At 40.3% G+C, this 576716-nt stretch overlaps 4 protein-coding genes and 1 long non-coding RNA gene across 14 annotated transcripts; 3 read left to right on the forward strand and 2 right to left on the reverse strand.

Moving 5' to 3' along the window:
• The first annotated feature begins 648 nt into the window (after positions 1–648).
• PCDH19 (protocadherin 19) lies at positions 649–58335 on the forward strand. 2 transcript variants are annotated; one of them, XM_083797794.1, is made up of 5 exons: positions 649–3095; positions 6129–6456; positions 26620–26678; positions 29913–30085; positions 53507–58335. In XM_083797794.1, exons 1-5 carry the CDS (start codon positions 955–957, stop codon positions 54076–54078), a joined length of 3273 nt encoding a protein of 1090 aa, XP_083653920.1. In that variant the 5' UTR covers positions 649–954; the 3' UTR covers positions 54079–58335. The 2 variants fall into 2 exon arrangements, with proteins under 2 accessions (XP_083653920.1, XP_083653921.1); XM_083797795.1 differs by having other exon boundaries at positions 29916–30085.
• Positions 30099–49869, forward strand: LOC310881069 (uncharacterized protein). Its single transcript, XM_083797802.1, has 3 exons — positions 30099–43155; positions 43934–48441; positions 49119–49869. Exons 1-2 carry the CDS (start codon positions 42665–42667, stop codon positions 44064–44066), a joined length of 624 nt encoding a protein of 207 aa, XP_083653928.1. The 5' UTR covers positions 30099–42664; the 3' UTR covers positions 44067–48441; positions 49119–49869.
• A 38114-nt stretch (positions 58336–96449) lies between the features above and the next one.
• On the forward strand, positions 96450–160271 carry LOC310881068 (uncharacterized protein). 8 transcript variants are annotated; one of them, XM_083797799.1, is made up of 5 exons: positions 96456–96541; positions 99919–100043; positions 145875–146122; positions 146224–146419; positions 148370–151982. In XM_083797799.1, the coding sequence occupies exons 1-4, from the start codon at positions 96505–96507 to the stop codon at positions 146399–146401; spliced, it is 588 nt and encodes a 195-aa protein (XP_083653925.1). In that variant the 5' UTR covers positions 96456–96504; the 3' UTR covers positions 146402–146419; positions 148370–151982. The 8 variants fall into 8 exon arrangements, 4 of the variants coding, with proteins under 4 accessions (XP_083653925.1, XP_083653926.1, XP_083653924.1 ...); XR_014572106.1 differs by having other exon boundaries at positions 96450–96541; positions 145937–146419; XR_014572107.1 differs by lacking the exons at positions 145875–146122; positions 146224–146419; positions 148370–151982 and adding exons at positions 104609–104828; positions 106322–107648 and having other exon boundaries at positions 96450–96541.
• Positions 160272–169617: 9346 nt separating this feature from the next.
• Positions 169618–435736, reverse strand: LOC310881067 (uncharacterized protein). 2 transcript variants are annotated; one of them, XM_083797797.1, is made up of 7 exons: positions 435642–435736; positions 376327–376375; positions 270383–270447; positions 220678–220878; positions 220253–220376; positions 178166–178292; positions 169618–171294 (listed from the first exon to the last, which is right to left on the reverse strand). In XM_083797797.1, the coding sequence occupies exons 1-7, from the start codon at positions 435715–435717 to the stop codon at positions 171235–171237; spliced, it is 702 nt and encodes a 233-aa protein (XP_083653923.1). In that variant the 5' UTR covers positions 435718–435736; the 3' UTR covers positions 169618–171234. The 2 variants fall into 2 exon arrangements, with proteins under 2 accessions (XP_083653923.1, XP_083653922.1); XM_083797796.1 differs by lacking the exon at positions 169618–171294 and adding an exon at positions 171347–173713.
• A 65129-nt stretch (positions 435737–500865) lies between these two features.
• Positions 500866–527536, reverse strand: LOC310881073. Its single transcript, XR_014572111.1, has 6 exons — positions 525716–527536; positions 506643–506796; positions 505785–505899; positions 503347–503510; positions 503009–503142; positions 500866–502202 (listed from the first exon to the last, which is right to left on the reverse strand). It is a non-coding gene; the product is annotated as an uncharacterized lncRNA (long non-coding RNA).
• Between the last annotated feature and the right edge of the window lie 49180 nt (positions 527537–576716).

Here is a 576716-nt window from a genome sequence, read left to right on the forward strand (position 1 = left end):
CCCGGGAAGCAGCAGCAGCACAGGGCGGCCGCGTTGCCTCGGCCGTGCCGATGAGGCGGCACCGCGCAGCGGGACTCCGCGAGCCCCGCTGAATTGAAAACCGCTTCGCGGGGAGCTGGGAGCGCTGCCCGTGCCAGAGCCGCCGGGTCCCCCCGCACCGCTCCGGGCGCCGTGCCGGCGGGACGGGGCGGCGCTGCCCCGCTCCCCGAAGGGGCTGCCCCGGCCTCGGCGGTGCGCAGCCGGCGGCGGGGCCGCGGGGTCCCCCCTGCCCAGCCCGGTGCCCGCGGGAACCCGCCGAGCGCCCCTGCGGCGGTGGGGGAGGCACCGCCGGTGGCCGCGGCCCCGCAGCCGGCGGGCGCGGAGCAGCGGGAACCCGGCCCCGGCCCCGGGCCCCGCTCCGCTCCCGGCCGCGCCGCTCCGCGCGCCCCGCCTTGGCCCCGCCCCTCCGGCCCGGCAGCTCCGCTCGGCGCGTCCCCATTGGTGGCGGCGCGCCGCGCACGCCCCGCCCCCTCGCGCTCATTGGCCCCGGCGCGCCGCCGCCCGCCCCCGCGCCGCCCGCCCCCGCGCCGCCCGCCGGCGCTCCGGACTGCGGGCAGTGGCGTGCGGCCGCCGCAGCGAGCGCCGGCGGGAGAGGGCTCGGCGCGGCGCGGCGCGGCTCGGCTCGGAACGGCTCGGAACGGCTCGGAACGGCACGGCTCGGCACGGCTCGGCACGGCTCCCGCTCCCTCCCCGGCTCCCGCTCGCCATGCCCGGTCCATCCCCGGCGCCGCCGGCTCGGAGGCTCTAAGCGGGCGGCGTTGGCGTGGGCGCGGGGGTACCGCCGCCTCCGGTGGCCGCCCCGCTCCGCTCCGCTCCGGCCCGGCCCGGCGGGCGCTGCCCGCATGAGGGCGGTGGGCCCCTGAAGCCAGCGGCCGTCGGGGCGCGGCGCGGCGGCCGTCGGGGGCGGGCGCGGCGATGGGGGTTCTCCCGGCGCTGCTGGGGGCCGCCTTGCTGTGGGCCGGCGCCGGGGCCCTCGTCAACCTCAAGTACTCGGTGGAGGAGGAGCAGCGGGCCGGCACCGTGATCGCCAACGTCGCCAAGGACGCCCGGGACGCCGGCTTCGTGATAGACCCCCGGCAGCCCACCGCCTTCCGGGTGGTCTCCAACTCGGCCCCCCACCTGGTGGACATCAGCCCCGGGTCCGGGCTGCTGGTGACCAAGCAGAAGATCGACCGGGACCTGCTGTGCCGGCAGAGCCCCAAGTGCGTCATCTCGCTGGAGGTGATGTCCAGCTCCATGGAGATCTGCGTGATCAAGCTGGAGATCAAGGACCTCAACGACAACGCGCCCAGCTTCCCCACCGACCAGATCGAGCTGGAAATCTCAGAGACTGCCAGCCCCGGCACCCGGGTGCCGTTGGAGAGCGCCTACGACCCGGACTCAGGCAGCTTTGGTGTGCAGAGCTACGAGATCACCCCCAATGACCTCTTTGGGCTGGAGACCAAGACGCGGGGAGATGGGTCCCGCTTTGCCGAGCTGGTGGTGGAGAAGAGCCTGGACCGCGAGACCCAGTCCCACTACAGCTACGTGATCACGGCGCTGGATGGTGGTGACCCGCCCAACTTCGGCACAGTGGAGCTCAGCATCCGCGTCATCGACTCCAATGACAACAACCCGCTTTTTGAGGAGCCGGCCTACACTGTCAGTGTGCCCGAAAACGCCCCGCTGGGTACGCCGGTCATCCGCCTCAATGCCTCTGACCCGGATGAGGGCACCAACGGCCAGGTGCTCTACTCTTTCCACAGCTATGTCTCTGAGCGAGCCCGGGAGCTCTTCCAGATCGACCCCCAGAGCGGCCTCATCACGGTCAGCGGCGCCATAGACTACGAGGAGGGTCATGTCTACGAGCTGGATGTGCAGGCCAAGGACTTGGGGCCTAACTCCATCCCTGCCCATTGCAAAGTGACCATCAGCGTGCAGGATGCCAATGACAACCCGCCCCTCATCAACCTGCTCTCTGTCAACAGCGAGCTGGTGGAGGTGAGCGAGAACGCCCCGCCGGGGTACGTCATCGCCCTGGTGCGGGTCTCGGACCGCGACTCTGGGGCCAACGGGCGGGTGCAGTGCAAGCTCCTGGGCAACGTGCCTTTCCGGCTCCAGGAGTACGAGAGCTTCTCCACCATCCTGGTGGATGGGCGGCTGGACCGGGAGCAGAGGGACCAGTACAACCTCACCATCCAGGCCAAGGACAATGGCGTACCCTCCCTACAGGCCACCAAGTCCTTCACCGTCAAGATCACCGATGAGAACGACAACCATCCCCACTTCTCCAAGCCCTATTACCAGGTCATCGTGCAGGAGAACAACACCCCAGGGGCCTACCTCCTCTCAGTGTCTGCGAGGGACCCTGACCTGGGCCTCAACGGCAGCGTCTCCTATCAGATTGTGCCCTCCCAAGTCAGGGACATGCCTGTCTTCACCTATGTCTCCATCAACCCCAACTCTGGAGACATCTATGCTTTGAGGTCCTTCAATCACGAACAGACGAAGGCCTTTGAGTTCAAGGTCTTGGCAAAGGACGGAGGTAATCCCTCTCTGCAGAGCAATGCCACCGTCAGGGTGATTGTCCTGGATGTCAATGACAACACGCCCGTGATCACGGCCCCACCGCTGGTCAACGGGACTGCGGAGGTGTACATCCCCAGGAACGCGGGGGTCGGCTACTTGGTGACAGTGGTCAAGGCAGATGACTATGACGAGGGTGAAAATGGCAGACTTTCCTACGAAATGGTGGAAGGAGACAGAGGATTTTTTGAGATAGACCAGGTCAATGGAGAGATAAGGACCACCAGAGCCTTTGGGGAGAATGCAAAGACAGCCTACGAGCTGATTGTGGTGGCTCATGACCATGGAAAAACATCTCTGTCGGCTTCAGCCTTGATTTTGATATACCTGTCTCCGGCCCTCGATGCCCAGGAGTCCATAGGATCTGTTAACCTCTCCCTCATTTTCATTATTGCCCTGGGGTCTATTGCGGCCATTCTTTTTGTCACCATGATCTTCGTGGCAGTAAAGTGCAAAAGGGATAACAAGGAAATCAGGACCTATAACTGCAGGTAAAGAACATCTTTATTTCTCTGTGCCGGCCAGTGTCTGCTTTGATTTTTGTGAGCACAGTTGCTTTTCCATTTGCTGTTGTATACTGGGGGGGCTTAAATTTGCTTTAGCAACAGAAGTGAGGCACTTGTCCCTCTGGGGAAATCTCCTGAGAGGCTTTAAAACGTTCTTCTCCGGGAGACGGACGGAGACCCACCCGAGGTGCAGACGGCTGCGATCTCGCTCCGCGACAATCTGTTGCAGCAGGCGTTAGCTTCTGCACGCTGGGGCTGGAGAGGCGAGCGCGGGGCCGGCTCCCCCTGCTCCGTGCAGGAGGACCAGGGGCACCCGTTCCCTGGGTGGCTGTGGGACCCGCGTCCCGGTGGCCCCGCTGGGAGCACGGCCGTCGCGGGGCGAGCGGCGTGGCCGAGTGCAGCGGGGCCCTTCGGCCCTTCCTCTCCCCTCAAAAGAGCCATTGTGCGCCCGTGGCGCGGATGCGGCTCTCGGCCACAGCTGACAGCGGGGGCCGAGGGAATAAACGCTCCCCGAAATCTGCCATCTCCCTCGGACGCGACACTGGTGGAAACGGCACGGCCGGTTTGGCTGCGAGCGGTGGCTTTAGCGATTATTTTTACGGCGCTGTGTTCTTTTGCCCTGGCCGACTGCGGGCTCCCGGTCCGAAACGGAGGAGGGCAGGTCATCCCTGCGCCCGGAGCCGGGCGGCGATGAAAGGCGAAGATGTGAAATGGAGCCCCTGAATATGTAACAGCCCCGCGATTATTGTCTCTCTTTTACTATTCTCTGTGTTACACAAGTTAGTAGACAAATGCTAACCACACATGAATATCAATCAGATGCCATAAAAGAGCAGCTGCAATGCCTCATAAATGGTTTAATCCTGTTACTAGTGAAATAGCCATGACTTCTCCATTCCTTCAGCACTGAGTCATTTCAGATGGGAGGGATGGAAATTAATTTTGCTCTACCTTTGAAACGTATCATCGCCCCTGGCAATTTCGTAGTGCAGGGGGATGCGCAGTCTTTAAAGTTTTATTTACACAGAAATAATGCCGAAGAGTTCCACATTTTCACAACATAAAGTGTGTTTATAAGCCTTGTTGCATGATGAGGGAAAAACCATCTGCAAATAAAGCTTGCTCTGTGCTGTATTATGGGATGCCTAGCTTTAGACGAAAGATAATATACCAGATTTTTTGCCAGCTCGGCCCATTAAACAAGAATAGAAGCTGAACGTATAAAAATCAAGTTGTGGCGGTGCCCCTCACAGCTTCACGCATATGTATAAGCAGTAGGTTTACTGTGACGGTTTAGGGATTAATGAAGTGCAGTTTAATTAAATAATTGGTCAATAGAGAAAGGACAGCAAAATGAATGCCTGCAGGAAATAATTGGGATCTCACATTGCCAAACTTAAACATTTAGGTAAACAAAACAATTAAAGCTTCATCAAGCATTGTTAGACGACTCAGCAGCATATAGATTGTTGGCACAACAGAAATCCCTGTCTTCCTCTGATTTATTTACGCACTCGGGGGAATGCACGGGCTGTTATCAGTGTGATTCTGATCAGGAGAAGTCAGCTGCAGAGGTAAAGAAGTAATAGGCAGCAGTCCTTGTGGCCGTCAGGCACCCTCTCCCCATGTTCTGTGTGTGCATTTAGACTTACCATTTCCTTATTTTAAAGGTTCTTCGCAACATCTGCTGGAGAGTCTCCATAAAATGTGTTAATTTATGAGGCACATAAGATTATACGAGAGAGCTGTTCGACTTGGTGGCATTTTCATGCTCAGACAATTAGCTTTGTGGAACAAGAATATTTGTCCAATATTTGCCTTTCTAGATAAACTGTATTATTTATTCATCCTATTATTTCTGTTGCAGCTATTGGATTTCTTTTTCTTTCTCTCTCTCTTTTTTTTTTTTTTAATGCTGTTATCGTAATAAGAAGAGGGGCAAACTCCCAGCTTTCAATTGTGTGTTTCTGACTGTGGGTACAGTCCGATATGTTTCCCTGGGAAATACTGAGCTGCCTAGCGCTGCGCGTGCACAAATGCATCTGTGGGGCATTCGCTGGGTTGCGTTGGCCCCTATGGAAAGAGCAGCACAGTCGCTTTGAGCTGAGCATGCAGAGTTAACGCAAGGTGCGGTCATATTTTTTCATTATGTTCTCAGTGGTGTTTTATGGTAACTTTTTTTCCTCCGGTGTTTTGTAGAAGGCAAACAAGGCACTTCATCGGTTGATTCTTTTGGCAGGTGGAAAGCAAAGAGGGGAAGAAAGGCAGAGAAAAACAAGCTTGCAGTAAAAAAAAACAAAACAGGTCAAATAGGATCATTTCTCTTTGCAAAACACAGTTGCTGTTCTCCGATTTCTAGAAGACGAAAGCCTTTCCCAGCAGCAGGGTGTGTGTATGTCAGGGGGTGAATGAGGAATAGGTTACAGTTGGAAAAAAGATTTCAAGTTATCAGGTATTATCAAGAGATAGTCAAAATACGAGCACTTTGGATAAAACATTAATAAACAAACAGCCTTTGGAGTGTGAGAAAATAGAGCTTGCCAGCTAGGGCTGCTCTAGGTTTGGTTTATTTACTGCTATGGAAAATGAACTGGGAAAAAATCCGCTATTCATTTTGAATTTTCATTACGGGGACCAAATTAAATCACTTTTAAAATCCTTATTACGCATGGAAATGAATGCAGGTACCCTTTTCAGTTCATGGATTTTAACATCTCCATTTTTCTCTTCTGCAGGCTGGACTTTACTCCCAGTAACTAAATATCAGCAATTATAAACACTAGAGAAAGGCAGAGGCATTTTGCCTTCCCTTCATTTTTCACGTTTGACCTAAAAACATTATACGTATGAAAATAAGCTAAAGACCATTCCGTGCCCCAAGATCCCAAACGTGACGTAATGTGCATGACTAAGAAACCTACACGGAGATGGGGCCAAGCCCTCTGGGTTTCTGAGTGTTTTTTTTCAGGGGCTGAGTTTGGGATGCTCTCAGCTGTTCCTTTTGCTTCTGTCCCTTAGAATCGCAGAGTACTCCTACGGGCATCAGAAGAAATCTAGCAAGAAGAAGAAAATCAGCAAGAACGATATCCGCCTGGTACCGCGGGATGTGGAGGAGACGGATAAAATGAACGTTGTGAGCTGCTCCTCTCTCACCTCATCCCTCAACTACTTCGACTACCACCAGCAGACCCTGCCGCTGGGCTGCCGCCGCTCCGAGAGCACCTTCCTCAACGTGGAGAGCCAGAACAACAGGAACGCCGGCTCCAACCACGTCTACCATCACACCTTCGCGGGGCAGAGCCCCCAGCAGCCCGACCTCATCATCAACGGGATGCCGCTGCCTGAGGTGAGGGCCCGCCTGGCCTCGCGTGCGCCGGCGCCGCCGTCCCGGCCGGGCTGCGCGTGCCGCGGGAGCGACGGGGTGCTGAGCGGGGGGGCTCAGCTGGGAGAGATGGGCGAGCGGGTGACCACTTCTTGCGAGTTTGCCCGGCCCTGACAGGCGGTCACGGGCGGGTGTTTCAGCCCCGGGACACTGCAGAAGTCAGCAGTGGCACCTGGGGTGGTTGATGCTGGCACGGCCCTCTGCGGGCTCGAGCAGGCCGGGTTTGGTTGCTTTGTAAGTGGGTTCTGAGTGTGTTGACTCTCGAGGGAAGAGGTGCCTGTTACGTGGTCAGGAGTTTTTTAAGAGGTCCTTAGATGTCTCTTTGGTGGCCGTCACTCATCCCGGCAGCACGTCACGCTGGGGAGGCAGGCGCGTGCCCAGCTGTGTGTCCTCACCATGCATGGGTTGGCGTGCTAGGGCTGTGTGGTACCTGATGAGGGCAGGTACAGGTGCTGCTATGATCCACGCTGTCCTCACCAGGTTCTTCTAATTCATCGGCTTTCCTGTACATCACAGGCATCATTTAATGTTGCTTGTTTGTCTCTCTTTGAATTATTGTTTGGTATTAAGCAAAACAATCAAAGGTTTGTCATGTTTCCCGCTTTGAATGGAATAACAAAGCTGAAGAAGCAGCTAAAATATTTATGGCTTGCACTGTTTCGCGTTCGCTGTACTGGTGTAAATGCAAAATGATGCTCCTGAAGACAGTGGAGCTGCTTCAGATTTATACTTGCGCTAAAGAGAGCAGAGCCTGGCCCGCTGCGAGAGTCTGCAGGGCTGCTGGAAGCAGTTGGTGCCGGCAGGCCTGATCTTGCAGCATGCGTACTGCCGAAACGCTCCCCAAACCCTGGTATTTTAGGCTCCACTAAGGCTGCAGAAGCAGTTCCTGAGCAGTCACACAGCGGTGTCGGCATCGGCAGTTCAAGGCAGAGGCACAGCTTTTAATTCCCCGGCGGCGGGGAGGCGGCTGGCTGGCTCCTGGTGGCAGCTGGTGGGCTTCAGCCCGCTCCCGCACCCTGAACCTCTCCTGTCCTGGCATTTCGGGCTCCTCGCTGTGTTGCAAGGTTGCAGCTCAGGGCTGGCTGAGCCTGCACCTGTACCAGTGTCTGAGCATGGAGCCAGCGCCCGCGGGTGAGCGCCCGTGTGCCTTCGGGGGCAGTGGCGGCGACAGGGTGCTGGTGCGGGGGGCTCGAGACTGGTTTGACTCCTGGTCTCGGCACAGAAGTGGTGTTGGGGTTTCCTAGCAATAACTGGATGGAAACGGCCTGGATGTAAGAGCTCGCATATTCTGCTTGAGAGTACCCAGCCGTAGACCTGAGCAGGCTCTGGTGGGGAGAGGCAGGGACTCGACCCACACAAATCGGAGCGGTTTGGGTTAGGCCTGTCTCCGGCCGAACGCAGCAGAAGAGCTGCTGCCGGAGCCGCCTGCTCCCTGGGAACCATCGTCCCCGCGTTTGGGGATTCCCACCGATGCTCACATGCGTTCCTTGCTGAGCGATGCCTTGGGTTTGGGATGTGCGGCCACTGGGATGACGAGCCAGGGCGATGCGGTGCTCCAGAGCCCCCGCCCCATGCACTCCCCGACTGCGGGGCCAGGGCACCTGTAGAGGGGAATGCTTCCCTTTCCCTCTGCCTCCAGCTCGCCCCTTCCCTCTCCCAGCCCATTTGAGGCAGGATGTGAAGTGCTGGTATCTGGCCCGGAGAAATGAATTTGTCTCTCCTAACGAGTGCCTCGCTGTGCTGCCCTGGAGTGTCAGCCAAAAATGCGCCCTCCGGCAGCCCCACCAGCACGCAGGAGGGCAGCTGAAGGCCTCCCAGCTCGGCCCAAAGACCGGCTCCCTCCACACTGGGTGCTCTTGCAGAGCCCTGTCCCAGCCCCGGCGGATAACGGAGAGGGGTTCCCATGGCTCTGACGGTGTGGAGCTGATCTGGGCTGATCCTCCTGCAGGATGATGTGGCAGGGCCATGGGCTCGCTCCCTGGGGTTGTTGTACAGAAGGGCAGGGTTGGGGCGAGGGGAGGAGAAATCCCAGCTGGAAGCTGCTGGGATGTTTGTTTCAGGGAAGGATTTTTTCATTTTTTGATTGAAAATCCCCTGTGGTACGTTTGCAGCTGTTGCAAGGGCAGTTATCCCGTTGGTATTGAGGATGCAACTGGCTCCTAAAAACCCGAGTGCCCCCTGAGGGTGAGGCTGCCTGGTGCCTAGCGCAGCATCTGGAGGCTCAGCGGTGACCACAGAGACCACCCTGTCCCACCACGCAGGGTGACACAAACACTGCCAAAGAGAGCCCCGAAGGCAGACGGGGGCTGTTGTGCACCGCCACCATCTCAGGTGCGGCCTGCAGAGGCTCCTCCAGGCTTGCTGCACCTGCTCAGGTGTGCCCAAAGCACGCGTCCTCCTCCTGCCCCCCTCCTCTGCAGGAGCTGGCCTGGGTCCTCTGGCGCCTTCCCGCAATCCCACCGCCCAAATCCTCCTGCTTCTGCCGTCGGAGCATTGCTGCCATGCGCCCACACCGCTCTGTCGTTTCGGTAGCGGTTGCTACTCACTGTAATTATATCCTGGGGAAGGATGCTAGCGGTGCACACCTCCAGGTGCAGCTGGTTTAGTAAATACAAAGCCGGCCCGAGTGTGGAGTTCCCAGAGCCTCCAGGAAGGCAGCGAGCGATTAGCTTTCCCCGTCAGAGCCAAGTTGTTCCCTGCAGCGCCTTCGGTAGGACTTTGTCGGGGCTGGTTGGAAGTGCCTCCGGTGACGAGGCGGCCGCCGCATCCCCCGGGAGCCTTTAATAGGTGTCAGTGTCAGGGAGATAGCGCTAACGCTCCACCTAGGAGTGACTTCTCCTCCCGCGCTGATGGGAAGGCAAAGCATCGCTTGATAAAAGATAAAATACAGAGGTAAACATGTAGCTGGCGGTGTCAGTTAGCATATGATGCTCGTGTCTGCGAGTAAGTGATTGCCTCTGAAACCGAGCACCGTCCTCGCGGAGGCTGGCTTTGCGTTGGCTTGATGTGTAGCTGGTCTTTAATGTGAGGCTCATTTACTTTAACAGTCAGGAACCTTGAAATAAAAGTCCCCGAGGACGGGCTGTTTGCAGAGCGAGCTGCTCTTCGGGAGACGTCTCCTGCACCGTGGCAGCGGGACGCGCGGTGGCGGGGCCGTGGCCACACCGTGCCGGTGATAATTGGAGTCGTCCCTGCTCCCGTGTTCCTCCGCTGATCCAGAAAAGGATTAAAGAGCCGCAAATTTCAACCCGGCTCCGAGGACGCAAAAAAGCACGGGATAACCCTCGAAAAGCGTTTCCCCTTTTGGGCTGCGCGGTGCCAGGGCTGCCAGGAGGACGTGGGGAGCTGGCGTGGGACATCCCAGTGCCAGCGGCCCCGCGTGGGCTTGGCTGGGGCCGGGCACGGTGCTCAAGCATCTCCTCAGCCGCAGGCCGTGGTGGAGGCACCGAGTGCCCCCCGGAGCACGGCCGGCAGTGCGGGCCTTGGCCCCGGCTCGTGTTTTGGCTTGTGCTGCAGCAGGGAGAGCAGCAGGCGTGGAGCTGAGAGGGCACTGCCGGGCAGGGCTTCTGCTGCTGCCGAGTGCTTTTCTCTTCCTGCTGAGCCCGAGGAGAAGTCGGCTTTGAAACCGAAAGGGCTTGTTGTCGGGTTTTGCATGTATATTGCTGGGAGTTGTACCAGGAGATTAAAAATCAAAATTAATGGGAGCCATTAGGCAGCTTCCTCGATAAAAATGCACTTTGCATTGGGGTGGTGTGGAAGGCGGTCTGAATGCAGAGCGCCTTAGGATCCCCGGGACACAATTTGCATGCAGAACGGCCACCCTTGGGTAACACTCGCATGCCCAGATTTTGACTTTCAAAGCAAGCGGTGTGTGCGCAACAGCTGCACCCGTGCTGCCGCGGCCGGTCTGACACCCCGCTTTTCTCTCGGAGGGCACCACTTTGGGAAACACCACCCTAGTGTCATGGGCTGCCCTGCGGCGGGGAGCGTCCCGCGGGCACAGGGAGCATCCCACAGGCGTGGAGAACATCCCACGGGCATGGGGAGCATCCCACGGGCATGGGGAGCATCCCACAGGCATGGGGAGCATCCCACGGGCACGGCGTGATCCCCCCTGCTCCACGTGGTCCCCTGGGGGGACGCAAATACCCTGTGGTGTGTGGGTGCCGCCAGGTCGCGGCCACTGCCTCCTGTGCTGGCAGCCACCGGCAGTAAGTTGGGGAATTACTGGTTTTAGTGGTAATCCTGGCCTAATCCCCCAACCTCGATACACTCCTGCATAATCCTCACTCACACTGATTTCGCCAGGGCTTCCTGTAGCAGTAGGGATTATTTGAGTGAGCAACAGTTGCAGGATAAGGCCCCGGTGGTTTCAGATATGCTTTTTACTACCTGGAAAGCGTTCTCCTCACTGTAGGAAATGGTTTTCGAAGCACAATAGAGCAATTTTCGTTTCAGGCAGCACAGGCAGTTTTTGCTCTGGCTATCTCGCAGTGTTAACTAAAGCACATTTCGACGACATACAAAGATTTTTGTTTTGTAAGAAATGAAATCAGCGTGGCTGTTCCTCTTTCTCTGTCATTTCTCTACTTGTCAATTCTTTCTTCCCCTCCAGCTTATCCTCCTCTTCTCTGCTAGCCTTAAAAAGCCCCAAAAGTGTCTGTTATAATCACATTTTGTGTGTTACAACCAGAATGAATGTACTCACTTTAATATGCTCGGTTTGAGGAAATCAGTTTCTGTCTGGTATAACAGACAATTTGTTATAAACCATGCCATTTATAAGTGAAGGGCCTTGCTTTAGTGTAACACTAGGGAAACGTCATGATACATAATTGGAAGGGATTTGGCTTGCTTCTCAGTAATACTGCGTGTAGAACGAAAGAAAAAAAAGAGATAATTTCCGACCCGGAGAAAGTTTGCAGCGTTGAGACATGCCAGACTGTTGAAATAAGGCTTATTTTAAGTAGAGATAATAATTAAAGCATTATCAGCAATGATGTTCAACTAGTCGGAAGACTGCCTTCGCAGCAAACGTTGCCAGTCTTGTTTTCTCCTTGGGAGGTCACTGTAACTCAGCACTTTTTTGGTCTCTGATTTGCACCGAGATGTGCAAGCACGGGTCACGTCTCTAATTAGCGTGTCTGCCTTGTCGCGCGTGAGCATCTCTGTCTGGTAGCTAATGGCAGCCTTTCTTCTCCGGGAGCCCGGCGGAGACCAGGGATGCTTTCAGCTTGAGACTGCCACTCTTTTTCCCCTCTCCGGCTCTGGGGATAGCCAAGAGCTGCCCGGGTTTCACCAAGAAACTGCAGGACAGCTCTGCCGACCCTTGCAGGTGGTGGCGGGGCAGGCGTTGGGTAGCCGGTGGCACCCGCGGCTGTCCCCAGCGGGTCTCCGCAGTGCCGTGATGCGGGGGCACCCGGTGCCGCCACCCCCATGGCACCCTCGGATGGGCACCCGGAGCCTCACGAGAGCTCGCGGCGGTCACCAGGGAGGCGTCGGGGTGTGGTGGACACCGGGTGTCATCGGCGCTCCCTGACCTCTCCCAGCATGGGGGCGATGCAGTGGAAACGAGCGGAGTCCTATTCCGCTCTGAGGTCAACCGGTCCGAATTATGCATCTTCTGTAATCACCTCCAGCTCTCCGTGTTGAAAAATTCGTCTGAATACCTTGCAACGGAGATAAATACTCCAGCTCCCGTTCATGTTGAGCAAGGGCTTGCACTGGCTGCATGCTTCCCGCACCGGGTCTCCGGCAAGCATTGGCTTCAGCACGGCTCGGCTCCTGCACCGGGGGCACCACGTGGGGCTGGGGGCATTTGCCGTGGGGTCCGTGGGGAAACGGGGTCAGGGCATGGTGTGGTGCCAGCAGCTGCGCGTGAAGGCAGAGCTCCTCCTCTGATGCCAGGACCCGGAGTGCTCAGAATGGAAGTGCTTTTGTTGTTGTATTTCCATACTAGAGATTGTTGGTTATATCTTATGTGCTATACGCTATGTATCCGTGTAAGTATGTGAAGTGTACAGATTTAAATATTGTACATAATTATGTAAATAACTATATATTTTGTCATATAGCTATATATATATATCATTTTCTTCTGTGCTGTTTGTTTGGGTGTTATGATTCACTTTTACCAAAAGTATAGCAGCTCATCTTGTTTGGCTGCTAGTAATTTTGAATTGGATGCATATTTCTGATGCGTAACTTTTACTTGTTGAGTCTGTAAAAAAAGGTCCTGTGAGTATACTTACATGGTAGATAAGACTTTTCCCTTAAATTAGGAAAGACCTACAGTAAGTAATTATGTCAAAAGGGTGGTCTTGCGCGCTATTTATAGCCTTATGTATAGTAGCTTCCAAATTAGCTCTTGTTGTATTGAGCGGCATGAACTCTGTGGTTTCTTTCTGTAATTTATTTTGCATAAAGCACATGCATGCAAAGGAATATTTGAGGCCAAGCGCACGTCTCCTTTGGGTAACCTCACGCACATCTGCTCGGCTCCGTGAAGAGCTGTATTTGTCGGCTGCCACCTCCTGAAGCCCCTCCGGAGGGGTTGGAGTTGCAGAAAGCCCTCAGCCAGGTGCCCTTCCAGCCTCCTCTCTCCTGCCTTCAGCCAGATGTACCCTGGATGTACGGAGATGGGCTTGTCCCCGGAGGGCTCCCTTCTCCTGCCCCGATGCCGCAGGGCCGTGCCTCCTGCCTCCCCCGGGAGCTGCCCAGGCTTGGCCCAGACACAGCCCTGAGCCCCTCCAGGGACGAGGCTTCTCCTCTGGGAAGTTGTTCCGTGGTTGCACGGGGACGGTCAGTAGTGGCTTCTGCCCTTCCGATTTGTCCTGACAGTCAGCCAATGTGTTTGTGTTTGGGAATTCACCCCGGTGCTGCCCGCTTTGCCCTTCCAGACCCAAAGGGCAAAATGTTGCTGAAGCCCCCCCTGCTTCGCTGCAGGGCCGGTGATGCTGCTCGGTGGTGGCGTAGGTCTTGCGATTCCCTTTGCCCCTTACTGCGACACAAAAACTTGCAGCACAATGCATCCCGGGCCCCAGAGCACCGCACCGTCAGTCTCATGTCGGGATGGAGCTGCTTTCAATACAACGGAGCATCCCAGTGGCAAAAGTGCTTTTCCACCTTCCAACCCTCCCCTTCTCCCTTCCTGCCTTTTCCTGGAGGCATTGGCGCTGCCCTTGAAGGTTCATATGTATATTTATATATAAAATACAGGGTCTCAGCAGCCATGCCAGCTACTGCTGCCCGGCCAGGTTGCATATGGGGCTGTGCACAGCCTCGCTTAAATAAATGATTAGATATTGTTCCCAGCAGAGGCTATAGTTGAGTTCCAATCATTTTCTGTTAATTAAAATACAGGATGGTCTTATTTGTAGCATAAATAGTTGTAATCTGTGTGCTTATAAGTGTAATTATAATTCAAATTAGAGCGTGCTCGGCATTCGCAGTGAGCGGGATGCTCTCCACGAAGCGCTGCCCTCACCGACCGAGCGCGGGGCCGCTGGGCACAGACCCTGTCCCGGGTCCCTTCTGGCGCCAGCTCCCAGCCAGCCTCCGGCTTTCCCCAGGAGCATCTCCAGGCCTCAGCAAGGAGACACTGAGGCCGTTGACGTCCCCAGCCACACTTTGGGCCCAATTTTGCCGTTCCTGTTTGGGCAACGCTTGCATGTGGCACTGGTTGGGAGATTAGCTGGAGAGGAGGCTGCGGTGTCATCACTTCAGTGTCTCAGTCTGGCTTCCAGTCTAAATTTGGAGTGAAGTAATGGCTTGTGTCAGCTGGACGAGCGATTATTACCTAGCCTGGAAGTGAGTCCCTGTTTAACCCAGCATTACGGCTGGTTCCCGTCCCCTCCACTGGCTGGCAAAGGCTCTGAAGCAGCAGTGGAGCAGCGCGCATCCCGCGCCGTGCTCCCTGTGCTCGACGGGATGGAAGCGCTCAGCACGGCGAGGTGATCCCCAGCAAGGCTCCCTCCTTAAGCGCCGTAAATACCGCCTGGCATCGATAGCAGGCTGTGCCTGCCGGAGCTACGCAGACCAGGTCTTTGTCTCCACGTCCCGTTGGCCACAGGAGATCTGGACGTGAATCCTTCGTCGTTCTCACGGGGATGTGGAGCTTGTTCGGATTACACCATCTTTTGTAAAGGCAGGTGTATGCCACAGGGCAGGTTTTAAAATTCCTGTGTTGGTGGATTGCATTAACCCATACTAAGTCAGGTATGTAAAATTCCATTAAGCAAAAACCCTCTGGCATTTTCTCACCAGTGCTAGAGATCTGCGGGCTATGCTAATGCAGTGCGTTTGCTCATCTATTAGTAGGATGATGGTTTTAAAATAATAACATTTATCTTTGGCAGCGGACCTACAATAGTGCATGCAGAGTACAATTTCGTGAAAGGCTCTGCAGATGTTGCCTCATTCAATCTGGGTCAAAAGGAGTGCTTAGAATCATAAAGGTTAGAAAGAGATCAAATAATTCTGCGTTTTTATTGCTGAATAATGTACTTGGAAAATATCATTCACCATTATTAGGCTAAGTGAGTACAGAAAACACAGGACTCAATAGTCATTTCTCACTATTGGCTGATTTTACTGTTTTTATAATGTAGCTAAATTCCCTGCTATTGATTCCAGCATTGATTATCGATCTGGAAATCTAAATGGATGCGGTGGTGTGAGCATAGAGGAGTTTAACAATTGCAGAATTAGGTTTTTGCCTCTTCATGCAGCGTTTGGTGCGGGCAGCGCACCGGCAGAGCAGATTAATGGCACTTTTTGGGAGCTGTCTGTGTTTTGCGGTGATGTATAAGGCCCAGTGGCCTGCATGCTTGGATGATATAGGTGGTGTGTGTATGTTGGGCAGCGCTGGACAGTCTCGTGGAAAATAACCAGGCTGGTGTCGCAGCGCTCGGATGTTGCTCTTCTGAACGGGGATGAAACGCTAATGAAGGAGAAAAGCCAGAGAAGCGCCCGTTTTATGTGTGCTCTTTTCGTGCATCAGAGCTCATGCAAACTCTGTCTGGCAAACCCGGCACCCCGGTGGGTGGGAGGCTCGCAGCCTCCCGGGTTCGGGACTCACCTGCCTCCACTCACCTGCTCCCTCCCCAGCTCGTTGTCGTCGGATTCGCATCTGGATGCTCTCCGTGGACCCAGCTTCGGTGACATTTACTGGTCAAAGTCACGTGGCTGTTGGCTCAAAACCAACATCCAGACCTGCCCGCCCAGCAAAAGGCTTTTCCAAGACTTTGCGGACAGTTCCTCTCCGGTCCTGCTTCCCTCTTGCCCCGCACTGGTGGTGTCCCAGCTTTGGGGGGAAATAGGGCATTTTGGCTGAGGCGCGCCCCTGGGCTGCGGCCCACTTAGCCCGCGATGAAGTCCTGTGTTTGAAATGAGTTTTGGAGTATGTTCCTCTCTTGTTCTCCACAGTTAGATGTTGTCAGTATTAATATGCCATTAACACATGCTCGTTAGGAGGAGAATGATTATACCCTGCAGAATATGGGGGAAACCTTCATTAGGCACTAACATATTGAACCAAGCTGCAAACTTCACATGGGAAAACTCGGGGAAGGTTCTGCTCGGCATCAGGTTTCTGCAATTTCTCCTCGTCACTCTGACAAAAGCCCCTCGTTTTCTAGCACGTGCTTTTTGGCTGCGAGTGGTGAGCGCGGCGGGCCTGGCCGCAGCCTGTAGCACCGAGATCCTTCTGGGGACCTGACATCTGTCCTCCCCCAAAAGGAAGATGCGCTAACCAGGCTTCGGTTTGGCAGGTGGGGACTCGGCCCCTCTCCCCTGGGCTGTGCTGGCTCCTGGGGTTATCACGACGGAAACCCATGCGGCGCTTGGAGGTGCTCGGGGAACGGATTTGTTGAGAGCCGAGGTGTCATTTCTGCATCCGTGCTTTTCACACCGTAACGACGTTTTAAGCGCTCGCCTGGCCTTGCTGCCTGCAGTCTGGAGTCATAACCTGCCGCGTGTGACAGGGCGATCGCTCGCCCCGCTGGTGACGGCAGCGAGCGCGGCGGCGGCCTGGGGTGTGTGCGCGGTGCTCTCCTCCGGCGACCACGAGTTCAGGCGGGAGGACGGTGCTGCAGCGGGCGAACGCTTGAAGATGAAGACCCTCTCTGCATCCACGTGCCCCCTGTGGTAGGTAACAAGGGACGGTCGGTAAAGCCCGTACGTGGCGTTTAATCGGAATTTATCCCGAACGGGGTGATTTCACAGATTTCCGCGGAGCTGACAGCTGTCCTGCGTTACCCGTGAGCTCGCTGCCTCCATCCCTGCCCCAGCCGTTTCGGAAACTTGTGCCATTTTGGCGGCAGGGCCCTGCGATTGCCTCCAACCCCGTGGCTTTACCCCGCTCCCCTCTGCCTGCTGCGCGTGCTGCAGGCTGGGGAGCCGGGGCCGGCTCCCGCCCCGTCACGTCTCGCCACGTAGGAAGCGCGCCTGTGTACGTTCGCCGGGCGCCGGTGACTCATGTAATCACCATGCGAAACGCATCATTCATAAACTGTTTAGCGCGACCTTTTGTACAGTAGCACTAATTATTATTATCACAGAAGCCCAGTAAACTAGACTAGCAATTATCAGGGATTTATTTGAATGGACAGCTAAGCTATTCTTGGCAAGTTAGTCAAAGCAGTTGTCATGACAGCTACACAAATGTGTCTTATGAATTGGGTTAATTAGGGTAATTAATAACTGTTGTTTTGCCCTTTTTAACAAGGTATTGCCTAGACAGTATCAAAAAATAGCAATTGTACCTAGCAGATCTATTCTTCTTCTAGCAGCAACCTTCAAATCGCAAAACCAAAGCAGTAAATATCTTGGGCTGTCATTTTGGAAGGAAAAGCGTGCAAAACCGGAGAGCGAAAGGGTGCATTGTAATCCTTCGGCTGAGCTTCCAGGGCTGCGCGGTGCTACGTGCAGGTTGGTCAGCATCAGTATCGACATTACCATTATTATTGATTTCAGTTCCGTGCAGACAAATGCTTTCGTGGACGGAGAGGGCAGCACCGAGGTGCTCTGACCCGGCGGCCACCAGAGCGGGCTCTAAGTGGCAGAACTTACAGCCAGTTTTAAAGCCACTTTAAATGACCGTGAATTATTGTCGTTTTGCTCGTGTGTCGCTTGTGCCTCATCAGGATGGCTGTCTCGTGCCAAATCTCCAAGCCCTCGCTCAGGCACAGCATCTGTTTCTTTCAAAACAAGTGTTTTGCTGAATAAATGATTTTGGTTTTGTCATTGCTGTTGCTGATACCCAGTGATGGCAGTAACCGATGCTGCTGATAACGAAGTGGCACCAAACAGCCTGAAAAGGACAAAAAAAAAGAAAAAAAGAAAAAAAAAAAAGGAAAAGAAAAAAAAAAGGAGCACCCAGTGAATAAATCGTACCCTGGACACCACCGGCTGCCCCGTGTGGCTTTTGTCAGCGTTAGTGCCAGGCCTCGGGGTGTTTGGGAAGGGGCCTGTGGCATCCGCCTGCTGCTGCTGGCTGGGGTGGTGGGAGGGAGCTGGCAGGCAGGTAGGCGGCGTTCGGCGCGTGCTGGTGTTTCGCAGGCTTGTGCTGCCGTGGTTATAATTAGCAGTGCCACAGCTTGTGCAGCTGCAGATACAGCTGCTGGGAAGCGTCAGGCGCAGGTAGCTGAGTGGCACCGGCCACCCTCTGTCTGGGCTCCCTGTCCTCGCGCGCTTCCTTCATGCTGACCCCGTGCCAGCGGGCCCTGTCCCACCCTGGTGGCGGTCCCCAGCCCGTGCTCTCTGCTTGCCTGGAGGATTTGGTGCTGGTTGTTAAAAACGACCCAAGACGACAGACGTGGTTCAGGAATATTATGTAAACTTTGCAGGAAAATGACCTGAATCCATGACTGAAGGCTCTGACCGGTTCTCCAGCTGCAAGGAGTCTTCTCTATTTTTATCACCTCGGGGTTTTCAAAGCCCTCTTTTAACTAAAGCTTCTTTGCTAATATGCGTCGTATAAAAAGAAAAGAATTTTTTAAAAAAATGAAGAAAGAAAGGGAGAAAAATCCCAAAGAAAAACACCTCTATATAGAAGGTAGGGTTTTAATGAAGAAATATTTTACACCGTTCTCCTACAACCTTAGGGCTAATAGCCTGGAACTGGTACTTTGGCTCCTTAAAAAGCCCAACAAGACAAGCCAATTACGGCCTCTGAAACATTTTTATTTTTAGTTCCTTGTAATAGCAATTCATCCTCGGCTATGGTACATTAACTGGAAGGAACAAGAAGTAGTAAGGTTTTGGCATCTTTGTAATAACTAACGGGCTGTGTTTACTGGCGTGTTCGTAGCGCCGGGTGTATTTCCCCCGCCGTGGGGACGGAGCGGGATGGGGAAGGCGACGTGGGGCGTGCCGGGGACTCGTCTCCCTGCAGAGCCAGCGGGATCCTGCCGAGCTCCCCCGGCCGGGGTGGGCATTGCAGATCCCTTCCCATCGGGTACCGCAAAGAGAGGATGCGAGCACCCGCTGGCGCGGAGCAGCACGGTTCGGCTCAGGTTTATCATCCTCTGTTGTCGGGGGAATTTCAGCTGAAGCTGGGCTGCCACGGCAATCGCGCTCCCAAAACGGAGCTGGCGGCTGCGGCTGACGCCCTCAGTATTTTTAACTCGTCTGCAACGATTTTTTGGTTTTTCTTTTGCAGTGACATATCTCTGATTTCTCCTGTTCCCTACGAAAGGTACTGTTCTGGCCTGCCACTCCAGAAGGTGACTGACAGGGAGTTTTATTTAGCTCCAGCAATGGGAACGTTTGAAAAAAGGGTCCCTCTGTTATATTTGTTTTCATTCCTAATGGAAGGAGGCAGGCAAAGGACAGTTCTGAAAGGTTTTTTAACAAATCTGTAAGTCATGCCCCATTACCCTAGGGCTGCTGATTAGATCCAGATTGTTTCTTGCACTGCTTAGAGAGGGGTGCAGTCCACGGTGGAAACGGCGTCCATATATCCATTACGCAGCTGCGAGCGGCAGGCCCAGGTGGTGGGAAGAGCCTGCCGTTAGGTTTAGCGGCTGTTATATCCCCGCAGGGGTATCGGCTTGCGGCGGGCTGTGCCCCACGGGGCCGTTGGGAGGGCGCGCGCAGCCTGTCTGGGGGGGAGCGTCGCCCCTTGCCCCTTGCTTTTGGGGGTCCCCCTGCCCCGAAAGCCACTCGGGGTCTTCTGGTGGCTGACAGGGCATCGCCAGCCTGCTGGCCAGTCTCGTCCCACCTGAGGCATTTGTTTGCTCTCGCCTAGAAAATATACCCCCCGTTTGGGTCAATATTTTGCTTTTCCTTTGGTTTTGCGGTGCCGGTGCCAGGCGGCTGGCCCCCGGCGCGGCGGTGGCTGCTGGAGGGCCGCCTGTGTGCGCCGGCCTCTGAAGAGCTTTGGGATTGTAGGTGCCATATGAATAGAAGGAGTTTTATTATTGCATTTTTGCTCTCCATAACGATACTGTAGATTTCTGATATGTTGACAAATTCAAACGGGTGATATTATTTGCGGCTTTCAGGAGTGTAATTATGGCTTCATTGTGTGTCGTCGCTCTCAGGATTCAATCTGGGTTTCTAATCCCGTACCCTTTTTAAAATCACATCACAGCAGCTCCTTTACTCTTGCCTCCGATCCATTTTCAGACAAAAATGAGAAAGCCTGTGTATATTTGGGGAGGGGACGGGAGTTCAGAGCGGATTAGTGGGTACGGCAGCGCCGTAATGCAATCTGTTTTGATACTTTTGCTCATTTCTGATGAGCAGGGTGATGCTAAACGCTGAACTCTCCCAGTGATTTTTCTGAAATGCTTTTTATTTTATCAGGAGAAAATGGAGGCTGGACTCAGTTCCTTCAGTGTTTAATAATGTCCATCAGAACCAAACGCCCTTTATTTAAGCTGCGGTAATAATTAGAGGGTTGGTGGTGTTAAGCAGCCATGGAGTCTGGCTCTGAGGAATGTTCATTGTGCCTCATTAAATTTGGAATTAGTACTTAAAAGGTCAGGAATAAATATTCTGTTTATATTTCAGGGATAGTAAATCTAGATGGTTGCTGTGTGTGCACATCCTCGTCTCTGCTTGTTCCTGCTGAACTGAGCGAGGCACTGCTCCATTTGGTTTAGGCAGCAATCAGAGTGTCTGCAAAAAAGCCCAACCCAAAAACCAACCATGGTTTCATTGATCAGGGGCAGGAAAATGATCTGCTGTATTATATCTAATTATAAAACATCGATATCGGACGCTAAATGCACTTACTTTTTCAGAGACACTATACTGCTAGTTTACAGTTTGCAATCTCATGTATTACGGGCTTTAGCAGTAAGCCAGGCTGTAGGAAAATGGCTTCAAAGGGAGATGCCAGAGGTCAGATCCTTTTAACCTTTACCAGGCTTCCCCAGGTGACTGGCTCTTACATACTCCTTAATAATAACCAAATGGCTTCACATTTCTCCCGGGTCTTGTTTGGGGCTGTTGCTTTGTCCTGTCACCGCTGCTCCTGGCCTCTGACCGATGCTCGGAGGCAGTGCTGTCCTCTCCAGCAGCCGGCACCGTGCCGGGGGAGATCTTTGGGATTTGCCCGGCACACGGGAGCTGTCCCGGTCTGTAGAGAAACCAGGTGAGAAACCATCCTTGGCCGTGCTGGGTGCCCCTCCTGTGTGTGCCGGGGTTCCCCAGCTCATGGTCATGGGTGTCACAAGGCATGTCGCTCCGTCACCAGCACCCAGACGGACGGGTGGCATTTTTAAAGGCCTCTTTTCCTTCCTCTGCCTCCTTCCTGCCTGTCTTCGGAGGCCAGCACAGAGCAGCTGAAGAGGTAAAGCAACCTCTGGGTAAGAGGCAGCGTGGATGATGCTGTCCCTGCTCCCTGGGACGGCCTTGGGCGAGCAGCTGGGGGCTGCAGGGCTGGTTTTGTTTGGGGCTGGTTGTTTGGGGCTGGTTGTTTGGGGCCGGTTGTTTGGGGCTGGTTGTTTGGGGCTGGTTGTTCGGGGCCGGTTGTTCGGGGCTGGTTGTTTGGGGCCGGTTGTTCGGGGCCGGTTGTTTGGGGCCGGTTGTTCGGGGCTGGTTGTTCGGGGCCGGTTGTTCGGGGCCGGTTGTTTGGGGCCGGTTGTTCGGGGCTGGTTGTTCGGGGCTGGTTGTTCGGGGCCGGTTGTTTGGGCGCTTTGAGTGACAGCGGCTTTGAGGTTGCGTTTTGTGCTGCGACTGTTCTTGGTGGGAAGGAGTCTCAGACCACTTATTTATTTCCCATGGTGTAATAAGCAGCTTGCTCACTGATAATGACTTCCAGCCATCACTGATCAAGGCTTCGTCTGACCCTACTTTGAAATTATCCATGTTTCACAAGTGCAGCTCCAGAGTTTTTATTTAATTTACATGTATCCCGTATTACTCACAATATAGCTCAGACCGTAAGAAGTCAGTGTTGGTGCGATTTCCTATCAGGGAGCAACAGTTTTATTACAGATGCTGGAGTCTGTGGTTGATCGGCCTGTGGAGAGCAGGACCGAGGCGCAAAGGAGACGGGAGAACCAGCATCACCCGCCCTGCCTTCCCCATCGTGGGGGCCACGCGTGGTTTTGCGACGTGGCTGTGGTCCCCGAATCCTCCTGCAGTACCGGCAGGCGGCCAGGGGAGCCGGGCTCCCCGTGCAGATCTGGGGGCTGGCGCAGAGGAGCCGCTGCCTATTTTGGGAGGATTTTCTGAAACCCCCAACAAGAGATGCACGTTGCAGCCTGGGAGGAAGGTCCACGTTGTTTTCTAGTAATAAAGTGTGACATGCAAGCTTTATTAACAAGGCATGTAGGAAAAAAAAAAGGCTCAAGGGGCAACTCTGAAAAAGTGGCGCTAAATGTGTCATTTTTATGAAGCTGATTTCGTGAAGGGTTCCTACACGCTTTGGCAGGAGGTTGCAGCAGGTTTACAATAATTTGTAGGAAGATGGAAATGTTTTCACCCCGAAGTGAGAAGAAGAGCCAGCGGCCCGTGTGGAGACGCTGTAGATTTGTACTGCGGGTCAGGAGCACAGGGGGACGGGTGCCCCCGCCTCGGGTCAGGAGGAACTTCGGGTGTCTGTGCATCCCTGCTGCCTGCGGACCGATGTGACAACCCCGAGCCACCAGCACCGAGGCCCCTCGGTGCCTTTAGAGATGCTCATTTGTATGTTTTCTGCGTCACGGCTGAAACCCAGGAATAACAGGCCCTGAATGATTGAGGTGAGGAGGTATAGCGGCTTAACACGTTCCTGGAGAACCGGGTTGTAAGCTTCCCCCCGCAGCCTCTTTGAGGTGGTGGCTCCCCGCCGGGTCCCTGGCCCCGCTGGCCTTCCCGTCAGCACCGCCTCTCCCCTCCTAGCTCCCTTCCTAGCTGCCTCGGGACGCCCTGGCTTTCACTTCTGGTTTTTCAGGCAGAGGAGGAGCAGAGATGAGGTCAGCTCCCTGTTGCTGACGGGCAAGTCACTGTCACCCCCCAACGTCCGGGTCCAGAAGGGACCTGAATCCGTTCTGTGATTCGAAGAGTTGAACCGGCGCTTGTGCATCTTCTTGAAACGTAATGGGAATGGCAGTCCTCAACAGCAGCTGGGGAAGAAAAAAAGTTTAAAATTTCCCTGCTGATTGCTTGATTCCGAGTAGGTCTGTTGCTGCATTTCTGTTTGTGTTGCTAAGGCAGCAGTTAAGGGCATTTTTTGAATTGGACCCAGGTAAGCAGCGCCGTGCCCCCATGGCACTGCCTCGAGCACGCCTGCCTGGGGAGGGCAAGCTAGAAATGCGGTCCGACGCCGCAGACTCCATGCTAGATGCTGTTCAGCGCTTCCTCATGCCTTGAATATATGGTTTATTCCTAGCACGCTGGCTTGGGGTTGGATCCTGACAAGCGCTGAGCATCCTTCGTTCACACTGAGACGAGCAGGAGATGAGAATTGGCAGCATCGGGAGGGAGGCCCTTGACACAGGCTGGGCTCTCTCCCTCTCCCCTTTGATTTTTACAGGAGCAGGTCTGATCATTAAGAAAGTAACGGTTTGTTTGCTTTTGCCAAAATAATGAAGAAAAAGGGGGCTGGACTCTCGATGATGCATGTTATGAAGAGCACAGTGTTTCATCGGCAAAAATGAGCCTTACCTTGGCCCTCTTTTTTGTGCTTTGACTTTGTTCTTGGCGCCTCATTAAGAGAGGGAGCGTGTTCTTTTCCAATTAAAATGTTGACATGTTGGAGACGTTCTTCCCAGTCGTTTTGCCTCTGTTTGTAAGTGATTGCACTTTGCAGGATGAACTAGATTTAAATCAAGTGAACTTCAATTGAATAATGCAAACTATAAAACAGCCCTCCTCCATGAAAAATCTCATTCCTTTTTTATTCTCCTGTTTTGATCGCGTAGCCTGCATGGAGATAACCTTGACAGATAATCCCACAGCTGAGGAGAGCCCTCATAAACTGCTGGGCTGCCTCGTAAAGCACCTGGAGCGTACCCGGCTCCTGTCCCTGTTGCCACATTGCTCCGTGCCCTGCCTGGTATCTGGAAGGGATTTGCATTGGTAGTGCTTCTTGTAGTGACGTGCTGGGTTTGAAGTCTGGGGACAGACCCTGGGCATGATTAAAGCCCCCCAGGAGCCGCTCCATTACGTCTTTGGTGTTGCATCCTCCGGAGCAAGGTGGTGCAGAGCATCCTGAGCAGCAGGTGAGGCGTGGAGCAGGGGGTCCCCATGGGGGGGGCGTTATTGCAGGCAACCAAACTGCAGCCTGGGGGACTGCTCGTTCGCCAATGATTTTGCTCGGTCCAGGGTTTTGTCTTTTTTATTTTTTTACTTTATCAGAAATCGGTAACAAAGCTCCCAGGGTTGTTGGCCAGATCTAGCGCGAGGTCTGGATCTGGGCCGGAGCAGAAGCTGGGATGGATGGCAGCATGCGCAGCGTTTCCTCCGGCCTGTTAGGACCGAGAGCGGGGGCGTTTTGGTGGGGTGTTAGTGATGTTTCGGTGGGGTTTTGGTGAAACCAGCTTGAGCTTCCTGGCAGGTGGCCCTGGGTGCTCTTGGGTGCTGAAGGTTGGCCTGTGTGGAGCTGAGCGCGGTGTGTGAGCTGAGCGCATTAAAAGCTCTGTGATGTGTGGGCACGCGCTGACGTTTGCTCTCTGCTTACCCAAAGCTGCCTCCGATCCCTCCTGCCCTCCGTCGCTCAGGGCTGCCGGACCCCCTTGCAGAGCCCTGGTCTCTGGGAATCACCTCGTCTCTCCGGGGAGTGCCACGGTGAGATCCCGGGGTATGGTGGCATCTCCCCCCGGGCTGGCAGCGGCAGGACTGGCGAGCAAACACGGGATCAGAAATGTTCTGCAGCGTTTAAATCTCCGGCGTTGTGTGTTTTAAAAATACATGTGTGTGTTTCCTACGGAGACGCAGAGCGCTTTAACAATCAAAGTCGTGCTGCAGGAACAAGGATGCAAGAACTGCAGGGACCAGTAGTTTGTGCAGTAAATCTCCTGCGTGACTCTACAGCAGTAATTACTATGTGAAAGTAATAACTGAGCTGTGCTGAGTGCTAGGCCAACTCCCCCGGCTCGCAGATCCTTGCATGTTTCTCTCTGGGAGGCTCCTGTTTGGTAAATTAGATATTGTGCTGTATTTCAGAAAAGGTCACACTTAACCAACGCTGCCTTTGCTTTATTATCTCGGTACAGCAGTATAACCTCAGCCAGGGTACGATTGGATTTCCCGTTCGGCTCTGCTGCAGCGGCCCCGCTCCCTCCATCCTGCCGTTGTGATTACGTTAGCAGCAGACTCTGCTTTCCTTTATTTATTGAGACATTAAAGATGCATGCATTTATTTTTACCATGTTCATAATTGCCGTAAAAACAGGCCATAGTATCCCCGAGCGGCTCTCTGGGAGCGGGGGCGGCCGTGGGGCGGGGGCGAGCAGGAGCTGAAGGCAGCGCGGGAGGGCAGGATGGGGCCGCTGGGGCGCGCGGCCCTTCCCCGCTCCTGGCCTCGGAGGACGCCGCTTCCGACCCGCCACATCCCACCTCACGGCTCCTGCCATGGTCCGGCCATGGAATCGATCCCACCGTGTCCCAGCTCATGCCTCCCGCTCCATCCCAACACGTGGCTCCCAGGACACTGCTCCCGTCGTGTCCCACCACACAACACCTGCCGCGTCCCACCACACAGCCCCCACCGTGTCCTACCACGCAGCTCCTGCCACATCCCCGCCAAGAGGATCCCACCACGTCCCAGCTCACGGCTCCCGCTGCATCCCAACGCGTGGCTCTCAGGGGCAGTAGCACCCTGCTCTCTTCCCCTGTATTCTGGCTGCTCTTTCTCAGCCAGTTCTCTTTGTTCCATCCCGGCTATGAAAACCAGAAAGCCCAGGCTGTGTAATCTCAGGTTCAAAGACGGTGTTTCCGCGACGGAGTTTGTCAGTGAGTTTTGCCTACAATGACAAATCCATTGACTTCTCTCCCCCTCTTCTGCTCCCCTCCAACTTTTAACCATGTCACCCATTGTCTTTTTTTTTTTTTTTAAATTAATAACAGAGCCCATTGTCTCTGCAAATGAAATGATTTAAAACAAAGAAAAGTGCCCACATTAAATTCTCCGGCAGGGGATTACCTTGCTGGCATTTACATATCTATGCAATAAATATTTTAACATGTTAATTATACACTAATAAGAAAAATACCTTTTGAACTTTCAGTCAAATTGACACACACAGAACCGAGTCCGTCAGGGAATTAAAAGCAATTAGTTTTGTAACGGAGCGCAGTCACATTGTTCCTTCTCCGCAAATTGTTCTGTGGTCACCAGCCAGCCTGGTTTTCGGTGCGCGGCCGTGTGAAGGCTGGCGGGGGCCGGAGTTGTGCCGGGGTGGTGCTGGCTCTGCTGGGACGAGGCGAGGTGCCGGGACGAGGCGAGGTGCTGGTCTCACCGAGGTGCTGGGACAAGGCGAGGTGCCGGGACGAGACGAGGTGCTGGGACGAGGCGAGGTGCCGGGACGAGGTGCCGGGACGAGGCGAGGTGCCGGTCTCACCGAGGTGCCGGGCGATGCCCCGTGGGCGGCTGCTGCTTTGTACAGGACGCAGAGGGCCCTGTGCGCCCGCCTGCCCCCGACCCCACAGCAAGCAGCCGGTAACCTCTCCCTTTTCTTTTCCTCCTTCCAGACTGAGAACTACTCCTTTGACTCCAACTACGTGAACAGCAGAGCTCATTTAATAAAGAGGTATGTAGGCTGGCTTGAAAGCCCTTTGGTTTGCCCAGCCAAATCCAGATTATTTAATGTTCTTTCTCACTGTGCTATATGCTACTTGCTTTTTTTTATATGCAAAATGTTTCAAGAGTTTTCATTTGGTTTTAAAAACGGTATTTACTGCCTATTAAGTCCCATTGCTCTTGGTTTGCAATAAAGGGAAGTCTTTTTTCTTCTGTTTGGCTCCTTCACACTGGGAACTTACAGCGAGTTAGGTAGAGCGCTGTTACCCTGACAACTTTAAAATTCATAGATTTTATTCTATTTGAATGCACAAGAATAAAATGATAGATTTGGATGGTGAGATCTCCCTGCCATGTGAGGCGGGGAAAAAAAAAATCTCATTTGGGGGCAGGCAATTGGGTTTGATGCATGCTCACTGTTTTAGTTTGAATACCGAGGCAAAACAGCATTTTGCTAAGATTTCCCTTCCAGGGGTAAAAAAGCAAATCATCAGTTCAGTTGCAACCTAGCAATTACCCATGGGTAAATTTAACTCTTTGGATAAAATCCTGCCTTTGCTGGTGTCCTCCCAGTGGCGAAGACGTCCCCAGTGGGTTCATGCCTGCGCTGACCCAGTTTAAGCCCACTCATTTCCCCCGGGTCATGTCAAACCAACGAGTGGCCAGCGTCACCCTGCGGGAAGCTCTCCCGCCTGCCCTCTCCCTCACTGCCTCTTCTGGAGCCTGCGAAGGGCCCAGCACCCCAGGCCAGGTACCGCCGTGGGCAGCTCACCCCAGCCGCAGGATGCTGCTTAGATGCAGCGAGGAGAAGGAGCGAGCCCTGGCTTGTTCAGGTGTGCTCTGAGCAGTAAAAAAAAATCCAATTATCTTCCTGGCTGCGATCCCATTTGTTTACATCTTAAAAATATAAGGACTATGGGAGCTGCAAGCGCGTTGTTTAAGCAACTTGGGTTCAGCTAGCGAGGGGCAGGTATATTTGCCTGCATTGCGTGTGATGTTTAACGATGCTAATGTGATTGCGAGAGATGGCTTGCCTGCGCCACATCGCTCCTCATAAGGCAGTCTGCAGGCACCCTGGAAAAAACCAAATCTATTAATCTTTCCTTGTTCACACCTAACATAAAGGCAAGCAGCGCTCCCACCTGCCACAGCGGGGTTTACTCCGGCACGGCATTGTTTGGGAAATGCTGCTGCCGCTGATTCCCTGAGACCTGCCCATCCTTTAGAGAAGTGTCAGCCGCGGAAACGTGTTGTGTGGCTGCTGCATTACGGTCTGGTTCACTGCGGGAAAGATAAATGCATTGTAACACAGATTGCCTGCACATTAGGAACAGCAACACCGTGTAGGACAGCGTTTCCCCTCGCTTTCTACCTTTGTCTTGTATCTTAAGTACAACGGATGCCAGGAATGCTGTGCAGACATCTAAGAACAAAAATATTTTCTGTAGCATACTGTGGCATCATTTTCATCCTTTGCCTTTATGAAGATGTTGTAGCTCTTCTATCTCTGGTGAGTGAATCTTCTCAAATCCAGCACTTTAATTAATCCATTTGTACTTTTGCTGTGTTGTCTGCCTGCCTCTCTCACTCACATACACACACACAAATGAATTGTAGATTTGTAGTGCTTTTAAACTTAAAATTCTTTGATGTTTCCTGGAATCAAAGTCAGTGGCTTCAACAGGGACATCTTTATTTAAAAGGTGATGTTTGAAGGTTTACCAATTTATATGTATTTCAGAGCCCCCCCCTCGCGTGCTTTGCAAAGCTTCGGTTGGTAGGTGGTCTGCTTGGTTTCCGTGGAGACGCAAAAGGGCTTCACAAAGTAATGAAAATCTGCAGCTCCTCGGCGCTTTGAAGCACAGGCCGCTCCTTGCGCTGACATTTCGGCCCGGATCAGCCAGCGAGGAAGTTCGGTGCCGTTGGTGCAAGCAGAGCCCCCGACGGGTGCGGGCTGCCCGGGCGTGGAGGAGCGAAGGAGCCAGCAGGGCCGTGCCAGCACGGCGCTGGGCCAAAGGCAGGGCATGGGGCAGGTGTCACAACTCCCTCCCCGCCCTTCTCGGGTGCTTTCTCTGGCAGCCCTCCTTTCCCAAACGCTTTCCTTTCCCCCTGGCATCTGCCTCTGCTTTCCCGTTTGCTCCGGCCCGTGTGCGTGCCCCCGGGGAAGGCACGCTTTGTGCACCTCGAGATGTTCCTGTCTTGCAGCAGCTGGGTGTCGCGGGGCTTGGCGGGCAGCAGGAGGCTCATCCATGCAGCTGTCTGTGGGCCCAAACTGGCAGCCTCTTGGCCCCTGAGGTTCCAGGAGGAGAGCTGGTCCTGGGCTGGTGCCAGTAGCCGGGTGACTTGGTGCACATCCTCCGTGCCCCGTCCCCATGTCCATGCTGGGCAGCGCAGCGAGGCGCTCTGTTTGTTGGGGCCGTCGTGCCGCTGTTCCCCAAGCCAGTGCCTCTGCACCCAGCTTCCCGCACCCTCAAGGACACCCGCTGTGCAGAGAGATGCTCTTCGCTGGCTCCTTGGGAGCAGGTGTGGTGGGAAGGGGACATCCCACATCACAGTCCCTCCATCCTGCTCGCAGAAGGGCTATAAAATCCCTCCCGTGACGTGCTGAGGACAGCGGGCGCCCCGGACCCACCGCTACTCTCCTGTTTGTGGGGATGTGCCGGTCGCTCCATGTGCTTACATCGCTTTTGACCCAGGATGCAGATCTTTCCTGCCCCTCCAGGCTGGCCGCCAGGACAGGGACATGAGGAATTTGCGACCAGCTCAGCCCTCGTATCCCCCCAGTCTGGCCTTGGCAGCTGCAGCTGCAGGGGATGTCAGGGAGCTGGACTGCTGCCAGCTCCCCCAAAGTCCCTGCGAACTTGGACCCAGAATCATGGGGTTGTTTTTAAAAATAGGAATGATATCGTCATCATGAGGAGAAATTCCTGTTTCCCGGAAGGTTTTTATTTTAAAACTTGAAGCTATTAGGATTTGGCCTATAACCTAAAATGCTAAAGTTGAGATCCTTTTTAACTTTAATATTAGGTAATGCAACATGAGGAAGCCTAGTTGTAGAAACAGCTCATTGGATGTGTATGTATTTTCCATTTTCTTAAGCCCTGTTTCACTCACAGCTTCCTCGATACCCGCGTGTCCTGACCCGTGGGCTGGCACCATACGCGCGAGCAGCCCACAGCTGGGTGCTGCGTTTTGGGTGCGGGCGCTTGGTGGCACAGCCAGCTCACTGCCCTGTCTCCCCCAGCAGCTCCACGTTCAAGGACTTGGAGGGGAACAGCCTGAAGGACAGCGGCCACGAGGAGAGTGACCAGACCGACAGCGAGCACGACGTGCAGCGCGGCCTCTACTGCGACACGGCCGTCAACGACGTGCTCAACACCAGCGTCCCCTCCATGGGGTCCCAGGGCCCCGAGCCAGGTGAGCCCCGGCCCCGGGCGCGCGGGGAGAAGCTTAGCGCGGGCTGGGGATAAGGCTGCGCATCTTCAGAGCGCTGCGTAGATAGAAATTAATCTTCGCGCCACGCCTGTCAGGTAGGTAAGCGTTTAGGATTATCCCGTATTTCACAGATGAAAAACCCCGAGCACCCGTGTGACAGCGCGTGAGCGGCGGAGCTGGGATTAGAGCAGGAATTACCAGCTTCAAGTGTGGGGCTCGTGCCTCCGGATGGAGAGCACCCCCTTCCCGCTCCCTGCTGCGCAGGCGATGCCCAAATGGCTTCCCCAAAAGGCTGGCGGAGCGCGCGGACCACTAGTGAGAGGTCCTGCAGAAATTGGCCCAGGCTGGTGGGCGAGGGGCTTGCGTCCCTTCCCCGTTCGACGTGCTGTCAGCTGTTACACATCCCCACGTGCGCGGCTGGAAGTTGAAGCCCCGATCTCAACGCAGCCTAGTGTCAGCTAGAGGAGAGGAGTCAGAGGAGTTCAGCTGAGCCCAAGACGTCATTTGTACTTGGGCATGAATGTCGCTTTTAATGTCTTACTGATGCAAACATCCTATGCAAACATCCTGTCTTTTTCAATTAAGAAGTATGAATGCGGTTTGGTGCTCCAGCACAGGGAAGCCTCAGGGCGCTTGGCTATATCTTGAGATAAGCTGTAGCTGAGGCTCAAATGGAAGCCCCACTGCTAAAAGACTTAAGGATATGAAAACAAAATGCTGTGATTATGAACTGGTCTTCAGCTGTTTAATTCAATTCATGGTAAACATCATTAAAAGCCTTTGTTTTGCTGTCATAAAAGAGTCAAATGGGGGAGAAAGAGTTCTTGCCATCTGCGCTGCTGAATGTTTTTTTTTTTTTTTTCTGGAGAGAAGCTGATCGCTGTATTAATTCTCGATAGAGTCTGTTAAATGGCCGTAGTTAACCCTGTAAGACTCCGCGAGCACAGGAATGCAGAGGTCACCTACCCATTCCACACTGCCAGCCACGCTAATTGGAGAGGGATGGCATCTGCAGTGATAATGTATTTCCAGACAACCCTACTGTGGCCAAAGATGAAAAAAATTAAACATTTATATAACTGTACGGTGGCAGTTTAATTCTCTGAGGACTAGCGCTGTGTCAGAGAATGCAGGCTGATAGCTATCATTTATTATTCTTCTATTACAAAGAAATGCTTTTTCATTTTGATCAGGAGAGGGTTTCCTAAGTTGCGTTTGCAGTAAGGGACAACTGTAGGTGCAAAAATGTTCATAATTGATTCCCGTCCTGCTGAATGGTCTGAGCAACATCTGTTAATTTTTTGTCACATTTCTTCAGCAAAAAAAAACCAATCTCAATGGACTGCAGATAGGGTTTTACAGAGATTAAATTTCTGATAAGTCTGCCGGCTGTCTCTGTTGCTCAGCAGATAACAATGCAAATAAGTTAAGGAGAAGGAGTCAGAGGCAGAGGTTGTTGGATGAGTTACACAAGAAATAAGTTTAGTCCAGTCCATTGCCACAAGAGCTCCTTGTTGCCTGTAAAACACCCCCAAAAAATGAAGATCATTTCCAGGAGGAAGCTTCCAAAGGCAAACTGTGCATCCCCAGTTCCATGCGGGGCTGTGGGGAACCTGCTGCGAGGGCACGGAGGTGTTGGTGGAGTATCGGCAGGAGCAGCGCAGGCAGAGAGGTGGGCAGTCGCCGGCACAGAAGCTGAAGAAAAGGTTAAAGAGAGCATTTTCTCAGCTGATTTGTCGAGCAGGGGCCGTATGAAATAATCAGGAAAATTGAGACACTCAGACAACGGCAATAACAGGAGTTCTCACGCGATGGCTCTGGCTTTGTGATTTTTACCCAGTTTCAGGTCAGAGACACGGGGGCGGGAAGGAAACAACCCGCTACCCAAGGCGGGGTCGCCCAGCACGTGCAGCCCCAGTGGGAGCATGCTGCGTGGCGCTGGTCCGTGGCTGATGGGGAGCCTGGGTGGATTGCTCTGCCACGGAGCTTGGACCTCTGCTCGGGGCAGTGGTTCATCGGGGAGAACTTTGAGGCTTCGTCCATTAGTTCAGGAGTCTTTTTACGTGCTTGATGGGTAGTCCTGGGCTTGCCGAGGCAAGGCGCTGGTTGGCACAAATCCTTGCAGCTCGGTGACATCTTGATTTAAAGAACGTTAATCACGAGGGGATGCAGGACAGTCCCTCAATGCAGGCGCGGGGGGGTTAGCGTGGACCCATCTGGACAGCCATCATGTACTGAGGTGCTGGGTTTCCTGCAGAAAGTGTTAGGCAGGGATGTGTCCAAATTCCTGTAGGGCTTTTAAAATCAATCTCGAGGCCTGTGGGTTTGGAGCCTGGTCTTTCAAGACAACATCAAACTCTTGTGGACTTGAGGGGGGAAAAAAATCGAAGCTAGTTTAATAAATTATTTTCTTGTGAAACTGTCTTATTCAGGCACAACTGGTCTCCAGACCAAAAGATGCCTCAATATCCTTTCACGGGGCAGGAGCTGCTTCCCCTGGGTGGCCTCAGTGCCCATCAGCACCCCCTGGTTGGAGGTGGCTTCACTGCCTTGGTGCCACTCCCTCTGGCAGGAGCCCTTTCTCTTCCTTTGGAAATGACCTAGATTTCCAGAAAAATGGCAAACTGTTGTGTGAAGGGTGTCGAGCTTAAGTGGGCAGCAGCAGGTCATCAGAAATACTGCCTGGAGCTCAGCCATGCCGCTTGTTTTGGAAGTAGGACTTCTGCCCAGTCGCTTTTTACCTCAGGATCTTAATTATTGATTATAAATTCATCAGTTGAAAAGATTGCTTTAATTGCTCTGATATGTACCCAATTTGGAGTTCATTATCGCGCAGGATTGTTTTCCTTCCCCTGCTAATTGATACCAAATGGGACATTCAGGAATGCGGGCATCGGGCGCTGCTCCACTTCTCACAATTGCCTTGCTGCTGCTTAATTGTTTGTTTATTTGCAGAGGTGTTAAGCACTGCTAGGAATTTTTATGCACTTTTTTCCTAACGTTGCTCTCAGCTGAACTTTCGAATGGATTTGTCTGAGGACGAGAGATTTGGAAGTGTCTGTTGGATGTCGGCGAGGTTTCAGGTTGGCTGGAGAAGGCTGCCAGAGAATGGGGGTAAATTCTGGGCTCCCCACGTGTATCTTGGCCGATTTCTCTGCAGTTCGTAGCGGATTTCCTCCAGGGCCCGGTGTCATCCTGAATCAGAGGACTGGAGGATGCTGCGAGTCACTGCCTGGGGTGATGTGCCCCGTGGTATCGGCAGTGCCTCCCTGGGGCAGCACTGGGGGACGCGGCACCGTGGGAGCTTTGCTGTCGGGTTTGGAGCTCCTGACGTTCATTCCTCCCAGCAGCGCGGGGAAATCTCAGCGTGAAGGATTTTCTAGCACTGCAAAGTGTGGTGGTGCTTTTCTCCGTAAGTGGCAGCATGGACCAGATGTTTCGCAGGGTAATTGAAAATTCCATTTTATCAGAAAGCATTTGCTGTCAAAAAGTTTTATCTTTACTTCAACAAAGAGGTTGATTAGATCCCTCAGGACCTGAATTAGCATCTTTGAGGCTAGATACTCTGTTTTGTGATTCAGGTAGTTATTCCTCCCTTGGTTTTGCTCATACTGGGACTTTTTTTTAATGCCTTTGCCCTCTTCCCAACATATCATTTATGCAGGTTTGGCTTGTTTTCTTTTTGTGGACATATAGAAGTACACAGATCTGCTTAAATATTTTCTATTACCTTTTTCACCTTGCCTTGAGCCAGAACCATTCTTGTACTCTGTAAGTCACAGGAGCTCTTGTCAGTGTAGAAATCAGAAAGGAACTATTTCAAATATGTGTTTATAATGTTACAAGCAACAGATTTCCAGCGTACCTTAATTCCCAGCACTGGACAGTATTTTTATTAACAATGGTGGAAGGAAAACTATTGACCCAATGAAGTGGTGATTCACTGCTTAAGACAAAAATAGAATCCAAAGGAAAAGACAGAAATAATAAACACGCACTAATCATAAAAGCCAGTGTTAGAAATAGTCACCTCAGACATAAAATAGTGAAAAGCTTTAAAATCAAAGTCTCGGGGGTTTTAAGCAATGTTTTATGTCAGTAATGTGTCTCCTCAAAGAATTGCTTCTAGAGGCATCGTTTTCATTTTCCTGGTGCCAGATCAGCAGTAAAGGTTGGCATGAAATGTCTTGGGTAAAGACCTGATCCTGCATACATTAACATGTTTGATTAACTTTGCTCACGAAGGTAGTCTAGTTGTGTCTGACTCTCATAAACTCCAGCAAGATGAAGGGTTCTTTGAGTAGAAATGGGTTATATTTAAATGCTTGTGTTAAGTCTTCTTTATACTATTGCATAGTATAGAAATAGACTTGAATGTAAAGGAGAGCCAGGCACGTGATATTCAGTGAAACTTTTCTTGCTGGTTGCCTTCCTAATTATTCAGATACATCATCATTTAGTGGATCAGATTTTATCTAGAATATTCCAATTGGTTCTTAAGCTCATCTCCATAATATCTGGGTGCATTACAGTCGTGAATTGAGAACATGACTAATGGTATTAACTGGAGGCAAACACAGTTATTAGAAACTGTTGATTTTGAAGCTAATTTCCAGCAGTCATTCCACCTCCAACTCCCTTTTATTCTGCAGAAAGGCTATAGAGCTATATGAATGTGAAGACCCAAGTGACATATTTTAGAGCTTTAGAAGTTGGAAATAGAGCTGCATTTCTCTGGAAGTTTATAAAAATGAATAAAATACCTACTTTCTTATTTTTGTATATGCAGCACAAGACATAAAGTATAACATTCGTATGTGAGTGACAGCACATCCCTTAAGATGGATAAATGTTGTAAGCTTTCTTTACAGGGCAATGTCAGTTATTGTAGCTCTTCTGATTTCTGTATTGTTGCATAGATCTTTCAGTAAAACAGCCTAAGTGAGCTTGGTGGTGCTCCTACAATGGCCAGCGCAGAGGGAGCAGTCAGCTTTTCAAAATAATTTGAAGCCCCAGAGGAGGATTTTTATGGGAAGTGGTAATCTGGGCTTTGGGATAAGAAGAGGAGTTGATTGTCTTATGAGTCCTGCACTTTTAAGCGATCACCTACCGAGCATCCAAGCCTGCTTTGGCCAAAGCCTTGCAGAAGCAGAGGGGCTGGGGCAGCTCGGGGCTGGCTGGCGTGGTGCTTACAGATCCTTCAGAGCTGGGCACTGGACCAGGCTGGCCCATCGAGGGGCCCAGCTGCCCTTATCGCCACGCTGTGCAGGGCAGCGGTCACTCAGAGAGGTTTAATCTGAGCACTGGTGCTGTGGCAGGCAACAACAGGTCCCTTGCGTTACTTCTGCTCTAGGTTCGTAGCTCTGCATTTTGCCTGAGTAGAGCTTAGAAGAGCCCTCTCTGGAAATTGGTGGTGGGGCAGGGGTGACACTGAAGTCATATCCTTAGAAATAAATGAAAGCCAATCCCTTTTGTACAGCAACAGAGCTAAATAACAAACAGATGTGCAACCTCCTTTGTTTGCATAAGAAGCGTTATCATATATCCCACATTCCTGGCACTCTTTCTTCAGTTTCCACGTTCGTTCCATTAAAAATGATTCTTGCAGTGTCTCCATCACTGCAGATACTCAGCCAGGGTCACAGAAGTTAGAACCTTTAGATCCCTGAGTCCTTTCTGTGTAAGCACAGAAAATACTCACCAGATGTGAACATTTTGGCAACTTAGAGAGGAAAATTAAAACTTGGATCCATGCCCTGTTGTGTAGGTTTGCAATGGATGAATGATCAATCTGGAAAGTTGGTGGGTTTCTAGAGTTTTATTGTATTCTTTAATGAGATTTTGTCCAATTTAGTTATTGCTTATCCATATTTTTGCCGGGTGACTGGAGAACAATTTGTAGGAGATGCAGAGAGTGATATTTCTGACCAGATAGTTTCAACTTCTGTGTGTGCTTGGTTTTGTTAATCACTCCAAAACTCTAGTCCCAAGCAAAAGGCTCGAAGGGCAGATCTGTGTTAGGGTTCAGCTGCAGGACGAGGCGGTGCTAACCTGCTTCCCTGGCTCTCCCAGCTCATCCTTTTCCAAAAACATCACACTATACTTAGATTTTCAAATATTTCTAAGATAAATAAACAATTCAGTGAAGCTTGCAGCTTCCTTTTCCCTTATAAACAGGCCAAAAAAGCTCATGTAGGCTTTTTTCCCTTTGACGGTAACCTCTAAGGAAACCATTAACTCTTTCTGTCTCACAGCAGTTAAGATTAGTAACGGTCAAGGTAATGGCCATCATATTTAGCAGTGGGAAAGGTATATGAATAAAAACTAACCTTCTGCTAACGCAGCAAGTGAGCACTTCCCGATCTCCTCCCGTAATCAATCTACATCGTTAATGACTCTGAAAACAGACTGAACTGCTGGGGCTGGCACCAGGAAACTTGCATTACAAACTAACCGTCTCTTATTAACCTTTTGGTGTTTCCTTCACAACACTAATTACAGCCAAATAGAACTACTGTTTGTGGAACTCTTAAGTTAAAATACAATTTTCAGAGGAAATATGGTAAAATCCAAAGCTCCTGTTTGCTTGGCCTTTCTTTTTAATTATGATGGAGGATGGCTGTTACTTGTTTAACGGAGGCTTACATGATTAATGCTGTAATGTTACTGTAATTAAAACACCGAAAAAGATGTGATTGGAGCCTGTATAATTTACAGACATCTCCACATTCTGGTGGCAGAGCAGCTCTAAGTGTTGCAAAGTGGAATCATAAAAATTTATTCTAATTAAAATTGCCAGATTGACTAAACAACAGGTGACTTATGTAACTCGAGCGACTTGCTCTTTGGGTGAGAAATCATCTGAAATCAGTGAATTATACAAAGCTGTCTATTATTCTAGTAAATGGGAAAGTGTGTGCTTACCATGGCAACCTGCATCAATTTTGCTGCCGCTGGAATATACAGGGCCCTTTATTAAAGGAATAATCACTGCAAACAGTGCACTGACCCTCGGCCTCCGCAGGCTTTTGGTACACGGCATCACGTTAGCATGGAGCGTTACAGAGCGGTGGTCTGGTCACAAGCAATTGCTGTCAAATTAAATAACTCCCGGTGCATCGCAACACGCACCCAGTCATGAAGGGGTGATGAGGAGGAAGCGCTGGCCTTTGCCTCCATCGCCCTTTTGGGCTCAAAGGGTGGTGAGCACATCCCCACTCCTTCCTCTGGGTCAGCCAGCAAAGGCTGTTGGCTTTTCCAGCAGCTCCTTGAAGCTGTCCCCGACGCCTCGGCCAGGCGACAAGGGCTGAGGAGCAAGTTAGGGGGGCTGTCACACTGCCTGCCTCCTTTTGGTACAAGTTGGGCAGGTATTTTTTTTCCCTGCTAGTGATAAAATTGCTGCGAATATCTTTATATGTGCCATAAAGCAAAATCGTAGTCCCCTCTTCGTTTGAACCTCTCTTGATTACAACTGCGTCACGTACAAAGTGTCGTAGGGATGGTGCAGGGGAAGGAGCCCACCATTTTCTGAAAGGAGGTGCATATGGGTGAGTGTCTAAAATGCTCTAGCTCCAACAGATCACGACTGAAGGGAGACGTAGCACAGGGTTTGTACGGAGGTTGTTTTACTAAATGATCTATGTAATAATGTATAAGTCAAAACTCTGTAATAATTGGCACCAAACAGCAAAGAGAACTTGCGGCTTTTATCTGTCTTAAGGGAAGTGCTGCCACTCAAAGCTCTTGAGTGCTATATTTTATTTCTTATACAGCATATATGAATGTAAGAGAGTAGATATTTTTAAATAGGTCACAGAATTATTAAAAAGTTTTGCAGCTTTTCTTCACTGCAGACGTGCAGGTGTGCAGCTGAGTGTCTTGGGCCGGGAAGCAGAGCCTGGCCAGACCCAGGCTGGTGCTTGTGTTGCCTTTGTTCGTCTGTATCTGTGCATTAAACCTCTGTGTCTATTTAGAAGTTATTCATAGCAAGGATATTATAGATATATGCTAGCCACAATGTGTATAATCACAGTAAGCATTACGTGGCCCCATTTTTGCTGAGTATCTGTAGTAGCAATGATAAACCTCCCCATTCTCAGCATTAGTTCTGTTAGCATTTCTATTTTTCAGCAGAAATATATTTTTTTCCCGTTTTCCTTGTTTTCACCCCCTTTCAAGTGTGGAGAATGGCTGGCTTTGTAACCAACTTCATTAGCTACTCGTGTGTTGTGTTTCATTACTGCTACCCGCAGACGGCTCTGAGTGACAGCACGGAGCAGCAGGTGACCGACTGCCACCACTGTGTCGCTTCATGTTCGGGCAGAGATGGTCACGCTCGGGGCGTGGAAGTGAGGTCAGGTCAGGAAGGGTTGTGCCCTAGGTCCGGGATCGTCAACAGGAGAAAATCTGAGTATGGGGCAAGACTAGCTTTTGTGAAGACAGAGCTTTATCCTGAAGAAATCCTGGGTTAAAGTGGGTCCCTGCAGGAAAAGGAGAAAATTGAACCAAAAAAATAAAAAAAAAAAAGATGAAAAAATCCCTGTCTGAATTGAAGCGATAGGAAATGAAAATTGCTGAGATATACTGTCATGTGGGTAGTGGTGCTACCAACCTTGTGCTGCAGTAATTACCTCTATGCATGCAATTTGTGCTCGGCTACGAATGATTTCCCACATCATCCGGTGCCCAGGCTATATTCAATCAGTCCCAGCTGGAGAAAACTATCTCGGATCATTTTGTGAGATTTCACCACAGATGCTACCTTGCATCTTACGGAAGCACTTGAGAACCATAAGCCACAAAGCGTCCCTGGCACCGGCGCGGAGGCGTGGGGACGGTCACAGGAGGTTTCCTGCGGCAAAGGGAGGGCTGGGCAGGGAGGGGGGGACAGCTCCTTCTGCAGGGTGCTGAGCACCGCAGCTGCAGGTGGTGGGGAGCTAAAGCAAGTAGCTCCTGGCCCTTCCTGGGGAGAGGGCTTTGCTCTGCTGGCTGCGTGGTGGGGAGAGTGGATGCTGCGGTGGTTCTCGCACCATTTGAGCGGTAAACAAAGGAGGGTGAGGGGCGTTGGTTGGAGTTTTTGTGCGAAGCCGAAGGAAGCAGGTGTCCACACCACTCGCAAACCAAAATAGGTCTGGCATTTGATTCCTCTGGCTGCTTTGGAAACGTCAGCTTCGTTAAAGACGCCCAGACTTCTGTAAAGATTCAGGAGTCCTACTGCAAATCGCACTTGTCGACTGCAGCATGTAAAAGGACTGTACTTTGTGTATTAAGGTGTCAACTGGTGCCTTAAAAATCCGTCCTTTTCCTCTGGTTTTGGTGGTCCGAAGGGACAGGAGGAGGGGGGTGGTGTGAGTGCAGCAGAAGGTGCTGCCTTGTCTGCTGGGCCGTGCTCTCCAGCTAGCTGGCTCTGTGTGCAGACCGCTTCTGACCCAGGTGAGGGTCAGAACCCCGCCGGGTTTGCACTGGAAGAGGAACGGCTCTCCCCGGTTAAGTCATCTTGATTCTGGATTAGGTACAGCTCAGCGAGAAGCTACAAAGGAGCATCTACCCTTTGGGAGTTCGGCTAGAAATCTGAAGCCAAAACCATACGTAGGAGTAAATAAGGAAAGGTCAGCGAGCCAGAAGTGTTATTGGAAGCGGTAGGTACATTAGTGGAATGTATAAATAGCTTTGGGGAGTGTCTGGCACACCCAGGTGGGTCTGTCGATGGGCCACTATATATATACTGCACTTCCATTTGTTTCCTGTTTTTCATTCTCTGAGTTTACCAGCTATTTGTGCTGCCGACGTTGCTTTTCACCAGCGTGTTTCAACTGAAGCTGTGTCTTCTTGATGCTCCAATCTTCCTGTCCTTGCTGTTCCTCTGAGTCCGTCCCTGGGAGCGCAGGGCTGCAGTCTGCCCTGTGACACTCGCCGCTTGATTTTCATGTTCTGCATCTGTTTTGACATGCAGTGCTTTTGCAGCCACTCTCTGATGAGTTTTGGTCCCTTAGATGCATTGATTTACAGACCTTTCCTCTGCAGTACAGCTTCTCTTGATGACAGTCCATGAAGCACATGATAACTCAGCAGCCTAAATTATTCAAGGAGATTGAATGCGTTTGGCTTGTTCGAAACTTTTGTTTCCTTTCAGGGCTGTCAGTAGAACAGGTAACCGTGATGCTTGTATCAAACTCATTCAAGTGCCAGGGAGACACAAACAGCTCAGGTACAACCCATGTTTTACTTCATTCGCCACTTACATCCGCCTTGAGCTGTTCTTTTTCTGGTCACAAATGTGCCTCATAACAATGTTTATCTTACATTTACAGTGTTTCTCCTCTCTGAAATAATTTTGTGGCAGAAACGCCCTTGTAAAATTCAAAGAAAACTCTGTCTCTGTTCCACCCTTCAGCCACGTGTCCTTTTGTGGAAGTGTATTCACTCATGCAAATACCACTCATGCAAATATTTAGATGAAGTAGTCATCGCTGTAGGATCCAGGAACCTCACGTTAATGAAGACATGTAATTAAAATGAGCAATTCCACCTGCAATTCTCTAATCACCTGACCTCTGCTTCATCAGCCTTCCTCCTTTGTTATTTGGTAGAAATGCCCAATTAATTCACTATAAATTCCTCTGCCAATTCACTATACGTCCCTCACTGGGCAGATGTGCCTTGCGGAGACCACCAAACCCTGGCAGCCAGGGGGAGAGGAGATGCTTCGTCTGTGAGGGCCCTCATGCAGAAATCTCCCCTTGCTTTCTGGGGGCTGTTCTGCATCAGGGGCGGTCACAGAAACTTCTGGGAATTGTTGAAGGCATTGACTTTCACTTTCCAAACACGTGTATTTGGTTCCTATTTTGTCTGGAGATTTAGGAGCTGACTCAATGCCTGCTGAATCCAGTGGGACTGTTTAAGCAGATACCGTTGGGCTTGAACCTAAGAGAGATGGCAGCCCCCAGGGAGATGCTCTGGGCTTCCCAGTGGTCATCTCAGCCCCCATCCAAAGGGTGCTCAGGGAGGAGGTGTTTGCTGCTCTCTAATTCAGCAAATAAGGCATGCCTGCTGCTGGAGGGTGGAGCGTGTCTCGCAAAATTCTAGCTGCAAATGGGACGTATGATTTTAGGAATTAGAATAATTACCCCCTGGAACAGGCTCCCAAGGGACGTGATATATTCTGTATCACTTAGAGTCTGTAAATCACATTTGCATGTTTTTCCTAAAAGCATGCCTAGTCACTCAAAGTGAAGGGCTGTGCTGGAGCAAGGCAGCGTGACAGAGCTGCGCGTCCCGCGCTGCACGAGGGAGCGGAGCACGCAGCCACCGTGGCCCATGCAGATTAAGCTGTACAGGACCGGGGAGGAGTGGGAGGAGCGGGTTTTGGCACGTCCTCAAGGAACACAACTGTCCCCTTGGCCACACAGCAGTGTGCAGAGCTGAGCAAGTAACCGCAGTGGGATGATTCAGGAGCGAGCTCCCCCAGCCAAAATCCGCCTTCCCTTTTCCGGACACACAGTCCTTTCTTGCTGATGGCTGAGCAATCCTGGTTCCATCAGTGTTTCCAGGACCTTCCCTCCCACCACTCCCTAAATGATGAGAGTGATTTCAAAGACCTTATTTCCCGGACTTTCCCTTTTATCTCTCCAGCCAGCAGCCCTTTAGTTTTCAGTTACTGCTTCTGCATTTGGTGAGCTATCAGAAGCTGTTGACAATGACTTTTCTGTTTTCCATGCTCCTGCCTGCAGGATTTGGGGAGATAATTCATTTGGACCTAGTGCTTTGTCAACTTTCAGCGGTTTTAATTGCCTAATGATCAGTGCTGATGCTGTTGTTAAGCCTGTTAAAACTTTGTCCTGCTGAACAACCAGACTGCGTCTGTCTCATCCCGTTGTGCCTGCTGCGTCGGCTGGGGCTGGCTTTGATGCTTCCCCCCCCCCGTCCCCAGCTTTGATTGCTCCTTCCCACCCCACCTCGGGAGGGGATGCAGCCACGTGCTAAGCCACGCTGGGGAGCCAGGCCTGAAAGTAGGAATAATTGAAGAAAAAGCCCACAGAGAGCCAGGTGCTCTCCCGGGAGGATCTGCCTCCCGCCTGCCCGTGCCCGTGCTGGCCCCGAGGTGCCTGGTGGTGGCGGAGCTGGGATGGGGTCGGCCACCCTGAGCCCCCGCACGGAGGAGCTCGCAGGAGGAGGCGGGGTGGTGTGTCGCTTCTCGGGGACCTCAGCGACATTTCTGCTTTGCCTGCTCTTGGGTGCCTTTTCTGCCTTCGTTATCGTCTTTAGAGCTGTAATTGGCTGCTGCCACCTTCTTTGCTATGCACCTGAGGTGCCCAACTGGCTGGTGCCGTCTCTCGAAGCCCCCATTGCTCATCCTCGCCTCTTCCAAGACTGTTCTTACTTAATGGCACACACTGAACGCTAGTGCATTACCATCCCTTTTCCAAGAACAGTCTCCATCCACTCTTCTCTCGTCCCCCAGTGCCTCATCCAATTTAATTAATTATACTTAGTATATTACGCATCCTGTCAAAGTTTTTCCTTTCCGAGGTTTAATGGTTTTTTAATTCTAATGCATGCTGCATGTGTAAGTGTTTTAGAAATGAGCAGAGTATGCAGCAGCAGCGAGGCACCATTACAGCTGCGTGCCGCAGACAGCGAGGAAACATGAGGGTGGATCCCTGTAGAGAGGCTCCAGCAGAATTACCGCAGGACCGCATCGGCCTGCCTGGAAGCCGCGCTGCTGTCGTGCTCAGAGGGGAGATCAGCTCTGATCCCGCTGCTGAGGGACACGCAGGGACCGAAAGCGCCGGCTCGTGGGGCGCCCTGCGCTGCGGCCGCAGTGCTGCTGCCTCTCCCGCGGAAGCGGGCGCCCGGCCGGCGGCTCTGCACCGGCCCCCGGCACGTCTGGGCGGCCGCCGCAGCCCTGCGGTGGGCTGGGATGTAGCGAACTCGACTCTTCTCCTTTTGCTAGCTCTGTCTGAAAGCACCGAATTACATCAGTCATTTCGGCGTTGTTTCATTCCTTTGAAGAAACGCCGCATTAAGGATGTGGTGGGGACTAGACTAATCAGGTAACGACGGTTAGGGCTTGTACCTATCGCTCTTTATTTTCCAGTGACAGTTAAAAGGTTTGGTCAGCAAAGTGGCTCAGTAGGAGTGACTTTGTGGGGCCTTACACTTACTGGCTTTTGCTATTTCCAGATAAAACCTGCTCAGACTGAGGGTTGTGGGTTTTGGTGTTGTTTTTTTTTTCTTTTTTTTTTTCGCCTGTCAGTGTTGCGAACTGCTTAGGTTTTGAAAATCCAGCTGGGCTCTGTCCGTCTGTCACGCCATCACCAGGGGTAACGATGCCGCGGCGCGATGTAGCTGACAGTCCTGTGAACCGGGGCCAGGAGCGGACACGATCCAGCCTGACCTCGTGGCAGCACCGCAGACGCGCCGAGGAGGGGAGGGACGTTGCGAAATCAGAGCTCGCTTGAGGCTGCGCGGGCAGCAAGCGAGCCAGGAGCCCACCCTGCCCGAGCAGCAGCCTCCTGCCCCGGCTGGAGACCTCAGGACTGCACAGCCCCAGCCAGAGCTGGGCACCAGCTGGGCTGGGAGGGCTGAGGGTTTGCCCGTGTGTGGGTGTGAGGAGATGGGGGTGCAGGTGGAGGGAGGGGAAAAGCATCAGGAGAGCAAAGAGCGGAGCCAGCTCAGCCCCCGTGCTGCCACATCACCTTTAGTTGTCCCAGCTCCAACATGGCCCAGCTGTCAGTGGTGGAGGAGAAACTCAAGAGGGAGGATGTTTATCCTCCTAAGTTTAAATAAGGACAGAAAGGAGGAAACATTAAAATATGTGTGCATTCCCAGCATCAGAGCGCTGTTGGCATGTGCGTGCAAAATGGCAGAACCCTTGCAGGAGCCCGTCACCACCTGCCTGGCCGGCTGCGACAAACCCACCGCAGAGCCACCTGCATCCTTGGAGTACTTACACAAGTTATGAAAATACCATTATTTTCCGTTCCTGCTGTTCAGCCGTCTCCCCTCGGCTCTTAGCTTACAGCACAAGGCAGACTAGAAGGCTCGTTTTCAGTGTCACCCATGCAGATGGGGGCCGATGGGGCAGGAGCCCCACCTGCGTTGGTGGAAGCTGATCTTGGTCCATGACTTGCAGGTAATGTAATTTCCCTCGACATATTATAAGCCTACGAGGTTCTGGATTTGGCTGTTGACCTTATAGTAATTTTATATGTTTATTTATACACTATGATGATAGCTCTCTTAATTAATGAGGGTGAATTTAATTGCCAGAACTAAGTTTCTGCTGAATTAGATGGGCCAGACTGCCAGGCTTTGCCAATGCTGCGATCAGTTCTGGAGGCACGCGGTGGCCGTCGGGCCGGCTTCACCACCGGCTTGTGTCCCCCTGGCACCGCAGTCATCCTTCGGGGGCGTGGAGCTGCAGCGCTCCCCTGAGCCCTGCGAGGAGGTCAAGGCAAAGAGGAACAGGAGCGTCCTTGCGTCGTGGTGAGTCACGGTGCTGGATCAGCCCTTGGGCGCTGCTGGATGCCGGACAATTGAGAGCAGCTTTTGCAGAACCACCCCCGTGGTTGTCCCAGTTCCCTTCGGTCATCTTTGGGATTTTCTCGTGCACCCGCAAGCCTCGGCCAGCATCTCGTCGTGGGCTGTCCCTGTGCTTCAGACAAAGGACTCCAGCAGCATGGAAAAGCTTCTTGCTGGTCGGAAAAAAATCAAAGAGTTAAGCACCAGGGAGGGAATAATGTTGAGCTCCAGTGTGGAGGAGCGAGAGGTCAAAGTCATGATGAGAAATGGCCAGGAACCAACGCTTTTGGTTTAAAAAAAAAAAAATTCCCTTACTTGCTCAACAGTGGGGAACGCCCCATCGTGCTGGGAAGCCTTCCAGCTCGCTCCACTCCTCAGAGCTGCGTACTTTTACAAAGTACAAAGAGCTTCTCATAATGTTTTGCCTTGTGGGTACATATATGATTAATTCCGTGTAAGCATTACTGGTGCAATAACAATACTGGAGGTCCTAAAACTGAGAAAGGAAACACATTTGGCTCATACTTCATACACAATCACTTACACTTAAGCTATTGATAGTTGATTGGGATCTGTAGACTGCTGGGCTGGTGCCACTGGGTTTCTGAGCGCATTCAATGGCTGGAACAGACAGCAAGGCTGTAGGTTTTGGCAAGCTGTAGGTCTCATTAGTCAGGCTGACTGTATCTGACACGAGAGATTCCCATCCACCAAGATGAAGCTCACTTCCCTAGGCTTTGGCTGACGTCCCAACAATATTTACATGAAGGACAACAGAGGATCAGTGCTAGATTAAGGCTGTGAGTTTCCAGTAGGCAGACAGTTAAATATTCTATTGAAATCCTCTTTTGATTATTTAGATAATAATGAAGTTTATGCATGTCCTTGAGAAATCTGGGGAAAGGCAGTTGTTTTATGCTAAGCATGCAGAGATGTGTTTAATCTTGATAATAGGAGTAAATTATGTATCAGCGTTTATAACCTCAGCTCCTTCATTTCTCACTCGTTCCGCAGAAGTACCAGAAGCCTCCGAAGGCAGCGAGATCCGCGTGGGGCCGGCTGTGCGGGAGGAGGGGGCAGGCACGGTCCTTGCCCTGCATCCCACCTCGCAGGGCAAGCGGGACGGGACACGGGGTGTCCCAGCTCCTGGGTCCCCCCGCAGCTCCTTGGTCCCGCTGCCGAGTTCAGCCCTCCCCTCCCCGAGCCCCAGCTGAGCCCATCGGCGGGTGGCCAGCAGTGTGGGGTTGGAGGGGGTCCCCGGGGCGAGCTGCTGTGACACCGGCCACGGGTGCCTGCTGCCGAGCGGGGAGGGAATTTGAACCCCCCGGCTTTAGGGCCGCGGTTCTGACCACACACCCAGCGCATCCCTGTGTTAACAGCAGGTGCCTTGTCCTGGCTGCGGGCGTGCAGGGGGGAGGATGAGGATGAGGACGCAGGTGAGGATGCGGATGAGGATGAGGATGCAGATGGCTTGTTTGGCTCCCTGCTGGCTAGGAGAGGTGCTGGAGGAGGCTACGATAGCCATTGCCCAGGAGCCTCTCAGCTGGCGCGAAGTGGCACAGCTGCACTGAAGCTGCTTGGGTTTGTGCTGGCCCCGCTCTGCGACAGGTACAAGCAGCTGGGGATTGCTTCTTATCATCCGCAGCTGTAATTTCTGTTTTGCTGGATTTTTATCAGAATCGTCAAGTAGCTATTTTCTGAACGACACCTAATTTTGAATGGGATGCGGTAATAATTTGATTCATTGTTGCCATTGGAATTTGGATGCGTGGCTGGTATTGCATTACCCCGAGACAGACTATTTGAATTTGTCTGCTTCAGATTTGACAATAGCAGAGAAAAGTAACCTTTGGATTAATTTGCTTTAGCAACTAAAGTCCCATTAAATGGAAGGCAGCTGGTGTCAAAGGCATAAATGGAGACAAAGTTTTGCTCCCAATTGTGGGAAATGTGTTTAAACAGACTAGAAATGTTTCCATCTCTGCAGGGTATAATATACTCAAATGGTTACATTAACATGAAAAAAATATAAGAAAGAGTGTATTTAGGACAATCCCTCTGTATCCAGTGTTAATGAAATTGAATTCCAGTAATGAAGTCAAAGGGTTGTATTCTTCACTCGGTGCACACAGTACAGTAACTTCCATTAGCATTAATGGGAGCTGTGCATATGAATTACGGAGCCATAATGGTTAGAGATGGAAAAGGTCTATCGGATCCTGGAGTGCTTTCCTCTCTGAGGACCGGATCCTGCTCGCTCTGTTCTCGTATGCAGCCTGATGGCTCAGCTAGGATGTTAATGAGCCCTGTATTGAATACCCCAGCTGATGCGTAAATAGCGGAGTTTCAGAGGTAAAATCCCTGCCACTCAGGGGCCAGCACAAGCTCTGTGGACCACTTAAGTCCCCAGAAAAGGATTAATTGGAGTTTAAATGGTGTGTTCTGCCGGCCCTCTGAACGGGAATTAATTTTACCGTGTGAATGAGGTGGGGATTGGCCCACAGTCCTGGGTAAAGGGGGGCAGCCAGCATTAAATTATATCCTAGCCCATACCTTAAGGGTCTGGCTCTGCTGTACCGTGTAGCACGGCCAAAAAATAGCTCCTCTTGCTTTGGGTGAGCGCCCTCCTTCCCATAGCACTGTACGCATCCAAAAGGCTTCAGTGAGCCTGGGAGGTGGTTTTCTGGAGAAAATCTTTTGCATCGAATCTATTAGCCATGCAGCATGTAGTTAGAGAGGCACCGCAGGTGCACCAGCGTGCCAGTCTTCATTCATTGCACAGGCACCGTGCTGCAGAAGTCAGGGCGTTACTGATGGTGGCACAGAGCAGGGGACGGAGTTGGATGGGCCAACCCCCACTGGTGTAAATCAGGGGGGCCCCTCGGCGCTTCCTGGGGCTGTATCCACCTGCAGCAGGTGGGAGGGAGCCCCGTTATGTCTCTGTGGGCCACTACAGAGATGCTGCCCAGGAGCCCCGTTCAGATGTGGGTCCTTATCAGCAGTTGCATAATGAATTAATCTATTTCGTATCCCTTGTTTCATTAAAATAATTCCTCACGGCATTATCTTTGTCCAAGCACCATTGACCTCCAGTGCTGGGACAGACAATCCAGGATTAAAAATACAACATTTTTTTAGCTCAAGTAAATCCCAGGTAATGGTGAAAGAAAGGCTCCTCGTTGCAGTAAAGAGCATTTGTCACTGTCCCTAGTTATTAGTATCCTCTGAGCACTGTACAAGGGAAGCCACGACAGGATTACATTTCTGCATAGACTGGAGGTTTCTTATTAGGAAAGGCGAAGAAAGCCCTGTAAAAGCCCACAGGTCAAAAATACAATACACTATTCCCCACCTCTTGTTTCTTGATATTATGCTATTACGGGAGATAAGGGAGAGGTGCCGAGTCTTAATTTACAAGCAAATGATGAACCCTGGCTGGGGACTGTGTGCATATTGCTCGAGCTTATCAGCGGTGGGGCTGGGGCACGGCGCTTGCACCGTGCTGCGGGCAGCGCCTGGGCTCGTGCCCCGCGTCCTCTGCATGGGAGAGGAGCGCGGGCTGCAGCCCTGCACGCCAGCCGCCCCTCGCCCAGCCGCGCAGGGCAGGGCGGCTGCAAAAAGCGGGCTTGCCTGCGGCACGCAGCTTCCCGAGAGAGGCGGCGAGCTGCAGCACAGCGCCGTGGGGCAGGGCTCGCGCTTCGCGGCGCGCCGCTCGGAGAAAATGAAGGTGCTGGAGTTGAAAAGAAACCCCAAAGTAAATGGGAGATGGGTGTTAAATAATGCAGTTGCGCATTGTCCATGAAAGATGGCTAACCGTGAGTAAACATCAACAGCAATGTTTGATCCCTTCATGTTTACTATTTATTCATATTTATTATTCATAAATTCCGTCACAAATGTTACGCCTGCACCCCAGTGAGACATTTGCATTTTATTTTGTGTTTTTTTTTCCCTAGTTTTGTGAACTGAGATTTAATGATTTGCTTTTCCACATAGTTCCCATGCTTGCTCTCTCTGGCTCTTCCCTTCTTGTTTCAGGAAGAGATTTCTAACATGGAAAAGTGATATTTGAATAGATTCCCCTAAGGCAATCAATTTACTTTTAATTTGTCTGGAACTAAGCTTTTCTTTGTTGCAATGAGAAAGGATTGAAACTGCTGTAAAATTTATTAGCTTCCAGGAAGATTTTGAAATGAATTTTTTAATGATCGTGCTGTTTGCTGTACCCAGCAGCAGTGTCATCGTGATTACAGTATAATCGTACGGTTGCCGAAGACGCACCGAAATGCGGAGATAAAGCCGCGTGTCCGTGGCAGGGTCCTGCTGGTCGTGGCCGGGGCAGCCCAAGGACCCTGCTCCCATCTCCTCACACCCGGGTTGTGGTTTGGGGCCGCTCGGCCCAGGCTGGGCTCCCCCTCTGCCTCCCCTCCTCGCACAGCACAAGCAGGTCCCGCTCTTCAGCCACCCGGTCTTTCTTATTTTTCATTTTCAGGCAACTCCTCCGCTGCTTTTCCTTGCTCCCCATGTAATAGCACAAATGAGCTCCGCTTACTCACCTCTGCAAACCTGCTCTGACATGGATTGGATTGAACCGAGCGTCTGTTTGAAAATGGAAACTCCAGGGACTATTGTCATCGCCCAAATTGCACCTTAGATTGTATAACAGCACATGTCATCTGGCCATTTATCAGGAATATTACATTCCCAGGCACTTGCACCTCAGTACGATTTAACTTTGTCTCTTTGGCCAGCGCTGAGATTCCTCTGCAGATAATTCAATTGCTCTGAGAGCTGAATGGGCTCCTTTCAAACCGGTTTCGTGTTGCAGGCCGCGGAGCGAGTTCAGGTACAGAGGCTTTGAATAGGAGACGGAAAGCATTTGTAGATGCAGGATGTTCGTTAACCCTTCCTTTGAACTGCGGAAGGCCCTGCACCCCGGGGGAACTGGAAGCTGTGCTGCTCCGTGCGTGCCACGTCCTCTGTCCCTCGGGCGCTGCTGGAGTCCTCCGGCCCTGGGTCCCCTGGGGTACCCGTGGGCGAGCCGCGGGTGGCAGCTGTCCCACCGGGTCCTTCTGCAGCTGCTGCCCAGCTCTGGCCCGCCGGCAGCACCGGGTTGGCGGCGGCACACCGCTCCTTGCCTTTGTGCAGGTCCCCCGAGGCGCGGGCAGGGATGGTTTGAAATCTGGAGCTCAACACGGGTTTTGCTGTACTCGTTGAGGAGCGTATTAATTCCAGAGGTGGCAGTTGGTTTTATTTCATATTTGCTGTGTGAGAGCTTGTGTTTAGCAACGATACATCTTCTCTGCCAAGCCTGGCTTCGAGATAACTGCTCACCTTACGGCAAGGCTTCTGGCAGGATGTTTTGCACCTGGGGAATCATTTTAAAAGCAGCCCTGCCCCAAGGTGATGTGACTTGAGTTTGTGGATTTGCTCTGGGTGAAAGCAAGAGTTGCTGAGAAAGGGACACTGTCCTGCCTTGCTGCTGCAGGACCTGCTGACACAAACCAGACACAGCCGCCGCCCATGAGATGGCACTTGCCCATGGAGCTGTGCCTGGTCGACCTGTTCAGCCTGCACACAACAAAGCATCCACGCAGCCTGATTTAGAGTCGGACTCCCCTCCCAGCATGCACATCTCGTACTCAGCTCCTTAGCAAGTCCAGCCCTGACTTCAAGCAACCAGTGCTCAAGCCCTGAGTGCACCCATTGTTTCCTCCTGCCGGGCCCCAGGGGCAATATTCACGCCAGCTTGCTAAGCCCTCTGCCATCCTGCGTCCGGCACGGATGTGGGAAGCTGCCAGTTCTGGCTGCCTGCCATTTGTCATGTAGCGCGTGATGCGGTGGTTATTACCTGGGCTTTGCTCCTTGCATTAGGAACATTTTTTAGTGCAGACAATAACAGTCGTATTGACTAGGGCAGGTCTAGAGCTGTAGAAGAATTTCCTGTCGTCCTGTTTCCGATTGTTAAAGAAGGAAAAGAAAGACAGAATAGAGCAATAAAGAGCCCGTGAATGTGTACGGGTGTCCTGGGTGCCGTTATGGCCGGGTGAGTCAGACCTGGCTGCGAAGGGCAGCGTGAGGAGCCCTGCCCAGCAGCTTTGTGCCTGCCCGTGCCTGGGGCAGCAGCTGCTCATGCTCTCCAGTGCGTGTCCTGCGGCTGCTCGAGACAGATGCCAGAGGAGTCCAAACCCCTCCAAGCTGCCTTCTTCGGAGCCGTGATAGCAGAAGAGTGGTGCAGTGGTTAAATGTATCGACAGAGCATGCTTATGGCATACAAATAGTATTTTATAATGAACTACAGGGTTAACAAGGAAATAGGGGGGTAGGTGAAGGTCCTCTTTCAGCTAGGGAAAGAGGACCTGGTCTGGGGAGCCCAAACATACGTTGTCCCTGGGAGCAGGGAGGTTTCTGGCTCTGGGATGGGGTCTCTGCAGAATGAAGCTGAGGCGTATGATGGGGACAGATGCAGGGAGGCAAAACGTGCTGTGGAGCTACTTGTCTTCGTGTCTTTGAGTGGGTGGTGACCTGTGCTCCTCTGCCTGCCAGCCCGGCGTGCACCAACTGCCGCTGGTGCAGCTAGCAGACAAGCTTCTTGGTGTCCAGAGCGATTCGTCTCCCAGGCATGTAGTCACTGCACCAACAGTCTTTAGTAAAACCACTCTTAAAGCTCAGGTCACTTTGTTGGATTTGAGGAATATCTACTTGAACTGAAGCAATCGGTGAAGCTCTTGATTTGTTTTTAACTGTAAAATGTGTCAGCTTTGAATAAATGGCTCAAGGCAAAACAAACCCACTTGTACTCTGCCCAGGGTGAGGTTTGCCTTCATCGTGGTGGCCACGTGTACGTGTGGAGCTGAGCTGTGATGCTGGGCCAGGGAGGTGAGAAACATTGGCTCGCCCCATGCATTCCCGTGCTGGACCAGGCAGCCCAGCGTGTGCCCCAATCCAGCATTTTATAGTAGCAGAGAAACTGAAGTGATGTGTGCTCCAGCACCGCGCCCAAGGTCACACAGCACAATAAATCAGTGTCTCATCTGGGATGAGAACCCAAGATATTTCTGTACCCCCTCCAGCCATTACCAAGTCCTCTGCTATCACAGCCAGACTACACAACTTTGTATGCCTGTAGCACCCTTTTGAAGTTAAGCTGTGGATAAATAGGCAGACAGCAACACTTTCTGGGCAATTTTCTTTTTTTTTATTTTGCTCAAGTACTTGAAAGTAACAGAATCAAAGTATAAGAGCATTGGCTTTCAGATCTTGGTGCAGGTTGTTCTGCATGTAAGGCTCAGAGCACCTTTCTCTAAAGCTGCTGTAAAGGAGACTACCGAAACCCAGACCTCCTGCACAGCCACCCGGCACTGCGCTTCGCACCACCGGGTAGCTGCTCTGATGTAGAGAAAGAGCTAATGTTTTGCCCATAGATTTCCAATTAATTGGCTTCTTCTCCTTTAAAAAAAAATCCCTTTTTTTGAGGTCTGCCTTTTACTCGTTTATTCTCTGTAAGTGTTAAGCTGCTCATATTTTGGTGCATTGTGTTATGTGCTGAGAATTTTTATCAGCCGCCCTAGTGCTAGAATGTGGTGGAAATACCAATGTGTCTGAGGAGCTGAGGTTATACACACAGATGTACAAAGCATCAAAATGAACTGTTTTCAGACGGACGGGAAGCAGAGCAAGGCTGAGTCCGCACCTTCCCAGGGCTCAATCTATCAAACCGACACCAACTGGGTGCGTTCTTGTGTTGTTAATAGCATTAATTCTTCAACACTGCTTTGCTGCTTTACGCGTATATAGATTACGACAGGAAGGAGCTGCATCTTTGCCTGTGAGAAGCTTGTGCTTTATGAGGGCTATCTGCAATTACAAGTTCTTATCGAGTGAAGGGAAAGCCGAAGTCGTAAGCTGAGATTGAAAAGGAGCCAGCAGTGCGCGATGTTCGGTGGCAGCCACGGTCTAGTGCTCAGCAAAGGCTTGGGAAGTTGAAACTCCTGGATTTGATTTTCAGCGTTGCACTTGGTCGAGCCCCTCTGTTTCTCTGGGTCTGCCTGTCCACCCATGGTGGGGCACAGCACCTCCCAGGCCGGCAGGGGATGGGGCAGTACTTTGGGGACAGCTGGCCACGTGGGGCATGAGGCTTTGCATCTCCTGCTGCCGAGAGCCATGCTTGGCTGCTCTCAGACCAGGGCAGGAGAGGTCCTTGGAAAGAGAGAAATACTATTCCATATTTCAGCCCTATAAAGTGGTGCTGGGACAGCCCTAAGTCGAGAGAAGGGATCTTTATTACTCTCATATGAATAAAGACCCAGCGCTGGAATGACACATTTAATCTTCAGCGGAGTGGGCAGTCTTGTAGATTTATAAAGGCTCTGTTGTGTGGGAGGCCAGCGGGGATTAAGCAAAAAGTTAAAACACACAAACACACACAAGAAAGCAAGCACCCCCTTCCCTCCGCTCGCTTCCCCCTCTCCAACAAGCCAAGCTTAAATGTCATGTCAAACTGCACTTAAAGCACAGTGGGTTTTAGCGTCGGTTACTAAAACCAGAAACTGCTGACAGCGCGCAGCCCGACATGTGGCACAAACCCGTTTTAATTTATCTGCCGCCGTAACTCGCTTCCCCCAGGTTTCAGGTCTGGCAGCGGCAGCAGATGACACACAACCTGTTGGAAATTGAACTCCAGTCTTCAGAGCAGCAAAGAAATGGCAGTAAAAATCCCTCTTCCCAGCACCGCTTTAAACATGATGGCTATTTGCTGTAAAATGGCGAATGTTTAGGCAGGAGCCGTGGGCAATGCCGGGAGCGGTGGCGGCACCGGGACACGTGGGGCTGGGGGCCGCGCTCGCCCGCTTCATACAGCCTTGTGTTTTCTCCACGCAGATCAGAGCGAAGGATTTCATTGCAGGGAAGAGTGCCGCATCCTGGGCCACTCGGACCGGTGCTGGATGCCCCGCAGCGCCGTCCCCAGCCGCGCCAAGTCCCCCGAGCACGGCAGGAACGTCATCGCCCTCTCCATAGAGGCGACGGCGGTGGACGCGGAGCCTTACGCAGACTGTAGCGCCAAAAGGACCTTCGCCACCTTCGGCAAGGAGGGCGGCGAGCCGCCGGCCGAGGAGCGGGCCGGCAACCCCAAAGGCAAAAGAACGGTGGAGCCGGCCGCCGGCAGCCCCAAGGTGAGCGGCGCCGTCCGCGAGGCGGGCAACGGCTGTGAGGCCGCCAGCCCCGTCACCTCGCCCCTGCACCTGAAGAGCCCCGCGGCCTACGGCAGCCTGCCCTGCCCCGCCGGCCGCGGGCCACAGCCCCCGGCGAACACTGGCCCTGCCCGGCCCGCGGAGGCAGAGCCCAGGGGGGCGGACAGCGAGGGCGGCCTGCAGGAGGGCAACCCGCTGCTGCAGGACCGCAGGGAGAAGGACTCGCCGGCGGCCAGGAGACTGAGGGACATCGTCCTCTGAGCAGCGCCCGGCTGCCGGAGGGGCCAGGCAGCATGCCCGGCGTGGGTTGTTTTTATCGCTTACCAATGGTTCACAGATCGCTGTATTTAAAAGCTTTCCCTAAATGTATTGTTTATAAATGAAGCTGTTGTTAATGTGACAATCCCACTTGTTTCAACAGGCGGCAGGGGTGTTCAGCAGGGCGAAGTAGCGCGTTTTCCTTTCGCCGGGAGGTGGCAGAGGGCAGGGGCAGAGGTGAGGCCCAGCCCGCCAGCGGCAATGCTAGGTGCCGCGTCTCTTGGATTTATATATTTTTGTACCTCAGAACTAACACAAATCTCCATTCTGCTTAAGAACCGAATTCCAAATTCTTTATTCGGTCACCTTTTTGCAGTCTAGGCAAAGCAATGGCCATTTCTCGCATACAACTTGAAAATTACAGGTCAGTGAGTTTTAATATTCACCCCACACAAGGCTGCTTCTATCTGAAGATGTTGCTATTTTGCTATGGACACCCCTGCATTTATGAATCCTTTTGCTGTCACATGCTTATCTGTACTATTATCGTATTTGATATTGCAAATTACTGTATGTCTAGTGATGGCAAAAGGCTTTCAAGTTTTTAAAAAACAAGCAAACAATCACAATCATCATACTGAAACCTTGGGGAACCTGCAGTTTCCAGACCCAGTGGAGCAAGTGCTTTTTCCAGTCCCCACCATCCATCCCCTGCAGCCTCCACCTGCTCTCTCAGGGCAGGGTGTTACAGGAAGGCATTCAGGGGAAAATTCTGCCTGAATTGCAACCGTCAGATGCACTGTGCTGAACTTTTTCCCTTATCCGTTTCTTTTGCATAACTTCCAGGCAATGCATGGAAAGTTTTTTTTCCAGAAGTTTCTTTATTTTAGTTCCCAGATTTAGACATGCCCTGTCTCTAGTCATTTCAAAGTCAAAGCGATGGAATTATTTAAGAGATCTAAATTACCTTCTCAATTAGACACACACTTCCAAGTCAGCATTTCCCAGTTGTGATTATGCTAAGTGTGTGTGTGTATGTATGTCATCATGGCATGGATTTTAGACTGTTCTGATTTCTTTTTATCCCTGCGTCATGAATAAGTATGGAGTGAGCAATAGCAATGTTAATTTAGGGGCAGACAGGTGATATGTAACAACGCTACTAATTCAATTAATGTGCCTTCTTAATGGAGAAAAAATTAAAGCAATTCATTATTTTTTCTCATAATTAAGGACTTTTTTTGTGTGGGTACAAATTTACTCATATAAAATTGATTTAAAAATTGAGCTACTTTAATAGCCATTTTGTAGAAGGGAGAGAGAGGAAGGGTTTCACAGCTCTCTGCTCTCTTGCAGTGATAATTCCTCAGTGAGGTATGAGTAAGGTAGGAGGATTTCAGTTAGTGTATTATAGTTATTAACCCTTCACTTGACAGATTTTCCTACCCTAAATAATGTTTCATAGAATTTAAAATTGATTATGGGAGGGAAAATATATAGCTCTTGCCAATGTTTGCTGTACCAGCAAGTTGAAATTAGTGGTTTCTAGAGAAATAGTCTTTCTAGGTCTACATATCATGATAAAATATTTGTTACGTTGATTTATTTAAATTAAAAACGTCAACAAGAAAACAAGCTCCAGTCATTATTGTCCTCAAAATAAAATAAGCTCAAGTAATTTGTTTCTTCAGGGTGAATTGATACTGCCTGAAGTTTTAGCAATCCTGAGATAGGTCCGCAGTCAGTGTATTCCCCATGCCACTCGATAGGGCCAGGAATTTGGAAGGAACCAACAAAAAAAGGTCATCTAATGAAATTTGTGATGCTTCCCTCTCGTGTTATTACTACCTCATTCAGATCAAATCCTGTGCATTAATGTGATGTCATGTATCCCTCCTAAAAGTGAACCAGGGATTTTCCTCTCTGTTCTGGAGTTTGAGCCCATTTTTAAGGGATATGTTATTTTGCTGTTTCCTGCCTGCGTACTGTACTGCTGTCTTTTTTTTTTAATTATTATTATTATTTTTTACAAATGTGTGTATTATTGTAACACAAGCGGCAGAAGAAATGGGCTAGCTTGGGGCTGTTAAAGGAACTGGATTTTCTGTAACTGTTAGGCTGGGTTTATTCTGATATTACCTGTTTTTGTCAGCTCTGCTGGACTTTCTTTGGGGAAAATCCATGTATGGTTTTGCTGAGCAAAAGCACCTACTCGATCCCCATCTGTCCCTTCTGTAGAAACCGTCCCCCACCTTCAGTCACTGTCCCCCCAGTCACCCTACGGGGCCACGGAGAGACCCCACACCTCCATCTGGGAGCAGGACGGGACCGGTGCCCCCAGCTAGCCCCAGCCCCCATCACAGGCACAGGGACAGGGAGCGCGGTCCCCTCCGCCCCATTTGCCCCATCACTCTCACCACCTGCCTCCAGCTCCTGAAAAGCGCTGGCCGTTAATTTGTGCTGAGCCTTGCCCTCTGCCTGCGGAGCTGCCACCACCAGCCCAGCGATTTTGGATGAAAAATAGATGCTAACTGAAAAGGAAGAAAGAAAGAAAAAAAAAACCCAGAAACATTTCTCTAATTTACCCAGAGGAAACGTTCCTTGCCACTCTGAATAAAAGCACAGCCGAGAAGGGATGCGAAATAATTCTGTATTAAAAGGGGGCATTAAAGAGGTCAGTAAGCCCTTATGCCTCCAAGAAAATCGTTTAAACAACAGTTTTGCCTGGGCTGACCCATGCCGCAGCTGGGGACACCAAGCGAGGGGCCCTTCCCTGACACGTCCTTGCTGCGCAGGACGAGGCACCTCCGCTCCACCTCCCCTTCCCTCTGCTGAATATTTTGCTATTTCTGTCACTGTCCCTCTGTGTCACTTGAGATGAGCTCAGGGCTGCTGGGCAAATCACAGCCTATCTTGTTTTTTTAATAGTTGCATCAAAACTGGCCATACAAAAAACATAAAGGCTGCAGGGTGGGCGATTTTTTGGGGGAGGTTCCAGACCTAATTAGCGCTTCTTTAATAACTTCAACCCGTCCTCAGATTTGGTTTAGGAAAATGCGCTTGGATCTGTTGGTTTCCTTCAGGCGAACTTGCTCTGCTCCCCTGTTTCTTCAGGGGAGCAGCACCCGTTTATGATTCTCCGCCGAGCATGACGAGGACCCGGTCTGGAGCAGCCCATGCGATGTCCCCATGGCCCCTCACGTCACCCCCTGATGGCCTGAGCGTCCCTTCCCTGCAAGGGCACCCAGCTTCCCTGCATGGAGGAGCAGCAGGGGGCTGGGGGGGGGGGTTATGGCTGAAAAAACAATCCCTGAGTGCCTGGCACGTTGTCCCGACGAGGCTGTTGCCGTTCCCTGTTTGTCGTGAAGCTGGAGGTGGCCCGTGGATCACATGTCGTGCAGAAGTGAATTTTTTTTTTTTCCTTTTTTTCAAATAGGAAACAAGTTGCTTTTGTAAAGAACACGATGTCTGATTAATATGTTGAAATTATTCTTGGGGAAAAAAGAAAATCTAATTATGAATGGAAACACATTTGTCTGTCATTGGGGAGAATTGATGATCTTGTTGCTACTGCTGCTTCCGCAGCTATAGGTAATCCTTTACCCAACCTAGGAGCTGCGCTTACCTTGGGAGAGAAGCCCGGCCGACTCCACTGCAAGCACTGCTGAGATGGATCCTCTGTCAGCGTCGGCTGACGTTCAGCTGATCTAAGCTGGGATATAATCTTTAAACGCAAAGAGCTGACCTAACGCAAACTGCTTTTCAGCAACCAGTACCTCCTTGCACTATTCCAACGTGAGGGAAACGAGTTGCAGGCGTTGCGCCTGAGCAGGAGGAGCAGCCGGCGGCACCGTCGCTGCGCGCCTGCCCGCAGACGGCAGGGCTGCAGTGGGACTTGGTGCGGTACGTCTCGTCATGGTGTCTCCGTTGCTGATTATATGAAGAATAAATTGTTGTATATGCTGATACGTATGTTATGTACATTTTTCACAGTGATTGACTCATTGTAAACAGCAAAATGGAAAAAAAAAAAAAGAATCACCATTCCGTCTATTTTATGAAGATGATAAAGCAGCTTTATTAAATTATTACGATTCTGTTTCAAAATGGTGTACCTGCCACATTGTTTTTTTTTTTTTAATCTGATGAGAACTTTGTTTTCCACCTAAATGTGACTTTCTTTTCTCTGCTTTGAGCATCTAATGCATTTTAGTATTAAAGCAATTATTGAATAAAACGGAAAGTAAGTGTTTGGTTAAATACGCCTAAGTGGGTTTGCTTTGATGGGCCGAAGGTGCTGGTCTTGCAGAAGTCAGAGCAAGCCCAGATCGCTGCGTGGTCTGAGGGTGCTACCACAGCCCCTTCCCCGTGTGCTCCTCTCAGGGCTGTCTGGTGTTCGCATCCGAGAGGGTGCAAACCGCGGGCGGAGCTTTCCTGACCCCTAGGAGGGGTTGTCCCCGCTGTCCCCAGGGGTGCACGGGGTGGGCAGGCCCTGAGCTCCATGCAGCTCCTGCCGTGGCAGAGCCTCTGCTCTCCCCTGGCCGCTTTCCATGGAGCCAGGCAGAGGGGCAGGCACGGGTAGGAAACGCCGCCAACACGCGCTTTTTTTTTTTTCCACTGAGGCACAGTAGAGAGGAAAAAGAGTTATTTTCCCTGGATTTCAGGAGGGCACTTTGGAGCCTCTGGGGAGACGGTGAGGAGCATCCACTTGCTCTGAATTAATGGCCTATTAATAGACCGCTCTTCCACGAGTGTCTGAGTGCTTTGCGGATAGCAGGGGTGAGTGCCCTCCCCTAAGGGCCTCTGCTCGGTGCCTCGGCCAAGGAGACGTGAAGGTGGCACTGGGACGGAAGCAGAGGGCTGGGAGGGAGCCCCTGCAGGGCGTGGGGCTGCTCCGCGCACAGGTGGGAAGCCGGAGCACATTCAAGTGACAATAAAAGTAAAGGGTTAAAAATCGATGTATCCGGACAGCTTTACCTTGGAAGGCACAGCAGAGGCAACAGGGTGTAACGACAGCAGCCACCTGGGGCTGGTTGCGCCCTTGTCAGTGAGTCGTTGGGCAGGTGGGTGAGCGGAGGCACTGAGGAGATAAAGGCAGGCTCTGCAGGCACGGCTGTTCCTGGCTTGTGGTCTCTGGGCTGTTGTAGGAGGCGGAGAAAGGCTCCTGTGATGGGAAGACCCAGCACTGGTGCTGTGCCGGCACTGTGGGCTCATCTTGCAGGTAGGAGCCAAGGCCTCTGGGGGAACAGCCCTCGGGAGCTGCCTTTGAGCAGCACTGGGAGGCTGGGGACGTTCCCCTCGAAGCATCCCGGACCAGCCCTTGCCCAACTCCCTGGCACAAGCTGCTGGGCCCCCGTGGGTGCTGGATTTGGCTGTGATTTTAATCAACCTCCTCTAAGGGCACTCAGCTCTCTGCACAGGGCTCCTGCTGGCAGCGAGCTGGGGGCTCCGAGATGTCAGGTCGGTGACACGTCCCCGCTGTGCTCCCCGGCCAGCTGTCGCCGTCCTCTGTCCCCGCTGGCGTACCTCAAAGAGCGGCAGCGCCTCATCTGCTGAGACAGCAGCCAGTAACGGCTGCGCCCGAGTCTGCATAAATAACAGTGCCAGGAAAGGGCCGAGGTGGACAGTGGGAAGCAGGGTGATTTAGAGTCCTCTGCAGAGGGAAGGAAAAAAAAGGATTCTTCTTTTGAGTGTGCCTGTCTGGAAACGCTGCCCGCGTGCAAGGGTGTGCTCAGTTTTATGGCTCGGGTGGCTTCCTTGCACAGAAGGAGAGTGGGGCAGATCCTGAGCCCCTGGGGCTGTGCTGGCTTTCGGCAGGCGGGTCTCTGCCTGGTGCTGCTGGGCTGGCAGCTTTGGGCTGTGCCACGCACAGCTGGGACCTGCCAGCGCTCGGTACCGGGAGCTTGCTGCATTCCTCTCCTCGCAGCCCAGCTATGCGGGAACTTCGGGCTGGGGCTGCTGGCTCCCAGCTCCCCAGGGAGCTGCCACCCTCCTGGGGGTCGGGGGACCCCCCTGTGGTCCCCTGGGCTCCCCAGCATCCCTGGGAAAAGCTCCCTGGGGCACTGGCGATGCCATCAGCAGCTGAGTTTGCCCCTGCCCCCTGTGGGACAGAGCTCCTACAGGTGCTGTGCTGCACCCACGATGGGAGCCCCACGCTGCTGTGCGCCCCGGGATGGGGGAGCTGAGCTGTGAGGGGCTCGGCCACAGGGACCGGCTCAGTGAAGCTGGGGAGAGAATAAATTAGCACGCAAAGCAGGCAGCCCTCAACGGCCAAGGTTCAGAGCTGGTTCATAGACACAGATCTCATTTCTGTTTCTTCTGGACATTATTTTATATTATATTTGATGTTAAACTGGAATATCTAAATAGAGCCAAATTGGATTAACAAGCAATGAATTATCATACACTCCGACTACTAAGCCCACAAAGACAAGAACAAATAAATTGGAAGGATCAAAGCTCTGAAAGCATAGAGCATCTATGTACATTGCTGCTTGAAGCACGGCTCCACGAAGGCAGAGTGCTGTGGGAAGGGGAGAGCAAAGGCCCCATCCCGTTTTTCTGTTGCTCCCCGAACGCAGTTGCCCCTCACATGGGGCGTGGGTGCCTCTGCCTTGCTCCCTGGGTGCGAGGGGGTGACAACGCACCCAGCGGGTGTCCAGCTGCACCCAGTGCGGCAGGATGGGGACAGGGAATCGGGTGTCGCTCCCACGGTCGCCCTCGGCTCCTGCAGTTCTGCGGGCTGGACCCTGGCTATGCCCTGGCAGGGAAATGCTTGGGGCTGACTGCTGACCGTTGCTTGCCCTGGGCTGAAACTGGAGTAAAACTTTACCAGCAGCCCCAGCGGGCCTTCCACTTGTTTAACTTGCATCTGGTTTTGTTTTGTTTTGTTGTCCTTTTCTTTCTGAAAATGATGCAACCCGGAATCCCCAAAGAGCCACAGGAGAACAAACACAAGCAGGTGTACAATTACGGAGCTCACCTCTGCGGTGCTACTGCTCCCTCCTTGCTTCCCTGCCTGCTTGTGGCTGGGGGGGACAGGCTGGAGGAGGAAGGGTGGCTCTTTGGGGACAAGCTCTGGGTGTCAGGGCGCGTGTCACGCTGCTGGCGGGGGTGAGGGCAGCATCCCTGGGAACCAGTGTGGCAGCAGCTGTGCTGCAGTGTGAGCAGTCATTGCAACCCGTCGTTTGAAAACACAAAACAAAACTCTAGCGCTGTTGTGGAAAATCCTGCTGTGGCACTTCCCATTAACACGGATAAAAAATGGAGAAATGTGGCAAACGGTATTAACCCCATCACTGATCAAGCTTAAACTTTTCCCAAGAAAAATGGCCTGCAGGTCACTGTTGAATGTGAGTGGGGCTCTGCCTGAGCAGGGTTGGCTCCGTGGGGCCAGCAAAGTGGCTGGGGGCAGCAGGGACGAACACAAGGACGAACCCCTGGTGAAGCTCTGGGAGTCAGCAGAGGGAATTCAGGCTTCCCTTGGAAGCGGGGAGAGGCAGTGTGGGAGCAGAGCAGCAGCCTTGGTGGAGCTGCTCTGTGTTGCCTGGGGGTGATGGATTGTCTTTCAAGGCCAAAATAAAAAAATTATGATAATGAAACCTCTGGGAGAGAAGGATGGTGCAAGGCTTTCCCTTTTCCAGCCCCAAATCTCTGCTTCCCCCCCCACCCGAGGCAGCTCTCTGGCTGTGCTGGCTGCGGCTGCAGTGCCAGGGCGTTTCTCCATCTTCCACCTCCCGTGCTGGGCCGTGCACACGCTGCCCCAGCGCACTGGCCCCGTGACTGCAGTGCTGAAGGCAGCCTGTCTGGTGATGGGCTGTGTGTGTGGGGGGGAAAGGTGTGTGTGTACGTGGGGGGTGTCCCTGGCCCCACTCTGAGCAGTGCAGAGAAGTCCTCTTGCTGCTCTGCTCCCTCAGTACCCATGCAGAGAGCAGACAGAGGCGGGGTTGTTTTGACTGGAAAAAGGAAAAAATGAGCAAACAACATTCTCCAGGTTCTTTTCTATCTTTTTTTTTTTTTAACTTTCCAGATAAGGAAAACCTTTCTTTTCTCTTTTCTTTTTCTTTTTTTTTTCTAAACTCCTCTCTCTGCTTCTTCTGCACACAGGCTCAAAGGCTGTTCTTTATCTATTTGATTCTCTGTAAAATTGATCTTATTCTCTTTGGAGGAGTTAGGTTTAAATCACAGGATGAAATCCCGGCCCCAGTGAATCAATATCAAATCTCCTATCAACATCAGCCTGGGGTGGAGTTTTTGGCTGTGGAGCTTTGGCTTCCCAGCTCCCAGTGGGAAATGTCATCTGTTGATGGAGGACATTTTCAGCCTTAGCGAGGAAGCCGTTCCCAAGGTCTCTGTTACAGCATGTCACATCTGCTGTCCTCCTGCCTCCGCCCCAGCTGGGTGCGTTGGCAATCGAGGCAAGGGCTGAAGTCTCCTGCTCTAAACTTCAGCTGAAAGCCTCCAACGCACCTGTGAATTACCTCCCCAAGCCTCATCCCACCTGGGAGCCATCTCTCCTGTGAAGGTGCTCAGGGAGCGAACGTGCAGTGTGCTGCTGGCCAGGGAGGAGCTGGGCTCCGGGAGCTCTGGCCGTTTCTCCTGCCTCTCTGCACCTTCCTTCTTCCATCTACCGGGTCCCCTGAGGTAGACGGTGCAGCAAAGCTGCGTCTTTATCAGAAGATACCGGTAGCGTTCAGCTGCTTTTGAAGTCTCCAAAGAGAGCTGAGATATTTCTTGATCTGCTCTTAAATAAGTCATCGCGACTGCTGTTAACTCGCATTAAGCAGCAGAAGGCATCTCGGCGCGCGGGGCGAGGCGCGCGCATCTCGGGCTGGGAGCGCGGCTGCGCGGGGCGGCGGGGAGCCCTGCTGCGGGGCGCAGCCTCGGGGAGAGGCTTTGGGGCTTTAAATATTTGATGTGCAAAGTTTATTTTAGTCTGAGCCAGGCCGGAATTGCTGTTCCTCCAGAATGTAATTGGTTGGAGGCTGTTTTTTGCGAGGCAAAGGCATCGCTGTGCTGCCCAAGCCGCACGCTAGCAATACATCAGCATGGCGGGGTGTTTTGCTGGAGAGGGAAGTGGTGCCTGGTGGCCGGGAGGTATTCTGTGTTAACAGAAATGTTGACAGGTCAGCCTGTGTTTTTTAAATGCTACTTTTTTGCTTTTGCCTGTTCCCCTTGGACTCTTCCCACCAGCAGCACCTTTAGCATTTATCTCATTCAAGTCCTCTAAGCAAATCTTATCTCTACATTTATTGCATCTTTGGGAATAGTAATTTTCAAGTCAGCTTTCACATTACTCCGTATTTGTTACTACTCCTCTGTCAAGGGAAAACCTGGCTCGTTATTAGTTCTCTGCCTGATACAAAACATTTAATTTGAGCAGAAACCACCAAGAGAGAGATACATATTGCTTTTCATAACCAAAGTGTCAACATCTTGACCAGGCTGTAGCTGAAGTAATCTTTACCATATGGTGGATTTTTATACTTTAACGTCACATCTGCATTCCCGCTGCCTCTCCTTTCATGCTGGAGATGCCGTGCTGGTGATAAAAGGCGTTGTCTGCATGTCCTTCCTCAACACAATCACAAAAGGACCCCTCAGCAGATAAGGAACTAAACCTGAGATACAATAGCTGTGGCTTCCCACTGGCTTTCTGCTCAATAGCTTTCTGCTATGCAGTTAAAAAAAAAAAAGGGGGGGTGGGGGGGGGGAGAAAAAAGCAAAAGAAAAAGAATGGCGATGACAGAGCATGTGTTGCAAAAATAAGCCCCTGTAAATCCCAGGGAGGGAACGGCTGCAGAACATGCTGGGAATGGTGACGAGAAAAAGGGCAGAAACAAGATGAAACTGTTTTTTTCTGGATTCCTGGTAAACGTGGTGCTACAGCTTCAGTGAAGCTCAGGGACCTTCAAAGAATCCAGACTTTTTTTTTTTTTTAGGAAAGAAAAAGGGCGCTGTGTTAGTGCTGGGTTTTATTAGGATGTAATGTGAAAAATGCATCAAACTCAGATGAATTCTGGTCAGGCAGGGCTGTGCGGAATTTCTTGTTTAAATGCTTGCTGGAAGCCGCAGCGCAATCGGCAGGGACCTGTAGCTGCCACCAAGCAGCAGACGAATGCTCGGCACAAACTGCCGAGGAGCCGGGGTCAGGGCCATGCCGACGGCAGTGCAGGCAGTGCAGAATACGGCCTCTGCTCTCCGGGGCCCTGCCCGGGCACTGCTCTGCTGCTGACGCCGGTCCCTTCCACCGCTTGTCCACGTTCCCAGCTGGCCCCCAAGCGATGTCAGGAGCTTCATGCCCCGAGGTGTGCTTTGAGCATCAGCCCTCCTCCTGGCAGCTGGATCTCTTGGGGTGCCCTCCGTGGTGGCGATGGCTGAGCACGTCCATTGCACCGGGGTCACCCAGTCCCAGCTCTCTCCAGGTCCCTGACCTGTCCTCACCTGGCAGGTGAAGGGCACAGACGGGGCTCCTCTTCCCCATCCTGCCTCCGCGCCTCAGTTCCACAAAGGGCATTAAGTCTTCTGTTCTCTTAGATTTGTCTGTCCTGTTTTCTACCCCCGGGGTCCCTAGTTGTGTGGCTGCCTTCCCGGCCACCCAGTTACCCGAGGCAAGGAGGCGCGGGTGACAGCGGAGGGAGGAATGCTGCGACAGACCCTGCACAAAGGGCGAGATGAAAGGCACGGCTTGGGCTGCGTGGCTTCTGTTGGGGCCCTGATGTCAGGAAGGCTTTTGTGCATAGGTGCTGCGAAGAGCATCTGCACTGAAGTTGGGGCTTTGACAGGCAGGAGGGACACACCCTGTGACACACAAAGGACGATTATCCCCTTTTCTGATGGAAAACGGGAGGGATAAAGTGGAGAAGTAGCCTGGCCGAGACTGCTAAAACTTCTGGCAGATGGGAAACCTCCTCATCCGATGATTTAACCGCCAAGCTGTGCCCAGCCTCAGCCACGCGTCACCCAGGGGTCCAGAGCACCCAAATACCTTCAGCCCCGTGCATCCCGGCGAGAGGGTCCCCGGCAGCCTCGGGGAGCGTGTTGTGTTCACTCCGGTGCAAGGCACAAAGGGGTCAGGCTCCATGCTTGGCACATGCCCTAAACTCCTGCCTCAGCGTTTTGCATGCTGCATAGAATTTTATTGTATCGCTTTAATGGGAAGCCGTGCAGCTCTGAACCCCAAATACACAGCTTTGTAGAAGTAGTGGCTGGAAGAATCCGCAGATAATTCAGTCCTGCCTCTCTTAAGTGAAATAGGATGTTAATACAATACAGTGGAGAATCGCTAATACAATCCTATTTTTATACTAGCACTTTCATGTCATATTAGAAGAAGATTCGACTTTTAGATCTTTTTTAGCAATTTAGCACAGTAAGGATTTCATTATACTGACAGAACTATTGACAAAAAGAAACACATTAGAATTGGAAGGATAATGGTCCTTGGTAAGAGGAAATTTTGCAAGGCTTTTCATTTAAAACTGGACTGGACAAAGTAACAGGCAGTGTGCTGTTGGGAATAATCCTGCATTAGCAAAGGGGTGGACTAGATGACCTTTTAAGTCTAGTCACGGACTAATAGAAGTTGAAGATGAAGGAGACTTTTAGGTCACATCAAATGCTTCTTCCAGCCCAGTGCAAGATTATTTCCTGAGACATTTGATGGTGTTTTTTTCCATTTCTAAAAGTTCCAAGTCATGAAGCTCTCTCCAAAGGAGTCTCTCTTCTTCACGCTATTTCACCCAGTGAGAGTGCGCTTAACTTTGCGCGCTATCATTAATTCCCCTGAATTTAAGCCTCTGCGGGATTTAACAACTTTAATTGGATTACTCAGTCTGCAGAGTTAAGCACCTGCATAAGGCTTTGCAAGAGGGAGGTTTAACAGATCTTAGCATTAAGTTCTTCTCACTTTTCCACCTTAATTTTTATTTTGCTTCACAGTGCTCTCACCTTTCCCTTGCCTGGTTCCGCTCACCCGGCCGCCTCTCCTGCTTCCTTCCCCTGACTTGCAGGCAGTTATCGCCTTCGCTGCTGCCTGACGTTTGTGACTCAGACCACGCAAACCTCTTCGCAGCAGACGAACTGCGATTCCTAGCGATGGAAGCCTGCGTCACCACCACCAGCAGCACGTCTTCTGGCACCGGAGCTAAATTGGGTTTGCTCTTGCTGCACAAAACAATTAAAGTGCGTTTTCCTCCCTGCTTGCTTCGCAATAAGAGGATAAGAGAGCACAGAGATCCAGGCCGGGACGCCTGCACCACCCAGCAAGCAATCTGGTAAGGTGGTGAACCTCTCTCTCCGCGGCTTTGCAGCAAGAGCAGGAGAAACTTTCCCGTTCCATCTGCTACCAGCCTTCACGACTAGGTACCCGGTTTCCACGCCGAGAGCAGATGTTCCTGCTGGAAATAGGCTTCCCTTCTGAAGTTGGAGCCATCACTTTGCATTAGAGCCTGCAAGCATGCTTTCTGCCTTACAGTGCTTTCCCTACTGACAGGGTGTGAGGCACAAAACATTTTAAATGAAGATCTTTACAATTGTGAACATGCTGCAATAAATATTAATGATCACTTGTTAAATGGAGAAGCAGCAATTTATATAATGGCTGGGGATGCCTCTCCTTAAGTGACACACGGTTGCTGCATGCTGCCCCACGTTTCCGTAGCTCACCACTGTTTTCTGAGGTGGATGCTGCCAGCGTCCCCCATCCTGGGGCAGGCACTGATGCTCTGAGAGGAGCCATGCCAAGCTCATCACGCTGCCAACTGCAGTGCAAGGGGCTCGCAGCAGGGAGCTTGGAGCCCCAGCTGCTTTGGCCTGTTGGTGTTCATGTGTGTGTCTGTGGGAACCGGAGGAAGGCTTTCCGAGGGGTGAGCACCTTGTGGGGCTTGTGTCGGGCACACGACGCCTGTCCTGGCTCCGCAGGTTCCCCATCATCTCTGAGATGGTTTGCAGCTCACGTCTTCTCATCCTCTGCTTAATCCCCTGGAAGGGAGCAGTGAGCCCCCTGCTCAGTGCGCTGCCCAAGGTTGTGAGCGAGCACCAGTAGAGCTGTCCTGAGATGGTTAAATAATGGGCATCCCAGAAATGCAAGCTATTACTATTAATTAGCATATTACATCACTGTGATGGAGGTCTGAATGGGCTGATCAAAGCAAATGCTCTATTTGCATTGTTTCCCTGGCAATTGGGCGGTTGTCAATAGAGCTTGACCACGCTGAAGCCCAGCTCCCTGGCTGCCTCTTGCCTCCTGAACAGTGGTGTATTGTCCAGGCATGAGGTGGATTTTCAGTGGAGACAAAAGCAAGACAAGTTCCTTTTTTTAGATTTTAAGCTTGAGTTCATCCAGAGGAGACAATTTACTTCTCTCTGTTGTTTCCAGCATCATTCATCCCTTCTATTTGTGCCCTGTAGAGGCTGAGCCTGGGATATCATCTGAAAGAAGTTTCTCTTTCAGGATCTTTGTTAGGTTTGTTATATGTATATTTGAAAAGTACTTCTGTGATGACAAAGCTCAGTACTACTCCTGCTGGGTTGATGTGTGTGTGAACCACGCCAGTGACTGGCAGTGATTAATCCAACTGCACCATGTGCTTTTTCTGCTGAACAACTCCGTGTGGACAAAGCAGCAGTGCGTTGGGCTTATGTTGGTGGTGAAGGGAATTCAATAGTTTTCCTAGCCCTTAGGCGTGGAGGAGCATAGTCCTGCCTGTACTGCCGCTTTCCCTGCTGTGGTGCAAGAGGAGGTGCCCACCCGGGCTGTTGGCGATGGGCCCCAGGAGGGGCTTCCAGTTTGAACCCTCGATGCCCAGCAGTGCCAGCCTGGCCATGTGCCCACGAGCTGGGAAATTCATCCCAAGGTTCTGCTGCAGTGCCCGAGATGAGCACGGGCTCTTCCCAGCTGTAAGGATGGGCTGAGTTGGTGCACGTTTCACTGATTTCAGAAAAAAGCCCCGCACCCTGTGAAGGTCATTACCCCAGCTAGGAGGGCTCGGCTGATGGCTGGATCTAAACCCTTGCTTACTCAAAGGCCCGCCTCGCAGCACGCAGCTGGCTCACTTGCAGCCTCCTGCCAGGGCACTGTTGACTCTCAGCTTCCTCTTTGGCACCTTCCCACCTGTGAGGAGGGCGTGAGTGTGGCTGTGCCGGGTCAGCGTGGCTCAGGGCTCAGCTCTCTGCTCTGCTTCCAACTCCAGCCGGCAGCAGACGCCGAGGAAAAAAGCCTCAGAAACAAGGGATGTGCCTGCGAGCTCTCTTGTGGCAGAGCTTCCCTGCGTCCGGCGGAGAACAGCTCCCACACTCATACTCCTGGTCTCTTTTGAAGCGGCTTTGTGCTCTTGGCTACCACATCAGGTGGTAATAAGCTGTACCACGTAATTGCATTCGGTGTGGAAAAGAGAGTTTCCTCTTCTTCAGCTTCAATTTACTAGCAAATAACTTCACATGCCCAAGAGCGGGCTGGGAATGTGTTCGTGGCACTGGTGGTAACTGACAGGGTTTTCTTCGCCCCTTTTGGCCGCCATCTGCACCCCCATGGGAATGCGCCGTGAGCATGGAGCAGGCTGGGAGGACCCTGCTAGCCTTTGTGTCCCTCTTGGACCACAGCTGAAATCTGGTTTGTTGGCTAAGTGCTAAGTAAATAAAATCCAGATCTGTCACGTTTGTTGCTAATTGGCTTGCAAAGGCTGCTTGTTTGAGTTGTGGAGCTCTCACAGAAACAGGTGACCTCTGACAGTGCTAATGTTTCCTGTGAAATCCCCAAAGTCCACGCGTCCTAAACCTCGTGAGAGCAGTTACTGGCCTAGTCCCTGTGCCATGCCACTCACAGCTCCTCTTCCGTGACGTGTGACAGGAAAGCTGCTTTGGCAGAAGGGGTTAATTAATGAGCAGCAAAGCCCAGAGCCCAGAAACGGAGCGGTTAAGGAAGGTCAAGCAAAGGAAAGCACCGGTCCCTTGGGTGGCTTCTGGGCTGGTGGCTGGGATCTGCTCTGTCACTTGTCAGCCCGGCGGCCAGGCCTGTCCCCAGGCAGCGCGCCCCCGCCAGCGGCAGGCTCTCCTCGCGTGCTGGCACCGGCGTGGTGCCCGACTGGTTTGTGGGGGGGACTTTGCTGGACCAGCCGCTTGGCCCAGCCCAGCACCCCACAGGCAGGCTGGGGACGGGGACGGGCTGGGCAATGCGGGGGGACGGAACGGCTCCTCCTGCTCCCCCCAACCCTGCAGGGCCCTGCCTGGAGCTCAGCAGGACCCGCGCTGTTTTCCTAGTAGGATGCTTAGCTATTTCTTTCCCATCCGTCTTCGTATCATCTCTTCTTATTATTCCTTTATTTGTATTGATTTTAGTTCACTGGAACCTGAAGCATTCAGTGTGTAAATTGCTGGAGTCCGTCTCTCCCTTCTGCCTTGCCTGTCTGAGTCGGGGTGAAACCCCCAAAACAAGCGGCTGTGGGGCCCGGGGGGGCTGCTCCCCTCCAGCCCTGCTCATCCTCACGAAACACCTCCCGGCTCTGCGGTGGCAGGGTTTTGGGTGACGCATGCTCAGCCCGTGCTATTTTGTGTGCTCTCACTTACCCAGTTAACCATGGTGATTTACATGGCAACCCGATGAGGCCTGGCATTTCAGTGCCTTTATGCATTAAGCAGCATCAGCTCCCATGTAATTTAATTGTCTGTGTTTTAAACATAAATCAGCAAACTGCAGGCTGCAGCAGAGCGAGCTCTCGACGGGCACGGCTGGCTGCTCCTGCTGGTAGCCCCTCCAGCGGGATACGTCCCATCCTGCTGGCACCAGGGGGACACTGAGGCACGGGGTGTTTGACCAGGGTGATCTGGGGGTTCACAGTTTAGGTCACTTCAGTGGGTGATGGCTAGCTCCCACACCCTCAAATAGGTGCCACGGGGACACTGGCCACAGAATTGCCTAGGAACCCGACGCCTCAAGGGCTCTCCTTTTGTCGAGTTTTGTCTGAAATTGGCCAAAGGGCTCAGCATTTATTAGGCACTGTGACTAATAGTTGTGACTCAACCAGCCTCATTTCCTGAGGAAACTGGGCTAAACCCATGCATGTTGGTGGTTGCATCAGGCCTTCCCAGAGAAGCTGTCTGCGCTGTTCTCACTTACGAGCAGCTCCCGCTCCTTGGAAGTGCTTTGATCAAGCAGAGCCAAGTGTCTGGGCGGACGCTGAAAGAGGGTTTGGATTTTGCTCCCATTTCTTTGTGCAGCAGCTCGCTGGTTTGAATAGGGTTAGCGGGCTCGCAAATGCCGGCGGCTTAACGAGGAGGCGCTGGGATGCGGTGCAGAGGACGACACAGAGCACACAGTGTGGGAACGGGAAAAAACTGGTACGTGCTCGTCGGAGGGACTTGGCTGGGGGAGAGGCCCCATGCCTTGCTCCCCTTCCCTGCTCTGTGCACAGCCTTGCTGACACAGGGGAATTTCCGCAGACAAATTCCCACCACCACAGCTGTGTCACGGCTAGCCGTGGCGGGAAGCGCCTGCCAAAATCCCGGAGGAGACTTGGCCTCGCTGTCCTCCCCACCCCAGCAGGCAGCCTCTGCTGGGCCCAAGACCACCAGCTCCTGCTGTGGCCACAGACAGGGACGAGCCGCAGCTCCCCGGGCTCCAACTAGCCGCCGCTGCCCGGCCAAGGCAGAAAAGCCACGTGTCTCCCTGAGCTCCGGCTCCCAGCCAGCAGCCTCCCAGCACTGCAGCTTGGAGCTGCTTGTGGGACCACCCTGTGCAGCCCTGCACCTCTCTCCTGCTACCCACAGCCCTGCACCAGCTGCCTGCAGCCCTCGGAGCAGCACGAGTTGGTGCAGCGTGTTTGGGTGGGTGTTCATCTCTGCTGAACGTTTTGCCCTTTTCTTGCACTCTCCTGCAAAGCATTTTGCAGGCTCCAAGGCTCTTCAGAGTGTACAAATCTTCCCATGCAGCGTAAAGTGAGGACCAGAGGGAGGTGAAAAAAATAACTTAGGTAAAAAATAACCTTACACTGGCAGGTCTTACCAGATCTGTGCTGTGGAACTGGTACGTGTTATACTCGGTTGGAGCTACAGCAATAAGTAGCTTCCTTATACCAGCTTTCTGTAAGCCTTTTTATATGCAAGTGCTCCTTGTAGTGCAAAGCAGCTTCCCAGCAGCAGTTATCTCCTATGGCAATACTACATCTACACAGGCTTTCTGGGGTGGGAAGGGGACGCGTTGCGATGGCAGCCGCAGCCTGGGCAGGAGCGGCAGCGGCAAGTGCAGCCTCGGTGAGGAGCCTGGCTCTGCGGGCTGCAGGAGCCCTGCGCCTGGGCTTGGTGGGAGAACTGTGTGGAGCTGATTAACATAGTTAATTTGGCTCTGTGATTTTAGCCCGCGGGGGGTTGGTATTTCTGGATGCATCAGGTGAGGCGCAGTGAATGAGCCTGTGACCTGCAGGCATTCACATAAACAAGTTAGTGGGCTGGGGCCAGGAGGGCTGAAGGTAGCTGGGAGCAATTTATTCCCTTAGCATTCATAGTCTGCAGACTTGAATGGATAGTTATTTATTTTAGTGTGCTGTTTTTATGCCCACGGAGAGACTGTCTTCTGTCCTGAGCATAGATCAGTGCGGGAGCACGTGGCTTGTGCCGGGCAGAGCGAGCTGAGCCCGCGGTGGGGGGGTTGGAGATGTGGGTGTGCCACCCACCGCCACTTCCCGAGTGACTTCTCCACTCGCGGGGAGGGGGGAGCAGGAGGGTGCTGCCTGTGCTTTGCACAGGACTCTGTGGACATCAGGACCTGTGCAGATGTGAGAACCCCCAGCTAGGAACACCTCGCTGCAGGCAGGAGGGGATGCTTTTTGCGGGGGCATGGCAGGCTGCAGAGCTGTGCAGGGAGCGCAGGGGCTCCACAGCCAGGGAAATGCCCAGGCCTGGGGCTGTGGCAAAACCTGAGCGCCTGCAGCCCAGCTCCCCTTGGCTGGAGGGGGCTCTGGGGCACAGAGCCATCACCACAGCAGGAAGAAGCAGCACCGGGTTTGGTACAGCCACTAATGGCTCTGAATGATGCCCAAGCAATATTGAATCCACGTCCCCTGTTCATGGCAGGATGGAGGCAGAGAAGGAGGTGGGCACGGATGCTGGTGGAGAAGGTGCATTCACCAGCCTCCCTGCCTGGCTCTTCAGCAAACTCCAGTATAATTTACGAGGAGTCTCAGGTACATGGCCATTCCCCATGGTGAGTGGCAGGCTCGCTTTCACGCTTTCCCTCTGCTACTTTTATTTTGTTTGGTTTTATCAGGGTGCCTGCCAGCTAGTTTTGCAACAGCACAGGCTGTGGGAGCCCCCGACCCACGCTACTTTGCTCCTCCGGCCATGTGGCTGCCTTCCTGCCTCTTTGTCGGCTGATTTCAGAGGTCTGAGCCCGCCTCGCCTCTGCGTGGGCAGCTTGGGACAGGGAGAACAACAAAGGGAGCGGAGAATCCCTCTTCAAAAGGCTGTGAGGGAGGCAGGTGGCCAGGGAGCATCGGGCAGGAACACAAAGAACCAGAGAACAATGGGAGCTCTTTGGAGCACAAACGCTTGCCCCTCTCATTATCCACCCATAGCCCAGATGAATCATACTGAGGGACTGAGCTGGGGATCTCCAGAGTCAAAACAGAGTCTTAATTAGTGGGGCTAAAGAACGAGGTCTGCCTGGCCCTCAGGACACGAAACCTGGGGGTGATCACCAGCCCGTACGTCCCGAGGGACAAGGTCCTCCTGGGCAGGCTGCAGGAGCACGGCTGCGGTGGGGACATCTCCGGCAGCAGACCAAGAGAGCTGCAGGCTGCAAGGATGGGGATAAAACCCATGTTCAGAAGCTCCGCAGCAAAGGCAAGAGCTAAGGCAGGGGTTCCTCAGGGACACCCCGTGGTCACTGAAGGGAGTTTTTGTCTTGTGATGGGTTTGGGTGGTGTTGGTGGACATGTGCAGGTCCCCAGCCAGAGCAGTCAAGGTGCACTGCAGGCGTTATACTTAGCAGTCCTTCCAAGCTTCTCTCATCCTCAGAGGAACCATGCTAAAATCCTTTTAGGACTGAGAAATGTGTGCCTTTTGAAAGATGACACTGTCAGAAATAAAGTAGTGGAAAAGAAACCCTTAGCCAGATGAATTCAGCAGGTCAGGCATTGGCTGCCAGCAAATACAGAGCTAATGACTTAATTCTTGTCATGTACGAGGCATAACTATTCTGGGGACCTGCTGGTAAGTGGATGGAGGGCAGGGGTAAGTTTTATCTTAGCGCACTCGTATTCAAAGGTGCTACTCTGTGATTATGTCGTTTTTCCCAGCTTTTTCCGTTCAATTGTCTCTCTGTGATGAGCATCTGCTTGTGTCAGAACAAGGGGTTGTTGACTGCACTTGAGCTGAGCTGCTTTGACCTGCACTTCACAATGTGCAAAGGCTTCTCACTACGATGATTAGCTCTGAGGTGTAACATTAAGGCCCCTTCTTCCTCCTCGGGTGTCTTTTACAGAATCTGTGAGGTGGTGAGCGGCAAAGGGCCTTCTGGAGGGTCCTGACACCGTCTGACAGAGGTCTGCGGCTGCCCTTGTTCCTTCTGGAGCAGGAAGCCACCCAATAAGTTACGACTTGATCAGAAATGTGCAGAAGGAGAAGAGGTGCAGGGAAGGATTGTCATACGAAACTAGTTTGCAAACAACATATGGAGCTGTTTGTGGTGAGACTAGATGTTTATATGGGCGGTGGCAATGCCCTGAGTTGGAGGAGTGTGTAAGCAAGAGTTCAGGAGGAGCTGTGGAGGTGCCTGTTGGAGGCAGACGTTCACCAGGACTCTCCTCGCTGCCTGTTCTGCTGCCTGCTGCTCTCCTCCAGCCTGCAAAACAGCAGCTGTTGGCCCTCCCCAGAGCTACGTGCGGAGTTAGCAGGACTCAATTAACTGGGGACGAAACCCAGAAGCTTCCAACTTTGAGGGTAAACTGTTCTATGGTTGAAGGTCTTTCAGAGCTATTTCATGGACTCTCCCGTAGATGGAGATAATATTTGTCCTACATGCAAAAATGTTGGTTTCACGTTATTTGGATCTCCAGGTTTCTTGAAATCTTTGTGAAATGTCTTGTATGATCCCAAACATCTTTGGGCTTTCCCTCTGGCACCTTAGCTCCTGATGCCACAAGGAACAGTGCGCAGGGGTGACTGTGTGCTGAGGTACCACTGGGCAAAAGCTCTTACTGAAGCTAGACTTGAGCTGCAGCACAGCTTTTGGACCTGCACAGCACATGGAGCATGTGTGTAGGCACAGGGACCTCTCACGGACTACTCTTCCCTCACTTATGCATGACCAGAGAATTAAACTCCCTTCTTCCCAATTCCTTTTGGTAGGATCTGAAATAGAGGACCTTCCCCCTCCTTTTCTTCAATAATTAAATAAATAAATAGAACCCTTCAGTAAATGAAATGTCATTTCTCATTCAGGCAAATACATTTGGGTTAGAAATCTAGGTCAGAATGTAAATTATCTTGCTGCCTTCTTGAAGGTGAAGTCCCTGAAATGCTCTCAATTTAACTGAAATTGGGGATTTCCCAGTTTTTGCAAGCACTTTATTTTCCTTCTAATGAATACAAGGGAAAAACTTCCTTGAAACTGCCAGGGGATACAATCTATCTCGAATGGCTGTAATATCGTATAATAAAGTAAACCTTAACAATAAATGTCTTACGCTCTTAGAGCCTGTATTTCCAGCATGACATGAAGGGTGTTAAATTTGGTGGAAAATCTGACCAGAAGTGTGTACCAGGTGAACATTCCTTCTGAATATCCATTGCAATTTTTTTTTCAAGATTCCTGCTTGATGAGGAGGCTTTTATTTTGGTGCCATGGAGACCAAGGGCCCAAGGATGCTCCTGGCACGGGTGAGGGATGTGGCAGGGCGCAGTGCATCATCTCCTAGCACTGGTAGCTCCTCCCTCTGCCAAGGTGTTGAGGGTGCAAGGACCCAGGGCCAAATGCGTGGAAGGTGGAGGGAGAGAGATCTTATTCAGTGCCCACTCCAGGGCACTGCTTTGCCCTTGCCCTGCTGCAGAGCTCCCAGCCTGCCTGGTGTGAGCCACCAGTGGAAACAGCACACGGCAGCAATGCCCAGCATGGGAGGACAGACACATATTTTTTCTTGCATTTGATAGGAAAAGAAAAACTTCCAGTATTACACTGGGGCTACGACCATTTGTAAAGCAAAAACTACATTAGCACTGTAAATCAGTTGCAGGAAACTACAGCCAGAAACACTAGCTGCAGACAGTTCTGAGGAATGCAATGGCAGGAGCTCCTGGCTTGCACTGCCCCCACCCTTCTTTTATTCAGGGAATTAAATCCTTGAGTGTTTCTATTTACCACACAGCTAGTGTTTGTTTGTCTCAGTGTTAACATTTCTTTTCTTTTTTGCTTTTAATCAGCTGCAATTATTCAGTTATATTCATGGGTAGCACTAAAATAAAAATAGGTGCATTATGAATATTAAATTCCTGCAAACAAAGCCCTGAATTAGATGATTTGTGCGCTCCGTGTGTACAGAGCTTTTTCTGCTTGGAGAATACAGTGAGCAATATATTTTTCCCCTTCCCTTCTCCTTCATTCTGTATATGCCCAGGGTAAGAGGAGAAGCAGCGTGAGCCCTGCAGGGAGAGGCCAGGGGAAGGGAGATGGGAAATCCAGACCCTTTGGTGCTGTCGCCTGGGAGGAACTTGTATCGTTCGTTGTTTTGGGCAGCTATGGATGGAGTATGGGGTTGCACAGCATGGATTTTTTTTTCTCTAGATCACTAGAAAAAAAAAAAAAACATGCTACCTGAGTCTGGTCTTTTAGAGGCTTGGAATCTGTCTCTGCTCCTATGATGCTTGAAATGTCAGCAGTATCTTACCCTGTCCCACACTGCTGACTGGACCGCTCTTGCCACCTCCTGCCAGGGCTGCTGCCTTTCTCCTATGCAAAACTGGCAGATAATGCCAAGATTAGACAGCTTTTTTTTTTTTCTTTTTTTCTTCTTCTGCCTCAAATTCCGTAGGGTTTTTTGAAGGGAAGCTGGGAACGGATGCCACAGCCTGACGAGCCTGCCATTGCTCATATCCTGCCTCCTGTCTGGATGGCTGGTTCTTTACATTTTTAATGGTATTTTGTATTGCTTTTCTTGTACTGCTCCTGGATATTTTGCAACATGCATCTTTGTGGATGGATGCAATGAATCAATAGCGAATAATAATCTAAGTCTAGAGGGAACAGAGTTTGCAAAGCGGCACACCATTCACACTTGCTGGAAGTGCAATGAGAAATCACCAGGGTAAGGCCAAGTACAGAGAAAATGACCTGGGAGAAGGACAGGCAGGAAATCCAATCTTTGAAAGTGAAAATAGATTTTTTTTTAAGTGCTGTGTAAAATTATACATTTAATTCTTTTTTCTTTTAGCACAAAATCTTACCATAGATCGTGCTACTGCAGGTCCCTTGCTGCTCCTGCTGGCTGGCTCTCAGGAGCTGGGGTGCCTTACCTACTTCTTTTTCCTGGTGCTGCTACAGCTTTACATCCTGTTCCTGCAAGGACTGGATTTGGGAGGCTGGACTCTGCTTTTGAATCGTGCCGGCAGCTGGGGGACCAGCGGCTTCGCTGTGCAAGGCCTGCAGGCTGCCCGGAGGGGAAGGCTGCCGGCCCCAGCCGGTGTGCAGCACACGCTTGTTCCCAGAGCTGTGCCCCCCTCTGCCACCCCCAGCTCAGGACCGACGGTGCTGCCTTGCCCTGACGAATGTACCAGGTGCAACTAACATCCATTACGGGGTCTTGAGCCAACACCCATGTTTGTCCCTGCTTTCTCCTGCTGCCCGCTCTACAGCTGGTACGAATTGACTCAATCCATCACAATTACGAAGACACTTGAACTAAATAACTTCGTAAAGATCCGCAGGGAAAACTCATTGGTTGGAGACCTTAGAAATGGATTTTACTTATGCTGGCCAGAGAATCGCAGAAGAGGTGAGCAGGGCCGTGCCCAGCCCTGCAGTGTGCGCCGCCAGCTCCCTGCCTGCCGCAGAGCAGCCACCCACCAGCACTGCTAAAACCTGCAGGTGCTTGCATCGGGTCATTAAATAGCACGGGGATGGGCATATAGGAGCGTAGATGGGCATATAGGAACATAGAGGGGTGGCCGACCCCTCCGTTGCTGACAACAGACGGCCAGGAGGGAGTTGATGTTTTAAGGGAGGTTGGTGGTGGTGTCTCTCTCCTGGCTGTGAGCAAGTTTTCTAAAAGCCTCACGTGTCTGAACTGCCCGTGCCCCATTTCTGGGACTCATGCTAGCATCGGAGGGCTTGGCGGAGATAGGATCAAGTTACAGCAGCATAACAAATTACCTCCTGTCAGCTGAACCATGATAGCCGAGTATGTATGTGCTCTTACTCTGTGATCTTTCACTGACATTTAAACTAAGCTGTTTTAAGGATTTAAGAGCAGTCATAACAGGTCATAGCAAAGGTCCGTCCAGCCTGATCTGCTGTCCCAGGGAGGGGCCTTTGGCCCAAACCTTGGGAAGAGCGTAGGAAGAGGCAAAGCCACCCCGGGACTTCCCAAGCGCTCTCCCACCCCCGGACACCGCGGTGGGGCTGGGAGCTGCTGGAGCTGGGCGGGATGGGATGGTCCCAGCCCACGCGGGAATTGTCTTCTGCTCATTTCCTTTCTGGTCTTGAGTTCAAGGAAATTTTTATCATCTGCAGAATCCCGTGGCAAGATATCCCAAAGCTTAACCCCGTGTTGGGCTTAGTGAAGTTTCCTGGTTCAGATTTTGTTGTTTCATGGGCAATTTCTACAAGTACCACCTGGTTTGGGATGCACGCAGGTGACAGCTGCTCTGCTCCCAGGACCCAGCCTGCATCGGCGGGTTAAAACTCCGAAATTCCACGCATTTTGGTGCCTAAAACCTCTGGGTCTCAGGGCGTTATACCCCGGGCTATGAACAGCAAGCACCCAGCGGATGGGCGAGGTGCCCACCGGGTGCGTTTGGCTGTAGTGCTGCTCTGCTGCGGGCGTGCAGGGCAGAAGGCAGCATCCTCTGCCCAGCGCCTCTGCTGCAAAGTGTGGCACATATAGGGAATAATGAGTTGTAAAAAATATCTGAGCGGTAGTAGATGAATAAATCATGCTTATTTAGTACTGGCTTAGGGAATGTCCCCGGGATGCCTGTGACTCTCCGTTCTCTGGAAGGCGCTCATGTACGCTCTGTCGGGGATAGCGCTAGTTCCAAGTACTAAATGCCAATTTGGCTCCCTTTGTTCGTTCCAGTTTCTCTGCAATTAACTGCCTCTCTGCCGGGCTGTGGGTGTCGGGCAGGGGATCCAGCACAGGCTGGGTGTTGGTGCTGGGGTAAAGAGGCTGCTCGTGACTGGGAGCACGGCAGAGAGCGCAGCTCCATCACTGCTAGCGCTTGTGCGGACGGGGCTGGTGCTCTGGCCCTGCCGGGAAGCCCCCCCCCCCCCCCCTTCCCCATCTAATTTAAATACCATAATCTTTGTTTAGCTACTGCATGCAAATCCGTAAATATCGCAATTTCGATTGCCTCTCCGGCTGTTTAAAGGATTATATCTGGGTTATTTTTAGCCCAGATCATTTCCTCGATCTGATTTCCAGGCCGTGCCCACGGAGAGCCACAGGCAGGTGCGTTGCAGGGGCAGCGGCAGGGTGGGCACGGGCACAGCAGTCCCAGCTCACGCAGGGCGAGGAGCTGCACCACCGCGGCGTGGCTGGGCCTGCGGAGGTGGACTTGGTGCTGCAAAGCGATCTGTCGACACGTGGTGGGGTTGGGAAAAAGCTGCGATTCTCTACGATTTTCTTTGTTTCCTTCCTGGAGCAGGTTTAGGACAGGCAGGAGGTGCAGGGGCCATTTCGCAGCTCTGTGTGCGTGTTTAGCACCTGTCCATGCTCCTTCACCTCCAGCCGGCAGGCATAAGGTTCCCAGCCCGAGGAGAAGCATTATCTCCCATGCTTCAAAGGCAGAATAAGAGGCAGAGAAAGCCCCCTTGCTCCTTTCACCGTGGGATTTAGCTAATGCTCTCTCCAATCCATTTTGCTTCCCTGAAGCTTAGCGTGGATTTTCATCCCCATCTTGTCAGCCCACTTAGGGGGTGCAGCCCTCTGCCAGCCTGGAGGCATTTCAGCCAAGCACGCTGCCTGGTGGTGTTGGGTTGCAGAGCACTTTGCAATGCCAGGGAGGAATTGCACCCAGCAGCAGCTGGCCTGGGGGCTTTTGCACCCGAAGTGGAGCTGAAAGCATCGGGAGCTCTGCGCTCCTCTGTGCACCCACTCCTTGCACGGCTCTGTGACTCCAGGGCCAGCTCGGGAAGCCCGCAGTCCAGCCGCAGGGTGCAGGTCCCAGCTGGGAGGCACCCCACGCCAAATTCACCCACGGGTGCACAGGCACCGCACAGGCACTGCATTCAGAGCCGGGGAAGTGAGCTTAAAAAAACAACAACCGCGGAACAGCCTGCTGCGGCACGTTTAGGCTCCAGTGACCCTGCTGGTCCCTCCCTCGTGCCTGTGCATCCTGGAGGGCCCTGGACGGCAAGCCCAGGGAGAAGCAGCAGCGCGGCAGCACCAGCTGCGCCAGCGGTCCGAGCGATGGCTCTCAGGCTGGTGAGGCTTCCCCGGTGGTGAGGCGGGAGGTCTGGATTCATCAGTCATGTCACATTACATTATGTGATGCAACGCAACATGGCAAGACTGATGCAACCCAACGTTAAATGTCATAGAGCAATGGATCAGCTCAAGGCTACGGTAATTTTATGTGCCCATTTAATCTGGTATTTAAAAACAAACACTCATAGCAATCTGCATCACACGCTACATTTTGCAAAATTGAGCAGCAAATCTGTACCAAGCAAATTATATAATTCTGTCATCTCCCAGCCTTATGTATGTTTGCGTAAATACCATAGGTTTAAAACTGGTGCTCCCGCTTTCCTCTCGCACCAGCCAAAGGCGGCGTGGTCCTCGTGGGGCTGCTGCAGGCTGCCAGGTGACGGGGTCCCAGCCCCTCAGCACGTCCCACCTCAGCACTTGCCGTCTGCAGACGGAGCACTCCCTGTCACAGTTCCCTTCAGGTAAAGCAGCAGGGCTGGCCAAGACCGGCAATTTAAGCTCTTTGGCCGAAGACGAGGGATTTTGCCTGAAGCCTGTTTTGGGCACGCTTGCCTGAACTGCTCTGCCAGCAGGACGGGGATGGCGATGAGGAATGAGGGGGGGCTCTGTCCCCTGCCCAGCAGCACCCACGGCTGCCCACAGCCCTCAGCGCCGTGGTGCTCCCCTCTACCCCGCGGCTTCTGAGTGCATCCACTGCCTCCCATCCCCTCCTGCAGATGCAGCCCTGCCGTGGTTTTCAGAGCAGCACGGTGGTTTGAAAGGGAAAAGCCTCTTTTGTTGTTCTTCCTCTGAGCCTTAGCCTGGCTCTGCTTGGAGGAAAAAAATCACTTAAGCACTTGCTTACTCTGGCCCAAATTAGGGTAGTGCTTCAACATGAGATGAATTTTAAGCAGTAATGTAAGGGCTGTCCTGGGATGCTTTCCCAAATCAGACCAGCGCAGACCTCTCCAGAGCAGGGACCATTTCTCCTTTTAATGGCTGAAACAACAATAACGGTAATTAATGCTTCCCCAGCCTGTCATAACACCGTCAAGTTTTATGACTGAAAGAAGTGCTTCAGCCCCATGGCCTCCTCAGTCTCCTCTCCCTGCACTCGGGCGGGATGGCAGTGCTCTGCTGCACGGTGCCTGGCTGGCTGGCAGGGAACGCCACTCTTCCTTGCAGAATAAAACAAACAACCGAGCCAAAGGAGCAGAGCCTGCACGGCACCTCAGGGAGATTTCCCCGCACATGGGCATTTTCCAGCGGTGGGTGCAGAGGAGCGGCTGTCAGCATCTGTGCGCGCGGGGCTCCTGCTGGAGCACTGGGGGGGGCCTGGCACGTGGAGAGGCTGCAGAATGGGTGATGCCCTGCAAACACTCTTGCCTTTTTGCAAAAATCCTGTGCAGAGCCGGTGAGCAGGGCAGGGACTGGCTGCAGCCTTCAGCACACCCCTCCTTCACCTTCCCAGCACTGTCACTCCCAGCAGCCGGTGTTGCAAAAAAGAGCAGGATCAGGCCCCAGGCGGGAGCTCCGTTAGAGCCTCCCAGGGTCAGACCCCGCTCCCACGGTTCTCACGGCTTTGGTGTGTGTTTGCTGTGCTTTGCAGGGCTCACGTGGCTGCATTTGCAAAACGCAGTCGTGTCAGAACATCCCCCTTTCTGACCAAAAAGGCCCTGTTGAGGTCTGAGCGGGGAGGAGACAGAGCAGAGCATGAAATTTTCCCATCAAAATATCTCCTCTCATCAGCCAGGTCTCCACAAAGTGCTGTGGGTTGGTGAGAGGAGCTCCTCGGAGCACAGAAAAGAGTAATCAGCAGGAAGCTGCAGGCAGGCCTGTTGCGTACAGATGCTGCTCTACACACCGGCTGCTGAGCTGGGATGATACATTTGTGCATGCCGTTGTTGCGAGCAAACCTTTCAAAGTGGGTCTGTGTTTTGCAGCATTTACTAATATTGTTGTATTTAGTCAGGATTCTTTCCTTTAATTCTGGAGCTCCCTGGTAGCGTGCAGCCAGGTACAGAACTGGAGCAGGACTGGAGCGAGCCATTTTGGAGAGGTTTTGCAGCAGCCGGTAGCACAGCCAGCCGATACGGCTGTCTGCAGGGTGTGTGCTCAGCAAACCTATCTCCAGGGCTCTGGAGGTGGGCGAGAGCAGGTAGATGCTTGCAGCCTCGGAAGTCTGTTTTTACATCTTGGATCAGAAACATGCAATGAAAAATTCATATTTCAGTTCAGATCTTATTTTTGGCTCAAGATCAGAAAAAAAAATGTTAAGTGGGGAATCTAATGTGCATTTATATCTGCGTAACTCGCTAGCAGTGGAACTGCTTTGTGTCTTATGCAGCTCATGCCAAAGTGAAGGATTTGCTCTTTCATTTTCAGCCTGGGGTGAAATTTTACAGTTGAGATTATAGGATCCTGAAAATAATTGTTGCCCCAACCTTAACTCTTACATTATAAATGAGGATGCATCATACTCAGCATGACTGGGAATTACAGAAATTAAGGATGAAAAAGACCTCATCTTCCAGCCAGTGTAGGATTATTTTGTACAGTGCGGTTGGTTTTTTAAAGTATTCTCTCTCTCGTAGGTGATGGCCATTTTCGTTACAGAGCAGTGCCGCTAATGAATGGCTCCCTTTCAAGCGAGATGAAGTGGCAGAGTCTTCATGCTGTTGTCTCCAAAAGGGAAAGAATCTGTTTCTTCACCCCACCCTGATACTCTTTCAGCCTAGGGAGCTCAAAGACATTTAGGGCTGAGGAACCAGGCAGGGATGGGGACGCTGGTTTGTCTTTCAAGGGGTGTTTTCATGGGCTGTCAGCAAGCGGCTCCCTATGTCCTAAGGAACTCCTCCCCAGGGCTGTAGCATGGGGTGCCTCCACCAGGGTCCTGTCCCCGCTGGGGTCCCAGGCATCCTGCTAGGACTGCATGGAGGAAGAGGAAAAATGCAGAGTCACACGTCTAATGACATTGTTTTTTCCCTTAAACCCATCAAGACAGGTTTCTGTAGTGGAACGAATAATTGAAAGTCATAGATAGGAAGTTTTCTTTCCTGCTTTCCTTTTCTGCCTCTCTGCCCGTCCAGGCTGGCTCCTTTCCACCCTCCTTCCACTTTTCTTTGTTGCCGCTAAAAAGATTAAACTTGTTTGACCAGGTTCTGAGTCAGCACAGTTGCAAGGGGAAGATGAATGAGGCTCTTTAACCCTGCTTATCCCTCCAAATGCCCTCCTCATGGAAAGAAACGCACACACGTATGCTCCTGGAAACATTGGTTTTAATGTTCCTTTTATTTTTAAGTCATTCTTTCCCCCAGTCTTGTTTCAACTTCTGTCAGATAATGGTGCTGCTCTCGCTCCTGCTGCTCTCTGTGCTGAACCTTTCTGCGCCTTTCCCTGCTGAAAGGGCTCTCCCTTTCTTCTGGATCTTCTGCAGTAAGCCAGAACAGGATGTGTGATCCGGAAAGTGCAAAGAAGCTCTGTTCTCTTTTGTCCCCAAAACCTTTCCCCTCGCAGCCTGACTCTCATATCTTGATCCTTTTTTCCTCAGTCCTAGGAGGAGGCTGCGTACAAGCTCCTTTTATCCTGGTAGTAAAAATCAGAAGCATGAAGAGAAATCTGAGAGATGATGCAGAGAGACGGGGATGAGAACTGGGGGAGAGCTGGGTCATGCCCGGGCGGGATGCTGCCAAGCGGCGAGAGGGACCCACACACCGATGCACTGGGGAGCTCGTGACCCTTTGTGCTCGTGTTTTGATCACTCTTGGCGTGTTTCCTGGGTCTGTTCCTCACGCGTGGCTTGAGGCACAGCACCGAGCCCCACCGTCATGGTGAGCACCTGGCCGGGCGTGCTGGTGTCCCGCTGCCTGCAGCACTTGGCTGTGGGCGACAGCTCACGTTGCCAGCACCAAAGAGCATCCTCACTCCCTCTAGGATGAATCCCAACCTAACCAAAGGGCAACAAAGCTCCAGGAAATTTCTTAAGCTGAAGGCTTGGGAAAGGCAAACATTTTCCAGTTTTCTGTTCGGGAGATGAACAGAAGTAAATGATGCATCTGTAATCCTGGATTCTGCTTTACAAATGCCTTTTGGTGGTACTGTGTGTCATTCATGTAGGTGACTTTTACAATGAAAAATCCCATTTAAGCCTGACCTTTCACGTTCTGGAACATAATAGACTGTGCAACCAAATCGCATCCTCCTAGCAGGGACACCAGTGAACTGGAATATTAGTTTTGCAAGGGGAAATTTGAATTCTGCAAATTCATTTGTCAGAAGTTGTGTTTGTGACTATCAGTCCATTAAGGGCAGTGGGCAGGTACAGGGAGGGCAGGGACAACGCTCCCCCTGCCTGTCTGCACTGCAGCCAGGTACAGGTGAACATCTTCCTGGGGGAACAGTGACTTGAATTTGGGAACGGGTCTCCCGAGAGCCTGTTCTGCAGGGGATGTCTGCTTATCTGCCAGGGAGAAGCGGGGAAGAAAATGCAAAAACGGCAAATGAGGTGGAAACAAGTTCCCCTCTTCTGCATAGCAAGCACCGGGCGGTGATGGAGTGTTTTGCCTGGAACAGGTGGGATGGGGCGGGTGGGATGAGATGGGGGGGGGTGTGTGTGAAAATGTTTTGCTCCCCAGCGCCCGCTTACTGCCCTGTCCCTGCCAGGGGCCGTGGGGCGGGAGAGGCAGCGCACGCAGGTGGGCCAGTTTCCAGCCCAACAATTAATTATCGCGGCTGCTTCCCTCGCGGGGCTCTTTGTGCAGCAGCTCCCCATGCCGGCTGACGAGGCTGCTAACTCCCCCCGTTCCTCCTGACTCGTGAGGCCGCTGCAGCTGCTACTTGAAGCATTTATGTTAATACACTATCAGGCAGCCACATCCCATGGCTTATCATTTTCATCAAGTCTTGGTTTTATGGTTGAAAGGAATTACTTTCAAAAGACCATTACCACCTCCCTGTTTCTCATGGCCTTATGCCTACCTGCTGTTAAGCTTTTATAAAGGCATAATTTTTTTTTGTGTAAAGCTCATAAAAGCTGCTACTCAAGTCCCATGCTCAAGTCCACTTCCTTCACTCGCTGCCTTGGACTCTGAGTCAGGCGTGAATAATCCTGGCTGGAAGTTGGGCAGTGGAGGGCGGAACAACAACCGCTTTTTCCCTGCCAAACCTGCTGTTCCGAGGGCTGTGTGATGGTGGGCTCAGCACCAGCACAGAATTAGGCCAAGGTGTCCGATGAGGATGCCCCAGAAACTTCTCAGGGAGGACGAGGGGACTTGCACACGCTTGGCCTTCCCCAGATACAGCTTCAGGCAGGGAGGTGGAGGATGCTAGTGGCTCTGAGCCCCCGTGACCCCCTTCACCCCAAACACAAATTTCAGCACCTCCTTTATCTGGGGTCCTGTCTCCCCTTTGCAACCAAAGTCCTGGCCACTGCAGCCGCCCCTGAGGATGCTCGCTGTCACAGAGCCTGCCATCAGGGCAGCTTCCTCCTTTAGCATTCCTGCTGTATTCACCACTGCCTTTTATTTTTTTATTTTTTTTTTTCTGCTGGCAAGTTGTGAAGCGGTGTTCAGCCAGTCATACCTCCCGATAGTCACTTGCCAGTAACACAAAACCCTTATGCGCCAATATATCAATCAGTGTTATGTGTCAGCCTTGACTGCTGCACTCAGAGCCCATCACCCGAACAAAATCACGCTGCGGCAGCCGAGGAGTAGGCCGGCACCAGTGGCAGGAGGCGCAGCTGGGTGTGCAGGGCATGGCTGGGGGGCTGGCGGCCGCGCCGGAGCCAGGGCTGGGAAGCAGAGCCGGGTGCTGGCGCCGGGGGACACGTGGGGTGCAAGCAGCGATGCCTTTGCCCAGCACCCCTGTGCCGCGATGCTGGCTGCTGCTCGGGTTGTGATGGCACAGGGTGTGCTGGACGCGGCCGTGGGCATGGGGCCGGTGCCGTCCCCGCGGTTCTTTGCCTGGTGGGAACAGTGCCGGTGCTGGCACTGCCCGGTGTGGCCATGCCGGGGGTGGAGAGGCTGTGGTGTGGGCGCTTCCGCAGCAGCAGAAAGCTCTAGGCTTTGCATCTCCTTGTATTAAATATGCGAGTGGCCAATGTATCTCCTGATTATTTAATTTGACTTGGAGTAAGAGGTATTTGTATTCATTTCCAGAGATGATGTACAGGCCTGATCTTAAACTGATTTAGACAGCATTGTACATCAAGAAAAATGAGAACGGGAGAATCTAATGTATGATGTTTTTTTAAAACAGGGCACTTCACCAACCTGCACGGAATTACAAGCGATAGGCAAATTCTGTCACAAAAGTCTCTCTCAAACGACAAAGAGACATGAAGAATAGCGCTGCTCAGCAGCACAATACAAGCTCCAATAATACCATCACATGCTTCCTCTCGAGTAGTTTGTAGTAGGAGGGCTTTGACAGATGTCCCCTGTCAAACCTTCCCACGGCAGCTGGCGACGTTACTGGTGTCCCCGTGCCTTCTGCCAGCAGCCCCCATCCTCACGGCCGAGGCTTGGGGGCTCCTGGCTCCCCCAGTGCCCCACTCTTCCCCCCCCATGTCCCAGCTTCTCCGGGGGCTGGCTTCGTGTTTACAAAACAAACCGCGTTTGGGCTGGGGCAGGTAAAACCCCAAATCCCCGAGGCCGGAGCACGAGCCTGCGGGTTTGTGCAGCCTGCGGCGTCGCTGCGCTAGAAATAGCCCAGGCTTAGGCAGGTGGGTGGGAGCAGCAAGCAGCCGGCAGCCGGGGCCGGGTGAGAAATGCTGTTTTGCACATGGGCAGGCAGCATGTTCTCTCTTTACACGTACAGACAGACGGAGATAGAGGTGCTGCTCCGTCGCGCCTGGCTGTTGGAGCAGAACGCGCCTGGTGCTTGGGTGGACCGCAAAGCACCCACCGCGAGGAGTGACTTTGGCGGCTTAATAACACCGCCCTGAACCCAAATTAAAGCGCTGGCCACGGCTGCGCAAGGGCCAGATTTTCAAGTCACCAATGCCGACACGACAAAGGGGGAGAGGCCCAAGCCGGTGCCCTGGTTGTGTCAGAGGACTTCTGCACAACTCGCAGTTTGGGCGTGGTGGCATTCACCCTCTTGTTCTGTCCGAAATTCTTGCCTGGCAAAGCTGCAAATTGTTAGGAAGCAGCTGTATTACCAGAGGTGGCTGCGTGCCTGCGGGAGGGAGAGCGAAGTGGTCTTTTGGGGGAATCTCTCAGGATCGATGCAAACCTTTCCATGGAAGTAAATACACATTGAAAGAGAACTATATTTTGACCTCAGCTGGATGTGAGGTTTTAATTATCAGAGCTGGCTAAATAACACAAAGCGTTTTGCCATAAGCATTGCATTTTTCTAGGAATTTATTTCATCAGTGCTCACTCCTTTTGTGCTTCATGTTTATGAATGTACAAATAAACCCACTCCAAAGCAGGTATTTTCACCTAAACAGCGTGCTGAAGGGGCTGTGATTTTATTTGCATGTTCTTTATGCTGCCTCTTTACTGTTGGTATATAAATAAAACTTACGCGTTACAAAATCCTTTTTCTCTGAAAAAAAAAAAAAAAAAAGTGTGAGATCCCAGCACCAAGGCAACGTGAGCCCTCGGTAAGTACCGCAGGGTGCTTTGGGGTCAGCTCTGAATTCACAGCTCCTTGGCAGCACGGGGCCAGCAGAGGTTCCCGACCTCCTCTGTGAAGCATCTCAAGGCACAGATCGAGCCGTGGGCTGGGTGTTTTGCTAGGCTGCCCCCTCAAAAAACCAGGGGAACTTTGGCAGGTATGTAACTTTGAGCCTCGAGAGGTGTTTGTTGCTGTTTAAATATGTAATAATCAAACGAAAATGGTCCTTCGCCTACTCATGGGAGTCTTCTGTCTTCGGCGTGGCATGAAGTGATTTAGCCATTAAGGTTAATGCTCGTCTTCCTGCTGTCTGTTGAAACTCTGGGCTAGGCAATGCAAATAGCTTAGCCAGTACTTTTAAAGGTCATTGTGCATGAAAAAAATAAAGATCATACACCGCTCATGGAAATGTCCTTAGTAATCACTGCCTGCTTGGGGGAGGAGGGGAAGAGGAACTTCTGGAACATTTATCTCATCCCACTGATAGTTTGGTGACAGGCCCTGGATTTGTGGCAGCTCTAGCTGTGAGTCGGCAGCTTCTTTGCTATCTCTTGCTGTGCAATTTATTTGCCGGGCGGTGGTGGTGCTGCCTGGCCTCGGAGCTGCAGCTAGTGGCACACCCGCCCTGGGCCGAGGTGTTCTCCACCCCGCGGTGTGCCAGGGGGCTGCTCCTGGCCGTTATCACACACTGGGGAGGTCTTCTCCAGGCCAGCTCCCCAGCATGAAAGCTCACGGTCCGTTGATGGCCAACACAGGGTGGGCTTCATCTCCAGTCTTTTCTTGGGGTTTCCTGTGGGACTCCTTCAAGTTCCGATCTTCCCTTCTTCCCCCCAGGCCATCCTGTTCCTAATTTATCTAGGAGGTAATTTAATCCTTCTCTCCTCAGACAACCGACTACCCTGGTGCATAATTAATTTATTAACACACTAACCTACTTTAAGGCGATAATCACTTTAGGGTCACAGCAGGCTTGGGGCACCTGATCTCAGCCTCGCCTCACGACAAGCATTTCCTGAGCCCGAGCTGCTGCGGGTCGGGAGGCATCCTGCCAGCTGCCAACATCTGCCAGAGAAAGCTTGGCCCTTGGCCCTGCTCCCCACAGCTGCCCCTTTCCATCAGCTGTGCCTCTGCGCCCACCCAACGCCCATCCTCTGGTGGCACCCCGCACCTGGCGGAGGAGCTGGGAGGCGGCTGGCGTGCTCCTGGAGAGCTCCTGCTTGCCTGGGGGCCCCTCTGCCCGCAGAGAGGTGTGGGCTTCCCACGTGAAGTGGCTCTGCTCGCGCTGGGGAACGGGAGTTAATCCTTTCCGCAGTGTCCTCCACTAGTGCCTGCCTCCTTGTCCTTCCTGAGTGGAGCTGCGACTTCCCGGAGGAGGAGAGGACGGAGCCGCTGCTTTGCTGCCTCTCTGATGTAGGTGTTTAGCACCAGCTCTAATAGCCTCCTCTCAGAGAAGTGAACTACATCCTCAGCTCATTATTGCAGCCCTTAAGAGGAAGAGGAGTGAAGAAGAAAAGATCCTATTCAGTCTCACTGTTTCCAAACAATACAAAGAGGAAGAGGACTCCTGTGTTTGTAGTGAGTTTATATAAGAAATAAGCAATAAATGAGGAAATCCTAGTGACCTGCAGTGTGCCCCGGGCCCTAACGTTTCTGGTGCTTGACTATCCGTGTACAGAGCTGTGGAGTGAAATGAAAGCAGCTTTTAAAGTCTCTATTCTTCTCTTTTTCTGTGAAATTCCTGCCTCTTTTTGTCAAGTGTGATCTTTGTTGGTGTTTTCTTTATGCCTGGAGTAATTTCTGTGCTGAAAGTCTGCTGTGCCGCTTCCCAGTGCCGCCGTGCTGGCGTTGTTCATCTCGACACCAGCCCTGCTCGGGAGGCACGTGTTGCCCCACTGCCACGCAGGCTTCAGGGCTGTGCTGCAGAGGCTGTGCCACGGGGGTTGCACCACAGAGGCTGCAGCCTTGGGTGCTCACGCAGCTGGAGGTCAAAAAGGCTCCGAACTGCCGCTGCAGCAAGAGCCGAAAGCCACCAAGGCTCATCAGAGGCTCTTCGTGTAGCCAAGTGGAGTCATCAATCTCACTGAGGCAGCCTCTGCCCTGGGAGATTTGGAGGTCAAGGTGGAGGGGCGAGAGGACGGCGCGGCACGTGGTGCTGCCAGAGCCTGGGCTGCAGGGAAGCAGTCCTTCACCGCGCACGGCAGAAAGCAATCCTGCCTTGCGAGGCAGAGCCGAGAGAGCCTCCTCGAGTTTCTGCAATTTCATTCTACGGCTACAGAGTGGATATTATTGGACTTTATTAGCTATTGATATTAATTACCTCAACCTGCTTGAAGCTCCTGGAGGTACATGTTTGGGGCTTGGCAAGGTGTGAGCTGACCTTAATTATGCTTGCGCTCTGAAGGCGGCTGAGCAATGCGTGCAGAAAGCCTGGCATGTGTGCCGGTGTCTCTGCGTCATTGGTTGTCCACGGGGACATCTGAGATTACACTCTGTGTGAGAAGTTAAGCATGCCTCATATGTCTGCACAAGATCAGGGCTTGCACATTGCATTTTATAACTTTTCCTGCTTCTCATCTGTAAACTTCACAGTCAGGGTAACAGATGGGGACAGCTTGGATGTTGCAGATATAGATTTGATGTATGTGGGCTTGAGCCAATATCCTATTGAAGCTAAAGGGATGTCTTCCAGTCGTTGGATCACGGTAAATGAATTAATGCGGGCTCTGGGGTCATCATAAATACTCACCCCATCCAACAAATGACGGTGTCTGGTGTGTGGCTGGAATACAACACCTTGCGAAAGCAGGCTCTAGTCCAAAGTTGCACTGTGCTGTTTCATTCCTGATGCAATGCTTGCTTTTGCCGGAAGTTTTCCAGGCCTGGCTCAGGGCAGCAGGGAAGCACCCCCAGGAGGACAAGGAAGTGACGGAGCTGGGAAGGAATATTCCTGGTGGCTGCTGCACCATTGGAGTCAAGGACTGGGCTGCAGCACTTTGCTGAACCACCCCCTTGCCAGAACACAGCAGCAGGTCCGTCGCCACCAGTGCACGCTGAGGGCTGCACGTACCTGCCCAGGGCTGGCCAGATCCTGCCCCTCAGCTAGCGGCACAGGGAGGTGAGGAGGCCCTGAGCTCCTGCTGTGATCCAGCCTCCAGATGGGTCCCTGGGGATGTGGTGCAGATCCTCCTGCCGGCTTAGCCCAGCTGGGTGATGAGTTCTCTCTTCCGGACATCCTGAAGCTGCTCTGCGCCATCAAAGACACGGGACATTTTCTTCCTTCTGCCACTTGCATGTGTGTCTTAGTGCCTTGGCTTAACTCCAAGGTATTACAGTCTGGGTAGGCCACATGATCTATTCTTTTTGTCCCTCTGTTAAAGGATGTCTCCTGGGTGTTTTGAGAGGCAAAACTGAGCTTGCACACAGCTCAGTGGTGTGGCTGCAAGCTGGGCAGTCATGCAGAGAGACACGTCACCCCAGCTTGGGACACTGGGGTCACCACAGCTGGCCGAGGGTGCCCTTGCCACCCCTGTTCGCTCTTAGTGGTGTCGGCACCTCAGTGGTGCCATGCCCTCAGTGGCACCGGGCTGTGACATCGGGGTCTCTGCTTCCAGAAGCAGAAAGGTGGAATTTGGCACTCCCTTCCCTCTCCATCACGTTTCCTTGGAAAAAGCTGCTTTAAACTTCTTCCCTGGCTTGTCCTGCCAAGGCAGAGCTCAGCGAGTTGCATCTGCCTGTCATGTCACGTTAGTGTTTGCTGTGAGCCACGCCATGACATCCCAAGCAGACTGGCGTACCATGGAAATAACGTTGCTCTATGTGAAAATGGAAAAGTTGTCGCTTTCCAGAAAACAGCCTGGAGAACATCAGCTGCAAATGGGAATGAAAAAAAAAATGCTTGTCTGAGTGGATGAAGGGATAGCTTTTAAAAGGCAGACCCAGCTTCCACCGATGTCAATGGAAAGCCTTACACAAACGTTAATGGCTATGGAGTCATGCCCTAAAGCATTATATTTTTTGGGATGATGTCAAATCGTAGTATCTCAAACGACGCTTTTGTGTTACTATAATAAGGTCTTTTTTGATTCAACTACTTAGGTTAGCTCTTTAGTGAAGTCACTTCACCTCTCTCTGCCCCTGAAAAATAGCTCTCATGAAACCTGTGCAACTTTATCAAGTGCTTTGAGATCTACCGGTGGTGTTAGACTATCAGGGGTGTATTGTTATCACTCTCACCAGAGAATGATTTGAAGGAGGAAAAATGTTTGTGATTCTTTGGGCAGATCTGTAGAGGGCAGAAAAAAAAAAAGAGTAATTTGTCCCCTATTAAAACACTGTAAAATACTCTGACTCTGGAAGAATTTCCCCTGTGCTTTTAGAAACCCCCTGAGTTCAAAGCATCCACCCCCTGATGTTCCAGCCTAAGCTGTATCTTGTAATCTCCTCTGTACCCGTTGGGAAATTTCCCCATGGCTTTGTGTACACAAGAGAGACTCTTCTAAGGAAATTTTATTAAAAAAGACATTTTTTTTTAAAGTGGGATTTAAATAGTAAGCTACATTCTCCCTGTCAGCAGTTCTCTCCCTTTGTGCGCAGTGCATCCTATTCTTGAGCAGATATCTCTCACGCGTGCATCTGTGATAATAAGGGCAAGTATCTGGCTAAAGCAATTGAAGATGATACTGGGCCTGTTGCTTCCCAGCTGTTTGATGTGTCTGGAGTCATGGTTTGGTGCAGTCACCTTTGCTCATGCCATCCCCACTGGCCCTGGGAGCCGTGACGGATGACTTGGTGCTGAAGCAGGATAGCCCCTGGGGCAGGCTGCCTCCAGCCAGCCGTGGGGACAGCTGCTCACAACGCCAGGGCGTGCCCAGAAATTACGGCTCCAATCAAGGAGGCATTCTGAAGCAGGCTGATGGCTATTTTTTACTGTCTGTGGTGGTCGTTACATGCAATCCTTATGCAGAGTACACTGAAACTTTTTCAGCTGTCTTCCTGAACTGCCATCATAATTTTACCATGGAGGTGGCAATAGCCAGATGAATATTATGGATTCTTCTTGTGTTGCTCTGACAAATACTGTCTACAGGGTACATTGCAACAAATGATGCAAGTCCCAAACAAGGCACTTTCAGAGGCAGTACACAATCTGATAATCTCATCATTTGCTACTCCTACGCAATATAAGAGCAACATCAGATCAGCCTTAGGTGTTGCTGCAATAGAAATAATTAATAAAAATCAATCTGCCACCTATAATGTCTTTAAAAAGCAATAGAGAACATGCACAAGCTACTCTGAACAACTGTGCCTCCCAGGACTGGAGCTGGGGGTAATGTCTTCTGCAACTTATCACCTGAAAAAAGAAAGAATTGTTTTGCATCTAGATCCATTTTGAATGTTGTGAATATTTTATAGTACTTTGCTGGCAGAAAACGGTGAATTTTTAAGGGCTTATTTGTAAAACATGAGTTTTGAGCTTTTAGGAAGAACCGTTTAGAGCAGGTGCTCATTCTAAGGGTTACGGGTAGCTGAGCAAGGCACAGCGCTGGTGCTGGGCAAGCTCACCCCCTGTTGCAAAGCCATGATATCAGATGTCCGCAACCATCTTCCTGCAGCTGTCTCCAAAACATGAATTTTAATTCCAGTTAACATTCTGCCTAGCAAATCCCGCTGACCACACATTGGTCCTGAATTGTTGACTTGTTTTTAGCAAGTATGGAGGAATCTACTCAGTTGAGCACATACGATGGATGGGGAAGAATTTTTCAGAAAATGCTGTGTGGGAAGCATTTCTCAAGGTGCCCTCACTTGGGCTACAACTCTACCAGGGATGAGCAAACATGGGACAATGCTGTGGGATGCAACACTGCATGGTGTTTGCCCTGTAGTGTAAATAGCAGTAGTACTGGAGACCATCACCTGCAGGTTTGGACGGCAGTTTTGGGCTAGTGTAACTCCAGTAGGAGTGTTTCCGTCACTGCTTTCCCCTTGCAACACCTGCACCAGCTATGGGATTATTTCCCAGCCAGGCCAAGGCAGGGCCGTGCTTTGACCTCCCTCCTGCTGCAGCCACCGCACCAGGGCTGGAAGTGCCCCAGCAGCGTGCTGGAGGCCCTGGCTGGAAGTGCGCCGTACCCCCGGGGTCTGGCATTGCTAAGCACCATTTAAAAGCAGTAGCAGCAGCAGGAGCTCTGTATTCATAATGAAAAATTCTTCAGCAAGCAAAGCAGTGTAAGGAGATACAAGGGAGCCTGCCCAGTTGGGAGTCATTTGCAGATGGTTCTGGTTCATTTGTTGGCTGCTTTTTCTCTGTCTTCATCAACCACCACTTTCCTTGGCTTAGCAGCACACTCTGAGCACATTCTTAGCTTTAAGCACCTGAGAAGTCCCATTGACTTCAATGGGGCGACTAATGTGCTTGATTAAAGGTAAGTACCTGCTTCAGTGCTCTGCTAAATCTGAGGTCTGGGAATAGAAATAAATGGAAGGATCTTGCCTGTGAAGGGGGGAACTTCTGGGGAAATATTTACTCCAGAGGTAGAAGAAGCAGTCTGAGGGAAATTTCCTCTCTACATCCTGGTGTGTGCAGCAATCTTTCTTTGGGAAGTTATCCACACTGAACACGTGGCTCCAAATTGAGCTTGGACCGTTTACTCTGGTGGCTGCAGGAAGAGAAAATTTATTTCACTGCTGTGGCCTGGTATGTAAATGTAAGAAAACTACAAAAGTGAGTAACTGCCCTCTTGGGGGAAGGTGAAGAAGGCACTCTCCACTCTTTTAATCTTATATTAGGATTAATTTAAAGCTGGGAAATAGGAGTGCTGCAGAAAAGCTGAGTTATGCTCCCGGCTTGCTGACTGACCTTGGTCCAGTACCTTTGCTTGACTCCCTGCATGTCCTTCACGCCCCAGTTTCCCCATCTCTAAGGTGGGGATGGTGGGGATGGTCTCACTAGCAGTGCCCCACACAATCTGTTGACAGCAAATCCCTGTTTATAGTGGTAAGTGTGGTTACACAGGCTGCTGTTTCACGTTGGGAAGTAGTAGAAAGAGGCTTGAGTCTCGTAACTTGGGTCTCAGCTGCTCTGCCTGGGAGCCTGACCCTCGGCTTTGTGCGGCAAATGTTCGGGCATCTCCAGGGTGCTTTGCAGGGGAGAGAAACAGGGTTTGCTGCTGGGAAAGCTGAAATCCCGGCCAGGCCGAGGGGAACCTCGCCAGCAAAACTTCTCACTGGTGCAAAGTGCCACAGGCGCAGAGCCCTGAGCTGCCACAGCTGCCACTCGGTCAGCTGGAGCCACGGCTCGAGGTCCCTCGCTGGGCCACTGCAGTGTGTGCAACAGATGCTGTGCTCAACGGACTAGCAGTCTGCTGTGCTTTGGTAATCTTTTGTCTCTAATAGTGACGCCCGATAATTATTAGTATTAATTATGTATGGAGTGGTGTTTTATAGGCAAACAGAAGACAAGTTTCCTCTCCCATAGGACTCATAACAGAAAGTCAATGAGGAGAGAATCAGAGCAGGCCCAAAATGTTCTGGAGGATGAAGAAGCTGAGGAGAGCACAGGGAAGCGGAGGGAGGAAGAGGAAGGGCAGGAGGCCCATCTCGCCTTCCCGAGCCCAAAGAACCTGGTGGGATGCCCCCACTCCCCACCAGAGCGGGGTGGCAGAGGTGAAGGCTGCTCTCCCTTAGCTCCCTGCTGCAGGCCAGCTTCCTAACGCCCGGCACCACCTCAGGAAGCCCGGCTGATCCCAGCACAGACCGCGCGGGATGCCAGGTGGGAACCTGGACGGTTGTATCGCTCTGCCCCGCGGCGGGAGCGAGGCTCTTTGAAAGCACTAAGTGCTGGCAAGGGCCAGGACAGGACTAATGGGCTACTAGCCTCAGGGGACTAATGGGATGGCTAATAAGGACATGGATTTTGACATCGCAGAGCAAATAAGAATTGGCAGGCATTAACCTCAGACATGTCTGCTACCTAGACAAATCCAAGCCCCTCTGTCTTCATTCTGTTTAGCATATTAATGTTTAATTCCATTAGCATCAGCAGCCGTGGCCGCCGTTCAGCCCAGGAGCTGCTTGGATGAGCCTCGGGAGGTGCCATTTTTGGAAGGGGACCTCGCAGCTGGCCGGGGGCCAGAGAGCCCTGCCCAGCTCCTCAGCCAGCAGCAGTCCCTACACCGTGGCTGCAGCTCGCAGCGTCTGCCTCTTGCTCACAGTCCCATGCTAATTCAGCATGAACCGCTGCTGCCCGCTCCATGGGCTGCCTCCTTCCCAAAGCACTGCATCTGCGCTTCGTGGCTGTTCGTGGGGGGTGATTTTCCCTCTCTCCTCTGCTTTCACCCCTTTCTTTTTCACTTTTAAGATGCAAATCCTTACTGCCCTACTACACGCCTTCCAGGAGAAACAAGGTGGCAGGGGCTGATTCCAGGCTGGAAACCGGATGGGGAAAGAGCTCCTCACAAAGAAATGAACCATGTTGATTCATCTTCTCCAGCCTCCCTGCTCTCCACTCCTTGCTAAGTGGTAGTGGCAGCAGCAGCATGGTGTGCAGTGGTGCATTTCCCTGCATTCAACCCAGCAGCCCTGCACACCTCTGGAGAGAGGACTGATCTCAGGAGGACAGGAAAGAAGCAGCCCCGATGTCTGGTGCAATTCCTTACAGAGCTTAGAAATCTAATCAGTGAGGTGGCATTCTATTTTTCTCTCCTTTCTCCCTTTAATGCTTCCCTTTAAACGAGGTATTAAAAATAGGAAATATTAATTTGGCAGATGGTGCAATTGGGCTTTTGGCAGGAGACTGTACACTGTGCTGCGGAGTTGCAGACCTCTGTCTCCACTCTGGAGCACTGAGCGATGCTCTGGCTCCTCTCCAGGCAGTGCCTTCCTCCAGCTCTGGGTGCCGGGAGAGCTGTCTGGGGCACAGGGAGCTCCTGCGGCTCCTTCCTCCAGCTGCAGCCAAGGAGCTTTGATTTCTGTCAGTTCTAAGCTATCACCAAAGGGTGGAGAGCTCCTTTTTGCTTTAATTGTAGCCAGGTTTGATTGCAGTGGGAGCTGCACATGTGTAAGCACAGCACTATTTCTGCAGGGAGGTGGCTGAGACTTGGTTTGGAGTTTTAAGGGAAGAGAAGGGAATGGAGCAGAGCTCAGCTCAGCTCAGCTCAGTTCATGGGTGTCTTGGGCTTTCTGCAGGATGGGATGCACCCCTCTTTCAGAGGGGTCTGCAGGAGGTGAGTGTGACAGAGCTTGTTCCTGATGTGTTAGGTGATGCATTTCTAACAGCACTGGTTTTACAGACTTTGCTGGACACTCTATCTGTTCTTCTTTATCTACCTTTTTTTTGGTTGGTGTTATTGTTAGCCTCAGCTCCCATCCAAGATGCTTTTCTTTGCCTGAATTTTCAGAAACGCTACAGAGTCAAATTTCCCCTAAATTTTCTCTGCTGGAGCTTTGGGCCAGTCCTGCAATTTCACCAAGGGCAAAATAAGCCCTAATTAATCCCTGCATCTACGTTGCATCCCTTTTGCCTATCTGTAGCCTCCTGTTATTTAGCACATCTCTCCCCCCCCACTGCATTCCTCTAGCCCGCGCTGTCTGAGTCTCCTCTGACCAACCTCATTTCTCAGGGCTGCAACTCCTCCGGCCTCGGCAGACCCCTGGGAATGAGACCGAACAAAAGCAGCGTCAGGTCTCACGCTTGCGGTTCATTTTTCACACGTACACAAAGATTTTGTTTTTCAAGTCTTCTGGCATTTTTGTTGTTCTTTGAACTCCTTCCAACTTGTCTGTCTTTGTTACGACGTGATGTCCAGATCTGGGCATGCTGCTCCAAACAGCAGCCTGACGAGTGCTGTGAAGAGTGGAATAATTACCTTGCTGGGCTGCAGCAGCCTGATGTTATTGACTTCTGTTCAATCGATCATCCCCCCAGACCACTCTCTGTTGTATAGCTGTTTGGCCAGATATCTCCATACAGCCTGTGTCCTTTTGTTTATTCCTTCCTATGTGTTAATCTTCTGCATTTGTCCTGCTGAATCTCTTTGTATTGATTGCAGGCCACTTCTTTAATTTATCAAGCTCGTATTGTATTTTATTTCTGTCCTGCGCATTATTTGCCACCCTCCCACCTTGGTGAAATGCTCAGATTTGATTAGCATACTCCTGGTCCAGTCTCCAAGTTGTTAATAAAACTATTGAATTGTATTGACCTTGCAGGGCACTCTGTAGGACCCCACTTAACATTTCTATCCACCGGGCTCTGAACTGTTGAGGTATGCATGCATCTATTTTTAATCAGCTGCACATCTTTGTTCTTGTATTTCATCTTATTTATGCTATGTAAAGAGCCGCGTGATGTTTTGATTAATAAAAACGATGATCTGTGTAGCTCCAGCCATCTGCCTGAGGATCTGCCCAGTGATAGATATGGTATCTGACACGATGGTCTCTGAGCCCTTGTCTGTAGACGAGCTGCCGATACCAGCGGGTAGGATTTGTGTGAAGACCGAAGTTAAAATAACATATCAGTCAAAAAACCCCTCCAAGGCCTGGAGCCTGTAACAAGACTCCCCCTTCCCCAGAGTTTTCCCACCCCCTGCCCTGGGCAGGCTGGGGGCTTTGATGAGTGAAATTGTGGCTGTGTTCAGCAGCCCCCGGGGAGGTGTATCGGCACGCGACTTACTCGCAGTCCTGACTTGGATCAAATGTGAGCGCAAAGCTGGGAAGGCACTGAAGGGCAGTTTCTTGGAGAGGGGGGGGAGAAAAAATAAAATCCAGGTATTCCTCGGGCTCTGCCTGGCCCTCCCCATGGCATCCGAGGCTGGCTGTGTGTGCAAGTGGGCAGCTTGTTGAGGTTGTGACAAGGCTGGTTCATAGAGCCAGGGAATAACCTGATGGGTGAGGTCCCCACCCTGGGTGGGTGGCACATCTCACCCTTCCTCTGGCTGTTCCAGCGCCTCTGTAGTCTCGCTTTGCATCCAGACACTCTGCCCCTCAAAAAAAAGCTTATATTTAGCAGCTTTTCCTCACCCTGTCAGTGATAGAAGTTGCTTTTAAGAAAAAGGAGAGGTGATGGAGGAAAAAAAAAAATCTCACTAATTCATTTGCATGCTTCTGATGGCCAGATCCAGCCTGTATGTTTCACACTACTGCTTTAGGTGATTGCTGCTTGCCAGCTCTGCGTGCTGCTAAATTTTCCATGCTGAGAGAGGTCCCTAAGGCTGATGCTTGCTGGGGGGGAGGGGGGACCCCTCAGTTTTGGTTCTGACTGACATCGCAGGTTCCTGGCTGGAAAACATCAGCCAGTCCCTTGACCACTGACGGGTAAATGTTTGTAACACAGGAGAAAAGCTCTAATAAAAAGGAACCCCACTGATCTGAGGGCATTTTAGAAAAGATGGGGCTGAATTTCAATGGCAAGCTTTGTCCTGGGCGGGGTTTGGCTAACATTCAATGCCATCTTATGTTTTTTTGGTGGATACCTCCCCTGTGTGCTGCATTAAATGCCCTCTAATTTCATCAGGTGTTGAAAATAAATGGCAGCTGATATGTGATTACCCTGATTTCCCTGTGTCCTTCCTAATCCCCCCTCTGAGGTCCTGAGGGCTGCCGTGTGGGTCTCTTGCACCATAATGTTCTCCCTGTCCCCGCCAGTGAGCGTGGCTGCGCTGGGTATCTGCTTATCTGTGGGTTCTCTGCGCACTGGTGTGCTTTCCTATGGCTATGACAGCTCCTTTTCCTGTTAACTGTTATTGAATTACACAAGCCTCTTAATTGTCTCCTTTTCCTGAAAGACTAAATCAAAGCAACTCTTTAGTTTATTAGTCTCTTCGCTGTCTGTCAGAACTGACTTTTTGTGACTGAGCCTCTGTCAGGTGATGCTCCTCCTCCACTCTCTGTCAGTGACTCTGGAGGAATTCACCCTTCTGCGATGCTTTTGTGCCTCAAAATTGCTTTTGGCGGGACTGCGTGGTCCACAGTGAGACTTGCTTCTGTTTGCATGAGGAGCTGGCAGGGACCAGCCCAGAGGAGGGGAACGGGAGGCCTGTGCTGTCCTATCCTCTCCTGTCCTGCATTGCTGGTAGACAACAGAGTTTCCAAAAGTGCTTGGACAAAGTCTGGTCCCCTGGACAGACGTACCTCTCCCCATGACCTCCAGGCAGACCTCCTCCTGGCTTGTGCTGTCACTGGCATCTTCTGCACGTCCCTCACCCCTGTGCTCATCTGAACGGCTCAGCATCACTCTGGATGGGGCACATTGCCTTCTGTCCTCCTCTCTGCGCCCCTCGGGTTGATGGCTGTGTTTTTTGGCGAAGAGCTTGGGGCTGGGTTCAGCTTTCCCCACAGACAAGTGGTCCGTGGGCCCAGGAACACAGGCTGGTGGAGATGACCAAGGGCCCGAACAAGTTGGCTGCGCCAGCCCACCTCCTCTGGGGCTGTCATACTTCAGGGAACCAACAGCTCCTACCGGCAAAGCAATGAAGGAACTAAAAGCCAGAGAGATTCATTAAGGGCTAAATGCTATTAATCAGCCAAATGCTGTTATTCTTTACATCATGTAAGAGCAGTCTCTTCATACCCTGATTTTCTTCTCTGGGACTCCCTACAGAATACAGCAGTGATCCCAGTGCTTTCGAATTGAGGCTGCTGGATGCTCTAGATCTGCTTACATCAGACCCCATCTGCCAGGACCACACGCTGGTCCTGACCAACAGTGAGAGCAGAGGCACGAAGGTAAGAAACACAGCTCCCACCTAACGCTCTGCCTTGCTGTTCAAGTAGTAGCTCTGGCACTTATGATGATTGATCTCTGGAGGCGTACATCCCTGGAAGAGGGTCCCCTGCCTATCTAGCCATCAGCATCAGGCCCTGCCACTTTCTTTCTCCCCAGCTCAGGCAGTTTGAACCACCTGTGCCCTTGTCAGTTCTGGAGCTGCGGGGCTCCCCACGCAAAATTCGCTCTATGGCATAACTCTCCATGCTGTAGCGGAAGCCTAGCCGTGGTGACAGCTGCACAGGTGTGAACTTACTCCTCTCTCCCATGACAATAGACCATCCGTCTGCATTGCAGAACCTAAATTTGTAGGCTTCCCCTTTGCCTACCCAATTTGGCCAGCCGTGTATGCAATGAGTCACTGCTACTTGGGTGTTCCCATGGAAAGCCGTGGGATCAGGCTTGTGCGGGAGTACAGCTGCAACTGAGGAAGAGTGGCAGAATCTGGCCCACAGAAGCTGCCATATGGTAAGGCAATATATGTTTCCTAGCATGCGGATCCAAAAATTATTCCTACAAGGTGCAGAGTTACATTGATTGTATTACTGGATTATCAAATGATTAAAGCCATTAACAATCCACTCTTGAGCAATCAACGTAACAATGTTTAGTTGCCTTGCAGTAACAATTAAAAGATGAAGCAATTTGCAATAATTAGGTAGTATCTGGAAAAAGTAGTCCTCATTAAGAGAAGTTAAAAGGACTTTTTTATATGGTTGAGATGAACCTAGCAGGCCAATTCCCCCTTCGTCACCCTCTCTTCTTTCCCCCTGCGTTTAAGGAAAACAATCTGTTCTTGTTTAGCCTTTCGTTTTGGAAAAGATCAAAGGGGATCTGATGTCTGGATGGCTCTCTTCATGGGCAGGGGGTGTCTCAGGACCACAGTGCCAGTGCTGGGAGCTGGCTTTCACAGGGAAGCTGTCCTGAGTCATAGGGCCGTTTTGCTGCCTGGTGGGATTTCGGACAATGGCACTGAAGTCTCAGCAGTTTCCCCAACAGGGGAGATTCTTGGCAGCGAGCCCTTGCTCAGGCACGCTTGCACTACCGATGGCTAAAGGCACTGGCCCAGCTCCGTGTCCTAGGGAAGGCAGCAGTGCACCCTGCTGTGGTACCTGAATTTGCACTTGCAGTCATCCTTCCCTAGGCTATTTAGCCCTGGGCCATTCCTCACCTGAGGTGGTTTACAGGCTGCTGTTTTTGTTGGCTCACAAGACCTCTCCTGAAAGTGAGACAAAAAACGTAGACGTGCCCCTGTCCTGAGCCCAGTCTCCAACCAACGTACAAGGTCGATATTCCTCTGTGTTTAGTGTCATCAGCTGCAGGAAAGCAGAGAAAAAGGATGCGGGATGTGCTTTTTAGCACAAGGTCTGTAAGAAACCCAGGCACACAAGTCTTGGTCTCTGTGTAGGAAAGTCAAAAACTAATCTGGTTTCTGTCTGTGGAAGTGAGTAACCATTGAGGAAGCGTACCGAGCATCTTCCAGTAAAAGGCATGAAATCCATAGCTCGTGGGGATGGGTATGTTACTTCACTGAAAAATAACCTCCTTGGTGACAGTCCCATAACTCTGGACGATTCTGCTCTAGAATGCTGACAGATTTTCCACCTAAGGTGGAAAGGTATGCATGGAGACACTTAAGTCAATAACTAATTACAGAAATTGGGAACTTGCTAATACTTTGCGATTCCCTCTTCTGCACTCACAGAATGTGCAGGGCTGGGATCTCTTCTGGCTTGCAGCAGGCAGGGCTTTGGTTTTCTGCACCATCCAAATGGCAGCCAGTCTGTGGCCTCCAAGCCATACAGGGACACGTGTGTCCCTGGAGAAATGCCATCCATCTCCGCATGGAGTTTACAACTATACTGATGGTACTCAGGAGATTACAGATGAAGCGGAAATGGCACAAGTTCAGAAAACCAGCTTGGGAAAGAGTGCACACAAATATAGTTGCCCCATTCTCCCGCAAGGTCTCGAAACAGAAAAATGCCACATGAAGCGGCCTCTACCACATTTGGAGTCTATGTTGCATTCAGAATGAACAGAGAACTTGACTGTACGATTCCCAACACCATGTACAGGCTCTAGAGAGAATATGGTGAGGGGGAAGGGCCTGGATTGCCACTGGTGATGCAGCACCAGTATGTCCTCCTCGGCTGTGTCCATATGGAGTACCATCTGGTGGCAGGATGCAGGCTGTGCCTTCGCGCTTCCCTGGAACACGCAGCTGCTGGGACGTGCGTTGCCATTCGAGGCACAAAAATTAGAAATTATATCAGATACTGTAAAGTTGTCATGAACGATATGAACTGATAGAAGCCGATGTTCTTTAGCAAACTACTGCTGTCATGAATAGAAAATGAGAATGGATTGAGCTACATTAGTACTGTGAGAGTAAATCATCTGCAGTTTCTGGAATATTTAGAAATACGAGGATACCCTGAAGGTATCCTCTGCTGATGGGGAGACTGGAGTGAAAAATGCATTTAGTAGTGGGTAGACAGAACAGACATGGTTGCTGTGATTATTTATGTAGTCTTCAAAACCAGAACTGCATTTGAAATAAATGATTGCAAGTACCTCAGACAAGAGGACTTAGGTTCTTTAAACCCAGGTGGCACTCCTGTACATATTGCCTGTAGCCTTTTTGACCTTCAGTGTCTGGCTGTAACAGGGCTGACACCAAACTGAAATCATTCCACATTCACCTTTGGTGTGATACGTGTGGGTCAGGCAGGTTTGTTCTCATGTGCAATGAAACATGACCGTGGATTACAATGCAGGTGTAACAGCGAGGATGTGACTCCATACATCATTGCCATTAATCGATGTTGGGCACTGCCTGGATACATCATCCATTTTGTGCCTGACACCCATGCAAGCCAGATGCTCTCAACAAGGATCAAAGCTGGGGGGTCCCTGGTACTCCTGGGGCTGGAAGGAGCCGTTGGGTCAGGCTCAGTCCATGCACTGACACCAAGTCTCAGGGAAGAGATGGAGGCAGGCCTGGCCAAAGATGCTGTCCTGTGGTCTGAGCACAGCTGCTGCGTGGTCTGTGCTGCTCTGGAGCTGGCCGGGAGCTCTCACATCTGGGTGGCACACGTGGTGACTTCTGCTGTGGGCTTGCTCGGTGGGAGCCCTGGCTTGAGTAAGATGGGATGGGAAGAAAAAGCAATGAATGTTGTTTTGGTGCTTCTCTTGATAGTTGGATTTTTTTAAAGAATACTTCCAGTTGCATCTCGTGATGAAAAATGTCTTTTCCAAACTCAGTGGGATCCCAGCTCTCCCTGGTGCCACCTGTTGAGGTGTCTGAGGGATTCTGTGTGCCCAGGAATGTGGACAGAGTGCTGGCACTGCAGTCTGTTGGGTGTTGGCCAACTCTGCATGCAGCTGCATTGCCTTGTGGCAATGGTTGGCGGGCTGAGACCTGGCTGCGAGGCTGTTGCTCAGCATGTGGCAGCAGCAGGAGCCCCTGAGTGTTGGACCCAGGGCCTGTGGTCCACCGGGTGCTGGGAGGATTGCACTGATGCTGCTTCGACTTGGGCTCAGCAGGGGTAACTTAGGAACCTGAATGTTGCAAATGCCTGTGATGGAATAGTGTTTGTCTCAGTCTGTATTTATGTCACAGGCTTGATATTCAGGCTGCTTTCCAGAGTAATGGACTCTGCCGAAATAATTTATTCCTGATGCATGCACTGTCCATGCATCTTTCTGCCTTTTATTCACAAATAAAAGTTATGTGGAATGTTGTCTTGCAAGAACAGAAATATATTTAGTGATTCAGGTAGTGTTATAAAGCGTGAAAATGAAGCTCATGTTGTCAGTCAGGGCTATGCTGAGATGTATTTATATCTTAGGTCATAACTTCCTTGCTTTAAAATACCTGGTTCTAGGTTTGAATTTGCACAGGAAAGCAATTGCACTTAAAAAAGAAATGTGAGAGAGATGCTTTAAAGAAAAACTGTGTGTATATGCATGTATGTATATATAATGTATATTTTATAATATCTATTTATCTATCTATAATAGATTTAAACCAAATATGCTGTCAGTGCAAGACAGAGCCTCATACGTTGCTGAATTTGTTAGGAATTTTCAAAGTCTGAGTCTGTCATACAAGTCCCACACTGAAAATGCTTATTAGTGCTGAGGTTTTTATTATAATAACATCTAGACATCCTGTTGTACTGGACGGTGCACAGCACCTTCAAGCAGCTGCAAATTAATATAAAAAAGTTATTCTTATTTTGGAGACAGGCAAATGATATATTTGGTACCATCCAGGCAATTTGAAGTAGCATAAAAAATTGGACCTCTGTCACTGAGTCCCCTTCCAACACAGTAGATACAAGCCTATCCCACCTCTTGTCTGTCTCAAAGGTTTCCAAATGTTTTTATGTCCTGAGCTCAGTTTGGCACAGTTTTATGGTACTTTTATGCCAATCTTGAAAGCAGTAATTATATCATTTCTTGCAAAATCACCCATAGGGAAAGATTATACAGTTCCTCACTCTGATTGCTATTGCAGTTAGATCTCCTGGAACGCCTTTCAGAAAGCTGCACAAGCCCCTGACTGCAGCCAGGTTGATGTAATGTGCTTCGCACAGGTCGTCACCTACTGTCATTAAGACCACCAGAATTCCGGCTCCACCCCTGTGTGGGTTTCCCCTGCAGAAGCCGAATGCATGCCTGTTCTCTCAGCCAAGGAAAAGCCCAGGTCATGGTATGTGGTGTGTTGTCCAGACCAGGTGAGGTTCCCTGGCCGGTGGCTTGTCATAAATTCTCATTAGGGCTTGTGATGGTGGGTAGTTGGGGGTCAGAAAAAGAAGGGTGTGCTCCTGACCGCTTGATCACATTTACTCTTGAACAAATTTCTGGTTGCAATGGCGGCTCCTCAGCAGTGCAGTATGCGGGGAATTAATTAGCTGTGTACTTTTCTGAGGGAGTTACTCTGCTGACGCCCTGGGCACTGCAGTGATAGCACGCCTTCTCGAAGCATCGGGGTCAGCCCTGCCTTTCTGCTGCTATAGCAGCTCCAGTGCTGCCGGGGCAGAGTTTTGCCTCCATTTCTGCATTTTCCTCTGCTAAGGAGGCATGAGCACCTCCTGGGCTGTCTCTCCAGAGACAGGGCAGGCAGGGATAGAGCTGCCCCAGCTCCTGTGAGTGTGCTGCCCACCCCACCATGCCAGCAAGGGGTTTGATGTGCCTGGAGACAGCTCTCTGCACCTGCAGTGGCAGCTACCCCCCCCTCCAATCTCATATCTTTCACCGTAGGCTACCACGCAAATAAGCTGGGACATGGGCTGCGTGGTGGGGTTGGACCAGAACCTGGCCAGAGGCCCTTTGCATATGCAGTTGTTTGATGTCTGCTCTGCCATCCCGACCTGTATATGGCTGAGAACTTTCTGCAAATTTGAGATTTGTTCTCTGAAAACTTGCAAAAACTTTCTTTGAATGCTTCCTTGTCCCTGCAGTTCTTGTGGAAAGGTCAAGTTGTTCTCATCGATGTATTGATTATACATTTCTCCTTCTATTGATCCTGTTTAAAGACTTCCATGATAGGTGCCCTGGATACTAATCCCTAAATGCACATTACAAGGCTGCAGGAAAAGAAGAAGAATCTCCTAAAATGGGTTTGAGGTTTGCTGGCTTTCTATGCTTCAGCCAGCAATTTACCCCTGTAGAACAGCCCTGAGAGCTTTGGGAAATGATAATGCTTCTGATTTCAAAATTTTTGATGTTAGGTATTTAAAGGAACAACAAAGCTTTAGTGACTGTGTGCAACTTGAAAGGAGGAAGCGTTTCTTCCTATTCTGGCTTTGTAAGAGTCTCTCTTTTGTACAGAGTATAGAAGGAAAGATATAATCCCGGTTGAGACCTGTCCATGTGTAATTTAACAGAAGCCTTTATGGTTCAGCCTCAACAGCCCCTCACAGCCAGGAGGAGCTGTATTTTTTGCTACCAGTGTAAGGATACAGCTTACCACTAAATCTTAATTTCCTTTACTGTGGGGCAAAGAACCCAGTGTGGCAGGTGCATTTGGCTAAATTATGTCCTATAGCGTCTTCACAGCCCTGCTGACAGTCAAATTTCACTTTCTTACGCAGCGTTCAGTCCAATTCTGTCAGCCTCATTGTGAATTCCTTTCAAGCTGCAGGATGTAACATAGTAATTAGCATCATTCCCCGCATAAGCGTTGGAAAAGAGGCACCAGGGGATTGAGCTAATATCCCTTCTGTAGGGGCTTCCTGCAAAGCAGTGGACAGGAGCAGAGGAGAAGGAGTGAGCCTCAACAGAAATCTGCAGCCAAGCGTGCCCCGAAGGCTTGGCGTGGGGTGGAAGAAGGAAGCCCCCAGGCTGGGAGGCCAGGCCAAGCAGGGTGATCCGTCAAGGGGCTGACCGAGAACTTCACCGTAACTGCAAGAAATGGATAATTTAGCAAGAGCCTGGGGCTGACTACATTTGAGCACAAGAGGACAGTTCCCAGCAGCATACCTGGCAGCTTTCTGCTGTGCGCTCTAAAGCTGGGCTGGCCTCGTGCAGAGATCCTGGGATGAGGAGGAGCAGAGCAGTCAAGGCCAGGCTGATCCTGCAACATGCAGTGGTTCAGGTGATGTGGAGAGCAACCATGGTGTGGGGTCTGCTCCTGGTGCACCGAGCTGAATGGGGGCATGGATGCAAACCACCCACAGACCCACCCAAGGAACCCTAAGACTGTTTGACCCTACTTAATAAATTGCCCAGAAGACGATGACTGAAACCGTCTCCAGTAGAAAAAAATGAATGTACAGAGGCCTTGTGCCATCCAGGACATCTGAGACCTTGAGGACTGCAAGCAGAACGAACACAACAAGCCCTGAGAGGAAGCAGTCGATAACTGCTGGAGTCGGAGAAGTGCCAGCTCCAGCGTGGGTCTGGCACGGCCCCTTGCTGCCGCTGCGTGGGGTGTGCTCCGCTGTGTTTCAAGACAGAGCAGTTCTGCAAAGACAACATTGATCTGAAATTTAAATCCGATGTAGTAACTTAAGCATTTCAAAATGCCTCTGAATCAATGAAAATGATTGAAGGCAAAATCCAGATGGCCACATAGCTGTATCATATAATACCGGCCAAAGGTTGTCTTTTTCTGGGCAAGAGTATCTTCTAACAGGGACTTAGTCTTCAAAGAGTTTTAAATGCTGCAAATTACTCATCCTAGGAAAAGTCTTTAACACAAACCCTTTTTCCTCCCCCCCTTAGTAATCACCAGTGCTGTCACTGGGATTGTGATCTAATCCTTTATGGATGTTTTTCTGCTTCATGCTTCCTAACGCTCTGGGAATGAGTCATGTGCACTGGTGAGCTGAGCCCCCGTGAGCAGATCTGTCTGAGAACTGCACGGAGATTGTCTGAGAATACTATCAGGGTCTCCCAGCATCTTCTTAATGGAAGGCCATCATAGCAGCTCTGGCTGGATCAGACGGAAGATACTAGATGTGCTGGGTATTTAGGATTTGTTCTCAGGGCATAATCATACTTAGCTCTTCACTTGCAGACCTCCCGGTCAGTGCAGACATTACTGCGGCAGGCTGACCGAGGTCTGCCGGGTAATTAGGTGAAAGTCGTTGCCTCCAGTAGCAAGCAGGCCAAAATAATGCATGAATTCCAAATGTGGGTGCTCTGCAACATTCTGGGCAATGCTGTTCTCTATTTATCTTCTTTTCTTAATAATTCCTGGCATTCGATTTGCTTTTTCGTTTGCTGATGAGCACTGCACTGATATTTTCAGAGAATGACTCCAGTAACTCCAGCATGCCCTTCCTGAGCAGTGTGATAGCTTGGTTAGAGCCCCCTGCAGTGAGTACAGAGCGAGGTTGTATTTCCCCATGGCATTCATCAGCACTGAAAGTCACCTGCCTTTTTACCACTCAGTCATTCATCACCACAAGATCCTTCTGCAGCTCTTCCCAGTCAGGTCTTACATTATTAACAAGCTTTGCCAGGTTCTCCCTCTTTCCCATTTCAAATACAAATACATTGGGCTGTACTGAGCAGTGCAGATCCCTGTAGATAACCTCCTCCACTCCAAGTACTGACCATTTATCTTTTTTTTGTTGTTGTTCTTTTTTTTTAAGTTCTGTTTCTACTGAACACTTGTTATTTCAAGAGAAGTTATTTTCTTTTGTGCCACTACTCCTTAGTTTCTTTAAAGCTCTTTGGTAAGAAGCATTGCCATAGGCACCCTGAGGTTCCCCACACTACATCAACTGGCTCCCCCTTATTCCCACAGCAGTGGTCCTTCAGAGTACTTTCTAGCACCTGAACAAGGAGGCTCTTAGAGGAGCATCTTTGTCCTGGGAGATGATTGTAGGACAGCCTGCTAATGAAACCAGCTAAATAGGGTGCTTACAAATGGCTGGTGTGAATAATGCCGGTGTCTTAATCTCTGCCTCACATTCTAAATTTCCAGTTTTACACAGGCTGTACAAGGACGTTTTCAGGGAGTCAGCTATTCCAGTGGTAAGGACTATGTGCACACAGGTATGCATAAAGATTATTTCCATCTTTAGGTTGGAATAAAAATTCCCCATGAGCCATTTGGGACTATCCAATCTATAGATATTATTGAGGTAGAATCCTTCCTCCTGAAAAACGCCTATTGTAAGGTTTTGATTGTCTCAGAAACAGCTAGAGGAATTGTGTTTTAATGTGGTTTATTTTCCTCTCGCAGCTCTCAGTAGGCACACACCCACATGAGGCTATTCTAAATGATGGTGTCGTTACATCTGAACCTTTAGTAACAGGGTGTTTTTCAGCAATTGAATTCATATGTTTAATTTTGATTTTTTTGTTTTGTTTCTGTAAACAAATTAAAGTCTCTGCTGGTACAGCTTGCTAGTAAGCCTGGAGGTGTAAAGAAAATGTTGAAATGAAAATTAGAGCTGTGCAAAGCCTTTTTTTAATGAGCTCCAAAACACATGGGTTTAAGATTTCTGCAACCTGGAAGCTCAGCCTAGGATCTCAGCAAAGCCCAAATTACAGCAGGGCTCCCTGGCCAAGGCAGCGTGGCTGTGGCCCGTGGGATGCTTTCCAGCAGTGCACGACACAGCGAGAGGAGCCAGCTCTCAGTGGCAGCGAATTCAGCTGTCAGCTGCCATTTCCCATGCATTGCAGTCAGGTGGGATGGTGAAGTCAGGGGTTCAGCAGAAACCAAAGTGAATTTGAGGTAGTCATTGTGTCCTGTTGTTGGTACCAGGGCTATGTGGGTTAGGCTATGCCATCTGAGACAACCTTAAGGACTGAACACTGTCCTGAAACAAGTCACCAGGATGGCATTTGGTCACTTAGCGCACAAAAAATTGTTTATATGCCTTTCCTCCAGAGATGGGATTTTGTACCCTCTGCTATATCACAGCACAGCAGGAATGATATAGACCCTTGTCCCTCTCCTTGCATTAAATCATGATCTGGGCTAGTAATAAGTCTTGCTGTACTTCCCACATCTGTGCATGCTAATAAGATATCCTTTTCTTGAATGATAATGATTTAACATAGACATATAAAACTTCCTGCCTTAAGACACAGAATGATCTGTAACTATTAGGGATTACAGTTAAGTGTTTCTGTTGGAGGAGTTTGAATCCTAAGGCTGTTCATCAGGGGGATTTTAATACTGTTGTCTGGAACAGCTGGTGCCAGTGGAAGTGTGCTGGACTAGACAAGGCATGGGTCTTGTCCTGCACTCCCCTTCCACCCCCCAACCTTCTATTTTCATATATTTTGATTTCCATCTCTGTGAGATGAGCCTGTGTTTCAAGAGATGAGCAGAGAGGGAGTGGTGGGGGCCATCAGTAGAAAGACAGGAGAGGGATACAGGAGAGCACAGGGAAGTGGGAATGCAGTAGGGAGGCAAAGCAGGACAGGAGAGCAGGAGTTGGTATAAATAAGTTGTGCTTCCTTGGGCTGCGAGTGCAGGAAGCAAGGGGGTTGAATGCTGGAAAGAGAGATGGACAAAAACGTCAGAGAGACCAAAAAAAAATAAATTTGGGACAGGTGAGCACTGGAAGGGAAGAAGGCTGGAACGGAGAGTGGGCACTGGACAAGAAACAGGAGGAGAAGTCAGCTGAAGACATCTGGGGAGAAGCCAACCCTGCACCACTTGGGAAACTGTGTGCCTGGAGGGGAAGGGAGCAATTTCCCTATTACTACCACAGTGTCAGCCACAGGTTCTACTTGTGAGCCAGGATGATGAAGCCCTTGTTATTGTGCAAAATGATTTGCTCCACCTTCCAAAACTTGAGAGAGAAACATAAATGCAGACAATGAGAAGGGAAATTAGAGGGTAGTGAGACAGTGGTCTGGACATGCTAGATGGCTTTTTAGATGCTGTTTGCAACATGTCAGCAGTCTAATCAATGCCTATTTTTTGTAGCAGAAAGTAGCATCTTAAGGAAGAGTTTGGGAAGAACAACATAGTGAATGCTTGTAAAGACTCTGTATAATCATGAAGGGTAATGGGAGAAAGTAAGAAAATATTTCCCGTGGAACAGGATGCTGTTGGACTAAAAAAGTGAGGATCATTTTGGGAGTGCTGATCAGTTGTATGGAGAACACGTGCAGAGATGTACGTGTTTTGTTTGATGCAGCAGGGATCAGGGCTATGGGGAGGCTGTACAAAGTGGTGTGGCATGGTCAGGCAAGATACTGATTTGGGGAGCTGTGTTTGCCATGAGCTTTAATTTCTCAAGATCAGGGAAGATGTTATATTAATTGAGGCCTAAAGGTAATGAGAATGCAGACAACAGCTCCAGTTGTGTAGCTGAATATGAAATGCAAGGAGACATTATGCAGAACTTTTAAAATTCAGACATGTTGTGGATAAGAGTCTGTAGAGGCTCTAAGTGGAAGCTGGCATCTGGGTAGGGTGCCTTCACAACCAGCAGCACAGTGAGAGGAGAAGAAGAGAATGATCATATGAGGTCAGGGGGTGCTTTTCCTGCAGGGACAATATAGCTTTAGGTTCACTGACCTGCACGTGCCTTTCCCACGTGGCCCTGAACACAAGCATCTGAGCTCTTGCTCTCTGGAGTTCACGATTCAAGCAGACATTTGCAGTTCTCCCTGTGCAAGCTTGAGTCTGCACCACACGGGTGGGAGCCAGGTTTTGAGTGTGTCATGAGATGTGTCTTTTCCAGAGTTAGCACAGGCTCTGGCCTGAGCTGCTCCTTGCGTCTCACCAGTGTGCACGATGGAGTTTCTGCCTGCTCCTGGGCAGGTTTTGGACAGTGTGGTCAGTTGATGTGGGCTGTGGTTGGAAAGGACACCCCACACATCCCTGGTGCACAGTGGCAGTGGTAAAGGTGCCTGGGCTCTGGCCACATGGCTGCCAGCCTGGCAGGTCTCACAGGGCTCCCTGGTAAGGGAGAATTGGAAGAAATGACAGCATGAGTCCCTGGGGGTTGTGGAACTGAGGCGACTGTACAAACCTACCGCTTCAAGGGGAGAAGCCGGATCCACTGCATGTGGGGGAAACAAGGGTAGTGTAAGGGTAGAGTAAGTTGTCTGCCTGCATATAGGAAACATTTTAGCACAGGAAAAAATTCACCTGGGGCAAGAGGAGAAATAACTCTGATCACCGCCCACCTGCTCCTCTCAGGCATCCTTACGAGTGCTTTGCTTCAGCGTGGTGCTTCGCCAGCTGCAGCAGGCTCAGATGAGGAACAGCAGTGTGCAGCTCCTTCATTTACTCTTCTTTCATCCTCCCAGAAACCTCACAAACAACCATGCAGGGTTACTATTTAGCAGTGGATGCAGAGTGCAGGTGTGCAGGGCAGGCTCACAGCTGCAGAGACAACCTGTCCTCATCCCCAGCTGGGCAAGCAGCTGCTTAGATGCTTGAAGTTGACGATTCTGTTGGTCATTTATGTTTATCTCAACCTGCTTACCCCAAGGTAGAGCCACCACTGCCAGGAAGGGAAGGGAGTCCTTAGATCTTAATTGTGAGCATCAAAATAGCAGCAATGGATTTTTATTAAGCATCTACATCCCTTGTTTGTCAGGCAAAAAAAAAAACACAACACAAAACCCATGTGTATCTCTAGGGCAAAAGCCTACTTGCCAGTGGCTGTGCTGGGGCAGTAGGCTCACAATGGCCTTTAAGAGGGCTGTTGAGCAGTGCACGTTTTGGGGATCAGAAGTGGTAAATTTCTCTGCATGCATGTTGTACTGCTCTGTTTTATGTGGTATTGTCCATCACAGCACGAGGGGTGCTGAGCACCTACGCCAGGCTGGGGAGCACCACAGTGCCACAGTCGGGCTCATCCACATCACGCACATCCTCTAGGATGCTTTGGGGAAAAAGCTTCTCAGTCTGCCTCCAGAGCACCATTAAGGGAGAAAACATGTTGGCAGGTATCAGTTCTGAGCTGCTCTTATCTGATTTATTGTGAAAGTCACCTCTTTTGATTTAGGCAGTGCTGATAGTGAATGAGAAAACATGTGTTTCTAAAACAATGGCAATGAAAACATTTCTTGTCAGGCACTGTAGTTTATTGTCTTACTGCTTGAAAGGTAAAATATCCAGCAGGGAAGACACTGTGTCATCATAAAGCAAATGTGGATTATACAATACGACACTAACTTCCCGGATAATGCTCAGTGCCGCTTCCGAGCACAAGCTATATTGAGGTGTTCGTGCCTCAGCGACTGTGCACAACAACCTTCATCATTCACAGCTTTGCCAGCCCTGAATTCCTAGACCTGAAAATTTGGAGGTGATGGCTCTTATTCTTCATTTTGTTTCGCTCTTGTCCTGGGGCTTTTCCCAAGGGAAGGATCTCCACGGTTTTGTTCAACATCTCCTTGCTTTCCTGCACTAGGTGGCCCTCACAAACACCATCTCCACTGAGACACGCCTCAGGGCAGCCAAGCGGAAAAGCCTTTTCGGAATCACCATTCGTGTCCGGGCCCGTGTTTGCCACTTGAGCCAGAGTCCAGCTTTGGTTTCACCTACGAGGAGGAGCCCCGGTCCCGGAGAAGCGCACCCCGTGCCCCTCTGCCCCTTGTCTTGCTGCCCGGGGTCCTCTCCCTGATCCTGTTTGACAACATTTACTTTCTCCATTTGGCAAGCCAGCTCACCTCTAAGTCTTATCATATTTAAATGTTTAACTGCTCTCAGACCCTAATTAAGAGTAGTAGCAGCAGCAATAGCTGTAGCTGTAGGAGTAGCTGTGATTTCTCCTATCTTAAATTTTAATGGCTTTTGTACAAGGCTCTGCGGAAAGGGTGATTAATGGCACCCGGAGAGGCTGAGGTAAATGTTTCTCTATGATGATTTTTGCCCTTTCTATTCATGACCCCCTTTCTTGACTTATGAAAAACTAAAAAGTCCACTTAGAAATAATTCTGTGATTACATTTTTTTCTGGGGTTCAGTAGGTGCTTAATACAGCACTTAATATATGTGTTGAATAGAAGCTGATCTTTTAAAGACCCAGCTCTTGGTGGTCTCCATGCCAACTCAGCTTTGCTTTGAGCAGTAATTACTAATATTGTTGGTAGTCTCCAAGGATTCAGTGGTTTTGGAGACTAAGCTCCCCTAGGCTAACCTTTATTTTTTCATCTTTTGTACTAGGCTGAGAGGAGTAGATGGACTTTTCATTTGATAAAAACATCAGTGCCTGAAGTTTTATTGTTTTAGGTGTGTGGAATGGGTCATTGAGTCATAAGATGTGAAACATCTGTTTGCATTTGCAGTGAGACAGCTAGAGGAGTCTTAACACTAAAAGAAAAGGAAAAAAAAAAACCAACACATCAAAAGATGTGAAAACCCTAGTGTCAAGTGACAGCATTGTGATTATACTCTGGTACAGAAAATATTTATTGTGGTTTGTAACCACGTCCACCAGGCGGTTAATTAGCAAAGTGTAGATATTGTCACAGTGGAAGAAGGTGAATGCAATTCATAGAAAATCCTCCAAGATAAGCAGCAGACGTAAAGGTGATTAAGCTGTCAATAAAGAAGAAACACAGGGGGAGGGGGAAGCAGGTGGATTTCAGTACATGCCCACAAACTAAACCTGTGCCACAAATTAGAGCAACCATTTACATTGTTAATATTTGTACTCCTGCAATGCCTCTGAGGTTTAGCCACGAACCAGGATCCCACACTGCTAGACATTGTACTGATCCTGAGCAAGAAATGCCTTTGCATTAAAGAGCTTATGATTTAAACATTAGTCAAGAGACGGTAGATGGGCATGAACAGACAGACGAGCGTGTATGCGGTACCAGTGAGGACCAGCCAGCACGACCACAGCCTACCTGCTGTCATTTTCTTATCTTGTAAGCAACATGGAAAAGGCATTGGCATTTTGACAGTGCATATACCGTGCAGAAACCTTTCCAAATGTTAATTAAGCATCGTAGAGCCACAGCAGTATTACTACAATCTTCATTTTGCAATCAGGAAATCTAGGACAGCTTTGGAAAGCTGGGCTGGGTAGCCCAGGGCTACTTGGCTGTGCAGTGGCACGTTAGGAGATGAACCTCGCAGTGCTCACCGGCACTCCCCTGCTCACGTCTCCCAGCTGACTGTGCAGAGAGATGATTGCGAGCGGCAGTTAGTTGTATTTCAAAGAACATGAACAAAGGCAGTAACAAAAGCAAAACTTAGATGACAGTGTGAAGAAAAATTATAATAATTTTTGTTTTTAGAATTACAGTATTGTCATTCTGCGTTGGAAAGAGCTCAGATCTCATTTCCTAGTTTTTTCGAGCATCTCTGCTTCCTTTTCACCTGGCACAGTCCGACACTGGCACGTGAGTGCCTCTGGCTTATAAGCCTCGCTGTACACATGGTCTCTTTCTAGATCGTCAGAGTACCAGGTTCAGATTTTAACAGGATGTTGCAGTTTATTGGGCCATTCATGCAGTGATGGACCTCTGCAGAACCAGTACCATGCCTCATGTTATCCCCCTCCCTAACAACAGGTGGTAAAGCTAAAATATTTTAACCAGATATTTTCAGTTGTATCTAGGAAAAAAAGTCAGCTTTGATGATTTTTATTTTGTCTTTCTGGAAACCTAATGTGTTTCCTATGGCTTATGACCACAATTCATTTCTAAGTGATTTTCTCTTGGCCAATTTCCATTTATCATTTAAATAATCTAGCAACAAAGAGGATGAGGTATTCTGCAAGAAGGTATATGACTCAGTAATCATTCTACCTTCATATCCCCTTTGGGTGGAATTATTAGAGATGAAATGACCTTCCTGGCTATCAAGCATTACCATTGTAACACAGATGGATAATATGACACCCTTGACACGGAGCCAAAGGCAGGTCGAGCTGACTGTGCTGTACCCAAACCTGAAAATGACAGAGACATGATTAAAATGAATGTGAGAAAGGAGAACAAGAGTGATGGGAGCCCTCTGCTAGTTTGCTGGAGACTGGGGAATCTAGCTGTGATGTATCACCTTTACAGTACTACTCATTTGGACCATGATGAGGGAATTTTGCTGTTTTCACTGTCCTCTCAAGGGACCTTGATCTCTTCTCTTCATGGTCTTTAGGAAAAAACTGTGCCTAGTGGACAGAGAGAAGTCCTGCTAGTGAAACCCTGTGCAACCTTGTTTCACACTGGTAAAACTCGTTTTCCCCATTTGTTTGATGATGCATCTTTTACGTCTTTTGTATGAGCTGCTGAGAGCTGTGGTTGGTGAACTCGATCATACAAAACTACACGTCAAAGTCAACATTGTACATTTGCATGACACTTTTTTTTTTTTTAACTCCAGAGAGTCCTTGAGCAGTCATCAGGATACTTCAGAGCTTATTTCCTCAATTTTTGGGCTGGGAAACTTGTGCAAGATTTTTGCTTTTTATAGTCCCAAGAGCTCTCTTCGCATTTCTTGGGTAGGCAGCCATCTGTGGCGTCTAACACTGTGGAACAGTGTTTAACAGAACCGAAATTACAGAACAAAGTCAGGAAAAGACCGTGCAGATCCTTAGACTTGAATTTGTCTAAAGAAAATTCATCTCTCTAGCAGTATCAAGATTTTTACAATGAGATCAGAATTGATATGGGGGCACTATTAGCCCCTGAGAGGATATACTGCACCATCCTGATCTTTCTTACGGACTAATTTATTGTGTTGATAAACATGGGTGGTGCCAAGGGATCTTACCTGACCTCTGATAGTGAGGACTTTGGCTTTAATCATGGTTGGCATGACAGTTATTTACATTATCTATATTATTTCCAAATAGTTTTCTATTTAAAATGAGGACTTCCAGAGGGAATACGTAAGGAGCTGTTTTTCTTAGATACCGCCACCCTATAAATTAGAAACATGGATCCCTTTATTTCAGGAAGTAAAATACAAAGAGTGGGTGACCAAGAATTGATTTCCTTGGATGTAGGAAAGGAAGACCAGAGGCAGAGCTCTTGACATGATTCAAGCAAACCCATGAACCTGAGGGAAGATGAGTGGTGTCTCTGCATAAGATGTCATGTCTGCACAGCTGGAACGCACTCACCGCTATGTATCCTGCTGATGGAGCAGAGAGGTTCTGAAGTCCTCTAACTAACTTCATTTTCTGGTTCATCCCCAGGAATAGTTGTGCAAAGAGCATGATTTATCATGACTGTTATGGTGATCTACCTTGATTTAGTGATGAAATTACAATGATGGATCATAGTTAATTATGATCATTAAAAGACATCAAAAATGTAATCGGCTGTTCATCATATACCTTATAAAGAAAAAAAAATACCTCAGGTTTTTAAGGACTGGGTTTCTAGGTGTTGATAAAATTAGAACATGTTTTATTCATGCTGTGATACGGAGTTCTTTCTTCACTGAACTCCTTGTCTGGGCATTTCACTTCAGAGGCACTGGGGAAGGATTTCAATGAGAATTTAATGCAGTATAAACAGTCATGGGTCCTAGTTTTTCCCCTGGCCCCATGGGGCACAGGTCATGCTCTCATGTGGCATGTCAAGGAAATCAGCAGGGCTGATCCATGGGGAGAGCCCATGAAACAATGCAAGTTGCAGATCAGCAGCCTGGCAAAAGCTATTTGGATTCTGGAAACACAAATTTGCCCCCATTTGACCTTGATTAAAGTCTAGCACAGTTTAATGAGGCAACATAAAATGCAAGTCAAATGCTCAATAGGGAGAATCTTGTCAGACATAAGGAACAATTGGGATCAAGTCAGTCAGAGCTTCTTTGGGGTTTTAATGACTTGTTAGATTCAGCTTTACTGTATGGTTTCATATAGAAAAAACAACAACAAAAAAAACAAGAGATAATGACTGAGGGGAGCATCATTAGTATTGGAGTGAAATGGCTAATGGCTCCAGATTGCTCACAGGTGTCAGAGAAGAAAAGTTTCTCCCTAGGCAGCAAGCTCTGTGATAACCACGAGCATTATTATTTGCACTGCAGGAGTGCCTATCAAGGTTAATGGAGACTCAGCCCCTTTTTTGCTGGGGAGCCATTAGGATTTGCACAGAGGAGAGGAAATGAGAAGACCGAGCTCAGCGCTGGCATCCCCGCCTTGGTGCACAATCCACTGAATGGAGTTTGGCAAGACTCGGAGAAGAACCATATGCTTGAAAGCAGGACATGGAACATTTGATAAATATTACTATTATAATGTGTTACTATTATAATTCAGTACCCTAAAAGGAAAAGTAAGGTGTGATTTGATCGTGATCTGTAAGTCTCTGTCTGAGGAACAAACCTTCTTTTTGTTGGGCTCTTCTGTTTAGCAGACAAAGTGCAGGAGTCCATGAAGGAAGCTGAACACAGACATATCTATCCGTGACAGTAATTAACATTGGCACCACTTACTACGTTTCCTTTGGATCCTCAGAGTATAGCTATGAGCAAATCAAAGCAGGATATGTTTTGAAAGAGGTTTGCTTTGATTTAAATAGAATTTAGAGAAGTCCAGTGGCCTCAATGATACAGCGCTCCAACTCAGATGATTGCTTGTCCTGTTTGGCTTTAAAACCTGTAACACATTATTATGCCCCAGTTAATAGATGGCAAACTGAAGACCAAAGAAGATGTGCCCGAGGTCATACAAGGTTGGGAGACTCAAAGGGAATGAAAAACATCTGGTAACTGCATGTTGTAGTGAATCAGTGCTGGAGAGTGTCACTGAGAGTGGTCAGCCAGAGAAGCAGAGGTCTTTGAGTGGTCGTCTTTGAGGTGTTCGCTCCTGCAGGAGACAGCTTGGTAGCATGTGCAGGTATTTATAGTGCAGTATTCACTGAGAAGTGAACACAGATCAAACCCAGTGGGGCACTGCTGGCTCACTTTTCACTCTTCTGGGGCAATGCTGTGGCTCACCTTGTGGGGTGTGAGGGCACGCTGAGCAGGACTAACTCCTGGGCTGCTCAGCAAGCGACCCGAGCAGCAACAACTCTTCCTCTTCTCACGTAGCTGAGACAGGTCTAAGTAGTCAGTTGGGGGTGGAGGTGGGACATTCGCAGGGAAGCTGGCATGCAGGAAGCACCATCGCAGCGTGATGGGACTGACTCAGATTTCTTCTTCCTGGAGTCCCTGACCTGTTCACAGCCATGCCATGCCCTGTGCAATAATCTGGGTCCCAGTGAGTCACTATACAGCAAGGCTTCGACCTTTGTGTTTAGAATAGTTTCTCTTTTTGCCGAAAGGGCAAATACTTCCAAGGGAGTTTTCTTCCCATCTGTGGGCCTGGTGTGCACGTAACGTACTTTTCATCTTAAGAGCAAAGTGTTTTTGCAGAGACAATTGAATGAAATTAAGAATGGCACATCATGATCATTTATATCATGTGTATCTCAGAAAGTTCATCAATTCATATTACATTAGGGAATATGTAAACTAAATGTGCACTCATTTGGCATAGTCCTCAGAGCAATTATTCTTCAGTTGATTTAGTACACTTGATAAAAATAAAGGTTAAGGAGGATGTTAATTTGGGATATTTTTTTCCTGCTTTATAAAAAGTGTTAAAATGCAGATTAATTCCAGACTTTATAATACTGCATCCAATTCACTATCATATAAAAATAACTTGCATAAGTCAGAGGAACAGGCCCAATCCTCGTCTTCAAATACAGGGAATTTTGACATTGACTTCTATAGGAGAAGGCCCAATGTCAAAACCTAGATATAACATGAATTCGTGCCAGACACGTTACAGCTCTGCTAGGAACATCTTCATTGGAGCATAATAATTTGTGAGAGAGAGATGCGCTGTGAGCACTCCTGGGGTTGGGGGCCGTGGGCAAAATGTTGGTGGCAGAACTAATTCTAGTCTGAGGAGAAGAGAAAAACAGTGTCTTGAAATGTTGTTGCTTCCAAATCTCAGCCCATCAGACTCCCAAAGACCTACATTTTTTGTCCAATTTTGGAGGTGGGAGAGTGTTGGCAGGACATCCTTAGGAGATAGTGAAAATAGATAAAGCCACTGCAGCTTTTTTTCCTGAGTTCAAGAGAGAGGAGTGAAAAGTCTGCCAGTGCTGCCCTAAAATTGCTAATGAAAGAGAGTGAGAGAGGCATTTGCTTCAATATGCTCAGCCAAAATGGAATTTTCAGAGGAGTCTGGATAAAGACATCAGACACAAAGAAATCAGTACCTAATAAAAGAACTTACCTGAGTCAATCCTGCTGATTGGCTTCAATAGCAGACATGTGGGTGTTGAAGCAGAATTCACTGCAGAAGTTTAAAAAAAAACACAGAATGAAGAGGAAAAAGAAAAATGACATGCAAGTTGTAGGGAATGCTAATGACATGACTAGGAAAGGATCCTTCCTCTGCAGGGTTAAGGAAGCGCTTCATAGCAGCCAGGAGGAGTGGTAGCAGTCTTTCTCTGAGGAATAAATCAGGCCTATATCCCAAAGTGAATCTGGGGGCAGACAGAGTGAAGGAAATCTTCCCAGAAGAAAGATGGGATTATAAAAGTGAATAAGGAATTACATGGGAGTTATATACGGGAGATTTCGCTGTAGAAAAATGGAGTTACATTTATAAACCTGTGGCTTATTTCAGAGTACTCTTATCCTTGGCTCTGCTATTGAGGAATTGCACATTTTCATCCTTCCTTTATTGCCTGCCCCTATCACTGATGCTGCAAGGACAACCCTCATGTCCCTAGAGATGCTTCAAACCCTTTCAACAATGGGAAAGGACTTTCTCTCTGGCTTCACCTCTGCGCCCCATGCCCTGACCTCTCCTGTGTGCATTTGAGGTTTGCAGAGAGCCCCCACCCCCCCTGGCAAATAAATCCCAGCAGCCATGGCCCAGCACCTGCAGCATTGGGAACCCACACGCAGGGAGCGAGAGGCGCTTGCAGTCCTTTTCCCGTCCTCAGCATCGCCACCCCCAGGAAATCTGCTTCCCGGGGAATTCTTAGCAACTGCGTCTGCTGATGCCAGGAGAGAAGGGGAAGCAAGCTCTGTGTTGTGCCCTTCCTGCACTGCCCTCTGTTCTGTGCCCAGGAGGGTCTGGGAGCTCCTTACAGACATGCCTGAGTGAACAGGAAAGATTTTATTTTGCTCCTTTCAAATTGAGTTTATTTGGATTTTTGTATGTTTTGTATTTTGGACTGCAGGATTCATGAGCTATGCCAAGTTTCAGACTTCCTGGTCCAAATCCTGTTGAACCATGTGCATTCAATTCTCCTTCCTCTCCCATGCTCATGAGAGGCGGGGAAGCACTGGAACGCCCTTCGTGTGCATCGCTGCAGAAAACAGCCTTGCTTTGGCTCAGGGAGCGGGCAGTATGATTCGCACAGATCTTTCATCCTAAAAACAGTGATCTGAGGTTTTATTTCTATCATTTGCACGTTCTTGGTATTTTTTTTTTTTTTGAGAGCACTATCCAAGTGTAGGCCTAAGGGTTTTTAATGTGGATTGTTGGTAACTCCAGCCTGCAAAGGGGCTTTTCTTCCTATTATCAGAAAGCACAGGCAAACCATGGTGCTATGCCTTGCTTCCATTAAGCTCATTTTTTGAACCAACTCTTAACGCTACACATTTGTACATTTTTGTAATAAGAGGAGCATGCTGAGCTGAAGTTCCTGAGATGCCAAATGTGATTTCACAGCCACTATCTGGATAGGATTGCCCTTTAATATCATCCAAGAGGTTCTTATACACTGAAATTGTTCTGTCATACATGGAATTGCCAAAGTAATTTGGAGTAAGTTATTTAATAAACTTTGCCTTGCTGTAATCCAAAAAAAAAAAAAAGTTTTTGATTTTCCTCATTCTGTTATTTCATGCTAGATAACTTGGATGAATAAGTTGTGGCCTGTCAAATGTATGCAAGTGATTAATTAATTGCACATTTCTTGATGCTAGGTTTTAAGTGTATTGGTCAGTTTAATTGGATCAGTAGGCCACATGGCATGCCTCTGATCTCCGGTAGGATGGATGCTGCTTCTTGAAAGAATCTTCCAAGAATAAAAATTCCTGATCAAGCATTTAAAGCAGGCATCCTGGATGAAATGCCAGGACGCAGGCAACCACAAACTCAATCAATTACGTAAGTGCTATCGGCATCCCGGAAAGTAAAGTGCTGCATTGTGCTAGTCTTTTTCCAAAATAGAATTTCAGCTTGAGAAAATATTCATAGAAGTATTACCTAATATTCACTTTGCCAAGCTCAGTGCTGCCAGAGAGTTCAGTTGTTAAAACACATGTAAAGTACAAGCTCAACTGAAGCAAATTTCTATGAAAATTATGTACAGAGCATGCCTTCATCCACTCCTCCTAGTTCTCGCAGTACTGATATTAGAGGGATCAGCAGCATCTCCCTTTGCACCATGTTTATCTCAGTTTTATATAACCTGAATGCTGTTATATTCTGGCTCTGTCATTAATTTTAAGCTAGGTCAAATTCATACATATTAGATAATAAGCATTTTTAGTCCCCAAATGTGTGCGTTAATTAATTTTATTTCATCTAGTGTAATTGTCCTTATAGCTCTGTGCTCATTAAAAGAAGAGGTTGAGAATCCTCCTTTGTGCTAGGCTTAATTTGGGAAGAAATCACAGAAGCTGCCTTACAACTTCTCTGTCAATGCAGATCAGTTGTGACTTGCAAGCAACTCCCCTCCTCCCCACCACTATTACTGACTCAGGAGTCATTTCCAATTCCTCGGTGTAAGCACACATCACTCTAAGGAGACAGAAATTACATCCAAGGCAGTAGAAATAGCCAGGAAGACCTAGTTTCATATATTTTCCTTTTGAAAGATATGAGTGTGTTGTACTGAATGGAAATACGTACACTGAAGCAGGTGCTGAAGGTCTACCTGCTCAGGCTCCTCATCCAATTAATTTGTCCAGTGTCTGAACCTGGGCAAAAGTGGGCATTGATGCTGAGTGTCTCTTCCAGCGTGAATTCCCCTCACAATAGCTTTCCAGTGTGTAGCTGACAGCACATATGGGTGATTAGCTATAGTTTATTAGCAGGTCATTGGTGATCAGGTGGACCTTGCCATACTTGGTAAGGATTCTGCAACTTTTTTTTTTTAATCTAATGTTTTTAGCAGGACTTGAGTGCCCCAGACTTGTCTTTCCTTCTGCAGTGTCAATCACTCAAGCCTTGAAACTACTGCAGCTGCATCGCTGCCAGTTACTGTTCATTAAAACACCTATTTGTCATTTATCAAGAATTTATAAATGAATCCTGAATAGGCTGGTCTCTCTATAAATCCTTCGGTGCTGTTAGTGCTGGACATCTTTGAGTCCTCCTGCATGTTTCTGACTGGCTTTTGCTGTGAGAGAAGGGCTCTTCGGGGCTTTTTAAAGTGGAGCCAACTTTTGAGATGTTGTATTTATACAGGACGTGCGGATCCCTCTCAGTTCTCATTGATCACAGCAGAAGATGAAGACACTCAGCACCTGCTCAGTTTGCAAATATCCCCCGGTGGAAGGCTAAACAGAGCTTCTGCCTCTTGTCCCCCCAGATTTCACTTGCAGTTGACATCCTTCCTGAGTTGACTAGACATGTAATACTGAATAACACATTTTAGCTTTGAGTTCGCTACTTTGAGGTGTCTCTGTAAAATGTATGAGGCACCAGCTGGGGTCTTGGCTTCTTTGGTGAACTTGTGAAGACGTGATCAGTTAGGAAGCATTGGAGGAGGATGCAGTCCCAAAGGGAACATGCCCTCCCGGAAAGTGATCCATAGGGAATATAACAACTCAACCTCTGCTATAAATACGCCATTTCTCCTCATCAGAAGAGAGCAATGGGCTCTGTAGCATGTCCTGGTGATCATCAGACATGCGCAGTTTCCTGACCGAAGGGGGAAAGGTAGTCCAAGCCTGAGGGTCTTGCAGATACTCCCCTTCCAGCTAATGGGCTTTCACAGAAAATGCCTCTGATGGCACTGCACGGGGGAGTCTGTCTTTCTCTATCCCCCTTGAGGTTTTTTTTTTTTTTTTGCACCATTTTTGCAATGCTGATCTTCCGAGCTAACGTCTTGAATTCCTCGCCTACTAATGCAGTGTGGTCCTTTGAGACCCCTGGGCGTATTTAATTTCATGCATGTGTAAGATACCTTTTCCCTTTTGGCACTATGATACCAGCTGCAGTCACTTTAACCACTGCCAGTCAATCCTAGTTATCAGAATCTGTTCAGGGGACAGGAGGAGGGAGAAGATAATGGATTTGCCTTGAGAGCTCATCTAGAAATGCAACCCTACGCAGCAGACTGCCTATGTAATGTATTACTTTTTAATAATGTAAATATATTAACATCAGAGCAGTCTTCTCAATCTTCAGTACCTAAACATTACATCTCTATCAGAAGCAAACGTAATTAGATATTATAAATATGAGAAATATCGGGACATTAACATAAAGAGCACCAATAGGTTGCTTTGCTTGTCACGTAATTGAAAAGCATTAAGGGTGCACTCTGCTGCGCGCTAGCATGGTGAGCAAGGATCAAGCCTAACGTGAAGGTACAGCTCCGGTATGCAGAGCCTCACCCCACATAACTTCACAGGAACACTGTCAGGGTTTTTTTTAGGTCTGAAAGTTAACATTTCTGTAAAGTTGATTAGCATTTGCAAATGTTCATCAGTGACTCTCTGTGCCATTCTCTAATCAGCAGCGTTTGCTCTCTTGGTTATTTAATGGTATTAGCGGCAGCAAAAGTGGAACCATTTGTTTCAGGCCAAGCAATCATAATCCTGCTCACTCTGGATGCTGGTATTTAAATATGCGTGGGATGCTGTTTTCATCCTACATTCCTGTTCTGTAAGATTTCTGCTTTGCAAAGTTTTCCAGTCTCTTGGTCTTCTGCTTAGCATCCTCCAGGTAAGCCTGGAAATGCAAAAATGTCAACCATTTTAAATAAGGTACAAAGCCAAAATGACATATGAAGATTTTACACTTCCAGAGCAAAAAGGAATTATTTAGCATGGCTCTACTGGGAGTACAGACTTACTCTGAGAAAAAATGGGATGTTCTGAATGACTTTCTGGTGATGAAATCTTGGGAGTAGCCCAAGAGAGAAAGTCAGGTCCATGTTGCTGGGGTAGATTAGATCCACACTAGAAGATATCTAATCTTGGCTGGAAGACAGCTCAGTGGTGCTTTCCCAACCGGTTGCACAACGGGCCTCTTTCTTAGGCTGGTCACCTCCTCCCTGTGGGCTCACAGGCTCTAGATGAGCACCTGGACTTACATTATTGGCGTGCAAAGGGGAGGATGAGCTAAGAACCAGTACAAGTTGCCCCTCTTCTCTCGTCCTGCACTGTGCTGTTTCTCTGCCTGGGACTGCTGCAGCCCTGGAGCCAGGTGGCCGGGGCTCACTGGGTGTTGTGTCGAGGCAGTCGGAGGTGGCAGGGCTCCTGCGGGCTGCTCAGGAGCAGTCTGTCACTGGGAATTCTGCATATTTTGTCTTCAAGACTTGCCGTTTCCTGGAACTGGCCTCATTCGAAATTTTGATGCCAAGTCTTCTTTCACCTTCTTCTGTTTCTCTTTCTTTATACTCCTTGTTCTATAATTAGTTGAATTTCTGTCTCTGCTTTGCTTCTTCCTTTGTCCTTTTCCCAGCTCTGCTCTTAGATCTCTCTCTCTTCTTTACTTTCTGTCTGCCCTCTCATGGCTGGATATTTATTTGCTTATTTTAATTTCTCTGGTGTGAAACCCTTTCCTGCACCACATCTCACAGACATCAGAGGATCCTCGCGGCCCCTTGCCATCCACCCCATGCCACTGCCCGCGCTCTCCCCTTGCTCTCTCCTCCTCTACGAGTTGCGCTGTTGCTCTGCTGTCACTGCCATGGTAACTTCAAAAAGACATGGCCATTTGATATACCGGGAGAAGGAGAAGTCTGCGGGAGTGTGTGTGCGTGTACATATATATGCGCCAGGGGAGGGAACGGGATATCCCTTTCCTTTTTCTTTTCATTTTTATATTCAAAGCATTTCATCAGAGCTGCTGAGAAGAGGCTCCAACTCACAGGAGCAGTGCCTGGCTGTGGGACAGGAGCTGTGTACCCCATCTCGCTGCCCATCTTGGGGTGGCCTCGCAGGCAGCCGTGGCACCATGTCTGCAAGGGATGCTCGTCTGCTCCCTGTGCCCGACTCACAGCTCTGCAGCAACCAGGAGTTAAAATAAGGCGGCAACATCTTAAAAGTCTAAACCATGGGAAAGAATAGCTCTGCTCCTGAGGGGAAACATATGGGGCATTAGGAACGCTTTCCCCAGCTTGCACATTTATACTTGAAAGTTAACAGGAAAAGAAAACAAACACAACAGCTTCAAACCAAACAAGCCGTAGGGGCTTGCGGGCTGTGGCGGCTGCCAGGGTGAAAACCAGTGGTGCATTGTGGTGGGGATGGGGCCGGGGCGGCTCAGCCACGTGTGTCCCCCCCAGAACGGGAGAAGGGGCTGTGGGCTTTTGCTGAGTGTTTGGGTCTGGAAGTGGAGCCAGAGAGGCTGGCCTTGCCCAGCAAGTTCCCACATTACCCTGCTAATCCCAGCTGTTGTGCTATTTGGGAGCATGCGGCACCCTGCAACCAAACCCTCCAGCACAGCCCTCTGGGGATGTTGAAGCTGCAGCAGAGGCCGTCCCCAGAGCACTCTTTCTATTTTGCAGAGAACTGATGGCACCATCGGCAGATTTATCCCTTGTCCCACCATAAGCAGCAGGGCCCAGTGTGGGGACTCTGCGGGCATGTCCTCATCCCTGCTCTCTCCTTTTTGCTGCTGGGGATGGCACGTCCACCTTGGCATGAGGCAGGTTGGAAAGCAGCTTTTCTGTGGTATGGAGCTGGGGAAGAACAAACCCAACACTCCGCAGGGACTAAGCAGGGGATTCCCTGCAAATATTTCCTCATGTAAATACCCTCTTGTGGCTTTTAATATGACTGAGGAGGAAGAAGGAATAACCCGGGACAGCAAAACTAAAACCTGGTTTTCTAATCTGTGAAAACCAAGCAGGGAAAATATAGAGGAAAGAGCCAACAGCAGTGACCCTCCATGGATCCTGAAGCAGGTCCCTGAAATGATGCTGTGCCCAGCTCGCCCTGTCCCCAGCCACCTCACGTGTGTATGGCTCTGTAGAGCGCCTTAAATGACTGTGCGAGGGGCAGGGAGGCTGCTAATGAAGCAAGATGTAGCTGCAGCCTGCTCCCTAATGCAGTGCTAACTCACTCACAGCCATTACCTTCATTTTAATAGCATCGTGGTGAAGCTGTATGAATGCAGATTTTTTTTTTTTCTTTTTTCATTACTGAGTTATTCATGAAAGGGTTGGACCAGATGCACATGTTCCTATTCCTCAGCTTACTGGTGGTGGTTTTCCTGTGTACTCACCAGGAAGATGCAGCTTGAGGCTTGCTGGGAAAAATGCACTCCATCTTCTTCAGCCCTGGAGAGAACTAGAGGCCTGCTTTGAAAGGCAGGGGCAGGTTGGCCTTGATACTGGTCACACCAGGATATTTTGTGCAGCTTTTGAACTGTGGAAGCTCCTCGGCCTTGGCTCTGTGTCCTTGAGAGGAGCTGCAGGGCATCCATATCCTCAGGCCCCTGGGAAGCTGGGAGTGGTGGTGGTTGTGGTCTCACAGGAGATTTTCAATGAAAAGAGTAATAAAATGAGGAAAAGGAAAATGTCATTCAGGTTAATTCTGGTTTGATTTTCACCTGAAAGCATTAAAAAAATTAGAGGAAACTTCTAAATGAAATGATGTTCTGAGCTGAAAAGACCTGAAAGTCTGCTATTGAAGGCTTTGACTTCCATTTTTATTTTTTATAAGGAAATAGCAGAAATGCACAGATATGTTTTGATGCTTAAGCTCCATTTATTTTGTTGGAAAGGTTGTTTGGCTGTTTGGTTTTGTTTTCACCGGCTTTGTATTGGAAAGAAAACATCCTGGATGCAAATGTGTGATCCAGGAGGGAGCCTGTGAGTCTGCCACCAAACGCATCTTTTCAGCACAAAATGTCTCCAACGCCAGAATACTGGGTTAATTTGCCATTTTTCCAGGGCTACATGCAAACTGTTCAGTTGATTAGCAATGTGCAAACACCCACCACAGCATACACCAGTGCTCATAAACTGATAAATAACAACAAATTAGTGGCTGTGTTTTCTCCCCAGATCTGTTTTGTCCTCTTCACTGCTGCCCAGCTCCAGTACCTGGTGTAAAATCCGTCTGTCTTCCCCAGAACCACCTTTAACTTTCATGACCGCTTGCACTCGCTTTGTTTTCTTGCTGCACTCACCCTTCCCCTCTGTTTGCAGTCCCTGAGCTCGGTGGTGCTCAGCGTGGGGCTCATCGCCAGTGGTGAGGGGCTGGGAGAGGTGCGGGTGTGGGGATCAAGGTGCCGTTGGCCCACCACGGAGGAGGAGGCTGGAACAGGCGGATTTGGGAGCTCCATCACGGGAGCCGCAGGAGGATCTGCTCCCTCTGGGAAAGGACAGGCTGGATGCTTTTCATTATGCTTCCCTCATGTGCATGCATATGTATGAACGGAGCACGCTGGTGCGTGTGCGTATGCATGTGCATGGTGGGAGATGGAGAGGGAGGTTTATGCATCGAGCTGTCCGGAGGACCGGCTCATGCCCACAGTAAGCAGAGGGACGGACTGGTCAGCCTCTTCGGACCAGGAGATGTGGGTCCCTGAGCACTGTGGTGATGGGGCTGCCCCCAGCCCTGCTGCGGGAGCCACTGCAAAACCTCAAGCGCAACAGGACCGTGGCGCTGAGCCTCTCTGCTCCCCCTCTTTTTGCCTACCCCCTTTAGCCACGGCTGTGAGGTGGTCACAGGGCTTTTCTCTCTAGCCGTTCAGATGAGCTTCTTGTTGCTGGAGCAACGTGGAGCAGCCTGAGCAGCCCCTGAGTACCTGGTTCCTAAAAGAGCGCTCTGTCGTCACAGCCCTCCCATATTTATGAGGCAGCCTTGCAGGCAGAGGTGGGTGCAGCGCTCCCCTGCCCGCTCCCCTCCTGCCTGCCACTCACACACCCGCTGTACCTCAAACACGCAGAACCCAAATTCTCCTCAGGAAAACAACAAAACCTCACGTCTCTTCTCACATAGCTGAAAAAAAAAAAAAAGAAAGAAGAAAAGAAAAAAAGGATGTTTTAGATTGAGCTCATCTTTTTCAAAACTTCCTTTCTCTTTGTCCTTGAAGAAAATCTCTTGGTTTCTTCTTTCTGGTCCCTTCGAATGAAATTCCTAGCAGGGACACCTTGTCAGCTTTTTTTCTTGGTCTCGAATACAATGTTTCAAATGAAATGCCTTTTTTAGTCTCATCTACTTCATCTACAAGAAGATGGGTGAAAAATCTATTTTCTTTCTTCTTTTAAAAGAATTTTTTTTTCTCCTCCAAGTGGCCTTATGGCTCCTTTTAAGAAATTATATAACAAATTGTGGAAATCTGGAAGGGAGCTGGTAGTTTGATTTCTTTAAGACTCTCCCTTCTGCCACTAAGACAAAGAAAGGCAGAGTAACATTCAATAGGCAAAAAATAAAAATAAAAAAATCAAAGTTACTGTTTGGCTTTTGAACAAGGTGCAAATTAGTGAGTATTTGTTAAAATTTGAGACAGCAATTGTCTAAGAAACATATTTTCAAAGAGGAGAAGGTTTTTTTCTTCTTAAATAAAAAAGCCCCCAAACCTTCCTTTCTTTTAACTTCAAAAGGGAGCCAGATTGCAGAGGAAGAGAGAAAAAGCTCAAATCTTCTCTGAAGGGAAGCAAGTAACTTAGTCAAAGTGATCTTATTTGTGAGGGAATAATTTTCTACTCACCTTTTTTTTTTTTTTTTAGTTTAGATTTTGATCAAGTGATTTGTACACTGTTAACTAAGCTGATCACACCTCTGCCCTTCCTATGGAGATGTCCAGTGGCCATTTATTTGAGAATGTCTCGGATTATGCTGAGACCTGTCTGTTTCAGGACACTTCATCAGCAAGCACCCGAGCCAGGCTAGGGCAACAGTATTGCCAGAAGTCATCGTACAGGAGGAAACGGAGGTGTGTGGCAGCAGGACAGCATGGGTAGGGTCACCTGGAGGAGGTGTCTGAAGGCAGGCACACATCCTCCTTTGCTCAGTCCTTCAGGCCAACCCCCAGCACCCTTACATGGAGCCATGCGAAGCAGAGGGAGTTTTCTCTCTGCTGCTCTGTATTTTGGGAAGCTGTTTTCAGCAGAACAACAGTGCATGAAAATGCTTCCAGTTCTACAATGGCATTTTGCGCCTGCTTCTGCAATGACGCAAGGAGCAGCAACACACTAGTGTTTAAGGTTAGGCATGTATCCAAGTCTTGGTGGCAGATAAGTGGTGCGGGTCCAGCCTGGGGTCTCTAGCAGCTACTACATTTGCAAATAAACAGTGATGTTAAAGAGGGATTTTCAAGTGCGACCCATAGGTATTTCATGTTTATGCACGTGATAATCTCTGGAAAAATGAAGCCTGCTAAAGGATGTTCTTGTGATTTATCCATGAAAGCTAGCTTCAGCCTTGTCCAGACTAATATTAACCCTTGTATGTGTTTATATATGCAGCATCTGCTGAGTCTTTGGCTGGGCTTGTAGATTTGACATTGAACTCCTCATTTCAATCTAAACTTTAATAACGTAAGGGTTGCCACAGCGGAACAGAGCGACGATTCATCCCGGGGCTGGGTCTGCCAGTGGCCCATGCCAGATGCTTCAGAGGAGATTGCAGAGCATCATCATACAGCTAATTGTTGGGAACACGTCCTCCCGCTGCCAGCTGGTGTTCATCAGCTATGTGTCCTGCAGCACCGGGGTCTGATGAAAATAGCCATGTTTAGTGCCTGCCTTCAATCAGAAGAGCACAAACACTGGTGAATGAAACCCCTCATATGGCGGGCATTGTGTTGGTGCTATCTGTTGATTGTCTGGTATCAAAGGACCAAGAGCTGGCCTCCTGGACGGAGGTTCAGCAGTTACAATCACCGGATGATAGCAACAGCATAGGACCCAACATATGAAGGGCTTTGTTTGCTGATGGTTTTACAAACCCTGTAGCCAGAGCTGAGCTTCGGCTGGCCCTGCCAGTCTTTGGAAGATGAGCACTTCCCCCTCTGTTGGAGAGTAGCAGAAGCTATTCTTGTAGCTGTCTAGCCCTTCTTTGAAAGTTAGTAAGCTTTTTTTTTTTTCCTTTTTTTTTTTTTCCCCTCAGTAACCTACGGCAAAGTCCTACAGGCTAATTATATGTTTCATTTTAAATCCTTTAATTTTTTTGTAGTTCAAATAGATAACTGTGTTTTTCTCCCACATCTTTGATTCAGATGGATGATTTGCTTCATTAATTGATATGTGGAGGAGGGGGCCTGGAAGTGAGCTATATTTATGCTTCAAAATAATCTTTTCTCCACTTTTTTTTTTTTTGTCTGAGAATCCTCATATTTATTTCAAAATTATCCTGAAGTGAATGTCATCAACCTTTGTCCAGAAGACTTTTGCTGGATTAATTAGCCTATAATGAGTCTACTTCTGGTTCTCTTTGATTTCCAACTTGCAGGTTGCCTGATGTCAGGCTATATCCAGAAATCACCCTCCTAGTTTCCATCCTGGGCTGTCAGTGCAAGGAGGAGGGCAGGGCGCTGGGGCTGCTTGCAAAAACTGGGATTTTGGTCACTGAGGTGCAAACACACATGGGAGGTGCTTCTTTTCTGGAGGTGCTGTAGGCAACCAGTGAGCCCCAAAATGAGCCATGGCCCTATCTTTGGGGGTTGGCACTAGCATTGCCACACTGCCCTGGATTCACCTCCCAGAGGGGAAGCTTTGTGGAGCTGTGTCACTTGGCTTCAGCTCTTCCTCTTCCTGGCCAGACGGAGAACCTTGTGTGGGTCCAGGCCCTACAAACCAGGCACCAACGCAAATTATCCCAGCTTGCTGCCATGCCACCAGCCAACCAAGCTCCAAGCTCCTGGGGAGTTTTCCAGCACTGCCGGCTGCTTTCTCCTTGTCTTGTCTCTCTTTTTTTTTTTTTTTTTTTTGGCTTTCAACATACTTTGGTGAAAAATGGGTGTGAATCATTTTCCATTGCAAAAAATGCTTTTTTTAGGAATGCAACATCTTTTGAAGTGAAATGCCAGGAATCTCACAAGCTGAAGCTGAAATGTGCTGGTTGCGACATTAGGTGCTAACAGTTGGCAAAGCTCGAGTCCCAGTGGCTAAAATACCAGAGAAAAGAGCAGGCACTTCCTTGGCTTATCAATTCTGTCTGTCTCACCTGTCTCACTTGTGCGACATGCAGTGAGGGCAGGGCTCGGCTTGGGCTGACTGGCTGGCTGGCTGAGTGACACATTTCACAGGCAGCTTTTTATGGCGCTCATCATGGTGACGGTCTGATTGCCTCCCAAGTGCTAATGAATATCTCTTGCAGTGGATCTACGAGGTAGGAAAATATTATTCTCTCTGATTTCCAGATGAGACTGATCCATGTGGATGCATTTGCCTGAGACTGGCTGTTCCCCATGAGGGCAGTGATGCTGTCCCATGCCCTTGCTGTGCGTGCACTCCCTGTTTCAGTTGCAATAAAATCTTTCCTCCAATAGCTTGGGTCAACCTTCAGATCACTGTAAGGCTGTAACCACTGGAGGTGTATCCTGGCTGTCTGCCGAAGTTTCAGGCTCTGCTGCCTCTTTTTGGGCAGCATCTGGGACATGCCCGAGCCCCAGCCCGGGTCACAGGACCTCCGTCCGTGACCCTGCACCAGGTGAGGTTTGTTTGCTCCCTCTTTCTCCATTGCACAAAAGTAGCCACAGATGCACCATTTATAGGCAGATAAATGCTTGTTGCAGAAAGATGCTTGTTGTAGGTCAGTGCCAGGAGGAGGATGGCTCGGGTGGCAGCTCCTGAGAAAACACGATGAAGCCTCTGCCCTGGTCTACTCTGACCGGAGCTGAGCAGCCAGCTCAGCTTGCCCTCTGGCTGGAGAGGTGGCACGTATGGATTTTGATAACTTTCTTCTGGTTAAAGGTCACTTCACACTTTAAATATTCATGCTCTAAGGACATTAAATAAATAATGCTGAACTTGTTAAGCTGAGTAGGTTGCAACTTTTGCATTTTGTGCCTCGTTTCCAGTCGAGATCTGACACCAGGCTGCTGAATGCAAGCTGTGCCCTGGTTAGGGAAGATTTGGTTTTTCAAACCCTCTTAGCTGCTAGCTGGGTGTGCAGAGCAGGACTGAAGCAGGTTGCTTACAGGTCTCTAAAACAGGTGTCTGTGATTGTTGCAGGCTGCTTTCTTCTCACGAAGGGGAAGAGAAGTGCTGTAAGCAGACACCTTTGCCTGTTGGTCTGGGTGGAGCGCAGTCGTTCTGCCCAAGCTCAGGGACTCCTGACAGGGCTGCCCGGCTCCCCATCTGCGCTTTCATTGTGCGCATTCCAATGCATTGCCTGTGGAATCTACATTAAATGACAATTGTGAAGAAATCCCCATGGTGTGAGATTGAAAATAAATGGCCAGCATCTCTTATTTTATTTTTACTCTGGTTGGTTGTTACCAGAATATCCCACGGTGCCTAGGGACTTGTGGTTCAATTCAGATGCTCGTATTTGCAAAAGATGGTTAATGAATATGAGGTTTCAAGGTAGGAGCCTCTCAGTGACATGAGATTTATGTAGAGACAGTTATTATAGTTTTTTCCCCCCCCCGTCTGCTTCAGAAGGCATATGAATCACCAGATGAAGGCCTCCTGTATTTGTAAATCAGCTGAAACATAACACTGATGTTGGGAAGTTGTACTGAGTTAACTGAGCAACTTCTCAATCTCAGAGCTTTACATAACCCCTTCTTAACGCACTGTTATTTCCTTTATAGATAGACTCATAAATTACTCCTGGTACACAAAATGCGTGGGAGGCTGCCTGTTTGCTCAGCATGGGACCAAGACCTGCACATTCAAATATCGGCAGACAGCTGGAACACAATCTGTGAAAAGGCACTCAGAGCCTCCAGGTCTATTAAATACAAACTCAGAACATCTACTGAGAATTTTATATCTTGCATTACAGGGGTAATGCCAAAAAGAATAGGTGCGATACCCCCGGGACTGTGTCAGTAAATGTAGCATCAGAGTATCCAAACAATCTTTCTTTTGTGGCTAGGTGGATCAGTGTGCATACAGGAGAAGTGGATGAATATGTATGGTTGTGCATGAGCACATATTTGTGGGTGTGTGAATGCATACATTTATATATATATTTATATATAGATATTTGAGAAAAAGTGATTAGCCTGCAATAGCTAAATTCCATTTGGTATCCCATGTTGTGCTGAGCTCTAACCACGTAGAGTCAGGAAATGCTTTGCTTTGGGTTCTACAGTTGTTGTTGCCACAGCCCAGTAAAATTGTAATGTATGCAGAACGTGAGTTGCCCTTCTCTGAAGTTATTTCCTTCCTGATATTGGGAGACCTCCATCATGGACAAAGCTGCCATATTTGCTTTCAGCAGCATGTCTGATGAATATCCAGTTTTTAGCAGCCACGTGAGGCTGGAAGATGCAGTTGTTAGACTAATGGGAGCAAAGGGAGCCAGGGCCAAGATTACAGAGCACCACTAAAGAGCCTTGGGTTAAACTTCTGCATCATTAGTCCTATGTGTGTGGCAATTTTTGACTTTTTTTTTGTCTTACTGTCTGAATTCTTCAAAAATCACTGTCTGATTCTGAAATGTAGTCCATGGACCAGTGCTTAACCCAAACCCTCCCGTGGAGTGTGATGGCATTTACATAGCTTTCACCTAGTGTAGATGCACAGACTTTACCAATATATTTTAATTTTCTGGTACCCAGAGCTAGTAATCAAAATTTTGAAACATGTTTTACTTAGTCTTTAATCTAAAGACCACCTCGTGATTGAGCTGTTTTTGAATATGAGCCAGATATGTTTCCAGCTGCGAATAAGGACCAGGTATTCAGGCTAGTTATAAGTTGGATTTGATTAGCAGCGTAATCCATTGGGCATGGAAATGTTTCACGAACATTTCAAAGCATGTCTGGATGCTCACGGGCTGCAGTTGTCTACCATGCAGGCGCTGTTGGATATAGCTTGTTTTGGAGAGAAAGCATCTGATTATGAAAGGAATAACACATTCAGGTTTCACATTGTAGTGTCGTCCAGAAAGTTATATTGAGAGCTGACTGCGGTGACGTGACCTGGGCTGCGCACTGAAAATGCACTTTACTTTGGGTGCTTGGGGAAGGCGAGTGCAGGAGGATGGCTGGGACTGCACCATGGCCGTTCCTGGCCAGCTGTCTTGCTGTGGGGTATGCGCTCCCTGGCTTTTCTGGGGAAGGGGGCGAGTGGTTGAGATGCATCAGCCTCATTTCTGCATCTAAGGTAGCATCTAAGGCAGAGGATGCAAACCTACCTGCGTCATTTTCTTGAGATCCCAAAGGGCTGTGCCACAGTTTGCTGTGCCAGTGTGAAACCAGGTCTGAGCCCACTCTTCTGTAACAAGCAGATAGGGCAGGAACGAGCAATCACACTGTACGGCAGGTGTGATGGAGAGACGTGCGTTTGTGACGTGGTCTTGAGGGACTGGAAATATAGAGATCGGAAGCAAATCAAATCCTCTATGTTTCTCCTAAGAAATCAGTTGTTTCTGGAATATTTTTGTCTCTTTCAGGAATAAGGTGTGGTCAGGAGAGAAGAAGAGAGATGTAAAAACAAAGAATACTCTCTGCGTGGCTCTATTTCAAACCAAAAAGCCTCTGGTGGGTTTGACTAGTGCTGGGAAGAAAGCCCGTTCTTTTGCCAGGGTAGTTTCTTGTTCACATCTAACGTTATTTAAGTTGCACCATGTTTTTTTACCTTGGTGTATCCTTCGGTCATGTGAGAATAGAAGCTCTTGCCTACAAGGCCTACTTGATACATGGAAAATGCTTTGGGATTTTTGAAGGAGAGATGGATAAAAGCCTAAACTAGCTATTTTTCACTGTAGTACTGTTAAAGAATTTTAATTGAATTTGGTTTAAGAGGCAAGGTATAGGTATGTTACTGTGTAAAAACATCCATTAGTAAGAATATAACAAACAGGCTTATAAATGGTGAGATTTTTAGCAACTCCTGCTATAAAATTTTGGTGAAGTTTTCAGGGCATATGTTGTCATGGGACTTATAATTCTCATCTTGATTCTACTGTTAGCTTTCTATTTTTATATCCCTGGGGAAAAATACCAAAAACCAAAAACAAACAACAACAACAACAAAAGATTAATGTAGCTGTTTTATAACAATCTATACAGGGTGGGAAAAGAAGCCCTCTTAGGCTTTGCCATTCAGTTCTGCAATAATAAATGAACTATCACAGTTCAAGATGCAGTTGTTGTTCTTTCACATCACCTGCCTAATGCATCCCGACACCTCAATTATATTAAACATGAAGGCCCCCCCCCAGCCCCACTTTGCACCGTGTCACAGGGAGCAAGCCTGCGCCTGCACCACGGGAACGCTGGCGAGCAGCCTGGGCTGGATGTGGCCACTCGGTAGCAGGGCAGGGGGTGAGAACAGGGCATCTGGCCCCACGCCGGCGTCAGATATCCCCGCTGAGGCCTCCGCAGGGGCTACGCTTCTATTTGTGTGCCTGTGTACTTGCTGCCCTTAGCAAATTTAAAAAATAATAAGAGTGAAATCTCAAAGCTACCGGACCAAAACGCAGTGGTGTGCAGCCAGCCGCTGGTGTGCCTTATGTACTATCGCCACAGATGCTTCATAAGAGAGTAGAAGAATATGATCAGCAGCTATTGTGAGTGTAATGAAAAGAGCCTTTCAAAACAAGTGTGGAAGCACACTCAGAAAAATCCTTCTATTTATTTATATTGATATCTCTAATAAAATTGCTTCCCACAAATGTTTTGCAACTGACACTGCTTTGCCCAGTATCTGCTATAATCATATCCTGGTAAGGCAATCTAGCAAGGTGTTTTTTTTTTTTTTTTTTTTTCAAAGAGAAAACAATTACTTGTTCTTTTTTTCCACAAAGCCTGGCTCCATATCCCCACCGCTGCCCTCATCTTCTGTGCTCTGCCTCGGCATGGGCGCACTGCCGAGCTGCCTGTGAGCCCCGTGGGACCGCGAGGCTGGCCCCTCGGTGAAGCCATCCTGAGCCGCTCGGTTGCCTCAGCCCCGTCCCTGGGTACAGCTTCTGGGCTTGGGCACTTCCAGACCGGAGCAAAATTCCTCAGCCCTTCTTCATGAAAACACAATTACTGTCATTAAGTCCATACTGTGATACACAATGTCTCTGCGATACTCCCCGATGAGCCCATGCACCGAACCTAACGACTCCTACTGTAGCTAAATACCATGCTGGGCTGTTAAGACAGTGCCACACGTCTGGCTCCTACTGGTGATGAGTGGTCTACGAAGCAGCCTGATGACTTTCTAAAGGCCTGAGATCATGGTAACACCATGAGGGGGCATGAAAAAGATGTCTCCGTCCCTCCCTGCCTCTCCCTGCAAGGCTCATCTTGCAGGCTGCAGCTGCTGCAGCAGGAAAGGCAGCCAGGGCTGGTGGCACTGCTCCTCCCAGGCCAGGGATGCTGCCACATAAATAGGCAGGTTGAGGACAGACAAATTCAGCTCCCAAAGCACAGTGTTTTGCTGGAGTTTACTTTCCCCAGCTGTGAGAAAAGAGGCCAAGGACCTGGGGCAGCGGTGCTGTATGTGGCTGCTGCTCACGCCCCTCACTTCTGCCTGCACCGTGGAGACGTGCTGGTGGAGCAGGGCAAGGGCTGCCACCCCACAGCTGTCCCTAGCCTTGGCTCAGGAGCCGGTGAGCAGCGTGGTCCCACTGGCAGCCCTGGGTGTGAGTTGCTTCCCACCCCGTGCAACCACTGCCTCCTCCAGTGTTGTTGGGCCCCTCAGGAATCTTAACGGAGCCCATAATATTTAATGGGTTTGCTAGTGATAATGTCATTTTAAGTGAAAAATTGCTCCCTCACGTCACTGAATTCTGTTTCTAAATTTTTATGTATTTTTGATAGGCCAATTTATCCCCGCTGCAGTTCCAGCCCGTGCAGTCAATGGCATTCCACTGGGGGTGAATTTTGTCTGCTATTTACAGTGTGTGCTTTTAAGCAGTGATTGGTGTGACAGTGTGATCTGTACAGCTGTCTCCCTGTATTTATTCTTTTGCCTATAAGGTTGATTTATACTGGCTCAAAAAAAAAAAAAAAAAAAAGCTCACAGCCTTTCATGTGAATGACTTTAAATAACTGATTAATGATTATTATTAGGATGACTATAATGGAACAAGGTTTACAGAGTTTATGGACTTGGATGAGCAATTGCACATAAAGCTGTTGTGTGCCCCTCTCCAACTCTAAACCTTTTCTGAGGTTTTCTTTATAATTGGCTGGTGCCCTCTGGGCTCAATCTGACTTGACGTGCCTGACACAAGGTTAGCGGTGGAGCCGCCTGCATGAGGGATGTCTGGTGTTGGTGGGGGATGTCTGATGTCCGTGTGCTCTAGGACGGCACCATGCGGGTACCTGCCGGCAGCAAGGGGTGCTCTGCATCAGCCCTTGCCTTTCAGGAAGGTGAAATCCCCATGCAGACGACAGCAGTGACTTGCAGGCAGGGAGCATGCAGGTACTTGCACGGTACTCCTGGGCATGGTTTGCATGAAATTTGTGAGCTTAAAATGGTGGTACTTGATCTCCAAGGAAGCATCTTTCCAGGCTTGTGTGACATGAAGAGCCCCTACAGCTCCATTTATAGAGCTGGCTCTCTGGGTCTGTCTCTGTTGCTGCAACACCTTTAGGTGCTGATGCGTGCCTCACTAATGGTTAATTTGGTGCTGCCAGGAGTCTCCTGAAAAATTTTGGAGAGGTGCAGCACTGGGTGAACTCACCTGCTTGGCTTTGTATTTCTTCACTCCCACTGGACTGACAAATAGACGGACTGAATAAGGGCTTCCCAGCGGTCAGAAACACCCACATGCAGCCAAGCTCTGCTGTGGCGAGTGCGCACGTCCTGGGGATGGGTATGGCACAGGGACAGGCTCCTCAGGGCTGCCCTTGGTGCAGAGAGCAACACAAGCATCCCCTGCCCGCTGCCCTGTGGTGTCAGTAAGTATCGCTCTGATGGCAAAGCCCTCCTGCCAGAGCTGCTATGGTCCACATAGCATTCTCCAGGACTGAGGCTCCCGGGATGACTCCAGCAGTGTTATCCTACCTGAGCTACCACGTGGGGTATGAAATATGGGGAAGGATGGGTACTTCATGAATATCTCCACGCCCTGGAAGAAGAAGGAATTTGCATGGCAGGAAGGGCCGTGAGTGTTTTCCTGTAGGTGTAACTCCTGGATGCTCTTGTTCTGATGAGTTTGTGAAAGGGTCAGTAGAAGCAGACTGACAGGAGAGGTGCTTGGTTTTCCCTAGTGCCACAAAGTGCAGCTACCCGGCTAGGAACACCTTTGCCGTTCAGTTGTAAGATTTGTCACTGTCGAAGTCCTAGGAAGGGAAACACAGCTTTTTTATAAGCTGGCACTGTTTCAAAAGTACTACAGGATAAGGCAAAGTCTGGGAATACAAACTGTTATCATTATTGTTATTGTTATGGTTATTATTATTAATCACAGTTCAAGTAAACCTGCTTGAAAACTTCTCTTGTTATTTGCTCTACTTTCCACTGGTTTATGTTCCCCGAGCAGAGTTTGATTAAAAACTGTTGCATGTCATTTTGTTCACAAGGGTTGATGTGCTGTGCTGCTGTCACCTCTTTGCAGCCCAAATAATACGAAGACACATAATGGAGGTGGTTGAATACTTGCTACTGGTTTTGATCTTCTTCAAAATATCATTTTCACTTTATATGTCTAGAGAATAGCTGGCCTCCTGCCGTTCCCATTCACATCTTATCCTTGAACAATGAGGAGAAAATCTGCCTGCAGTAAATGTTCAGTTTATGCTGGGGAATTTTTCCAATACAGAAAAGAGAAAGGGAAATAAAGCAGCTTTATGAAATAATGGTGCCATTCTCAGATAAACATGGATATTTTTCCTGTTAACTTCATGAACAATGAGGAGTAAGGAGGTCAAATGTACCTGGACTCATGCCAGAACTGGTTGTCTGCTCTTTCGTTTGGGGCTTTTAGGCTTTCTATATAATTTTTTTTTAAAGACTTCTGGACAAGACTTCTAACTCATACAGGTTTTACCTTCTTATATGTAAAAGGGCAGGTTTGTTACAGGTATAACGACATGGCTCTGGTATTTCAGTAAGTGTGGGCTCCACAGGGCTGATGAACGCGGCCTGCCTGCACCGGGGGAGAAGGGAGCGTGTGCTGCCTCGTGGGGCGAGGCTGTGTCTGCAGGGAGGGCTTGGTGCGGAGCCAGGCCGGGCAGGACATCGCTGCTGGGAGGTTCTTAAAACTGGCCGTCGGTTTTGGTGGTGCCCAGGGAAGCTTTCTGTTGAGCTGTTTGACTGTTTGTAGCCCTGGGACCCTTTCCTGCTCCCCTGCCTGCCCTGACAACAGATCAGGTTGCTCGGGTGTACCATGGCCGTGTGAAACAAGCACATTTGCCAGCATGACTCTGCATCCAAACATCAGTACAACTACTTTTTATTATTAATTTCAAGCTCCAGCTGCTGCCTCGAAGCATTTTGTTTTGTCACTGTGCAAGTTGCTGCTCAGAACAAACAAAAGGGAAAAGAATAATGAAAGCAAACCCCCTAAAACTCATTAGTAACGTAAAGTCTAGCAAGTATGGCTAACAGTGTCTAATAATCCATCAAGGTGGCTCATCTGTCAGCTATAAAGACATCATCCCTAGAAGTTTACTAACACTTTATAAGGTCTAAGCAGAGTTTAGTGTTCATGGCAGCAGCACTGTGACGGCCAGGTGCAGGAGCCAATGCACGGCCAACAAACAGCACAGTGCCCACAGCACACAGGAACCGTGCAAGCGCCTGTCAGCCCAAAGGACTGGGTCTCCTTCAGGCCTGGCTGCAGAAGATACCGAGGCAGCTGGTGCCTGGTTACAGTGCTTTGCTCCAGGGAAATCACAAAGCCCATCAGAGCACACTGAGGAAGCGTGGGTCCCACCAAGCCCAGGAGCTGCCAAGGTTGATCCGTCTGGCTTAAAGTCACTCTAAGGGTTCCACAAGACTATCTGTCACCAGCAGATGCTCTCTCTGTGCCTTTTGCAATGTCTCAGTCACCTTCTTTGCTCTCCCTTCCAGTGACTTTTCCTGTGCCCTCAGCTAATCCATCATCTGCCCTGGGCACGGAGAGCACCCCGTGGAGCATTTGCCACTTTACCCTGCCGACCTTCCGGCACTGCTCCCGCTGCAGCTCCCAGCCCGCTCTGATCCGCTCTCCCTTTGGAGTCTGCTGACATGTTCTGGTTTTCAAACAGCTTCATATAAAACTAGAAGGAGGTCTCAAATCCAGATCAAGGCTGACATCCGCCGCTGCTCCCCCGTGCAACCAGCCTGCTGCCTCCCATAGGGCTAAAGCCGTTGTTTTTGCTCCACTGTTTGTGGGGCTAATGCATTTACCGCTGCAACTCCCTCTGGTGAGGGTATGGGTGATGGTCGCACAATCACTGCAAAAGGCTTAGAAATGCATTTAAGTGGCTTGTGTTTCTCTGTGAAATCTGAATTAAAATCCCCACCCGCAGCAAAAACTGAAAAGGAGAAACACCAGCAACTTAAAAAGTATGTATTGCTTATAGGGAGTCTGAGGTTTTGCTGTCTTTTTCTCCAGACAGGAATGTTGTAGCATTGCCTACAGAGCCTTTCTTCTCTGCATTAGGCGAGCGAGGAGATTTCATTTCATACATCATTTACAATGGAGTGCGTCAGGAGCAGAGTTGGTGCATATTAACGCAGGGATGTGGGGAGAGAGTTGGGTTCTTTGAAAGTTTCAAAGCATTTCCACTGAGGAGGGGAGCCAGTGCTGCTGATTCCCTTTCACTCCCTTGCAGAAGCTGCATGTACCAAAAGCCCATGGAATGGAAAGAGGAGAACAAAGGCAATGAAAGGCCTGTAATGTTCCAGCATTAGTGAGAGATGGAGTAACACAGAGATGGTGTGGAAAGCGGCCCCCTAAGTCTCCAGCAACTCTTCTGTCTCTCCTCCTCACTCTCCTAGCTGCCTCCTGCCTTCCTTTATATTCGCACTGGAGTGAGCGCAGGGAGGAACCATGCTTGGAAAGAGTGGTCATGGGTTGGGAGAACGTGAGGAAGACATCCTGCTCCTTCCTCCTCATCCCTTCTGGCCAGCCACTGCTCATCATCACACTTTCTTCAATGGCCCATATTTGCATTCAAGCCAGGTCTTTGGAGCACTACAAAATAGCCACCCTGCATATTGATCAAAAAGTAAGTCTGTTAGATAATGATTTGGTTTAAGAATCAATGTTCTTTTTTTTTTTTTTAATATATTTGGTTCGCTTTTGATTTCCTCCTGGAATTCGAAGCCTTAAGATATACTTGAGAAAACTGGAAATTATAACTCACTATGAGCTCTAAAACTAAAGCTAGGGCAGCTGGTGTTGTCTTATCACAGGACTCCAGGGACTGGATCTTTCTGGAAAACATAAGGTACCACAAAACTTACCATAAAAGCTGTGGGACAGGCAATGAAATGACTGTGTCTTCCTTCCTTTGTGATGTGCAGTTTCTCTCTTTGGCAGTAGCTGAGTGGGCTGTCCTGCTAAGGAGAGCAGAGAAGTCCCCAAAGCACTGTGACACTGTGCCAGCCTCTTTCCATCTTCCTTGTGGCTGGAGAGAGCCGCTGGGCAGGGGTGTGTGGGATCTAAGGTCTTCATACATGAAAATGCTCTCTAAATGCTGTACATTGCTCTTTCTATAGAAAGCCACTTAAGATATCTTGAATTTTGGACAGAAGTGTCTGGCAGAGAGTTCTGGGAGTAATGCCAGTATTAAGGGCATCTTCCACTACTGTTGCACAGGAATGCAATGATTATCTTGTCTGCCTGATGCTGCTTTTCCATGTATGTGATTGTAGGTCAAGGGATTGGGAAGAGATTTAAGCAGGAGTTCCCCTGGCTCCTGAAATTAACACAAAGTCTTTCTTGGCTGATATCAACATGAAGACTTTCTTGACTGCTGTAAAATTCACATCCCATTCTGGTGGGTCACCTCAGTGCTACCAGATCTGAGGGTGAGCAGAAACAGCAGAAAAAATGCCCATCACATCTGGGAAAGTCTGCTTTCAAGCACTCTCAGGTTTGTTCAGTAATTGATGTTGAGCAGAGATGTTTCCCTGGATTTACAAAGTTTATTTTCAATTAAAGTGTTGACTACTAGTAGTTGCTCAGAGTCTGCTCCAGAACTGGTGACGGATTTAATTCACTCAGGAGAGATTCAGCTTGCTCTGGGTGACTTCTACAAGGTTACGGGAGCAAAACACACGGTGGGTTTCTGTCGGCTGCTAGTTGTGTCCTGTTAGAGTTAGGAAATGGAAACTTTTCCCATCCCTCCCCCATGAGTGTGCTAAAAACTCCACAATCTATTTTCTCTCACTCTTCACCTCTTCTCCTTTATATTGGCTGCTTTGCACCAAAAGCCCCATAGTTACATGCACTTTGACACTTGCATTTCAAAATGCCTGATTGTGGAGTTCTGCCAATACCAGCAATTGATCTGGTGCCACAGACCGGCTTAATTATTCAAGGTCAGTCTCCCTCTGTCTCTTCTTGTCCGGGGAGTAGCAGCTATGGGGAATAAAACTTGAACAGTCTTTAAATTTTAATCATAAACTTTAGTAAGTCACAGATTTGTTTTGCTGTATGTGTTTTATTTCTGTTGTACTTCCTGCAACTTTTCCAGCACCAGTGCTCAAAGCATGTCTATATCACTTGGTACAACAGTGAGCTTTTGTAAAGCACAGTATTTTACACTGCTATTTAAAATGCATAAGTTGTGTGATCTAAGCAGTTTCCAGTTCACTTTTGAGCTCCTGTAAAATGCATCCCTTAAGGCATTTCAGCTGAGCAACTAAGAAGGTGAGGGTATTAGAGGTTGTGAAATGGCTTGTCTGCTAAGTCTTTCTATGTGCATCTCTTCAGATAAATCTCCCGTGACCTCCTGCTACAAGCAGAACATTAGTTAAGTATCTCATTGGTAATGGAGTGTCCTAGACCCGATCTTATATTATATTAAGGACCCTTCATGCTGTCTGGGAACATGTTGGCCTTCAGGAAGGATAGGAAAGGTGTCCCTGAGAGCACATGAGGTGCAAGCAGTTCCATCAAACAGTGCTGGGCTGATGTAAAAGACCCCACTCCAACCCTTCTGCCAGCCATGGGCACCCAGCTGGGCCGGAGGCTTTCTGGGATGCAGCTCCAGGTGTGCAAGGCACACGGCGCTGGCCTCAGCTGGGTGGGCTGGGAAGACCCTGGGATGATGCCTGCCCACCACCTGCCAGGTGGAGCATGTACATTTTGGGGGGGGGGAAATAAAGCCCAGCTACCTTTGCTAATTTTCAAACTCTTGGCAAGATTACAGTATCTCTGTTTTACAGCACCCGGCTATTAGTGTAAAGCACTATGCAAGTCAATTAATGATAATGTCTCTTTCCTTGAGATAAAATAGTTCATTCTCACAAACCGGCCGGGATGCACAGAAAGCTGAGCTGCATGTTGCCCTTGATGGTACAGGATGAATAGAAGCGTGGATTTGCTTTCTTCCCGTGCAGTTGCTGGCTTTGTCACAGATTTAAAGCAGCACTGTTTGAAGCTCTGCCTCTATAGCTGTGTTATGCTGTCCTCCTTTGTAATGAAAACTTCTTCTTTTTCATCATTTTTAATTTCAAAGCCTTCAGGGGTTAGCTTCCTCAAGGCTACATCTCAGTCTATGAAGAACTAAGTGTCTAGCTATGTTCTTCCTCACCAACCCAGTGGCCAAGGCTAGTTGGCTTTCACCTTTCCCTAACAATAGTTTATAGCTCTTGGCTGGTGTTTACCCAGCTTCTAGGCTTACTTTAATACCTATTTCTAGATAATAAGCCATTCATTCCTGAGCTGGAGCACTCACTGCTAGTTTGGGGGAGGTTTGTTTACTGCAGTAACCAGCTTGATCCGTATGTATTCCCATCACTCTCCCTTGCTATAACCTACAAATCTCTCCAACTTATTCAGCTCAATGCTGGAGATGGTTTTTGAAGTCTTCTTTAAAGGGTAGTGAGTGCCCTTAAAAATTTTCCCTGCTTTGAAAGATTCTACCTGTTCTAATGCAATTCCCTATTTTAAAGATAGGGAATAAATATCTTGGGGATGGTTGGCTCACATACAGCTCCTATCTCTTGAAACATTAATGGTCCATGCTGTTTGATTCTTTTTGAAAGTACTCTGCTCCTGCTTTGTTTATTTAATTTCTTTTCTCTGCACTGGGACTTGCCAAACGCAGTCGTGTCCCCCCACCCCGCTGCCACCCTTTCATTCACAGAAATCAGTGAGATGTAAATACGGCTCATTTAGTTTGAGCATTGCCAACGTTTGTTTCAAAAATCAGACATGAGGTCCCTTGAATTTTGAAATGGGTTTCAAAAACCTACTTGAAAAAATAAATTCTGAATAATTTCTGGTTTTGCCTTCTGTATTTCGTGCCTTTGAAGGTTCACAGTTCTGAGCCTTCATGTGCAGTCATAAGAGATTGAAACTTGTTTTACTGTTAATAACTGCTGCATCCCTTGCAATCACACAGTTCCAAGAGGGAGCCGCTGTAGGAAATGAGCCAAGCCAAATATTGCAGCTTAATAAACTCCTAAGACTTGACAACAACAGATTTTGCTCCTGAAAATTGCCCATTGGTTTGCCTATGGCAGCTACAAATTCTGGGGCAACAACATGGGAATACAGAGCACCATGACTGCTCTAAGGGCTACACAATAAAATAAATTACTCTGTATTTGCTGGCCTGCATTTTATGACCGAGAACTTGTTAACTCAACCTAAAAGCTAAAGGCTTGCTTGAGCATAGAGTCAGAGACCTCTGCACCTCCCATTCTTGCATTTGGGAGCCGCTGCTGTCTGGTTTGGGGATTACAGCAAGCAGATTCGAAGACAGTTGTGCATTTGTGCCCTGATGGGTGTATGGACCCTTAAGGGTTTTACCCTTTCAGCCAAAAAATACCACTCAGCACTCGTTTGTGTCAGAGCTGGTCTTCCAGCCCTGGGGCTGAGTTCGGGCAGTTTGATCCCCACCAGCGACACCCCTCTGGTGTGCCTTCGCCTCCTCGGAGCTGCACATCCCCAGGCTCAGTAGTTAGAGCTGTCTGTCCTCCACTAGCGCCACTTTAGCTTGTCCTGTCCCGTGGCAGGTATCCACGGTTATTGGGCCGGGCTTGACTGATGTCTCCTCTAATTCATGTCAAACATCAAGAAGAGAAAAGCTCAAGGAGCAGGGGAGAGGAGACACGGACCTGTGCCGGCGGGCTGGGGGAGCAGCGCTGGGGCCAGCACCGGAGCCTCAGCACCACGGGGGTGAGCACAGACCAAAACCGCTGGCCACACATCGCACCCGGAGATGTGCCATCGTCTGGGGGTTTTGCAGCCTCTTGTGCAGGAGGTAAGTGGGGGCTGATGGTGAGCAATGAAAATGATGCAGTGTGCCAGAAATACGGGCTGTTTCTTTTCTCTTGTATCACTGCTGTTGTGATACGTTGACAGCATCACGCAGATGGCCAGGAGAGAAAGCTTGGCATTTCTGTGGCTGGTCATCGCTACCCCGCGTCCGGGTGACGTTCACAAAGGCTTGCCCAGTGCGATCTGCCTGCATGTGCGGTCCCGGACTGACACCATGAAGCGAGGGAGACCAAAAGCGTATGTGCAGAGACTTGGCGTTTAGTAACAGAAGCGTGTACAGGCAAGGGCTTAATTAATCAGACACACGTTATGTGGGCAGCTGGGGCTTGCGGGCTGGTCACCTACCCCCAAACTCCCGTCAGTACACCTAACTCCTCTTCTCTTTTCTGCCTTTTGAATGTGTCTTTCATCTTGCCTGTTAACAAGACACAAGATAGCAACATGGGCTTTCTCTTTTCCTCCTTTTCTCCTCACACAATATATAAATATAAAAATATATACGATTTATATGTATACATTTACATAAAATGATATTCTGCCTAAATACATGCAGACAGACACACACGAAGCATGTTGCAGAGCCTGTGGGAAACACTGTCTGTAATGGAGCCTGCTAATTATAGCAACTCTAATGGCAGCTTTCCCCCACCCTTCCCTACAGCAACCGAGATCAAAACCTTTTTTGTTTAAAATATTTACTGTACAGCTTGCAAAGCTTTAATCAACCTAACATGACGTTTCCTTGCAGCAGCTGAGTAATAAATATGCAATTAATAGGGAATTGAAATACACCCATTAGCTGTTTGCAGAGTCTCTGCTTCCCCACTGTAAAAATGCTTTCAGAGCATTTAATGTTCCGCCTGCAGTCGGCAGAGCTGCTGGAGCAGGGGGAGCGAGGCACCCCTTTGTCTTTCGGAAGGGAGAGGGAAGAAAACATTGCAGGAAAGCTTTGTAAAGTTTGCAAAGGAAACCAGGCTGGCTCCTCATCTTTCGGCTGTGCCTGATGGGTGGCATCTCCCCCCAATGTCAGAGGGAAGGAGTTGCCTGGGAATCGGGCTTTTGAGACTGTTGATTTTGCTTCCTAAGCACAGCCTCGCACAGCAACATGGGTCTGGGCACGCTGATTTCTGGTGGCTCCATGTTTGCCCTCTGCCCGGCTAGCAGCTTGTCCTGCAGCTCCCCAGAGCTTTGTGTTGGGATGTGTCCTCTATGGAATATTAAAGCTGCTTTTTAAAAAGTTTCCTTCCATGTTTGCAGCACTGTCTTGGCTCTGTCTCGGGTAGCAGGAGACACCACAGAGATGGCTAGAAGACCCTTGAAAACTAAGTTTACATGTCATAACCATCAGCTTCAGAGCCTTCTCCAAACCTTGGTTCCATGAACCACGAGACGAAGTGTAGCCCCAGCCCGGGACACCACCTCAACCAGCATCTTGTGACCACTGAGCCTGACAGAGCTGCACAAATGGGCACAAGATGGGCTGGATCGTGCCCAGGCGGGTGTCAGGGCACCAGCGTTTGTGGGACCCCATGGAGCCACCACCTTACTCTCCCCATGGCAGTCGCCCACCCCAGGGGAAGCACATAGGGCCCCAGTTGAACAGCCCAGTGTTTTTTGGGGGGAGGAGGGACAGGGCTCGAGGCACCATGGTGGGCTTGTGCGCAGAGCATTGCCCAAGGGGATGCTGCTTCACAGGAAAACCTCCCCGTCACACAGGGAGGAGGCAGCACAGAACCGCGTGCCTCCCAGCTAAGCATTAGTGAAGCTTTTTAATCTCTCACTGTGGGATTTCTTTTTGCTTCTGCATTGTGCCATAAAGTATTTCAGACAAGGTGACATTTTCCATCTGCATAAAGTGCTTGCAAACAGTGTGAATTTAACTTTTATTGGTTTGATTTAGGAGTATGGGAGTCTGCATAAGTCTTGGTCTCTCAACCTATAGTCCTGTACTTTAAGTGATGAATTAGTCAGTAAAACAAACAGGGCATTATCTAGCTGTACACACGTCTGCATCTTCCAAACAAAATTAAACCCTGTTTGAACGTATAAAAGCTAATGATGGTGAAATCAACTTGGCTATAAATTACCCAAAACTCAAAACTAATCCAGAACTTTCTGAAGGCCTGGAAATGCTCCATCTCCTGAAGCAGGAAATGTAGCAACGCAGCACACAGGACAGCACTGTGTGACCACTGCCAGTACCAGCGTGTCCATCTTTCTCTCCGTATAGGTGCTTGTCATTGCCCACAAAGTTTGAGCTGTGGATGGTGCAAGATACCAACGTTGCCACGGTTCCCATTTTCTTTCCCACGTACTGTGGGAAAGAGCAATCCATCAGTTACCATCCACGGCAATCGACAAATGTTGACGTCTTAATGGCAACCGCCATACCAGCAGCTGGAGTGAGATGGAATACTGATGGAGCAGTTAGTACCCAGGATGGTGATGTGATTTTATATTTCATTTAACCCAGAACACAATACGCTGCAATGTATATATTTGTAACTGCTCCCTTGATGGTCTCTCTGGAGTATTATAAAGATTTATCATGTAGTGTTTGGTCAATACTAAATACCGTGAAATGTCAGTAGAGCACTTCTTGGAATTGCTTGAGCAGTAAATAACAGAGTCCTACAATATCCAAAAAGGAACAAACAGGTGAGCAAGTAACCTTAATGAAACAACAACAACAAAAAACAACGAACACAATCCCTAACCTTTAGAAAAGAACAACAAAACACCAAGGATTTAGTTATTAAGTCCCCTTGACTTTTAATAAGATGTATATATATGTCATTTAACTGCTCTGAAAGGGGTAGCCATTTAGATCTGGAAATTTGGTGCCATGGATTTTTGGGTCCAAGCACCACATTGAGTTCCCCCCGCTCCTTTTACCACCGTGAAACCCCTGCTCCTCCTGTTCCACAGCCCTATGTCAGCAGCTGTGCCAGGGCCAGAGAGCCTGCGAGAACATCCTCTGGGTCCTCTCCAGGAGCCAGTCCCAGAAACGGCAGCTGGGAGGTGGCGTGGACACCCCCAACCTGTGCTGACACATTCCCTCACCATTGTTTCTCAGCTAATGGTAGGATTGCTCTAAGAAAACCCTCAAGGTTTTTTTTTACAGATCAGAAGTTGGCTCCTGCTTAAACATATGTGTCTCTTTCTCTGTCTCTGACTTGCAGAATAGCTGCTAACTAACCAAAAGACAACATGGTGAGCTGAGGCTATTAGTGACTAATAATGCCATTTGCAGGCAGCAAAGGCTGAAAGGCTTCCAGAGCAGTTAGCAGTCTGCAAGTATCTCCCAGAAATGCATGAGCAGAGCTCCTGTGCAGCAGCCAAAGAGCAATTATTCTTGGAAAGCACGTCTGCCTCATGCTTTAAAATTTCTTCTAGTGTATCTAGTTAAAAAAAAAAAAAAAGAAAAAGAGAAAGAAAGAAGTGCCAAATGAAAGCAGAGAAACCAGAATAAAGGGCTCTGCGTGCTGCGAATGACCATGAATGCAGGTGGGTGCACCTGGTGGCACCCTCTGGCTCTGTGCAGGGTGCCCGCAGCAGCGACAGCCGGCTGGGCTGGCCGCAGCTGGAGCCTGTCCTTGTGGAGGTGGCCGCGGTTCAGTCCCCTCTCTGGCCTTCCCAAGAGCAGAGACACAGGCAGCATGCAGAGCTCTTCAAAAACTGCATTTGTTAGAATGAGTTTCTGTCAAGCAAGCACGCATTTTTATTTTTTTTTCTTTTGGCTTTCCTTGTTTTTTTTTTTTTTTTTCCCCTGCAAATGTCTCAATTGTAGCAGAAGTAGTTATATTCCTAACACGGTCATTTTGAGTGCAGCACTGTACACAGCTCTGCTCTTTAAAGAACTAGCACGGATCCTAACAGCTCTCCAGGCAGGAAATCCGGGGGGACCTCTGCTTTCCTGCTTACTGATCTAACGCTGGATCCATGGATCCCAATGAGCCCATCAATGCAGTGCCTTGGTAGCAAATAATGATGCAGGGAGTCACCAAAGGACTGTTTTATGGTCCAAACTTGTTAACTACAGAGAATAGTTCTTTTGCAACATTATTATAGTTTTTGCAAATCACTGTTGCTTGCTAGTTTATTCCACATTTTTGCTTAACCACTCTGGTGCTATTTTTTTCCCTTTAAATGGCATATTTCAGTTCCTACATGGGACTTATTCTCAAGGATTTTTTTTTGGTGTGCTTTTTCTGTATGCTGCTGCATCTTTTTTTGTGGTTCAGTTATTTTAATTATGCATTTTATTTTAAGTACATTGTTTTATGACATCATTTGTTAATTGTTCAATTATCACTCTGTTCCTTTGCTGCTCTGCAGCGTGCAGTAGCCTTGAAGCACTGGAGGAGTGTGCCACGAAGAGAAAAATATATGGCCTAAAGACCCAAAGATGCATTGTCGACAGTTCTGCACTATTTAATTACATGCTGTTTGGCAAATAATTAGTAAGAAATTAGCTTCTTTCTCTCTATGGGAAGAGCTTTTACAATTTGCCACCAGCCCCTGCCAGATGAAGCCCGCTGCTCCTGCTCGTGGCACCTCCATCAGCCTGCGAGCGGCAGAAGCTGCGATTTGCACAGGTCAGGGCTGGTGGCACCTGTGGGGTTGCCAGCTGATTGGGACTAACAGCATTTCACAGCACCACAACATCAGTGTGGATTCAGCTGGGTGGCTGGATGGTACTTAAAAGGTGCAGGTTAACAGGAGGTGCATTTATCCATCACCTCTTAAATCCCTCAGCTCTCCTGCTGCTACAAGCCCATGCTCCTACTCTTTAATTTACTCCCATACCAACTTGCTGATGCAACTTGCAGCATCGTGTCTCTCACCTCACCCTTGACTTGGAACGCCAGCTCCCTGATTCCCTTTGCACCCTCTAAAAGGTGAGAGAGCCAGTGGGGTGCACCTCCCCGTCATTGGTGCCACCTGAATTTCAGTGGAAGTAATTAAAAACAGACCAAAACCCCAAGTGATTCAGCTGTCGTGCTGAGTGCTGTATCTGTGGCCGCCGAAGCAGTCAGGTACACACATTTCGACAGATGGATGAAAAGAGTGTTGCGGTCTATAGATGCAGATCTATTGAGTCGCTCTCTTTCAGCTTGAGAAGATAAAGGTTCGTGTCCTCTCTGACAGAAGAAGGGCTGATATTGGTCTTGTGTTACCTGAGCTGGTTCTTGCTGATGAAGGTAGCACTGCCTGGTTGAATTAGCAGCCTGGGGCATGCCCAGCAGTGAGCAGTGGGGGCAAAGAAAGGCAGACCTTAGTGACGTTGAATGGCCACGTTTGGGTGGCACAGAGTAACTCCCACTTGAATTTGAATTTGGGAGACTTAAAAAAAAACTGACCAGAAGTACCTAATTCCTCTCTTACGTCAAGCCCAGAGTTCAGTGTAACACTTACCCTCTGCAAAGTTGTGCACACGTCATCTTTTTTATATCATATAAAGCCCTAGATCAGCCTGTAAGTTGGTTTATGAGACTGAACTCACCGTTACACAGCTCAGACAAAGCACTCCAGGTGCTCCATGACATGCCCAGGTACAAAACAGTTTCATTTGCAAAGCCTTACTGAATATTAATTTGGAAGGGCTGGGTGAGTTGATGGCTTATAATTCTGTTACGAACGCAACAGTTTGTGACCCATTTATCATGCAAGCCTGAAAGAGAACTGAAGATGCTGAGATTCACCATATATCGCTGCAGTATCTCACTTGTTTTACAGTAATTTGATGCTGCCTGAACACAGTAGTCGACCTTTTTTACTCCTGCTTGCAGGGTAGAACAGCAGGGATGATAAACCTTATGCTTTAGTTCAGAAATAGCACACATCAGTGAGAGCGACCAGGGTTGCACCACAGGAGAGTACGCGTTGTGGCAGCTCACAGCAATTCTGATTACTGAGGTTTATTATATATACAAGAAAACCATATTGCCTGCTAGTGAAATTGCACATTGGTCTAAAATCCTGTTTAGGGTTTGATTTTTAAACCCAAGCTCTTATCTGGGTTTATGTCTATTCTCTCCTGGAAGGTATGTTCCTGTAAGAGACCCGCATGGCTCAGAGTCCTGTGAATCTGAAATGGGAACATTTGTGAACATTGTGATGGTCCTACTCTACCTCGAGATGGCAGTGACCACAGCCCATGTCAGCTAACACACGTTTGCCTAAAGGCAAAACCAATGGCTCACTATGCCCCCAAGTCAAAGGAAATCTGTGAGACAGCTACAAAGGGAAGGAAGTATGATCTGTGCATGGAGGGGCAGTATCACCGTGGCCACTTTCCCTGCACAGCCTCACTGTGCCCGGTCTGTGGAGGACCGCCTTTGCTCTTGGGGCAGCATAATCATGGAGAAAAGTAAACTTCAGCACAAAGAGTATGCAGAAAAAATAAGGAAAACTAGCACTAGAAAACGGAACTTGGGATCATCTGGGTGCTAGATAGCATCTACTTTTATGTATACAGAAGGAAACATGGCATGAGTAATGGCTCTGAAGCAGCTACGCTGGATTTTTATTGCAAAGAGATGACTGGGGCAAATGAGAGCATTCCCACTTTTCAGCAGGTGGTGCACAATGAGCGTGACTCTCACAGTGACCACAGACCTCAAGAACAGTGGGCAAGCACCTTCCTTCTAGTAAACCATATAATCTCTTTCCAAAACCATGAAGCCCAACCTCAGAGATCACAGGGATTTTGCCTGATTAAAGACCAGAATAAATCTGAGGGCCAGGTTGTCTGGCTGCTGTAGCAGCAAATGTGGGAGGAAGGGCCTCGGGCTATTTTCCTTGACATGGAAAACTTACATGACACATCATTTGATGTGTTGATTCTATTTTTTAAACATTGCCTAGCACAGAGATCGGAGCTGGCTGCAGCTCAGTCAGCCGTCAGCTCTGCAGTCCAACATTTCTGCCTTCTGGGGCAGGAGCTGCACCTGGCCCTCGTGTCCCTGCTGGCAGCGAGTGCTCTACCCCATGGGCATGAGCACCTTTTCTCAGGTGTCTTCCTCACTACAGTACTAGGTAATCATAATCTCTGTGTTCCTCCATGAACTATTTGCGTGATCACAGCCAGCCTTTGGCACAATTTCTTGCTAACACTGTAACGGTAATGGCACTCTCATAACAACTGTGCTGCCACCAGCTGAATCTATACTGCAAATAACCTCACCTGGCTCAGAGTCTGCAAATTGTCTACATGGGGTCAGCTGTGTGAATGGTCCTGCAAGATGCACGGCCCCAGATGAACCCAGACTCTATGTGGCATGTTCCAGAGGAAGCGTGGCTTGGAGATTGCATTCCATTCCTATTGCTAGTCACGAAAAATGGCAAATTCCACTGGAGCATCTGGCACTGGGGCTCTTCTTCAAAGGCGACAACTTGGAAGGAAAGCTTTCATCTGAGGAACTTCCCGAGCTCTTCTTACATTTCATATGTATGAAAGGAGACATTCTGAAAAAAGGGTTGCTTGGGAGATTTGAAGTGCCATTTGGCTGGTGGGATCTCTCTGACTGATGGTGTTGTGCGAGGACAAAAGTGAGCCTGACTGTCAGGTCTAGGAAAAAAGCATGCAGCTCAGAACTAGGAAAAAAAAGATAAAACTGGACTTTCTGCTTTGTTGCTGATATTTTTTGTTCTAGTTTTAAAATCAAAATCTTTCCTAAATCTTCAAGGTTGGATTTTTTTTTCCCCTCTGATTTGCTTTTCAATACTAACATTTCAGAGCTTGTGGACAGATCTTTAAAGATTACAAGAAACGATAGTGTTGAAGTGCAGAGACAGCTGAGACTCTTCCAGTTGGAAGAATTCTCCAAACTGCACTTCCTGACAGAGGCAATGGGAGATGGCAGATGGTGGATGGCATCTTGTTTATCAAAACAAAAACTGTGGGATCTCTTGAGGTGCTGGAAAGCCTATGCAGCTGAAGTGAGAAGTTATCTTTGTGCACTTACCAGCTATCTCCTCTGAACTGAAAAACTGCTTCTTTTTGGTGCAACTTGCAGAAAAAGTGAATTTAGCCGAGAGGAGTTAATATGCAGGACATTGGTGCTGTGCTGGGTTGGGAGATAAAGCCACCAGGGCTGCCACACCTCTTACCAGAGCCAGGAAGCCCAGAATTTTGACCCACAAAACCATCACTGAGAACAGCATCCATGCCATCTGGTGAGATGAACTCCACTGAGAACCTCAGTTCCAGTCATTTTAGACCATAGTTTTCCATGTGCTTTCCTTGTGCTCAGGTCTGTGGCATCCAGAGTGATTGGTATTCTTGCCTTAATACCCAGAATATAGAGACCATTTGACCAAAGATGCTATAGGTCTGTTTTTTCCACGCATTAATATAGCCAGATTCTGTAAGAAATGCAGGTCTTCAGCATTTCTAAATGCCTAATGCTATCCCAGTTTTGGCCTGGAAAGGGCAATTTATCCAGTTGCCTCCTCGTATACTCCAAATGCCCAAATAACTGGGCTTTCCTCAGCAGAAAGATGGAGCACAGCTGTAGCATCCTCATGGAAGCTGCCCCAAAACTGGAGGTAAATGCCTCCCACAAAGGACAGTTAGAATTAGCAGGTGCCTCCTTTACAGCTGTGCAGGTTGTTACTGCTTCCCCCTACAGAAATTGCTGAGTTGGTTAGGTAGGTGGCAAATTATCCTACGTACAGATGTGTACCCAAACAGATGTGGTCATTCTGTCACTGGGGCAGAGCCAGAGCAACTTGACAGATGAGAATGGATATAAATTGGAATTAGAAAAAAAGGTATGGAAGGAGAACTGGAACCCTAATGTTGCTTTTTATTTCAAACTGATCTGTACACATGTCACACAGTTGGATGTATGAATAGTAAATTATTCTATTCATTTCTTACTCTTGATGAACAGTAAATTAGTCTAATAACATTTACTGTTCAATTCATTGATTGTCAGAGGGAGATTAGAAGCAAATAGCTTTTAAGTCTTTCCAGCTGCAAACATTAGAGTTGTCTAAAGTTATGATTTTTGACTGTAATTAGCTGCAGCTCTCCAGCATCCCCCACTCCATCCCCACGGAGTGTGCCCACCTGCCCCAGCCCCATCCTGCCCCCAGCGGCTGGTGCAGCCCAGGTGGAGCCCGTGGAGCTCAGAGCACTTCAGCAGCTGGACTTCTTCCAGCTCCCTTGCCAAAGCAGGTAGTGAAAATAACCAATTGGTTAAAAACATCTACTCCAATAGCTTAATGGTGCTGCACAGCAAGAATAAAACCAGGAGCTGTGAGGATGGGGTTTGTGTGTGTGTGTGTGAATGCATGTGTGTGCGTGAAGTCAGGCTCTGCCATGGCATGAAAAGCATTTCTCTTCTGTGTCTGGAGGGTCTGAAGTGCTCTTACACAGGAGGACTTCACTGAAGTTGCTGTACTGACACCAGTGGAATACAAGTGTGTGAGTGAGGAGAACAAGGCCCATAAAACAGCAGACGAGTCAAGTGAATTTAAGACGGATTTCTGCCTTGTACCTGTTGTGCCTCCTGTTTGTCATCCTCCTGCCTGTGGCGATGGCTCTGTGCTGGGATTTGGTCCTATCAGTAGGAAGGCGCCACTGGCTATTTAACAGACACGGAATTACTTGTAGCCAAAAGAAACCGTAAACAGCAGAATCATTTCAGATGCTACCGGAGCTTGGAGTTGTTTATTACCTTTATCTACACGCTCAGCTCCCCCTTTTCTTTCATGAGACTAAAGGAGTAAATAGAAGTAGCCTTCTCTTGATATGCGAGTCAGGTTTTATCTCTGTCAGAGCCGTGTTGTGCTCACTGCAAGCTGCGGGTGGGTGGAAACACAGGTGCACTGGGGGAATCGAGCCTCCTGCCCACAGAGCAGCCCCGCCAAAATGCCACAGCAGCTCTGCAAGACCAGCAGTGGCCAACTCCAGAACACCCGGCGACTCGAGCGGTGCTGTGTCTGCCAGCACGTCTCACGCAGCACAGGGACGGGTGAGCTGAGAGGCACGGGCAGGCACTGGGACCGATGGGGCTGCCTCAGCTGCTGGAGACCCAGCTTCTGCTTTCGAAGCACATGGGCTTCATGCAGCAATAAAGTGCTGCTCAGTATATTTCAGGGAAATTCTTTTCCATTGCAAAATGGCAATCTGTATTTTTTTTTTTCTTTAAACTTTCTGTGTGCAAATAGTTGATTTTTGGTGGAATTTTGCCCTGGGAAGTCTGAAAAGGTACTTCATTGACTTGGAACATGTCAGGTTTGGTTTGTATTTAGTTGTGCGTCACCTGGGCTGCCTGTATTGTCTGCAAACAGCTCTCCACTTCCAGGGCATGTTGGCCTGACTGAGGCTGACTCATCTGCTGGGCCTGGAGCACAAGGGGAGGGAAGGGAAATACAAGGTGTAGAAGCTGCAGGGAAGAAAAGGACCACAATTCCTGCCAGCAATCTCTCAGCTGCATCTCGAAGCAAGATCTTATTAAAGAAAATACTTCTAATTTTTATTTCTTGGAAAGTCTGCTCATTTCTTTCTTTTCTTTTCTTTTCTTTTTCTTTTTTTTTTAATATATATTTTTTTCTTCTTTGCTCTCTCCACTTCCTATAAAATGACCCATAGTCATGAGAAAATATCAAAACTTGGGGGGAACTGTAACTGTGATTGGAGTAGGTTGATTTTAAAAGCTTTACTGTTCATGCATTTTTTATGCAAAGGTTTTCAAATAGAAGTATGCACACACCTTAACAACAAAAGGCTATAATGACTACATTGTCACCAAATAAAACTGTACTAAAAATAAATAAATGCTGCAGTTTAACATGATTCAGTAGGCTGGGTTCTTATTATTCTTCCACCATTCAAAGGAAGATTCAATTTCAGCATAATATACTCCATATCTCTGTGGCATCTCTCTTCCAACTCGTGCTTCTTTCAAAGTTTCAATCTGCTCATGAATGCAGAGGGTTAAGAATAACCAATGGCATGAGCATTGTGGTCACTGATGCATATTTTTAAGTGGTAGGACACAGTGAAGAGTCTTGGTTTAAGTGTAATAAAAGTGAGGTCCCGGTTTGTTAATGAGGAGCATTGTCTGCTGCAGACACTAATTTCACTACAGGGTGCAGTCTTCAAACTTTTCATTCTAATTAGAATGCATTTCCATATTCTTTATCAATTTCTTCTCTTACTGAAATCTTCTCAAATGACCTTTTTTTCTTCTCTTATGACTCATCCAAAGATTTTTATTTTTCCCAAAACAATCATTCAGATGCAACTGCATTTTTCCAGTAAACACGTTCAAAAATAAATGACCTTGCCAGCTCATGCCTACACAGTGGGAGAAGGGCATTAGCAGTGCAGAGGCAGCTACTAATAATACACAGGAAAATTAAGTACGGGAGAAGACCGTCTTCCTCTAATTCCTTGAGCATTTAATTTCCAAATGCCCTGCAGTGGAATGTGCCTTGATCAGGAGTTTAATGGCCACTGATGGAGTTCCAGCAGTGGGGAAACAAGTCCCAGCAGAACAAGGGGCATTTCGTGCACAGAGGAAAATAGGTTATCTGCTAAGGAGGCTTTCTTTTCTTTTCTTCGGTCCTCCACAGCTGTGTCCAGTTCCAATTTTTATAATAAAGTAAATTATTAACTCAAGTTGACGGATTGGTTGGTGTTGGTAATAGGCTTTCAAAATGATTAGTGATATATACTCATTACCCAAATTAAAAAGCCATATTAAAAATAAGGAGAGGAAATGTAGCAGCATTATCAAAGTAATAATTTCTACTTAGTGCATATCTTTCTTGAACTTTGGCAAATGTTGAATTATGCAACACAAACACTAATCTGAAAGCATTCTAATTAATGATGGTACTTCTTTGCTCTCAAATTAAAACCAACACATTCACAGTGCATCTGACTTAAATGTTATTGCAAGATCTTCACAGTTTGAGGAAGACTGTTGATGTGCTTCAAAATATTGTACCTATACCCAAGTTAGAAGGCCTGAGCTTTATTCTTCCCTTGCAGAATAATTATTATTTGGAAAGACTTATGTAACTCAATGTTTATCCAAATATTTGTTTTGTTATTCAGTAATTCAACCATTTCAGGGGAAAAAAAATGAAGCAGAGATGGGTATCTTGACATGAATTAATCACAGTGCTTTGTTATCCAGAGCTTGCTATAGTTTTCACCAACTAACAGAATCAAACAGTTGCTTTCACTTTAAAGATGCTTTATAGATGAAAACACATTTACAAAACATCTTTCAGAATAAAACAATAATCAGGCAGCTAATTAAGCACACTGCAAGTACTGAGCTTTTGAGTTAAAGACCTGTCCAGGCTGTAACATCATTTTCACTTTGTTATTATATGCAGAGAGCTAATAAAAATATAATTTTGAAAAAAAATCACATTAGTGATTTGCTAGAGTGAATGTAGATGTCAAAAACACTAATCTAGAAAAGCTGTCAGGAGTTTAAATAGATTTTTCACTGACTTGCTGTTCTTAATTATAGCTCAGCACCCTGTAGAGGTTAAAAATGCCGGGTTCCTTCGAAACAAACTATGAGCTCCTTACCATCTCGTCAAATTCTCCTTCTCTTCCTTTCAAATGGATCAATCAGATGCCAACACATAGCATTTTTTCATTTATGTCTTTTCTTAAGCTTCCTTATCCGCTGCAATTATATTTTTACCCAAACCTATCCTGAAGGGGATAGAAGAGATTTCATGGAAGAAGCATAATTGGCAATTGAGCTTGTTCTTTCTTGGGCTTCTTTTATGAGAAAAGATAGCATTTTGTGTTGCAGGAATTCAGTACTTAAATTAAGGGGTATGCTGGCTACTTAGTTAAATAATCGACAATAATCAGGTCAGCAGGGAATAGTACATAGCTTTCACTGTTTTGTATTCATTTTTCAGATAATGTAATTCTACATACTATCCAAGTATTTCAGAAAGCATCAAAAAAAAAAAAAAGCTGCAAAACAAAGGATTGACAAGTTGCTAATCCAATCCTCTGACTGTCACAGGGTGCCATATAAAAGGGATCCTTTGTTCTTTAAGAGCTGATTGAGTTCCATTAGTATCCATATTCAGAGCCTTGGGCACAATATTAATGCTAATACCGTTGTTACGGAGATGGAAAGCCGTTAAGACTGAACAATAATCAGCTCACAATATCACTGGACATATTCATGCAGCATGTAGCATGGTGAGATCTGATAGCTCTGAACCTTTCTAAAGAGAACACGAAAATCCAATTAACATCTTCTGTGTAAACCTCCTTGGCTACTTTCACTGGAGATGACCTTGGGCAGCTGTGTTGCAATTTTGCCAAAAATCTCCATTATGTCTTTAATTCAGCAGCGTTGTTGGGTTTTGCCAAAACAGAAGGCCTGGCTCCGCAGCCTGCTCCTCACGCTGGGTGACAGTCGCGCGCACAAGTTGTTTCAGCAGCCACCGGCGTACTCTGTGCCGAGCTGTAGCACAGACGGTCAGCAACCAAGCTTCAGGCTTCACAAATCCGAGGGGATATGCAAGCCAACCAGCAAAAAAAAATTCCTTTTCTCTCCCTCTCCCAGCTTCAGTTAAAAGCCCAACTCTCATACGTGCCCTTCCGTCACATCTCAGCCAGTGTCCCTGACGTGGCTGTTTGTGGCAGATGGCTGGTGCGACCTGGTGAGTCGATAATTAATTCCTGCTGATGAAGCATGTGGTGAGGGGAGGAGAGGCTCCACATGCCCCCCGCTCTGGGCTTCCCTCCTGCTGAAGGGGAATAGCAGTCCCAGGTCTCACAGACCAGTTCTCTGGACTTGGGGTTGCTCAGTCTATGTTCAAGAGAAAATCTTTCTTGCAAACAGTTTCAGTTGGACCTAGAAAAACCTCTATGAAGGAAATTTAGCCTGACAGAATAATAAAGGAGGTATTTTTCTTTTGGCAGGATATTTACCTGCATTAGTTGCCTAAGGTAGGGTGAGGAAGTAATTACCATGAAAGGACTCATAGAGAAATAATTTGTTTTTCAAGTATTTTACCGTAGCGTCCACTTAATTTTTTCATTAAGCCAGAAAGTAAAGATCAGTTTTTATAGCCTGCCCTCTATCTCTCTCTTTTTTTTTTTTTTTTTTTGACATGCAACCTGCGATTAGACTAGCAGGTATTGCTAGTGATGGTGAGCACTCATCCTGCTGGCCACATGGCCCAAGATTCTTCCAGAATAAGCTATAGGAAGATCTGGTCCTAATCATCATGAGTAGGACTCTTAAAGAAGTGAAGACCTTGATGGGAAGAAGAACACTCATTTCTAGCCTGCATGGACAGCTTCTGGACATAAAGCTTTTCCCTTTTCTGACTATAAGTTGCATGCTACCTGAAACTTTTGCTATGGTTTCTGTCAATACCACAAGTGAAGGATTCCAAAAAATAAAGCATTTTGAACTCTTTCCTTTCATTTCTTTTTCATTATACCAGGACGATACTGCCTTATCTCAAACACACACTTGCATATTTGCACTCTATAATGGAGAAACAGCACTACATACAGGTCCCTAAAAGTAAACACCAAACTCTGCAAATCTTGCATATAATTAGGGAGATTCTTCTGGATTTATTATTTTTTTCCCCAAAGCTGTTATTGCTTGATTTGGCTGTCATCTGTGTCACTTCTATGGAAAGATTTTCTCTGTGTTAGAAGGAGAAAATCAGAACAGCAGGCTAATAACTTGTTACAACAGTGGGTTTTAAGGAAAAAAATAATGAAGCAGAGCTGCTGCCAGCATTATGGATATTATACCTCCTCCTTAAATAAAACAGGTCAGGATCACCCTTTGCTTTACAGAGTGTCACTTGGGAAGGACCAGCACAGACCTTACACCTGGTGGACACAAACATCCTTTGAGTACTTGTACCTTTTGCTGGTCAGGCACGTATGCTTTGAGCTGAATTCTGGCTGTGACTTTAGACTGAAAGGAAAACAGCTTCTCCATAAATATCCAAGACCAACCAAACAAGTTCAGTTCCAGCCTTATTCTTTTGATTTAATTTCCTTGGGTATTAATTTTGGCCATTCAATCTCATTGATCTATTGAGTCCATCTCAGCTGTGACCTTGATTTGATTGCTTAATTGGCTTAGCAAAGCCTGGGTGCATTAGCTCTGTAGCATGCTTACTTGATTTCTGTACGTGCTGGCTTATTCTTTCTTATAAAATCTATAAAAAGTAAACAGAACTTATTTTACATAAAATGGCAGTCGAGCTTTGAAATTCAAGGGCAAAGATAATCTCAAGTATATGTATGTCACTTCTCTTCTCCTAGCATGGGCAGACTAGTTTAATCTTGCCTTGTTCAGATCTAGAGATGATTGAACATCGACATGTGCCCTTCAGTAAATCTTCCTAGTTTAACAGATCACTCACTGTCCACTAACAGCTTGGCTGAAGCGTGAGCTCTAATTTTCTTTAGATGACTGCTGTGGGTGTTGTTTCTGCTGGTAGAAGCAGAGAAAGGAACAGCCGATGGCAATATCTTCTGCAGATACAGTAAAACTTTCTCACATGTTTCACTCAGGTTGCTATCATCCTTATGCCCAACTGAACCAAATCTCTGCTGCTGCTGTGATTTTAAACATGCCAATGCATTGGCATTACTGTGTTTGCTTCATTTGCATTTAAACAATCAAGATTTTTAATTAAAATGCATAAATGAATCATCCACTTAATGCCCTATCTCCTTTGTTATTTATTTTTTATATTAAACCTTCAATTTGATGGATACACACTGCCATTGGTCATTTCTGCTAAAATGATCCTATCAGCAAGTGAAATATTTGACAAATCTGATATTAAATTTTTCATCCCTAGCTTTCAGCACTTGTGGTCCATTAAGATAAATAGTATTTCACACACTGCTGATCTATTCTTTGAAGCTCTTTGGGACCAGCACTCTATCAAAGAGGGAGAGGTACAGGTCAAAAGGATGGTTTGTGATCCAAACAGAGCTCTCCTTGCAGCTTCCTTTATACGGCCCATCACATCCACAGAGGTAAGAGTACCCAGTGCTTCAGTGTCCTCCATGTGTGGCAACTATCACTCCTTTCTGTATAGTGACAGAATTTGGGGGTTTGGTACCTACTTGTTGGTGGAACAGAAAATAATGCGGACTTTCTCCTAAGTGAAACCTGTTTTTTTAAAAAAGACAAAACAAAGCAAAACAAAACTCTGTGACAGTGATAGCTGCAGTCATCACAAAAGTTCCTACTACTTCCAGAAATCTCAGCTGGCTACTGAAATTTAACTCCAATGAAAGTGATTCATCCCAAGAACTGCATCCTAATATAGAGAATAAAGCAGCAAACACACTCTGCTACTCGTTTCTCTCAGAGGATTACTGTAAAACTAAACTAATAACAATGCAGCATTCCTTCAAAAACTGAAATCTTGCTCACATGCTAAGAAGCTGTAAGAGTAACAGCATCATCTGGTGGCTTCTGCCACAAAGAATGGATTAATTGATTTTTTTGCTCTACTTTCATTTAAATTCCTCATCTCTCAGGTGAGGCCAGGTCCTGAAGGAATGTGTGAGAAGAAAAACAGAAAATGATAAAAATGAGTGAAGGTAGTAACTAAATTCTCAGCTATACTGAAACTTTAAACTGAATCTGAATATTTTAGATCTTTTTAAAGGGATTTTTAAAATAATATTGAAAAAAGCACCATCTTCATTGAAGTCAAGCATAATTTAAAGCAATGTCAGATGTAGTTGGAATATTCAAAGCATATGTTAAGAACAGGAATGATGGTGTAAACCTCAACATCTTAAGGTAATTCCTTTCCACCACTTCTTTTGTAAGTGCAAAACCAAATCCTTCCATCTTCTCCTGCATCTTCCTTTTGGAATTCACATTATTGATCCTCTTAACGTTTAGAGAGGTGGTATGTAAAAATGAGATGTACATACATTAGTTTGCAAAATATTTCAGCTGTGAATGAGTGCTATTATGATTATGATTGTAAAACAAGCTAATCCACCAAAGCTTACACATACTGTTAGTGTAGCACTAGAGGCTAAATCAGCCTGCTTTAGGTATTAAACCTCCCTGACCTAAATGGGCTGAAGTATTTCCAGAAGTATCCAAGGTCTCCAGAAAGAACTTTAGTGCAATCCAGATGAAGCAGAAGGGCCACACAAGACTACAGAACTCAGTCTTCATGATTAGTTGTTGCAAAAGCTTATTAACAAGGCAGTAAAATGAAAATTATTCCTTCTGGTTTTATTGGTGCACAACATCTGTTTTACATTCATACAGTTTCTGTCCTATCCTTGGCAGTTGTCTTCTTTGTTGTATTCTTACAAAGAGAGAAATATCAAAACATTAATTTAAGCTGTCACAATGCAAAGGGCTGACAGTCATATAAAGAATTATCATTATGGCAGAGAATGGAGACAAGTTAGTGAAGGAAAATTAAAGTGACTAGCTAAACAGAACCGAACTTCTTGAAAAATCTAGGATATTGCCATGACAATTAGAATTGCTCCAACTTTTTCTTTTTGTGTTCTTCAGCACTTTCCTACATAGTCTATTGTCAATCTGATGGGGTAAAGAAAGAAAAAGAAATCACTTTATATATAAGCTAGTTTTAGGAAATATGTATTTCAAAAGAGAAGATTCATCCTGTACAAATTTATGCAATAAGATAAATTGCAATGAACATCAATCTTTGTAATTTTCCATAATTGTAGAAGTCAGACTGACCAAGATTACAGCCTGTCTAATCCTTTTTACTAATGCATACAGGAAAGAAATGTTTCTTTGTCATCTTTTTTTTTTTTTTTTTGAAAACAAAAATGATTCTTTTCTAGCAAACAATAAGATTCCTGCAGGTGGTGGGTCAGGGTCTCAAAGTGCTTTGTGTATTCCTAAGAACCATTTTAATTATTTTACACATAAGGTAAGAGAGTGGTTAAAAAAGAAAATAACCACTTCACTTTTGTGTTATGCTTTTTCAACAACAGCTTTTGGAATGTTTTATTATGGCTCTGAAGAAGTGACTGCACGAGAGTCTCAAGGTCCACGCCCAGCAAGTAGACCAATGCAGTCCAAGTAGTTTGCTTTCCCCGGTAAAGTGACAGATTCTTTGTCATAGGTCAAGTTTTCAGTAGGGTACTCAATGCCTAGTCTTGTGCTCTATCATCTCATCACATGCTACCCTGGTAAGGAGGAGATGTTATGAATTCAGTGCGAGGAACTAGTGAAACTCTGCATCTTGTGTACCACACAAATATCCACTGCCTTCTGGCTATAGTATCTGCAGTGCTAATGATGCCAGTTTGCATTGCAGTGGCTAACTGATCAGATTACTAATGAAGCATGAGTCCACGAGACTGCTTTATACAGTCGAAATTTATAATTAATTCTCATACACATAAGCAATCATTGAGTTAGTTCAGCTAGCACGTCAAAAACAGCTGAAAACACCAAAGGCTGAACAAATCAGTCTTCCCAAAGTAGATGAACAAGAGGTTTACATGAGTAATGCCAACAGGACAGAGGCACAAAACTCCCTGTGGATGTAAGGACATAAGATCCTTTCCACATGTTCATCATTCTTATGTGCCTTTAAGCACTGTAATCCTGGAATTAGAAAAGCAGATTGTTTAGGAACACCGCAGTAGGTAGCCTTGAGGTTGTGTGCATATTCAGTAGCAGTAGGCACTCAACAAAATAAATGCCAGGACCAACCTGCCAGTATTGCCAGCCAGAGCTGTCTGGCCAAGGTCTGGTGTGTCCTAAGAAAAGTCACACGGTCAGATCCTATGCACTGTGAAGTCACACATAAAGCATCTGCACAGGTCATGAGATAAAAAAAAAAAAGAAAAAAGTTTTAAAATGTAATAAATGTAAATTGCTGCAGCCACACCAAATGCAGCATCAGTCCCCTAATTGTATCAATTATTTTTTATGATTGTGGTCTCAAAGATGTTACATTTTTCTAAGATGTATTTGCAAATCACTTTGATTACTGTCTGTGAATAGTGTGAATGTGTTTAAGAGCTTCTGCATATTTGCTTTGGCCCTCTGACCCTCTTTGCAGTGTCTTGAATCAGTTGGCAGAACATTAGGCAGTTTAGACACTCCTACTTGAAGCATTCAGAATATCTTGGAATTATTGGGGCTACTCAAATGGAAAGAGTCTTTGTATAAGCTGTCCTTTTGCTGATCTGAGGGCTACTGTGACTGACTTTGCTTTTCACATCTCTCTCTCTCTATTTCATTTTTAAAAATCAGATATGCTTTACTGTGAGGAGGAATTTGACCACTTACTATTGTATTCTCAGAAATAAGCCTACTAGACCAAGCATTCAAGGTAATTTCATTTTTGCAATAGGAGCTATAATTGAGGAATCATATTTTCAATGTAAGACACTATCTAAAACTAGTCCCTGGTATGAACCCTGGTCAACTATATACAATCCTCTTTAATATGGCCTTTTATAGTATTCATTTAGCACTCTAGTGCAACGCTTCAGAAAGGGCACTGAATGAAATAGTTTCCAAAGAACCGGAATAGTAACAGAAGTTTCCTCCTCTGAATTAACAACAATCTTAAAATCTCAACTGCAACTGCTTTGAAACAGCACATTAATCCACAATGAAAATGTTTGCATAGCATTTAAAAAAAAATACAAACAGGATTAACAAAGAACTTTCCAAGGACAAGATATATTTGAATCAATTTTAAGACTGAAAGGGAAGTTCAGTGCCTTAACTATTTTTTTAAGAGCTTTAGAGAGAGAAGTTATAACTAGCTGAGGGGAAAAAAAACACACACACACACACACCAAAAAAAACAAACAAAAAAAAAACCACAACAACCAAAAAAAAAACAGAAAAAAAAAACAGAAAACAAAAAAGTCCCACCCTCTCCTCAACCCCAAGCCCCAATTTGTATATCATATATTTTATTTAATAACCATATACCACCGGTGTAAATGTAAATCTAACTGCTGATTGATGTAGCATATTTTGCAATAGGTCTGTAACTGCACGACCCATATTTACTCTTTCCAGCCACTGCTGTAAGGAAGCCTGAGTCTGAAAGAGCCTCCAGTGCTGCAGAGCTCTTTTGTCCTCACATCAAGACTGAATGGGATCTGTGAGCATATATTTCTGATTTTTTTTAGTTATGCAGCACTACAGCCCATAAAGGGAATCACCTACCTCATCACCTAAGCAATCTTCCAATCTGCCAAAGGAAAGAGAGGTACTTTCAGAGCAGGAAACCATTCCTCTTATCACAGACCCCTGTTTTATGACAGGACGAACCAACCCCTCTCTCTACTGACTGCATGAGAACATTAAGCAACAAGTTTGGACTCGATGATCGAGCTTCAGAAGGCTAAAATTAGATGATGGGAATCCAACACAAAACATTTTTGAGCTTGTTCCTCAGCTAATCTACATACACCTTGACCATCCCCTTTGAAGGATAAATATACTGGTTTCTCCCTGCAAAAGTTTTGGCCTTTGTAATACACACAGCATTCCAGATGCAGAAAGCGATGAAAGAAAATCTGTAGGACAGAAGACAGAAGAGTGTGGCCAAATGAGAAGTAACAACTGCCATGACTGTACCCCCATGAGGATGCTAGTCCCACCTGGAGAGTGTGCTGCTTCCTGAGGCCTTTCACCAGCTTCTCACTTAGCTTTCATGTTCCCACTTGGGCTGAGCCAAGCTGTAGCACCAGATCTGAACCTACTCTCACTGTTGAAATATTGCAGAACTGCAAAGTGCAAGTGAAGGTCAAAGGCAGGCTGAAGCAAAGATGAGCCCCAAGAAGATGGAACCAAGCGTCATTTACAAATTGTCGTATCTGAAAGATACAGGCTTAAAAAGCTCATCCTCATACAGACGAAGCAATTTCTTACCCAGTCCCAGTCTCTCTCTGCCTTCACTTCTGCAGCCAGTCGGGACTGGTGGCCACACTGCTGAATGCCAGATGAAGCCTTCCAGCCCTCTCTGTCCTGTTCCTCACTTCTTAACTTGCACATCTCTGCACCTGCACTGGGGAACTCTGTTTCTTAAAGTGAATGTAGAGTGAGATGAACAAGGATTGTTTGAGGAGCAAAGACAAAAACCTCTGCTAAGCCTTAAAACTTGATTGTAGTAGACTTACTGAGTGCTCCAGGGGTGAATATGCTCATATGTAGTTACCTCTGCAGTAAAAACGTGCAGCAAAAGATGATTAAACACATGAGGAAAGAGGCTTCCATCTAAAAGGTGATTAAAAAGACTAGCATTGTTTAGTTTGCAAAACACAAGAGTAAAAGATGATATAACAGAAGCAGAGAGACGAGGCTATTTATTCTGTTTTCTCTCAAGAACAAATATGCATGGAAAGGTGAAGGAAAAATTCTGCAAACATTTGTGCAGTTTATAACCAACCTTGCAACTCATTGCTGCAGACTATTAGGCAAAATTTTCAGAAATATTTCTAAATGAATTAGATGATACAAACAATAAGCCTCAGTTACCTAGGCTAAGGAAAAGCAAATACAAACAATTGCCCCAAACCCTAAGGATGGTTAGTCCTTGTCCTTGTGATTAGATTAGTTAGAGATGGAATTTTCCTCTCCAGAGGGACGGTATTATTTGTTTATCAAGTGTATGATATGGGAGTGCTCTCTTCCTTCAAGCAGGAGGTTCAGTAGAAGGCAATTAAAAGAGTCAGTAAATGGAGCTGTGTGAAGTCACTGCCAACAGATTTCTTCCAGAATGCTTGCAGAAACCTAGTAATGGTCAAGTGGCTCAAGTTTAGTTATTTGGATCTCAGCTGGTTATTTTCCCTGATGAACTTCAACTACAGCTAGGTAACAGTCAAGGCTGGCTATGAATGAATGGAATTAAATATATTCATGGCCTTGGAAAGTTCTTCACTAATCCTGCTTGTTTCTATGCACTTGTAAATGCTAAGTAAACATTTTCATTGTGGCTATAACCTAATTTGAGTGTAAAAGAGAAACTCTTGTACCTCCAATCAATATTACCCCAAGCTAGCAGTGAGTGGAGTCTGAATTTTAATGGTCCCCTTCGCAAGAACCAGCGCTGAAAGTAGCCCCGGAGGGAGTGGATCGGGGTGCTGACGCGACATGGCAGTCCTGTGCCGTGCTGCTGGCGCGGCGGGAGGCTGCACGCCTCGCAGCCTGCGAGTCTTCCGCCTGTGCTGTCAGAGCTGGAATACGCTGGAAGATGCTGCTGCAGAGTTAGTACCTGCTTACACTGTACATGTGTATGGAGAACAAACTGTCTTTTTAAAAGAATTTTAAATGCTACTTTTGGCTTCTGAACAGTTTTCTTGCAACTGTCAGGCCATCTGCTTGGAGAGGGGTCTGAGGAGTCATGAAAAGGATCTTAAGATATACTCTCCTCATAAACATCCTTTGTTTGGAAAATCCACATGCATCACATAATGCAGTAAATGGCAGCACAGGCTGAACTGAAACATTTTTAAATGCCGAGGATGCAACCTTGGATACAGCTCCCCCCGCCCCCCGCCTCCCCTCTATTAATAAGCCCGCTTTAAATGCACACTTAGACACACTCTCTTACAGGCTCAGATTGGCAGCACCCACCTGCTGGGAAACATGCTAAGATAACTTCCTTGGGTACATCCAAAATACCAAACTGGGTTGTGGGCAAAAAAGAAATAGGCTTCTGCAAAGCAGCTCTTTCAGAGATTACATCATACTGCCAGCCAATTTTCTGCCTACACTGCACCATTTTGTTTGATGTGTGTGTGAAAAAAATAGCATACGTCTGTGTGTATACAAGCAAAAAGGCCAAATGAAAGGTGTGCAAGCACATGTAATTCTAGCATTTCCTAACTTCTGGGAGATTAGGTTTTCAGTACTGCTTGGTACTTGAATATATATGATACATACATATGCACATAAGCATTTATTTTGTTGGCATGCTTAGAATATAAAACTGTATGTTGGAGAACAGTGTTGCATCTTCCTTATTCTTTTTTTTTTTTTTCCATTTATTTGTATCATTCTTAGGTCATTTTTGTTTACCTGTTTTTTGTTATTCTAATGTAAGTTCAAATATACAAATTGTTAATATTTTTTTTACATATAAATGTAATAAAAGTTTCTGGCATTTTTATAAACAAATTTCAGCAGGAATGTTGATGGGATGCTGTATAACAAGTAAAGAAGAAATACTGTTTAATTATCTTCCATATAAAATCCAATAAAACGTTCTGGCTTTTCTTATTTTTCTGTACTGGGGATTAACATCAGCGTCTTTGTGATGAGAAATCTGCATTCATGGCTCCTCTATTTAGATTTAAATAGGAATTATAGTTCTTGGCAGAAAGGGATCTGTCAAATATCACAGCATTTGTGGCAGGTGGTCACTGCATTGCTTAGTACAGACACTGCCTGCTTAACCATAGCCTGAAGTAAACATCAAAAGTCAATTATTCTCTTTGTAAATATTTTATTTATATTTTGGAGGCTAATGAACATCTTTTCAGTGCTTGGCTGAGACCTTCCTCCATGGATCAAAATCCTACTGAACCTGCATTTGGTGGTTAAAAATGTGTTTAGCAATCCAGGGATGCCGGTGTAGCTACCAGCGTCTATTAGGCTTCATAACACAATCCTCTGCTTGGAAACCTTTAATGACTTGGCTGGGTTGAAGTGGACAGAGTTAAAACTTGTCATGGTTGTTATCATTGCAGCTGCCAATTAGTACGACAGTCATGTATTATTTTGCCAAAATCCCTTTCCCCAGTTAAACTGTATTTTGAATATAAATACTGCAAAAGAAAAGAAAAGTGTCTATTTCCTTTGATTTAATGTTTTGGGGGCGGGAAAGCAGAAGGTTGGTTTACTAGAGAGATGAATGCATGTATAGCGGCCCTACAGAGGTAACTTGAACACACACTGAGTAGAAAATGTGGAACAAGAGCTGAGCTCTGAGGGTCAAATGCCTTGGAGAAGTTTCTTGTTCCAGGGTAAATAAAATGACAGTATCTGGCAACTATTATGCATAAATGCCAGAATCTGTCCCAAAACCACTACCGTGGGAAAATATCTAAAGATGCTGCAGCACATTTTAGATCCTTAACTGAGTCCTATCTGAACTCTTTGGGCCATTAACTAATCAAATCATCTCACGTAAACAATGTTATAAAAATAATCAAGTACTTCTGCCTCCATAAATATGTATTGAATATATTCACCTTAAAGGACTGGGATTTTCTTGAGTATTTACTCCTGACATTCAGGAAGCAGAAGGAGTACAAAATGCTAAGGAGAAGCAGAATTCTCTGAGATGGGGCTGTGGGTAATTTTCCCCGCAAGCCTATTTGGTGGTAAGTTAATTGACTCCCACATTACCGAAACTGCAATGTACTAAAGCACTGGGTGCTCGTTTTCATTCGCTATTTGACTGGCAAAGGCCATCTGTTCTACCCCATCCATCCACATGCACAGTGTCTATTGTTGTCAACAGGATTCACACACACGTGGATCAAGGCAAGCATGTGCCTCAAACTGTTTTGATCTCTAGAACATGGATTTTTCATTTTCTTTGTTTCTTTGTGTTCGGCCAGTAATAATACTTGTCATTTGAGAATTCATATTGATCTTGTCATTGCCTTAAAATTGGATGACAATTACTATCTTTGTCAAAATTCGATCTGATGAAATGGCTCCAATTAGGAAGGAAAAAGAAGGAATCCATCACAGCAGGGAGGACTGCATTTGGCTTTAAAGTAAGGAAGCTTCTTTTAAAGGGGTACTAGTGGAACAATCAAATGGGAACAAATATAACAGAGATCAGGATATAAGTCTCAAAATCTTCAGAAATTTAGTGTGTATATGAAACAAGTAGCCACGTAATTTTTATAGTCCATACCTGTGTGCAAAATTGAGTTGGAGCTCCTCTGACAATAGATGCCAGTAACAGTTGTTTTCATTTTCTGATCTGGTCAGACAGACAGTGGCAGCTGACGTCAGTCTTCATGAATTTTCAAATCCAGTTCTGATCATCAGTATTATTATAATACATTATCAGGAGCAGATTTGCAGAAGTTCATGAAATGATAACAGCATAAATTGCATCATGGTTCCAGATACTGATCTCACCTTGAAACTAAATGTAAAAAGGCAGTATAAGAAGAAAAAAAAAGTACACTTCCATTGGCACTAAAGCAAACAACTTATTCCTGCTAATTGTAAAAAAAATTGTGCTTATTACAGATTTTTATTTTTTTATTTTATTTTATTTTTTTTTAAAGTAAGACGTAAAAACAAGTGTCATGTGTGCATGTATGGGTGGGGAAAACTTTTTCTAAAACAAAGACCTTTTTTCATGTTAAGTTAATGCTTTTTTCAATAGAAAATCTGTTTGTGATCTTCCATGGGCTAGAATCACTGCTGGTCTGTAATTCTGGCGAGCCCTTACCAGGGACCTGTGAGATACATGCTTGTGTTTGGCTCTCCCTAAAGGACCAAAGTCTCCACCCACCCAGGAGAATGATCTCAGCTCAAGGACATTTTTGTGCAGGTTACTCTGAATTGAGGCCAGTAAATACTGTTTTAAATAAAAGTGTGGCATGAACTGGACTTTTAGAGTAGTACAGTTATGTGAGCTCCTGTACACAAGCCTACGCAGCTTACCTCCCATAAAAAAATCACATTTTCTTAACTACGTGGAAGAGCTTCACAAGAGACTGAGGGAGCCCAACCAAGCACACCACTCTTTCAGCAGGTGGTTGCTGTACAAACTAAAAATGTAGGACAAATATGATGCAGAGATGAGTCACCATGTCTCGTACAGCAGCAGGCCCCTTGGTAAAAGCAGCTGAGTGAGCTGGCGCTAACAGGGCCTCCTCTAGAAAGCTGGGTGGACATAATTCCCCTTTCCCCAAATCTTTCTGCCCCTCTCTGTTTTCATTAGCTAAACCAACTTACTGACTCTGACCTACATTTGCACTAGTACCACAACGCAACAGACTGTGTTTCTGGGGAATTTGCTATTTGCTAAAAATTTTAATCCAACCCATTTGAAAATGCTATATGCTAACTGAGCAAATAAGGCAATCAGAAAACTATACAAAACCCATGCAATTGTCCCGGACTTGTTTGCAACACACTGCTATTAATGAGCATCTGGGATGAGCATGGTATCTTGCACTATGGATCTCATGATCTGTACAATAATGGCTGATTTTAATTGACTTTTGCTGCATATAGCTAATCCCAATTGGAGAAGTTCCAGGATACCGCTAGTGAAGAACTGTGGGTGGGTGCATGTTTTGAAGTGATGGTAAACATTGTGACATATACTGTGTGTACCACATATTCTCATATGCACATTTTGACTTTTGTTGCCTTGGCTTTCACACAGCATTTCTAACATAGACATTCCTATTTGCCAGTTTAAGTGGAAATCTGTTAACATGTGAATACTGCTCGCCAGCATGTACCACCATCACCGGACTTTCAGAACTTATCTTCTCCCACGGAACAGCCATCTTGCATGCTCAAGGGTGCTCCACAGGACTATGGTATCTGTGCAAGCAAGGCCGGCAGAACTGGGCAAACGAGGAGTGATGAGAGCTGCTATGAAAAACTGTAACTCTGAGACTTGCTACTCAGCTCATTATGATCCACCAATTTCCAGTGTAAGAAAGATCACCAGGAAGGCCTTGCTCTTTCACTGCCACAAATTCTTTTTTCCTTTCAAGAGATGCTGGTAACTAATGACAGGTTTGGTAAAGACACTTAAAGTGCTATGGATATTAAAATACCTTCAAAGGTCTGGGAGGAGGAGCCAGAGTACCTGTATGAAGTACTTTAATGACTGGCCAGCCCCTCTGCTTGAACTGCAACTCATCCTGAATCCACAACGACTTTTTGGGAACCTGAACTCAGCCAAGACTTACATATATTTTTGAATCTGATGCATTAAGAAGTCCCCTGCTATGCATCTCATTCTACCTAGCTGCAATATTGTGTGGCCAATATTATACAAACAATTTGGTTTTAGACTCTTTCTAGAAAAACGTTTGCATCATGTACAGCATAATTGCAAGGGATTCATAGGAAATGAAGCTCTGTACATCCTCTCCCTAGCAATAAAGTGCCCAGAGCACAGGGAGGGTCCTCTGCTGCTGCCCACGCCACTGCCCATGCCCCCTGCAGACATAACCAGAGAGCCCCTGATCCCATTGCAGCAGCTTCTCCAGTCAACCAGAAAAAATAATAATAAAAAAAAAAATATATAATAACGTTTTTCCTCACTAACTGCAGCATTACCACTTCTCACAGGGACCACCCAGTTGCAGACAACCGTTAGACAAGATTCATGCAAGAGAGATTAGTGTGTGAGTGCAGAGTGAGGAAGGCAGTGCCAGTGCAAAAGTAGCTACTGAACACAACGAAATAAATGCTGGTGAATGAGTGTTTCTGTAAGGTTATACTTCCATCATATCCAATTCGAATGTTATCCAGCAAACTGCCTTGCCAGGAGCCTTCTTTGTATTGCAGGAAGCCATCTGTGATGGTAACTAAAACGGGAACAGAACAAGATTCACTATGAAATACTCGTCAGAGTACTCCCCTCAAGTGTGTGCTCTGTGGTTCCTATGTTCCCAGAAGCAATCTGTCTCCAAAGGTGAGAAAGGCGTTATCACCATGAGCCCCAGAACTATCGCAAATGGATATTGTGCCTTTCACCTACGGCCTTTCACCGGGAGTCCATAAAATCTCCACTCTTTTAACCATAATTTGTCCTTGGCTAGGGCCATTAATTGCTATGGAGATGGTGGGTGGGACAATGCATCATTTTGAACAAGTTATCTAAAACCTCAGTTTCAGTCTTTTTAACATATCTTCTGGCAGAAAGTACTGATTGTTTTCATTGATCTCTGCTACTTCTGGTTTAATTTTTCTTTCTCTATCTCTGAGTCCCTATCTTATGTCTCTTTCCTTGCCAAACTATTCATTTGTTGCTGGATAATCATGGGTTTGTGTTTCAGATAGCTTCCTATTTTGTTCATGTTTCCGTTCTATTGTCCACATATTTTTCCTCTGCAAATTTTGCTGTATTGTGCAGTGGCAAGTGGCTATCAGCTAATGCCAATATTTCTTCTTGAGAATTCTTTTTCCTTGCATCATCAATGGTTTAAGTGGAAAGCCTTCAGCACAGTGCAAATTTCACTCCTGAGAATATCCATCTTTTGAGGTAGCTGATTTTAATTAAAGAATACTCTCTCTCCCCCCTCTCTCTGGATTATACTTTAATTTCAGACTCTATCACAACCGTAGATACTTCTTAGATAAAATGTATTTTTGTCTCTTTTCATCCATGATTATCTGTAGTTCTTAAACACTTGGGGTCAGCAGCTGGTCCCCAGTTGATGTAGTTCAGAAACAATTTTATTCAAAGGAATTAATTCAGAATAAAATTGGTGTTAAGTTCAAAATAAGGCAAAATGTTCATAATATTTTGCCCTTATATACCTGAGTGAAACTCTCAGAAATAGCAGTAATAGCAGTTGTGATAATAAACAATAATCTCTGCAATCTATGGCACCTTTCACCTAAGTATTTCAGACATAAATGCATTAAGCTGCTGTCATATGAAGAAATGCCATTATCCTAATTTTACACAAGGGAAAAAAATAGGTGGCAGGAAGTTAAGAAAGCAGTTGAAAGTCATATAACAAGAACTGAACCTACATCTCCTCGTCTTCTGTTTCCAGTCCCTTAAACACATGGAGGCTCTGTTCCCAAGGGATATAAAACTGAGGTCTTGAGAGTTAAGCGTTACAAAGGAATCAACAGCATTCAAATACAAGTACAGTTTGGGCTCCTGCCTCCATCATCTTGCCAAATTATGACTGAAATAATATTGGTATCATATCTGAAATTGTTTATGCATGATTAATTTCCACAGTTAAACCACTTCCAGACTTCTCACATAAGTGGTGGAAATATAGTCCTAGGCAGAGAAAGTAGAGTTACAGGTTTTATGCTTTAATGCTGGAAAGGAATAGAGTGAAACCCTGCCACTTTTGAAGCCAAAGGCAAAACTTATTCTGATAAAACAAGGATCCTGGCCAGGGTGCCTATGGCTGTGAGGACCCTCTGCAACTAATGTGTATTTCCTCATATAAAACAGTAGTATATCGGTGTATATATGTGTGACAGAGGTACAGCTGCATATATACCCACACAGAACTTGTGGGATGAGATCAGGCTGGCAAGCTTTCTGTGTACTGAGTGCAAACGATTGCACCAGTCATTTTAAACATTTCTTTTTTTTTAATGTCTGCTTTTATTTTGCTTGCTTGTTTGTTTGTCTGTTTTAATGCCCACTCCAGTCTATACACAATATAGATGTGCATCTTTGCTTGGTCGCGTATTTTTCATCTAAACAGAATTGCAGAAAAAAATATGTATGAAGAATAAGTGTAGAACTAAACTGTGCTTTGGCAAAGTGCTTTAAACTGCCTTTCTGCCAGTAATCCATTAATTTGTGCTTCTTTGTTTTCTCCAAGCTCAGAATAATTCCCATCTGCCTTGACTCACTATCTAGCACATAAAGGAAGAGGTCTCTTTTCTGAGCATGGATGAAATAGGAAACTTTTTGTATTAATGAAGAATGCGGCTTGGAATTCTGGGGTTTCTACCACTGGGACCTAAAATAACTTGAGGTCCTGCTATTTTAATTAACTTCATTATGACGAGACTGCCTCTTCTTTTCGTGTATATTTTTCCAGCTTTTGTGTTCCTGGCCTGCCTGTAATACGTATGTATTCCCCTTCTTTCCTCTCACTGAAGCTGAAGATGCAATCACATCTTTGAACCATCTGTTTTTTAATTTATTATTTTCTCCCACTGCATTGATGGGTTTTCTCATTTTTCTGTCAGGCTAACAGTTTGGCTCCTGTTTATCTAAGATATGTTAACATGCTGTTCCTCTTCTGGGCACTCAGTCAGCCTATTGTATTTTCTGAGATTAAACACCAGGGATTTTTTAACATTATTTTCTTCATCAGCCCAGGGAATGTCCTCTACCTTTACATCCTCTCTTCCTCCTTTTGTTGTTCCAGTGTACATTTTATGACTCTTGCTAAATTTAGGAAAGTATCTTATTTTCCTGTCCTCTCCAGGTCATTCTCGAGATGAATGGTCAGAGACTGCCTGGGAGAGCTCCTACACCTGGTGAGTAACCCATGCATGTGAGGCCAGGGCCAGGCCAGGATTCCCCAGAGGAGGCAGAGGGTTATCCCAGAGCTCCCCACACAGCTCCTCACAGCCCCCTGAGGGCAGGACATGAGGTGGCAGGAGCCCACGACAAGCACAGCTTGATGCTTGGCCTACTGCTGTTGAATGCTTCTTTTCCTCAGCTTGGGAAATACCTTCCAGGTGTTGGTCCAGCACCCACCAAATGATCGGACGCAAGTCCCTTGCACTGCATTTGCTGCCTGCAGCCAGCTGCAGTCACAGCTGGGCTAGGCTGTGCTGAGGAGGGCAGGGTAGTCCTGAGCCATAGCGGGGAGCTGTATATCCCCGAGGTGGCAAGGAAGTTCCAGGTCATCACAGTATAGAGCATAATGTGGATTTATATCTGTTACCTTACTTTTCTATAGTATATCCCAAGAGTGTTCTGAGGCATTCCATTCTTTAATAAGCAGAAAGTGCTCTGAGATTTTTCTAATGGAAATGATATAGGAGCACACAGTGTTATTATTAAAACCTCTTTCTTTTTCTCTAGGAACTGCTAAAATACATTTACAGTTTATATCCTTTTTGGTGAGCATTAAACTTTCTAATTTAAAATAATAAAACCCAGTTTGCTCCCTTTCTTTTTCTTCCATTTCAAAAATATAAAAAATTGTCAGTTTTTTAACTATTCTTATTTTGCCGAGTGATTTTTGGATTTCAATAAAAGTAACACCGTGGTTACAACACTTTGTGAGATAAGCAAAGAGATTTTTTTTTTTTTTACAGCACAATTATGGAAATTTCAAAGAACCTTATAAATATCCTGCTATTTGCATATATGAGATAAGCATATTTCAGTAATGGTTATGACAGGCTAGCAAGGAAAATGTGTGGGACAGCTATACAGCAAATACATGCAAACAGACACAGAGAGGGTGTGTGCGCGTGCACTCCTCCAGAGAAGCCCATGCTTGCTTGGTGGGCACAGGATCCCTGGGAATGCCTGGGCCTGCTGATGGAGAGGGATCACTCCTATGCTATGACTCAGTTTCCCCAGGTGCAGATGCAAGATTAGTAGTATTTTTCTAATGCAAAAAAGCATTTTGTTAGGTCCAGATGGTGTGCACTAGGCTCAGGCTGCTGCCCCATGTGCTCTGCCTGCCTGCGGTCATCATGTCTTGTAGTTGCAGAAGTGTAGAGCCCCTCCAATGCACATCAAAACTGCCAGGGCCTAGGTGCAGTCTATCCAGTTGCACAGCAGGCTGACCGACACTTCCGGCTGCACAAAAGTTTAACATGATCCTAAGTGCTCATGAAAGACCCATAGGGCAGCTAAAGCTGGCTTGGTCTTGAGTATGGGCCCAAGCATCCACTCAAAATGCTATGGGAACATGGCCATAGCTGCCTCAAGTTTTCAAGGGCCTTTCTGAACTGATCTCTGCGTGCTTTTATTCTTTTGTTTCCCTTTGTATTTTAAAGTTGGGAATTGCTCTTCTGGTTATGCTTGAGAGCTGCTAGGAAGCTCAGAGAATTAGTGTGGCAATTTCCTCAGTCCTTTGTTGAAAAGGAAGAGTCCACAAAAATGCACTACCATTTTAGCTGCAAAAGAGCGTAAATAGCTATCAAACACAGAGATGATTTAACTAAAAAACTGCAAACAAACAACCCCCTCTACACATACTTTTCTGTCCCCATTAGAACTGCAGGTTTCCATTCTGTGGATCTCCCAGCCATCTGCTTGGCCCTTGAAAGAGTCCTTGAGAAACCGAAAAATGAAAACCACTTACTTTCTGAAAACTAATCTTGGCTTCCCGGTGCCTTGCTTTCAGGGGAGTTCCACTTGAGGCTTGATTTCTGTAAGTGCAGATACTCAGTATGTCCTGAACAATTAGATGCCTTTGAGGATGTTGAAAGCTAGACATAAAAAACAAATCAATCAGGAGTTTTGTTTGACAACTGACACTATTTCTAATGGAAAAAAAAACAACCCACCAATGAACAACCCCCCCCCCCAAACAACAACAACAAAAATTAAAACAAACAAACAAAACCAACAAAACCAAAAATCCGGAAAGTTCAACCCTTTGATCTTCATGTTTTAAAACCTACAGAGGTACAAATCTATCTTTTTTTTTTTTTTTTTTCCCTGCTGAGGCAGATAACCTTTACCAGAAGCTGAAGTCCCCTGGTGTGTGCAGCATGGCTAGGGGCCCTCAGAGGGGTGCTTGGGGCTTGCTGATGGATTTCCTCTGGGCACTGATGTCTACAAATGCTCCTTTCTTGTCACAAAGAGCTAAGAGATGGGGGTGACAACCCCTGCAGCCCCTCAGGAGCCCATCAACACAGCCTCTGGGTAGAATATGAGTGTGGGCATGAGGCGTCTGATGACAGTGACCAGGACTGTGAGCTGCTCAAACTGCTGGGAATTATGCTGTAATTTTTTTTCCTAGGCTCTCATAGAAAGCTGTATTTTCTATAATATAGACAGTTAGGATTACAAGCAATCACTGCCTTCCAAGCAGTTGATATTCAGACAAAAAAAAAAAAAAAAGAAGAGCAAGGGAAGGTGCAGTTTTGTCTCGTCAGCTAATGATCCTTGACTCTCTTGCTTTGTGTTTTTGGTAGCAACCACAGAGAGGTCACACATGAAACTGTGGCAGTGTGAGGTGTCTTTATTAAATATATCAATGGAGTTTATTAAATGGAATGTGTGGCACTGGGTAGTGTAAGCCACTGTCGGACGGGCTCGGGGTCATGCAGGCCTCCTGCCCTGATGTCACCGGCTGCTGGATTAATACCATGAGCTCACAGCATGGGCCTGATTAGAAGGTCGGGCCCTGGTTGGTTTTACCTCAGCCCTCCGCCAAGCCTTTGTTTGTAACGTGAGCAACACACTTTTCAGCTCATCACCAAGGCTCCATGCTCAGAGCCAAGACAGATCACTTAGGTCTTTTACCACCTCTGGCAGAAACAGGTTTTAAAATCCCCACCCTGCAAGAGGAGGGCGCAGAGGTGGACTCATTATCTCCGGCTGTCCAGCTGATCGTTTGGACTCTAGACAGGTCTTCCTTTTTGAAAACTTTTGCTTTTTTTTTTTTTTTTAATCTTTTCCCCCTTTTCTTCTCATTTTCAACCTGCACCAGGAGGGCAAAACAGAAAAGGTTGCTGAAAAACTTTTAGCTTGCTTTTTCTCAGGGGATTCTAGTTCATGGAAGAAGAAACTAGGCTCTCTAACAGGAAAAAGTCATGAGTTAGAGACCCTCTACCACAATGAGACAGTTTTCCTATTTGAAGCCAATGGATTACTTGCACAGGCTGGGAAGAGCCAGAGATGGAAAAAGCAGAGAGACAGAGAGACATTCAGGCTGCACTGAGGGATGAGGGAGTATTTCATACAACCCAGAGAAAGGCAGATGGGAGGAAGGGATTTGGTGTGATGGTGATCACTGCATGATTAGAGGTGACAAGAACAATAGTGTACGTCTACACCACTTGTTAGCTGAATGCTGGCCTCCTAGGAAAGAGGAATATATCCAGCATGGAGATGGATGTGCCTATCTCAGGCAGTTTTCCTGATGCTCTGCTCCTTCCAGTCCTGGCCTTTATTCTGCAAAATGCAGGAAACAGCATGCTGCATGCAGACCCTGCCATGACTGAGCAGGCAGAACAGAAACTGCCTAACACTGTTCAACTGTATTCCCAATTTTGGGAACATTTATGCCTGATACAATAGTTAGAAAAGCTATTCTTACACACCACAGTAAATCAATGTTTCTATGCTGATCTGGATCTGGTGACTGGATAACACTTCTTTATGTGATCCTGCAAATTTAATACAACTTTTCATATGGATTATTTTTTTTCTCCTCTCCAAACCTTTGACTAGGATTGACAACACTGCCTCATATTGTCTGAACCTACTGGACCTTGTAAACAGAAGGAATTACTTCATCCTTGCTAGCACAAGATCTATTTCACTTACAACCCAAATTGTGCTTCTTTCCAGTAAACTCATGATACACTACTTGACTCCCTACTTGCCATTATTCATATTGGTTATTAACCATTTTCCACCTTTTATCTGTTCTATGAACACTTTAACCTAACTGCTCAGCTATTTGATGATTATCCTGCTGCAGCTGTTTGTCAAATTCTTTTATCCATTAATCTGTGAGACCTATCAACTGCTGTTCATCTGATACAAAAACATTTAACTACCAATGCTGACAGAGTCATACCACCCTGCATGTCATGGTCTTAAAAGGAATATAATCGTGGTGGGCTGTAGTCATTTGTGGACCCATTTAGAGGGGAATACCACATCCTAATTTCTGCCATTCATCTGTACTGTCTTCCCTAAAGCTTCCTTTAGAAAGCAAGTTGTCCCTATCCTGAGATTTGTGGGTATTCTGCCGTGTAGTTCCAGCTTAACACCTAGCAGGGCACATAGCTTGTTCAGTAAAATGAAATCCTTCACCCTTGTTTGCTCATATTGCTTGGCTGTGCACCTGACAATGCAACTGGTATTTCTGCAACTTGTACTGGGTGAGGTGAGAGCTGCCCCACTACATCCTGCTCTTCCTACAGTGACTGTGAAAGCCTTACCCTATGAGAACTTGAACCCCATGTAAAACATATTTCTGTTTTATGCAGATGCATTTCGACAGAGGCAGTTAAACCTGCATGAGCCACTGCACATCACGAGGCTGAAGTAGCTAATGCTCCTGTTTGGCACCCTCAACCATTAAGGTATAGAAGCGCTCATGTCACGTGCCCTTTTCCAGGTCTAATGCCCACAGACGTTAACGTGAGGGTCCATTTTGCCAGCCTAGAGCTAGGTATTTGCCACCTTGTGCTTTATCAGACACAACGTATCTCAAGGAAGCATGTCTGGTGTGTTGTGCCGTTGGCATTTCTCCAACAATATAATCCGATTTTTCTGATTACCAGAAATTTGCTTGTTCCTTTTGACAAGGAGTTGTGGCATCAATAAGATTTGAGATGAATGGACAATAGCCAACAACATGGTATCTCTCTTTTGTGCCAAATCGATACTTCCTTCCTGGCTAACAGAAGCAAACCAACCACTCAATTTTCTGAGTCCAGATATCCCATCACTGCAGCTTGGGCTGGCTTCAGCTCAACCAAGCTGCCTGTTTTTCTGTACCCTGCTCCCACTGCCTAGTTTTCTCCAAAAGCTTAGCTGGAGGACGACTCACTTCAGTGAACATCAGAATAAAATCCTGCATACAATTAAATGTGCCTTACAGTGCTCTTAGCTAGACTGAGCAATGGGTTCGGGTAACTTCTGAATTAATTCCACATTCTGTTTACCAAGAGTCTGGCCTTCAATACCTAGTATTGCTCCTAAATATTTTACCTCTTGTTGTACTAACTGAACTTTTTGTCTATTGACTTTCAATCCTTCCTGTTGGGATTGCAGCCAAAACTTCCTATTTGCTGACACAGTTGTTTCTCAGAATCCCCCAGATTTGGCTGTGATCCATATATGATGATACATGTTTCCTGGATGTGCAGGCTAATTTCTCCCACATTTGAATGATGCACATATGAAAGACAACAGGACCTTGTGAATACTTGAAGAACTCATGTGGAACTATTTTGTTTCTCCTGAAATGTAAAAACAAGCATTTACCAACACTTCTCATCCAGTGGGCTGAAGAAGAATGCATTTGCTAGATCTATGACTGAAAACCACTTATCTTCTTGTACTATTACAGCCATAATTTCTGGCTTTTCAACAAGAAGAGGTGATGTTTACGGAGTTACAGCATTTAATGCTCCGAAATCCACAGTCAGATGCATGTTTTTATCTCCCTTTAATACCAGCCACACAGGGGAATTACACACAGTGGGTCATTGCACTGGCACTCCTTGATCCACCAGGCTATTAATAGTGGACAACAATACTTTCTGGACTTCGCTTGGGTACTCACATCATTTCTGTGGTCTTGGATCAAACACTGTTATTAAAGAAAAGGCATTAATCTTTCCATACTCCAACTTATCTCAAGTTTATACTTACAAAAAAATGTAACTCACCCTCATCCTGAGATGATCGGACTATTTCAGGATCCTTTATAGGAATACATCTTTGTACAACTAAGATAATTATGAATCCTTAGACTTCCGTATTATCCTTCCACAGTCAGATCTAAACCTATTTTGTTTAGGGAATGCGCTGCCAAAAAAAGCACATTTTTTTGCCCTGCGCATGATGCTGAATACAAGAAAACTCAACCTCATTCTCCAATAAGCAACTTGCACTGGGTGTGGGTGTAGGAGCAGAGCTTATACACTCCCTCTGCCACAGAAAACCACTATACACTTCTGCCTGTATGGTGTACCTTGTAGGCACCCACGCTCTTGCAAAATAGTAATTTCAATAGTCGCTGAGGCACCAGAATCTAATAAGAGCTTGGTCTCTCAGTATCTTGTTTTTCATTGCTGTTGTACTGTTCTGCCAATATACGCATTAAGACACTAATGGATTTTATACTCCACCTAGCTATATCTTCTCCCAGGCTCTCCAGTTCCTTCCAAAGCCTGTTTCACATCTGCTTCAAATGCCATTTCCAAGAATCATACAGTCCAGAAAAAAACTCCTCTTACTTCCCACAGGCAGTGTCCCACATGCTGCAGAAGCACAAAGGTCCCTCTCATCCTCAAGAGCTTTGGGTTTGTTTGCCCTCAAGACCCTGATTAGTAAAAGGGATTATTAACGGTAGAAGTTACTTTGACTAGATTTATTTCTAGTTCCTTTTCTTTCCAGAGAATCCTTCCAGCCCTCCCAGCATGTCCTTCCATCCCCAACCCCCAATTACGTTAGCAGAGTTCACAGGTCCCATAGCTGTGCCTAACCTCTAGCACTGTGATCTGAATCCCAGTTCGTTATCAACAGGGCCCCAGTCTCCCCCAGCAATAATTCAGCATCTATCTCAGGAGCTGTTTTCTAGCAATACATGACTCCAGTCCTTCTTTTTTTTTTGGCCAAAGGAAGCAGCTTAGACACCAATTCAGTTCAAAATCTCATCAGAATCACTGTAGCCTGTTCTCTTTCCCTGCTGCAGACTCTTGAAGCTCAGCATCACACAGCCGTCAATGGGCACCCAGACTGCCTTAGCCACAGAGTCGTTATCAGAATTGGTCTAACTGGACTATGCTCCTAAGTCCACAAACCATTTCCACACAAATATCCCAATTAAAGGCCCCACTTTGATAGCAAAAGCTCAGCCTTGAGTAACAACCAACTCCATTTCAGCAGTGACTCTTTCAGCGTTCTCTCTCTCATGCTGGTCCCCATCTCCCTGAATTAACAGTATTCTTTACCATGATGACATCCCCCTGACCTGTATGCCTGTAGCTCAATATGCAAAGGAAAGTATTTTTGGAGGGTAGAAGGGTATGATCCAGGTGAAATGGGGTCATCCCAAATGGTTCCATCCCTGTCATCAGGGTCACCACTCCTTTTCCACTTTGTACTGCAGCCAATCTGTCCAGTTTAGCTGACAACTTCTGTTAATTTTTCTCACTTACTTGCTTACTGGAGTCCCAGAATTCAAGTGCTCTTTTTCACTCTAGGTGGCTATGATTTGATTTCTGTTCCTGCTTTGCTCAGACTCTCACAGGCTCACTGTCATGGACTTGACTGCTGGGTTATCACCAATCTGCCGCAAGCAAAATGCGGTCTGATGATGCATACAGGCGCCCTCTTCCCCACTAGCACAAAGCAGAATAAAAATGGCTTGGCCAACATCCCTTTTACTGAACAAAACTGGAGAATGGGGCCCTTGTACCAGACAATTCTTGGGCATTTGTACGTGCGTTAACATGCCCAAACACTGAAGCTGAGTGATGACCAAGCCTGAGGGTGGTGAGGTGAGGACTGTGATGACCATGCACTATTATATTCTCAGATATAGCTCAGTTTCAAAGGAAAACACTCCGAATATATAAGTCCAAACCATTTTTTTTTCCTAGGGTTAGTTCTACAAACATAGTGGGTATGTGACTTGATTGATTTTTAGTTCTACATAATCTGTGAAACTTTCCTACTTTCCCTACTTTCCAACAGTTTCGAAACCCACTTGCTTCAGATCTACCAAGTTACTTTGGGCTAGCAAAAGACACATTGTGTAGCTAAATCTCTCACAGTAAGCAGTGCTGTAGCCAATGTCATTCTCTGTATCATCGTGACCCTTTCCATAAATGACCTCCTAGTCTGGTTTATATTACCCTTCCTTGCTTAGCCAAGCTGCAAACCTTCAAATATGTGCTGCTGAACATACAAAACATGCTCTTCCTCTCCTTCCATGGCATAGCCCAAGGACCATGTTTCCCTTCCTCTTCTGTCAGGTAGGGTCTGGTGGCTGAAAGTCCATGTGAGGCTGCCTGTGAGGGCTTGCCTGCCCCACAGTGCTCCTATTGCAGCTTGGGGTTTCCTGGTGGCACTGGTTCCTTGGCAGATCTGCGTGTGAAAGCTGTGAGCTGCCATGCTACACTGTGGCAGCAATGCTGCTTGTACAGTGAAGGACCCTATGATTTGTGGTGCTCTAAAAGCTGAAAAACTCCATCATTGCCTTTTATATATAATTGAAAACACAGTAATTGACTGCAGTGTCAACTAAAGAAAGCAGGCAGCACCCTTGGAACTACACACACACGTGCGAGCACACACGTGCACACACAGCCTTCTACTGCCAGCCAGGCAGTGCTGCGTGACTTGTCTTAATAGAAGGCTTAAAATAAATCAGAATTATTTCCAGATTAGAAGGAAAAAAAAAAAAACAAACCTTGTGAAGATGTTTCAGTCTAAGCGCAAAGAACACAAAAAGAGCAGTCTCTGCCAGGCAGCACAGCATTTTCTCTCTCCTGGTCCTTTGCTCTCTGCCCTCCTGCTCCCACAACGTGGCTTAACCTTTTTTTTTTCTGTCTGATGCAGCTGAACATGTGACATTGCAAAGCTGCTGCATCCATGCCAGTGTATCTGTAAACAAGTTATGTGTCTCCTAGACTTCCCCTATTCATTTTCTTGACATAGGTCTCAGAAAAGCTCCCCAAACCAATGTTGTTGCGTTCTGAAATAACACTCAGCAGCTTAAAACTCCCATCTACAGCCATAGCATCTGAGAAGGCCAGACCATAAACTCTTTTCCTCCTGGTATCACCTGACCAAGCCCTCACCCTAGAGAGCCTTTGACCCACAACCACGTAATCTGTCAGAGTTCACAACAGGGATCAGGTACACACAGGAGCATTCATATTTTTGCCAGCTTTAGGGTCCCAAATGCATCACAACATCTGATGGGAGTGGTGCTTCCACCTCTGTTTGCTGCACGCTGCTGGCTTTTCAAAGCAATATGAAAAGCTTTTTCTCTTCTCCAATGAGAATTTCTCTTCTCCAATAAGGGGCCATTGCAGGCACTTCACTAATCTCAGTGTTGAAACACATTGGGATCTTGCATGATTTCCTCAGTGCCTTCTCTGGGGGACAAAGCCTGGCAGACAAGCTGGATGGTACTATCTACCCCAAGTACATGAGTAAGGGGGCACCGAGGGAGATGGGAAGGAGGAAGGAAGGCGGACAAAGGCTGAAAGCACAGCCAAAAAAATAAAACCATCCTACCAACCTGCCTCTCCCCACCTCACTTCAGCTATTTAAATAGGGAGAATTTTTCATTTTTTGCTCATGTGTGACATTTTGTTTACCTTGGGTGCTTTTTGCTGAAATTATAGAAACAGGCCAGTTTACTTCACTCTCATTTTTAGACAGTTTCGCTTTCAGCTTCTTCTGCACAAACAACATGCTACAATTCGGGGGTTGCAAAGACTGCAGGGAAATATTGATTTCCTCGCAATAACACTAAAACAGTTCGACCCAACATTTTCTGAAGGCTTTTACAAAACATACATTTTGAGGGACAAGTTTGCCTTGACAGAGTTCTTTTAAAGTGAACTGCCTTTCTTGCAGCTGCAGTAGAGCTGCTATTTACTACTCTTTATTACAGAAAAAGAATTGTTGATGCTGGAATTTCTTTTACTCTGGTAAATAGCTATAAAATTTTAGATTACCTGGTTATGTGAAAAGCTGCACTGTAATGCAAGAAAAATTGTAATTATTCAGCTAATTAAAAAGTCTTAATTATAATATAGAATAATTAATTTCTTTTGATACTTACAATTCAGACACTCCCTTGTATACCTCAGGGGTCCAGAAGTCTTAGTGAACATAACAATGGGAATTGCTTCTTAGAAAAGCCAGCTTTCTCTAAGGCTTTTCTTAGCTTGGTAATAGCTCTGTATATGAGAATAGGGACTGATGGCCAATATTATAGCTGGAGATTCCTGAGGCATCAGCTCTCAAATGCAGAAGGTCATATGCCATCTCCACTATCAAAAGCATTCCAAAAAAAGACACCAAAGTATTGTGAACTGCATAACTACTGGTGCACTACCGCACTATGTGAACTGCAGCCCATCTCATCTTGCCATCACAGCCCCACTTGCAGCCCCCTGCTGAGTAGCACTGGACTAGGAACTCCAGAGGCAGTCTTTCTTTGAATTCCTCTGTCCCACGGTCTCATCACAGACTTCCAGTCTGCTCCTGCCTAGTCAAACTGCTCTGTGTCATCCAGCCAACTGACGCTCCAGGAGCAGTGCTGCTCCTCTACCAGCTTTATTATACCTTCTGGCAGAGCTGCATTCACGTGGGCACTGGGGATCACGGCTTACTCCCGCAGAGATGAGTAGCTAAGAACACACGAGGTCAGGAGATGCCAAGATGGGAAGAAGGCTTATGCTTCCATTTGCAGCCATTGAAGTGACACTTTTCCTCATTTTATTCCATTTGTCTCAACTACAGAGCCTAAATCAGTTTAATTCCAGAAAGGACATTTTAGCTTTTATCCTCCCCATCCCATTTTGCCCAGTGAGCTGGGTGGAGCTAACATTCTGGGGGTTGGCTGTTCTTAGCCAGGAAAAACAGTTCAGCTATGAGGAGCATTGGATTTATTTGCACCCTAGTCCCTAATGTCCAAAAGCATATGGAGTTGCAATTACAGGAAAAAAACTGACTGACACTCTAAAAATGGGTTGGAAATATTAAACATACTCCGATGTTACAAAGCTTGATAGAGAAGGGTGGGAGAAGGCATTACAGAGGCTCTGGGTCTACCACAAAGAAGTTATTTCTTAGGACATTTACGTTTTTCCAAAGATAGTTAATAAGAAGGACTTGTTTTAGTGAAGGCCTCCAAAGAATTGCTCTGTGAGATCAATATCAGCTAACATAGTACTCTAGCACTCCATACACTCTTGATCTCATGTGTTCTCCTTTTCAGACCCACATGCCAGTGGGAAGCAGCCACTGGGACGTGTGGGTTGGGCAAGGAGAGCTGGCTGACGTGAAGCCATCAGATACTGAAGGTTCATGCTATGCTGACTCTTTTCTTCAAAAAGGCATTTTAAAAAGATAGAATTAGGGAAGTTTTTGAGGCACTTAAGTACAGCATCCTAGCCTTAGACTTTGTGATGCTTCATCAGCACCTCCATCTTTCAGTGTTTCTTACAGCACGTCATGAAATAGGATCCCTCCACACCCTTCCATCCTCTTGGCAGTTTCTGGAGGTCAAGGCAGGACACTAACACAACACAGCCATGCATACTGGTGGGTGTTCAGTGGAACTGAACTTTTACTCTCAAAAAACAATGTGTTTGCCCAATTTCTGTACCCAGTGGAACACTAATTCTCAGTGAAAGCAATTGTGGCATCTTATTTCTTGTTCAAGGCTCTAAATCTCCTCTTCACCCGTTCGTGTGTCATAGATAAGAGTTGCATTTACATTCCATCAGTCACACCCTGCTGCACAAGAAGGTGAAGCCACTTTACACAGGCTAGTTAGCAATGCAAGACTCTTTCCCAGAACTGTATACTTCTTTCTGACATCTTTGATGGCAAAATAGGAAAATAAAAATTCAATTACATTTCAACCTTAATAAAATTCACTTATCTTTCCCCTTTTTCTATTTTTAAAACATACCTGCATTTGCTACTTTTCTGGATTTTCTCCCTCATAAAATTTAGTAAACCTTGTGTGCATTCTCACTCATCTCTTTTTCTGTGAAGAATTAAAAAGAATTCATAAGACTGGATATTCGAATGAAATCCTTTTTATTTCATGGCCCAATTTTGCTTCCATAAACTCTGCATTTATAGCAACCTCATAAATTACCAACGCATACTGAAAATAAATACTCCTTGTCTCTCCTACTAAGCATGAAGACTTAGCAAACAGATCTCTCAAAATCATGGGAAAAGGAAAGGATATTTTCTTTTTGACTCATTCAACTGGAAATACAATTTTGAGAAAAGCAAAGCAGTGTTTCCCTTTCACTGTTTCCATTTCATTTGGGCTGATAAATGCCTCTGGGACATTGCATTTCTGGTTTCACCTCTTCCCAGCTGTCTGTCTGTCTCTCTTTCTCTCTCTTTCTTTCTCCCTCTCCCCCCCCCCTTTTTCAATTGGCCTAAAAATAAGTGGTGCCTGGCAGCTGCAGAGTGTTGGCTGTCATAGGGATTGTTGGTATATGACCTTCTGTCTGTAGTAGAAGAGCACTGGTTTCCTTTAGACAGGCACTGAGCAAGTCGAGAAGTGGTTTGACTGTCTTTGCTGATGACATTAACCAAACGATGTTCAAGAGATGTCAAAGTCCTGTGGTTAGGTAGGCAGCCAGATCTGAATGATGGGACTTTATTACAAACAGTCCTATCCAATAAAAGCATGCTAAGACTTTGAAAGGAAAGAAAGCTACTGTGAATTCATGTCCTTCTTTGTGCTTCTGCTGGCAGCAAGGCGCTGAATTAGTGTGAAAATTGAGCAAAAATTAATCTTTGCCTCATAATCCATTATTTAAAAGGGAACACTCACTCACTATAATTTTCAACTCACTGCCACAGCAAAGTCATTCTGGATTCTGTAAGTTTGCCATAGGGGAAAAATAGCAACATAAGAGTAGGTCTTGAGATTTGTTGGAGTGCCAGACTCTTAATCTGCTTACTGCATTTGCCATTTGCAATTTTACATTGTAGTTACAGCCTCCCCAAGGTCACCCCAAACATCTCAAAGCTCTTAACCATCTGTCTCTGATTCCTAAAAATTAATATGGATATGGAGAGAGAGAGACAGACTGATTCATTAGGGTGAGTCTCATTTACCAGAAAACAAAAACAAAAACAAACAAACAAACAAACAAACACCTGCACCAGCTGCACCAGAAGCAGAGCCCTGGGCAGCCACAGCAGCAAACCAAAAGCCTTTGGCTCTGAAAACTAAGCCGTTGCAACCTCTGTCACCAAAGCATGTGACTGCATGTTCCCTGCTGACACCTGCAGGGAAATGATGGGCAAACTGGGATCTCGCATGCCAGCTTCACCAGCACTCACCTCTGCTAGCCCCAAATCCTGTTGCAGGTAGAGACGTGGGACGCCGCACCTTTTCATGCTTGCCATAGCTTGAGAGTCCACCATGAAGGAGGGCCTCAGGCACAGCGTTTGTTTAGTCAAGGCTTACCTTCAGTAAAGCTGTCGCTTTAACATTGATTTCTTAGTCTATGCCATGCTTAAAATGAGGCAGAGTTGTATATGAGACAAACTACACAGCCGTGTTTCATTTGCCATGTGACTGCCTGCTGTCCTCCAGCTTTCCACACAACTTTGGAGCATAGGAATAAGGTTGAGAGGATAAATCAAACAGAGGAATAGTCTTATGGGTATGGGAACCAATCCCGAATCTTTAGGAAGGCTTGAAACAGGTCACTGAATCTTTCTGTGTCTACGTTGCCTTCCTGAAGCACGGCAGGAAAACACACTTTTTGCTTATGTATGTAGATTATGATGTTGTTTGGTTTCCTGCTAGCTGTCGTGCAACCTGAGATGCCATTCTCTGCTGGGGTCCATAAGATTTAATGTAATGTAACAGCACTACAAGTAACAAAATACATACGTTACTGAGCACGACACACACACACACACACAAATCTAGCTCCTCCTATGACACAAGAAATGACTAGCAGAAAAATTTAGAATTTGGTTCTGTTTTTACAAAAAAAAAAAAAGTAAAAGAGTAATGGTAGCCTATAATACAGCAATAAAAAGAATGGAAATTAAACTGCAGCATACAGGCAATTTAAAGGGAATAAATAACAACAACAAAAAAAAAGTCTAAATTTGTTTCCATTTGGTCTGAAAAACAAATACAGGACAAAAAAAGCTGAATAAAAAAAAATCTATGAGCTGCCTAAAAAAAAGATATTACGGGAGGAAAAGACTGATGAGTACTTTGAGAATGTGTTAACTTTTAAACAGCTTGAACACTCAAATTGGAATAAAAATACTCCTTCAATTAAAAATTATTAAAATTAGCTCAAAGTATTTTTTGGTGTGTTCACTGCAAGAATTTAATAGGATCTAGTACTCAGCAAAGCTTTGAAGCAAAAATAACGTCTCAGGAGCTCATTACACATTAAATCCTATCAAAAAGCAGGATCCCACTATGAAATTAACACAATTTGCAAATCATTATTGCAGGCTACTCCTTCCCCTGCTCTTTTGGTCATTTTAAACTTGAATCTGTGATGCTTTCAAAACCACCACCACCAAAAACCACTCAGAAAAATGGGCATTGTATCTTGAAACATTCTGAGCTGTGAACAGCACGGTACAATAGTCACTTAGAACAATATACACAGGAGAAGCTGTCAGGAAAGCCGAGAAGTAGAAAGTGAAGTGAACCAAGGGATGTGGATCAAAACGTTGTTTGGGAACATTTTATAGAGTAGGAAAATTTGAAACTTATGCCTTCCTCGGCTTCTGTAGACGTAATGGTGTAGTTTCCAGTTTTCAGCCTCGGTCTTAACATGGCTGAATTAATTGGTTATTTTACAGGACATGCTCACTCACGAGTATTCATGAAATATGAATAACTGGACAAAGTTTCCTTCTAATGAAATGCTGGTTCTTGCTTCCTCTTGTCTGAATCGGAAGAAGAGAAAAAAAAGACAATCAATACTGTCTGAAACAGCTATTGCTCATTAAAATTCTAGGCTGTCAATACAGTATATGTCTGTCACTTCGAAGGCTACTGAAGTGTTGGTGGTAATGGCACTTTACTACTCTATTTGTTAAAGTACTTCTGGAGTCTGCTAAAACTTAGCAGGTGTTGCCTGCTTTCAGTGCTTCTGGGGACCAAAAGAAGGTGACAATTAAGGGAGAGTCATCACTCTCCTTAACTGTCCTCTCCTAATGTGAAAACCGATGTAGTAGAGTTAAGGGATTCGTCTCCATAGAGCCCAGCTGTTATTTTTAATGCAGTATGTGGAATATTAAACTGTTTATCTTGTTATTGAAGCCATAAGAAGGCTCTTTCATGTCATCATTTCTATTTTATTTTGTTTAGAGTCCTTCATTAACTTTTCATATGAAAGATCTGTAATTTACATCTTCAAAGAACTTTCAAAATGTAAGTTTTAGGGACGACAAGTGCTGTATGTGTGCAGTTCTATTCTGATGGCAAAGTCGAATCACAAAAATACCATCAAAAATGTTTCTTCCTTTTTCTTTTTTATTTATGAGTAAAACACAGGGACTTTCTCTGGGGAAAAAAGAATTATTCTGACTTGATAATAATCAGCAAAAAGAGAAAGCTAAAACAGCACTGCCTCTGCTAAAGAAGGCTTTATGGTCCAGAGCAAAAAGCACTGAATTAATTAGAGGTACTTTGAGACCAGGAATAATCTGCATATAAGTATTGGTTTTGTTTTGTAAGCCTAATTCTGAGTGGTGAAAACCCAAAACCAATGCTCTGAAACGTGAAGGGGGTTTCCTCCTCCCTGTTAGGTCAGGAAACATGGCCTGATTTTTGGACTTCTGGGAGCAGAGAAAAACGCTGGCCACTACTCTTAAGCTTTGTTTCTGTTACAGTGTTCAGTTCTGATAAGAAATGCAGCTTGGAAGATTATTTTACTGGGACATTTCAGCAGCAACCACAACAGGATTTAGAACCTGTACACCAAATTCTTGCCTCACAGAAGTCAGAGTAAACATCCTAACCGTCCCCAAAGGTTTATATTACTACATCTAATGGTGATAACCCCTCTCATGTCAAGTCCCATGTTAAAAATCAGTCGATCAATCCCCAAGATTGCTAAAGCATTCAGTTCCACATTGTGATGGTAAAGCAATTAAAAGCTTGGCCATAAACAAATTAGATTTTGTGTGTTTGGTTTTACAAATGCACAGAAAGGGGTCAGATCTTTTATCACTGTTGTCAAGGGGGAGGGAGAGAATCCATCAAGTCACACAGAACTAATTTACACCACTTAGTGAAAAAAATTGGAGCTATAAATGGTAATCCAAGTAGAAAGGTTTCTTTCAGTACAAAAATGCACCACACTATACAAGCCTGACAGATCATAAGTTGGTACTAGCTGAGGAATCAAAAAAATTAGGGACACACTGGAGAAAAAGGTTCTCTAACAATGACTGGAAAAACCCTGGCATCAGGAGTTGTCTGGCCATGTTTGTGTATGTAATCTGTTATCTCAAGACAGTATTTGATGGTATTGAGGCTCCATTTTAGGGCCAGTTCTCTTCAATGTTTTTATAATTGGTTTGGATGTAGGACTAGAAGGTTTTTTTTTAGCAAATTTGCTGATTTACTAAACTTGGAGCAGTTGACTCTGTGGAGGGTGGAAAGGCCTTGCAGAGAGATCTGGACAGACTGGAGAACTGGGCAACCACCAACTGCATGAAGTTTAACAAGAGCAAGTGCTGGGTCCTGCACCTGGGAAGGGGTAACCCTGGCTGTATGTACAGACTGGCTGATGAGATGCTGGAGAGCAGCCCCACAGAGAGGGATCTGGGGCTTTTGGTTGATAGCAAGCTGAATATGAGCCAGCAGTGTGCCCTGGCAGCCGGCAGGGCCAACCATATCCTGGGGTGCATCAAGCACAGCATTGCTAGTTGGTCGAGGGAAGTGATTGTCCCGCTCTGCTCTGCGCTGGTGCGGCCTCACCTCGAGTACTGCGTGCAGTTCACAGAGCTATAGCACCATAACTACACCCTTTACTGCCTTCGTCTGGATGGTGAAGGCAGATGTGCCTACCTGCACTCACCTGGCATCTCCCTTGGGTGGTCATGCTCTCACAGCACTCTTGTTCCTCTGCTTGATCCCATCCTGCTCTCTTGCCTATTGGGTGCTGAGACACAAGCAATATCACAAGATGGGGTGGTACTGGGGGGCAAGGCAGGGCCGGGTAACTCTGGCAAAACTTGGAGACTGTATCCATTCCTGCATGATCCTAATGTGTGTCTGGGCCACATTTCTCCATAAATTCTCCCAGCAAGATCACCCTGTCTTAAGAGAGAAAACTGCTTGGAGTAGGGACTATCACTCATTGTGCCTTTACTTATCAAGGCACATGCCTAATGTCTTATCTTTAATGAAAGTCTCTGAATGTTCCTGTACTATAAATAATAATTTAAATATTGTATGTCTGAGCTCCAGTTGCTGAGGTTGAAGTGATCATTTTGGAAAGATGGAACAGCTCTCATCTAAAAATACGTATCTGAAAAACTATTCTGGAAGAAGCGAGACTTATAAATTGATAAATGGGTTGAAGCTGGGATGGAGATTGTGATGAGAGGAAACATTCAGCTCTCAGAAGGAAGGAAACTATAGAAAAGCAAGAACCGTTCCAAGACTTTTATTGTTTAAAATTAAGAATGTGAAGCGTAGCAATATAACAACTGGGAAACTGGCAGTGTAAAAATGCTGACCTAGATGAAGAGTTTTTGAATCCAAAAAACATCATCAAGAAGAATTTCTAGTTAACAAAAATAAGCAGGAAGAATGAAAATGTCTTTTTATGGAAATGTAACTTTGTAGGAGATTAGAGATGCATGACAGAAACCCAGAATGAGGATTCAGAAGAAGCACATCTCAGCCAGCTAAGCAGCTTTGATTCTAATTGATAGTAACCACAGACACAGTTACTGCCTTTCTAGTTCCCTCCCTATGAGATATACAGTTAGACACTAGCGTGCAGAGTGTCGAGTCCATCTCTCCATGGGCTCACACCAGTTTTATATTGCTACACACAGACTGCTGTCACTTGTGGCTAAGCCACTGTAAGAACAATTAAGTGAATGAGGCTTTGGGGTTTTACAGAATGATACACTTTTCACAAATAAACACAGTGCATTTTACCTTAAGATTACTTTTCTCATGGATAAAACCACAATATTTCACATATTCTTCTGAGAGTAAACAGCATTGAGGAAAAACTGGACCCCCACAACATATTTCCTTTAATAATCCAGTAAAATTCTAGCATTTTTTTCCACGTTGCATGTAAAGAACAGAAAACATTTCTCATTTCCCTTTGAATTTTATCACTTCACTAATACAAAAGACATGTACTTCTAAGCATGACCTACAAAAGGTCTTTGAATTTTACAGTGCATGGACCAAATTAATTGCTTTTATTAATGATTATGATAAAACCAGAGTTTTACTTCCCACTTCCAAGAACCTATTTCTCTGGGAGCCGTTACAACGTAAACACACGAAGGCCCTGAGGTGAAGACACCCAGTGCTCCTGGCGCTGCAGCCGCAGAGACTGAGGGAGGGAGGGTGGATGCAGAGAGACTCCAAGGTACAAAAGATAAGAACATATCACGGGCCACAGGAGGACAAGGAGCAGAATCCGCTTCTGTGGTCATAATGAACAAACAACTTTCATTGTCAGGGGCAAAACAACCTCCCCACATTCTAACTTGAAACCAATTATGCAGATGGAGGAGATACTCATAGTGTAGTGAGTTCTTTGACAGACAGTCCGTTGAAGCAGACAGAAATCAGTAAGAAGCTACAGCACCAGAGTAGGTTTTGCTTTAGCCCTAAAAAAGTATAGCACCCACCAAAATGTTGATGAAACCTGGAACGTCATTGGGGTGGTGAGCAAAAACTGCAGAAGACCATTTTATTGTCTCAGAAATCCCTCATTAGAAAATGGAGAGAAAAAGGGAGCAGATGATGGAAAGCTTGAACGGCACAAGTTGAACCAAGGAGACAGGAAATTAATTGCTGTGTTGACATTAAGTATAGGTGGTTGGACACTTGTGGGAAGGGTTAAAAGTCTGCATTTACCCTGGATCGCAGTTCAAGGCAGGAGACTTTTATGCTGACAGAATGCAGGCTGGAGAGGGAAAGGAAGGCTGATTGATAGGAAAGAATCAAGCAAGTGAAAGTGAATAATAGAGGAGCAGACAGTAATTGTTGAAGGAGATTTGATAAACTGTTTCAGAGCAAGACAAGTAGCAGAGAGTCAAATATTGTGCTGCCACAAAAGCCAAAAGTCAGAAAAAGAAGAGCAAAAGCAATGCTTCTTTTTCCTCTCAGAAAATACCTAACCAGGGCCACATGAGAGAGAAGAATCAATAGCACTGATTTCAGGTGTGCTAAAAATTACTGCTAAAGCATTCAAATTATGCTGCTCAATTAAATTGTTGAAATAGCAGGACATATAATAAAATATTTGAGGCCAGAGCAGCGGATTACGAAATGAATGCCAAGGAAGAATGGGGTTCCTGTACAAGCCTGTTGCGTAGAAGGGCTGAGAAAGTAAAGATTGGGAAGTTTTGAGCAAGAAGTTTTTAAGATACCTAACTGCAGAAATAAAGAGGACTTGGGCAGCCTAGGTTCTGAAAGATGAAGTCAGTAACAGTGCTATTTTTTTTTAATTAAATGGCTAAAATGTTTGACCTATTGCTTTTTCTCCTTCTCAATCCTCCTCTGAAAAAGAACATGAAGCAAAGAGCTTTCTCTGCAGACTCAGAGGTCTGGACCCACAGTGCACACGCACACACATGTATATTCCCATTGCCAGAGTTTATGTGCTCATGCTCCAGGAGAGCAGACTGTGGGGTTGAGCTGAAAGTCTGCGGTTATGCACGACTGCAAGTTGAGTTTGCATTTGCACTTTACCAATTGCTGGATTGTAGTCTAGAACTGCAGCTGGCCTGCAGGTCCAGACATTGTCCTGGTGGGCTGGCACTGAACAAGGATTGCTGAGGCTCCCTTTGAAGGACAACTGCTGGCCCTCCCTACCATGCTGAACTCCCTGTGTCTGCAGATTAGACAAGATCTTAGAGCTGGAATGAACTCAAATGTAAAATAATGCAGTTGGCCCCTTCCCAGAGAAAGCTGAATCCCTTCAAGGCTAGCTTTAAAGCTAAGCATGGTTGTCCTGCTTTCTCCCCCATCACAAATGACTAACTCTGGAAAGGCCCAGATCATATATAGCCCTGGATAATCCCATGCCTTGACAAAGGTACAGCAACACTAGCAAGGATTAAGAAAGAATTGTTTTTCCCTTTAGAGTACAGGTTGTCTTTAAAAGGAGAAAATCAACTGCAAAAAGAATCCCAGGAATGTAATGAAGCAGCACACTGGGAAAGCACAGGATCCTAGCACCTCCCAGCATGTGTGAAACACAAGCAAGTGTAAAAGCAATCGCAGATTAAAGTTTGTCTCTTCTCAGTTTGGCTGGCCTAAGGGAGACAATAGCAGGATTAAAAAGAATAATAATAACAATCAGCCTATGGGAGTAATTTTTAATAAAAATACTCAGCTCAGAAGGAAGTTCTGGCCTGTACCTGTCTATATGCAGTCTCCCAGGAGGGCAGCTGCCGCTGCTCTGTAATCAAAAGGAGCTGTGGTAGGTACGCGGAATACAACATCAGGGCTGTAAGAATATAGGACATGGAGGGTAGCTAGAAGATATGGTCTGGGCCATGAATGCACTGGGTGGGAGTAAAGGCACAGATTACGGATTTCAATGGGGTAAAACTTCAAGTGCATGGGGGGCTGATAAAAGCACTGACACCACATAAACGCTAACAAAGGCAGTGAACTGTGTGATAAGTATTTTTTTAAGGACTGCTTAATGAACTCTGCTTTTAGATACATCAAGTAAAATATGTAAAATATTCACTAAAGAGCTGAATCTCTGAGAGACCAGGAATAGACGACACTGGGAAAACAGCTGCACCTGAGACTGCAAAACTGCACAAAGGGACAATCAGGTATCCTGCAGCTGCCTTGCTGGGCTGTGGCAGGCTCACACGACAGAAGAACACCGAGTCACCACCAGCTGTATATATGCCACAGTGGGGGGATCATATCGCTTCTGTGTCTCATTTTGCCAATCTAATAATGGATCTAATCATATTTACCTACCTTACAATAGCTCAGTGAAACATAATGGGGTTCTTTGAATTCTTGGACAATATGCCCTATAGAATTGCAAAATTGTGACAGACTCCTTGTCAAAGATCCTACGGTGTTTTATCTACTGCAACTGCCACGTTAACTCACTACCCAGATGAGCTTTGATAAAAATCTCAGTTGTCTGTTGCACATTTGCTTCTAAATCAGTGGTAACCCTGAGTGTTCGTTATTGTGATCAGACACACCATTTCTGTGAGGCTTTTTGAGGAATGCTCAAACAGAACTGCTGCCAGATCACTATGGGCATTTCAAAACAGCAATAGATTTACATCCCCAAAACACATATGAGGAACTAGTGTGACTCCAGGGCTGGTGGGCAAAGGAAACTTAGGTGACACAAATGAACAAGAGCAAAAATGCTCCCAGGCTAAGTATCATATTTAGGGATAGATAGTTCTTTCCCCTATGCAGGAAAAAATTGAGAAACAGTTGTTGCGACAGAACAATATCACAGGTACACATTCATCTTTCTGACTGCTGAACAAATCATGGCAAACACTATCTTGCCTTTTAAACTTTCTTTTTAGTACTCACTTTTTCAAGCATTCAACCAGCACATGCCAACACCCCCATGGACTTAAACTTCCTTAAAGGAAAATAATGTCAAAGTGGCAGAAACAGGAAAATGTGAGCCTTTGTATACAACTCCTGCAATTCTGTAAGTGGTCTCAATCAGCTTATTCTTTATTCTTCACATAAAGATGGTGAAAGTACAAAGGAAACTTATTTCAACTTTGTTCTAGTAAAAGGATAACCTCCAAGTCTCCAAGCATTTTCTTTGGAGGGATAGGCTCTCCTACTGTGTTAGCCAGAAAGGGGCTGAAAATAGGGACAATTGCACCACTTGCATAAAATTCACCAGAAAAAGAGAAGGAGATTAATCACCTCCTGAGAACAAAGCTGACCCCAGCTCTGGATAAAGAGGGGCCACCAGACAGACAAAGCGGTTGCCTTGAGGACTGAGTTGCCTCCATCAGATGAGATGTAAGCACAGTGGCAGAGCTTAGGGTAGACCAGGAAGGCAACCACCTCAGTGATGACAACCCACCCAAACCCCTACATTTGGGTACATACTGTGACAGCAAAGTCAGTGGTGGTGATGGAGGGGGACACTTTGCTTGGGGTTACATCAACAAGTGAGGTAGAAAAGGCTCTTCAGAGGACTCTGCACAGAAGCTGTTTTCTTCCCGTGTCAAAGTTGCCACTGCCCTCCACTGCAACACGCTTTGAGATAAACTAGCAAAAAGCTCTATTTAAGATAAAGCCAGCAAAGTTTGTTTCAAGTACTCTCAGATCCTGAGAAATCTAAAAAGCCACCTTCCCCAATCTTCAGTGCAGCAAAGCAGGTTAATGTGAAGAGACCTCTGCAAGACAGCACGTACAGCACCGCCGCTTGGTGCACTGGCTGCAAGAGGGCTTTGTCACGGTCCTTAGGAGTCACCCAGCCTCCCTCCTGGGCAATAGTACTGCTCATGGAAATCCTGCTTAGCATGTGCAAAGGGCTGTAGCATCTGGGCCTTGGCCTTCAGCAGAGAGGTTGGCATACAGGATTAAAAATCCTGGCTGGCTGAGCTGACAACACCTGCTACTGCGTCCTGATAAGCTGGGCTACACAAGGACAATTATAAATGTCTCCAAGACATGTTAGAATACATGTTTTAATTTAATCAGAGAGAACAAAAAAGCACATTAATCACTGCTTTCTTAACAGCAAAGATGTCCAGATATTTGCCAAGATATCAGCATTTTTCCGGAATGCTTCAGGTACAAAAGGACAACAACAACAAAAAATTACTGCCTTACAGGCATAGGTACAAGGCCAAATTCCACCTCTTGTTTAGCTGAGCAGTTGCCAGCACAGCCAGCTGGGGGAAGGGAGAAGCCTGGTAAGACTGACGGAAAGGTGAGTGATGAAGGTCTTGAACAATGACCTTTAGCTTTGTCTGTAGTAAATGACCAAGTGCTTTGGCACTCTTTGCATGAATATGCCTAACCTCAGAGGATGTTTGCAGTAAATGTTGTCCCTCTGATTCTTCTATATGGTAAGATGAAAATTAACAAGAAAACATTCACAGAAATGACAATTGAACACTGATGTACCAATCACAGGGCTGATCAAGGAGCTTTCTGATGCATGATGGAATGATCAAGGAGCTCTCTGATGTCAGAGCTGGAACGTGTCCTTTCCCTACCATTCACAGGAGAGAAAAAAGCTATCATCATAATAATTTTATTGCATTCTGTGCTCCACTTTAATCACTAATTGCCCCTTTATAGCAACCACCTTTTTTTTTTTTTTTTAATGAGACCACCTTCAGGCTTGCTCTTGATTCTGCCGATGAGCTTTTAAAGGGGGAACTGTACCTGCCTATTTACTTTGAGCAGATGCATTTAGGTTGGAAGCTAAACTGTGTACTCAGTGGAAATGTATCAGCAGGCACTGGTGCCCAGTGGCAGCTAGGATGTTGTGCATTAATATATGAGTGTGAATCATCTTGTCAAGCCTTCAAGAAAATTCAAGAAACAATTAAGAGACCTAAATGTCACAGAAGTAACAAAGCTAAAGAGCCACTTTCCCAGAGGGAACTCTGAGACCTCTATACACCATGCAGAAAGAAGCAAACTCAGCTACTATTTTTAATTTCTAAAAGACATCTCTGAAAGTTGCATTGGCGGGTCCTACAAGAAAGGATCTTTAAGAAAATCTGGTCTCTTATCTCCCAGTGCTAATGTCACTTCTGCTAGCTATAGTGTCACGCTCCTAGCAAGACCTGGATAGCTTGACCACATAAAATAAAGCCAGGTACCTGCAAAAAATGTGCTGAGTTTAACAGTGTAGGCAAGCAGCTAAATGGCTTTTGCTACATTACTCCCTGTAGGAAGTGAAACTCCTCCAACTCAGCTTCTTATGACATGAGGTCTTCTCTCTTCTTATTGTTGTTATTTTTCCCCTTTTAATTTAATGCATGCAGCTGAGTTTGGAGGAGCATAGTAGTGAGTAAAGAGGCGCTAAGCAATAATCATCTTCCCTAACTGTCAAAGGATTGTTTTTGATAATGCAAAATGCAGGCAATTTATTGACAGTGATACACTGCAGAGGGATGATTTTGCTTTACTTTCACAGGCAAAAAAATGTAGACAGAGAAGTTAGACGGATGGACTGGTTTGATCTCAAATGGACAGCGAGCAATAATGATACGTTCAACTGAGAGGCTCAACTGGATCGACAGATGAGAAGGTTTGGCAGTTAGAGATAAGTGATAATGATCTCCATCATGCATTTCTACAGCAACTTTTATTCCTAACCACTCCTAGCATAAGGGGCTCTTTCTTCTTTCCTTCTTACTATAGGTTGCACTTTACGTGGGGGGCAGGGAGGAGAGAGCAGCATCAAGGACAGTGACATACCTGTTCAAGGCAGCTATGTAGGAAGAAGTGCTGAGTGGCAAATTAAGGTGCAAGAGGCTGTGCTTTGATAGGCACACTTAGATGCTCTTCCTGAAATCAGGCCTGGGAGAAGTCCAGCTGAAGTCAGTGAGACTGTTCATGTGAGAAATGATGAGAGGGATTAGGTATAGCTGGAACACACTGATAGCATAGCATTTCTGAACCATTTTCTTGAGCCTTGGTGTTGGCTTCCCTTGCTTGGGTGATTTTACAGAATTACTAGAAATGTAAATTCTAACAGGCGCCAGAGCACCCTGTGTCTTCTTCAGGTTGACTTCAGAAATTTAACATGTGGTTTTTGTTATTTTGACCTGAGCCCTTTTAACATGTAGCTCCGAGAAGTAAAGAACAACCTCCCCAAGAGTTTATTTGGAGGCACTCCTTTACATGTATCCAGCACATGTGAAGCAGTTGTGTTAGCACTATACAACTTCATCTGACAGGAATTAGAAAACACATTTTCCATTTGAAGCCACAAGGGAATTTACAGAGAGAAAGGGAGGAAATTCATTACAGAAAGTACAAAATCATTTTATCTGTGTTACTTTGGCAATTCAAAACAACCTCAGCTTGCTTAACATATCACCATTTATGATTTTTTTATTTATTCACTCTATAGGATGACAAATGAATGAGCTAAATGATTGACTATTGCTTGGTCATATTTGATCAAAAATGCCACTACTACTTCTATTCCACTTGCTACGAAACTCTGAGGAAAAAAAAATGTAAATGCAAACAGGGGAGGAACACATTAGAAACACGTTAATACAAAAAGCCTGATGTATATTTTTGAATTTCTTCTCCCATATGATGTTTCACAGGAGGCCGCCTAAATGGGAATTTATTGGGACGATCTCTTGCAAAAGTGCAATCAGATCTCTAGTGACAGTATGTGCTCAGAAGCTTGCTTTCCATCTTGTTTAAAAGACTGCATCTTTAGTAGAACAGAGAAAAACATCACCTATGGAATCAGAGGCAATTCTTCGGCCCAGCTGTTTCTTGGAAGCCACCTATTTGAGTAACCTGGACTAACCCGCCTTGCCTTATGCAAGCTGGCAAAATCACAGTGGAAGGTTGTTGCAGAATGTACAAAAACTACAGGAGAAAACTTTTTTTTTTTTTTTTTAAATTTAAATAAGGGAGTAGAGGAAACGTCCAAGCAGCCCTTTGGTTTCTTTGGCCTTTGTGTCTGCAAAAAGTGTAACTGGTAGCTCATGATATACATCACTGCCGTAGATGAATATCAAATTACTGGAGAGTACAGAACAGTACTTGATCATTTATTGAAGAGCCTTGTAAAACGAATGGGAACTAGCATCCAGAGGCTTTTGCAAGTCATATCAGTATGTCTGGAGGCTGTGCAGTGGTGTGCCAGCTACTGGCTCACTTCATCGATGTGCTGGCACACCTTGACACAGCCTCTAGAGAAAGCAGCTGGTGTCCAGGTTTGTATCTAGGCTTCCTAAGTTGCCAATTAAATATGGAGGTCTGTATTAAAACATAATTACTGAATTTTAGAAGTAGTAAGTAGAGGAATGCTTGCGACAGCCACAGCGAGGAACCAGTGTCCAGGAGTGTCAGAGAACATCAGAGATATCAGCAGGCTCCTGCCAGTACCTTCTGCTTCAAACCCTTTCTCTGCACTATGTTATAATCTTCTTAAGTTTTAAGCATATGTCTGGGCATGGCAAAGAAGAAAAGAGGTGGGAAGATGTCCTTTATTTTCTGGTTATACCACATGTGAAGCTACAGATCCACACTGTCTTACAGACTTTACTGGGTCAACCAAAATCTTGCTGGTAGATCCACATCAATGTGTTCAAAAGGATTATACTGGTCATTTCCAAAACATGGGTCTCCTGGGTGGAAGAACATGTTACCGGCTCCACTCATTTAGCCTGGAACAGAGTACTTAAGAATAAGGCTTCCTCTGTGCTTTTCTCTTGGATTACCCTGAGGTTAATACCTAAGCACTGTTAATGAGCAGGCTGAGCATTGCAGCTGCAGGAGATATGGGAAGGAAAAGGTCAGACGCTTGCGCTCATAGCAAAAGCATTTGTCACTTGTGGAGCTGAATCTAGAGAGATGCTGCCTTCAAAATTCCTTAATCTCTTTGAGGAGTTCATTACTAAAAGAACTGCTTTCTGCTTCACCAGGAGCTCAGCAATACAGGGGATTTTGTTCTCTTAGCTTTCTGCTTCAGCCTTTCCTTACCGGAAAGTAAAACCTATCTTCCCACCTTTCAAAGATATTAGAAATCTCCTGTTATATTTTTAACTGGCAGCTCATAATCACCCTCCTCTCCCATCACCTGATCCAGTCAGCTTGAAAACTGCATTCTGTCCTGTCATACATCATCTCCTAAACATGGCTGAACTCTCTTGCCTGGTGCTAGGCACCCTGCCAGAAACCTCCAAGAGAAACGGGCATGAGCGCTCCACCCCTTGAAGCAGGAGGCCTTTGGGCCTGAAGGCACTGGCTGTGGTCGGTCGTACAAAGAGAAGAGTGAGAGGATCCCACCGCTGCCTTCAGCTGCCTAATGGCAGGGTGCAGAGAGGCAGAGCCAGACTGTTAGAGGTGCACAAAGGATAGGGTGAGAGGAAGTGAACAAGAGCTGCAATAAGGGAAATTCTAAGCATATGTTAGGGGGAAAAAAAAAAAAGTCACCATCCAGCATTGGAACAACGAGGCTGTGACATCTATTCTAAGAGATGCTCCAATATGGGCTAGAGAGGGCACTGAGCAACCTGACTGAGCCATCCCACCCTAAGCAGGGGATTTGATCGGGCGATTTTCAGAGGTCCCTTCCAAGGTACGTTGCTCTAACAGTCCTCTGCTTTGTCAGAAGAGTCAGTATGTTCAGATCGTAGTGGGAAGTCCAGGCATACAGACTGACTGTTCCACCCCAGTCTTAGCTAGTTCACAATACATAACTAGATCCATTACCCTGCTCTCCAGCTACCCACAGAAACAGCCCCGCCAGTACTGAGGGGCTGTGGAGCCTTTCAGAGTTCTTCTGCAGGGGTGACATGATTATGATCATAAGTCTGCAATAATGATAATGGAGCTAACCATAATACTATTTCAAACTGAGGCAAGCTATGGATTTGTATAAAATACGTATCAAATTATTTCTAGATTTTTTAAGTTCAGAGCCGACAGGAGTTTTTTTATTATAATGATTTTGTATTGACATAACAACGACTTTCAGCTAAGCGGTTAGGACTATATATTTCCCCCATGGCCTCCAAAAGCACTGTAAATTGAAATGTACATTAAAAACAGTCAATTTTTGTTTGCTGGTAACAGTGAAGGAGAATTGACTGTATTTTTATTAAAAAAGCTCATATCTTACAGTGACTGGACTACAATGAGAAGGACCCTTAACAAAGTGCTCATTTAAAATAAAAAAAAAAATAATCTCTGTTTGACTAGATACATGGGAGCATCATTTTGCTGACTCAAAGTGTAAAGATGCTTGTTAATGTCTTCACAAAACCAATGACTTGACACAAAGTACAAAGTCCAAAGTACTGGACTGAAGAAAACGAGGACCTGAGTACTCCATCCTGCACAAACCCGAGCCATAAGCATGTCTGCTTGCAGCTGCCCCAGCAAGCATACAAGACAGCCTGTTCCCTCGGCTGTCCTAGTGCCTGGAGAGATCTCTGTTCAGGCTCCTTGGTTCAAACACTACAGCGGGAAGCCATGTTCAAGGAGACCCTGCATGTTCAGTCTTAACATGGTGGTAGAAAAGAATAGAAAACAGGAAAAAGCTGAGATTGGTACTGAAAAAAATCCTCTTGCAAACCTGGACCTTAAAATTTCACTCAGGTAAAGCAAATAAATTGCATCTAAAATCTGTAAAGGATGAATCACAGGACTTGGCCAGCCAGGCCCAAGGGCTGCCTCTTCAGCAAACAAAGACTTCTGTGCAGAAGTGATAGCTGTTAATTAATAAATAGTGCTGTTTTTTCTTTAATAATTACTTATTGATAGACCTGATAATGTACTTTGATAAGTCAGTTTAAATTGGTAATAGCTTTTATCACAGCTGTGAACAAGCACTATCAAGTATACAGTGCCTTTCCTTTTAAGTTGTTTATCTTCAGCTGTTACAGAATTCTCTGCAGAGTTTGTTTGGAATTGCAATGAATTAAACACCTTATTTTTTATTATTATTATTTGTATTATAGTAATGCTTAGAAATCCCACTGTGGGCAAGGGCTTTGCTGTTACGTGAATACAACTCTGAACATAGAAAAGGCTGTGTCCCAGAGAGCTTACCCCTGAGCTTTGTGATTGATTGCTTATACATATTCCTTCCAAATGTTATCTCTGAGCGAGTGTTTTCTGTAATTTATGTCATATTCTATCTCTTGCCTTGTTTTGTGTCTGTATTTTGGGATGCAGTTTGCACGAAGCAGCCAAAAATATAAAGTTGTATTGCACAGGCTAGCAAACAAAGTCCTCAAAGCACCAAGAAGCACTCTCTGGAGAATGAAACTAAATTCAAAGCAGAAGAATAGAAGATTTTCTAACCAAGCCAAATAAGTTGATGAGAGAAAGACCATGGGGAAAAAAAAAAAAAGATAACAAGATCCTTAACCAGTATGCTGGAGCTGATTTGAAAGACTCAAATACTGTCACATAATGTGATCATCTCACTTTGTTTTCTTCAGGAAAAAAAAAAAAATCAAAACCCAAAGTAGTAAACAGAGCAAGCAGATTGCTGGCCTTGGAGCAGTGAGCCTCCAGAGCACTGATTAAAGGCATCCACCCTCCAACACACACAACTTCTCCAAAAACTAAAGATACAACGAATGCCCTCACAACCTATTAGCCAGCTTTGTATTCTGAACAAGAGAACCCCAGGGCCTGGCCCAGAAAGGTCATGAAATTTTGTAGGCTCAAAGTAGGCCTAATCAAGGTTTTCCCAAAAGAAAATGCAGGAAAACAATGTTTTGTAAGAGAAAAATCTAAAGAAATCACTTAATTCTCCCATCCTTTAAAGTATCCAAGTGCAGCTGTGAATGGTTCATGGATCTGAAGGAGAAAAAAACGAAGCCCAGTTCTGGAGAAAGACAGAGGGGCCTGCAAACACACCAACACCCCTGAATCTTCACTTAAGTGACATAAAAGGATTGGAATAAATTCTGAATCGTGTTCACTGCTTTCAGTGGCCATGGGAGTACTCTGCCAGTCTAGCCTGCTGTATCCTATATTTTGTTATTCTCAGCAATTTTTTCCATTATTCTTGAAGATGCCACCTTCTCTTTGTTAGAAAGAGAAAAAGGTTTCTTTTCTTTTTCTTTGACTGCATATATAACTCTCGCACCAAAATGTCCTCTCACACACATGCTTTCTTGTGAACAGAGAACACCTCTTCAAACACCTCCTAATTTGTCACTGGTGATATATTCTGCAGCTTTTATTAATGAAAAAGTATTAAGGTGGGATCACTGGGCCAAACAGAACTAGTTAGAAAGCTTGACAAAAAAAAGAAAGTTTTATTTTATCAGAAGAATATATATCAAATGACAAAACCAAGTTCACTACGCACATGTTCTGACATCCCCCCTCCCCCTTTTTAAATATTCAAATACATCCCATAAGGATGATTAGTTGCAAAAGAAAAGCATTTGCTAATGATACATCTTTAAAAACAAAACAAAAACTAGAGCTGCCTGCTTCAAAAAGGCAGTTCATTTTTGGGTTCTGAAAGTAAAAGATTTTAGAAATGTAAAGAATAACTGACAGTTTTATATCCATAATGCATTCCTCCCTAGGCACATTTACAGTCTATATAGTATGTGGTATTTAAAAAATTCCAGAGATATAAAACTAGTGACTTAAATACGAAATCACTCTGAGGCTAATGTAGTTTTTTATCAGTGGTGAGTATCCTACACTGTCTCTTCAACTGTGACCTATGCTTTACTCGTATTCATTTGGTTGTTGTCCAGCCCTGCTTATCATGAATTTGATATTTAAGGTGAAACTCTTTTTCAGACTTTCTACTGCACCATTTATCTTCATAGCACAGATTCTGTTTCCTCTTGACTATTCCACTGACATCTTTGCTCGACTTCGTGTTCTTCCATCAACCCCCCAGGCTATGGCTGCCTGCTTATTTATGCTGTCGGCTTAATTTCTTGATTGATATTCTCACATTCCCCTTGCTACTTACTTATTTACATCGTCTGCTTGTTTCCAAGTCCTGCTTCTTTAAGATCACAACACTATTTTATTTATGGAAGAGAACGACTGTTTTCCACAGCATGTTCTTTATGCTTCTGCCATGACCTTCTACAGTACCAGTTACTCATCCCAAATCTTGCTTGGCTCAATGCTCTGTGCTTTTCAATCCTCTGTGCCTTTCTAAAGGAATTCTCTTCCTGGGGACACTTCACCTGCTGAATCAGTGCATTTTTTTACTGTAGTCATTTCTTAACACCTAAGTAGCACTACATTCTCTAGGTAAGTAGAAGATAAAGTCCTAATGCTACGTTACTCATGATCTATAGATCTGATTTACCCTTCTTCATGGTAAACCAACAATAGTCCATACAGTCAAAGGATTTACCCTGGGGTAAAACAAATTGGTAAGGAAAAAAGTACCATATGAGCATATGTGGCAGCCTGGTGACAAAAGATACAACATCCCAAGTGGGAAGAGAGAGAAGTGGCTAATCTTGTCTATAATACAAATGTTTTGGAAGGCCTACAAACACATGGAATTAAAATGCTGTCTCAGGAAAGGCAAGAAACAACTGATTTCAGTAGTGTCACAGCTTCACTGGGTTGTTTGGATGCTGATGGATGAGAGTCAGGGCAGGAATCTCAAAGGATTCTTTAAGATGAGAAAAAGGGTGCGGAGGCTCACTTCAGAGGGTTTTGGAGATTTAAGGGATAATGATATGTGTGTGCGGGCTTAAGTCAGACTTACACTGGACAGACGCTCAGAGATAGCTTCACCTTGAAAAAGTAGCCAGAAAATGTCCTACCCAAAGAGCACTGCTCCTTTTAGCTATTGCCAGAACATTTTCATTACTCTAGCCAAAGGTTTGTCATGAAAAACGTTGTACCAAGCTCTCGTTGTATGTAACAAGTGGGAATGTGACTGGTTAGGTGAATTCCCAAGTGTTCCATACATCCCATAGAACTTTTCCTTTAGCACTTCAAATACAGCACACTCAGAGTCATGTTTAATTGGTATTTAGCCCTGGCTATAGCCAAGGTTCACTGCCTGGTGCTCCAAGCTCTCCTTAACATGCTGGATACACACAGGTCTGATGTGATTTTTAGAAAGTACTAGTAGAGTGCTTTGAGATGATTACACTGAGCTAAGGTAGGGAAGCTTGCCTTTCTTTTGCAGGTGAAAAACCTGCAATGCTCCTAGAACCCAAAATTCAGCAAACTGACAAAACAGACTAATTTGTGGCCTTATCTAACTGCCTTGCTAAATTTGTTGGCTGTAAAGAAGTTACACAGTTGGTTTTTTTTTGCTCTGGAGTGAGGAGCAAATTCGAAGTCTGTCCTGCTTTCATACTGCACAGAAGGGGAAAGGAATCAGCAGAGGATATTCATTTAACAAGTGGCAAAGTGGCGATGCCACAGGGGGAAAAAATAAACGCAGCTGAGCCTGCAGCATTACTTAATCTTTCTCCCTCCATTACCTTCAATGAAGATTGAGCCCCAGCCAGCAAAGGAACAGCTGCTGGTGGTTATACGAAATATCATGCCTGAGTCCAGCCTGAGGCTGGGAGATATGTTTGGTTTTCTGCATAGCACCTTTCATAGTTAAAGGTTTACAAAACTGTCCTCATTGACTCTGCTCCAGGACTCTGCCTCAGTGTTGGTACGGAGTAGGGGAATACTGAAGAGGCATCTGTTTTGATAAAATAGCCGAACTGTAGCCTACTGTGCTGGGTCACCAGCAGCAGGGCTGATAGCACTGTCCTTACTGCACTGAATGCCCTTAGCAGCTGACAGGGAACCTCACTTGAAGCTGTCCTTAAAAATCTGTCCCCTCTGCCTGTGCCACCCCGCCGTGGGCTCTGTAACCACGTCACATTGCATGGCCCAGAATCCTGCTGCCTTCACTGCAGGACTGGAAAAGACTTCCTGGGTTACAACCCACTATTATAGACAAGCATTTAATCACATGGACATAACAATAATAAAAAGACATAAATACTCATTTTTAATTCTCAGTTATATAGCGGCACATCCAAATATAAATCACAATGAAAACTTCAAAGAGAACTAAATTGCTTGATCCAGTGAAATAAATCGGATCCAAAGCAGCCTACTATCCAGCCGCAGAAACACAGTTCACAAGACACTAATTAATACAGGAGCAGAAAGAAAGATTGATGCCAGATTTAAATAGGCTTATCTCAATTCACAGTCTGATCCAAGGTATCTTGAGTTATATCCTTGAATGAAAGAATTAGTAGTGGGTGGTGGAGCATACCCTGCCCTAAGAGAAGGCTGTCCCTCGTTGTTTCAGCTACCATAAAACTTCAGAACACTAAGATTTCAGTGGTCTGGTTTTGCTCGTTTATCCATGAGTTCATCTGCTCAGACAGAACAGAAAGCTTTTTTCTCTCATGCTTTGACGTAAAATAAAAATGTTAAAAATCGACAGGAAGATCCAACTATCATGAGCCTGTCAGAATATGGAAAAAGGAGAGGAAAGCGGAGATTAATGGATCCCAGTACCATTTAATGACCTGTTTGGAGGTGGACAGTACAGGTACTGTGGCTCCACCCTGGATGTTTTACCATTGCATTTGCAAGAACACGTGGCATGGTGGAAGTAGCCTGGCCATCCCCTGCTCCTGTCCCACCCATCTTAGTCTAGGGATCTTACCATTACCTTTCTGCTACAAGTAGCTGGTCCTCTCTCTCTCTCCTCAGGATAAACAGTTTTCAAGTGTCACTGACTACTGACTCCTTAGGAGTAGTAGCTCAGGAATGTTCTTTACTTAAGCAAGGGCTTTTTTAGTTCCTCAGAGTGGCAATACTTTGTTCACACCTCATCTTTAATTCTTGCAGAAGTATTTTCTTTCACTGAGAGAGCTCCCATAGGACCTTCCCTCAGCATGACTAACATGCTTCACTGTACTTCAGCACATTATCCTGTGCTTGCATATTTGCAAGGCAGCCTGGATGTAACAACGAACAGACCCTGGTGCAGAGTGTCTGGCCCAACTCGAAGGATGACATGTCCTATTCATCCAAGGAGACATCTATTAAACTTACTATTGTCTACCCTAAGGGGAGAGTAAGTTGTATAGTAGTTAGACCTTCAAGAAATCCTCGAGGCTGGCTGAGATGCAGGCTCTGTGCCCACAGCCTCTGAGCACCTGGTGAATTCTAAAAGAATCACAGACGTAAGTCCTGACTTAAGCGAAGTGATGATGAGCATGTGGGCGTAAGAGCAATACATTCAAGAGACTTAAATGCTTTATAAAAGAAAATCTGTCTTGAAAAGAAAACAACCAGCTGGTTTAGTCAGATGCTTATTAAAACCTCGTGCGTTACCTTTTGACCATGTTTTTTTTAAGATCCCATCCTACAAAGTGCTGGCATCTTCTCAGAGGTAATGAATGTTCTTGCCTGACAGTGAAGCTGGAGAAAGGGAGCACTCGGTGACTCTCACAATGAGACTCTGAGAGTGGATGGAGGGATGAGAAAAGCAAAGCCTCAGGCTTGGATGATCAGAAAATCCTGGAGGAGTTCAGATGCTTTTCTGAACCTATTCTGCCTAGAAATCACAAAGGATCCACTTCTCTCATGTGATTCACAATACTGCCCTGGTTTCAGCTGGAAACTGCACTGTATTTCTGCAGATTTTTCTGCTTCTAGCCTAAACCCAAAAATTGCAAGAGCACAATAAACACTCTGTTAAGTCTGACCAAACTTCTCCTAGCCTCAGAAAAAAATATCTATCCTTGCTTTATTAGACCCAATTTGGATCACCCATCTGTTGTCTGAGGGAGTTTGAAAGCTCATGGGTGGAATAAAAAAAAAATACTTTCTATCCTCTTAACTATTCCACTGGCATTTGCTTACTATTTTCCTGCCAACCACGAAGTGTCTGAAGGGGACAGCACCTGAAGCTTTTTGGAACTGGTTTAGTTCGAGCTCTACATAACAAGCAAGTGACAAGTGTATTGTGTATTGTCACGGGCATCTTTCCTCATAAAGGAAAAAAGGCATGTATGTATGGGCTTTTTTCCCCACTCCTCTTTATTATTTTTCCTTTGTTCTGTTGCTTATCTATTCCTTTTTAATGCACAAGATAATACAATTCCTATTCTCCTGGCTTGTGATGTTCAATGCATTTTGACATATGATGCTGGTTGATGAAATTGGAGGAGAAAAGCTGCATGATGATTTAAAGTGTTATTTTCATGATTGTGCCACTCTTGAATATGGCACAAAGGCAAACATGACACATGAGCCTCCTGAAGAAAATAATCAGGATGACAGAACGTTAAATTAAAAATTAGACTGTCCTGGTTAAACCAGGATGTCTGGACATCTAACCTTATAGGATTATATCTAACATCCTTTTACCAGCGACAGTTAATGCTTGAAGGGATTTTATTCTCATGTAATCCCTGCATTGCTTTCAAATCTGCTTGTTTGGGGAGATATAATTAAAACTTATTATTCCTCCCTTCTCTGCCAACCAACTGTCAGAGAGCAGGAACAGAGGAAACAAGATTTCTTTACCAGTGAAAAACCTTGTTATTTCAAAACTGAAGCCTTATATATCTATTTAATTTCAAATCAAAGGATCAGTACCGCCCTTTCCACTGGCAAAACGTAGTGGACATGACAGGCACTGATATCAAACTTCCTTTAAGAAAAAAAACGTTGGCAGATCATTGGAGAAATCAGAGTTTTAGAAACGATCTTTCTCCTCCTCCTTTCTTTTGTTCTGCATCTTAGAATATATCAGCTGGCTTTTGCATATGATGCAGTAAAATGACTAGATGATTACTTTTGTTCATACTATTTTACCTGTTTCGTGTATTCAGTACAAAAGAAGAATAAAAGAGAATTATATATAGTATTCGCATGTCACTGGATAAAAGTGGAAACCCCACATAAAATTGAGGAGGAACACCCTAGTGTACATATGTATTAGCAAAGCAGTGCTGTTTAGATCCCTGAAGGAGTTTTGGAGTTTTGACAACTTAAACCCAGGGATCCAGGACTTTTTCATTGCGGATACACTCTCTCATGTCAGTTCAGGTTCATCTTACTATCTCCAATCCAGGATACGAAGGATGGCATCTCTGCCAATTACAGTGAGCACAGAGAACCTGCGAGGAAAGCTTTAGACACAATGTGGCCAGAAGAAATTAAAGCTTTGCTTTTATATTTTACTGGCATTTAAATAAACTGATAAAGGCAAAACTCAGATACTGGAGGGTAAAGGGTAGCTAGAAAATTTCCAGTGACTATTAGCTGTATTAGAGCAAGCAGACTTTAATTCCTCCTCTTCACAGACATTTGTATTCTCATTGAAGACACTGAAGCAAACAAACTTCTCCTTCCCTTCCACTCCCCTCCCACCCACCCATCCTTGCCTAGCACACGACTGGCTCTTTCACCCGATATCCAGAAGCAGACTGAGCACACATTAAGCTCTTCTCCTGCCCTGGGACAACAGCATACTAATAGACTTCCCCCATGCTAGTCCCCAGCCATTTACCTAAGATGCTGTTTTTGACTTCCTTGGTAAATTGCCACAGCAGCTGTGGCTTTATATTACTGTGACACATTTTCCCCCAATTCAACAGGCTAACACTTTCTACATAAAACTGTTTTGTTGTGGTTAGCTGAATCACCTCTTGTCTCACGGAGCACTCACAGCCTTGTCATTAGTGTGATATTGATATTGTCCCCATCCCTGGTGGACAGGCAACGCATGAATAACCCTGCCCACAGTCCTCACCTCTTTCCGAGTCACCAGGACCTTCGGTTACAGGTCTGAGCCACGCTCACAGCTGTATGCAAAAATGTGTGGAAATTTATGGAGACAAATCAGATCAATTTCCATGTGCTGAGACTCTTCTCCAGTATGGCCACAGCCACCAAACTCTGTCCAGCAGGATCCCAGCCACAGGGAGCATTCTGTGCTGCCTGCTCTGCCTGTAGGCAGCTCTAATCCCACTGTTTTGGTGCGGCAGGTGCCTTGGGGAGGCCTCGCTTCCCTAGGAGAGGAAACGGCAGCCTGCCTGTAGTCATTTTTTAGCAGATTTCAAAGGACAAGCCAGTCAATTCTTCTAGGAAGAAATCCACAGTAGTAAATGATCCTATTAAGTTTGGTGTGCAAGTCCTGAAGCTGAGCTGAAAAAAAAAGAGTGATTTAATAAATGAGGGTAGTTTGAAGACACACTCGTAGCCACTAAAGGTCAGCCATTGCAACAGTTACCATATGGCATAATGTGCAGGTGGGAGGCACGAGGGAAAATGCAGGCTCCCAGTTATCACTGTGCGGTACTTGGCAGATGATGGGCTTTCAGTGGTGACACTGTATACATCACTGAGCAGATTCTGCAGTTAGACCGTAGCAACCTTCATTCAATCAATGAGGTCGCAGCAGTGTCAACACCAAGGAACTATAGTTTCTTGTTTTCCTCAGATGAGAATTTCTCAACAACAAAAGAATAAAAATACCCGAACCAATCTTCCTTGCAAAAGTGTGGGTGTGATTATCACATGGTGTATGTCACTCCGTGCAGCCCCATGATAATTGATGGGGCTGTATTCATTTAAAACCAGCTTGGATCTGATATATAAACATCTAGCATTCCCTTTAGCAGTCAAAATTAACAAGATCTTGTATTTTTTGAAAGCCATGACTGAATATATACATATTTTTTTAAAGAAAACTATTGCTTATGTAAATAAAGAAATTCCCAAGGAAGTAAACTTTCTGACAGCTCTTGGTTCAAAGAAAGAAAACAGGTATCTTTATATTTACCTGAGAAACCCCCTAACTAGTGATTCTCAGTCACCCAGAGGTGGCTGATTGAAATACTGCATCATGCTTGTGTGGCAGCTTTGTTGCAGCCCATTTTTACAAGGTAAAAGAATGCATTATTTTGCAAAAATGCAGTAATTAGATCAGTTTTTAAAGTCATTTTAAGGCTAAACTAAATTCAGCCTGTCTTTTCTAACTGTCTACCAGACATCAGCAATGCAAAACTTTTCTTCACAGATCTTTAAGGTGAAGAGTTTATAAAGGATGAGAAGATGCCTCAGTTTCAATGTTCTAAGTAGCTGGCTGATAGACTAACAATACATTACAATTTAAGCTATTTATACTGGTTTTGTGGAACTTGGCTACAATCATGGATGTAATACATTTTACTTTTCTTCATTCCCTCCAGTTCTTTGTTCTTCCCTCTTAGATCCTGAAATTCAGTCCTGTGTTTCAATACATCCCTACTCAGAACAACTTTTTAATAACGTAATTCCTTGTGAACACTCAGCTTTAGTCTGAATCAATAGTAAAAGCAACTTTTTGGTATTGTTTTGTGCCATCTTTAATGAAAATTCAAACTTCTGTTCTAGGCACAACCTAAAATCCTAGTGATGAGAGAGAGACAAGAAATTTTAGCAAAATTGCTGTAGAGATTTCTGATGCAGACAGTCTCTCCCTTAAAGTAGCTCAAAGTTTCAAGAGCTTTCAAAAAAGTTCAGGCAAACTTACAGTCTGTATAGCTACCCAGTAGGTTCATATTCACTTTTCATGAGCCACTAAGCAGATATCAGACTGTAAAAGCTAACAACTGAAAAATAGTTCCCTCCATCTGAGAACCAGCTCTTTGGATAGGGGATATGAAAAATATGTAGGAAGTCTGCAATCTGCTTGTGACTATAAAAATTTGAAGATTGTTCATTCTCAATTTTTCACTTATGTGCAATAATGAATTTAAGTCATCAGAAAGGCAGGGACAAATTCTAGTAACTGAAGTCTATGGGGTTAAATATGTGATTTATGTCAAGGCAGAATTTACTTTGTAATCTGGATTTGAACCAGGTCATCTACTGATGAAAAGCTACATCACCTATTCCTTGAACCCATGCTAACCTATCCATATTATGATATTGATTTCTGCACTCTCATTACTTCCTTTTACACATTAAGTCATTGAGTAGCCACCTTTTTATCACATCACCCCTATTTTTGCCATGATATTTTATCTACTTTTTAACACTACGTAGAGGCCATTTTATCCTATTGCTGAAATCCTTCTTACACAAGGACATGTAATCCTTTTTATTACACAGTGCTTTAATAATGTGCTTCTTTGTTAATGGCCTATTCATTTCAGATAGTTTGATACAGTAGCTCCTGACTAGATTTAGCAGTTAGCAAAAAGCTATGTTATCTTTTCACAAACGGAAATACAGTGTTTCATTCTTATATGTTGATCCAGATTTTTACCTAACATATGCTTAAGATAACATGAGCATCTTTTAGCAGCAATGTGTTTTTGCAAAATGCATGGTTCATTGCTGAAGTAAAACTAGAGCTGGGTAATCTGCAAATTGTGCTGAAGTAAGCAAGAAAATGCCGCATGGTAGCTGCAGAGATGAGATGGTGAAGATCATGATAACTGAAACTACCAGAGGAACTCAGATAAGAAGTTAAACACGAAGACTGGAAATTGGCCAGCAGATCTAGGTTAATGGTCTTACCCTTGGAAAACTTCATTGCAAGTACTCAGCACCTAGGTTTTTACAGCTCATCACGAATAGCTGGGTGATCTAATAGCACTGTAAAGATGGCTTTGTTTCAGGGTCAAAGTCTGAAGGAATGGAGAAGGGAAGAGCAACGTGTAATAATGTTATTCTTTTTCAGTAAATCTGGTGTGTTCCTCAGACGTCTCCCTCTCAAGTGTAGTCCAGAATCAAAAGGTGTAGCTCCAAATACAGTTTCAGGTATTCAAAACACTCAAATATGGGTATCTCATTATAGAGAAATACCAGAGCATGTTAGATTTCAGCTTTTCACAGCCATAGGGTTCAAACAATTACCTAAATACAACAGTAATTATATATTCAATTATAACTTTGTCCACCACAGAAGCTTAAACACAAACCCATCCCAGTCTACCTTCAACAAAATGAAAACCAGTTAACTAAATACCATAAGACTCAGTAGGAACACTGAGATATGTATTCAAGTTATTTTAATTAACTATACAAGACAGACACGCACAATCTGCTCCCTTATGAAAACCCAGATGTAGGCTTAGTACATACTACACCTAGAGTGAGAAACATGACCAGATGCTAAGCAACCTCTCGAACCAGCAAACTCTGGAAAAATCAACATTTCTTTCTACATTTCTAGGCCTGTCCAACATCTTCAGCATTCACCCTGAAATAACTTTTGCAGGCAACCAGTCAATTACCACAGCCAGTTCTCCAACCTGCTTTTAAAGTATCAGCAAACAGTCAGATATTTTGACATCAGCAGGTGGAAATGCCTCATTACTTTGCAGACCTAAACCCACAGCTTAATTAGTAACATAAACATCTATAAAGGAACAAAAGGTGAGGGACAGCTTGTTTAGCTGAGCTCCCATTAAATGATTGCCTAAATTTATGTACACTGATCTACTTGCAGTAATAGCTTGGCCTCTTTCTCCCACATCCTCTTCTGGTATGGTGCCAGGTTCATAGTGTGGGGATCATACTGAGTTAAATGAGTAGTGTGGGGTGCCTTATCTGCAAAAACACACTTTCCCACTGTTCGTGGTATTATGAGATTCACACAAGTCATTGCAAATTTTGCTGACTCGGGTTTTGTGAGAAAGTAATTAGAGGTAAGTAGTATTGCCAACCAGTAGTTTGAGAAGTTTCAACAGAGAACACAGATCAGCGTCTCACACGAGTAATGACGATATTTCAGTACTGGTGGAGCTTCTGCAGATGAAGCACACTGCCACAGAGCCAGGCTTGCTGGTACAGAAAGGAATGTCCTGCAGCACATCACAGAACTGCACAGCATGTGACAAGCATTTTGTAACTTTACCGACCGAGAGTCACATTTCTTTCTAAAATGGGTGGAAGTCAATAAATTCCTATGGATAAAAGTTGTTAATTGATTTTGCTGCCACCTGTGAGCCAAAGTAAGCCATGAGTATAATATTACTTACTGGCATCTTCACACTATAGCGAATATTTCACACAAGAGAACTCTAGACAAATTATTCTAGTCCTGTGTCTTTTTATTGCTGCTAATAGCTTGTTTCAACAAAGAGTCAGACATTCCAAAATTGATGGGAAGAATATTGACATTGGCTTAATAAATCCTTCCAACCAGAAAGAGTTGGACAAAGGGAAATAGGTCATAGTTTTCCTTGTGGACCTGTTCCATAATTAAGGAGCTTGGAGCAGATTTTAAAGACTGAGAATTCCAAAAGTTGTGTCAGTTTGTAATTCCTCTGACCATTTTTTCTCTCAGTGTGCCCCTCTACCATCTAACTGCCTTTTAAAGTCTGCCCCTTGAACACATCTTTCCTTGGCAATTTATCTCTCTGCATATCCTTTTTGATATGCAGGAAGCTTAGATATACTACATACTGATGGCTTAAAGTGATGGGCTGTAGAAATAAAGCTTTAACTAAGATGAAATCAGAAAATCTGGAAAACCACAGTGACAAGGTTGCCTGAGCAGCTTGTTCCAAGATTAGTGATGTGTAATGTTAAGGTTTTAAGAAAGAGAGCCTTAAGTTTTTCAGATTTTCAGAACAGAAAATTCAGCCCACCACAGGCAGCTCAGCACCACTTGACTGCCAGAGCTAGACTGATTTTTATAATGGTCATTGATATCAGTTACTTAATAGGCTGGTATGTGAACAGCACGCAAAATCTCAATTAGTATTTCTGTGACAATGTAGTAGTGAAATAGGAGAGGCATCCAGGGGCAGAGGTAGGAAGGGGAGGAGTCGCCCACTTGGGATCTGTGGCACGGGGTGACAGAGCTCCGTCTCATTCAGATGCATAAAGAAAAGGAAAACAACACTTTCTTAAAAGAGATCCAGCTTTTATAACACAGGAGTACCTGGAGGACAACAGAATAGAAACTGGGTCCATCATGCTGGTGAAAGACGGACAAATGCTTTTAAAACTCTTTGTTGGCACTTGACAATGAACCTCAGAGGTAGAGTTAAAACAAACCAAAGCATGGTTTGTATAAAACAAACAACCACCCAAAAAATTGCATTTTCCACAGTCTTGTAGACAGAGCTGTAGTTGATAAGACCTGTAAGAAGACCTTAAAAAACATACCTTTACAAGTAAATTTCTTTCTATGCGGGGAGTTAATATAAGAAGGTAATTTTCTAACCACTTCTTCCTCCACCAGCCCTTTTGCTCTCTGAAGGACGAGTCCATGTTCAAGCAGACTGGGATTTACAAAAATCTTAACAAGCACAAAGGATTTTTTCTAAACCCTTCTCCGCTCTGTTGCATGTAGTTTTGCCAGCCTCATTCTCCTTTTATTCTCTCTCCTACATGATACCTCTTATCTCTCCCTTGCTCAGCCTCTGTGACTGATCCTTTACGAAACTCTGCATATCTGCTTGGCCCATTGCCTCAGCTGTGGGGACAAAGCTCTGCTCACTGATATCTCTCAATCATGAAGCGTTTGTTTCTAAATCAAGTTCAGGGCACTTTAGGAAAGACATGAGAATATCTCATCTGTCTTCTTGTCTACCTGGAAAGCTATAGTCAGAGGGGATAATAGAGATGTTTGGGAGAGGGGCAGGAGCCCTTCCACATAGCAGGAAATTGTGCTTATGAATGTAGTCTCATTTGGAAGGAGAAACTACAGTTTTACTCCATAACTGGCTGGAGATGTCATCACTCCAGCAAATAAATAATGAGGATGGGTGGGAAAACTGACTTTCAGCCTGATCTGAAAATAATTTCTGAATGAAAGTGTTTAGGCTGACTGCTAGAGGAAAATATGGCTCTTGAATGTGAGAAGGGAGTGTAAGAAGAAAGCTATGGTGCTTAGACTGCACACAAAAGGTCCGAAGCTGTGCTTCACTGATTTTCACCTCTCAGTGAAAATTTCCTCTCCCCTGGTCATAGAAAACACAGGTCTGTACTGAATGGCTGTTTGCTCAAGAGCAATTTTCTTTCAAGTTCTGGCAAATGGTTCCTGTGAAAACTGCTGAGAATTCAGTACCACAGCTTTAGAAATGGGCTTTTCATTAGTAAATATCAAACTACCTTGCCATTTTCATATAAGGCACTGTTCAGTAAATAAAGAGCACTGATAATTGACACAAAAGCCAGGCATTAAAATTTAAGAAAGTGAAAAAAATTTCTCTGTATTGCCCCTTTGATTCCATCCCAGTGCAACTGAACTCTGCCTACACAGAACCTCTACTTAAAAAACAGCAACAGACTGTCCTTTTTTTCCTTTGTACATTTTTCTGCTTTGTGTTATGTAGTTATACTGACTTTGCGGAGTCATTGCAGTTACTTGTAAATGATGTATGAAAAGAAAAATTCCTGTCCTTTCTATGCACCAAGAGAATACTGGCAGCTATCAGCAAACCCAAGTATGCTGCTTGCTTATATTATATTCAGCCTCATCAACGAAAGATCCTGAACTGAAAGACAGTTATCCATCCAATTACCTCTATGGCTACTTCAAAGCAGACATATTTCAGAACAGCATTTCTTTGCCCCCTTATTGCCTCCCCAGTCCACCTACAGGTTATAAAGATTTTGGTTTTAAAAGGCAAGTTTCAAAGTTTAGTGGGAAAGGCTTGGGAAGGGGGATTTCTAAAGGCTCGGGTGTGGTTCCCTCCGGCACCACAGCCAAGAATTCCCCCAAAGACTGATCTAACAACCAAAGAAGCCATTGGCACAGTTGGAAAAAACAAAACAAAAAAAATTAAAAACAAACAACAATAACAACTAAAAACAAACAAAAAAAACAGAAAAACACTCAATGAGAGAGAAAGAGCTCAGCTTTTTCCCTCTAAAATTCACCTTCTCAAGCAATGGTGTCTTAAAGCTTTTGGATGCTGGATTCTTAAATCCATAAAGTGGTTTGAAAGTGCCTGTGTGTTAAACGCTGGCAAGGATGCACTCATTTGTGGGAAGTATTCTTGCTCTGCATAGGGTGAGAAAAGACAAGGCAAGAAATGGCTGGGACATCTGGTGTCACTTAGATCAGGGCTGTACATTTGCAATGCTCTGCACTGACCAAGTACATTTAGATTTCAATTCAGCAGCTGGATGTTAGGGAAAAAAAAGAGAAAGAAATCTTTGTAACCAAACAATCCACCTAAAAAAATTCCCCCCCTGCAAATGCTTCTCCATTATTGCTTTTGATCCCACATTACCTCCCCCTTTGCCTCCCTGTGAGTTTTAGAAAGAAAGCTAAAAGAGCTCAGTAGACATTGATCCTTCACCTGCTTCCTGGCTGCTCTGCTGCTGTAAGCTGTTCTCCAAATGGACGTATGGGCAGACATGGAAGTCAGACACAAAGAAGTCCAGGTAGAAAACCCATCCAAAGCCGGCATAAAATACTGCATTCACTTGCCTCTTCAATTCGTCCACAGCAGACCAGTTCCAGACAGCAGTGATCATCTTCTTTTGCGAACTGCCACTACCTGGACAGAACAAAACATTTTTTTTTTCCAGAAATCCTGTTTTTAAGATTCTATTTCAAGGTTAATCATGTTCTGTCTTCTATGCCGTGTGGAGCTGTGATGTCTGTCCACAGAAATACCCAGTCAGGCTCACGACCCACAGTGTTAGAGACTGTATAAAAACAGTTTTGGTGAGAAAAGTATGCTATGATTAAAGGTGTCTGGCAGGAAACTCTTTGCACATTTTTTAACACTTCCTGCATCATTCAGTTCTTCTGTAGTTCACTCATTTGGATCTTACAAAAGCCTTCAGTGACTGAAAACCTTTGCCAGCTCTTGCTTCCTTCAAGTAGCTACTGTGTGCTAAGCACAAGTACAAGAATTACCACCTAAGTTAGCCCCAATGCCACTGCTCCATGGCATTTCTTCTGTCTCTTGATGCCTGTGAAGTTGCTCTGAGTCACCCAGAGGCTACACAGGTCCCCCTGCACTGGTCTGAAATGCAGGGACAGCGAAGGCAGCTTGCAGGCAACTTCCCACCGTCACCCCTCCTGTCCTACCTAGGGCGGGTGAATCTCAGAAATTACACGTCATGCCTTCTTCAGGAAGGAAGAGTATTTCAGAATCACATTCATGAATATACTGACTAACACAAATCAAGGTCATGTCATGACCAAGGCAAATTACAACTTTAATTCAGTTTTATTGGCTGTGGGATAGATAATGGACTTCAAGCTACATCGCCGTCTCTCTAGCATCTCTCAGAAACATTACATTAACTCAAATAATGGAAATAAGAAGGTCAAGGTTTGCTCTAGAGCAGATCTTCTGATCTATTAGCTCAGTAACAAGAGCAATAGTTTTTGTTTTTTTTTTTTTTCTTTTTTTGAGCCTGATCTCAAAAGCCTCACCTTGCAGGTGTCCTTATACCACTAAGTAAAGCCAAGTTGCATCACAATACATTTGATTGCATCCATATAGAAATGTGTAGTGCATTTTAAAGGCCTGAGTTTGTAGGGCTCCTAGTGAGGGAAGACACTAAGAAAACAAGGTTTCCTAAGTAAAGATGAAGAAGCGACTTTCTGTTTGCAAGAGGTATGCTGCTTTGCTGGGCAAACAGCTTGTTGTTTGAGTTTGTATGCTCGCTTTCACTTAAACTTGACATGGTTGATCTCTCTGTGCCAATCACACACAAATATGTACATCAAACTGTGTTTGCATAATGCAACCTTACAGTTAATTAAGAAATACAAAAAGATTTAATCTGGATTGACATTGCCAAGTTAGCTAAAAGAGTTATACATTTTTTTCTATTCTTGAATAGAAATAGCTGTTCTTGAATGAGGAACTCAGTATTTCAAACTTGTATTTAACTTCAGCCCTTCACATGTACAATCACTGTGGATTTATGATTACAGCAGAGGCATGATGCCAGACTTCCTAGGTGACATTTGCATTTTCACCAAATTATTAGCCTTATATAGGATTCATTTCTAATTTACTGTTCCTCCTGAAGGCTTAGGATATTTTTTGGTCAATCAGTTCTTGTAAATCACAGATTAATCTGAGAACTGATTGTAGTTTTGCCACTGGAACATGTCACAGTCCTAAGCATAAGCTCAAGAAGAGCACTGCCTTGTATAACCCAATAAGATTGGGTGGTCTGGGAGAGAGGGGATCCGGCTTCACATTGCCTCTACCTTTAAGAAAGTGCATACAACAGAACTACATATGATGCTGATTGCAGGACAGTTTGCTATTGGTAGCGTATACAAGGTATAAAATTATTTCATAAGTCTTTAAAGTATCATATATAAAACACTAAAGGAAGCACAGCTATCTGGCATTCTTGTGAAGGCTGGAACATTGGACGTTATGTATAAAATATTTAAGAAATGCAGTTTTGATGTGTTATTTTCCATGTCTTTTTGCCTGCAAGTGGAGAGGTGGATGGGATTCCCAGAGAGTTTCTTTTTGAGATTCTGCTGACAGCTCTACAGATCCACTTCCTTTCAAGCCCTGTTGGTTCTCTTTTTAAGGAAAACACAATACAAAACAAAACTGGTACATCTTCTCCAAAACTTTACAAAGAAAAATAAAAGAAACTTTGCCTACAGAGAACTTTGGTTTTAACTATTCAATTTATACGTGGTTTCATTAACTCCAGGTGCCCTGGAGACCTAGGAACACGTAGCAAGTCACAAACTGGCTGTTTGGCCCTCATACAAAACCTGTACCTTGCCATCAACATTAAGCATGGCAGCCTCACAGAGCTAGGTGGCTAGCAGGTTTGGATGTCTTTGAGACAGTACATGACAGAGAAAAACAAACAAACAAACAAAAAAAAAAACCAAAACCAAACAAGCCGTTTTAAAATTTGTACTCAACTACTTTCTAGTGGCTGGGAAATGTGAAATTTCACAATTAAATACAAAAACCTAGCTGTTCAGTGTGACTTTTTTTTTTTTTTTTAAATTATTTACTCTTCACTCTACTGTAGTGTATGTCACTTGACTTTGCTTTTGCTAGAAATCTTTACGGTACTGACTTTTAGCTAATCACTACTGGGTACCTGACTGTTCCAAAAATGAGACTAAACAGCAGTACATATTGTCTGATGAAGGAACAGAGGGCTGGAGGAAAGACTTCTGGCTTCTATTTTGAGCTCTGCTACTGATTTTCCACATATCATTTGGCAAACTGTGCAACTTTCCTTTTCCCTAGCCTTATACTTAACTAGCAAACAGTTGTGAAAGTCAATATTTAGAAAGCATTTTGAGATCCATGGGTTAGAAGTTTCAAACAAGTTTCAAAGTTTCACTGCCCATAAATGCCAAGCATTGTTATTGACTATAATCTCCCTGTCAAACGTTAGGGGAAAAGGTAGAGAGGGATGGGGAAAAATCAATAACAATACAAATCTGCCACCTTCACAATAGTGTAAATTTATGACCCCTTTCATAGGTTAAAGGTGGTCTTCTGTTCATTAGTGTCAGTCACACATTAAAGGTGCTGCTGGAGCTTGGCACAATACAGGTAGCAGTTGAGAAATCCAGTTATCGGCCTAAAACCGTAACACCAGTGCTACTCAGGAGAAAGAAAGGAGGAAGTATTCTCTCTCCTCTCAGTTTTAATTGCCATTATGCTATCTCACCAGCTACCCACTGCAATATTAGTCTCAATTAACAACCTGATGGCAGATGCCCTGTTGCACGACTGATTTTTATGCCTCACCTGTATGTCTCCCTTATGCAAGTACCTGATTTAGGCAACGGATCTGAAACATTTCTCAAGTTAATTCATATGAAGGTGTACCCACAAGACATTTTTGGTTAGATCACTGCTCATGTCCACCCATTTCCAAATGAAGACAAGGAAAAGTTAATAAAGTTCCCCTTTGATAGTGATTTTAGGCTGTACGTCTCGGACTCCCCTTTGTGATGCTCCCTACAAACTGGCAGTACGGCACTGGGTCTTTGCTAGCATCAGTTTTTAAAAGCTCTATCCTAAATCACTGATACATATTGTATCAATCCCTGTAAATAGTGGTTCATGATATTACTCAGGATTTACATGTTAGGATAACCACCACATAATATTGTTGTCACTACTGATGCTTCCACAGGAAGCGGAGTCTGTCTCTTAGCAGAAACAGACACCTAAGAAACAACTGGTTTTGCATTTGGGGAGTTATCTGAACAAAAGTGAAAAAAAAAGTTTATAAATAAGTTTTTAATTCAGTTATTTATTGGTTGCCTTTTAAACTTCTGTTTGCAAACACCTGCTTGCACTATTTTTCTTTTTTACAAGATCCCACATGTTTATATACGCAAGGTATCAACAGGCAGCTTGCTTCACAGGTGGATTCACCTGTGCAGAAGCTTAGAAATTAAAAAAGCTAGCACTGCTTCTTACCCAGTAGCCTGCTTCAAAGCCTGACAAACAAGCAGGAAGCCCCTCTCCTCCAGGATCCAATCTGTCACAGCCAGAGACCAGCCTGCCTCCATCCATCAGTGGAGCCACGCTGATTTTCAGCAGCTGGCAGTCTGGTCCCATATGTCTTAGCTGACCAGTCACATAGTACAAATAATGAACAGTCACAGTGAAAGATTAATGAACTCCAGACCACAAATCACCCATGCAAATGATCCTGGGATTGCAAGTGTTTGTGAGCAGTGAACACAACTGCAGCTTCTCGCACAGCTTACAATTGATCCACAAAGCGCATGTGAAACAACACGGATGTGAAAGCCTCAGCAGGACAGAGCCATTAGCACAGCAGTTCAAGCCACAGAGACAAGAGCAGTGCATGCGATTTTGATCAGGAAACCAAATGCAAACTTCAGCTAAAAAATATTTGGTGAATATTAATTCTGCCAACAAATGCTATTTTAGGAGGATTGTAACTACCCATGAATTTAGATTGAATTTGATAAAACTGTTTCGACTCTAAACAATGAAGAAATGTTTCCAGTACACACCAAATATTTAATTCTGTTATTTTCCAAGGAAAATATTATGGCTTTTTTTTTTCCCAGCTGAATATCTACTTATGATTTGAACACTTTAAAGTGGTAATAGGAAGTGTCCATCATCTTGAAAATGAAATTAAATATTTAATTTGGATATGATTGTTTAAGTTTGGATCAAATTTGGATCTTTGTTCATAATAATAACACACGTGATATATGTATGTATATACATGGAGGTATGCATGCTTTCCTTGCATCTGGTTAGGCCAATGAAGCGGAAAAAGCCCTTCTGACAGCTTTACACAAGCATTTCTATCAAAATGGCAAAGCCTTTCCTTCACACTCACAGCATTCAAAAACCATGGTTGCTTTTCCGACCCTTTGCAGATCCTCAAACTTGCACCATGGCCCTTTCCTCCTGGCTCTGCCTGAAGAGCTGAACTGACCTGATGGGTGCGTGGCATCCCCAGAGGCTCTCAGGCAGGTTAGAAAGCACGCGCTTCTTCAAGTCCATGTGGCCCTGCAAGTCTCTCGGCGTTTGAGACTGCATCACTTAGGGTGCTTCAGATCCTCCTCAGTCAATTATGGAAGGAGCCTTGGGAAACCTCTCAGTGTGACCTGAGCAGGGTGCTGGGGGGACGGGACACATTACTCTGAAGGAGACACAATCAGATGGCATCCAAGAGGTTGCAAGTGCGTGGAGAAAAAATTCAAGATATATTTTGTAGTTGCTAAATTTAGATTGCTCCCCCGAGGCACCAGCCTTCAGGGATTTCTGCTGTGGGAAATAAAGTGGCAGGCACGCATGGAGGGGAACTTGCTGCTGCTCTCCTGAAAGCCTCCCTGAATGTGCTGTGGGGAAAGACAAGGGGACAGAGCAGGACTGACGCTGGAACAATTCTTTCCAAAGTCTGGAGTTTAATTTGCCCTAAAATAAAGCAACTTGTTATCGGGTGTAAAGCACTGCTTCTGACCTTCAACAACTACAACGTATAAACCAAATAACACGTCTCTTATCATATTCCCCTTTCCCCTTTTTGCTTCAGAAATACTGCAGAATATCTATGGAAATAATCACATGAAAAACAAGCAGTCACGGAAGGTTTTCTTGCAAACAGGATACAAACCTCTTGGTTAACAGCAATGTCACAAAGAAGCTGTAAAACCCCCAAAGTCATTTCCTTCTTCTAATTCACAATGACATTAACAAGATCTGAACCCTGACCTGCAGGTGACTAAATTATGTTGCTAAGCAACTACACTTTTGAAAAAGAGAGAGAAAGGAGGAGCACTACACTCACCCCAGGTTGCCAGTACGGGGTAAATACGCTTTGTGTCCGACCCCCCACACTCATGGTGCAGCACAGGAGCACTCCCCCCTTTGGCTTTGGGAAGGGAGCACAGCCCGTGACAGGTGTATACGCAGGTTTGGATTTTTCTTTTCTTGAGAGGCGCCACGCAGACAGGTATACAAGACCATCACTACAGCTAAAAATGACAAAATGAAATATAGCAGCCATTTTTCTTGGAGAAGAGGTGCTTATAAATTCACTTCGTCCAAAGTATCTCTCGCTTCAGCAATACATCAAACTATGCAGCCCCATCAGTCTGAATCAATTAGAAATTACTCACCAAGTAAATTACATTGAAAAGCTTTGATTTGTTACCAGAGTTTGTTACTGTTCTCTTCAATCTTAAAAGACTGAAAGCAAAAAAGTAATAATGTGACAGTGATAGTGAAATGTAACTTTTATTGAGATGGATGGGAACCTATTTGCCACAATATTTGCTTTTAATAATTTAATTTTTCAAACACTGCAAAGAGAGCCATAAATATTTGATTATGAAGCTTTCCAATTTGTGGTACATTAGTTTGCACTGGTTGCCTATCTTTCCAACATTTTTATATTTCATTTCTAAAAATAATTCTATCAACAATATGTTCATAACTACCTTTTACTTTGCCTTCTTACCGTGTTCTTTTAACTTTCATCTGTCGTAGGTTAGTAACCTTTCTACAAAAGGCACTTCTGGCATTGAAAGAAAATACAAAAGGACAACTCCCTTAAGAAAATATTATGGTTTTTTACTGCTTTGGTTCATTTTTGAATTCCCTTAAAGGGCCAGCTCTTTCTGTCATGAAGGTCACTGACAAAACTTACAGTGATTTTGGTGGGAGCAAGGCTTGCTTCCCTCATTAGCATTGCTCACAGTTACTGTGACTGCTGCATGAATGAACCACAGGGTTTTGTAATCGTTAAAACAGAAAGCATTTCCCAAGCTAAAACATAAAACAAAATGAATACCAACAGGATTTATGTTAACCATAGACCAAGTTTCTATCTAGAAAAATTTCTTCTTGTATGGAATTCACAATTGCTGGTTAGATCAGAGGACTTTGCCATTTTTGAGGACACCTGTGGCAGATAAAATTGCCTGGCTGGACTTCTCTGATATGACAGTTCTTACAGATGTGTGTAAAAAATGGGTGCAAGAGCTAACCTTGAGCTCACCTGGTCTTCAGCCACATTTTAAAAGTTAAAGAAGGTTAAGAGCTGAAAGAGCTTTTATCTCCTGTTATACCTAGGTGCTTAACAAAGCAAGGAACGCACACCCCGGTTACTGCTGCTGAGTGTTCAGACTGATGGATTTCACGTACTGAGAAAGATGGCTTTGCTCCTCATTGATGACCGGATGCTACCAGCTTCTGCTTGGCTGCCTCAATTGGATATTAAAATAGATCATCTTGCAGATGCCAACTACAGATTTTCTGGTAAAATACATTAGCGTCCAAAGAGTTTTTCTGACAGTGTGGCTGCCTTCTAGGCTGGTTATTTCACCTTGGATCTGTCAGAAAGTTCTGGTGCTGGAAATACCATACTAACCCCCTCCTTTCACCAGTCCCAAGCCCCTACCATTCCTGACCTGATATTCTTAGTGGAAGATTAAAATAAACAATGTAGTAAAATATAATAGTATATAATAGTAACAGCAAAAATTAAGACAAATGCAATTGAAAAGCATTTCTGACATAAGGTACAGCTTCCTAGGTAAATGTCAACTTCTAAGTTGTCACTTAGAAAGAAAATGACTCAGAGACTGAGAGAGAAGGCAAAAAGAAGAGTCAGGTTAAGATCTTTTAAAGGCTACTAAGGAGATGACAAATGTAGTTCAAAGAGTGTAGGTGAAGAATGAGTCATTATTAATGACCAAGGGCTTTAGTTATTGGTGCTGAAAAAAAAAAAAAACACCAAGAAAAAAATATTATGCTTGAAGCTTTATACTGGCATAGAGTGGAAATTATATGCAATCCCTGCTAAGTGCCCGATTTTACTGCTAGAAAATCCCTCTGATTGAAATGTACTTCAAAGTAAACTACTTCAGAATTTCTTTGCACTGTTGGATGCCCAACCAAAGGTCATTTTCTCCCTCTCTCTCTTTGTGCATCATTTTAGCAATTTTTTAAAGTCGTCTCCCCACACCCTTCTGCAGTTTACGTTTATTTTTCTAGACTTCAGAGGGCCTAAACTGAAAATTGGATAACTGGGTTTGGAAATGAAATGCAAAATAGGGAGCCTAGGGTGATTTAAAATGAAGATGTTTATTCATTATGGACCTTCCCCTGCAAGGCACTGGCCACCCTCTCATGCCATTGAACTCAATAGGCGCGAAGGGGTTACAGCACTGCAGCCCCTGGCGGGAGCCGCAGGCTGGACTCCAGCTCTCCCCCTCCTCCTCCTTACAGCCCAGTTCCTCACAAGATTTAGTTTTCCCTAAGGCAAATTCCCACTATGCCCAGTAAAAATCCTCTATCAAGGAAGCTTTTTTCTTAACATTTTGGGATTCTCTGGCTCTAACAGCTTTCTCACTTGCTCAGTGTATTTTTTCCTCTCCTGATAATCAGAGCACTGATACAGCACCCTGGTTAGAGGCTGAAAGGACAGAGTTCCTCACTTTGGTTTTAAACACATCTGCTACTAGTAATAGTGAGGAGCACATAAAAGGTGGCAGTGTTAGGAGCGAAGCGGAAGGCTGTGTAGAGGAAGTAGTGGGCATGTCATCCTCTTTTGTTACTTCAAGAGAAACCCCATCCCAAATCTTCCAGAGCAGTAAAGCTCCTCAGGGCATAAATTGGGGTACACTTCAGTGTAGGTTCAGACAGCTTACATCTCACTGCTTTGGCTCTGCTGCTGCTCTGTTTAGGACACTGTAGAGCAGCCTGAACATTACTCTGCTTTATCCTGGCTTAAGATCAAAGGTAGCAGGGCACTTTTCCTTCCCCACCTATGATACAAGCGAGCAGGTGTTGGAAAGAAATGATTAAAATCCTGTAACAGAACACAGCAACTGAAGATCACCCTCAGAACAAGACTACGGCGTGGTGCCTGCTCCTGGATCTATAAATACTGCAGAAGCAAAGCAGCTTTAGCTGTTCTAATTTGATGATTGCTTCAAGACTATCTCTTAGACTGATATCAAAAGAGCTAATTCAGCTGAAAAAACTAATGTTGCCAATCCTCCCCTCGCCTCCCCCCCTCAAAATAAATAAATAAATAAATAAATAAATAAATAAATAAATAAATAAAAAGGTTAGTGTTAGCCCACTGCTTTTTGATCCAGCCTACCAGGTACCTTATATGAGCACCAAGACCTCCAGACCCTGCGCATATGAACACTCCCTATGGCAGCCTTCACACTGCAGGCAGTCATAAAGCTGCAGTGAAAAATCCTATCCCTTTATTTATTTTCTTTCTCTGATGCACAAAACAGTACGTAGCTTTTGACTACTGTGTGATCCAAAGGAGAAAAGAAAACACCAGAAACAAAAGAACAGTTAACAGTCATGAGAAAAGGAGAGACCTGTACGTCTCAGCAAATTGGACTGCTGCAACATACGGCATTATGTTTTTTCTTACTATTTTCAGTAACAGCAATATGACTTTTGTCTTGCAAAATGGCACTGTATGTTGCAAATATAGTGTGTCCTGAGGCCTTTCAATTTTTTGGGGGTAGAATACGAAGTTGTGCTTACATGGACCTCTATGCTACACTGACAGGAGGGAAATAAAGGGGAAAGAAATAGGATGAAAAGAAAAACTCTTCAGGGCAAGCTAGTAATAAAAGAAATGTGAAGTTTTTAAACTGGCCAGGGCATTGGCATAGCACCCAGGAAACCTACATTCAGTTTCCAATTTCTGGTGTAGTACAATACTGAGCAGTTCTCTTCACCTCTCACTGCTTCCATTTTTTTTAATCCAAAAATGACACTACTAAACACCTTTCCTTATATTTGTGCTGTGAAGACTAATTCATTATTAATAACTGAGAGAGGTTCAGAAACACAATGATGCGTGGCATATGAGCCGGCAGAAACTCTTCTATCCCCTCTGCACCACGCTTCATTCAAAAAGAGATAAAGGGGTTGATTTCTAGCAGGAGAGCTGTGACTGCTGTGGATAAAGGTTCCCTACAGACTAAAGAAGGCACTATTTGAAGGTATTTAGTGCTATAGCTTTCCCTTCTCAGGCATCTTTACTCTACATAAAAGCATATTTACAGAATCCATGCTTCAGTGTGCTGTGCAGGGAAAGGCACTCATTTTCCCCCTTTCCCCCCACCAGTTTTCCCTCTACAGCTGATCTGACTCTATCCCCTGCTCCAGGCCCCTCACAAAACACAGTGTCTTGTCAGCTCCCTTCTCACCTGTCCCCTCAAAAGGCCATAAAAAACAGAACAGAACAAAACAAAAACACACTTATAGAGCAGAAGCTTGTATCACCCCCTGCCTCTAAAGCCATTTCACTTCACCTAATAATATTCTGTGTGGATCTTGATTTGGAGGCCTGGGTTTGTCCTCAAAAAAATCATGTATCAAAGAACAAACCCAAAATCTCTTTGAGAAAGCATACAATTCTTTACTGACTGCCTATGCTAAGGAGGTCAGAGGATGAAAAAAACCCCAACACATAACACATTTCTAACTGAATCACTGGAAGGCACTGATAACGCAGTGTAATGGTATGTAAGCATGTACGCAGCAAAAACGACCATCCTCAGTACTCAGTCAGCCCAGACCGCAGCTCAGAGAGGGGCTAAAGGGACAGCTTGGAACTTTACTTGGAGTTAGTACCAACTTTTTTCAGCTTCTTCCTATTTCTGAATAAGGCAGTTGTAAAAGACTTTTTTTTTTTTTGGCATGGGGGGGGGGCGGTGAGGGCAGGAAAGGGGAGATATAGCCACAGCTGTGGCAGGGAATTTAAATATCTGATGGTAGAAATCGTGGCTGGAATTTTTGGCACTAACAATGACTTTTCGGGCTTTTTCAGAATTCACAAAAGTAAAGAAACTTCAAGAGTTACCTGAAGAAGTCACAAGAAGTTGCACTGTGAGTGACAAGGACAAGCCAGGGGCCTAAGCAGCACTGAGACAAGTTCAGGACATCTTGCGACACTCTACCGAACAAGGTGAATTGAGGCCATGGGTATGCAACTCTTCTGACCTTAGCTTTTGTTGCAGAGGAATGAGGACAACATGGTAGACCAAAGGCAGGCAAATACATTCCAGTACTTCATAAATGCAAACACTCCTCCTCACAGGATTTATGCCAGTTGACATTCAGATTAATTTATTTCTTAATTAGGATTAACCACACTTTGCTAATACAGAAGGAAAAGAAATCCACTGCCTGATATAATATGGCCTTATATGTTACCTCATAAAAGTCTTAACGTAAATCTCCATTCAAACATGAAAACTCAGTGCTGAAATATTAGCCAAACTCCAAGCATCTGGGGGACTTTCATCCTGTCAGATAAGGTGAGTGTTTGGAAAGTAGATGGCATCAACTGCATGGAAGGTTCAGGGGCAAGAACAAGGTTCATTGTAACCAGCACCTTCCAAATTCCTGGTCTAAACTCACTTCTTATCATCAAGTCTCTCAAATCTACAGCCCAATTCACAAGTAGCGTGACCACAGGCAGGTTGGGTAGAATACAACCTTGTAGACTTATCACAGAATTATTTCTGTAAATAATATCTCTAAACTCACAAGATTGCCTGGAAAATAACCTCTGGTTTATATACGCAGAAACTGGATGAAATCCTCTAAAAATCCACACCACATTTTACAAAGCTTTCTGCTGGTAGAGAAGTTCAGGATTTTTAATTAGTGCTATGCAGACATGAGGCCAGACGTGCAATGTTCAATAAACCAGTTAGTTTTTACATCAGTAATGAGTCTTAGAATATTAATGTAGGGCCTTCAGAAGTCAGAAACAGCAGAGTGAATGTGCAGTGATCCTAACATTACCCCCAGGTACACGTAAGTAGCAGAGATATTAAAGACCTCAACAGTATGAAGTTTTGTTTTTTTTTTAAAAAACACAGTCTGTAGAGGTGGAAACATGTATTTCTCATGGGTTAATATAATCAGCTGCAGGTAGATTTCAGAGGATTATTTCCACTCTTTTGAGAAGAGATTTCTTTTGTGGGCATGATAAAAATTGTTAATATGTTGCTGCTGTTTTATTCAAGGTGAAAATTTTACTTTAATCACTTTCGAATAAATGCCAAACTCAACCATTACTCCCTTCTAATAATACTGAAGAAAATAGTTCACACTAAATCTAACATAATGAACACAGCACGTTCATAGAGAACTGAGTGTTCTGAGCTTAACTCCCCTTTAATCCATAATTCCTTTGGAACTATGTATTACATCCATATGAATACCAAAGAGGTTTATGATTAATGTTATTTTAATGAATAATAATAATAATAAAAAAGATGATGATTTACACAGAGTTATTTTCTTTTTTTTTTTTTTTTTTTTACACATATAGATTTGTTGGTTAGAGACTCTAATATATTTAAAAAAGAGCACTCCAATCTGATTGGGATGGTAATACATTTCAAAAATCTTCTAAGCATTGTGAATGCATAGCTGAATTGAGCTGAGAATAGCTGCAGGCTCTGACAAGCCCCAGGTACTTCCTGGATTTTTCCCTTACCCAGGCTGTGCTGTGGAAGCATGACGTGAGCTGCACATCCTTGGGAGAAGTGACTTTGCCAGCACGTGTAGCTGGGCATGATTCTCACCTTGCACTGGCCTGAGTCTAGGTTTCCTATCAAGTTACTCCTCATGTATGGTGACAGATGATGTGAGGTGAGACCTGGCCATACTATGCATCATTCAGTACAGAGGAATGCTGGGTCCCAGCACTTACCCTTTGAGCAAGATCCTTAGCTGTTGTAAATGCCAGCAAGGTCACTGGCAATTAGTTACACCAGCACAGCAAATGACAGTAAGTTATAAATGGCCTGATTTCCAAAAATAATGGACAGTTAGGGAGCTCTCACATAAGGACGGGAGCCAGAGTTTCTCAGTCCCTCTGTATGGTCACATTACAATCTTCAGGAGGGCTTTTACTGCATCAGCCAACTCACATGTGCAGACATCGAAAGCTGTCCTGCAAATGCTCTCTGCATATGGAGTGGGATTACAGCAGCTGGTGATATCAAGGGCTGTGGTTCTCACCCTGCTCTCTGGTACAGAGCTGCAATACCAGCTGCTGCTCACCACTTGCTCTCTTGCCTTCTAATCTGAGGCACTAGCTCTGGCCAAATCTATTTGGCTCATCTTTCCAAGAAAGTCAAGAAAGTGAAAAAAGGGCTGTGAAGCAGTGATAGTGCAGCATAAGCCTGCATACAGTGTATCCAAATAACCTATTAATGGAAACCCTTTGGCAGCTGTTTAAATGCTGTGAGTAGAGAAACGTCTGCAGTCAGAACTCTGTGGGATCCCTTCCTGAAAATGCCATCACCATGTTGTTATAATTAAAATAACATCCTCACCAATGCCAGCTATCTTTATTAGGTACCAAACACTGAACCTCTTCCCAAGTCACTGGGGTGCAAATTACTCTTCAAAAACATTTCTGGAATTGATTTAAACATAAGCTTTCACACTGGAGTGAACCTCCCCAAGCACATCAATTGTGTTCCTACCCCTAGGCACTGTGGTACCCCTTCCAGAGACTTCTGTGCAGTTATTGACATCTGTCTGGATGCTGCAGGTTTTTTTCTGGACTGAAATGTCAAAAGATTCTAGATCATACTCCATAGTAGACATATACATACATACATACATATATATATATATATATATATATCACTTTGACCAAGGAAACAACTGCCCCAGTGCCTTAGAGGGGGACTCCAAATGAAGGTTTAGTCTGGAAAACAGATTGTTAGTGTGAAACCAGGAAAGCCATGAGTTGTACATGAATATCCACCAAAATTAACTCAAGTGATGCAATTTACTATAAGATAACTAACTAAACATTCTCATTTTTAGCATGCAATTGTGAAAGTTTCCTTCTAGAGGAAAGTTGTGGTGGTGTCTGCCTTCCCACAAGCCTGCCCAGAGATCTGGGCACAACCCTGTATGCTGCTAGCAGATATCAACCCAGCCCTAATGTAAACATTATTTGACAGGGTTCAATACTTGAAAAGGCAAGAGTGATAATCTGTAAAAACTTCTCTCCTATTACTCGCAGTTGGTGTTTGATTCCCTAACTGTTACTCACAGCCAGCCCAGGAACCTACTTAACTCTCCCATGAGAGAACTCGGCATTTACTCCAGAAACATTGCTCTCTGGACTACATGTGGCAAGGCAGAATCTGGAGTGTAACTGCTGAAACTGATTCCTGAAAACAAAGACTCCAGAGGGATTTTGAATCTCCAAACATGAAATAGAACAACCCACTTTTTAGCTAGAGGATGGCTGCACAAAATAGAATGAAAGAGTTTGAAAGCAGATCTCCCCTTCTCAGTTCTCATCACAGCGAGTACTCAGTGGCTTCTTGTGCTGCAACAAGTTACATACAGGTGACAGAAATCTACTGGGAAGGGACTCACGTATCTCTGTATTGGCATGTTGTACTTTTTGAGAAGCCATAGGGTACCTGAGGGACCAGCTCTTCAGAAGGGTGCAGGTCTCCCATACAGTTTGTATCATGTCTGAGTCCTGGCTGCTCTCTGACCTTCTCAACAGTTTTCCTGTCTGCTAAATCTCACGTCATGACTTCGTGCCCTCTCTGTACTCTGGGGGCACCCCTCAGATCTGTCTGTGTCCGCAGAACTCGTCTGACCAATGCACAGCAGATGGTACCACAGACACAAACAAGTCCTCCTCCCTGCTACCTACCCACACTCTTTTAGAGGATGCAGTAAGCTGCAAACAAACAAGTAAAACATGTGCCAGGACTCTCAAAGGAAACATACAGTTTGAAAGCTTCTCTTCCAATTTCTCAGGCTAAACACCCTGGGTGTTTGTGGGAGATGCTGATCATGCCCTTTCTGAATAATTACATGCTAGTGGTTAAACTTTCTCCATCCCCTTTCCCATGCATACTGCAAGACCTTTGACAAGTAAATGGCTAATGAAATATTCACATAATTGTTTCATAATATGGAATTTATGTTCTACAATGCAATCTACATTCAGTCAACAAACTAAGAAGCAGAACAAAATCTGGTCTGCAGGAAACAGAAACAGCTTTTCCCGATGCCAAAGAGAGCTGCTCAATTTACCCTGGATTTTCTGAGGGCACTGACCATCAGACTGGAGAATATTTAAGATTTGAAAGTGGATCTTCTTCTAACTTTTATATCACCACTAAAGTTATTTGTTCTTCTCCCAGCTTTTAGAAATTACCTCTGGTTTCTAGAACAACTTGGATACTTCCTTCATATACAAAATGTCATTCCTGTGCCTTACAAGATACACAGTGTATCTGCTGGTCAAAGCCATCCTTCGGAAACACAGGCAAGCACACTCCAGAATGTCTTTTACTGATAAAAATGATTGGACCACAGCTTCTTGCAACTAAATGTTTAAAATCATTGTTCTAAATGTTTAGAACCATAAAAAATACATAAATGTTACGGGAGACAAGTAAGCAAACAGACTATGTGTGTGTTGGATGACCTCATTATTCCACTGTGACCAGCTGGCAACCTGTGACTTTCTATGAGACCTACCGACAGCTGATGCAAACTTCTGCTACGTGGACTGTACAAGGTGGAAAGAAAGTTTCACAACTGATTTGCTTTTTTCAAAAAGGTTTTGAAACTTCTTCTGGGCTGCTGCCTTTATTGCCGACTCCAGAAATACCATTTATAGGAGAGGAACTTCAGAGGATTCTATTTTATTATTTTTTGCGCTGGTGTTTCACCTTCAGTGTTTTGCTATCAGCTTTGCCATAATCACGTTTTAGCATCTGCTGTGTCAGCATCATGTTTCAGCATCAGCATTTAACCATCAGCTGTTCCACCATATGGCATTAGAAGCATCAGCAGTACAGCACTTAAAACATACATATGAACAAACAAAAAAGCACTTTCAATTCCCCTCTTCTGCCTACTACCCTTTCTTCATGTCATAGCCACATTTCTCTGTGATGAGTCCCCCATTTGTCCTTCCCTCTTTTTTTTTTTTTTTTTCTGAAATGCATTATTCAGAAATACATCCTGAAAGGAAGAAAAACAAAAGAAAGTTAAATTATTCAGTTCCTCTATGCAAATTTGAAAGAATTTCTCTTGTGATTTGAATTTCCCCTGAGGTTTTAAGGTCCTATGCTATGGTAGCAAGCTAAGGGTCACTGACTGTCATGTTTTCAATCACACTACCATTTGGCACAGGAGCTTCCCAGCAGCAGTGGCAGGAAGTCTCCTTGAGTGCTGGGCTGAATTTCCAACGAGTGCAATCTTTAGTACTTTGGAAGATGAATTTAGGACACCCTTCAGACTCAAATTCTTCAGAAGGATCCAATTTATTCTGCAAATGTTTAGTGTGCAGGACAGGTTGGTTGAAGTAAGCAATACTAACCCTGGCTGCAACTGCATGAGGCTTTTGTTTTTGCTGCTCAAGGGATTCACAAAAGCCTTCAAACAGAAAAGGAGAGCATACTTTCACCTTCCTGATCATGCAAGTCAGGGAGGTCAACACAGCCTACTGCCTAAATAGCAATAGCTTATATGACAGCTTGGTTTTACCACAAATCCTTGAGGCATTATAATCTACAGCTATATCCCTTCACGCTCCTGACACGTATTTTCTTCTCCTGATGCAGTCTGTCTAACTGAAGCTCAGAAACAGTCTTCCTAAGCCAACTTTGCACAGTAGAGGACCAACTAATAAGCCTTTCAGTACATTACCACTACAACCTTTGTGACTGGTGAAATATTTTAGACCCACATTGAAATGTTGGATAGGTCCTGAAGTCTGTGAAAAGCCATTCTGTCTTTATGCCCCAAAACAATATAGGAGTCTTGGTATTTGAGTATTCCAGTAGACACATCAGATACCATCAATTTCTTCTGATCATATTAAATTCCCTACAAAATAGTAGCAAATGCGGCCTTTTTTTTTTTGGGGGGGGGGGGGGGGGGTGAGCTGCAATCTGCAAAACCAAAGCATGATGTAAATCCTGACCAAATGAATTTGATTTCTGCTTTGCTTACAAGCAATTAAGTCTCAAATTTGTTTCGAGTAAAGAGTGCCATTTTTCCACCTCATTGTAAAATTTGACAAATGCAAATTTTGTAGGCTTCACTTTGAGTGTGAAATTTTCCAACATGGTGCCTGTTTATCTATAGAAAGCTGTAACTAGCGAGATATCCTTAAGAAAAATGCAGCAGAAAGGGAATTAAATGAGACATAGGACTTTTCACCATGGTGGTCAGAGTCTAATCACTCCTTCCCCTGTTTTGAAGAACAGTCAGTATGAAGCAGTAGTTTTCCATTTTATAGTGTACTAAAAGAAGAGTTGATCTTTGGAAACCATTTAGGAGCAAAAAAGCTGAACTAAGATTACTGCCACACCAGAGAGCTGACAAAACCCACACAGGAAAGGACAGCATTAGCTGGTCTCTAATGGTGTGAATCAGGGTTACCAATGCCATGGACACTGGTGCAAACAATTTAAAGGAAGATGATTAATGTAACAGCTGACAGAATTTACTTTTTGTATTTTTAGGTCATCACTGATGAAACATTCTTATTAACTTTGATTCAAAGTTTTAGATCAGAAAGTCTGAATATGCAACTCTAAAAGATAATTAGCATTATTTTAGTTGTCAGGATGCTAGTCTCTAAAGCCACAATTTATGTATCAAGCTGTTAGAAGCTGATCAAGACGTTAGATGAAAAGCCTCACATACTGGGAGGACTAGTTCAGATGTGAGGAAGTCCTGAACAGCAGCAGGGAGTCTCTACCTGTGAAAATACAGTTCAGTGGAAATTGAGAGGCACCTGTGCAAGCCTTACACAGGTGTAAGCTACCATTATATTCCTTCTAAGTGGACAGGAGGAAGTGAGGGATGGCCACAGCTTCTTTTCCCAAAAAGTCAGATTCTGTAGTGACTGCCAGAATCTTTAAGCTATGCCTCATAATGAAGAAATTTTCCCTTGTAACTATGTTCCTGGAAGACCTGACTTAATGTCAATCTGTGGATTATAGGGATTTTCCATTGAAGTGTATTTCCAGTGTATTTCATAACCTTCTGGAATGTATGCGGCATCCCAGTAACTGAGGATGTCCCTTAGCAGCGTGTTATCAACGGTTATTTTATTCTGTGAATAGATCCTTAACGAGCCCAAGATTCTCCACACACAGCAACACTTTTTGCTGTAACATACCACATTTTTCTTCCAGAAAATGAATCTACTATGCTTCCCAGCCAATATAAGCTTTTGTAACCAGCGGAGCCTGCATCTGCACTACTAATCACTCCAACCTTGTAAATTGTAAACAGGTCTCACAAAGCCGGAAGTAACACTTCCAGCTGTAATGCTATTAACCTAATCCTTGGTAGTTATTACAGAAGCTCATGACACACAGCTTAGCAGATACCAGAAAATACAGTCCTTCTTCAGTAAAGTTGGAGCTGATCTTTGTATATCATGAGCATTATTAAAACCAGCTGAATTAAAATGTAGAAAGTTGATGCTTCTACAGCTTTGGTGCAAAGATGCAAAAAAGGCTTGTATTAACTTTCCTGGCACATAAAGATAATGACACAGGGGAGCATGTTGCATACCCATATAGTGCATTCAGGTTTTAACATTTTGCATTCAAACCCATATTACAGTGATTTCCTTATACGCAATTCAAATTCACCAAATTCTCTTCTCTGTATGTGTTTTACTGTCTTTTCCACAAAGAGAAACACAGGGCAAAATCATGGCCAAACTCGATCAGAAGATATAAACACTTTAAATCTTCTTATGTTAAGTGTGTTAGGGTAGATTCTCATTTATAAAGAAACTTCCAGACTGCTTTTACAATGCAAAGGGAGCAAAAACTTAGTGGAAAAGGGACTTACCTTATCATCTTTAGCAACTGAAATCATCTATGATTGCTCCAAAATTATATCATTCTAAAAATAAGTGCCTTGAAGTTATTGTTCACACATTTCTAAGGTGTGCAAAGGCATCAGCCATTTGGTTTTAAAATTACTGTAGCGAGCTTCGGAAAAGATGTGTTTTCCATGGCCTATCATGGAAACACTGTTTTTGTTGATCTCTAATGCGTTTCTTCCACTAAAGTAAATTACTTTAGACTGAAAGTTCTCTGTTTGCCTTTTTTCTAGGGAACTGTAACTCCCACAGATATAATTCTTGGCATTGTAACTGCAGAAGACTGGAAGTGATATGAAAACCAAGGATTATCTCAGAAATAAATAATGATACACTCTGTTTCTACGTCATTCAGTCACGCAGACTCCACTCTTCCTGGGGCCAGCTAGTTGGAAAACGTTTTTGAAGCTATATTAGCAAAAGCTTGTGCAGTACTTTGAGACACATGGGAAGCTACTGTTTCAGATGTGAAGTATAAGATGTTTAATACATTTACTGTGGGTTACACCATCAAAGGTTTCCCTTAGAGAACTGATTCCACTTTCTGTGACTGCTAAGTTGGGTAAGACTGACAGATATTTGGATAAAGCTCTCAAGTGAGGAGCACAGTACAGGTCTCACTGACTAAGGTAAGTTACTTTAGAAGAAATCTATGAAGAAACCTACACTTTCTAAGAGCTCTAGGATCTTATTTCCCTCCCAGAGTGAAGGAGGAGTTGTAGGAAGGCAAGGAGAGTGAGCAATAGGAGCCGTGCCACAGAAGCAGTGTGAACATCAGTGTGATTCATAGAACCACAGAATATCCCAAGCTGGAAGAGACCCACAAGGATCATCGAGTCAGCTCCTGGCTCCACACAGCACTACCTGAATCAGACCCTATGTCTGAGAGCTCTCCCCAAACGCTGCTTGAACTCCAGCAGGCTCAGTGCTGTGACCACCGCCCTGGGGGGGGGGGGGCTGCTTCACGACACAATAAAGCTTCAGGAGCAAACACTGCTCAAAGGTGAACCCAAGATCCAGAGGTATAAATTCATCTCACAACAGTCTTCTACTATTTCATTAGCACCTGAGCTGACAGTACCGTAAATGGAGTGAACAAATTTAAGAGTGAAAAAGCAGAATGTTATGAGGTGGTTTTTTTTTTTTTTTTTGAATGTCCCAGTTTTTGATTGTAGTGCTTTCTGTAAATCTGAACGAGACACTGTTTTTCTCTTCTGAGATTCAGCCATTCCGTTCTGGAAAGTGGCCCACAGAAGAGGTTTCCTTCCAGAAAAGGAAGGAACATTCTTATAATTTTAAATTAAAGTGTGCAATTACTGTTCTTTATTGTTGCCAGTTAAAAGAGATTTGCTACAGTTGCTTACATACACGTATAGGAGCTGAAAGAAACCAGCAGATTCTATAAGGTTTCCTCCTGAGAGGTGTGAATTTCACAACAGCAGTAAAAATGTTTGCTACAGAGCACAAGCTATGATTTAAACACAGACAAATGCTTATTTCCCTTCTGATAGCATTTCCCTTAGTTCTTTCTGACATATAAATGCATTGCTTTGGAAAAAGACCTGGAATATTATTTTAAGATAAGATAGTACAAGTTCATAGTAATTAAGTCAAACCCTTTTTCTATGAAAAGATGTGAGTGAGCAGGTTTCCATGGTAATTCCTTTCTTACCTTTTAAGACAAAGGACAGCTTAGAGCTACAGAATTAAGTCTTTTTCATCCCTTTCTTCTCATGCTTATACAGAAGATGTTTCTGTTTTAAACTATCAGAGGCTCATATTTTCTGATAAATCCAGCTTCAATATCAATTTCTAATGCAAATTTGCATTAAATATTTAATGATTAAAAAAGTGAAGGCAAACAAAGAGTTAATGAAAATATAGAGTCCTGATTTTTCATGGCCAAATTATTGTCAGGTTACCATTGAAGAGAGGCTGGGGGTGGTACAAGTCTAACTGAAACAATTTTACCTAATTATTGAGTTATTCCAAGGTGTAACTTCAATGAGTTAATTGGCACTGCAACAAGGATGAATTTGTCCCAGTGTAAATTCATCTCTTCTCCATTGTTCAGGCTGCTCAAAAGAATGTTTTTGTAACCTATTTCTGAATCCCACCATTGTGTTTCATTATGATTTTCTTTTGATTCTGTTACCATGCGAACAGTGAAATACACATAACCACAGCTCATGATCTCGGAATGTCAACCAAGGGATATTTTGTGCTTCAGAACTGATTGGAGTGACTCAGAGTGCTTTCTGAAAGTTCTCTGAAAAAGTCACACGTGTGTTTAGATCTGAAAATTAATTGGGGATTAAGGAACCAAGAAGCAGGGAAGGGAAAATTTTGATCACCTCAAACTCTACATAAGAACTTTGCATTGAGAAAACCTTTATTATAAACAAGTCTTAATTGTGGATTAGATTCTGAGCTGAGGTAAACTGGATTAGTTCCATTGACTAAATGACTCAAATTTAGTGGGGTTACAACAAGCAGCAGTGGTGCCAATTTATATGAGCAGAAAAAATGGCTCTATAGTTAAGACACTAGTTTGCAAGTTCTCAGTATGTGAATTAGCATCTGTATTTACATTATATTGAAACAGAGAGCACCCATAAATCTACCTCGCTAAACAGCACAGTGTCCATTTACCCCTCATACAAACACTGATTACTTACTTATTAATTTTGCTGAAAATTTCTTGAAGACACAGACCATGATTTCTAACTACTGCTGAGGAGTTCACAGAGGAACTCACCACGTGGACTCCAAATGCTTCGGACTCCGTGTTTACATAAGGTAAACGACTGCCTCAACGAACTAATACATGAAGAAATAGGATCCTGGACTCCCCCAAGAACCAGAAGCAAAATTACTGGCCACCTTCAGCTTCTGGCATCTTTATTAGAGACAGTGCAAAAAATAATACAAACTAGCAAGAATCTCAGATGATCCCGTATAGAATTTTGAGGGATTCTAATTATAAAAGCATCCTTTTGGTATTCAAACTGAGTCAGTTTGAAAGTAGTATCACCTAAGAGAGAACAAGTATGGATAGAAGAAATAACACTCACTTGATGGTACAGAACAACCAGTATAATTGTTGATCACATAAAGCTCCAGTGGATCCCTTCACTAGACTGACTCAATAACTCCCACACAATAAAGCAAAGACCCAGGCTAGGAAGACCACAGGGGACAAATATAGCATGATGTAGATTTAGCATCATCTGTCCAGAAGCCCATGCTTGCATTGCTGCACTGAAACAGCAGCAGCTGAAGATGTCTGCTCTGCACCACGTTCTTTAGCGCTTGTAGTCTTGGGATGAGGTTACATGGATCTGGGCTTGTGCCCCCCCACGCTGGGGGAGCTCTGTCCAGCCACCTCATGTTCCATGCTGGGGAACACAGCACTCATCGGTGTCTGGCACGGCCCCAGCTTTGTTCTGAAGTCTACAGCACACAAGAATTGCAACAGCCTGCAATGACTCATGTGGCATTTAGCAACAGAAGGAAGACAACTGTGTGCTTTTGGCCTCTGCCGTCTTTTTCAAGTTTACCTACAGCTTCATTATTCTTAGGGAAATTCAGCATGTGTTCACACTGAACTGGGGAAAACTGAGCTGGGTTCCATGACTTGTTTTTTGCAGCCAAAAGGTCATACCATAGTTGCAATCAAATTAATTTTTCAGAAAGTAGTTGGATGCTTTTCAGGGTCTGCTCAGCTTCTCTGATCCTTTCGTGACTATTCTTTGTGAATCATTTTTTTTTCTAATAGTATAAGTATAAGTAGGATTTTTTTTCCTTTTTTTTTTGTTTGTTTGTTTCTTTTTGTTTTTGTTTTTCATGTAGTTACCTGAGAGTTAGAGAGTTACAAGACATATACATCGACAAAGAAGGTGTTTTTCCCTGTGACAGCCATGGATATGGCAATACAGAAAAAAATCTGAGCAGTAGTTTCACAATGCTAAAAGCTCAGTTGAGACCAAAAGCAAAAAAGGCGAGATGAAATATTTGTGTCTCTTGTGCCCCTTGGATTATGACCTCTTTTGTTTAACATAGCTGTTCTTAATTTGTGTTTTGTAGTTTGCCACCAACTACATGTAGTTCTCAAGCCATTTTATGACAAACCATCTCCAAAAGAATTGGTGGGAGAGACTGGAGGAGAAACGTTACTCCTTACAGTAATTCATTTCTCTTTAAGAATGCTGAAGGGATCCTCTCATCTTCACTGGAAAAAAAGCAAGTATTTCAAAACACTGTAAGAACTGAAAAACTACTGGGGTTGCATAATTCTTGCAAAGAGCAGAGACAGAAAAATTGCTTGATTTTGAGAGAAACTGTGAGAGATTTCTGGCAATGTTTCTGGATAAGGAAAGAGAAATAGATCTGAGATGCAATCAAGACAGTTTTCTCAGTGCCAGCAGAGGCACTAGGGTTCAATGACCCCAGCGACCCCATAAAATGAGACGGGTAATACTGCCAGCTCTTAGAAAGGTTATCTGGGTTTACTCCCAGCCGTGCCACAGAACCACCAAGTAACTCTAGACAAGTCACTGAAATTCAACTTTCTTCTGTTTACCTGTCTAAAAATCAGAGAGCGAAGTATGTAATTTACCTCATCCACTTCCTATTCAGATTATAAATGCTCCTATGAAACATTTCCCTTCCCTTAGGTGGAGTGCCAAACACCAGGTCAGCAGCACTCTTGACTCAGCTGGAGCCTCTTGTTTCTAAAATAATACGAATATCAGTAACTGCTCCCCTCCTCTTTCCTGTGCCAAAAATCCTTCCTCCTTCATTTTTCTTCCTTCCCCAAATTAATACTTATGTACCCACACCTCCACATGGACCCCTGCCATGGCCAGGTGTGGGCCCTATCTTTTCTTTTCTCATAGTTTCAAACAAAAAGAAAGAGGTGGGAGGCCAGCTTCACTATTCCAGCTCCACTTCCACATTGCAATGTCATTTCTTTACAAGGAAGAAACAAGGAAGAACAACTATAGGTGGCTGTTACTTTTATTTAAGAACAAACCCAATGACATTTATATAACTTTTCTTGTATTATTACAGTATTAGCAGCTTTAGCAAACATCTTAAGCCGGAAGAGCTGCCAATTCTCAAGTGGCCACAGTTGATTTATAAACTGCAATTATGTTTGTCAGCTGATAAACAGAGACCTGATCAGTTTTCACCAACTCAGTGGACTGAAAGTGAATACTTTATTACCTTCGCTCACTATTTCTTTTCAGATACAAAGTGCTTTCAGTAGATAGCAACTTTCTCCATGGAGTAGCAGATGATTCTTGGTCTACACCGTAGAAACTGAATGCCTTTGTCATATGGCAATGCTAAGAAATGAAAAAGTAATTCTCATCTTTCTAATACTTAACATGGAGCTTTAAGAGCTGTTCTTAACATCACATTTCCACACACTTCTCTTACTTTATTCTGTACTGTTAAACCTTCTTTCGAGGACTTTCCTTAGTCATTTACTGCCTGATTTTCTGGTATGAACACAAAGGCTGCGTGAACAATATCTCTGTTTCTTCTTCATGTTTCTGCCTGCATATCTGGCAGACTGGGTGCATCACAGGTACCACCACAGAAGAATCCTGGGTATGCTCCAGAAATAAACTAACTTTCAATTTTCAGATAATAACTTTCTGGAAAAAAATGACTAAAGCTATTCTTTCTGTAGTTTGTAGTAAGACTGACATTCACTGAAAAATACCATTCATTTCCATCACATTCCTTTACTGCAAAGACTTGATCCATGGCACATGCCAGGGTAAAATACCTCTGCAAAGCCCAACGTCCAAAAAACATACTGGAATTAAAGTGAAATTAGAAAGAGAAAGAGGTCTACCTAAAGCAGAAGTTCCAGGATAACAAAGAATAAAGATTCAACAAGGAAATATTCATAAGTGTGATGTCAGCTCTGCAATCTAGAGCAAGTGCTGCTTTTTTGACTTAATAATAGTAAATGTCAAATTCTTCAGGAAAGGAATTTGCAGTCTTGGTAACAAGTCTGCTGTGGAACTAAATCGCAGTGCATTCACCACACTAGATTATCTGTCACTCATAAAACCAGTACTTTCTGAGTCGCCTCTCTGCATGGCTCAATATATCTAAACACAGATAAAAAATATTTACAAAACCACTTATATTCACCGATATGATGCCACTTTCTTAACTGATTTATAACTTCAGTCTTCAAAGGGAAGATCTGCAATGAGCAGATTTTTACATTTGTATGACAATGGAGAAATACCATTTTCACTGACCAGATACAAAAGAATGAAGAAAGTAATAAATTTCTTCTAAAGAGTAGCTAAAAAAATCCGCAAAAAACAACCATACAGCAACAACAACAAACCACCACTATGCAGAAGGACCAAATTCCTAAGCTGGAGAAAGACAGATAGCCTGTTTCTCATCCCATACAGGCATAAATCAGGACTTAACATGCCAAAAGCCAGACTAGGTTGTTAATCACACTGATGGAATTGCAGATGTCATCAGTGGATCAGTGGGATGGAGACAATGAAAGTAGTGTTAATGAGATTAGTGCCCATCGAAATGGTACTGCCTCCATGCAAAATGATAATCAGGCTCTGATTAGACAACTCCCATATTATCACTTCAAAGCAGATGCAGCAAAATATGTTGATGGAGGAAACAATGCATAGGGAGCATGCTCTGTGTGATGAATGAGGAAAGAATCTCCCTTTCTTGGTTTTGAATGAAATAAAGCAGCATACCCTTCCAGTTCACTTTCCTCTGTGGTTAGCTGGTGCACTGGGACTTTGCATTTTGTCTCACTCTGCTTTAACCACATGCAATGGTAGCTTGTCCAACCACACAGCAAATGCTGGGAGGAAGGTAAGTGGCAGGAGGTGTATCTCATATCTCTGTGCCAGCATAAGCAAGCTTTGCATTGCATTTCAAGAAACAGGTTTAGTCAAATAACTTTCAGGAGTGCTCAGGTCAAATTGTGTGCTGGTTTAAACTCAGCATGGCACCACTCATTTCAGAGAGATTGCAGAGAATTTGTTTTTCTGAGCATGTTTTGCCAAATTAAACTCTGGAGAATTATCTCCATAGCTTGAATGAAGATATACAAGTTACTACCTAGTGGAGACTGGATTCTTTGTCTGATAGAAAGGAAAATCCTTTCAGTGAATTATATCAATGTCTAGCTTTTTTTTTTTTTTTTTTTTGTATGCTGCCAGTGCAGGTTACTTGTAACACAATGACCAGAACTGTGAAATTTCATGATATTTGCCAGGCAAATTGGAACTACAAATGATGCTGTAGCTGCAGTCCTTGCTTGGTTAGTAGACCTGAAAAGCCACACTGATCCTCCTTGAGTGCAGTAAGATGTAACCTTTATTTTTTCACTACATCTTTCTTTCTTTAGATCACTTTTGTCATTCAGAGCGTTGGCAATCCTTCTGGCTAGGTGAGCACAGAAATGTTCAGGTTATAACATATAGAGCATTTGAAAGGTATGACAAGGAAAGGAAGCATTGTAAGTACCTCAGAGATTATAGGGAAGGGAGATGCGGTATTATAAGGAGTATTTGAGAGGTAGGATGAGGAACAGATATGCAGTGTAAGGGGATCACTGACAATACATTAAAGACTACTCAGCATCAAGGGATGGAAAGCATTTGAGAGAGACAGTAAGGAAGAGAATTACTATCCAGAATATCTGAATGATGGGACAAGGAAAAGAGCTATCTGATATGCCTGAACTTTATCTCATAACTGTAGTATTCATTACCAGTTACAAGCTATTCAGGAACGAGTACATTTCATTGGGTAATCTGGGACTGACTAAAACACTGAAGAGGCTGTTGGCTGTTTTGGAGTTACTAAGCCCTGATGCATGACTGAAATGTGCTGGGAGAAGCCTGATGTTGCAAGGTGCTGAGCACCTTCACTGAAGACAGCAGGGGACAGACTTTAGAAAGGTGCTGAGCAGCCACAATTCCACGGAAATCAATCAGACCTGCAGGGAGTCACCACCTCTGAAAAATCAAGTTGTGGGAGTTGAAGGCACCCAGCAGGTTCAGGTCTGAAGTGTCACATTAGGGATGTGACAGCAATGTCTAATAAAACTCTCCACACACACACACGAGTGCGCACACATACATATTTTACCATACTCCTCCATCTTCCATTGTTAAAATGATAGAAGTGTAACATTTAGCGAAGGCAATCAGAGAAGTGGTAATTATCACAGTGGGTCTGAAAACTTTGGTGGCCCAGTAGTGGGAGGAAATACAGTATATCTTGAAAGACAGAACAGATATGAAGAAAACTTATTTCTTAACTACTGAAACCTGCTTCTTCTGATTATTTTATTCCTCTTTTAATAACCAGCAGCTGTGAGTTGTAGTACAATTGTGCGCATGCCTTGAGAAATCCTCTGCTTCCATCCACCAAATAGCTTCACATGCTAAGACATACACATCAAGGCAAGATCTTCTAGCAATCATTTCTTCTCTTGGTTAAACACTTCCTACCTCTCCCAAAGTAACGGCCTATTCCAGTCTTCAATGCAAAGTAGCAGGTATAACAACAGGGCTGTAGAAATACAGTGTGACAATGTGTGGGTCAAAGCACTGTTACCAACATTCATTTTCTTTGGGCACACAAAAGGAGATAAACAAGGTGACCCAGACCCTCCAACAGTGTAAGTAATGGTGAGCTTAACTTCCTGGAAATTACTTATGCAGTGAGCAGCAGAATAAAACAACTTGTCTATTCATACTAATTTTTACATTTGCTGTTTACTAAATGATGGCACGTGCCCTTTCCCACAAATAGCATCCACTTTTTGCTCATATCTTCACACAGACAACAAGACTCTGCCAGCATAACTTTTGACAGACTGTCTCCTGTGGCACCTTCTCATAGCAGGGTAATCTGTGCTAGTTCCTGCAGGTTTAGTGCACTTGTCAAAGGTACTAGTCTTAGTTCTCCTTTGCTGCAGTATTTTGAATTCACTATCAAGTTCACCCTGCATAATACCCAAAGCATTCTATGCTCTCCAGAAACTTCAGCCCACGTGATGCAAATCCCTTTGCCCAAGACATTCTCGCTGCTTTCTTAAGGGCTACATTCTGCCTCTTTGAGTAGATACTTGAGAAAACCCTGTTTTAGATCTCAGTCACAAGCTGATCTTTTCTCTCTGGGACTCCATCCCAAAAGATCACAAGGAGGGCTCTTCAATCTTGGATTAGTGCAAGTTGTCTTTTTCACCTTTCTTTTGTAATTTTAAAAAGCTGCTCTTACACAACTCTTTGCAAGAAGTGCAGCACTTCTCAAGCCTGAATGTAAAATTAACTGAAAATATTAACACTGCAAAATGCCTGTGTTCTTACCGATCAGCCCTCAGATATATTCTGATACATCTTACCTTCCGTATGATGTAAAATCTAGTTCTTCTCGGCTCACAGAAATACCTCTTCATGATAACACTTTCCATAATATTCTACAAAGCCAGAAAAGTCAGTCAAAGACTGTTCTCAGCCTAATGTCTCTCCAGACTGCTTGGCTTACTCAAAAAGATATTTGAAGAGATGCCAAGGTTACTGTGAATTCTCGGAGCTATCAAGAAATCATAGTAAAGTAATGATTTAATATCTGCCTACTGAAAGGTAACTGACGAAGCACCAGCTAGCGCAAAGGGTGATCTCCTGCTACAGGAAACTACAGGTTATTCTTACTGATTTCAGAAGGATGAACAGAGCAAAACCAGAAAGTCTAGAGCTAGCAAGCCAGCTGCTATTGCCTAAGGGAAATTGCCAGTCAGTAAATGCACGGCTATTCGTGTGAGTAAATGAGATGTCAAGTCACTTCTGTCTTCATGCTGTTGTACTTTGTAGAAATGAACAATCAGCAGACTGATCACACCCTAGAAGCAATGCTTTTTGGTGGCATTTGATCTTGAAGAAGACACTGCTGTAGAAGAGGCTGCTCAAAGATAAGACAGTGTAATCATGATACCAGCCCAGCTAACTGCAATAAATCTGTTTTTTCTACCTTTTAACATCTCTGGCATTCCTCTAGATAAGGCACAGATTCCCTCTTTGAGCACATTTGGACTGAGAGAACAGCATGTTAGGAACTCTTTTGCCTTTTGCAGATCTTTTTCTCAGTCTGATGCCTGTTTGTTTATCATTAGCACGAATTATGATGGGTGTCTGTACAATTTGAACAACCTTTTCTCTAACAGCATCATCTCAGTCTTTTTTCTCTCTAAGCTGCAGTTCGCTACAAGGGCTGTGACAGCTTTTATGTTTAACAGAATCTTTAGTCTGGCAATCATGATTAACTCGTCTCTACAGAGAAGTGTTATTTTAATAAGACCGAGTGAAGAGTTCTAAGAAAATCTTTTTCTTCTTCTTCTTCTTCTTTTTTTTTTGAAGACTTTTATACATCTAAGAATTAAGACTCTGTAACTAAAGTTTAGATACAGCATAGCCAATTCATCTGTTGGCCCCTTGAAATGTTTTGGAAGGTTTCCAGCAGACCCAATTATTTCAAATATGCTTCAGAAGTTACATTAAGGCCAGCATAACAAAATCTGTGAATTCATTCAGTCCTTGCCCTCTTCTGACCTCTGATTTCTTTCCAAATAAAATGTTTAACATTTTTTTTTCTTTTCGTCTAATAGCAGCTTCTGGGGCTCCGACAGTGACATCGTTTGATATGTAAACTATCCAAACCTAATAGCTTATTTAGGGTCATAGTTATGCTTTACAGTGGTAACAAATCAGGAAACCATGTTCTATGATGCTTAGACAAAATAACATATTGCCCTTTCAAGGCTCTTAAAATGCTTCACAAACATTGGTATGTCTTGTACTAGCCAAGGAAATACCTCAGCATCATTCTGCAGGTAGTAAAGTCATTGTTCTTAAGCCAAACATCCTCCTCAAAGTTTGAGAAAGATCAAGACCAGGAAAAGGTAAGGAACTGGGGCAATCAGAACTCTATAAACCACATTATCTCCCCTAATATTATTTAAAACAGTGTAAGTCTCTCATAATACAGGACGATTTGGAAATTAAAAAATAATGATGTCAAAAGAAGGCAAATACAAGTCTTCATCCCACTTGTCCCTCTTCTCTCCCCCAACCCATAGCCCAGTGACATTTCATGTTTAGACTGAATTGTAGGAGTTAGCCAGTCTCTGTATAATATCAACTTGGGGACCCAAGAGTTCTGAAAGAACAGCTAGGCCAGACAGAGGATGAGGTTAGAGTAGGAAAGGTTTGAGAAAGAATAAAACCACAGCAGGGTTTCTACTTTTCAGGTCTTTATCACGCATCATGATGCTATACAGAAAGATCTTTTATAAAAAGAATAATATTTTTTTTTTTTTATAAAAAGAAGAATAAATGAAGGAGAAATCTCAAACATCTAATAACCCTTTAACTCAATAGCCTGAAAAAGTTTTTGTTTGGTTGGTTTTATTGGAAACCCTACAGAAATTGATCTGAAAGCAATGCAAGGGCCAGAGGGATTCCTCTTCTTTTGTCACAACTTTAGGTTGTTCCAATACATACAGAATTCAGCTCTAACCAGAATTCTTGAGGCATCACAGAAAGATCAATAACCAGCAGAGGTCTCAGATGTTTCCAGAAAGTGCGAGCAACGAAAAAGTAGGTGAAGGTATAACCAATACAAATCTACCAGAGGACTGGTCAGCCAGCTTCTTAAAGAAGTTCACCTTTTATTTGGAGTAGGGAGATTTCTGGTCCTTGCCTTTCTTGTAAAATTGCATTCCTGCATGAACAGGGTAAGATAATCACATTGGAACTGGATCAGTGGAGAAGTGTGAAAAATGTGGCAGCATTCAAGTTTCTATTTGAGAAGAGGCATTTACCAGTCTTGGGAGAGAGAGAATAAGAAAGTGTATAATTCAACATTTCCTTTTGATCTGTAAACTACTTTTTTCTTCTAAGTTAATTTGCTTAAAAAATGCACAAAGAGGGAGGGCAAAGCAAAAAGTAAATGTGCTAAAATGTTTGACAGAAATTCAAATGTTTGTGAGGAAATGAGTTTGCTATTCCATGCACAGAGAGCATTAGTATTTTCTTTGCTTAGTTGGGTGCATAAATCTAATGCCAGAAGAGGCCTTAACAAAGTATTAGATTTGAGACAAACTCACAGAACTGAGGCTCTTTGTCTGTTAAAGAAATGTGATCCACTCTACATCACTGAATGCACAGGGCAAACCACTAACATGGATTCTGAGCACTGGGGCAAACCTAGGTTTTCAAAGATATTGCTTAATCTAGTAAATTACTGGAGGGTACTTTGATGGAACCACACTAATGTAAGCACTGTAGTGTAAATTCCCATACAGCAGACATGGCCTGGGGAAAAACGGAAAGATGATTAATACCCTAAACAGAGCCATTAGAAAGAAACATCTTGAATCAGGTTCTGTTTTTAAGAAGTAACACCACCTGTACTGGGCTGCGCAAACTCTTCTTAATATCACTTTGGGTGAATATCATGCATGGAAACACCACCAGCAATATGAGCAGCTGCATTAACTGCATAAGGATCGACAACACTGCTGCCCTGAGTCACGCTCTTTCTGGGAGTGCAAAGACCAGCAGCATCAAAAGGCAGGTTTCCTGGGGAGCAGGAAGACCGGACAGGAAGGTCTGTCACTGGCTGAAATATCTGGTAGCTAGCAGCTGTGTGGGAAGGAGTTGTGGGAGGACACTTGAAATGCACTACCCATGTTATGATAATCCTTGCTAGTGAAAGATGCCCTTCTTTCCTAACCCACGCAGACAGGAGATGGCAAAAGCCCAGTTTTAGCAGGACAAGATCACCCTGCCTATCTACCATCCATTTCATACTATTTGTTGAGTAGCCAACAGCCCACATGACTGTGTAAGACAGAATCAGGACCTTCTCATTCCTGTGCAGCCAGGCTAGTGACACTGAGAGCATGCTGAGTTCCCTTTGTGCTAGACACGCTATATAAACACATGATCACAAGCACTCCTGAATTAATCACATTACTGCTCACATTACCATTGAAGAGTTAACAATCAGATCTGCAGTACACCTGCAAACAAGCATATTAACTGTGATATCACCATAGTATACAGTACCCAATGTAGAAGAAGTAGAAATAAAGCGTTTTAGGTGATAGTGTTTGAGGACAGTCGCTCTAAATTGTAAACCCTTTCTTTATGCTCGCTGCTCCTACCTAAATTGACTTTGGCAATTCATCCCACCTGGAGCTAGCCTTCCAACTGAGCACCTAGATTAAGAACCACGAAAAACAAAGCTCTCAGACTGCACTCTGCACCAGAGCTGCTTATTCTCTTCTGTGACTATTGCAGGAACTGGTGGATAACAATCTAACATAAATGCTGGATACTAAGTGGGACAGTCTGTCTGTAAAAGCTTAGTCCCTAAGACACAAAAGAAATGGACTCAGATTATATTTCCTAGTTCCATATAAGTTACTGGAAATACATCAGAGCAATCTCCAGTTTCTAGCATCTCTGAACTGTCTGAAATTTTTTTAAAGGAAAATCAAGGTCCTCGTTATGCTACAATAAATTAAAGTGAAACCCCACATTAAGTCAGCTTGGACTCTGGAGTATTTAAAATCTGTATCCCAATTTTGCAATTTAAACCTATTTATATGTAAATTAAAAAAGGAAAATATTACTTCCCTATTATTTCCCCTATGATGAATTAGCCTGAATTAGTGATGAATATAAAGAATTAACTCTTATATTCCTTATGTTTTGCCTCATTTACAAATGTCATAAGAGCCCATTAGACACTTTAAAAAGTATGTCAAGTAAAAATAAAATTCTCTAAAGAAAACAAAGTAAAATGTTTAATGATATAATGAACACTCATTAATGTAATGTTTATTTTTAATATTAAAAATTCACAAGAATTGTCTCAGCTCTTGTCTTAATCAGATGAGCTTTTGTAATATTTATTTGTGTTGTAATTTCATAAATATTTATACATCTATGTTCAAACTTTACTGGTCTTTGCTTTATTAAATACATTTTAAACTTGGCAGTCTTTGAGGAATATGTTCTCCATCTGTGCAAGACAGCCATTTTACCATGCCATGTGATCACAGGTGCAGGTGAAAAAATGTACAGGTACCAGCCTCTGAGAGTAATTTTCCTATACCAATTCACCACATAATCTACCCTACTGCTTTTATGATATGTGTGGGTGTGGAAATGGAGCTAAATGTAGAGGTCAGACTATCAATCCCCTCACCCCTACGCCTCCTCTCTTCCTATGCTCTGTGGAAAGCAGGTCAGCAGCCTCAGCCTCTTTCTCCTCTGTTTTCCAGATGGTGCAAGTAATTGGTCCAGGGGTCAGGGGCTTAATGCCTTGCTTGCAGTCAAAGATATACAAAGAAGGCCATAATCTTGCCTTACATAGTACGTCTGTAAAAATTCCAATCTACAAGAAGTATAAAGAAGTATGGTATAGAATCCTTCAAGTGAAAAATTCAAACTTTACCCCTGACTGTTGGAATTCCTTAAAAAGTCCTTTTATCACAGAAAAAATCCCAAACAAGTAACTATTACAGATTAGTAGAATTAACAGAATACATTTCAGGTGAAAACTGGTACAAATTCATATAGTGCGTTAGAGAATAGAAACAAGGCTCAAACTTCCTTTAGCCTTTTCTCAGGTTTGCCACTTCCTACATCTTTATCTGTAGATTGAAATTAGATTTTTCACTGTATTAATTAAGGACAGATTCAGCGAATGTGTAAAAAGCATGTGACACAAATGCAAAGCTGTCAGTAATACTCAAACTGTCTTCAAGTTTATGGGCTTGAACACTACCAGGGCTACCCGCACTGGGTTGGTACCACCCAGTACCAGTAGGTAATTAACTCTGGTGAGCATATATACATAAATGAGTAGCTGTGCCTGTGTGTACCTGTGCCACTCTGTGCTATGTATTGCTATGTATGCGCTAGGTATTGCTATGAGGAATAAGCTATGAGCAGTGCTCTGTACCATATACACATACCGTTTAAGACAAAGGGCCACAGCACTTGCTGAAATCACAGCTGTCTCTCTCTCACCTCCTCCTTTGGGTATCCGAATATCACTGTGCTCGCTGCAGCAAGTATGAAGGAACTTTTCGTAAAATTACAGATGAAGGTCCAACATGTAACTTCCTTTTATGTCTCCCGCTCATGCCAAATGAAGTAGAGAGGGATTCACAGTACATACCCAAGGTGCTTCTGTTAAAAGCTCAGCCATCCCTGGCCTCCTCCAGACAGGAGGCTGGCAGCTCCAGCATGCAAATCAACCTCACCTGGATGCAAAGCTAAGTTAAAGGTATCTGCTTATCTTCACTGATTATACACAGGACCAATGGTGATGGCCTTGCTCACATTAGCTCTTAAGTTAAATGCTTAAAATTAGATGGCAGAATTTCCTCTAAAAGGCCCAATTGCAAATAGCATACAAATAGAAAACATAAAAGCTGCCTATACTTCTAAGCCCCTCTGATACACTACTGTGAGCTAAACACATAGATATCTTTCAGAACAGTTTTTCACTTCATCTCTCTTGATTTACCATCCTCTGTATAATCTTTCTAGTAATATTCATAAATAGTAATTGCTTATGCACTGTTATGGACCTCTTGAATTTGATTCTCCTCTCACTTAAGCTTTAAATATGGAATAAAATTAAAATCAGTCAGAAAAATCAAGACCCTAAAGACTGGAATATATTTAAAATCACTTACAGTTCTCTAACTTTTTAAAGTCATTTCCTACTTTAATATTCTCTTGGGTTGCAAACACTACAGGGGAAAGTTTACATCCAACTAAGAACACATTTACTGAAGTGTTTAAATATGCACAAAAGCAATTCTGCTAATATTAAGTTTTCTAACTCTCTCTCTCCTGGATTAAATACAAAGCAAGCCCTTTTATCCCTGACATTTTAGAGTCTTGAACACATCAAAATGTTTCTTCCACTGCAATGGAAAGAAATTCTGATTTTCTTGTCCTCCTGTGTTTGAGACAAAGAAGCTAACACAGAACATCCAAATTGAACTTTGTGTTTTCAGGGAGAAAAAAAGGAAGATACAAAATCCAAACACAGAGGAAGATTGATTCCTCTGGGCTGGTGTCTAACTCACAAAACTCATGTGTGTCTTCTGAACCTGGTTTCAATGTCTTTTTGAAATAAAAGTTTAAATCATGCACATTTATTGGACTCACATAGCAACTAAATAGAATTATTTGAGCTATGCCATTTAAGAATTCAGATTAGATGATTTAATCCTTTCTGGCCTTAAAACTTACAAACCTAAAGACCATTTCTTCTGAGATTCAGATTCAAAGTGGAAGAAATACCCGGCAGGCTCAGGAGGCATCATGACAATTTCACCAGTTTGGTTCAGAGCTCATGAAATGTTTTTTTTCACCATTGAAAAAAAAAACCCGAAACATTACTTCTTTCCAGCTTTCTAAAATACACTGAAGACAGTCCTAATCTAGATCAGAACAGGCTCTCCTGTCCGTCACCACTTTGAATTTAACACTCAGCTTTGAAGTCTACAAATTAATTTCTTTTTTTGCACTGAACTGAGACACACTGAAAACAGAGGAGATGGGGGAAAAAGAAAACAGGTAGAAAACAATTCTGAGGATGGAACCTTGATGTTTGCATCACAAAACCATAAATAGAGTATAGGCCTATCTGCAGAGATCATCAGTATCCTGTTTAGCAGCAATCTTCCTTTCCAGTATCTAGCTGCAAGGATGACACCATTATATCCCGTGACAGTCCTAGGCTGCAACATTTTGTGTGCTTCTAATTCACTGTGACTTCCATAATGTATTCATCTGAAGCAGCTCATTCACATATGCTATTGCTGTTAATTTCAATCTGCTTTGTTATTATCTTTACAATTTGACAAATATGAGCTCAACTGAAAAGGACATTCAAAGAGGTTTTTTTTTTTTTTTTTTTTCCTGGAAATGAGTGCTGAGTGATGCTCACCATAAATTAATTTCCAAGCTTTGTAGAGGATATGTAAATCTGCAGAATGTTCTTCTGATGTTTAAGCCACAGTTTGACAACAGCTTCAAAAACTGGTCAAAGAACTCTTCTTACTAGCATCTGCTTGTTGAAATATTATATGTAATGACATGGTTGTGTAATACTCCCCATTGATCTTTGGATGCCAGGTGATCACTCAAGCTGAAAAATATGCACATGCACAAAATGGAAAACGGGATTTTAGATCTTACAAGTGATGGAATGAGAGGAAAAAAAAGTAGTAAACTTTCTTCACCTTCTTTAAACTATTATTTTAAAAGATGTAGTAACAGATACAGCTGATAAGGTAACTAAAATCCTTTCAAGCATTGTTATTCATTCCTACTGTTATTCTTGCGAACTGTTTTGTATTCCTTATCACAGCTGAGAAAAATATTTCAAACTGTGATCCTCAAAACAACTCCCAGCTTAGATTTTAAGTAAAGTTTAAAGCAGCTCAACTGTTTGTGGAAAAATGGGAATCACTGCGATTTCCTTTGAGGTTCAGCTGTTTGAGAAAGCACTCAATTAAAGCAGAAAGGAAACTGTTTTACAGCGTCTGACATTGGAGGTCTGTAATGCTTTTGTCACAAATGATGTCTCTTTTTCAGAAACATGGTTTCCTTGCCACCAACAGAAGGTTTAGTTTAATTTAAAATACAATTTAAAGTTTTATACATGGTGGGAACTCTCTCTGTCAAAACATTCTGCTGAACACAATGGGTGCAGCCTCCTTTCAAGCATGCTGTGCTACTTTAGAGAAACACAGATGCACAGTCGGCACTGCACAAGCATCCAAAGTTATACTGAGAGGACAGCTTACCCTACTGGGAAGTTTCAGGAGTAAAGATTTTATGGTATGCACAAACGAGACGATAAAAATATAAAGTTCCAATGATATCAAAATGCTTGGTTTTATTTGATTATCTGGCAATTTTTTACTTCCAAAGATGTGTATATATATATATATTTAATTATTGTTATAGATATAAACAAAAATAATCTGCATCTTTATTTACCCAGAAATTAAAGGGTTTGTGATTCTCAAGTGAAAATGTATCAGAAAATACAAGGCAGACAGTATCTTTCCCCCATAAACAACTTAACTTTATCATTGAATAGCTTTCTTTTATCATGGAAGTAAAAGACCTCAATGCAACTTGTATAAAAAGCAGCAAAGAAGTTTTGAGATTAGCTATCAGAGAGAAAGAGTGGCATAACACACTGCAGGTGACAAAAGTTCGTAGGGAAACATGCTTGGCTTTGTTACTTCTTCATAGCAGGTAGGCTGTATGTGATACGTACATCAGGCAAATGCATTTCAGAAAAAGACTTTTCTCTTGTAACGAAAGAAAAAAAAAATCCTATTGCAATGAAACCCTTATCCACTCCCTTAGCCAAGAATAAAATATTTATGGAATTTCTAAATAATGAATAACGGCATTTTCTTAGAGAGATGTGCTTTTGATTCTTAAAATGTGCTTGCATTCTCTATGACAACGGGCCACATTAACTGGTGACCTAAGTAATGGCATCCACTATCTTGCACAAATGAATGATCATTGTCCAGTGGAGTTAATCGATCATGAGCTGAACCAGAGACTTTTGCAGAGCTCTCTCCATATGCTCTAGGACAAAATTTGGAGTAATGTCAAAATTACTATTTAGTTAATAAAGTGACTTTAATCACTAGCTTCCAAAATATGATTAAAACCACTAAAACAAAACAAAACAAATAAACAAAAACACTAAAGAACTTGCACTCCAAAGCACAAATAACAAGCAAAACTATAGTGGATTTCTACCTAAGCACATGAGACAAAAATCTATGAAATCCTTCTTTCAAGACACAGAGAAACTATTGCAATTTGAAGATATGTGGGACCTGAACCTGGAGCTATTAAAAAATAAAATGCAGAGAAAAAGACATTGTTGATATTGAACATTCCTGATTATGATAACCTTGTGTGGAGAAGTCATAATGTCGTTTGTCAGATTTTCACTAGTAGTGCAGATGAGCATGCATGGCAGATACACAGAGACCAGCATGACTTCTTGAAGATGTGGCAGATATCTCCTCTATACTTCTGCTGATTTCAGTGTCTTCATCTTGACTTGACCTGACAGATGGTGATAGATCATTTGCTGTTTTTTTTTTTTAATGTTTTCAACACCTATTCTGTCAGCATTCTTACTTTTTGTCATGTTGTGTCCTTGCGTATTTTCAATGAATTCTTAGGTTAATTATTTATATTATTTTGAAAAGTGATGAGATTTTGAAAGCTATTGTTATACTCAAAGTCATTGGAAAACTAAGTATCAGCACCAGATGTTAACTTTTACAAAAGGCCATGAATATAGATTAAAAGAGATATTGGCAAAGCTCCAAAGTTTGGAAGGAAGCATGTGGATAAGCACAAAAAAAAAAAAAAACCAACAACAACAAAAAAAAAAACACACAAAAAAACACCACAGACAAAACACAACGGTCTCCTTCCCAGACCCTCATCTCAACTATTTTCCAGTTTCCTAACTTGACAAAATATGGTAGAAAATCTTTTGAGTCCAGGTTTAAAACAAGGTTCTACCTGCATTTTATAAGATATTACTTGCATCTGGTCAGGTTACTCAAACTGTCAAGACAGACTTTCAAATAGTACTTTAACACTTCTTAGCTGAGCAGAAGCTGGCAGCCCAGGAACATGGAAATGCAACATGACGGGAAAGGAAGTGACAGGTATCTTTCAGAATTCAGCGATTCAGTCTGAATTTCTGGCAAAATTTTGGGTTGGTTATTTCTCTTGACAAACCAGTGTTGAATTTTCATGGAGCCAGACACTGAGTCTCATTAAAAAACACTGCCCTTCCTCTTATGAAAGCTTTAGCTTTTGTTAAGATAACAGGACCCTACTATATCTGACTAAATAAGTTATAGTTGAGTCTATATAAAGTAATGCAAGAATAAGTACATCCCTCACTCTCCCCCAGATAAAACACTGAAAACAACAACAACTAAAACAAACAAACCATATTTTAAAGTCAAAACTTAAGAGCACCATACTAGGTGTGATGTCCTCCAGTTTGAACTACTTCAGTAGTTGTGTGTGTGTGTGCAATGTGCATTCCTATCCACCTGTGCCGTTTTTCTGCAACTGAAACTTACTCTCTAAAATTTCACCCGCATGTTCTGCAGGTGAACATTCTGTAAGCCTAAATCATGTGTTTCCCATCTCCTCTTTCTTTGCAAGTAACTAATTTCTACTGCTTATTTAAACTGGCAGAGTGCCTGCTTTATTATCATTTAAGAACTTGTGCACAAAAATGACACCAGTTTGCATAATTATCATGAAATAAGACAGGCTTTTTTAGGGGTAACAATCTGGTAACTTCATAATAAATCTGTCTGAAGCAATCGTAATTACACAGTAACTCATCTTAATACATTTGTATTCACAGCAGATAAGTGTGCTGATAAGAAGACCCACTATCATCTAAGATTCAATGAAATGAGAATCTGTATACAGAAGCATTATATAATAAAATTTCTAGAGCTTACCACCCTGTCTTCAAGTCTTACTGCAATAGCCCAAGGCTTTGTTTATCTAATCTGGAAAACAGTTTGATTTTTTTTTTTTCCCCACAGCCAATAACATAATATAGCATCAGAGGTAAAATTTCCAGTGTTAAATTTGTATACATTCAAAAATCTGAACATATGCTCCTTAGTTCAATCAGTACCTCCAGTTGTGCATGGAAATTTGTTAATTGCCTATTTACCTCTTAATGTAATAAGCAACTATTCAATGAATACAAGGACATGAACATGTATGTTTCTTTTCCTTCACCAAAATGAAAGAGCCTTTGGAAGTATAGCAATATGTTAGCTCTGCCTTTACAGGGGATGAAAAGACCTGTAAGAAACAGGTCTGAGGGAAGTCTTTGCTTAGCAGCGGAGCACAAAAGAGAAAGGAAGAGTGAAAACTGTGATGTATTCAATAAAAATGGGTAATGAAAGGATGCTCTAAAACTTGTTCTTACGAATTGAAAGTTGAAAGCAGTTATATAAGCTCGTAGCAGTGCTGATAAGAACACAGATGATGAGACAGATTTTACCACGTAACCGACAAGCAGAACACTGCACAATGCTGCACAAAGTTGGTTGTTAGTAACCGTAAGAAAAACACGAGGAAAACCTGCTTAGCTCTCAGCCTCTTGCTGATATTCCTACAAAGTTCTGAAGCTGTTTGCTGTTCTACTGTGGCCTCAGTTGTTGCTGGGCCTGCCTTGTACCCCTCACTGTGCCAATGCAGCCACTCAGCAATTCTTTCTCCTCACTGTGAATTCCAAATCTCATTTGTTCTTCCTCTTGGTTTTGCCTCACGCTTACTTCCCACCTTACTAAATGACATAAAGCAGATCCAGGAGAATTGCACAGTCCATACTGCTGCCTGAAACAGGAATAGCCACACCCAAACATTCCTGAGAGGCGGTTCTCTGAATTGCTTATAAAAATGTACAGTGACAGAAAATCCATAACCTTCAAAACATAACTGCTGCCACCAGGAGAAATGTTTTCCTAATGTTTATCAGATTCTCCTTGGTAAAATTTAAGTCTCATGCTTCTCATATTATCCACTTCTGTTTTCGCTAGGTCTCCCTGGTTCTTTTTCACTTTCTATTTCACCTCTCTCTATCAACCCCATTTATTCCTCATCAAGTAAAACCAAGGTTTTATTTTCAATGACAAACAGAGCTTAGAAAGACATACACCCACCTTCATTCTGCTCTGGATGGCACTCTTTCCTGTTTCCTTCCACAATTTTTTTAACCCTTCAGGTTGTGAGAGAGAGCACACAATACAAAATCAAGGGAGTTATCAGTAGCTCAGAAAAAAAATAATTACTAGAATTCCCCAAACTCTGAGATCAAACTGAGCAAATGCATACATCAGACAGAGCTATAAGAAAGGATGCTAAATATTTAAATCAAGAAGAAATGTAATATGGTATTCATATATTACACAAGTTTATAATCTATGGCACTGCATATACTGAGCACAAAACTGTCAAAAGACAAGATATGTAGTTTACAGATCTGGTCCCCTGAACATGGACTCAAGATAGCAAGTCCTAATTGCCACTGAAGTAAGTCTGAGGAGATTCAGAAGAGAAGTTCATGTGCAATGAAATGTTATTGAAAACTGCGAGTGAGGGAATGTAAAGGATATATAGAATTAATAGCACATTGATGAGAAAATTTAAGATGAGGATCACGAATTAACTCCAGATGCAATCTGATTTTTTATGACATATAACTAATTACACGGGCAATAAAAAAGAAATTAAATTGATCATTTTCTTTGACTCTCTGGTGCTAGGACTAATGTGCAAAGCACAGTATCTGGCTCTATTTTCACAAAGCAAGAATGATTTTTTCAAGGAAGAACACTTAAACTTAATTTTGAGGCATAGAGAGGCACTGGCAAAAAACAGTAGAAAAATTCTCACACATAACCTGACTAAAGGGGAGAATCCTGCATCTATGAACTAGAGGATCAGACCTGCAGAAAGATGTTTCTGTAAACATTTGGTGTCAATTCTTCAGGAATTTATTTTTTAAACGGTAGTGACTAGGTATACCGCGCAGGCACAAGTACCTCCTTGTAATAATCACTGTACCCGTAATAATCTCTGCCTCAAAAATTAGCACTGGAGATGGCTAATCTAAGTTACAGGTACATAAACTATAAGTGAGGTGGAGCAAGGGAGAGGAAAACAGTCTACCATCAAAGCAGACGCTTTCAATTGGTCCTCGCTCATTGCTGTGCATCCGTAGCCTGTTATGTATGTCAAAGACCAGGAGGAAAAAACCTTTTTCTCAGCTCAGAAAGCAACGCGTTCTTGGAAAGATTATTATTACAGTTTTCAAACAGAGCAGGTGGGGAAGAGAGAAGTGGTAAGTAACTTTTCTGTGCTACAGCGGTTCACCCTTATTTTGCATTCATTCCACACATAGCCATGTAACGGTGTAATGCTGCACTGTTGAGACAGTACTAATTTCAAGCTGTATTTACTTTTTTTTTTTTTCAAAACCAAAATTATGTACATGTATCATTGTAAGATATCTTGAAAATGTTACCCTGGTAGACCAGAGCTCATTTTAAAACTACTGTTTCAATAGTAGTTATCTCTCATCTACATGCTTGGGCTAATCTCATCTCTATTATGCCAGTCTCAGCTGCCTTCATGATACATTTACAACCAGCTCTGCCAGCACACTCAGAGTTTCAGAACAGCCTGAGTCTGAAAAGCAACTTGGATTAAGAAACTGACCCTTATTTTTAAATAGCATTGACAAATTGAGGTTAAAATACTGTATGTCCTGTTGGAGAAATGCACGCTGGGCCAAAGACACCTCTCTTGCAACTCTGCCAAGCTTGAGATGAAGCGAGGGATGCATTTAATGTTCTTGTCCTCTTGTTCAAGCTGGCACGAAGTCATTATGAAAGCAGGAATTGAGACTGGATACAGTTTTACTGCTACAAATAAACCAGTACAACCATGAGGAGGAAATAGGAACAATGAAAAATTTCTTTTCATTATTTCCTCTCCAAACCCAGAAGTTAAAGCTAACTTCTTTGACATTACCACTATATTTCTGGTGACCCACAAGATGTCGTAAGGACATGAGCAAGACCTCTCAGTAATCAAACAGAAGGCAAACACAGGCTGTGAAAACAAACTTGCTTAAGATTAAATAGACTTCCATATAAATTGAACACAGTATCAGTAATTTACAGATTCTGATAAATGATTACCATGCAAGTATTTTCCTTGCACTCAAAGCTCTGTTGTATTTAGCAGATTTCTATATATCTGATTTCAGAAGATTCATTACACAGGGAATGCCCCAATATTAGTTTGTAGTATTTCCTGACCTTGTGGTGTTCACTGACTACTGCCCTAATATAACTATATGATCTCCCGATTCACTTTATTGATTTGTTCTTTACTGCTTAAATGGAGACACAAGCAAGAATGCCTTCAGCAGCTACATAGCTTCATTAGCCAAACATTACAGCGTTTACAGGCAAGCTTAGTGCAGAGCCTTCTCACAGGTCACTTTTGAAGGAACCATTCCTGGGTCACTACATTTCCACAGCTGCTACTACACCGTAACACTGCACATGAGGAATTACGAGGCTTCATGTTTAAATCTCAGAGGCTTTTGCTCATTTACATGGAATATATCCGGGATGAAACTTGGAAAAAAAAAATTAAATCCTGTCTGCCTTTCTCTGTGCAACAAAATCAAATTGTCCTGTTAGGCCTCCCATTCCTGTGACAGGGAAGACAAAGGAGCACTCATTTTTCTGTATTTGATAGAAGTTTGGGCATTCAAGACCTGGGAAGGGCCTTTTTGATATCTGCCACCAGAAACATTGCTTTTGAAGTACAGAGTTATATTTTCAAGAAGAGAGTCCTGATTTTGGTCCTACAGGAGGTAGAAATGCTTCAATAATCTTGCCAATGCAAAAGGGCTCACAAGAGCAAGCTCTGTCTGGTTCTGGCTACCCATGTTTGGGAAAGGTGAAGGCTGGGATAGATTAGGGAGCTGCAGCGCTGTGTTGCTTGACCACCTCTTCTCAGCCCCTACACTGTCACAGTTTGTTGATACTCTGAAGCCACAGAAAGTGATTTTGACTTTCTCCATTAACATTGATATATTCAAATAAGAGTTGGCAATTTTATTTTTTTTAAATTTTTACATAAGCATTTATCTCAAAGATTGAATAGAATGAATCAAGTACCCTTAGTATATGGATAGCTTGGCAGTAACTAATTTGTTCTCTCTGATACACTAGAGGTGAACAGACTAAGCAAGCTAGTTTGCTATCTACTAGATAAGAGGGGAATGTATTATCATTTTCTCTGATTAGTATCTTGTGCAGGTAATTATACTTCTCCTTTGCACATAATTAAAGTGAAGGTTGATTTCCATTCATTCTTCACAGTGGTAAAATTATCAAGTTACTTCTCAACTAATTATTTTCTGTAGTATAGCAGTGTTTCAGATCCCTGTCACATTCCATTTAGCAAACACAAAATAGCTCTGAATAAGACTTACCACAGCCTGGGACTTTTATGCTATTAATTTGCAGGGGAAAAAATCTTTAGATGGATGCTATCCAAGCTGAAAATGAATTTCATTCCAAAGAATCCAATCAGTTTTTTTTTTTTTTTGAATCTAGCACTGAATCCTTTGCCTTTTTACAATCTCTAACATTCGTTTGTTTAATTTGTCCTTAATTTGCTCAAGCCCATAATGCTTTAACTAGTAAAGATTTACTGAATTAACTTATTAAAACTTTTTTTTTCTAGTTTTATGTATTTCATATGAACTACACCTTGCTTTAAGGCTTTCAGGGTACCAAACACCAGTGATATGTGGTTGTTGGAATTGCATTTTTGAGACACAGGTAGAAACACCATCAGCATTGTGATTTGTAGAGAAGTAGCCATGCAGAATAAATTGGCAAGAAATCCCTACATTATCAACACATGCAATTGTTGGTTGAAACCACTTTTTAAAAAAACAATTTCTTTTATATTTTTGCTGCCAGAAGCACTTAAAGGACTCTGACTGAAACTGCTGTCATTTGCAGGAGGAAAATTTAGCTCCTGCTATTATTTTCCATCTTTCCATTTAGCATCCTTTTGAAATAGCTCTAAATTACATGGTCTGCCCCACTCTTGATTCTTAGATTTTATGTCACCCTACTTCAATGTTTTTTTTTCCCCCTTTCTAACAGTAAGAACAAAACATAATTACTATTACCATTCTGCAGGTGTCAAATTTAAAGCCATCCTTCAGTTGCTACCACTTGTGGTGATTTTTCTTCTCCTGTTCATTGTCCTGCTTGGCCATTGTGGTTCTTTGTTGTGCTTCAAAAGCACAAGTTCTGCAGATTATTTCTTCTGCTCAAATGTAGTTCTTCTTTGCCAATTGGATCAATTTGATTCCATTATAGACCTCTCAGAGCTGGATTCTCCCCTCTTATTCCACAGTAACTCCATTGAAAATTATCTTTTTTTCTGACTTGCCTTGGCAAAAATCAGAGTAGAAACTCCCTGCCCTTTTTACTCCTTTTTATTTTTTTTCTTTCTTTCCCTTTCACAGCACTGAGATGTAGTATTTGCCTGCAACAGTCTTTTATCTACGGAAGACAGTAAAAAAATTAAATTCCCCTTACCTCCAATGCTACATCCCTATAGACGTAACTTGATATCTTGAGATTTTAATGCGAACCTCCACATTAGCTTTTGCTTGATTCCTGGCTACTGCACTTATCTGGTGTCTGATATACTATGAAATATTTTTCCTTTTCCTAAAATTGACTCTGTATTATGATAATTGGACATATTGTCTCTGAGGTCTTTGCTCTTCTTTCTCCTATAGCTTTTAGAGTCTGTTTTCATTGCAGTCCAGGCAAGGTGCCATCAGAAGCCTTGAACAATCCTGAAAAGTGCAACCTGCTCAAAGTCAGCTCCCACTTATGTCTTGAAAATTCTGGTATCTGCTAATTATGGAGCAAATCAACCTACCTTCCCAATGACCTCCACAATTTATGACTCACTTAAAAAAAATAAAAGTGAAAAATAAGAACTATTAATCAGGTACAGCACTCAAATTTATTTATTTATTAGTTTTTTTCGCTGTGAATTTAGTGCCAAGAAAATTGCTAGACTGGCAGCATGGAAGAATTAAGTCAATTTTCCACAAACAAGGTACAGTACAAACAACACATACTTCCCAATACCATTTGATGAGTATGCTTCAGGGACAGAACATGGAGAAACCATACTTACAATACAGGGAGCAGAGCTCTATCACCATTTCTGCAGGCACTGATCCAGCAGGGTACTTGTGTACGTACACAGTCTGATCGATTTCAGTGGAACTATTATATACTCAAAGTTTCTCATGTATTTAAGTGTTTTGCTGGATTAAAGCCACAATCCCTCAATTCTGATAAAACTGGCCAGTGCCTGTTAAGTTCCTCAAAGAGGGTTCTGTGAAGATACACTTGTTCATTGGGACATGGATTGTGATCACCAGTTTGATCAGGCAGCTGACATTCAGCTGTCCTAAAATGACTGTTCTGTTCTGGCACTAATACCTAGAAGTGGGAAAAAAATAATAAAAAATAATAAAATAAAATATAAAATAAAATAAAAATAAATCTTCTTGTCCTTTTGCCCCTCAACTAGGCTAGCCAAAGGAAGTCTAGACCCCCTCAAACTTAATAAACTTATTTTACAGAAATTAAGGAAAGCATCTAAGTCCTTTTTTAGAAAATGAATTAAGAACTGCACCTCAAAATATGTTTTGTATTTGGCATTTCAAATGACTTTTATTAATACTGGAGCTAGTCCTTTCTTTGCTTGTTTCTAAGGCATACTGCATGTGTGCCTGGTTTTATTTTACAAGAAATAGCTGTGGATATAGGAAAGAGAAGTGAGAAAATATATTATATACCCTATTCATACCTGAAAGCAAACTAGTTCCATCATTTTTCCCCTTCCCTAATAGCAGATTTTAGAGATACCTCTCCGCTAAGAATCCTGTCCATGGATATTGAAACTGTAAGTCATTCAAGTTAGAATGAAGGTCCTCTAAAGCAAAAGAGAGGAAAGCTCAAAGACTGAGCAGCTGTCCAGTAAAGAAATTTAAATTCAAAGAGGAAATAACGCACTACAGTGTCTGTATTACCTGGCCACTGGAGCACGCCTTTGGTGCTTTTTAGGAGCAGTGCCAGGTTTCAAACTGAGGCAATATCCACTTAACAGGCACTCTAGTAAGATTAACTATAGCTTACTCTGAGAAGAAAGCATCCTTTCAAATTACTGTGGCAGTGAATACTGTAAGGAGATAGAACACAAATGAGAATTGTAAGAATTGTACTTCTATATTGCAGCTATTTACAAATTGCATCATCTTACATACTCATTTGGTTGATTTGCTAATTGTTGTTAGTATCGATGATTTAACTCACAAGAATAATTATTGTCTCATTCTTCATGAATGTAATTTTTAAGTGGATAACAACTGCAGAGCAGTTGCACAAGTGTCCTCCAGAAACTTTGTAGAGAATGAAACTAGAGGAGGAAAAAACGTTAGTTTTCTTTAAAAAACTTATATAATTCCTTGTTTGCTTGAGACAATCACTGTGTGTCAAAATCGAATATACTTGATTTAGCCATTTATTTGTCTTCTGATACACAGACACAGGGCAAAAAGAAAATACTGAAATCTCTAAAGTGATTTCTGAGAAGTTTCAACAATTGGGCATGAGTTGAAATCAGTCCTATTCATCCCTCAGATTTGCATATTTCTAGGTAGAAGAGCAATTTTTTTTCCAATGAATAAAGGAAAACGAGGATCAAGAAAAACAAACAATGATAATACCCAGTTCTTTTTCAGAGCTTTTGATCTGGATGTATAAAAAAATTGGGATTGTTTATTTGGCAAATATGGATGACAGAGCATTGCAACTCCCTATGAAAAAGATACAACACAGAGGGCAAATTTCTGCATCAAAATTGCAAATTTCATGGACTGGGAGAATGCTGCAGTAAACCTAACTTTCCTTTTCCAATTCTAACTTAAACTAGCTATTTCCCTCACCTGAATCCAGATGATTTGTCCCTGATAAAAAACAAGCATTATCTATTCTTCCATATCTATACTCACATTTATCCCAGTTTTTGAAACCCTGCAGTACTGCAGCAATAAACCTGATTCATAAATACATCTTTTCTCTATTCCTAATCCTATCACTAGCCTTAATGATACCCAGGAGAGCAAAATCCAGAAGAAAAACAAACAGTTGTCATTCATCACTGCTGACAACCTCACTTATCCTATGGTTCCACTCCACGTAGAATGCAGCATTCAGCCTAACTCAGAAATGTCTCTTTTCCCAAATTTTTAACTCTAATCATAATCCCCCACCCCAAACCTAGTATTAACCTTCACCAGAGGCCCAAGACCCAGACAGAAGCTAATACCCGCCCCTCAAACATTATACGTTTAAGATGACTGCAAACTCATCCTGCATTTTCCTGCCTTAGAGAATATAGAAATAAATTTGAGTTACAAATGTTTGATTCCCCAGACTTCCCTTGTACCTAGCTTTCACTGCAACTGAGGGACCATTACTTAACCAAATACTGAACATCAGGCACTCATTTCTGCTAAGATTTGCAGTTATCTTACATTTCTGAGCCTCCAAAAATGCAGCAATAAACTCAATTTATACATCTGTGTTTTTCCACAACCCATTGCCAGATACTTCCAGGTGATCAGTAGCAATTGTTGCACTCATTTTTGATTTCCTGCCCTAAAAAACATAGTCATACATGCTAAAAAAAAAAGTCATACATGCTTTCTTTCACCCCAGAATTGAACCCTAATGCCAACGTTAACTCAATATTTAACTATATTCATGTGACCAAAGCAGAGAGAAAAACATTAGTCATTCAGTTTGTTTGACAAAAGACCTAGAAAACTCATGGAAGTGATATGTGCTTCTGTGCATAGAGGAAAAATAAGTGGCAATCATTCCTCACAGCTAACACTTTCTCTTATATTTCCAGTCCATATGGAACATGGAATTAAGAACAATTTGTATACGACTCCTTTGCAAATCATAATCTTAAGTATAATCTCTTACTCCAAACGGAATGGTTATGATTATCAGGCCTATGAAATTGGTAGTTAGACAAAAAGTCACCTCTGGCAGCATTACATGCGTCTCCAGTTTGATCTTCTAGAATGCAGCTGTAAACCCACTACTTCTCTGCAGCCTTAACTCATGCAACAGCCCCAAACATAGCTGTGACCTAAACTGGGCCATCAGCACATACATAAAAACAAGTCAGTCTTTTGTCCCTGCTGGCACCTCTACTCATTCGTGGCTTCTGGGTGCTGCTAAATGAAACACAAACACAAAGGAAAAATGCATATTTTCCCTTCACTGGTTAGGTTTCCTTTGACCACTGCTTGAGCCTTTACCCTCTGCAGTCACTCGTGCCCACCTTAGATTTTGACGCCACACAGGAACAGACTTGATAATTTAATGCTTGCTTCTTTTCCAAAGCTCTAGCCCTAATCTTCAGTAGGAACTTAATCACAGCAAGAACTTACATTAAAACCAACACCTGTCATAAATCCTTGCTAATATTTGCATTCATCCTACTTTTCTGGTCTATGCAAATGGCAGTGACAAGCCAAATATATAAATGTTGATTTTCCCACACCCAGCCATGCACCCAATTTTAACTTTAAAGTCAGTTATGTGGGGTAGGCAATACATTACTAATTACTAATTTTGCTGTACTAGCACACTTCTCTGTTGACACATAGGTTCACCCCAGTTTTCCAGACTTTGTAGTGATGCTAGATTCCCTACCAAGCGTGGTGTTGCACATGTGTGTGTGTACACATGTATATGCAGTATACCATTTAGGGTCCGCAGTTCTGTGGTGGTTTTCCTCCTTCGTTCCATTCTCAACGCATGAGCATACCTATAAGAAGGTTTACATGGTTCAAGCAGACTGAGGTGTAATGTATAACACTGGTATCCAACTACTTCTGTAGAGAACACAGGCTCCAAAATAATTAAATGCCTGCTGGTATTCAAGTTTTATGATCAAAGATTAACTTTTTGTCCTATCCCAGTGGCAGGAAAAGAAACAGAAAAGCAAGCGCCTTTCAGCAGCACTAGGTCCAGTTTTTTATCCTAAGCAGGAAAATGCAGAGCCGTTTGGAGAATCCTCCCTATCACCTTGTGGCTTCTTTACGTTTTCTGTTCTCCTGTGATACAATTTATTGGACAAAAGTTATGAGGACAGAACCGTGAGTGTTCACCCACTTCTTTGCATAAATAACTTACTTATATTACAAACTTATACCACTCTTTTATGTGATCATGAATACATTAACAGAGTTCCTATTGAACTCTGAAAGCTGCTGTTCACTACCCTGATGGAGGATCTATTACACATTATAGATTAGGCATTTCTTAAATAATCTTGTGTCTTGTATATAACACAAGGAATGTAAACCTAATGATAAACACAGAATATCAAATAATCAATGCAACATGCGCTGAACTGCTCTGCAAACAGTTTATCCATCAGATCAAATAAAAAACTATTAATTGAGCAAGTTTGAACAAACACATCCATAACAATCTTGATCTCCTCAGACAATCTGCAAACAGTTTAAATGAGCTCAGTCACACTAGTTCCTCTTCACAAAACCTTTCTCTTTGAACACACATGCTGACAGACCTCTATTACCTCTAACTGAAGAGGCCCATAGGGTATGAAACGACCAGAAACAAAAGGGATCTGTTGTGGAAATCACACGGCACCCTCAGCAAGAGCTGTCCCCAGTGCCTTTCCCCAAGCCCCCGAGAGTCACAGTGGGACCTGTCACCTTCCAAACTCATTTGCTCTTTCTACACAGGCAGGCATTTACTCATGCAAGCCCAGACAGGATTTGGGGATTCCGTCTGGAAATTTTCTGAAACTGTCTTTACTTGCTAGCATGACCTATCTACAACAAGAAAAACAAGAAACACAAGCTAACATATGTGAAGCGTTAAACAATAAATCACCACCTAGCCCACTGACTCAGTGGTCCACAAAGAACAGTCAGACCAGTTTTACTGTTCCTTCTTTTAACATTAGCTTTGAATTTTGAGTTAATGATTTTTCTTTTGAGTCAAGGGATTGCCAGGTAACCCATCTAACCATCAGGCACACTACACGTTACCAGCCAAGGTCTCCTAGAAGAAAAGCATTTACACACACACATCCCATTGGATTTCATATAGTAAGAAAGAAATCAACCAACATTGTCACACTAACAGCATAACTTTGTAGCACTTATGTTGGACAGTTGAATGTTTTTGTTAACGTGTATTGAGTGACAACAGTTAAAAAGACAAAGGACAGGGAGCAGGACTCCAGGAGCAATAATTTATCTTCTCTGAATAGCATACACTCAAGTATGCAAAATGAACAAAATGATGCTGAAAACAAAACTTACGCAGAATAACACTTACATGGCACAAGTGTTAATCAGAGCAGTTTATGCATGACTTTCAGATTAAAAGATGAAAGACAATATGAAAACAGCTCTTTTATTATTACCAGACACATAAAAAATTTTTGCCATTCATTGCCTCCCAGATCAAAATTGGTTTGCATTTCTTACTTCAAGAAATACAGCTTTTCCATAGACTTCATTTATTTGAGGACACAAGAAAGGAAATTTGTGAAGTATCTCTGGGTTCCATGTCATTTCAGAAATCAATAAACTGCTATTTCTTTTAAAGCTCCTGAAAGTTGGGAGAGAACTATCTAACTTGCCAGGATTCACATGCTAAATGGACAGACAAGAGTAAATATTTTCAAAATGAATAGCATGCATAAATTATGAGTCAGTATTGATGGCTATTAAGAATGGGTCAGAGTTAATGGTAGACATGTCAGCAATTTTTTTCAGACTATGCAGATTTTTGAAAAATATTTTTAAAGATAATAGGAGCTGTGTGAGATTTTAAAGCTAAATTTCTGTTGTGTACAACAATACAGAATGCAAAGCACATCTTATTCAGGAGATCACCCACAGATTCAGTATGCAACTCACTCATCATTAGAGTGAAACATCTTGGTTTACTGTCTCTAGGTCTAAGTTATCTTCAAAATTCTCAGCTTTTCTGCTTATTCACTTATCTTTTTTGGCTGTTTAGAGGGTTGGCTAATAAATAAGCAACACAGGCAGAATGACATGAAGCATAATAGCAAACCAGACAATTAATTTGCTAAAGCAGAGCAAACCTTAAAATCCTGGTAAAACAAAGGAAATAAAAGATTATGAAGTTAAATTAAAATGAGGGCAGGCAAGTTCCTGAGTGCTATAATTGTCTGAATGTTTTTCAACAAAAACATATTTTTGTAAAAGAAGATTTTCTTTCACAGAGAAGTAACAACTTCAGCAAAGTTAATTTTAAAAGTGAAAATATGATTTTCAGAAAATGTAGCTTTCTATGCTTCCTGTGAATGCCTTGCATCTTTTGGTACAAGGAAAACAGTAAATAAGCTGAGGCTATGTTTTTCCGCACTTTTTGAATTTCTTGCAGCTTTGCTGTCTAAAAAAAACAAGTACAGGAAAGCAGAAGAAAACATAGTTTTGTAATTACACATGGTTTTCCAGCAGATGGAAAAAAGTAACAAAAATAAGTAAAGTTCTCCCCCTTCCCCCAACCTTCCTTCCCCTGTCCTTTTTAATTCTCACACAGAAAGAAAGTTACTTCTCAAGAAATTTTTCAGTGAGGTTTTCTCTCAAAATTCCCAAGAGAGAGTTCTCATTTCTACCCAGCACTATTGAGAGCTATACTTGTCCCTTGAGATAAGCATGCCTTTCGCCTGTGCCATCCTGCTTAAGATTCTTTAGTATGACAGATGCTTAAGTCAGTGATTTTATAGCCCCATTTACTTCATTGGCATTTTCAGGTTCTGAACTCCAGGGCCAAACATCCATTTTCACTTATTTATCAACAATTGTGATTACACATAGGAGCTTTTTCCTTCAGCCTCCCTCATGCAGTGGGGGGTGACATAGCTGTGCAGAAGTTCAGCCGATACACCTTTCTCTGCCTCCTCCAATGTCCACAGCTTTATTCTAGGGAGCTTGACATATCCTGATTTTATTTGAAGAACAGAAGAAAAATGAGGGGCAAAAAAACCACTAAGGTTCTCTGATGTACCGATCCCTTCCAGGTAGCTATGTTGGGCTATGATGTAGTGCTTTCAAAAGCTGGCTACTGCAGCTTTAACAATAAAGATAAAGGACTCTCAGAGATTTTAGATGGGAGAAGTGCAATGGTTTAAAGAGCAGCAGGTCAGTCTTTGCTCCTATGAGACTCTGGAATTTCACAGTGACTTGACAAGCATGGTGGAAGCCCAGCACACATGCCTACATGTCTTCAGAGATATCCAAGTCATTAAAAAGTCAGCTTTTCCATATAATTCCCTGTACACAGGATGCTTTTCCTGGTGAGACTGTAAAGCTACTAACATGTCTGCCATCAAGATCCTTTTCAAGGTATCAGGAAGCCAATTCATATTAGCCGAGATGGGTGACCTGTATGAATTACTGACACTGATTTTTATCCCCTTTTTTATTTAAGTGTATTTAACAAGAGACCACTTTAAAATGAGTAATAGCAAGTGATCATACTCATAACTAGTGTATGCTTATATGGCACACTTCTAAGCCCAGGTCAATGTTATTTAACTGCCAGTAGGACTTAATAGTTTAGGATCGGTGACCAGTTTGTAGAGCTGTTGGCCGTCTCACTGTGAGTGCAGGCACAGGAAACTCACAGATGCTTTCACATCACCACGTGAAAACATGAATTCACTGTAACTCATGTTACCACTGTGATCTTTGCCCTTTTTATTAATTTTCCAATTGTAAGTATCTGTTTCTTTGCATACAAGTACTTCAGAGGAAAAAGAGTCTATTAAACTGCATTTCAATAGTATTGTATAGTCAGAGGTATTTGTATTGAACATCCCTCCAAAAATGGAAATAATCTATAAGAAGTTAACATAAAACAAAACAAAAACCAAAACCAACAACAACAAAAAAAACACAGAGCAGGTGCCATAGCAGTTCAAGCATAGAAAGCAGGAAATTAAAAAGGGAATTTCAAGGTCTTCCATATCAGAAAATTTGTCACCTCTTCAGACTTTTCCATGTGAGGAGAATGCAGGGAAGCCAGCAGAGACTTAGGCTCTGGCACAGAAGGCTGCATGCCACTTTCAGTGTTCTCACATTTGAATGAGGCACAAAACCTGTTTTATGAACGTATAATGATGATGATAATACTTTGCACTTCAAAAGCTGCTTCTCTCATACAGTCTGAAAGATTAACGAATGAGACTTCACAAACCTGTGCTAGTTAGCATTTAACTGATCACAGTATTTACACTGACACACACGTCTTTATTTTTGAGAAATAATTTCACTGAAAGTTTAGTAAATTGCCGAGAAGAGGGAATTATAATCATCAAGGGCCAAATCCTGCCTGCTGACTTCATAGCAATTCAAGGAGTGTCAGGATTTGGTCCAAATCATTTCCTATATGCAGCAGCGCATTTCCCAGTTTATTTTCCTTTCTCTTATATCCTCATACACTACAGTCTTCTTTTGACTCATTCTTTCTCTATTGATTTGATATCGTTATTTCTCTTTCTTCCTCTTATGATAGTAACTGTGCCTGAGAAGACTAAAGCGTGATCAGTACTCTTTCTTGAATTGCTTTCCTTGGCTGCTACGAGTTCTCTTTCAAGCTGCGAGTATTCCAAAATCTACAGCGTATCTGTCATGCAGAAACTACAGCATGCAAATCAATAGACATGCCTGGGCTGCTAAGAGCAAAACTCTTGACAATCCCAAAATAGAGCTTAAAAACACGTATTGGTGCATGGTGATTTCTTGCTTCCTCCCCCAATGACCACATATACTTGTTATCCTTGCTCTGACTCCAGCTCCAGCAGCAGTCAGCTAGTCCTGGTTAGAAACTACAGGCTGCTCTTTATTCTCAGATCTATGCTATTTTAGTCATTACTGTTCTGCAGGAGAGTGTTTTTTGCTCCTGAGTGTTTGGTTCCTCTGAGACATTCAAACTCATTTGAAATACTTACGGAAAATGTAAAGGACATAGGGGAGGATGGTGCTGTCTGCAGAGACCTGCCAGACTAACCCTGCAAAAACATGTCCATCACAAACACTAATCTTTCTCTGAAAACTAAAGCAGGTGTTTCCTTCAATTTTTCTCCTGTTTACAAATGTTGGCCCAGTTCTGTCCTACTCACTCAGGCACAACTCCCAGCGAAATCCCTCTCTCTCAAGTTCAGAAATGTTGCCTCAGTAGATAGGACAAAATGTCTGTATTGACTGAGGGTGCTGGGCCTCATTTTCCCCCGCTGTCATCATAATGTCACTGATTAGAGCAGAATTACTCAAGAGATGCATCTAAATGGCAAAACACAGTGCTGTGGGTGAACACAGAATGCTATTAGGAAGTGAACAAATGCCACGTCTACCTGGCCAGGTATGAGCAGCAACACACACTGGTCCAAGTTGGTAGATGTCAACCAGCTCTGGTCTGGAAACCGAGTAGTAGTATTAGTCTTGGAGCTAAAGAGCCCAGGTGAAACACAGACCTGCCTCACACAGCATGTGTTGAAGTGTCTACACAATTGCTGCACTACGGCTGGTTGGTGTTCAGCTGGCCCTGCTCTGGCTTCAAGCTGGCACATGGCTACAGATAAGCCCTCATCAGCCTGCTCAGCATGTCACTGCTGCTGCTCTGGGCAATTTTGCCCTTTTGTTTCTAGTGAGTGAAATACAGACAGAGTTTACAGAGGCTGTTCTCCCCTCCATGCCTTTCTGACCTCCATTATTCTGCTAGTTTCATGAACAGCCTCATGACAGATTTTCAGCCCAGTATCCTCCAAAGAAAAAGAGAGCGAGGTAAGAAATACCTGGTCCTTTGAGAAGATAAATGGCAGAAGGGTGGGTCCATGCAGCAGAGTAAAACATTACAGGGGAGAGATTCTTCCTAAGACTGCAGGCGATGTCCTATGGGACACTTTACAACACACTACAGAAAGATCACCTCTTTGTAAACCATGTGTATACTATGGTACAGAATAACGGTATTTGAAAAAAGAAATACAATGCTAAAAGATAAAAATATTCTCAATGTACCTTGTTCAGATACCCATGGAGATGAATACAGTACTCAAAGTCAGGGTATCGTTATATTATCTTAGTAGGACGTGTAAGGACAAAGGTGAGCAGAACACACTCCCAGCCGTGCAATTCCTTCTTCTCCACAGACAGCAGGGCAGATGCTGGGGAATTTGTGAGGGACAGCTACGGTATGGGTATGCTACCCAGCCCCGGAGCCCCAGTTACGGCAAGAACCACTAAAAGCAATGGTTAGGGGAGGTGCAAGAAATGGCCTTGAAAAAAGCTGCAATGGTAACACAGCCTCCCTGAGCGATGAATATGATGGTAAAACCACTAATTGGAGAGCTAATTCATTCAGCAGGTTAGAGTAGCAATGAAGAATCATCTACTGGATGCCAAAATCAGATCATCTGACACCTGCAGAGAGCGAGCGGGGCTCGTCCAAAGTAGTGGGCCTGCTGTTAGCCTGTTAATAATTTCATTGTTCATTTCTTGCTACTTAATCTATTTGCTTTGCCCAATTTAGAATGTTTGATTAGAAACAAAAGCAAACAAATAAACAAAGAGTCACACGCCTGCTGACTGAAACGATGACATTTCACAACAGCCACCTCTCTTGATTAATGCAATTTTCACCGACTTGCAATGAATGGAGTAATCTGGTATTTACTAGATCTCAACCATTTTTCTTTTCCAAGCTAGAAATGGGACACCCTCAGGGGATTGTTGTAGCTTTTATGTATTGTTGTTTTATATACTGTTTTATATATTGGCTTTTGAAGTACTGTGAATTTCCATTTTGCCAGAAATTTGTTCATTTTTCTTGGTGTTACAGCCAGTTTTCCTGGGTGACCAAAGGAGAATGAATTAAAACAGTATCTGGCCAACTGCAACCTCTAATCACTGGCAGAAAGCCTGCATTTGAATAAAGCCTATCTAGTTAGTTAGAAATTGAATGTTTGTGTCTTTCTGCTGTTACAAGGGTGGGCTTAGAAAAGTAGAAAATAACCCAAATTTTCATCATGGAATCAAAAGCTCAATCAAGTAGTAGCATCTGTCAGGAAGTCACCTGCTATAAGACATTGTGCCCACTGTGCACATTTCATTAATAATAATAATAATTTCATTAATAAATAATCCTGCAGTATTTCATAGCCCTGATTCAGAATACCAAAGTATCAATATCTTAAGAGTCACTGCAGAGAAGAAAAGCACAATTGAGAATACCCCATTGTGTGAAGGATGCACTTATCCTTGGGAAGCAAGCAAACATTTTTCCCTCTCAAATAAAGTATGTCAATAAACACATCATAAAGTACTGACCCTGTAAGGTACTCAGTACTTTGGGCTTCACTGAGTTGTTTCCATTGGGAGACAGAGTTGCTTGTATGAACCAGTTACAGATCTGGAACAAGTCAGTTATACACAAAGAGTACAGACAAAATTCTTTTTCTGTAAATCCAAATGGAAAAAAAGGAATATGAAAAATGATCAACAGTTGCTTGTTCAGAAACCCAAGCCTTCTTACTATTCCAATCCCGTGTCAAAGGAAAGTGTTCTCAAGCTTATTTTGGGGCTATACTTACATTTCCTTCCCCAGAGATCTGACACCTTTCTCTTCAACCATCCTAGTCCTGCATCTGTAACATGGCTCAGGGAAATCTTTAAGTTTATTTGTAAATCAGATCTTTCTGTGTTGTTCAGTGTTTTGGATGTCAAGTCTGATTTCTGCGGCTACCCTAAAATTAAACAATATCTAACTCCTCCCCTGTCCCATTTAATATGGAAGAAGAGTAGCTGGTAAACCAACTTGCTTCACTGAGATTTACAAAGGAATATGTATTTTTAACTCCTCAACATCCAACAGCATGTCAGCAGAGAGAAATTTCATGATGAAAATAATAGGTTCCTCTGAGTGACTGAAGCTTTATTATCGACGGAAACATTTAAACCGTTATAAGGTCTCAAAATCAGACTTTCAAGCCGTATACCTCTGTTCCTACTAGAGAACTAGTACTAGCACATGATTTTTTTCCAAGTTTAAGATATGCTGGTACATCAGTGTCCACATTCCACCCGTTTGCAAATTCAGTGAACCAAATTCCATTTTTCTTTCTAATCAAAAGACCACTGATGTACCTAAGCATTTTCTTGCGGTAACACTGCCAGCTTAAGCTGACCCGCACCCCATGACTCCCAGCCTTCCCCTGTTCCTAATACATACTGGCCCAGTACAATTGTTCTTGGCACTGTATCCTGACCTGGATGAAGGCATGGATCCAGATTAAAAGTAAGTACTTTTCTGGATTGCTTTCATCCTGTATCATTTCACTGATCTGGCTCCCCATGGTACCCCTGAGCAGTTGGTGGCTTAACGGACAGGGTGGCACGGTGATGAATACAAACTGCTCAAGCCAGTACTGCCACCAAAAGAAATGTCTACTAAACTACAGGTTTTAGATATATACCAAATCCAGTTAGCAGCTTCTTACTGCCACTCTGGGAGGTGTTTTCTTTAAGAGCAGACTGTCAATATCCTGTTTACTCTTCACTTCAGAAAGGCGGGTTTTTGTTTGCTCGCTTTAGCATGACAAACTATGCTGCTATTGCCAAACTACAAGCAAGAGAGAGCGACACCCTGGGGTGTCAGCCAGAGGTATGTAAGATCTGTCCAGTTTGGTCTTTCTCATGTATCTTCCTATTTTCACTTGCAGTTTACAGTCACTGCTTCTGTGTTTGGAGAAAGTCAGTCTCAAATGTTGAACATTTTGCTATAGTAAGGTAGTCTCTGCAGGGATACTTACAGCTTCTGCTCTTAGTGCCTTCCAGAAATGTTTCTTTAATAACACACATTAATATTAAAGAAAGAGAAGGAAAATTGGGAGGAAGAGAAGGAGGGGTTTGTTATTTTTTCTGACCCAATTTCCATCCATCACTTCAATTAGGTTCCCAGAGACAGATGAACTCTGCATCCTTTTTCCCTCCGATACCTTCTGTACAACTCCATATGGATCTTCGAAAAATCCTGTCTTGCTGCTCAACCTTCCCTCCCTGTTCTCTGTCTGCATGAGTGCCCTATTTCTATTCCTTATTTCTTGGTAATTGTATTCAAACACACTCTTTGTTCTTTGTTTGCTAACCTGCATTTTTTTCCTCTAGTCAGCTTATCTCTTTTTTAGTCCTTTTGATTAAAGTTCTCAATTCATTTAGTATCTTTCTGTTTCTCCCCAGTCTTTCTAAAGTGAAACTATAAAGCACTGCAGGGAATGCTTGTATTTACCTCCCAATTCTCTTAGCCAAGCTTTCAAGGCTGACTTGTGAGCTGTATACTAGTACATCTTAAAAGTTTCCAGTCCTACACTGAGACATTCTCTGGCAATAGCAATAGCTTTACTCTTTACACCATCATAGTCTTTTAGAATTGTGATTTGCTGCTGCTAAAGACCTTTCCTGATGATCATACAAACTGAATAACCTGCACAATTAGGATTGAACATCTTTGTGCACTGGCAGCATAACTGGCAGGAGAAGTGACTGCTTGCTACACTGTGCATTTTTCAATGCACACATTATGTCGCAGTTTTTTATCTACCGTCTGTCTCAGGTAGCAGGAAAATTGGAGGAGTGTTAGCCTGTAATTCTCCTGGGATTTATCTTACATTTTTAAACAAAAACTAGGGGAAACAGCAAAGAAGTGTGCTTCATAGTCGGCTCGGTCTGACTGGGGCTTTTATTGTTACTCTAAATGATCATTTTTCTCTCCTCCACAGGCAACAGGCTGGTTTGCAGCCTAGACGTGTTTCTACCCACCACATCAATACCAGTAAGTTCATCTTTCCATTTTCACTGAAGTTGCTTAGTAACAGAAGATGAGGGTAAAGCGTGTCCAGACTGCACTGCAATGTCTTGTCTTCAGGTTCATTGAAAAAGATGGACTAATGGACCACCAATGTGAAAATGTTGTTCACATCTGAATCAGTGGATCCATTTGATATTCCTCAAGGAGCTTTTAGAAGAATAGTTTTGTCATATTTCTTTTCAGCCTACATATTTTTATGTGATTGCCCTTTGACTATAGCACATCTAAGAAATAATGAAGAATTCCCTTACATACTTGTTTCACACGGCATTCTGACCACTTTGATAAATATACAGGATGAGAATTACCACACTTTGGGCAGACACGCTTTGAATCATTTTTAGTACCATTTTTAAGTGAACTTACAGTCCATTAAAAGGAGAGTAATCTCAAGAATTTTTAATAGTGTGGACCAGAACTTCATAAAAACACAGTCTCATGCATGGCTTCCTTCACTACTGTGATCCTGAGAACGATCTTCTCTCCCACTGTAACTGTATAACACCACTCAGTAGCAGGACTGCATTAAGGAAGTGTGCAGGTGCGATTTTCAAGTCTTCAGCTGTGATCTAGCTTTGCTGTTTTTGCAGGCAAACAGTAAAGACATAGTGCTTCCAAAGTCTATTACAAGATTTCTAATTGCCTTTGAAGAAAACTCTCTACTCAAAAAAAAAAAAAAAAAAAAAAAAAAGCAAGCCTCAGAGAAAAGGTCAAGAGCCACCATTCTTGACCAGCAGTCTACAGACTAGATTTAGGACAGAGCCAGCTCAGGACTCTTCAGCGATGCAGTCTAAGCTGAATTTTACATCCATGGCATGTCCTTCTCTTTGCTCTTGTACTAAGGACAGCATCTCTACCTTTACATAAACTCGCTTGCTACACAAACATCTCTTTTCTGGACTAGCTCATTGCATCCAAAGACAGCAGCAGCAGCTGTCAGAGCCACAGTACTAGATACCGACTGTTTTTATCTCCCTGTGAGGCCCAGGGAAGAGGGGGAGCCAAGCCCAGGAGTGTGTTGTTCCACTGCCTGCAGCAACAGCACACTCCTGTGCACTCAACAGCACAACCAGCAAGAGGACGCGCAGAAGCACAAGGGCAGACAGAGCAGAACAAGCTATGCGAGCACTACATCTCGGCAGCCTGCTAGTGATGCTGTGTCCCCTGCATAGGAAAATCTTAAATAACTCCCTACACTATTTATAAAGCAAGCTGCAATTTTGAGCTCTTTATGTATGTATAGTGTGGTGGTAATAAATGGCTCAGCTCAAAGGGTGAGCTATATGCTTGGATTGCCTTCTGATATTGCTAATGAACAACCCTTGCTAGTTCTTGGTGATCCATACCCTTGTCATGAAAGGGTTCTCGTACTTACACTGATGAAAGAGGGAGATAGGAATAAATCCTGAATATATGCTTGTATGTATAAGATATGTATGTTACAAACAAAGCTTTTCATTTATCTGTTTGCAATGAACAAAACCCAGCACTTTTAAAATATGAGTGCTGGGTTCGGTTTTGGATATATTTCTGTTTTTAAAAAGAGAAATATTTCTGCTTATATTTGCAGAATATAGTGTGAGACTACCTCTTGGTTGTTATTTTGCTTTTTTAAAAAATATTTTTATTTTTGAATCTTAAGAGAAAATATGTTGCTGCTCCACAACACTACTTATTCAATATCCTCAAATCCCCAGGGCAAAGAGTTCAGTTAGACACAAGCTGGCTGAGTACAGATCATAACTATATTGAAAAGCAAGGTTTTTTTAAATTCAAGATAAAAAAAATGAGATCCGAAATTCAAAGTTTGACTAATGTACGGATGGCCAGGAGGCCACAGCATTATCTTTAAATACTTAAGGGTATATTACGCAAGGCATTGCATTATGCATTTATCATCACTCTTGACCTCAGTATCTTATCAGAAAATACATGTTCCAACAAATAACTCCTATAAATCCTAAAAAACAGTTAATACTTCTATTGTATGTTTCCCTCTGGATTTTTCTAAAATACTTTAGACACTATAGCCTATATATTGGAGAATGATTTTTTTTTTTTTAAATCAGGACTGAGATTACAGGAGGGGTTTTCTTTGATAAATAGATCAGAATTCAGCCCAATGAAGAAACTGACTGATCCACCACTGAAATTTTGTCAGACCTAAAAACCACACAAAATCAAACATCCTTCAATGCACAGTGTCACTATGCAAAGTTTAGGAAGAAGAGCTGAAGACACTGAAAATAGGTGACAAGAAAAAGAACAAGAACATTAATATTATAAAAGAAATAACACAGGCCTATACTTTCTTCTTTGCAAAAAAGTGTCAAAGATTCTTAAATGAATATGCACTCATAATAAGAACAGAAATGCCTGCAGGAGTTAAGCCGGCATTACACTCAAAGCCAAAGAACAGAGCTGAAAGAGCGAGCTCATGCGCTGGAAGCAGCACCTTTTCATCCTCTGCTATCCAGCACCTAAGTTGTGATCCACTGTATTGCAGGTTGCTCAACACATTTGCAAGTGTAATAAAAAGAACTGAACCATTTCCCAAAGAGATGGAATGAAAGAGAGAATTACACTGGGGATACTTCCAGATTTTCTACTTTTTTTTCTCCCAATCTCCCGAATTTTAACAAGGGAGATTCCCTTCTTGTTTAGTGCACTTTGTAAATAGTAGCAGCTATTATTTATTCAACATATTTGTCTTTTGTAAAGTTGGCTTCAATTTTTATTATTCACACTGATATTCTTCAATAGGGTTGTGTACAGGGGCATATCTGTTTGTATTTATTCATTAGTGTGTTGTTAATTAAATATGTGTTTCATTAAACTTGTTTAAAAGAAAAAAAAAGTTGAGAAGAATGAACATACTGAAGTACAACACCCCAAGGCTCTGAAAAAGCTTCCACAGCTGAGTTGTTAAAAGTAATGTGGGCAGCAGGAGTGTCAAAAGCATCTAATGTTTTCTGCAGAGTACCAAGTTTAAACAAAATGCATGTGCTAAAGGTGGCAGGTAAAGTTAACATGTATCTATCTACTTAGAATATTCATGCCTGTGAATCAAAGCGCTTCAGTTACTTTTCCTCTGGCTGATCCCCTGGCTGGCTTTTTGCCACATGCATTATTTTCTTAGAAGATTCCTTTACAAAGATGTACAGAGATATACCATGCATAAATGAGTATAAAGTGATCGCCTACTTCAACTACCTTTGCAGTGTGAATACTAAGGAACTGTTTTTCTGTTCAAAGCCTAGGAGCCCAAGTCTCTGCCCAACTTATTAAATGCCACTGAATCTTCAGTGTGACATCCCAATCCAGAAACTGTATTCTGGCAGATTTGGATATTCCTGCTGGCTGCACAACAGTCACTACAGGCTTTCCACAGCAACATGACCCTGAAGCATAGTAAATGCAGCAATGGAATTGCTCAATGATAAACTTAACTTTAGGATGGGCACAAGCTAAAACTCAAGCCACATATGTACAAGGGGTACTTTACTATTTTTTGACCCCGTAGCTGGCTGAACTTTCATAAATAATTCTGTTGAGCTTTGCCATGCAAGGCTACATCCGCTGATCCTGCTTTCACTAGCTTACCAATCTAGTATGACAGCTGACAGTGACAAGTTTTAGTGAAAAATGAATTTGCTCTTCCAAGTGTGTGAATGCTTCTGTATTTAAACTACTGCCGACCTAAAATTCTGGTGTCAACATCACCAGAACAAACTAGTGAATAGCTCAGATCAATTACAGAGGATACTCATACAAACAAGGAGTTCATTGTTAGGCAAGTATCTGATCATATGAACTAGATGGAAAGGCACATATCCCGAGATCCTAGCTGCCAGCTGCACAAAGGCTGCACTTACCGTTCAGGAGGAGGAGTGGGAAAACAAGCAGGCAACTGGCACAGGAACAAACGCATCAAGCTGGAGCACCAGGAGTTATGACATGAACTCAGCGTATCTGAGATTTGCAGGAACATTATAGCAATCTGTAGATCTTGCAGTAATGGCACATAAAATTAAATGATATGCAGGGGAAATCACCAGTTTATGCAAAACAAAAAGGATAGGCAGATGAGAAATTTTTCAGAAGGAACATTTGTCATGCATCTACCGTGACTACTGACACACAAAGATGATGATGGTGGACACAGAGAAAATGACCTGGGGGCTAGATGAAGTCAAATGCTACTGGCTACAAAAATGAGCTTGTTAGAAGGAATAATGATGCCTTCAAGAAAACAGAAATAAAAGATAAGTTTTAATAAAAGGTCTAGGGCATGAAGTGAGTCTGTTGCAAAAGATTACAAAAAGACAGTTGTAAAAAATCTCAGCATATGTGAAGAATGATCTTGGAAGGATATAGTACATGATAATATACACTAGAGTGCAAGGAATGATAAACAGAGGAAAGATCAAGAGTGAGCAGAACAGACAGAGTGAAGAATGGCACAGAACAAAAAGGTTTAGCGATAAACAGAGTTATGGAGCAGATGCAGAACACAAAGTGCAAGAATGTCATTCAGCTCCACTGCTACAGCTGCACTGGCAGATGGAAAAATACAAATAAGATATAAAACAATACTCTAAGATCCATAAGGTTTCCGCTCCATGGTTATAGTGGTCCTAAATGTACCGGTTTAGTTCTCCAGAAGAATCAGTGTTTAATCTCTAACTATTTAAATACACCATGTAGACAAGCAAATGCCTCTCACACATGAATTTTACTCTGTTTAGCTGCTTACCTCTGTCTTACTCTCATGGACCTTTGACAGCAGTAGGATTCAAGAAGAAACTTGTGATAAAAGTTAAAGATGATCACTGAACTAGGGATGTCTTGGGCCTTATCTGTAGCCAATTGATCCCTAAAAACAGCAGTTGTCTGAGACAGAAAACCAGCATAACTGAAATCAAATTTAGCCATATTTAACAACATATGGAGTGTTTTCATTCAACTGTAAGATTAAATTTTTATTATTATTTCATCAAACTTTAACTATAATCTGGAAGAAGTTACTTATTTTCATTATTTCATTAGGATATTTAATTCTTTTACAGTAAAATATTAATATTTGATCATATATTTTCCTTCTGTTTTTCATTCTTTCTAGTTTGTGTCCATTTAAATGATAAAATAACATAATTAAATAACTTCTTCCTTTATTGTTTAAAGACTATTTCCATGATGAAATAAAATTTATTTAGCACTGTATGCTTATTGTACATGAACAGACTGAAATAAAAACTCTTCCTCAAGACCTTATAATCTACTGCACGCAGAAAAAAAAAGTGCAATTTGATAATGGGCAATTGTTTGAATGACACAATCTAGGCAACTGACACAGGAAAGGTAAGAGACTGCTTAAGACATGCTGTACAATCCTGAAGTCACTTGAGTTTCTTATCTGATTTCAGTGGACCTGGTTTTCCTGGCAGAATTTATGGAAGAATTTAATGAAAAACAGAAGTTATTCAGTAGAAAAGAAATAAAGATCATTCTAGATATGAACTAATTATCTCAGAGACAGAGCAAGATGAAGAAATAAAGGTCAGATTTGGAAGAGGGATGAATAGATAAAGTGAAATATCACAACAAAAGCTTCTAAGAATGAGAAGACAATTTGCACTGATGAACAGTACTGAGGAATCTGTGGAAAGAGGGAGAACAAAAGGAGGTAAAAACAACTGAAATGGAAACAAGACAATTTCTGAACCTCTGTAGGGGTAGCGAAGGAGACTCAGACTGGAGGAGTATAATTACATCAATACATAGGTTCCTGGGTTAGATATGAATAGAATGGAGGAAAGAAAAACAAACCATTACAAATGTCAAAGTTAACATAATATTTACAGCATAGACAGTAAGGAATGACTGGATCATCCCTGTAGAGATAAAGGTAGCAGAAACAGGTAGTGAGATCAGTGATAAAGACACCAATATTCAAATAGTGACATAATAACAAACAAATGATTCAAAGTTCAAGAAACTGTATGACAGGTCAGGAAAACAGGTAGTTATTTAGGATTCATCTGAATATTGGCTATGTCACACATGTCACAAGAGTGAGAAGAGAGCCAGAGGCAGAGTAATTTAACTTTAAACACCAGAAAGTATTCTTCCATCATTACCATCCTAGTAGATGTCTCCCTGCAAGCTGATTATGACGGCCTATCAATTAAGACCTGAACTTTCTGCCTATGAAACAAATGAATTATGGGTTTCTTAAATTATTTCTTAGATTATTTTTGGACTCTACATGACTGTGCTACAGACAACTTTAACAGAGAGAGATATTAACTCCTACATGAAGTAACTACTGACAGTGAAATAACCTGCACAATAAACAACCTCAATTAATATTATGCAGCTTTTGTAGGACTACAAATAACTATAGGACTTAAGTATCCCAGTTATAGAACAGGGTGCCGTAGTAGTAGTCTAAGGACCAATATAGAACTGAAGCCTAAAATCTTTTCCAAAAATTAAACACAATAGCAATGCATCTTAATCTCACTACAACAACGCAGATTAATCTACCACTGCTAAACCAATCTTTGAAAGCACTTATTTTCCTGCAATTCATTCTCTTATTGTTTATCATGCCTGATATAAAATGAAAACAATAAATTATTTTGATAACAATATTATGAAGAATATTTATAATTATTCTATTTAGTTGTTTCTAAAAATCTGGGAAGTGGTAAAATAATGTTAGAATTTATCATTCTTTAGTTATGAGAAGTGAAACCAAAGGACCAGAAATAGTCTAGATCTGCCACAGCCTCCTAACAGAATACTACGTGAATATCCAAAAGTTTAATCCTGTAGAGAAGAGGTCATCTCACTTCCATTCTGCTGCTGACATGAAACACAAGGCAAATACTAACACTGTGGTTTTCCTCACTATCAAACCCCTTCATTCAGTTCCCAAGCATGAATGAGCAGTCGCACTGTAGTAACAGCTCCTTACTAGTTTCATTCCAGAGCAGAGCTCTGTACCTTTAGTATATTCTGCTGAAATTACTGAGCATTGCACTTCCTGAACAAACCAAAGAACAACATGGAAATTTTGGTACATAATCATCCCCGCAACCACACACACAAGAGCGTACACACTTCATTCATGCAATTACATTGAGATTCTCCTAGTGCGACATGTTAAAACAATAAAATTATTTGAATGCTACCTCTGCTGAGTATCACATAATTTATATCTTCATTTCAGTTTTGAGTGAAAATCTCTCTCCTCAGTGCTACACATATTAAATGAAAATCATTATTTGCTTTCAATCCCCGTTAGTAAAGATAATGTTATTCCTCTTTTTATAATGAAGTTAAGTGCTTCAAAAAGTCCTTCATGTAGCGGCATCATCTGTGTGTAAGATGAAGTGTCCATATCCACCACTTCAGAAAGTGTTCTCCTTTCTATGGATACCCATTGACATATGCCCTGCATAAAAGACCCCTTCTCATTTCATGGAAACTGAGCATGGTGCTTAGTGAAAAACTGTTCACCACCCATCTTAACTCACAAAAACATATCTAATGTTTGAGTACAAAGAAGAACGACAACTGCACTAAAGTGATTTCAGTGCATCCAGTGTTCACAAAGAAATGACAATTTCAAGCTGTCACGCTATTGAAGAATTCTGAAATTGCTGTTGATGCACCATGTAACTAGTGAACAGGTGCTAGAAATGATTGGAGCGCAGTTCATATTAAATAGAGACCTTTGGAAAAGAAAAATACATTCTGCCAGGCAAATTTGGAAAGGTTCAGCTGATAACACATATTTATGAACAGTGGCAAGCAATGGCAAAAGAACAGGAGGTAGAAAGAAAAAATAAATCTTAGATGAACACAGTGATATCACAGCAAAAAAGCAGACCATCTCTCCATTGAGAGATTATAGCCGTACACTGTGCAGGACGGTCAAACCTTTAATAACAACAATGACGAGGCATGAAAAAGATTTCCCTCTTGAAAAGAAAAATCAGCCACTGTATTTAATAAGAAACCTGTTTTCCTAACATTATTGGTATGTGAAGGACAATCTAGGTGCTTTGAGACACCCCACAGTCATTATCTCAGGGAAGGTTAAATGGAGTTACCAACTCTTCAGCAACTTCCTTCTTTTTACTAAGCTCAACAGTTTTACACATTCAACTACAGATCCAAAACAAAGATAGCCAAAGGTATGTAGAAAATTGTTTCAGCTGAGTGCAAAACAGTGGGATGCATTTGGCGAGTTTTAAGCCAGAACTAAGTCCCTTCCAAAGAAACCAGACAGTTCAATGCCCCTTTTGTACCTCCCAGTCTGTACAGCTTCTACCGACCGTTTGGCCAGCCTGCCTTTGTGAGAGTTACTGCAGTTGGTGACGGGGGTGTGTGAAAGGATTTATGAAGGATGAACAGAGGAAAGGTATTAACAGCTAGAGACAAAAATCAAGCAAGCTCATTTTACTGTTGGGAGTAGATATCAAGCATCCGCCATTCTGTTATCTCCTTCTACTAGACTCCTACAAGGTGCTCAGTAACCTGGCATGTTTGTGCTGTACATGCTAACCTCAACAAAAATTGTGCAGAGCTCTAAAGCATTCTGCATAAGATTTGGGTGCCACAATTGTGCCACTTTGATGTATGGGTTTACATTAGGCAACCAGGATAGAAAAATAGCTACAAGGGGAAATAAAGAAAAAAAGAAGAAGAAAAAAAAAGTAATTTCCTATGTTCTTCCTTTGCTGTTCTGATTCAATGTGTTGAACTGCCTCAGACTGGAATATTGCAGAAGCCAGCACATGGCTGGGTACAACAGGTAGTACCCACTCACTAATTTTGTCATGTATATGCATCTGTAAAAAGCAAAAACAAATTGCCCCATCCACCTGTCATACACACTGTGAGCTAGACTGTGCTCTACAGCAGATGGGAGGGCATAAATTCCACCTTGACCCTTGGTCAGCAGCAATATTTTACTCCTGTAGTTATTCCAGACTGGACAATAGCTGCAAAAAAAGCCTTTAATCCTTTCTGAAATCCCCTGACAACATTTGCCTTCATGATCCTTTGTTTTATTTAATTTCAGATAGTGAATGTTGCATAAACAAGCTATTTTCAAATACAGAATTGCTCAGCTTTATTTCAGTGGCTGAATCCTTGATCCTGTACTCTGGGATGGGAGGAGGTAGAAAACGATTTGATCAGATCTTATCAGCTTATGTATTTCAGTCAACTGCCTCAAAATAAATCTTATTTTTCGTAATTTCTATTCTTCCGGCCTTTTATAAATGCAAATAAAACATCAGCATTTGGTAAACAAAAGCAGATCGAAAAATAAACAGTTGGGAAAACCAGGTAACTGCATTGCCAGCTCCTTCTCTATGCCTGAATATATTCCCCTTTCAGACAGCCACAGTGGATAGCATTTTTCCAAGCCTATCTAGGACATGTGGGTTTGATTTCAAGAACAACTGTGGAGAATTTAGAGAAGCTTCCAGTAAGATCTATTTAAAATGTGTATTCAGATTTCAAGTTCTGTAAAAATCCTACAACTCAATGATTCTGGGTTTGAGCTCATTCTTAGTGAGAACCAATCCCCAAGATACCCCCCACTGGCTCTGAAATTTTGTTCTGGGTAAGAAAAAGAAGGTATGGATAAGGCTTTGGCAGAGTATAGAATATAAAGCACAACATCAAACGCAAAATATCTGATCAGGACTTTCCCAGTGACTTGTAACTGATATTACAGACACAGGTGAACAGCCAGATATCAAATTTGGGGTACTGGGGTATAATAAATACTACAGAAATAGTATTTATTAATATCTTAGCTGTCAGGTCACGGGTCACGTGCAGATGTAGAAAGATGTACGTTTCTCGTTTCATGAAACAACTTGCATGGGATATCACAAATTATTCCAATGACTTGCACAGCAAAAATAGGAAAGTGAGGATCCATTAAGGTTACTGAAATATTGTGGGATAAAGATAAAACAGATATTATAAGGGCAGCTGACAGAGACTCTTCTACTAATTATAGAGGTATTTTGCTAATATGCCAAGAGGGAGATGGGTGTAGAGAACCCAATCACTCTTGCTGTGCCTGCTTCTCAAATCTTGCAAAGGTCAAAATGAAACTGGAAGTAATCTAAAATGCCCTGTTCTTTCCCCTTTGTACCCAGTGATATTTTGGAGCCCTGTGCTGAACTAAGCAGCTTGCCACAAATTGTACTTGGGCACGTCTCCATAGAAGAGAGTATATGAAAAAGCACTTAACATTGACCTATTTGTACTCCTATTTTAATCAACTGGAAAACACAGACTGGTCAAAAATGGATTCATCTGAAAGTCCTACCTGTATGCATTAAGGTTACAAAAGTTAGATGTGAGTAATACTGATAACTCTGCACCGGTCTCCTAAGGCTCTACTCTCCCCCAAAAGACATGACCATCTGTGGTTCTCAGATTGTCGAGCAAAGGGAGAGATTAGGCTTGGACAACAGAAAAAGGACAGATATACAGGGGAAGTAGACATGTGAGGAAATATAATGTGTGTTAAAACAGGTGAATTAACACACATTGGTGCATGCTACAGAGCGGATGACAAGTACTGTGCTAGAAGTTACTTCCCTTAAAGCAAGCAAGAGATATAGTAATACTTCAAGATGCAAAGTGCACCCTTTTAATACAACTGATTTTATATTTTTAAGAAAAATCCTGACTTGAGTAGCAATCACTTGATTGCATAAGTATGACTTCTTATTTTCAAGTAAGGCTTTAAACTTTCTTTGCCACCAGCCTCCTCTACCTCTCTTTATACTTTATATACTGTACAGCATGCAATTTTGGTTTCCTGCTGAATTCACACACTTTTTGTTTGCTTATACATTTCAAGATCTCAATCAATCATGTTGTCAAAACAGTCTTTTTGTATCATCTACCTACCACCACTTGTCATTAGAGATGTTTAAAGCTCTACTGCTGCAGAGTCTGATTTACACTCTGACATCTCCCACACTGAGCTTATTATAATTGTCTATAAACTGCCCTTTCACAAGCTTTAATTAGGAAATAACAAATGGTTCAGGAGCATGCTGTTAGGCAGTTTATTCTTTCTAAATTCAGTATTTCCACTGTACTCTACTGATCACAATGTCATGCTATGCAACAATCATGTTGATTTCAAAATTTTTACTTTAACATTTAAATCTCTTCATGACCTTTTCCCTTCTCCTCCTCTGCTTGACTACGTTTTACAGCTTTATGAATTGTTCTAGATGCAATATTTCTGAGCTGAAACAGGAATAAGCTAAAAATAAGTACCGCACCATCAGAAAACGTTTATTTTATTAAAGGCCCATTGGAGAGGTGCCTTTCTTGGTTACATACAGTACTCTCTGAATTCTAATATACCACTGTAGCCCTCCAATTTTACTGAGGACTAAAAAGTGAGATGAATTATATTGTTCAGTGGCTTGGAGTCACAAATTCTAGAAAGGGTTATATAGTTCAATTAACTAGTCACCGCATTGCCAGAGCTTATTTTATACAGTAAAATTAACACTGGAGAAATGCATCTATAGCAGCTGCTGCAGACCACCATATTACATCAAACAAGATCTGAAGAAAGAATCACAGATCACAAAATAAATGCACAAGGAAGTTCTAAAGGTCAAATGAATGCAAGGTTTTGGATGCATATCTATACATCTTTTGTTTGCAAGGCTTTGTTTTTCATGTCTATAAATGGGATAGTTTATTTAGAGAAAAAGATTATTTGAACTGCACTGATATAAACAGTCCTGTACAAGCTATTTCCCTGAACTTCACAAGAGTATATTTTAGTATTTATGAGGAATAGTCACAGCCTAGCCCACCTGCAATCAATCACTGCTGTTTTGTAGCAGAACAAAGACTTCTTAACAGATTAATCACTAGAATTTTCTACCTAACAATAATGCTATGCTAAAATCATGTTTTCACTGCACATCACTGACTGTAGCAACAAAAAGTTTGAATGATCTCAGGATATTTCTCTGACTTGCTCAGATGCTTTTTCTTATCCGAGAAGAGGTTACTGTTCAGGTATGTATTCCCCTTCTCCTCAGTACCAGGTCAGACTGCTGCAAATAACTGTTAAGAATGTTTTGGTACTAAAACAACAGAGGAACGCTTTAATGGTTCACAAGTCCATTCCTTAGTATTTCACAACCACTAGTCACTGTCTCTTTTGTATGAAGCTTCTGCACAGCTTGAGGTCCAGCTACATACAGTGGCTGGGCTCTCCAGCCAGCATGGGTTCTCCAATGGCATTCTGCTGCCACAGGCACATTTGGGTGGTAAACTAGAGAAAGAATTAGGAGTTTTAATATTTTGAGTAGTCTTTTAGTATTTTGAATTGAGCTCAGACTCAGTAAAGGCATAAGAACCAGTTAGTGCATATTCATGGAGAAAAGCAGCAAGAAGCACAAATGGCAATGAATAGCATTTAAAATTTCATATTGTCTTTTATAGCCATATGCACACAAGGGACAAAAGTATGTGTATTACACACAGATAACCTGTTGAGATAAACATGCTGAAACAGCAACTTGCCTTGTCAGTGCCTGACAAGGTAGGATATTCCCATGTGATAACTGACACCATTTTCCTCAATGAAGACATGTTTTGGGGTCTGTTCATAAAACCTACAATCTGTCTCTATAATGGTCATTTTGCAGAGTTTTTTTCTCTGATTTTCATACAGAAAACAAACAAACAAAATAAAGCAGCAACAAAAAAAACACACACAAAAACAAAACAAATTAAAAAAAACACCCCACGTGTAGAAATACTAATACAATACTTCATTAAACCCACCATATGGCACTTTCTTTTATAATAGACAGATATGCATTTGTTTGACACATGAAGATAGATGCATTGTTATAGAAGTGGTGTACTGGAGTGCACTGTTGATCAAACTAAGCCTAACCTGTTGAAAATTGTATTTCTGCTTTGTTAGCTCCAATCATTCATCAGCTTGAACAGAAATTCAGTCAACATCTTTCTCAAAGGGTTGTTCAGGGAACAGAACACATAGCGTGTTTTAAAAACTGATATATTTTGTTTTAATAAAATGTTTGGCTTTGCATACATAGACTGATACACTCTGTCAAAATGTGTTAGATCCCTAGATAACTGCATAACACCAGAGTATTATTTGACACATTTTTGAAGTCTGTTTTTACTTATTTTTGTCTATTATTTTATTTATGTTTGGTGCTAGCTTTATTTTATTTATTCACATTTGTTACTTTCAAAGTTTAGTCCTACCGTTTCATCTGTACATATTGTGTACTTTTGGCATGCTCAGAGGGAAACTGTTGGGACTGCTACATGTGAAACTTGTACTAGCCTAGGGATCCCGTAGTACCTGGATCTAAAACAGTGTAATAGTTAGGTTGAAACAGGGCCAGATTCAGCTGTGTACTGACTGACTTCCAAAGGATGGTAATTTTCCACCTTCCAGGAATGTCTTTATGTTGCAGATATAAAGAAAGACCACATTTCAATTTCTTCTAGATCTGACTTAAACTCTTATAAGGCCTGTTTTAAATCCTGCTTATGTCTAGCTTATTTTGTGATATGTGTTATTACTCTATTACATAATGTAGGTATGAGCATCTCAAAAGTAAAGTATTCTATATCAAAATAGGAAGAACTGAAACAACAGAGAAACCATTTCTAAAGATCCAAGGAATAAAAATAATGGCAATGAGGAATTTTTAAATTCTAATTTTTTTGTGTATCTTGCCTACTCCCTACCCTATTATACAGTGTTTTTTTTTTTGTTTTTTTTTTTTTTCCCCCAGAGAGTTTTGTTACACTAGAAGCAATACTTGACAAAGTTCAAGAGACAAAATTCGGTATCATTTGGAAGGATCCTACTAAATCAGCTTAATGGGCCACAAATGACCCAATTCTGTAAACGCCGTATGATGAGACTATTGTATGAAACCCAAGGTAAGTACAACAAACTCAGATGAGTCTCAGCAAGTGTTCAGATACTTATACTAGTTTAGATGCACAATTTAACCCAAACAGAATATCACTTGTACATTTTTGTAGCTTTCTCTATAACAATATTTCAGTAATTTGCAGTGAGAAAAAATATTTTTAATGACTAAACAAATGGAAGAATCTGAAGAAAATTTTCCTTTTTTTTTTTTTTCCATTCTAATATTCAACTGCTTCTTCATATTCAGAACTCATCCTCAATTCTTGAAAATCCTTTCGTTACAGGTGAATAATGATAGCTCGGCAATGCAGTTATTTCTGCTATGTATTACAGTAACAGCACATTTTTCCTGTGAGCGCACGTATATATGAAAAGTCCTAAATGAAGTTTCACTGTGTTATGGAGGTACATAGATTGAACTATACATCAGCTGTAAGTCTATTTCTCCCAAGTGCAAGGCAAAGGATCCGAATTCAAAATGTACAACAGCTATCGTAGATGTATTGTCTGCACTGAATACTTGAGACATATTTACACTAGTATTCACAATTTGAGTTGTACTGTTTCTTTAATGTGAAATTTATCTAAAATTGAAACTTTTGTCAGTGAAGAACTTCCTGCCATGCGGTACATGTGAAGGTGAAAAAGATACATGAACCCGTTCCCCCTGTGGATGTTTTTAATGCTATCAAATATTCCTTACAGAAATTCAATTTTCTGAAGGACAGCAAAAGCACAGAGAAGCCTAAAATTCAAGATAGCATGAGAGAGAGCACTAAAATATAGTGAAGCCTCTGCAAACACTGAAAACTTAACGGATTAAAATAAGAGAGAGAAAGGAGCAAGTATGGCATTTTCCTGTGATCTTTGTTTTCTTCCCTTATTTTCCCATTCTGCTGTGCAGTCACGAGCACAAGTAGGTATAGTTCTAATTAGAATTGGAGACATTCATGGAGAAGAAGAGCTGTGCCAAATGGCACCACAGAGCTTCAGATCTGTAAGGCTAAATACCCCCACACAGTCATAGTTAGATATGTCTGCAGAGTCTTTTGCAGAGGGATGTGAGCTCACTGTGAGCCCAGGAAAAGCCACATAGCAGTGACATTAAGCTCAAGTTAATAAGACCTGCTGGGAGGTATTTGCTGCAAAGTAAGAGGCAGACAGGCTCTTTCTTTCTGGTTCCAGTATGTTCCACGTTGACTTTATGAGCTTTTTCAAAAAAGCACAGAAATCTTGGTGGGCCACAAGAAGAAATCATACAGTAGCTGAACACTGAGAGGCTGATAGCTGTAAGGAGCAGGACAAAAGTCCTAAATGAGTGACAAATAAGCACTAAGAATCAGTTGAAGGTTCTAAAATGTCAGGATGCTGAAAACTAAATGGATTACAGAGCCCATCAGTTTTGATAAATAGCTCTCTTGAAATAAAGCAGTAATACCCCATTGGATAAAGCACCAGTTGCTCTTCAGCTGAGCAAACAGGTCAAGCACATGTCCAGGCAAATATCTGTTCTTCAGCATTAAAGAGAGAGTTGCAACTCCATTTCTTCTCTCTGTCAGTTTGCTTTTGGATCTACTCTGACTCAGGTCGTACTTGTGGGGATTTAAATACAACATATCAGAGCTGGAAGGGCTGTTCACCTATGTCTCAATAATGTGGGTACACCTCAGTCAAAACCAGGCTATTGATAGGAGTCATTCCTGATGGATGTTTACCCCTTACACAAAGAACACAGTCCTGATGTCATTAATAAAGCAAATATACTAGTTCATTAAAAATACAAATCCAGAGAAGGACACTATTATGAGTAAGCACTCTTGATCTATTTATCCTCCCAAAATGACACATTTCTAATCCTTTTACAGGTGTCTATCTGTCTAGGGTTTCAATGACACCCCATCTACAGTAGGTAAGATTTAGAAGAGCACACAGTATTTTGTATTCATAGCTTGCCTTTCATCCTGAGATATTTTAATACCTTAAATTAAATTATAAATTAGAGAAAGATTATTTATTCTACCCCTGTAGTCAACCAGATTATTTATTCTACCCCTGTAGTCAACCCTGTTCTATGGTGGGATGAACTAACAGTGATTTCAGACCACAGCACACCAGGTTTGCAAAAATAAAAATTAAAATCAAAATAAATCCTGAAGTGACTGCTAACCTAAATGCATATTAATATCAACATCCATGGTTTGTGTATATAGCTTTCCACCAGGTCTGACTAAGGAAGTCCAAAATCATTTCTCATAGTCTGCTAAATGTCAGTTAGTAGCAGGCTTTTTGTTTATTTATTTGTCTTTTTTATGAAGAAAGACTTTTGCCTACCTGAGCTAGACCCAGAACTGTCAACAGCTCCACAGTTCCTGTAAAAACCACTGAGATGTTCAGATCTTGAGACGGATTTGAAATTAATATTTGAAAACATCTGGTCAAGCAAAACATACTGAAATTTGACGAAACATAACTGGCAGGAAACAGAGGTATAATTAATTCAATTTTAATGTACACACAGAGGCATGACTAGGAAAACCAAGAACTTAATTTCTCAGTTTCAAACTTTCTGCCACTCTGTAAGAGTAACTACAACTACTGCTGTCTGAAAACGCTTTGAGCAAAAGCCTTAACATTCCAAATGATCCTGCAAATCTCATTTCTGTATGCTTTTTAAGTTGTTTAGTTCTGAATCAGCAGTCTAAAAGTGTGTTTAAACACTGCAGGTAACCATTTCCCATGGAACAAATAGGGAGGAAATCAGGTTATAGCGAGGGCGCCCAGCAGGACTCTTCTACTGTCTACTCAGTGTCAATGTAAACTGATTCCTTTAAGAAAGACACTCAGGGAGAAGTGAACAGATTGTGGGAAACATGTTCTGCATGCAAGAAAGAGCAAAGGGATGGAATGCAGGATACTATGAGATACTTATGCATAGGAAGAAAAAAAAAAGAAAGAATCAGACAGGATAGCAACAGAATAACAATATTTCAGGAGGTGGGAGCTCTACAAACTAGGTTGACTTGCAGCAGCACAAAGCAGGTAATAGCTGAGCATTCTCTTGCTTCCATGCTCAGTTACTAATTCTCTCATGTAAAATAACTGCCACACTGCAAGTTTCTGACGGTTTCTCTATAATTGTTCAGGTCAATAAAAGTACTATTTTTGCCATCTATTCAGCCATCAACTAAATAAGAAACATACTACTGAAAATTATAAATGTTTGTGTATTAATCTGAAACAAAAAACACTTTTGGACTGACCAAAAAAATTGCTTGTGACAGCTGAAAAAATGAGAAAAGTCTGCTGTAATAAGCACAGAAAAATACCTAGAAAGAAGCTAAGTAGGCATAAGTCTTAAATGTAGGTAGCCCAATAAATCTCTGCATGTAACCTGCACGAAGCTATATGCTGGTTATCAGGAACAGCATCTCCCCAGGTACAATCTTAATAACACATCGTGTCACACTATACAAAAAGTGTGAGAGCAATCAAAGGAGAATGCAATTGGAGATGTGCTTCTCTGATGCAATATCAAGCTGTTTAAACAGGATTTTAATGGTTCTAACAACGATCTAGCAAAACAGAACACATTTAGACTATCAAAAAAGTGAGACTATGTTAGTGATTAATAAAAGATATCATTATTTTTGACACCAAGTTTTATTATTTTGCACCTCTGTACTATAGACTCATTAAAGGAGCTACAAAAGGGATGCACAGCCAACAGAAATAACCCATCAGAAATGCTCATGCAGCAAACCAACCTAGCTGGATACTACAACAGTGCTTGGAAGAGAGGGCTCTGCACATGCAAGGACCAAGACTCCAATGCTACCATAATCTACCTGTACCAGTGAACTGAGATGAGCCTAAGGGTAAAGGAAAAATAATCAACTCTTCTCTGATTTCAAATACACTTGATTATTGTGGGTTTGAAATTTCAACTCTTGATGCATTTTATTTTTAGTAGAGAGAGCACAATTAAAGAAGATAGGCTGAAAAAATCTATTGGGAAAAACATAGTAAAAATGGAGCAGGGAAACAAAAGGTACTGGCAAACAGAAAAGGCATTGTATATAAATAAAATACATAAAACACAGAACAATGCATTTATGACACAAATGACCTGGGCCAGTTGAGGACTCTGAATTTCCTTTTTCCCTTCCTGCATATGCACAAGAAAAAATACTTTTAAACTGATTAATCCTTGAAACAAACACACAGCTTCCATGATAGGCAAAACTCTAGTCAAAGAAGTTCTTGAACCTTAAAACAGATGACCTCTCCTTGTCCGTTTTAAATAATCAGTACGCCTGTGGCAAGGTCTGGGCTTTTGTTTATCTTACATCTAAATCTGCTGCTTCCTTTCTAAAACCTCTACAAACAGCAGCAGCATAAAGCCAAATAGTGGTTTGAGCACTGCACTGTGATATGTGGTATATAGAGACAATGAAACCTGATTTTAGAATGCAACAGAGTGAAAGCTATGATTTTGCTAGTTTGAAGCTTTTACTTTAGGAAAGAAGGAAGAGGACCATGACAAGTCATCACTGGACAGAATTCTGAGATCCTGCCACCCAATTCACAAATTCAAATATGTCAAAGAATTATGGGTAGTACAACATAAAATAAAAAGGGAGCGCACTAGATAGTCAATAATGGAAGGTAGCTGCATAAATACCACTCTAATTACAGATTCCCATTAAGTCACACAAATAATAGAGGGTATGTATGCTGCTGTGACTACAGAATGTGAAAAGCAATGAGTAAGTACAGAAAATACTAGTAGCCTTGATATAATACAAATCATAGATTTCAAAATTGGAAAGTTTCAGAATTAATAAAATGAGAGTAAAAAGGCTCTCTTCATTGCTAAAAAAGTAGCCAACAAAGTTAGGATGTGAATGAAACACTGGAATGGCTAGTAATTACAGAAGCTTACAGGTAACAAACGTGATGCTCAATCACAAAAAGCCGTCAACAGAAGCAGCTCCAATATTGTAATTGCAGGAAAAGGTAACTGTGGAAGTGGTACATATAATAAAATAACCCCTAAATCGTGGTAAACAGGACATCAGAAAGATTCTGTAAACTGTAGTACAAAAGAGGGAGTAATAAAGAATAATTTCAGACACCAAAATGTATCAGCTGTTAAGAAAGAATGATAAGGGAGTAGGAGGGATTTTACAGCGGGCTTGACAGAGGTTTGTATTTTTTGATTTTTAAGACCAAGCTAATTAGACACTAAATTGTCATCTAGAACAAAGGTTAAGCATCGGCTGTTAAGAAAGAGTAGGGCACTCAAGGTGAATCTATCAGGTCTGCAAGTTGCAATAAAAGATAAAAAAAGGATGATAGAAGACTGGCTTAAAATTTTAGGAACAGAAAGAGAATATGAAGTGAAAATTTCTACTATGTTCTTGTTATTGATGGAAACAAATAGTACCCATATCATTCACATAGTATATCTTCTTAATGCACTTTTTAAAACATAACATGGTTCAGTAGCTGACTCTTGATGGAAATATTTTCAAATATATTCCATAATTAGAATAACATCCACATGAGTCAGAAGGATTTTATTTTGTAAAGTGCAGTTGGTTTGCTTTCCTGTTTATTATGACATGATTCCTAGAAATATGATTTCAACTAAATATTCATGATTGTGCAGATTAGGACCACTGGAGTCTCACTTCCAAAGCAGAAGGGTAAATGGATCCTACATAGAAGAGAATTATTCTGGGTAACACTCAATTCCATACATAATAATCATTTCTTTCTAAATCATTTGTACCAGTAAATTACTACTCTTCCAAAATGGAATTTGACATCTTTTTTGCAGTCATAAGTGAAGGCATATTAGTTGGGAGAGACTCAGTGGAAGCTCAGCACTGAGCTGAAACCAAACACTGACTGAAACAGTTCTCTGCTTTGTGAGATCACCCAAACAATTTGCCCCAGCTACAGATCATGCTTTTGGTCAGTGTCATTTTGTGAGGAGTGTCTTCATCATTTTCTGCACTAAATGCTTTAGGGTATACTCGGGCTCTTTCCTGATATCCAGAGGAGGGCTGTCTTACTGTTACTTTTACATCTTTCACTCAGATACTATGGTATTTGATGGATTTACACTAAGTGTATTTATTAGAAATGTCTGCATTTCTAAAACCCCATAAAGATTTTCAAAATATCATATTAAAATAAATGTATCGACAAGCTCAGTGAGATTGCCTCTATATTTTAAAAACTGTTTCAACATTTTTTCTAAGGCGTCATTGTACTAGGTATAACAGAAATATATATAAACAACTCATTTTATCTCAACATATATTGGTCATTAAAATTCAACATAACTTTACTCTGACAGCCTAAATGGACTTAAGTAGTTCTTTTCTTGATATGTTGCAAGGTGAAACATATCTGCTGCAAAAATTACAGACATTAAATTTCTCACTAAATATATATAATCTTTTATTTTTTTTTCCCTAGGAATATTTAAAAATATTAAAGATTTCTTTTTAAGTGTCAGTTGCATTTTACAGCATCATAGGAAAATCCAGGCTGGAAAGGATCTCAGGATGTGACTAGTTCAAAATCCTATTCAAAGGAGGGGTGGCTATGAGTTCAGTCCAGATTACTCAGCACTTAACTTACTCATGCCTTGAAAGCCTCTCTAGATGGAGACTACAAACACCTCTGAGCAACCTGTTTCACCACTGGGACAGTTAAATGTGGAAAAAGATTTTCCTTATATCTAGTCAGGGCCATTGTCTCTCATCTTCCCACCACTCACCACTGTGAAGAGACCTCCAGGTGTTGGAAGGCTGCTGTTAGAGCCCCCCCAGACCTTCCCTTTTGCAGGCTCAGCAAGCCCACTGCTCTCAGCCTTTCTGCACAGTGCATGTGCTCCTGCCCCTTGACCAGCCTGGCAGCCCTCTCATGAGTAAGGGTAATCAATGTTTTTCTTGTTCTGGGTGTCTGTAGGGGTGGGGAACAAAGCCAGACACAGTGATCTTGATGTGCTCTAGAGTAAGAGGTGGGTAATTGCTTTCCTCAGGGAACGAGCCATGCTCCTGTTCTTACAACCCAGGTTGCTGCTGGCCACCTGTGCTGCCAGGATATTCTGCAGGCTCATGTTCAGCTTTGCTGCCAGACAGGACCCCCAGCTGATTTTCAGCAGAGCTGCTCCCCAGCTGGCTGGTGCCCAGCTTGGATCACTGCAATGTTTTTTTCCCCACCCCGTGCAAGTCTTTGCATTGGTCCTTGATGGATTTCATGAGGGGCCCATCAGCCCATTCCTCCAGCCTCTCCAGGTATCTCTGAATGGCAGTGTTTATTGACTGGTCCCCAAAATTGGTGCCACTGAAAACTTGATGAGAGGATGTTCGCATTAGCTACAGAGGGTTAAATTGCATATTTGACAGAACAAATAAAATGGCTATGACCTTAACTAGGTGATTCCACATATGGAATTTAAATTGGAACGACTAATAGTTAGTTTCAGCTGGATACATATAAAGAAGATGAGAAGAAAGACTCTAAAAAAGAACACTGTGCTAAAATGCTGCCTGTAAAATGAGGGGCAGATCCCAAGTTCAATAGCTCATTCTCCTGCTGATGCTGTTCTAATTTAATCCAGAGTACTGCACCCACATAGATCTCAGGTAACAGTATCATAATATCTGTAGCAGTGTGCAAAAGCTTTATAAATTGGGTAAAAGCAAGTGAAAATAGAAACCTAAAGAAAAGAGTTAAATATTTTCCTATGAAAGCATTAGCAACCACATTATGATTACAAAACATAAAGTATACACAGTAATACTCCAGTAACTATCAAGTATACTGTGATACTCCAGTGCAACATTTCTGAAGCAACAAACTTGATGGAACCTGGAAAATGACTAGATATATAAAATATCAAGCTGCAAAGTCAATCAAGTGACAGGTAAATTAAAGCACAACAAAACAAGGACACTGATTTGATTCAAAATTCTATATCTGCAGCAAGAATTATATAAATAAATTGGCAGGCAGGCAGAGAATTCATATAGAAAATAACAAAAACAACAAAGAATTATGGAATTGTGAGTTATTACAATTCTCTGAGACATTTTTTTGATCTTCTTCAAACTATTTATATTATGGAAAACTCGGATACAAGCACCAGAACACTGACTACGCATAGCTATTAACTATTGGGTTGTGCAATCTTTGGAGACTCTAGACTGTAATGCAATTAACAGCAGACACGTTGATTTCAAGCCATGTTAGCTGGTTCATGGTTCCACGGGTTACAGCTGACCTGCCTGGACAGCTCCCTGACCCCTTGATATCCTTTTTCCTAAAGAATTCGTAAACAGGCATACAGCAGGGTGGTGATATGACCAATTTAATTTGATGGCTCACAAGCTGTTCTCAACAACTCTCTTTCCTACAAACATGGTCAGAACAAGCAGTCATTACAGGAACCCTCATATGAGCCAATGTCTAGGTAATGCCATTGCACTGTCATTACACTTGGGGAAAGGGCTCTGTACCAAATCATTCCACCTGCTTTAGCAAGAAAGCCTGGAAGACCTAACAGGAGTCTTGGCTTAACAGCTAGTGTCATGTTTGTTAGCTGACACCTGAAAACAAAAGGAAAAAAGGGGGAAAAAAAAGAAAAAAGAAAAAGAAAAAAGGTTCAGAATCTGCAAGACCAAAATTACTACCAATGTAATACTGCTGATAAAAGTATGTGAAGAAACTTTCTTCTACAGGAGTGACCAGACACATAAAAATGACCAAGTCAGTGGTTGAAATTAATCTCATCCTCAACTGATACAAAATAATATGGCATTTATTCCCAGTCCAAGGTGTGCAAGCTGAAAACATCTTCATTACAAGTGGCTTAACCTACAAGGTATAATCTTACACTGCAATAAACTAGGAATTTACTCATGGTCAATTACCCCATATCAGCAAAAGAGGGGAGGGTGAAATTCCTAGCTAAGCATCAGCAATTCCTTGAATAGCTGAAGCTCTGCTGCTTGTTTTAGTCCAAACATCATTTAATTATCATTACAGAACAGAGCATGTGGCAGTTACTGACCAAAATTTCTAACTTAATTCTCTGCAGTCCTAAAACGCCAGGTATAAACCAAGAGAGAATTTGACTTCTGAAAGGTACTATATATGCAACTCTCTGCCCAGGATCCTAACGATTTTTGAGAGCTTCTGTGAGGAATGACTTGAATAAAAGTATGAGGAATTTGGCACCTTGAAGAAACAAGCCTACTTTAAAAGGTAAATTCTGTGTGCCTTGCATACGCAGAACTCCCTCAGACAGGTTTCAAACGGGCCCTGCTGTTAGTGCATTCACACTGCTCTATTCACAGTAAGGAAAAAAGAAATGTAAACATGAAAGATCTTTAGAAAGCGTACTTCCTTAGAGATTTTTTTTCCTCTTTATATTTTATCCTCTTGTTCCATTTCCACTAAGCTTGTTTTTTTGTTTTCTTTGCTGAAAGAAATTTAAGGCTGATTGCTTCAAAGAATGCCAATAATCACATATCACTATCCACAATATCTTATAAGAAGCCCTAGTGTATGTGACTATATTACCTTTGCCAACATTTAAGGTCAGAATAGCATGAAACTGCTGCTTCTCATGTCACAGAGGTTAGTTCTCTTGTGAGTTTGTATGAAACAGCTAGTAAAAAGTAACTATTATCTGAATCCAAATACACAAAATAATCTTAAGTGGCTAGCATTTTACTGATAGTCTGTGAGATTCAATTGTGTAATTTACTGAATACAGCCACTAATGACAAGATACACTGGAACTGTGTAAGTAGTTCTTTTCAGAGCCATGTCTACAAATTGACTGAAAATTGCAAGCACAGTAGAGGGGGAGAGGGGTAAACAACTCCCCCTCCCCCCAAAAACGGTAGTGGTTTTGAAAAGCCAGTTCAGAACAATTCTCCACCCAGCTGAACTGACTTCCACTCTTCCCTTCAAATGCTTACGTGCAAATATACCAGGGCACGTTCCAGAGAAATAACAGATCCAGCTCCAGATAGAACAGTAAAAAACACAGAAAGTGGTATTTGTGTGCTGTACATCAGTGTTAATATGTGAGATCAAGACTACAGGACAAAATACAGTAAATATAGATAGAGCAGCAGCATACGTGGAGAGGCCCAGTCCTTTACTCCCCTCAAAGACTCCAGAATACAGATATTATTTACACCAGTTTGCAGTAGAAAATAACATTTTATTTTATTTTTTATTTTTTTTTTGCTGGTAGTGGTGATAATTTCCTTCCCAGCAAGCAAAGCATGAACATTTACTCAAAGATGAATAGAACTTAACAATTAGAGTTACTAATGCCTTGTGAGAAACAAATCAAACATAAAACAAGCAGGTGTAATTTACATGAAGGACTAAACTGAACTGTCTTATCAAGACATTGTACCTCAAAGTCATGCAGAAGGTGGACTAACAAGAAATTTGTACATGGGGCTTGATTCACTGTTGCCATGGATGTAACCTGATCCCTGTATCAGTGAAAAATTGCCATAAGACAAAAGATTTATGCTGGTTCTGCTCAGACCTATGTAAACACGAATAGTGATAAAACACAGCCAGATCTGACCATTCACTAATATCAAATCCAAAACAGGATGACAGGATGCCCAGATCACCACTGTCTTTCAAGGCCTTGCCAGATGACCACAGATTCAAAGACTTTAGTCTTAGAAGTTTGTCTGTTTTTTCCAGCTGCTTCACCTGCTCTAATAGGGATACTACCTCGTCTTCAAGATTTTGCTTTTCTTGTGTCCTTAGACATCAGCCACACCAATATTACTATGGGCAAGCGACAACCAAAGCACACAATATATCCCAATTTAACTTTCTTCCCCTTTACTGTGTATCTGATTAAAACCAAACCAAACCAAAAGGGCCTCAAGAGAACCTCTTCCACTTGAAGAATCCTCTCAGCAAGTTACAAAGCTACAACTGTCATGACAGAGGCAGCTGTTAGGAACTGAAAGCAGGTAACAAAAGGTTGCAAGATCTTCCTGCCAGTTAATCTTAGCTACACACCATTTGCAACTCTACTGCAACGTACCAAATCAAAGCAAGATGCATGTGTTTTACAAGCCTTTTACAGCAGGCAGGTAGTCACCAATTATACTAAGCCAGCACTTATATCAAATCCTTTCTGTCAGCTAGGTTTATACTACCGTTGATTCTGATCCAAAGCAGTTATTTTAAGAGTATTTAAAGGTAGGTAGCAAGCACTGTTACTTATGTATTTGCCTTGCAACTTGTTGCTTCAAAATGCTAGAGCACACTAGGGGCAGAATAAGGAAGAAAGATGAATGCTGATGAGTAATGAGGCCTGCATAGCCCAGGAATCCCTCTTTTGGCATTTCCTTGAGGTGCCAAGCCTATGGGGCTTTGCCGAATCGATCCCTGCAGAACACTTTCAACTGCCCGATCTCCTTGGGGGTCGCACACAGCCCAGTACACAGCAGCAGTGACACCACTTAACACCACTTCCATTACTGCCTTTAGACACCAAATTCTGTTTCACAACAAAGTTAAAAGAACAACAAAAATGGTGCCACAGCTGTCAAAGATCTAAATCTCAACTTCGCCAATTTAAACATTCAGAGCTAGAGTTGCCTGTAAATGCTGCTAACACATTCCAGTTCCACTTTCAAGTAAAATCTGATGCTGACTATTGTTTGGGACAAAGACCATCAGTCTTTCATCCTCACCTTTAAAGCACTCTCACAGTGTGGAATAGGACCTTGATTTACCTCATTCCAGTGTAAAAAGTTGATCACAAAAATCACAGCAGTCTTGATTACCTGCCTCTTATTAGGGGGAGATTTTAAATAAGGTGTTTAATTTATGACATTTCTTGGTGGAAGGTAAATTATAGAAAATATCGAGCACAATTATTAGCTTGCAAAGCGTATACAAATATTCCTCCATATTAACTTAGTCATGACTATTTGAGAAAGCAAACTGTTAAACTTCTACATCTGATAATGCACGGGAAATATTTTAAATTCACTTTCCATGAGCTCATTTGAATTGAGTTGTTCAAATATTATTCAAGTTAGACTCATCTTATTGGCAACAGAAACAATGCCATGTGACTTATTATTTTAGATTTCTGCATCTAATCAGTGCAGCTGTAAAAGTGAATATTGAACTAACAATTGATAATTAATTCATGACAAATGGTGCTGAATGAATCCACAGAGAAAACAAATGTGAACACTCACTCTTCTGGCAAGTGAACACTCACTCTTCCAACCAACAGCTGAAAGGGCCAAAATCTGCCTAATAAATTTCAAACTATACATTCAGCTCTAAGTTTCAGATGAATATTGCCAAAGTAGAATTTCATTTTGACATTTAATTCTCAGCAGTTTTGTCTGCAAAACTGTTTTGCCGGTTCCAGCACACACATCTCATGAGATCTTTAAAACATGGGGTATCTGATGCTACACAAAGGGCAATTTTTTTTTTTTTCCACTTACTACATCAGCTTTGATTAACATTTCAGGATATTCCTCCTCCCTGTCTCAACAGCACAATTTAATACTACTTTACATGTATGTGCTAAGCTGTCTTGCTGAAACATACTCCTTCTACCTGCCACTGTTATGTTGAAGATGGCAGCCACCCCTAAACACTCTGCCCTGCCCCTCTAAGTTATTTTGCTGTCAATTTGCAAGTTGAAATTAAATTACTATTTTAAATGTTTATGCTAACCTAAGTTATTTTACTGAAATCAATTGGAAAACAATGTCACAAACAGTAGAGAAGATAAATCAGAGGGGACAGTTCGCTCCACCTACACAGTAGTGATACAAAGCTGAGGGCTGACACAGGCTGCTATCTTCTTTAGCTAGAAAAGCTGCATTTTGGGGAAGAAGTTGAAGTGGACCCTTAATGTTATAGCTATAACACTTATTTTGGTATAAGATGGCCCATTTCTACATAGGTCACATTTATTCCGGATTAAGAGCATCCACATGGGAAATTATACACAGGATTGTAGCAGTAAAGCTGCACAGATACAACTATACTGGTAAACTGCTTCATCTAGACAAGCTGTACATTTTTCCTTCCATATATAATTCCCCTAAAATCAATGTATTATCAATTTTGCTTCAAGGGAGAAGAAACTAGAATAATTTGCAATTGAAGAGAATATCTAAGCTAAAACACTACCAGCATGGCACACTTTGCCAAAAAGGAGGTGTCTAGGGAACTTTTCCTCCAAAGTAGTTCTGAAACAGCACATTTTACTGCTACAATGCAGAGAGAGCTTGGGGAATAAAAAAGAGGTGAACACACAGTTGTACACACAGACACAAAAAGATATCTGGAATCCATCATTCTCCTCCTAATTGACAGCTAGTTAAAGCCAAACGCTCTCTGATCCAGTTACATTTGTAGTTTTTGGATGTCTTTATTGGCATAAGACCTACAAACACCAGCCGGTCATAATTAGAAGCATGTGAACTGGATGAAATTCAGTTTGCCATTAACTTTCAGACACTTGCATTCAGCTAGCATAATGGCTTAGTGACTTAATCATGTATCCCACAGCATGGAGCCGTGGAATTACATCCTTTCTTACACCGGCAAGGCATTCTACACTAAAGGCGATGCAAGTGTCTGGGCTTTAGTCTGGCCTCAAGGAAAAAGCAAATGAAAGACAGTGGAACTTTCTCAAAGCTATGCTAGTAAAGTATAAAATCCTTAACTGGAAGATTGTTGGAATCTGTACCTCAGATACCAATAAGCATTTATCTCAGAGGTTGTACACGACTTAGGCTGCACTGGCAGCAGAGATGCCAAGCCACAAGATCACGAGAGAGAACAGAGCGATTGGCCCACCCTGTTGGCTCAGTCTAATAGGTAACATGAGTCTCTTTACAGTGCTCATCATCACAGAAACCATCACTCCCTGTCAACTCAGACTGCAACAAAGTGCAGTATTTCCCTTGAGCCTGTTATTTTCCTGGTGTATCACCCACGTGGACAAAAGCTATTTACCCATCCTCTGCCTCCCCCTGTTCTGAGAGCCTAAAACTCCTGCATTTTGCGGAAAACAGGCTCCTGTACTAGAGGACAAAAGGAGGAAATCTCCAGTGTATAAAAGCTTTGTACTCTTACAAATTACAGCAGCTAACTTTGCTGGGCTTTAAAAAAATACAAACAAACAACAACAAAAAAACTCAACAAGTTGAGCAAAGAATTCCTAACTTAATCCACTTTTCATAAGAAAAAAAAAGTTTCAAAATGAGCTGTACTTCAAGGATCCTAGACACAGACAGTATCCCATTGCTATGGCATCTTCACACTCCCCTGCCAATGGCACGTCTGTAGTGTCGACCACAGTGTTCAAATAACTGATGCACAGCTGACCCTTGCAGATTCTATCCTTGAGTTTATACATGAGCTCTTGGGAGCATTTTAATTCAAACAGTCTTATTTCCTTTCAGAAATGAAAAAGTGAAACATAATACAACTGCAGCTAAGTTGGCTGCACTCATCAAAGCCACCTACCATTTGTTCTGAATAGAATGGTCTTCAAACCAAATCTTGCTGTCATGTACATGTTCTGAAAAAGCTTTACTGAAATTGTAAAATGAGGGTGTTGGTGCAAAACTCGCAAGGAAGTTTGAAACTGTTGCTCACTTAGGCTAGAATTGCACAGGCATATCTGGAAGGAAGAATCTGACCCTTAAAAAGACATAGTCCCTTTAAAAGACATTTCAGTATTAGCAACCAGCGTTTCCCTAACTGTTGCAAATCAAGAAATTACTCTGCCTCTGTATGTCTCCCTGGAAAGTGCAAACTCACAAGCATAGACAGACACAACTCTCTTGCTGAGTAAAAAATTAATTATTACTCATTACTTGTTTAACATTAATTTTTATGTTAATTGTTATTGCTGAGTTAAAAATATTATTCTTATTACTCCAACTTGATAAAGCTGAAAACAAGCCACCCAAACTTCAGAAATGGAATTTCACAACTTTAACAAGTTAAAATACTTGGGGAGGGGGGGGAAAGAGACAGACAGACATTCCAGAATATGACTATTTCTCCCAAGTAGGATTACCATTGTGCTCAGTCTATCGTAAGAGTCTTACTGACTTCAGCAGGAGGATAACTACACAAACATTGACTGCTTCTGAAAAGTCAATGCTATTTATTTACAGGGTTTACTGCACTGGGTACCTAGGAGATTTGCACATGAAGGAAGCAGCATCTGCCTCCTTTTCTGTACTGTACTGGAAGAAAATACCTGAGTTCAGTCCGGTAAAATAGGAAATAAGGGGGAGGAAACCAAATGAGACACAAACCAAAACCAGTGACCTGGAAAGCCAGAGGCTGGCTAAGGGGTAAAAGCGTAGTGATGTTCTCAATACACAAGGTATTGCTGTGTGCAGCTGCAGCTAAGTCAGCAACCAGACTTGTGCAACTGCAGTGGGTCTGTGGAGTGAGACAGCTGGTGATGTGCACTACATGCTTTTTGAACCTGATCAAGTAGACTGAGCACCCACTTGCAGCTGGAATACTTAGAGCATATTTCTGGAGCCCTCTCACACACGTGGGGCTCAGCCCACTCCAAGGACAAATAACATTTTCTCTCCCAGCCATATGCTAGGGGCTTATCTGCCACCAGGTTCCAGGAAGCTGCCTACAGGAACTGGGGTAGTTACCAATAACCGTTTGTGTTTAGATTTGGAAAAATACGTAAGTAATATATCTACTCATAGAAGACCAATCAAGCGACATGAAGGAAGAGTATTTTATACAAGTACACAATCATTTCAGGTAAAAGTTTATACCATATTAAGTTTAGTGAACGTTAACAGATTACAAAGAGGCACAGACGAGTGAATGCTGTAGGGAGCCAGATAGATACGAGCAGCAATGTAATATAAACTACTGTTTCCTGACCTCAAGAACTAACTGTATTTGCTAGTAGCAATGTTAGGTTATAATCCTCCATAAACTGGTGGAGAGGGACACATTTTATATTCTGCCTGTCTGATCCACAATGATAGACTATGTAGTCTGCTTTCTATGAGAAACAAGAACCTATTATGATGAAAGTTAACTGATCCCACCACTGTACTTAGGAAAAAAAAAAACATACTTTAAAATAGCACAGAAGCAACCAAGACAAATCACATACCATCTAATGAGCAGGGCACTGGCATGTTCCTGGAGATCTGAATTCTTTTCTTGATTAAACAGTAGGAGTGGACTGTTTTGCAAATATTTAATTTTCAAGCTTCTAATTACAGTGGCTGAGTTTTCTCTCCTGAGAAAACAGGTGTTGACACAAGATCTGACAGATCCTAGCAACTGGCATTTGCTGGTCCCTTTCTCAGTTTTACAGACACACCAAAAAAAAAAAAAAAGCCCAATCTAACCTAAGGGACAATTATTTGGGCTGTGTATCTGGAATTTTTCTTATCTGTGTTTAGATGTTGAGTTGTTCATAATCTGCTCAGTTCTTCCAAGGACAGAAGTTTCAGCAAGCCCGATTCTAGACTAGCATTCCAGCTGAGAAAAACGTTACACATGGGTCAGTTAATAGGAAGCAATTAAATACATTTATAATTGAATCTTTTTAGTACGGGGATTTCATCTTCTCGTCTTCCCTGGGCACATCAAATGGGGAAATAAAATGCATAAAAGAAAACAAAGTGACTATTTGCTGTACAACAGCTGAACAACAAATTCCACTTCAGATTTTAACTACAAATGTGAGTAAAGTCAAATTTACAGTTAAGAGTACATCCCCAATCATTTGCATGTTCCAATATTGCTAAAAAATTAATGCATTTGATGGAAGCAGAATAACTAGGAAAAATGCTACCTATCACACATTGTTTTGCTGTACTGCCTACATATAGCTAATTGCAGATACCCTGCCTTCACTCTGAAAATCTCTTGCTTTTGTGGGTTTTATTCATTGTCCTTAATGTTATTTAAATGCAGGGCTTTGTCTGAATTACCATTTTATTGTAGTATTAAACTTGTGTTGAGACACATTAATAGCCCTGTGTTATCACATGTCAGTCAGTTCAGTCAATAATATATGTAACCTCTATATTTAGTTTATTTCTGTGTCATGCCCCCCCAATATTATTTGCTTATTCACTGGAGCTGTTGTAGTCTATCAGCCAAATACGTGCATTTTTGGTTTGAGTACTAATTTGGAAACACATAGTTCTTACCAGCTGTGCTAGCCTATTGTTTATACCCCTAACGAGATGTGTTTTAGAAGTGCATTTTTGGTACAAAGCACTAAACACTCTAGAGGCTGCCCACTGTATATACACAGTAAAACTATCCTTTGTTCATGCTTCTGCTGCAATAACACAAAACCAGCTACGTGTTTTATACTACTAAAACACTCAACAGCTGAACCTGCCTTGCCTCAATTTTTCTCTGATCTTGAAATGTTATTATGTATTGTCCCTCCACCCCCCTCATTAGATCAAGACAACTCTATTAATATAATCTAGATGCTTTGATATCCTCAAATGAAAGATGATAGTTCTTGACATCAAAGTATCACGTCTGCATCACACAACTCAATTTTAAACAGATACCCTATCCAGCAAGTGCACACAGGAACTGAAAGCTGACCAGCTCAGATGGAGGCTGTGCTGTCACAGCCATATAACTTGAGTGATCTGAGCTCACATCCCTGTAGATATTTCTTGAAACTAGCTATTTCAGAGCTATCTGAAAGAGTTCAAAATGGCACCAAGCAACATGACATATGTATTAAAGTTTTTTTTATCTCGTTCAAACCTATTCTTTTTTATATTTAATTACTTGCTATGTAAATAAGAAATCAGTTCAATGTCTGTTAGTGTATTTTTTACTTCCACATCACTCAAAGGCATGACAAATTCAGACATGAATTCAGTCAGAAGGGACTTCTGAAAATGTCTGGTGTGACCTGGTGTAACACGGAATCCAAAATACAAGCGCATAGAAGTTAATATATTTACAACAGGGATGGATCCAGATGATTCTGCCTGAACTGCACAAAATGCATCCATTTTTACAGCTGTCAAGTGATATAAGTGATGCGCAGTTATTTAGGTCCCTATGGTGATTAGCAGTGGTGATCTTCTTGGGTTTCACAGAACGTGTCTTCACAGCGCCACATGTGTTTTCTTTACACTTCTATGCATTTCAGGTTGTTAAATTCTGCCAAACCCACCATCTTCAATAATGCAGAATACTTTGGTTCTAGGTCTCAGAAGTCAGAAAGTGACCAGTGATAGGACCTGCAGGAATGGTGTCAAGCTGCAGCAGGAGAGGTTCAGGCTGGATATCAGGAAGAGCTTCTTCACTGAGAGGGTTGTCGCACACTGGAACAGGCTCCCCAGGGAAGTAGTCATTGCACCAAGCCTGTCGGAGTTTAAGAAGCGTTTGGACTGTGCACTTAGTCACATGGTCTGAATTTTTGGGTTGACCTGTGTGGTGCCAGGAGTTGGACTCAATGATCCTTGTGGGTCCCTTCCAACTTGGGATATGCTATGATTCTGTACTCACTAAGATCTTCACAATAGAGAAAGGAGACACCAAGGCCTGTGCATATGAAGTAGCCATGGTCCCAACAGATGGGCTATGCCCATGGTGCAGAAAAAGACAAAAATCCGCACAAGGTCAAACAATCAGAAAACTGTGGAAAAAAATGTATTTCAATACAAGTCTGGCAGTTTGTCTGCACTAACCGTGTGAATTTGCTAGAATATAGAGAGTCTGTTCAGGTACATGGTTGCTACGCCCAGGCACTGGTCCACCTTCTCAGGATTCCATCTCCAGCTCTTTTTCTTATCTACTTCCACAGAAAAGTGATGTGACTTCTCTGATAAACTGAATATAAACTTCCTCTTCAATCCCAGGAACATTTCTGACTCATTTAAAAACTCTGCTCAGTATTTGTGTCCCTTGAAGCTCTGAACAAGGCACAAAATTCTAGTGACCATGCTGTCCCCAGAAGCAAGATACTTTCCCACTTACGTTTAAAACACCTTTCTCCATTTACCTAAAAGATCATGTTTCCTTTCAGCCACAACACTGTATTGAGAGCTCACGTTTAGAGGCCTTCTTATGGCAGCCCCATGAACGCGGCCTGAGTACTTACTTTCAAAAACTTCAAGTCGCTGAAGTCTAGGCTCATTGTTCCCAAGCAAGTGACCTTGCATTCATTTTATTAAAGAGAATCCTTTGCAATTGTGATCAACTGACTAACTTACTTGGATAACTCAATAAAAGTAACCTGTCTGCTCTTTTGTTGCTACTCCACCAATGTTTGCAAAGCTTGTACATTCTGCAAAAAAATTACACTTAAAACAATTAAAATCATTTATAATCACATTAAAAGTTAGACCACAACTCAGACTTCCTTACTCACCCTACAAAAAGAGCATTGCTTACTGATATCTCTTCCTTCTTTACTATCTTTTGAGATCTACTAACCAATCAATTTTTAAAAGACACCCAGCTAAATCCAAGCTTTCAAATCAAAATGTCATGCAGTATTAAGTTCTGAAGAAGTTCAAGCATACAGTGTCAGTTAATTTGCCTTTATCAACCTGCCCATAATCCACTTAAAAAAAAGAGAGAGAGACTAAGTGTCTATTTGACAAATTATGCATTTCCAAATAACTTTATTAGCATTAACTGTGTTAGAATTAATTAAAATTTTAGCTGCCATCTCTTGCTGATGAATCAAGTGTTTTGTTATTTTATATAGAATCAATATCAGGCCAATTTGCCTATAGCTTCCAGGTCATTCTTTTTTACAACTTGTAAACAGGAAACAATATCTAACGTTCATCAAATTCTGTGATATTTCCTTGATTTCCAACATTCTTTTAACTACTGACTCAGAAAGCTACTCATTTTTTATTATTATTATTTTTTTAATAAGCATTCCTGGATAAGAAATTTGTCATATTTTTACCACATTCTCCTCTGTTACACATGACAAGCCTTCTATTTCAGCTACACCCACAATATATAGGATATGTACCTCCACACATTTCATGCCAAAGAGTTATCAGATGTACCAGGTGAACACCTCACTCTTTTGTGTTTTCGTTGTTTATGATGTTTCAACAATCACTTTTATTTCAAACCATACCATTTAAACGAGGCCTAGCTAGCTATTTCATTACTTTCTAGCAATGAGTATTATCTTGTGATATCCCACCAAGTCCTACAGTGAACAAAATACCACAAAGCTTAATTCGATTTTGTAGTTAGAAGGCAGCCCACAACTAGATTTCTGCTTCAATGGAATCCCCTTTCTAAAGGAGGGAAGTATATTGCCTTTAAAGCTATTTGAGTATCTGGGGCCTTCCAGGATCATCTCGGCTTACCTGTGAGAAAGTCAAGTCTGTGACAGGCAGGAGTGAACAGATAATCAATAGCAAAGCAGACTCTGCTCAGAGAGGGAGGGAGAGAGGGTATTTACCTTGGTAACAGACTGAAGGAGAAAGTCTACTGGTATCTATTGACAGAGAAGAGCAAAAGGATTACACCTTTACTAATGTGGTAATAATGAGTTTATATAAACTAAGGGAATGCAAACTTTTCAGACACGTGAAACAACTAAATCTAGGAATATTTTAGAACTGACACAGATAATACAACAGGATAAGAGTCCCCTTTGTTACCAAGCTCTACACCACTTATAAATGCAAAAACGGCTTCATACTGTAAGGAGAAAACAAAAAGCTCTTGCTCTCCAGAGAGGACATTCATGTTCTGGCACATATCTGAAATGAAAGAACCTCACAGTCACCTTGACAGACAACTTCTGCCTCTCAAGTTCATACCACCATCCCCTTTTCTAAGGAATCTCTCTGCAGAGCAGGAAAAATATCTGAGTTTTGCAGGTTGGTTTCTCTGGGAGAAGAAAGTTAATGGCACAGAGGCTGCTAATGCTCTTCTACACAAAAATCCCCCAAACAATCCCATCTTCCAGGATTTTCAACTCTCAGTCAGCTCTCATTTCTCAAGGAGCAACTCCAGACCCAGAACAGAGCTTAATTTGAGTTGGGGCAAACACTCTTTTGCCTAACTCCCTTTATCCAGGTTCTTGCATAGCCAGAAGTTAATGGATTCTTTCTAGCAGGACTGAAAATTTACCAGCACACCAATAAGAAGAAACTAGAAAGCTCTGTGCAGAAGCACTGCTTGGCAACATTCCCTGTATCACAGGTATGAATCTGTCAGTATTTTGCTACACCACTTCTCAGACAAGCTCTTTGTATCACAGGGCAGCGCTCTTCCATCATTATTCTGTGTAGAGGAGAGGGTTTAACAGCTGAAGTTAATGATATTTAAACAAAACAAAAATATAAAGTTTCAACAAAATCCAGACTCTAAATTTCAAAATTAAATAACCTAAATTAAGCTATTTTTCTTCATGGAAATTAGAATCTGAGAGAAATTCTATCAATACATTCCACTGCTCAAAAAGGGAAATGTTCCTGAACCCACAATACACAAATCCTGAATTTCAGCCAGCTTCAGTAAACAGTTTATCAACACTCATTACTCACAGTCAGTGTACCACTGCACACAGCCCTAACATATGCTGCCTGACACCCAGCCTGCCTGGAAAACGAGCGACTGCACTGATGATCTGGTTACTTAAGCCTGAGAGCTAAGAGACATAAAGGAGACAAATCTGTAATTATAGCCCAGTTACTATGCAAATACTTAAGCACACTATCTTGGTAAGAAATCTAGGTCTTCCCTCTCAGAACAATTTCATTATTAGAAACGATTATTGCCTTTATTCTACCACTGCAATATTTCATTCATCTCATACAGCACAGATAAGGAGCAAACAAGAACAAACAGCTTTCACCTCTGCAGTCCTTACTGGCAGCATCAAAAACACAGCCCTGAAAGGACCAGACATAAGAAATACCCAGGGATTTTAAATCTGTGGTTAGCAGAAAGCCTGAATAATAAGTCACATCTCATATCTTAAGACTGCAGATATTTTTAACAAGTTCATGAGCCTTTATGCAGCTGAACCCGCACGGGTCAGACACACACCACGATTCCTCATGTCATGCAGGTGGTGAGTCTGTAATGGATCATTAACATGGGGTCCTGGCTGTGAACAGTTTTTTAAGCATGTTTTCTTCTGCTGGTATTTTTGACTGGGCTTGTGCCACAGAACTAAGACAGGAATTCACGGAGCACTGCCTATTAGCAAGGCGGGTACTGTACAAAGGCTGCTTGTGGTCCTGGCCCCAGTAAGCACGGCAGTAGGGAGCGGGGAGGCAGATGCACCAGGAAAGCACTGATACAGACTTTGCTGTTCGATGGGATTATTGCTGACAGTCACCAAGAATGACACTGGATGTGCTAGGACAAATGCTATGCGGACACAACTGGGGTAAGCATACTGCATTGGATAAGCACATCAGACCGAGCTATGCATAGCATGGTTTTATCTGTACTGTAGGCAAGCTGCTTTAAAGCAGCTTGGCCGAAATATAATTCAGAAAGGAGAAAAATCCACAGGCAAAGACTTGCCATTGAAAGTGTCCTGCACCTTAGCCACAACTTCATTATCTCACATTCACTGGACTACTTCAAAAAATCCGATGTTATTCACAGCCACAGAGTTTTCACAGAATCAGCAGACGAAAAGAAAAAGATGCTTAAAAAAAACACTCTGCTCAAGGAAGTGAAAAAGCGAGATGTCCTGAGTACTTCATCTAGTCCCTCATGTTTATTACAGGCAAAATAATTTCTCTCTCCTCACATAAACGGAGCAGGTACTGTATCTCTCCCCAGAGCACCAGAAGCCACAAGGGCAGGCTAGATTAAGCCTACAGGACTGATGCAACCTTGTGTGAGGCATTACTTCATGAAGCAGTGAGTTAGCAACATGTGTTTTGAAAAATATTTTGTGTGCATCTTCTCTCATGAAAACAAAAGCAGTAATTGTGGGGAGATCTGTTCTGATTTTTTTCTGTGCTGCTGCTACCTTCTGCTTAGATGTAAGCACTGTGTCAGGCAATTCACAAATGACACCTCATCCTGCAAATGAATGTTGGAGTTATACATTAAAGATCACCAGGATATTTGCAGAAAGGATAATAGAGATCTGGACAAAGCATACATAATAGTATCTGATACATGGAAACAGATGTGTTTGTGGAAGCCAGATATATTCACTGTAATTTTTTTGCATTTTCCTGCTTGCTATCTTTTCTCATTTGAAGGACATATCTGTATTAGTTTCCAAACAGTGAGCCTATTGTTCCACATGTTCTACAGCTCCTGAATCACACTAATTTGTATTACTACATTTTTAATTTAATGATTGATATGTTGGCTTTGCAAACTGACTGTCAGAATAATTCATATAGTATTAAAAAACCCAAGCGTACAGTAGTTTTATTAATGCACCCTTAAAGAATAATGAAACCTTCAGCCTCACTCTAATGAATTCTGGTGAAACACTTATGAATGATACTATTCATATGTGCCTGTCCCTCAGGTGGGGAGGAGAGTGAGGGAAGGGAAAGAGAAAGGAACAAAAAAAGCAAAGAATTCTAGTGATAAAATGGAAACATTTTCTAAAATAACCTTCCAATATTAAGTCCCAGTAGGAGAAATGGTAGCATCAGACATCCACTTATTTATTCCATGGCACCACAGAATTATGAAAGATTGTTTCTTGTTTTATTTCACTTAAAACCCCAGGCACAGCTGTTCCAGATTCTCTAACAGTACTGAGGCAAGATCTATATACCTAAGGTCAAGTCCTGAAGCCCTAAATCAGGTTTTCAATGGGTATTTTGCTTCAGGGGCAAATACTGTTCTCATCCCATATTTATGGCTCTCGAGACTCATCAGCATACTATGAACATGATTCATGTGAGTACAGGAAGGTTTGAAGCCCTGTGTATGAAAGAAGTACACATGATGCACGTGTAGGATTTGTTTTCAGATGGCCTAGCTACGTATGACCAGCAGAAGGAAGCAATGAGATTACCTACCAGCCAGCGTGAGGCTCCATTTCATATTTCTGCCCAAGGACACTACTTCTGATATTGCACTGCAAAATGTCAGTATATTGGGATTCCCTCAAAATCTGTTGTTTAATAACTTTCATTAGGACCAAGACAGAGTTACAAGGCACATACCTAGATTCCTACCTGCTGTTAACATGTCAGGAAGTATTATGCAGAAAGGGGAACGTGTTTATAGTGTCCAAGCTAGTTGAAGGGCAGACTTGATCAATAAAGTTACAAGAATAGATGGATGAGAATACCCCTTCTGAGAATACTTTGCTTCTGGCAACCAGTATAGGACTTCAGAATAAAATAAAAACTCCATAAGAGACACTTAAAATGAGGAGTGTTGTGCTTTAAAACAAACAAAACAAACAAACAAACAAAAAATAAACCAACAAACAGAAATAACAACCATACAACACAACTGAGTCAAACCAAATAAAACAAAAAACCTACACTAAGTTAAACTGTACTAGTAGGGAAGGGATCCTTAAATCTTGTTTAAAGATGCTAGGATAGAAAGGACTTTATTCGTCCTGTAGGTTTCAGATGGACCAGCTTTGTGCAAGGTGTCTAAGCCCCATCCTGTTCATGACTGAAGAAGTGCTGAGTGCAAGGGAGGAGCACAGCTACAAATCCAAAGCTTTGGAACAAAAGTCTCTTCTCTTTTTTCTTCCTCTCAGGAGGAATAAGAGACACAGCATCACTGCCCTCAGAAGACAGGGAAGCACAATATAAGAATGAGGAACTGGACTCGTTATCTATCACATCCTAATCTCAGAAACTCACTTCTTTCATGACCTTCATATTTCTGAGATGGACAGCGCATAAAGACCCAAAAATGAAAATGGCCTGAATATTGTTGGTGCTTCTGCCTAGAAAAATCTCCAAGCTGATAATGAAGCTGATAATGCTGCAATGGAGCAGTAATCAAGCTGAAGAAGCTCTGAAGAAATGTCCAAGCCAGAAATGACAGACAACTGAGTTGACTGGCTGTGCAGGGAGGATAAGATTCCCCCCACCCAGGTTATGCTCTACAAATATGGTGGACATATTGTGTTTTAAATTTTATTATGTTTATGCTCCTCATATATTCAATATTCTGCCTCTTTCTTGTTGACAAGAAGGGACCTCTGCAAGCCTGAAGTCTACAAAGGACAAGACAACAAAGATAAACATCTCTCTCTCGGGAATATCCTGAGGTGAGATGAACCTTCCAAATCCGGCCCTAACTCTGATCTTTTTCTTCCCCCAAAATAGTCTGGATGGTGCAGTATTTAAGGGTTACGCTGCAGGCCTGAGCCATCCAGCACAATGGGTAGCTGACTGACTTCTTATGCAGCTTTCTCTGGTGCCTGCAGTGTACGTGCCAGTGCCCTAATCAGTACAGGCCGTGCCACCAGAGAGGAGAATCTGACCATTCGACTTTGCCAGAGTTTATACAGTTATTCGAGTAACACCAGCATAAAATTACCAAGATGCTCCATATATTTGAAATATGAGGGAAAGTTAATTCTAACAAAGCTATAAATAGAAGAAGGGGTAAATCACAGAGTTTATTTGCTGGCCAACAGTCTAGTTCAGGCATGTTGTTGAGAGGGATGGAAAACTGGAGTGCTTTCATACTTTGTGTGGCAGACGGATGGCAGCACCCACTGCTTGGGTGAAAACATCTTTGGTTTCATTCATCAGCTGTATGTATATCTACGGTAAGAACAACAACTGGAAACAGAATTTCCTGTTATGCAGAAATGTTGTTGGCTGGCTCTAGTCACTATATCCTAGCTTCTGACTAATATGCTGTAATGATGCCAGGCTGGTTGTTTCATTTTCCTCCTTTGTAACAGGCACAAAACTTAAGCATCAAAATCTCAGGGGTATCTTACAACTTAATTACATACTACGTGTAAAGAACAGAATTAAGGAAATACCGAATGATTGTCCCTTGAGAAATTCCAACATTTCAGTAGTTGACTACTTTTCACCACTGTTCTGAGACATAGTATTTAGAAATATTAAATTTTCAATATTTTAGGCAAAGCAGTGGTGCATTCTTGAAGCAAAATACTTTGTTCTGACTCAGTTCAGTATTAAACTGCCTTTCCCTCTGCAGCACGTTGCTTTGCAGGAATTGTTCATTGGGCTTCTTGATGTCCATAATCTTCATGAGACCAGCCCATTGCCTAGATTAACCCTCCTGAAATACTCCTTGCACCCAACACCTGGACCATACCGCACCCCTCTATAAAGCAACGCTGCTGCACCACAGGAGACACAGGCAGGAAGCACAGCTCCTGGCAGAGTACAGTCACTGACTACAGCTCCTCAGAATCAGCATGCCAAAACAAAGAAACCTAAATATTTTATGACAGTTCATTTAACCGGAGTATTTCAGTTCAGGTCAAATCCAATGCAATTCAGACACAACAGGTTCGACAGCCAGATCTATTTCTGTTGTTATCCCTTCAAATCACTTACCTGTGAAAACTCCACCTCTCTCTCTACATTAATAACAGCGATGCAAACTCTAAACTGTCTCAATCCCTTAACGACACATAAACAGTGTTGTTTTCATTCTGCAACTCCTGATGACTGGGATAAAACCAAGTTGCAACCACATTTGCATTTGCAAATAGTGTAAAATTGTTACTGATTCCAGCACTTGAACCTGAGACAGGAAAAGTGTTTTCAAAGAAATCAGGATAGAATAGAATAGATGGTGGGAGTACATTTCAACAGCAAACAAACTCAGTGTCACTGACTGAAGTCCATTAAAGTTTCCCCAAACATTAAGTAATTTTCAATGTTTCAGCTGCAGATGAGGAATAAGGGAAACATCTCAGAAAAAAAAAAAAAAAGGATTTAAAGGCTACTTAAAGCTTTACTAATTTTAGTGTCGGCCATGTACAAAGATGGCTCCTCACTTGGTTTTCTCTGCTTTTTTCCAGCTGGTAACACTACTCAGTTTCTCCCCTAGAGGAGCATCTACTACAATACCACCAGAGTGGTTTACTTGCAAAAACTATGAGCTATTTTTTTTTTTTTTGGACTGCAGCATGACATAAAATTTTACAAGGAAGAACATATTTCTTAGCTCTTTAAGTGCAGATGAGTACACAAGAAACAGATGATGAATGCTGATATAAGGGTATGTCAGCCAAGGCTAAAGACTTGAAACGGGAACCAGATCCAGCAAAGTGTTGAGTTCCCTGTTATACTAATAGCACATTAGAATGCAGACCATTTTTGCAGAAATGTGAAGAAAAATCCTAGTGATTAGAAAAAAAGATTATTATCTGCACTGTCTTGGGGGTGGGGTGGGGTGAGGTTGGCTCAGGGTGTCTTGTAATTTGCCTGCCATACTCCATCAATATAAAAACACTTGGGTCATGCATGACACAGTACTGCCAGATAAGAGATGTGTTTACTGGATCTTACAAAATTCTTTTGACATGACTAGCAAGAATTATTCAAGACTGTAATCCTGATCTATAAGACAAAGCCCAGTGCAGTCAAAACAAAACAGCAAAAAATCCCCATCTGCAATGAAGCTGACAAGCCAGCCAAAGCTAGTGGCTCGGAAGTCCCAGTACACAGTCCCTTGTATATGTGGTGGGAAGAGGATGATAGGAGGGCACAGAAAGCTGAAGGAGGTACCAGCCACTTCAATTATCTGGAAAGCATCTAATTAAGTGCACCAAATCAATGGCTGGAAGTCCTTTCCACATCTCATGTTTCTCTTTTGAATGCTGTGCAATAGATTCTATTTTAGTATAATAACACAACAAACTGTAATGCACTGATATTGTACAGAAACTTTAGAACGGAGCCGTGGCAGGCTACAGATACATATTTCTCAGACCTTGCTAAAGAATGTGATACATGCTGCCTACTCTAAAGAAAATCAAATATTTCTTACTTTTCTCCATCTCTCAAAGAGTATCTGCATCATGCCACAAAATGCCTAGCAGAAAAGAATTCCAAGCCAGTAAATAAATAATCAATAAATCAATCGTTTTCTCTTTACAAAACATTAGCTGATACTGGTAAAAAAAAAAATAAAGTAAGCAGTCCAGCTTTTGACTTTCTGTATTTACTAGTTCAGCAACAGGAAAAGGCCCTAAAAGGGATGTTTAGACTTAACCATTAACAAGTACTAATTGTACAGCAGAACTCAAAATGTTTTTTAGAAACTCAATCTCATTTCTCCATGAGAGTATTTTTAGTACCAAACTTTCTTAATATATAAAAAAGAAACCTTTTCCTATGCTAGTAGCCCTATCATTTCCTGATTTCCTGAGACCACCTGAACAAAATCTGTTATTTATCCACATCTTGGGTAGGCTGGTAGAAGCTCCCCCACTGATGAACCTAGCCCTGTTCATAAGGATATTATTTGAAGGTTAGCAATGAGTTTCTTCTTCATGCTCTGTGCAATTGCTTCTTTATCACTGTCAAATAGCATGAGCAATTTGCGGTTTTGTGGTACGGGCACTTTTCTATTAAAAGGAATTAGATGAACTACTTCCTGCACCTCAGGCTGAATAACTGTAAAATAATTGCACTTTCTATGAACATGGGGATGATTTAAAATAGTATTTTAGAGGTACCAAATTTTACTAACAGTCTGCAGTGTACTACTACATATGATGTTTCCTTCCTCATCCAAAACAAGCACATATTGGCTTCATCTAGGTAGAAATTAGCAATTCCATACATTTAATTGAATCGTGCTAAAAAGCGGTACATATTGTCATTTGCTGTTCGTTGATATCAGTTTTACGTTGTAAATTTGTAACATAAAAGGAAGGAGATTCTGGCTATTCTGGTAAATGCACAGTACTTTGGGTTTACAAAACAACCACCCCTACCCCTGGCCTTTCAGAAAGTGCTCAGTTTGAACCCAAGGACACTTAATACCCCATCAGAACTCTGCTCATTGAAGCATTTTTCAGTAAACGCCACTTGGTGATCTGGCAGTGCCAAAAAAACTAATCAACATTTCAAAACACTGATCAATGAAAAAGAGAGGAAAAAGAAATGTTTCTAGAAACTTTCATTCTCATTCCATTTATCTATTCATTGAAAAAGTGGCAAGTGTCACCACATCACAGTATCTATAATGTGCGTACTGTATCTTTACACACCAACTCTTCTCTTTAACCAGAAAAAGAAGATGGAAAGAAGAAGATAAATATAATATTAGTGCTGGATTTATATGCTGCAGTAGAAATAAAATGAATACACAACTATTGGATTTGTCAAAGGCATATTTGGGTAGTGGCAAACTCCATCATATTTCAGAAAAACGGGCTGCGTTCTCTAGTCTGTCAGATGAAGTGCAGATACAAGTTCAACATTAAAACAAACAACAAACAGAAAAACAAAATCTAAGTTGAAAGAGGAAATGTGGAAAAAAATAGTCAAAAACTCCAAACACTTCCAGGGAAATTCATTACTTTCTAAAAAGAACAATCAGCTCCAAGCGTCGTTGTCTATTTTGCAGCACATTCAGACAGAACTAGTCTAGCAATAACATGCTACAAATATTCCCAGAGCTTCACCAGCCCTGTGCTTGGTCTGTCTAGGTTTTATTTATTTATTTATTGAACATGCAAGTTTAAGGTTGATTCAGTTCTCCTCTGCAACCCCCTTTATTTTCAAAGGTTGTATAGCTGGATTTACAGTGACTGGTTATTACAAGAAGGAGAGGGAGGAGGCTATAATCCTACAAGCCTAGGAAAATTGCAAGAATAAATCATGATGGAGACTTTTTCTTTTATTACATTTAAAAAACAACAACAACAACAACAAAAAACCCACAACAGTATAAATAAAAGACTGCAAACAAGAACGAAACAGAAATCAGGAATAATTCTTTCATCTATTCCTTCCTAATTCCTGCTAAAGCTTTTTCTATCTTTAGTCTGGAAACATAGCCTTCTAAAAATCTATTAATATTCTTCATTTTCCCTAGCTAACTGTCATTATTAGAGAAAGTGAGAAATGGCTGTCAAGCTCAAAAGCAAAATCAAGCATGTTCTAAATCCCCTACAGCCACGCTTGTTCCATATAAGGACATTGCTGCTATTATAGCAGTAAACAGAGTAAATAATTAAAAAATAATAATTTAAAATGTTAATAATTAACAGTCCCAAAGCTCCATATTTTTTTCACAGAGTTTGCTCTCCAAACTGCAGAAAGGTTCTTTTATTCCACATAGCACTTATCAATGCCCAGGTCACCACAGAGCAGGAAATGTAGATCTCATAGCTTGTATTGTATTATTGGGAGAACACACTTAAACAAGACAAAAACCTATACCCAAATGGTACAGATCAAATAAAAGATCAGCATGGATTCATCAAAATGGAAGATTGCACTCTAAAAGATGTCTATGTGCTTCCTTCCTAAGCACTCAGAGGACAAAGCACAGTCTGTCAGCGTCCAAGAACTTCGCCCTTCTTAACTCCAGAGAGCAACCAGGGGAGAAGAAATATGAATGTCTTCTCACAAGAAGCAGACTTAAATATAGTCTGGAATTAGTTCGTTAGTTCATATTCCAACTGTAGGGTCAGACTTTAATGACAAGGCCAATTCAAGCCCAGTAACTTCCAGTCATAATCACAAATTCAGCGCCACACAGACATGGCCAGAAATAAAACAGCCTATTTCACTACTCTTAGCTTTCTGGGAAATGTACTTTTAATCTGTCTGGCTGAAAGTCATTTCAAGTTATTTAGGGTTGACAATTCTCAGTGTAGCTCAGATTAGATCTGGCCAGATTTTAAAGTGCTGTGAACACAAAACTGGTGCTGGACCTCCAATAATATTATTGTTTTACCTTCTTGACAGTTTTTCAAAATGCACTGGTACCCAAAATGAAGAACACTTCTGAAAATCTGGCCCTTCCTCTCTGCCCATCATGCTGAAGTTAAACCATCTCAAGACCAGGACCTTGGAAGAAGCTCACTTACACTTTATCTTCCCCTGTGTTCTTAATCAAGGCAGGACCTCCTCTGCCTTTGCTGGGAAGTGGCTTTTCTAAATATCTTGACTTTCACTAGACTGTTGAGTCATCCTGCAATAATTGTTTTAATGACAATTAAAAAGCTGTATTTCTGATCATTTAAAAGTACATTAAATTTCAGCCCTAAGGCAATGAACTACTGGCAAAAGAGAAGCAGTCCCAGTGAAATCTAGGATTTCCTTGTCTCTCTCTCTCTCTCTCTTATTTTTTCACCAAGTAATCTCAGAGAAGCAGGGTTTGCAGGGAGAGGTAATGTACTTCATTAAACCAAATGATGCTACTACGAAAAGCAGACAAGCTTTCAGACACACAGTTCCTTCAGGTCAAACATCAGGTCAATAATTCTCAAAATATTGCAAAAGTGTACTTATCTCCAGTGATAGCAAATGTGCTTTTGAGCTTTACCAATGCTTATTAAACCGTTAACATTTTGGTTTGGAAATGGATGCAAGTTCTGCACGGCGCTGGAGCAGAAGACTTCTCTATTGGAGCTTACAGACCACAGAGAGCACAGGCTAAAAAATCCCTCCCTGGTCTGTGCAATAAACACCCATTATGTACAGTGCAATGAAAATATTTTCCCTTACATTATTTCAAAATATTTTATTTGAAGTCACTGAATTCTTCATAGGATGTTTTAATTTTCATTTTTCTTAACGCCTGAAGAAACTATATGCTAAAACATCTTCTCCACACTCATCCTTCACCCTTTCATTATTTCCTCCATCTTTCCAGTCGCTTTTGCAAGAATCTTTGGAAAATCCTGTATTGGACCTCACCTCTGCACTTGTCACTCCTTATCTTGCCAGACCTAACTTTGATCTGTCAAGTCACTGGACCGCACACAGAGCTGCACGTGGTGCTGGTCAGCAAGCGCAAGGGGAGGAAGGCTCTCTGCTCACCGCCCCCAAGGACAGCCTCCCTGTGGGCTTTGCACCTCGGCTAGGAAGTGGCAGCTCTGCCCCAGCACCTGTGCGGTCAGCACTGGCAAGGGCTCAGATTCAGCGAGCCAGGGAAACCCAAATGTTGGGGTGAAGAAGGGGCTTGACATTGAGCCAAGCCTCAGAGAGGAAGGAAAGCCTTCCCTCCCCCAGGAATCCATGGGCAGGTCATGGAGAGCCTCAGCAGGACAAGGACAGTTGCTGGACTGCAAAGAAAGCCTGGAGGAAATCCTGTATTGACAAACAGAATATATTTGATTTTTAGCCTTTCATTTACCTTCTTTCTCTCTCTTTCTCAAAATCTGTGCTTTCTCCTTCTAAAGAGATGCTTTATTATTCTGTATTATCATGAAACATACGTAAAGAAATTAGAAGTCTTTGGTCCCTTTTTGGCACATTCACTTTGAAAAAGGGGAAGATAAATTCAGGTGTTCATTTCAAGGAGAACATGAAATCTAATCACGCTCCCCTTCTTCCCACCAGGTTTCACCACACTTTGAGAGTATTTTGGAAGGCAGAAATTGTCTCTTACTGTGCTTTGTGATTCTGGGTGCAGCATTTCAACAGCTGTTCCTGTTTGCTTATAGAGAGAACAAAGATACTTCTAAATTCTGATTTTCTCAACTCCCTGAGGCTCTGTTATGAAGTATTTAGTAAGTGACAACAATCCCGTTTATGACATTCTAAGTTACTACCGATAATTCCACATGGTTTTAAAAGGGGCCCTGACATACCAAAGGCTCTGTCTTTTACATAAAATATAGAAACTAGATCCTTCTGTTCTCAGAAATCAGAAGCTCCTACACAACCCTGTTGGTAAGGTTGGTGTCCTGGCCTAGCTCCACCCTGAGCACTGTTATTCTGTCTTCTCGCTCCTCCCCAAGCATTCCTCCTCCTACCCAAGGACAGATTAGGCAGGAAAAATGCAGCATGCAAGTGTACAATGTCCCAAACGTATGCAAGCGCAGCAATGGGCTTAGAGAGCCCCATGGTATTTACACCATACTAAATTCAGGAAAATAAAAGGTGCGATCTACACAAACCATTAAATCCTTACTTGGAAGCTTTATAGGACTAAAAATACCACACATACATATATATATATATAGCATAGTGAAGTACAAATACACAACTTTGAACATAAACAATGTACTTCACCATGAAAAAAATAACTATGAAATAACCACCTGATTTCAAGTGCATCTGTGTAAGTGACAACCACGGATTGCAGGTTGGATAGACTTCAGTACATGCAAATAAATATTTTTTGCGTACCTGTTATCGTTCATACAGCACAGAAATGTATGGTTCATAAGTAATAGAAAAGACAGTACTCCTCAAAAAGTTATTTTTAACATCAAAAAAGAAATTGTCCAAAATAGCTAGTATACAGATGTTTAAGAAACGTTAAAAATTATTGTAATGAATTTAGAAAAATAAACTGACTGACCACTTGAAATCATGTAGTTCTAAGAGGTGATTTTAGGTCCTAGCACTCTTTGGCTTTAATATTAATGACAGGATCAAACAAATGTAAAAATAGCACTACTGGTAGCCTACTGACCTGGCAATGCACTGGAGCAAAGAACTGCGTGGAGAATCCTATTGCAGTAAGCATAACTGATCAAAGGATAACACCAACCAACCAAAAATCACATCCTGGGAACCACGATCACCTGAAATTTCCAGTGATTTCTGTAACTTGGGTGTGTTTAAGCTGTACCGTACTCCAGAGGACTGCAGTCCTTTTCACACAAACTCAAACAAACACACACCAAAACCTCAGACAAACCTGTCTTCCCACAACTTTTGTATACTGGGGATGTCAGGGAGGAGGAAGAGTGAGAAGAGCACAATTCCTATGTATTCTGGATAAACTCCATTAAAACCCCAAGTGAGAAACATGTATATATATTCCTACGGTAGATCACCAGAAACCCTGCAGCATAGGCAGGTGAATCACAAACACATTTCAAACCCATTTTGCTGACTTGCAGAGCCCTCTGAAGACAAGAGGCTGAAACTATTTGTGTGCAATCAGCAACCTGGAAAAAGAGTCCCTGTGTAACAGTGGCTTCAGATGTGGAAGGTGGCAGTGGTGTGACAGCATACACCAACATAGGTGGTTAGCATTAGGTTTAGTGCTGTCCTTTGACAAATGTGCAACAGTTGGCAGAAGGTATTTGCTTGCACCCCAGTAACAACGTCACTTTCAATCCAGCGTAAACGTGTGGTTGTCAGAAGGAGCAGCAATTGCTCAGCCCCACCGGCTGGCCTGGGCCAGCACGAGCATTCCTGCTTAATGTGGTAACCTGGATTAGACATCTAAACTAGCTGAAAATGACTCTCCTGTTTCTTTTGTTCAGTCAGTTTTTAGCCATACCTGAAGGCAGCTCACCCTACAGTTTACCCTACGTGACTGGAGTAATTTCATTAGCACACTCCTAATTTTTACGAAATTGCCCAATTTAAACATTAAGTACAATCAGGTCTTAGTCTGAGCAGTTGAATATTTTAGATTCAGCTTCCCCCATCAGTTTGGATCTTAAACCTGAGGCTAAACCAAAGCTAATGTACTAAACCACAGGTAACCTATTCAAAAAATCTATGGAATTTATTGTACCTAGAGCACCAAAATTGAAGGCAGGAAATGGCAAACACATGGGTTTGCTCTGTGCACTAGTTTGCAGTTGATGCTCTATTTTCTTCCCCTCTGATAAATATAGATAGGCCCCCAACCAGGTGATAGGCCTTCTCTCATACATAGTTGTTCATCTAGAGACAGACTATAGAGATTTGTCCATCAATTGTTCACAGTTGGTGCTGCCCTGAACTGATCACCCCTTTAATTATCCTTGTTAAACTTGCTCCCTGAAGCTTATGATGCTTCTGTCACTCGCCTGTGGGTTTCCTCTTCTCTACAAGCCTGAGTGCTTCCATTAAGTTTACAGTAAGAAGAAACCAATAGAGAAAAGGATGAAGGATATCCCTGTGCGCCATTTGAAAGAGTTATTACGAAAAGGCTTCACAGCAAACAGATTTTAATAAAATAGCACTTTTTTCTTTGATGCCTTGGGAACAGAAAACAACAAAAATACTTATTTTTTGCTATATTTAAAATATCTTCTGTAATAGCAAAATGAAAATTACAAAGCCATGGGATACCACCACAGAGGACGTAGTGCATTCACCAGTTGTAATATTGTAGTCCTCTGATCTGCTGTATCCATGGTTTCATCTTTGAAAATTTGCATATAAACATCATGTGGATGGGAAAAAGTTGGAAACAAAGAAAGGTTTACTTGCCTACCTACTTATTGGTAGATGGGCTACATCTTTATAGAATAAACAGATTTTATACCCAAAATAGAGCTTCTGAAAAATCTCACCTATATAGTAAGAATCCAGTGGCCACCTTAGAGATCTGCAAAATTTTGTCAGGTCACTATTTGTAGCATCACCATTATCTCCTTTAATGAGTCTTGTAAATGATGAAGTGTCAAACAATTAACACATTTCCCCTAGTCTTGCACTTCGGATAACACATATTCCCCATGAGTGGGAAAGAATTTATTTGGCTTACTTTCAATTTGAGCAGCAAGGGTATAAACGTAGCCTCGAGAGCAGCAAGTCTGGTATATCATTACCGTTTTCCTCAGGTACACACATTTAAAAGATAGGAAGGCTTCAGCCTGAGCTCCCAAAATTACTAATGATGAAGCAGAAATGACTGTTGGCAAATACGCACTTTGTAAAACGAGTGAAGTATTTTAGCACCTTGAAAAAGTAATGTCAATGATATGAAAATATTCTTCCTCTTTGCCTTTGTCTGAACAAAGACAACAATAAGAAATCCTGATAGCTCTAAGTATATTCTTCAGTGTTTAATGCCATGTGTAGCCATCATTATTTTTCCCAGTTATGATATAGGATAAGCAATATGTGGGTGATAGTTATGAGCAAGGACCTCTGAAAATTCAATGCAACCGGTCTGGAGCCCATGTTCTCATTCTGTGTGTACAAATCCTCTGGGTAACTCAGAAAGTAATTCAGCTCTTTCTGATAAAGTCTCCTTTTGTGCAACAGACAACTGGAAGCAAGGCACAACATCCCTGTTTCTCTCATTGAAAAAGAAAGTTTGGCCTGCCAGAAAATGCAAACTCAAATGCAATGTGCCAGATCTGAACAGCTGTATGTATCCCACTTCTCCTGAGGCTCCATCACATGCCACATGCCAGTCACCATAATTAGTGAGAGTTAGAAGGAAAACTCACAGTACAGTTAGGAAATGTACAGCATTATACATAAATAAAAGATTACTGCTCCCCAGTGCTCTTGTCTCTTCTAATTCCTGTTTTTTCTCCCCACAGACCAATAACAGTGTTGAATTCTGATGAAGCAAAGTGTGGTTCAACCTCAGGCATTTTGTGAGGCAGAGAGCAATTAATTGGCATTAAAGCAATATATAACAGTGCATACTTTTTCTGGCAGGGAAGTGGCTGACTAAATAGTTAACTTGGGCATTACTAACAAATTTGAACCAAAAATTTACATGCTTACTTTATTTACTTTTCATCACTGCAAAGAAACTTCTGTATAATTAATGTAAGCATTTAAATATATTTTTTAACTCTAACCTGCCCATATAGTCTATGAAAGTCTGAAGGATAAATAATTTGACTAATATTAAATACATGCTTAAGTGTTTGCTGAAATGAGCTTGGATGAAATATGAATTGGGTGATAAATCTTGGTGGGAGAAAATACAGTAGAAATTTTCGCCTACGTTTCTCCAAACAACAGCATGAAACAGAAGCTGTTAAATTGTGACTCCTGTAAGAATTAATGAATCCTAACACAGTTGCTAATTTTTGTTTGTTTGTTTCCTGAAAAAATAAGTCAGATCCAGAGAACGGGAGTGATGAAGGGAAATACCGATCCAAAATCCCATCCTTACAGGACTCTTCTGTTTCACCTTTGTAAAATCCCTATTTATATTGTGCTTTCTGATGCAGAGGGTAGTGATGGGCACAACTAGTAATAAGTAAATAAATAATTGAGGATGTTTAACAATTTTCTCGTTTTATTTTCAAGAGATTCAGGTTTGACAGAACATATGAGGCATAGCAAGATGGACAGTGTGCCTACATCTTTCAAGTTTACAACTGCCAAATTGTTAAACTATGCTATTTTTAGTTAAATTACAATTTGGAACAGGCATGTTGATTCCACACGGTTGGAGTCTGCGTCAATGCCAGTGAACATGCTTTGATTTATTGCTCTTTTATTCAGGTCAGGAACCATAACCTGAGGAGCAGTCAATTCATTGGTCTCAGTGCTCTAGACAAGAGGTGAATGTGGCCTTTAGAATTAAAACAGTTTATGCTATGAAGGAGAAAACAATCTGAAGCAAGTATTCTGTAATTAGCTATAAGTAAATTTGACTGCATCCTACTGAAACAGACATCAGGGTAGGAAAACGGTTGTTCATTTTTAAGGGAAATGAAATCTGGAATTTGGGAATGAGATTGGGGGAAAAAACCTACAAGAGAAACATTAGAGAAAAAAAAAGCTAATTTTAAAGATAAATCATTCCTTAGATAAGTGGGAACTGTCAGATTTTTAAGATGGTGTTAGTGGAAACATCATAAATATCTTGAAATAAGAATAGAAACAGTAAGCATCTGACAACAGTTAATTTCCTGCATCCATACAACTTCACTTCAAATGCATGTGTATTCTCTGTACTTTGATCAATAATGTACCAGTATCTGAAGTACAAGCAACATCATCTGTACTCAAACAAAGAAATGGAAAAAAAAAATAACCCAATAAAGTTGAGGGAGGTACTGAGTAGTCAACTGGAGAACAAAAATGGTCCTCTAAATGTCCTTTCTAAAAATTAGAGAAAGAAGTTGGCAGTCACACAAGAAAAATCAGAAACATAAGCATCCATTGCTCCCAACAAAACCAAGGCAGTTCGTTCAAGTCTTCCTGAAGACCTGTGCAATAACAGGAGGCATTTAACTGCACTGAATTGTCTTGATTAGAGCTGCTAGAGAATGAAAAGAAACATGGCCTTTGTGGCAACCTGACAATTCACTAACAATCCCTCTCAGACTGATGGTGGCTAAGTTTGAAAAGCCTAATGTTACGACAGATGTCAAGGAAAAACATATAAAAAAGACAATCTAGAAACAATATCCACGAAAATATATCAAACTTCTAAACCTGGCACCATTTCTTTAAAGTGAAAACAATTAAGCACCATTTAAAGCAAAATAGCCAAGGGAAATGACAGAAATCAAACATTTTTATTTACAGATTAAGTGACATTAAGAGAAGAAAAACACAAAACACAAAGAATAAAAAGGATTGGTTCTGCATTGCTAAACCATAAGGGACAAAAAACAGTGTTGGCATAACATTTTTCATTAACTACAGTAAAAGGAAAATGTACATATCAGTGTTACACATCCTCTTCTTGCCTAAGGCTCTGATTAAATTCTCCAAACTTCCTTTGCTCTACAGCTTTTAATGCACCACCACATATTTTTCTGCTATCATTGAACATGTCAGAGAAATATCTCTGCAGCACACTAAATCTAGGTTAAGAATCATGGAGACAACAATTTTTTTTTTCATACTTGGGATATTAAAGTAGCCACAGTAAGGGTTTTTCTTCTAGTTAACTACATCTCTATCTGAGAAATAACAGTCTTGGTTTTGTTAGAGCATTGGCCACAAATGCTCAGGTGACCCAAGGTAACTGATTGGTAATGGTCACTGGAGAATTTCTTTTGCATAAGAAACTATCCTGATATGAATCTCATACAAGCCGTATTGTCTCCTCCCGTATAAATTCCTTTCAATTTGTAGTGTATACTATATGTGTTTAAGGGAATACAGCAGAGGAAAATATGGTCTCTGGGATTTTACAGAACCTCAATAAACAAGAATAGCTCCTTAATTTTTCATCTCACTGCATCTCCGAACTGTAAAACGTTTCCTTGACAGAACTCCCTTTCCTTTACAAAAGGCCATAATGCAATAACTGCTGTATTGTAACATCAGTCTTCCTGAAGGCAGGAAAACACTACTCCTTACACAGACATCCAGACAGCGGAGGGCTGAATAGTTACTGGTACGCCTATCTGGATAACAATGTATGTATGTACATTCAGGTGCTTACAACTTCTCCCTGAGCAGAAGCTTTCACTTCTAGAAAAGTGTCTCCCTCCGTGTTGTGTAGGGTCCAGGGAGGGGAAAGGGAAGCTGTATAATAGCATAATTATAGCGCACATAGAAATAATATAGCATATTTAGATAATATAGGTAGACTTAGAAAACAAAAACTGCTAACAACTTTCCTTTGCAAGACACCTTATCCCTATCAGAGGAACAAACTGCATCTAGAACTTTCTGATCCTCCTCCACAGGACATTACAGAAAAGCTGCAAAATCTGGGTTTCTCACGTCCACGTACAGATAGTCACCTTGGAGGAAACATAGCACACAGAACTCTTCTGCTATCCTCAACCATGTATTCCGGGAGGTTGCCTGTGATACTCACAGCCTCAGCCTTACTAACAGCTAGGTGGGCATTTGGTGAACGGCTCATGCCTGAAAGTGAAATCGATGGAAAAATGGGAGTGATTTGTGTTTTTCACCAAACTAAAGCTGAAGAAAAAAAAAAAAAAAAGACATCAACTACTGAATGCTCAAATTTGTTAACCACACTTCTGACTGCACCCTTTAACTAAAATTTCTGCAAATGTCTCTGAAAGCCAATCATATATAAGGTATGTGAGAAAATCTACTATTACTTCAGGTTTTTGTGGCCAACTTTGTTCTAAATGTACAGAATTTACATTGGTACGAAGATTAATATAAGAATACTGAGCCAAACACTTCATTTTGTATTTCAAATCTTATATTTTTCAGGCACCATTAATATCTCATTTATGCATTGAGCTTACCATGAAGCAAATGTACAATTTGCGTGTATTGTCATATCCCAAGACATTGAGATAATGCCTTGGGATACAGGCCCATAGACAAGGGGTCTTGTCATTCCCACCACAAATAAAAGTTTTATGTTCAAGTGAGGTTCCTGTGTTGCCCCCCTTCCTGCAGAATGAGAGAACAAAGTACAGTGGTATTTATAATGACCAAAAAGGAATACAGGTATTTTCAGTATTATGCAAGCAACCCAATTAGTGCTTGAGTGTGTGAAACCAAGGAATTCATGCATGGTGCAAGGAACACCATAGTCCAACTTAACTGTTTTGACATCTAGGTCAGAACTCTAGAACTAAATATTTGCATTGTCCCAGCAGTATAAGATCCCCACCAAGCCTCCTGGAAGCTGCCAAGTATTATGGTATTTTGTTTGTTTGTTCCCCCCTTCCCCCCCCCCCCCCCTTTTCTCATTTATTTTATATTTATATACAACTCTGCACTGCTAAAATCTGCCTGGAAACAATACAGAGAACTAGTGAAACAGGGAAAGTCAAAATTTCAAAACTATTCAGAAGTTAAAAGTATTAATAATATTTTGTTTTTGTTTTCAGGAGGTCAACATCAGGAGGTTTTTAACAAACTTCTGAATACTAAGGAGGTTCAGGCTGGCTTAGAAGAATAAGTCAAAACAAAATACCAAATTTTTTGTTGCGCCATATATCACAATTACTATTAATATCATGCATTTCATTTAGTTCCAGTTTCACATTTGCACTGACAGTCTCCATAAAATCAGTAAAAATCTAGTAACTCTAGATTTCTCATGCCAGTCTTCCAAGTGAAAAAACTTTTAGACTATGTCTAGAAAAAGATCATTTAATATTGCCAGTAAAACATCTCATGCAGAAGTTAGTAAATAAAACAGTTTCTCTGGTCTAATTCTCATGCACTATATAATGTGTGAAATCATTCCTTGGCAGGGAAGCTGGAGGAAACAGGGTGTTGTTTTCTGTCTTCCCTGCTCTGTCTCCTTCCTTCAGCAGTTTCTTAATTCTGTGTGGGCCAAGAAACACCAAAAAAGACTCAACTCTTTTACTTGACAAAGTTAAGTCTTTAACTATTTTTATCTTCCAGAGCAAGAAATAAAAAGCCAGTTATTTCTTCTTATCACTTAAAGGATTGTCTAGCTTGACGGCTGTGCTTCACAGAAACATTTTTTGCCATCTTCTGTCAATGGAAATACATCATTATTAGTATTGTGAAGAATTTTGTGACAACCTGTTAGCAGCTGAACATTGCTGACAAAGGGGGAGGAACTCAATAGTGCAGGCTATCACAAGACATTACATGACACCAGCATGGTGTGAGAGTGGAAACAGCAAATGTAATCTTCAGCAAATGTACTCATTTGTAATATCTGGAAACTGGATGTAATTCTGATCACCTGTGCTCCAGAAAGATGAATTTGCTGTGGAATAGGCACAGAGCCAACCTAGTGGGATGGGGAGAATGGGGAGTCTATCTGAGCCTGATTTGTTTAGCTTTCCAACATGAAAGCTGCAAGCCCTTATGATTGCTATCCATAAATGTACCTGGAGAAAGTATATTCGGGCTGAAAAATAACACTGATACAGGAATAAGCGGACATAGGGCAGCCATGATTAAGTTGCAGCTGAAAAGTCACATGAAAGACTACTGCCTGTGTTGTGATGCGATTCTAAAATTCTCTCCCATTACCAATTGGACAAAATGTTTGACTGGTGTGAGGAGGGAACTGTATCAAATTATCTTGTCACTTGTACAGTCCAGAAGTCTGGATTCATTACCCTTAGAGTAAGAAATGACATGACCTTGTGATGGCTCCTTCTATCTTTTCCAATGCACATCTGTTTGGGCAGGCCTACCATGTGCCACACCAACCATTTCACATTCTTGGTCTGAGAATGATTTTTCCTTACAAACCACATATATTTTTCTTTTTAACTGTATTAACTTAAGGCACTACAGGGACACACAAGTGTAATATTACAGGGAACAGTGTATGGTGAATTACATCTCAGGCTGCCAACCCAAAACTGCTAGATGAAAAATACTCTTTTCAACCCCAAGCCTTACAAAATTTCCGAAGTCTTTCTCCCTTCATTTCCATAAGTCTCCTTTCCATCTCAACACTCTTAACTAGCTCTAACATCCCAGTCACAGACAGTCCATGCATCTACAACACACTGGCAGACATTATATTCTCAATATTTTATTACAGCTATTAAAAGCCATCACAGGATTGGTTTGTTTCTAAGTTTCCATCATTTCCTATTTTAATTATGAATTGTTTAGCTGAACAAAGCCATATTAAATGAAAAGCACAAAGCAGAAGTAGAGGAAGAACTTCACAATCACAGTTGACAGCTTAGCTATTTATGCTGTAAATGCATCATAAATAATTTCTGAGGTCTTCATACATTTCTGTACATGGTCTGTAGCAGGCTCATAAATAGATTGATAGCCCTATATTAACAAGTGATATCCAAACCTCAAAGTAAAGCAGTACCACAGCCTTCTCTCAAAAGTACAGTGCTAGTTATAATCTCCACAGACCTGCTCTTCACCAGCAGACACAATGAATACAGGAATCAGTTTCAAAATGACAAATATCAGATCAACCTTTCTCACTAAGGATCTTAAACACATAAGAAGAATCAAATTTCCAGAGTCCCTCAACACATCCAAAAGCACACACCATTTCAGCTTTCATCAAAAACCTGAAAGAAGTATATAGCACATATGTCAACAATTTACCACCACCCTCTCCCTACATGAAAAAAACACTTGCAAGCCAAACATGTAAACATGATGAAATACTGTTTTTCTAAATGATATTTTACTGAACAAGTATTAATTAGCCCCATGTAAATGTATATGTCATTTTAGTTTTTATATTTAAAAACTTCATATTTTATCCAGTAAACTCAACAGACAATCACTGGATAAAAGGAGGACAGTATAGACCAGGAAGCTCTTATTTCTGGACTTTCCAAATCATCTGCTGCAACACTTAGAAAGCAAACAAAATGAAGGACAGAGGGAAATACATGGGAAATACGGATGTGGAAAAGCAACCAAGTGTCATCCAGAAGAGCTAGATTCTGCTGAAACGATGGGTCTGTCACTCCAAATTTCTGTGAGCAGTCAAGTGCTTGAGATACATGTATTCTGACTGGCAGAAGCACATGCCTCTCTTACCTGAATCTGCATTTAAGAGGAACCATCTTCTGAATATACAAAATTCTATGAAATAGTGTTCATTTAAAGTTAAGGTCCTATATTTCTCTGCTTGGGTACTAGATAACGCTTCTGACTTTAATCTCAGTACTTCAGATCCACATGTGAAAAACCAGGTTGTCAATAGGTTTTGTGAAGATAACAAAAAGTATATTGAAGAACCGAAGCACTATGATAGCAGCATTATTGGAAAGCCTATAAGAACTAAGTAAACCCATATTCAGTGTGTAGTACAGTAAATAATTACGTAGCCACATGAGAAATTAAAAAAAAAAATTAACAGCTGCACAATCATTAATTCATCTCTTTCCCTTTCATTAGGAGTTTTTTTTAATATATTTGCTCACCAAGTTCTTCTGTAGGTTTTTATTATTTGACAGCTGCTGGATAGCAGCCAATGAAGACCTTTGGTCTGACCCTGCACGGCTGTTTTTACACATTTTGCTCACTCCGCTCACCTTGCCTTCCACCCTTCACCTTCCCCTTCCCCACTTTACTGTCCCACAAGCCAGCCTGTAGTCTCTGAAATATTGCCATACACTGCTAGAGCAGGGACCTGCAAACCAGGTACAGCAGAAGACTTAGATTCCTTAAGGTATGTCTTCTTGTCTTTCCTTTTTTTTTTTATTTTTAATTACTTTTGATAGAAAGCCCAGCCTAAAGAGGTACCTGGACAGCTGCACCACAGCATAGCAACACTGAACACTGAACGGGAAAGGTGAAAAAGCACTTGTTTTTAAAGTATTCAATGCTTTCCAGACCCAGATTTTATTCAGCTGCTCAGAAATGATAATTTAAACCTGCTGCTGAATCCTCACTGCCCCCCTCTGTACATAGTATGCCTAACTGCACTGCTTAGCAACACACACTCGTGCACTGCCAGATTGGACTGGGAGCTGGAGCACAGGCTTTCTAGGCAGAGAAGTGATGATCACTTCACGCATCATGGGTTTTTTCAGCTGTGTTCCCTCTGCACAGAAACTGAGAGAAGTCTCTCAAAAAATCAGCAACGTTCACCTCACAGTGTACAGTTAAAGCAGGGGAGAACAGCGACCGATTTAACAATATAGTTGTCCTCAGCAAAAACATTTCTGAGTATGCAGATTTTGTAAGGCAAATTAGTAAGTCATTCAGCCCCATGTCTTCAGTACTATTTGAAATATTCTTTGAAAGGTAAAATATGCAAAATAGGTTAAGTATCAAATGCAGCAAAACAAATGACCAAATAACATCATTACCACATACAGTATCTAATTTTGTTTCGGCTCCTGAGGAGTTAAGTAATTATAAAACATTCAGCTGCTGCTTCTTTCTAGCAGAAGTCATGCAAGAAGAAACAAACACTATTTACACACACTTAAGGGTTTTTAAACGCTTCAACAAATACCAACTAACTACCACAAGTGAAATTGTGGAAAAATAAAAATAAGGAGATGAGTGAACAGGAAAAATGTGTCTTCTTTTACACATTTTCTTTAGATGTTACACGGGATAGAAGGGGTTGAAAAGTGAAAGAACATTGGAAGAGACACAAAGAAATTCAGAGATAATAAAAATGCTCTAGTCTGATGTACTGAAGGACCTTAAGTGGGGTTAAACAGGAAAAAAATAAGTATTAAAATGAGTCCTGGGTGACCAAATAAGGACAACTTCATACACAATGTGAATAAGAGATAATTATAGCATAGCGGCATGGCATTTATAAGCATATCACGGTTATTAAAAGATACAGTATGAAAGTAGGTTAGCGTTGTATACTAATACCATGAAGAAATAGGAAAGTAATGGGAATGACAGTGCAAAATCACCTGTGGTCAAAATCATTTTAGAGAAACACGGTAAAAGAATAATAAGATCCAATAAAACCTCCACAATCAGACTTGGATTAAACTAAAGATCTTAATGTTAGAGAAATTCTGTCAAAAATGTTTTCAACTTCCCAGAAAGAGCAAAAAGAAAAAATGGCAGGAGGCAGATGTTAGGTAGCAGTGATTACTGCGTCTCAGGGACTCAGAACAAACAAGAGCTAGGAATTTCCCATTTCAGTCATCCTCCCAGTGCGATCTCACCACAAATCACCTTTATGAGATATTCTTTTTGACAGCTGTATTATTAAGATAATGCTATAGGAGACTTAGAATAACATCTCATTATTGGGAAACAGAGAGGAAAAAATTTGGAACTACTGTCCAGTCACAGAATGCTCACAAGCCTGTAGTACACTACAGCAGTGAAAAATTAAACCAGGAGAGGTATTTAAACAGTACTAGTGAGGCCTTGTCTAGAGTAAAGTATACAATTCCACCCAAGGAAAATAAATTTAATCTGCATTAGTAGTATGTTTGAGGGAATTAAAATTTACTTTGCAAGAAGAGTCTCATGGTTTGCATAACCTCACAAAATGGAAGTTGAGAAGGATTTTTTCTGTTGTTCACTCTTTCTCATCATAGAGCTAGCCAGCAGCAAGGGAAAAGAACTATTCACCTAAAGGTTAGTATTGGCACAAGAAAGAATTATTCAAATTGGCCATAAACACATTTAGGTTAGAAACTACAGTATTTCTAATTACTTAATATGAAAAGGAAAAATAATAATAATAAAAAAAAAAGGAATAGAAACAACGGATGCAATAAGCCATAACTAGTTAGGATAATCAATATACAAAAAAATGATTACATAAAACTGGTTGCATGGAACTGGATTTGACTGCCTACAGGGTTTCTGCTTGCTTATGTGCTTGTTTCCTAGATTCCATCAATCAGACGTACTCTAGCTCAGGTCCACACTTCATGGATCAGACCATCTGCGGAATGCCTGCAATGTTAGGGGAAGCCGGGGAACCACACAGATATCCTGCAACAGAGCCTCGCTTATTTGCACTGTCAGAAGGTTCCATTGTGAGTTACCGAGTCGTATGAACTAGGGAGTTAAAAAACAGCCTTGCCAGATGTGCTTTTTCACATATTTTGACAATTATAGTTGGGCTTAATCATTTATGATAATACTTCATAATGTTCTAGCAAATGCTCTGGAGTATACTCTGTAAAAAATAATAAAGTCTTAAGTAACATGGCAACTCACCCAGCTTTTAAATCTTTGCTCAGAAGCAGACAGAAACAGGCAATGTTTTCTGCAGATTATGGAGAACTACTGTAATAAAATTAGGAACACTTCCATCATTGCCCCCCATCACTTTCTTAAGCATTAACTACTTTTCAATGTTACACAGCAACTAGGCACCCACAAGTGCCACCAAATAAGACCATAGCTTCTCAGCTTTAAAGGAAGCAATGCTATCAAAAGTCACATTGGGTTATACAAAAGAAACCACAGGAAAGGAAAGGACTAATATTTTGTGTCCAAATTTAAATTGGTTCTCTAATTCTCATTGAAAGTCAGCTGCCAAGTCCTACATAATTTAACTGTCTACTCCCTTGCTTATCATGGCTTTGCTCAGCAATTCAGCTGCTGAAAACTATCACAAAAAAATGCTTCTTTCACTTAAAAAAAATATCATTCTGATAGAAATTTTCCATCTGACTCCTTTATCACAACTTCTGGACAGGGTTGGATAAGCACCAAAAAACCAGTCATGTGACCTGGCAGAGCTTATTTATGAAACGCACCAAGTTGATATAAGCGGTTAAACATCTTGTGTCACTAACACCAACACTATCTCAGCTTTGAAAAATGTCAACAATTGAACAGCGCCTGTACTTAATTTCCAGGAAATTAAGGAAATCTGTAGCATTCAAAGAAATTTGCTATTTCCATACTTCCTTGTTTTGCTGATTGGCAGCAGTTGCCATTATAACATAAGGTGGAAAACAGGAACAACTTGCACAGATCTGTCATATGTTTCACATTCTGCAAGTGTTTAGGTGGGAAGGAGTTATTGTTCCAATGCTGAAAAAGAGGTAACCGAGTATTCACTGCAGATGCGAGTCTGAGGCACTCACCATTTGATAAAATCAGAATCCTTCCAAATGTTGTGCCAATGGAGACAGTAAACTGACAAGAAATGTAGATCAATGTTCTTTAAACATTTCAGCTTTTCTGATAAGCAAACATTTCAGTCTGTGTAATATTGTCAAACTACAGCTGCAGAGAATTTTGAAGAGGCTCCTATGCATGCTTTAAATATTCCTCTTCCTTTCTACCAGAAAATGTTCTCCAGAGAGCATAACGCCAACACAGTCCTGTTCATACTGCAGTCAGTTCTCTGTATCAATTGTGGCAGAGAGAACGGGTAAAAGCTCAATGAAAGCTTGGAATTTGATGCCATTGCCTGACTAAGGTACTTCACAAGTTGCAGCAATGGAAACGGTAAGATAATTTGCCCCTAGCTTCCTGCACAGAAAATATAACTGATGTTGCAGAGAGAAAGGATTTGGCAAAACAGGCAGAAGGCTACAGGCATTGCACTGCCATTACATTAGCATTTAATCTTTCCTTTACAAGATGCAGAATTTTCCTGAGAAATGTGATCTTTGCAAGATACCAAACTCTGTGATCTGTCAAATAGTCAAAAAGTTGATTTCCTGGCACAGAAAAATATTCCCATGAAATAAGACTTTTTGAATGACACAAAGAAATGACAGGAAGGTAGGGAGAACTTCTTGGTTAACTGGAAGCATTTTTTTCAGAGCTCCTATCAAGAGGCAAAAAGAATCTTTAATATTTAGAAGATTTTATATGCATATGGAAGAATCTATATAGAATTTGGATTCCATCTTTAAAACAGAGTCAAAAATGTCCGAGGAGATAAACAGAGTAATGAACTCAAACTCTAAGGTGCCCAATGGCCTCAGGAAATTTTGTCCCATGTAGTAAGGATTGAGGAATAGCAATTTGTACACTTGGATCCATGTTCTGCATGTACAAAGACTAACACAAACAAATTTGAAAGGCAGGAAGGAACTATCATTGCAAATTAATTATATTTCATAGGTTTTTTTCTGCATTCATCAGTAAATCTCTCAAATTGCTGTCCTTCCATTGCTCACTATTAGGAAGACACTAAAATGTTCTGTAGAAATAAATGATTATTTACTATCCCCTTAAATTATTTTCTTTATACCTTTCCCCCTTCTTTTTAATTTTGTTATTAATTCTTAGAATAAAGACCAAAAAGTCCATCTAAACCCAGCATGAGAACAAATTAAGTTGACAGTTTTGGATGCATCAGTAATGACTATTCACTTTCCTACACACTATTTAATAGATCAGTTTTGATGATAAAAATTAGTCTGCATGCTTGTGAGACACCAAGTAAGGATGTTCTCCAGAGGGCAAAAACCTCCTATATCTAGGTGATAAAACACAAGAAAACAAATAACATTAACACTACTAAATTTCCCACAAGCAACAGAACAGTAAAGTTTGCTTGCTGATCACTTTACGATACTCTATTAATATTTTGGCTATAGATTTTACAATGAAAAAATTAACCCAGATATTTCTTTTCTACTCTTTACGATAGCCAAGATCCATCATATAAACTGAAAGCAGGAATAGCAGTAGCAACTACAAAACTGAATTCTCATGTCATATTTTAAAGAGATCGAGCTTTGCAGGTTTCATGAAGACTTCAAGGGAATTTGTGTTACAGTATTTGAGCTCATTACAACAGCTCAAAATCGAAGAAGATCAGAAATGCCAAGAAAAAACAAAAGATATGTCTAGCATTTTCCACAAAATCAACTTGTGCCTATGATTTTACATCAACATGTAAAATTATAGTAACAACAGAGTCAAACACCTTTGCATCAAGTTGGCTTCTTGAAAGTGACATTAAACGATCATGTCTGTGTAGCTTTATGAAAAGTAGTAGAGCCTCAGTATTAATAAAAAAGTTCAGCTATGGACCCTTCCAACCTTATGGAATAACAAATTTAATGAAACTGCTTTAAAGAAACCTGATGCCTATAAATTTTAATGACATTTGTATGTCCTTATTTTAATGACTCTTCACCTGATCATCTCATCTCTTTTGATACACTGAATAGCTATTTTGCGTGTTCCCCTCTCCTTGCCTTCTCTGTCTCTGACTGTTGGCTTTAAAGTTAACATCAGTTTTCTTCTCATCCTTCAGCTGCTTTATGCTGTGGGAACAGTATAGAAGGGTGGCTGCTCTTACAAATTTCCAGTTTCAAACTTACAATGAAAAAATACATACCTATAGAAGAGCTGTGGCAAAGATGCTGACTAAAGCAACCAACCTGCTGGCACTTCATGCACATGCCTATTTAACGTTATTAACCCCTGAACAGTAACATTTCAGAGACGTGCAATGAACATGCACAACTAAATCAACACCAAAGGCTACTAATAAAAAGGACTGTTTTGTAAGTTGACTGTCATGGTCTATTCACCCTGTTGTGTAACCAGAGTTTCTGGTAAGTCTTAATACTCTAGTACAGCCAGAAGTTGCAATGGAAAGCAGTTGTGGAAGGCAACATGTATACCAATGTGTAAAATAATAGAGGGCTATCCAACAGTTCAACGTGAGGAAAAAAAGAAGGTCTCTGAAGTCTTATCTTGTATGGATTCACCTCTTCATATAGCAGTTAAAGCAAAAATCCTTCTTCATTTCTGGACAAAAATAAAACACAATCAAGCAATTTTACAGCATAGAACGGATTTTTTAGTTTAGTTTAGTTTTGTTTTGTACAAGACAATATTAACTTCTCTATAGGATTAAGCAGTCACCTATTTGCAGGGAACAGAGGATAACCTGGATTAAGTTTGTTGCTTCTTCTAGTGAGAAATAACTTGTTTGCCAAACACTTTTGCAGTAACTGAGCCATCCAGAAAGTCTACTTGAATTTGGAAAGCAGAAAAAAGTGGTAGTAATGAAAAAGACTTAGAAAACAAAGATACCATCAAGAAAAATAATGTACTGTAATAAATGACCATATGGCAAATAGTTCTTCTTATGTACCTGTTAGACTTCCCCTCCAAAAACATACTATGGGCCCGTAGATGGGTAGAAGGAAATACCAGATATGACAGAACAATAAGAGATACTGAAGGTAGCCTATATAATAAAATCAGTTATAAACACAACTGCTTTCATGAAATGTAGCTCATAAATTAACAATAGGAAAGTTTACAAGCAATGTGAAATCCATGCAATTTGTTGCTCTAATTCAGATATTATTAGGAACTATTTATCCGTGATACTATAATTTCTTGCTTTTATCCTAGGATGTTCTTTTTTAAATGTCTGAGCATCTACCACCTGTACAAACAATATTAACTCTTCTAGCTAGGAACAGAAGGTTGTTACCCATCCAAGCTGGTGAAGGGGGAAATGAACAGTCCCTCTGACATTAGAGTGACAAACTTTTTCACAAGGCCAGTCCAGAATGGACAAGCTGTAAGCAAACGAATTAGTAATTATGCAAGCAGAACCATTGACATGATAATATAGAAGAAAGAAACCAGACCCTTTAGAAAGCATTTATGTTGCTGGAAGCACTAAAGGACCTGTGTTCTGTGCAGGTGACATCCAAAATTTGCTAAAAAGAGATAGATATAGCCCATTGCTTGTTCAGTACACATCCTGTACACTTGAAAGACCTTTTTCATAAAATCAAGCTCCAGATGTTCAGAAAAAGATTACTGTTTTATGAGAATATTCTAGTGAGATACAGGTGGAGATCTCTGAGATACAGATAGGATGAAATGGCCGCAAAAGATGTGTACTGTTCTTCAAGAAAGCACCTCATGTTCACAGCAGATGTCTGCAAATTGCTAGCAACATGTCTTTTTTGGTGAATCACAAAAGGGAGAAATATACAAATAGTGAAAAACATTAGTTTGCATTTCTTCTAGGATATAAAGATGAAAACATCTATTAAACATGCATAAAATATCATAACATCTGTTTTTGTCTTCCCTGTAATGGTCAGAAAGATGACAACTGTCTTGGAATCATGATAATACTTAGGTAGTGGGAAGTACCCAATGGTAACAATAACTGACCCTCTCCCTCACCAACAGATAGACAAATCTGTGTTACCGGAGCCTCTTTATTGTTCCTAAAGAAAGGCAGACACAGCAGCAGACAACATGGTAATAGCATGAGCAGCACTCTCTAACTTCCCCACTGCTGAGCATCCTTGAGAAACTATTAATTAGTTAGAAAGTTTAAATAGGCACCTTCCACTGGTTTCTTTATGAAACCATGTTATTCATCTCAATTAAGAGGAACCCCACAGAATGGCTGTGGGGAGTTCAGAATAACACCTTTTTCAGAAGACTTTTTCTCATTTCACTACTTTCTCTTCTTTTGTTAATTGCCTAATCCACCTTCTCCTGGCTGCACACCCCTTGGGAGGTAAAGACCACTTAGCTATTTATTCTCACAAGCAAAGTGGCTTTGAAAAAAAATTGTGTTTTCATTTTCAGACATCTGACAAATGAGACCAATTCATTAGTAATTAAAAAGTATAGAGTTTTAATAGCTCATCCTATTGGCATACTGGAAGACAGAGAGAAGGAAAAAGTATAGCTCTGGAGAATGAGGTTGTCAAATGTGCATATGTTTGCTCACATGAGAAAGGTGAAATTCTCACATGTCTCATCCTTCCCAATTCTCCGTCCTGCCAGCTTCATCTGTAATGATTGATTAAACATCCCAAAGCACTCTCATGGGACTACCAGTTTGCATTTGATGATAGTCAGAAGGATAATTCAGTCTGCATCTGCTACCACTTCTGAAAAGTCAGAGCACCTAAGAGTTTATCATCTTTACATTATCCTTGTGATTACAAAGAGAGATATAGGTGCAGGTTACATTGCAGGAGTCAGCTTTTGGACAGGAAACTAGGACTTGCCTGTTTTAATAGAGTACTTGCATTCTAAATTTAATTTAACGAACGATCTCAAAACTACATTTATACAAGAAAAAAACATGTTACAGGATACTCTACCCTATTCACTTTCAGGAACATCCTCTGCTACTGGCTGTGAAATAATATTTCTTTATTTCAATTATTTCCTGTCAAGTAGAAATACAGTCACATTTGTTCTGTGGTGTTGTAGAATTTCATGGTCTTACTGCAATACTGACAGCATTTAACAATACTACCAAAGCACCAGTTTCTGGAGTTGGGCTGTTATAGGGCTATATTATTTTCAAGTAATCATTCCTTTCACAGCTGCAAAATAAAGTTAGAAAAGTTTTAACTATAATAACAGCACTTAAAAGTTTGAAACATATTTCCATAAACAAACAAAAGCAGTTATCTTGTTATTATTTACATTTGATAATTCTGCATTGCATTTGATTTGGATTCAATATAGTTGACTTCAACTCCAGTCCTTCTCATACTCTGCCTTGTTTTCCTAACTCAGTACGTATTACATGGTTGTTTAATTTGGATTTCCAGTGCTAGATTTTTATCACCACTGATATCATGCTTTAAAAATTCTTCTTTAATGTATTTAATTATATATTTATTTACTGACTGGATCAAGCATTAAAATACACCAGACTTCCAGAGGAAGAAAAGAACAATTAGAAAAGATTCAGATTTAACTAGAAACAAAGGTGATGCATTAGGCCATAGCCAAAATAATTCCTTTCTGGTAGCACTATTAAAAACCTATCAAAAGAAATTATTTTGAAATAAACAAACATCCAGCCTTTTGAGTATAACATTCAGTAGACCTTGTGCATTAACAACATTCCTTGTTACCTAAGATAAGCATTTCCAATAACTGTTTTCCAGTTTATTAATGTTTTGCAAAAATTTAAGCTTCAGTTCTAGTAATTACATTTCTTCCCCCTCCTGAAATTTTCAGCTATTTTCATCTAATAAATACTATCACAAAATAAATAATGAGTAGAGAATTTTAAGCTGAGCATTTTCATCCAACCTTTGACATAAAATGCTTGGTATTGGACATGTGCCTAAATGACTGAGAAGCACTCAGCTGGCCCAGCAGTGTCCCTGGCCTTTTACGTCTTACTCACATGCATTGCTCTGCTCCCTTCAAGCTACCTTAGGACTTTGCTGACCACAGTGGCTTTGGGTTCTCTCACCCAGAGACTTATTCAAGCACTCAGCTAATAACACACTTGATTAAGAGCAATGTCTTTTGTATAATCTTCTCCACAAATTCATACCCCTGGATAATAGGCCAGAACAAGATGAGGTATTTCATCAACCTCCAAAGCATGACTCAGGTTGAGGTACACTAAAAATATATATTCTGCTTTAAGTTTAAAACCTCTGACTCTAAAGTGTATCAACAAGATGAAAGCCAGCAAAAACTGTACAACTGAGTTGGTTGTGTTTCCCAGGTTTAGCACTAACTTTATTGGTATGTAAATGCCTAACAATGTATTTTGTAATATTTGCTGATATTCCTCATGAAAAAATGAAGAAAAAAAAAAGAACATCTAAAAATCATTAAGGAACATTAAAGCTGACAAATGCTCGCATAGTAGATAACAGTATAAGATACACGGAGTCAGTTTGAATGTGCAGCCCATGTTTTAGTTGGAAGATTCATCCCATCATTAAAGCTTTTCCTTCCCCAGTTCCACAAAAAGCTTCTATGAGTGGCTGGGGCCTCTCACAATTCTGATATTTTATAGCTTATATAACCTTAGTCTGCTTAGGAAGGTCTAATTAACCTCATTTTATTAAAGCTGTATGCAAACTTGGTTGTACTCAGACTTGGGGAACACCCTGATGGCTATTCAGCTAGAGGTCACCACCATGTCGAAACCCAATTGTCTCAGAAATGTAAATATACCACTCAATGGAATTAAACACATTAAAACTTGAATACTTTTTGTGACATCAGGTCTTAAAAATGGTTAAATGTATCCACATCATTACAGAGTTCCAGTTCAACTGCAAGCAATATAAATTCCAGCAATAGCTTAAAAAGGACCTATTGAACACAAATGAGTAATTTTAAAAGGGTGAAGAAACATTTATATTTAATCACAAGCACCAACTGGAAACACATCTACATTATAATATTAACTCTGGCTGGGATTACTATTGACAATTTTAAAATTAACAAATAGAACACACTTTGATTATGGTGTTAAATTCATTATTATCCATGCAAATCTAAACTGAACAAAACACAGTTTTTTAAATAATTAATTAGTAAATGACAATATAAGTGGTTTTGTATTGAGTGGACCACCTCTGAAATCAATAAAGTTGTTTTACATTAAAGAAACTGTTGTATTATATTAAACACCTTAATAGTGTCAGGAGACATCAACATTAATCTCATGCAGATAATGTATTCAAAAATACAACTTTCATTGAGTAGAAGTCTCATTAATATTTTGCAAGAAGTATTATTTGCTGATACAGGCATCCGAGATCACCAGATTTTGGTCTTTGTTGCGTTCTCCTTAGATATAATTAACTCAGTAGTGAGCTTGGACACTTTTAGGGCAGAGATCAGCAAAATACATGCTGCCGCCTTTACTGTCATTCTGGCTGGGCAAGGAAGATATTATCAAAGTAAGTTTGAAAACTTCAATTACTGGGACTTGATCCTGAAATTGGCTTAATTTCTTAAGGAGATGGACAGAATGGGGTCAGTTAATGCCACTTATTTGTGCGTGACATACTTAGAGATCAAGCAGCGAGGACATTATCAAAATACAACACTGATCAATGTGCAATAAACTGCTGTTTTACTGGGCTTGGAGACTTGTAAATTACAGAGAAATGGGCAGGAGAAAACATTGCACATTGAACAGCAGTCACATTTGCCAAAAAATAATGGGGCCCACAAATATTGTCTAAGCACAGAATCATTAAAAAGGGCTTTACTATATTAGAAACAGCATTGGCTTAGCTACTCTGAGTCATGATGATGATCTCTGTGTCAGGACAAGTTGAGGGGAATTTGTGTTGTAAAATAACTTCCTCCAATATGGCCTGGAACATCTACAAAAAAAAAAAAAAATCATTTTCTGACTCAGCATCTGAGTAATTTCCTAAAACACACATCAAACTGGATGAAGTATCCCTCTGTTGCCGTATGTTCTCTCCTTTTCTTATAATACCCAGAAAAGCAAAAACACATTAGTAACATGGGAGTTGTCCCACACCAGTGCAAAATGGCGGCATTGTTATGAAATAACCATCAGGCCCACATCAGCTATTGCAATCCTTAAGGAAATAGCATGCATAGGGAAGACGCTGAAAAAAAAATAATAATAAAAAGTGATACACAATTGTAGTAGAGTCAGGGAATAAAATCAGACTCCAAATGCAATTTCAGAGAACTGCAACCTACCCCCAAGTTACTTAAAATGCCATAAACTATGAACAAAACCTAGTTCTCAATAATAGAGAGCTTTTATTCTTTCTATTATGAATTCCATCAAAGGAAATCAAAGCTTCCAAATGCTTTTTCCAGATCCCAAAAGAATCAGGAAAACAATTCCAAAGGATTTGTTAATAGAAGGAAGTGGTTTTGCATTGCAGTAATAGCTGACATGAAATAATTCAAGACATAAATGTCAACAGGATCTTCCTGGGGAAAAGTCTGTACCTTTGGAGTATGCTTCCAATCAATGTAACAAAAACTCAGACGTGGACCTTCAAATACCATGTATTATCTCAGGGTAAATGGCATATTTACTCCTAGATTTTCTAGCTTTTTGCTAACTGAATTCAAAACTTACTTTCTACTTTGACCTCAAATTTCTTGTGTTGCCTGCATATTCTTTTGAGTTCTTTTATTACTCTGAGTAATCGTGTGCTGACATTTTTCATAACCACTAATTGCACTAGATGACTCTTGTGATCAGAAACAACGCATTTGGGAGGGATTAAATGAATGAAACCATCCTCAGATGACTGTATAAATGCTGAAGTCTTCTTACAGACAGATAAATCTTCATTCTTCTGCACAAAATAATTTATTCAATATTTTTTGCCTTCACTGCTAAGGCAGGAGCTTTGATAAATATGAAAATGCTGCAGTTTTTGGTCTTTCTGTAATTTAGCATTATTTCAGCTTTCTAATATATAAAATTTAAACTGACACACGCAATATTTCATTAGTGTTGGTTCCAACTGTATGGCTAGATGATGAAAACTTATCAAATGAGTTAAAGGAACTAAAATGAAAATGGTCTACACACACACATGCACAAAAGGACAACAAAACGTTTTTTTTTTCTGCTTTTGAAACAATTAATAATTTAATTAGTATAGATCACAAATTTGTTGATTTGATAAAGAGAGCTCTCCAGTGCGTAGAAATGTTTATAAAATAATTGGGACAGCAAATGAAATCCAGAAACAAAAATGATTTTAAACTGAAAAAGTATTAATCTTTAACGTATAAACTTGGACTGTCAGGAGAAGTATAAATTAAGTAGGCATTTCCAATGAAACAAAAAAATACAACCCCAATCAACCTGAGCCTCCAGTTACTAAAATGCCCCAATTCCAAGTTATTATTCTCAAGCATTATTGCTGTACATAATACAGAGTACATATCCTGTTTTTAAAATCCTGACTCCTGCAGCCCCTAATTCAGTTCCTAGACTCAGCAGGGACACTGATTGCCACAGACAACTGTTGCAATTACTGTTTTGGCATTCTCCAATTTCTACTACAGGGATTCAAAATTAACCTCAATTGTCAATGCCTTTCACACTACTCCATTACAACATAAATGACAAAATAATTAGAAATACTAAGTATTTTATCATAAATCGGTGTAATAGAAAAACACAGTAAAATTCATACTAAAGCACTGTCTGGTTCCCTGGGCATGTGCATAAACCAGATTAAACCAGAAACTATAGAGATGCAATCTATCATGTCCAGCCCAACGCTGGGGGGATGCTTTGACTAAGCTGATGTCCACATAAACATGAACAGGAGGATTACAGCTTATATTAGCTAATATGTATCTTGGTCCTTACTGTATGTACTACTTTTTAGACAAAGTCCTGTACTGAGAAATAAATAATACTTTGCTTTGTACAAGTTATTTTGTTTTATAAGGGTCACAAATTGTGAAGAGAAGCCTCCTGAAGAGGTGAAAAATTAACTGGACTTGCAGAGAACCTGTAACAATGGAGCAGAGTAACAGGGAACCAATATTGTGACAAATCATGAGATCCCACCTTGAGGGAAGAACAAATACAAACTCATCCCTTAAATTGCACGTGCTAAGAGACAGAGCAAGGGGGCAAAGGTACATCCTAAATGAGCATTTCTGAGTGGAACAGAAAAGCAGCACTGAGACTAAATCCCACATACACTACACACAGCAAACTACTACTTTCCAAGCCAGTGTCCTGTGGAGAAGTTATCTCCACTAACTTCAACAACACAACTTCCTTAGCTCAAAAGCTGGGGTTCAATGTCCACAAGAAGTATACTGGTGAGAACAGAGCTATCTTGGACTAGGAGTGGTCTGGTTCCTCGGACAGTACTCTTATCAACAAGTGATACTCCTGGAAAGCATTTACTCATCTAAAAATAATCCAGTTTGCATGCTCAAAGACTACTTCATGATGCATACGAAAGCACGATTATCTGGAGGTAATCAGGACATTTACTTCAAAAACAAACTCCTGATCCAAATCAAAATGCTAATGTAAGCTCACTTATTGTAACATTCAGAATTACAAACATCCACAAAGCTCACAATTTGTAGTATTAATGATCTAGAATGAAAAAAAAAAAAAGAGAGACTACCATACAACCTACCCTTATCACAAAACAAAGATCTAGGTACTTAATTATTATTCATGTGTCGTTACAAATATGAAATACAAACAAGAAATTTAATATTAAAATTAATATGATATAAAATATATAATTATATATGAAAATAAATGACAAGTTTACATGTGATCAGCAGCTAGCAGCTTCTGTTTGGACAGCAAAATACCTACTACAAATAAGCAAATGAACAAGTTCAAAAAAGTTCCCAATATACTGAGCTCTTCTAGAAATCTGTCCCTCATTGCAATTACCATGTTCTTTTGACTTATTTAGCCTCAGACATCCAACCTAACTATCACTTCTGTAGAAGTCTAGAAATTACACTAGCTATCTAGTGAGATAATTAAAACAAAAATTAAGTCAAAAACTTTCAGAGAGTTATGTTGAGACAGACTGGAATTTATAAGCAAATGATTAGAAATGATTAAACAATGGAGCTTAACTTTAAATGCTGTGAAATGAATTCAGTACAAGCAGAACTTCATTACTTTTTCTGCTTGTGTATAATGGATTTTTTTTGAGTATAATTTCCTCTCTTGAAAAGCTTGGAGATATTAAAATGTTTGATTAACTAGTCAAGAAGCAAAGTAAACAACAGCCATTTTTGTATACTAGTATCCAAATAACTCAGGAAAATAACTGTGAGCACAATGAAAACTAAATAGAGCCAGAAATGCATTGTAAATATTACAGTAGATGCTTCTGCCAAAATATTGTAAACTAGCACAGATTACAGTGCCATAATTACAGTAGATGACATAAAATGATTATAAATTAACAGTTTGTAGTACAAAGTTATTCATTATATATTTTTCTGGGTAGCTACACAACACATGAAACAAAGGACTCTGAAACATTCTCAAAGTGATTAAATTGATCACAACATTTTATATAACACACTGCCAAAAATTACAGGCTCGTTTTAAACAAGGTTTAAATTCAACACAACTGTTATTAAGCAAGATTGTTAGAACTGGGGAGAAAGGTTTTGAGTGTGATTTTGCCTAATATTCCATTTCTGTATCGGGATATTGCTTGTTTGTTTCTTAAATAGAGCTATGCATTTAAATAAATAAAGCTACACGCTTGAATCCCAGGCAAAAGTATTTTGAATTGAAAGCTTAAAAAGCAGTAGAAACGAAGGATGACTTCATAACGTCATTCAAATTAGAATGATAAGCCCCTCTGATATATTGTAAATAGGCTCTAAACTTTGTCTCTTGTTTCACCTAGCAATAGAAAAGTTTACAAAGATCAATATAGTTTTTATATGACACAAATTGGTATCCTTCAGCTGCACGAGGAGTCATGCATTTGCTTTTTTTTTTTTTCTAAAATAGAGTGCAATGTCAATCAAAATAAGTAGAAACTAATAGCCCCTTTACAAAACATGAAAGACGTTTAGCTGAAGCTTAGAGTAGATTGTATGGAGTCCTTTGACATTGGACGGGATTGTTTCATCGTTGCCTGAATACCTAACTACAAATCTCAATAGCTTTTTGATCATGATTCCACCACAAATCAACAAAATACAACCTAACCAACAAATTTTCATAAAACTAAACCTTTCCTGTTTCAGTTTTCTAGGATAACATCCATTATTCCCCAATTATGATGATGACAACTTCTCATTTGGACCATGGATCTTCTTTATTTTGCAAGCACATATGTTGTAAATGTTATACTAGATTTTCTTTCGGTGTAGTGAAGTATAACTTATCTGCATCTCTGTGAGTGTGAACATTTATTTTAAGGTAACATATATATGTAATGTATATATGTAACATATATTTACATACATCTGTAAATCACAATTATTAAATTGAACTCAGCTTTACTAACCATTTTAAACTCAGTTTTCCTTAACTTATTGTCCTTTCTACAGATGAGGCAGGACCAGAACCACGCTTTAGAGGTGCATTAAGAACTGTTTGTGTTTCAAGCATCAAAACTTTATCCTACAGTGGTATTTATGAATGAATTAGGCAGTATTTCTCCTTTGTCTTAACCTTTCTCCTTTCTTGTAAAAATGGTTTTATATCAAGAATGATATTGCTTTCTTTTAGAGTATCTTTGTATTTTGGCAATGCTTGTTAACATACTTTGGATCAAGCTGAGAAACAAAAAATATTTGTTTATTTTACAGCTTGAGAAGATCATAGTCTACAATCAACTTGTATATATATATCCTTCATTTCTGAAGTCAACCCCATTTCCAAAGATAGCTTTGCTTTGACTGAATTCAGTGTTAGTGAATATAATTCAGTCTCTCATTACTCTATTACAGATATTAATAATACAACTTAGATTGATTATAAAATATATATAATGTATATTATATATTTATTATATAAATACAACTGCTATACATCAGCCAGCAAAACAGAAGTAATCTTGTAAAGACAATGTGCCTTTCCCAAGGAGGACTCTTGTGCAGTAGTTGTTAAATTTAGGAATCAAATATGTCTATGACTTAGTTTTTTAAGGAATGAAACTGTCAATCCTTATCTTCTATCTCATAGTATATAACCAAAAATTTGCCGTGCACAGAGCTCACAATATACCATATCTGAAAAAGTATATGCCTGTAAAAATCAACAGCAAGAGATATCCCATGCACATTGTGAACCATAAAATCTGATCAAAGACCAAAAAAAAAAAAAGCCTTCAGAGTAAAGAGTTAAATGAAAATTATTAAGAACATTTTGAAGAGCTGCCATCACCCCCTGCAGTTGCTGTCAAAGGGTTTCTCATGCCCAAGACAGCTTTGTTTCAACTTGACCAAACACCAAGTCTTTTCTTCCATAGAATAAATTAATAATAATAGCAGATAATGTATATAAAGTTAACCTAACAGCAAAAAGAGAGTGAACAGGCCAACTATAACTTGGCCCTGATATAATTCCAGTTTACAGAACATTTTGCCATAATCCTACTCCATTCATCAATAACAGTAGTCTATCTTAAAAGGAAAGATGGATACAGTACTGATTTCACACCTGTAAGAAAGGAAAATTACTACTTCTTTTCCATGGATTATTTTTTTTTCTTTTCTTTTTGAAGTGAAGAATTATCAGGACAAAACAGTTTAAGAACTGTAGATCAGATTACAGAGCTCATACAATACAAATTCCCATTCCAACTAGTCTCTGAAGACCTGTGGCCACCTAAAATCATAATTTGCAGAATGCAAGTACAGAAAAATCATCAGAAAACCTTTTTCTACTTTAACTCAAACTCTATTTAGTTTCCTGAAGATGCTCAACTTTTTCTAGATCATCTTTTCCCAGTAAAATAGGAACTTAAAAATAATGTGTCAAATAATAAATAAATACAAATATCTAAAACTCTTAGTTTTTACACCTATATTTTAACAAATGTTTCCACAAAAGGCCAAGGCGTTATGTATAAACATACCTATCTGTGTTTTAGTCCTTCCAAAAGGTACTCAAGCTGAGATGGCAAGATAAGAGTTCCTAATAAATGAGGATATATGGAATCTGGTCTCTATGCAGACCATTCAAAAAGTACCCGAAGTTCTGGGATGTTACTGCTCACTTCTAATCCAGCTCTTTCCTATCTCCAGTTCTGGGGAGACCAGATGGCGGATTTTCCTTGGGATGAAAGTTTCTAGAGCAGGCAGCCTTTAGGGGGCAAATCTAAACTCTCCCCAAAGTGCTCAGTACTTATGGATCCAGCATCATATTCACTTGTCAGTTAACTTCCCTAAACCAAGTAAGATAATTTACACCTACAAAACAAGATGGAAAGGGAAGGAAAAACAGAAAACAAACAGAAAACACTAAAACAAAGAATGGTTTCTGCATGATAGTTCATCAATACAGGTAAAGTACGGGTAACAATCCTATGCAATGATTATGCAAAAACAAAAATAGGAGAAGGTGATGTGATACCAAGTTCTGTGGTGTGTGCCAAAAAAAAAAAAAAAGCCCTTATCTACCACTTTCTTTTAATGAGATTTTCTTAGTGTTTGATTTATTTTTCTAATAACAGTATAATGTGCATTGACACCTTTTCATTTCCACATCATCACAACTTCTCTAAGGGTTTACATTGAAATCTCTCTCCTATAATCACAGTGGTATCAAATTAGCATCTTAATGAATACTCCATGGACTTATGTCCTTATGTATTTTCCCCATTCTAATCTCGTATCATAATGGTGCCAACTGGGTCCCTACAGATTCTGACTGAAATCAGTATGAAACAGTTAGCATCACTGATCCACTAGATTAAACAGAACAGAAAGTCAGTAGCATGGTAAAAGAAGAGATTCTGAAAAGTAATTAGTAGATACAGTTATGATTTCTGAGTTGGTGATTTATTTATTTTTTCAATATTCCCAAAGAAGTTAAGTCTCTGTGAAGGAAACCTACCTGGCAGCATAAAAAATTCTTAATATGGAAAATATTCAACGAGAAAATTTTCAAGCCATTTAGCACAACAACATGCTAGCTCTTAACTAAAACTCGACAGTCAAATAAATGAACAACTAGAACTTAAGAGCACAATCGGGTGAGTATATACATACAATTGTATCATGGCAATTTATAGACATGAGTAACAAAATGGAGCAACAAAACATTATCTTTCTATAGCCTAACAGGAGAGGCCAAAGTATTTGGCATCTATAACGAGAGGTGCTAAGCACCAGTACCTTGTCACTTCCTTGAAAAGCAGGTGCAAGCAGAAGTCTCAAAAATCTCACCCTTCATGGGAGGCCCTAACGCTACAGTGGTGTTAGTTCAAACCTAAGTAAACTTCTCCGCTTTTCCAAATTATACCTGACATTTGGAGTGAGTGGAGAAATCTGTTTACCTACATTTATTAAATGGGGAAAAGACCCTTAGAACTGTCCTTCTCTTCTGAGGTTCATGAAGACTAAATTACTGATGTCAGTAATATGCTCAGTAATAAGGTGCTGTACTGAACAAGAAGCATGTAAAGCTCTGTAAGGGTTACAGATTGACAACTCTCTAAAGTTCTATCTTACTGCAAAACATTTTTTTAGTGTTGGTAACTATACGCACATACCAGGCTGAACTGTATTCTAAGGACAAGTTGGCTAGGAAGGTCCGCCCAAAATAACATACCAACCGAACATCAGGTGCAGAAATGGAATTGCAGAGCTTGTAACTTCCAATAAGGAGTGCAAAACTGTCCAATGCAAATTATTGGAGATAAGATTCCTTCTGTCTCTGGGGAAAAAATATGTTTTTTGCAGTTTTCAGTTTTGATTCCCATTTGAAATAACTGCATTTTTACCTCCCAGTACAGACATGTCACAGAGAGCACTGAAGAGAAGCTGTAACTCTTTCACATAACATAGCAAAAATTTGGAGAGACATCCCAGGAGAACAGCTGATGTCAGTTTCAGGGGAAGTAGGAAGACCAGAAAGATGCAGTTCCATAAATTCTTAAAAACATCCTACATCTCCTTTTGAATTGATAATGCATTAATTGCTTAGGTATATCATCTTCTAACAATTTGAAGGAAAAAAAAATGACAGAACTTTGATGATATTTATAGTAGGAACAGAACAGAGTATAATTAAAAATAAATGACAAACTTGGTCATAACAGTGTTATTCAAGAAAAGGTTGAGTCACTAAAAAAAATTAGCTTATTAAATTTCTCAAATACCACATGAATTACACTAGTAATGGATAGCATTAATGACAGTTTGCCATAAAATAGAATAGTCTGGCAGTCTTTTTATCACAGAGACTCTCGTTTCAAAAGTATTTTGCAAATACTTTTTGAACATATATCTGTGTTGAGGGCTTAGCTAGCAAGCCAAGAATAGACAGAGATAGAAGCGGTATACTGCTTAGACCTGGAGAATAAAGTCCTAAAACAGCTAATACTAGAAGGATGAAGTAAGTTCAGCCAGTTGATAATGTTCATCCTTTCTTTTGTAGGTACAATGTGAAATACTCAGTCCAGACTGCAGAATTACTTTCAACATAAACAGGATTGCTTTTGAAGGTTAGAAAAACAATCATGTTCACAGTAATGATGCAGTATCAAGTTTGTTGCCTGAACTGACTTGGAAAACAACTTCCTCAAATCTTATTCTGGTCTTATTGCTTTCATGTCTGATCTAAAATGAACTTCATGACCTGTATGCTTATAGTAATTGTCTACATTGCCTTAAAAAATCATCAGTAAAACTAAAAATATCTATAAATTGATAGTTTCTGGTACTTTTCTTTGTTAAAATACAGAAATCTCCTTGCAGTTTCCTAAGTATAAAATACAACATGGCTAAACTTTCTAAGCTGTTGCATTTATTAAATTCAAAAAAAAAAAAAAAAAAGAAAAGTTACAGATATTTTCAAAGACCTCTGGCTGAACACACACCTGATCTACAGCTATTTCTGACCAGTCTGACATGAGATGCCACTTAAGATTATCTAATATGAAAATACTTCACAAATAACAGCAGCGTGGTTATACAAGAAAACTTAAAGTAAAATTATCTCCACTGCACTAGAATCTTTGGTGATATGTTCACTTCCTCCTCTAAAAGAGATCCATCTAACTGACAGAAGAAATATTTTAATACAGCTGTTTTTAGGTTATTAATTTAAAGCAATCTTGATAACATAGCTTTCTTTTAGTTTTGAAAAAAAAAATTTATAAAACAGGACAACAGAATTTTAAATTATTTTTCTGATTTATTTATTTTTACCAAGTTGGGGTCTAAATATATTTGCACATTTTTAAAGCAGTGATTTTAATCTTAGCCTTATTCTGACAAAAAGAACAAAATATAAAAGGAAACATCCCTCATAATGACAAAGGAAGAGGTTACATATGGACCATTGAACCCTAGTTAGAAACCCATATTGACAACTCATTTATCAGTGCACTGGCAATAAATTGACTGATTTAGTTTTGCTGTTCATCTTACACAAAGTAAGCAAACCTAATCAATGAGGAGAACCTTCTATACATGCTGTCACCATTGAAAACCTGAATTATTATCAGTAGTCAAGCAAAGACATTAAAAACTAATTTTAAAAAATCTTGTTGGTCTTGCCAGTGTCCCCTTTAAGGCCGAAGTTACTACTATATTCTTATATTACTCACAGTGAAAACATTCCCTCTGAAAGTACAGGATAACTACTTGTTATGTACAGAATGCTGTCTGCTTCAATTCTAATTTAGTATGTGGCTTACCTAGCCTCCACATCATTAGGACTTACATAGAAAACATTCCACATAAAAATACATCGGTTCCTCACTGCAAGGATGTGTAAGTGCCAGCTTAAGAGAAAGGCAATATTGTGCTACTCATGGAGATTTTCTCCAGTGCACAGCAGTTGAAGTTAACGTGCTTTTTCTGGGGCTGTTACCTTACCTACAGGCTTCACACCCTTAAATGACACATGCAAAGAAGTCAACTGGGTATGTGTCTTCTCAAGAACTCTAAACAGGAACAGACTGTGTAGCCTTGGCATTACTTCATGCTATGTTGCCTGAGATGAGACTCAATTAACTTTTGACAGAGTTCAATATGAGATTCTTAGGGATTGCAAAGATCACTACGACCAAGGTGCTCCTTAATCTTCTTTGGAAAAGCAGTAGCAGTATCATCACAGAAGAAACTACAAATAACAAAATGGTCTCTAGAGACATTTTAAAATAACATACACCACAGCTCTGAGAAGAGCCTACTTCAACAATATCAGAAAGTTGTAAAACATTTTGCAAATATTTCTTATAATGTAAACACTTATATATAGCTCCCACTATTGCCTTTTAAGTATTCCTCTTAAATTCTCTCATGTAAAAATTGTGAAACTGGGAGTACATTCTAAGAAAATATAGAAGTATGTACCTAAGCAGGAAAAGACACATCACCAAACCATTTGTGAATAAAGAGTTATTGAATGGAGCTTTATGTCCTGAAACATGAAGACCTGTTAGCTTTTTACACCTTCAGAATATGGTAATATTTAACGCACTGTTAAGATGTGTATGCGAATAAGAAATAGCACCTTTTGTACTTTGATAGCATTCTTCTACACACAAGCTCACAAACACTTCCCTCCTATCTATAAAGGAATCATTATTTAAGAAAATAACAACAAAAATTGTCACTGTCCCCTCCAAACAGTTTTTTTCAAGGAAAAAAAATGTATAAAGTGGTCCCTTTTGCAGATCACAGCAGTTCTACTGAATGGCAAATACTCATTATTATGTACTGATATGCAGAAGGTATTACTAACAATTCCCAGAGTGTTCCCTCTTTCATAAACAGATTGTTGATGGCTGATGCATAATCCATCAGAGCAATGCAATAAAAGGAAAAATATCAAAAAATGTACACTGGGCAGTCAAAAAACTATATGCCAAAACTGTAACAGATAATACACAGTAAAATATATTTTCTGTCTACATACATTTCTCATAGTCAGTGGCATTATTCATGAAGAAATGTAAACTCTTATATTTTGCCACTGGATTTGTGTTTGCAGACACTTGTCAAGCATCACTGCAAACATTTCACTTAATTTAATGCAATATTAAAATTACAAAAAGTATACTGATATGATACTGTAACTCTGACTAAAATCTTACTTTTGAATTCATTGTCGTGCATGGGAGAACACCTGAAAAAATATTCTTTATATTATAAATCTGCTGCATATACAGTCAAAGGCATAGCACACCAAATCCTATGGAACAGCAATGCAAGAGCAAATCATAAAATGGGATGATGCTTTTTGGCCCCAAGAATTATTTGCAGAGAAGTTCTTCATATAAATATTTTATTTTACCAACTATACAAACAGCTTCTAGCATACTGGTTGTCTTAATGTCAACTTAGGCCTCTAGGTGCTTTTGTAATACAAACCACAGATGTAATGAGAGCTGGAGAACTATTTATTATAAATAATTTGTGGCAAGTTTCAGCATTTGTTTTGAAAGCAACTGTTCACAGACAAGACTTGCAATTCTGAACAGTTTGACAAACAGCTAAATAAAATCAGGGAATAAATCACTAGACATTATTGCAGTGTAAGCCTGCAGCCAAAGCTCTCCCCCAAGCACTGCTGCGGTCAATGAGGCTGGCTACGCTTGCTGGAAAGCTGGAGCAGTGGACTGAAGCCCAGGCAAACCCCAGCAGCACTTCGAGGCCTTTTTTCTACCTCATTCGCTTTCACAAAAGGCAAACCTCCATACAAGAACCAAGAAGAGGCCCAGTTCTGAGAAGGGTTCCAGGTGGGTATCACGTGGCATCGCATTTTTTTCCACGAAGACTGAAAACATTTCTGAGACTGCTGAGAGTGAGGGTCTGGCAAAACAAGGCAGAGAGAGAGAGACAGACAGAGAAAGACAGAGAGAGCACACAGAGCTGCAGCCTGTGAGCTGGCCGAGAAAGTTGAGCAGCTGGCATGGCCACACGGGCGTCCCATTGAGAGTACAGCGAGCAAGAACCACTGATGCCGAACCCAGTTAGGAAGCTGGCAGGAACAGCTAAAACTGAATGGATCCAGTAGGAGCAGCTGGTAATACACACAACAGGGACACCTGCTCCTGGCCACCAAAGCTATGAAGATCAGCAGTGTAGATCACCAACTCTAACCTGATATTATTATCTAACAGAGGAGCAGTGACTAAAGAGGTTTTGCTCAGTGCCCAGGAAACTCAGTGCCCAGTTTAGCAGCAATAATCCACGCGCTTGTGCAGCCCCTGGCAGACTCAGGAAGACCCTCTTACCTAAAAGCTCTTGCGCTTTCCCAGTTATTTTGAGGGAGAGAGCAAGGGGAGTGAGGAAAGGAAAGGTCAGGAAACTAAGCCAGAAAACTATCTCAGAAAGATGAATTTTCTGTCTTTTTATATTGTCAGAGACAATGGCTGCTGTAGGACCGGGACATCTGCCACAAGATCTTCACTCTCCACACTTCCTAAATCCATCGTCAGCAACATTAACAGGTGCAATAGTTATCCATGCTGTCAGGAGGGTTTTAGGCTAGTGTGGCTCATTGTTCTGAGGCACCAGAAAACTTGACAGCATATTTCCTTGAACCCTGCTGTATGACAGTGACATACGCTTACCTGCTTACGGTTTGAGCTGACACTAGTTGGTCTCCTTTAACCATGAACAACAAATTGTGGGTGGGATCCAGTAATTGAGCACAGGAGTTAACCCTCCATTCTCAGTGTCAGGAAAAGGATGTAATTGGGATGATAGCCAATTTGGAGAGTAGTTGGGTAAGGGACAGGACATGAGGAAAACAATTCTGCCTGCTACTGGTGCAGATTTCTCAAAATGATCTGTTACCATGATTTACTTTCTCCTTCCCTTCCTCAACTTTGTTTCCTTAAATAATAATAATAATTTAACTAAATCTTTTATTCTTTTCCACCATGTCTGTATAATGTAAAAGCAAACCTTTGATGTGAAAATCCTTAATCTTTCAAGTCAAAACCAATGCAAGAGTTAAAAAGAGTTAAGGATTCATTCACCTTTAACCTCACAAATGAAGAGACTTACTTATTGCAGATAACACGATCCTTGATCTAAACTTATTTCTGCTTTATTTTTCCTTTGTCATAAAGGACTTGTACTGAAAATACAGTAACATTCCAATATCTTGCTGCCTTCTGCTCCTGAAGTACAAATTCTAACCCTTGTTTGTGACACACCAACTAATATTGTGCAGCTGCAATTATGTGAGTGGGAGGTGATTAGGATGTCAGTAACACAATTTTATCAGTTCAGATGAAGGATAAACAAAGATAAAGATAGAACACAGATAGGAAGCTCTGCTGTAATTTTAGTATTTTCCAAACTTATCATTTTATATTTGCTATTTCTTTATTTTAAAAGAGGTGTGAGAACATTATGATCCACAGACTTAGTGCAATATAAAATTTTCCTCTTTGAAATTTGTTGTTGTATCACAGAAACTGAGCTATGCAGAAATAATCAGCAACATGTCATTACTAACAAAATTTCTGATTTGAATCAGATTTGCAATTGGAAAAGACAGAACACCTATTTCTAGTCTTGGAATATTTACTATGTTATCACTACTGCTAGTGCTGCCTATGTCCCCTTTGTAAAACAAAAATGCGGTTGTTTCTTGAGGTTGTTATAGTTAAATTCCCATGCATCCACTAGATACAAAAAATAAAAATAAAAATACATGATGTGTTAAACATATAGTAAGGAGTATATTCAGTTTCAGCCTTTATGAAGTTCTGCATACAATGACACCAGATAAATCTGTATCACGTTTCTAAAATCAGACATATGCATCACAATTTATTCTAATCAAGATACATAAAGGTTACTACCATCTGCTTCCCAGACTGCCTTCATAAGTTACAAGACAAACTGAAGTTTTGAATTTCCTTGAATTTAAGTGGTTATCTTATTGACATTTGGGAAAAAAAAAAAAACCAACAACAACAAAAATACACAAACAAAGGTCAAGTCAATAACTAAGAACAGTTGTAACAGTATTTTGTGGTGGGTGGACATGGTAAGTGAAAACATGACTGATAAGGTCAAAGTTCAATACTTGAATATGCTTGTTTCACCTATATTCTTGAAAAGGCTATAATCTTTGTCATACTATCTAAATGCCATAGCAGTGTTCTTAAACTTACTAAGGCCCAATATAGGAAATCAAAGGGAAAAGGGAAAAGGGAAAAGGGAAAAGGGAAAAGGGAAAAGGGAAAAGGGAAAAGGGAAAAGGGAAAAGGGAAAAGGGAAAAGGGAAATGGAAGGGAAGGAGTCTTTAGCAAAAATAAAAAGATTAAAACAAACTCTCCTCTGAAGCAACAGTTAAAAGTACAAATTGATGTAGATCATTAACCAAGGGTCATGCAGCATCAGCTTTCTTAATAAAAAGTTGAAATTAAGAGAAGAGAAAATGTCACAAGAAAGGCTACCTGCATTTTTCCTTTTGAAATGTGTTTCCATGATATATATATATTTTAAGAATAATTACATAATTGGACCATATGCTGTATGGAATGCCATGGGAACTTGAACTTGCTTTGGATTCCTGACTGATAGCATAGTGAATGGTGGCAGCCTTGATGATTAAAATATTCTTGAGTCAGACATACATGCAAATACTTTTTTTTTTTTTTAAATGCAACACATTTAGTTTTTAATTATTTGCCTTATGTCCATTGATAATTTAGGATATACGGATATACACAGGACACATTTCTCAATTAATATCTCAGAACCCCACAGTAAGACTCTCTTTGCATATAACAGCTGGCATTTTCAAATGTGCAAAGCTGGAGTTCAAAATCCATACAACATACCTTGAAAACAGATTTTGTAATACTGTGAACTAGAAAATACTGTTATGAAAAACAAATATTTTCCAGCCTAAATAATGCAATTTTAGATCAAGGAAAAGAATGGACCAACAGAGAATTAACACTAGTTTCTCAAGAATATCCTTAAAACACAGACGTTGGAGTGCTTTAGAAGGTAGGACAGTTTCCAGATAAAGCATAGGTACAGTATATGATGGCCAGTGATAATATTTTAAAAGCTATAATAGTGATGACAAAAACTAATGACATACAAATAGGACACTTTATACAACCTTCTCTGAGTTAACATCAGCCAATTTCATTGTTTGTAAATAGTAATTTTTGGTAGACCTAGTTAAGTTTTACCTGGCAACTGTTGACTTGATGAAATCAAACTGGAAAAGGTTTTATCAGGTTCATAATTTATTTGCTAGGGTAACAGTTGGTGGATGCACTTGGTGACCTTAGAGGTCTTCTCCAACCTAAATGATTCTATGTTTGTATGATTCTATAATGGAATTTCTAGTCATGATCAGTATCCTAAGCGTAAAGCTATCAGCTGTTTTGAAGATGGTCTCCCAACCTTTTCTGCTGGAACTTGACTACTTCCCACAGATAAACCTCTGAGAGGAAAATTAGGCACACCCATGTCAAAGATACAAAGGATGTCATTAGTGCTTGTAATGGAATATGGAAAATAGCAGATCCAGGATATATTAATTCCCTAGGTCAGTATGCCAAGCCATTTTGAGTCTTGCTCTTACCATAACAATGCTGATATTTTCTATTTTTGGAAGGTAGAAATATTATTCTGAAAGGACCTCTACATGGCCATGATTTCACAAGACATTTCCATGCCTTAATTTACGCCTTAGAATCTAAATGTTGGGCTTAAGCACACTTTATGTGTGCGTCAGCAACTTCAAGTGCAGATTCATCCGATGGGATGGGGGAGTTAAAAGCCGCTAAATTTCAGGAGACAGAAAATTATGTTTTATCACAGATCAGTTCCCATCTCCTGTTTTAAAGTCTGGCAATGTGACTGGTTTATTTATTTATTTATTCTGTAGCTATGGTGACAGTTCATCTCTGTCAACCACCAGCTAAAGAGTTAGGCACACCTATCTGTAAACAATGGCAGACACACAATATTCTGTAGATAACACAATTAAGAAACCTTATTAGTTTTAGCAATATTAATATATATCCTCACAGTAAGTCCAAGTAATGCTTATCTGCATACAGTATTTAGTTTTTTTTTTTTTTTTTTTTTTTACACTGCATGTGAGTAAGAAAATGAAATCTGTATTGAGCATCTGGACCAAGAGGATATCCAAAACTTGGGAGGAGGGAGACTGCTGCAGCGAAGACAGGACAAAACAGATGAAATGGTAAATGATTTTTTTCTCCACTAATATTCTATTTTATTAGGTACATAATAGTGGAATGCGTGTAACTTTTACAAAGAAGTGGGAAGGAGTTATAAAATAAGTGTCTATTCTAGTTATAATCTTAATCTTTTCATACCAGATATTAAATGTCTCCATTCATACAGCAGCTTCAGAATAAGCCTAAACTGAAAGTTTCATGCTTCCCCCATGACAGACTGACAGCCCCACTAAGGGCAGAGCCGCACTTTGGCTTGAAGGTCACATCCTCATTGTGCAGACTCAAATCTTTCCTCTTCCTGACACCTTGCATCACTACAGTTACATATTCATTCATTTTATTTCATTACTTCAGGTTAGAAGAGCACGCATACAAAACTATTTAACAACAACAGCTTCAACAGTGCTTCAGCAGATCCTCCCCTCTACATCATTTTATCTTTAGTATTTGTGATAAATGTAATCCAAAGGACTTTTGTTAGTTGATTTATTTATTTGTGTGTGTGTGTGTGTGTGTGTGTATTTCAGCACTCTTTGGAGTTTTTGCACTACTCTCATTATCTTAAGTTTCATATTTTTTTCTTTATATTCTTTATCATGCTTATTCTTGCAAATACTTTGAAATCATCTGAATATTGTTTGTGCTATTCTTTATACTCACCCACTAATCATTTTCATTTATTTTATTAATTCAATTTAATTAACTGAGTTACAATATCATTGCTGCTAACAATTTCTTAAATGTTTCAAATTTCTCTATTAAACGGTTCAGTATATGTTATGAAGATACTTAAATTCCTTAGGGCATTTTAATATTCCCTCAACATAAGCTGCTTCACAATCAAACTTTTGTTTCTTTACTTATTCTTAAAGTGTACGTTCAGATAATACTGCAATCATTAGTTCCTACATGCCTTTTTTTTTTTTTTTTTAATTAGACTTGTCTCCTTCACAGGATTAGCTCCCAAATAGCCTTTGACTACATGGATTGTTTCATAAATTGTCTCACAGAGCCATGCAGTATTATCATATATATATATATTTAATAATACAGCTATCACAATCAAAATCTCAAGAATTAAAATCTGTGATCAAAGTTCTGGCTCTCTTGCAGACTTTTTTCTTTTATATCAGCAATATGTTTTATGATCTGCTTTTCTTAACTGCCCTCAAGGCTTATAATAACTGGATTACTTTATTGTTCTTATCTATTAAAGCTTTCTGATGTACCAGCCAAAATTCTTAAATATTTCTCTGTTGGCAGCCCAATACCATCTTACTTCAATAGAACCACAACATTTCTTTGCCTTTTCTTGTTCATCCTACAGTCAATCTTCTGCTTCTCAGTGTTAATATCTTTTTTTTTTTTTTTTGTGATTTTCCTTCCTGAGGAAGCCCTGATTTCTGTTCAGTAGACTGCATTGGGTACGTATCTTGGCATTTATTCTAGGGAAAGACTTTGTTTTTTGTTCGTTTTCTCTTTCATCTTTAAATTCATAATTCAAAATAAGGACACGGACCTATTGGAGCAAGTCCAGAGGAGGCCATGAGGATGCTCAGAGGCTGGAGCAACTCTCCTACAAAGACAAGCTGAGGGAGTTGGGGTTGTTCAGCCTGGCTCTGTGGAGACCTTATAGTGGCCTTCCAGTACCTAAAGGGGGCCTACAAGAATGCTGGGGAGGGACCCTTTGTCAGGGAGTGGAGTGATAGGACAAGGGGGAATGGCTTTAAACTGAAAGAGGGGAGATTTAGATTAGATATTAGGAATAAATTCTTTACACTATGAGGGTGGTGAGGCACTGGAACAGGCTGCCTACAGAAATGGTGCATGCCCCATCCCTGGCCAGGTTGGATGGGGCTTTGAGCAACCTGGTCTAGTGGGAAGTGTCCTTGCTCATGGGTAGGGACGTTAGAATTGCATGATCCTTAAGGTCCCTTCCAATCCAAACCCTTCTATGATTCTATGAATTTCCCATTAGTTCTGACAAGTTAAGCATTATTGGGGCCTACAGCTGGACTGTCTCTTCATTCTCTCCACCTCCCCATTTTACTTCATTTCTAGTCTAGGAGTGTGTGCTGCATAATTTACATCAATAGTTAACCTGCTTTCTCCTTCCAGGGCTCCTAAGTGGCTTTGAACAGTGGTTCTACCAATGTCACTGTTCCACATGCATGCAAAATCACTCAAAAACCTGACTGTAAACCTGTATTAGCAGCAGTTCCTATCACAGCAGGATCATCTTCATGCTGTGTTACCAGAGAAAGAACTAAAGATAAAGACAGATATGAAGATAACATTGCTGAGAAAGTGATAAAGCACTGCCAGGCAACTCTATTAACAACTGCATATATCTGAGTCAGAGGGAAGGAAATAAAAGGGCCACAACTGTTACAGGATATATCCACCCAAGGAACAGTGGTCCTTTTATTTCCCTATATAGTGAATAAAGGAATTACTATGCCACGAATTGATGGAAACACAATACAAACAGCAGCATTTCCTACCAATATTTTAGTTGCCAACACACAAAACAAAGTATCTTAAAACCATGACTAAGCTACAGCTCCAGATGTTATAAATTTACATTTCTTGCCTTTTTCATAAAATATGTTCATGACAGTCTTTTGTGAGGTACGGAAAATCCGTTGCTGCTTCTGATACCATTCCTCTAGTCAGCAAACTGTTACATTTGAAAAATTATAATGCAGTATATGTAAGGTGCCAGCCAGTCAGTCGTGCACTGTCCCCTCTGAACCTTGAGATATATTTTCATCAACAACTTAAATGAAATTGGTCATTTGCTAGTATGTTAAAGTATCATTCGGAGTACCCTGTGTCACTACATACAGCTGCAATATGCTTCAACTGTAGGGAAACAAAAACTGTATCCAAAATACACTATTTTTTTTAAGCAATGTCAGAGGGATGATGAGATTTAAAAAAAAACAAAAACAAACTATTCTGGAAAATACTAAAAAGGACTAAAAGCTTGAAGATGAATATCTAGAGTGCACAAGATCACCTATGTGACAGTGGAAGAAGCCAAGTAAGGACAGATGACAGAGCATTTCTGTTGACTCACAGTATGAAGATTTTTTTTTTTCTTGGTCTTATTTGCTATGTAATTAATCGGGCTTTTACAGTATAGTATTTCAAAGACCTACCACCTGTGTAATTTCCTGAACTTGATGGACTTTCTTTTGTATGGCACCTTCTGTGCTGCCCAGTGTTATTCCTGCTTTGTTCATAGGCTTTGACAATATATTTTCTCTCCCAGAGCAGACAACCCTCCGCTGTAGCTTTCCACACTGTGAAGCTGACTCTACACAAATCAGCTTGTGCCTTAAAGTTGCCCTTATAGTGTTTCATTTGCATACTGACCTCTCAGCTGTACACCACAATATTATAAGAAAAAAAAAAAAGTGTGTGTTTGTTTGTTTGTTAGGGGACAGACTTCCAGCATCTTTGCAGTACACACATTCCTAACCAAACAAAACCAGATTACCACTACAATACTATTTAACCACACCCTCAGAATTCAGCTTTTGAAATATTTTTCTGAAGACATGCAAGTATATAAGGCTACTAGATACGTAAATAGCTGATATCTTGATGCAATAACTATGTATTTGTCAAAATTTTGCAACGGCATAGAGAAGTAGTAACAACAGATGGCTTTGTAGAAATTTACTTCTGTTTGAAGTCCATTGATTCTCATTCTAGACATTTATTTTGCTAGGTAGCAGTTTTTGAGTGGTTTTATTACTGATCATCATGTTCTGATACGGAAGGCTGCTGAGAAAACAGTTAAACTAACTAGAACTAATGAGCAATTAAACTTGCTAGGACAGGTATAGTAGCAGTCAAATAGGAGCAAGCACAGGACACGAAGAAAAATGTGTCCAGTTTTCCAGTTTCTCAGACTTATCATTATTTTTTTAAATAATACTCAGGAAGACCAATTCAGAATCATTTTCTGGACAATATCACATTCATTAGAGAAAAAGATTTAAATACAATGTCTTAAATACATATATACATATTAATACATATCATTACGCATATACATTAATACATATGTATTAATACAGAAGAGAAGAAAATCAATAATAAAAACTGTTCAATGGAGCCCCATTTTAAAATTATATACTTATTTTCTTCAATGTAAAGGTAGAGATCTCTTTTAGAGGAAAAGAGTAATGCCCTATGTTAACTTAACCTTTTAAAACCAATTGCATGCATTGGTGACTGTTTCCGTGTATTTTGTGTCTTCTGTATGAAATTGTTCTCAAATTGAAGCTCATTTACCTTTTCTTGTACTATGTTCCCAGTTCTTCACCATTTTGTGCATTTGTCAAATGCTCTTTGGATCTTACCATTTCTTTCCTTTCCAGTGAAGGTGTGATTAATTCCTGAAGGACTCAGTTAAGTTTTCCAGCAAAAATCATGCTGTAGGAGTGAGACAAGAAGGGCTGGTGTGGTGCCCAAGTGTTGATGATTAGCAATGTTACAGTTAAATCTCCGAAACTACAAACCATCCCAATCCCTGCTGAGAAGAAAGTATTTTAAAAGTTCGGTATTCATTTATTACAATGTATGCAGGTATTGTTTGATGAGCAGACATAGACAAGGCCTTGTTACAGTGCCTGTGGGCTGTTTTGAGAGCATACTACAGCCACACAGTTACCTTGTGACCTCAATGAGTAAGATAACCTTAGCATAACCAAATTTGTACTGGAACACAACTAACATTAGCAGAGCTATAATTTGGCTTGACTTTTTCACTTCCTGACATCCTTAAACATACTGGGCGTTATAACATGCAAGCATTAAAAAGCAAAAACATCCTCTAGTGTACATGACTGGTTAACAGCTTTACATATTACATCTTTAAGTAACAATACATTTAACAATACATGCCCAACAATAGCATTTTCAATAGCATCTCTTGTAGTTTGCCCCTCTGGTTATACTACCAAGAACCTTTTATTCACAGATCAGGTCATTTTAAAACATATGCATCAGAAAGACAAGAAAGTACCTTCCATCAGCCATAGAGCGCAACCATTAGTAACTTACTTTTTCTTAATGCATAGTAATAAAACTTACAGGAATTAATTATAATATATAGATAACTAAATATGATTGTAAAAATTAAAACAATATTAAACAGATATACATTCTGACGCTTTATAGCAACTAATTACTGTAAGAGGTAGTATCCATCTTCTGAGAAAAATCCAATTAGTAACAGAGTGGTCAGAAACAATCCTAAGAAACTGCTTTCTTCCTGTAGGTTTTAAGAAAAAGTGTTGTCAAATGTTTAATGTGGATAGCTCTGGCGTACTTAAAGGTTTGTTCGATTTTTAGTAGAAAATCTCTTTTCTTATTTAGATGAGATAGCTATGAGACAGCAGATGAGTTGAAAAGGATCCTTATGCAAGGCTTTTGTCTCTTGAGAAGGTCTCTCATAAAAGAAATGGAGACCTTCATTTTTTCCAACTTCTCATTGAAGCCTCTTACTGAAGCAGATACCACAATTTCATCGGATTTTTGTTCAAACTGTATAAAACCTCTGGCTTGCTACCCTGTACTAACACCACAGTGCCTTTAAAATGCAGTATGTTAAATGGTTTCTATAGTGACTACCACAGAGTAATTACTGCCTTTCCTAGGAAGCAAGTTTTGGAATGCTAAACAAACTAATATTTTCAAAATATTTGCTTATGATCGGGGGGGCAGAACTTCATGGTCAGTGCATCCATGAAAAAAAGATGACCATAGTTCCAATTTCTTATACCATGCCAAACAAAAAACAGCATTTCCAATAAAACATAATTCAAGAACCATTTCAAGCTGATGCATCCATCGATAAATAAAACAGGGCACAGTATTTTCATTATGGAAATTTCAAAAATACTAAAAGAAATCTGATATGTTCAACTAAATCACTTGCTAAGGGTAATTCTCCCAAGTCTGCAAGTTGGGTGGGAGGGATGGCAAGAGCTTAAGAAGCATAGAATATGAAATGGAAAGAAAAAAAATATGTTGCTTTTTGACAGCTGAGGAAAAGCCTGAATACACAAGCCAAGGAACAATGTTTTTAAAAGTCACATCTCTGGAAGTCTAATGAAAGGTAATAAAATCTTGAAGACCAAGGCAGACGTATTTGAGAACTAGATTCAAGATGAAATCCTCAGGCTACACGGGCTCCCATATGATCAGGGTAAGAACAAACTAGTTAATTTTCTTGAAAATTGGATTGCAAAAGCTTAACAGCTTGCATTTGAAGATGACCCACTTTGCATTGAAAAGGCACACAGAATCGCCTTTAAGAAAATAAAAGAAAAAAGAAAAAAATAAAAAGAAAAAAGAAACCCTGAGTAGGAGGCAGAATTATGCTTGGCCTCTCAGGTCAGAGGTACAAGGGAAGGATCCTCCTCAAGGCAGCATATAATGATAACAGACTTTTCTAATGTACGCCATGCTTTCTTTTTTTTTTTTTTTCTCACGTCTCAAGTGCCATAATTGCAGCAAGGCCTCAGATTAGCCCTGCCAAAGCACAGAAGTGAGGTGGCCACATCCCCTTATTTTTCAAGAGGAAGTAAGGTTTCACATTTCTTTCCCAGAAGACTGGGAAAAGCAGGATGAGCATACCTGTGCTGCACTCCCTGTTTTTGCAAACACCTTTCACACGTTCAGAGCTCTACAGCTTTGAAAAATCACTATAGCCAAGCAGAAAAGAATAACCTAATAAGTATTAATGACCCTTGATAATTGAATTTTACATCTTTTTTTTTTTTTTTTTTTTTGAAGAACTTTCCAAGCACAGAACCCCAGGAGTCACTGACAAACAAATTTCCAGTCATCTCCAGGTTTTGGTCTGTATATTACTGTACAACAAGCAATAAACATTTCATTTCAAACTGGTAATTACCACAAACAAACCTATTTCTACAAATTTTGTACTTGTTCAGCACTTCTGAAGACAAGATCTAAGATATCAAATCACGCATGTGAAAACTGAGATTAGAGAATCCCTTTGACCTTTACATTTGTATTTCTTTCATGTAAATAAATTCACATCTTTCACAATGGGAATGATAAAACTTATGCAAATATTCACTCAGTACCTCAATAAGATAATTTATTTCCAAGTATCAAGTAGTACAGTGACCAAACATTACCAAAAAAAGCTTTAGGAAATGCAATTGACCATAAAAGGTATAAAATTCCTCTTTGCAGAGTAGCATTTGCAGTAACTTCTACATCTATAAATCAAATTCTGTGTTGGCTAGCTGTTTTTTAAATGGATTCATCTTTTTTAATGTTCAGTTTTTCTACCATCAGTAGCTACACTTCAGTAGAAGAAGGTCTTAGCTGTTCAACAGTTTTTGTTTTCTTTTTTTTCATTTTTTTCCTCTAAAACTCCATTACTGTCACCTCAGATCATAAAAATCACACAATCTTTAGAGAGAAAACAAAACAAAAAAACAGAACCTACAAACTTTCAACTGCTTTGTCAAAAAAGTTCTTTTAGGTTAAACATCTAGTGGAACCATCTTCAGTAGAATGATAAATTAAAATGACTCAAAAAAGAAATAGTATTCCCTGACTTTTTACTGTTATTAGGAAAAAAGAAAAGATAGAACTGTAACTTTTTAAAGACAACTGTAGTAATTTCACAATTCAAGGGTCTTCTCATATTTGTTTTCTTACTTTTTTCCACTTATGTAAATTGACATGGGATAATAAAAGATCCACTACATCTCATAGTTGAACAACTACCTCAAAATCTTAATTACAAGCATTCCAAATATAGTTAGTTTTCAAGCTTCCCAGGAACATTTTATTTTTGTCGTTCTCCATATTGATCTGCATTAGCTGCCATTCTTATTTGTAGATCATTTTTCTCCCTTGTACCAAGTTGTTCCATTCTTTCCTCCAATTTAAAACACTATTTATCCCTTTTATTCAGTTTTAAGATACATAATTGACCTACAGCTGAAAAAATGAATGCCCAGATTTCTCTGAAAGTCCTGTGTAAATAAAAATTGTAGTTTGCTACATTCAGATCTTAATTAATCTTAAATGAAGCATGTTGTTTCTCACTGAGGTTCTGTGAATGTAATGAAGGAAAAAAGAAGTTACTCTGCATACATAATTAGAGAGCTATTTAAATTAAATTTGAAAAAAAATGCAAAGGTTTTTTATTTTTTCTTTTAAGCAAGTTTAAAGATTTTTGAAATAGTTAGCTGGAGAACATTGGCCTATATTCAAAAATACCAAATGGGGTGCACTAAGGAACATAACCTTTGTGATAATTATTTGATCTTTTTTAGATTGCCAAGTACATTTTAAACTAGTATATTGTGAACGTACATAATGAAAAAAAATCTAGCAGATAATTTTTCAGGTGATTTTTTTTGCAGCAAAACAAAATGCTCAGCTGAAAACAGATCACAGAAAACAGAACATTATTTCCATTTTTTAAAATATTATTCTCATGGTTAGAAACTATTTTTTTTTTCTTTTTCTTTCTTTTTTAGCAGTAGCTGAAGAAACCTGGTGATGTTATGCTTCTTCCTCTTAAAATGATACCACATCAGGAACCTTCTGTAATATTACTTAATTGCATAATTAGCAGCATCAGCATCCTAGGCTTCTATCTAATTATATTCTTCTACTCCCAGATTGCCATTCCCACTCACACAACCTGCCAGAACCCTGCCACCATCTACAGTGTATTAGAGGTAGAGAATTCAATGTCTTAAAACTGAGTAAAACATTCATTCACACCTCAAGTTCTGCTCAGATATAAGTACGCTCTGCTGTACCAACACCTTCACAATTCTTTCTGAACCCCACTGGCAAAGTTATTCCTTTTTATTTTCTTTTTATTTTATTTTTTCTTTTTATAAAATTTATTTCCGGTTCTAATCATTTAGAGCTACAGTTCCTTAAGTTCTATTTAAGCCACCTCACTGTCTTCTGGCTAGCTTTTGTCCTTTCACAGAAGTGGTAAAGCAGTTCTGAACTGTATAGCTTCAGGAAGTCCTGTCTGTTGACATAATGAGCCTACAATCACATGGATCCACTGAATTTGGCCTGAGAGAAGGGGAACAACAGACTTAGCAGGCAGACAGCTGTCTGATTTGTGCTGTTAGCCTAATGATCCCCTGGACTAGGGAATGGGCTGCCTGGGGAGTAGCATGTATAGGCAGTTTTATAACAAAGCAGGCATCTGTTCTTGTTCCTTTGATATGTTATCAACCACGACACAGAGCACCACTAGAGAGAAAAGTGGAAGCACTCACTTTTCCCAGTATGTCATTTCCTTCTACCCACCTCCAAATCTCAATATCAGCACTCATCCTCTCTCATCACTGTTTTCTACTAGCTAACACTGAAGCAACTCAGATATTCCTGAAGTGATACAATACGTGCATAAAAGCACAAAAGAAAAAGCCCTGTAGTTTTAAGCACTCATCAGCAACAGAGAGAAGCAACACTGCTGATACTACATTCAACTTTCACTTTATTTCTTTTCATGACTGCTGTGAATGTTTCAAGCCACGGTATTAGGGCACAAAAACTATGGAGTAATGAAAACCTGTGATCACTAATTACCTAAAAAATAATTTTCGAAAAAATATAAAGAGCTTCTTTAAAAATTTCTGCTTAACTCTAAAAGACAACTAGTGTGACGAAGGAAAAGCAGCCACCTATAGTCATCCACTGTTCTACACTGCAAAGGACAAAGTGAGACAAATTGTGAAAACTGGAACTAACACACCGATACAAATATTTTCATAGAATTTAAAACATTTTTTTCTAATGAAAATAAAAACTCAATAATAAAATTTCACAAGAGTACAGTACCAGTGGAACACTAGGTAAAACGTGAATCTAAAAGAGCAAAGTAAGATCATTAACATCAACTCAGTGTTATGTCCTTTGAGTCTTACCTTGTCTTGTTAGATCTTGATTGTGAAGCTACACCAGTGTTCTTTATAGCTGGATTGGGAGAGAGAGAGAAGAGCAATACTTAGCATGCACAAACTATTACAACTGATAAATAAGAACCGTCAGCAACAGTTTCATTTCAATTTTGCAGTTAAACATTTCAATTCTTTACCATCAGTACAACTAAATATTAACTCTAAGGGGAAAATTATTTTTCTACCTATATAGCATAGGCAAAAAAAGGTGTTAAACTCATGCTGGTCTCTTAAAGCTTCTGGTGTTATACAATTTGGGGATTTTATGTATTTTCAGAATTTCTACGTTGACAAGATTTTTCACAAACAGAAAAGGATGACCTCTTGCGCCTATATACGAAAAAGTAGCCAAGGTTTTACTACATATAAGACAACAGCATGTATAATGACAATGCAAAAAAGTCAAGACAAAAAAAAACAGTATATAACAGTACTTCATGTCTTGCACAATCATTCGTGTCTACACAAAAACTTTTATAATGACAAAAAGTATCAACCTTAAACAAATAACATTAGGCCCAGCTTGGATCCACTTCCCAAACTGAAGAAGTCACACTGTATTACAGATAAATCAAGTTAAGTTATTAAGACCCAATTTTAAGTATAATAATAATCTTGCTAGTAAACATGCTTAAGCCTATTGGCACCATCAAAATATAACAATTTCCAGATCATCTAGAAATTTTCTCTTTTGACCATAAATTGATCCACTATTGCATCAACAATAACACAAATACTTCTTCAATTTCTATTTACACTAAATTAAAATCCATCTGAAAACATACATCTATCAATTCAGAGGGTAATTCAAATAATTACAGAAAAAAATATGAGTAGCATATGAAGTGAAATCCACAGCTTTATAATTACAGAAACAGTCCACTTTATTTTGGCCAATCAGCTCTTAATAGTTTAGCCTAGTAAGACTAAAGTCAATTAGTACTTCTTTAATAGACTAATCATTTTGCATTTAATTGTCATATCAATAATACTGGCATATCCCTACAGCAAAGGCAATAGTTATTATATCAGCTAATTAAGATTTGAGTTAAAAGGTAAGTTAAAAGGTAACTCGCTGAACGATCTGTTCAGAAAATGCAAATTCTTAGAACTAAAACCAACACCTGATGGGGGGGGGGGGGAAGGAAGGGATTCTTCTCAGATTCAACCAGAAAAACATTGTGTGGCTCTCTCATACTATTAGAAGTGACTTTTTGATTGGTATAATGAGAAGAACAGCAAAGCAGATGGGTCTCTGAAGTTGCACAAGATCACAAGATTCCCACTGGACAGTATAAAATGCTGACAGATAACAAAAGAATTCCATACTTGTTATTCATTGCAAATTAAAATTTAAACATCACCCGAATAAGCCAAGCATTTGAAGCAATTTTCTTAGCTTGGTATTATAAAATACAATTACTGGTAGGAAAATAAGTTGTAACAGGAATTGATTGTTTGAGACTACAGGTCTATTAATGACCCCAGGAAAAAAATATCCCTATTTACAGTACTGAGACTAGGAACACTATCAAGTTGCTATGCATTCTTGTGCTCTTCATGATTTGAAAAAGCTTTTGTAGGAGCATTGCTCTTAAGACAGCCTAGAAAGTCATATGTAACAATACTATATGCATTACATGCAGAACAGAGTAGTCAAAGCAGAGACAAAGATCAAATATTATACACTGTACATTGTATCACGTCAGACTTTTTTAGAATCATGCCATTGAACAAGTTGTTTTATGCAAAGAAAAGCCATAAGAGGCTAGGGAGTTTGATATCTGATTGTTAGCAAAAAATTACTGCCATTTTTTTTTTCCTAGAAAATAATTAAAAAAAAAAAAAGGAGAGAAATAAGATCTAGGATATCTAAAACTTTAGGTTTTATGGTTGAATTAAAATTCATGGCAAGATTGAAAAAGGAGACAAAATGAAGAGAAACCTTATTTCTAAGGGGAGGCAAAATGAACTACTCCAGTAACATACAAATGAATCTACAAAAAGAAGAAGTGGAAGAGGAGAAGGAGCAACAAACACAGTAATTAAGAACAAGGCAATGAGATAATTTTGGAGATGGATGATCAATGATGCTTTTGGGAATACAATAGTTTGTGGAGGTTAAAGGAAATTTTGAAGTGCCTGAGCTGAACAGAACTGTATTTCAGGCTCAAGAACATCCCAGATAACAGGAGAAAAGCATACATTCTTCTGTGACTGCAACTGCTAGCTAAAAAAACATGCAATATCTTCACAGATTCATTTATAAATAAATTATATAAAAAATTTTACTGTGAGCTCATATACATCTGTGTACACAGATTTGTTCATTCTGTATTCATGCCACACACACCTCAACCTGCAATTCTAACATGATCATGATCAGTTTTTAAACATACAGTTCTATAATGATCTAGGAGGTAAAATGAGAAATTGACCTTGATGAATAACATAAAACAGTCTCTAAATACGTTCTGTACATAGGAGGGAAAAAAAAAAAACAAAAAACACAACAATAATACCATTAGCACACACCTGCAAATAGGTATGCTGTACATAAAATATTTTAATATACAGTTTAACACAGATTTTCAACATTAAATACAGTTCTGGCCTGATAAAACCAGCCAGAAAAAAAAGTAAAGCAAAAACACTGAGAAATTGAGATGGAGGGTGAGACATAAGCACAAAAATTTCATAAATGTCAGATCGTTAATGCTCCTCAACACCTCTAAGTGTTATCTCATCTCTAAAGGTGAAGAAAGAGATGTACAAACTAACAAGTTCAAACTTTTGCAAAGAGTATCGCTATGAATAGAATCCCCATATTCCTGGTCCTTGAGCGTCAGAAATATCAAACTTCTAACAATTTTTAATAGAATTTTTCTAAAGGACAGAATGGCATTACAGTCTTTACATTTACGTATACATACGTGTATTCGCACACATGCACACACATACTAAAGTTTGCCTAAGTCCTGACTGAGTCATTCATCATAGCAATAAATGGAGAGAGAAACAACATTTCTGCTCACCAGGAAATAATCACAGTGTTTTTCCTTGAATGTTTCTCATGCAAAATCCACCAGTATTCTTCCTGCAACATCATACTGAATTTGTGGCTAGAAGAACTAAAAAGCCAGCCTAAAAAATTATATTATTGCAGCCTTGGAACAGATTGCTTACAGAGGGTGTGAAGTTACTGTCATTAGAGATGTTTTAGGATAAGTTCAGCCAGCATCTATCTGTGATTTGATTCCATCTTGCATCTATACAGACTATACAATCTCCTGCAGTCCCTTCCAAGGCAATCTTTCTGCAGTTCCACTTTTCTTCTTCATACTATGAATGCATAAGAGAAATCAGAGAAAGCGTAATGGGATTTTTATTACTAGCAAATACTAGCTACGAAAATAGAATGTAGGAGGTCTATCACCTCTGTGATTTGACTACTAAACCACAATACCTCAAAGCATGTATCTTATTCCCTCACAACCTGCTAATATAATTCAAAAAAAACCACACAACAACAACAACAAAAAGCACTGCAAGAGCCAGAGATTTATTCTACTTCGAACACATGCAGTTTGTTGTATGAACCAACTAATGCACAATATATATTAGAATTAAACTCTGTCCACCTCTCTTGAAACTACTTTAGGAAATTCATATCAAATCTGTCTGGTGCAGTTAGTTTTTATGACAGAACTATTACAGAGAAATAAACAGTGTCACTGGTGAAAGGAATGTCAAGCTGCTTTGAATTGGCTAAACAGCATCTGATGTCCTCAAGGATTATAGTGCATTATGACCCTGCCCTGCCAATCTGTTTAGCTTCTGACGCTTCACCATATGGGGTCAGAGCTGTGATTTCTCATATAATGCTAAATGACCTAGAAAAGCCTGTAGCATTTACATTGCCAACACTTACTAACATTGCAAAGACTTAGGCGCAGATAAAAAAAGCTTCACATACCTATTGTGATACAGTACCATTATATTACTAAATTTGACTCTCTTTATTCCTTGGTGGTTAGAATAACAAAATAAACGTCCACCTGTGTGGGTTTCACATATACATGGAACTTCTTTTAACTGCTGCAGTGTTTCTGATATCACCTTGAGACTTGTACTATATCTTTTTTCACTGATCATGGCATTTAACAGAAATGGCTTGGTAGGCTGGCAACAATCTTGGGAATAACAAAAAATGAGGTTGTACTAGAAGAAACCACTGTTCATGAAAATGAACATTTCACTGTTTATGTGAAAATAAAAATTTGTTTATGTGAAAATGAAAATTTCACTGTTTATGAAAAGCATCCTTAGCAAATAGTACAGTGAAATGTTTATTAAAAGTAAATAAAAATGCCTTCTTATGATGTAGTGTATTTTGGCCAAGTGAACAGCAAGGTACTCATTCCAAGTTTAACAAACTGTTCCATTTTTCAAGTTCTGTTTGGTGTCCCATACTGAGAAGCCACTGTACAATATGTCTATTATGAAAAAGAAAGTTTCATCCTCTATCAGGCATGACACGTAAGAGAAAAGAGAAATAGGCACCATTATCCCAGTTATACAGTTCATGATGTACCCTCAAATTCCACAGAACTGGAGGCTGGTTTAACATCTTTCACGATTAGGCTCTCTAAAGTGTGTGTGTGTGTGGGGGGGGGGGGGGTGTGGAACCGACCACTCTAAAGTGCTCTTTAGGTGACCACCTAAAAGGCATATATTCATCCATGATGGCAGATTATTTGCTGTGAAATTAAATATTCCAACATTTACATCTCTGAAGACAGAAAAAAAAAAAAGAATGCTAAATTAGGCAAAAGAGAAAAAAGCTTCCATCAAGCGTACTGCATGAATAGATGCAAAGAAACTGGAACAACATAGGACTAAAGACAATCTCTATAAAGATGTACTCATGTGGTCCTTAAAGATTGAAAACCCATGGTTTCACAACAGGAGTTCTGGTCTAAAAATATATAAACAATGAAAAGAAGGAGCTTTGAAAGTTGAAAGGTTTTAACAAGATTTTACTTCCTTTTATTAGAATTTATGAGAAAAAATTATCTGTTTTCATGACTAGCACACATAAAAGTATATGTTAACCCAACAGAAACAATACAACCAAACATTACATTCCTCACAAGCAAATGAAGCTGATTCACTGATAAAAAACACTACAAAACTTGACATAAGAAACTCTCCTTTGGACATATGCATTAATTCATCTGGAAGACATTATCATGAAAACTACAGATAATGAGGAAACAGAAAAGATAAATGGGAAGGGAAAGGCAATGCAGGGAAAGGGATAATAGATCAATAGGTTAACCATCTTCAGTAGTTATTTCACAGTGAGACATTCTAGAACATCTTAAATGAGCAGAAATGGCTCAAAGGATACAAAAGGGTATGTACCAAACATCCAAGAAAGCAATTTTGATGTGTTTACAGAACTGTCAGTGGGAGCGATGTCAAATAATAAAGTGGATATGATTTGATTTCATAGACAATTACGGGTGAATGTTGAGTGTCGCGTTCAGGAGCAGAGACCCAACCTCCATTACTGTTAATGGGAGCACTGACTCCTGCAGTGTACTAGAATTGTAATTGTTTGGCCTCCAAATACCAAAGCGCTGCTAAAATGAAGACGTAGTGAGGATTTCTCAGAGATGGAGGCACTAGAAACGCTACACTAGTTAAGCAAGATACTTCAGCAGGGAAAGAAATTCTCACTTGCTATTACATTATTTTCCGTTTGAGGACTATGCCTTTTACTAAGAAACAATTGCCTGCTTCTCTTTGTTCTTGCTCTTATTATTTTTCCTGTTCCTCCTACATGAAAATATAATGAGATTACTTTATTTCACAGCTTATAAACTTCCCCTACCACAAACTGACAGCCTCACCATCAAACCATTACTTATTGTCCAGGAGTTTCCTTTCCTAAAATTTTTTGCTTAAGGAAAGGTTGACTAGAAAACAGGAATTCAATTTAATAGGAAAAAAAAAGACTCAGCTTAGAAACATTTTGCAAAGCAGGTACCGCTCTTATGTCCCATACAAACAGACAATTACCTCACCTGCAGACTTATGTTCGTGTCACTATTCTTCCCCATAATCACATAAAGAATATAAGAATAGCCATCCTGACTATTTAGCTCATCACTGGCAATGTTGTATATTAGATGTCTTCATCCAGCATACAATAAGCCATAGCTCAGGAGTTTCTTAAATATTTCTGTATTTAGCAGCTCTTTATGGATTTATTTTTCTTCTAAGGATGAATCCAAATCTCTCTGAACTGATGTAAACTCTGCACCGACAGCATCATGTGGCAAGGAGCTTCAAAACTTTTAAGTAAAAAACAAAACAACAAACAAAAACAAAACAAAACAACAACAAAAAACAATCATCCCACAGTCCACCTCATCTTCACACTTTAACTCATTATCTTCTGTGTGGGGCCAAATATCTCAAGCTGAGTATCTGAAATATTAGAAGACATGCTTTAAGCCTCAAGGTACAGAGCTCTTATTCTCTTTAGGAGTCACTGCACTTAGTGTAATTGCCAACACTTCCCTGAAGGCAGAGCATGAGAAACTAGCTATGGTCCAGTGATTAAGGCACTTATCAAGGATCTGGAAGAACCAAATAACTGGCATTTTTCCGACAGAAAACATGTTTCATTGAACAATTTGCATCTAGCTATGTTAATGAGCAAGCCTGCTTTCCAGATGCTGGGACAAATCAGTGACCTTGCCCTCATCCTGAGCGAAATTCCACCTTTAAAGTTCATCCTCATTAGAAACTGTACATACTGCCCCCACCAATGGGAAATAAAGAGGCAAACAACAGAGGCTAGAAGTTACAGAATATTTCCTGTGTTTGAAAGCATGAAAGAAAGAGATGCATCTTAATCCTCATGTTCTCAAAATAGACTGTATGTACTGGATGGACCCAACCAACACACTGCTGGATACTATCTACAAGAAAAGCTGATAGACAATGACGTTTACTGTATCATCAATAAATGCAACCAAGACAGTGAATGCACCAATATACTCCTTGGTTGTTTGGTTCCTTTGAAGCAATGGGACAGGCGTATCAGGCATTGCCTGCAGTTCTTCAAAGGTTGCAATCAATTGTTTGCTCAGCAGTTGATCCCTCTTTGAGAGAAGAAATACCTAATGCAGTTCAGGGTTTACTGCTTAGGGACATAATGAAAACAGTGATACAAAAGTCTTGTGTAGACTTGAGCCTCCGAGGTAGTATTAACAGTGGACTAAGGGAGACCTACAGACTTTGAGACCATGTGAAACAAAACAAATGCAAAAGGTATTAACAACACTGTCACAAAAACTCTTTGGCTGTTTTTCTTTTTACTCCAAAACTAACAGTGTTATATATCTACCCATCATTAATTTAATACTGATAAACAGGAAAACTTAAACGCTGAATTATTACATTCTAGCCAAAAGGGGAACAAACAGACAAGCACGTTTTCCTAATATTAGCTCTGTCAACGAGACAAGCACTTCCCTTATGAACAAGTCTATCTGTAAAATCAGTTTCATTTTTTATGGGAACAAAGTGAAACAAAACTTCATGGAGAGCTCTTTTTGTATTAAATTTAAAATGTTTTGGTGTAATGACGAATTCTACTAGCTAAAGGGATGTTTACAAATATCTTACCTTATTATTTCACACAAAAATTACACTATGCTGAAAAACTACTTGTAGAATTTAAAAATTAGGCACAAAGCAAGTTGAATATGAGTCAGCAGTGTGCCCTGGCAGCCGGGAGGGCCAACTATATCCTGTGGTGCATCAAGCACAGCATTGCTAGTCAATCGAGGGAAGTGATTGTCCCGCTCTGCTCTGCACTGGTGTGGCCTCACCTCGAGTACTGTGTGCAGTTCTGGGCACCACAGTACAAAAAGGATGTGAAACTGTTGGAGAGTGTCCAGAAAAGGGCGACTAAGATGATGAAGGGCCTAGAGGGGAAGACGTACAAGGAGTGGCTGAGGTCACTTTGCCTGTTCAGCCTGGAAGAGCTGAGGGGAGACCTCATCGCAGCCTACAGCTTCCTCATGAGGGGGAGTGGAGGGGCAGGTGCCGATCTGTTCTGCCTGGTGACCAGTGATAGGACCCAAGGAAATGGTGTCAAGCTGCAACAGGGGAGGTTCAGGTTGGATATCAGGAGAAGGTTCTTAACTGAGAGGGTTGTTGTGCACTGGAACAGGCTCACCAGGGACGTAGTCACAACACCAAGCCTGTCAGAGTTTAAGAAGCATTTCGACTATGCTCTCAGTCATATGGTCTGAATTTTTGGGTGGACCTGTGTGGAGCCAGGAGTTTTGATCTTGATGATCTTTGTTGGTCCCTTCCAACTCGGGATATTCTAAGAAAAATAATCAGTTGTATTCCAAAATATTCAACAAACAAATTTGTTTGAATATAACCTTGCATCACAAAAAGAAATGGTCAAAATTTAAAGTAGGTCAATTCAGGTGACAAGAAAGCACCCATATGTACATAAAATCCAGAATATTTTTCTTTATGGTTATACATTTGAAAATACAAGTGCATGTACAAAACCACTTTTTTTTTTATATGTCCAATTCATGTAGTCCCATAAATCCAGAAAAGTATCGGTAAGCACAAATAGCATTTAAAATACCAGTATTCATTGAGAGTATATATGAACATGCCTGCACCTGTTACAGAACCTCAGAGTGGTCGGACCTTTGACAAAAACTTGTCTAGACCTTTTCTTAAAAGCAAGCACTAAAAAGATGCCGATCTAAAAAGATCAGAATGGCTTTTAAGCTCAAATGCCAGGGTTTTTTTTTTTTGAAAATACACAACACAACAAGTAATTTTTCAAATAAAGAGAATTGAGAGTGATGAGAGAGATCAGAAATAAATAATATTTCTAAACAAATGTCTTCCTATTGCATCCTTGCAGAGTTTTCCTTACTCTCAGGCTTGCTCTCAATCAAGCTATTCTTCAAAGTTTCCTTGGCTGCAGTAGACTGACACATGCTCTGTTACATCTCTAGGTAAAATATTTCATGTGTTTCCTCAGAAGTCTCAGCACTGTGGGTCTCTTGCATGTTCACTTGTATTTTCCTCTTGCCTCAGCGTGTACACCAGAAGTGTATTTCTTCTCCATTTCCTTCTTATATCCATGAGAAGGAGCAATCTAGTGCCTTGTGCACAAATGGCTCCACCTGACCTTAGGTCAGGACGGGGCAAATAAGCATTCACCCTGTCCAGCCACAGCATTTGAAAGGACATTGTAACCCTCAAAGCAATAAAACATACTCTGTCCATCATATTTGTACCATACACCACTTTAGCAGTAATTCAGCCAGAACGTTTCAGCAGCAAAATAATATCATACGATTATACAATCTAGTTCTAAAAGTGTCGTAGAAACCGATACATTAGACAAGTCAGGAAAGGTCCCCACACTATGCAATTCAACAGAAGACCAGAGCAACTTCATAAAAAGTGGACAAAACCAATACTAAGTGCATTATCTCTCTCTATATATATTTATAAACAGATCAATAGGACAGCTGTGTGAAAAAATGTGAGTTCTTTTCTATCTTTGATGAGTTACTTTGCAAGCTTTTTAATATATGTTAACTCTAAAAAGAAAAGGATAAAGCAAACAAAAAAAATATTCCAAGTGACAAAAAGCTTCAAGTGAAATACCAAAATTTATCTGTAAAGCAGATGAGCAATTAGAAATAAGGCTAGCAAACCAAAAGAACAAGGAAATATTCCATGTCTTTGGAAACTAATATATTAAGTATTAGTCAAGAATTCGTATTCAATTCTATGACTGACATTGTGAATCTATTTATCCAAAGTTAGAACAAGCATTTTAGAGAAATATGAATTTTAAGAGCTGCAATGAACTGACTGGAAAGTATGGATTCTTATATTTCCAAAGACTTAAATCAGGAGAAACTCATGGTAGACCTCAAACATTTCATGTAAACATAACTTAAGAAAACTCAATAGATTCATATCTTTGTTGAATCTAGTAATTTCTAGCCTAAAAAGAGAAGAATGTATAAGAATCTAAGAATTTTCATTTAACTTCGTGGTTTCATTTTGATAATCATCTTTAAATGTCAGAATGTGGCCCACTAAATATAACTCAGGGTACACAGGGTACTTTCTAATATAATTTAAACCTACTAGAAATAACTGACAATTTTACAGTGCAAGAAAAAACAGCAACAATGAAAGTTACTGAGACATTGTTCTACTAGGCCTAAAAATGTACCAAGGAAATTGCATAAAACTGAGAAGATTTGATTTAAACTCAAAAGTTACACTTCCACTGAAAGAGGATTGAGAGTATTTTCTGCTCATCTGTATTGAAACTGTAGATCTTCCAGTGACCTATCATTTTACACTACATAGAAACTGTTCAGCCAACGAGTCCTTCAAGAAGGTAAAGATTGCCAAAATGAGAATCTGGGAAATACCTCAACACCTAATTGCAGAGTTAGTGTAAGGCCCTGTAAGAAATTTAAAATTAGCTGGAAATGAGTTAAACACATTCTTATCACTTGTTAGCATTTTGACTTAAGATTCCTTCTCTTTCTAATCAGGTTTTACCAGCTAATGTTTATTATTTTTCACAATTGCAAGCCCCAGCAATCCAGATTTGTCCAGCTTCTTTAAAAAACAAACAAACAACAACATAAGATCAACCCAACAACAACAACAACAAAATACAGGCCTACTGTGTTGTGGGTAGTGCACAAAGAAGCATCTGGAGAAATAGAACATTAATGTTTACTAAGTGTAATTACCATTTGTGCATAGTTCAACAGAAATTCATTTTCCCTTGGCTTTCAAACTAGGTATCACATCACTAGCACAAACTGTTGTTAGCTAATTATTCAAAAGAATGTGCTGCAAAAGCAGCTGCCTTTCTTGAGCAGTATAGTGTGCAACTTTTATAACAAATTCTCTCTAATACACCTACCATTACCGTACTTGGGTTTAAGTCTGCAGTGGGTTTGTGCACTGACTTTAGAACATAATAGTAAGTATCATGTCACCCTCCAGATATGTTATCATGATTTCTGAATCACGCTACTGATTTCAGAATATAACTAATAATGCATCTGTTTATTCTGGGGATGCAAGATTTCATTTTGTCCTTTCACAAAAAGCAAGGCTAAATTTTGTTGAAATAGGATACAAGGACTCAAAAAAGATTGGTAGTATCCAAAGATACTAAGAGCAAGACTTTTCTAATAACATGGGAAACTAACAAAACATTAAGAAATAAGAACAATGACAACAACAACAACAAACCACAACCAAATTGTTGAATTCCTGTGATTTAAAAAAAAAAAGTTTCAGTTCTTTATCATTGGGATTGCCATTGTGGAGATTCCCTGCTAACCAAGCCTCCTACTTTCATGCTCCACATACACATGCCCAAAATTTATGCCAGAGAAAAGAACCACTAATTGACTTCTAGTTTCACCCCAAATGGCCTTCATTTGGCCCTGTTTGCTTACATTAAGACTAGCAAGTAATCCATCTGCACACAAAGATACTACAAAACACTTAGCACAGTCAACAATTCGCTCAAACAATTAGCACATTTATATTCACTACTGTGAATATAACTTGTCTAAAGTCAAATCACCTTCAGATACGTCCTTTTCATCAATCTGAAATATTACATTATTCTGCAGAATAATATCTGCTTGATTTACACCTGGCCTTGACCTCTGAGTTCAGGTTAACAGGAAGAAGCTTTTTGCATGACCTCAAAACCATAGCTGTAGCTCAGAATACTGTCAAGTCCTCCTGCCCAAGCTAATCAGTGAATTTCAGAAATACAAGTTTTAAAAATGGATCTGTTCTTCGGAGAACATACTCCATGTTCATGTTCTATATTGGAAGCCTACCCACGGCCTCCTGCTTTTCCTCTGTTTCTGTGCTGCATGCTGTGCAAATGTTTTTCTGTGCTTATTTTTCAAGTGGCTTCTTAGAGCAGAGTAGATATTCCCTTGAGTGTATTTTCTTTCTTCACCATCACTCTTTTCTATACAAACAACAGATTGCTCTGCTGCTGCCCTTTAAATTTAGAGAAGAAAAATCCCACACTACAGATGTCTCATGATAGGGGAGGGTTACTGCTTCTTTAGCAAAGTAACGAGGAAGTCAAATAACTCAAGTCTTTTTCTTTGTGCCTCTTCAGAGGATACACAGCATGGATTTTCCTCTAATCCTGATCATGGTTCTCAGTCTATGATTTACAGACCATTGTTAGAAAGCAAGATCATATTGAACACTATTGAGCTACTTTGTGAATTTCCATATGCTGTTTTTTATTAATTCTGCAGTGATAATATTGCATAATTGTGTAGAAGAATTGGGAATTACTGGAGTCTCATTTCCCATAGAATTGTACTTGTTGCATGGGAAAACAATGATAGACTAATCAAAACCAAGAGTGGTTTCAGTGCAGACATGATAAATTGCATTGCCTAGCCTCAGTGTCATTATTATTTTTTCTGTTAAAAAAACTACTAAGAGAAACAGAAGTGCCAACTAAGCAAGTAAAATTGCAAGTAAGAATCTTGCACCACAGACACGAACACAGAGAGAGAAATGCGTGGATATTCAGTGAACCTGAACTATAACAGGACATCTACTAAGATTGTGGAAGCCATACACTATCTAACTTCAACTGCCATTTCAAAATGTTAACAAAGAAGAAAAAAAAATCCTTAGAAGCATCTAAAAAGTTTATTTGAACAGGATACGTCCACCACTGTAAGCATGGGCAAAAAAAAAAAAGAAAAAAGTAGCTAAGCCACTTCCACTGTGACATAAAATTAACTGAAGAAATTACTTCATAAATATCAGTACTACAAGCTATACTGGTTTAAGGTGTGTACACAAAAGTATCCTCAATGAACAGCTTAATACATAACAGAAGATGCAGACAAAATGCTCAAGAAATAAATACTGTCAGTGAGGGGAGTGATGAGTAGGAATCTGGTTTTATTATTGAGATAATAAACATATTTTTTCAGCATTAGTAAATGAGTGTGCATTACAAGAAACCAGAATGCAGAAACATATAAGCCTTACTGTCAGCTAGCCAACCAAAGAAACAAACAAAAATGCCCATACTTCTAGAATTCAGTTCGATACCTGATTTTTATTTATTTATTTACTTCCATCTGGTAAGCCCTATGTTTTTCTGTTCAGTTTCTGAAAAGTTATTTCAGGATTAACTTTTTTACCCTGAGAAAACCTCTCTTTCATCCTCACACAACTCTATTCAAAGAATTAAATAATTTAAAAAAAAGTAAAATAATAATAATAATAATAATGTAGATACATTTTCATAAAGCCAAAAAAAGAAGAGGTTGATCTTTTAAAATACTCTGCATTATTTCTACAATTTCTATTATTAAAAAAGTGAAAACAGATGTGGATTACAAATCTTTTCAATTTTACATTTTCAAAATTATTTTTTCAACTATTTCAAGGTTGTTTTTTGTTGTTTGTTTGCTTCTGGATTTTAATTCATTATACAGATAAGTAATTGCCTAAAATTTTTGGTAAAACTAAAAGCAAATCTCCCCCCCGCCTCCAGCCCAAATCTGTTCTATGGAGTGCTGAAGTCTTTAGACAGATGTAATAAAGCAACAAATAGTCAGAAAATAAGCTAATAATTAGCAGGGGAGGAAAGGTGTAGCACACAAGTGAAATTTTCAGTGTTAGAAATTATAATATATAAATCGGAACTAGAACACAGTTCAGTCGCATGGACCAACAGTTATACATTCACAGTAGTCTGCAGGCTCATGTGACATTATGCGAGATTAAGTGACATTGGTAGAATGTTGTAACACATGGTAGGGTATGCTGATCTTATTGAACTACAAGGATTCACAAACTGGCAAAATCAACATTAAAATTACTTCTACTAACAGAAAGGTAGAAGTATGAAAAACACTTTTCCTGTGGTTTGTCTGCAGTTTTAAAACAAACTCTCTGGAGGTCACTTCTGATGATGTGTGAATATTTCACATTTCTAATTCTGAACAACTTTTGAGAGGGTAAACCCTCTACAGAAAAAAAAAAAAAAAAAAAGGCACTTTCTGACACATCATAGAAAAGAGGATCTATATCGCATTGCCCTACTCACCTCAATCCTTTTTTGGGCTTTGGGAGAAAGCAAGTCATATGAGAAATCTAAGAGGAAAGCCATCAAATTTGTCACAACATGGAAATTCTACCACTTTTGCTCAATAGTCCACCCAAAAGCATTCTATACAGACACTGCTCATGGCTTAGTTAAAAACGTCCATATAAACAAAAAAAAACCAAACAACTTTTGTCACAAAAGCATCTGTGCTTTCTGAGAAATTCTGAGATTGGCAGAAAACACTAATAGTATGTTATACGCTGTTTCCAACCTTATACAGAGACATTTTTAGCTGCAGATTCTTCATAATTGTATTAACCCTATCTTGTTGTCATTTTGTTTTTGCCTGAACCACTGCAGTATTCCTCTTAATTCTCTGAACTCTCAGTCATCTGTTCCCACATCCAGGTTAACCTGAAAAAATTTCACTCCTCCTAAATTTCTAGATTAAAACTCTGTAAAAAATATAGGCCACCGAGAGAAGAAAAGATGTAGCAGAATAGCTTGGAGAGGCAGCTGCATCTTGAAAAACCCAGAATTGACACTCATAAGCTGCAGAATTTCTCATTAGTATCAGCTGTTCTGGCCCTCCAAAGTCCAAAGATTACATATTTTCAGGGTGAGATAGGAAGCGGGTATTCTTCTTTTAGTCAAGACACTTTCCTCCAGTTCTCCACAAGCACATTTTGAGAGGGAAGAATGAATCAGAACTGAAGATACTACTAATCAGTATCCAACAAACACGAAAAGCAAAGCAAGCAAAGACCTATTTCACATTCCTGAACAATGTATTTTTTGCCCTGGAGTATCCTCCTTTTTAATTGGCTGAAGTTCTTTCTATCATACTCTACTGTTTAAGCACACATTTTAATATTCAAAAATGCACAGGCATGCCTTTTTTAGCAGTCAAGAAAAACATTAAATTGACTCTTCTGGATGGGAAATAAGTCCAGCTACAAAATAGATAATAGCAAAGGTGTCAGAGGGGTGAATCTCTTTAATGCTTTGCCAGTGAATATTAAAACTGTTACAATAAAGATCCTCATCAGTGGAAAAAAAACCAACACATTTCAAACTATAATACCGTTTAGACATTAGTTTCTCCTCAAAGACAAAGAGTAAAAACATTAATCTGTGCCAAACATAACTATTCTACTTTGTGACTGAAAACTCAAAGACCATAGAAAACATCAGTTGATATCAGCCAGAGAGGACTGGCTTTGACCATTTTAGACATAAAAATGACACAAGTACTTTAGCCATTCTAATAATTCTATTTGAGTACTCTAAATTTTGTATGCCTTCATGTCATTTAAATTTTCTCAGCAAGAAAAAAAAAAAAGGAAGCAAAGAGAAATTATTTTCTATGTTTTTGCATTTGATTTCAGCTTTTGGAGGAAAATGACTGAACGAACTCAACATATATCTTGCTGTGCATTGCAGAACATCAAGCATTCCTTTGTTGCATTAACACTCCATGTGTCTTGCACAGCTTTGCTTTTTGTTGTTTTTTTTTTTAACCTTAAAATACCTCATAAACATTAGTTAATCCAATAAAACAGCAGTGTAATACTGAAAGATTCAATTGTTTCCAGAACTTTCAACTATTTCATTGCCAGTATATTTCTGCTTTCATGCATTGAAAATACTGAATAGCCTGCCAGAAACAGCTGCAAATTTGACAGGAAGGAGATGCTTTAGGAAGACAATTTCAAATCCCACAAAGCAGAGAGTAAGCAGTTTCGTTTTGCGATTTTCCTCATCCTAAAACCAGTGTCTTCCTGTTTTTCAGAGAATTTTTAATAATGCCTTTCCTTGTCTCGAAGTCAATGGCTTAGTTGATTTCCAATTTCAACACCCTTAACCGCCATTGACTTTTTTGAAAAACAAAAGTTTATTTAAACCTCTGGCTATGATTTCTCAAACTAGTAAAACTGTGGCTATCAGCCCATGCCACAAAAATAGCTTCTCTCTTTCCTTGCCCTCTAACCACTTGGTGATCACAAGTCTGTCGACCCTGCTATCTTCCTTTGCCTCTCTGTTCTCAGAGAAATGCTGGGTCAGGAAGTTAAAAAATGTAAGAACTTTCTTTTTTATCATCAGTCATTGTATACCTCTGGGATTTAAGGGACATTAGCTACAAGCCATACTTTCACTACACAGAAAGAGAGAAGGCAAACGTCAGAAATAGATGAAGTGATAGAATAAAAGCCAGTAAAGTGCTTTGATGACAAAGGTTATGCAAGCGTGAAGGAACACTCTTACGCTTCTCATCAGCAGGGAGGAAGGGACTTTAAAGTACAATTTGATGGCCAAACAAAAGTCAAGAACTGACCAAAAATTTTGGTTTGGATGGAAATTACAACAGTGACAGAACACAAAATGCTACCATATATCACCCCAGAAAATTCTTACATTCACAAAAAAGAATCTGATAAAGAAGCAGACCTTTCAAAACATATAATTTTCACACACAAACCTCAGACATGCAGCTATTCTATGGTGACTGAATACCCTAGAACCTTTGCTCCAAAATGGGTAGGCTCTGTTGTGCATTTTGCAAATTCATAAGCAAGAACAAATCCAGCACTGAAATGCAGACAATACATGCTGGATAAGTAGAATACAAAAAACAACAACAGAAAGGAAAACAAAAATATATCAAAAAAGGATACCATACTTAATAATTTAGTATAAATAAGTATAATTAATGAGACACTCTTTATCCTGTTTTATCTCTCTAAAGACGAATTCAAGAAATGGAGACTGTGCTGAACACTACAAATTAAAATCAGGTATCTCTGTACAAATTTTACAAAACATTCAACAGGAAAACCCTGCTTACTGTTAAAAACAAAATTATTCAGGTTTATTTTCTCTAGGATGTGACACTAGGCCACTGCCCTCTCTCTCACATTTTCCTTCTGGGCCAGCATATTCTCTATGCTTGTATCATACACATTTTGCAGTGCACGTGAGACACACATGATGGTTCTTCCACCTCATGCGTTACAAAGTCCTGCAAGAGCTCATTTTCTGATACAGAGCTCCACGGGAAAGATGCAAGCAGAAAAACAAACATACACACACACACACACACAGGAAAAAAAAAAAAAGAAACGCATCCTCCCCAGACACATCTTTACCCCTCTCTCTCTGTCGTAGCCTTGTATACTCCTGCCTGCCTGACACTCTATGGACTGTAGAAAACCAAAAAAATAAGCCATAATGCTGTTATCAAGAGTTGTTCCACCTATCTATACACCACCCCTAAAACAGTGAGGTTTGCAGAAACTGCTGATGGAATCCTTACCCCCATTTACTGAAGATGATAAATACTAGTTGGAAAACATTACACAGAAGCCAATAAATTAAACCATTTGCTTACTTAGCAACAGCATGGTAATGAAAACTTCTGAATACATATACATGCATATAAATATAAATAATGGGAGAAAAAGTACCCTTAAGTCATCCATAAAGTTCAATCTCTGTTACTGTTTTCCAGAGCCTGATTTATAAATCTAGTATTTAAATTTCAAATAACTACCCTTCCATAAAATGTAAATAGATCATGTAAATAGAAAAAAAAAATCAAAACTAAAACAGGCTGTTAAAGCTATTTAGGTTTCCCATAGTATTTGTTTCCTTTAACTTTATGGTTACAGCAGATTTTTCTTTCATAGAGAGGTCATGTTTCTAGAAATAATGGGCTTTATGTATAAAATCACTTTATTCTTAAACAACAATCACATAAAAATCACATGTAGATTATACAAAGTTCTCTCAAGTTATTCCAGGAAATAATTTTGATGGATTTTTATAAATTTTTAAGTAATGTTTACTTCTGAAATGTAGCAATGGCTTATGACATTTCTTTGATCTATACTGAATTTTATCTATTTTTATTGTACTATAGAATGCACTGGTTCATATATTGACATCTTTTGATGTACTGAAGTCTTCATGTAATTTTTGTTATGTATCATACTTAGAAAATGGATAAACAAACATATGGAGAATATATATTATATGCAGCAGATCACAGGTAGATTCAGTCTTTATTCATGAATAATAGAGAACAGAATTCTGATTGAAAACAACAGTTCATGTGACTGCATACATCTAAAGCTAATGTTACTTACACCTGTGTTCTCTGAGATACGCAGCCTATATGTACATTCACATATATGTATAAACATCCCCTAATACATGTGACTGAAGTTTTGCATACATAAAAGACGCACTCCTCTTCTTACTCCTCAGCACAGAACATGTAAAAGATGCCATATTCACTTGCATTTCCCTTTCTTCTTTGGCAGAGGCGGCGGAAAAAAAAAGTGAGCTGTACATCTCAGAGAGTAGAAATGACAGATTAATAGGACATTTTTCTTCCAAGCAGAGTGCAGGTATATGTTCTCACACTGTGTGACATACGCAACTGCTTTGCACCTTGTATGTGCAGCCCCATTCTGTTGAGGACGTAAACCTTGCCCAAAACTCAACAGCACTGTGAAGGGGACCAGTCCCTCACAAATCAGTGGACCCAGGCCAGAAAAGTGTCCACATAGCTTCTCATCACAAAAATGAAGCATCTGTCACAAAGAGCTTTGTTGGCAGGGGTGATTAAGATGATCTCTGCCAATGGCTGTTTGACTGAGTCACCAAACAAAGGAACCCTCGATGTTTGCAGTCAACTCAGAAATTGAACTGTTGCACTGGACTTACCTGAAACTTGAAAGAATAATAATAATGGCAGTTCTCAAGCAAGTGGCCATCACCAGGGTTGTACAAATACCTGGAACATGGGTGCGCAAACAGGCTATGGATCTCAGAAAGTAGCCCAAGACGGTAAGATTCAAAGAGGAAAGGACACTGCTTCAACAGCATCACACAGCAAGAAACTTTGGAGGCTGGGCAGACTGTAATAGTGGCAGATGCATTTCCCCTGAAATACTGAATCATGTGCCACACAAAATTTTAATGCATCTTAATAACAGAGACTGCAGCAAAGATTTTTTCATACTTTCCTGCAGTGTCTTTTAAAACACACAAAAAAGAACACAGTAAAGTTCCACAGGGCTTGTCATCACTTTTATGACCTGACTTTATTTTCAAACACGCTACCTAAATCTTCTGCTTCTCCTTCCCCCTTTCTTGTTTAAATAATTAGTTACCATGGAAACAAATATAATTCTGGTATAAACACCAATTTGTGACACTGACATTAATGTGAAATGTCTCCTCTTTTTGTAGATACATGGAGATAGCAGTGACCATGAAATATACTTCAAGTTATATACAGCTTGACACTATTTCTAATGACAAAGAATATTAACGTTGAATAAAATTGCAAAGCTGTCCAAATAATAAAAAAAGAAGAAATTAAGATCTTTTCTTCTTTTAAGAGAAATGGGTTTAGATCACATTGAGTAACTGAGCAAGTATTTCATCCTCCTCAATTTACAGTTACTTTAAACAAACCAATCACTTCTGCAAAATAAATCACAGTCAAATCTATAAAGGAGGAACTGGGTATCATTTGGACCTCCAGTGGCAAAAGAGTATGTGGCTTTTCCATTTCAACGACTTCACAAGACCTGTCTGGCTGGTTGAAAAAAAAGTCTATAATGCTACTTTGGGAGACTTCATTTCAACAAAGTAATCATAGTTCTTTTATCAACTCCTCTCACTTGAAGATATAAACGGCCCTCAGAAATGTGGGGTGCAGAGCACTCATAAGAACATTTGCCCTCACAGGTAATTCCATGCAAATAAATGCATACTACTAGATGTATGAGAGCTAGTCCCATGAGTAAGGATATGCAGACCTACCCCTTAATTAGAACATAGTTTCCTGTCATTTAAAAACTGTCTCATATGCAGATACAGTAAGAGACATCTAAATGAAATCATTTATTCCTGCAATTATTTCAACATGAAAAGGAATGTCAAAGTATGAAACTGTGACTGAAAACTGACGTGACTTTAAGATTGTAAATACTACCCTGTATTTTCAGAACTGTAACTGCACAAATACGGTATGTCATTAATTTACCTCCCCCCCCCCCCCCCCCCAGCCAGGAAGGGAAAGGAAGGCAATGATTGAGAAGGTATGAAAGAATACAGCACAGAAAAGGAAGAATTATGTTTTGAATGAATTTTGCATAAGATCTTCTTTTAAATATTTAAAGCCATATAACTAGAATAGCTTTATCAGGCTCACCATTTAATCTTGCAAATACCTTTTATTCATTAACTTGAATTATCAATTCATTTAGAGTATGTTTTTCAGTAACCTATGTAAACAGATAAACTGGCAAAAGAAGAAAAGAAAAAAAAAGGAAGTCAATGAGAAATAAATAAAAAAAGTGCAAGTCCTCATCATACTTATTCAGAAGATAAGAAAGTGAATTTTTCTACAGCAACTAGAGACAGAGGAAATACTATGAATAACCTGTAGTGACAGAAGAACAAGATAAATGTGTGCATGGACTGGAGATTCCAAATCAATTCTTAAAAGATTTTTTTTTTTTTAAACAATGCTTTTAGCAGAGCTTAGTCACTCAAAGCACACTTTCAGGTTATTAGCTTGATTAAATGTAGAGAAGAATTAAATATATTTATTTTCAGAAGTTTTCAATTATGGATACAAGTTTCTCATTATTATGCTCCTTTAAGTTCTGCATTTGTTATATGCCATCATGTAAATCTCAATATATTAGACAACCTCAGCTGCTGATAGCCATAAGCTCATTAATAATGGGGATCAGGGCACATGCACTTCAGTAAGCCCCCTTTTTTCCCTTCCATTACTATTGCCAATAATTAAAAATTCTTTCCTTAAAAGCATTAAAAATGCTTTCCATTCCACTCAAGGCATTAAGCTTGCAGTATACAATTCATCCAAATATTTATACCTATCTGTACCATGCTTCACTGAACCTTGTTATGAGGGCCCCCAGCCTTCCATGGAAGAGTAAGCAGACACTTACCCAACTCCTGGCTCTCTCTGCCATTTACTTTCTGAAAGCCAATATCATAAACTGGGCTAATGAACTATTAAGACAGCTCAAGCACTCATGCTGCTGCATTAGAAAGAAGATACCTGGAAGATGCATAAGAAGATGCCAGACTGTCAGCAAAACTAATAAACAGGTAGAAATGAACATTAATACACAGAAAGTCAATGCTGACTGTCACACAAAGAAAAGTTGGGAAATGTAAATTACTTTCTTTACATGGTTTGAGTAATTATTGAAACGTATGCAATTTGAAAGAACACAAACTAAAAGTAGTCGTTTTGCTGAAGTACCGGACACAGTAAAACCTTTTACTATCTATCCAGACAGATAATGAAAATTTCAAATCAAAACTGATCATTTGCAGCACTGTACATTATATTTCTTCTAACCCTTGAGTAATCAACCAATAATTAAGAAAGAAGATTAAATGGCTTTTAAAACAGTCGTCTCCTTTAAAAGTTGTCTTCCGTGATCACTAAATATGACCCCCAGTTTGTTCTAAAAGCATTAACAGAACTGGGAGTTTACAGTAAGAGACACACAAAGGGATCACTATCCAGTTTCCTTTGTTGCAGTGTACAGTTACTATATTCTAGGAATATGACAGGACTACACACGTGGTATATGGATGCAAAATTGCAAACACTGAAATAACAGCAGTTCAAGAAATTTCTGTTCTTTAACATAGTTACCAACGTTCAGCCGAAACCCATTTTGCATTTGCATACAATCCTAGCCCCCTTATATGTGACCGTCACATTTAAGCAGGGTGATTATTTCAGCTGCTGTCTAAATCATTTGGTTATGTTCACAGTGTAACTGCAAAGTGTGGCATTTGACCAGGGTGAACTTGTTAATGGGATAATAATATCACAAGTGACTACCTATCCTTGCCCTGATGTCTATCACAGACCTGCAACCTAACAAAGTAAAGGTTTTTAGAGATACTGCAAAAATATCTTTATTCACCAGAAACTGTCCCTAGATGTTGTTAGAAGGGCCTTTTAGATTTTTTTGCCTGCTTTTCTGAGAAAAAAGTCAGCACCTGGTCACACTGAGAAGTATAAATTGGCAATGTGATGCTGTCGTATGTCAGTCATACTTATTAACTTTTGAGCTGATTGGCCAATTATAACCAATATGACAAAAGCACAGCAGTTTCAAAGACCATTAAGTTCCTGATGGGGAGGGGTCAGAGAAGGATGGAGAGTGATAAAGATTTATCATCAGATTTAGTGCCCCTTGCAGAAGGAAAGGCTTCTATGTCAGCTCAATAGTTCTTTCTTCAACCAATCAAAAGTGAATTAACAGGAATTAATTATGGTACTTGTTATCTATTATTCAGCTAGAACGTGAGAAGGATTTGAGAATGCTGTGAAAGAAGTGGCAATGGAAGGAATAGTATGAGCCTGTTAACACTTCAAGAGAGGTCAGAAAATACAGAATATGGTGCTGAAGTGTAAGAGACTAACGTAAAAACTGCAGGAAGTCCAAGTCCATTAGCTCTCCTCAGGCGTGAATCAATTTTGCAATCATGTGCCCACCAAGCACTCTAAGATGTTTGACAGCTATTTTCTTCTCATAGAGAAGATCTGTTACGGAACTGTATTAAAAGCAGCATTTTCAAAATCAAGTCACAGGATAAAAATATGCTGGTAAAAGACAGGCATATGCATCTCATTGTTCCAGAATTCCATCACTGATCACGTAATACCATGCTCTGCTAATCATCATCAGTCTCACAGAGTGGTCATGTCCAAAACAATTTTTCCCCTCAAAAATTAATGTAATAAAAAAAGGATATGTGCAAGGACTTATGAAATACACAAATTTGTACAAAGAGTATATACAGTAGGAATGACAGTATCAACACTCAGAGGAGACGCTTGTATTTCACAGGCTGAAAAACTACTTCATGTATGAGACAATGCCTGATCATTACTCTTGTCCCCTTTACTCCCCATTGTTTTTCATTGATGCATTTGTATTAGTCTGAGGAAGATGAGGATGACAACAAAAATGTAACTATTCAGGAAGGCACAGCAAGAATGCGCTTGCAAATGGACTGGCATCTCCTTGATGAAGCGGCTGAGATATTTTGGAACGGATTCATTCCAAAAGAGCCAGACTCTGCCTTGGCTCACTGGGGATGCCATTCACAAGACACCACAGCTGAGCGGTGACACTGAAGTTTTATAGGGAACAGTCTCTGGAGGCTGCAGTACTAAGGAAACACTGGTCTGAAGCTCAGCGTATGGAAGCTGAGGGAGCTGTAAGAACATGACAATGCTGGTGTTGCTGGGGAGAAGAGTCACTGGTCAATGACCTGGCAGATGAACAGTGCCTCTGCACTTGCTTATCCTCAGCTCTTCTCTCTCTGCTCACCAGCAGCCACAGTGCTGCACTATGTGAAGAATACACCACAGCCCTTCCATTACTACTTCCCTCCAGCATAGAAAAAAAACAGGGGCCTGTGTGAACAGACCTCCTAGCATGTGATTTGACCTCCAGCCTGATCTGCTTCTACATAGCTCTGTATGTGGGATCTCCCCACAGGTAGCTGCGTAATGCCCTTAACTTTTGGTCAGCCCTGAAGTGGTCAGGCAGTTGGACTTGACGATCTTTGTAGGTCCCTTCCAACTCAACCGTTCTGTTCTATTCCCTTATACATCTCTCTCACCACTTACTCTCTGAAGATTCTCAGATACTCCACAACTTTATATTGCAGTGATGATATACCCCAAAAGGACTTCATTTCCATGTTGTTTTCCACGTAGTTTATAAGGAACTCAGTGGGGTAAATTTCCTTGGCAGGAGTTTAGGTCAAGTTTGATTCTTCCAAGACTGCTCAGTACTTGTGTATGAAATATCTATAAACGAATGAGGCATTTATTTTGACACAAAGAGAACCAGACACAGGCAAATATCTATGATCTGCCATCTTAAGTGGAGGAATAATAATTCCATTTCCTTTTGGACTATAGTCTGTTTGACAGCTCAAGTTTAGAACCCACAACACTTTGACACTAAGCCAAACTGTCACTCTGACATTTCTGTGTCTGAGAAATCCTGAATCTCACAGGTAAACTGTGAAAGCTGAGAAGCAGGGAGTGAAAGTGTGAGGCTCATAACTGTGACAGCAGACAAACTCTGAAGAGTCACTTTGTATGACCTCTGTTTTCTTATAACTTGGGGCAACATAAAGCTGGGAAAATAGAAAAGAATAAAATCTACAGGACTTTCTTGCAGACAGAAGAAACATATGCTCTACATAGCAAAAAAATAAAAAAAATAAAAATAAAATATGCATGGTAGACTAGATAAGCCAGACATTATTTAAAGTGAAATATACCCTTGAAATCTAGATAAGGAATGCAAGAAATACATTCATGTTATCATTTTTATACACTGTTGAGAAGGAAAAGAAGGAACATGTTACAAGTCTGAATTTTCTCAGATTAATTTTCTTTGGTACTGTTACAGAAAGCAGAAGAATGTATAGCGGCTTTCATAGGGTCAAAGGAAGAACCAAGACCTACTGACCTCTATAATTGTGATTTATTGATTTAAGTGAGTTGTTTATATCCTGGCAGCACATTTAATGCTATTAACATTTACACAATGAGATATATCTTATTAAGATGACGCTCACACCACTCACACTCTCAATATTCCGTTTCAAAAATAAACAAAAACGTACACACACTAGGAAAACTTAGCACTTCAAAGGAGCGAACAGCTAACAAATGTGGCTCAAAACCACCACAAGCCTAGAAGAGAAATCAGACTACCTCTCAGAGCCCACATAAAGTTGAAGTTCCTCAGACAAAACAGAAGCACAAAAGTATATCTTATCTATAGTGATTCTTTATCACCTTATTTAAAATCTTCCAGACACAAAATAGCTTCCACTAAAACGTAGAAGGGCTCAAAATATTTACTGGATAAGCACTTCAGGAGATACATTTTGTCAAGTTAATTTTTGCACTAAGAAGATAAGTAAAATTTTCAGGAAAATATAGCAGATCAGAAGCAGAATTAAAGCAATTTTTAGCACAAATTTGTGCATCATATAAGAACAGGGAATATCATAAAGAAATCAGTTATTCTATGAAACATGCCAGCATTTTGTACCTTTCACCTAAGAATATCCAGAAGTTGTTTACAGAGGAAGGAAAATGCTTGTTATCTTTTTATTAAGCACAGGGAAATTAGGTATAAAACAGCAAAAAAAGGAACTCCTCCAAAAACTTGTAACAGGACAGTGAATTAGAAGCACATTCTTTGCATTTGCATAATCTTGCCCAAGTAATCTGCTACTTCCTAATAGAGATTCTGTATGCAAAGTGTTTGTACCTGAGTTGGCTTTTTACAGTACAGTCACCTGACCTTGAATTTGAGGATCACTTTATAAGGGTAACCAGTCTTATATATTTGTCAGGGGAAAGCTGTCAGGCATGGAGGAGTTGAGTAACAATCTAAATCAGCAGTACAAATAGGAGCAGTAAACTACCTGCTTCAACAATTTAAATAATTGCACAATTGATGAGGAATTGAGGAGGCATGCTTTCCTTAAGAAGCCATGGAAAGTATCAGAAAAAAAACCCTCCCCCAAAAAACAAACAAACAAAAAACCAAAACAAACAAAAAATCTCTAGTGATCAGCAGAACTAGTCCAATTTCAGGATCCTCATGCTGTTATTCCTATGTCCTTCAGCTTAACCTGAAGACTATCTTTAAAGCAGAGTAGAAAATGTACCGAAAAGTTCCAGGCTCATTAAATTCTTGGCCAGAATGGACAGAAATACCTGTGGGTGATTACTACTGCAAGAAGAACTTGAACTGATGACCTCACATGAGCAGACATACATTTTATCAATTCCCTAAGTTGGAATTCACAATATGACCCAAACTGCAATTTCAGCAGCAACAACCAATAACCTTTTCTTGCAAACAAATACGTGCTTCTTAATACTTGCAAGATATCTTGCGCTGTTCAACTTGTCTATACTCAAATATACAAAATACACTGTGTATGCAAGATCAGCATCTAAATAACTAAATTCCATATTTTATTTTAATTAACTTCAAGGAGTGAAAGTCAAAACAAAGGTTAGCAAAGTTTGTTAATATTTTCCAGAGCTAAGTATTGTGTGAAAAGACTCTGCTACACTGCCAAGCTGTAGAGCCAATTTAGATTATTAGGAGTTGATAAATAGTGATGTTTCATGTTCAGGAAGCATATGACAGGAACTGCCGTGCACCTTGTCATATTACAGGGACTAGCTGTTAATGCTGAAAAAGATATTGAAACTGTTCCTGGACACATACACATAACACACACACAAACAAATCCAAGTAATGTCATCAAAGAAACATTATTGTACATACTAAAAAAAAAAGAAAGAAAAACTATGTATAGATGGCCTCAAAAATTTAAGATTTGTATATTTAACTCACTGAAGAAAAATGTAAAATAGAAACCATTCACATACTATGTGAATAGTATGAATAGTGAATAGTATACTATATTCATATACTATTCTTGATTTTGCTTGGAAATGCTATACTATTTTATTTTTTAACTCTCATGGAAACAAGCATTATCTTGAAACAACATTTGGCACTGGATGGAAATGCACAAAATGAATGGAATACACATGATTACTACAAGTAACATTTGCAACTATTTCAATTCATTGCTGGCTATGAACAAATAACTAGTCCAGAGCTCTGAAACATGACACCATGCAGAAAACAAACACACAGAGCAGCTCAGAAAGTAAACAGCTTGTGTCTCAGTCTTCTTCAACACAATTAACAATTTTCAGTATTAAACCACAACAAACTGATTCTAAGTTATTTGTAATTCAAGCTATATAACTGGAGCATAGCAGGATACTTCTTAGTCTGTGTTTCAAGTCAGAATATTTACCAAGCATCTCACATAGTTTATTTTTCCATGGGCTGCTCATGTAAAAGATTTGAGCAAGACTACCCACAGAAAAAAAATAAAAAATAATATGTGTATATATATATATATAACTGAAAAAAATAACTTGTTATTAACCTGTTATAACTTGTTAATAAGTTGTGATCTCACTTTCACATTACAGAGTCTAAAGCTGGACACTGAGGGAAGACCAGGCCCATATGATGAATGACTTAATCTCTGCAATTTGTCTAAATTTACAGATGGAAGATAGACTTGAGGAAAATTTAAGTCTTCTATAGGCAAGTAATAATAACTCTACATCATGCGTCTTTGCCAAGACCAGCTGAAATCTAGGTAGTCCATTTATCTGGACCACAAAGAATTTAGCTGATTAGAAGCATACTGGATTCTCCCCCTTGTGACCTGCTTTATGAGTTTCCATCAGTGCTGAGCAAGAGCTTCTAAATTAAGAAGCAATCTTAATGCTGCCTTTCAACCTCTTATTAGTGTGCTAGATTTATTCCTACACAAAATCTTTTTTATTTTTAATATACGGTTTAGTATATGTTGCTATGAAAAGCTTTTAAAGAACCCAATGAATCTCTTACAGCAGACTACTCAGCTTCAATCAGCTCATATTAAAACATGATTGTTGTAAGTACAAAATGAATTAATATGGTAAAGTTCTGTGTACTACATTAAGTTAAGAAATATTTGGCATATGTGTATTTATAGTAGAAATACACGGTTATAAATTTGTTGCACAGTAAAACATCTACACATTCAGCACACCACAATTCTGTTGCATTTACGTAATGATTTGCAGTTTCTAGAAGTTGTTAGACATACTAAAAGCCAAAGTATGAATGGGATTACAATCTATCCTAAAATTTACTGCATTCAGTAAAGTAGTAGAGCACTCAAGCTTTGAAATCATGTACTGCGAAGGCTGTTTATTCTGCACATAAAGTGTTTCAGGATATTGTAGAGACAAAGATATAAGGCCTTCAGTGGAACAGACTGCTAAACAGCTCAAATATTAATTTATTAGCTTCCGAAGTCATGTTCAGAGTGCGTACAGAATGAAAGAAAATGAAGAAAATAAAGGATTGGTTAAAAAAAGAGCACAAGAGCTGGCACAAATAGTTGGCTGTTCTGCAGTGTAGAGTTTGAGTATTTTAAGGCTGTGAGCTACGTGAATGGAACATCGATGTGAACAAATGGATATATAAAGTAGATTTTTTTAATACTTATCATTAAGGCTATTTCATTTCTTTACACTTATGTAGGTGAAAGAGAGTATAACCAAGTGGAAGAGCTTAATGACAAGAGATCGGAACAAGAAAAGCAGCTTTGTAAAAGATTAATTTCCCTTTATTGACATGCCTAAATATCGTGGATTTCCCCCATTCTCCATTTTAAGAAGACACATTCTTGCTTCTGCCTACTGGTTCTTCCATATATTCTGTGAATCATGAACAGACAAAGAATATAAGCCTTATATTCACACTAGTGCATCTCCCTCAAATATTTGAGTGTATAGGTCCTGAAAACCAAATATCCATTTCTAAAACATCTATGATAAAATTCTTCAAAAAGGCAGCAATATTAAAATGTATCTATTGAAGTGGAAACGTTTTATATTTTTGACTTTTAACATTGCTCTAGCACCCTAACAGCTGGGTTGGGCTTATGTTATTTTTTCAGAGGTTACATAAAGGCTTGAACATTAACTGCAAGGTAGCACTACAAACTAGCAACCTTAATATGCTTTTAATTATTTAAACACTTCGTAGCAATACACATTACAGGTAGAGAATGGTTTCTTCTACCCTGAAAACTCCTATTGAAATATATACTCTACGTAAGGTCATTTGCTATATGGGTGTTATGTTATTGAAAGCCAGAAGGTGAGAGAAAATGAAGAGGAAATAGAAGTGTGTTCTGTCTCACCTTATGTCCACTTAAAGAACACTAATCACACAAGCATACCTAAACAACTCTCATTTATTAGAGACTAAAAGACAAAAGCAGAGAGGCAAGGGACTTGCCCAAAGGAACAGAATTCTTGATAACATTCATCACTCAGATTATCTAGGTACCTAGTCAGGCAACCTAAAACTCAAGTTCTGTGTTTTAGCCACAAGAACTTTCTACTCTCTGAATATTAATGATGATTAGTTCTAAATGAAGCATAGTATGCATTGGGTGAATCCTCCATACCCTGCAGCTATGAACGCAAACAAGACAGCCAATTGATACCAAGAATGCTGCTGGCTTCTGTAATATGGGCATCTGGGTGTCAGGAATGGAACTGCCTGGCCTGGTTATGTAGTTCACTGAGAAAACCAAAACAAATCTTTGTTCAGACAAATGTCTGGTTGGAATCTGTGACCTGGCCCATAAACATCTTCAGACTTCTAAGAATCTAAATAATATTATAAAATTTTAGTGTTTTGCAACAACAACTCCATCCTTTAATAAGAAAACTACTTCACAACATTAACTGTATATCAGAGGTGTACTTTCAAATTTATGATTCTATAATATATCTACTATGTAACTGATCTAACGAGCCTGCATATCATCCAGAAGCAGCAGCTGTATAGCTTAGAGATCTCCTGCCTGACAACAGAGATAAGATTTTCTTTTTAAATACTAAAAGTAATTCCTGTGCAGTCAATACCTTCTAGGCAACAGGAAAATTGTATGGCACCTCTTGCTTCTGTACATACACTACAGAAAATTCATGAACTTAAAACCAGAACCTTTCAAACTGCAGGTATGAAGTGTATCTGGGACTACACACTGTGACGGTCTCCAGAACAGGGCCTTGAATCTCTAGCATTATGTGCACTGAAATTCCTGCCAGCTACAGGTGTTTTTTGCAAGTATGCTATACTGCAAATTTCAAAATTCAACATATCAAGGCACTGACAATTTTATTTTTCTTCCAGAAAGTGGCCCAAGTTACAATATCAAGAAACAGTCTGTTCAATCACAGCATACTTCTATATGGCAAAGTATCAGAGGTAAAAAGATTTTTTTTTTTTTTCCTGCTAGAGAGGGTTGATTTTTTTTCCCCCATCAACAGGAGACAAACTCCTGATACTAGAGAGACATCAGCTTCAAGGAGAAGACTGAAAGTGCCGTCAAAAAACAGTTTGATGGGAGAGACTGTGCACCTATACTACTGACAAAAGTAGCACAGATGTACAGAGTGGTCATGTTCATGGAAATTCATCTGAAAGTAATACTGATTTGCCAGCATACTGTTCCATCTTAGAAGTATACAGGAGCAACAAAAATGTTTGTATGTATCCAACATGTTTACACAAGAACTGCCATAGTCTGTATCAAACATGTAATACACATTGCTAAGGATTGACTGATTCCTGTGGATATCCTGTACAAACCATAGACAATCAGTTTACACACCTCCTAGAATACAGAATTGATAATGAATTGCACTAAGAATATTGTATCATAATTGACAAATCAGACCTCTTCATCAAATATTTAGAAAATGCCATAAAAAAAATCAAAGCAGTCTATGATTTACCTCTTTCAAAATGATATCGAGTTGTTATCATGGTGCATAGCAAGATATTTAGGGTAAAGAAACGAAATAAGGACCCCAAATTTCAAGATTTCCCAATGACTATCTCAAGAAATCCAAATAATAAACTATTTTCTAATGAGCTTTATGGATGATCTGCAGAGGAAAATTGTGTGAAAACTACATGCTCAGTTGTCCAGATCATTCTAAAATACGTCAACTTTCACTGTAACAACAAAAAGGATATTCAATGAATATGGTTTCCTTAGCAACCACTACGTCATTCATATTAACGTTATTTACTGTACCCCATAACTAAGTAATACCAATTCACAAAGAGCATATATATTCCTCACTACAGAAGTTGTTAGATTTGAATACTCAACAGTGTTGTTTTAATTTAAGTCCTCATTCCTATTTAGTTATTTTCTACAAAAAGAACTGACATTTCATGCCACACTTAACCTCCTTTTTGTCTCTGAGTGCAGTTTTTTTCACAGTGACTATCAACTCAGTTCAAAGGCATGTGTGACATGAGTGAATCTTTTCCCATTCTGAAAACACTCTTCATGCAGGTGTGGTGCCCACTTTCTACTGAAAACATAGCTAATTTCAGGTAGACATCTGTTTATAACATTTCTTTATAAACTAATCTTAATAACGCTAACATCCTTCTCACTCTTAGGTATGGTTCCAAGAAATCTGTAGTAACACCCCTGCTGCACATTTTCAAATATGGGCATCCAGTTCTTTGGAAAAGACCTTTTTGCCAATACCTTGTTGATAGTAGAGAAAGTAAGAAGCAGTAATGACTTACCACCATTTCTCAGGCCCATCCAGAAGAGACTTATGTTTCCCCTTTGTGCCTTTACACAACTTTGCCACAACTGCAAAATAATTAATTTCCTTCCCTACTCATTATTTACAATAATGAAGAAAGAAGACTTCTATGTTTCCATGAACATTCAAACAAAAATTTATAGAAAACAATACTAAGGATAAAGTACCACTAATGTTACTTATCCTTAAGCAATGTTATCAACTGTTTACAGCTCTACATTTGCAACAAGAAAGTTTGGAAAGTTTTGAATTCAGAAAAAAACATCCAGTGAAGTTTCACTTAAAAGAAATAAGTAATTCTCTCCCTCTGCCAGCCAGAATATTAGACCACTTCAAATGCCCTTTCCTTAAGGTACCAAAGCCACGATTCACAACACAGAGACATTTCTGCTTTACTTCTGATAAGTACAGAAACAGACATGGGAAAACATGCAAAGGAAGAACTGAAGAACCCTTTTTCTGATTTCCAAAAGTAAAATATACATTAACATTCAGATGAAAGTTCAAGGGTTGAAATCAAGTTCTCAATTTTCCAAACACTTTTGCCCATCACTTCCTATCTTTAATTACATGTAATGTTTGAATGAAATGTAAAAATACAATGTAAGCAAGATGAGACCAGTGATTATACAATTTATTGCAAATGCATACACATATTCAGAATTCATGATCAGTATACCAATTCCATTAGTTATCAACAGAACATTGCTAGCGTAAGGGTAATCAACACTGAACCACAAAATGGGATAACAACATGTTAATCAGGTATTCTTACTGAACAATTGAAATCAGAATCAAGATGACACTACGATCTAAAACCCATATACAGAACAATTAATCAAAACTGTAACTAATATAGCGGAGATTCTCTTACCATGGGTTATTTCAGATGCATGTGTGTGTTTTTTTTTTAAATAGGATTATAAACTGTTGTATTTTTTTTTTTTTAATAGCACAGCTCTTCAAGCATCTTTTAAATTAAAAGTGTTGCTTTCTTAATTATTCAAGTTTTATTTATAACCAATACAAGATACTTATGTGGTTACATCTGCTGCTTAGGTTCTCTTTACTACTGATAAAAATTGTTCTCCAAGCACTTTGAAAATATGAGTTTTAAAGAGAGAGGAGGAAATTAAAGTTTTCAACAGCAGATATGTAGGCGTTTGTTGAAACTGGGCCAAAACCCATGAGTTTTCTGATCAAAGAGGATAAAACTGAGTTTGGGGAAAGGAATTGTTGTTAATGAGACTAACAAAAAGTGGCACATACAAGGAAAAATCAATAGCCCATGGCACTAGCACTTCAGACCAGAACAACTAAAGTGAAAATCAGCTCCCCTTTGCTAAGGCTTTATTCTGATCACATGTGAAAAGTACTCACTTTTCCTGCTTTCCAGACCAGCTCCAGCACACCGAGCCATTTTATTCTTATAAAAAGGCAAATTGGAAACCAACTTTCCTCTACTTCATATATCAGCTAGATGTCCATAACAACCAAAACACAATACACTAAACAGACAATACAGATTTGCTGGCAGAAAACTCTAGACCAATAATGGCTAATGAAGTTTGCCTCACAAGAAAAGAAAGAATCATAGAATCAAGAGTACATTTTGCACGAGAGTAATTATTAGGATTAACTCATTAATAATACGATTATTAGGACAGGTAAGATTTCCTCACACATCCTCTCTTCCAAATGATTAGTACTCATGATTTCCTCCTTTTACTCTGTTTAAAAGAATATTCAAAATAACTGGAAATTAGATCTTAAGAACTTCTCAAAAAAAAAAAACCAAAAAAACAAAGCAACAACAAAATTGTTAAATGTCTCTGCATCTGCGTGTAACTAAATATTATATGAAATAACATCCAAGTTTCTCTGATTTTATGAAATCTTGCTTAATAGTTTTCTATCAGCCCTATATTACTTGCATGCTAGTTTTTTTTTTCTACAACAGTACTTCCTTCTCCCACCAAAATGCTGATTTCACATCTGACATAGTGCATTAAAAAATCAGTAAAAAACAGGTTTAGAACTAGAAGGGGATCTGTTTAGTTCATCTTCCCATTTGGCTGCCTTTTCTGGTCCTTAACATATACATTTTTTTTGCTCCCCCCCTTTTTTTTTCCCCGTTTCAATTCCAAAGCAGACCTATCTCGCACCAATGAAAGACTCCTTCAACACGCAGTATGCTATTTTGTCTCTTCTGCTCAGCTTACGTTACAGGGCAGTACTGTCATATCGACGCTTTGAAAATACTCTCCAAAATTACAAAGACAGATAAAAGAAGAACTATGTACTTCATATTAGCATAAAATTTTAGGGAAGAGAATCAAAACTGAGAAGAAAAAAAAAAAGTAAATCAATTGTGGGGGCTTTTGTTTGTTTGTTTTTAAGAGAATCTGGACATATTTGTTAAACATAACCTTCTCTTACCATCATGACACCTGCATTCCTACAGATCCTAACACCATAAAATTTGTTTCAAGGTACACTTCAATACAATTCTTAAGAAGATTATAGGAAAAGCAAAGAGAGGTAGAAAAGGTGTGAACTTAATGTTTATTACTTCTAATCCTAAATTAAATAGAAATACTGTTTTTAAATTGCCTGAGTGTTCTTATTTCCCTTTAAAAAAAATCTAAATACAAAACAAAAATAAATACATCAGTTGAACTTGAAAGTTTATATGGAGGAAATGTTGATATCCCTTCTCCTTATGCAGACTGACTGAATAAATAAATTTAAAGATTAAATACACTAACTTATAAGCTTGGTATCTTAGTTTTTTGAAAAAGTTATTTTTTGGCTACTTTGGGGACAAGAGACAAGTTCCGTTTTCCTAGGGAACCTCTATACTGTAAAAGCTCAGCACAGACGAATTAGCAGCAGTGCAAATAGTTTTCTCTATCAAACAATCCTTATATTGTGCATTTACTTGTCTTTTCACCTATGTAGGGATTCAGAGTTGCACCACATGGATACCCTGGTAGCTCCCTCTTTTTCTGTGTTTAGCCTTGCCCTCCAAATACAAGTTAAAGGGGCAGACTTATGATTTCAAAAACAAGGTGCTTGAACACTAACAGCTTTGGTGGAACAGACCCAGAAGGCTTGCAATAATTCTGCACATGCTTTTATGAAGTTATTAGATATCCTTTCTTGAGAGGAATGCTTGACAAGGGACATGGCATGTGTTTCCAGTCCCTTCAGGAATTTGACAGAAGGTTTGCTAGAAAGCATGGCAAAGGCAATATGAGTCCATTTATAAGCTGTGCAGTGTTCTTATTTCAAACAAGCAGCTCAGTGATCCTTTACTTACTATGACCACACCATGCCACTCTTGGGCATTTTTTAATAGAGAATTACAACATTACATAAGAATCAAAAGTTAACAGAATGCGATATTGACTTAAAGGTACAGAATTCACCTACAATACAAATAAAGATGACATATTAAACAGAATATCCATCCTTTAAGCTTGGCTCCAACATGGACTTACCATGAGCTTAAAATCACTTAGGTCACAAAAAAGACATGACCAAATGCCAACAGCTTAGTATCCTAAAGCATATAACAACCTCAAGAATTCATGCCCCAAATATAAATGAAAAATTAAGGCTTCAAAGCTTAAATGACTTCTGAATACCAAATTTATTCTATGCCTTGGTATGCGTCTTTCAATCCCTGCAGATATTAGATAACAAGGTAACAGCAGATCAGGGTGTATGTATGATACTATTTCAAGTGTTGCACTACAGATGCGCATGCTCCTTTCCAGTAGACACCATTTTCACTTATCCTGAAGCAGAGATTCATGCGTGTGATCCTGTATAAACAACTACTGAAAATGCAAATCACCAAATCACCAAACCAAACAAACTTTTGGGAATGTAGAAACCTTAGCCAGAAACCAAGCTATGTTCCCAGACTTGTATGAGGAGCATATTATTGTCTGCCATGCATTAACTGAATTACATTTATTGGATCTATGCAATTTGATGCCTGTTGAACTGACCCTTCTCTGACTCATTTGCATTTTGTTAGTTAGAAGTAACCACTGGATCTTTGGTTTGCTTCATCTATATCAGGATGTAATTAATATTGACCGTTCATATGGAAAGAAACACAATAGGGCTTGGATGTGCTAGATTAATCAATCCTCTTTCTTGAAGTTCAACTGACTTGCCTAACTTTGAGGAAAATTAATTCACAGAACAGAATAATAAACAAATCAACACAACATAACCTTATTTTTAAGCATTAACTTCTTACAACTTTATGCATTATGGTAAATATTAATCTTGTTCTCTGATTTCTATTTTTATTTTTTTTAGGAAACAATTACATTCAGGCTCAAATTCTGCATAATTTTAAGCATGCGGTAATTGGAAAAAAATAATTAAAGCAGAGTAGAGTCTCAGAAATACTGCATCAGCCTCTTTAATGATAGCAAAATAGCTGAAAGATTTTGCAAGCTGTATCTGATTTGGTTTGAATTTATTGGCAGAATCTATCAGGCAAGAGACTAAACCACTTTAGAACATAGAATTAAATGGTTGGGTTTTATTTAATATCCACATAATACTACTTTGAAAAGAAATCCTTTATTCTATTGCCACCAGAACAAGAGAAATGCTGATTTTTCTCTACCAGCTGTCAAGTGAAGTCCCTTTTCTTTTCTCTTATGTACATGGGCTGTGTGAAATTCAGCAATTTCATTTCACAGGGTGTCTTTGGCATTAGTCACAGTGTAATGTAACTGGAACTACTGAAGTTCATCTGATTTCACACCTAACCCATACAGCCTCACAAATTACGCATTTCTTCAATAAAAAAAATAATAATAAAAGAAACATAAATTGTCTAAGTTCTTCTGGAAACAAAGCACGTATTCCTTTGAGTTTTCTGATGAAACTTAGACAAGCTTGCCAACGAACACAACACGTGCTTATTCTTTGTAATAAGATGTCTGCATAGAAAAACAAGATTTTTCATGTGGTTTGATACATTTTCTGGGTCAAGACTAATTTCTGAGAAAACATTGTATAATGCTGAAATTTTAAAAATCATACTTCATGCACAGCTTCTGTCTCAATATCGTGGAAGAATAACATAAGACTTCCAGTAGTGGAACAAGATTTTACATCCTTTAACTATGCACATATTTCTGTTTACCTTAATTTCTTCAACCAGGTGAAGAAAATCTTCATCCTGAAAAACCAATTCTTTACCTATATCAATATATACTTATTTTTTAATGGAAGCTGGAGAAGAGAGGCACTTCACAGAAATAGAAAATAACCTTTTGGATAGACATCCAATGTCACTTTGAGACTTGCAGCTCTGCACATTTCACACAAATAAATTTTTTCTCAATTGGAATCAACTATTTAAACTGATATTGAAGCACAGTGATGAACTTAATTAGACAGTCTACTGCCTGAAAATAATAGAAACACATACGCTCATGCCCTAGGTGATAAACTCAGATTTTATTATTATTGTATGATAATTTCCATGCCTTTTTTTTTTTTTTTTAAGAAACTCTCCTTGGACTAAATAATTGGTAGTTGTTCATGCATGTTTTATTAGTGTTTAAAAAAAAGTTTCCCAACAAATGCTATCCAGTAGGAAAGACTACCTGAACTGCATTTTTCCTATGGCAGATTTCCCTAGTTGGCCAATTAATAACAAAGTATGGGTCTTCTTAAAGTCACTAGAAAAAAAAAAAAAAAAAAAAACCATAACTTAAGAAAGACAGTTATGGTTCACTCTTCCTATCTTGAACTCTACTAATGTACACAAAAATATCATTTAATATTTCTAGTACAATATTCTAAGTCATCAAAACTGCAAAGATGACTACATTTCTGCACTTTGATTTTCCCCCATTCAACTAATACAGATCATTTAATTAAAAACAATGGCACAAAAGCTTTACACACCGTGCTTACTTGTAACTACATAAAAATATACTGCTCTATTTGTACACTATTAACCAAAATTGACTGAGGAGGTTATAAACCAGCATGACATAAAATGTCATCATAAGGTACTGGTACCGTTCCTTCAACAACAAGAAGACTGTTGAGCATACAAAGTTTCTACAGGAACAAAAGACAGCACCTGGCTCAACTTTTGTCACTGAAGTCATGTATTCTGCAATGTTAATTTCTGTAAATTTGCAGCTTTGCACTGACTTTTTTTGCACACGGGTGTAACAAAAATAATGTCAACAAATCAGTTTCAACAAGAACCTTTATAATTGACAAGTTAGTCTTGTCACACCCAGAATAGCAAGATGGCACTCTAGCTACCCGAAACACAGGACTAAATTTTCAATTAATCCTTTATTCTCCCAAGAGGTACTAAAAGAGAAAAGTAACATATTCAAATTTAAAGATGTAAAAAAGATATCATTAGGTTATAACAAGCAAATGGATGGCAGACTGGCAAACTAAAACAGAAAAATCCACTGGTGGAATGACACTCGCACTGTGATAATTTCATCAGCACTAACAATATATGATTGTTATAAATGAGAGTTTCAAGATGGCATGAATCGCAGAGTGGAAGAAAAAGCAATTTGTACAGAGTTTTCTGGATGTGCATGGTATAAGATATTGCCTGATCTAACACTGAAACTGGGGAAGAAGATATTTAGGAAGAATTCACACTATATATAAAAACAAAAGCTCTTTACCAAATGTTTTTTCTTCTGTCCTAACCCACTGCTTCTCATTCAAATGTCTGGGGGAAAAATAATAAAGAAATACACAAAGGTTAAGTTAACAAGCTATTTTTTGAAACTCAACAAGCTAAAGCATGAGGAATGACTTAACAAGAGCTGAGAATAAGAAATTAATTGCCTGCTTGAATATGGAAGTGAATTGATCTCATTGAAATATGCAACTTTCTAAATAAGACTTCCCTATTTCTTGTCATTCTTTTCTGTGCCATTTTATAGCAAAATTCTTAAGTATGTTTGCTTGTTTTACAGTATGAAAATACATGGCTGCACTTTTCTCACTTGTGTATCATTGTGTAGTATCAATCTATGCTGTTCCCAGATTTTTAGCAACTGATTTTCTCCTGCTCAGTATAAAAGCTAGAAGGGTGAAAGGAGCGTTGGTAGGTTATTTTTTATTTCTTCAGTAACAGTAAAGAAACAGAGGAAAATTATTAAAGAAAGCATCCCAGAAATAAATTAGTCTAAATGAGGTTGACATTTTCATTAAGAAGAAAAAAAAATAAAAACATCACAGTTGTTATTCTTAGGAAAACAGTCCTTTCCAATGAATGTCACACCAGTACAATGAAGAACCCATATTGTATGTTGCTAAAGACTGTTTCCTTGGCAATGCATGCCAAAATCATATATCAGAGAGATTACAATTATTACGAAGTGGTTTTTTTTTAAATAAATAAATCAAAAGTTCTGAAAAAGAAATAGTCTGTGACCACTCAAGCTTACTGCTATGCAAGCCACATAGTATTTCAGATACTATCTGAATATAGTATAGTGAAAAGTATAATAGTATCTGAATATCTATAGAAAAGGGTTCAATATTATAATTACCTGGGAAAAGAATAGAAATGACAGTTGTAATAGTGTCCAAATCTGAACTGTGAGGTGATGCACAGTTTGAAAATAAAGTCACAAAAGTATGTACTTAGTGCCTGAAAAACAATGCTGGCCTACAAATGCATGAAATAACGATAGAGAAAAGGTGCTTGCTATATGCAGTTAACAATGCTGTGGGGCTCGTACCCTTTAGATTTTTAAAGGAGCTATGCGGTAACAGGATTAACTTTGATCTGGATGGTGTATTTCCCTAGTGTATGACTACTCACTAAAACCCATCTAAACCATGTCATTTGTGATAAGAGCAGCAACTGAACCATACTACCCTGAGAATACAATTCCTGTGTGTTAATCTAATGTATATTTCTTTCCATATGCAATTTGTATATTGTTAAGGCAACTCTTCTTCCAATGCGAAGTATTTAAAACAACAAAAAAATCTTTTCCCAGCTGTGAGCCTATGTTGCAGCATATCACAATACTAGGATACACTTCTGACTGCAGAAACACTAAATATCCACAAACAGTGCTCAAAGACCCTGTAGTACAGTAATCTAAAATTTTAGCACAAAAAAGAATATTTAAAATTTCCATATACAGAAAGCATCAAGTCCCAATTCCATGTTCTGAAACATGGAGAACATGCATGATTGACACAGACAGGCACATCATCATGAAGGAATGGTGCATTTCATCTGATGATCTAAGTTTCTAATGACACCGAGTGTCTTTTTAATCCTCTACCAAGGAAAAAAATCCTCCTTTGCATTTTTCTTTTTCCTTTAGAGGAATAATTCACCTATTAGTAAGTTTTTCTAGGGAAGGCTGAGTTTAAAAGAGTGACAAAAAATAAAAATAAAAATCCCTGACCAGTTCTATTCACTGAAAAATTAAGACTGCTATCAAAAGAGTATGCTATGTATAGAAAGAAATCTTATGACTATCATAAATCTCCACCTCTAAATCCCACTTACTAGAACCATTAAATCACAGTGTAAGGTCTTACCAAAATAAACTAAAACAAAGCAGTTTCCAGACCAAATCTTGTATGCTGTTCATTGTGAAGTAAGAGAGGTTGGAAATCCAATTACATTTTCATGACTAAGTGCAAAACTTGCATTTTGGATAGTGTTGTTCTCAATATTACACATGAGATCTTATAACTATTAAAAATCTGTATTTTTCTCTTAATAGTCCTGAGGAGACCATAAATTTTCCTTATAGAGAGAAAAAAAAGACAAAAAGAAAGGTGTTGCAACAAGTGTTGCACTCAGATTTTTTGATGATGAGCTGCCTGACATAAGCATGGTCTCAACTACGTTAGAACAGGACAAGATCTATTCCCTCCTGCTCAATGAAATGGCAAAGCATCACTCACACCCATTCTTAAGCAGAGGCACAAATAGTCAACTCTTTACAATGCACTGCATGGGCATTAAGCAGTAACATAGTGCATAGTTATCTCAGCAAATTATTTTCAGGGAGAAAAAAAAAATAGCTAGAGGCCAAGAGCACTTTTTAAGCTTTAATGAGCATGAATTGCTAGAAATCATTAGTAGCGAGAAGCTTCTGTAGCTGTAGTGGTTTTAATCAACTCTCAAATATTCTGTAGTTATATGCTTATAGCACAGGTTGTTTTGTTTATTTATTTGGATTTCAACTCCGTAACAGAAGTACCCATCTCAGAACTATTGTATTAATAGAACTAAAAATTATTACAAAAATTATTATCTGGAATAATACTTCACTTAAAAAGTAACTATAACTTCTTAAAGGAGTAATTCCAGTTTTATACAGCTATAATTTGTAACAGTTGTTCTGAGTCCACAGAAAAGCCACCTCAAGCACAATGACACAAACCTCCAAAAAAGGGAAGAGAGTATATCCAGCTTCTCTACATTTTGTACATTTCTTCATAAAGCTTTTTGGGGACAGCATTCTACAAAATGTGGTTAGTATGGATTTGCTCCCTCTGAACATTCCAACTTGTAGCTGTTTATTTGAATCAGCATTCCTCTAACCCACTCCCTGCCCCTTCTCCACTACTGGCTGTGTAGAAAAAAGCTCTGTAAGCTAAGGAAAGACTCTGGCAACTCACTAATAACAGAGTTGTTAGGCAAAGATCAAATTGTAAAGCAAAATCAATGTAACTCTATTAGTCCTTGATGCGAATTCAGAAGTCTAACCAAGGATAGATTTGGCTGGCAGGATCTTTCTTTCTGGCAATGGTACACAGAAGCTTGAAGGAATACAGCTCAATATCCTGATCTTAACACAAGCTTTCTAGAGATGCTAACTTAAGAAACAAAACAACAACAACAAAACAAACAACAATAACAAAAAAAAACTTTAGGAGAGTGAAGTAAACAATTTTCACTGAAGTCACTGAGACAATCAACATGAGATCTTGAAGAACAGTGGCTTCTACCTAACATTTTTACAAACAGAACTCAGTAAAAAAGCATGTTTTAAAAATGTTACTGTTAACATACAAATCCTCAGCTTCAGAATTCCCAGGCAAGTAATGCAAACACTCTTATAATCATGCACACCAACCCCACTTCATGGCAAGTCAAGTGAATCTCATTTTCATATCTTCTGCATGCTACAGAGTAGGTGCCACCTCTAGGCAGTAAACAGGAACCAGTGGGGCCCCCTTCACAAGTGGAATGCATTTTGACAAATGATGACTGACAGCTATAGTTCCTCTCAAATCAATGAATGAGCTCTGTGGAGCTCCTTGGAAAAGAATAGTTGTTTAAGTGAAAAGATGACAGTCTCTTGTGTGAGGCTCCTTTTCCTATCATTTCATGATCCTTCTTATTGCTCCCTATATGACAAACCGAGATCAGGGATTTTTTTAATTACTGATCCTAAGAATGACTTCAGGAAAATAAAATCATGAAATTTAAATTTAGTTGACTCAGTAAATATGTGCTTTGGGGAAATACCAGTCACTTTTCTATTTTTTTTTTCTCCAGGATAAATGCTAAATAGAGACTAAAAAAATAAAAATGACATAACAAGACTTTGCTTGGATAGCTTTCCCCTAAAGAAAAAGTCAAGGTCTCATAATCACTGTAACTGGTTTTGATCTTGGGTTAAGTTAAGCAATAAAAATTGGAACAGAAAACACTGCATTTCAATAAATAATAATAAAAAAATCAGTACATGCCCTCCAGGAACACATCTCTGTTTATAGTTTGATCAATCAATCTTTCAAAAAAGTGCTTACTTATTTTTATCTTTAAAGCAAGCATTTTTATCTAATGAGATTAACAAAGCTGAAGCAGCACCTCAGCTGCAAAACACTGGCTATGTCAGATCTTCACCCATAAGAGAAAAGAAGCTGGTCCCAAGGCATTGCTACTGCCACCAATGAGAATGGCACAGACCCCCTTTTCAAATCTGTGTTGGACTTTATGTTTGAGACCGGCTTAGGGATAACAGAAGGGTAGGCAGAACACGAAGGAAGCAATCATGCTGGCAAGGCTTAGGTGCAACAGGAAAACAGTGATCAGCCTACGGGGAAGTTGAAGGCAAAGATCAGCTTCCCTGATTCTGGGAGTCACTGCAGCAGCCACACACAAAACGCGCTGGCTGTGAGCCTTGGCCTCCACCAGGCCTTCTCCTCCCTTTGCCAGGCTGCCGTCATTGGGCCAGAGGCATCTGCCACACTCTGATACTGAATGAAAAAAAAAAAAAGTTATAGAGAATTTATTATTTTCTCTAGTGCCAGGTGGATGAATATTTTTATTTTCTAAAACTGTATTGCCAAAAGGCACATGAGGCAGCTGCACAAGGCAGGGTGCAACTGCATGCAATTAAAACAGTCATCTAAGAAATTCATGCACTTTTCAGTGTTTGGATTACATTTGGCATTTCTTTCCAGAAATCCTAATGCATGTGAGATTTTCTTCTGTGTTCAACAGTCTTTGCCTTGAAGGGCAAAAAGGAGATAAATACACATAAGATGGAGCACATGCAGTAATAAACACTAAACGTAGCCCTAAAAACTGATACAAAGTTTGAAAGTTTGAAAGACAAACTGACAAGATATGTGTATCTTACAGCAAAACAATTCACAATTGGGTCATGAAGCTTAACTAAAAATTTAGGCGCACCCATTGCACACGTAATCACAAGCACAGCTCCTCTAATTTACAATCAGCACGTTAACTTCTGTTTTATGGTTCTTTCTTCACAGAGACAAGAACCATATTCCTCCCTTCTTTCCAATGATTACAATCCATTCACCTTCTCTCACCTTCAGAATAGCACTTGTCCATTAAAGTACCCGGACAGCTTGCTGGAGATAAGAGTATGGAGAGATGTAACTTTTACAGAGCGAAATAGTGTTCTCTTTATTTCTGCCAGTGAGTTGCTAGGCTCCACTGTCAAGGAAGAAACAGCTTTCTGTCTCTGCTGGAAAGTGGCTAATGGGATTTCACTCTGTATGGGAATCTCAACTCTCAAGCACAAGCCTTTAGACAACCCCAGCGTTCAAACAGGCCGCTCCACAAGGATATGGAGATGCTTCACCCAGCTGTAAAATTTTGCAGCAGAACATATCTGCAAGTTAAAACATTGTAACAGAAGCTAGCCACCATTCCAAGCAAAAAATAGGATCTCTGAGCTTTGCAGTGTTTATTTAACATTATCAACAGAGCTAAGCTCCATCCTGTGAGGTGTTGTTTTTTTTTTTTTTTCCAGTCTGTCATTTGTTTTCACTGAATGACCTGCAGTACAATATTTGTGGTTTATTTCTTCCACTACATTTCCTTTTCTTGGCACGTTGTCCCAGCACATACCAGGCTGTCAGTTCTGACATCCTAGCTTTTCATAGTAAGAGGAAGGACAGTGAGTGGTTTTCGTTGCAGACACACTCAGGAACAACCAGAAAACCCTCCGCACCCTTACAACTTATGAATGTTGCCATCGTATCAAACACAAAGGGGGAGAACAGAATTCTTTGAGAAAAGGTGACGTTACTGTCTTTTTCAGGAGACAGCCTCTTGACCAACTGAGGCTTATGTGTTCCAAGAAACTCAAAAGCTGTGCTAAGAGAAGTTTTAAGTCCTTAGTACATCACTTGCGGAGAACAGGGACAGTGTGAAAAGTAGCCTGGTGAACATCCAGACTTCATGCTCAATAACAGACCTGTGCCTTTCTAAAAATGTAGAACTGAGGAATCACAGGAAAAAAAAATTAATTCCCAGTCTATTTTATGACTCTGGAATTGGGACTGTTAAAAATAAATGTTGCTACAACTTTAATATTCAAAATTTCTGCATAACTTTGGATATTAAATTTGATATATCAAAATAAAATTTTAAATTCTGAAGTGGAAGAATATGAGAAAAAATCCTAACAAAATTTTATTTCGGTGTGAAAGTCTCTTATCTCCAATATTTTTATTTCCCCACAAATAAATGCTTCACATGCATATAGCCTAGCAATCCACAAAGCACTTAACAGTTAATGTCACCTAATTTCCGAATCTGTATTTCAGCTCCTAGTCAAGACAGACAGTTAAACTACAGTCAGCACACATTATTCAGAATTCAAAAGAGAATGCGCTGGTCAGCTGCCACTCAGCAGCATCTGACAGCACCGACTGTCCATGCAGGACTTGCTGCCTATGACTTCTCTTCTAACCTTCCTTCTGACTTTGAGAGTAAAACTCTCTTTCTTCCCTTCTCTCAAGCTGACTACTCTCAGCCTAGGTGACTTCAATTTCCACTTTAATGAACGTCTTTCCAGCGCTTCACATTAACCTTCCTTTTCACTTGCCAGCTCTGAACTGTCTTTCACAGTCACTGCCTTGTTGATTCAGGGCCTGACCTGGTAAACTTGTATGCTCATGAATAATTTTACTCTAGGGAATAGCCAGGTTGACTTCTATACAGTTTCTCCCAGAAGTTAAATTACTTACATGGATATTGTGAACAGGACAAGGGTTGTTTTATTGTTTCTGCTTTACTTGTGGGGGGAGGGTGGAGGAGGTTGTATTGTTTGCTTCTTCGTTTGTTCCCCCCCCCCCCCCCCCTTTTTTTTTTTTGACTTGGCTTTCTTTCTGACCTTTCAAGTCTTGGTTCTGGCAATTTCAGTATTACTAATGTCTTCAGTTTTATTATTTTATGCTTTCAAGTTCATTCATTAGAGCATAGTGAATAATATAGTGAAGCACAACAGGAAGTATGTACATGCTATGTTGCAACTCTGTACATACTTTGAACTAGACAGATATCATACATTCTCTACCTGGTTTCATTATTCCACTTGATGAACTTTAAATATTTTTTAAGGAAAACTGAATTATTCTTGATTCTGTGGAAGAAGATATTCAAATTTCACATTACACAAGATCAGTTGTGTGATGCAGGACCTGTGTATACCTTCCATGCAATAAGTACGTGCCAGAATCACACATACCCATTAACACGTAGACAACATTTGCATTCATTCTCTGCAAACATTCACCTTAGTTAAGCTCAGCGTTTTGACTCTTTGTAGAAATAACAGGAGAAAAGGAATGAAACCAAGAAGATATGTTTAGAAACCCGAATACAAATTTGCAGACGTGTTTTAGCAGTATTTAACCAGCTTTGGCTTTGTGTTAGTCTCCTTACTTTTGTCATAAGCAACTTTATATCCTATCTTCTTTGAATTAATATTTCCTAGTCTTATAATTCCTTATGCTTTTCCAGCCCTTGAATGTTTCCCTAACATCCTTGTTCATCCATGTACTTTCATGTATTTTACCCCATTTTACAATCTACAGTACATTCTTTGTTCATTGTTTCCCTCTCTCCATCTTTACAACTCACTGATTCCTAAAGTATTTAACTTACTTTGCTTTTTCAGTCCACCCTTTTTTTTCTTTCTGAATTTGCTCTCACCCACCCCCAACTGTACAGAGCTCAAAAGTCTAGATAATCTAAAAAAAATGAGGGTTCTAACCACTAAAATGTTCTTTTAATCCATTTTTCTCAATGATTTTAATGTTGAAACTGATCCTGAACTTAAAAGACTTCTCTTAATTTGGATTGCAGGACAAGCCCCCAAGACCATCTTAATGGAAGTATATATTCCTATAGTGATATTTATTATTAACAATAAAAATATACATGCAATATTTTAATAATATTTCCATTTATATGTATGCAATAGAGAGACCGAATACATAAAATATTAAAATTTGATATTCTAGATAAATTAGAAAAGACAGAATGCTATCCAAGAGACAAGAATTAAATAGCATCTCAACACCTGAAAATTATGATAACAAAACCAATATTCTGTGTTGGAAGCTGAACATAGTGGATTATCTCTACTGTTTGACAAAGGGGTTGACAGTAATAGCTATGCTAACATCCCAGAGCATGCTTGATCTCATCACTTCACCTCTTTGATTTTAAGATGACTCTACCTTCAAAATTAAATATTGCTCTCATCATTGATGCTGTCTAATGTGAAGACAATTCACTGCACTAATCTGAGAGCAGAATTCAGTGCTGCCTCAGAAGGCAGTGGTTAGGGAGCTCTCAATAGAGAACAAATCAGAATCAAACAATAGAATATTCAGATACATTGCAACCAGTCAACTCAATCACATACGGAGATACTCATGCGTTATTCATTCTAAGAAATCTGGGAGTTTTTCCAGAGAATATGCCACAGACTAGAGATAGGGTTTATCAACTGTTTTAAATCAGCATGTTTTATCTAATACAATAACAATTTATTTACTGAGGATATTTATACCATCAGAGCTTTTCCAAGCTTAATTGATTCTTTTCATCAAGATCCTTTGCACTGGGGAAGCCAGCTCACAAAGGAATTTGAGAAGAGACTACACTATCTACAAAATGATTTAGATAATAATGGGGGTAAAGTTATGGATCTTTTAGCATTTCAATTACCAGATTCTTTTTCTTTGGAGCTATTCTACAAGGCCATCCTCATTTGAAGGATGGCAAAAATAGCTTTTAATTTCAGAAAAATGTTTATGTGGACTTAAATAATCGCTAATCACCAAAGCTACAGTTAGAAAAGCCAGTTTGTAAACATATCACTTGCATGGACAAAAACTGTAACAAGAAAAGCTAATGTAAATATGAAAAATTTAATTATTAGTATATCATGAATGACAAAAATAGTCTACTAAGTACTACTAAGTTCAGTTCAGTATCTTCCTCCTAATCCTGCAATCATCCACTTCAGTGCTGTGAGTTTTACCATGGTGAGAAAACAGGAGTGGGTCAGTGTTTATCCTTGCAAATAAGGTTAAGTACGGCTAGGCCCAAACCTCAAAAATTATACAGCAGGCACTCAAAATTAAGAATTCTAAAGATGTTATTAATAACAACACATTGGATGAGCCAGTTCATCACTTGATGTTCAGGCTTATATCTCTTAATTCCAGGAGCTAATGTTTTAAGACTTTAAAACATTAACTCATTAGATAAAAGACACTGCACAACATAAACAGAATTATTCTAGTCAGAAAAGCTGGAGTCACCAGTATGCCAGTACTAACTGTGACTGGATTAGTAGTAGAGCAGATCCCCATGCTGGATTGATGCCAGGAAGTCAGAAAGAGATAAACATTCCTTTTAGTTGTAACAGAAGCTAATACAAAATGGAAACACTCAAAGACTACAGTCTGCTCTGACTGACAAGAATAATTGCTAAATAAGGACACAAATAGAAAAGCAAGGACACTTCTTCATTGTCTATCTTCAGATTCCAAAGTACCTACTTGCAATGTAAAGAATTCTTCTGTTACAGATGATGTCTGAATAAATCATAGTGAAGAGGAAAGTCAACACAAACTCCTCTAACATATTGCAGCTGTTTCATTGAATAAAATCAAACAGATGTTGCTGCAGCAGGTAAAGAACTTCTACCTTTAAAGACAGACTATATACTTAAGAGTTTTTTCTTTCCATTTACATAGGAAAAGTCTGTATGAATAAAGTTTCACTTGTGCATGAAATCTTAAGTTTCAGAGCTAGAAAATAAATGTCTCTCTGGTTATTCTTTTGACACAGAATGTGAGTCCTGCTAAGCACTGGCCAGAGTACAGCTGAATGATGAAGCAGCAGGGTAGCAGAGTACTAAGGAAATTAGAAGCAGAGTTCTGCCAACACCTGCTGCTAGATCCTAGCTCTCCATGCCATGCTCTTTGTACTCTGAATGCAGCTGAATTCTCATCATACAAGTTCTTGTCCGCACACTCCATAGACTCTTTTTCTGCAGGTATTAAACCATAAACCATAAACCATACCTAAACCATAGAAACCTTTTCTTTTGTTGCTGTTGGTTTTGTTTGTGTCATCCCCTCCTACATAACTTCCCCCCCCTCCTTTTTTTTTTTTTTTTTGAGGAGGAGGCGCATGTTTTTGTTTAAATCTAAAAGCCCTTTTCTATGGAAGGTAAAAGTTCTCAAGCCCCAGACTGCAGTTTCCTTAGGACCACTTTTCCCAAAGTATAATTTCTCAGCCTCTGAACCCTTCCCGAAGTAATCTGCCCACAACTAGCCCAATATCCAGACAATAATCACGTGTCCTAGCAGGGGCCACTAGTCCCAAAATACTTATATTTTAAGGCAAAGTAACTGGGAGAAGGGACAATATGCAAAGTGACAACAGATTAAAGAATAATAGAAGTTTAAAGAGTACAAAAAGAGAAATTCTTGAGAAAGAAATTAACCAAGGAAGAAAAAAATGTTTCTAATCATATCAGAAGCTCAGAGTTCGTGACAGAACCAGAGTCTCCAGGAAAGAATGAAAATAAAAAGGTAACTAGGAAAATTACTTAAAATGATGATTTTTTTTTAATTAATCTTTATTGTAAAGAGTGTAAGCTAAGTACTGATTTGGCACCCAATCCATAAAGGGTCAGAGATAGAATTATTTTAAAATGAATGAAACAGTGGTTTGCCTGTTTCATCCAAAAGAAATTGTTTAGATACAAATACAATTTTCAAATGAGCTCTGAGAACTATAATTTAATAGTTTGCTGTGCTAAAATGAAAAATAACTTCCTAGCCTATCTTTATTTAGTCTTAAGGCTACATAATCTAGATGGAGGAAAGAAGTACCACTACTTCTCTGACTTCCAATGGAATTTTGTTCCTCTATTCACATAGGCTTGTTCTTCTGAAACAGCACGAAGATAGCACCTGACCTACTCATCCTTTCAGAAGGCCCGTAGCAAAGTCCACTGCAAAATTTGCTAAGGAAAATACACACTTACAGAACAGAGGTATGATACCTCTGCTAGCTGAAAATACTTAAAGAGAGAATAGGGCAGAGAAAGTGTTTTTTTAGGAAGGAGTAATCAAAGTGACAAGATGTTTAAGTGGTACAAAATTGCATTAGTTAGAATAGAATACAGTTGAGGAAATCTGAAGGGACCTATAAAAAGAGAGCTGATCGAGTATCATGACACAAGATACGCAACATTTACAAGTGCAAGGTAATGCAGAAATTTTAACTGCTAGCATATAACGCCAGATTCTCAATCAACTATAACAACTTAGAAAAAAAGGCCTGGACATTACTGTGAAAACTATATAAAAACATCTATTTCCTGTACAATCCTGGGAAAAAAAAATCAAAGATAAAAAACATCTAGATAACATGTAACCATAATGTAAGTGAACAGTACAGCCTTACCTGTAATGATCTGTGTTCTTTTCACACCATTTTAAAACAACAGCAGGAATAGAAGCTGCTATATTGATATGTACAGATAAATAAAATACAACCTTCCCCCCCCCAGATCTTAGTGAACCTCTAGTTCAATGAAAGATTGTGTTATTTCTAACTGTCCTAAGATGAAGCAATGCATGGCTCAGCAAATTCAAATCCTGATTGTGATCTGAGCTCAATGACTTTAAACAAGTTACTTAACCTTTCCTTACCTCAATTTCCTAGCCTGTTTAAGAGTGTAAAGCACTTTCAGATCTTTAGTTCAAAAACCCCAGGCAAAAACATAATGTTGTAATTATTATTAAAATATTAATAAGCATTTAATTAGGCTAATTCTAAAAGTTCTTTGTAAATCCTTAGTTCAGTACAGATAAAAACATCATTTGTAACCAGACAATCATTTGAGTAAAAACCAATATAAATCAGCAAAAGCTATTCCAGTAACAGAAACTGTAGCTACATCATTAAGAACAATTTTAGCTGCTTAAGGCTTTTGTAATCACTTGCATTTTATTTTCAAACTCTTTTTATTAGAACATTGACTAGCCATTATCCTGGCACAGCTAAACTGGGACAGAATCAATGCCCTGTAGACTGTTTCCTCTGCTGTTTGTGATAAACACTGTCTAACAAGATAGAAAAAAATCCATTTTGATACTGCTTCCCAATTAGACCTGTTAAATGTTCTTTGAATGACTGAATTTGGTTTATTTTTACAGCTGGATGTGTTGCTAAGCTGATATTTTTTAATGGAAGAGTATTGTACAATTTCTAGTAGCTTTCTTATCAATTTTCAACCTAAGCAAATTATACTGTAATTGTTTTCTTAGGATTCAGTGCAAGTTGTTATCTTCTATGTTGTTGGTAACTTTCAGAATTCTAGTCACACGTTCACAGCAGCAGCTGACCTAGATTCATGCTTAGGAAATCATGTCATTAATATCATGCAATGAAACAGCTCCTTTTACATGTGATCATTATAGAACAACAAAATAAAGCAAGCAAATGTCAGCAACTAACACTAATGCCCCATTTCTTGTCATATAACAAAACACAATTTTCTTCACATTAATTTTGGAAGGATCCATCAAACAGTGGGGCTTCCATACAGACCACAAACACAGACTACTCAGCCACATGCAAACGTTTGCAAAGTCACTCTTTAATCTTAGACTTCACTGGTAAATTCCACTAACTAGTGCTGTAACCAAGATATCCCAGTCAAAACAAATGCTATCTCGGATCACTTAAAGCACAGATCTGGAATATTTCTTTGTTGTTAAAAAGCATCTTCCATATGTAATTAAAATAGCTCATCTACTTTTTCCTTCTGCACTAGTGAAGTTTGGAAATGTTCATTCATTTTTTGTTCACAATGACCTCTGTTCTTCCTTCTCTTATCCTTTTAGCCTATTTTCATGTTGTATTATCTGTTTGCATTAAGCTTATAACCCTTTCCATTTGCAGATTCACTTAGCTTAGAGGCAAGTTATGTTGACAATTATGCACACTTGAGTTTAATGAAAGCGGTTTCACATCTTAACAGTCTGGGTCACCAATTGAAATGAATATTAAAAAATGTAAGCAAGTATATAAATATCTAGCTAATGGACCTGTCACTAAGAAACAAGAAAAAACCAATCCACTACAGTGTTCACAAATTCTTTTCTTTGATGGATATTAGGAAATAATCTAAAACAAACAAACAAAACAACAACAAAACAGAAAAAAAATAAGCCTCTGAAGATATTATTAGGTTGTTTTATTTAAAAAAAAAAAACTTCTGTGAAAGCAGTTATTAGATTCAGATGAGCAGTCTACCAAGACTGTTCATATCTGTTCAGTGTAATCAGTGTTTAAAACCTAGTGTTTCCACACCAGCTAAATTACTATCTCACTCACTGCCATTGCTCCAGTTTACACTGAACACATTCTAACTTTTGCACTGAATTTTCACTGTTATTTCTGCTAGCAATCTTCCTGACGAATTATCTAAGGTATTATTAACACTTAGAATTAAAGAACTATTGTTTTGTAAACCTGGAATCCATTATAGCTAAATCATCAGGTTCTCCTAACCAGGTAGAGGGGAAGGATATGCTGTACTCATTCTGAAGTAGTGCTGAGTGCCTTAAGGAGCAATTTAAAACCAAGTAAGAAACAAAACAAAACAAAAAAACTGTGGAATAGGACACAGAAGAGGTAAAATGTAGTATTTTGGTATAAGAAGACTTTATATGTACATCTTTACACTGAGCATGGACATAAATTTTCTCATTTTACATGAAATTATTATTAAAGTTATATCAAAAGTTTACTTTGAATGGACAGAGAACCTGATCTTGCTGCCCTTTATGTCATACACTCTGGAAGAAACTGCATTAAATCAAACAAGAGGTATTCATTCTTCCACAGTTAAGATAAAGAACCATACACGCTCAGTGTACAGAAACAGCTCTTGAAATAATTTTCCATAGAAACTGAGGGTTATTTTTGCTATAAATAATTGTTTTCTGCTGCTCCTATTCACTTTTCCTTTGATTTTTCCATATTACTTGAAAACAGTGAAAAATGCAAACAGGCTTCGTAACCACTGATGACTACAAGATTCTTCACAATCTGTTTCAAAAAGAGATGACAAGAATTTCAGGGCAAAACGCAGAGGTCCCTATTTTTAATGTAAGAAGCAATAAAAGAAATTTCAACAGATATCCCAGATCTGAGTAGACCAAAAGAGCATGCATTTGCAGTCTAAACTTTACTAGTTGATAGAGAATAAAACTGAATTCTTCATTTGAAATCAAAACTGCTTTATTTTTTTCAGTGTAGCATTTCTTGAACGTGACCCTATTCAGGTCAAAAAAGTTTTGAAGTACTACATAGTAGCTATCAGTAACACTTTTGTTCTTTCATTATGAGTCTATGGCAAGAAGCTCTAATTACTGCATACAAATGTTTACATTAGTGTGAAAACTGCTAACTACCTTTAATTGCTAGCAGGAAATCATATGCTTTAGGGTAAAATGAGCAAGTATAAACACCTGTAGCCAATAAATAATTTAGTTGTCATTCTCATACCCTAGAGAAGTTGAACTGCCGCTGACTCAGCATGAGCAAAAATTAAATTGCTCAACCAAAAGGTTTCAGAAAACACTCTTTTAGAGACTACATGTGACAAAGTATAATAAATCCACAGGATGGCTTATTCTGTGTATTATTTGCATTTTGAAACATCAGTAACATCTAACATGAAGATGAAAATCTCCAAGCCCTGCATAATGATTTTATTTCAACGGCTAAGCATCTAAATTTTTTCTGGTACCACAAACATGCCACATTGTGGCACTTAAACTTCCAAGACCAGTGTGCTAAAATATACCCCCAAAACTGCTTCAAGCCATGGTATGTAATTTTTTGTTTTCTAAATCTATTTAGGAATCTACATATATCTCAGTCCCCAAAGAGGTCCTAGAGAAAACAGTAAAGAAAAAGTAAATAAATCATGCTATTCCAGAGCTGTTGGCGGTCTTAACTTTTTGAAGAACGCACATAATTCTGAGATCCTTTGTCAATAAAGAAACAACAACCTGAAGGAAGTGTTTTTACTTTCTTTCACAAACAAATTAGGTCAAAGCAATGAAGTAAACAGTGAAGCATTCTGAGTTGGATCTTTAATCAGCAAACGGTTTATAGAATTAGCTCTGTTTTTTGTTTTTGCTTTTTCTCAGTTCTTTGGTTTATGAAAATTTCTGTTCACATGAGAATAAGATTACCAGCAAACCATTTGTGTAAAAGTGATTACACTGATTGCCCATGACATCCATATGATGGCAATACTACTAATCTTGGGAGAGCCTAAATGCACCACAATGATTTACAGTTTAGTGATCATTTGTAGTGAAGGCAAGTAAACTTAACATTCAGGACTATTCTTCCTCATCTACCATGGTCATTTTAATAACGAGTAGCTAATTCACTGTACAAAATGGATACTGAGTATGCTAAAACCAGCTAGGTAACTGAAGTAAGCCAGGCTCATCAACAAGACAGAGATGATGTCTCAGCCTCATGCTCAGCTGAAACATTTTTAAAGTCCATTTGCATGTGTATAAGTTTCCAGCCGCTTTTCACTCAGCCCATTTGCTAATACCATAAATTTAGCTTGATGCCCTTAATTTGCTAAGTTTTTTTATTCTTGAAAACTATTCTGCACTGCAGAATTTACTGCTCTGCCTAAGACCTTCAATTTCTGTTACTCAGATGAGCTCTGGCTCTACTGCTGATTAAACATATTGCTAATGTTTCAGCTGACATATTTTCCTGGGCTACGAAGGCACGCATGCATGCATGTGTCTCAGTGGTAGTGATTTGTGAATACTTATGAACTAATCCACATGCATAGTATTGAAAAAAATGTTCAAATGTAAATTATGAAGCATCACTAACATAGCCTGACAATATTATGACACTAAAATAAAGGCAAAAGAATGTAGGACAAAAAATTCATCTCTAAAGTGACAAATTTTCAAGAAGATGAAAATCACATGTACTGATAAACACAAGGAAAGGAAGCAAGAAAATATATAGGATAGAGATGAAGCAGAAATGGAGCTCATAATCTTGTGATATTAATAAAAAATATAACAATTATAAAGACTGATAAGGAGATTCAAAATGATTAGAACAAATATATCATTTTAGACTATTAAACAAGTGCAGAGTAAAAGAATCCATCAAATAGATTTACCAAGGCACACCAGTCACTAGAAGGACTAAAACAATGAATGCTAAAAAAAAAAAAGTAGGACTAAAATAAAAACGTATGATCAATAATCATTAAGTTCTTATTAAAGAAAAAAATGGAAGAATGGTTTAGAAAAAACACCTCACACAGCTAGAAAAGAAGGGGTCAGTGGCAACACATCAAGGTGATACACTGCATTGCTGAGTATCCACAAATGGAAGGTCATGCTTTACAAATTTCTGCAGATGAACATGAAATGACAAAGAAAACAATTGTCATCATGTCAGAGCAGGCATTTAGACAACAACTTTGGAATTAGTATACTCTCAAAACAAAAAAAAAAAAACCAGCAACAACAACAAGAAAAACAACAACAACAAAACCACCAACACAGATAAAAGAAATGCATTCTAAAATATCTGACAGAAGTTCCAGTAGAGATTCTAAAGATTCAGGAGAGATTTGAGCTCTAAAGACTGAAATACTCCTTTCTGTCAGAGGTAGTTGGCATACGATGAACATAATAGAAACATCTTCCTGCCATCACTTACAACTGCTGGGTAACATTTCTTAAATCTCCAGGGCTAGCAGATTATCACAAGCCCTACGTTACCAGAACTAGTATTTTATTCTTGAAGACATTTTCTGGAAAATCAACAAGAAATCAAGTTGAAAATATCATAAAGGAAAGTTAATATTCAATTTCTCTTTTTGTAGTGATTTTTAAAATCTTTATCAAAATAATAGATAAATCACATGAATCTTGGACAGACCACACACATTCTAGCCATGTCACACATGTCCTCCACTCAGTTAAATCCCATTGCAATTTCTGGCACGCTCTGCCCTCTAGTTAAAGCCATTACCTACTAAGGACAACAGAAATCGGAAAATTTAAACTAAAACTGTTCAGAACTCTCTCAGTTAGCATCCTGTAACATAAAATTGAGAGTCAAAGCTGAATCCAAGCCCTCCAAAACAAATATAGCTCAATTAGGGACTTCATATATTTTACGGTGAAACAGGTTCTTTTATTTTTATTATTATTATTCTCTTTCAACATATTATAATGAAATAAATTCTTTCAAGTTTTTTCCTTGTCGGTGCCAACTTGATACACTATGGAGTCTATAGAGACTAAAGATGAACATAAACACTACATTACCCAGCATTTCTTAACTTCAGGGAGGTCTGAATGAGATTTTAGGTCTACCTTGCTCTATAATAAGCCAACTACATACTAGACTCTAGTCTGGCTAGGAACATTTGTAGTTGAGGGTTGGGGCAACTGTAACAGGAAAAGACATAACCATAAAAGATATTCCCATATAAGTCCTGGCTTGTTATGCATATTTGCTAAACACCTCCTTTAAAAAGGCAAGTATACAGGTACCCCTGTATCAAAGTAAATTGTATTTTGCTAGACAATATTATCCAACTGAGAAAACATTTATTCAGATATATTTATTCAAAAATAATTAAAAAGATCCAGCATAAAATTCATTATGCAGCAAATACGTGAAATACATAGCGTCATAATCAAATGTTTGGGAGGAAATTTGTATTTTATATTATGATTTTATGCATTATCAATTAGCTAGTGATCTAAAATAACACTCTGAGCCCTCTGAGCTTTAAGTGGAATATTAATGTTGTAGCCTGTAATCATTTCAAGAGCAAACTTTTACAAGCAATGCTGAGCCTGTTGCATGTTCTGGCATGTCTTTTTCACATTATTTCTGTGTGCAAAAAAAAACACACAATCCCACGCAGCCATACACACACAGAACAACCTTACCCCAAATAAAAATATATCTCATCCAAAGTACAAACAGAACCTTAACCACATATTCTAGAGTAAGTGGCATTTCAATTAGTACTTCAGATTATTCATATTTTTATCCCCTAGGCTCTAATAAAAATCCTCACCAGAGTTTCTTTAAACTCTTACTGTATATGCAAATTTACTGTATCAAAATCTTTATAATCCTGTTCTGAAGATTCACAGGATACAGATGAGCATTAGATATTGCTCTTTAATGTAATGGTGGTTTCCACTAAGATACGTGAATATTTTAACAGAATTGACTTTGAGGGAATTAAAGGAAAGAAAAAAAATTTAATATGACAGAGGCAGGAAGAATGCACAAATCCAGAGTAGATTTTCTAAGATAGCTTTTGCAAATTAAATTAATACATTTTAACTATGCTTATATGATGATAACTGTAGTCTTTAAAATTAATTCACTGTGTATGATTTACTCTGTTATAAAACATTCAAGGACAGAACACAATGACTTGGTCTTGTGATCTGAGACAAATTCAAGATTTACACCTCCTCTCAATGTCTAGAAACACCAACAAAAAGAATCACCCCACCCTTTAAAGAATCTAGTACGTACACTCATATTTTCTTTATTTCACATTAAAAAGGGCAACAAAGTAATCTCATAACTCAGGAAATAATGCATTATATCAGCAGCTAACAGTGCTAACTGCAACTTAGCTTTCTTTGAACTCACGGGTGCATCTGATTTTTAGCAAGAACAACAGGAAAAAAAAAGCAAAATCCATTTCATCTGTAGCTTGGCTTCTAGTATTTTCTTTCACTTTTTCATCATGTCTATCAAATTACGTTTTTCCTTTGTAAACCTGTATGAGAACATCTTGATGTTGGTACTGTACTTTATTCACGTGAAATCATCAAGCCAAGTAAGGAAGCAATAAAAAACAAAGAAGAAATACGATGGGAATTTACAATTTGATGTTAGTAGGCATCTTGCTTTTCTAATGTTCAGTGTTGTCTGCAAAAATATTGAGCCAGATTAATGAAAGATAGGAGAAAATATTTTTCATGTATACAGTTTTAAGCTATAAAAACACTCCTATAGTACCTACTCTCACTATTCAACGAAAAAATTGTAGTGCTCATTTCTATAATGATAAAATAGCAAGTGTAGCTATTTAGCACCTTTTGATATTATTTAAGTTAATATCTTCCCTGCACATGTTTTTATTTAGTAGTCTCAGGATATGGTTGTGTATGGATATAACAGCAATAATGTAAAGTGACACAGATACTTGCATCATAAAATAGAGAGAGAAAATGATGATACTGCTACAACTATAAATTGCAATCCCAACTCCTGAAATAACTCACAGGGTTACCAAGCAATTACAAAAAATTGCTAAAGCTAGCCTTTAGTGCTGTTCTTGCCTGTGGCAGAGGCTGAATTGGTCCCTAAAAAAAACAATGCCTAATTGCAGTTTTGTCCAAGTATGTTCACACTGTAACACAACCTCATTTATCTCAGCCTGTCCCATTCTGTGTACAGTTTTCCATTTACATTTGTGACTGAGTATTGGGACTGTGCTTCATTGACTATGTTTTCTGACTGCAGGTAGCAGACTTCTTTTGTGTGTGATTTTTGGTTGACAGATACTGTTTGTGATTATTGATGTTAAACTGGCTTTAGCTGCCTGTTTTGAAAAACTACAGATTTATCTTTCCCACTGTAGATAACAAGATGCTCTGTTTACCAATATGTTCTGTCCTCCTGACATGGAGAACTGAAACATGAGATAACAGTGCAAGTCGAAATTCCTACTGTAGTCTAAACAGACCTAAAGTAGGTCAAAAAGAGGTGTTGACAGTGGAGCCACTACGTCCTGCCACTGCATGTTCTGCAAACACGTGATTTCTATGTGTTGTTCGTTACCCCCCCGCCCCCCAGTATGATATGTTCTTTATTTGATCTTAGTTTTTTCCCTGTTGAGAACCACCATTCAGCATGTCTGAAATCACCTACGGCAGACAAGGCACTGCAGATAAACAACTTTCTCTGAGATTCCATAAACAACAGCATGGCTTAGCAGCAACAGCCTCTCCTGCCTGACACAGGAGAGGCAAGACAGAATAAATCAGAAAGATAGGTGGAAAGCAAAGCATTTAATATGGTTAGACAGGCAGATAAATGAAAATAAATAAAAACATTTCCCTTTTCAAAGAAATTTATTCTAAGTAGTACCCATAATGAGTAAGTTCTTCGAGAACAAAGCGCTAGAGCAGAAAGTGAACGTTTTTTCTTCCATCTGTAGTCAAAAAGTCACGTTCATCTCTAGTATTCCTTAATTGTACATATGGAAAAGTATTCTGTACCTTAAACCTCTGAGATATTTCCCTCACCCCCCATCTCCAGCATACTTTTTGTCATTTGTAGTTTTGCATACAAAAAAAGAGATCAAGTTAGCTTCTCTCAACACCAGTGAGAAAGTTCTGTAGAATTCTTTGTCCTGCTTTTAAACCCTGAGATTGCAGTTGGATCATGTTTTCAAGTTGTTATGTTTTGGGGTTTTTTTGATATGTCCAGAAACATTTACTATGCATAAGCTGACATTCTTTTTCAATTATTTTAATGCTCGGTGCTTCTAATAAATTAGGATAAAGCCACAAGAAATGTAGCATTAAAATGACTAGCACTTCCCCTGATTCTAACAGAGCCATGTTTGAGGCAGACTCAGCCAGTATACTGTTAGCTATCTGCTGCAATCTGAAACACTCTGCACAGTGTTTCCACACAATTTAGCCGTGACTGTATCTCCATTGTCATTGTTACTTGCACACATTTTTATACATCTTTCTTACCTGTTTCTTTCCATCCACCATTTTTCATCTTCTGTACTTTTTCCTGTCCTTCTGTTCTTAAAGGAGTACTCCACATTTTGTTAGTCACTGTCTCCTCTCCACTTCAGATTCAAGGAATCCCATTTCCACTGCAAAAATCTCTACACTAATCTTTACAGCACAAGGAAGTAATGCAATCCATTACTTACAAACTGTTTTTGACATGTAGAGGTGAGAGCAAGAAAATGCAATTCTGACATCTGTGTGCTTTACTGTATCTTATCAACTTCAGTTTTGGTTTGCCAGACAGTATTAATTTGATCATGCTTCATGAAAGACTTTCTTTTTAAAAACACATTTTATGTTGTCTATTGTGTAGCAAGAATAGAACACTAATTAAAATTGAAATCATTCTAGAATTTTATACCTTTTATATTGGTACTTAATGGGTCAAAAAACAAGAGGGAATTTCTTCCCCCTGTATAAAACAAAGCATTGAATACATTTATAATTAATTGCATTAAAAAACAATATTCTGTGCCTTGATTTCAAGACAGAAGCTAGAGGTTCACAAGTTCATATTTGGAAACAACTTTATTTAATGGCTTCACTCTCCTTGGATCAAACTTAAAGTTACGGTATATTGTATTTATTCAACACTTCATAATTCTGTGCATTTTTACATGCATATTCCCAACTTCCAGTAGAAAGTTCAGTCTAAGGAGACAAAAAATACAAAAAATACAAAAAAACACTAGGCAGAAATACTTGCTTAACAGTGCAAGAACTGATCTTTCATATTTTGCCACCAAAAATAAAGACAAAAAAAAAACACACAACACAAAGCAAAACAAAAATGTCTAGAAATGAACTATTAAAAAAATAACATCAAGAAAGTGTGGACTTGATTTAACAAACTGGATTTGGTATAATAGGAAATGGAAGCATCTTGTACATATTTGCTACTTTAAGATGCAACTTTGGCAGGAAAAATGCTGAGCTTCTTCAAACACTGGAAACAGAAAAGAATTGTGGCAGATTTAATCAAAAAGTACTAAGATAACAATGATAAACTGGCAACAGTGATAAACTGGAGCCAGGTCTACCAGTTGATATCTTCACTTTGAGCAGGCATTATTTATTTGATCCTTCCTTTTAAAGTCTGTCTTTCTGAGTGCCCATGCTGTCAACCAATAGGTCTGTCACTGAAATACTTTTTCGCATGTAGTAAATGTCATGCCACATATCTTTCACCTCCTAATTTTAGTGAGATAACCACTTACTTTCACTGTTTCAAACTGTAAATATACTTCAATAAATTTTACACATACACAAAAAAAGGGGGGGGGGGACACGACATTTCCTTTTTCACTGTTACCAAAGTAACCACATGTATCTGGGCAGGTGATGAGCATGCTCCTATATTATTATGGATAACTTTATGTTCTGTTGACATGATGATCTAATTCAGAATGCATTTTGAGGCTGGAAGACTTCTACCTTGATGAAAATAAAATACAAAAGTCACCACAGATGTTACTTATCAGAGAGAGAGAGAGAGAGAGAGAAAGAGAGAGATACAATGCAGCGCAGGAGTTCATGCCTTTGTCTTCTCTACTAGTAAAATGGGAATGTACAGTATTAAGTCACGTACCCTTCTGTATAACGTACTGAGCTTTAAGAACCACTTTTTTTTTTCACTGCTTAAGAACTGAGGTAGTCAATGCAGCTTTGTATATTCTCCAGTAATGAACACTTTCATAGACACTACAAATTGACTCTTGAGTAAACAAAAGTTAAACCATGTTTAAATCCATAACAAATATCCACTCGAATAGGCAGCCGCTGCTGCCAGCTGAAGTCTTGTCAATGCATAGGCAAAACTGAGCTTCATTGTTGCAGAAATGAGGAACTAGGGTTTACCTAGGGAAGGGCAGCTGTTATTACAGGAAGGGATGTGAGAATGGATGAGACAGCGACAGAGAACCACAGTCTGACTTGTCCTTACTGTCACTAATGTGAACAGAGGGTTTAAGCACAGCTACTGCTCCTCTGAGAAGCAGCCATCCCACCACTGTAAAAAGCCTCCTCTCCTACATGATGACCTTTCCCTCCACAGCAGCAGCAGCTTAGCTCTCTAGAGCTCTAATGCAGCCAAATTAGTGAGAAAAACCATTCTGTTGCCCCGGGCAACTGCATGCAAGACTTTTTTTGTAAACATGAAACTTTCTGTAATGCTCTTTTCTGTTTGTACAGGTTATAAAGTGCAGCCATTCTTGAAGTCTCACCATTAAATAGTATTTCTCACTAGCATCCACTTAACAAAGATCTCAACCATATGCAAGTTTCTGTTCTGCTTACATACGTAAGAACTTCCCTTCTACAGACCCTTATTATATCTTAGAAACTGTCCATTCATCTGAACTCATAAAGTTTATAATCAATTCTTACTTTTATATGGTTTTGAATGTTTAGATATTAATAGCATTATACAGTATTTAAATAGTTCTTTACCTCTGCCCTCTTCCCCCGCCCCTCCCAGGTAAATAAGTCATGGAAAGAAAAACTATTATTTTCCCTTTCAAGCAAGCATTTCAAGCTCAGCTGTCACATAATACAATATTTCATCATATTTGACTACATTAAGAATATAACTTTCAATGTATACCCTCACTTCCAGAATTTCTGAATACATGTATGTTGAAATTGAGCAAGTGTGACATGGTTCTTCATTCCCCTGGGAACAATATTCAGAGCTCATTTGAGTTTTGACCTGCTTATGCTGCCAGGAAGTATTAGTATTTTTGTTGGATCTTTAGAATAGAGATACAGAGTGAAGGACAAAGGCAAAAAAATAAGACCTTTTAACTTCACAGATGAAGAACTGATGAGATACTGCTGTATCTCACTAGCTTTTCATAGGATTTGCCCCATTTTGTAAGCCTTCCTGGAGAGATTATCCTTTTCCATAGTAAAATATTCTGGATAAACTGTGCACAGAGAACTTACAGTTGTCCACAACATGATATATGGTCTGAAACGTCTAAAAATGCTATAATAAAAATATAAGAATGCAAATTAAATTCAGAAATGATTTTGCAAAATGAATGGCTGTTCAAAATGGAATGTATTCACAAATTCTATAATGCTGCCTTTTGTTTCCTGATACCATCACCTTGCATAATTAGAGTTATGAAGATTATCTATTATATTAAATGGCTCCATTATGATTTCTTTGCTTACAACACAGAACTATGTACAGTTTAGCCCATGGAATGGGCCCTATGAACTACATTAGCACAAAGAGTATTTATATATCCTTTCCTCATATAAAACTGACCTCCAAACTTTACTTCTAACTTGTCGTCTTTTTAGGCCATCAATAATTGCAAAATCCATCTTCCTACAAATATTTCTTATATATATTAGGATCAGGATCTCTTTCCAAAAATACTTCTTACTCATACTCTCTTGCTATCAATTCAAGTCGAGACCAAGCTAGTGAATTCTTTCACATCTCCCTTCTTCAACATACTGTGGGTTATATTCCCCCCTCTTCTAGTCCTTTCTTCACAGCTCATGGAAGAAATGGCATACATATATGGTGTGCATCTGCAACTGGCTCTTCATTACAACACACACCCTGTCTCATTATTCTGTCTTGATACCCCACTGATTAGCATAGTGATTGTGAGAGGTGATACCATCAGTATGTATGCATCTATTATTAAGACACATACATGGTGTCTATTGTATTCAAACATGAAAATGAGTTAAGGGCATATATTGTTCCTGAAGAGAACTGCAAGTAAAAAATGTGTCACTTTCAGTTTTCAAAATATTCTTTTATTTGCCCTTTTCTGTCTCATTTTCTTCTCCCTTAAGAGACAGTACTGAGCTTGTTCCTCCTGAATGTGAACAGTTTATAATTGTTTTATTTAAACTTGTTGTTGTACTACCTTAGGTTCTTCTATGCAATATATTTTCTGGAGCAAGACAAAAAATGTCTTTTATAGCTCTACATGTTAATGAATAAACTGTTTTCAGTTTTAGGCCTGTGCAAATGGAGCTGCATAAAATAGTTAAAACATACCCATAAACCAGCAGCAACTGCAGTATGTTCAACATGTTGATTTTCTTCTAATTTTATGAACACACAAAAAGTTTGCATTATAGCCTGACCATAAGCACATTCTTGCCATAAATTGAAGATGTGCCAAGCCAGCTCCAAACACATTTTGTAGTCAACAAACTACTGTGAAACAATAGCAGCAAGACATTAAGACGTTAAGACACAGCAAGCATAGGCCAGTAAGGTATATCCTCTCCAAGGACTGAGGATTATAAGCAAATCAGATTTACCGACCCATTATGAAATGATTTCCCATGTTCACTGGAAGAAAGGAAGACTGTTCAGAGAAACCATGTGACAAAGAATGAGATAATGCAAGACATCATAGGCTCATGGAAAAACACAAAGAAAGAACAGACAACAGTGGAGGAGTTAAAGCTGAGTGTAATGTAAAAAAATATTAGTATGGAAAAATGTTTTTTAGATAGTAACTTGTTGTTCGTGTGTCTTTTTGAAAAAAAAATCTATGAAGGCCAAGTTTTTAAGAAAGCTAATGCAGGCTTTCAAAAAAATCATTGCACATTGAGTGTCAATCTTTCAAGAATCAGACGTCTTACAAGTATCTGATGATCGGTAGAAAAAGCTTAAACTAAACTAAACTAAGACAAGAGCAACAAACCTTATTAAAAACATGCAAAATCAGGTCTTAAAAGGAAAAAAAATAAATATTGCAATTATTAAAAGGTAACCACAAAATACACACATTCCTGTATGCTTTCAAAATAATTCCCAATTCATATATAAAATTATCTGCAAGTTTTTTTCAAGAAATGTTTTAACTTAGCATTGCAAAAGTGTTCAAAATTGATGAATGTTAAATAGATTTGACGACTACTAAGAACCGATTCAAGCTTCAGTCAAGGCAACAGGAGATTCTACACTGACCTCAATTAGCTTTTGACCAAGCCTTAAGAGAATTAACAGTCCTCTGAACAGTCGTCATTCATAGGTATATTCATAGAGAGTAGAAAGTGTTAGCACCTTTGGTGCTAATGACCGAAGTTACTCTAATTGAACACAAGACCAGTCCCAACAATTTTTTTAAAACAATTTCATTAGAAGTCTGCCAAGTCAGACTTGCCCTGTTGCTGAACTAAACCTCAAGGTAACCTTAAAAAAACTGAATGCAGAAAAAAGACAGAATGGGCAACCTCAAGAAGAATGAAATTCAACTAAGCGTTCTGAATCAGATTTATCTTTGTAATTTAGGAGCTGAGTAGCTGACAGTTTAGAGTAATTTTTGCCCTAGAAAATTCATTTGAAGAACAGCAATGAGTCATCAACAGTTAACAATAAGCAAACACACTTTCCTATTTCTTTAAACCATCTCTTTACTAACAATTTGTGTAGTCTTGCATTCCTAATTCTCAACCTGGGCAGAAACAGAGGTAATGCAGAAATCAAAAAAGGGGCATTGGGGGAAGGAATGTTTATTATAACCTCCCCCTTCCCCCCCGCCACCCCCCCCCCCCAAAAATAAAAGACCACCCACATTAAGCCTTTATACCCACCTCTTCAACAGCAAATAAAAAATGTATTTGATTGCTAGACAGTCTCTCTTTATGCAAGATATAAGTTGATTAAGACTGGATTAGAGCTCCAAAATTCAAGCTGAGTAACCATGGCCAATTGTCAAAAGTAGTAATGAAAGCACAGCTATCACTATAATTGAAAGCAACAGGAAATAAAGGAACCTGAATGCTAATTATTAGTAATTAGTTTGTCCACTCAAGGAAAGGAATGCCAACTTACTGATAAACTCAGAAGGAGCAGCAGGTGATTCTAGTACTTTATATGAACTATGTTACTCCAAGTTTAAGCAAGTTATGTGGTCATCTAAACAGGTCACTTTTAGGATGCCGGACCCAAGTCAAGATCTTAGAATATCCAATGGGACATTCATATATTACCAAGTTAGAAGATTTATGAGGACATTGTTCAATTCATATTTCAGAGATTTTTTTTTAAAGATATTTCATAAGAATAATGCAATGAGAACTTTCCTTAATATTTAAAAAAACCTAAAGGAGGAAGAACCATCACATTTGAAAATATATCCAGTTCAAAACCAGTCTGTCTAGATCAATCATCTTTTGGCACATACTGAGAAATGAAAGGAGTGTGGCAGAGGGGATGACAAACAAATTAAACAAACAAAACCACAGAAAAACACAAAGCAAGAAACAAAAAACTTTCAACATATATTTAGCACCAAATAACTAAGCAATATAAAGCCTCAACAACCTTATTAAAATGTTCTGTGTGGAAAGCATGACGTATACAGAAATATTAATTAGAACACTGGCACTTGTAATTCAATCTAACAGGTGAATAAAATACTATTCACAGTGAAAGGAGGACACACAGTTACCTCGGTAGCTGCACACAGTCATTTCCCATCATTTTTAACCTATGTTAAATCTTAGTCAAGTTAGAACAATCCCCTGTACTTAGCAATCAAAACACTATTTTACAACAATTAGAATGGGCAAAATATTAAAATATGCTAAATAGTTTGTAGGGAAAGAGGTAGATCTATTATCCTACACACCTTTAGGTTCTAAAATGCCATTTGAGGTCTCATAGTCCATAACTAGTTTCCTGAGTTACCAATTCTCACCACATGAAATATTTAAACCATGAACTATTCTTCCCTGAGTTATACCCCATAAAGATCCCTAAATAATAAAAATCACCTAGCATTTAACAGAGGCTGAGTTTGCATCAGTTTACACACTGGATAGCAATGGCATCTGTAACTGATTAGATTTAATCATCTTACACTGAAATCTTGTTTTAGTTTGAGAGAAGAAAAAGCTACAAATCTAGACTGAACACCAAAATACACGTACATTAATCATAGCTTCCTTTTTTTTTTTAAAATATTATTTCTTTTGGATAAACAGAGGTTTTAATTATACAGGTCCCTGTTTGTTCTGTTTGTTTCCTAATTGGAGAAAAATGGCAAGTATCCCAATCTAAGCTCTTTCCCTCTGAAGAATTTAACAATACATTTGGACAGGCACATATATTTATTTGGAGACTACACAATGAACAAAATCCCTTTTGCACTTAACAGAGCAAAGTTTGCCAGGATTCAGTATGTGAGCCAAGGCTCTACTCTCTGCTAATGGCAAAAATGACTGTCCCTGCTCTCAAGTACTGGATTATGTACTTTTCTCTTGGCAAGTACAAGCTTGGAAACACCCACAACACCTGTTGTTTATTATAAATGGCTGCATTGAAAACTGACATGTTCCTACTGAGGAGGGGAAGGAGGGGAAGGAGATGTGTGTGCATAGTGAAATTACGGACAAAGATAACTGTGAACTCCTAACTGATCCTGCTGGAAGTACTTAACTGCCAAGAGCACTTCTATAACAACTTTCACCTAAGAAACTCAAAATACAAAAGCTTTCTGTAAAAGTAGTTAAAAATTACCATTAAAGCAGTTCACCAAGCAAAATGACAAGAGGAGAATTAGAGAGGTCGGGAACAAAGCCAAGAAATTTCATTTCTAGTTGCAAGGCAAATGACCAGGCTTCTGCACGCAGTTAAATCTGGACTAATGCACATTGTTCAGTAAAAATTCTCTCAATGTGTTTAACCAATGTCTAACTAAGCCAGTGCTCTTTTCTGTAAGCTGTTAACTACTGTCCAGATCACACCTTGTATATCAATATTGAAACACTACCAAGTAACTAGGATATGGAACATGAGCATCTTGAATGATTATTTACTCAGAAGAAGAAAAAAAAAATCATAAAATCTCTTACAGTTTTACCAGTAAGTACAAGGAGATCCAAGTCCTGTGAGCATTTGTCTAGATTGAGTCTCAGAGTCCTAAGTCTCTTGTCCTGAATGATTTCCCTATTCTGTTTTCTTCCCTCTGGAAACAATGTCCCAGCTTTTTCTTGGGAAAATCTTTCTGCAACTGATATTGGCAACTAGATTGTTTATTCTTTGTCCTCAGTTTTTGAGGCAATAATGGAAATATGCTGGCACAAATCTCAACTGTATTAATTCCTGCCAGTAGGGTACTGTGACCAAATCTTGGGTCCTGATCTGTCTCATTCCTTTCAATGAAGTAGCTCAGCAATTATTTCTTTCAACAAAAATGTTTCCATCAAAAATAACAACTATATTGTGAATCAGATACCATTTATTTCTTCTGCCCTGCAAACAGCCATGACAGTATGTAGCTCCTGTCAACGAACTGAGTACAAACTACTCTCTCAGCATCTTTGTGATTAAGCAACATATCATAAAGATTTTTTTTTTTTGATTGTGGGAAACTAAAGGACAAGAAAAAGCATCCATAGGAAAACTACTAAGATTCAGACATTAGAAGTAGGCCTACAAAGCCTACCAAATATCCAGTCAGTAGGATTTCTCTCTTTTGGCAAATGACATCAGTAAAAGAAACTTTCCAGTTTTTTATTAAAAGGGTCTTGATATATATATGGCGTATTAAAAGCATTTTATTCATTTGTACTCAGCCTGGGACCATGTCCATCAACTTTAGCACTCTGCTTATTAACCTGGACTCCTGCTTCGGTACTTTCTTTTTCCAGACAGCTTTTCTATTCTTCTTCCAGACTACACCGTTTCTCCCAATTTTCATACCATACCACCAACAATCACAATGGACAATTCACACCCTCATACAGTTTTAAAATTTTCTGTTGCTACAGCATAAGTGATCTGTTTTCCCCTTTTTAAAATCGCCCTAGCACATTTCTAACCTGGCATTAAAGGAAGCAAACCTATTTTATGAACATTTATTGTAAAACTCGGCTCCGAATATGGCTTGTACGCCCTTCGAGTAAAAGACAGACGTGCTCAAAGCTGTCAACAGAACAGCGTCAAGCTGAGCTGTCACATGATTTATGCAAGGAGGGCCAGACCTGTCAGTTCCACTGTCATGACAGCAGGAAGGAATGGAGGGCAAAATTCATACTTATGAAATTCTGGGTTCACTACGTCACAAATCCAAGACAGATTCCAAAATGACAGAATGCAGTGTCTGATTCAGAAAACAAAACATTTCTTTAACATAACAGAGGATAAATGAATTGGGAGATAATCTATATTAATATTGGAAGCCCAAGAGCAGAATGCTGTTTTTCCCCTATTTGGATTCCAGATGAAGGCTGAAATATTTTGGATAAACAGATGCAGAATAAAGAAAAATATATATATTTATGATTTAAAGACAGTATCACCAAGTCATCTGATGAATTTGGTACTTTATTACAACGGTACATATTCCAGTTCCTGCTACAATTGATAAATCTTATCATCGGGAGTGGGATCTGGTTACCTGCCAATATTAAACATACTAAACTTAATATTTTGCATTGAAGATGTATTTATACTCATTCTCACAACTAACACCTCTGAAACTGAAGAAAATCTAACATTCAAGGTAATCAGGATATTTATAGATTCAATTAGTGTTTCAGTTATAAAAAACACTCATACCTATTGGTAATCGCTCCATTTGAATGGACACACGTCCACTTCTAGACGGTTGTTTTTGGAAGACTTGAAACACTTCCGGATAGAACTGAGCTAACCAAAGAAAGTCTCTCTCAGTTTTCAAGAGAAAATTCAATTTATTGGCATTAAGGAGATTCAGTGTTAGTGTTGACTTTTTCACTAAACTGTCTTAGTTTGGATTTGTGTGCACTCGTGTTTTCTTTGCCTAAAAGACTGAACTGAAGCTGCAGTTTCAAAAAAGAAGACTGACTTACTATATTGCACTACTGTGTCTAACACAGTTGAAGCCTGATCTCCGCTGGGGACTCCAAATGTTACTGTGATAGCTGCTTGCTGACACAAGTAGAACTACCACCTTCACTATTAACTTCAGTAGCTGTAATTCCAATATGCTACAGAGCATAACGCCTACAAACATTGTTTGGCACTCTCTTCAGTTTACAAGCAAGGTATCTATAGCAGCTACTTAAAGAACTGCAAGAATTAGCTTAATATAAATTGGTCTTAATGCAAGGGAAAAGGAAGGAAAGATTCTTTAATATAGTATATTTCCTTAACATTGTCTGTTCTGAAGCTTTGTTTTCTCAGTTCATAAGTTAAATAACTCATGCACATAGAATCACAGACAATTAAGAAGCTTCACTATACAAGGAAGGAAAACAAACAAACAAACAACAAAAAAATCATCTGTCCTTTTCCTAATCAAGGGATGATATCTGTGGCTGCTTTCTTGTTAGCATTTTGCTTACAGCTGCTTCGTAGATTCCTGCCTTGTCTTAGTACACATACACCCTGCTACCAGACTGCAACTATAAAATGAAAATTAACTATAGAAAAAAGGGCATCTAATTGCTTCCTTTCTTGAAGGTGCATCATTCAGTTCTCTTGTAGGACTGATACAATCTGACATGAGCATTGTAATTCAACGCACCAACTAGAAAATATAAAGAGACAGCTTTTCTGAAAAGGCAACCACTTTTTTTTTTTTTTTTAGAATACAAGAAAGGAATAGTAAGTAAACCTGATGTATGTGTTATCTTTATCTTGAGAGAAAGAATATATAATATGTACAACTAAGCAACATTGCATATATCATTACACAAGAATTTAAGTACCTATTAATGGGGACAGTAGCCTGATATCCTGTCAAAGTAACAAACTTGCATCTTAGAAATAGACGATCTGTGGTGGAGCTGCATTTTTATTTTTTACATTAATATTGTTGGGATAAAATGCTTTTCAGCAAATAGTATGTATTTCTTACAATGTTTGCAGAAGATTATGCTTTTCTATGAGCAATTCAATTTTAATCCATTTAATCTACACATTGATTAACATCAAAGCTAAAGGAAGGCTTTCTATAACTGACATACAAACAAAAGCATTAAGTTAGTTTGGGATATTCAGGGGTTTTTCTTCATTTTATGCCTCATCTCCCTTCTTTGGGGATTTCAGAACTATTGTGACGTCAGTAAAATATCAGTGCATGTAATTCAAAACTGTTTTGCCAATCAAACCCTGAGAACTCCAAAAACAATTAAGAAAATCTTAAAGAATGACACAGGTGACTGTCCCCTATTAGGCAAAAAAAAAATTGGTTTAGGAAGAAGGTGGATTCCTTCTTATTATTTTTTACCATATGTAAATTACATTCAGTCTGTTTTTAGGATGCAGGTACAGGTTACTTCTTACATACTCATCCCTCAAAGAAATTTATACGAGTACTTCATTTTTTTCAGATGCATGCAGACAGAGCTATAAGAGATGGTGAGTGTATGTGTACAGACAAGCTGATACTCTGCTTTCCATATACCTGATCTCTTCCAAAACAGATAAACCCAACTTTTTTTTTTTTTTTTTTAATTTCTTCACTTTATTCTGAAATAAGCACAGAGAGACCAGGCCATGAATCTGCAAGCAAATGGTCAACTACTATTCCTCAGCTAATGTGGGAAGTCCTCAGCATTTCATTTTATTGCAAATTATAATGATATGGAAAGGGCAAGTGCCTACAGTCATTACTCAGTCTGATAAAAGAAATCAAACCTCAGTACGATTGAATGACAACACACTTCAGTTCATTTCTTCCTTGGAATCCATTAACCTCTTTCATATGAGAGCTCCAACACGTTTTTTTTTTATCTAGGTACAAGGTTCTTTTATTAGCAGTTACTCTATCACATGCTGCTCTAAAAATGTACTCTGCACACAGCCTTTCGTTAGAGGGCTCACAAATTAAACAGCTATCTTGTCTAGTGGTGATAAAATATCACTACGGAAAATAAAGAGGTCATCATCGATAGAAATTTAAACTTCAAGAAGATACCCGACCACTGTAGGAGATGAAGACTTAAAAGCCATATAGGACAGGAGAAAACAAACAAACAAAAGCATCAATTGTCATTAATAACTGAAAGCTGTGTTTTGCTACCTTTGCAACCCTTCAGCAGTATCTTAATCTGCAAGAAATACAACTGAAATGAACAGAGAAAGGTACCATGCAGTGCAAGTAAGGGTGAGAGAAGACTGAACATAAACAAACACTGAACTGTAAAAAAAAAACACAAAGAATGTCCATCGTTGTTGACATAGTATCCATTTACTCTAACCAGAGAAAATACAGTCCTTGATTTCAGCTGTTGAAATTAGTAGTGCCTTGTTTATTTTCCTGCATAATTTACTATAAATATTGAGCAACTCTGTATTCCTCCCATTTACCCTTCACACAATACATTCATTTCTGTTTGCTCAATTATTCTAAAATCAAAATGAGAAGAGAATACCAAAAAGTATTCAAATAACTGCATATCTATGCTTATTTATTAATAAAAATTAAGGAATGGCAATATGGTACAGTGATCACATGATGTTTTAATAGAAATAGCCTAAGGCAGCAGTAATACATGAACAGTGTACACTTACTTTAGTCATGCAATTTATAATACATTGCATACGTCCTACGGGATCTTAGAGCAGCTTTTTACAGTCAATTTAGGGAAAGGAAATAGAAATGCTTTTTGCAGATGACTGTAACACTCCTGTGAGCCCCAAAATGGTAACTTCTCTGTTTATCCCTCCGAAACAAGATTAAAACAAACCAAAAACAGAACACCAACTGAATTCTTTTGATATTGTTATCCTCACTCTAATTCCACTTTCTCCTGCCAGTCATACAGTCTTCAAATCGGAGTTGCAAAGGCTGTTTTCTTAGCCAGGGAGCACAGCCATACAAGCTCACAAGAGCTCCAAGCTGAGAATGGTGTTCTTTGACCTTCCTTGTTCCCTTGTCCTAGGAAATGAAGGTAAGGATTACTCAAGCTAGTTACTCTCACGTGTTTGGTTTGTTTCTTCTGAATTGTTCTTCATTATAACTGTTCTGTGGGTGAGCATGGGAAACAACGCACAAGAAATAATTGTAATTACGAGTTTTGAATTAAAATTGGGAATGAAGGGCTGAACGCTGTAGTCATTAAAAAATATATATCTATTCTTACCTCCAATAGATCCATTTGTCTTAATCAGCGACAGCTTACCACAAACTGCACTGATTTTCTGCCGCTATGCCTAGTTTCAGCATACTCTTCTGCTCAGTGCCAGACCAGAGACTCCAGTACCGCTGCACCACCACACTGGGCAGAGTGATTCCAGCTGCTTAACTCCTCCCTTCCCCTCCTTTCCTAAATCTAATGACAAACACTTTAGGAGCCCATCCATTCCTACAGAAGAACTACAAAGGACTTTGAGCAGGTCCCGCTGCCACTATCACTTTCCCACAGCCATTTACACTGCCTAATTGTTCAGCAGCACTTATATCACGGAGCACAACAACTGGGGACCATTTAAAGAGTAGCAGAGACCACGAAACATGTCCAACTGGAACTACGGAAAAGGCCATGCTGTTGTGGAGCATTTAGCTTTATAGAAGTGAGTTGTTTCATAGCACTTGCCCTCAAGGCTAGGGAATGAGTGTTCCCCTTTTTTATTTACAAATATAGTTGCAGTCTAGTGGTTTCTGAACCACAAATAGGCTATTACAATAATCTTATTTGGAGTTGTGAATGGCTACCTCAATTTACTTTAAAGTATTTAAGACGTGAAGGAGTCATCAGATTCACAAAGGATTTGATATTACAAGTTTGCATTTCAAAGAGATCATTGCTTAAAATCCACAATGTACAGAATGACAACAGCTTAAATATTTGATTTTGTACTAGGTCAAAAAATGTCTGTTTCTAACAGCAATATTAAACACTACAGCAGCTACCCTCCACTGAATGTATGAAAAATCATGTATAACAGCTTAAAAGCAAAAGCTACAGAATCAAAGTTCATTAGACCTTGTACAGACCCAAATGAAACAAACATAATTTAATAAATTTAATCTTCTGGATAAGTAATTTTGTAACCTTGCCTAGATTGTTAAAAAAAAATAAGCTGGGAAAACAGTAATAAAAAAAAATCAAGGCTTAATTTGAACACTTCTCCAAATTTCACTTGACTTTGAGGAAGCTGAAAAGGAAAGAACAAATATTCTTAGCTATCCAAATCTAACTACTGTTTCTTTGTAAAACACTTTATATTAATAATTTAGCTAAAATATTCTTTGTCTCTTCTAAAGCAAGAGAGACTATGATACTTCTCTTTTTGATGGTATTTGGCAATTAAAATCCTCTTCCCCAAAGCCCTAATGATTTGTTTTCTCTGTGCAGGTGAAATTTCCATCAGGGAAGTAGTTACAAAATTCAAGATGATCTGTCATATATTCCAGAGACACTGATATATTTTTTTTTCATTAAAAGAATTCAACACTTCTACATCCAGTATGTGGAGAAGATGTATTTTACACATCAGTTTTTGATCCTAATTTATGCACAGTCTTTGCCTATAAGAATAAATAACTACTAGAAACAACAAAAAAAAAAGCCTTGCATTTGCACCATGAGTTGTGGAAACATATGCTTCTTATAAATAATAAAACCCACACATGATCATACCTCCAGCAATCCTAATATCACTTATGTCCTCTGGCCTGCTTATTTGAATAAACAGAATTTAAATGCCATTTGCATCCCTCCTTGCCTTTCTAAAGTAGTCTTTTGCAAATGCAAATTCAAATAAGAGTACAGGGCTTCTGATTCAAATAATTTATGTAGGAACAGCAATATTGTATCAGCATACCTTAGACATATCATATTAACAACAACAAAAAAAACACACACAAACATACCTATGGGATTAAACAGCAATACTAACATCTTTAAGCCCTGAAAAATTTAATTCCAGTCTTTTTAAAGAAAAAAAATCTATATAGAAGTAATAAAAGCAAGCTAATATAGCTCTAAGATACCATAGCTTATGGTATATATTGTCAATCTTATACCAGTATGACAATGTTCTCTAAATTATGGTTATACATTTGCCATTATTGCCTTCTCTGTTGACTCTCAGATTCACAGAGCTAGATGTTTTCTATACATCACACACAGTAAAAGTATTCTCAACTTAAAGTAGACGCAAGAATTGCAAAATAAGGATGTTCTTGAAACAGCTACCTCAGGGACATACAACAAACACTCACAAACTATTTCCAGGACCTAAATAGACCAAATTGAATTGCTTTCCTTCAATCCTATACCATTCATCAATAATAATAAAAAATTGAAGTACCCATGCATGAATTCTTTGCAGAATTCTTTTCTTTTATTCTTTTCTTCTGTGTCACTGGTACCAGATCCATGCTTAGCTCACAGAGTTCTCAAAGCAACTGGTAATTTCACCAGCTAAAGGTAAAAGACCCTAGGAAAGTCCATAAGTAAGAAATTCAGCAAGTGCTTATAGAATACTGCAATGATTTACCTCCCTCCTATATCTTTTAACTATTTTAAGAAGAAAATTTAGGCACATTTCTTTTAAAAGGTCCTGAACGGTGTCCAGCATTCTAAAACCCAGCCAAATCACTCTAATAACAGCAGGAGGTCTCCACCTGCCTTCAAGTAAACTGATATATCATCAGATTAAAGTAACAGGTTAACTGACAAATAAACTAACATTCAAAGATGACAAAAAATTATGAAGTTCTGTAATAATTAATGAGCTCATTGATGCACATATCTTACATGCAGAAACCATAACATTCAAGTTCGTTCTTTTAGATATCCTTCTCTAATACTACCTGATATATGCTAATATGCTCCCTGAATCTTAGTGTTTCTAATGAAAACAGATTTCACATTATGAATTTTTTCTGGAATCAGAGAAGTCTAAAACAAAGACTTATCATGTCACTAGCATGTCGGTCAAAAGATGATGCAGAAATTATTATTAACAGTGCATTGGCCTGTTTAGTTCATTTACAATGAGACTAGGCTTTCATCATTTCACTTTGGGAAACAGTTGCATCATCCACTGAAATTCACATTAAGATATTTTTGGTCCTGAAATTCAACACCAGGTCTTCCTTTTGTCAATTCTTCCTTGCTTCTCTCAGGATTAGTATTTTGTGCTACTGAAAACAATCTCTGTCCTTCTTGGGTATTTGCACCACTCCACCACTTCCATGAGGTCATCCACCAGACTTCTTAAAGCAAGTATCACAGCTACTGTAAATACCTACAGAAAAATTTAGACTGAAATCTGCTAAGTATTTTACCCATCTGGATTATATTTGCTTTTTCAGTAAAAAGGAAAGTCAAATATCCCTTTAATAGGGTTTTTAGCACGCTATCTCTTCATGAAACAGTGAAAAGAACAAGTCAAGAAATCAGATTAGTGCAGTAATTTGGCTAAGTATGGCAACATTAAGACTTATATCACAACATTTACCTTCAAGAGACTTCCAGTAATGAAAACTTGTCTATTATAGTGTACCATTTAGATAGTACTACCTATTGCTAAATCTACTGTTCGGAATAACAGCATTCAAAGGTTGCAAACTTTAGCATAAAAAAAATGAACAGAAATGCAGCACCTTCACTGGTTCATCGGCACCACAGCAGACATATTTTAGCATTCTTATGCTTCACTTTCATTTTGAATATCTAAGAAAAAGCTTTACCACTCTTATGAGGCTCTCTCTCCCAGGACCTGTCTGCACCCCCCTCCCCGCAAGGCTGATTTCGCTTCTGCCCTTGAAGCACGGTTCTAATAATGTTGCCAGGATGCACAAAATTCTTTCTTGTCCTGTATTTCTCTTATCTCATAAGTTCTGTAGACAATCTTCAGTCAGTACTTCTGGAATGATGTCTTCTGCTTTCTAATTACATTTCTTCAGAAACACAATAGAAAACAGCCCAACAGATGAGTCACAGCTGTGCTTATTGTGGTACAAACAGCTATCTTATGAGGCTATCATCAGTTAACACAGATACTAATCTAACAGGATATTGGCAATGTGACCTGCAGATGTACTGAGCTTTGACTTCTGAAGAAGAAACAACATAAAAAAAAAGGGCTAGTGATAAAAAATAAAAATAAGAAAAAAAAAACAACTATGGAACCTGTGTGTGTAAAGCCCTTCCAAGACCGTTGCCTTGCTGATGCCCTTGAATCATTCCATGCTTCCTCAGGCCTCGACGGAGAGGAGTCTTGACCCAGAATAATGAAAAGCTCTACACTTGATTTTTTCCTTTCCTTGCTTACTGTGGTTATTGCCTAAAGAGGTGTCACACTTAGAAGCACATCATATTTCCATCACGCTACAGTCATCTCATTGATACTGCTTAATACACAGCTCTCCTAGAAAAAAACATCTTTATGCTATTCACTGAAATTACGCTTTCCCTAGTTTATTTACATACCATTGGATCTTATTTCTCCTAGACAATGGTAATGTCAGAAATAGTTAACCCAAACCCTGAAAGAAATAACCATAAATTTCATCAAACACATTTAAAGGTTATTCAACACAAAAATTGTTATATCATCATCTACCGTTCAAAGAGAAAAAAAGAAAAGCCTAGCTTTCCACTGGGAAACAAGCTAATTGTAATACTATGACTACTTTTTTTTTTCAGTGTTTACACTACTGGTGTAACCTAAGTCATTACAGGAAATCAGAATAAATCAAATGGAAAGATAATGCTGTACAGAAAAAGTAGTTTTGTTTCCGTTTGCCACATTTTCCAAAACAACGCAAAATAAAATGAATATCAAGGCCTGCAAGAAGAGTTCACTGACTTAGATAAGAAAATCTATTACACTAACAGAAGCAATAGAGGCCCAGACACTGAAGGTATTAACACCTTTTAAAATGCATTGACAGCTTGCACTCGTCCCCCGAGCATAATAATTTATTGTGCTACTTTAAAACAACACTACCTTCGAATTGTTCTGTAAAAACAGATATTAAGAGAGGTCTCAGTATAGAGCTTAAGGTGACTGCCTTTCAGTCCACAGGCAAGCGAACAAAGTCATACTGGCACACACAGGAAACTTAACTGTAAGTAGTCCTTGGTATCCTACATTCAAAAGATTTTGTAACATTTCCAACTGATTATCTCTGCCCTTCATATGTATAACATATTGGAGTAGGAACTGCATCTTATTTGGCACTCTGAAAGAACCTCTCATACTTTGGCAAGTACTGCAATAAATTATAACTGGCTGGAGAATCACTTAAAAGTGTACATTTTTTGGCCGTCCCTGTCCACATTAAGTAACTGCAGTCTATCATGTCTGTTTCATAGTATCTGAGCACCATGGACAAGTGAATAATTAGCTTTAGCAAGAATAGCCAGATTTATGTGAGGAAAAATTTAACTCCTAGAAAGCTCAGCAACTCAAGAGATGGATTTCTCTCTTCATGCAACACTAATTTCAGTTCATATTTCCCTTGTAGTTAAGACAAATTGGTAAAAATGGACATGATTTAATTAGAATCTGAACCCTTCACAGAGCTTGTCTCCTAAATGCAATTTGTAATGAAAATGAAAAAGACTATTTTTAAAGATTGCAAGCAGCAGATATTGGGGGGGGGAGGGGTGTAGGAATTCTTATAAATGATGGATGGATGGTCAGAGAAGACAGTCAGATAGCAATCAAAACTTTTAGGATCCTCCTCCCCTACACAAATGAGATGATAACATATTAACAGATCATTCCTCTACAGCTCTACAAAATCCACACCATCTAAAAGTTCTGAAGGAAGTGACAGCGTCATTCCATGCTTCTTGGAGGAACTGTCCCACGCAGTGAAAGGAGGTAGCCCAATGTGTGTCTTAATGTTTTGTCAAGATTTTAATGTAATAAATTACTAATATCCCAACAACAGCTGTTAGCAACTCTGAAAGTTCATAACATTAAAATATTTAGTTTCCTGTCTTTCTCCCATCCTAAGGAATACTGAACTAAAAGTGAAATGCTAAAAATATTTTTTCTGTGTTAATTTTTGTTTCATTCATATTTCAAATTAAATAACAAATATGAATAGTTTGTTATTTTCTTTTAACGCTCATACAGACATGGAATGCAAGTACCTTAGGGTATGGCTTTCAAGCAGCATATTTTTTAATTTTCTTCTTTGATATGGATTTGCTCTTTGACTGTGTAAAACATCAGTTAAAAACTATGCTCTCAGGACTTTTGCAAAATCCAACACTGCACATTTACACAGAGGTGAGCATCTGACAGTAAAACACCTCCCTCTGCCAACATAGCCAGAAACTTGTATCCAGGTTCAAAAGATACCTCCTACAGGGAAATGTGTAGGACATCCAAGTTAAAGTATGAAGTAGAAATGAAGAAAAATAGAACCCCCAGCATAGCAAGTCTTTTATCGTAAATCACTAGCTACAGTTCAAATACAGTAGGAAGTCCCCTTTTATTAGAAGTCTCTCAGCATTCACTTCATCACTCCAATAAACTATTTGTAAGAAAAGGACATTACAAAAAGGTCACTATAGCTATAGTAGCGAAGTATGACACAAAGATTGTTACAGAGTGCAATGGCAAACCTGGACAAAATTGATGGAGAAATAATAATAAGAAAATGAAGCTAAAATACAAAGCCAAAACCTGTTCTCTTGCTCTTGCCCACCTTCTTACATGTAAATCAAAAGAATGATGTACATACAAAATACCTACTGGTTTCTACTTCCTGAAAGTGCCAAGTAGAAATTATCAAACGTACCTTCACTTCTTTTATCTCAGCTCCTTACATTTTTCTTGTGTCATCCACTGCTGACCACTGTGGGAAATAGAATACTCCACTACCTGTAGATTAAATCTGATGAAATAATTACAGCCATTCTTGCATTATTTTCAGTTTTACCTCTAGAGGAAATGACAATTAAAGCAATAATGCTGTCTTTGTCCATCTGTCTACCTGCCAGTACTTTATGTCCCGATGCAATTTCAAGCAAGCTAATTTTGACAAAGTTTTCAGAGATTATTTTATTCATACAGGTTTGGCGAAAATCTGGCTGTCAGGTACAATAGAGACCTAAAGTCTGTAGGTATGGGAAAAAGCACACACTGCATTTGTTAGCAGCAGACTTCCCAACAAGCACACTTACTCCAGCAGGCAGTTGCCAGTGTTGCCATCTCTTCTCAGAAAGGGATGGCACAGGAAGGAAGAAAGGTAGCACTGAATTTACTGTATTTTAGCCTTTGGTGTGGAAACAATGAAAGAGGATTTTTTAAAATCTGTAGGCAATACAAAGTGGAAGTCTCTTCACCTGTGAATGTTAGGACATGTCTACACCCAGGGTATGAATGGACATGGAAGCTAGCTCCTTAACAAAAAAAGCAAGTAGCATTAAACAGACCGAAATAAATGCATACAAAGGAGATTTCCTCCTAAAATTAGTCATTGTTGAAACAGAACAACTTGAACAGAAATATTTTAAACACAACTCCATTAAAAGCATACATTTGCAACAAACTTCCAACATGTAATTAGTTTGAAGATTTGAAAGACTAACCACTTTTTTGTCGCTTTTTAAAAATTATGATTATTATTATTGTTGTTGTTGTCGTTTGTTTTTAAATAGGGGAAAGTAATTGTGAAAAAACAATCTGTACTTAGGTAGTTTCCTTTGATACCATTACTGGAAGGGGATACCAGCTATATAAATGCTTTAAAATACCTATATTCATTTCCAGCAGCCCAACTAAAGATCAGTTGCGGAGTTCCTAAGACAACCGTTTCCTAGAAATAAATGCAAACAGAAAAAAAATAATAATTCTTTTTTTTTTTTTTGGCTAGCCTACTTCCAAAACGTAAATGAAACAAACATCAGTGAAAATGGCTTTTCTGTAGCAATAAGTGAAAAACTTTAAAGATGATCTTGAGTCAAAGTATGTAAAATAAAAATATTCCATAGCTTATCTGAATCACCATTAACAATGAAACAAAAGAACTTCAACTAAAAGGAAAAAGTGCTCTGCTTTTGATACTGTCTTGTATTATAAGGTAGAAATCCAATAGAGTAACCTATTATTTATTTAATGATGATGCTGTACTCTACATGCAAAATATACGTTTTTTTTTTGCAGCCCACCACTAACATACAAAAAAAAAAATACATTATTGATTATTTGTCTTCCTTTGAATTAAAAATAAGTGTTCAAATTGTCTATCTAGTTACTATGAATTTTAAGCTTTTTCATTGCGTGTCATTGCAAATACAAATCTGGCTTCCACAATGGAAAGAATAAGATTTTTATTGGAACTTGATTTTTGTAGTAAAAACCAACCAACCAACAACAACAACAAACAAACATGAAAACAAAAATAACTGCTGGACTTAGTTTCTGATGACAGATTGGAGTTTTTAGCAAATTATGTGACTCCTGATAGTTGAGGAGCAGGAGTACTATGGTTGAAAAACTCTGCCAAGAGTATAGGCATTAGCTCCCCAGTCTCCCAAAGCTGTAAAATACCAATTTGTACTCAGTAGAATTTCCCCCTCTCTTTTTTCAAACTAAATTTCTCTTTTCACAGGAATTCTCTGCTGTCAAATTATACAGAACATAGGCCACCTTCTTGGTTTCAGCAAAACTTATATGTATATGGAGCCTGTGCATCTAATTCAGGTCACTTAGCTCAGTCACTTGATAATATGACAGCCAGAAGTGTTAAACTCCTCAACCTAAATCCCTAGTAAGGGCTCTTAACTCAGGAGCTAGTTACCTTAATAAATGCAGCTGGAGTTGATTAGCACCAAACATAATTCACAGACTGAGCTACAAAATCCTTTCCTTTTTGCTTTCTCTTCTCCCTTTCACCCTTCTCTACATACACCTGCTACAATCATTGGGTATCTCTATCAATCTGTGGTGACCCTTTCACCTCTTAAAATTCTTTTCCTTCATAACCTAATTCTGAGAATGTCTCCCCACTCTATCTCCGTCAAGTCCCCCATCTAAAAGAAGATTCCCTTGTGCCTTTTTTTTCCTCACTCCTATGCTCCACAAATGAAGGCCTTTTTTAGTATCTTGCTTCTTATTTTGTATCCACTGAGAAATGAACACATTTTAGCAAATCAAGAATGCATGAAAAATTCATTCATGTATTTGTACAAGTCTTTTAAGACACAATAATGAATCCTTGATTTGCCATATTTTACAAACTGTCTAATTAATAGCAGAAATCCTAATTTGTTAAAAAGCAAATTGACCTACTATACTGTTTAAGATGACATCTTTATTTAGAATGGGTTTAGAGAGGAATCCAGAAGGATGTTTAAAAAAAAAAAAAAAAGACAATATACCACTGGGAGATGTTTTATTCATATAGACATTGTAAGAAAAGGACTGAAAACATTAAATATGACTTAATTATAATCTTGAAATTGATGAAAGAATTATGCTTATTTCTTCAGGCAACATATGAACTTTTAACGTAAGCTTGGTCAGCACGGAGCTATAGAGATCTATTCCACCTTTTTTCCTGTTTTGTTGTTGTTTTTGTTGTTGTTTTAGTAAAAGAATACAATAGTATTAAAAAAAGAAAAAGAATATTCCTTTTTAGTATGAATTCCCTGCAATTCAGGAACAAGCTATATTGTCTGTCCTTTAGGCAACATCAGAACACACAACTGTGAAAGTGCATTTTTCACATGAAAGTTAGGACACTAAAATGAGTGCAACCCTTTACCCATCCCAGACCAGGTATGTTGAGAGTTGGGAGGAAGCACAAAATCTTCCATTTTGTGCTTTCCTGCAAAGCACAGCTGTGCTGGTACCAAAATAAGCAGAAGATAAAGCAATTATAATTTAGCATAGGTAGAAGTATTTAGTATATAGGAGTGGACAGAACTGAGCCAATTTCAGAGCCTACATATAAGTTGAAGGAGGTGATTCTCCCCCTCTGCGTAGAATTATATGATTCTATGAAGTATCTTTCATTACATCTTTTTATAGGTATTGCTGAGTTTGACCATATAAAATCATAGAATGGTTTGGGTTAGCAGGGACCTTAAAGACCATCTAATTCCAACCCCCCTGCCATGGGCAGGGATACCTCCCACCAGATCAGGTTTCTCAGATTTCCATCCAACCTGGCACCTCCAGGGATAGGACATGCACAGCTTCTCTGGGCAGACTGGTCCACTTCCTCCTTCTAAGCACTCTCCTTAATACCTTTGGAAACATTTGGTACAAGATGTAGAGATGCAATTGCTCTGAAAACTGTAACAAATATGGAATTAATACCTTCTGCTTTTTTTTTTTTTTAATTACAAAGCAGAATATAGTGAGGTGATATAGTTCGAATGGAGCTAGTGTGACTTTTGTATCTCTTCTAGACACAAAAGGCAGTGTAAAATGACTGATGGGAACACATTAAAAATGCATGTATGTAATGCCCTTTGTGTTTTTTATGTTTCCTTTGTTCTTTTTCTACTTATTTGCTGCTGAATGCTATATGGATAAAAATTAACTACTGGCTTCATTTAAGTCAAAGTTTTAAATGGTCACTGTATGACCAAAACTACATATAGCCTGCAGCCTTGTAGCCCAACGAACATAACATGGCTGCTCTTTGTAACATGCAACAAGCTGTGTGTTGATAACAGGTCTTGGGTTTTGTCCAAATCTATCTTATGTGGCATTAAAAATATATATTTTTGCCTGTTAAATTACAGCAATCATCTGATAACCATTGCTTAATTTTTTTTAGACTCGTATGACTGTGTTGATACATCTATTGTTATATATATACACAAACATACACCCTTCTGTAACCAGTAGATAGTAATAGCAAATAATTATTTTGTACAGAATGAGCTATGATCCTAGTATACTGACGGAACATAAAGGAGTACCACAAGATAACAGTAGAGGCTCTTTTATCTTTAAAGATAAAAGATGTCAGACCAAGCAACCACTGGTCAATCATTAGTCGAACTAATGCTACCATAGGGTCTGGGTAAATCTAGTTTTAGAAATAAAGATCAGCTATTCAATGACTGTAAAAACACGTCAGATGTAATAAATTCAGATATAACATAGATTTGCAGACCAGTGACACAAGATCACTGCATAAGGCATACAAACAACAATCACAATCACACAAAACTGATCCCCAAATTGGCCCAGGAGCAAGAAGCCACCAACATCACACTGCTCCTGGTAAGGAGGAGAAAGCAGCCCCCACTATCAACACACTCCTTTAAGTGAAGGATTGGGACACTGACAAATTCTTCTGAAGTTGCATACTCATACTGTTGAAGTACTGATGCAGAAAATTTTTATTTCCTGTGTAGTTCACATATCCCACAGAGGTTAACAGCCTCTCTGGCAAAACTATACATGACTACTTTGCTTCAGTTCATGTGTGAGGAAAGAGAGAGGATGAAAAAGGAAAAACAATGAATCATCCACTAAAACTTCAACACTTAAAATGAGATAGAACTGAAACGAAGAACTTTTGCTTTCTTCACAAAGAGCTCAAAAAGCAGAAGTGTATAGAATATACCACGTGGCTTTTCCTCAAGGAAAAAAAAAAAAAAAAAGAAAAACTGTTTAATGAGTTATGCTGTGTGTTAGGGCATTTGTGATTTTGGATTGTACTTTTGGCCTAAGCTAACTGACCTTGAACAACTAATTACTTAGTCCATGCCTTAGTTTGCCCATCTAGAAGAAACTCACTCTCACCTGAAGAGTAAAAAAAGGTGTCTTTGATTTTTTTAAATACAAGTGCAAATCCATATTGCAAGTTTATAAACTGTGATGCATATCAAACAACTGAATTTAAATACGCCTTTTTTAGTTGTCCAGGGAGAATTTTGGGACTTCCTGTTCTCTAAACTAGATTTTAAAGTTTAAAGACTATAATTTCAGCAACTACTCCCATTATAACATGAAATATCTTACGCTTTTGTTATTTGTAAATATGTGATTTCTTTATTAAACAAAAATTGCTTTCTTACATTGTTTGAGGCATGTGATAATGCCGTAGATAAGTTTCATTTTTTTTCATGCTAGCCTTTACAACTGAGCAAGATACATCTTAACATTTTTAAAAACCACAATATCATATAGGAAACCACTTCAGGAATTCTCAAGATGATTCTTCACACCAAGTCATTAAATTTAGTAACATTACTTTTTGGAGAAAAAAAAGAAACACAAGTTGGACTAAAATCTCTTCAGCTTTTATTCTGACTCAGATGTAATTTCTTCTTAACTAGAGTGGGGAAAAAAAATCCTTGCAATTGTTGGAGTTACCTAGTATTAATAACATAAGAATTAGCACTGTAACTATTATGGCACAGGCAAAATAAAATAAAATAAAAAAATCTCATCTGCCTTGCAAACGTTTGTACTTCGTTGCAATTTAATAATCTTGTCTATGCTTAAAAGGAAGGTTTAAGGACAGATAATTCACCTTAAACTGCTTTGAACAAAATTCTATGGGCCTGGCAGTTACTGTGGTAAAATGCATAGTAAATTAATACCTTTACTGAATTATGTACCACAAAAGGAACTAGTTAGTGTGCTTTATGTTCATATGTGTCTGACTTGCATATAGGATATACTTGGTGTCACAGTCATGCTGTACCTGGAGAATACCTTATAAAGAAGGCAGTCCTGAACCTTCAAATTCCTCTTACCTACCAATCTAGCAAGATTTGGCTCGCATACTTAGGTTAGATGTGCTAGTTACCTCAGTTAAACAATTAAATAGTAAATATACTGTTCATGCAGTGCCAAAATGACTTCTGTGTTTACTGATCCTGTGTCCTTCATTTCCTTTCATTCGCCCATCACATCACTAGAAAATACGCAGATCCAAGCAGTTAAGAAAAATGGACTTCATACATGCCTATTTTAAAAGGTCTTTTCTTTTAAAAAGATATCATCCCATTATCTTCCCATCCATTAAGAGCATCTGCAAATTCTGTTGCTCCACAAATGCTCGCATACAAACACGTTGAACAAAATATCAGATGGTGTTTCAAAAAATATGAATGGGTGATACTGCACTGTTAAGAAAGCTGGCACAGCTGTACAGGGATGACTGGCAGGAAAATGAGGGCTTTGGTACTAGGGAGACAAGTTTTGTCTCTTTTGGCGTGTAATAATTTTGACCAAAAATATTTTTAAAAGCAATGTCATCATTCGTACTTAATGATGTTCCTCACAAAACCCAGAACAGTGGAGGATTCCAGTGGGGGGTTGGTTTTCAAAAGAGAAAGTTGAAGTTAATGCCATTCTAACTGAGTTCTGGAACAAAGTTTTACAGGAGAGCTAATTACAGTGAACGGAGAATGCCTCCGGTTTAAAAGTTATTTAATCCCTTATGGTAGAGCTGTGGGTGCTGACTTTCTTACCCTCTTTCTAAAGTGCAAGCTGTTAAAAATGCTAATTGACTGAATTCACAAAATTCTCCCTTCAAAGAGAAATAAAACTGTTTTGAAAGGCAGTTTTTGAATGTGATCTTGATTCTAAAGCAGCCTATTTAGAGAAAATGGGATCCATAAATGTCAACACCACCTGTAGTCTGCCTGAAAATGCGCCTGCCTTCTGACAACAGCATTGATAAGCCACGGGCACACTGGAACAAACATCCCTTACTTTATCAGTTAGATAAAAGTTAAAGGAAGTAGTGGTTACTAAGAAAATTTCTGCTTCTAATTTGTTTCAACACGATCTGCAAATACAGCTATAATCATCAAACAATGCTAAATAGAATTCAGTGGATTATCATTTTTCCTTAAGAAAGCATGGAAGTTACGAGAAGTGTGCTTGTTTTAGGTTAAAATTGCTGTAAAACAGCCACGCAATATTACAAAGGTAAGGCGACTTCTGAGGGCATTTCGAGCATGAGAAATTGTTGTATAGTATAGCACACGAGACATTCTTGCTCACCCCAAATCATATGCCTTCTATTTATAGAGAGGACATGATAGAAACAACTTTTAGGCAGGCAGAATACCTTAACAGACATTATGAAATGAAAATAAATGTATTTAGCTGCTATTCCTTTCCTTCGCATGACACAGAGCACATACTATTTAAGGAAACGCGATAAGACTTTAAGTAGCAACTCTTTATTGCACTGTAAAACTAAAACATTGCAATACTTGGGCGTTCTAAGTATGTATTTCAGTGCACATAACATGCAGAAATATAGTTCACATACCCCACAGTTAACAGCCTCTCTTGCAAAACAAGATATGATTATTCTGCTTTAGTTCATGAAAGAGAAAAGAAAATGGAAGTGTAAAATTTGACAATTCATGTCTGCCCAGTATGGTCAAGCAGCACCCCACTCCTCTATTAGATATTCATTACTACTTGGACAAACCAATGTCAATATTGTTTTGCATGAAAATCTCGGGCGAGGAACAACACATAAGTAAGGTCAATGACCCATCTAGATCAATATCCTACTAATAATGGTGGGGACCTTTGAATATGCAAAACATATTGTAGCAGATGATTACCATCATTGCAAAGATGCGTGGACATATAGCGGAGAGGTATAAAGGGTCTTACCATCAGAAGTCACATAGTCTCAAAAGAGCAAATTGGGGAATTACTGAAAGAAATTTTGCTTTGAATTTATTTGGTTGGTTCCCTACACTGCCTCCTCTACAAAAATTAAATATATATCAAGCATGCAAAGTCTGGATCACTCATGCAGTTATTTTCTTCAGACTCTATGAATTCCTCTGTGTTTGCAAGAGCTAAGTGAAAAAAACTCAAACATATGATTTATTCCCCACACCAGTTCAAGATAGTTTCCCACAGTGTTTAAGTGTACCGTCCAATTCAACTTCGAATAAAATCAAGCCACAGGGCTTCAAAACCACTTCAGACAGTTTATTTCAAAGTCTAACACATTTTATTAGTTCTAAGTAAACGGCCTTCGTTCATTAGCTTAATTTCCCTTAGTGAGTTGCTATTATTTTCCATCTACCAAAATATTCCAATTACTCCATAGAAGCTATAAAAAGAGCCTTTGAATACCTGTTGATGTTTCCTCTCAGTTAGCCAGGCTTTTAAAAATCTGGGCCAAAATCTTTATTAGTGTAAATCAACATAGCAAAATGAAATTAATTACAGCAAATATGAACCATTTTGTAAGAATCCAGGTGGAAGTAGGCTTAAAAAGATGGACAAACAATGCACATGCACTGCTTCTCATCTGTTCATTTTGCCATCAGAGTTCAGGACAGAAATTAAGTTCTATATGAACAGCTAATAACATTGCTTACTCTGCAAAGATAATTTGGAGAGTATTTGCTTTGTTGTTGTTGTTGTTGTCAACATTCCGATTTGGATACACCCCCTCCCACCATACCCCACCCCCCCTTTCCATACAGCTAAAGTTGTGGCTGCTTAAGTTTCAGAAAAGTGTTATAATGTTAACCATTTCTGAAATGTTAGATAGGGTTTCCTCAACCTCATCTCACAGATACAATAGAAATAACGATTTCACATGAGTTTATCTCTATGAAACTGAGCTTTTGAATAGCTACTGAAGATGCAGAGCAGAGGCAATAGGAGCAAAGTTTTCCCCGGTCCCAAACTGCCCTACTTAGATTCTTCAACATACAATGGAAGACCATGTCAGTTGCAGGCACTGTTGAAAAAATCAGACTCTATCATTTGTTCTGAGTCTATTAGAAAGGATACAAAACAGTGGTAGTTAAAATGTGAATCCTTGCTTTTGATATACAAAATGAGGATATTTGCCAGAAATGTTACATATTCTGTCTCTAGCTTCATAGACTCATATCTCAACTAATAATTTAGAACTGAAACCGTGTTAACACATTACAGCTTTCTTGCATCCTATTGCAACAATTACTCCACAAAGTTCTAAAGAAATGCTGGAATCACACTGAAAATTCATGCATTTCTTCTGAAGTTCTCCATAAAACTCTACTGTAGAATCTCTGAATTGGATTGGACAGTATAGGTCACAAAAAACATAATCAATTTCTATCAACTTCTGAATATTTATTTCCATGGATGGAGCTTGATTTTGAATAATGCCTTGGATTCCAACTTGGACTTGCAGAGTATCAAACTCTTCCCTCCTTCTGTCATCCGCTATTAGCTAAAATTCAGGTAAGGAGCAAAAGGAGGAAAGAATTTCTCAGTGTCATCATCCTTAGCTGAAAGCTCTTGCTAGGACTGGGATGAGCAATGATCTGCTTCCTCAGCATGAGGAGACAGATGTTTAACACTGAGATTTTTCTATGTATACAGAATCTAGCTCAGAACTGTCACTGTGACATTTCTTCAGCTGCCCATGGCTCAGAAAAGGGGGAGGGAGGGGGGGCAATTCTCATCACAGAATTATCTGTACTATTGTTGGATCGTGTTGCAATTTTCCAAGGTTTTAATGCTGAAATGTGTTCATATTAGCAAAACCACATAATCGAGTTTATTACCTCTTTGATCAAGTAATTGACTGTCTTGCACTTGAGTATTTTATAAAGACTTCAGAAAAAAAACTATTTTTGAACTTTAATTTTTGTGGTACAATATTGGCAGAAATTTTATCTGTTAAAGCAGAAAGTTCTTTCAAGCAACATGCTGCAGACTAAAAAAATAATTCTGTAACTAATGAAGAAATCCTTATATATATCTGGTCAAACTAAGAACTACTTTTGGTGCTAAACTCTCATATACTATGCAAAATATGTACAACTTATCTCACTGAGGAACACTCCTGAAGTACCAAAAAGACTAACAGCGTGACCAATTGCAAAAGACAAGCAAGAAAGATTACCTTCAGTAGTTACAAGCATTCTTCCATTTTGTCATATAATTATGTGGGACTTAGGCCTCTAAAAATTTTAGATAAGAAAATCTCATGAGAGTTCTTATATTTCCAGCTTCCATCTGTGAGGTCATTAAAGCTCCAATCTGTTCAAGCCCAGAAAGGCATGCCCAAGTGGATGAGTCTCAATCTGATTTTCAAGCATCTTAGAGATAGTTACCCAGATTTCTAATTTAATAACAGTTTGTGTCAGCTATAAATTCTTCATTTTATAACTGTTAGGCTACGTGCTAGCATAATGAACCAAGACTCAGGTTTTTAGTATCTCTTGCTGTGAGTTACTCAAAAAGCTTATTTTTGCTCATGTCCACTTCTATTTAGAAAAAAAAAAATAAGTTGTGCAGCGTTCCCCACAGGGCAGACAAAATTCTAAGATATGATGCAGAATAACTCTATGGGGCCATGAACCAGAACATTTGTGTTAACAGAGTCAGGCTTGGTCTGGTAAGCTCTGTCTTGCTGACACTGCCCTGCTACTTGCATTTCCAGAGCCTGAAGGCTCAGGATTCTTTGCAGTCTGTGTCACCACATGGTGTAAATAAACTTTAAATTTATTCCAACTTACCCAGTTAAAGAGAACAAAGCTTAACTGTTTAAGAGGGGATTTGCCTCTCCCTCTCCGCCTCCCCCCCCCCCCCCCAAGCTGTTCCCTGCCCCCATCTTGTCTTCAATCTTAAATCTCCTTCTCTACAACATTTTGGGAAAGATAAAGTTAAGTGGGTTTCTTATAGAAATGTCAAAGGAAAGGTTAAACCATTCTCATCTCATTCATCATAATTATTTTCTTTTTCTTTCATACTTATTCTTTCTGTTATACAAAATAAAATAGCAGTTGGTTTGAAATGGCAACAAATGACACGTACAGGAGTTTTATTTTCAAACAAATCTACAGTTAGATCATGTACAAAAAAAAACCTAGCAGTTCTGATAAATGATTTTTTTTCTTTATATCTGATTTCTGACATTCAAGAATGTGACCTTCAAAATGAATTTCCTTTTGAGTCTGATTTTTCTATTCCTTTTCGTTTAACAATTAAGTATCTCATATGCTGTACATCAAAGTAGAGAAAATGGCCACCATAATAAAGACCTCAGTTTCTTTCTCTATTTGTGCTACTTCCAGATTTCATCTCATTCAATGTATCTGCCTCAAGGTGATGTTTAAAGATAATTCACTCAAATTAATAAAACTCCCCTATTTTTATTCTAACATAAACTAGTATCTGCTATCTCTCAAACTCCAGGTTGTTTGCTGTAACTTCTGAGATGTCACAGCTCCTGAGTTGAGTATGGCATATCGAAACACACAATCATTTATGTTGGAAAAGACCTCTAAAATCATCCAGTCCAACCATCTAAGCTTTTAAAATAATACTCACCTTGCCTCATAGCACTTAATTGCACCTATCTGAGGGGAGTAGAGAGGAAAGAGATAAAGAACTTAGTCATGGAGGAATGACGTCATGTTCTGTTGTTGTCACTAAATTTAGGTACTTGTTTTTTGTTGTTGTTGTTTTAACATGCTGAACTAAGAAGACATAAACCAGGCCTGTGAGGAATTCTAAGCAGATTACTATCATGAAATTGGACAAATGATCATTGAAAAGAGCAATTCTCTACATGCAAAGCAGATGAATACCTCTGTAGGCAAACACGGAAGTCACTTAATGTGTCATTAAGTACCTTTAACTTATCACTTTCTATTATTTCTTATGAAAACGTAACCATTTCCAGTTTCCATCTGGAGCGCAATTTCAATTCCAATATTAGAGGAAAGCAAGAGATGAAAATGTAAGAACCCAAATCTAGCTGTTGTGTTTCCTAAATTGTTAAGAATAATACAAATTTATGACTTCATGACCTAGACTATGTCTAAAAGGTATATATTTTAGCCAAAGGATTACAAAACAGATGGGTCTAGTTTCAAGTGCTTTTAAAATAGGATATCGAAGGGAGTTAAGCATCTTAGTTCCCATGTCTGCATAATTCATTTCATAATTCATTTTTTTGGATTTTTCTACCATGGAGAGATTCAGCTATATGCTGTATGAAAGAAGCACGTATATAATTTTGGAACTGTTGCCTGAACATGCACTGTGCCACTTTCTACCTCAAGAGATAAATTTAGCCATCTAGATATTATGGTGTTATTTTTACCTGAAGCTTTGTTCATGGAAATCCTAGCTGTCATACCTACAGGAGCACTGGTTGACTTACAGCTTTTATTTGTACCTAAAAAGAAATAATGGTGGCAGACCTCTTAATTTATGCACCTAAAACCCCTGGGTGTCTTTGACTGTAAATGTACCAAATTCCCCATTATCTTTGCTTCCTGTGATGTGTAGTAAATCCACCACATAACTGTTCTATTTATAAGAGCAGGATAAAAATGAAAAACTAGGAAATGCAATAGAGAAAATACAACTACATTAAACACCAAAGTTGCTATCCCTTAACATAAAACATTTAGCCTTGAGAGGCATGACAGTAGTCATTTTAAGTCCTAACTCATTCCTGTCTTCTTTCCACCACTTTGACACCTCACCCTTTGCCTCAAAGGCTTTCTTCCACTGTTTGCAAAGCTAAGCAATTTTATAACAAGGACATGGCTGTAATAAGACAGAACTTAAGGACTACTTTCTTTTCCAAAGGAGTTGTGAAAACAGTCAGGGTACTTCACTGCTGTTTGCTTCCTCTGGAAACAAAATCAAATTTCATTTTGAGATGAGAAAGAGAAGGAAATCTGCTGTGACTGTGTCTCAGAAAAGCAAGGATGCAGCTTTAAGAGAAGTCAAGTTCTAATCTCAATGTTCCACTCACCAAAAGCTGATGCAGCTACTAATCCTCTAAATTGCCACAGAACTGCAATTTACGTGGCCCTGAGGAGTGAGTACAAAGAATACAGTGAGCCTAGTTCTCTTTATCACACACACACATGCACAAAATAGAATCATAGAATCATTCAGGTTGGAAAAGACCTCTAAGATCATCCAGTCCAACCTTTAACTTAGTAATGACAAGTCCACCACTAAACCATGCTACCAAGTTCTACATCTACACACTTCTTGAAGGCCTCCAGGGATGATGACTCAATCACTTCCCTGGGCAGCCTATTCCAATGCTGCACAACTATTCCAGTAAAGAAATTTCTCATAATATCCAACCTAAACCTCCCTTGGTGCAACGTGAGGCCATTTCCCCTCATCTTATCACTTGGTGCTTGGGAGAAAAGCCTATATTGCCTATATCCACTGCCTCCAGGGCAACAAATCTACCTCTACACAGAATGACTTCCAAGAAATAACAGACAAAATGGGAGGAATAGGCATCCCATTAGCAACCATGAAGAAAAAAAAAATAATTCCTGAAAGCAACAGAGGCAAACTGGACCTTGATTAAACCCATGCAGCAGAAAGGTGTCAGTGGTACAAACACAAGACCATAGTACCATTTCAGTACCCCATGACAGCATGCTGTACTCTTTCCACTTAGTTCCAGAAGATACGGGATAAGGCAAAAAGCCAGACAATGTTTTAATAGAACCTTCAGAAAGAGAAGAACCTCATTAGTTTTGTTGTGATGAGGCTAACCACCAAAAGAACTAGTTTACCAGTGAGTAAATTAGCAAAAATGATACTGAGGGTGAGATTCTTCTCCTACCAATATTACATGTCTTACATGCGTTGCAGTAATACTAAGACCATTTTGTACCAGTCATTGTTAAATACTTAAGGAAAAGACAACGCTAATACAAAACACAAATACTTTCTGTAAAGGAACAAAAGATAACCATAGAGCAGTCCTGAAAAATTAAAATAACTCACCTACTCCCAGGTACAATCTTTGAAAGTTGAATTATCACATAAAATCACTTTCAGCTTCTTGAATAACTCACACACAAAAAAGTGTACATACATCTGTAACCCAGATGAAAGATGCCTTGCTTTTCAGTACTACAGTTTTTCACTGAATTCCTACAGAAATTCCTACCTCTCTGTAGGAAATGGATCAGAAGGTTGCATGCTAAGGACTAAAAGACTCTCCATCTTGCCTTCCCACTCATAATCTTAAAATGACTGTCACAAGATTTCTAACTTCCTATGCCATGGAAATCAGGTTAATCTTCAGTGATAGGTGTTAACAAAATCCTATAAGCAGAGCTAAATTCTATGCACTGAAACTTAAAACCATTGACATCCATCATTAGTAATTATTCCTACGCCCAAATAAACCTTTTTTATATGACGATCACTACTTGTTAACTATAACTCTGAAGTGCATGTTACTACTGACTTAAAAGTAGTTAAGTATTTACAATTTGTTCTGGACAGGCAGGTTTTAGGAACTTCTGTTTTTCCCAGAATTTAAATCTGACAGTAATATGCAAGAATTCTTGAAATGAGAGCCACTCACAGAAAAATCCCTAAAAATTTATTAGCATAAAGACAGCTGATCAAATCCAATGAAGGCTTTGCTAGACACTTGACCTAAACAACTCTCATATTTTCACTTCTAAAGATTAATGCATCACCATAGAGTCCACCAAAACCTCTCCATCTAATACTCACAACTATTGAGAGACAGATTTCAAAGATGATAGCTAAAAGTTTATTTACCATTAAGCAGTTGCTAATAAGTATACATTCCAGCATGTGTGGTACCTGTTTGTCATACTATAGTACCTGAAAATATTCACCCTTGAGTTGTTTGCTGATTTAATTTTCTGTTTGAACATATGCAGTAAAGTCCTTGGTCCTGATTCCTCATTTATTGCTTCAGATACACATAGTAAGATTTCTGTGAACTATCTGTTGGCCAAAAATTAACTGCACAACCTAGTCAGGAAATTGTATTCATTAGCTAAATACAAGAAAATGATACACTGTGTATAGGTAACCAATGACAGGAACTGCTATGACTTTTCTTCTGGCTTTAATGGTATTTCATATATTCCTCTTCAACATACCATGGAACAAAATTCTACAGAACCCTGAAAAGAAAGGTATCAATGACCATGAAGTCAGTTTCTAACTCTGCATTTTAATACTCTTATTATTACACAAGGTTTGACACAGATTCAAAAGGCATGTCCGTATCAGCATTTTAGTTCACACTTTAGAAAATCTCACATTTGTAGCGATTCTCCTTCTATACCCTGGTAGCATTGCAGAGCTATCTAAGAGTGCCCAAAGTGAATTTCTCTCATAAATATCCAATCCAAAAGATGCACTCCAAAATCATATATAACACTTTCAAACCAATAACAGACACTCAGTTCAGAAACTGAATCCTGTAAAGTGTACACAGAATATCAGATCCTCAGCACCATCATTTTTGGCATTATAAATCTTCCATTGTGCTACATTAATTTGAATGTCAGCTTTATGTCAGCTATGATCTGTTTTTGACATACATATATATTTCCATACTAGCATTCATAATGATGAGCAATATTTGGGCTTTTGTGCAAGTTTGCTCAAGTAAACTGCTCTCACAGTTAAAGAAGAGAGGTCTTTCCCAAAACTTAATGTTCCTTCACAGTAGAAATGCATTTGCTTTAATAGTACACACAATTGTTAGTTTAAAAAACATGCATTTGAAGCACTCACATCTAACCCAGCCCTAGCTTCTGCTGCTTTTTTTGTGGTGCTTTGTACCTTTCTAGGGTTGCCAGTGGCAAGAGTGTAACCAAAAGCAGGAGAAGCAGAGACCAATCAATCTAGTGAGCAGAAGTAGTAGGGAAACTGGCACAAAAGCTTTCACAAAATACTTTTCTATTTTCCGCATCTCAACAACTAAAAGAAATCAGTTTTAAATGTTTATGTATATAGTATACTCTGATTTTAATCCACCATTTCTACATTCACCAACAATCAGTGTAGGTACTATTAGATTATTTAGTGCCACTACTGACTTTTCTCCATACACGCTGCCTTTGTTAAAGCTGCTTCTGTGATAGTGTAACTTCTGGTGCTGAAACTAGGTGCACAGTACAACCTAGCTGGCTCAATCTGTCATCACAACACCAATGACTTCAAACAATCACAAAAAGCAGAGTTTTCAGTATGGAAATCCTCATAACATGTCCTGTGATCCTGTACAACTGTTTCTGCTACGGCACTATGATAAATAGTGTTGAAGCACTGTAATGGCAGCAGTAAAGAGATTGGATATTTCAATTTTCAAGGTAATAGGTTATGTCAAATCTTTCATCTCTCTGCTGTAAAACTTCAAGCTCACGTGGCTTTTTGGGGGCTCAGTATTTGAGATTTAGTGTTTTGGTATTAGCCTTTCTATTCCATTCCTTTATAAAACAAGTTAGAAGAGTAGGGAAAATTATTTATTAGACTGGGGGTGGGGAGGGGGGGGGTTGCTGTGTGTCTCTCAGTATTTCTCAAATTATTTCAAATTTCTATAGTTCAACATATTTAGCTACATCAAAGCCAAAACATATACTTCTGAGTTCTTCATTCACTGCCAAAAATCAATGTTTGTGGATAGTGAAATGTTTACTATACTTACTCCAAACTTACTTAAGAGTTAATGTCTTCTAGCTGTATCAGTACCAAAACTATTTTAAATGACTGCAGTCTGCAGGAATATTTACTAAGAGAACAGGTTTATTGTTTACATCAGGAAGCATAAATTAATGCTAAACATTTACAGGAAAGCTCTCTTTACTCCTTCCATCCCTGCAGCCATACTCCCAGCCCTACATTAGCTCTTCATACTTGAATTTACGATATGAAATAAAAACTGGTGTCATCTGCCATCACAGTAAAACACCAGGGTTTGCATTGTGCTTTGAAGACGATGGAAATTTTCCTTTCCAGGTGTCAAGGTTTCCTCATACTGCACTTCTAAACTAGCAAATTGTACCCCAGATGCCCATCTCTCTACTCTCAGTTCATCTCAAAGATCTGAGATATATCACCAGATGTCAAGCTGAGAGACACCTAAAAGCAGCAAAATATTGCTCACCATGCTGAGTGTATAACACAGGCCTGCTGCTCTAAATTTTTCCACTTCTGTTGATTACATATTAGTACTTCTGCTGGTTAGAGAAAGCATGTGTGAGAGTTGCTGGCTGAATTCTGTTTATCAGAGTTGTTATACACGGGGTTGATTGATAGACACTTTTCCACAACTCTTCAAGACAACTTGTTCCCTGTGCATAAAGGAAATAAGAACAATGGATGAAGCAGAACTTAAAAATTTCAAAGGGAAAGGTCTTCTCCTTGAAAACAGATATTTACTATGTTTCCTCTCATGCATGTCTAGAATTAGGCTCTTACCAGGTACCTGAAAGGATTGCATCATTATAGTCACTTTCATTCAAGAGTACCGTAAGGTTTTCTACACCACCTGTAACTAAGTAAAACAAGATTTACTTCACATCACGGACCGCCTTGTTGAAAAAAATTGGATAGCAAAGCCCACAGTCGGAGCTTACATAAAAAGAGAATAAGCAGAAAGCAACTTCCCAAATTTCCTGTTTCCACAAATTTCAAGAAGTCTGTCATAACTACTATGCCTAGCAATTACAGCACAAAACAAAACAACCCTCAAATGTGAAGTATTTGACAGTTTGAAATACATGTTTGGCCAAATCAACAGTCAACATCTCTTCAAGCCACTGTTAAACTGTAAGCTTTATCCTCTTGCTAAGTATTGGTCCCTCTGTAATGACTGGTTACTATCATCAGAAAAATCATTCCTTTTTCAAGGATTATTGGTTATGCACAAGCTTGATATGAGGAGGCTAAACAAGCAGCTTGATACACTAATTTGTATGCAGCTATCTTGTTTACATCTCTAAGTCACAGTTACTCACAGAAGAGGAATAATACTTTGCAGATACTACACTACCAAAGTAATTCAGACTTCAATCCTTTCTATAAATTAGCATTCAACTGGCAATTTTCACTTCATAACTATTGTAACAGTTCACTTTTCTGTAGAAAAACAACAATTAAAGCAATAGCTATTCAATAGCATTTTCCAAGTAACGGTAAATACAGATATTTGACAGTTTGCATGTCCAGAAAGGTCTTTATATGCTATTAATATATTTCCTACATTATACATTATTGCATGCTACTTTGGCATATTATTGTCCATCAAAAATCCCCCCCGACCCCAAAAAAAATATCATGAAAAAAACCATGATGTATACATGGGGTCAAAACAAAAAGACAGACTGAAATATTCTCTTTGACTAAGCATACCGTAGGCAATAAAATATGAGAAAGTGCCATACACAAAACAGGTAGGACAGCAAGCCTGTTTCTAAGTCCTGCAGTAAAAAGGTGGCAAGAACTCATTTATTTTCACCAAACAATATCTTTCAAAATTACAGATCTTCTAGGTTTACCTTCCCCAAATACCAAAGAATAAGCCTTAAAGAAGCTCTTAAATTGAGAAGAAAGCATTGAAGACATAACGGCACCAATTACTACCAAATATTACTTCAGCAAGGCAAACTGTAAATACAAATATATATATATATATATTTTGGTGGATACTAATAACTAACTTTAAAAAAAATAAATAAAAATAAAAAATGAAGTTTGTAAATTTTTAGTGTGTTATCTCCCTGGGAATATGAAGGTGTTGGTCATCACTGAATAAACCTTTTTAGACAATAAAACTACAAATTTACTAGAAAGTAATGGAAAAATAACTAAATGAAAGCATATGTAACCCATCAAGAATGCCCTATCCGTGGACAAGCTAAACGTCAGACTGTGTTGTGACAGCAGGTGAAGTGCTAAAAATGCAAATGGATTAGAACAAAGTAAAGTCGTAAATTCTGAATAAGCTTTTAATTAATAGATATTCAAGTGTAATAAGACATCAGAAATACTGAAACAGTAATATTGTCCAGTTGTATGACTGGTTACAAAATTGGGAATCATGCGCATATATATACCCACATAAATTTCCTGATGTATAACTAATGAAAAGACATAAAAAGGATGTAGTAAAAATTTTCTTGTGAATCATGAACAGTCCTGGAGTAAATCCCTGCTGCTGAGCAATATAATCCTGTGGTTCAAAAGCTGTCTGTTATTGTCTATTTCCATGCATTTCAAAACATGCTGCATTGAGAGGAGACGACCCTTGAAGCATGAGCTGGCAGAGTCCTTTAGAAAGCCATGATTATCAAACCTACTATAGTGCCAATCTCAGACTATACAATAATTATAGGAATTACTCAAATATAGGATTGCTTGTTATAAGAATAGTAACATGAAAGGTGGAACAAAGGCTGGAGTGTCCTCCATGGAGCTCAAAGCAACACCTACTGTCAAAGGGAGAACACCTCTCACTTAACCATACAAAATGTAACAGGTTCACATCAGTAGGAGTAGCTGCCTGAATTCCTGGATCTTGATTAACACTTAATTCAAAGTTTTAAGGTTCTTTAAGAAAACCAAAACACTTTGAACATGAACTAAATTTTAAATATCACAGAATGGCTTGGTTTGGAAGGAATTGTAATTATCAGCTAGTTCTAACCCTCTTGCCATGGGCAGGAATACCTTCCAATATGGTATTAAGTATTCAGCTGCACAGTAATATTTCACATATAAAATATATGACAACATGTTCATGGCCTATGACAGTCTACCAAACCCAATATACACTAGTACCAAATTTGATTGGCGTTAGTTAACAATGCTTTGCTTTTCACACACAAAAACAACCAAATACCAATGCTGTATTTTTCACTCCACAGTCATTTTAAGCAACATCTATTAAGCAACCACAATTTTGTAATTCCTAGAAATATGTAGAACACATTTAGGGAGCTCTCCTGAATAGAAATTATGCTGTATTACTATGCCGTTCACATTTTTATTTATTCCTGAATTTTCAATACAGGCTTCTGTTATCAGAGTGGCAACTCCCATCTTTTATTTTGTCTCTAACAACCTGCCAAGATAACTAAACCAACAACTCAGCGTGTCTCAGTGACTACAGAATCTTCTGGACAAACATCAGAAGAATGGCATGGCAGCAACTCATGTCTTTTTAAAGACAAGTAGAAAATCTTCAACACCAGATGTCCAGTTAATCCGGCCTCAAAGGCAAGGGAAAAAAAAAAAAAGAGAGAAGAAAAAGAGGACAGGACTGTCGAACAGATACATTTATTTAAGACCACATCCTCAACAAAATCAATGCAAAAATGAAAAATATTTGAATATTACAGCATACAGTTTATATACATATATTTTTATATATATAAATTTGCTTTTGCTTTCCAAGACAATATTTCTACTCTTTTCCAGTATAGACACTTAAGCTTTGCTCATTTAATAGACTAGTGAGAAATCAAATAGATTTTCATCTATGTGAATTGCTCAACAGTGTTATAGTAACAGCAAGAAAGTTTGAGTGCTTTGATGGCAAAATGCCACACTTCTAAACCAGTGTGTCCTAAAGGCCCTGTAAGTGATAACTGATTTCTCAGTGTTCTGAACTTCTTTAGAAAGTCTTGTATCTGTTATTTCACAGACACTAGACTTTTAGTCAGAAAAGTACATTGAAAATAATTGCAGTTGGATCATCTGCATATAAAATATTCACTTGATCTTCTCGACGATAGCCAGACAGAAAGGAAAATACTGTGATGCCAAGCAAATCCTTGCTCTCATCATGATGAAAATTGAGAACAGTGGAGAAGCAAGTCTGATTTCAAGAGCTTTACACTAACTGCATCTAAAATAAAAAAAGATAAACTAAAGTTTCATTACAGCAAGACATATCCACTAAAGTTCTGGGTCAGCATCTTATGATGCAGGCACTGATATTTTAAATTTTTAAGGCCACACTCATAACAAATAAGTGGTATTTGCTACCTTTAAGGCTCAAAGAGGTCTTTCTCGAGGACAAATAATACATAGTTAAAGATAAAATCTGCTTAATATTTTATCAATTTAAACAGCACATTTTCCAAAATAAGAAGTCAGAAAATTTTATATATAATATTATAATAAAATCAACAACAAAGGATGCTTTGGTTAGGAAAAAGAAGATAGATATTAAAGGTTTTTTTTTTTTTGGTTATTGTTTGTTTGTTTAATTATGGTCTTAATTTGAAGGAGATTGTTGGTCAAACATAAATGTTTCCCTCATCTTTTAATGCTGCTACTAGACATTTTTAAGTTGAACACTTGTCAGAAATCCCTGCTGTGTGCCCATTTGAAATATTGCAAGTTTCAACTGCATTGTTACATGTGGATTATTTTAAAGCTAATTAGATTTAAAGAAGGCCTTGATTCAGTAGAGCACTTAAGCAACCAAATGATCTTACTGTTAGATTTAACCTTTCCCATGAGATGCATCTTACAGCTACAAAACAAAAGTTAACAGAATATGTTATTTGATAGTCATTATTGAAACATATTGTACAGAAGTATAAGCCTTCTTGCATCTGATCAATTACTGCGAAAAATATCTTTAACATTAACTCCTTCATCAGTCCATACCTGTGTATACTACAATGTTAAGGGACTAATGCCATATCATTCAAAGATATGTAACTGAACACATGCATTACTTTCACACAAAAATACTATAAACCAAATACAGATGGCAGACAGCTTGTATTGCGTAACTACTACATACATGACTTATACATTTCACAGGAAAAAGGAAAAAAGTCCAACTTCAACTTTACACTTACAATACACACAATAATTTATAATGCAATACACATACTGCTTCCTGAGGCGTGAAAAACAGCATCCTACGAATCTATTCCAAACATACCCCCTGGAAAACATTTCTTTCTTAAAAGATTGGCATACAAAGCTGCTTCTTTTATTTTATGACAATTCTACTATGTAATGTTTTTACAGTTTTGTAGTTCTGATGTCATCAAACTACTCAGTCATAAAACTGTTCTCTAGGATATGTACCATCATGGCAATGTCAAAGTGAGGTAGAATCATTTAGGTACTGTGATCTAAATATCAAACTATGACAAATTAAATACTTAATGTGACAAAGATAATTGTGCATCCATTTACTTTCTTTGTTCCAAAATAGTTACGTCATTTTTTAAACTGAGCAAAGAAAACACTGCATTTGCTCTGGTAATGAGATTTAGATATGGCAATGGAATAAATATAGTCCAACATAGTATATCATGACTTCTTGTCTAACACATTTGAATGTATGTTATGTGCATGCCTATGGTACTGAAAGAAAACACAGATGATCATATGTATTCCTGTCAAACATATGTGTGGGTAAATCCACCACAAACCAAATTCTGAGCAAATTTTACATTGAAAACACAGAATCAGACTGCTAGAAATCCATTTATTAACTTTTGTTGGGGTAGGGAGGGAGGGAGAGGATGTGGCAGACTTTAAGTACAGTGTAAACAGGAGCTTGCCACTAATATAAACATGTAAAACCATTTAAAAGTTAAGTGTTTAAAAGAGCTTGATGAAAATAAAATTCTCTCTAGGTAGCTCACCTAGCAACGAACTACTTCAAGTTACACTCTAAAGCTTTTACATAAGACAGTTTAACAATATAGAAACTACAGATATTTTGGTAAAACCTGGATAGAAGACTTTTATACTACGGAGGAATTTAGAGGACTCCTGATAACAGCATTGTGTCAGCAACGAAGTTCAAGAAATGGGGAGTCTATTTTCAATTTGGTGTTAGGGACCTGTGGAAATCACAGTTGTTACCATCTTTTAGGGTTTAGAGACATTCTAAACTAACATGAGAGTGATCATTATCACCTTTGTCAGTGGAGCCTAATCCCCCACCAATAACAGGAATGATCACAACTGGCGGAACCAGCTACAGTTGTTGTGCTAAGCTAGACAACGTGTGTTTGTTTCCTTAACTTACATTTGAAGAACACAACACCATATACGAGAGCCTCAGCCTAACCCAGATCCACCTAAAACTATCCTTAATCCAGGTACTTTACCTTACTCTTAGGTATTTGCTGATGTACCAAACTGAAGAAGTGCAAGTACTGCAAGTACTGCTTGGTTTCAGTGATATGTTAGTGCCAGGCTGCTTCTACATGGACAAATATCTAAGCCAGTATCTGAGTGCCTGCAGGAGACACCAGACAGGTATCACTAACAGCAGAGGCCAACTCCTGATTCCATCTTTAGAAGAACACCTCCCAAAGATGCTGTCTAGTTTTGCTTGCATGTTAAAATTGATAGCAACAAGTATTCCTGTGTTCTAGCCCCTCACCAATAGCACAGATCCAGAACAGGAGCTGGGAACCTGCAGTTGAACAGCAACACAAGACAAGATCCAGTTTCCATTCTCCCATTTGGCCAACAGAAACAGGACCTGGGAGCTAGCTCTTGGCTCTGCCAATGTGCAAGTACTGCATGTTCTTTTGCATTTGTCCCACACGTGTTAAAATGCGTTAGAGACTAGAACAGGAACCCAGCTCTTCATGTATGAAGAGCTTGTTATGATGTTTATTTGGGTTTTGCTTCAGCCTTAAAACAGAAGAGGCTTTTGTGGAAATAAAGTGACTAATTTTACTATAAAGCCAGATTTGGGAAGACACAACATAAAGAACTAAAACTGCAGTAAAGAAAATTAAAGTTAATACTGCACACGCACATATTGAAAGGTTGAAGTTAATATCAGGAAAAATTGTCTATAATAAAGACAAAGTACTGGAATAGACTACCCACAGAAAACAAATATTCAAAATTGACATCTAAAAATAGATTGGCAAACACCAGCAATAACAGTTGATTCTTTTATAGGGTAGGACATATTTAGTCCAATGGTTCTAGAAAAAGGAAGGTTGGAGGAAATTCACCTCTACATATAAACATGATAAGTTCCTAAGAAATTTTAACAATTTACTTTAAAAAAAAAAAAAAACACAAAAAAAACCACACAATCCAAATACCAATTATTTTTTGTCCACATTTGTAGCCTCAATGAAGAGATCTAGATGAAAGCTAGTACACCCAAAAATACTTTGTCTCCTACCACTCTGTGGGGACAGTGCTCAAAAAAGGATGAGAAGGATGAGAACATGCAGGGGAGAAAGGTGGGAGCATGATAACCCGTATTTTCTTTAACTTCACTGATCACAGAATGACCCCATAAATAGTAGGTATGAAAACTCTTAAACCATACTGCAAAAAAATAAAATCTGAAAGTGACTTTGTTTCCTGTTAATGTCAGACATTTAACAATCAAGGTAGGATGTGTTAATCAGTATGTTTTCAAAATATTAGTAAATAGAATTCAATCATTCTCCAGAAAGAGGTAATAATAATAATTTAAAAAAAAAAAAAAAGGTATGCTTTTGCCTACATGGAAAAATAAACATATAAAGATATGGGGTAGAGAGTTTGGCAATAACTATAAGAACATTCTTATTCTGACAATTTTATAACTTAGAAAGGATGCTTTTAATTTGAATCTTTTTATAGCACAAGGAGCACCATTCAAGAACATACAGTGACCAAAAACCCTTTTAAAAATATTTATTAGCCCCTGGCATGTTTTCATAAATAAGTAATAAGTATACACTACTGAATACATAGTTTTACATTAGCACTGTGTTCAAGAGTTAAAAAGAAAAGCTAAGCAGAATTTAATTTCCATTCAAAAAAAAAAATTCTGCAACTATGAATGTAAAAGAAGACAAAATTCTTTCCATAAAATAATACTATAATCTCAGCCAACATAAACCTAACAACAAAAGGAGTCATACTACTAAAGAAATTAAGGGTCCAGTCCAGTATCTTAGAAAAAAATAAGTAAATTCATAGAGGGAAAGGTCTTGTAGAATCACCATGCTTTATAAACAACTTTACATTACCGAGTTATATAAACCAGGTGTATTTATTGTGTCTGTATATTCTCATACTACCACTAATCACAGTAAAAATTGTTGTATGCAAGGATTATTTAAAGAATCCTTTACCTACGGAACATGTTGTAACAAACTCCACGCTGAGGAAAGTCCAGTGAATTCACTGGTGAAAAAAATAATGGACAAATATGCCTTGGTTTGCATTTTAATCATGAATTGTTTCATACAGTTTTAAAAACGTCACACATTTGAAAAAAAAAAAAAAAGGTGAAATTACTATAAATTACAGTGAAGTATTATTTTTGCTTTCTGATGCCAAAACTGACTGGCTTTGGCAATAAATGCTATATTTGCATATGCTAAACACTGTTTCAATCATTTTTTACCATCAAATACTGTACAGCAACAGTATCCAAAGAGCTATTGTATGATGGAATCTACAGGAACTATGCCAACATCTTTTTTCAATGAAGCAAATCTATTGATATTAAATTCACACTAGTAGATTAGACCAAAACTACCACCCACATTCTGGGCCAATTTTAATTTGTTCTCTGCTGGAGTCTTCATCTAAGGCTATTTGTTCGATTTAACTGAACGCCTTTCAAATTTTTCTTGCATCTTCTTAAACATGTGTTGTTTGCCTGCATGCTTGCTCAGTAAGTGTAAATGACCACATAGTTGGCTCTTGTACAGTTTAAACTCTGATTTTGCTTTCCAAAATCATTTGCAACTTTTGTCTTCGTTGAAAGTTTTTAAGAAATGAACACTGCACTACATAATTTCAACTATCATTAATTTTGTTCTCTTTTGCATTTAATTATTTTAATTTTTATTATCTTCAAAAAAACAGAAAATACAACTTCCCATATTCACATTATGAAACGTCCGTTCTTTTTTTTTTCCTCTAGGAATGCTACTTTCACTTAAGAAGTGTAAATGAGTTGAGCACACAAACAATTGAGAAAAGTTGCTGCTGTGCTCAAGATATTTAAAAACTTTATAAAAGGCAATAAAGGTCATGAAAAATAAAAAGTATGCAAATCTGATGAATTCCCTTACAGTGAGAAAACTAGCATATATATACTCACAAAGTTATTGCCTGTAGCTACTTATTTCCACTGTTAAATACAAAATTTACTGTGGAGAGCAATGAATGATATCTGGCTCATAACAAGGCTTGGTAACTTGCATACTTGGCAAAGGACTCAAATCATTTTAAAATATACATTTTTATAATAGTTATGTTGTTGCATTGTATTCACTGTGCAGAATTTTCTCCACATGGGATCATATATACCAAAGATATATGGGAGATATATATATATACGGAAACAAAATGATAACTTGTTACTGCCCAAGTTACATTATTAAGAAAGTATTAGATCCTTTCATTTCCAGGGGAAAACAGGAAAACAACGGGGGGGGGGGGGGGGGGGGATGGACAGGTAACAGACGGACATGGAAAATGCTTCATAAACACACAAATTCTGCCAGGGAAGATGGCATCTATTGAAAGAAAGAAAGAAAATTCTACTAGAAAGTCAAAGGCAGTTTGTAACCCATTCAGAGATGTTTTATATTTTATTTCCATAGACATGAAAAGATCAATACACCTCAACACAAACAAACGCCACGCGACCAGCCATTTGTCATAAGCCCATTTTTAATTTGGTCATTAATGGCTGGATCAAACCTCAGTGAGGCTCAAGGCCTTTGTAAACAGACAATACGGTGCAATGCAGTGTAAGAACACAATGATTACAAACTGCAAGTTTTTAGCTACCTCCTCTTCAGTTACTTCCATGAACCTGCACTTTCAGGATTTATTAACAAGTAAACCACATTATAAAATTCAACAGCCAGCTCACCATTACCTTTTTGTTCAGTAGAAGAGGCACAACATTCCCTTTTTGAAATGATGGTAGGTCAGCAAAACAATATAAAGACAAAGTGAAGGCCACTGAAAAAATATTAACTATAATTCCAGGATGTTGACTCACAAGTCAAAGTAGATTAATCTAAAATATTTAAGAATTATTATCCTCAGATATCTGCATTTCCCCCTTCAAAGATTCATGCTGCTCCATCAGGGACAATTGAGTAACGTAAACTGTAACAACTCAGTTGTTAATCTACCGTATAATTATGAACTGAAATTGGCAGCAGTTTGCATTAACATAACTGCGCTAGCATCTGAGGTTACGAGTTTCTTCTCTCAGGTTGAACAGCTTCCAGGTTTTTGACTTTTTCTCTTTTCATTATCCAACAGGCTATCCAGTAGTTTAATCAAAATGTAAAGCGTGCATAAGAATTATTTTGTTCTTATGGCTTTCTGACATTACTATTTGTCTAGCGTCTTTATTTTGTAGTTACGGGAATAAGTAAAATATTTTCTAAGATTCAATACTGTGTAAATCATGCAAGAACATGGTACTAGGGACAATTCAAAATGACTTTTTGATTTGGTAGGGTACAAAAATGGTAGATAATCATGTGATGTTTTTGCAAATATCTTTCAAATACCAAAGATTAGACTTCCATAAAAAGTCAATCTGTTACTAGTTAGATTTTTTAGTTTTAATTTGTCCATCAACTAAAAAAAAAAAAAAAAAAGGCTTCTTATAATTCCATTCCCATCTTTTATTATTCCAGTCCCTCTCCTCTAACACCTTTCCACAACAAAGGAACTGGAGGGATAGTGATTAGATAAAAATCATCATTTGTAAAGAACAAATTCCTGCTGCTGCTCTACAGGGCACACAATTTCAACTAATTTAAACTCAGCATCTTGAAAACAAGTGCATTTTTTGTTTTGCACTGGAATTAAACTGGCAATGAAGAAAGACAGCTTATGAATGGCAGTGCCTGAACTTTCACTGAATCTTCATAGTCATGTAGACAACTTTTAATCATTCTCTGCATTCCACTGTCCTGTGTGGCCATTGCTCGTGTTTTATTTCTGTCCCAGAGAAAAACTCACTCCCCCTTCAATTGCTCAACAATAAGCTAAGTCACTCACCAGTATTAGAAAAAAATATTACAAAATCTGTCAACGCTTGTCACAGTTTATTTCAGAGCAGCAGCAGCAAAACTTTGAAGCTTAAGAATGTCATTAAAACAAAGTAAAAAATATCTTGCAACAATTCAGAAAAATATTAATCTTTTCTAATTTGACTGATTTAAGTGATGTCAATCCACCCTCTATAAGCAACGAAAAGACTGTTTTTGTTAACTATTATTTATTAGCTAGATTTCTATTGCAAAATCTTTCCTAACCTAAGAAGGCTGCTATTTTAGAAGTATTTTCAGACAAGTACATGTTCATCAGGCTTTTTAAAGCAGTCTGCTTATTTCTTAAGAAGATTCTTGACAGGGTAGTAGTTCTGACTTTTTGAGTCTCCAAGCTGTAGCATTTCACTTCAGTATTATTACCTTCTCTAGCAATTTTATAAAGCTATTAGTATAGGTGAGAGACACTATCTTACATTATTCTTTTATTTTCCACACTCTAATTATAATCTGGATTATTGCATTTAAACTAGTACCCTCCTACACTGGCGTAAGAAACAAGGAAGTACACCTCACTTAGCACTCTACCAAATAAAATCCATTTCTTTTCAAAATAGTTCCTTAGAGACATTTCAAATAAGGAAACAAACTTTGGAGCATGTCTCAAGTATTAAGAGAAGGTCCAAAGCACAGAACAAAGTGCAGAGCCAGAGAACTCAAAAACACATAAGCCTATTAGGTAACAGCACCAAAAATGTAAACACACACCAGTTATCTTAATGCTCAAAGGCCAACATTGCCAGGGTTGGCTGCTCTCTGCTATCTCACTGCAGAAGCCAGCAAGAGCCCGGTGACACAGTACCTGTGTGAGAAGAGCAGAGCAGGTGCCACCAAGAGCCCAGCTCGTCTGGCAAGTTCATGGTGATGAGACACAGTCAAGGCAGGGACCGGCCTATGGGTCACACCCTGAACCGAGAGTGCCCCAAGCCGGGCAGGGGCGTGGGGAGGCCGCAGGTGGAGCAGGTGAGTGCAGTTAAAGCCTATGAGTGGCACGCGTACTACAGTCCTAATGACAGCTCTCTTTCACTTCTTGAAGGTATGTGCATACAACACTTCACAGATCAAAAACCAATCTTAATTTCATTTTAAAGTGAACTGGCAATTAATACATGAAAAGACTGCATGTTGATTATAAAATGCTGTCACATAACTGGCAATCTGCTTCAGCTGAAGTTATTCACTTGTTCCTATCTGCAGACCACAAAGAAAACTACTGTGATAACCTACTCTGGGAAGGACAACATTACAGATCAACATGCACAATCTTTTTCCAAAGCAGATACAAGCAGAATAATATTCTGTGTTTGTGTCACAGCACTGAAAGCCCAGCGAAGATAAGCAGCACTCAAAAATTACAATATGAGTCAGAAAATAGAAACTCGAAAAGGGATAGGTATTAACGCCAGTATTAAATTAATTGACTCTCCCCCAAGCCACAAATAATATCCACTTCGTAAAGAATAAATTAGCTTTCCCCAAAAAACAAATCTCAGCCAAATTTCTTAATTAAAAAAAAATTAAATAAGGGAAGGAGGACAGAGGAAAAAAAAAAAGTATGAAATATTTCTACTTTGAATAATTGAAAATTGGAACTTCCTGCCTGAAAACATAAGTGAAATCAAGAAGTAACAAAGGTTCAAGAAACTTCCTTCCTCACTGAAAAGAATGAGACTAGCTTCATAATTAAAAAATGTATTCTCCTCTATCTTAAAAAGGAGTGAAACTTGTATTACAAGGTATAGGTCAACAACTAATGAACAAGATGAAGGATAAATGTTTTTAGAGAGTCTCAGACAGCCTTTTGCAAGGAGCAAAAATGAAATGGCAAGCCTCTTAACCTTTGCTGTTTTAGCTCACAATTAATCTGGTAGGAGATAAGAGGCCTATAATCCTTTTATGGCTTTTATCAGAAATAATAAGCCAACAAATTTATAAAATGCATATGCAAAACACTCTATACTAAGCTTATTATAGATGAAACAATGAAATGAAAGAAGATCACCACTGAAGTATCTTGTAGCAGATGCCTAGAGAGAGAATACAAGAAATACGACAAGTAAAGAATGAGCCTTTTTAACCTGTTCCTACTTCCAAGGTATAATGACTAATTTCAGAACTCCTGTATTAGAGGGTGCATTTGGAAAATTATTTTCATCTGGATCTATCTTCCATAAGGGGTGTGTTTAATCCTTTTTGAAACCATTTATAATTTGGCTTCTGCAATGTCCACTAAAAAGACTTCCATAATTTATTTATACATTGCATTAAAAAAAAAAATAAAAAAAGATTTGCCTTTCCTTAAACTTCTACATGATAAATTTATTGAGGTAGAGATTACCTCTGAAACAGAAGACAGTTTAAATGGCATGAGTGCTAGGGACAAAAACACTTAGAAATAATCAATACTGCCTGTACTAAAAGAATAATTGTCTTGCTGTAGTTTGCCTAAAGACAGAGACAAAAAGATGAGACAACATTATAGCCATCATCAGAAAAATAAAAGACTGTTGAAGAGAGGAATTAAGTGATATGTTCTTCATAACCACAGTGAATAAGCCATAGGTTTAAGTTATAGTAAGGAAGCCCAAAGCCGGGTATTAGAGGAAAAAAATCCCCATCCTAATGGCTAATCAAAAGAACTATATGCTATAGCTGTATAGTCCCCCTAAGAGAACACTGGATGAGAGACAGTCTCTCTGAAATGATGTGGATCTATTCATCCTATCTTAGCAAAGAGAATGGCAGTAAAAAACCTCTTGATATCCCTTCTGATCTAATACCATACAATTAGCAAGAAAGGTAGTCAAGACACCTAGTATAGTGGTTTATTTCACCCTCTCCCTTTGTTGTGTGTACTGTTTCTGACTTTATTTATTTTGCTAGAGAATACTCAATTTTCTCTCCCACTCAAAAGAAAATACACAGCATTGTGATTACCTGAAATATAACAGAGTAACTAGAAAGTGGAGGTGTACAGAATTTATGATGGTGTTTACACTCAGCCATGTGACCACATTCAAGTTGTTTTTGTGTTGGACAGTTTCCAGAAATTGCAACGGCATCTGCTAGAAAACAACTTTCTATACTCTCTAAATTTAAAACACAGATTTTGACAGATATTATATTCTTGCCTTCTGGACAACATAATGCTGGTCATGATAAAAACTACAGTTCTCAATGGAAAGAAGAATCCTTTAAAACTAAAGACACAGTTCCATATAAATCTAAATTCCTTGCTTTCTTGCATTAAGTTCAAGAAGTAGAAATGACTGAGACTTCGTATGTTTAGCCCAGTATGCAGTAAGAAAGTAGTTTTTGTTTTTAGCCTTTCCACCTACGTTTATTGAAGAGAATAAGACAATTCTGTATAAAACAGAATAAAAGTGGAAACATCTAGTTATCTGGAAGGATGAACCTGAAATGAGAAGTAATTCTATCATAAAAACTAACCTGTTTTTATGGTCAGAGCATGGAGGCTCAAAGATAATATCTATCAATGACTGCAGCTAGTTTCATGTACAGGTAGGTACTTGGATCCATTCTGGACAGTACCATAGTTATCAACCTTGGTTTACATACTCTGAATTATTTATTCTTTTTTCTTCTTTGGGATCCCAATAACTAATCACAGTACTTGGTCATGGCCATGTTCAGTATTGTGAGGCATCAGGCATATGACATCAGCATTCATCACATTCTTGCTGGCCAGCAGGTTGTTCAAGGAATATTTGAATCTATTTGAATTGGTCCCACAACAGGCAGTCAATTCCATGCACCGGAAATATATTACGGTTTGGTGGCAATGGAGATCTGAGTGGCACAGAAGGAGGCAGGTCCCAGTCATAAAAGTGCACAGAAAGCTCTAACTTGCAATCAGAGGAGGTAAATGGAACTTGAAAATGAAATTCAGTCCAGTTTGCAAAGCTATTTTACATTGCGTATGACAAAAGCAGTGCTACCTTCTCCCATAGCTAGCTGCCTGTTCTAGAACTTGTGCTGCCACCTTCCTTGTCCCCGCAAAAATATTTATGGGACGATGCACCCTCCTCCCCTCCATAAGCTGCATCAGAGAACTAGTCAAGCTGAAAGACAGCCCAACAAAACAGCGCTGGCAGTCCCACCTCCCCCCTAAAAGCAAAGGCTGTTTTAATTCAGACAAATTCTAGTCTGGTTCTTCAGCACATAGCATTTGTGCCACCACAACAGGGGGATGCAGAGTCTCCCTGGTGGGTGAGAGCAGGGTAGGGCTGCTTCCCTCAGCAGCTTCCTTTAGCAGCAGCAGCGTGGAAATACCTGGGCCATCACAGTCCTATGGACAGGCTGATAAAAGCCTTGCAACTTTCCCTCCATGGACAACAAACATACCTTGTAGAAAAACGTAATAAATCATATAAAGAAGAAACCAGCATTCTCTACAGCAATAAAACCAAACAATTTTGTACTTTCGCAAAGGTTCTGAAAAAATACCCACTCTGAGGCATTGAATATCCATTCACTTGATCCAATGGCCTCAGTATCCTTGTCTACCAGCTATGTGTGTATTCATTATACATTACTTGCTATGTTATTTTCCTTCATTTCCGCTTCCTCATTAATTTTTATGCAGTTTTGTTTTCATTTGTATACTTTTCATCACTTCAATTTCCTAATATCTCAGTGTTCCAATTAGCTACTTCCATATCTTAATCACACTGAGACTCCTTATTCAGCTATAAATATAATTTTATTACTGCTGTTTTAATGACTAACTGTTGCAATAACTATTTTACATAAAATAATTTCTCTTAAAACTTTCTCCATTTCCTTCTCTTGTCTCTAATTCATTGCATCTCTCATTGTACTCTATATTTTGTTCAGTAGATCTTGTATCATCCTAAAATGTTTCCTGTTCTAAAAACTAATTGCCTGGGGAGGGGGTAAACTTTCACTTTGTTTCAACATAAACATTAAGAACAAGCATTGAAATATTTCCTTTGAATTTATCAGACTGTCCTAAACTTGCTAAATGCAACCCAAAATCAGACAGATAGAATCCCCACATTAAAGGGGATAAACTTTCAAAACATGGAAGTACAGCCTAGATAGGCATTATGAATACAGCACATTGCTCTTTTGTTGTGAATACCAAAATCACCGTTAGAAAATGTGTCTGTAATAGGTGAAACCATTACTTCTGAACTTGGAATCCAGCATTATTCTCATCTTTAATTTCTGTAACAGCATATATTGGCAGTGCCAATATTAATATTTACTTCATGATTCTACAATCTCTGTAATTTCAGACTGATCGTTAACTTCTGCAAGACCTGAGATGCTGACCATCAAAGAAAACAGAAGAAAAGTCTCCAAGTGAAAAGTATAGATCTGATTATGCTCAAACTAATAGAAGAGTTTGTGTTCTCTACATTCTGTGAGTGACCAGCTTTGTCTGGGATATAAAGCAAAGATCACAGCAAGGGTTGCTTTAAGAAAAGCATACGCAAATGTTTATGCCATGTACACAAAACAGATTCAATATGAATCCAAATAGTACTTTAAGTTGTTCTAACAAAGTACATTCAGAGTTAACACTTGATCTTAAATTATGTTGTGTTCAACTGCTACATTTTAAAACTTGAATTTACTTTTATGAAGGAAAAATTAAAAGCATTAGAAGAAGTGAAAATTTATACATTTTGAGTAGTCAGTCTGTGCATAAGTAGTGAAACTTACTTATAAAGCCCCATTACACTGAACTTCTCTCAAGGCTTTGGAGACTTGTGATTGTGTGTGTGTTTGTTTTATTTTGTTTTGTTTGTAAACTGCTTCAGTCACTTCAAAATCCATGGGTTCTCTCTGGTGAGGTGGGCTGTAGTTGTATCATGTTTTTGCCAGTTTTTGCCCTGTAATAGACTTAACCTAAGCTCTACCGACTCTGCACTATTACAAACTACAGCTAAGCTGTCTCTGCTTATAAAAATGAATCTTCCTTCTTGTTATTTTGCTGTCTTTCACTTCAGGAATTCAGGGAATACCGATACAAACTAAGGCTGTACTAGAGCCCCTTTTTTTTTTTGTAGGGGAAAATGCCTTTATGCTTCTTGGTACCCAAAATGAAAGCCTAAATCATGTTATGATATAATACATTGCATTAGTTAAAAAAAATCCAGTTAGACATCAGACTTAACTTTTGGGTTTTAGACTCAGAAGCATAAATTCTTTATATAACAGATCCAATTGTAGTAACATCACTGACAATTTCTACCAGCTGAACATCTGATTTTGTTTTAGAAAAACTAAATTCAGTTGCTGATCCCAAAGGACAACAGAAAAATGATTTTTTCAAGTATAAATTTTTCCTACAAACATGTCCAGTAAATCCTGTCACAGATTTAAGATATAAATTTATAATACAATGTTTTATATTCGATAATTTGTTTATCTGATAGCTCTGATAGCTTTGGAATGGTAACCTTTCAGAGATAAATGAACTTTGTCAGCTACTGAGATACTTTGGTTTAAATACACAAACTCATGCTTGCTTACAGTATACTAACTGACGTATCTAATTACTACTGATGTCTCCTTCTTTAGTCCTCTTCTACTTTCTACTGAAATATGCCATTAAGTATCTTTATTTAGAGATAAGTGATATCTCAGATACACTGTTTGCTACCAACTACCAAACAATTCAGCACTGATAGCAAGATATAATAACTAGAAGTTGCTCAAATCTGTTTTAATAGTAATTTCTAAAACATATTACTATTGCTTGAAAAATGACACTTATGCATTGTTTTACAAATTCTTTCTTCACTTTGGTCTTCTTTTCACCTGCCACAGGGAACGTCCCCCCACCCTCTATGGGCTTTCAGCCTTAGGTTATAACCCAACATTTTACTGAGTGCGAACTCCTTTTTTAATTATGTAGTAGTTCAGTGCTGCTTTTCACCTCAAGTAACAGAAACAGCATGTCAAATAGTTACTAACCTCTCTGCAGAAACAGAAGTGGGCAACAGGTCTAAGCAGTCTGCCTAATCTTTACATGAAGCTCATCCAAAGTACTAATATCCTAAATAACAGGGAAGAAAATGAAGTAATTCTCCAATGTGAGAATGTTTTTAGCAGAGATTCCAGAAGCAGCTAGCATTTATACAGAAAGTTGATGTGTAATTCCTCCATCAAACTTCTAAATTTAACTGTCTTAAAGACCAGGATATCAAAACAGTTAAATCTCACATACATTACTATATATGTATCATTTTAAGTTCTCTTAAACCAGTGATTCCTCAAAAACAAAGAAATAAAACAACAACAAAACCTCAAATAAAACAAAACCCTAACCAAGCAGACTTCAGTCATGAATTAATCTTTACAAAAATTAAATTTCAGACCTGGCAAGTTTGTTTTACAATGCCCTAAAGCTTTTCTGAAACTATATATATCATACTCATCAAGAAGATCCCGCAGATTGCTATTAGTATGCTGAAATTCTGTAACTTGCTGTCTCTCAGCCTTACTGGCAAACTCTACTGCTTGAACCTGATCACCTATCGGTAGAGCAATATTTTCCTTGATTTGACACTTTCCTTTACTGTTGTATGTTTGGTAGGCCTATTTTTATTTTTATTTGTTAAAAAAAAAATACACAGTTCATTTCCTTCTTACTATCATCACTTTTCAAGTATTTTCTAGAGACTGATGGATATTTTTCTTATGTTTTAAATTCAAGGCACTGGCAAAATGCTGCCAAAAAATGGATGTTTCAGTATTGTCTCAAAACTTTTTGAGACATGAGAATATTATTTCTTCAAGATATCTCAAACTGTGAAATACTACAAGACAAAATTTTAAATGTCTTGAGAGAAATGTTTGCGGTATTATCAAAGGTTCATGCTTTGGTATGGTCTCTTCTATCTAAGAGTATAAAAGACAGAAAATACGTCAGTTGAGAAAGACAGAAACCTCTAAAAGAAGATTAACAGGAACAAAGGATTTTAGAATTCATAAACATTTTACAGTAGGTCACCCAACTTTGTACAGGAACAGTATGTGACCCAGGAGACACTCAGGCTGTGTTCCAGTCAGCACATTTCCCTCTTCATGAAGTTGGACTCTTGCTTTTCATAACACACATCCAACGTACAACACTGACACAGATGGATTCATCCAACCACTTTTGTTTGCTATTAGTAGACTGATATTGATGTGTCAGTCTCACAGAACCTGAGCTGGCTATATGCGGAAATTCAGATGCAGTAGGTCCACCACAGCCCAGAAACAGTGGACCCTTTGTGCAAGAGCTGTGCAGCAATTCTTTCTGTGCACAGCAGTAATTTCTTTGAAGTTTCCAAAATTCTGAAGATCACCAGAAACAGCAGCATTTGCTCTAACTGGGAAATTACAAGAAACATCTAAACTCTAAATGCTAGGATAAGAGACCACATCCATAAAACTCTGATTGTACAAAAGACCAACACACAACTGTAAAAAATATATATATGTGAAAGTATTTATCCATCAAATCCATCCCACTACAGAATTCCAACTCACATTTAAAAAGTACTCATTAAAAAACTAGTGATTATTGTTTTCTACATAAACATTAAGTGTCCGTGGGTGCCTTTTGTTCCTATTTCATGATTATAACTACACAATAATTGGTTCTACTTCACGTCATGTGAAGATAGAAAAATTACCATTATTTCAAAAATGGAGTTGAAAGATACACTCTTTCACTGCTTAGAGAGTACCCTTGTCTCTCTGTACATGTTCCTCAGAGGATAATAGCATTTAGGAGTTGAAAGTTTGCTTGCAATCTTAGGTCAACAGGAGTACAATATAATACAGAAACAATGAAAATATATTAATATTGATTTAGAACTGAAGCACTGACAACACTGAGATATTTACTGTGAAAGGCACTGAGCTATTAGAAAAAAAAATGAAAAGAGATACAAGTTTGTTTCTCAACTTTCTCTGTTTCTAAAGGGAATAAATTTTATCCTAAATTTGTGCCTATACCTACCTAAAGTACTTCATATATTTTAAATAAGAAAAATATAATAAAAATAATTCTACAAACAAAGTAGAGCCCATAAAGCTACAGAAAGATATTTTGTGTATTCAGAGAGTCCTTTGAGACTCTTCCTAAAGTCAGTTCTTCTAGTCATATCATTACCCTTCTTTTCTATTAATGTTGTCATGGATTTTCTACACAATATCTACTATTTAAGATAGCAAATTTATTGTAGTATGTCTTCTAGGGGGCTAAAGTTCTTTACCAGAAGACTATACCGCTTCGGAGCCTTGAAGGAGCTACCATGAGTTTGGGTGCCAGGCGCCAGAATGTACCAGGGATGTCTATTTGCAGTAAACAATCGTAACAAATGATGGCAACAGCAAATAATCACAAAAAAAGTTGTTACAGCACTATCTTATTTCAAACTGCAAGGAGTCATTTCCTCCATGAGATTGTCTTCCAGTGTTTACAAGATAACAAACAGTAACTGTTCAGTGCTGGTTAGGTGGAAAGAAAAAGGTTATAGAAATTTCTAGACCAAGCCTAGGTAAATATAACCCTTGTATTTCCACTACAGACATCTAGACATTTCCAGCTGTTGAAATTATTGCTAAATATATTTACAGTCTTTGTACAATAAAAAGCTTTATTACTTTTACTACAGGCAGAAGAAAAAAGCTTTAAATCTTTAGTTCTGAAGCAATATCTCCTGTCTTAAAAGCAATGAAGCCTTTCAAGGAAAAAAACAGCACACTAAAAAAGGTGTTTTATGATGTTGTATCTTTGTTGCAATTTTGGTTCATATATTTTTATTAAGTGTAACCTTTATATGTAAATGAAATGATTATCTAACACAAAGTACTGTTTTCATAAAGGAAGAATAGGTTTTATGTCCTGAAAGATAAAGCAGCATAAACCAGTCAGGCAGCTCAGCATGTATTTGACGGCTGTGAAATGAACTATTTGATTTCCTATTACAGCCTTAACACTCTGCACTGTACCATAGCCACCAAACCCATGTGATTAGGCAACTAACCTTTCATCAGGGAGTCAGGTAATACAGAGAAAGTTTGGTATTTCTAATAAGTAAAATACCTCATTTAAAAATCTATGCTTGGAAATAACCCTTACACTGTGAAATTTAGAGAGGAATGGAAATCATATTTTGAAAACTCAGAGATAGATGAACGTATTTAGGACAAACAAAAGGCTTCTACATCAAATATGCTCAGTTTATATGTAAAATATTTTTTCCTTCTCTCCCTGTGCTTCAAGTGCAGCAGGACACATCTAGGACCTGCTTCCCACATCACTGGACTTTGAGAAAGAACACAGAACTCTGCCTCTTGGCTGACAGACAGATCTAAGGATGCATCAAGTTCTTCCATAAATTGGGACCTGCGATTTCTGCATTTGTAATCTGTCTGACAATGCTAGCATTGAGTCAAAGGCCTTTACAGAGTCAAGGGAATTAAAGGGATTCAAATCTTACTTTTTAATTTTGTGTACGTCTCTTATGCTATGAAGAACATAACTAAAGCCATTGGTTCAATTAACAGCAAACATGAAAGTATTTTGAAAGGGAAAAGAAGATGACTTTTAAGATATATTTTTAATAGCTATCATAACAAAATAAAGCATAGCGTAAACCTTCCTCACTTAAATCTGAAAGCAGGATAGAGGCCATCAAATAATGGTGTATGTCTATCCTCGTTTGGACAAAAAAATTCCTGAGAGATATATAGATGAGAAAAATACCCGTCAAATCTAACAAAAAAATCTTGCATGTCTTTATTTTTCTGTAAAATTCCCCTTTGGTTCAAGTGCATACAGAAAGGTAGAGCCTAATTCACTAAGGGATTACCTGGGTAGCCCTAGAAGTTTCTGGTTTTTAAAAAGGAGCAAAAGTGGCTAACAGCCAAAGAAATCAGACTACTTCAGTCACAGCTGTCAAAACGAGACAGACAGTGTATGGCTTTTTTGATAAGCAGCTGTCTTTAAAAAAAATTATTAATGACTTGATGGATAAAATTGTTTTGCTCCTAGGTAAGGTTTTCTACCCCTAAATTAACAACTCTCAAAAAAACTGAGTGATTTTTTTTTTCTAGCTATTTGTTATATAAATCTAAATCCTCAATTTGTTATCTCTATTCTCTTTTTAATCAGATGTATAGTACCAAGCACAATGACTTCTCATTAGATCCTCTACATGCTACAACAACAAAAACTGCCACACAGTTTAAAAACAACCTACTGTTTCAGTCCTTGTATTTTTTGTTTTTACATTTTGTGGTCTTGGGCATTCCTTTAATTTATCATCACGAGAGAATCTGTCAGTAAAGAGAGTTATGAAAACAAGATGGGTTTGGAGAAAGAAAATATATAGATTTTTACCTTGGGTGATTAAATTCTCACTGACATTAACATATGACAACCTGTTAGAATGATTTGTAAGTCCTTACAGTTTTATAAATAGCTTTATCTCTTCATTCCACATGAGGAAAAAGCAAAGTATTATTTATTGTACCTTTCTAGCACCACAGCATGGAATATTTCAAAGACTTATTTTAAGTTTTGTGGAAGTCTCTTGATATTAAAGGACTGCAGATACAAGATGAGGAAACCTTCTTTATATCTTCTGGCCCCCTGCTGTACATGTTGTTACACACTGTTTTGTAAAAGAACTAGCTCTAATCCATACAAAGGAAATGCTTTCCTTTTATTGTCATGAGCTTGTAAAGCTAAAGCAAGCCATCATAATTTCATTAAATCATGCTGAATTACTTACAAATTCTGAGAATGATTTGTAATATGTAATGTTTGCTCTACAAATGGATTGAATATTTATAATATTTAGTTTATACCGTGCTATTTGTTCTTTAAAAAATGACATATTTGTTTTTGTTTTCTTAGCAGAGCATAAGGCAAATTATATTAATTAGGCTATTTACATGATTTCCTAACTTGGAGCAGGGAAACTTGCCTTTAGCTAGCAAATAATTGAAATTACAATTGCTGGAGATATCACAAGTTTTTTAATTATATCAAGCCCCATCAAGTTCTGATAGGACATTAATAGTTACTTCCCTTCACTGCCATTGTTTTTTCTCCGCACTAAGGCATTCCAGTATACTCAAAAGCCATAAAACAGAAATATATGACAAGAAACAGTAATCTTCCAATTTTACTCCCCAGATTTCAGGTCTACTGGTATATTCCTTTGGGAAGATAATGACAGAGCTTGTCTTTCATGAAGACGTTGAAAATAGATCGTAGTCTAAAAGTTATATCATTTTGGATAAGCAACCAGTTTTGTTAGAAATAATAAAGTATAAAAAAATACAGAAAAGCTAATACAGCACACACATATTTTAGCACTGTAGGAAGTTCTTATCAATATGAGTATTGTTTTTTCCCACCTTTTGGAAATCAGAAGGGAGGGAGAAGCTTATTAATTCAACATTTCAATTTTAAAACATAAAGAGAATTCAACACAACACAACAATCCTCCAACAAGCAGAATTATGATTGTGTCTGATAAGGTGGGTGCAATCCGGGCTTACATCAGGCTTGATTTTAATTCAGTCATAGTTATTGCATGCTTCTATGAAGGCTGTGAATAACCTTTCTTTTTTTCCAGTCTTTCTAGTGTTACTCCAAGAACTTTAGACAGAAGCCTTCAGAGGCAGAAAATGAATCTGACTCCAAATGACCACCAGTGAAAGAAAGGGATATGCAGAGATTATTCTTTGAAGCAAAAGGCTCCTCAATCTGAAGGGGTTCTATTGTACCTATCAGCTTTAAACATTTAACTATTTATACAGCAGACAGAAAATGCAGACAATATTTAAGTCATAATAAATCTTACCGCACTGCACAGAAGAGGAAATGTAAGTTGGCACAGTAGGAAGTCAACAGCACCATCCTTACTGTAAAGTGCCATAGGCGAAACACCTGTTGACCGATGAGATAACGGTATGGACAGTTTTGTAAGATTTCTGCCTGTCTGCATTTTGTTCAGGAAATTCCAACCCCTGAAATTACAAAAATATGTAAGTTTCAGTTTGCTTGAAGTTTTGCTTTTCTTTTTTTTTTTTTTTTGATTGAGTTTCTAGCCAGCCCAAACCAAACAGCTGTGACAAAAACATGGGGAAAAAAAAAAAAAAGTAATCTGTAAGAGTTAAACACTAATGAACAAATAATAACATGAAGTTATTTCTTATTTTAGAACATAATCTCGATTTCTTTCAAGAGTTGCACATAGAAATGTCCCTTCCTAGGGCATTATCTGCTAATTATCTGCTAATACATTTGCATCTTCAAAAAATCCACAGTTCAGCTCCTAAAGTGTTCACCATCTCTGATTTTATATTCCCATGATCTGTATGTCCCTTCAGAACCTTATTTTCTATCTTAAAATACCACACAATTCCCTACCTAGCCTCCATGATTTGTGCTGAGTATAGGTGAGGAGTGAGCATAGAAGAAATTGTTTTTTTAAGTAAGAGAGGTAGAGTTGTGTCATTTTTGATCAAAATGTTCTCTGTAGCAACATCAGAAAACAACACCCACCACTGGGCCTGAATATCTATGAAAAATCTCTTAGAACTACTGGATTATATTGAATAAAGATAAATAAACTTATGTAGTTAGCACTGAAAGTTCAAAAATTTTCCATTTCTCAGGTATCAGGAAGCTGTTTAAAGCTTGGCATTGGGCTGGACTAACTATTCAATAAAAATCAGGGAATATGAGAAAAATTGAGCAAAACTCCAGTACACATTTTAAAGACAGCTTGGTGAACTGAAAATTCAGTTAACCTCTCAGGAGTTACTGTGCAAAATTTCGAGATTAAATTCAATTACAGGGTGAAATGGACATTTTTATTTTTGCTTCAAGTGCAAATTGTAACACATCAATGAACATGAAGCTGTTTCCAAAGCCTCCATTACCGTTTTTAAGGAGAAAAATAATTCTTTAGTTTTCAGTATTTATTGCCTGTTAATAATACAAGTGGCTCAGAAGGAGTTAAGGGAACAGGGACCTATCTACAAGGCAGATCACCTGCTGAGATGAGATACAAATCCAGGCATGTGAATGCACAGGAGCAAAACTCAATTTACTCCTCCCAGCCCACAACAAAGCCATACTTGTCCATTTAGATACACTAAGTTGCTTCTAAAGAGCAGAACTTCATTTTGAACAATATAATATAAAACTCTGTTTTCCATATAAACATTATTTATGACTATTCTTCCTTCTGCTGCAGCAACATCAATGTTCTTTCTTATCTTCATCTTTGACTTGCCTATTCTGTGTCTCTGTCACTAACACTGGGTTAAGGAGAAACACTGCAAAAGAGTACAGAAGCTGAAAGGGAGTTATGGAAGCCAAATGACAACATAATCTTAAACTAGAAAGAAACAGTGCGAAGGATGAGTGTAAATGGGCAATTTAAAAACAATGCAATGTGACAGACCTTTGAGATAGGTGGCTTACAGACACTGGTGTTCAAATGAGATATAGTGAAACATCTATATGTATGTACATCAACAGCAGTAGCTCCAAGGAGCAGGATGAATTGCAGGCACATCGCCCATAACAGACTGCAGACTCCATCCACTGCTACAGTTAGGCCATCACTTTGAAGGTTATTTAAGGCACGCTGGCAACATACATAGGAGAAGTTTTCTATGGCTTGCAAATGGGAAAAATTACATACAAAAAGGCTACAGCTTTAAATTTTAAAGCACCCAAGAATTGTCAGCACCTGATAACCGAGTGTTTTATCAAACTCCACACAAGTGTGGCCCAATGACCAAGCGCCATGTCACCAGGCACTGTGCTACCTGCACTGTCTTCTTACAAACATCAAAGAAGTTTTGAGCCTTACATGTTGTATTTTAATAGTTATGATGGTTTTACCCTACTACACAGCTGAACTCCACTACAACTGCACCCTTACTTCCCCTCCTCAAATTAAAAAGGGAAGAAAATACAATGGAAAGGGCTCAAGGGTGGAGGTAAGGACAGGGACATCCCTCAACAATTATCATCATGGGCAAAACAGATTCAGAGTGGGGAGAGGAAAAGAATCTATCACCTATCACTAACAGACTAGAACAGTGAGAAACTAAAAGCAAACTAAACACACCTTCCCTTACAGCCACCCTCTTGTATGTCCTTCCCCAAAGCAGCACAGGGGAATGTGGAATGGGGCTGTGGTCAGTCCCTGACACTTCGTCTCCTCTGCTCCTTCACAGTCACTCTCTGCCCCTGCTCCACGTGGGGTCCCTCCCACGGGATGCCGTCCTTCCCAAACTATTCCTGTACTGTCTGCCCACAGGCAGCAGCTCTTCAAGAACTGCTCCCACATGGCTCTGTACCACGGGGTCCATCGCTCAGGAGCAAACTGCTCCAGCACGGGTCCCCCACGGGTGGCAGCTCCCCCCAGACCCCCTGCTCCTGCGTGGGCCCCTCCCCGCAGCCTGCAGCTCCGGCCCAGGGCCTGCTCCTGTGGGGGTTCTCCATGGGCCGCAGCCTCCTCCAGGCCACATCCACTTGCTCCACTCCATCGGGGGCTCCTCCACGGGCTGCAGCGTGGAGATCTGCTACATGTGGGACCCATGGGCTGCAGGGGGACAGCCTGCTCCACCAGGGGCCTCTCCTCCTTCTGCACTGACCTTGGGGTCTGCAGGGCCATTTCTCACTCATCTCTCCCAGCAGCTGTTGTGCAGCAGTTTTTTTCCCCCTTCCTAAATCTGCTTTCACAGAGGCAGAAACAACATCACTCATTGCCCAGCTTTGGCCAGCGTCAGGTCCCTTTTAGAACCTGCTGGCACTGGCTCTGATCTGACATGGGGCAGGCTCTTCTCGTAACAGCCACCCCTGCAGGCCCCTGCTACCAAGCCCTTGCCACATAAATGCAAGACAATGGTACAGAAATTCAAGCAGGGTAGTTCAATAAAGAAAGCAAAGATGTACTGAGTGAAATAAATTTAAAAGATCTGAGTGGATGCTGACCTTCTGCCCCTCTGTCCTCACCAGTGTCTTTCGTCTTCCTCTCACATAGCAGCCTTCAGTAGCTGCCATGACAAAACCTGGTCAACCTCCCCCAGCTGCCCTGGGAGCTCTCCTCCATTTTATTACCCCCAAAGCTGTGCTGTGGCTGGCAGCAAAACCCTTTCCTCAGGGCAGTGGCCCCCCGGCCTGCCCCTACTTGCAGGTGCCACCTTCCAGAAACCTCCAGAAGCTTAACTTGAGCCTCTGCTGCCACTGCAGGGGCCTTGGCCATCAGGGCTGCCACGGTCAAGGGAGCCACCAGAAGCCAGCAGAAGGAAGCCATCCCCGAGGGTCACAGCAGCTTCTTCGCACAGGCAGGAGTGCTTCTGGTGACTCTTGATGTGGGGATTTATGTTTAACCACTGAGCTGAAGTCAGGGATACGACTTGGAAGGAGGCGGGGTCGGTGTGCCTCAATTATACTGTTTTTGCCTTTAAAGTGATGAACATGAAAGGAAAGCCTTCACTTCACTATTGCAATCTGGAGATTTGTGTCCTTAGCCTAAGCTTGAAGGAGGAAAAATAAGAATGAACACTTGACCATCTGACTCCAGAAGGTGAATCAGGGGAGAAAAGAGACTTTTAACTCTAGGCAATTTGCTGTAGATACAAGCTGTTTCTTATCATATTTAGTTAATCAGCAATTTCTTTGTTTTTAAGGATTATGGGCACTGATTAAAAACAAATCTCTGCTCTTTTTCTGAAAGTCTCACTGCTCAGCCATGAAAGCATTACCACAAAAGTATTTCTGTGAAACAGCATCTTCCCACAAGCGCAACCTCATTTCAATATCAAGGTAAGAGTCCAAAATGTGTACACAGCTTTTCATAATATGCGCAGAACCATCTAGCATAGGATTATTTTTAAAAGACTGAAAAGAGAAAAAGGAGGCCTGCTTATCTGTTTCCAAATCACAACAGGATCATACAATATAGCTTATGTCTTAATAAGAGATTTTTAAAAAGAAATCTTGAATTATTAAATTGATTGATATTCTTCCCTCTGGGAAATCAAAGCCAACAATGATACACTTGCTCAAATGTCTGCATGTTTCATTCTCCTTGAGTGAACTGTGCTGTATTCTGTGCGTGCATCTTGCTGAAATGAGACTTTTGGGGACATATGACCTCTGTTTCTCTTATCATTGGGAAGAAAATCAATGTATTTTCTGCCTTCGTGAACGCATGCATGCATGCAAAGGAGTTAAGAACTAAACATTCTGATGTAATCATTCCACTATGTATTGAAAAACATAAAATCAAGATACTACTAATCTGATAAATAGAATTTAGTAAATAAAGAAAAAAAACTAATAAACAATATACCTATTGTATGATCCTGGTGACCTAAATTTATGGAAGTTATTAGGAAAAAAAAAAAGGCAGTATTTTTGTAAGTATAATATTTTAATTTGAAAATTTTACATTGAAAAAGCTGACTGGCAGTATGAAGAATTTTGAGAAACACAATAATAAACTGTTTGGACCCATTTCAGTAAAAATGCAGCAAACTAGAGGTAGAACTGGGCCCCATCTAAGAGGTCACCAGGAACTGTATTTGAATAATGCTAGCAAGAATAAGAAAGAGTCTTTAGTAAGGGCATCTGTAAAGGAATGGCTTCATATTTAGCATATTGACTAGGTGTTTAGGAGGAATACTTCACTATATCTGAAACATTCCCATTTTTACCAAAGAGTCTACATGTAAAATGAAATAAGTCACCAGGTTTTTCTGTGCCCCAGGCTTCATCTGGAACACACTGCTTCAGTACCACAACAAGAGTTTGTTAGGAAGGGTACAAGTGTTAAAGGAATGGGGCCAGATTTGGGAGACAGTACAATAAGGAATGGATGTGCCATAAGAGAAAAAAACAAACTGACTAGAAGTTTTAGGCACAACGCTTTATAACATGAGTAAGCAATAAAATATAGGGGAAAGGAATGTGTTAAATAAGAAGAGAAAGTTTATTTTGACTGGCATTGACTGTGAAAAAAAAATAAATCTAGTATGTCTAGAATTAGACCTTGCATATTGTGTTTTTGTCCCTTCTGCAAGTCTGATGTTTCTTCACTGATATGATTAAAGAGGTTTTGTAGGACTTACTTGCCTTCATACTGGGAGTAAGTAATAACCGTTTATACAATCTAACAGCTGGAAACAGGTAAAATAAACACAAGCTATGCTACAGAAATCACAGATCCTTTTCAAGAAAAACACGAGTCTGTCAATCAAAACATAAGTCCACATACCATATAGCCCTAAACTAAAAGTTAGGAAGAATAATCAGTGCTGTATTATATTTTGGGAAGTCAGTGGATTAGAAAAATACATTATTTTAAATCAGTCATCGGCTAAAGGAGTGACAATTCTTTAATAATGCCAGGATTGGTTTTGTAAGTGAATAGACCAGCAAAAAGCTGGCTGGGTCTAGTAATCTTCAAAGCTTGATTGCTTTTTCTGATAGCTTTAGAAAATTAGTGGATGAAGGCATGTGTAATATATCTGGTCTGAGTAAAACACTTGATGTAGGGTCTTACAGAATCTTAACTTGCAAAATTAATTCAAATTGGCTTGGACATGGAGTACTGTCGCTTGGATTTAAAAATGTCTGGCTGAGTGCAAATAAAGGGTAATGAAAAATGGCAATGTATCAAGTTGGTGGGAGGTGTCTTGTGGAGCTCTGCAGGGATCACTGTTTGGTCCTGTTTATTTAACATCTTCATTAACAATCTGGAAGAGGGAGTAAAACAGCATGTTAATTAAACTGACACATAATAATAAATCAGGAAATGGTTCTAATGCCAGCAGTAATACTTGACAAAAATGCAGCATACTACTTCCAAGGTTTCAAGAAAGGTTAACAGTGTCAATAACAAAGACTTAGCGGGGGGGGGGGGGGTCAGAAACCTACTAACAATCTACTAGTTTAGAGCATGATTGCACAGTATATATAAACAAAAGTAACAAAATATTATAAATTAATGAAATAATGTGATAGATAAACTAAAGTTCTCCAGAACAGCTGAAGTGCATTAGATTCAGTGGCATGGACTGAGTCAGTTTAGTAACCTCATGGAAAACTAGTATTTGGTGGGTAGGGAGGTCATTAAATCAGTTTTCTGATGTTTTTACATGTGATTGATTGCTAAATGGAGGGAATATACAGGCAAGAGGAATTGGAGATAGGACCACGTCTTTTAGTATCACTCACGGCTAAATTGGACTAGATATAGCATAAACCACATCCTTAAGTGTAATTTAATAGTTTCTTATGAAGTCGAAATTCAGCATTGTAGAGTACTGTTCCACAATGGCAAGACTGTAGTCTACTACTATGGCATGCTGGATTTACTTTAATTATAAATACTCTAAAAAAATCAAATATGTAAGTAAAAACGAAGCTGTTCAGTGAACAGTGATGAAAATTGAGCAAAGACTACAGTGAGAAATGAGAGGTCAAAAATATGTTGGAATGTTAGTACTCTATCAGACACAACTGCTTTTGTTTTACAAACATAACTAATTTAAACACAGACCTTAAATATTGGTGTTATTGTCTCCCTGCTTTGAATGATTTACAGGAGCTTTTCCTGGCTGGCCCTAGGGCTGCGGTTCTGCACTGAATCATAAATGTAGAATCATTTTTTAAAAGGCAGTTTGATGTTACTTCCTAAAAGGTAAGAAAAAGGGAGAGAACATTCAATGTCTACTTTACCAGACCCAGTTTAAATTCTGCTGGGAACTTGTGAAGTACCCAGAAAACACAAGAGTAGCTTAAAGACTCTCTCATGGGTCTCACAGTCATTAAAGTATTCCTATATTACCAGGAAATGAATATAAAACAATTAGAAAAATAAAGCTTTGCAATCCCCACACTAAACGTTGTGTCTTGTTAGACTGTTCTTGCAGCTTTTGGAGGGCAAAGCCTTATAGTCCGACAGGAATAGAGTAGACAAGCAACTCCATCTGTCCAGGGGAGCTCTTCTCCAGATTGGAGCACTGGAACGTTCCTTGTTTCCATTAAAGTTGTATTGCTTTCTGTTCAAAACGAATGCAAAGTTATTAGAAGAAATAGATAATAGGATGCACAGTATTGATGTCACATACCTTTCTATTCATGAGCTAGGCACAGACCTGTCATTCACAGATCTAAAACCTACTTGTCTGAAGGCAACAGTTCCACTGATGTAAATGAGAACAGAGAAATCCAAATTCATTTGCCAATATAGAATATGATGTATATAGAAAAGTGTTCAATACACTTTAGCAGCAGTAGAGAAAAATTCTCTTGGCGGCTGTTATGTAATCACCCTCCTGAACCTTTCTTGCAAAGTTAGAGGGAAAAACCACAAAAACATTAAAGGTTGTTTAGGTGTCAGCTATTGTAGTACGCTTATTACGCTTTTTTCATTTAATTTATTCTCAGTGGCCTTGCCCTGAATGCTACTATCCATTAATGGCACCAGTTTTATTTAGTTTAATTTTTAATCCTCTCTTTTTTAAGGATTTCTTTTCTCTCTCTCTCTCTCTTTTTTTTTTTTCTTTTCCACTCCAGTAATTTGTGAAGCATCTGCATTGGTCATGAACTACTCAAATTTTATTATACCTATGATGATTTTTAAACAGAAAAAAAAAAACAAACACCTACTCATGGGAGTGCTAAGCCTTCCATTATAGAAATAATTAATCTCTTATATTTGCAAGATGAAAATCTTTAGGGAACATATGAAAAACAGCAAAGAACAACTTTATTTTATTTTATTAAGAGGAAAAATGATATAAACAGGCCTGGTACTATTAAACTGTGGAATGTGAAAAGGCATTCAAACACTTAGATAAAGCTTTATCAGATTTCTTCCATTTGACTCAGGAAAAAAAAAAAAAGACATCCTACAGAACTTTCTTTACAGAAGTGTTATAGCAAGCTCTCGCTAGATCTTTTCTAAATTTTTTCAGTGTTAGTGCTTTTTTTTTTCCTTTTATGGTGAATGTTAACCTAAACTTTGCTATTCTAGCCTTAAGAAAGTTATATTAGCTATAATTAGCTATATACTTGTTTACAAAACACAATTTCCCCCAGTTAAATGAAGCTACCTATGTTAAATTAGTATTTATTTACTTTTTATTTTTTGTTGTGTCAATGCATTTTATATGTAGCAGCTTCTGTTTCTACTGTAGATGGGGAAAAACATGAAGACAAAATTGCCATTTTTCAGATCTCATAGAGATGTTTTCTACTTCCCTCCCTCATGTTAATGTTGAAGAGTCCTTGGAAACATATACAGACTTACAAATGATGCTAGACTTTACTGATCCTTTCACTTAGAACAAATATACTATTTATGTATTTTTAGCAGACAAGGACATTTTAATTAATCTCTCTCCTATCAATGACTCATAAAATAAGAAACAGACACAGTGACTCATAAAAGCCTTTAAAGAGGGAATATATAATATTATTTCCATTTTTGACAGGAAATAACATAATCTATATGATGATCTATTGGTTTCTTTTCTGTGTGGACATTTTTTTTCCTCCTATGTCTGCTTCAGATGCAGTTGCTGAGGAAGTTACTGTGCACAGTAGTCAACAGGACTACTCCAGGGATTTAAGGACTTTCAAGAAGATCCCATACATGTTATGTGCCAGAAACTATCAAAGCTAGAACCTATGCCCTGCCTCAGGGAAAGAATGAAAATCCATTTCTTTCTCTTGGAGAGAAAAAATAAATAAATAAATCACTGTTCTGGTACCACACTCTAAGTCTGAAACCTGAAAGTTTTAGAGATCAGTAACAACAACAACAACAAAAAGGTTATGATTATTAGTAGTAGGCCTTACATAGGCTTAATTCTTTTTTCTATGTTTCACAGCATAACTAAGTGAAGAATACTTTACAGGCTTGGAGTTTGGAAGAGCATTATATCTAGAGAGAGTTCAGAGTTCATTCAGATCTAAAGTACGGTTAGTTTTGGAAAATGTATTTAGCTTATGGAGCGTAGCTAAGTACAAAATAAAACTTACAGAAGATACTTCTTAAAACTTGTATAGTAAATACCTATAATCCATCAATATACATTAGAATATAGCAGTTCAACTTCATTAATTCATAATTTAAAATTTTAAAAATCCGTAAATATCGAATGCCAGACAAAATTAGTCACAAACTCTATGATATAAAGTTGTTAGAGAATGTAAAATTCTTAAATATACACAAAGACGCTGATATTTTTCCTTATCCCCACTAAAACTAGAGAGGAGCAAAGATTAATTAAAATAATATATGTTTAAAAAAATAGTTTGTGCTTTACCTTTTTTTCTGAATTAGAGCAATAGGCAGAGTTCCAGATGTAAGGTTGCTTCTCATGGCAGTTAACAAGCAATTCTGCTGTTATTCTTCTCTTAAGAGTTTGTTTGTATTCCAACCTACAAAGCATCCAACATCTCATTTAACATGTGCTTATTAAATATAATTATTTGCTCTCTATGTAAGTCAGTCTTGTATTCAAATGCTGATTTGGTTGTTTCAAATCAAGTTAAACTTCAGCTTCCAGCTGAGTTGTGAGCAGGGTAAAAATAGGATATGCTTCTACAAATACTGACCTAACAGCTGTTAATCCTTTCACAGGAAGGATTCAGTATTTCTGCTAAGTGTGTATAAACTGCTGCATTCTGCTTTTGCAGTTCCATTTATAATCTATTTGCAGGCTGAAAGGATAAAAAGGAATGAGAAAGAATTTTTCTGAAACCACATTTTGAGAATATCATTTAGATTGATGTCTAAACAGCTGTAGGTGATTATAATAGACTAGTTTGAGAACGTTACCAGCTTGTCAGGTAGACCAAGTGATTTCTCTATGCTCCTTCTTACTTGTTACATGTCAGAGTTCCTCAGAAATAGTAAGATGATGAAAATCTTTCCAGATAGAAAAAATAAGAGGCTGTTACCTCACAAATCAAATTTTCTTTGGTGACCCATTGCAGAGAATGAAGGCTTCCAGTCATCCTTAGTGATAAAAAATATCCCAATCCCCTACCCCGTGCAAGCAGAACATGGATAAATTAGTTTTAATAAGGATCAAGAGCTAAGCGGAAACCTGAGGAGCACGACATGCAAAAGAGTACAGACAAAATAGTAAGAGTCTGAGGTCACAGATCCACCGTCCTACCTAATGCAGATATGCCTTCGCCTGCACTGCAAAGCTGGATTGGCTTTTGAGCATTCTTTCTCCTTAGATGTTTTCCTGTTGTTTCATTTTTTGTGATAACCATCGCATGATCCACATGCTCCTGGTCTACAGCAGACCTGAAGTTATGTCTAAACTGAATACATAACATGAAATTTAACAGTGATTTATCTTACAGCATGTGACTATTCGTGATACTTGTTAGTTTGGTGAGTTTTCTACAGAAAATATAAGCAAACAGACAAGCTTTTGTTGAGAGACTTGCAGCAAGCTTTTCTCTGCTTTTACTGATTTCCAGAACACAAAGATGATTTTATTAGACTCGAAAGGCAAATGAGACTTTCAAGAAGGTGGCAGAAGAAATGATAGCAGCTACTATGTTTTTCCATCATGAGCTTCTGTCTTGACTGCTATACTGAGTACTTTCACAACCTTGACATAACTCAAGAAGTACAAAATCTTGTCTGTACTAGAATTCTTCTCAGTCCTTTAATATTCAATGATAGCCCTATAGACATCCTGTTTAGTCCTTGAGAGAAATGTTCTGAGGAAATTACTGAATTCCAATACAGTCAGTGTAAGAGGCAGGATTCTACAATGGATCGTTATCTTACCAGCCAGAATATTTAAACGATTTATGGTAAACTAATGCAACGTATGCTGTTACATTTAGTGTTAAGGTACGTTGGTCTGTGAAGACAGATACCAGTGATACCTGTGATATACTGTTGAGCAAATTTGCCTGTATGTGGAGTTTCCAAGATGCCATAACAAGAATACGCTATGTTTGATCAAATTAAAATATGTTCTAATAAACAGTAAATTGGAAGAAAATGACATAAAATGATAGTCTGGAGTAAAAGCAGAACACATTGGCTTTTTGCAAAATTCAATGTCAAGTAATACCCGACAGACAAGGGATGGCAACACTAAATTACCTGGAAGAGCCTTTTTCTCAGAGTGCCTCATTTCCGTTGTGTATTTGGCCAATTATATACCTGATACGGAAGAAGTCATAATCCTTCCCAATTGCACAGGATAGCATGTACCCCAAAACCCCATATTTTGCATTCCCCTGAAAAGACAACCGTCATTTCTCCGTGGCTTTGTTTTGTGAGTTGTGCATTCCTACAGAAAAGCTGAGTGCTTCCTTCCTTCTCATTTAAAGAAAGATGGGTCTGACTGAGAGGTTCGGCTGTTCAATTTGTACTGTCTATATATACTACTCATCAGATGTTCTAGTATCTTGTTTGTTAAAGTAATTTCTAAAAGCAGTCAAATTTTCATATACCCCAAATGTTTTCTTGTATAGAATGGTGCCTTTAAAAAATAAATAAATAAATAAATAAAGTAATGCTGAATAGACTCTCTGAATATTTATTTTCCTTTCGATTTCCTTCTCATGGTACAACTGAAGCTGTGGCAGCAAGAAGAGATGACAACTTCAAAAATGCTTATCTTTCCATAAAAGGTCTAAAGTAATATCAGTAATACAACGTTAAGAATTATACATGGTTATCATAGGCTGGTCTGAAAATTCTGCAATTGCTTTTTCTAGCTAAATACCTATATTGAAGTTACAATGGAAGTTCAGACCAACTTTTGAGCTTTTAAATGGTTCAGAGCTGCTCTTACAAAAATGCATCTCCAACTGCCTTTCCTGCTCTGTAATTTGTGAACTTCAGTTGTTATTTTGGAAAATATTTTGGATCCAGAAATAATGTAGGCTGTTTGGAAAATTGTTCTTTAGTGTACATTATGTTTACTCTGTTGTAACATTACCAGAACGATAACACTTTCGTATTTAGTAACTGAAAAAAGCTGGTGGCTGACATCTTAAAAGCTTGGAGAAGGTTCATTCACTCATAGAAAATCTGTTCATTTATGTGATCTACAAGTTTTTTTTTTCTTTAAAGCTATTTCTTTAACAATGCTCTTGTAATGTCATCCCACAATAACCACCACTGCTAAATCAGTGTTATGATTTTTTATTATTAAAAATGTCTTATAATACAAGTTCTACCATAATATTAATGCAATTTCTAAAATGATTAAATTACATCCTAGCAGTTGGTTGCACTTCAAATATAATATTTTTTTCCCTTATATCATACCCTTGTTTAATATTTTCATTACTGAGTAGTCAGTATTGGCTTTTCTATAGTATATTAATTTCACTTTTGTTTACTTATTACATGTAAAACATCCATACTCTAATCTGATATCTGGTCTGTATTCTATCAAAGAATAGAAACACAATCAACGAGATTCTATTCAACAACCAAAACATCTCATTGACATTAAAAAAGTAAGAGAGTGAAAGGGGACTGTCTGGGAGATCCTGGAAACTAGTCTCTGAAAGTACAGTTGCAGAAACTGTAGGCTTCATTTATTTCTCTGTAGTGAAAATTGAAGAATATTGACAAATGCTATTTTATTTTGTATCCAGATGCTCCCTTCTATGAAGTAATAAAATGATTTAGTCAAGGAGTATTATATTATTTACAAGACTAAAGAACACCAGGCAAAATCTCAATTCTATAGCTGGCTAGTTTTAAATCTCTCAGGAGTAGTTGAGGAACTATATATATTCTTAAAAATAATATTATGTAATATACAATGTAAACAAGTTATTTGAAAAGTACCAGTTTCTGTTTCCTGTCTGACCCCAAATATGATCTAATACTTTTATTATGGAACACACTGTATCATGTTTATATGTTAGCCCACAATGACATTAAATATTCCAGTTTATGATTAAAGTATTTTGGGGGCGACTAAAGTATTTGGGGTAATCATTAAATATGTGACTTCATATTTGTTCTGTTGTGGACGAGACTTTGCTGGAAGGAAGGACAAGGCTCTGTTCTTTAGACAATATCATTAAGAGAAAATAATACAATGAATAATTGCTAAATGAGAATGGGATGCAAAAAGATACCCTGCATAAGAAGCAAAAGTAAAAAAAAAAAAAAAAAGTTTAGTGAAGGTACCAGATGAATACATTAAAAAAAGCACATGGGGAGGAAATGAGGCATGGAATATGCTGTAAGGAAGAACAGCAAAACATGACAGCATAATCTAAAAATCTCAGTCATGATAAAGGAAACAGTGAAGGTTGAGAGAGAGGTTTTTGTGGTTTAATTCATTGTCTATTGTGTGAACGAGCACACAAATTTTTACCTTTCAGTATGATATAGAATATTTGAATGTGAAAGGAGTAGCAGATAAACATTGTGTATTTCTTTGGTACAAAATCAGAATCATTCCCTCTAATAATTATAACTTCTAGGTCTCAAAAGCCCTTGAACACTGAATCAGAGTTGAATAGCATTTTCACAGTGAGGAAACCTGCAAAGCAAGAGAGTTTAGGGACTACTTCACACATTGTAACAGTCTTTATTTATTGCACCACATCAGAGGTCAGCCACAGTTAGTTTTGTTCTCTTTAAACTTGTTTTTTATATTTTCCTCATATGTGGAATTTCAACATTACCACCACTAGGTTTTCCCAATAGGAGCTCCCTACTCTCACTAGAAGGTTCCCATTATAACAGGAAAATTGGGCGTCACACACTGCCTTATAGACCCAGTCAAGAAGATTGAAGATTTGACAATGAAGATTGTCAAAAACAGAAATGCTATTCTATTTCGTCAGAACACTAGTTCACAAATATCTGGCACCGCTTTCCACAAAACTCACGTTTGTAACTTTGCTGCTCATGGTAGCCCCTAGTCACATTGCATTCACAGAATAACTCAGACACTGCAGCCATCTGCAGCCTTACATGCATTTCATGGTTTCAGCATCCAACCTGCATTTTGAAGTCTTCATGATTGTAAATGTTGGTAGTGAGGCTTAAAATTTTCCATTTACTCTTTTTCCATTACAGTACCGTTTGCCAATATAAGTGGTCATAAAACAGAATTATCTTGTGAGGAATTCCAACCTGTCAAGTCTTTCTAATCACAAAAAGTCTGTCTAAAATTTAATTCAAATTAAAAGAGTGAAATCACTTGGTTTTATAATTAAGTAAAATTTTTCATTCTTAAAATATATTATTGAATTTTTATAGTATTGAGGTTTGTATCAACATACAAAATATTGAGCAGCGTATTAGAAAATTACCAGAGGATATATTAAAAGTCTAATTTTAAGTGCACTCAGGAAAGCATTAGATTCCTAAATGCCCTCCAAAGTCATTGGAGAGAGGAAGGTATTTCTGTACAGTAACAGGATGCCTGAATTAGAAAGGTGTTTGCATCTTCATAGATCCAAGAAAAACAGATCATTGCAAGATTGATGTGAAATGAAAATCCAAATCAAATAATTCATTACAGTCAAAACTGGAATAAAATCTGCCTGGTTTATGTAAATTTGCTTTTGAGTACGATGAATTCATTTACATATTCTTATTAAGATCTTATTGATCTTAATTTAAGCTTTTAATCAAAAAAAGAAAATATTTAAAGGTACTTTGAGTAAAATATATATTGTGTTAAATTTGTCTGTTACAATGCTAGAATATACACTATAAGCAACACACTACTTACAGAAGTCCTTTTAATTTTATAGAATAACTAATGGGTTTTAAGAACATATCTGTTTTCTAATCCACTTTTATCATAGAGGATCTGATTATTTAGAAGTGAATATTTAATTCCGATTTTTTTTTCTTCTAGAGTAAAAATCTTTAACATTACCTCAACAAACAGAGGGAAAGAAGGGTGAGTAAATTTTGTTTTTTCTCTGTTCAGCAAGCATCTGATGTCAACAAACCAGTTTTTAGTGTTTTGGACTTCACGTACTCCCAGTAGTGCGCCCGAAATGAAAGACCTGTGCATTCATCTGAAAGAAGTTAGGATTTCAGCTGTCTTGGAAATATTGTCTCTGAAATGTCTGAAATCCAAGATGCACCCAAATTCCACTGGCTGATGGAATATCACTGCTCTGTTGACCTTGGTACTTCAGAAGGTCTTCCCTAGGTTTTCTTGTCTAGAAGATGCACCTAAACCAATAGAAATTCTCATGTTTCAGGTTTCAACCTGACCTTGCAAAACAGTGCAAAAACCTAGCATCTTTTTTTTTTTTGTCTTTTGTACGTTAGTACTTAAACCAAAAAAAAAAAAAAAAGTACTTCCAACAGCGTTATGGTGTTATGTCAGAATTTCTGAAGATGATACAGACAGAAGATTAAAAAATATATAGTAAGTGACATGAAGATTCAGTTCAGCTGGCATTTTTGTACATGATTTATACTTTGCCCACTAAGTCAGAGGATGGACCAGTCATGCTAACTTAGCCTGAAGCAAAAAGAAGTGGAAATGTTGTGTCCCCTCCCTCTGACCTAGAGCTTTCCTTGGGGTGACTTTGAAAGTGTTTTATATACTTTTGAAAAGAAGTACATGAAAAAGTTTAAGACAAACAACCAAAAAAAGTAGTGGATATAGAGACAGATTTTTTTTTTTTTTGGTAAAAACATATCAGGTGAAAGAGAAAATTCCTAATGTTTTCTAACTTTTTTTTTTTTGTCAACTTACAGAACTATTTTTAAAAACAAAAGCAGTAGAATTCAGAATTGAGATACTTGGCAGTTTTGCCTCTAAACACAAGTACTAATCTGTTATGGCAGAATTGTTTAAGTGCCCCATGCCTGATTTTATTTTAATATATTTTTTTTTTAGGCTATAAGGTACTAATTTGAAAATGGAAACAAAAACTAGATTATATTTGGTAGGGAAATACAGCAATTGAAATCCGGCACCAACAAACCTCACAGCATGACTCGTTGAAATTACCAAAAAGAAAAGATGACTTATAATAATAGGGAGAAAAGGATAGGGAGAAAAAAACAAACAAACAAAAAAAAACATTATAGTCTTCTATTCTAAATTTCCTAATAAAATTTTCTAAACCTACATACTGAAAAACAGGAATCAAGCCAAGTAAGTTCATTTAGTTAGGTTAGAGGAGACAAATATTTTTCATCCTAACAAGCATACACGTTCTCCTGTGTTGAATATCAAAGCATCCAGCAGAGACAGTCAGGAAGGAGCAATGATGATTGTCTCCCCTAAAAGTGCCTATAGTAAAAGGCCGCACAAATCTCAGGTGAAAAGAAAAACTCGTTTGACAAGGTGAGGCTTCTAACAACATATATGCAAGCCAAACCTGAGTTATTAAAGCAAGAGAATAAAAAATTTTCACGTATATTGCTGGAACGAATACTGTGAAGGGTTGTTCTGCACATCCAATGATTATCAAAAGCCCACGAAGAAGAGTTGATTGAACTAGAAATTTTCCCCTGTTTAGATCAAAGATAAAAACAGCAGTAAAATAATAATGATAATAATATAAAATTTGAAACCCCCCTAATGCAACAGGATAACATATGAGCAGAACTGCTAAAAGCATTAAATAAATATCAATCCATGTTCTCCACACCATCTCTGAGAGACTAGATCTGTAAAACAAAGCATTAATATCATGCAATTTTTGATACAAAGACACATTATGCTCTTTTCCTGTAAAAGGCTTATATGACATCTGTTACAGTAAAAAACATACAGGGTAGAACTCTATAGTTCTGTCAGAAACATTCATTGAAGTTAGAGTTTGTATTTATGAGCAAACAGGGAGAACATCTCCATTAACAGATGAGTTCATTTAGATTCATTTTTATGTGTTGTAAGTTTAATTCGAAAGAATTTTCTTTAATGAATTTAAAGACTGGTTGTGTAGAAGTGAGATTGTTTTGGACCTGTATCAAGTACAGATTTAGCTGCCTCCTCATATCTTTGGGGATTCTGAAGTTTTAAACTAATCTGAAATTTCTTTAGAAGTCAAAGCATATTTTGGTAACACTATTAATAGAGTGTCTCTAATTACTGGGTGCTTTAAGCATAATTATGGAAATGTTCTTGGTACACAGTATTAATTTCTTCCAGTACTTATAAATTTGTGCACTGATGTATATCACATTCTAATGCTATCTATCCATAAATACAACCAGAAGTAGGATGAAAACATGTATGTTTTACAGAGAGGGGAAGGGGAAAAAAAAAAAAGGTTTACCTGGATGCTTTCTACAGATTAAAAAATATCCAGCTCATGCAATTACTGTTTATTGTCTTGTTTCTACAGTAACCTCCATTAAAGGTTTCTAATGTTCCCTGTACCTGCTGTTGGAAGATTTAGAAAGGTAATCATTTGTATTTAGTGATAAATAGAATCTAAAAGATAATCCCTGTAGATAATTGGGATTTTTTTTTTTTTGTTTGTTTGTTTTTAAATCAATCATGAATGTGATACAAATATAAATACCAGTTTTTAGGGTAGCATTTCATTCTAGCTCCTATCTAAATCTTTATTATTTATTATTCCCAGAGGCAAATAAAACACCTCTGATGCTCAGCATGCTTTGAAAGAGCCACCATCAAACCACCCAGAGAAGTTGTTTACTTACATCCTGAATTTCAGCACTGAAAGAATTGTCAAGCTTTTGATTGTTTATTCCATTTTAGGAAGAGAAGATTGAGTGTAAATGCACACTAGTTTTAATGAATAAATAAAAAAACTAATAATAATATTCTAATAAATAAAACTTCTACTATAATCATCATGGGAGTTTCTACCCCTTCCAGGCACAAAAGTAAAAAAATAAAAATAAAAATAAATCAACAACCAAAAATATTATTATTATTTCCGAGGAGAAAATACATTTCTGTAAAAGAAGCCACGTACTAGTCTGTATTAATGATGAAAATTTGACTCTACCTCAATTTCTAGAGAAAACAGACAAAAAGAGAACAACTTTATATTTATCTGCATTTATGTATATATATTCCCAATTAAGTTGATTCCCCCTCTCCCCCCCTTTAAATTCACAATAGACAACTGGTTAGAAAACAAGGATCACTGGAATACCAGCCATTCACTTGGATTGTGCGTATTCTCGTATTTCAAGCCAGTTGAGCAGTCTTGCACGTGAACTCATACTCGCTTATATTTGAGCAAACATGCAAGACAGTTACTCCTGAGTGATGTACTAAATGGGAGATAATGACAGAATGAATTAACCAAGTGTTTTTAGGAAGAATCTGAGTTCTCAGTAAGTTTTGTGACTACAGTATTGCTCTTAAGATTATTACTAGATTAAAGCAAATACGACAAAAGTATTCTGTAATCAGTTTTCTTCGGTAGTATTTGCAGACACAATTTTATTAAATATTTAGCTGAGCAGCTTTGATGGAGTAGTAATACATTTATATATGACTATTATTATGACTTCACAAGTCACCTATCAAATGAGATGCTTTAATTGTATGAGTATGTAGATACTGAATCAGTTTCAAAGCAAAAGCTTGAACCACCTTCACGGTGACTTAAACTATGCATTTTAGTTTGCAAAGACTGTATATGTAGTCTGTTACTGTTAATGTGTGTACACATTGGAGCATTAATATTGATTTTTATCTTTTTTTAACTTTAAATAAAAGCTGCAAGTATTGCACAGAAATCATACAAAAATGACAGCTTGTTGGCCGAGAGAAACGGACTATTATTTAACCTGGTATACTGATATAATTGCTAAGTAAAGCAGTCAGTTACCTGACACTTGAGAACCTCTGCCCAGTCTAGAAGTTGTGAGAAGGTGTGTGTGCCTTTCTGATCACTGGGGAGGGGGGGAAGAGAGAGCCAACACAAAAACAAACAAACAAAAAACAACCCACAGACTTATAACAGGGTGAATCTTTACATTAAGGCATAGATGATCCACTGAACACAGCAGAGCCTTATCCATCCATGCTTCTTGTCCATACGAAAACTTTAGGTCAGGAAGAGACATGCGTACACCATTTTGGCATGAAAGCAAGAAGGAGTGGTGCAGTGCACCAGCAGGTCCTCTCTGAGGATGGCGAAAGGGTTGGGCAATTTGCATCTTCACTGCAAGTAGACGTTGAGGGGAGAAACACCCGGGAGCTAGAACAGTGGCACTGAAGGCTGCCATAGCAGTAGCTGAGAATTTTGAACATAAGAAATAATATTTTATACACTCTGGATAAGTAATTCCTTTTTTTTTTTTTTTTTTCAAATGAAATACTTTGAACATTTATGTCAGTTCTCCTTAATGCAGTTTTATTGTTTTGAACAGACGCTTTTTTTTTTATCCATGTGTCAAGGCACAGCAGTACAGGTTTCCCTCTGTTCTGAAAGCAATCTGATCGTTTACACCCCAAAATCATGATCTATAAATACAAAAGTACTTCCTTATCTTTGGAAGAGTTTAATTAGTAGGAAATGTTTTAATTTAAACAGATAGTGTATAATTAATAACTCCAGTAAAGGTGGACAAAGAAGAAAGAGGCTTTGTACATCCTTAAAAGAATTTTACAAGCTATTTATCTAAAATTAATGAACAAATTGTGTAGTCATAAGTGGGAGGAAAAGCTCAAATGATAGCACAGACTGTATTTTAATTCTCTCATTCTCTTGATGAAAAAATTGTTTCACTGGTTGTCTATGGTTTCTTACCTTGTTTAAATTATTATTTTTTAATTAAGAACTGTGCTGTCATGCCTAAGAAAAATGTTTGTCATGGATTCTTTTCTTGCCATTCTTAAGTATTTTGACAAAGAACAAATGATTAATACATTAAAGATTCATAAGTTTGAGATACCTTGTCCAGGAAAAATATTTAAAAGAAAAAAACAAGGAAGATGGATTTCCATCCCCCCCGAATCATCATACCAAAACTAGACAGAAAGATCTTGGCCATCATTTGTACACATTCCAATTCTAACCTATTATTACAGTAAGTTCATTTTCACAGAAGCATTTTCCAACTCATGTGAAACATGGTACTATGATTCTGAGTCAGCACACCACTACCTCTACATGTATGAATTTCTAAATAAATTTCTTGAACCTTGGAAGGACACTTCCTCCCCTCAAGCGCAAACAAAGAAAATACTTCAAATACAAGCGGAAAAAAAGACAATGAAGTAGAAAAAACCCTCCAAGTATCTGATCCAGAACCAAGCTAAATTAAGAGGATTTAAACTATTAACCTGTTCTTTCTGAAAGATTAATTTTAGAACTTGCTTTCTTCAAACAGTCAGAAGCACTAGTATTCCAGAGGCCTCAAAACAAAGTACTTGGTGAAATAAAGCCCTGAAGTGTAAATCTTGTGATATATATGTATGTACATATCAATTATATAAAAATTGAACTATTACAAAAAAGCAAGGAATTTGAGGAAAAGTATATAAAGAGGAAGAACAGGTAAGTAGTGTATTATCCAAAAATCAGATTTAGCAGATAATATGATAATAATAAAACAGTGGAGAAGAGATTAAAACAGAAAAGCACCATTAAGTGCCTTTTTTTTTTTTTTTTTTTAAATTTCATTTGTCAGTCCAGAGCTTTAACAACGTACCGCCACATATGACAGAGTTTGCTACTTTGGCCAATGCTGGATATCACAAAGGATAGTAGAGTCTTTGAATTGCCAATTCCAAAACCACATACACTTCATTCAAACTGGTATTTACTGTACCTGGCATTCTTACATTGATATACTGTTGATATAATCCATGAACGCAATCCTAAATTTCAGGTCTGTTTTTTCAACTCAGTTCATGAACAGCTTCAGTGTTTTTATGTGGGATTTGGGTTAGAGCAGGGAAGGATGCTTTTTTCAGAAAATAGAATCAAAGTTTGCTGTGCTATAAATAAAAGATGGAAGGTAAAGAATTTACAAGTCTAGTCATTGTCTTAAGAGATGTATCTAGAAGAGAATATTTGATTTTGTCACCATGTTAAATGAGTTCAAATCCTTATTCAAGTATTAAAAAAAAAAATTATAAAAATGGATTTAGAATTCCACTATGTATGCAGACTCAAAACTTTATCTGATTAGTCTTCTTTACCCAGTTTTTCACATTACTGGTGCTGGAGGGAGGTTAGCAACTATTCATCAGTTGAAATACTGATTTGAAAATTCCCTCAAAGGTGCAACAAAAATTGACTGATTATTTAAATGCAGAACTGCAGAACAGTAACCTCTCCTATATGCTAATGACTTGCCCAGGTTGCTGTTGCAACTGCAGACAGCTTATAGATTCTCCAAGATGAAAAGGACTCTTGGAAGAAAGATGCTAGGAGATGCAGGCTGAAAGAACCCATTATTTCTCAATCACAATACTCCTCTATTCTCAGAAATGGATGTGATACTTCAGTAAAAAAAAAAAAAAACATGCTCTTCTGGAACTGATCTAAATGAGGAATCACAGCTTGCTATTGTTGATCATTTGCTCTGTTTGAGTGGCTGATGTGGCTTACCTAGTTTCATGCTTGTTCAAAACTTATATAATGCCAACCTGGAAAAAAAAAGATAATACCTAACCACACAAAAATGAACCCCTTCCCTTTCCTCTGAAAGAGACCATCAAACAACATAAAAAAAAAAAAGACCTAAAACCCCCCACAAAATGTTATTAAAACCTTAAGTTTATAAAATATGAAATATGTCCTTGGAACAAGGAAGTATTAAATTATATGAACATATGCTCCCCCCTCCTCCTCCCGTCCCACTTTCTCTATATAAGTACTGTCCCCTTTGGTGACTCAATGCATAAGGTAAACCTGCTCAAAGGTAGAATTAGTTGTAGTTTTTATCTTTAAGGCTTTAATTTCATTTATAGAACAAAGTAGAAGATATACAGCATATGATGTAGGGTAATGCAGGGGTGGAAAAACAAAAAGATGTAGTTTGGACATTTGAGAATGGTACTGGAAAACTGGATTCTATGAGACTTATTTAAAGCAAACTTCTTCACAGGAAATCAGTAGATATATGTTGTGTTCTCTGCCCCCCCCCCCCCCCCCCCCCCCCCGTAACCCCTACCCCAGGGTCTTGTCTTAATATTTTTTCTGTGAAGACTCAGAGAATTGATTTAAATATATAAAATCCAAGTTCTCTGAAATTAGTCAGAGCTTTTGACTCTGTTTTTCACTTCCTCAAGTGTGAAATGGAAATAATACCTTCCCATCTCAGAGGGGCATTATGAAAGTACATTAATTAATGTTTGAAAAGTGCCTATACATTGCATTGAGAAGAACTGTTTAAAAGACAATGAAGTGATTAACAGTTCTTTCCTCAGATCAAAGCCATAGTGGTATCCAGTAAGCCAGTCAGGCCAGGGAGCCAGCAATTAAAAATAGGATTAAATGAACTGTTGAACCTCTGTTCATTGGGTGAATTAAATTATTTCAGCATGCAGGACAAAGCATGGATTTTGTATTAAAAACAGAATATTTGTGCAATTGCAGTGTATCAGAAACCACCCAAATAAGGAAGCCCAAAGAAGGTTGTGCTGGAAACAATTTTTGCTATGTAATAATTTTCGAGTGCTTGCCTTTTCAACCTTCAGTTATATATTGCACTTTTTTCAAGCATATTTAACCCCAAATTACAGAATCATCTAGGTTGGAAGAGACCTCCAAGATCAGCTAGTCCAACCTCTGACCTAACACTAACAAGTCCTCCACTGAACTATAGCACTAAGCTCTGCATATAATCGTCTTTTAAAGACCTCCAGGGATGGTGACTCAACCACTTCCCTGGGCAGCCCATTCCAGTGCTTAACAACCCTTTCGGTAAAGAAGTTCTTCCTAATATCCAACCTAAACCTCCCCTGGAGCAACTTTAACCTATTCCCCCTCGTCCTGTCACCAGGCACGTGGGAGAACAGACCAACCCCCACCTCTCTACAGCCTCCTTTAAGGTACCTGTAGAGTGCGATAAGGTCGCCCCTGAGCCTCCTATTTTCCAGACTGAACAACCCCAGCTCCCTTAGCTGCTCCTCGTAAGACTTGTTCTCCAGACCCCTCACCAGCTTTGTTGCACTTCTATGGACTCTCTCAAGCACCTCCATGTCCTTCTTGTAGTGAGGGGCCCAAAACTGAACACAGTAGAGGTGTGGCCTCACCAGAGCCGAGTACAGGGGGACAATCACTTCCCTAGTTCTGCTGACCACACTGTTTCTTATACAAGCCAGGATGCTGTTGGCTTTTTTGGCCACCTGAGCACACCGCTGGCTCGTATTCAGCCGACTACAATCAACTTCAGTAATCACCCACCATTCTTTCTGGAATTTTAGCAGTATGTGGTTGCTATTCCACAACTGGGGTGTTCTCAAATTTATTTCACTTGTATTCTCTCTCAGAACAAAATCAGCAGCATGCAAATTCAAACTAAATTACCAGAAGGGTGTTTGCACTGCAAATAGTTTCCTCTCTCCTCAGGATTTTCTAATGATGGCATTGCACATGTGCACAAAACTCTACTGTTTCTACTAACAATTGATTAATGTGGTGATAGTTTCTAACAAGATATAATCAGGATGAGATCCTATAACTAGATAATGTCTTCCATCCAACAAATCCAATTTCAAGCTGCCCAAGAATAGGTAGTATGAAATAAAGCTGGGTATTTCTTTGAAAAATATGTAGTCCAGGATACTGCTGATAAAGCCAGAATGTTCTGTATTTAAGAACAACAACAACAAAGTTATGTTATTAACATGTATATAATGTTTTCACATAAAACAGTAAATGTTTCTAAATAGGCACGTCAAGTTCATGATGCATGTCATGATTTAAATCTTCACTGTGCTCTAGCTGTCCAGAACGTATTTGGGAAAACTCCGATCTGTCATCTCACACCAAGTGCAAATTATTTTCCACAAAATTAAAGAAGCTAAGGAAAGAAAGTGTCCTCACATGTCCACTCCTTTAGTAGCAAAGATAATTCTTTCTGCTCCAGACAATCCAATTAACTGAGCAGAACAGGGACAACTCTACATCTGCAAATCGTAGAATGGCTTGGGCTGGAAGAATCAACTCTTTAAGAAAAATCTAACCCATCATAAATGTAGGCATTATTAACATTTATTACTAATTTTTATGCAAAAATTAAATCAACAATATATCGCAAACAAATGATTTCAAAAAAAAAAAAAGATAACATAATTCCAATAAAATACTGTGGTGATTTTACATAGAGAACCATAGCTACTGGGCATGTACTTTACACAGGGAGACATAATCCCTTCAGAAGAACTCCATTACACATTAGATTTTGGCTGTTAGTTTGTTATCTAATATGTATGTATTTTAATGTGGAAAGTGATGACATTGGCTCTAAAACCCATCCAAGCATAATGGTGTAGGTAACCACTGATCATAAAAAGAATGACGTTTTAGGGTTTCTGCTGTTCTTGGTATATGTTAAAGCATGTAAACAGCTCCAGTGAGCATTTTTATTGTCTGTTACGAACCACAAAAAAAGCATTGAAAGTACAGAACAAAACCAGCTTGATCAATATTCACAGAACTTAGTCAAGCAATTCAGCTGCAGAGCAAGACAGAGGCAGTTATTGCACGTAGACCAGAAAATGCGCAAAAATGGTCTGATGCTTATACCCCTTTGTATAATTTGTTTGTAGGAATTTCCGTACAGTAACAGTCAAAGTTTGATTTTGATCCTGCATACCAGTAAGACAATTTAAATATTCACCAATATAAGCAAGGGCAGTATAAATAAAATAGATTATAAAACTAGAAGGAAATTTCAAACTAAAGGAAATCCAAACATATTATACTTCGGTGGGATGTTACAGGGAACAGATATCTATAAATGTGTTTGTTTTTAAAAAGCTTTTGTTTTATTGTTATGGAATGTATAATCAGAGAATCTCCCAGATTATTGCCATCTCACATCTTTGATTACTTGCTGTTTTTCCACTAGCCAACTTTTTTTTAAAAACTTACTTGCAAATTCTCATTTATACTAATCCTCATATCAGTTCAACCATTTGCTAACCTACTGCTGACCAAGAACTAGATGTTCCTAATTTGAATTGCTCTGTACCCAACTCTTCCTGCTCCACCAATTTAGTTTTTTTTAAATGTTCTGATATATTTTGTACTTCAGTTAACAGATATATCAGAGAGTATAATAATCACAAAGATCAGAACATAGCTTCCAAATGCCAGAAATACTAGAGAGACAGTTATGTAATCTCACAAGGAGGTTTATAACACATGGGTTTCGTCATATACTCCCACAAAAGACACTGAGTCAAAGGACACTGGCCTCTTCCTCTGGAACAGCAATTATTTACTATGCATATATCTGGCATAAAATTCTCAATAGCAGTGCTGTACTTTTATTGATTTTTCCTCCTCCCCCTCCTGGAGATGTGATGAAGTGAGTCAGACTTCTTATACCTTCTGAATAGACAACAGGGGCCAAATTAGATATAGAGAGTAATGTAATTTACAGCTTAATCCATCTATGGATTATTTTTGGACTTTATACAAAAGGAAAGAGCTGGGGCTTGACAGCAGAAGGTGAGCACTCATCCAGACATGAAATGGACTAAAGGTGAAGCTAACAGAAATTACAATAGTGACTCATAACTATGGAAGGAGAAAAGAAGATTAAATTTTGCAGAACAAAATTGATCAATTTTAGATCCATAAAATTAAGAACTAAATATACACAAGTTTAAGATGGTTTGATGTCACATACTTTAAGTAATGTGGCTTGATAGTATAAATTAGTTAAGTTAAAATACGTGTCCTGAAAATGTCAGATTATATACAATATATACGCAGCAAATCTTGTCACTGACTACTTTTCCTCCATCTGATGCAAAGCCTTAAAAATGTGCTCAAATACACAGGCACGTTCAGAAACCTACCCAGAAATTTGCTATGAAACAAGGGTCAGAGTCTGGAAGGAAAACCCTGGCAGGTTTTCTAAGTGTTTTGGTGTTTCTTTAGCTATCAAATTTGTTTCCTTATCTACCCAATTTTCATTCACAAAGAAAGGAGCAACTTGGAGTATGTCTGAGTAACCCTTACTCTAAGCATCTTCTCTGAAATGGATGCCTTAGGACTCCTTCTGAAGTGGCAATTTTAAGACATTTCATTTGGTTCTTTTTAAAAAATAATATAAGAACAGAAGACAAGAAAAAGTCTGATAAATGTTATTCTGAGGAGATAGGTTAAGTAAAACGATCTGCTTATGAAATTACTTCTTTAATCTCACAGCTGAAGTGACGTTTAGTGATTCTCTTTACTTCTACTTTCTTGTGAACAGGAGCAGAGCAAAGGACAAGCAACAAACAGTGTGAGAAGCAAAGCCAGCAAAATTTGGCCTTTTACGAGTATGTATCACACTTGATTTATTCAGCTCCCTTGCATCTCTACAACCAATCCCTCTACAGTTCTTCAAACTCTCATTCATTCAAACTTTTTCCTAAACTTTCATTCCCTTCTGTATATACTAATATATTTCTTCTTAGCCTGCTGAAGGGAACATGCTATTTTTTAGTTTGCAGCTTGACAAAAATTGACTGATTATCTGGCTGCTGCTTCTTGGAGAAGCTTTACCTCTAAGTTACGGGCAAGCAAAACAAATTACTTCGGAGTCCATACATGACTGAACCAATGTCTTGCAGACCTTCGTAGGACCACATGCCTCCTTGTCAGATGTGGTTGAAATTGGCCAGCACAAAGTTATTGGTGAGCAGGAGGATAGAAAGGGATGAATAACAAGTGACAGTGATCAGAAAGCTAAGTAAAAACTGTGCATGAGATATAGAAACTAAAAGCAAAAATAGTAACAGTTCATTTTCAGAAAATAATCAAAAAAAAAAAAAAAAGAAACACACATGCAATGTCAGCATGCTTTTCCAGTAATTTATATCAAATCAGGCACAAATGAAGATAGCAAGGAATGTATTCCTTTTGGTTCTATTTGCTTTTCTGTATTTTCTCCCTCCCACCATACACCCTTCACAAGTCTCCCCATGTGAAGGAAAGTAGGCTATACACACAGGTTATTTTCTATATATAGCCTTTAGACTATAGAAACATACACACTTCTGAAGACTCTTTTCAGGCATGTATTTGAGTTTAACACCAATTCCCTTCCACTGTGATACACACTGGAGACACACAAGCCAGCAGGACTCAAGTACATATTGAGAGGTATGTTTCTAGTGTGTCATCCTCTAAGTTAAGATGACATTGTCAGTGCTTCCATGATTTGATACCTTGAAGCCTAGTGAAAGAACTCATCAGTCCTGAAATGAAAGTAGAGAGAGGTATTTGAAGTCTGCTGGAAATTAACTGCTATGTAATTCAGTGTTTACAATTACACATTGAGATTTTTTTCATTGTTGTTTTTTTTCCAGAGAGAATTATAGAGACAATACATTTTTCCTCATGCCTATCTTCTTGATAAGGTTTTTCAACTAAAGTTACAATCAAATCCAATATACTAGCTTATGAAAGGCACTTATTTTTTACATTTTCAGAACTATATATTCTGATTGAATACCAGATGATAAATCAGTAAAAATGCTTCTTTAATGATTGCTGATTGAACATCAGATCTGAAGTTCTGAAGGTCTGAAGTTCTCATCTGCAGACTGGCAGATCTATGGTATGCTAGCACCGAGTTACTAAAATTTACAGTATATTTCTATTTACTAACATTCTAGCAGGATTATACTGCTAGCTCCTAAACTCTATGTGAATGGACACCCAATTGTGCTATTCAACTTTATTTGTTATTCAACATTAATACAGCTTAAAGTCAGTGAAAATTAAAAAAATACATAAACAAATAGGATATTGTTAGAACACATATATATTTTAGTATTGTCTTTCTAGTATGGGACATCCCTTTGGTAAATCTGGGTCAGCTGTCCTGGTTGCGCCCCCTCACAGTTTCTTGTGCAGCTCCAGCCTCCTTGCTGGCAGAGTGGTGTGAAAAGCTGAGAATTCCTTGACTCTATGTAAGCAATGCTCCGCAGCAACTGAAAATATTGGTGTTCTATCACCACTATTTTCATCAAAAATCCAAAACACAGCATCATACAAGCCTCTGTGAAGAGAATTAACTCTATCCCAGCCAAAACTATGACAATATCTCATCTGTAATTGTAAGAAGGACTCACCTAAAGATCAATAAATGCTTTAAAAAACAAAGGATTTCTAAAATACTTATATGAAGACTTTTATCACACATTTTATAAATGGGAAAACTCTAAGACATCATTCAAGAAGAGACTGTTTAAAATATATTCAAACAGTGTTGAGCATTTACCCTAAGGTGACTTTTTAAGGCCATACAGTAAAAACTAAGGCTAAAAAGCAGCAGAAAATCCTTTAGTCCAAAATAACTACATTAAATATACATATATATATTACAAAGAATTGTAAGTTGTGACAAAAATACTTAGGAAGCATCAAACCAAAATAATTGATTTAATCACAAAAAAACAATCAGTAGTTTACAGGAAAAGGAAAAAAAAAAAAAAAGCTCTCTGTTTTAGAAATGCTCAAACACTCTTCCTCTCCCCACTCTTTTGCTAGTTTTTATATTAGAAAAAGCTAAGGAAAACTCTTTATTTCCTGTAATTGGTACTGCCCATGAAAGCAACTAGTAACTGATGTCAACACAGAAGCAGAAGGATATCTACACTATAGCATCATTAATGCATATTCTAAAGTGGTATAAACTAAATTCTAAACTTTCTGGTGGGAAGGCATATGCAGCATATTAACAATTTCACTGGGAATCTGTGCTCTATGAACAGATCTTTACTGAATGGTTTCTAAATTATTTCCATCCACACTGAAGGACTACTTCATTAGCTATCATTATCCATTTTATTACACATAGTCATAATGTTACAGTTTTCCATTTCTGAAACTGCTTCAAACTACTGATTTCAAAGTGTTTTTGTTTGTTTGTTTGGTTTTTTTTTTTTTTTGAAATAGCCAGAAACACAGTGGGCTGTAGGCTTCATCCCCTCAGAAGACTAGGTACAGCTCTTTACTTGGGGCTTACAAAAAGAACTATTCTCATAGCATTCTATAGTAATAAACGAATTTTTATCCATGTACTACAAAACATTATCTGTATATTGATAGTTCAACATTAGCAATAGAAACAATTTCTTAATCTTACCTTGAAAACAGCCCACTTCAAAGAGAAAAGAAAGATATCTAGTTTTGGAGTCTCTGCAACCTATCAAAATCTTTTTACTCAGATTTTTAAGTAAAATAAAACAATAAATAAAGAGATGGTAACAGAAAAATGGAACCTGAAAAAATTTTCTAGTACTTCAGTAATAACTCATCTACAGTGATTTTAATATTAACTGAATTTACTCTGTATTTAACAGCTTTAATTCGGTATATTTTCATTTTCTCTGTTTTCTAAATGCAGATTGTGGGGTGGTGTAAAAGGGAGTTAATTAGCTATAAATACCAAGCAGCACCCAAATAAAAAAGCTCATTATGAACATACAGTGAACAGCTGTGCCATTTGATGAATTGGTTTTGTTTCTAGCAGTGCTTCTATCCATTTTCTAGATTGGAGAAGGCTTAACTCTTTACATGACTAGGGGTATGTCCCATGTCAAGGGTCATGAGAGGCCAAAGAGAAAATTAACTATGTTTTTCTAAGACAAGAATAAAGTTTGTAATAGATTGCATTAATAAGTGATGTATTCACCACCACCAGTAAAAACAGTAATATAATTGAAAGAAATAGTATAGCAAGTGATCATTAGATTGTATTATGAACTGGAAATGCTGTTGGATGCCTACTTATTTACTATTATCATGCTTTAAAAAATATTAATTTGGTTACCTCACTTACTGAATTTAGAGCAAATGAAAAATGTTAGATCAGTGACTGCAAAGTGTTAGACTGACATACTTTCTCTGCTGAAAAGCTGTAATCTTGAATTAGAAGAGATTGTATCCTCTGCGTTCTGAAGGGATAGGATAGATCATGTAGAAATCTGATGCTAACCTCTAATTGATAAAATACAAACTGTCCCATCAATAAAAAGTGGAAGTTTAAATCAATATAAAAGAATTTATCATACCTTTAATTTCATATGCTCACCGATATTCTGGCTCTTAAAATTTACATCATGGAGGTCCTACTAATGAGTAGCTTATGCTACAGAAATTGCACCCCAAATTCACACGTTATATTAGAAATCACATAAACAGGTGTCAAAATAGATGGGAATCACAGATCCAATTAACTGCCAGATGTTCTGAGTCATAATAACTCTGCCCATTTCAAATCCTCCAACAGTATCAGAACTTATTAAAGATTAGTTTCGTTCCTATTTAATAACTGCTTGATCTGCTTTCTGTGGTGTAGGCATAAAATTATCTGGAATTGAATGGAATATTGCAGATGGAATCAACAAATAGGGACCAGATTTTCAAGTCTTTCAACTACAACTACTGGCTTGGACTATAAAAGTGAGATGTAGAAAACTCACTGTTGTATAACCAAATTCCTATGACATCCAGTAATAACTTTTTCTGTCTTTGGTGCCAAATTGAATTTGTGCATCAGCAGAGTGAATTATGAATAAAAGGTTGTTAATTTAATTTAAAGCTATAATTTAAGCACAGAACATGGTAATTTACCTGCATTATTTTATTAATATAAGTAATTAATCCATGCTTACTTGCAGTGCAATCAACACATAACCATAATCACTGATACACTAGGTGATGCTTTAATTTACAGGAAAAAAAAGATCCAGCAAGACTATGGTAGGAAACATAAAAAAAAAAGAAAATCTTATCATATTCACTTGGACTTCAGCTATCATAACAGATTTGAAACTTATTCATATTTTCCTTTCCTTTCCTTTCCTTTCCTTTCCTTTCCTTTCCTTTCCTTTCCTTTCCTTTCCTTTCCTTTCCTTTCCTTTCCTTTCCTTTCCTTTCCTTTCCTTTCCTTTCCTTTCCTTTCCTTTCCTTTCCTTTCCTTTCCTTTCCTTTCCTTTCCTTTCCTTTCCTTTCCTTTCCTTTCCTTTCCTTTCCTTTCCTTTCCTTTCCTTTCCTTTCCTTTCCTTTCCTTTCCTTTCCTTTCCTTTCCTTTCCTTTCCTTTCCTTTCCTTTCCTTTCCTTTCCTTTCCTAGACTGAGTCTTTTCAAGTGATGGGAAGCATTTCAGAAAAGGAAAGCCCTTGTTGCTGGATTCTTCTCAGCAAAATTTAGTATTGGAGGGTTTTAAGTTATTCTTAATTTATATTATTACAAATGTACAAAATACAACCTCTTATACATTCTTATCTCAATCTGATAGTGGTAGTAAACATAGGTATTATATATGAGGACAGAATTTCAATGTAATAAAGATCCCACTTGATTAGTAAAATACATAAAATTCTGCCATGTCTCTTTTAATTACACAATTAATGGACATTTCTGACAATTTTTTTCATTGAAAAAGATTTCATCATTCCATTGTTATTCATGGGATTTACTCACACAGCTCTCCCATGTGAGACTGAAGAAATTTACCCTTGAAAAAAAAATATAGTAAAGGTTTATATCATCTACATGTGGCATCTAACACTAAGGCCCTCACAACAACAAACTGTGAAAGCCAAACCAACAAACCAGGAACTGGAAAAACATTACGTTGATATTCTCCTTCCAGCTATTTTCTTTCCCTCAATAAATTAACATTCAGGTACTTGGAAAAGGGGAACATGTCAAGTTTCAACACCCCCAAACTATAATACTGTAAAGGAAGATGAATGCAGTGCAGCAGTCCACAGGATATAGCATTTTTAAGAAGCTTTTTGGCCAATGGTACCCTCAAGATTCTTATACTGAAGATGCATTTTCTTTTTTTTTTATTTTTTTGTCCTATATTTATACAGTTATTATATTATATCTCTATGAAATATCACAATTATAAGAGTGATTTATGGCACTCATTTCCCTTTACCTGACACTAATGCTTTTCTAGAGGCCCCAACATGTACAAAATGCCTATGGAATTGAATGAGGTGTGATTACACTTATTACTGAAGTAATTTCAGATACAATTGAAAGTGTTAGTTATGGTTTTAGAAGTGTGCTATGAAGTTATCCATTTCTTAGGTTGGTATTTGATTTTTGAAGCCTAGCATGGGAAAGAAAAGACTGCTAATAAATTACTTTTCTCTCTCAAATGATGTACAGAGCCCAAACCTCAAAATACTTGTGACACAGTATGAGGTTCACCTTTTAATTCAGACACTTAATTACTCATTGTATTATTACTTAATTTCCAGAATTATAGAATGGAAATAAAATCATAAAAGAAATTTAATCGTGCTGTAGCTCTTTTATGATTTATGTGAAATTGTGCTATTAATGAAAGGTCCAGCAGTTAAAACTGCTGAAAATTTGATATGGGATTGAGAATAGAATTTCAGCCCTTGAAACAAGCTGCATTAGATGTGCAATGTTGACAGGAAAACATATGTAAATAGGACATAAGTATTCATGAGAAACAACTGCCATGTAGGTGGATATGTTTTATTTTCTTGACCTCCAACTGCACTTTATTCTGTGGTATTTTGATAGCACAGTAGGTTAGACAAAAACTAAAGAGCAGAAAATTTTTCCCAAGGCAAGACCAATTTGAAAGACCAGAATACAAAAGGGAAAACACACTTTCTGCCTTAGTAATCATAATTATTGGAGGACAGAGATGGACAACAAAGGAAAAAAGAAAATACATCTGCTGCTGCATAAAAAAAGCATGATGTTTTCTACATGACACTGATGGCAATGACATCAGCTTTTTCGATGAGTTTTCAGTCCAGCTGACCACCCTACAAATAGTTTATACCAAAAATAATTCTTCGTCTACTGGCATTTAAACTGAAATATTAAAAAATATTTTTTAAGTCTAAAACTTAACGAATCCCAGGCATTTAGAATGGCTATATTTAGATAGTTCTCAAAAATAATCTGCCCCCCAACCAAAAAAGGAAAATCTTACAAATAACCCCTTTTTAAAATAGGACTAACACTTTGTTGCTCAAAACAGTGGGTGGTTTGGGAACGAAATGATCTTCAAAATGCCATGACAAAAAGGATAATGGCCTTGCAAATTAGTCTTGACTTTAGAAATTAATTTATCTTTCTTCACCTTCTAGATCCAAGCCTATTTAACTCTGTACCATGCTTACACTTGCCACTTGTTAATTCAGTAACTTGAGCGTGGCATGAAATAAAAAGGTATGAAGGAGCAGCATTACGACATCTCAGGGTATTTTATATTTAAATATGTATTTCTTAAGGCACTTGTATTTCAGATTACATGTTGAAATTAAGAAAGATATCCAGTGCCTAGGAAAATGTTGGATTTTCTGTTTGCATATAAAAACATAGTAATAATGTGCTTGCTTCAAACAACAATGAAAAAAATTACCTTCGTGCTATCTGAAACTTCTTAATTCTGAACAAATAAGGAGACAACTGGAGAATTTACAAAGAAAGAACAAATTCTTCAAAGAGAATCAAGCATAAATGTTAACATCTTAAGATTCGTGCTCATTCTTCCACATCTTTTTCACTACAAAAATACAAATGAGAGTTTTATGACATTGCTCACTACCATTTCTTCTTCCCATTGTATTCGTCTTTTTTTTTTCTGGCTAGTTCAGTTATTAATTTGAATCCACTAGCTTCACGTTGCACCAGCCATTTGCAGTGGATTTATGTTACACAATGGACTTACGTTTTGTATTGCTATAAAAAAATATCCATACAATTATCAGTAAATTAACTGCAAATTATATATAAGGAATATAATAGACAAAGATACATGTAGAAAAAAAAAAGCAAAACCAAAACAGTTATTTTTATATTCATTATATTTATTTGCTTTCAAATTCCACTCCAGATTTGAAGCTCCAGCCTTCTATGAAAGTTATATATTTCCTGTAAATGTATGAATGATCAGACATTACAATAATAAACATACCAAGAGAAAAATAAGGGAAATATATTTGATGTTACAACTATTTTTACTACAGTTTGTAGAAAAATAAAAAATGGAGAATAATTTTCAAATAGAAGTCTACTCCATTTGCATTGTTGTTTAATATTAGAAACTAAGAATATAACATCGAGTCTTTTAATTGATGCAGTTCAATTCAAGGATTCTTCTTGCTGTACCATTTGACTGATTTGCCAACTCTGAATTTTAGTAGTACGTCTAAATTTGTTTCAACTAATACCTTTCTTTAAGTCTTGAGGCAGCTTTGCAATTAGAAAGTTAATGGAATTAAATCAAATTCCACTATTATTAAAGTGACAATTTCCACAAGAAAGAAAAGATCTTGTTGTTTGGTATCATGCAGCACACACTTAGTATGTACTGATTCCAAACATACATCTGAATGAGTGATTAAACACATTTTTTGGAAGTGACAAGACCACTGCACAAGCCAGGTACTCAGATTCAGTTACAGAACTGAATATGTGATATCAGATGAAATGCAAATATATAGTTATTTTCTATGTGTTATCAGCAAGTAATAGACAATGAGTTATTGACGCTTGCAGAGTACTTGCAGTTCAAGCTCTGAAGCAGTGAAACAAGAGTGCTCCTGACCTGACAGAAGGGAAAAATGATTCACCATGAGGACAGCCAGGCATTGGATTAGGTTGCAATGCAGTTCCCTTCTTAACGGGTTTTCAGAATGTGGCTCAATAAAGCCCTAAGCAACGTGGGCTTGATCTCATAGCTGATGCTGCTGTGAGCAGGAGGTAGGCCTCCTTGACTAGAGACCACCTGAGATCCCTTCCTGCCCAAATTATACTGTGATTCAATGCTAAATTTGATTAAGACAAGTAGCATGGAAAACAATGCATATATTAAATTATTGCATTCAAGAAATAAGTGATACCTAAAGATGAAAGGATAAAAGGGAAAACCAGAATGATTACATTACAGAGAATTTTTAAGTACAGAAAAACAAACAAAAAACCACAACAAACAGAAGTATCCAAGAATTATAAAATAACACCACATTAAATCTGTCACATTGATGTATGAACCTCTGTATACATTTTATAAATCTGATATTTACGAAGTTATAAAAAATGGAGACAGTCTAAACAATTTATTTCTAGTAGGGAACTATATAAGAAATTACAGATCTCTAAAAAAAGAATTAATCTACAATAGATGTATTTTTTTATTGAGAAACTGAGTAAAGCTTACATTAGCAATACAAGGATTATGTTGCAAAAAAAGGCATTAACCAATCAGTTTCTTTCTATAACTGGAATGATATAATGCTAGCCACTTTGAATATCACTCAGAAGCTCTATGAAACAAGTTGGATATAAAATTTCTAACAACATGGTAGAACCTTTCCTATTGGTGGCCGCTTATGTTCCTTTCTCTTGGGACTGTCACAAGACTGACAAAATTCATATGTGACAGCAGCCATTTAAGAGAAGTTTTTCAATGCCTATTGGAAATGTAATCTATATTAGAAATGCAATGTAATCTCTTAGAAACGTGATTTTAGGATAAAACAAAACAGGGAAAAATACAGGTTATCAAATGAAGAGATACTTTTACAGCCCTCTGAGCATGGGAATACTTTCTACTTCTGCAAATAATCCATTACATCAATACACATACACATAAAAAATTGTGTTTTGCAAAATTCAATCTTACAGAGTTTAAGAACTGAACCATTTGGAAAATATCAATTGGGATGAATTGACCATGTTGTAAAATAGCTGCCCATTTAATTATCTGTGTTCTGAACATTTGGTGTATTTGTATTTTAGTTAAGATAATATACCCTGTAGAATCAAAATTATCTTTATTTTCAATATCACACAGGGACTAGAACATTCCTCACTTACCTGTGGATCAGAGGGATATTTAGTACTTATGAGTTCCTATGAAGTAGGTGGGAGGACTGGCAATATTTCTTTCTACCTTACTAACGTTATGCAAGAAAATACCCAACACCATTCAGCAGGTTCGGAAGAATCAGTGCACACGTTACAGGACTCAGGACAAATAAGGCTCTCACTGACATGTTTACAGCCTTCTACCATTGTTAAGACTAGACTGGTGTTCTGAATCTCTCTGAAATATAACTTTCCTCTACTCTTAAGACCTTTTCTAAAATATTTCCAATCCAATTTGTCCTGTACAAACTCAATACACAATGTCTGAAAGTTGTATATACAACTAACTTTTAAAGAACGAAAGTTTTTTTAGAGGAATTTACAAGATTTGTCCAACTTTCCTACTTTCAGGAATTTCTCCCTGATCTAAAATATATATATATAAATGATGATAATAAAATCAGTTTGCCATTTTAATAAAAACCTAAAGATTATCCTTGAGTAGTTTTGTGTTCCATGTAAATTATCCTACAATTCTGTAAAATAATTTTACAGTTTTAAAGAGTGATGTTGTATATGCCATTGGCTCATAAAATAAATCTTTTAAGAAAAATTGGAAACCCACAGAACAAAAATAAGAGCACCCTCAAGTGAAATTAAAAAGAAATAAATGACAGCCTTTTTACAACTCATTCTTTTTATATTTTATTTCGTATTCAGTAAATCAGTAGTCCATGGATTTTCACCTGCAAAATACTGCTGCAGGAAATTGCTCAATATAAATTATAAAGAGAACAGTTGAGTTAATTAAAAGTTTGACTAAGTAACAAGTTACCTAGAAGACTAAATCCCAAACTCAAAATAATTTATCCACTTAGTCTGTCTCATGAAAAATTAATGGCAAAAGTCACGTAGACTCTAAATCACTTTTGAAGATATAGCTTAGTTAGTTTTAAATGTGTTTTATTGAAAGTAATTTCATACTTAAAAATAAGAAATACTGTATCCAAAGGCTTTTCAAGGTTATGTCACCATATTCTGTGCTGTTCCATAACTATTGCCAAAAACAGAGTGTGGCAAGAGACAGACTAATGACGGCTTCTAGTTATTATTGGTGTATCCACAGTCTTGTTAAAAAACAGAAGTACAGTATTTCATTTCTTGAGTTATATGTCATATAAAATCTGAAAAACAGTTTCTCTCCATTACAAAGAGTCAGTTTTATTAATGCAATGGTTACATAAAGCCTACTTATTAGAAAAACAGAAAGCCCAAAGAACTCTTTGCATTTGCATTTAAATGTACTGTATGATAAACTTTTATATAGATTTTATCCTTGTTATTTTTGTAATACTTGGTCAATTTTACAATTAAAAAAAAAAAAAAAAAAGGAAATCAAAGCTTCTTAGAAAGCAACTTAAAATGTCCAGTAAGCCAGAAAATCAGTGAGTAGTAATGGTTAAAGTTCACATCAGAAGCGAGATCGTTTGAGAAATTATAATGTTGGGGGGTTTGACCAGTTAATGAATCTGTATCTGCTTTGCCGCCCCACTGTAAGAAGGAATTTCCAAATGTAGTCTAGAAATACTGACAATCGTTTGCTTTTCAGATATTTATCTAAAAATTGATAACCCAACCTTGGGAAACAGAGCAATAACTTACCATTGTAATTTTTAAGGAAAATGAAATATTTGAAATTTCAATTACATTATTGCAAAGACACAAGACAAAAACAGAAGCCAGAAAAATAGGATAAAAATATGTAAGAAACATAAAATAAACTCAGAGGAAACAGCAAACACTATGCGCAATCTGTAAAAATATGCAATGCATGTGTTTAATTCCTCCAGTAGAAGGAATAATGGTTTTTTGGTGACATTCAGTGAAATCTAGGATTCGGCTATTCAAACAAACAAACAAACAACAACAACCACCACCAACCTTAAAGCATTGAGGCATTCTATATCTAGACAATGTCACATAGAACATTAATTATCATTATGTTATCTCGGTTTAACTCATTTGTAGCAACATGGATGTTACCAGGTTTCATAACAGAGATCTGTAAAATGAGGAAAAACTTAGCACAGATGACTTTGCAGAACCAGAATTTACAGTAGTACACATAACCTCAGGGCTCTAATGTGAATGTACAGTTTAGAAAACAGAGCCAAATTCACAAAGGTTTATATGCAACCAAAGATAAAATATGGAAAAACAAATATCCATAAAATTTCAAGCAAAATTTTAGTATTGTTCCTTTCCTTTCCTTTCCTTTCCTTTCCTTTCCTTTCCTTTCCTTTCCTTTCCTTTCCTTTTCCTTAAAAAATAGAAAACAAGTATAAAGAAATCACTTCATCATAAGGAATATTTCAAAGCAGAAAAAACTTCTCATTTTGCAGGTCAGCCTTAAAAACATGAAGATTTCAATTATACTCAACTAGAACAGGAAAAATTATCACAGGAGCTCAGCATTAACATCACAATACAAGATAAAATAAAAAGGTCATCATGTCTCTGAAAACAATAACTCACTCCACACTTTATGTCTTATGTGTGCCAAGGCCACAAATACAATAAGACTCATATTCCATCCTTTGATTGTCTCCTGATCATTTAAAAGCTTGTTAATCTCATTCTTTATGAGAACTTGTGGAACTTCCTGGGATCCATTTGGTGGTAATTGCCCCTTGTCCTGTCCCCACAAACCACTGAAAAGAGGTTGGCCAAATCCCTTTGTCTCCCACATTTAAGGTATTTATAGACATTTTTAAGATCCTCTCTCAGTCTTCTTTTCTCAAGGCTGAACAGACTCAGGTCTCTCAGCCTATCCTCACAAGGGGGGATGGTCCAGGCCCCGTATCAATTTTACCAGGCAGTGATGTGAGACTGACAGGCCTGCAGTTGCCAGGGTCTTCTTTCTTGCCCTTCTTGAAAATTTGTACAACATTTGCCAGCTTCCAGTCAACTGGGACCTCTCCGGGTTCCCAGTTATTAATATTGTATTAATATTACAAAAAAGATTTGAAAGGGAAGGAACTCGGGAGAAAGAGGAAGTCTGAAGATTTAATACAGTTGCACCATCATGAAATAAAATGTCATACAAACTGATACAGTAATCCTGAAACTAATCTAAAGTAGTAATCACAGCTGAATCACCCATGGTCTATCTTAAAAGAGGTAATAATATTCTCTGGGAATGAATACACTACACAAATATTTCCACAGTGAATGTCAGAATGTTTAACCATATATTCTTACCAATAAGCTTTTATTTGTTAATGTATAAAATATTGAAGGGTATTCCTATATATTGTAGCTGATATTACTGCAGTGAGAAGTATATATTCCTAGGTATCCCTCACTATTATTCCATTTCAATAAAAGGATAAATCTAGATATGTTCCATAAAACTGGAGTTCTCAGAGGAATAAGCATATTAAACTGAGAGAGTTTAGTGTAGGACAAAGATATTTTATATATTTTCTTAAAGGCCCCGTGTGTGTTTGAAAAAACTAGTTCATGCCTGATGTATTTTTCATGAGAAAATACATCAGGTTGGACAAGGCCCTGGGCAACCTGATTTAGTGGGTGGCATCGCTGCCCATGACAGAGGGGTTGGAACAAGAAGATCTTTAAGGTCCATTCCAACCAAAGTTGTTCTCTGATTCTATGAGTTTGATTTAAAGTATTCTTGCTTCCATAATATAAAATACCAGTTACATTAAATGAGAGAGTGTGTTATAATTTCTGCATTGTTAGATAATACCAAAGAAGTGGTCTACAAGGTAAAATTCTTCACAACATCATCATGTGACTGGGGTAAATAAATGAAAAGAAGGTAAACTTCAAACCTTCCTATAAAATAAATAAATAAATAAATAAATAAATAAATAAAGGAATGGCTTTACTGAGACAAACAATAGAAAAATTTAATTAAAAATGAAAAATGATTTATATAGTTTCTACACAAAACCAAAAGACTGATTTTTTTTTTGGTGGAGATAACAAAAAATGTCAATAAATGGCAAAAATACTAAACAAAGCACTTATTTCAGTATCGCCATGCCCTGTCCTGAGATGTACCTATCAACTGATACTAATTGGTACCTCGGGAAAGAACACATCTAAATGTTGACCATGGCCAACCATCAAAAGAGGTATTTTTGCACATATTCTCTAACTAAGATAGAGTTGGTTAGTTCAATGTTTAATGCATGAATAAGCAATAGACTTTTATGGTTACCATTGCATATTTCATGACAGTTCTAGAAGTGTTTGGGTTTAGATGAATATTAAGTAAAATAAACATAGTTTTATACATTTTGAATCTCTACAAATATAATTTCACACAACCAAATTCTTCAGAACTCTTGGAGTATTTTGGAATAAGATGCAAAGGAATAATCCGTTTGTTTGAAAAAGCCAGACTATTAGTTCCTTTCCTCTATGGCTGTTACAGTTATCAATAGGAGAAAGAGCTCCCATCTCTCATCGGTAGATGAGTGCTAAAGCTTTCCAGCCAAAAATCAAAGACTGAAGCTCATATAGGAAACTAATGGGCAGAAAATAATCATTAGAATCCATGGGGATAATTATTTTAAGACCAAAAATACTGCTTACAAAGGCAGTTGTTTTCTTTACTCCTTTCCATCTCTGAATTCATGTGTTTTCAGTTATGCATTTTGGGACCTCTTTTACAGTATCATGTATTACCTGATAAAGGGAAGCACAGGTGGGGATTTCAGTCCTTTAAAGGAATCTATATTCATTTAACATGCAGAATTAATATATTACTATGTAGAATATCACAGTTTTCTTGTCTACCATTGTGATGCAACTGAATTGCTTTTGCCCTTAAAAAAGCAATAGGTTATGTTGCACAGTGTGCTGATAAATAGTTTACTAATTTGTAATGTAACAAAATTGATTTGTGAAAGAATCCTATAGCTTGCAATCAGCCACATTACAGCTTCTAGTATTTTTCTTTTTTTTCTCTGATGCTGAAATTTAGTAGACAACATGTGCTCTGAGCATAGAAATTTCAGAAGAATCTGCACTACTGTTTTACAGTCATCCAAGTATGTATTTTTACCTATAACAAGTTTTTCTCAAAGAAACTGCTCTTTACTAAGTGTTACACTTAGTACTGTGACTGACATATGTTTTGAATACTATTAAGATACTTAATAATTAATCTGAAATGCTAAACTCATTCCAGATAGATAAAAAAAACATTGCAGGCAACTGAGAGACAACTCTGGCCATGCGTTGTTTTCAGCCAGCTGAGTCTGACACCAGGGTATTGCATTTGATTCTCCTGAGAGAAAAAGACCCAGCTGTGCTTCTCCTATAGCACTTTCTACCAGATGATCCAAAAATGTGGCAATTCCAGAGAGACCGAATGCTTATCTTTTCCTTGACTATGAAGTATTAAAGTTATACCATGTTTATTCCAACACAAGGTGTATCTTGTTATTGCCAATTTTTCATTATATCAGTTGTACCATAACTGTAAAAGCAGACATTAGAGTGTTAGAAATACTTTCTTTCCCCTAATTGTTTTGTTTTTCTTTTGTCCAAATGGTCATGAGACCATTCTACATGAGACAGGTCATACACAGTTCAGCTGAGTTTCACCGTGACACAATTGCTGAGTAAAAGAAACACAGTCTTCATCTTTCCTTTACCTTCCCATTAAAAACAAAAATCAAAACTAAGTTAAATTAAAACTAGACACAAAGAACACGGGTTCTTTATTAAGCATGACAATATTCATCTGAATTTTAAATATTAACTTAGTGTCCATAAAAAAGGTCAACTTGAGATCATTCTTTTCAAAAGCTAAACCTATTTGAAACTACAATTGTGCAGCCAAACCAATCAGAGGGGCAAAAAAATATTTGGATGGAAGCATATAATGAAAAAAAAAATCTCATCTAATAAGGATTTTTAATGAAAAGAAACTAAGTCAACTCAAACTTTCCACCTGAGCCTGCATGAAAAATGCCTTTTGAGCACCTGTAAGAAAAGAAAACAAAGAACTAGATTCATTAAACTGGCATTGATAGCATTTCCTTTCTTTCCAAAAGGTTACTCCTTAAAGCTGTTTCTGAGACAGTAGGATACTTAGCCTCTGTTCAGACTTCTGCCTGCACAGATCTGAGCTTACTTTTATTATTTCTGAAAAAAAATGCCCTACATGGACTATTGAGGACTATTGGACTATTCTTTTCTAATTTGCTTATACAGAGCTATTCCAACCTGCATATATCTTTGAGGCTTGGAAAAGAGACTGATAGCTCAATGTCCCGTTTTCCTAGATGAGTGTTCCACCCACAAAGTTAGTGACTTATTCCCTCCTTGGCTTGGAGATTATATGAATACACAAATTTGCTTGCTCCAGCTACAAAAATTCAGAAAAATCTAATCCAAATTACTCACAGCTTCTTCAAGTGGGTAGTTTATTATATACATTAAAAATCCACTCTGTTCCTGGTTCGTAGTGGTGATTTGGGCAAAGGATTTTGACAGACAGTGACCTTCTTAGTCTCCTGAGAACTGAACTTAGGTCTCTCACATCTTGGGTGAGAGCTGTTACTCTTGACCTTCCAGAGAAAGAGAAGAATGTCTCATTTTCTTATAAAGCTCTGTCTCTAAACCAAGAAGTAGCTTGCAGTTGAAATTTTTCAGTGATTATGGCCTAAATAATTTTGAGACAAGAGAGAGATTTACTCAGATTTGAAGATTCTCCTCCATTCCAGAGGAAGGAAAAAGTAATGCTGTAGAAAAATATATATATATATCTTTGATTTAGTTTGTCATGTTAAAGCATTACATTTTATAATAAGATACTGTACTGTACTGTACTGGGCAGTTTTTCCCCAGTTTCCCTGTATTCTCTTTGTTTCTGACTCTTCCTGCCTTGATCTTCAGGGGGCCACAAGTAGAAGTTTGGAGGTGTGCATTTGGGGGTGAGGGTAACAATAGCTGCAGCAATTCATAAGACAAATGAAAGTTAGGAATCAGTAAGTCCATCTGCTACTGTATAAGCAATACCAGTCCATAAATGTAGGCATCCAGTGCTGTGTGAGACAACCTGTGGCATCTCAGTCACAGGAACAAGTCTGACAGATATAAAACGGGACATAAAAGAAACCCCTGCCCTTTTGGAGCAGGAGGTAAAGGGCATTAGGCAGGTGTATTCAGGCACATAATTTGTTCCCTTTCTATCCTTACACTTCAGCCTTGACACCAAAGAATGTACATGAGAAAATAACCACTGGAAAAATAACCCAGCAACGTCTATTAAAAAGCAAGACAAATATAAACAAATGGTTAAGCACCCAATTTTCAAAACCCTATTTCTAAACCATGTTCCAGAGGAATGAGGAGAAACAATATCTATGTGTAGAACTTGGAAACACTTGTTCACATTAATATTAAAGTAGCACAGTTGGTGTGTGTATATGTGTATATAGATATGTGACAGCGGATGTGGGATATGTGACAGTTTCCCTTGTCCTAGTTTTGTATGTTGATTATGTGAATGGACTTGCATGCTATTTTGACATTACTTATCTGCAGTGGCTTTAGGAACCATATGTTTTCATTTATAGTCCATTGCATATCTGTAAGTTCCATATGCACTGTGTAAATATGAATTTATGTTTTGAGAGCAAGTACAAACTTGCATAGTTTAAAGAAACATATCAGAAGCCTAGAGTGTCATTATTTAGAACAGAATGGTAGTGGTTATGGTCAGGAAGAAAGGTGCTGATCTTAGTATTGACTGTTGTCACAGGTAACTGTGTGAAAGCTATAGAAACCTTCAGCACGTGTGTGACTAGCAGCACAGTATGACTCACATAAAATAAAGATCTGAATAGCTACATCTTTCAGCCTTCTTAAATTGGGTTTTATTGTACCAAAAAGATCTTTTGCTATGAGCATTATTTTTTTCTGTCAATTCACTTCAGCTGAACGTGAAGCTAAGATATAACATATGCTGTATGCATCATATGTTTGCCTGCATACCCATGCATATTGTCGCTTTGTTTTATTCCAGAAGTCTCTTGAGCACATGGAAAGTAGAGTTTCAGTGGGTTGGAAATTTATGCTTCAGTAAATATATTGTCAATTTAGTGACCATCTGTAACACAGAATTTTCTTTTACTCTGCAGCAATGCATATATTATAGTTTTCAAAACAGGCCCAATAATGTTACGGAAGCTCTATATTTGATTATATATATATTTATATATATAAAACCCAAGTATTAATTCACCATCAAGACAAACTTTTCATGAGTTCTCTTAGTTTAGATAAGCACATACTGACACAGTTCCCCAGTATTAACATTTGCAGACCAGTGTTGCAGACATGCACACAGACAGAAACGGAAAGCTAACCTAGGATGTCCAGGACATAGCATTTAGTTGGATTCATATTACAGTCTAGAGAGAATCAGATTTCAGTTTTAGTCAGTTAGTACATAAAGACATGTTCTATCTTAAGTCTTTCCTCTGAATGCAAATAAAATGTGCATATTTACATGAGCAATATATACGAAAAACAATTCAGTGATAGGAAATTCAGCTTCAAAAACAAAATTCTTGGAGAGTGATTCAGGAGTGATGAGTGAAAACAATATTTTTTTAGTTTAAAAAGCATTATTTATAGATTTTTCTATCATTCAGGACATATATAGTAGCCACCATTCTTGATCATTTACAGAAAAAAATTTAGGTAAGGATGACCACCTAACTCAGGGACAATTTAAGACTGTAATTGTTTGCCACCATTTTCTTTATTAGCAACAACATCTGTATTAACTGTCTTACTGAAATGAGATTTACAGATAAGCAAAAGGATGCAGTTTGTGTAATCCATTTCTGAAACAGCTCCACAACAGTGTTCTTCCTTCCTGCTCACTATAATCTGTGATGAGGAGACTGTACAATATTAGTGAATTGCATCCATTATCCTCTGTCTAGGTGATACATTCACCCTCATAAGAAGTGTTTTTTGAAGAGGGAAATCCATATTCTTTTCTTCTTCTTTCTTCTAATACAAGAAAACATGGGAAACCCAGAACATAGTATTGCCTCAGCTGCATTTGCACAACCCCAGAAAATATCTTCTATTAAATCTTTTTTGTTCTCTCTCTTGTTTGCTCTGTCATAGGCAGGATTTTAACACTAACATTTGAGAGGGATGTTAATGAACTCCCAGAGGATTAAAATAAAACTACGGTAAATATTCATTTCAGTCACCTAGCTCTATGCTTGTATCTGTATGTAGAATGATGACCTTTATTAATATAATTTCCCTCCTACTTCACAGGTTACTATGTTGATTTTAGGTTTGCACTGCTTTGACTGTAACAGCATTGTTAAAATGACACAAAGCAAAGCTGAAGAGATACTGGAAGCCCTAAGGAAAGAGCTGATGTTGGAGATTAAGAAGAATTTGTCTTTTAGCAATAGTACTGGGCATAAATATTTTAGATAGTTTACTTTCTCACTTTATCAGCTTATAGATCAAATATATATGATTTTTATACATATGTGTGTGTGTACATATATATGTATATAAATCATATATCCTATATACCATGACTGCTTATTCATGCATCAATGCAATTCAAAAAAGGACAACTTGAAAGAGTTAAAATGCAAGTTAAATAACAACAATCAAAATAGTGGGGAGGGACACAGTCTTCTTCACTACTGGGATACACAAATCTAGTTGTTGAAGTTCTATGCTTCTGTTTGCTGATCTGGAAAAAAAGTATATTACTTACCTCATATAGGTACTCTGACAACTAAGTGTTTTGAACAAACCATTCTAAACTTCTTAAAGTGATTTAATAGAATAAATCATTCTACTGTAAAAAATAAACTTTTAAAGTTCATATTACTCTTCAAAATCTTTTTTTTTTCCTTGGGAGAATTTATTTTCCTTGAGTTTTTTTTTTCTTTTTTTTTTTTTTTTTAGATTCCATAGCATTGCGTATGTTAGAGAAAGACTACTATTGTAGTCAGAGTGTTTCTATTAATCTTAATGTCATCTATCGGCACAGAAAAACATTCAAAGAATTGAATGAGAAATGACATGCTCTCAGGAGATGGCATTTATGTTGTTACCTGCTTAGCTATGATTGAAATAGCTGGATTGGTGACATGCTGTATCTGGATTGGTGACATGCTACTCAAATTAGTGTTTCTAAATGATACGATTGATTTAGCTGTTTTGAAATTTACTACTTAAGAAATGTTAGAATTTTAACTTTTATTTGCTGCATCATGACAATCTTATAAACCCTTATACTATACAGATAGGATCTTATGAAAATTTGCCATGTCTTCTGCTATATGTATGGCTTTTTATTTATTATTAGTAGTATTATTCAAACACTTGTTTTAATTAGGTAGTACTCATTAGTTTTTCAAAATTCCAAATGTTTACCTCTTACTTCAGTCAGGAAGCTGGGATGCCTAACCATCATCATCAGAAAATACTTTCTTCACTAAGAAATCTTTTATAACTTCCTAAACTTGACATATACAGTTACCTTTTTTTTTATCCTAGAGAACTGCACTGTAATGTTGGGTACTGTGAGACAGATCTGGAAATCCAGTTTAAAGTATCGCCCCACTCTGCACTAAAAAACTTCAATGTTAGACAGCTTACTCTGGCATTAGGCCCAAGTATAACTACATAGCCTTGTAGCTATGATTTTTGCTGTTATTAGTAGAAGAAGAAGGGCTTCACAATGACCTGGCAGCGTACTAAGTTATCTGACCTTTCCTTGGCCTGAGCTGTTGTTAGCTTGTTTACAGCAGTTGTTGGTCTAGTGGCCAAGTAGCTTTTGCTTAACCTGTTCTAGCCTAATCATTGTGAATGTCACGTAACATAAAGGCCTGACAAATACAGTCATTCTATGATTCTATGAATATTGAATGCCATGCATTCAAAGTGTAGAATTTTGCTTTTGATACTATCTTAAGTTATGTAAATAAGTTCACTTAAAGGACAATTATTCACTACTTCTGCTATGCATCAGATCGAATGTGTGGCCTTGACACTCTAATTCACAGTATTTAAAATCTAAATTCTCAATACAAGATCTAAAATGATTAACATTTCCTCATGGTCATGCTTTGTAAGCATCCAACATTTTTTAATAGAATATTGGTATGGAACAAGGTTTGTTCTCAGCCACATTATCCATCAAAACGTAGCAATCAGATCATAAAAAATCCATTTATTTTACCTAGGTGAAAAATTCCATTGAAAATAAAAGGCTGGCAATTGGAGAAGATGTGGATCTGGCTCACCAGTTGTTGAAATTAACCAAAAATTTAGTTAATCATCATATAACAAGGCCAGGTGTACAACACTAACAAGTCTGTGAATGTTTACAAAAGAAAATTTGTCTATGACACAAAATCTAGACAGATTTTTAACAGCTAACAAGAAACCTATGTTCCCTAGATTTTACTGCAATCTTGTCATATTTCTGAATTGAACATTTCATAAGCAGTGGGAAATTATATTTCCTCTAGTTTGTCCCTTTAGTACAGCTTTCCATTCCATAACTCCTTTCAAATTTGTCTCACAAGAAATTAGCACAGGTATGCAATACAAAACAAACAAACAAACAAAACCCACAAAACTGAGTAACAGGTTAATAGAATGATGGAACATTAATGTTATATATACTGTGTTTTTTTTTTTTTTTTTTTTTTCTGCTGTTATCTGCATATTTCACCAGTGAAGTCATTTAAATGTGAAAGAACGAAAATTCTTGTATTATATCAGTATGTGTACATTTCAGGGAAAAAACCAAAAACAAACAAACAAAAAAACTAGAAGTGACAGCAGAAATCGTAATGGAGTACTACACTAATAATGACCACTAAAAATGCTACTTAACTAATCAAGTAATTAAAAAGAGAGTGTTAAGTACATATTTATAAAATCTATATTGTTAAAGTCATTAAAGTTGTTGTAAACTGTCGAGAAAAAATGTAGGAATGCTGAGAAATAAGAAGTAACCAGATTTTAGTATGCTTTATAACAACAAAATGAATGTATAGTAGCTAATATCAGCACAACTAATTGTATTAACTGTTAAAATGAAAAATCCCCACGCACCTCAAAAATAGGAATTATTATGAAATTCTACATTCTATCCTTTCTGTCTGTTTTTCATATAATGCAAGAGAAACTACTGAAAAGGAAGAAGATAAAGTGTATGAACCTTTATACATTTATAGTAAATTTTGGAGTTTATCTTATGGCACTGTAGAACACAAAAAACTCCCAACAGTACACTTAAAATATGATATATATTGCCATTCTATCACATATAGTTTTGACACTGTACACTATGTTCTGAGTTTCAGTCACTATCTGTTAGTTAAAACGTAAGATTGTTCCTTCAGTCAGATAAGCTGTGAAGGGGAGAACATAAAAGCAAAGGTACTGAATGACATATTTGTCTATTAGGAATTGGAATATCTTACTAGCACTGGCAACACTGCTGAGACTTCTAAATTATTCAGCATCTACAACCAACACACTAAATTTCAGTGGAAAGTTCTGTGGTTTCTAAGGAAACTCCTATCTTACCAAATCATATTTGTTAAGTTTGATGTACAATTGACTAAGGTGTTGCAAAAAGGTCTCTCTCCAGCTTACGTGGTAACATTCATTTAACTGAATTTAAATGAATTTAAATTGAACACTTAAAACTGAATTTAAATGAAGAACACTTCATTTCTTAAGAAAAAAATTAGCAACTTACATTTGAAATTCATATCAAATTCTTCAGTCTTCAGATTTACCATCTATCATATAACCATATGTTATCTTCAGAGTCTTTGGCTTTGATGAACCTAGGAGGGACTACAAGGACATCTGTTAGAAGCATCCATTTATTATGTTTAATAAAAGTTATCCTGATCCACAAGGTTCAGACATATAATTAAAGTCAGTAGAAAAAAAATGCAGTAGGAAATCAGAGTAAAATTTAATAGTAAATCAGCATAAAGCAATTCAAGAGAAACCAGAGGGGATTGATATAATACCTGACTGAATGGGGAGGATACAGTATTTCAGGGAGTGAAAATGTCATGCAGTACTGTCCAGTTCAAATGAATGCAGAATACATAGGTGCTAGATAATTCATTTATGTGCAGAAGTGCTGACAGTATAACAGGAATGGCCAAAACACTTTAGAAGACAAATCCTGACATAAATGATTTATGGTCTAGAGATACAGTTCACAGTATTCCCTGCTCTGATTCTAGTTTCTGCATAGATATTTGCATTAGCTTTGAACTATGTAAAGTACCTAGCTCAGGAATAAATACCAGTGTAGGCATCGCAACATGAAGTATATTGCAGATTCCAGTGCTCACTCATCCATTTGAGTGTGTGACTGGGTGGCTAAGTTACACTGAACTTTTTATCCTTTCACAACAATACTGACAACAGTAGCTAAGTAACTAGCCCATGTGGTCTCATTCTTCATCCTCCAAGCCTTTCTAAGTTTATTTATTGATCAGTTGCAAAAGATATTTTCATGATCTCAATTGCCTTGTCTAGACTTCAAGTTCCCATTTCTCAAATTTGATGGGTAGATCTTTGTTATCATATGAAGAACAGTGCAGGAAATGACTGAAGGACTGGCAAACTTTAAAATTTTTAAGGCATTCAGGAATTAAGGTTTTTCTGTCTACAAGTTAATCCTGTTTATTCTTACCCAATCACTTTAAACTAAAATTAAACTATTTTTGTCAAAAAGTGCTCTAGTAACCTTTCTGGCAACATTGTTCAAACTCCTTTCTTCTTGGGCTGAACAAGAAGATTGTAATTTATCTGGTAGCACTGAAGTTCTGTAAGTTTTTGTTAAAATGTTGTTTGAGTAAAAATAAATAAATGAATAAAAATCTCTGATTCCCTAATATTTCTAGAGGCAATTCATAATCTAAATGTAAGCAGTACCTACTGTATAAAATACTTCAGTTAACATTAGGTGTAACTAAATTATATTTCTTAAAACATTGAAATAGAAAATTACAGTCCACATTGGAGTTTGATTATTAAGAAGTAATATTTTATATTCCTTGAAAAACAAAAACAAAAAACACCCCAAACCACAAATATTAATGCTATATAAGACTTCAGTGTGGCTAAATAATTCATAGAAGTTAATTGAATTTTGTTGGTTGGAAAAGGGATAAGATTGATTTAGCAGTGGGACAGATGAGTTAGTCCCCTAAAGCCTCTGATATAAGGACTGCCCATTTCTATGACCTCTTCTAATTTTCTCCCTAATAATGCATAGATCAGTCAGCAATCAGTTCCTAGCAACTCCTTAACAGTTGCTGACCCCAGAATCTACTTGTGTGGTGATAATATTTCAGAGGAAGTGCATGAGTCATCACCATTTGAAAAGTTTAGTCCATATTTTGTCCATATATACTTATTGAGAGGTAAATATTTTCCTGACCTCCCCAATGAGCAAGAGCAATTTAAATGTTTATCCTATAATTTTTAAGTTTTAAGTTTTTATGCTTTGTCCTCTTGTGCATTAACATATAATATGATTTATAATAAAGTTGTGAGCATGTCTTGCCCCCAGACATTCAAGAAGATATGAAGTCAAATGCATATAAATTTAAGGAAATCTGAAGAGTAACAATTTAAATATAAAAGACTGTTAAGACAAAGATAAAGAAATAGGACACATATATAAATCAAACATGCATAAATCAGACACATACAGTTTGGACTTATTTAGGGTATATGTGTTTGTTCATGTGAAATTTGCAAGCTATACCTGCAAATTGCTCTCTTAAGCCATATGTAATTCATACATTCTAGAAAGCTGAGCTGACAGCTTCCAAATGCAAGTGGAATTATTAAATGGAGATCTGCAAGCACTGAAAAAGTATATCACACTACTCAGATTATGACATACATATAGGCATGCCAGGAACACAACAATTTTTTTCATATACAGTCTTAATAACCCCAATGAAATAAGAACTCAGATTTCCAGGAAGAAACTATATAAGCAGGAATTGTTGAAGGAAAACAGAAAATTATAGTCTGGAAACCATGATTATCTAAACTATCTCAACTACAGATTATGAAAACTTATTCTGGTCCTGTCTTATTTAAATCCCCAATTCAAATCCAAAATTTATTCACTGATTCACTTTGTAAAATACTGTACCACGGTGAACACTCTAAACCCAGAATATTAAAAGGTCAAAATGATATTAAATTCAGGGCTTTGCAAAATTAAAGAACAAGCTTTCAAAGCTCAGAGTGGCCTCAACACATACAGAAAACTAGAGGAATCAAAGATATGTGGTGCTTTGGACTTGGAAAGATTGTGCCCAAGAGGAATTCTGATACTACATGCTTGTAACAAAAGTGCAGTGAAGAGATATTATTGTGAGAAACATCAATCCTCCTTCTATAAAAGTTATCAGAAGGAAAAATAGATATAGTTAAATGTATTGTGATTCCCACCGTTCATTCAGAATAATTTCGTCCATTTAACAGGATTTTTATACAGTCATTCTGAGAAAATACTATGTCTAGAGAAAAGCATATTACTTTATTTAATAAAAACTTATCTAACACACACAGACACAAAAATACAAACCTGCATGCATACATCTTAGCTTGTCACAAGTCATTTAAGCAGTTTTCAAGACTGAACTTCATGTATTACTTCAAGCCAAAAGCATTATGCCAAGTTAGCTTTAAGAGTTCTGGTTAAATGTATTTCCACAAAAGCAGCGTAGGCTTCTTTATCCAAAATTTTTGAAGATGAAAGCAACTGAACTTAACATGCTTATTCTGTTATCATGTACTTGTCATTAATAGGCTCTGTTCCATAAATAATAGCTCCCCATAATAGTTTTAGTTGCTTAGGGTTTCATTCACTACTTTAGAACAGTTTAGGTTTCTGTTTTTCTTTTATCCTTTCAGCAATTTATAACCCTTTTTAAATTAAAATCCTACAATTTCAGAAGGTTTTTAATGAATTCTTTATGCATGCATAAATAGATAAATAGTCATCTTATTTCCAAATATTTCTTGGAATGAAAACTCTATATGGAAGTGAAACAACTAAATTACAAAGATTGATGCAAAGCGAAGTTTTATATTCCAATCTAAGCGAGACATGCAGTATGCTATTTCTGCTCTGATACATCAGTATAAGAATAATTTCACTGAACTTGGTTTAAAAACCTGGATTTCCAGAGTACAAGGAGTACACAGCTGTACAGAATTGACATGCAAGTGTTTTTATTTGCCAAAAAGTACTAAATTTGGTAAGAGAACAATCTGTGATACTATAAAATGGTTCTTTACTATGGTAATGGTTCTCAGAGTGCATTTTCAATCAATGTCAGAGTAGAACCAATCCTCTAATTCCTATTCCACAGCCAAGTCTGCCATCTGATTTTTCTACTGCTCTCTGCAATAATTTTCCTAGAATTAAGGGTGCTGATGGAATCATAACACTCACCTGTTGTGAGTTTTATTCTTGCCCTCTTCGTGGTTTTACCATTTTATTCAAAATCAAGGGAAGGTACACACAAGGCCCTTTTGGCTTTTCTCTCCAGTGACTTCTGCACATTTTCATCTTGAATAAGTGCCAGTTTGTTTTCCACAATGTGTTCGTTTGGTTTTATTTTTTTAAGTTGTTGGTGGCAGTTTATGGTGTGTGTATTACACACACTAGAGACTTTCAGAAGCTGTATAAGCATCATTTGATATGAGAGGTTGATATAGTAAGTGACCTCTTGCAAACTGAGCCATCTTGCAGATTTAGAGTTGTTCATTGTGCAGTACGCATTGCTTTTGATTTCTCTTTTTTTATGAGTCCTTGTTATACAAGTTATGTTTTTAGACATACACTGATGAGAAGCATCCAAATACACAATGCATGAAACAAATACAATGTATAGAAAATATTAAAATAATGTGATTGGTTTAGAAATGCCTCACTGATATATTTTAGTGAATTTAGCGGTTCAAGGAAAAGTAGTTTGTACTGCCTGTCATATAGTCAAATGAATTTTACAGGTAAAAGGGAGCATCTATGTACGGTTTACTCAAGTGCATATACAGTCTTACCTTGGAGTTCAGCTCATTTTTTCTAGCACAAAACTAATAAACACAAAAAGAAAGCAAAGTCCTTGACTATTACAAGGTAGATTTCTCAGGTGTCTTCTTCTCTCTTACCTCTTCACAGTTGCTAGAAGAAAAACATGTCTTTTTCTTAAATAACAAGTTTGTGTGGCAGACACATTTAGTTCTTTCCTATCATTTTCTTGTCAGAAGGGCAATAAACATGTTAAGTAAAAAGCGTAATCTACTTCAGATGCAGATGTAATGCATCCATTGCATAACTTACTGTAAATTAGATATGCAACAATCAAATCTCTGAATGTCATATTTTTTATTCAAAAATTTTACTTCCTCTTAGAAGATCTAAAAGCACAGCATTTCTGCAGCTGGGACTGGTAGAAATTCTCAACTACAAAAAGGACATCAAAAGTATTTTTCTATGTTGCACTTGTAATATAAATTTCTTTGAAGTTAATAATACCTGAGTTGAATAAAATTTCAAGTGTGCATGTTGAAACTAAACACACATATCAGGGTTTGACCTTGAAAAATATTTTCTATTACTATCTAGAAGACAAAAACATTTAGTGCCAAACAAAACATTTCTTGTTTAACAAGGGAAAATTATGGGACCAGCAAGAATAGCTTAAGCAAGCATAGCTTAAGACATGCTATACTGTTCTAAGAAAAGGCATAGAAAATGCAATTAAAAATGTCAAAACAAATAGCAATAGAAATCATAAAGGCAATCATTGCCAGAGAAATTACTCTTATTTTGTTATACATTTTATTACTTAGTCAACTATCTGCTGTTAGATAAAGGACACAAAATAGCTCTTGAAAACAACTTTATACTGGATAAAGCATATGTAAAGAAAGACTGAAATCAAATCCATTTTGAAAGAAACATGCTGGCAAAGTTACAGTACTGGCACCTTCTGGATACACATAGCACAGGTGAACTGTAGATAAGAACAGTATGTTGTTGCACAGTTTTCCTTAAGAAAACCTACACAATTTTACTTAGGCTATTATGTGCCTGTGTCTTGGTAATTCCAAAAGGATCAACAGATACTTCAAACTGCTTTATAATCTAGACACGAATACAGAGAAAAAAAAACACATCAGTTTACTAAAAGCTTGAGTACATGCAGGGGCATAGCTGTTACAGATATAAAAGAGGGAAGCATAGTATATAACACTGACAATTGCCAAATGGGAACACTATTTAAGTGTTTAATATGCAGAACTTTGTAAAATACTGGTGTTACAACTTCTGAGGGAAGTCGTATGTCATAAATGGTACATTTATCATCAGACTTCCTAAGAAAACTAGTGTTACTTCAAATATTCAGATTTTTTTTTTATTATTTTATTTTACAGAGAACCAATGTAATTCTGTAAGAATTTAGAAAATATTTCTTCCTTCAAGGATTATTTTCCTTATCTGTGGAACTCAAGTTTTTAACTCAATTTGGATTTTGGATATTTCATAATTTCCAGTCATTAGGAACTGCTTTTCTAAAAGGTATTCACCTCAGAATGGCTTTAAGATTTATGAATCTTGGAAAGCAGATCTCAACATTTCCATGGTTCACCTGTTTCTCTGCATTATTCTCAAGCTAAATCAATCTTCAGATTCATAAAATAAGTCTGTAAATATTCATGCCTGCCAGGAACAGTATCACCTCAGATACCTAGCAGAGTAGTAGAATGAAGGAGAAGAAACTTTTTTTTTTTTTAATTTCTCTCCAGCAAAATGAAACTTTCTACTCTAGAGAAGGAAAAAAATAAGGAAACAAGTATAAGAAAAAATCTGAAATAATCTGGAAAAGAAATGCTAGAAAAGCTGGTTGAAGAAAAAAAAAAAGAAAGAAAGAAAGGGAGAAGACCAAAAGAGACGAAAAAGTGCAATGTGTCAAAAAGTTATGAAAACAAAGAAGAGAAGGAAGGGAGGAAGACAGAAATGAGAGAGAAGAAAGCATACAGAAAAGCAAATAAATAAAAAGAAAACCCAGGGAAAGAGAATGAATACCAATGAGATTTATATGTATACGTATATATATATATATATCACAGAATCATTAAGGTTGCAAAAGACCTCTGAGATCATCTGGTCACTTTCTGGGAAAGTATCAATGTCAAAATATGTAGTTGAACAAGTGTATAAAATAGATATGATATATCACATCTATTGGGGGAGCGGAGGGGCAGGCGCCGACCTATTCTCCTTAATCACCAGTGATAGGACCCGCTGGGAATGGTGTTAAGCTGAGGCAGGAGAGGTTCAGGCTAGACATCATGAAGAGGTTCTTCACTGAAAGGGTGGACGCACACTGGAACAGGCTCCCCAGGGAAGTAGTCACGGCACCAAGCCTGTCGGAGTTTAAGAAGTGTTTGGACTGTGCACTTAGTCACATGGTCTGAATTTTTGGGTTGACCTGTGTGGTGCCAGGAGTTGGACTCGATGATCCTTGTGGGTCCCTTCCAACTCGGGATATTCTATGATTCTATCAGTAGAGATCAGGGACAGACATACTCAAATTTACCTAGAGCAACAGAATGCCTAAGGCTGGTTCTTATTATCATCATGCTGGGGCAGCATATATGGCCCCGGATTTCTCCTGTCATAAAGAATACAAAGCCTGGCTTGTATTTACTGCCAATGCTTTAATTATAATCTTTGACATGTACCATCCAGTAAAGTGATGACTGACATCAAGTCTCCCTCATTTGTCCTACACTAGTGTATTTTGATCCCTTTTTGCACTGTAGTTTCTTACTTGAAATTTTTCATTTACTTCAGTTACTCTTTCCTCAGTTGTTCATGTCTTGCAAGTATTTTCTTTCCTTTTTTTTTTTTTTTTTTATATTTGGCATTTTTTTTTTTTAAGAATCTTTCTTACCTGGTAGATTGTCTCTGTCTTTCATAGATCTCTTGGTTTTGTTTTCTCCTAAAAGAAAAGAAAGTAAGGTTAGAGGTATATTGAATACAAGCAGGAAAACTATGCATTTGTTTTTGCAGTGATGCCTATTTTATTTATTTATTTTTTTAATTGGCAATCCAGAGGAACTAAAAGAAAAGCAGAAAACAAAAACAACTGCCAAGACAGAGAGCATATACTCTTTCTTCCAGTTTCTTACATGATATGTTCAAATACCTTTTAGATACAGTATGTCAGATTGTGTTTCCTCATATGATATGACATAATGCAACATGACACACCAATTGTTTTGTGACAGAAATGTAAAGAAAAAGAGCTTCTCCGCTCTACTGCTAAAGAAATCATTTTAAGTAGAGAAAAAGACAGATTTCTCCCAACCATCAATACATCAAAGTGTAACGGCCTTGAGGTCTTCCCCCCTCCAGGAATTCCTGCTGCCAGGGATCAGGGACAACTTCATGATAGTGCAGCTGCAGGCTCTCCCTTTTACCTGACAGCTCTGCTGGGAGGCCTGAGCCAGACTGATTCCACTTTCCTGTGGGATCTGCTTTTAAGTTGAGATGCTCATGTTTGGCCCCAGCCTGACCTATACCCACATTAGTATTTGTATGAGCCTAGAACAGCCAAGTCCTCACACAATATATAGCAAAGCTATTCAAGTGGCACAACACAACTTAGTGCAGTAACCTGAACCAAGACATATGCTCTAGAAACCCTACCAGATAACTCCAGGTTACAGCAGTGCCAGTATTTGTATATTTGTATATTTATAGAAAGAAGTCCTTTGGCACTTTCAGATGAGGAAACAAAGAAAAATAAGACTGCCTTTGACTAATTTAGATATCCAGATCTAGATTATCTAGATTTTTCAAGCATATTTCAGCAAAACTTGATCCTGAATAAAGTCCATGGTATCCTACTGCATACCCTCAGGGTAGATCTGAGGCTTTGTCTTAACTGATTCTTGAGACTCTTTCAGCTGGGGAATTGCAACAGTGCTATTAAAAATGGTTTTATTGACATGACACATTCCCTAAGATAGGCCGCTAATCATTTCATGTTATTGTATCAATAGTATACTTCATGTTTTAATTCAAGCAAAATCCTAATGATACAGCTATCAAGAGGAAAAATGCTACACTGAATCTAAGTGGTGCTTCCACTATGACTGAGTAGTGTGTTCAGACTAATACTTATCAGCCGGGTTTCTGCTGTTCTATATTTTCATTTATTAAAGAATTGTTTATAAAGAAGGAGGAGGTTAGCAATGTCATTCTTGTAACCTGACTGCCTACTTAGAAAGAACTGCCTGGAAATAAGAGTTTTGTTGTGTCATTTTCTCTGGAGCCTTCTCCCAAAACATATGCATAAACATATCTTCATTGATAACACTGGGCATATGTTTCAACCCCAAGCAACACTGATTACTGTGGTTCTATACCAAAATAACTTAATGAGACAGAGGGTACAGGTTTTACTACTGTTTTCCAAATAATACCCTGTCCTTATTTACGTCACTGGGAAAAGGATTCATTTTAACTTTACAAAGTATAAAAATTGTAAACATCTCAGAAACAAACAAACAAACAATAACAATAAGCTATTCATGTGTGATTACCTTAATTCATATCTACTACTTTTGTTGATTCTGACTGTTTCCCCAGCAACCTCTCTTGGCAAAATAAACAAGTAACATTTTAAAGTGGTGATGGAGAGTAAAGCAACACCGTATTTATAAAATGGAGGTTCCAAGATAAGGAAATTGTCACTGACACAGAATGGAGATTAACACAGCTGCATACCCCCACCCATCACTCAGCAGAGTGAAACCCGAAGGGAATGAAGAAATGCCTTCACTCCTCCCTAAAATCTGACAAAACTGTAGTGCTATAACTTGTGATATGTTGTATAATTGTGTTAAGACTTGACATCCATGTTGAGGTACGAAGAATCTGTGGTCCTGCTCTGCTTGTTATCTGCTGTTGTAGATCCATACTGTCTATATGAACTTGGTCTTCACTTACTGCACTTAACTTAAAATGGTCCTGCACAGTTTTAGTGTTCTTGTGTCCTGCGTTCCAGGGTAAATCCCATTCCTACCTGGTTGTATCCCCCTGCTCTGCTTGCCTCCCCATCCTGCTGAAGGCACACTGCCACTGGCAGACATGGGATCCATGATCACGCACACTATGCTTTCCCTTCAGATTTCAAAGGTTTTGCCAAGAAAACAGTTTTGTGGCAAGTTTTAGTGGAGCTATTGAGAGCAGCTGTTTAACACAACCACCTAAACCAATTGTGAATCCCACATCACCACCACACCATTGTTTTCACACTACCTTAATTCAATCTAGAATTGAACAAAGAATATAGCCTACACTATAACAGAGCAATAGAAAACAAAGTGGAAAAAGAAAGGTGATAGGAATGAGAACTGAGGTATGTCAGGAAAAAAAAAAAAAGGAGTGAGAAAAAAACAAACTGCAATAAAGCTCATTTTCCTTCCAAATTAAGCACGACTATCAATCTGCCGTGTTTTTGCAGACTTAGTTTACAAATACATTAATTCATCATACCTCTTTCAGGTTTAATAAAAATAATACCAGTTCAAATGAGCATCAGTCAGTTTTGTTGTCTTATAATAGACTGATGGCCTTAAGCTTTCCAAAAGGAAATTCAATTTGAATAAGGATTTATCTTGAATTGTCAGTGAAATATTCATCCCTCAATAATTATTTCTCACATTCACTCTAAATTCTGTTAGTATTTTTTCTTCCAAAACACCATGTTTTGAAGCTAGCCCTAGCTTAATCACAGAATATCCATATTAATGGAGATATTTATAGTAAGAGCATTGTTTTTTCTCACAGTAATTCATGTCCCAAAAATATCTTTTCTAGTACCATAGGAAAAGAAGATATATCTGTGCAAAATGTCACCAGTGTTGAAGCAAATATACACAGTATTTGTTTCTTTTGATATTTCAGCTGAGGTTTCTAAGTTCAAGTAATTAACTTAGGGTTTTCTTGTATCCTTCTACTGCCTCTTATATCTATCTGTCAAAATGATTTCATTAAAACACTCACAGATGATCATTTTACTGAATTTCTGACAAGTTAATATACTCCTTGTAAAGCTGTAACTACAGGTTAGATTTGGTTTTGATTCAGTGCCCAATCCATTTACCGTTTACAGAACAGGAAAAAATATCAGGTGTAATGAATGGTGCTAAACTGGAATAAAATAAATTGAACATGCATTTTTTTATTTCTAACCTCTTATGATCTACTGCCTTTTCAGACGATATTTAAAATGAATACATATCATTCAGGTGTTCAAATGTGCATATGTACCTTTATCCCAGGATTTAAGAAGAGAAATGGCAATCATTACAACTACAGAGTGCACAGCTGGTCATTAACAGCACAAGTTACAGATCCTTCTGAATAGCCACTACCAGTCAAAACAAGGTGATGAGTGTTTTTTTTTTTTTTTTTTTAAAGAGCACTACATGAGCCACAGTCAAACATCACTGGAGCAAGCCAAGTCAAAGAAGCAGACTGTCTAATTAGAGTTCTCAGTTCCTTATATTTGTTAGCTCCCTAGAGAAGCTTCTTCAAAGATGCCCTAAAATCAAGTAATACAGAGGACAATCAGAGGAGAAAAAAAAAAATCTGCTTTTCATGTAAAGGAGTAAGAATTGGACTTCAGAAAACAAACACACACTGTATTTTTACTTTTCCTGTGCATGAAAGGTAAAGGAGGTAGACTTGTTTTACAAATACTCATTCAAGAATATTTCCTATAGATTAACTAATTTTGAATTCACCTACAAATCAAAGTAGGGATATTTTTAGCTTTGTATTGTAAGCATGATGTAGAAACAGCAAAAAACAAAATGGTATGTGGTACATCTGTTGAGTTTTCAAATCGCAAACAAACAAGAGGAAAGGGATATTTCTCTCCAAAAACAGTTTCTGCCAGTTATTTGAAACAGATAAATCCTAAGCAAGTTAATGAGCAGTAATGCTTCTCTAAGCATTACTCTAAACATCTGAAATAAGTAGAAAACAATGAAGGAGAGACTATAGATGAGTCCATTCTTCTTCCAGCGCATGCCATTCAAGATGATAGCTAATTAGAATCCCCAAAATTAATGCTGAATTTTGCTCTCTTTAAGTGAAATGGTGGAGATAATATGAATATAACTCGGTCTTATCAACTAATTCAGCTCCAAAAAACACACTTTTAACATACGGTTATATGGTCAGAAAAGCCTAAATATCAGAAGAATAATTCTTGAATGGAACAGTAACAGTCTGGAATTACATGCTAGGACTCACAAAACTGGATTTCCACTGCCATAATATCAACAAATAAATTTTATACTTTGACAGTTCATCACATAGAACATAGTGAGAATTTCCAGAAAATGTTTAAATTGATCAACTCAATTTTTGAATAGTGTGATTCATTCCTAATAAAGGAAGTAAGATTTTTTTTTCTCTTAAATATTGCTGATTTCTTCATTTAATAAAACAGAAACAAAAGAGCTCAAAGTCTATCAGGAAATACAGCTTAGTACAGAAAAACACAACATAAAAAATGGTCCATTGATTCTGGTCCATAACTAATAGACAATACTAGCAAAGCTTTAACCCATTTTTCTTGTACTGAAACATTTTTTTTTTCAAAAACATATACTAGTTGGATATACTACATATTCAACTCATGATAGTGATTTCCGTGAGTAGATTTCCCAGCTTGTTCTATATGATCGCTGCATAATTACTAGTCTTAAAATGCCTTAAATTGCTCTTATTTTTCTAGTGTCCTAATCTATGAACCAAATAGATTCTCTCTTTTTAATAAACACTGAGAAAAGGCATCTCTTGCCAAGATTCTGATAAAGCGTTTCCAGAGACTGTTGTGAAAAGAAATACATCAAGTATACGTTGTCTACAGAAGCCCAGACCCCAGTAAAAACTAATTTGAACAAGGACTGGATATCCTGGCATGATTTTTGATCCCTGAAATCAATATGAAGTTGCTAAAGGCAGAGGGAGGAAAGGAAGCACAGCAGTCTCTGGCTTGGTTATTGTTTTGCATGAACACTGTGTTTCTAAGTCATACACCATACTAACATGTCTATTAGGTGTGTGATCTCCCTAGGCCTCCTTAAAGACATCTGCAGAAAACTGGTAATAGTTTTGCCAGGCTTAATCACTTTCTTTATTGTGTATACGGGAAACGCAAGGCAGTCGCAATCCCAACTTCAGCACTGGACTTCTTTGTCTTAACGTTTACCACTTGTAGATTAGTGCTGCCTCTACCCAGTCTTCTACCAAGCTCATTGAGACTCAGTGCAACAATAAGCATCTTCCACCATGAATAATGCCAGATGAGGACAAGGGACTATAATGATAGGGTGAATTAATAATTAGATAGGAAATTAGATGGTTCTTGATGGACTGCAAAACAATCACTTACGGTACAGGTGATCTGTAAGTGGATTACCACAGAATTAGGAAAATGGCAAAAATCAATTATTTGCATTCAAATATATTCTCCAAAAAGAAAAGGAGGATGAATTAGTGGTGTTGCTACTGAGAGATTTATCCTGTAGGAAAACAAAAACAAACAAACAAACAAAAAACACAATCTAAGATATGCTATAGAACTTATAAAGTACAAAAAAAGAATATTATTTTTCAGATTTTTTGTCAACATTATACAAATGATATCAGAGGTTAAACGCTGTTAGCTTTTTTAACTCATAAATCATTACAATAAATTAGAGATGTCCAGTTGCATTAAGTAAATCATGTAAATGTCAAAATCATTTGTCAAGAAATTATGATCATAATTACCGGCGATGTTTTTTTAAAGGGAATAAAAGGTAAAAACAAACAAACAAACAAACAAACAAACTTAACTTTTCTTTATGGTACTTCAGAACCTCCTTGTTCTTCATATTTCAGTGATGATCAGGTTTATGATCAACTTAAGCTACTTATATACTTGGAATAACATAAATCAACCTTGTTTTATAACTCCTTTATCCAGAAAGTTTTACAAAATTGATATTTGGAAGTGAATTCTTACCTGCCTTTTTCTTTCAAGATAGAGCACATATGAAGCTGGTATGACCAGGCAAGTTTAGCCTATCTCTGTACTAATCTATACTTCTTATAGCAAAAATTGCAGAATGTATTTCAAAAATCATCCCTGCATGTTTAAGAGCATTTCCTGGAAAACTCCACTGCTAAGAAAATGGAATAAGACCTTGGACAATTTTTTTACAGTCTCCCTTTTTGTTCTTCTGGTTTTGCTTTTGATCCTGCAATTGGCTGCTTTATGTATTGCTTCCACTGAGAATGGAGTGAGTGTTCCAATCGCTATGTATTGAGGATCTAAACCCTTTTTATCATTTAAGCTGTTTTCATGCATCATTCTCAAGCTAAAGCAACACTGTTGAAATAATTATCACCTTCAGTCTGTTCCTGAAGTTAGAGGTTATTGCCTCCTCTAATCTCCCAGTGGAGCTGCTTATATAAGTAATTCTTATCCTGTTTCAGTTCCAATCAGTTTGATTAGCAAAATTCTATTATGTATGCTCTATACATTAACTTGGATCATTTAGTTAAGAAGCAGGCAGATAAGAAAATCCATCAATTCAGAAAAACAACTACTTTCTACAGGGAGTATTGACATGAAGAAGCAGATAGGTTAGGGGAACAGCAACCCCTTCAAGCTGGTATGACTCCAGAGAGAATACACCTCTGTATTTCCATCAAGATAGCCTGAATGCACAATAAAATATATATATTGGCATATTTTTTATACTAGAACAAATATGACTTACATCAGCTGCAGGAGAACAGGAAATTCCTGACCTAACTTTAAGTTAGATTTTTCACAAATAGATGATATTTGATATAGCATAAACTCTTCCACGAAAAAGCTACTCTTTCAAAAATATTAATAAATATGATCTGACAGAGAACATTTATATGAGTTCAGCAGAATGTCTCATCTGGAATCAGCATTTCTGGTCTGTGAAAAGCATAGTTAATATCCCATGGAAGTGCTGTTCATGTCCTCCAAGGCAGGAAAGAGTACACCTAGTTCTAAACTATGAACAGAAAATTAAAACCTGATTTTTTTTTTTTTTTATATGAGTAGAAATATAGCAGGGAAAACAAAGAAAAAAGTCAATTTCTGAAGTTTTTGTAGATGTGTACATTTGGCACATGGACCAATCAGCGCACAGGTTTATAATATACATGAAGAACAGTGTAGACAGTGATACTGCTGTTTTGAGATTATCTTCCAGTTAAGTGACAATTAATTGGACAGATATAAACCTAAATACTTTCATCCATTATTATGCACAAATTGTTTAATTCTTCAACATCTGATATGTTTTTTTTAATGTATATCTCATTTTTAACATGTATTTCTACTGTAGCAACAATATCTATCAGCATGCAGTTAATATGTTACCTCCGTATGCCAATAAATGTTGTGGGTAAAACATATACATCTACTAGCTTACAGTTAGTAACAAATCAGATTTTAATGCTAGAATTGTGACTATTTTAGAAGTATTTACTGTAGCTAGTGTGACTTCTTCATAGTATTGTCATTTACTCTGTTATTTTTTCTAGATTTCTTAGCATAAAAGTAAGCAATTTTGCACCATACCTATGTCATGTTTTGTTGAATTCCCATCAAGATGGTAGTGCCCTGCAGCACCTGGAAATGTGCACTGATCTTCTGCAACACTAGTTTCATCTCTTCAAGACTAAAATTGATTTTTCTCAAACTGGCATGTAAAGGTACAAAGTGTACTCAGTGATCCATAACTCAAGTGAGTGCAACAAGACCAGCCTCAGTGGTTGAAGAAGCAGTAACTTTTTAAGTCTCTGCAAGCAACAGTGAAAAGAAAAAAAAAAAATCAGACAGTAGTGAAGAATTTATCTTGTAAAATGCCAGGCAGTCAAGTTGTTCTACTGCTGCTGCAGGCTATTGTCAGAGTTGCTAAGTAAATGGTAGAAATAGTTTTCTTTAATTGGAAAGAGCTGGGATACCATGGTGATGTGCTTTTTATAGCACACCTAATATAAACAGATAAAAAAGGATTTCTAAACTCAGATTTTATCTCTGCATTATTTGCCTGATTCTGTAGTTCACTGTGAAAAGTTTGAATCCTCCCTGAAACAGAAGGAAAAGCATTGGAGTTTCTCCTAGCTCTCCCCCACTACATAATCCTGTCTGTAAGGCCTAGGCTTATGAAAGGGAAAGCAAGTAGAATTACAGAATCACAGAATAATAAAGGTTGGAAAAAACTTCCAAGACCATCTGATCCAACCATCGCCCTTACTACCATTGTCACCCACTAACCCAGGTCCCTAAGCACCAGGTCCAACCTTTCCTTGAACACCCCCAGGGACGGTGACGTCACCACTTCCCTGGGCAACCCGTCCCAATGCCTGACTGCTCTTTTTGAGAAGAAATGCCTCCTGTTTTCCAACTTAAACTTCCCCTGGCGCAACTGGAGGTCATTCCCTCTAGTCCTATCACTAGTTATCTGCAAGAAGAGGCCGACTCCCAGCTACCCACAAGTTGGATTATGCCTTTAAACAGAAAGACTGGTCAAGTCTGGCACTCACTCAGCCCCCATTAGCAATTGCCTGGCAACTCATGTACTTCCCTGATAAAGAAGAGCAGTACATATGTCTTGGAAAGGACATGCACAAGAAGCAGCATCATCAGTAGCCAGACCCCATGCTACTCTGTCAGGCCATGATGCTTTCTTAATATACAATCCAATAGAGAATACATGGTTTCAGATGTGATGTCATCTGTGGAGTCCCTGACCTGTTAACAACAAAATATCAGTAATACTGAGTTTTGAAATAAAAAACTGAATTTCACAGACAGTTCAAATTTCTACATTTACTAGTTTCTGCAGTGTCCAAGACTTCGAAAAGCCTTTTTATTTTATTTTCACTACATGTGCATAAATGGTAATGTAGGAGAAATGCAATGGAGTGTTCAGGCACTTGGGAGTAACGAGAATTTCCACTGTCATGGAATATCCTGATGCTAGTTAACTTGCTTGGTATTATTAAACTGAGGTAGGTAAAATAGAAATTAATAAAACCATTTAATTACTAAATCATGAGTAAGAGAAACAAATGTTTTCTCTTCCCCTTTCTCTACACTACATAGCCCAAGATCAAAATATTTCTTCTTCCTTTTGCAATCATCTGATTAAGTGGTAGATGCTATCCTATATTCTGTTTTCAGTAACAAATAATTGCTTCTCATCGATCTTGTGTGCTCAAAAATGTAAATTCTGAGTGCAAATGGAAAATCTTTATGAAAACTGAGAAAATAAATGTCACTCGTATGAACATATGAAAGCAATAGAAATTGAACACAATTTTGAGGGTCCAGACAATTCCTACCCCAAGTTTGTGTTGCTCTGACAAAATAGTATGGAAAATAAGTGAGTTTTAGAAAGATACAAAGACCATACCATCCACGATTTTCTTTCTAAAAAAACTTTATTGACATGTATATTTTACATAAAATTATTCTAATTATACCTCTTGCTTGCAGTAACTACCTTTTTTTATTAATGAAGTTTCTGATAATCACAATTTCATAGAATCATAGAATATCCTGAGTTGGAAGGAACCCACAAAGATCATCAAGTCCAACTCCTGGCTCCACACAGGTCGACCCAAAAATTCAGACCATATGACTATGAGCACAGTCCAAACACTTCTTAAACTCCGACAGACTTGGTGCCGTGACTACGTCCCTGGGGAACCTGTTCCAGTGCGTGACAACCCTCTCGGTGAACAACAGTTTTCTGATATCTAGCCTGAACCTTCCCTGTCACAACTTGACCCCATTCCCTTGGGTCCTATCGCTGGTTACTAGAGAGAATAGATAGGCACCTGTCCCTCCACTCCCCCTTGCAAGGAAGCTGTAGGCTGCGATGAGGTCTCCCCTCAGCCTCCTCTTTTCCAGGCTGAACAGGCAAAGTGACCTCAGCCACTCCTCCTGCATCTTCCCCTCTAGGCCCTTCACCATCTTAGTAACCCTTAGTTTCTTTCAACAAAATTGCTGAAAGAAATAGCTCGAGTTACAGATACCATTTTCAGAGTGCTTCAGGTTACAATGCCACCAGTATTCTAATTCTATTCACTGGATGCTAATACATAAATCAGGATTAGATTTCTGTAATTTGACCATACTGTGATAGTGATTAGCACTGTGTGCAGTTTAGGCCACAATCCTTAGAGTTTATACAAGTAACTGCATTGACATAGCAAAGAATTCTGACACTGTTCCCAATTACAGAGCAAAGAATGAATTGTCTCTAACCGGTTTGAAACATTGCTTTGAAAAAGGGCCTATCATAGCAATAACATATACAGATGTTCCTTTATCTCAAATGCAGAGTTATTAATAGACTGCTTCATCCTTGCTAAAAAGAGAGCCAGTAACGCAGCCTTACTTTTAATTTATGATTTGTTAGGTCTATTTCTTAATGTGATTAATGACAAATCACTACTTAAAGCATGGAACGTTCATCAGCAGAACTGTATGCCCTTAAAACAGGTGTTGAGGGAATTTGAGAACTTTACAATGCAAAGTTCTACTGTTTCTATCAGTCTAAATCACCGAAAGAACTGAAAACAAGTAAGGCTTTCATGGCTTTCATCCATACGTGAAGGGCAAACTTCAAAATTTGCCAGTGCAGAATGTGAGACAACAGGAAAACAGAACCTTTCCTGAAGCTTTCTTGAAGCTAGAAAGTTTTGGTCAAGATTTGCTTTTTTTAAAGGATGAAACATTTAGAATCTTGATTACTGGCAGAATAAGAGTGGAAAAAGAAAGAAAACCTAGAATGTAACTATATAGACTACTGACCTAATGTACATATAACACAACAAGAATACATCTGACTTCTAGGTATTTCTGAAATTACAGCATGAAAGATCAGTTCTCAAAATAAATTATTTATTGCATGAAATAAATGTCCACAGAGGATGCTGATGACAAAACTAAGTAGACCAGATGAGCCAGAGACCCTCAGGATAAAGACCATGAGAATTCTCAAAAAATTTAAAAAACGGACTAAAAATAGATAGCAGTAGTGATTCTCCTTCCCTAAAATATTAAGAAAGGTATAAAATAGTTAATTAGAGATATTCAAAACCAATATTATGATTTTTTTCTAACATCTGTACACCTAGGAACATTTTTACCAGGTATCCTACTTTAGTACTAATTTCCCTTGTTTTACCAAGAATCATTGGTGATTTTTGCTTTTCTGCTCAGTTCTGTTCAGTTTTTATTTCTACTTTCTTTTCTTTCCCAGTCCTGTTATTTCATCTTCTCTTTAATGTATATTGTAAGTTCTCTAGAGTAAAAATTTTTTCGTTGTTATAGGTCTGCAGAGAGCCTTGCCTAACCCACCCATGATATACAAATTGTGGGTTTAAGTGATAGCATACAAATAAATTAACACAAAATGTTTATTGCACTTATACCTAACAGAAATAGATGATTAATGGATATTAAACACTGGTTTAATTAATGGAGAAAAAAAAAAAAGCAGGGGAAAATCCTGTTGATAAACAGATATTTAAAAATTATTTCAACACAATCTGTTGCAGTAATTACCAGAAGAACTTCCTGGTTCTGCCTTCAAAGACAGAGAAAAGGAAAGGAGGAGTGTGGGTGCCAGGGAATACTGTTTGTGAAAAGGAGGCCTGTGAATTGTGTAGTACTTTTGTGTCTTGACCACTGCAGAAGACTGAAAACTGACTAGAATAAAGAGAATCTGCAAAATTTGACCTCAAATAAACAATTTTCTTGTCTCCACTTTATTCAGAGTTGGCCATTATCAAAATGTATATTCATTCCAGAATGCAACCTTTTTTAAAAAATTATTGAGGGGCTGGTAAAGAAGTGTCAGATACTAATAATTCCAGTCTGAATATTCTCACTTGAATGTTGACTTCCAGACATTGCTTCAGTTCAAGGTATGCTAAGATCTGGGCCCTGTCTGGATTCTAGGCAGATCCAAGTCTGGGAACACAGAAGTAGTTCGGAACTGCCCTCCTTTCACCTTCAGAAATCAGCCCCCTGTTCTCTGAGCCAGTTCATATAGTGAAGCTCATACCAGGGCTAGCTCATCTTGAATCACATTGGTTACAGCCATACCATATATACTTGGGAGTGCCAAAAGGATTTCATTGTGCTAGAGTAGCTTTTTTTTTTTTTTATTTTATTAAATTATTTTTCAATTTTAAGTAGTGAAAACCAACCAAACAAGCAAGCAAAAAAAACACCACAGTGGATAATTTTCTTTGTAGCATGATATTTGATGGACATCCTTGATTTCTGTGCAAGAATGTTTGAAAGTGACGGATACTATGGCAAGATAGTATTGGGCTAGCTCTTATATAGGACCTTTTAATTTTCATATCTATGTTCTTAATTCTGGTTGTTTCTAAATCTGACTTGTAATTCATCCCCTTAACTATTTCTAAACTAATGGTATTTCAAAGTAATTATTTCTAAAACTTTTCATGGTTTGTTTTTACCTCCTTAACAACAATACTTAAAAAGACAAAAATTCATCCTTATTCTCACCTCTACCTTTGAGTATTCTTCCCTTTACAAATCAACTATCCACTAATTATAGAGACTTCACACAAGATGTGTTAAGTGGCCTTTCACAAATGGTGTCTTATAGCATGAAACGTTGGTAATATCCTAGTCATCTAAATCAGAATATGCTTCAACATAGAAGTGCAAGATTACCTTTTTTGAATAGTTATAAATAAAAACTTTGTACTTATTTTTGGGTATTTAATATTTTATTTCAATTTTTGAGTTATTAGACTCCTTCAGTATTATCTGTAAACTGAGAATAAATCAGGATATGTTTCAGACCAAAACAAAATCAAAATGGAATCATCTAGGAAAAGTAGCATAAGATATTGTCTTTCACCGGTTGACCATGCCTTTTAATGAACACTTCTACCCAGGCAAAGCCAAAGATGAAATTATATCTTCCAGTTAGGGAATTTGTCCTATCTGCCCAGTTTTCCAGCTTGACGGACTGGAAAAAAAGATTTTCCAAGCCATATAACTGGAGGTTGAATAATCATTGTCAAAAAGATGAGCCCTGAAGTTTGTCCAATTGTATTAAATAAATAAATAAAAATAATAATCAAATATCAGAATGATGCTTGTCTACTATTGCTCACGATCAGCATGTCTTTCATCACAGAACTGCACTGCTACAATGCACACCTCAGTTTGCTTGGAAAAAGAGAATTTCGAGCAGGTTAACAACGAAGTGACTGCTCAGTTTTGTTGACTTCAAGCTTATTGTCCAGCATTCAACTGGATTCAAGCAGTCATACTCATGTATAGAAAAGTAACAGTGTAATTAGCACAACCATATTTAGGTATTTGCATGGGATAAAAAGTGACTTTTATTCATCATTGGGAATAAGAACTTCTAGCAATAGATTTTAGGTTTATTTTTTCCTCTACTAAACTGGTTTTGACAGTTTTTCATTCCACATGTTATTTGTCCTGGTCAACTTCTGAATAATATCCCAATTTAGTAGTCAGTGACTTCATTTTTTATTTTTTGTTTGAAAACAATCTCTTTTTTGCCCTTTTTTATGTGATTGCTCCTTAATTACATATTGTCTGGTCGAGTTTTCCTCCGACACTACATGCAAAGTACTGTAGAGACAGCATTGTTTTTGCTTGCTAAACATCTGTGCCATGAAAAGATATTGCCTGGGAAATGAATTAGGCATGAATCAGTTTTATATCCCCATTTAAAACAAATATGAAATAAATCAAATTATTGTTTAATATACTTAATTATCTTTTTATGTGTCTCATGTCACATAGCATATGTCCTGTAAAAAGCACTTGGTTTGGTCCTCTGAACATGTCATTTATATGCTAATGAAGAGAGATGGCACAACACATTCTTGCCAGTCAGAATTCACTGTAAAAAATGTGTCCCTAAATAGAGTTCTACTCTAAAAATTACATTAGTACAGGCATACTTAATTTTGAAAAGGGCACACTAACTATAACATCCTTTCTCTGAATATGGTGGATAATTCATTTTATTGTAGAATATTTACCAGAGGATTGTTTAAGTTGGATGGGACCTCTGGAGCTCATCTAGTCCAACCCCCCTGGCAGGGTCAACTAGAACCTATTTGACCATTCTAATTGAAAACAAACAAACAAACAAAAACAAACAAACAAACAAATTAAAAAACTGCTTCATCCTTTCATCCTTTAAAAAGGGCCTTGACCAAGCTGTTTTTATTATGTTTATCTTGGATTTCTTCTATCACAACTTGTGCTATTTACTTCTCAATATGTCACTGGGCATCACTGACATCCGACTAATTTTCAAAGGCACTTAAATCTAGTAATAGTTTATATAGGGAAAAAATGTAAATATGTTATTAAAAAGTAGCTGTAGTTCTGAAAAAATGCTAAGGGTGCCACTCAGTCCAAACTGTGTCTTCTACACATCTGAATTACAGTCTTTGGTGAACACTGTATCTCAAAACACGATAAAGTACCTTTCAGTAATAAATTCATTATATGACTTTGAAAATAGAAGAAATAGCACTCTATTTGTAAATAATTTTTAGTATTTGCTTGGCTCTAGACAATAAACCGAATTATTTTGTGACCTAATGCCACTGAGAGCAGCAAATTCCTGTCACAGAGGTACACACTTCATCATTATAATATAGATTATGGATATCACTAACTGTATATTTTCACATTGCCCATATATATATACACTTACAAATTTATATATCTAATACACATAATGTCATGTGTTCAATTGGGCAACATTTGCATTTACTAAGCTCTCCATTTTTAACGAGCCTGTTATAAGGAACCAGTTAAATGCCTACAATATGTTCACCTTTCACAACATATAATAAAGTCAAACACACTCACACAGCTACTTCATTACAAACATACTGTCAAAGAAATGGAATCTTTAAAGGAGTGAACTCATCTGGAGGTGGTGATTGAAAGCATTTTCGCATCTCAGGAAAGGAGCATTTTAACGTTGCTTGTCACAGACATCCAGTTAGGCCTTCATGAGTTTCAGATAACACCTTTGGTGCAGCTTCTTTAAGACTAGGAATGAAATTTTGCTATTGGTTCTACTGTAAAATTGAGTTAATACATTGTACTCACAGGTTGTTTTATTCAAATGATAATTTTTGCTTGCTTCTTGGTATTCACCAGGAAATAACCAGCTCCATATGACTCATCATGTTGTGGGAGTTCAAGCCTGCTTGCACACAAAAGAAAATTACATAATTAAACTAAATTTTGCAAATCAAAAACATCTTTGTAATTGCCTAAAGAGTATTTTATATTCCATTTTCAGAAGATGCTTCTCTGTGTAGCTATTTAGAAGGAACATATATTATAAAAATTAATTTTAGTTTCTTAAAGAATTAAGCAGTTTGGTGAGTTTTAGTTGTTGCTATTGGTAGTGGTTTTTTGTTTTCTTCCTCCCAAAGAATACCTCTCTTATGCACATTTCTGAATTTTAGGGTTATGTTTTGGTTTTGTCCTGATTAAGGAAATGTCATTTACTGTACATTTATCTGATCTGTTTCATTTTTTTTTTTTAAAGATGGGTTATTGGGCAGAAAAATAAACAAACAAGCACTGATGTTCCTAACAATCTCTGAACTAAATTTAACTTACAGAAAATATTTTAAAGTTAATAAAGAATGGAAAAAAAAAAAAAAGAAAAAAAAATTGTTATTTCAACAGACGTGAAAACAGACAGAACTTTCAAAACACTATTTCAGAGAAGTAAAGAAAGGCCAGGGAGAAACGTGATTAATGAGTAGAGCTTTAACATTTATTTTTGTGGGTCTTCTTAGAGTCCAACACTACCAATCCACCGGTCAGCAGCTATTTCTGATGTGTTGTTTCCTAACCTAACTACAGACTGTCACTTCAGTCCCTAAAGAATGTTATTGCTTAGGAAGACTGAACTGGTAAGGGGGACAAAGAGACCAGGAAAATCACTTCTAATTACTGTGATGTCAATTTGGAGACTGACTGGAAACATCAAAAATCTATCCTTATTTCTTACACTAGAGTAAAACCAAAAAAAAGTCTCTTGACTTCTTGATCCACAGCTCTGTCTAGTTCCTGAAAATGCCAGTTTCACTAAACAGGATTTCTAGACTGCTCACAAGTGGGGAGGTAATAAAGGACTTATCATAATTTAATGATAATCGGTCACAGAGTTCTGTTTAGCGAATTCTAATGCTTCCAGAAATTGGATTTTGATGAGGTTTCTGCACTTTAATTTCCTCTCTGTATGCATTCCCACTAAAGACTATTAAATAGAATACAGACTGAAAGCTAACCCACACTGCATACTTCAAGATGTTTTATTAGCTTTTGTGAACATTAGACAACCTGTCTGTATTTACCACCTGTTAATAACAGGATGGCACAGAAAATAAAATACATGCCATGAAACTTACTGATATTTTCTTCCATCTTTGACACTTTCCTCTGCCTCTTTGAATGTTCTGCAAAGAAGCTCTCTCTGGTTCTCACTGTTTCCCTTTACCTCCACTACATCAAAAGCAGAGAAAAAGAACAGAATTCTTAGCCTAATATTGTGTAGGTGACAAAATATTTCTTATGCCTCTGCTTTGGGAACAACTTTGAAATACTTTTCATAGCTGCTTGACAAATCCACAATTTGTCCTGCCCAAATCCTGGCTGAATTTCAGTCTCATAATTACATTCCACCTACCTAAAATTCTCCCTTTAGTTCGAGTGGGATAGTGTGCCATTTTCTGAGCTCTGTTAATTTACTTATAAACTCCCACAGATACTAAAGAGAAAGTCAGGCAGTACTTGGTTTCACTGCTCTAAAAACATTATATACAATGTACCAATTGTTCAGTAAAGCTAGTGAAAATATTCCAACAGACCTAGGCCATAGTGCTGAATCCAAAACTGTTGCTGACCAACTAACTTTCTGCCTGTCTGTGGCAGCATTTAAGCTGATTTAGAGTGGCGTGGAGTGAAAAATCTCTTGATCCAAAACTCATAAGTCAGTGCCCAATATAAACATTGTAATAGCATACCTGTCTTTTTTGAAAACTGTTAAATGGCACCATTTTTATTTCAGTGAGGAATTAAGAATTTCTCAAACTTCGTTTTCCAGGAAAGAGAAATGTCAGTCCCTGGTAGACTCTGCTTTTCAGGTCCTAGTGTAAATCTCACTCTTGGTTTAGAGATGTGACATACAACTGTAGAAGCTGTAGGCTTTCCCTTCCGTATCAACTATTTTCTTGTTCATCCAGGCATCTAAGTTTTCATTTATACTTGAAAAATACTACTAAACAGTTACAATGCTCAATTTCCTGATCACTAGGTACCCATGAAACCTAAAAGAAGAGTAGTTTTTATTTTGGGATCATTGGATTTAGACTTGCAAACTAATATTTGTAAGATAAAGGCAATTATCATTAGTTAAACATGAACTTCTAAGTGTTCAGAGTTTCAAAAGTTCCAAGATCATGGGGTGTTCAAAAACTAAGCCAGAAAAAAGAATAATTGGTAAGGGGAATAAAGGTAGTATCTTGATACATATAAGAAGAGGAGCTATAACTACAGGTACAAAAAACTGATCTTGGAGAAAGAAAAAATGACAGAATATGAATCAAAAGAGAAAAAAAATGTGTTTGGTTGAGTTAAGAAAGACAAAAGAAAGTTAAAAATGAGGATGCAAGAATAGAAATAATTCAACATCTCTCTTGCTCAGGATTTCAGTTAATTCTTTTCCTTTATCTTATGGCAGAATCAGATATTCAGAACTTTTTTGTGTCTGGTATATTCATCACAGATAAGTTTGCGGTGTTAAGATTTGCTAATAAGTAGACAGAGGGATTTTGTCAGTAAATTGCTTTGGTTGCTCAGCAATTACCAAACACAGACGTGTTGTGATATATTTTCACACAGAACATATTTATTTGCCTGATGAGGAGGAGGAATGAAAGAAGAGAAAAAAATCAGTGTGACATGGTGACCTCCACTATGAATTTTACTAAGTGACTTAATAGTTACTATGAATTTGTGTGACCCTCCTGCTCTTTTAGAAACAGTGTGATAGACCTGATGGATATACACAGCATGCACCCAAATGACACATTTCTCCCTTTGTACCAGTGGTAGCCTCCCTAGCAAGCAGTTTGAGATGTACTGAGTGTATGGCTGACTTATCTGATGGCTAACATGAAACTGGGAGCCTGAAAAGCCAATCTTAATTCTATTTCTCCTCTACCAACTCCTATGCCTTGGGGAAAATCGCTTAACTTCACTGAGAACCTACTATACCTCCAGTAAAAAAAGGCTTTCCAAAACAGATTGAGTCTCTGCAAGGTTATGAGGTGAAGACAAGATTTTGTCTACTACTCTGAATATGTAAAATCTAACAAAAGCTGGCTATCTGCAGCATTCTGTAGTTTAAAGAATGAATAAAATGCATACTACAGTCATTTTTTTGGTGTGCAGACATAGTTATCTTTCTAAAGCAAAAGCACATAGTGCCAAATTCTGACCGTAGGGACATGTTACCAGTAAGAGGCCAAAGACACAAGGACAATTACAATATTTATCAATGTTTACTAAAAGTATACCATAAGAATTTGCATCTACACTCAGTAATTAGTAAATATATGCTGTTAAAAGTTTATATATATATATTATATATATATAATTATATTTAATATATATATATTTAATAATTTCCAGATTAAATTGACATTTGTAAGCAGACCTCCTATAGACTTTTTCTGCAGTTCTTCTAAGAGGTATTCTGTCTAGCAGGACAATCAACAACTCCTATGTTTCCCAGACACCGCTGAACCTCCTAAAGTATTTGAGCTCATTTGTTGTTCAGTTATTAATAACATTTGCATCTGTTGTACCTGATCTTCTCTGATCATTTTGTCTAGTGCTAATGTTTTACCTTTTCCTTTTTAAATTACTGCAGATGTTTGCTGATTCTAACCATACTGCAGCTACCTTTTAAACAAGCTACAAAATTATCAGAAAATGCATTGGACATCAGAAAAAAATTTGACTAGCAGCAGGTTTTCCACATGATGAAGAGACAAAATGCTAAGAAAACCTAATTTACTCTTCGTGTGAAGTAGAAGGGTTATATTCCTCTGGGTCTTTATTCCTGTGCATGCCACTTTGCAAATGAAACACACCATGAGTACTGTATGAAAAAAAGCATCATGAATACTAAGTTGGTCTTGAGTTACACAGGAATATAAAATGCATTGGTTCTAGTTAAAATTGATTTTGCCTTGGAAATAAGTATTGGATTCACTTTCTCTCCATCCCCAAAACACTTAGACAGACGGAAAATATCACGATTGCTGCTGTATATTTGAGGGATAAATATACTTATACAATCAAGAAAACTAGCAATATTGTTGGTAGTTTCAGGAAAAAAAAATGTTACTATTTCACTGCAAAGAGGTACAGCCTCTGGAATAAGTTCACAGAGTTCAGCAGTGTTGATTAAATTAAAATAAATAAATAAATAAATAAAACAATGGAATTTTTATTTTTTTCCCTGTACTAAACAAGATATAATTAGAGCTCCAACAGGAGCTACCAAAAAGTCAGGAAGGCAAGGGGCTATATGAAATTATAGAATTAAAACATCTTGTGTACTGTTGTAATAAGTGTAGCAGCTGCTAAATTCTTTGTGTTTCCCTTTATATTATGTTAAAATAAATTACTGGTCTAAAAGTGTTTTTCTAATTACTGATCTTAAGGAAAGATATTGATGAGTGCTGATGAGATTAGATAAACCAACAGGAACCAACTTGAATAACCATTTGAAGGCCCAAATGACTGAATATTTTAATCCTGTAAAATACATTCAAATATTTTTCACACATGATGTTCAAGGAACTATGTTTGATATAGATTTTCAGGCTTTTCAGATGGGCTTCTTCACAGTTTGTATGTAACTGAAATGTGCAACCAATTTCTGCTCTATTCTAAAGTATCAGTTGCTGTTTAAAGAAGGATTATTGATGATATTGATTCTTGTCACCAAAAAAGGCAGAGTTGATCAGTCTGGGGCTATAAAACTTATTTATTTATTTATTTACACAATTCCTCAGTACCTTTTAGACAGCATCAATTGTACCACTTATTAGACCATTTTCACAAAATAAGAAGTAAAACATATCTTTGGTTAGATTGATATTACTGATCTATTATGATTTGATCAATTGATAAGGTTAAGCAAATCATAACTTCCTTTGCTCCTTTCATTACATTCTAATGATATACAGATACTTACAGTATAGACTGAACAGTTTGACAGTGCATTTTATTTCAACATCAAATAACTTTACCATCTGACTTACTAATAAAGTTAATCTGTCTTTGCAGAGCTAGGCACCAAATCAGAAATACTATGGTAGACTGATACGATCTCACTCAGCTGTCTTTTTTTTTTCTTTTTTCTTTTTTTTGAAACATTTAACTAATGGCTTTGCACTGGCAGGCTTTTTTTGTTTGCTCATGTAGAAGTTAGTCTGACAGAAATATGAGCATGTACACTTGTACTGGTAGATATTCCACCAATGAATAGGTCTGCCATTATTACTGTGAAAACAGAGTCTGAATTAAGAAAAAAAAAAAGGAAAAAAAAGTGCTTCTGCTAGGTACATCTCTCTCACAGTTTCATTTTTTAAACATTCAAACTCCAATGCAGACAAAATACCCTTGAAATTTAAGACAAATAAAAACCCCAAGAAAAATAAATTACCTCATTCAGTTAATGAGCAAGGGAAAATAAAGGCCATATGCAAACCAATATGAATGGAAAAAAAACTTATTTGCACAAATCTTTGTGCAGCCACATGGTGACTTATCAGACATTCAGACATGTAGAGCAGGCCCCTGAACTAAGAGTTTTAACCTAGGCTACTTTAGATGAATAAATAGCCATCAGATTTCATCAACAGAGCTTATCAGAGGTAAAAGATATGTCCATGTGATCACAGAGATCTTGGGCAGGCATAATGGAGAATATGTGCACTCTAGTATTTTGGGCTTGGACTGTATTCTATAAATGAAAATAGATTTGGTGAAGATTTGCAGTAAAGATACCTAGGTATAAGTGCAAAATATGAGTGAAGAATTAATGAAAAATGTAAGGCACTGAAAGCGAAAAAAAAAAAGAACTTAGAAGATGCAAATTGAAACATAGTTGTGTATGAAACTAGGACAAAAAGCTTGGAAAGAACATTCTCCAGCCCAAGAAAACTCCTACCTACTGCCAAATACTGCAGAGGGAAAACACCCACCATGTTGGTGAACACAGCGTACTCTGCACTAGTACATTGATGTCACTGGTGTGCAATAACACAGCAGGTGCTATGCTGTGAGGAATTAAATGTTGTAAGAGTTTTCACCCAGCAGAATCTGTCACTTCTCCACCTCCCAGCTGTTCTTCTCTTTCACTGTGGATGTTGGAAGGCTGCACAATCTGGTTTAAAGTATGGCAAAAGTAATTATCTTTCTATTGTAATTCTTATTTTCTTTTGTGTTCTCTGTGAGGCTTCTGAAAATTCATCCACTATGTCTCTGCTATATTGCATACATTGCAGATATTTGCTTTTAAAGATTAACTAATATTTTCTTGAATTTGCATGCAAACTGTTGTGAACTGATAATATCCTTCTGTTCAGTTTTATATTTCTACATTAAGGAGAACTGTTGGCATTTCTGTATTATATCACAGCACACTTTTACTATAATCCCCATTTACCTTAGTAACTGATCAGACTGCAGTTTATATCTGTAACAAAATACTTACTCATTTCTCTGTCCTATTGGCATACTTTTGGTTCTTTATGTGAAATGCTACTTTTTGCATGTATCTCCCAACCTGTCCCATACTTGAATTATGAGCTTCAGAGCTCTATACTGTGTGAAATAACATTCTTCAGGGTTGAATACACTCTGATAAAATCAGTTTCTTTTTCTAACTCCCCAAAATAAAGCCTTTTGCCCCCAAATTCCCCAAAGCTTTCTGTAAATTATTCACTTTGCAATTATACATACTCTTTCAACATATGGAAGAGCGTTTGTTCACAGTGAGAATTAGATGTCCATTATCATTCTTTTCTCTCCCTGGATCTCATACATATGCACACAGACCCACACAGCAACTCTACATTTTTTTTTTTAATGAAACCAGTTTTTCTGCTATACTGATGCAAGACATATCAGGAGAACAATGCTTCCAAGAAATCTGAGAGAAACTACTGGAGAGATACAGAAGTTTTGCCTGTTCAAGACTGGATTTTACGTTTGGCAAATTTTCATTTTTCCAAAATGACCTGGCATAGAAATAATCATTTTGTTTTGCCATTTTGACCATGGTGAATAAAATCATAGAATCATAAAATCATTTAGGTTGGAAAAGACCTTTAAGATCATCAAGTCCAACCATCCACCTAATACTACAAGCCCAGTGCTAAACTGTCCCAAAGTGCCACATCCACGCTTCTCAAAGACCTCCAGGGACAGCAACTCCACCACCTCCCTGGGCAGCCTGTCCTTATCCCTAACCACCCTTTCCATGAAGAACTTCTTGAGCAAGCTTATTATAGGAACTTGAGTTGCACCAATAACTACACACCTTCTTAGAAGGCAGACCTAATTGTTACCCCTTTTTTGCATCAGCTGTTTGAAGATGGATAGAGAAAGACAGAAAAGCATCCTAAAACATTAGAGTTGAAATACCAAATAGGATTAAATGTCAGATGGAGCATTGTGTTTTAAGAAACCAGTGGATAATACAGTATTAAAATTGGAAATCAAACCATATATTTGCATTTGGACTTCTCAGCTATTTATGACTATGATGGCTGAAGAGTATTCCCCTGACCGAAACTGGTTTGCATCAGACTAATGTTTTTTGTTTGTCTTTTTGCAATATATTCAAATACCAAGAAATTTTGTTGTTTTGGCAGCTAGAACATAACCATTCTATTTATTATTATTATTATTATTCAAAAATGTCCTACTGAGCTTGTATTTAAAGATTTCACAATTTCTTACTCTATGTGGAGCTTTAAATTTAGGGAAGATGGCATTGCTGAAGTTAGTTACATTAGCAACCAGAATTTGAAAAAGATCCTGTCAGATATTGTTAGGCATTTATCTTATCAGTGGTAGATTTCATACATGCTTAATGAAATAAGAACAGGAGATATTCCTGCCCTACAAGCAGAAAGAAACAATATACAACAAATTTTTCAATGACCCTCATTTATCTTTTTCCTTCTATTAAAAGCTGTTTTGATCACGCTTTTTCCACAGCATAAAGAAGCCAGATAACTGATATACTTCGTCCTCCAACCTTTTTTTTCCTCATCACTTATTAATGTTTCTTATAGTTATGCAAAGTATGAGATTGCACCAATTACATAACATAAATGAAAAGCACTAAAATGAGTGGTTCTCCTTTCAAATTCGTTGTGCTACTACTGCATTTTCTACTTAGCTACTTAAGGATGTAGTTTAAAAAAAAAAAGATACTTTTTCACCTAGGTTTCAATAGGAACTAAACAGTACAAATGTTCACTTGATCTAGAACATTTGAAGAAACATTTAGAGTATAAATTTTTCAGTGAGGTTTCCAATACTAACTTCTCCCAACTGAGCTAAAAACCTAAAAGTAATTATCATAATCATAATATGACATTTTACCCTGTATTAATTGTGAAATAATAAAAGTGGAGGGACAAAAATTGTGTCCATGTGTGTTTATTTCTTAATATGTAGTAGCTAACTTCCATACAAGACTACGTATTGACTACATCTGTTTGAACTTAACTTCAATCAAGCTATAACTGGGGTAAAACGTCCTTTTCAAAGTCACTTACTTTGTCCTAAAAGTGATAAATTATAGAGGGATAGAAAAAACAGAACAAAGAAAGGAAGTCTTCAGAAGAAATTGTCA

The sequence above is a fragment of the Anser anser genome (assembly GCF_964211835.1).
Source record: "Anser anser genome assembly, chromosome: 13".
Taxonomy (NCBI): Eukaryota; Metazoa; Chordata; class Aves; order Anseriformes; family Anatidae; genus Anser; species Anser anser.

Coding starts and splice junctions, on each gene's coding strand:
- PCDH19 (XM_083797794.1), top strand. CDS start 955: ATGGGGGTTCTCCCGGCGCTGCTGGGGGCCGCCTTGCTGTGGGCCGGC. Junction 6,457..26,619: donor ACGGGATGCCGCTGCCTGAG/GTGAGGGCCCGC, acceptor TCCTCCTTCCAG/ACTGAGAACTACTCCTTTGA. Junction 26,679..29,912: donor AGAGCTCATTTAATAAAGAG/GTATGTAGGCTG, acceptor TGTCTCCCCCAG/CAGCTCCACGTTCAAGGACT.
- LOC310881069 (XM_083797802.1), top strand. CDS start 42,665: ATGTGTAAGTGTTTTAGAAATGAGCAGAGTATGCAGCAGCAGCGAGGC. Junction 43,156..43,933: donor GTGGGGACTAGACTAATCAG/GTAACGACGGTT, acceptor GTGCATTCCCAG/CATCAGAGCGCTGTTGGCAT.
- LOC310881068 (XM_083797798.1), top strand. CDS start 96,505: ATGGGATGCACCCCTCTTTCAGAGGGGTCTGCAGGAG. Junction 96,542..99,918: donor TTCAGAGGGGTCTGCAGGAG/GTGAGTGTGACA, acceptor GACTCCCTACAG/AATACAGCAGTGATCCCAGT. Junction 100,044..145,874: donor GTGAGAGCAGAGGCACGAAG/GTAAGAAACACA, acceptor GTCCCGTGGCAG/GTATCCACGGTTATTGGGCC.
- LOC310881067 (XM_083797796.1), bottom strand. CDS start 435,717: ATGTGGAGTACTCCTTTAAGAACAGAAGGACAGGAAAAAGTACAGAAG. Junction 220,879..270,382: donor AGAACTGCGGACCCTAAATG/GTATACTGCATA, acceptor TGTTCTGTCCAG/GTAGTGGCAGTTCGCAAAAG. Junction 178,293..220,252: donor AGACACCATTGCTTGAGAAG/GTGAATTTTAGA, acceptor TTTTATGTCTAG/CTTTCAACATCCTCAAAGGC.